This window comes from Bos grunniens, chromosome 12, assembly GCF_055505025.1.
Source record: "Bos grunniens cultivar Pamir isolate PY7600 chromosome 12, Bosgru_T2T1.0, whole genome shotgun sequence".
NCBI classification, from domain to species: domain Eukaryota; kingdom Metazoa; phylum Chordata; class Mammalia; order Artiodactyla; family Bovidae; genus Bos; species Bos grunniens.
In genome coordinates this window covers 11,178,499-11,728,613 of record NC_141176.1, presented here as the reverse complement: position 1 = coordinate 11,728,613, position 550,115 = coordinate 11,178,499, and the positions used below count along the sequence as shown (strand labels likewise).

The window sequence follows — 550,115 nt, the reverse complement described above, 5'->3', positions numbered from 1 at the left end:
GATGGACCTTTGTTGACAAAGTAATGTCTCTGCTTTTGAATATGCTATCTAGGTTGGTCATAACTTTCCTTCCAAGGAGTAAGCATCTTTTAATTTCATGGCTGCAGTCACCATCTGCAGTGATTTTGGAGCCCCAAAAAATAAAGTCTGACACTGTTTCCACTGTGTCCCCATCTATTTCCCATGAAGTGATGGGACCAGATGCCATGATCTTAGTTTTCTGAATGTTGAGCTTTAAGCCAACTTTTTCACTCTCCTCTTTCACTTTCATCAAGAGGCTTTTTAGTTCCTCTTCACTTTCTGCCATAAGGGTGGTGTCAACTGCATATCTGAGGTTATTGATATTTCTCCCAGAAATCTTGATTCCAGCTTGTGCTTCTTCCAGCCCAGCTGGATGTACTCTGCATGTAAGTTAAATAAGCCGGGTGACAATATACAGCCTTGACGTACTTCTTTTCCTAAAGATGAGCTAAATTCAGATTAAACACGTTTGGTAAGACTACTTCATAGATGATATTGTGATACTGTATCATATCAGGAAGTCCCTGCTGTTAGTGATGCTAAGTTTGGAAGCTGGCAGACTCTCCATCGTAATGGAAATGGAGTAAGCTCTCCATGCTTTCTTTAATAATGAGTATGTAATCTGCAGGGTAATACTTTGTCATGAAAAAACATTTGATTTCTCATTGTGCAAGGCAGCTTCTGAAATGACCCCAGTGATCCCTGTTCCTGGCATTGCACACACTTGTGTAATCTCCCTTTGAATGTGCACCATATTTATTGACTCTTTTCTAACAGGTAGAATACGATGGAAGTGGTGGGATTGTCACTCCTGATACGAGGTTGTAGAAAGACTCGCTTCTGGCTCTGTTTCTGCCTCTCTCTTGGGTCACTCGTGCTGGTGGCAGCAAGATGCTGTCATTAGCAGCCCTATGGAATGAGCCTCATTGTTTGGCAAAACTGAGTCCCTTGGTCCACCAGTCCTCAACAGCCTGCCAGCTGGCACACGAGTGGGCTTGGGAGTGGACCGTGTACCCCTAGTTGTGTCCTGAAATGACTGTGGACAGTCTTAACTATGATTTCAGGAGAGCCCTACTCCAGGACGTGACCCTCAGACACAGAGTCCATTATGGTTTCTTGGTTTCAGCCACTAATGGGGTAATTTGTTACAACCCAAATATGTAACTGATACACCCAATGACCTTTAATCTCATTGATTTAACCTCAAGGAATGATTCTTGCTTTGCCTGAGACATCTGTTACATTTGGAGTTACCAAATGGTGATGTTCTCAGACTTTCATTCTTTCTAAATTTATTAGCTGACGTTCTTTTAAAATTATTTATTTATGTATTATTTGGCTGTGCTGGGTCTTTGGTGCTGAGCAAAGGCTTTCTCTAGTTGCAGTGGGAACGGGGCAGGGGACGGCAGGGCTACTCTCCCTTGTGGTGTGCAGACTTCTCATTGCAGTGGCTTCTCGTTGCAGAGCACAGGTTTTAGGCTTGTGGGCTCAGTAGATGTGGTGCACAGGCTTAGTTGCCCTATGGCATGTGGGATCTTCTCAGACTAGGGATCAAACCCATGTCCCCTGCATCAGCAGGCAGATTCTTATCCACTGTACCATCAGGGAAGTCCAGAAACAGATTTTTGTTTTCAGGCATGTTACGTAACAGAGAAACGTTTATTTAAGGAAATGTAAATATCAATAACCTCAGATATGCAGATGACACCACCCTTACGGCAGAAAGTGAAGAGGAACTAAAAAGCCTCTTGGTGAAAGTGAAAGAGTAAAAAGTTGGCTTAAAGGTCAACATTGAGAAAACTAAGATCATGGCATCCGGTCCCATCACTTCATGGGAAATAGATGGGGACACAGTGGAAACAGTGTCAGACTTTATTTTTTTGGACTCCAAAATCACTGCAGATGGTGATTGCGGCCATGAAATTAAAAGACGCTTACTCCTTGGAAGGAAAGTTATGACCAACCTAGACAGCATATTCAAAAGCAGAGACGTTACTTTGCCAACAAAGGTCCATCTAGTCAAGGCTACGGTTTTTCCAGTGGTCATGTATAGATGTGAGAGTTGGACTGTGAAGAAAGCTGAGTGCCGAAGAATTGATGCTTTTGAACTGTGGTGTTGGAGAAGACTCTTGAGAGTCCCTTGGACTGCAAGGTGATCCAACCAGTCCATTCTAAAGGAGATCAGTCCTTGGTGTTCTTTGGAAGGACTGATGCTAAAGCTCCAATTTTGGCTACCTCATGGGAAGAGTTGACTCATTGGAAAAGACTCTGATGCTGGGAGGGATTGGGGGCAGGAGGAAAAGGGAATGACAGAGGATGAGATGGCTGGATGGCATCACCGACTCGATGGACATGAGTTTGGGTGAACTCCGGGAGTTGGTGATGGACAGGGAGGCCTGGCGTGGTGCGATTCATGGGGTCACAAAGAGTCGGACACGACTGAGCGACTGAACTGAACTGAACTGAAGTATTAAAACATCATGTGAAAGAAGGCAAAATGAAGATAGTCTACCTTAATGTTTTTCATTAGTCTGCCTTAATGTTTTCTCAAACCTTGGTGTTTTTACCAATCACTTGGGAAACTTGCCATAAGGAAGATGCTGATTCAGTAGGTTTGGGGCCTGCGATTCTGCATTTCCAACAAGCTCCCAGGTGATGACTGACAATCATGATGGCCCACAGACACCACTTGGAGTAGCAGGGATCTAGGACATCTGTTAGTTACTGAATACTTTCAGTTGTTCTATACTTTATTTTTGGACAATGCAATTCAGTTCAATTCACAATCCTACATTATGCAGATAGACCTTTAGTCCCCCAAACTACAAAGGTAAACTTGACATTTTTAACTGTAAGTAGAAAAATATTAGGAATGGACCTTTAACCATGCCCTTCTCCAGGGGATCTTCCTGACCCAGGGATCGAACCAGTGTCTCCTGCATCTCTTGCTGGACCTTTAAGCCAAAGATAAATCAGGGTTCTTGTAAAACAGTCTGGAAAGCCAAAGTTCATTGCCTCGTATAATCAACACCTTTAAAATAGCAAGGAGTACCAAACTTTATTTAACAAGTACATTTTGGAACTTCCCTGCTGTTTCGGTGGCTAAGACTCTGCACCCCTAATGCAAGCAGCTGGGGTTTGAGCGCCAGTCAGGGCACTACAGGGGCTTCCCAGGTGGCTCAGTGGTAGAGACCCTGCCTGCCAATGTAGGAGACACCGGTTCGATTCCTGGGTGGGGAAGACCCTGCCTGGAGGAGGAAACGGCAACCCACTCCAGTATTCTTGCCATGGACAGAAGAACTTGGCAGGCTGCATGCAGTCCGTAGGGTTGCAAGGAGTCGGACACGACTGAGCAACTGTGCACCCACTCAAACAAGGAACTGGATCCCACATCCTGCAACTTAGACCTGGCCCAGACAGATAAATAAATATTAAAATAAATAAACAAACACACCTTAGAGATAGTTTGAAATTGAGTCAAGGGAGCTAGGATCACCAAACTTCTACAAAGAAATTGTTTTTAAAATCATTTGTCTCCAGTGTTGGGGGGCAACAGTGATTAGGAAACGCATTGGCAAAGGTAGAGCTTCTGGGGTGCTGGGAATGTTCTATTTCCGGGCCTGAATGAAGGCTACATGGCTGTATTCATTTCGTAATAACTGTATTTGCAATTGAGTTATTTTGGACAGTTGCATTCACCTGTGTAACTACCAACCCAATCAAGAAGACAACATTTCCATCACCCCTGAAAGCTTGTTTGTGTTCCTTTCCAGTCAACCGAGCAATCTGTTACCTCCACCCACTCCCCCAACAGTGGCTGCCTCTTTCATGATTTTGATTCATCAGAACTTATTTTCACTGTTCTGGAACTTCACATAAATGGTCATAGAGCATATACTCCCTGTATATCTAGTTTCTTCTGTTCAAAATTTTTGATATTCAATTTACAATTGCAGGTATCAAAGACTGTTTCTTTTTATTTCTGAGTAGTATTGCACTGTATGAATATAGCACAATTCATTTCTTTCATTCTATTGATGCATATTTGGATTATTCCAAGTTTTGACTATTATGGATAACGCTTCTATGAACATCCTTGGACAAGTCTTTTTTTAAAAAAAATAACTTCACTTATTTCTTTTTGGCTGTGCTGGGTCTTTGTGCTGAGTGGGCTTTTCTAGTTTCAGCAAGTGGAAGCCGCTCTCTAGCTGCGGTGCTCAGACTTCTCTTGCTGCAGAGCGCGGGCTCTCGGGCACTTGGACTTGAGTAGCTGCGGCTCCTGGACTCTAGAGCACAGGCTCGGTAGTTGTGGCGCGCGGGCTTAGTTGCTTTGCTGCATGTGCAGGGATCGAACTCATGTCTCCCACACTGGCAAGTGGATTCTTTACCACTGAGCCACCAGGGAACCCCTGCACAAGTCTCTGTAGACGTGTTTTAATATCTCTTAGGCAGATGCATAGGTGTGAAATTGTTGGGCATTTAACATTCAAAGAAACTACCGAACAGGTTTTAAAAGTGGATATATCAATTTATAGTCATAGTAGTAATATATGAGGGTTCCAAAGGCTCCCTATTATCACCAACATTTAAATTGTCGACCTTTTTAAAAAAATTTTTAATTGAAGGATAATCGCCCTACATACAATGTTTTTGTTGGTTAGTATTGTTGATCCTTATTTTTAATATTATTGATCTTAAGTTTAGTCATTCTAGTGGGTGTGCAATGTTTTCTCATTCTGACTTTAATTTGCATTCATCTGATGATGAACAACACTGAAGGTTGAACAGCTTTTCATATGTTTATTGAATATAATATAATATATATTACAGATAGTTTTTCCTAGTCTCTGACTTGCATTTTTATTTTGTTTTTCACTGCTTTTTGATGGGCAAAGCTGTAATCTTGTTTTTTTTTTTTTTTACAAAAAAAAAACCATTTTATTTTTACTTATTGAGCACACAGAGTAGTCAAATTCGGAGACCTGAAGTAGAATGGTAGTTACCAGGGATTTTAGGGAGGAAGACAGAGACATTATGAATGGGTACAAAGTTGCAGTTTTGCAAGATATAAACAGTTGGATGGTAGTGATGGTGGCAAAACAAGGTGAATATACTTAATGCCAAAGCAATTAAACATTTAAAAATTGTTAAAATGGTAACCTTTATGTAAAGTATGTTTTATAGACATTAAAAATTTTTTTAATTGTTTTTTTCCCCAGCTGGTGTTAGTGCAGGAGAGAAAGCAATCATGGTTACTAATAACTTAGTTCTCTCTGATCTACCTGAAAGACACACAAGGAAGGTACAGAAGAGATTGGGGCCCAGAGCCCCACTTAGTTTAACGTCTCTATCCTGGAGTACTTCCATTAGGCCCTCATCAGTTAATCAGAAAAGAAAGACAGTTTGACTAAGAGTTATTCTTTTGTGTGTTATTCACTGATTCATGTACTAATACTAAAGATTTAATTCACTAGGTTATGGTAACACATGGCAGGCAAACTAGCAGCAGGAGCAGACTGGTTTTTAAATAAAAGTTCTCTAACCTTAACCCCTAACTTAACTTTAAAAAAATCTAAGCACTTGATTTTGAATATTTAAATGTTGATCTGTCATATATAAACACTTTTGTACAGCATAAACTACTATATTATTTCAAGGTATGTGTAAGCATGTATGAATACCATGTTTTGAGGATCTTGGGGTTTTGTACAATACAAGGTATGTTTGTTTAAATATTTTAATTTAGAACTCTTCTTTGTAACTTCTTAGTAAAAACAATTATAGAATCTTTAATTGATTTTTGGAAAAGATGCAAAAGAAGAAATATGAGTAACCCTCTTATTAAGAAGTTATGAAAATAATTTTGCTCCCTAGTTGATGAAGTGTTGATTAGGTGAGAGGTCAATGTATCTGTGAATGTGCCTGATTTGCCCATGTAAGACCATCAGAAATGCTGTTCTCTAGCTGCCGTCTATGGGGTTGCACAGAGTTGGACACGACTGGAGCGACAGCAGCAGGACCTCATCTTTGTCTAAGATATCCTGCTCAACCTACATATCATTTAGTACTGAAAATACTGTAATACTCTTCAGAACCTTGGAAAAGAAGCCACAGTAAACACTGCAAGTTTTCTTTGTAGAAACTGCTCATGGTTTCGAATAAGTGGATGCCTCATTTTTCATAAATTCTAAATGAAAAGCCAACAGTTACTCAATATTTGTGTTTTAGTCACAGTGTAAACAATTATTGGTCTAATCAACAAGTATTTATTGAAGCATCCTATGTCCTATGAAATTTAGATCATTCCATTCTCCCAGAATCCAATGAAATGCTATTATCCCCAATTTCCAGACAGGGAAAAGTTCTGACAGAAAAGTTGCACGACTAATGAATATTAAAACGGGACTTCCACTCTAGACTTCGAACCCACAGCTCTAAACCATCAAACCTGGAATAAACGCTTGCTGATTCTGTTAGTTAAACCAGTAGACCCCCAGAAGCCTCGCGATATTACTGGAACTACTGATCCCAACATGCACAGCGGCTCCTGTGAGGCAGCCTAAGCCGCAGAGTCCGCGGGGTCCCGGCATGCCTCGAGGCGCGAAAGGCAACCTGGGAGCCGTAGTTCTCCTGGGCACCTACCGGTATTGCCAGCGCGGCGGTGGCGGATCGCTTGGTTCCAGTTTGTAGGTCCCGTGAGGGCGAGCTGAGGCGGAGAAAGGGCGTGGAACTGGAACCGGGTGAGTCAGGCACTGTCTACGCGATAAAGGGAGGCGGCACCGCGGAGCAGGGCTGACTTAAATCAGCGCGGCAGTCTTTTCAGGGACACAGCGGTCTCGGCGTCAGCGAAAAGAGAGCGAGGAGGCGCCAGAGCCTGGTTCTCGTCCTTCGCTCCCCGCCGCCCTCTCCACCATGCAGTCCCGGGAAGAAGCTCCGCGCTCTCGCCGCCTCGCCAGTCCCCGCGGCGGGAGGCGTCCCAAGAGGATTTCCAAGCCCTCAGTTTCGGCTTTTTTCACGGGCCCGGAGGAGCTGAAGGACACGGGCCATTCTGCAGCCCTGCTGGCCCAGCTCAAGTCCTTTTACGACGCGCGGCTGCTCTGCGATGTGACCATCGAGGTGGTCACCCCCGGCAGCGGGCCCGGTACGGGCCGCCTTTTTTCCTGCAACCGTAACGTGCTGGCGGCCGCGTGTCCCTACTTCAAGAGTATGTTCACCGGCGGCATGTACGAGAGCCATCAGACGAACGTGACCATGCACGACGTGGACGCCGAGTCCTTCGAGGTGCTGGTCGATTACTGCTACACCGGTCGCGTGTCATTAAGTGAGGCCAACGTGCAGCGCCTTTACGCGGCCTCCGACATGCTGCAGCTGGAGTACGTGCGGGAAGCCTGTGCCTCTTTCCTAGCCCGCCGCCTTGACCTGACCAACTGCACGGCCATCCTCAAGTTCGCCGACGCCTTCGACCATCACAAGCTGCGATCACAGGCCCAGTCCTTTATAGCCCACAACTTCAAGCAGCTCAGCCGCATGGGTTCGATTCGGGAAGAGTCCCTGGCAGATCTGACCCTGGCCCAGCTGCTAGCTGTCCTGCGCTTGGACAGTCTAGACATCGAGAGTGAGCGGACTGTGTGTCACGTGGCGGTGCAGTGGTTGGAGGCGGCTCCCAAGGAGCGGGGTCCCAGCGCTGCAGAAGTCTTCAAGTGTGTCCGCTGGACCCACTTCACTGACGAAGATCGGGGCTACCTGGAAGAACTGCTGACCAAGCCCATTGTGAAGAAGTACTGTCTGGACCTTGTTGAAGGGGCCCTGCAGATGCGGTATGGTGACATGTTGAGCAAGTCTCTGGTGCCCAAGCCAGAGAGCAGCAGCAGTAGCTCTGTTGTGTCCGTAGCAGAAAATCCACCCCAGAGGCTGGGTATGTGTGCCAAGGAGATGGTGATCTTCTTTGGCCATCCCAGAGATCCCTTTCTGTGCTATGACCCATACTCGGGGGACATTTACACAATGCCATCGCCTTTGACCAGTTTGGCCCACACTAAGACTGTCACCTCTTCAGCTGTCTGTGTCTCTCCAGATCATGACATCTATCTAGCCGCCCAGCCCAGGAAGGATCTTTGGGTGTATAAACCAGCCCAGAATAGTTGGCAGCAACTTGCTGACCGTCTGCTCTGCCGGGAGGGCATGGATGTGGCATATCTCAATGGCTACATCTACATCCTGGGTGGGCGTGACCCCATTACTGGAGTGAAATTAAAGGAAGTGGAGTGCTACAGTGTTCAGAGGAACCAGTGGGCCTTAGTGGCTCCTGTACCACATTCCTTCTATTCCTTTGAACTCATAGTGGTTCAGAACTATCTTTATGCTGTGAACAGTAAGCGCATGCTCTGCTATGATCCTAGCCATAATATGTGGCTGAACTGTGCTTCACTTAAACGGAGTGACTTTCAGGAAGCCTGTGTCTTCAATGATGAGATCTACTGCATCTGTGACATCCCAGTCATGAAGGTGTATAACCCAGCCAGGGGAGAATGGAGGCGTATTAGTAATATTCCCCTGGACTCAGAGACCCACAACTACCAGATTGTCAATCATGGCCAAAAGTTGCTCCTCATCACTTCCACAACCCCTCAATGGAAAAAAAACCGGGTAACTGTGTATGAATATGATACAAGGGAAGACCAGTGGATTAATATAGGGACCATGTTAGGGCTTCTGCAGTTTGACTCTGGCTTTATTTGCCTCTGTGCTCGTGTTTATCCTTCCTGCCTTGAACCTGGTCAGAGTTTCATCACTGAGGAAGATGATGCACGGAGTGAGTCTAGTACTGAATGGGACTTAGATGGGTTCAGTGAACTGGACTCTGAGTCAGGAAGTTCAAGTTCTTTTTCTGATGATGAAGTCTGGGTACAGGTAGCCCCTCAGCGAAATGCACAGGATCAGCAGGGTTCTTTGTAAATATTTTGAAATACTAAGATGTTTCTATTGCTATGAATATATCTTAAAAAGATGTCCTTTCCTTTTCTGGGGAAAAAAGAAAACTTTGATTAGGATTGCATATTTGGTTTAGAAAGGGTAATGTTTGAATTGCTAATGTAATGTTACAAAATGTAAACAGTCCATGAAATAAGCTATATAATAATTTACTGTGCTGAAAGTGGAGATTAAAATATGCAAAAAAAAAAATGAACCATGTAATTGATGAGAATGCTTGCTGGTTTTTTTCCGTGTTCAAGAATTTGTTGCACTAGTGAATTGTTTTCATTAATTACATGGTTTATATTTTGATTATCTAATTTAGTCTTCTGTTCATTTTAAAATTCTGTTTAGTGTTGTGGGGGGAAGTTAGCTTTTTCATTTTTGTGTAGAAAATTGGACTAGAAATTGTTGGCAGGTTTCGAAGATTTATATCTTCCCTCTGAATAATGAAAGTAGTAGATTTCCCAAATTCTCACATAGTTTTTAGTATTCTAAGTTTAATATAGTTGGTTAAAATTTGGTTTGGTTTTCTTCTCTTCTGCAAAGAAAAACAATTGGACATATAATTAAGGTTATCAAAGAGTGATTTCATTTTGATAATGGACAGAATGGTCTTAAGCACTCACAAAAAGTAAGGAAAAAAAAATCAGGATTCCACTGTCTTACAAAAATTTTCCTTTTTATTTTTGGAATATAAAATGTGTACTTGCTAAATGTGACCATTTTTCTGTCTTAAAAAGCATCCATTCTAGTAGTACCACTATTTAGACCCTTCTAAACCAAAAACAATAGATAACTTGCCGTATTTTTTCATTTATACCTGATACATGTTACACTGAATCAGAGGAGCAGTTGTTTTTTCACTGGACTGTGATTGGGTAATGTAAAGTTTTAATCCATTGGTCATGCCTTGTCTTAAAACGTTTATATGCTTTCCTACAACATTTTGGCTGTATAGTTTTGGTGTTTGTCTTAGAGAATTCTTTGGCAGGAAGTGATTTTTGTGAGGTGATATGGCTTTGAAGATGTGTATAAGCTAAAAACAGTATTTTATTGAGATCAGTAGTAGTTATTGTGTCTATCAACTCTAAAATCAAGTGCCAGAGAGAACTTTAAAATTTTAAGCTGTGTATAAAATTGTTTTATGTAGCATTGAAATTTTCTGTCAGTTTTGTAAGTCACTGTAAATGATTATCAGCTTCAAGTTATTTTTATATTAAAAGTTGACAAATAACATAAGTGGATGATGACATTTGGGGCCAAAAGTGAGAATATGTTTCCTCTAAAATACTTCCCTAAGCAGTGGTGTACCTGGTTATTTTATTTATTTGTTTCTCTCCTATATTTCTCTGTGAACCATGCTCCAGTCTGATTTTTGTTTTTTTTGTTTTATATCACCATAATAAGGGAAGATGTAGAAATAGAGACTTAAGTTGCACAAATTTGATACTGTTAAATACGAGAACATATAGGTACTTACTTTTTGAGGGTCTGTTAATACATACGGTTGTCACAATACATAAACATGATAAATAGTGTATATGTACAAATGCTTATGGTCTATACATTTTTTTATACTCACTTAGTTTATCTTCTTGAATCGTTGTTCAGTAACATACTAATTCCTCGTCTATACTTATTCTCTAGTGACCAAATGCTGACATTTCTTTTTACCCAGGCAGAGTACTGAGGAGTGTATTCTGGAAAACAGAATTTTGAAACTAAGCAAAGGGAGGGAGAGAGAAAATGGTTTAAAAAAGCCAAACACACAAATAATGTTTTCTTAGCCATTTCGATGGGCCACTGGAAGAATCTGCAGGAGGTTCCTGTCTAATATTATTTAGTGAAATAAGATTCTTACTCCAGCAGCGTATGTTCCTTCAAAACAGCAAACGGTGCTAGTTTTTGTTCCATAGAGGGACATCAACAAGCACTGCTCCTAACGTGGAAAGCTCTATCTTAATTGTATTTTTTGGCCCACTTTTCTTCACCAGTAACTTCTTGTTGATAGTTTTTTGTTCTCTAAGATTGAAATAGAAACAAGCTGTTCACAACCACGTTATCCGTCTACAGAATTAAGCTGTGCAACCAGTTGATAAGAGACATTCTCTCATGTGTCATTTTCATCCTCTGAGTTAGGTATAAGCTAATTAGTAGTAAAATATTGGTTTACAAAGAGCTTTTCTTAGAAAGGATTTTGGTTTCTTAATATGTTTGTGAATTAAGGATAGATGTTAACTTTTTTTTTTTTTAATAGAAAGTGATTTGTACATGGTTAGTTACAAATAAAACTGGCACTAGAACCCCAGGCCTTCTGACCTCTTGATTGAGTTTGTGCTAAATGTACAAAACCCTTGCTTACATAGTGACACAAGCAGCAGAGCAGTGTTGAAATCCCTTCATCACAGGAAAGCTCCTTTGTCTCAGTTTCACAATTAATCGACACAGATTTTAGCAAATGCTTAATATAATGTCATTTGCAGGATTACTGTGTGTAAAACTTAAGAATGATCTTACTTATTTTTTGTATCTATCTGCCTGTAGTCTGAAAAACTCAGAGAACCCAAATTATTTCAAATAATTTAAATATTCAAATGGTTAGCATTGGTATTTTCAAAAGGACAAAAAAGGGACTAATTTAGTGAACAATTTGGGTTTAGGATTACAGTTAAATTATAATTTCCTTCTATATCCTCTAGTTGAGCAGTGGTGTGTGTGTGTGTGTGCTTTTTTTTTTTTTTAGCCTGTTTCATACCTGGATCTTACTGATAATCTGATGAAATCTTTTGACCCATTCCCTAGAAAAATGTACATGATTATGTTTTCATAATTTCAAAGGTGTTAGACATTTCTGCAGTTCATTTGCACACCCAGGGTAAGAACACTGTAACAGTCCCAAGAACACTTCTACAAAAAAGGAATTAGCATTTTGCAAGAGACATATTGCTCAAATGTTTGTGAGGGGGGAAGGGCATTATTAAAATAGAGCTTAAAGAAATCATATGCATTTTCCACCTGAAAGGGATCTGAGTATCAGAACAAAGACAAAATTGACACTTGGTGAATTTCAAATTTCCTCATGATGTTATGCCTGAGAACAGTGAGTGAAGTAACTAAATGTAAGTGGCTTAAAGAAATGGGTCAGATGAGCTAATGTATATGAAACCTTTGACATGTGATATGATTATTGTCTAAAGTGAAAGAAAGTGAAGTCTCTTTGAGACCCCATGGACTGTAGCCTACCAGGCTCCTCCGTCTGTGGGATTATCCAGGCAAGAATACTGCAGTGGGTTGCCATTTCCTTCTCCAAGGGATCTTCCCAACCCAGGGATCAAAGCCAAGTCTCCCTCATTGTAGGCAGACACTTTACCATCTGAGCCACCAAGGCAGTCCAGGGATTATTGTCCAGGAAGGCTGTATATATATTAGTCTTCAAAGTAAATTATAAGTTGCAGGTATTTCAAACTTGATATCACAGCTGTTTATTAGGTATCTAAATTACAAGAGTTCTTTATCTCACAATGACCAGGTAAACAGGTGCTTGGAAAGGGCGTCTACCCATAAGGAATTTATTGAAGGTATCATTTAAAAATATAAATTTGCTATTCACTGCTCATTAAACTAGAAACCAGTATTTTGCCTGATGTCATTTTCACCAATTTGTGCTGAAATGAGGAAAACAGATAAAACAATGGGTAAAGTGAAGTCGCTCAGTTGTGTCCGACTCTGCAGCCCCATGGACTGTAGCCCACCAGGCTCCTCCGTCCATGGGATTCTCCAGGCAAAAATACTGGAGTGGGGTGCCATTGCCTTCTCCAGGGGATCTTCCCGACCCAGGGATCAAACCCCGGTCTCCCGCATTGCAGGCAGATAATTAACCTCTGAGCCACCAGGAAAGCCCAAACAATGGGTAAGTTGTAAACTAAAAGTATTTAATTGATTTTTTTTTAATGTTCATGAATTGGAAATATAAAAAGTTTGCAGTTCTATGTCAGTCCCCTAACCTTGAAAGTTAACTTGTCTTTGAAATCCTAACATCTATCGCTTGCTTCTTAGTTGTTCTACTTTACTCAGTCCTCTCATTTGATCTCTCCAATATGTGCTTAAGAGTGTCAGCATCTTTTCATCATAACATTAAAAGAATAGAGCAGGAACGTGTAGGAAACAAAATTGTTTATATAAAATATGGCTAAGACTGAGCGACTTCACTTTCACTTTTCACTTTTATGCACTGGAGAAGGAAATGGCAACCCCCTCCAGTGTTCTTGCCTGGAGAATCCCAGGGACGGCGGAGCCTGGTGGGCTGCCGTCTATGGGGTCGCACAGGGTCGGACACAACTGAAGCGACTTAGCAGCAGCAGCAATTCTAAGAGCATTTATTGATAAACTGTTTTAGAACCATAGAGATTGATAAATGTATACAAACAAAAAATTTTAACAAAGCGAAACAAGATACAGTGTTCACAGAAGCTGCCAAGTCTTCCAGTACCAGATAGACAATACATTGTGTCAGTTCAGTTCAGTTCAGTCCCTCAGTGGTCCGACTCTTAGCAACCCCATGGGCTGCAGCACGCCAGGCCTCCCTGTCCATCACCAACTCCCAGGGTTTACCCAAACTCATGTCCATTGAGTTGGTGATGCCATCCAACATTTCATCCTCTGTCATCCCCTTCTCCTCCTGCCCCCAATCCCTCCCAGCATCAGAGTCTTTTTCAAATGAGTCAGTTCTTCGCATCAGGTGGCCAAAGGATTGTTGTGTGCTCCCTCCTTAACCTGGACCGTTTTGTCACCGAGGTCCGTTCTACCAGCTCCTGTTCTCACTTATTTAACCTTGTGAACTCAACACTGTCCAAGACACAGGGTGTAGGGAACAGTATTGTTGCAGACCATTCCCCTCCTTTTCTGAGGCATATTTTCTCAGAAAGTGTTCTACCCTGTGAGCAATCACCTCTCTATGACAGAATGAACCTTTTACATTTTCCAAAGCAATTTTAGCTGCTCAGAACCACTATATCTTCAGTTCAGTCACTCAGTTGTGTCCGACTCTTTGAGACCCCAAGGACTGCAGAACGCCAGGCCTCCCTGTCCATCACCAACTCCCAGAGCTTGCTCAAACTCGTGTCCATTGAGTCGGTGATGCCATCCAACCATCTCATTCTCTATTACCCCCTTCTCCTCCTGCCTTCAATCTTTCCCAGCGTCAGGGTCTTTTCAAGTGAGTCAGTTCTTCCCATCAGGTGGCCACAAAGTACTGGAGTTTCAGCTTCAGCATGAGTCCTTCCAATGAATATTCAGGACTGGTTTCTTTTAGGATGGACTGGTTTGATCTCCTTGCAGTCCAAGGGACTCTTAAGAGTTTTCTTTAACAACCCTGGGGGTGGGGAGAGGTGGCAAACTGTCCCTTAATTCTGGGGAAATTAGCAAATAGCAGTGGCTGTCACTTCAAGGCACAGCCTGATCTAGTCTCAGTATCCTTTTGGCTTTCCTTGTACAGAGAAGGTATCATGGGGCCATGTTTTCCTCTCACTTTAGGGATCTGTGTATGGTTTGTTCAACAGAGACCCTATAGTTTTGAGGGTTTTTAAAGATTTTTTTTTATGTGGACCATTTTTAAAGTCTTTATTGAATTTGTCACAATATTGTCTCTGTTTGACATTTTTGGGTTTGGGGCCTCAAGGCATGTGGGGTCTTAGCTCCCCAAAAAGTGATTGAACCTGCGCCCCCTGCATTGGAGGGCTGAGAATTTTTAAGTAGAGACTTGACAGTTGAATCTGTTTTGTCAAGAATCCTCTCCTGGAGGTATTGACAGTGCAAGGCAGAAGGGCGAGACCAGTTAAAGGAAGGCAGATGGAGTCCAGACTGAGAGACTGAGGTAGGAGATGGATGGGCTCCTGGGCCAGACAGCCGGTGTTTGTCAAGTGGAGTAAAAGTCAAGCTTCATTCTCACGCAGACACTCCAAGGACAAAGCTAGTGGCAAGAGCTGAGCACTGCTGAAGTAAAGAGAGAAAGTGCCCACTCCTGAGATCAAGGAAAACTTCCCTACCTGCACATGTGCAGAAAGGCTCCTTGGGGGTTGAAAAGGGAGAGAGCCCCACTCCATAACAAGTGTGGACAGGTACCCACTATCCATCTTAGCAAACAGTTGCTCATGCATCTTGGATAGGGTCCAAGGACAAGTGAGGTACGGAGAAAGAAACTAGATAATTGGCCAAATGTAAACAAAGACCCAGAAGAACTGTCCCATATAAGTGATGGAAGTTGCCTTCTGACTACTGCAGTCTTGGTTCAAGACTCCGCACTCGTCTCTGGGCTTGTATCTCTGCCTGGTTTCTGAATGACTCTGTTCCTTCTCACTCAGGATGCCTGCGTTCCTCTCCAGGTGTATATCTCTCCTTACTTTCTGGCTTGCTGTGCTCCTCCTCATTAGAGAGGATGCCCATACCTTTTCTCTCTGGGTGTGTATTTCTTCCTAGCTTCTGTCTTAAATAAACTATTTCTCTGTGTACTCTCCCAGATGTTATGCTGTCTCTAATAATAAACTTTGTACCTATTACAGTTTTTGCCTCCTTGAAACATTCTTATTTGCAAATGGGGTAAAGAGCCAGGGCCACTTTGCTTCTAGCTTCTAGCCTCTAGTCATCTGGTGGCTAGGATTCCTCATTTGCATCCAGGCTTCCCAGGTGGCGCAGTGGTGAAGAATCTGCCTGCTAATGCAGGAGACACAAGAAACAAGGGTTCGATCCCTGGGTTGAGAAGATCCCCTGGAGTAGAAAATGGCAACCTACTCCAGTATTATTGCCTGGAAAATTCCATGGATAGAGGAGCCAGTCCTTGCAATTGCTGAGCAAAGCACACACACCCAACCCAGATTGAATTCCTGGGCAGGGAACTAAGCTCTCTCTTCAGGACTGCTCAAGACTGTCTCCTAGCGCAATTGTGGGCTTGATGAGGAAGGGTCAGGCATAAGAGAGACTGAGCTGGATTTGTATTTGTATGTTTAGAGGTGAGGGAGCTGAGAAAGGAAGTATGAAAGGAATCTGAGAAAGGAAGGACTGCAGGCTATTTCCTAAGCTTCCGGCTTGCATGTCATGTGAGGGTACAGGCCAAACTCCTACACGAAAGAGGCCCTGAGATGTAAGGCAGAGACTCAGAAGTGAGCTGTGAAGTGTCGGCAGGGTGGTTCTGGCCTGCTGAGGTTCTTCATGAGCCTGGGTTCGCTCAGCACTGTCCCCACAGCTCCTAATGAGTGAGTTGTCTTCATTCTCATGGACAAAGCACACCCACCAGGGTTACATCTATATTGCAGCCTGCAGGGATGGGCAAAGAGAGGAAATGGAGAGCACAAAATTCCTTTTTAAAGCACTTTTACACCACTTCTGCCATTTTTTCACAGGGGAGAATTTCATCATATCACCATATCCAGCCACATGTTTACCTGAGAAATATCATTAGATGAATAGTATATGTCCAGCTAAAACTCAGGGTTTCTGTTATTAAATAGATGAATAAACAAATAGATTTTTATATAGATGTGCCAGGCTTCTGTATTCAAGTGTAGACAATTCACAACATGCGAGCTTTGTTACTCTGATGGTCATTTCAAATCTCCCTAACCCTCCTTCTATAGTAAATTCACAACCAAAAGTTAAATTCCATATAATGCTGAATATTTAGAAAAAGCAGAGGAACCAGAGATCAAATTGCCAACATCTGCTGGATCATCGAAAAAGCAAGAGAGTTCCAGAAAAACATCTATTTCTGCTTTATTGACTATGCTAAATCCTTTGACTGTGTGGATCACAATAAACTGTGGAAAATTCTTCAAGAGATGGAAATAACAGACCACCTGACCTGCCTCTTGAGAAATCTGTATGCAGATCAGGAAGCAACAATTAGAACTGGACATGGACCAACAGACTGGTTCCAAATAGGGAAAGGAGTATGTCAAGGCTGTATATTGTCACCCTGCTTGTTTAACGTATATGCAGAGTACATCAGGAGAAACGCTGGGCTGGAGGAAGCACAAGCTGGAATCAAGATTGCCGGGAGGAATATCAATAACCTCAGATATGCAGATGACACCACCCTTATGGCAGAAAGTGAAGAGAAACTAAAAAGCCTCTTGATGAAAGTGAAAGAGGAGAGTGAAAATGTTGGCTTAAAGCTCAACATTCAGAAAACTGAGATCATGGCATCCAGTCCCATCACTTCATGGCAAATAGATGTGGAAACAGTGGCTGACTTTATCTTTCTGGGCTCCAGAATCACAGCAGATGGTGACTGCAGCCATGAAATTAAAAGATGCTTGCTCCTTGAAGGAAAGTTATGACCAACCTAGACAACATATTAAAAAGCAGAGACATTACTTTGCCAACAAAGGTCTGTCTAGTCAAGGCTATGGTTTTTCCAGTGGTCATGTATAGATGTGAGAGTTGGACTATAAAGAAAGCTGAGCACCGAAGAATTGATGGTTTTGAACTGTAGTGTTGGAGAAGACTCTTGAGAGTCCCTTGGACTGCAGGGAGATCCAACCAGTCCATCCTAAAGGAGATCAGTCCTGGGTGTTCATTGGAAGGACTGATGTTGAAGCTGAAACTCTAATACTTTGGCCACCTGATGCGAAGAGCTGACTCATTGGAAAAGACCCTGATGCTGGGAACGATTTAAGTGGGAGGAGAAGGGGACGACAGAGGATGAAATGGTTGGATGGCATCATCGACTCAGTGGACTTGGGTTTGGGTGGACTCTGGGAGTTGGTGATGGACAGGGAGACCTGGCATGCTGCGGTTCACGGGGTTGCAAAGAGTCAGAACGACTGAACCGAACTGAATGCTGAATAATGACAAAAATAATTTGTTTCACAAACAAATGCATCCTTGAATGCCTTTAACACACACACACATATGAACGCTTGTCACATCCTCACCCTTAAGTCCTATGTCAGTTCACGTATTCCTAGAAATAACAGAACTTAAGCCTCCAGAGTTAGGTTCCTCTGCCTAAATGCCTAAGCTCTTTTCCAATCCCTTCCTCCTCTGGGAACTTACCAGTATAGTCCTCTTACTCATCCATACAACACTCCCACTATTACAAAAGAGAGGAAAAAGAGAATGAACTGAGTTTGAGAATACAGGAGCCAGGTAAGATTTGGAGACACCAGGGGATGATGCGGTGCCCCTTGGGCACCTCTGACCCACTGTAACTAGGATGGGCACTCTCAGGCAGTGGTAATAGGACACGCTGTTTTTCTGCCTTAGGGCTTTCTCTGAAGGCTCATTCTCCAGGCAGTGCTCCTGCAACCAGAACACAAGAGTTCAAGGGAAGTCCTCATTCAGCGAAGGATGGATATCGGTAGATACATGCCTCAGTAGCCCAACTTTAAGAAAGGGACAATTTGGAAACGCATTCTGTGTGGATCCTCAGAAGGTGCCCTCCTGGACTCAGCCCCAGTCTCCCACAGCAGTAACAACCCAGTAACACATCTTCCCTGTGTCACTTTCAGAGTATGGTCAACCATGTCACATCGCAGAAATCTGATTTGGCAGTTAGAATGTCACTGGTGCTGTTTTGATTTCCCAGGTGGCTCAGCAGTAAAGAAGTCACCTGCCAATACAGGAGATGCAAGATATGCAGGGAAGCTCCCCTGGAGTAGGAAGTGGCAACCCGCTCCAGTATTCTTGCCTGGAAAATTCCATGGACAGAAGAGCCTGGCGGGTTACAGTCCAGCTGGGTTGCAAAGCATTGGATACGATTGAAGCGACTGAGCATACACACACACATTACCTCCTTAATACTTATTTAGCTTATAACTGGAAATTTATACTTTTGAACTGCCTTCATCCAATTTCCCCATCCCCTCCTCCCTGCCTCTGTTAACCACAAATCTGATCTCTTTTTCTATGAGTTTGTTTTTGAGGTATAATTGACCTACACCACCATGTAAGTTCCTATTAGTTTCTATTACATAGGAATTCTCAGGTGGCTCAGTGGTAAAGAATCTGCCCGCCAATGCAGGAGACACAGGAGATGCAGGTTCAATCCTTGGGTCAGAAAGATCCCCTGGAGAAGGAAATGACAACCCACTCCAGTATTGTTTGAAATCGGGCTTCCCCAGTGGCTCAGATGGTAATGAATCCACCTACAATGTGGGAGATCTGGGTTCAATCCCTGGGTTGGGAAGATCTCTGGAGAAGGGAACAGCTACCCACTCCAGTATTCTGGAGAATTCCATGGGCAGAGGAGCCTGGCAGGCTACAGTTCATGGGGTCACAAAGAGTCAGACACAACTGAACGCCTTTCGCTTTCACTTGTTTGAAATCAGGAAATGTGCATACAACACTCACAAAAATTAAATGGATTAAAGAGTTAACCATAAGACCTGATACTGTAAAACTCCTAGAATAAAGCGTTGGGAACAATTTCCTTGACATTGGTCTTGACAATGATATATTTGAATATGAAACCAAAAGCGCAAAAGAAAAAAGAAATCAAATTATACAGCAAAAAAAGCAACAACATGAAAAGACAATCTACAGAGTGGGAGAAAATGTTTGCAAGCCATATACTGGATAAAGGGTTAATATATAAAATATATCAAGAACTTGTACAACTCGATAACAAGACACAACCTGATTTAAAAGTAAGCAGAGGACCTGAATCAATATTTTTCTAAAGAAGACATGCAAATGGCCAACAGATACAAGAAAAGATGCTAATTACCAGGGAAGTGCAAATCAGAACCACAATAAGATATCACTTCACATCTGTCAGAATGGCCATTATCAAGAAGCCAAGATATAACAAGTGTTGGCAAGGATGTGGGGAAAAGAGAGCCCTTGTACCCTGCTGGTGGGAATATACATTGGTTCCAGACTATGGGAAACAGTATGGATGGTCCTCAAAAAAAAAAAAAAAAAAATTAAAATAGAGCTACCATATGATCCAGCAATTCCACTTTTTGGTGTATATCCAAAGGAAATGAAAATAGGATATTGAAAGTGTATGTACAATCCTGTGTTTATTATATAGCATTATTCACAATAGCCAACATATGGAAACAACCCAAGTGTCCTTCAGTGAAGAAATGGGTAAGGAAGATGTGATTGATACATATCTATACAATGGAATATTATTCAGCCATGGGAGGGAAGGAAATCCCGCTGTTTGTGACAAGATGGATGGACCTTGAGGGCATTATGCTAAGTGAGATAAGCCAGACAGAGCCTATCATATATAGTATGGTATCACTCATCACTTAAATGTTGAATCTAAAAAAGGCAAACTGGTATAGAATAGAATGGTGGCTGCCAGTGGATGGAAAATGGGGGAATTAGCACTCTTGCCTGGAAAATCCCATGGATGGAGGAGCCTCGCGGGCTGCAGTCCATGGGGTTGCTAAGAGTCGGACACGACTGAGCGAGTTCACTTTCACTTTTCACTTTCATGCATTGGAGAAGGAAATGGCAACCCACTCCAGTGTTCTTGCCTGGAGAGTCCCAGGGACGGGGGAGCCTGGTGGGCTGCCGTCTCTGGGGTCGCACAGAGTCGGACACGACTGAAGCGACTTAGCAGCAGCAGATGTTCTTAAAGGGTACAAAGTTGCAACTAGAAGGTGAATAAATTCTGGGAAATCTAACGTGCATTATAGTGACTATAGTCAATAATACTGCATTTCCTTTTCTTTTTTTCTTTGCCTTGTGGCCAGTGGAATCTTAGTTCCTTAACCAGAGGTCAAACCCATGCCCTTGGCAATGAAAACACGGAATTCTAACTACTGGACTGCTAGGGAATTCACTAATCCATAGCCTTTTTTTAAGGTATAACTGAGGTAACTGTTAGCATCTTTTTGATGAACTCATACTAATATCTCTAAAACAGAATTCCTCTAAATATGTAATTTCTCTAAATTCCTCTAAGAATGTATTTTCCTCATATACTTGCTTAACTATGAAGCCATAAATAAAAGCATGAGATATGCCCCAGGTTGCTAGGTGAAAGAAAAGGGTTACTACTGTTCTACTGATTTGAATAAGCACCGTGGTAATGGAAAATCCCATGGACAGAGGAGCCTGGTAGGCTACAGTCCATGGGGTCGCAAAGAGTCGGACACAACTGAGCACACTTTTAATTTAATTTAATTTTTTCATTTTAATCCTAGTTTGACCTCATAGGGTCAGACACTCTCCTACCTGATATGAAGGAGGGGCTAGTAAGCCTGATTTCTACTCAAAGAAAAGTCTTTCCCTCCTCCCCCACTTTCCTTTGATTATACAATTGTAGCCCACTTAATTCTTGGGGGAGAGCTCTCTTGCCTGCTTGCTTGCATCTCTCGGTCTCACAAATATCTTATCTTAATGAAGCTGCTACTTGCCTGTCACTTTGCCTCGCGTTGAATTCATTCTGCGCTGAGATACGAGGAACCTGAGCCTCAGTAAGTCGGCACTAGATCCATGTGTGCTAAGTAGCCTCAGGCGTGTCCGACTCTTTGTGACCCCATGGACTGTAGCCCCCCAGGCTCCTCTGTCCATGGGATTCTCCAGGCAAGAATACTGGAGCGGGTTGCCATTTCCCTCTCCAGGGATCTTCCTGACCCAGGGATAGAACCTGCATCTCTTATGTCTCCTGCATTGGCAGGTGGGTTCTTTATCACTGGGAAGACTGCTAGGTGAGTGATTCTAATTAAAAGACTGTGGGTTCATTCCCAATTAAGGTATTGGTTGGCTTCAAATCCCAGCGCTTGGGTTCAAGTCCCAATCTGAGGCGCACTGTTTCACAACCAAGAAACTGACATTGATACAAATCATTGACATTCATATATTATCACTTTTAGCCTAAGGGCGGGAGTTCCCTGGAGAAAGAGAATCAGGCATGGCTTTCTTGACAGATTAGAGGTTGTTTTTGGCTTAAGCCATCTTGTGATCCAAACCTGGCTTGACTTTGAACAGGTCTTAGTAATTAATGATCTTAAGGGGAGGAAAGAATGCAGAGGCAAAAGAAGTAACAATAGCTAAAATAATGTATCTGTAGTGAACACTCCCAGTTCTATTTCAATGGTAAAGATCAGCCTAAAGCACTCAACCACCAGATAACTGGAACCTAAGGGTGATGATGTCTGTCTTTTCTGACCCTCAACTAAACTTCAATCAAGTAAATACTCTATTCTGTTGACTGCCCAAGCCCCTTCATGAATATGCATGTACCCTTAGCTTAAACTCTTCCATATGGCTCAAATGGTAAAGCGTCTGCCTACAAAGCGGAAGACCTGGGTTCGATCCCTGGGTTGGGAAGATCCTCTGGAGAAGGCAATGGCAACCCACTCCAGTACTCTTGCCTGGAAAATCCCATAGACGGAGGAGCCTGGTAGGCTACAGTCCACGGGGTCGCAAAGAGTAGGACACGACTGAGCGACTTTGCTTTCACTTTCACTTAGCTTAAAAATCCCCCAACCTTCTGTTGAGTGTTCTCCTTACTTGCTGCAAATAGTAAATTCTTCCTTCTGATGCCAAAAGCTTGACCTCTGTGCACTGGTGCCGAATCAAATCTCAGAGACAGAGTTTTGGGTGAAGTAGAATATCTTTACTGCTTTGCCAGGCAAAGGGGACACATGCTCTCAAGACTGTGTATCCCAATCCAGGAGGATTTAGTGGAGAGTTTTATAGCAATGGTTCCGGGTGAGGGGGAGGTTGCTGATAAAGGATCAGAGTGTGTGCAGGGCCTGCAGTCCTTGAATCGGGCCTCAGGTGGTCTCCTGATGAGCTTCTGTGGTTCTCAAGGTTCTTAAACTGTAACGTTCTCTCTGGAATGAAGAATGCTTCATCAAGTAGTTAACATCTTCATTTATCGGGGGCTTTAGTTCTGCAGAAGAGCTCAAAGATATTGCCGTGCGTATCCCTTGAGGCAGAGGGCCCTGTCCCAGGGCCACGCTGCTGTTTCTGGACTGCTCCTCCCTGGTCTCTACATCCCCTCTCTTCTCTGATTGGCAACTATATGAATCTACCCTTTGGAACTCAGGGAAGGTTATTGAGTCTGAAACCTATTTCCTACAAACAAGAAACAAGGACAGAGAAAAGCTTTATGCCCAGGAGCCCCGCAGGGTCCTGCTGGCTTTCACGCCTCCTGATCTTTGTGTGCTTGGTTATGTCTTTTGACTTGACACCTACCAAGAGGTGAACCCAGTTTTCAGCTAACACTACTTTTATATGCATGCATGTGTGTGTGTCTATTTAATTCGTGAAATTAGACTACAAGTGCAATTAAGATACAAAACTGTTTTATTGCAAATATTCCTTGTACTATGCTTTTATAACCACAACTTTTTCTCTCCTCATTTCTCTGACCTTTTCCACCCAGAGTCTGTAATCCATCTGTCTAATTTTTTAACTTAAAGAATGGTACATAAATGAAATCATATGATATGTAACCTTTTGAGGTCATTTTTTTTCACTCAGCATAATTCTCTTGAGATTTATCCAAGTTATCTTGTGTGTCAGTGATTCATTTCAGGGAGTGTGTGTGTGTGTGTGTGTGTGCTCAGTCACTCAGTCATATCCGACTCTTTGTGACCCCATGGACTGTAGCCCGCCAGGCTCCTCTGTCCATGGAATTTTCCAGGCAAGAATACTGGAGCGGGTTGCATTCCAAACGGTTTAGCAGCAATCCCACCCGACCCCAAAATCTGTTTCTCCATAAAAGCAATGAGAACACAACAAAAACTCTCAAAATAAACTTACTAGAACTCTGGAAATTAAAGGCTTGCAACATTCCAAGAAGTGTTTGTTCAAGAAAAACAGTTGAATATTGGTAAGAACAGTGAGCCTTGTGATTTTCTTACCATGCCCTCCACCCATCCCTCTGTCAACTGAACAAAAACGCGCAACTTCAAAGTTATGAATTAGGGGTCTTACTAAGGACTCTAGCCTGGGAGGCAGTGTTTCAGATAGCTCTGAGGAACTGCTCCAAAGAGACTGGGGAGGAGCCAGTATATATATGAGATTTTTTTCTGGGAAAAAAAAAATGTAGCTGCATATCAAAAGATTACTGATAATCAGAAAAAAATCATATCTCGAGTTAATGATTTTAGTGATTTTCCAGGTATGGGAATATACAAGAATCTGGGTTCCTTGGAGTTAGTCCTTAGATATGCATCTTAACTATCCAGGGCCAGTCTCCAAAGCACAGTAATGCTCCGTGTTCTTTTCTACCTTGAACTCCTGTCAGAGTGCATGGTCAGTGGGCGACTGTAGTAGCTAATGGCTTGATCCTTGTAGAACTGGAAGCAGTTCTTTGTTTGTTTACAGTGCTCCCTGTTGGTTATAAATTAGACCAAAATTTGGGAGGAATTTGATGATCCATTTGTCCCATAGCACTAGGAACTCTCGTTCCTAGATCACAAGAAGATTTCATTGTAAGGGCACTCAGTGTGCTGTTTTTGGATTAGACCTTATTGGTTACCTAAAATCCTCTGGATCATCTGTGTTGCTAGTCTCTTATGATCCCAGAAATGATTTCCCTTGTTTCCTCCATATCTGCACTTGCACTATTACAATTATTCCATATAGTTAAATGAGTAAGCAATTGCCTCAAAATTGCCATCAGTTGCCAAAATGGCCTCAATCAACCATCATTCATTTTGTCAGAGGCCTGGTGACACATTGAGTACTGCAAGAGACAGCAATCTTATAATATAGGCAGGATATAAGTGATATCAGTTCAGTTCAGTTCAGTTGCTCAGTCATGTCCGACTCTTTGTAACCCCATGGACTGCACCACGCCAGGCCTCCTTGTCTATCACCAACTCCCAGAGTTTACTCAAACTCATGTCCATTGAGTTGGTGATGCCATCCAACCATCTCATCCTCTATCATCCCCTTCTCCTCCCGCCTTCAATCTTTCCCAGCATCAGAGTCTTTTCCAATGAGTCAGTTTTTCACATCAGGTGGCCAAAGTATTGGAGTTTCGGCTTCAGCATCAGTCCTTCTGACAAATATTCAGGACTGATCTTCTTTAGGATGGACTGGTTGGATCTCCTTGCAGTCCAAGGGACTCTCAAGAGTCTTCTCCAACACCACAGTTCAAAAGCATCAATTCTTTGGCACTCAGCTTTCTTTATAATCCAACTCTCACATCTATACATGACTACTGGAAAAACCATAGGTTTGACTAGCAGACCTTTGTTGGCAAAGTAACGTATCTGCTTTTTAATATGCTGTCCAGGTTGGTCATAACTTTCCTTCCATGGAGCAAGTGTCTTTTAATTTCATGGCTATAGTCACCATCTGCAGTGATTTTAGAGCCCCACCCCCCAAATTAAAGTCTGTCGCTATTTCCACTGTTTCCCCATCTGTTTCCCATGAAGTGATGGGACCAGATGCCATGATCTTAGTTTTCTGAATGTTGAGCTTTAAGCCAACTTTTTCACTCTCACTTTCATCAAGAGGCTCTTTAGTTCTTCTTTGTTTACTCCCATAAGGGTGGTGTCATCTGCATATCTGAAGTTATTGATGTTTCTCCCAGCAATTTTGATTCCAGCTTGTGCTTCATCCAGCCAAGCATTTCTCATGATGTACTCTGCATATAAGTTAAATAAGCACGTGACAATATACAGCCTTGACGTACTCCTTTCCCTGTTTGGAACCAGTCTATTTTTCCATGACCAGTTCTAACTATTGCTTCCTGAACTGCATACAGATTTCTCAAGAGGCAGGACAGGTGGTCTGTTATTCCCATCTCTTGAAGAATTTCCACAGTTTGTTGTAATCACACAGTCAAAGGCTTTGGCATAGTCAATAAGACAGAAGTAGATGTTTTTCTCTTTCTTTTTCAATGATCCAGCGGATGTTTGCAATTTGATCTCTGGTTCCTCTGACTTTTCTAAATCCAGCTTGAACATCTGGAAGTTCATGGTTCATGTACTTTTGAAGCCTGGCTTGGAGAATTTTGAGCATTACTTTACCAGTGTGTGAGATGAGTGCAATTGTGTGGTAGTTTGAGCATTCTTTGGCATTGCCTTTCTTTAGGATTGGAATGAAAGCTGACCTTTTCCAGTCCTGTGGCCACTGCTGAGTTTTCCAAATTTGCTGGCATATTGACACTTTAACAGCATCATCTTTTAGGATTTTAAATAGCTCAACTGGAATTCCATCACCTCCACTAGTTTTTTTTTTTTTTTTTAATTTATTTATTTTAATTGGAGGCTAATTACTTTACAATATTGTATTGGTTTTGCCATACATCAACATGAATCCACCACAGGTGTACAGGGGTTCCCCATCCTGAACCCCCCTCCCATCTCTCTCCCCATACCATCCCTCTGGGTCATCCCAGTGCACCAGCCCTGGGCATCCTGCATCATGCATCGAACCTGGACTGGCGATTCGTTTCCTCCACTAGTTTTGTTCATAGTGAGGCCCACTTGACTTCTCATTCCAGGATGTCTGGCTCTAGATGAGTGATCATACCATCGTGATTATCTGGGTCGTGAAGATCTTTTCTGTATAATTCTTCTGTGTATTCTTGCCACCTCTTCTTAATATCTTCTGCTTCTGTGAGGTCCATACCATTTCTGTCCTTTATTATGCCTATCTTTGCATGAAATGTTCCTTTGGTATCTCTAATTTTCTTCAAGAGATCTCTGGTCTTTCCCATTCTATTATTTTCCTCTATTTCTTTGCATTGATCGCTGAGGAAGGCTTTCTTATCTCTCCTTGCTCTTCTTTGGAACTCTGCATTCAGATGGGTATGTCTTTCCTTTTCTCTTTTGCCTTTCCCTTCTCTGCTTTTCATAGCTATTTGTAAAGCCTCCTCAGACAATCATTTTGCCTTTTTGCATTTCTTTTCCCTGGGGATGGTCTTGATCCCTGCCTCCTGTACAATGTCACGAACTTCCATCCATAGTTCTTCAGGCACTCTGTCTATCAGACCTAATACATTGAATCTATTTCTCACTTCCACTGTATAATTGTAAAGGATTTGATTTAGGTCATACCTGAATGGGCTAGTGGTTTTCCCTACTTTCTTCAATTTAAGTCTGAATTTGGCAATAAGGAGTTTGTGATCTAAGCCACAGTCAGCTCCTGGTCTTGTTTTTGCTGATGGTATAGAGCTTCTCCATCTTTGGCTACAAAGAATATCATCAATCTGATTTTGGTATTAACCATCTGGTGATGTCCATGTCTCTCAGAGGCTTCTCTTGTGTTGTTGGAAGGGGGTGTTTGCTATGACCAATGCGTTCTCTTGGCAAAACTCTATTAGCTTTTGCCCTGCCTACAAGACCTTCTAGACCTAACACCCAAAAAATATGTCTTTTTCATTATAGGGGACTGGAATGCAAAAGTAGGAAGTCAAGAAATACCTGGAATAACAGGCAAATTTGGCCTTGGAGTACAGAATGAAGCAGGGCAAAGTAATATAGCTAGTAACATGAATAGAGTCTTACATAGGAATTTATACCTTGAGCTTCAAGAACTAAATCAGCTCCTTAAAAGATCACCAAGACTAGGAAGAGGATCACTTAAGGCAGAAATATGATTTTTCACCTGGGTCATTAAATGTTATATACATAGACAAATGCTGATTTTTCTGTGTGAAAATGCAGCATTCAGTTTGAATCATAACAGGTGCCGAGAATATTGAGAGCCACGCAGTTTTGTAATATCAGTTTTTTCATCATAGCAAACTCAGAATTCAGTAGGCTTAGTGCCTGTTTACTGTCATGTAAGGACTTCAGGGTGCATTCTCTTAAGGCTTCCATGTAGGCAATTACATATTCTGATCCTAGTGAAGTCACGAAAATAGCTGCTAAATGGTTGTAATACAGATCTCTTGGTCCATCAGGCTCGTATTAAAAGTAAATTTGCCATGCTGCTGCTGCTAAGTCGCTTCAGTCGTGTCTGACTCTGTGCGACCCCATAGACGACAGCCCACCAGGCTCCCCCGTCCCTGGGATTCTCCAGGCAAGAACACTGGAGTGGGTTGCCGTTTCCTTCTCCAATGCATAAAAGTGAAAAGTGAAAAGTGAAAGTGAAGTAGCTGAGTCGTGTCCGACTCCTAGCGACCCCATGGACTGCAGCCTACCAGGCTCCTCCATCCATAGGATTTTCCAGGCAGGGGTACTGTAGTGGGGTGCCATTGCCTTCTCCATAGTCACATCTAAATTGGCACATACATGACCTTGACATAAGGGAATTCTGGAATACCCCTTCCTGTCCATCCTGGTGGAAGTCAGAGCCATAGATTGGTCCTGCAAAACCACTGAGTTCCGTTGGGTCCTACTCGATATATTCCTAGTCACCTGATCCAATTTGTGTCATACCAATTGCTGTCTTTAAAGGAAATGATATATGGTCATTTTCTTAAGGCACCCTACCTATTTTCTAGTCATTATTATGCTGATAATCTGTAGTTTGATTTAATTGTTCCCAACATGGGAGGCCCTTAAATGACCACAGTCTGGTGTTAGCCATATAAATCCTTCCCATAACTGAGAGATAGGTCTTCCTAATAATTGATAAGTTATATTTTTTCAGTGAAATTTAGCTCATTGTTCTGATGGAGCTTGAGTAGCTTTAAAGGAAAATTCTTATTTCTGACCAGGGTCATAGCAAGTATGATTGATTGGCCCAGTGAGGGGTCCCATCTTAGTAATATCAACAGTGACCCAGACATAGCTATAACTTCTTTGTTCTAAAATAAATTTTCTAAAGTCCATCCAATCAGAGCCTTGGAGAGAAGAAACTCACCAAAGTAAACCAGAAATATTGAACATAGATAATTGACAAGAAACCCATCAACTGGATTGATTTCTAAAATTTGCATCGGACTGTGCCCACAACAGAAAAACAATTGCTTCATGCTCAAAAGTCCAAGAAATCAAGAAAATATTATAAATAATCAAATAGGTCAGGTTTGGCGTCTTGGGATAACTGTCTATTTCTGATGCCCTCATCTTGTCCTGGCATGGGTGTCTTTCTTGCTTTTCGAATGTCGTTTGAAAAAGAATTTTATGTATTTGTTTTTGTCTGTGCTGGGTCTCTGTTGCTGCATGGCTTTTCTCTAGCTGCAGGGAGTGGAGGCTATGCTCCAGATGCAGTGAGTGAGCGTGTCTTGTGGAGCACGGGCTCTAGGGCGTGCCCGCTTCCGTGGTTTTGGTGCATGGGCTCAGTAGCTGTGGCTCCCCGGCTCCGGAGCACAATCTCAATAGTTGTGGCACACGGGCTCAGAGGTTCTGCAGCATGTGGGATCCTCCAAGACCGGGGATTGAACCGAGTCTCCTGGTTGCAGGTCATAGGGTATCAGATCTCCATTTAAAGATAAATTACTGTGATAAGCTTCAGAAACCAGGTTAGAATGTCCTGCTAATAATTTAATTAGATTCTCGCAATAATATAACATATCCCCTTTCAATATGGGTTCATACAATCCTTCATCCAGTCTCATAGGTCTCCCCATGATTATCTCAAAAGGAGATAAATGATATTTGCCAAAAGAAGTGGATCTGAAGCTGAGGACCAGTGGAAGGGCCTAGGCCAGGGTAAGGAATAAGCATTCGTTCAGTTCAGTTCAGTTCAGTTTCGTGTCTCAGTCGTGTCTGACTCTTTGTGACCCCATGAATCGCAGCACGCCAGGCCTCCCTGTCCATCACAAACTCCCGGAGTTCACTCAAACACACATCCATTGAGTTGGTGATACCATCCAGCCATCTCATCCTCTGTTGTCCCCTTTTCCTCCTGACCCCAATCCCTCCCAGCATCAGAGTCTTTTCCAATGAGTCAACTCTTTGCATGAGGTGGCCAAAGTACTGGAGTTTCAGCTTTAGCATCAGTCCTTCCAATGAACACCCATGACTGATCTCCTTTAGAATGGACTGATTGGATCTCCTTGCGGTCCAAGGGACTCTCAAGAGTCTTCTCCAACACCACAGTTCAAAAGCATCAATTGTTCGGTGCTCAGCTTTCTTCACAGTCCAACTCTCACATCCATACATGACCACTGGAAAAAACCATAGCCTTGACTAGACGGACCTTTGTTGGCAAAGTAATGTTTCTGCTTTTCAATATGTTATCTAGGTTGGTCATAACTTTCCTTCCAAGGAGTAAGCGTCTTTTAATTTCATGGCTGCAGTCACCATCTGCAGTGATTTTGGAGCCCCCCAAAATAAAGTCTGACACTGTTTCCACTGTTTCCCCATCTATTTGCCATGAAGTGATAGGACCAGATGCCATGATCTTAGTTTTCTGAATGTTGAGCTTTAAGCCAACTTTTTCACTCTCCACTTTCACTTTCATCAAGATCAAGAGGCTTTTGAGTTCCTCTTCACTTTCTGCCATAAGGGTGGTGTCATCTGCATATCTGAGGTGATTGATATTTCTCCCGGCAATCTGGATTCCAGCTTGTGCTTCATCCAGCCCAGCATTTCTCATGAAGTCCTCTGCATAGAAGTTAAATAAGCAGAGTGACAATATACAGCCTTGACGTACTCCTTTTCCTATTTGGAACCAGTCTGTTGTTCCATGTCCAGTTCTAACTGATGCTTCCTGACCCGCATATAGGTTTTGTAATCTTAGTCTATTGGGTTGGTTTTTTTTTTAAAGATTTTTCTAATGTGGGCCATTGTAAAAGTCTTTATTGAATTTGTTACAATATCGCTTCTTAGGTTTCGGGTGTTTTGGCCTCAGGGCATGTGGGATCTTAGCCCTCAACCAGGGCTCCAGTCAGCAGCCCCTGCACTGGCAGGTGAGATCTCAACCACTCGACTGCCAGGGAAGTCCCAAGCAATTGGGGATTTTTTTAATTAATTGATTTTTGTTTTTCCTGGGTCTTTGTTGCTGCTCTTGGGCTTTCTCCAGTCGCGGAGAGCAGGGGCTGCTCTCTAGTTGCGGTGTGCGGCTTCTCCTCGCTGAGACTTCGCCCGTTGCAGAGCACTGGCTCTAGGCACAGGCTTCAGCGGTCGTGTGCGTGGGCTTGGTTGCTCTGGGGCCTGTGGGATCTTCCCAGACTAGGGACTGAACCCGCATCCCCTGCGTTGGCGGCAGATTCTTAACCATTGGACCACCAGGGAAGTCCCCAGTTGGGTTTAAATGGTCCCATTTGTTCTTTAACTATTCTGTGTAAACACAGAAGATTGGTGGCAATAAGTGTAACAGAAGTGCTACATAATCAGCCAAATCTTACAGATTTCTTTAACAAATTGTCAGGTAAAGTGAGTTCTTCTATAGCTACAGTTCTGAGGGGGTTCCCCAAATAGGACTCACTCTTTCTAAAATCAGTTTCCCTACTGACTGTGCTTGTGGCCCTTCTGCCGCAAGTGTCAGAACATGCACATCAAAGCAAGAACATACTGATAACCTTAGGGAAACATTTGTATAAAATCAACCTGCCAAATTTCAAAGGGACTTGCAGGCAACAGAAAATTTCCTTAAGAACTGTGTAATGACTTCCTCGGGTTTTATTTTGGACAAATGGTAGATCTTAAATAGACCATTTGGACTATTGTAAAATAAAGCTTCCAAAAATACTGTTTACCCTATAAGATGACTTTATCTGGGTTCCAGTGAGTTAACTTCAATAGACTGAGCTTCAGATGGATGGATAGGCCTTCCATTTGGGTTTGACCAACACTCTTTGCTGGAGCTGAACCTTCCTCCTTTTTGTGACCAGGTGTCTTTCTGGTGCCATGCCATGAAACTTTATGTCAGTAAAGTTACCTTGAGGCTGAACGTGAAAAACAGTTGTTAGTTGGTTGTTTTGTTTTGTAAAGCCACTCTCTTGGCAGCATGATCGGCTAGTTTCCTTTTTCTTCTGCAATGTCAGCCTTTGAATGATCCAATACCTTAATGATAGCAAGTGTGCTCAGACGCAGATTTGCAGCTAATAATTCTCAACTTGTTTCCCAATTTTAATAGGCGGCCCTGAGGATGTCAAAGATCCTTTTTGTTTCAGAAGCTTGGCACAATCACGTGCCACCCCAAATGGGTCACAGCTATGTGTGCAAATATTACCAGATTTTCCTTTTGCCCACTGGCAGGCTCTTGTTAGTGCTGTTAACTCAGCCTGTTGGGTAGCAAAGATATTAGGCAAGGGAGCATTGTCAAGGATAGATTCAGGAGAAACAGTGACAAGGTCAGCCTGGTACTTTCCATGAGGTCCTCTCAGGCAGGACCCATCAGTAAAAAATATAAAATCAGGACTAGTTACTGGGCTTTCTTGAAGATCAATCCCAGGCAATAAAAGATTGTCAGTTAACCATGTTTTTCATTCTTGACCTCTGATTTTTCTGGGAGCAAGGTGACTGGATTAAGTTTGTTATACCTGTGAAGAAGTTAGATTCAATGAGAGCAAAACGATTTCATGAGAAGTTAATGAGCTTGCTGAATAATGTTGTGTGTGCTGAGAGTTTAACAAAGCTTCTGAACAAAGACAGTGAGATGGGTGACTCATAACTGTTTCTTCTGAGGACTGACACAGCTCAGATGTTGCTGTGACAACCTGGAGACAAGAAGAAAGGCCCTTAGATACCTAGTCTAGCTGTTGGCTGTAATATCCTATTGGTGGGTACTAACTGCTGGGTTGCTGGGTTAATACCCAGCCACGTTGATGCAACATCATTGTTTTCATGTCTAAAAAATGGGGCTTCCCTGTTGGCTCAGACAGTAAAGAATCTGCTACAACACAGGAGACCCAGGTTCAATCTCTGGGTCAGAAAGATCCCTTGGAGTAGGGCATGGCTACCCACTCCAGTATTCTTGCCTGGAGAATCCCATGGACAGAGCAGTCTGGCGGGCTGCAGTCCACAGGGTTGCAAAGAGTCAGACATTGGCTGAGTGACTAACGCTTTCATTTTCACTTTTCTTCATTTTTTTTCCTAAAAAGAAAAAGAGGTAGGAAATTCCCTGGTGGTCCAGTGGTTAGGACTCAGCACTTCCAGTGCCCAGGACCAGGGTTCTGATCAGGGAACTAAGATCCCACAAGCCACACAGCCAAAAGAACAAAAGAAAAAAATCATAATTTGGATGCCCCAGGGCTGAGACATTTGCCAGGAGGCTTTGAAGTTCTCCATGGTTTCAGAATGTTCTATTTCACAGTAGAGAGATTCGGGTTGGTCTTGTTTAAGCAAGCCATATAATGGTTGAACCACTAAGGAAAAATTTGGAATCCAATTTCTTCAAGGCCTTGAAAGCCCCTTTATTGCCTTTTTGTCTTTAAAGTAGGGAACAATACCAAAATGCCTTTCACTCCATCTAGAGCAATTAAAAGTCCCTTTGACGTTAGCTTCTGAAGTAAACACAAGGTACAAATCATCTACATATTGTATCAGAAATGATGTATGTGGAAGAACCCGATCATCTAAGTCTGCTTTTAATATTTGGGAAAGTTAAGTGGGGCTTTCAAGATAGCCCTGTGGCATCACAAGTCCCAAGTGAAGGCAGAAAGATAGGGGTCATCAGGATGTGCAGGAATACTAACGAATGCACTTCAGAGATCTATGCCAAAAAAGAAGTCACTATCTTCAGGAACACAGGACAGTAAAGTATGGAGCTTTGGCACTGCAGAATAGCACAGAATAATAATAGTGTTGGTAGAGCTCAAATCCTACACCAATCGCCAACCTTTGCCATTAAGTGTTTTAACGGTGAAGATGGGAGTGCTGCGAGGGCTGGCACAAGGCACAATAAGCCCTTCCTTAATGTAGTCACTCAGTCGTGTCCGATTCTTTATGACCCCGTGGGCTGTAGCCCACCAGGCTCCTCTGTCCATGGAATTCTCCAAGCAAGAACGCTGGAGTAGGTTGCCATTTCCTTCTCCCGGGGGTCTTCCCAAACCCAGAGATCGAACCCAGGTCTCCCGTATTGCAGGCAGTCCCTTTACCAACTGAGCCACCAGGGAAGCTCCTTGATGTTAGCTGATATCAAAGATCTTAATCCTTCTCTGGCCTCCTGCCTCAGTGGGTACAGACCAGTATTGGGCAGAGGCTTATTCTGGTCTATGGTAATTTTTTTAAAAATTGTATTATATTATATATTTATTTATTTGTTTGTGCTGGGACTTAGTTGCGACACACAGGATCTTGGATCTTTGTTCGGCATGTGGGATCTTTAACGTGGCATTCAAACTCTTAGTTATGGCGTGTGGGATCTAGCTCCCAACCAGGGATCGGGTAGACCCCCTGCGTTGGGAATGCGGACCACTGGTCTTAGCCACTGGACCACCAGGCAAGTCCCCAAGGTCTATAGTAATTTAATGGGTAATGTGGGATGTATTTTTCCAATGTCAGTAAGATTCATTGCCTGTAATCCTTCAGGTACTGAGCCCAGCAGTTTTTCTTGTTCTGCATCACCTTCATTACGGGTCACAAACATTATATGATGAAGAAAATCTTACTGATCCTTCAGCGCTAAAAATATTGCCCCCTTAGGAGTAAAAGCAATATGGGCTTCATAAGTTTCTGGTAAACTCTACCTACCAGGTGAATAGTGGCAGTTTCTACTCCAAGAAAGCAGTGCCTTCCTTTAAATTCTCCTAAGTAAAATTCTAAAGGGGATGATTGAAAAGTCTTAATGTGTGTGCGCTGTGCTCATTCGTGTCTGACTCTTTGTGACCCCATCGACTGTAGCCTGAATTTTCCATGGAATTTTCCAGGCAAGAATACTGGAGCAGGTGCCAATTCCTACTCCAGGGGCTCTTTCCGACCCGGGGATTGAACCTGCGTTTCTTGGGTCTCCTGCACTGGCAGGCGGATTCCTTACCCCGTGCCACCTGGGAAGCCCAAGAGCCTGAATAGGTGCATTAGAAACCCCTACTGTGTGCACTGAAATATTTCTTTGAGGGAGCCTTTGATTTTGGTAGCGTTTAAAACTGAAAAGGTGGACCCTCTGTCTATGAGGGCTTTAATTGTTTCCCCTTGTATTTTCGCTTCTATTTACCCCAGAGTTTTAGAGAAAAGAAGAGGAAAGACTACCAGCGTTCCCCAGGAGCAGCCTTTCATTTGTGTTTAGCTTGAAATTCTAGTTAGAAGTTCTGTTTTCCCCTGAAATCTTTCCAAATTTTTTTGCAACTCCTTCTCTTGTGACCAGATTTTCCACAGTAAAAGCAAGTTCTATATTCCTTTGTCAGCCATGGGTTGAACAGGGGTTTGTTAACCAGTGACTGACCTTGACTTTTTAATTGGGATGATTGAAAGTTTATAATCCTTATATTAAGAGTTGGATTTCTCTCTCTCTCTTTTTTTAAAATAAATTTGTATTTGTTTTTGACTGCAGTGGGTCTTCATTGCTGTGCGCGGGCCTTCTCTGGTTGCAGCGAGCAGGGGCTGCTCTTGTGTGCAATACGTGGGCTTTTCATTGCCGCGGCTTCTCTTGCTGTGGACCACAGGCTCAGTAGTTGCTCTGAAGCATGTGGGATCTCCCCGGACTAGGCAGGCAGATTCTTAACCACTAGACCATCAGGGAAGTCCCTCGACTTTTTAATGGTTTCGGAAATTTGGATGGCCAGTGTGATAAGGGTGCTTATATGTTATGCTGCTGCTGCTGCTAAGTCGCTTCAGTCGTGTCCGACTCTGTGCGACCCCATAGACGGCAGCCCACCAGGCTCCCCCGTCCCTGGGATTCTCCAGGCAAGAACACTGGAGTGGGTTGCCATTTCCTTCTCCAATGCATGGAAGTGAAAAGTGAAAGTGAAGTCGCTCAGTCGTGTCCGACTCTTCGAGACCCCATGGACTGCAGCCCACCAGGCTCCTCAGCCCGTGGGATTTTCCAGGCAAGAGTACTGGAGTGGGGTGCCATCGCCTTCTCCAATATGTAATGCAGACAAACTTAAATCATGTCTTTTAAAAAACTATTTATTTGTATTTATTTTATTTATTGGGTGCAGTGAGTCTTCGTTTTCTTCACTGTGGCATGAGGAATCTTTGGTCATACAATGTGAACTCTTAGTTGCCACACGTGGGACCTAGTTCCCTGACCAGGGGTCGAACCCAGGCCCCCTGCATTGGCAGAATGATGTCTTAGACACTGGAGCACCAGGGGAAGTCCCTAAATTGTGTCTCTTAATTAGAATAGCCAATTTCTCATCTATGCCTTCTGAAAGAGCAGAATTAAGCAAAGGATCTTTTTCGTGATGAGAAAATGATTCAGATGTCATGCCAGAATATTGTTTAAACGTTTTCTTGAACCCCTCCTAATAATCCAGAATTTATTCATCTGGTTTTTGTTTATACTGCTGAATCTTTGTCCTATCTACAGTCTTGGAAAAGAGCTGTGGGACAAATCTGAGTCATTTTGTGGCCTAATTTCTTGCATTCAATTCAAGCCTCTAGACTATGCAGCTCAGAATCTGTTAAGGGGTGTGTCCATTCTGCTTTCTCTATTCCTCTGTCTTACTTTCTGAACTGAGAACTGTATTAATTGTAATCATTGATAATTAATCTGGGTAACTCAGATTCCTTAGCAAATCCCAATGGGTCTCAACTCAGGCCAGGACATTCCTTAACCGAAGCTCTAAGTTCTGCTCATGTCAAGGTTGTACACATAAGTACTAAGGACGGTTCCCGGGTTGTAAGAAGTATTTCCTCAAATGGGACTGTAATTACTTCATTTGTACAAAACATTTTTTATCAAAATATAGGTTATTCACCATAATTCCAATTTTATGTCCTCCTTCACTAGGGGAGAGGAAACAGCAGTTGGCAGAGGTGGCAGAAGAGAGAAAGGGACAGTGTCTGGGTCAGGCGATTCAGATAAAAGAGGGTATGAGACAGGGGCAGAGGGAGAGCCTGGGTTAACGCTAGTGACTTCTTAAAACTCCAGTATCGTTTCCATCCATGTTTTGCTTGTTTCCTGCAAAGAAATTACTTTATCGTTTCCTCTTTTAAAAGCCTCTGAATACCGAGCAGAATAAGCATTCCATTCATCCTATCTGATCTCATTGCCATCTTGCTCTAGCTTTGCATACACAAAAAAATTAATTTTGAAATGTCAAAAGAGCCTCAATTTGGTAATTTTAGGTTGAAATCTCTTTTAATATGATTTTCCCAATTAAGTATTTGCAAGTATAAATTCTTTATACATAGCACATGACCTTGGCTGGGGTGTTGTTAGAGGCTGGCAATCTGTTGCTCTTTTTTCTTCTGTTCTGACGGCTTTGTTTCCCGTCCTGGGGTTGGTTTGTCAAGATGTCAGTAAGTGCTGATGGTGATGACTGGGTGCTGGACCAACGTGCTGTTTATGAACTTAGCTCCGCTAGGTGTCACCCTAGAGTCATCTCAGCTCTTTTACGTGTCTGGGTTTCTCACTCGTAGGGTCTAAAACTGTTGCGGGTACTCGGAACACCGATGGCCAGCTCTTAGATATGGGCCTGGGACAAGAAGTTTTTAAATTAAATGAGGGCTTTGCCTATGGGACTGCCTCCACCACTCCTGTACGTTTCTCAGTTGCTTGAGAAAGCCGTTGCTGGCCAGGTGGAGATGTTCCTTTTGTTATTCAGAGCTGAAAGCTCTCGTGTGATACTTTGTGATTTATTCCAGCAAACTCTATTCAAATAGCCAATTCAAGGAAAATTGATAGGCTAGTCTCCTCCCTAATCACTCAGTCCAAACCCACTCAATGTCTTTCAACTGAGTAAAACCATCCAATGTCTTTGTTTGTTTTGGGGGGTTTTTTTGGTCTTCGTTTTTTGGGGTTTTGTTTTGCCAGTGTCTCTCAATGGGGGTGGGCTTCCCTAATAGCTTAGCTGGGAAAGAATCCTCCTGCAATGCAATTGAGCCCTGTTCAATTCCTGGGTCGGGAAGATCCTCTGGACAAGGGATAGGCTACCCACTCCAGTATTCATGGGCTTCCCTGGTGGCTCAGCCAGTTAAGAATCCACCTGCAATGCAGGAGACCTGGGTTCGATCCCTGGGTTAGGAAGATCCCCTGGAAAAGGGAAAGGCTATCCACTACAGTATTCTGGCCTGGAGAGTCCCATGGACAGAGGAGCCTGGTGGGCTACAGTCCATGGGGTCGCAAACAGTCAGGACATGACTGAGTGACTAAGCACAGCACAGCTCAGCCCCCTGTATCTTTTTATTGAGCAAAATCTTCTCTGTTTTTCAAATGGGGTAACCCAGGTACCTCTTCTAGAAACCAAGTTCAAGGAAAACCTATTCCTCACAGTAAGGAGTTTGTCCACCACAGAATAAAATTTAGGATCACCAGCTAATAACAGGAGATCCCAAACCCAGGATCTCCCAAATTCATCAGAACTCACCCAGAGACATGTGGGCACCAGGGGCCTCTGCTGGTTCCAGATCCTCAAAGAGTTCAGGCAAAGGACGAAAGTCCACTCTGAGTCCTTTCATGATTGCTAAAACTATCTACTGAATAAAAACTCACAACCTACAAGTTGTGAGTTAAGTTTTATTTGGGCATTTTATTGAGGACTATAGCCCAGAAGATAGCCTCTCAGATAGCTCTGAGAGACTGCTTCAAGAAGACCCAGGATATATATAGGATTCCCCCCACCCCACTGGGGGACAAAAAACAAACCATGTAGTCAAAATGTAAAAGATTACTGCTAATCAGGAAGAACAGACATCTCAACTTAATGCTTTTAAAGTTCTATGTATGCGAAGATGCAAGAATCTGAGTTCACTGAAATTATTCCCTAAATATGCATCTTAAATAGGGCCAGTATCCAAAGCACAAAATGCTTCCAATTTTTCTCCAGCCTAAATTCCCCTGGCACAGTGAATTGGTGACTTGGTGACTTGGTGTGTGACCACAGTCCCTAATGGCTTGATCCTTGTAGAACAGGAATGGCAGGCAGTGCTCTTTGTTTACACCCCTCTGCCCAGCTCCATGGAGGCCTGGAAGTCAACAGCTTCATAATGACAGTAACTGTGAAAACCAGTAGTTTAGCAGCCACTGTAGGGGACAGAATGGATCTGGAGCTCTCTAAAGGCGCATCTCTAGAGAGCTGTCGCTGGTTGGCTTGTCTGATAGCTCACAGAAAAGCTCGATCATCACTACTTGTTTTTATTTGACCTGTTTCAGAGGACACTCTGTGAAAACAGCTTGACATACACAGCATTTGTCAAAAAGGAAAATAAAAGATCAGTGGCACAACAAAAGAAAAAATAGATGAATTGGATTTAATCAAAATCAAACATGTGCTTCATATGATGGGATCGGTAAAGTGAAAAGACAACCCATGAGAAAGGAGAGCATATTGGCAAGTTATATATCTGATATATATGATTTGTGGTTTGTGTCTAGAATATGTACAGAACTCACATAATTCAAAAATGAAAATAAAAATAACCCAATCAGAAAGGGAGAAAGGATTTGTACCGTGATTTCTCCAAAGATACACTTTGTTTTGTCTGTTTGCTTAGTTGCTAAGTTGTGTCTGACTCTTTTGTGACCCCATGGACTGTAGCCTGCCAAGCTCCTCTGTCCATGAGATTTCCCAGGCAAGAACACTGGAGTGGGTTGCCATTTCCTTCTCCAGGGGATCTTCCTGACCCAGGGATTGAACCTGAGTCTCCTGCTTTGCAGGCAGATTCTTTACCACTGAGCCACCTGGCAAGCCCCCAGAGAAGATATACAAATGGTCAACAAGCAAAGAAAAGAAGCTAAACATCAATAGCCGTTAGGGAAAAACAAATCAAAATCACAATGCCATACTGCTTCACACTGGCTTGGATCGCCATAATCAAAAACAAAGCAAAAGAAAACAGTGTGGGCCACTCATGTCCAACAGGTCTGGTGTCTCAGCACCTTCCTGCCGGGACAGTTGCACAGCCCACGAGGGCCAGTGAGGGTGGGCGTCCACCCATCTGAAGGCTCCTGCTCCAGCCAGTGTGGAAGGAAGGGCCCCACCGAAGTGCCAGTGGATAGAAAGGAGCAAAGATTCCTCCCTCCCTGTTGAGAAATCTTTGATTTTCTCCAAGAGGACCTTAAATAGCATCTCCATAAGAGAGGATCTAACCACATATCTCCCCAGCAAAGTCACACCCTGGTCAGGAAATTCCAGGAGGCAACACCGTGATTGCAGTTTCCAAGCAGTGACTGTGTAGCTGTCAGAGGGCATCCCTGAAAAATGGGAAGAGAAGAGAGTGAGGGCCTAGAAAGATGAGCATATTGGAGCAAAGATGAGTTCGGTAACTTCACCACTTCACAAAAGGTGAAAGTGACCGTGGAGATAAGAGTTGAACTCAGGCCGTCAGAGTTCAGAACTACACTATCAGTTCAGTTCAGTTCAGTCACTCAGTCATGTCCGACTCTTTGCGACCCCATGGACTGCAGCACGCCAGGCCTCCCTGTCCATCACCAACTCCCGGAGTTCACTCAGACTCACATCCTTCGAGTCAGTGATGCCATCCAGCCATCTCATCCTCTGTCGTCCCCTTCTCCTCCTGCCCCCAATCCCTCCCAGCATCAGAGTCTTTTCCAATGAGTCAACTCTTTGCATGAGGTGTCCAAAGTACTGGAGTTTCAGCTTTAGCATCATTCCCTCCAAAGAAATCCCAGGGCTGATCTCCTTCAGAATGGACTGGTTGGATCTCCTTGCAGTCCAAGGGACTCTCAAGAGTCTTCTCCAACACCACAGCTCAAAAGCATCAATTCTTTGGGGGAACAGGGTATGTATATTCAATGGAATATTACTCAGCCATTAAAAAGAATGAAATAATGCCATTTTCAGCAATATGGATGGACCTAGAGATTGTCCTACTGAGAGGAGTTAGTCAGAGAGAGAAAGAGAAATATCAAATGAAATTCTTTATATGTGGAATCTAAAAAGAAATCTAAAAATGAACTTACTTACAAAACAGAAAGAGACTCACAGACTTAATGCATGAATTCATGGTTGCTGGGTGGAAAGGATAGTTAGGGAGTTTTTGTTGGACATGTACACACTGCTATATTTAAAATGGATAACCAGCAAGGACCAACTGTATAGCACATGGAACTCTGCCCAATATTATATGGCAGCCTGGATGGAAGGGGAGCTTCGGGGAGAATGGATACATGTATATGTATGGCTGAGTCCTTTCACTGTTTGCCTAAAACTATCACAACATTGTTTGTTAATCAGCTGTAGGCCAATATAAAAATGTTTTAAAAAGAACTATGATTATTATCACAGTGACAAATACTGATTGCAGAGCCAACAACCGTAAGACACAATAGTGATCTTTGTTGGATACTTTGCATTTAGCTGGAGTCCAGGCTGTGTTTAGGTGAGGAAACCTGGCGGGTGAATTTGCAGTCAGAGCTCAAAAGTGTGTAGGCCTGGGCAAGTCCTAGGCAACCTGGAAGTTTCTTATATCCCTGAAGACTGAGCTAAGTCTTTGAATGTACAAGTCCTCATAAAAAAGTGAAGGAGAACTTGAAGGACACATGTTCTGGAAATCTAGTGAATATGAACAAAAAAAGACTGGAAATTTGTTAAATATATATGTACATACATGGGATTCCCTGATGGCTCAGACAATAAAGAGCCTGCCTGCAATGCGGGAGACCCGGGTTTGATCCCTGGGTCAAAAAGATCCCTGGAGAAGGAAATGGCAACCCACTCCAGTGTTCTCGCCTGGAGAATCCCATGGATGGAGGAGCCTGGAGGACTACAGTCCATGGGGTCGCAGAGTCGAACACGACTGAGCAACGTCTTTATCTTTTATGTACATACATACATAAGCAAAATACAACAGCAACAGATGAAAAATAACAGGTGTTGGCAAGAATATGGGAAAACTAAAACCCCCATTTCCTGCCAGTGGGAATGTAAAACAGTACAGTGTCTTTGGAAAACAGTTTGATTCTCAAAAACTTAAACGTAGAGTTACCATATGACTCAGCAATTCCACTTCTTGGTATATCCAAGAGAATTGAAAACAGACGTCCAAAAAAACCAAACTGTTACACAAAAGTTCATAGCCTCATTATTCATAACTGACAAAAAGTAGAAAAAAAAAGCCCATTCACTGATAAATGAATTAAAAATGTTAATATCAATGCAGTAGAATATTATTCGGCCTGAAATAGGAAAAGAGTTCTGATTCATGCTACAGCCTTGATGAACATTGAAAACATTATAAGTGAAAGAAGTAAGATAAAAAAGGGCACATACTGTGTGATTACATTTGTATGAAATATCCAGAATAAGTAAATGCATAGAGACAGAAAGATTAGTGGTTACGTAGGTCTTGAGAGCTGGGCATATGGTAAGTGAGGAGGAAAGAAATAGTGATGGTAATATGCAGGGACTTTCTTTGTGGGAGGGTGATGAAAATATTTTGGAATTAGCCTTTATTGTATGACTATCTAAATCATGTATATATCTAAATGCCAAAAATAAATAATGGCATAAGTGAGTTTAATGAGGATATAATTTCCAGTTTCAATATATAAAAATAAGTCATTTCTGTATACCAGCAACAAACATAAAAAGAGCTTTTTAAAGATGTCTTTAGAATAGCATCAAAAATAGGAAATATCTAGAAATAAATACGAAAAATATATGTAAGACCTCTCATCATAAAATATATAAAACTTTGTAAACAGATACTTATTAATTAGACTTTAATCAACTGAAGTCTCTGTCCATGTTTACCTCTCATGAAGTAGAAAATACAACATTTCTTTAGTATTTCTTCCCAAATTGATTCTTTTTCTTTTTTTTTTCGCTCAGTTTGCAGCATGTGGGATCTTAGTTCCCTAACTAGAGATAGGACCCATCGCCCCTGCATTGGGAGCTTGGAATCTTAACCATTGGACCAGGGAAGTTCCACCAAATTGATTCTTAAGTTTAATGGAACTCCAGGTTTATTTTGGAGGAAATTGACAAGCTAATTGTAAAATTCATTCAGAAACTCGGAGGGTCAAGGATAGCCAGAACATTTTCAAATAAGAACAATATATCTAGTAGTCTCATATTTTGAAACTTACTGTTAAGCTATGATATTTACAGAAGGTGGCGATGGCACGCCACTCCAGTACTCTTGCCTGGAAAATCCCACGGATGGAGGAGCCTGGTAGCCTGCAGTCCATGGGGTCGCTAAGAGTTGGACACGACTGAGCGACTTCACTTTCACTTTTCACTTCCATGTATTGGAGAAGGAAATGGCAATCCACTCCAGTGTTCTTGCCTGGAGAATCCCAGGCATGGGGGAGCCTGGTGGGCTGCCGTCTATGGGGTCACACAGAATCGAACACAACTGAAGCAACTTAGCAGCAGCAGCAGCCGTAGGATAAAAAAGTGAATTGTAAACTTTAAAAAGACAATCTTTATGTATGTGAGGGCTTCCCTGGTGGCTCAGACAATAAAGAATCTGCCTGCGATGCGAGAGACTGGGGTTCGATCCCTGGGTTGGGAAGATCCCCTGGAGAAGGGAATGACTATGGACTCCAGTATTCTTGCTTGGGAAATTCCTGCCCTGGTGGCTCAGATGGTAAAGAATCTGCTTGCAACGCAGGAGATCCAGCTTCATTCCCTGGGTTGAGAAGGTCACCTGGAGAAGGCAATGGCAATCCACTCCAGTGTTCTTGCCTGGAGAATTCCGTGGACAGAGGAGCCTGGCTGGTTATAGCCCTTGGGGGTCACAGTCAGACAGGACAGAAAGACTTTCACTCATGGCATGTTAATTTATCTCAACAAAGCTGTTGTTTTGTTATTTTTTAAAAAATAAATCAAACTCTTGATTTTATTCAACCAGTGTTTTGCAGACACACGCCTCTCCCATCCAAGGTTCTCATCCAGACACCAGAAACTCTGAGCCCTTGGTTGGGAGCTGCCTAGTAACAGCAGGTGGGACCCACACAGAGTGGAGTGGCAGAAGGACCCCACACTTTTATTTGGCAGCACAACATGGCCTGTGGGATTTTAGTTTCCCGATCAGGGATCCAACCTGAGGTCCCTGCATTGGAAGCACAGAGTCTTAACCACTAGACTTCCAGGGAAGTCCCTGTTACTTTTTAAGACTTCATTTCCTTTCTATTGCTGAATAGTGTTTTATAGTATATATGCACCACAATTTGTTCAAACATCACCCATTGAAGGACCTTCAGAGATACTTCCAGTTTTGGGCTATCATGAATAAAGAAATATTGCTTGATATGCAAAATTTTAAATATACAAACAACTCTTATTTTCATATTAAATCCACCCAACTTCAGGGGACTTCAAGCCAAAATAATAGCAATAATAATAATCAGTTAGCACTTGTGTTTTTAAAAATCATTTTTATTAATAAAGGCTGAAATACTTCATTCTTTATTTCTTGACTTTACTAAAGCTCTGGTGGCTCAGACAGTAGAGAATCTGCCTGCAGTTCAGGAGACCTGGATTTGATCCCTGGGTCAGGAAGATCCCCTGGAGAAGGAAATGGCTTACCACTTCAGTATTCTTGCCTGGAAAATCCCATGGACAGAGGAGCCTGGGGGGTTATAGCCCATGGAGTTGCAAAGAGTTGAACATGACAGAGCAACGAACACTTTCAAGGCTCATATACCTTAAAAATTAAGGTTTATGACACATGCATGCTCTGTTTGCAGCCATTCTCTGCTTCGTCTAGTATCAAGGCCCAGGGTTTTATTAGGGCTTCCCAGATGGCTCAGTGGGTAAAGAATCCACCTGACATGGGTTTGATCCCTGGGTAGGGAAGATCCCCTGGAGCAGGACTTGGCAACCCACTCCAGTATTCTTGCCTAAAGAATCCAATGGACAGAGGGGCCTGGTGGGCTATACAGTCCATGGGGTCGAAAAGAATCAGACATGATTGAAGTAACTGAGCACAGCATACATACGGCCTTTTCACATGTTGGAATTATTTAGTGGATTGACTTTTACTCTCTATTATCTGTCTCCTCCACAAGAATGTACACTCCATTATAAGGGAGACTATGTCTGTCTTTTTCAGCATTTCCTAACATATTGCCAGACAATATTTCTTCTTGAAAGAAGAAATAAGTGAATGTGTTTGGGGCTTATTTGCATTTATATGACAAACACCTGCATTTATAGATCTCATCATTTAGTGAGTTATCTATCTTTGAGGGAGCGCTATTATGGCACCATTTTTTTCTGGTTGCCATAGCAACCCACTGGCCTCCAGAGTTACAAGTTAATTCTGACGCACTTATTTTCCCAGAAGTCCAACAGTATTTTCAATTATGAGATAATGACGCTATTATGAATCACATTTCTCATACTAAAAGGGGCATTTGGGGTTTTCACTTTATCTTTTCTGAAAATGGCAGAGAATTAGAAAGGAAACAAGCCTGTCCATACTGATAAATGCTAGGAAGAGCAGAACAAAACAGTATGAGACACATCTTTACGCTAATCCTTTCCTATTTCCTCCAAGTCCTCCACCTTTCCATAAGCATCATGAATTTTGTTTAGTTTCCTGTTATCATCAAAGTTTTGAAAAGTAAATACTACAAAACAAACTCTAAAGAGTTCTGCTACAGCTTAAATATTTTCTTGTTTCTCTCCTTGTTGGTATTGCTTTAACATGTCCTGTGAAGGGGCTTCTCTGGTGGCTCAGCGGTAAAGAAGCTGCCTGCCAAATGAAGGAGACACAGTTTCAGTCCTTGATCCGGGAGGATGCCACATACCTCGGAGCAGCTAAGCCCGTGCGTGCCTCACAACTATTGAACGTGTGCTCTAGAGCCCGGCAGCCGGAACTACGGAAGCCCCAGAGTCTAGAGCCTGAGCTCCGCAGCGAGAGAAGCCACCGCAAGGAGAAGCCCACGCACCACAACTGCGAAGTAGCCCCCGCTCACCACACCTAGAGAAAAGCCCTTGCAGCAGCTAATACCCAGCACAGCCAAACATAAGAACAAATAAAATGAGTTTGAAAAATGTCATGTGAAGTAACTTAAGAGTCTAACAAAAACTGAATTTTGCTCTGAAAAGTTCCTAGGTGAGGTATTTCTCTCTCCCTCTCTCTTTACATTTTAGGGACAGGCACTGAGAAGTTTTTTATTTTATTTTATTTTTTTATCGGGGTATAATTGCTTTACAATGTTCATCAGTTTCTGCTGTACAGCAAAGTGAACCAGCCACACGTATACATATAATCCCCTCTTCCTTAGATTTCCCTCCCGTTTAGATCACCGCAGAGCGTTGAGTTCCCTGCGCTATACAGTCCGTTCTCATCAGTTATCTATTTTATACATAGTAGTCTATATATCGGAGGAGGCACTGGCACCCCACTCCAGTACTCTGGCCTGGAAAATCCCATAGACGGAGGAGCCTGGAAGGCTGCAGTCCACGGGGTTGCTGAGGGTCCAACATGACTGAGCAACTTCACTTTCACTTCCCTTTCATGCATTGGAGAGGGAAATGGCAACCCACTCCAGTGTTCTTGCCTGGAGTATCCCAGGGACTGGGGAGCCTGGTGGGCTGCCGTCCATGAGGTCGCACAGAGTCAGACATGACTGAAGCGACTTAGCAGCAGCAGCAGCAGTGTATATATGGCTTTACATGTGGCATAGTGATAAAGAATCTGCCTGGCAATACAGGAGACACAAGAGACAGGGGTTCAGTCCCTAGGTTGGGAAGATTCCCTACAGTAGGAAGTGTGGCAACCCACTGCAGTATTCTTGCCAGGAACATTTCATGGAAGGAGAAGCCAGGTGGGCTACAATCCATGGGCTCTCAGAGAGGTGGACATGACTGAGCCCAACTGTGTATATATGCCAACCCCAATCTCCCAGCCCATACCTCCCTCTCGTCCCCCTTTGGTATCCATATGTTTGTTCTTTACATCTGTGTCTCTATTTCTGCTGTGTAAACAAGTTCATCCAAACTATTTTTCTAGATTCCACACATATGTGATAATATATATTTGTTGTTCTCTTTCTGACTTACTTCACTGTATGACAGCCTCTAGGTCCATCCACTTCTCTGAAAATGGCACAATTTCATTCCTTTTTACAGCTGAATAATATTCCATTGTATGGATGTGCCACATCTTCTTTATCCCTTCCTCTGTCAGGGGATATTTTGGTTGCTTCCATGTCCTGGCTACTGTAAATAGTGCTGCAGTGAGCATTAGGGGGCATGGATCTTTTTGAGTTATGATTTCTCCAGATATATGCCCGGGTGTGGGATTGCTGGGTCATGTGGTAGCTCCAATTTTAGTTTGTTAAGAACCTCCCTACTGCTCTCCACAGGGCCTTGCACCCGTTTACGTTCCCACCAGGAGTGTAGAGGGTTCACTTTTTCCCACACCCTCTCCAGGCTGTATTGTTTGTGTACTTTAATGATGGCCATTCTGACCTGTGTGAGGCCATACATCATTATAGCTTTGATTTGCATTTCTCTAATAATGAGTGGTGCTGAGCATCTTTTCATATACTTTTTGACCATCTGTATGTTTTCTTTGGAGAAATGTCTACTTAGATCTTTTGCTCAATTTTTATTGGGTTGGGTTCTGTTTTGTTTTGATATTGAGCTGCATGAGCTGTATGTATACTTCGGAGATTAATCCCTAGTCAGTTGCTTTGTTTGCAAATATTTTTTTTTTCTATTCTGTGAGCCGTCTTTTCGCTTTGTTCATGGTTTCCTTTGCCGGGCAAAAGCTTTTAAGTTTACCTGGGTCCCCTTTGTTTATTTTTGTTTTTATTTTCATTAATTTAGGAGGTGGATTGAAAGAGATCTTGTAATTTCTGTCAAAGGGTGTCCTGCCTCTGTTTTCCTCTAAGAGGAACATTAGTATCTAGCCTAACAGTGGCACTGGAGGTAAAGGACCTGCCTGCCAGTGCAGAAGATATACAAGACGTGGGTTCAGTCGCTGGGTTGGGGAGAGCCCCTGGAGGAGGGCACAGCAACCCACTCTGGTAATCTTGCGTGGAGAATCCCACGCACAGAAGAGCCTGGTGGGCTATAGTCCATAGGGTCACAAAGAGTCGGACATGACTGAAGCTACTTAGCAACACACAGCCTAACATTTATGTCTTTAATCCAATACATGGATAGTTTCTTTGGATAGAGCTGGATCTGTAATATCCATGATGGCATGGTTAAGTCTCTCCTAGGCTTCTGTACTGGAACTCTTCCCTTACCCCTCTGGTTGCCATATACTTTACTGTTCTATGTTCACATCATTTCTGTAGCTACATTATGTTCTAAATCAGACTCATAGTAAAGTTGTGTAGTGGGACCTCTGTGCCTCTTTAAGGTTACATATCTTCTCTGATTATTTTCTTTGCAACTGAAGTTTTTGAGGGCCATGTGTATATATACCAGAGGATTTCTCATCTAAAACCAAGGAGAGCAGAAGGAAGTGGGACTGAATGTGTGTGTGTGTGTGTGTGTGTGTGTGTGTGTGCGGTTTTTGGTTTGGGGTTTTTTTGTCGGTAGGAGAGGGGATGTAAGTAACAGATGGGCTTCCCAGGTGGCTCAGTGGTAAAGAGTCTGCCTGCCGATGGAGGAGATTCAGGAGAGCCGGTTCGATCCCTGCATTTGGAAAATCCCTCGAAGTAGGAAATGGCAACCAGCACCAGTATTCTTGCCTAGAAAATCCCATGGATAGAAGAGCTTGGCGGGCTACAGGGAGTAGCCGCAGGGAGTCAGACAAACTGAGTGAGTGACTACGCATATTTCCAACTTTTTGTGTCTTTGGGGGTTGGGGGACCTACATGTTTTTCTGGCCTCCATACACTAGGTCTTTACCCATCACAAGCGTGTCATTAACCATGTATCAGTGATGTGGTCACCTTCGTATTAACTTTTGTGAAATATCACTATGCAGAGGGGACAGAGAAGGGCATCTTTTATGATTGTGTATATGATGAATTTCATAAATTTGGAGATGGATTGACTATATGATTTTGGATATAAGTTTAGTGAAATATCAAACATAATCCATCCTGTTTCCCCATGATTGGAACATATAAATATTGAAAGATTAATTACTATGTTCAGCTGAATTTAAAGTGGAAATCCTAAAACAAAATCTTGGCACAAAAGTGTCAAGCAAATTTATTCTTTGTGTGTAAATGTAGTAATTGTACAAACTTGTGCAAAATTTATCTTTGGATATCTTAGTCTCATTAAATAAATAATATATGATAGCCTGTGATAAAATGTTTAATATAAAGTAGATAAAAAATATTAATGCCTCATAATATTATGGAGAAAACGTTCAACATAAAATAACAGGTATTAGACCAAAAAACAAGAAAATCACAACTTGAATAAGAAAAGACAATCAAGTGATTTAGCATGTCAGATGTTAGAATTATGTCAGAAAGATTGAAAGCATCCATCTTAAAGATGCTCTAATAAGGTGCTATAAATTCTCTGGAAATAACCGAATACCGGAAAATCTCAGTAAACAAAGTGAAGTTATTTTTTATGTTTTTTTTTTGAAGTTAATTTTTAAAAGTTCAAATTATAAAATTAGAAAATACCATAACTACTCTACTTGTGAGCCAAACAGTACAGTGGTGGTGACAGAGGACAGAATCAGTGTGTCCTTCAGTCTGTATCAGTGCATATCACAGAATCTGCCCAGTCTAAAGAACAGGAAAATAGACTAGGAAACAAATGAACAGGACCTCTACGCTCTGTGGGACACTAGCAAAATGTTCAAAATTTGTATCATTTCAAGTACCACCAGGGGAGGAAGAGAATGGAACTGAAAGAATATTGGAAGAAATAATTGCTGAAAACTTCCCAAACTTGTTAAAAGACAAACCTATGGATTCAAGACTCTGAGCAAGCCCCACGTGATAAAAACCTAAAGAAATTCCTTCGAAGATACATCATAATTAAGCTTCTTAAAACCAAAGCAAAAAAAAAAAAAAACAAAGCAAAGGAAGAAAAAAACCCTTGAAAGTAGCCAGAGGAAAATGACAAATTACCTGTAGGACAACATCAATTTGAATAATGGAGAATTTCTCTTTTAAAACCAGGGAAAGCAGAAGGAAGTGGTATAAAATGAGTGTGTGTGTGTGTGGTTTTTGGTTTGGAGGTTTTTTGAGGGAAAGAAAGTGAAAGCGTTAGTTGCTCAGTCGTGTCTGACTCTTTGTGGCCCCATGGACTGTAGCCTGCCAGGCTCCTCTGTCCATGGGATTCTCCAGGCAAGAATACTAGAGTGGGTTGCCATTCTCTTCTGTAGGGGATCTTCCCGACCCAGGGATCAAACCTGGATCTCCTACATTGCAGAAAGATTCATTACCATCTGAGCCACCAGGGAAACCCTTTTTTTGGCGGGGGGGTGGGGGGTGGGGGCAGTACTCCTGCCTGGAAAATCCCATGGACAGAGGAGCCTGGAAGGCTGCAGTCCATGGGGTCGCTGAGGGTCGGACACGACTGAGCGACTTCACTTTCACTTTTCACTTTCATGCATTGGGGAAGGAAATGGCAACCCACTCCAGAATCCCAGGGACCAGGGAGCCTGGTGGGCTGCCGTCTATGGGGTCGCACAGAGCTGGACACGACTAAAGTGACTTAGCAGCAGCAGCAGCAGGGGGGCAGGAGGGGTGTGGTGGTGATGTAAATAACAGAATGGGCTTCCCAGGTGGCGCTAGTGATAAAGAATCTGCCTGCTAATGCAGGAGACACAAGAGACATGGATTTGGTCCCTGGGTCGGAAAGATGCCCTGGAGAAGAAAACGGCAACCCACTCCAGTATTCTTGCCTGGAGAATCCCATGGACAGAGGAGCCTGGTGGGCTACAGTCCATGGGGTGGCAAAGAGTTGGACACGACTGAGTGTGCACACACACACACACACAAATAACATTTATTTTCTCAAAGTTTTAGGGGCTGGAAGTTCAAGATCAAGATGCCAGCAGGACTGGTTTCTGGTGCTGTCTCTCTCCTTGGCTTGGAGATGGTGGCCTTCTAACTGTGTCCTCATGTGATCTTTTCTCTTTTGCTGTCTCTTCCTCTTCTTTTTTTTTTTAAATTGAAGGATAACTGACCCACAACACTATTAGTTCCAGATGTACTACATAATGATTCAATATTTGTATGAATTACAAAATGGTCACCATGATAATACTAGTTATTATCTGTCATCAAAGTTATTACAACATTATTGACCATATTCCCATGCTTCATCCCCAGTACTCATTTGTAACTTCTCTATCTCTTCCTCTTGACCTTACGTGTGTCCTTAAATAGGAAGAGTCTCTTATAGGGAACATATAGTGGATTCTTGTTTTTTAAAATCTTTTTCATTGGTGACCTCAATCCATTTATATTTAGAGTAACTGTTGATGTTAGGGATTTACTGATGCCCTCCTAGTCATTGCTTTCTGGCCTTTTGTAGCTCCGTCGTTTCCTTTTCCCTCTGTTTCTTGCTTGCCTTTGTAAATTGGAGATTTCCCAAAGTGGCATGCTCTGTTTCCCCTGTATCATTTGTGAGCCCGCTCTAGGATTTTGGCTTTTTGCTTTCTTTATTTACTTTATGTAATTGATTAAGTTTTGGCCGCACTGGCTCTTTGTTGCTGCACTCGGGCTTTCTCCAGCTGTAGTGAGCGGCGGCTTCTCCAGTTGTGGTGCTCGGGCTTCTCATCAGGGTAGCCTCTCTTGTTGCAGGGCATGGGTTACAGGCTGCAGGAGCTCAGCAGTTGTGGCTCATGGGTTCCGTAGTTTTGGCGTGCAGGCTGAGTTCCCCCAGGGCGTCTGGAATCCTCCTGGACTAGAGATCAAACCTGTGTCCCCTGCAATGGCAGGTGGATTCCCAACCGCTGGACAACCACGGAAATCCCACTCTAGGTTTTTGCTTTGTGGTTACTATAAGGCTTCCATAAGATTTCTGATAGATAAAGCAGTCGATTATAAGCGGGTAGCACATTAAGCTCGATCACATACCAAAGCTCCACCCTTTTTGCCCCACCTATAGCGCCGAAGAATTGATGCTTTTGAACTGTGGTGTTGGAGAAGACTCTTGACAGTCCCTTGGACTACAAGGAGATCCAACCAGTCCATTCTGAAGGAGATCAGTCCTGGGATTTCTTTGGACGGAATGATGATAAAGCTGAAACTCCAGTACTTTGGCCACCTCATGCGAAGAGTTGACTCATTGGAAAAGACTCTGATGCTGGGAGGGATTGGGGGCAAGAGGAGAAGGGGACGACAGAGGATGAGATGGCTGGATGGCATCACTGACTCGATGGATGTGAGTCTGAGTGAACTCCGGGAGTTGGTGATGGACAGGGAGGCCTGGCGTGCTGCGATTCATGGGGTCGCAAAGAGTCGGACATGACTGAGCGACTGAACTGAACTGAACTGATTTATATTTTTGATGTTTTAATTTACCTCTTTTTTCAATTCTATATCCATTAATCAATTTAGTACCTATGGTTATTTTATTACTTTGTTCCTTTAACCATTTCTTTTTATTACTTATTTATTTTTGGCTGCAGTGGGGCTTTGTTGCTGCGCTCGGGCTTTCTCTAGTTGTGGCGAGCGGGCTCTTGGTTGCGGTATGCGGGCTTCTCATCCTGGTGGCTTCTCGCTGCGGCTCAGGGACTCCAGACTGTGTGGGCTCAGTAGTTGTGGCATGTGGGTTTAGCTGCTCCATGGCATGTGGGATCTTCCTGGACCACAGATCGAACCCTTGTCCCCTGCATCGGCAGGCAGATTCTCAACCACTGAATTGAGAAAGTAGTACTGGTTAAGTCCTCTTTGACCTTTATACTACAGTTAAGGGATTAATACACCATCTTCTAATTCATTGCAAAGACTGATGCGGAAGCTGAAGCTCCAATACTTTGGCCACCTGATTTGAAGAACTGACTCATTGGAAAAGACCCTGATGCTGGGAAAGATTGAAGGCAGGAGGAGAAGAGGATGACCGAGGATGAGATGGTTGGATGGCGTCACCAACTCAATGGACATGGGTTTGGGTGGATTCCGGGAGTTGATGATGAACAGGGAGGCCTGGCGTGCTGCCATCCACAGGGTTGCAAAGAGTTGGACACGACTGAGTGACTGAACTGAACTGAACTGAAATCTGTATATACACCATTACCAGTGTGTTAGATACTTTCATATGTCTTCATTTCACTAATTAGCATCTTCTCCTTTCAGCTTTAAGAACTCTACGCAGCATTTACTTCAAGACAGGTCTGGTGGTGGTAAACTCCCTCTGCTGTTGTATCTCAGAAAGTCTTTACTTCTCCTTTGTAACTTTGCTGGATAGAGTATTCTGGGCTGGCATTTTTTTTCACCAATACTTTGAATATGTCATTCCACTCTCTTGGCCTGAACAGTTGTTCCTGGAAAATCTGCTCACTGACTAATGGGGTTCAATCAGTTCAGTTCAGTTCAGTTCAGTCGCTCAGTCGTGTCCGACTCTTGGCAACCCCATGGACTGCAGCATGCCAGGCCTCCCTGTCCATCACCAACTCCCAGAGTTTACTCAAACTCATGTCCATTGAGTTGGTGATGCCATCCAACCATCTCATCCTCTGTCGTCCCCTTCTCCTCCTGCCCTCTATCTTTCCCAGCATCAGGGTCTTTTCATATGAGTCAGTTCTTCACATCAGGTGGCCAAAGTATTGGAGTTTCAGCTTCAGCATCAGTACTTCCAATGAATATTCAGGACTGAGCTCCTTTAGGATGGACTGATTAGATCTCCTTGCTGTCCAAGGGACTCTCAAGAGTCTCTCAACACCACAGTTCAAAAGCATCAATTCTTCGATGCTCAGCTTTCTTTATAGTCCAACTCTCACATCCGTACATGACCACTGGAAAAACCATAGCTTTGACTAGACAGACCTTTGTTGGCAAAATAATGTCTCTGCTTTTTAATGTCCAGGTTGGTCATAACTTGTCTTCCAAGGAGCAAGTGTCTTTTAATTTCATGGCTGCAGTCACCATCTGCAGTGATTTTGGAGCCCAAAAAATAAAGTTTGTCACTGTTTCCATTGTTTCCCCGTCTATTTGCCATGAAGTGATGGGAGCAGATACATAATCTTAGTTTTCTGAATGTTGAGTTTTAAGCCAAATTTTTCATTCTCCTCATTCACTTTCATCAAGAGGCTGTTTAGTTCTTCACTTTCTGCCATAAATATGGTGTCATCTGTATATCTGAGGTTGTTGATATTCCTCCCGGCAATCTTGATTCCAACTTGTGCTTCATCCAGCCCAGCGTTTCTCATGATGTACTCTGCAGATAAGTTAAATAAGCAGGGTGACAATATACAATGGGGCTCATTTGTAGATTATAATCTTTTTATTCTGGTTTCTTTTTAGGATTCTGTCACTGTCTTTGATTTTTGGCAGTTTCATTATAATGTGTCTTGGAGAAGGTTGTTTTGCATTGAGAAAATAGGGTGATCTCATGAACTTGGATGTCTGATTCTCTACCCAGGATTGGGACATACTTGGCTATTATTTTTTTATTAGTTTATTTTTCATTTGGAGGATAATTGTTTTACAATGTTGTGTTGGTTTCTGCCATAGAGCAATGTGAATCAGTCATAATCATATACACATTCCCTCTCTCTTGAGCCTTCCTCCCGCCTGCCCCCACCCCACCCCTCTCGGTCATCACAGAGCACAGGCTGGCCTCCCTGTATTAGAATAGCTGCCTCTGTCTGCTGCTGCTGCTGCTGCTAAGTCGCTTCAGTCGTGTCCGACTCTGTGCGACCCCATAGACGGCAGCCCACCAGGCTCCCCCGTCCCTGGGATTCTCCAGGCAAGAACACTGGAGTGGGTTGCCATTTCCTTCTCCAATGCAGGAAAGTGAAAAGTCAAAGCGAAGTCGCTCAGTCGTGTCTGACTCTTAGCAACCCCATGGACTGCAGCCTTCCAGGGTCCTCCATCCATGGGATTTTTCCAGGCACGGGTACTGGAGTGGGGTGCCATTGCCTTCCCCAGCCTCTCTCTAGCCATCTAATTTATACATGATAGTGTGTATATGTCAGTGCTATTTTCTCAATTCTTTAGATAATTTTTTTGACCACTTTCCCCACTCTTCTGCTTCCAGAAGCCTAATTATTCTAATATTTGTATTGTATATTTGATAGTGGTTTACTCACTGAGTCGTGTCCGACTCTTTGCGACCCCATGGACTGTAGCCCGCCAGGCTCCACTGTCCATGGGATTCTCCAGACAAGCTACTGGAGTGGGTTGCCATTTCCTTCTCCAGGGGATCTTCCTAACCCAGGGATTGAACCCAGGTCTCCTGCGTTCCAGGCAGATTCTTTACCAACTGAACTACAAGGGAAGCCCGTGGATTTTTGCTTAATTCCCTTTCATTATTTATATTTCTATTAAATATCTCATTTTGTTCATGTATTATTTGACTCATTTCACTGAACTGGCTACTTGTGTTTTCTTTTAGTTACTTGTGTCTCCTCAAAACAGCTGTTTTTAATTCTTTATGTGCCTCTGATTTTGGTTATCGGAGGATCGTTGTCTTTTTTTTTCAGGACGTGTTTCCTTGTCTCTTGTGTTCCTTGTAGTTTTGCATTGCATTTTGCATTTTGCTGCTTTCGAACTGGACGTAGCAGAGGGCTCTTCACATCTTTACGGGTTGCCTGGCGTTGGGATATATCATTTGCTGGTCCTATTACATCAGAGGTTTTCTCTGACCTTGAACAGGCACACCTGCTTTGTGCTTCTTGCTCTCTCTCAAGGCAGCATTCTTAGGCACTTTTTATCTTCTCCAGCTGTTTTTGTTTGTTTGTTTTTGACCACACCAGGCGACTTGAGGGATCTTCGTTCTCGACCAGGGATTGAACCCCAGCCCATGGCAGTGAAAGCTCTGAGTTCTAACCACTGGCCCACCATTCTCCGGGCTTTTATAACTCACCAGGCTAGCTGCTGAAAACTGCTCCTCCGTTTTCCAGCAGGTGGAGTTACAGCTCAAGTTTGTGGGTTCCTCCTTCGTCCATAGACCTGTTTTACTTTTCGAACAGCGCTGCCAGACAGAGCTCATGCTCATTGCTGTGTTCAGGAGCACACACGAGGAGCCAGCCACATATCTGCGGGAGATGGTCATGGCCTATATGGGAGAAGAATCTAAAAAAGAGTGTATGTATGTACAACTGATTCACTTTGCTGTACAGCAGAAGGTAGACTATGCAGTCCATGGAATTCTCCAGGCCAGAATACTGGAGTGGGTAGCCTTTCCCTTCTCCAGGGGATCTTCCCAACCCAGGGATAGAACCCAGGTCTCCCGCATTGCAAGCAGATTCTTTACCAGCTGAACCACAAAGGAACATTTCATGCAAAGATGGGCTTGATAAAGGACAGAAATGGTATTGACCTAACAGAAGCAGAAGATATTAAGAAGAAGTGGCAAGAATACACAAACGAATTGTACAAAAAAGATCTTCACAACCAAGATAATCACTATGGTGTGATCACTGACCTAGAGCCAGACATCCTGGAATGTGAAATCAAGTGGGCCTTAGAAAGCATCACTGTGAACAAAGCTAGTAGAAGTGATGGAATTCCAGTTGAGCTATTTCAAATCCTGAAAGATGATGCTGTGAAAGTGCTGCACTCAATATGCCAGCAAATCTGGAAAACTCAGCAGTGGCCACAGGACTGAAAAAGGTCAGTTTCATTCCAATCCCAAAGAAAGGCAATGCCAAAGAATGCTCAAACTACTGCACAATTGTACTCATCTCACACGCTAGTAAAGTAATGTTCAAGATTCTTCAAGCCAGGCTTCAGCAATACATGAACCGTGAACTTCCAGATGTTCAAGCTGGTTTTAGAAAAGGCAGAGGAACCAGAGATCAAATTGCCAACATCTGCTGGATCATCGAAAAAGCAAGAGAGTTCCAGAAAAACATCTATTTCTGCTTTATTGACTATGCCAAAGCCTTTGACTGTGTGGATCACAATAAACTGTGGAAAATTCTGAAAGAGATGGGAATACCAGACCATCTGACCTGCCTCTTGAGAAACCTGTATGCAGGTCAGGCAGCAACAGTTAGAACTGGACATGGACCAACAGACTGGTTCCAAATAGGAAAAGGAGTACATCAAGGCTGTATATTGTCACCCTGCTTATTTAACTTATATGCACAATACATCATGAGAAACACTGGGCTGGAAGAAGCACAAGCTGGAATCAAGATTGCCCAGAGGAATATCAATAACCTCAGGTATACAGATGACACCACCCTTATGGTAGAAATTGAAGAGGAACTCAAAAGCCTCTTGATGAAAGTGAAAGAAGAGAGTGAAAATGTTGGCTTGGAGCTCAACATTCAGAAAACTGAGATCATGGCATCCGGTCCCATCACTTCATGGCAAATAGATGGGGAAACAGTGTCAGACTTTATTTTTCTGGGCTCCAGAATCACTGCAGATGGTGACTGCAGCCATGAAATTAAAAGACGCTTACTCCTTGGAAGGAAAGTTATGACCAACCTAGATAGCGTATTCAAAAGCAGAGACATTACTTTGCCAACAAAAGTCCGTCTAGTCAAGGCTATGGTTTTTCCAGTAGTCATGTATGGATGTGAGAGTTGGACTGTGAAGAAAGCTGAGCGCCAAAGAAGTGATGCTTTTGAACTGTGGTGTTGGAGAAGACTCTTGAGAGTCCCTTGGACTGCAATGGGATCCAACCAGTCCATTCTAAAGGAGATCAGTCCTGGGTATTCATTGGAAGGACTGATGCTAAAGCTGAAACTCCAGTACTTTGGCCACCTCATGCGAAGAGTTGACTCGTTGGAAAAGACTCTGATGCTGGGAGGGTTTGGGGGCAGGAGGAGAAGGGGAAGACAGAGGATGAGATGGCTGGATGGCATCACTGACTCGATGGACATGAGTTTGGGTGAACTCCGGGAGTTGGTGATGGACAGGGAGGCCTGGCATGCTGTGATTTATGGAGTCGCAAAGAGTCGGACACGACTGAGCGACTGAACTGAACTAAACTGATAGCAGAAGGTAACAGCATTGTAAATCAACTATACTCCAATAAAAATTAAAAAAAAAAAAAAGTAGAGCTAATTGTCGTTCAAACACTCAATTGTATCCAACTCTTTGCCACCCCATGGACTGTATCACACCAGGCTTCCCTGTCCTTCATTATCTCCTGGAGCTTGCTCAAACTCATATCCACCGAGTCGATGATGCCATCCAACCATCTCATCCTCTGTCACCCCCTCTTCCTCCTGCTCTCAATCTTTCCCAGCATCAGGGTCTTTTCCAATGAGTCAGTTCTTCACAGCAGGTGGCGAAAATATTGGAGCTTCAACTTCAGCATCAATCCTTCCAATGAATATTCAGGGTTAAATTCCCTTAAGATTGAGTGAGATTCCCTTAGGATCTCCTTGCAGTCCAAGGGACTCTCAAGAGTGTTTTCCAGCACCACAGTTCAAAAGCATCAATTCTTTGGCACTCAGTCTTCCTTATGGTCCAACTCTTACATCCATACATGACTACTGGAAAACCATAGCTTTGGCTAGATGGACCTTTGTCAGGAAAGTACCAATACTTAAAGGTTTATAGCTTATATTGTATAGAATTCATTCAATTGCTAGTTCAGTCCTGTTCATTTCAGTTCAGCCGCTCAGTTGTGTGCGACTCTTTGCAACCCCATGAACTGCAGTACACCAGGCCTCCTTGTCCACCACCAACTCCTGGAGTTCACTCAAACTAACGTCCATCAAGTCGGTGATGCCATCCAGTCATTCATCCTCTGTCATCCCCTTCTCCTCCTGCCCCCAATCCCTCCCAGCATCAGAGTCTTTTCCAATGAGTCAACTCTTCACATGAGGTGGCCAAAGTACTGGAGCTTCAGTTTTAGCATCAGTCCTTCCAATGAACATCCAGGACTGATCTCCTTCAGAATGGACTGATTGGATCTCCTTGCAGTCCAAGGGACTGTCAAGAGTCTTCTCCAACACCACAGTTCAAAAGCATCAATTCTTTGGTGCTCAGCCTTCTTCACAGTCCAACTCTCATATCCATACATGACCACAGGAAAAACAATAACCTTGACTAGCTAAAGAACCTTATAATCTGTATCCTGGAACTGCTCATTGTTCTTGAGTGAGCCTGGTAGGGTGAAGTACTCCTAGAGGGTCTTGGGTGAAATTCCTACAGAAATTCTGGGTGCAGTCAGCAGAAACTGTGTTCCCTTAATGCCCTTTGATATTCTTTATCTTTCCCCATCTCCTTCCCCCCAGTTATGCATGTCCCACCTCAGTACTCTGGGTGCTGGAAAGAAATGGGTTTCAGCAGTAGCCTCCTAGACAGCTGGAGAAGCTAAGCAGGCAAACACTGCTTTTCTCTCACCGCTGTGCAAGGTGTTGCCGATGGCTGGTTCAGCAGTGTTATCTGGGGGAAGTGGTGGCAGTGGCTAAGTTCCTATCTCTTTCCTATGTGTCCAGACTCGTGTGTGTGTGTGTGTGTGTGTGTGTTGTGTGTATTTTGCTGCAACAGTGTGCTGGAATCTCACCTTGGGAAGGTTTATTTCAACAAAGTCTCTGTTATCTCTAGGTTTCTGCCCAAGTCAGCACTCTCCAGATTTTACCAGCTGCAACCTAGAGGGGTTGTGTGCATGCGTGCTAAGCCCTTTCAGTCATGTCCGATTCTTTGCGACCCTCTGGACCATACCCTGCCAGGCTCCTCTACCCATGGGATTCTCCAGACAAGAATACTGAAGTGGGCTGCCATGCCCTCCTCCAGGGGATCTTTCACACCCAGGGATGGAACCCGCGTCTTTCAGATCGCCTGCATTGGCGAGCGAGTTCTTTACCGCTAGCACTACCTGGAGGCAGGTTCACCAGCTCTAGCTTTGTCTGCAGCCCCTGCCCAGGGCTGTCTGCCTATCACTAGATGCACAGGTGAGCAAGTTATTCCTACCGTGTCCCTTGGCAGATGGGCTGGATCCTTCAGCTGGCACACAGGAGCTTTTGTCAATGGGTGGAGGACTGACCAGTGATGTCTTACACCACTCTAATGCTGATGTCACTCCCCAAATGAACTTTAGAATCAGTTTGTTGTTGTCCAGAAAATAACTTGCTGAGATGTTGGTTGGAATTGCTTGAATCTATAGATCAAATCAAGAAGAAGAGTTGCTGCTTTTATTTTAAACGAGTATTAACAAATTATGAAGAATTTGAGTCACTCAAGAACAATGAGCAACTCCAGGATACGGACTATAAGTTTCTTTAGCACTTGAGTGAATTCTATACAGTATAAACTATAAGCGTTAGTCACTCAGTCATGTCTGACTCTTTGTGACCCCATGGACTGTAGCCCACCAGTCTCCTCTGTCCATGGGATTCTCCAGGCAAGAATACTGGAGTGAGTTGCCATTCCCTTCTCCAGGGGATCTTCCTGACCCAGGGATTGAACCCAGGTCTCCTGCACTGCAGGCAAATTCTTTACTGGCTGAGCCAACAGGGATGTTTAAAGTATTGGCCTTGGAGAGAATAGCATGGAAATGGATACACTACCAAGTGTGAAATACATAGCCAGTGGGGATTTGCTATATGACTCAGGGAACTCAAACCAGGGCTCTGTGACAACATGGGGTGGGAGGTGGGAGAGAGATTCAAGGGGACATATGTATTCCTGTGGCTGATTCATGTTCATGCATGGCAGAAACCAACACAGTATTGTAAAGCAATTATCCTTCAATTAAAAATAAATGAAAAACTAAAGTGTTGGCCCAAACTCTACTTTAAAAAGAAATTTATTGGAATATAGTTGATTTACAATGTTGTGTTACTTTCTGCTGTACAGCAAAGTGAATCACTTACATACATACATATATCCACTCACTTTAGATTCTTTTCCCATATAGGCCATTACAGAATATTGAGCAGAGTTCCCTGTGCTATACAGCAGGCCTTTGTTAGTTATCTATTTTATGTATAAAATAGTTTATACTTTGTATATAATAGTGTGTGTATGTTGGTCCCAATCTCCCAATTTATCCCCCCTACACACACCTTTGCCCCCTGGGAATCATAAGATTGTTTCCTACATCTGTAATTCTATGTCTGTTTTTTAATAAGTTCTTTTGCACCATCTTTTAAGATTCCATCTATAAGTGATATCATACGTGTCCTTTTCTGTCTGACCTACTTCACTCAGTATGAGCATCCATCCATGGCGCTACAAACAGCCCAGCTCTACTTCTCTGGTTCACTTTTTATTCTTGTTTTTCTTTTAGCTTAACTGAATAAGCATCAACATGCGGTCTAATAAGTACTCTATTGTGTCGTTTTATGGAAACGTCAGTGATCAATAAAATATAGTGCTTCCCTTCAGAAGCTTCCAACTGAGTTCCTATGAAAGTAGTCAACTATACAACAATGTGGCATGATATATGTCTTAATTGTTCTGAGGAATGTTTTTGAGTGAATAGGGCAAAGTTTATTATTTGAAACATTTCTCAGAGAGGAAATACGTGCCAGAGAAGACTAGCTGAAATATTTTCAGCCCTGTGGAATTAATTGCACTCGAGATATTTTCTGGAGAAGGACATGGCAACTCAGTCCAGTGTTCTTGCCTGGAAAATCTCAGGGACGGGGGAGCCTGGTGGGCTGCCGTCTATGGGGTAGCACAGAGTCGGACACGACTGAAGCGACTTAGCAGCAGCAGCAGAGATATTTTCACCAACTTTTTTTATTTTTTAATTTTTCTTTAACTTTTTATTTTGTATTGGGGTGTAGCCTTATTAACAATGTTGTGATAGTTTCAGCTAAGGGACTCAGCCAAACATATACATGTACCCATCCTCCCCCAGACTTCCCTCCCACCCAGGCTGCATTGAGTCCCATGTGCTTACAGTAGGTCCTTGTTGGTTATCCATTTTAAATACAGCGGTGTATACATATCCATTCCAAACTCCCTAATTATCCCTTCCTCCCATCCTTCCCCTGGGCCACTATAAGTTTGTTCTCTAAGTCTGTGAGTTTCTTTCTGTTTTGTAAGTATCATTTCTTTTTAGATTCCATATATAAGGGATATCATATGGTATTTCTCCTTCTGTATCTGACTTACTTCACTTAGTATGAAAATCTCTAGGCCCATCCCTGTTGCTGCAAATGGCTTTATTTCATTCTTTCTTAATGGCTGAGTAATATTCCATTGAATGTATATATATACCGGAGAAGGCAATGGCACCCCACTCCAGTCCTCTTGCCTGGAAAATCCCATGGATGCAGGAGCCTGGTAGGCTTAGTCCATGGGGTCGCTAAGAGTCGGGCACGACTGAGCGACTTCCCTTTCACTTTTCACTTTCCTGCATTGGAGAAGGAAATGGCAACCCACTCCAGTGTTCTTGCCTGGAGAATCCCAGGGATGGGGGAGCCTGGTGGGCTGCCGTCTATGGGGTTGCACAGAGTCGGACACAACTGAAGCGACTTAGCAGCAGCAGCAGCAGTTTATATACCACATCTCCTCTATCCATTCTTCTGTCGATGGGTGTTTAGGAGGCTCCCATGCCTTGGCTATTGTAAACAGCGCTGCAGTGAACATTGGGGTTCGTGTATGTTTTCAGATTATGCTTTTCTCCAGATCGAAACCAGGTCCCCTGCATTGGGAGCAAGAGTCTAGCCACTTGACCACCAGGTAAGTCCTTGTAGATTCTTTAGTAATAGCCACTCTGACCAATGTGAGGGGGTGCTTCCTTGAAGTTTTGATTTGTATTTCTGCATGAACATTGCCTTTTTGAGCAGTCCAGCAAAGTTGTTTTGTAGAACACTTTACATTCTGGATTTGTCTGGCTGTTTCCTCATAGTGTTTGTAACTGTATGTTTAATTTTATGTGTCAACTTGAGTGGATCACAAGGTGCCTGGATAGTTGGCTCAACATTTTTTCCAGATATGTCTATGAGGGTGTTTCTAGAGGAGATTAGCACTTGATTGGTAGACAGTAACCTATATTGCCCACCCCATATAGATGAGTGTGTGTGGCTCAGTTGTGTCTGACTCTTTGCCACCCCGTGGACTGTAGCCTGCCAGGCTCCTCTGTCCATGTAATTTCCCAGCAAGAATACTGGAGTGGATTGCCATTTCCTTCTCTAGGGGATCTTCCCAACCTAGGGATCGAACCTGTGTCTCCTGCATTGGCAAGCGGATTCTTTACCACTGCACCACCAGGGTGAAAAGGTGTTAGTCTCTCAGTCATTTCTCTTTGAGACCCCAAGGACTGTAGCCCACCAGGCTCCTCCACCCACGGGATTCTCCAGTTGAGAGTACTGGAGGGGGTTGCCATTCCCTTCTCCAGGGGATCTTCCTTCCCCAGGGATTGAACCCAGGTCTCCTGCATTGCAGGCAGATTCTTTACCAGCTGAGCCACCAGGGTAGCCTGCCACCTGGGTAGGTATCATCCAATCCACTAAAGGCCTGAATAGAAGAAAAAGGCAGAGGAAGAGAGAATTCATTCTGTCTGACTGAATTTAGGCATCGATCTGCTCCTGCTTTCTGGCTGGGGTCTGTGCCATGAAGAGCTTCTTTTTCAAGTCTTTGGACTCTGCCTTGAACTGCACCACTAGCTTTCCTGGCTCTTTAGCTTTATACACAGCAGCTCCTGAGATCTCTCAGCCTCTATATTCATTCAATCCATTCCTTTTAATAAATCTCTTCTTCTAACAAAAGAATATGACAGTGAGAGCGGGACATCCCTTCCAAGATCAGGGTATGGAGAAAAGTGTGACGTGGGCTCCATCTGTCTCTCTCTCCGTCTCCCTCTCTCTCCTTTCATGCTGGGATAGCATGGAATGGGCAGAATCTAAGGCCCTCATTCCGACAATATTTAGGAAACTGAAACCTAATAAAAATTTTGAGAAAGAGCTCGTAAACAGACTCTGCAGCGCAAGTGCCGTTTGGAGATGACCGCACCCCTGGCCTACAGCTCGTTACGACCTCATGAGAAACACGGAGCCAGGAAAAGCCACCTAAATCTTTCTGAGGTTTCCTGGCGGCAGAAACTATAGGGTAATAAAAATTGCTTATTTTAAAGATGTCAACTTAAGTGTTATTGTTTTCCAACAATGAACATTTACCCCAAGCTGTTCAGCTCCTGGTTTTACATTCCACTATTATTGCCTGACTCTATGTTTACAAGCCGCTATTCTTCTGTAAAGAAAGCTTTCTTTTATTTTTTCTTTATTTTTTTTCCTGAGTGGAAAGATAATTACATCTTATTTTCAATCAATATTGTTACTTTCTCTTCAAAAACAAGAAGGCAGATTAAGGGTCCCCAGGTTTCAGACTCCCTCACAGAAAAACCAACAAGCGACTATGCAGGCAAGAACACTTGTGTGGGGACTTCCTTGGTGGTTCAGGGGTTAGGACTCAGCCCTTTGACTGCTGGGAACCTGGGTTCCAAACCTGGTGGGGGAACTTAGATCCCACAAGCTGTGTGATGCAGCAAAAAAAAAAAAAAAAGAACAGCTGTGTGAAAATTCTAGATCCCAGCAGGGAGGATGAAGAACCCCTTGAACAACAAAACTGAGCAAAGGCACATTAGGAGGGTGTGAAGAGTGGTTTCCCGTTGACCACCCTCTCCCAGCCTGGTGCAGCGCCACACAGACAGCGTACGCCTGGGTCTACAGTTTCTCCAGTGGGGAGAGCCCGAGGTTGACATCCAGTTTGGCCAGGATTCTGGAGGGCCTCCCCAGAGGGCACACTTATGTCTCATCTCCCAGGAAACACTGGGGGAATCAGCAGGGCTACACTAAACAGGGTCAGCTTGAAACCAAGCGGGAGAACAGGGGACCCGACAACCAGTGCAGGGATCACGTTGTGGCACCGTAGTGTTCCTGCTGGTGGTGCACTGAGCAGAGCTCCCCGGGAGTGATGCCATCCCCCCATCTGAGCCGGGGGCTCCCCAGGAGTGATGCCATCCCCCACATCTGAGCCGGGGCTCCCCAGGAATGATGCCATCCCCTCCATCTGAGCCGGGGCTCCCTGGCTGGCCAGAGAACACAGTCAGTGGTTCTGTCCAGTTTTGGTATCCAGCCAGCAGTCCAGCCCAGCCAAGGGGCTCATTCTACCACCCCAATTGGACAGAGAGTCAAGCTTGCAGCCTTGCCCAAATGCAGAGCAAGGTGTCTCTCCCCAGGCCCTCAGGGCAGCCTGAGCAAACAGCCTACACGTTATCCCTGTCCATCTGTAAAGCCCCACCTTCAGCACCACATGGATGATGGCCTATGGCCCTGCCCATTTGTTGAGCAGAGCCTGGGGCCTCACCTGGACAGGAAGCTGGGTTGGCAACCCTGCCCAGTCGTGGAGCACAGCCTATAGACTCCCCACCAGGGAACCCAGATGGTAACCTTGTCTGACAGCAGAGCAGAGGCCCACCCACCCCTGCCCCCACCCCCGCCTTAGAGCACAAGAAACAGCCCTGCCCTATTAGACCCCGAAGCAAGCCCTGCTGGCCTGTGGGGGCTGCCAGCTAATACCCACTGAACCCCAGACTGGGTGGACTGCTGAAGGCTTTCTCTGCCAAAGTGAATGTGTAGACCCTGGAAGAGGAGCCGTCTTCCTCAAACAGGCAGATACCAGGGCAAGGATTCAAGAATCACAAGTAATCAGGTACACAAGACACTGTCAAAGGAAAGGAATGAAGCTCCACAAACCCTAAAATATGTAGAATTATGAATTGTATAGGGCTTCCCAGGTGGTGCCTGTGGTAAAGAACCTGCCTGCCAATGCAAGAGACATAAGAGACGCAGGTTTGATCCCTGGATTGGGACGATCCCCTGGAGGAGGGCATGGCAACCCAACATCAGTATTCTTGCCTGCAGAATCCTGTGGACAGAGGAGCCTTGCCGGCTACAGCCCATAGGATCACAGAGTCAGACATGACTGAAGGGACTTAGCGTGTATGCATGCGTGAATTGTATAATAAAGAATTCAGAATAAACTCTTAAAGAAATTCACTGAAGCCCCCCCCCCAAAAAAAAACACACATAGATAACTAAATGAAATAGAAGAATAACACATAAACAAAATTCCAGCAAAGAAATAGAAACCATTAAAAAAATCAGATTAGAACTCAAGAATGCAATGAATGAAATGAAATATTCAGGAGAGTTTCAACAGTCAGATGAAAGAAATGGTGAACTTGAAGATAAGTCTTTTGAAGTTTTCCAGTCCGAAGATCAAAGGACAAAAGGAGAAAGAGTGACGAAAGCATACAGGACTTATGCAATACCATCAAAGGCCGTGTCATTGGTTTTATGGGAATTCCAGAAAGAGAAGAGAGAGAAATGACGGAAAAAAATCAGTATCTCGTCTGACCACGATATTATGAAGCTAAAGATCAATAACAGAGGATAAATTTGAAAATCCGCAAATATGTGGAAATTAAACAATGTGTTCTGAACAAATATGGATCAAAGAAGAAATCAAAAGGAAAATTAAAAAAAATTAAGACTAGCAAAAATAAATATACAAAATACCAAAACTTGTGGGATGAAATGAAAATAGTTCTTTTTTGGGGGGCCACAGCACAGCTTGTAGAATCTCAGTTTCCCAACCAAGCTTTGAACCTGGGCGACAGCAGTGAAAGTGCTGAGTGCTAATCACCAGACCACTAGAGAACTCCTGCAATCAGTTCAACAGGGAAGTTTATAGCGATGAATGTTTAAGAAAAAACAAGAATCTCAAATAAACAACCCGAAATTGAACTACACCTCAAGGAACTAGAAGCAGAACAAACTAAACCAAAAGAAGAAGAAAGGGAATAAGAAAGATTAGAATAGAAATAAGAAAAATAGAACAGAAATAAATGAAAAAGAAACTAGAAAAACAGACCCCATAATCAAGTGGGAGTTATCCCCGAGATGCAAAGTTGACTTAACATACACAAATCAATAAATGTGATACAGTGCATTAACAAAATGAAGAATTAAAATCATATGGTCATCTTAACCAATGTAGAAAAATATTTGCTAAAATTCAGATAACCTGATTAAAAAATGGGCAAGGACCTAAATAGACAGTTTTCCAGAGAAGACATACAAATGGCCAACAGGTAGATGAAAAGGTGTTCAACATCACTAATCTTCAGGGAAATGGAAATCAAAACCGCGATTAGATACAACCTCATGCTTGTTGGAATGTCATCAAGAAGATGAGAAATAACCTGTTGACTGAGGATGTGGAGAAAAAGAGAATGCTTGAGCAGTGCTGTTTGGAACTTAAATTGGTACAGCTAATATGGAAAATTGTATGAAGGTTCTTCTAAAAATTAAAAATAAAGCTACCATGTAATCCAGAAATCCCACTCCTGGGTACATAAACAAAGGAAATGAAATCAGTAGCATGAAAAAATACCTGTACTTATATGTTCATTGCAGCATTATTCACAATAGCCAAGAAACAGAAATACTAAATGGCCATTGATGGATGAATAAATAAAGAAAACGTGGCATATGGGGAGAGAACGTTATATTACTCAACCATGAAAAAGAAGGACATCTTGCCATCTGAAACACGGACGAACCTGGAGGACATTCTGCTAAGTGAAATCAGCCAGGCACAGAAAGACAAATACTCTATGATATCAGTTATAAGTGGAATGTATTGATGAAACTCTCAAACTCGTAAAGCCCAAGAGTAGTATAATGCTGGTTGCCAGTGGTTGAGGGTGAAGAAAATAGGGAGAGATTTGAAATGGCACATAATTTCAGTTGTAAGATGAATAAGCTCTGAGGATCTAATGTACAGCATGGGGACTATAGTTAATAACAGTGTATTGTGCACTTGAAATCTGCTAAGAGTAAATCTTAAGTGTTCTCACCACAAAAAATTTTTTAAACATTTGAGATGTTACTACTCACTTGATTGTAGTAACAATGACACAAAATATATGAAATCATCATGTTATACACCTTAGCTAGGACATGGAGGCAACCTAGATGTCCATCGACAGACAAATGGATAAGGAAATTGTGGTACATATACACAGTGGAATATTACTAAGCTATAAAAAAGAACACATTTGAGTCAGTTCTAATGAGGTGGATGAAACTGGAGCCTATTATGCAGAGTGAAGTAAGCCAGAAAGAAACACCAATACAGTATATTATCGCATATATATGGACTTTAGAAAGATGATAACGACAACCCTATATGCAGGACAGCAAAAGAGACACAGATGTAAAGACCAGACTTTTGGACTCTGTGGGAGAAGGTGAGGGTGCGTTGGTATGAGAGAATAGCATTGAAAGGTGTATGTTACCGTATATAAAACAGCTGGCCAGTGCAAGTTCGATGCATGAAGCAGGGCACTCAAAGCTGGTGCTCTGAGACAATCCAGAGGGATGGGGTGGGGAGGGAGATGGGAAGTGGGAGGGAGGTTCAGGATGGGGGATACATGTACACCCATGGCTGATTCATGTCCATGTATGGCAAAAACCACCACAATATTGTAAAGTAATTAGCCTCAATTAAAACAAATAAATTGACTAAAAAATCATATTGCACAACCTTAGTATATATATATATATAATTTTTATTTGTCAATCATACCTCAAATAAAGCTGGGGAAGGGAGAGAAGTGTATTAATTGTCATGCATCTGGGGATTTTCCAGCCATTTTTCTATCATTGATTTCTAGTATATGCACAGCGATGTGGGGATATATATATTTGGCCATACTTTATGGCCTGCAGCTTAGGGGCTTCCCTGGTGGCTCAGAGGGTAAAGCATCTGCCTGCAATGCAGGAGACCTGGGTTCTATCCTTGGGTTGGGAAGATCCCCTGGAGAAGGAAATGGCAACCCACTCCAGTATTCTTGCCTGGAGAATCCCATGGACAGAGGAGCCTGGCGGGCTACAGTCCACGGGGTTGCAAAGAGTCGGACACAACTGAGCGACTTCACTTTCACTTTCATGGCCTGCGGGACCTTCATTCCCCGAACCAGGGACTGAGCCCAGGCCTGGTGAGTGGAAGCACCGAGTCCTAACCACTGGCCCACCAGGGGATTCTTTTTTATGATTTCTATTCTTTCAAATGTGTTAAGGGATGTTTTCTGTTTCAGAATGTGGCCTATCTTCACATATGAATTTGAAAGGAATGTATATTCTGCTGTTGAAGATGAAGTGTTCTTTAAATATCAATTAGAGCCATTGATTGATGGTGCCTTTCCGTTCACCTGTATCCTTACTTCTTTTCTGCCAGCTGGACCTATCAACTACTGACAGAGAAGTGCTGAACTGCATTTTATGTAAGTCCATTTCTCTCCTCTCCTGGCATAACAGTCTTCTCAAAAGTGTTTTCAGTGTTTTTTCTATAGTTTGCAATGTACATTTAAAACAAATTTAAGTCCACTTTTAAATGCTTATACCCCTTAGCAATTCCTCCCTCTCTTCCCTTAGAACATTGGTGTTATCCATTTTATCTATTCATACAGTTAATATGACAATACCCTGTTGCAGTCATTCCTGTGAACATTTATCTATTAGATCAATTCAAAATAATAAAAATGATTATTTTAACTACATTCATTCCTTCTCTCACACTCATCTTTGTGAGATGCAAGTTTCTGACCTATATGATTTTCCTTTGCTCTAAAGAACTTCTTTAACATTTGTTTTTTTAATTGAGATACAATTGACATGCCATATTGGGTAAGGTTAAGGTGTGCAACATGTTGCTTTGATATGTATGTATTACAATCAGGTTACCACGTAATGCTAACACCACCATCATGTCCCATGATTATAATTTCTTTTTTTGTGGTGAGACCATTTAAGATTGAATTTTGTAGCCAATTTGAAGTATATAATATGGTATTATTAACTATAATAATAAGGCTGTGCATTAGATCTCTAGAATTTACCAAACTTTTCACTGCAGTTTGTTTCCTTTGACTAACATCTCCTTAAATCCCCCACTGTCCCTGAGCTTCCTGACCTGTGGTTTAGTGTCTGACAGTAAGCTGGAGAAGTTCTAGGTCATTACTGTTTTCTTCCCTTATTCCCTTCTCTCTCTTTTCCTTCTACTATTCCCCTGTGTGTGGCACATTTTGTAATTGTCCCACAGCCCTTGTAGATTCTGGTCCAGTTTGTTTTTCCAGGCTTTATTCTCTTTGCTTTTCCGTTTTCTTTTCTTTGAAAATATCTATTTATTTGACTGCACTGGGTCGTAGGGTCTTAGTTGCAGCACGTGGGATCTTTCGTTGACATGTGGGGTCTACGTCCCTGACCAGGAATTGAACACAGGCCCCCTGCTTTGGAATGGTGGGGTCAGCCACTGGACCACCAGGGAAGCCCCCTCAGTCTTCAGTTTGGATTGATAAATCCTCAAACTCAGTGATCCTTCCTTCAGCTGCATCTAGTCTCCTAACAAGCCCATAAAGGCCTTCCGCATTTCTCTATTGGTGTTTTCGACCTCTATCATTTCTTTATTTTCCTCTGTTTCATTAAGGTTTTTTCCTGAAGTTTTATCATGTTTTGTTTGGAACACATATCTGGGTGGCTTCATCTTGCTCGACGCTCTGAGCTGCTTTCTAAGCATTAGGTGCCGCAGTCACCTCTCCCTGTCTTGCAGGGTTGGCCTGTGTAGGAGATGAGAGCTTTATTGTTCGAGCTGCGCTAGCTCTTCATTGTTTCCCCATTTCCTTGTGAGTCAAGTGCTATTTCACTTTTAATAGCTCCCAGTGGTTGAGGATGTGCCAAGACCAGTCAGTGCCAAAGGAGAGGATCTTAGTCGCACCTAGGTTCAAGCTGATTGGAAGCCAGATCCCCAGGGAAGTGGCTTTTACAGAATGCAAATATATACAGTCCTGTGGGGTGACAAGCATAAGCCCCACCGGCCACTAGAGCCAAGGGATCCACAGGTGTCCTCTGGGTGACAGTCGCAAAAATCAGGGCTCCAGACAAGTGCATTAGTTCCTTTCTAGGAGAAGCCAGTGAGGTGTGGGCAGGCAGAAAGTGAAAGAAAGTGAAAGTCGCTTAGTCATGTCCGACTCTTTGCCACCCCATGGACTATATAGCCCCAGCCAGGCTCCTCTGTCCATAAGGATTCTCCAGACAAGAACACTGGAGTGGGTTACTATTCCTTTCTACAGGGGATCTTCCTGACCCAGGATTCAAATTCAGGTCTCCTGCATTGGAGGTGGGCTCCTGACTGTCTTAGCTACCAGGGAAGCCCAGGCAAAGGGAGAGTAAAAGGTGGGGTCCCCTGGCTGACATTCCCTGAGCCCCTCCGTAGCCTCTTGATGCCTCTGTGTGTGTGTTAGTCGCTCTTTGTGACCCCCTGGACTGTAGCCCTCCAGGTGTCTCTGTTCATGGGATTGATTCTCCATTGGATCTCCAATGGGTTGGGTTGCCATTTTCTTCTCCAGAGGATCTTCCCAACCCTGGGATTGAATCCAGGTCTCCTGCATTGTAGGCAGCTTCTTCTGAGCCACCAGGGAAGCCCCCTCGATGCCTCTAGATGCGTGCCACACAGCAAGCCTGCTCCTAAATCAAAGTTCCAGGACAAGCAAGTTGGCCTCTTTCTCCGAAAGCCCTGGGGTGTATTTCAGGCTGCTCTCTGCGTAGTACCCTGGGGGTGGTGGCCTGCCAAGAGCTGTCTATCGGATTGCTAGATTCTTGTGCATGCAGGAATACAGGGGCCCCTGGCCGCCAGAGCCAAGGAATCAAGCTGCCAAAACCAGAGGACCAGAGGCAAAAACTGGGGCACCAGATAAGCATAAGAGCTCCTCTCGAAGAGATGCTGGCCCACTGGAGCTGAGCAGAGGTAAATCATGAAGATAGCATCACCCTCCAAGATCTCAGCAAAGGTTTAAGGTCAGCCTTAGATGTGCCTTTCATTAGAAGCCTGCCCCTCAGGCAGCAGCTATGATGATAAACTGATAGGCCTCTCCCACAGAAAGACCAAGCTTCTGGGTCTGTTGCCTCTGACCATGCCCCAGGGATGGTAGAGGTTTACGAATTCTTTCTCCTGGATTCCTGCTGTAGGACTCCTGGAGCAGAAACCCCACTGGCCCCAGAATCAGGTGACAGAGGTGTCTTCCAGAAGCAGCCGCAAAAGTCAGGGACCAGACAAAGGTACAAGTTCCTTTTTGGAAGATATTGGTGAGCTGGAGCAAGACAGAGGGAGAAGGCAGATTGCATTCATGGGTCTCCATTCCCCAAGAGCATCTCCATAGGCCCATATAAGTGAGTCAAAGCAGAAGCCCATCCTTTAGGCCAAAACTCCTGAACAAAGAAAACAGGTCTCTTTCTCAGAAAGCCTGGAGAAGCCGGCGCGGCTCCCTGCCAAGAACTGATTGTTGCAGTCCTGTGGGGCCTGAGAATGCAAGTCCTCTCCTTTGGCACTGGCTGGTCTTGGCACACCCTCAACCACTGGGAGCTATTAAAAGTAAAATAGCACTTGACTCACAAAGGAATGGAGAAACAATGAAGAGCTAGCGCAGCTCGAACAATAAAGCTCTCATCTCCTACACAGGCCAACCCTGCAAGACAGGGAGAGGTGACTGCGGTACCTAATGCATAGAAAGCAACACAACGTCAAGCAAAATGAAGCAACCCAGAAACATGTTCCAAACAAAGCAAGATAAAACCTCCAGGAAAAAACCTTAATGAAACAGAGAAACGTAAAGAAATGATAGAGGTCAAAAACACAATGCAAACGAGCGGGTGTGCGTGCTTAATTGCTTCCGTCGTGTCTACCTTTTTGCGACCCCAGAGACTGTAGCCCACCAGGCTCCTCTGTCCATGGGATTCTCCAGGCAAGAATACTGGAGTGGGGTGCCATTTCCTCTTCCAGGGGATCTTCCCGACCCAAGGATTGAACCTGCATCTCTTCCATCTCCTGCACTGGCAGGCAGGTTCTTTACCCCTAGCGCCATCTGGGAAACCCATATACAAGCAAGGGCGCTGGACATATGTAGAAGTCCCCCTTTGGGAGATACTGGTGTTCTGAAGTGCAGCATGGTGGAGATCCACCTACCAGCAGGAGCAAGGTGGCGGGGGTGGGGGGAAGCAAAGATGGCCTCCCCCGAAAAGAGGAAGAAAGAAAGAAAAGCGGTAGAAATGAAAGAAAAAAGAGGGAGAGCAGAAGATGGCACCTGCCAGCCTCCATCCCCGGAGTTTCCCAGCAGGCCTCTGCCCCTCAGGCCAACATGGTCAAAGCAGCGAAGTCCTTTTCACAAAAAGCCCGGGCCCTTTTCAAAGGGCTGCTTCTGCGCTGGGCCCTGGCGCCGTTGGGTCAGCGCACCAGCCCTCAGTTTGCTAGAGCCGTGTGTCTCCTGTGTGGTCTGCCCTGCTGGTTTTCAAAATCAGATGTTGGGGGGGCTTGTCTTTCAGGAGCAGGTCTTAAAGGCCGGGGTGTCCAATGTGGGGTACAAGCCCTTCACTCCTCAGTGAGAAGCTCCAGGTGTTGAGATCCCCCCTTTGCGGGTACCCGTGCTGGGGGTGAGGGGCTTATGGTGAGACTGTGTCTCTGCCTTTCCCACCTGCTTCGTTGTGGCTTTTCTTGTTTACCAGGTGTGAAGGGTTTCTCTGCTGGTTTTTAGGTTTCTTTCAGAGGAAATTGTTCCACATAAATTTGGCGTCTCAAAAAAATGGTAATAATAAAGGGACTTCCCCACTGGTCCAGAGGTTTAAGACTCCATCTTCCAATGCAGGGGGCACTGGTTCAATCCCTGGTCAGGGAGTTAAGATCCCCCGTGCCATGCAGTGCGGCCAAACATTAAAATAAGAAGAAATTAAAAAGAAATAAAAATCAATTCAGTGTGTCCATGGGAAGAGGTGAGGTCAGGATTTTCCTATGTAACCGTGTTGAATTGGAACCTCTACCACTTCTTTTTTGTTCTTTCTTAGAATTTGCTTCTCTCTGCTCACCCATCAGTTGCCCAGTTCCTGCATGCTGTCAACCTTGTCCTTAGAGCCCTTACCATAATATTTAGAGTTGTTTTCAATTCCTGGACTGATAAATTCCAACATTCCTTTCATATCTGGTTCTTATGTCTCATCAAAGTGTGGTTTTTGTGGGCAGAGGAGCTGAAGTCATCATCAAGTGTGAAATATTTAAAGCAGACACACAAGCGTTTCAGCAGTGCAGACAATTAACTCTGTTGCTGTGGATGACGGAACTGTTGGCAAAACATGTCTTCTGATATCCTACACAGCAAACAAATTTCCATCTGAGTATGTACCGACTGTTTTTGACAGCTATACAGTCAACTGTTATGATCAGTGGACAGCCATATACTCTTGGACTTTTTGATACTGTAGGGCAAGAGGATGATGACGATCTGAGGTACCCACAAACAAATGTAGTTCTAACTTCCATGGTGGCTCAGATGGTAAAGAATCTGCCTGCAATGTGGAAGACCCAGGTTCGATCCCTGGGTCAGGAAGACCCTGGAGAAGGGAATGGCCACCCACTGCAGTATTCTTGCCTGGAGAATCCCATGGGCAGAGGAGCCTGGCTGGCTTCAGTCCATGGAGTCACAAAGTGTCGGACACGACTGAGTGACTAACACTTACCTACTTAGATATATTTCTAGTCTGTCTTCCACTGGGCTCTTCATCCTCATTCAAAAATGTGAGAGAAAAACGGGTGTCTGGGACTTCTCTGGTGGCCCAGGGGCTAAGACTCTGTGCTTCCAATGCATGGGGCCTGGGTTCCATCCCTGGTTGGGGGACTAGATCCAGCATGGAGCAATGAAGACCCGGCACAGCCAAATTAATACATGTTTTTTAAACAGTGAGTGTCAAAGTTAACTCACCACTCCTTTCTTGCTTGTTAGGACCCAAACTGACCTCAGAGATGACCCCTCTCCTGTTGAGAAACCTGCCAAGAATGAACAGAATCCCATCACCGCAGAGACTGCTGAAAAACTGGCCTGTGTGGCCTGAAGTTTGCTAAGTATGTGGCGTGTTCTGTACTCACACAGAAAGGCATAAAGAATGTATTTAACGAAACAATTTTGGCTGCCCTGGAGACGCCAGAACCGAAGAACAGCCACAGGTGTGTGCTGCTATCAACAACTCTCCAGGAGTGTTTCTGCATAGCTGGTGTCCGCATGATCCTACAAGCAATGTTTCAATCAAACTAAGGGTTACAAATTAAAATTTGTTTGTGCAATAATAACAAAACTGCACCTACTTGCGTGTACTTATGTGCACCTACTTGCGTGTACTTATGTGAGACAAGACCCATAGATATGGCCTCCTTCCCTCTCTCAATGCCAGTGAATTTTGAGTAATTGTGGGTTGTCAGAAAAATGATCAGTGCTAGTTTTTGTTTTGTTATTTCCAAAAAGATTTGTTGCTGTTGCTTTGATTAAAAGCAAGGCATGCTTGTGATGGCTCTGTAACAGACTAACGTGGGTGGTTGAAGGTGTTCCTGAGTTCCACTCGGGAGAGCAATCTAGGCTGTGCGTGCGACTCTCTTCGAGCCCTCCAGGCTCCTCTGTCCATGGAATTCTCCAGGTGTGAATACTGGAGTGGGTTGCCATGCCCTCCTCCAGGGAATCTTCTGACCCGGGGATCAAACTCACATCTCCTGTGTCTCCTGCATTTGTAGGCAGATTCTGTACCACTAGAGCCACCTGGGAATCTTGGTGTTTTTTTTTTTTTTTCCTTTTCCTGGGTTGTGGTGCAGGAAGTGTGTATAGGATTTGGTTTTATTTAGTCTTGTGTTTTTAATTCATTAACCATTGGACAGTCCTTAAAGGGAGGAGGACGGACTGAGTCTACATTCTACTTCCTAAATTTAGTTTAGAAAACATGTTCCCCACATGGTACTCTCAGAAAGGAGTACAGTAAATGCCTCATTTAATAATATAATCCTTTAGGGGAATTCCCTGGCAGTCCAGTGGTTAGGACTCGGTGCTTTCAATGCTGTGGGCCCTGAATTCTATCCCCGGTCAGTGAAACTAAGATATATTAATACATACTCTGTGAAAGTCGCCTTTTCTCTTGAGCCTTAAGCAGGTCCAGTGTTTAATGAAACTTATGAAAGTGGGGAGAATCTGTCTTGCTCCTTCCCTGTTCTAGGATGCACTATATATGTGTCTGTAGCTCTCAAGGAAATTTGTTTGCCATTAGCTGATTTTTTAAGTTACTTTCTTTTTTCACTGATAAATGTAGAAAATATTGTGCCTTTTGAAATACACAAAATGGATTGAGTGAAAGTGAAAGTTGCTCAGTCATGTCTGACTCTTTGGAACCCATGGACTATACAGTCCTTGGAATTCTCCAGGCCAGAGTACTGGAGTGGGTAGCCTTTCCCTTCTCCAGGGGATCTTCCCAACCCAGGGATCTAACCCAGGTCTCCCACATTGCAGGCGGATTCTTTACCAGCTGAGTCACAAGGGAAGTCCAAATGGATTGAGTATACAATTAAAATACATTTTTCCCCCGGTCCAAAAAAAAATGTGGTTTGGCCTTTAAAATTTTTCCTCGATAGCCAGACTTGATGTGCTAGGTAAAAGGAACTGCTCTAAATAGGCCTGTAGTAATGTGGTGGCCAGGCGGGGCAGGGGAAGTCCTACTGGTCACGATGAGGTTTCAGCCTTTTAGGTCTCCTAGGCTCCTCAACTGTGAACCTCAAGTGTTTTGATTTTTTTTTTTTCTTACTGTCTTCCTTCCCCTTAGGGTGATATTCCCTGGTGGCTCAGATGGTAGAGTCCCTGCTGCCCTCCCCGCCACCCCCCACCCCAACTCCAGTATTCTCGTCTGGAGAATTCCATGGAAAGAGGAGCCTGGCAGGATATAGTCCATGGAGTTGCAGAGGAGGACACGACTGAGCGACTTTCGCTTCTTTGCCATGGATAGGACTGAGTGGCTGGAGTTGTGTAGTTCCTTTTTCCCACTTGAAGGCTATGGTTAAGTGGAGTTGGTTATTTCTCCGCCCCTAGGTGAGGCTCTTATAAGACCCCAGCAGACTAGGGTCTGATTTAACTAATTTCTCCTGAGGGCAGGCCTCATTAAGAGAGAGCCCTGGGGTATTTAAGAACAGGTTCCATTTCCCCTCACCCTTCAGAGGTATGAGGGGATTGTTCTCCCATGTTTACTGTGAAAACTCTCAAGCTGTGGGAGTCAGAGGCGCCCCTGCTTTGACTGGATTCTCTGGCGTTTTTTAACTCTACAGTTATGCACACTGAGCGTCTAGCAATTTAGCAATTGTACTTCGAGTCTTCCGACGTCAGCCCCGGTTCCTGCCACGGCCCTACTCCTGGCTCTGTGCTCGGGTAAGCCAGTAGTCTGTGTTTTCGCCTCTCCAGACTTGGCAGCATGCCCTGTGTCCTCCCTTCCCTCCAGGATCCAAGAAGAGTTGTTGATTTTCAGTCCATTCAGCCTTTTAATTGTTATTAGGACAGAGTGGTGACTTCTAGGCTCTTAACTGAGAAAGGGGAATGGTTTTCCTATTTTTCTTTTGCTTGCGGTTCGGAACGTTCTACCAGAACCTAGAAGGGAGGGTTTGGGGGTTTGGAGGAGCATACCTCACTCTTTTTTTAGTTGCTGGAGAAAATACTGAGCTTCCACCCTCCCAGCTGCGCGCGTGAAGGCGACCCCAGAAGGAATAAGCCTCTGCCTCCTCCCAGGGTGCCTGTTTTGCAGTTTTTTAAACTGTGAAACATAAAGTACATGTTGTGCTCCGTGTAGGTTTGTAGCAGTATTGTTGGTTAGGACACAGTGTAAGATCTCTTCCATTTTGGGTTCAAGATTGGTCTCTGTGTTTCTTTCCAGAAGACTGAATCTCCAATTTGGAGTTCATGTAGGGGCTATGGTGGGAAAGGAAACCTGTCCTGTTGATGATAAATACGAGTGTAGTTAATAAAACAGTATTTAAGGATAGACAGTTTTTTAAAAATTTTTTTATCGGAGTATAGTTGATTTATAATGTGTTAGTCTCAGATGTATAGCAAAGTGATTTGGTTATACATATATAACTTCAGATTCTTTTCCCATGTAGCTTATTTTCCAAATAGGTTGTCATAGCATTCTCTGTGCTATACAATAGGTCCCTGTTAGTTATTTATCTATTTTATATATGTGTGTGTGCTTAGTCACTCAGTCGTGTCTGGCCCTTTGTGACCTCGTGGACAGTAGCTCGCCAGGCTCCTCTGTTGATGAAATTTTCCAGGCAAGAATACGGGATTGGTTGCCATTACCTACACCAGGGAATCTTCCTGACCCAGAGACTGAATCCAAGTCTCTTGTGTCTGCTGCATTGGCAGTCAGATTCTTCATCACTAGCATCACCTATAGTACTGTGTATAAATTGATCCTAAGCTTCTAATTCATTCCTCCTTCCTCCCACCTTTCCCCTTTAGTAACCATTAGTTTGTTTTCAAAATCTGTGAGTCAGTTTCTGTTTTGTAAATAAGTTCATTTGTATAATTTTTTACAATTAGATTCCACTTATGAATGATATCATATTTGTCTTTGTCTTACTTAGTATGATACTTTCCAGATCATTCTGTGTTGCTGCAAATGGCACTATTTCATTTTTTTTAATGGCCGAGTAATATTTTATTGACTAGATATACCACATTATCTTTATCCATCCTTTGTCAATGGACATTTAGGTGGCTTCCATGTCTTGGCTTTTAAAGATAGTGCTGCAGTGAACATTGGGGTACATGTATCTTTTTGAATTATGGTTTCCTCTGGATATACACCCAGGAGTGGGATTGCTGGATCCCATGGTCACTCTATTTTTAATTTTAAAGGAACTTCCATACTGTTTCCATAGTGCTTGTACCAATTTACACTCCCATTAACAGAGTAGGAGGATTCTCTTTTCTGCACACCCTCTCCAGCATTTATTGTTTGTAGACTTTTGATGCTAGTCATTCTGACGAATGTGAAGTGATATAAGGATAGATACTAGATTAGATCAAATTAGGGTCACCCACTCCAGTATTCTTGCCTGGAAAATCCCATGGACGGAGGAGCCTGGTAGGCTGCAGTCCATGGGGTCGCTAAGAGTCAGACATAACTGAGCTACTTCACTTTCACTTTTCACTTTTCTGCATTGGAGAAGGAAATGGCAACCCACTCCAGTGTTCTTGCCTGGAGAGTCCCAGGGATGGGGGAGCCTGGTGGGCTGCCGTCTATGGGGTCGCCCAGAATCAGACATGACTGAAGCGGCTTAGCAGCAGCAGCAGCAAATTTCAGAAGAGGTAAGAAATCTTCATTGACCTGCAGTATTTTTTCATAATACACAATTATTCATAAGGGAATAATCAGTGTTGCCTGGAAGGGGAAGGATTTGAGGATCACTAGGACCAAGTGCAAGATTTTGGGTAGGTTGGGTGCCTCAGGTGGTTTGGCTAGTTTGAATTTAAGAGCACAGTTGGTCTGCTTTATTTTTCTAGAGGATGGAGGGTGGTGGAAGTACTTGTTGAATATCCTGAGTGACCTGACTGTTGAAGTGAGTTCCTCTGGCACTAGAGAGGAAGAAAGGAGCCCCCATATATGGAAAATTCTTTCTGGTACCAGCTTAGCTACAGTTGTGGCAGTAGTCGCTTTACAGAAAAAAAAAAAAGCTTCTAACCATCCCCCAAACAAAGATATACAGGTCCTTCTTTTTTGTGTGTATAGAAAGGGAAAAGGGTAATGAGTAACTGAGGGGCCCAGAGGTGGGAGAAGAGGATAGAGTTTTTTAGATTTCAAAACACTGATGTGGAAATCGAGTCCACTGTTTAGTGGATCAGTGTTGTTTTCTCTGTTATGGCATAGAAGGGAGAGGCAATCATACAAAAACAAGGGATTGGGCTCAGCGATAGCTACCTAATCCCAGAAACTCTCAGGCTTGTTTTTTGGTCTCAGGAAAGGGGCCTTTTTCCTCTTTAAATTTTTATTGGAGTATAGTTGCTTTACAGTGGCTTCCCTGGTGGCTCAGTGGTAAAGAATCTGCCTGCCAATGAAGGAGACGCTGATTTGATCCCTGGATTGGGAAGATCCCCTGGAGAAGGAAATGGCAACACCCTTCAGTATTCTTGCCTGGAGAATCCCATGGACACAGGAGCCTGATGGGCTGCAGTCCATGGGGTGGCAAAAGAGTCGGAGACGACTGAGTGACACAACAGCACAACAGCAGCGCTGCTTTACAGCGTGTGTTAGTTTCTGAAAGGTGAATCAATTATGTGTATGCCCACTCTTTTTTAGGTTTTTCTTCTCACTTACATCACCACAGAGCTATAAAACAACAGCTTTCAACAAAATCAAACCAAGAGATGGCAACACCCCTCCCCCAAACCAAATTCAAATCCTTCCCATGCTACTGTGGACACTTGTCTGGAGTACATGGATCAGGAGCTGGACTCCAGCATAAACCACTTCAGGGACACTGCACTGGGGCTCAGAAAGCCTCAGGACCTGGGTGGAGCGGATGGGGGCCTAGAGATGGATTTCCAGTTCCATTCCAGTAATGGCACCAAAGTGCCATCAAAGACAAAAACCAAACAAAATGGTAAAGAATCTGCCTGCAGTGCAGGAGACCTGGGTTCAGGCTCTGGGTTGGGAAGATTCCCTGGAGAAGGGAATGGCTACCCACTCCAGTATTTGCCTAGAAAATTCCATGGACAGAGGAGCCTGGCAGGGCATGGTCCACAGAGTCACAAAAGAGTTGGACACAACTGAGCGACTAACACAGTGGCACCAATCTGTCAAAGACAAAAGCCAAACATGTAAGGAAACTGAGTTTATTCAGACTGTTGCCATTATGGAGAACAGTTTGGATCCAAAATCGGAGTGAGTTTGCCTTAGATTTTTTTTTATAGGGAGGATATAGACAAATTATAGGTAGAGTGGTTTAGTTAGAAGTGCTTTAATAACTTGGGGACGTCTTGGTCAGCTGACAAGGAAATGTGTATCTTGGTGTCTAGCTACTTTGGGTTCATTACTTTTTTTTTGGCTGCACTGCAGGGCTTGTGGGATCTTAGTTCCCCGACCAAGGATCAAACCCATACCCCAGCGAGCTGAGTCCAGTGGTTAACTGGACCACCAGGGAGTTCCCCTCCCCCCCCCACCATGGGTGGTGCCCTTCTAATCTGTTAATCATTAAGACATCATTAAACAAAGGACTGGGAAACAGAGACCCTGTGTTTGGCTTTGTTGGTAGGTTCAGGCAAAAATGGAAAGGTCTGTGTTTAACCTTCTCACAGGTGCATGAGGGAATCTTCTGTGAGCCTTATGGTAGTCGTGAGAAAGAGTGGACAATGACTCTAACATGAGTCATATGGGAAAAGATGGTTTACTGTGGTTGCTGTTCAATCACCAAGTCGAGTCTGACTCTTTGTGACCCCCACAGACTGCAGCATGCCAGGCTTCCCTGTCCTTCGCTGTCTTCCAGAGTTTGCTCAAACTCATGTCCACTGAGTCAGTGATGTCATCCAATCATCTCATCTTCTGTCACCCGATTCTCCTGCTGCCCTCGATCTTTCCCAGCACCAGGATCTCTTCCAATGAGTTGGCTCTTGTGTGGTTACCTATTTCCAATCACAAAATGGTAGGATGATTTCCAGGGGGTGGGAGAAGTTGAAGCTATTTCTTAATTATCAATGTTTTTCTGTGGTACAGGGATTAGGTATAAAGTTCAACACTGTCAGTTTCAAGGTGGATTTTTTTTCATTATGATCTAGTTGTTTTGGTAGTATTTGTTGAAAAGATTGTCCTTTCCCCATTGAATTTGTTGCTGCCAATGCTGCTGGATTTTCCAGGCAAGAATACTGGACTGGGTTGCCATTTCCTTCTTCAATACTGGAATGGACTACCATGCCCTCCTCCAGGGGATCTTGCCAACCCGGGGATTGAACCCAGATCTCCCTCACTGCAGGCAGATTCTTCACCGTCTGAGCCACCAGGAAGCCCTGTTGCAAAGACTTTCCTTTCCCCATTGAATTTGTTGCTGCCAATGCTGTGTTTCTAAAATTAAAACTTTAGTTCCTCAGTTGCATTAACCACACTTCAAGTGTTTAAGAGCCACATGTGGCTCATGGCTACCATAATGGATAACACAGAAACAGAACATTTTTATCATCACAGAAAATTTTATTGAACAATGCTGCTATAGGCCATATAGCACAGTGTCTAATAAATATTTTGCTTTTTTGTGAAAAGCAATTGAAAGCAAATAACACTGTTAAAGGCATATATGAAAAAGTTAAAACTTGATGACTGAGCACAATTTATTTTGAGGATTTTATAGTGAGGAACTCCGGGAGATAGTGAGGGACAGGAAAGCCTGGCATGCTGCAATCCATGGGGTTGCAAAGAGTCAGATGTGACTGAGCCACTGAGTAACAACAACAATAATGAGGCATGGAGAAGGAAATGGCAACCCACTCCAGCATTCTTGCCTGGGAAATCCCATGGTCTGAAGAGCCCAGTGGGCCACATTCCATGGGGGTTGCAAAAGAGCTGGACACAATTTAGCGACTAAACAACAACATAGTGAGGCAATGTTGACAAATACAAATATAAAAACACTTTTGTAAAGCATACATTAGACCAGACTAATTCAAAGGATGTTTGGGCATGTATGATGCTGAGCTCTTAGGAGCTGGCTCGGTACAAAGTCTCTTTGTTACATATTTTTATTTAAAATTCTCCTTAATAACTAGAATTCCAGAATCTTTAATTTGGGGATGGTAGAGAAAGGAGCTGTATTGGACTAGTTATGAGCATTTCTATTAAGAGAATTAATGAAAATACTTTAGCAATACTTAGAACAGGAAACATAGACTTTATGAGACCACCAAAGCATCTATTAATATTCCTGATTTGCATATTTGAGAGAATTCAAACCTAGTGCTCTCTGGCACCACAACTGAACAACCTTGTAGATATTGCTAGATGTTTAAAATATCAGATCCTTCAGAATTTTTTCCAGAGAGGCAAGTTTAAAGGCTGTACACTATAAAATCCAAACCACTGACAATACCAAACGCTAGGGATGATGTGGAACAATAGGCTGCTGCTGCTGCTAAGTCGCTTCAGTTGTGTCCAACTCTGTGCGACCCCATAGATGGCAGCCCACTAGGCTCCTCTGTCCCTGGGATTCTCCAGGCAAGAATACTGGAGTGGGTTGCCATTTTCTTCTCCAATGCAGGAAAGTGAAAAGTGAAAGTGAAGTCGCTCAGTTGTGTCCGACTCTTAGGGACCCCATGGACTGCAGCCTACCAGGCTCCTCCATCCATGGGATTTTCCAGGCAAGAGTACTGGAGTGGGGTGCCAGAATGCTCATTAATTGCTGGTGGGAATGCAAAACAGTAGAGCCACCACCTTGGAAAACATTTTCACACTTCCTTACAAAGTTAAACACAGTATTAGCGTGTGATCCAGCAGTCACACTCCTTGGTGTATACCAGGATGAGTTGAAAACTTATGTCCATGCAGAAACCAGCACGAGTGTTTACAGAAGTTTTATTCACAATTGCAAAAATTCAAAGCAAACAAAATGCCATTTAGTAGGTAAACGGATAAGTAAACTGGTATACAATGAAATATTATTCAGAAAAGAAATAACTATCAAGCCATGAAAAGACATTTGAAAAACTCTGCAGGTTTGTTTAAGCTTTTTGGGTTTTGTTTTTTTTAATAAATAGATTTTAAAATCAGATTTTAAGGTTTATTAGAAAATTCAACAGAAAGCTTTATTAATCTGAATTGAATATTGCTAAGTGAAAGAATATATATTGCAACTGCATGATATTCTGGACAATAAGAACCAGACAATAAGAAAATTAATGGTTCCGAGGGGCTGGGAGGCAAGGACAGTTCAGTTCAGTCACTCAGTCATGTCCGACTCTTTGCGACCCCATGAATCGCAGCACGCCAGGCCTCCCTGTCCATCACCAACTCCCGGAGTTCACTCAGACTCACTTCCATTGAGTCAGTGATGCCATCCAGCCATCTCATCTTCTGTCGTCCCAGGGAAGCATAAATAGGTTGAACAGAGGATTTTTTTAAGATTGTGAAACTGTTCTGTGTATTATTGTCATGATATAGGTACATGACATTTATGACATACATGTAGGTCATACATACATGTACATGACATACATGTTATGATACATGACATACATGACATGCCTGTACAACACAGTAAATCCTAATATAAACTACATGTTTTAATTAATGATAGATCACTGTAAGTTCATAACTTTTAACAAGGGCATACACTAATGCAAGATGTTGTAAACATGTGTAACTGAGAGGGGGTGGAGTATATGAGAGCTTCCTGTAGCTTTCTGTTGGATTTTCTAGTAAACCTAAAAACTGGTCTTAAAAATCTATTGGTTAAAAGCAAAAACAAAAAAACTTAAAAGGTATCTCTGCAGAAACCTGTAGGGTTTTTCAAATTTCCCCACAGGCTCATGGTCTCAAATGAGAGGGTGCTTCATTCTTCATAAACACTAGAAGAAAAGCTAAAAGTCATTAAGCCTTTATATCATGGGTACTGCATATAAGTACGTTACTCTGCTAATCAACAAATATTTATTCAAAGCAAGGAGAGCCAGCCTACGCGATTTAATGCGTATATCACCTACGCGATTTATGCGTGTATCATCTACGCAATTTAGTTCGATTGACATACGATGCTATAGTACCACTGCCATTAACGTTTTTAAAAAACAAGCGGCAACTCTGAGAGAAGCCAGACAACTGATAAATACAACAACAGGCATTTAGTCTGAATTCCAAACCCAAAGTTCGAAACCACAAAACTGAACCGAAGCGAACTATTTCTAACTCCGTCATCCGAAACAATGAACGGGCAACAAATCTCGCGATGCTATTGAAGTTACTACTACTCCCGATAAGCAAAGCGGTTTCCGTGCCGCAACCTGTGCCGCAGCAGGTGCCGCAGCCTGTGCCGCAGAGTCCGCGGGGTCCCGGCATGCCTCGAGGCGCGAAAGGCAATCTGGGAGTCGTAGTTCTCCTGGATGCCTAGTGGTGTTGCCAGCGCGGCTGTGGCGGATCGCTCGCTTCCAGCCAGTAGGTCCTCTGAGGGCGAGCTGAGGCGGAGAAAGGGCGTGGAACTGGAACCGGGTGAGTCGGACGCGGTCTACGCGATCGAGGGAGGCGGCACCGCGGCAGAGGGCTGACTCAAATAAATGGACCAGTGCTGCAGTCTCTTCGGAGACACCGCGGTCTTAGCGTCAGCGAGAAGAGGGTGAGGAGGCGCCAGAACCTGGTCCTTGCACCCGTTCTCATCTTTCGCTCGCCGCCGCTCTCTCCACCATGCAGTCCCGGGAAGAATCTTCGCGCTCTCGCCGCCTCGCCAGTCCCCGCGGTGGGAAGCGCCCCAAAAGGGTTCACAAACCCACGGTTTCAGCTTTTTTCACGGGCCCGGAGGAGCTGAAGGACACGGGCCATTCTGCAGCCCTGCTGGCCCAGCTCAAGTCCTTTTACGACGCGCGGCTGCTCTGCGATGTGACCATCGAGGTGGTCACCCCCGGCAGCGGGCCCGGCACCGGCCGCCTCTTCCCCTGCAACCGTAACGTGCTGGCGGCCGCGTGTCCCTACTTCAAGAGTATGTTCACCGGCGGCATGTACGAGAGCCATCAGACGAACGTGACCATGCACGACGTGGACGCCGAGTCCTTCGAGGTGCTGGTCGATTACTGCTACACCGGTCGCGTGTCCCTGAGTGAATCGAACGTGGAGCGCCTTTATGCAGCCTCCGACATGCTGCAGCTGGAGTACGTGCGGGAAGCCTGTGCCTCCTTCCTAGCCCGCCGCCTTGACCTGGCCAACTGCACGGCCATCTTCAAGTTTGCTGATGCCTTCGGCCATCGCAAGCTGCGGTCGCAGGCGCAGTCCTTTATAGCCCACAACTTCAAGCAGCTCAGCCAGATGAGTCCAATTCGCGAAGAGTCCCTGGCAGATCTGACCCTGGCCCAGCTGCTGACCGTCCTGCGCCTGGACAGTCTCAACATCGAGCACGAGCAGACCGTGTGTCATGTGGCCGTGCAGTGGTTGGAGGCGGCTCCCAAGGAGCGGGGTCCCAGCGCTGCAGAAGTTTTCAAGTGTGTCCGCTGGACCCACTTCTCTGACGAAGATCGGGGCTACGTGGAAGAGCTGCTGACCAACACCGTGGTGAAGAAGTACTGTCTGGACCTTGTTGAAGGGGCCCGGCAGATGCGGTATGGTGACATGTTGTGCAAGTCTCTGGTCCCCAAACCAGAGAGCAGCGGTGTTAGCAGTGGCAGCAGTGTTGTTAGCTGCGTTGGTGGTGGCGGTGGTGGTGGCGGTGGCGGTAGCAGCAGTGTTGTTAGCATTGTTCTTAGCGGCGGCGGAAGCAGCAGCTCCGTTGTGCCCATGTCTGATCATCTACCCCAGAGGTTAGGTGTGTATGCCAAGAAGATGGTGATCTTCTTTGGCCATCCCAGAGATCCCTTTCTGTGCTGTGACCCATACTCGGGGGACATTTACAAAGTGCCATCACCTCTGACCTGCCTTGCTCACACTAGGACTGTGACCACCTTAGCTGTCTGTGTCTCTCCAGACCATGACATTTATCTGGCCGCCCAGCCCAGGAAGGACCTCTGGGTGTATAAACCAGCCCAGAATAGTTGGCAGCAGCTTGCTGATCGCCTGCTCTGCCGGGAGGGCATGGACGTGGCATACCTCAATGGCTATATCTACATCCTGGGTGGTCGGGACCCCATTACCGGCATTAAACTGAAGGAGGTGGAGTGCTACAGTGTCCAGAGGAACCAGTGGGCGCTGGTGGCTCCGCTGCCCCATTCCTTTATTTCCTTTGACCTGATGGTCATTCAGAACTATCTGTATGCTCTCAACAGTAAGCGCATGTTCTGCTTTGATCCCAGCCACAATATGTGGCTGAAGTGCGTTTCTCTGAAGCGCAATGATTTTCAGGAAGCCTGTGTCTTCAATGATGAGATATACTGCATCTGCGACATCCCTGTCATGAAGGTGTACAATCCAGTCAGAGGAGAGTGGAGGCAGATTAATAACATCCCCTTGGTGTCGGAGACTAACAACTACCGGATTATCAATCATGGCCAAAAACTGTTGCTGATCACCTCACGCACCCCGCAGTGGAAGAAGAACCGGGTGACCGTGTATGAATACGATATGAGGGGTGACCAGTGGATTAATATAGGTACCACATTAGGCCTGTTCCAGTTCGATTCTAACTTTTTTTGCCTCTCAGCTCGCGTTTATCCTTCCTGTCTTGAACCCGGTCAGAGTTTTCTCACTGAGGAGGAAGAAGTACCTAGTGAATCCAGCACTGAGTGGGATTTAGGTGGGTTCAGTGAGTTGGATTCTGAATCAGGGAGCTCAAGCTCTTTATCTGATGATGATTTGTGGGTTCAGGTAGCCCCTCAGTGAAATGCACAGGGCCAGCAGAGTGTGTTACAGATAAATTGAAACACTAAGGTATTTTTACTGCTTTGAAAAGTATCTTAAAGAGATACCCTTTCTCTTTGCTGGAAGAAAAAAAAAAGAGTTGATTAATTTCAAGTTTGGCTTAGAAAGGGTATTGTTTGAAATACTAATATAATATTACAGAATTTAAACATCTTTAAAAGAAATCAGCCTATTTAATAATTTACTGTTCTAAAAGTCCCGTGTGGATTTGTTTGGTATGTTTATGTTTGACAATATAAGTTAATTGTAATCAGTAGTCTTCTATGATTAAATCTTACATTGTCTTGTGCCACAAGTGTTTCAACTTGAATTTTAATTTCTACACTAAAAAACTGATTGGATAGGAATTATGAGGGTGGGAAAGCATATATTTTCCTTCAGAGCAGTGTAGTAGATTTCCAAAACTTTAAAGTAGTGGGTTTTTACAAAATGTGTTCTAAGAAATATAGTCTGCTAAGTTTTATTTCCATTTTCTCGTCTTTTGTGGGGAAAAAAAAAATTATATATGTTTAATGTGACTAAATGGTGATTTCACTTGTGACAATGTATAGAATGGTCATAAACTTACCAAAAGTAAAAACAAAAAAACATGATTCTGTTTGAATAGAAATTTCAGTTTAAATCTGTAACCTAACATGTATTTGCAAATAGTGAGCAATTTTCCATCTAAAAAAATTCCATTCTAATAGTGTCACCAATTATCTAAAAATCTTAAAAAAAAATTAACTTGCTTTGTAGGTTCATATTTTAAATCTATACTTGACAAATGCTTCATTGAATCAGAGGAATAATCCTTTTTTTCACTGGACATGATTGTGAAAATTTTTATCCGTTGTCTTAAAAAGTTTATGTGATTCTTAAAATATTTTGGCTGTATAGTTTTGGTGTTTATCTTAGATTTGTCAACAAGGTGTGATTATTCTTTACTGTTTTGTGAGTAATATTGGTTTTGAAAGTATATACCAGTTAAGAACAGTATTTTATTGAAATCAGTAGTTATTGTGTCTATCAACTCTCAAAATCAAGTGCCAGCAAAGAATTTTCAAACTTTAAGTCGTGTATAGAATTGTTTTGTGTAGCACTGAAAAATTCTGTCCATTTTGTAAGTCGCTAAATGTTATTATCAGCTCAAAGGTATTTTTCTATTAAAAGTTTACAGTTAAATAACATAAGTGGATGATAGCATTTGGGGCCAGTAGTGAAAGTATATTTCGTCTAAAATATTTCTCTATGCAGTGGTGTACAAGGCTATTTTATTATGGTATTTGTACCCGTCCTGTGTTTCTCTATGAACCCTGCTTCAGTCTTTGTTTCTGTCAACATATGTAAGGGAAAGAAAGTCCAGAAACAGAGAATAAATGACACAAAACTTACATTGTTAAATACAAGAAAATGTAAGTGTTTACCTCTTGAGGTTTTATTGGATATAATTGTCATGATACATACACATGATAAGTGACCAAATGCTTATGATGTATAACTTTTTCTACACGCAGTCAGAATTTCCTCTCTGAATCTTCATTCAGTGACATGCTAATTCCTCTTCTGTTTTTTCTCCAGTGACAGAGTGTTAACATTTCTTATACCCTGGCAGAGAGTACAGAGGAATGCCATTTTTCTGGTAGGGAATGGAATTTTTTATTGAAATACCATAGGATGAAAACAGAAAGAGGAGGACATAAAAGGTATTTTTACAAGTTGTTCTTAGACATTTTAATAGGCTGTTTGAAGATTCTACAAGACATTCCTGTTCAACATTTTTAGTGAAGTAAGATGCTCACTTGTCCAACCAGTATGTGTTCCTTCAGAAGGGCAAACCTGCTTTGAGTTGCTTAAGGCTAAATTTTGTTTCATTTGACATCAGGGTGTTTCTGGGCACTGTCCTTAACACAAAGCTGTTTCTCCATAGGATTATTTTTTGGCCAGCTTTTTCTTTGCTAGTTACTTCCTGTTGATAGCTTTTCCTTTTATCAGGTCAAAATAGAACAGTGATGATCTCAACCAGGTCTTAATTCTGCAGAATTAAGGTTTTGCAACTGATAAAAAACATGTTTTCTGCTTGTCATTTTCAACCTTTGGTTTAAAGCCTAAGCTAAATAGTGGTGATATCTTGGTTTACAAAGAGGTTTTCCTAGGAAGAACTTTGGTTTTGTGCTATATTTGTGAACTAGAGAATAGTTGTTAATCATTATTTTATGGATAAGTGATTTGTATGTGATTAGTTACAATAAAACATACTAGAATCCAGGCTTTTCTGACTTTTCAATTCATTGTTTTCTGCTAAATGTATAAAACCCTTGCTTGTACAGTGAATGGCAACTGCTGCTGCTGCTAAGTCGCTTCAGTCGTGTCTGACTCTGTGTGACCCCAGAGACGGCAGCCCACCAGGCTCCCCCGTCCCCGGGATTCGGGATTCTCCAGGCAAGAACACTGGAGTGGGTTGCCATTTCCTCCTCCAATGCATGAAAGTGAAAAGTGAAAGGGAAGTCGCTCAGTCGTGTCTGACTCTTAGCGGCTCCATGGACTGCAGCCCACCAGGCTCCTCCGTCCATGGGATTTTCCAGGCAAGAATACTGGAGTGGGGTGCCATTGCCTTCTCCGGAATGGCAACTAGCAGTGTTGAAATCTGTTCTTAACAGGAAAGTACCCTTGTCCCTGTTTTCCAATTAATCAGCACATCTTTTAGTAAATATGTTTATAGGCCTGCTCTTTGTAAGCTTCAGAATGACCTTAATTATCTTTTGTATCTATCCCTGTAGGCTGAAAAGCTTTGTCAAAGGACCCAAATTTTTTCAAGTTCTTTTAAGTTCAAACGATAAGTGGCATTTGGATTTCCAAAAGGATAAAGCAGAAGTATTTGTACCTGATCTTGTTGAGAATCTGGGGAACACTTTTGATCTACTTCTAAGAAAAAGGCCGATGTCATAACATCCCTGAAATCATACAAGTATGACGACTTCTGGAGCTCATCAGACCTAAGATAAGAGCACTCATGACAGTCTCTCCTCCCCACACTTGCATAAAAGCTCTAACCCTTTTTATCATTTTAACTGAACTTAAAGGAACATTTATAATTACAAATACGATAAAGCCAGGAAGTGTTAGGAGTCAGCTTTGATTATAGAAAATGTGAGCGTCAGTAGAAACTTGAAAGGATCAATGGCATTTTTACAACCAACTAGAGGGTTCAGTATATACAAGCCAATTGTTTGGGTTTTTTTAAATAATAAAAAACAAAAGACACTATTCACAGAAGTTGCCAAACCTCTGGAATACCATGGAGAATATCATGGAGGCGGTAGGTTTGTGCAAAATAGGAGCAAGGACCCCTCTCTTTTACTCTGAGCCATTGTCACTCACCCATTTCATCAAGCTTGCATTCCATCAAACATTTTCAACTTTGAGGACTCAATATGGTGCAAGGCAAAGGAGAGGGGGAGGTGACAGATACTGTTGTGTAACATTTCATCCATATCTGAGACATTTGTCCTGAAACAGCCTCATCTGTGGGGAGTCACCTGTCTCTAATGGAGTCACCGTTTTTCATTGTCACTTCTAAGTCTAAAATTGATGCATAGAATCTCCGTATCAAGAATATTCTTTTGGGCAGACCATTAATTGTGGGGGAACAGTTTAAAAGGACTTTGTAATTGTCAGGCAAAGTACTTTTTCCAAAACAGGTATGTTTGTGCCTTGAAGAAAGAGAAGAGCCAGAACTCTTCAATTGTATACAGCATCACCTTCATTTAGATCATGTTAAGAAAATAGAATTTTTTTTTTTTTGTATATTGTGACTGAAAAATTCAGCCATGGCACTTACTTCAGGTACAGCTTGCCCCAGAGTCTCAATATCTTCAGGGTTTTCTTTATACAGAGAATATATCACGGGGTAATGTTTTCCCTTGCTTTCTACATTGGTTAGAATATATTGGTAATAGATACCCATAATTGTATAAATATGAAGTTTCTCCTATGAAAGGCCAATCTGTTATTTTATCTAGAAAGTTGACTGAGACCCAGGCTTTTCTGTTTTCTTGTTCTGCTACCCTCAGGGTGTTGTTCTAACCCACAAGGTCCAAGCTGGTTCACCCTTGTGTCCACATTCCAGCCATTAAAAGCAGAGGAAAGGGGAGGGGAGGGCATGACCCTTCCGTGTGAGGGAGGTTATGAACACTGCTTCAGTCACATGACATTGGCCAGATCCTAACTCCAGAGACATACAGAGCTGCAGGAGGGCCTCAGAGAGGTAGTCTTTGTTTTGGGTCAACATGTATCTAGTTAAATTTCAAAGGTTCCTTCCTAGGGAATGGGGGGAAAGGCTGTTAGATTAAACAACAATATTACACCACCTGTCAGGCCAGGTTGTCACATGGCAGCCAGGATGATCAGACCATCCCAGGAGTTACTGCCACCAAAACAACGTGGAGTAGGCCTCCCACCCCAGAAACACTCAGAGAGCTCCCTGGGCTCTTGCTGCTACTCTGTACAGAAAAGGCAAGGGTGCCTCATCTTGTTCTAATTAAGAAAAGCCTCCTAGACTCAGTGTGTGCTAGTACCCTAGATCATGAGCCAAAGTCTAGTATTCATTGTATCAGGGAATGTTCCAGCTTCCTAAAAGGAAAGAAAATACCGAGACAATGGGTCTGAATAATCAGCGGCAGTATTGCGTCTGTTTAAAATGTGAGGTATCAGACTTCTGTGGTGGTTCAGTGGTTAAGAATCCACATGCCAGTGCTGGGGACATGCATTCAATCTCTGGTCCGGCAAGCTTCCACGTGCCTCGGGGCAATTAAACTTGTGTGCCATAATTGCTGAGCCTGTGCTCTGCAGCAAGAGGAGCCACTGCAATAAGCCCTCACTGGCCGCAGCTACAGAAAGCCCCGCACAGCAATGAAGACCCAGTGCACCCCAAAATAAAAAACAAAAATTAAAAAAATAAAATGTGGAATATCAATTATACAGTAATGATGAGAATGGAATATTTCTTAGAACAAAATGAGCTATTTAGCAACATTCTGGCATTTTCTGTGCTGTGCTTCTCCCCCTCTGTTGAAGCTCAGACCAGTTAGCCATAATAGTCTATTTAAAACCTCGTGTGTTGCTGAACTTTTTAACTGACTTCAGGTTAATCACAGTTCATGCAATATACACATATAGTGTTATGTTTTGTGTTTGTGAAAACTTCAACTGCCAGAGAACACTTTGAATAATTGTATCCATCAAGTATGTAACTGATCATCATCATTTTCATTACAAATAGCCATACTTATTTTTAAAACACCTTCAAACAGCCCTTATTTCCATATGTAACCCTAATCCCCGCCAGCAAGAAGAGTAAGTAATACTTCTGTTAGTAGTTGTATTTCATTAGAACATTGTTGTTGTTCAGTAGATAAGTCATGTGTGACTCTTTGTGACCCCATGGCACACCAGGCCTCCCTGTCCCCACCATCTCCTGGAGTTTGCCCAAGTTCATGTTCATTGAATCAGTGATGCCATCCAACCATCTCGTCCTCTGCCACCCTCTTCTCCTTTTGCCTTCAATCTTTCCCAGCATCAGGATCTTTTCCGGTGAGTCGGCTGTTATGATCGTAGTTTCTTTAATGTTAAGTTTTGAGCCAGCTTTTGCATCTCCTCTTTCACTCTCATTAAGAGGTTCTTTAGTTCCTCTTTGCTTTCTGCCATTAGAGTGATTACATTAGTACATTAATGAAGACTATAAGACCCCATTCTCTATTTAATTTCTTGTCTAAACACAAGATTTTTGATGTATGCTGTGACTGGGCTCTTCCCCATATTCTGTGCTAGCTACTGCTTGGTGAAGGACAGGGAAACCTGGCCTGCTGCAGTCCGTGGGGTGGTAAAGAGTCGGACATGACTGAGCAACTGAAGAACAACGACATTGCTTGTTTAGTATCACAAGTTCATTACTTTCTTGGGTGGCCTTCTTACATGCTGTCATTATTCCGTGTATTGATTTGTTTGCTCTTTATTATATGTCTCATGCACTAAAATGTGCACTCTTAGAGAAACCACATCTGATTTTTCCACGGCTCCTAACCTAGCGCCAGGTATATCGTCAGTATTCAGTGACTGTTTGTTGAACAAAGAAATAGATGTATTTTGTGCTTGTTTGCATTTATATAAGAAACACTCACATTCAGAGCTCTCATCTTTTTGTCAATTTTCCAGCTATGAAGGAGAGCTATTATTAAACTCTTTTGTCTGGTTGCCATAGCAACCCACTGGCCTCCAGAGCTACAGGTTATTTCTGATGGGCATATTCTCCTAGACAACCAAATACACAGTATTTTCAATTATGGAATAATGATGCTATTATAAATCACATTTCTGACACTATATATTTCTCTGTCTTTTATGAAGATGGCAGAGAATTAGAACGGAAACAAATCTGTTGAGATCAACAAAGGCTAGGGGAAATAAAGCAGTATGACTCGTATCTCTTCTCTCAATCCTTTCATATTTCCTCTAAGTTCCCCACCTTTCCATAAGCACTTGTGAATTTATTTGGGTTTTCTAACCAAGTTGTTAAGGAAGTTTGGAAAGTTAATTGCTACAAGACAGACTCTGAAAAAGCTCTGTTGCAGCTTAAATACTTTCTCATTTTCTCCTCCTTGCTTTTTTGTCTTTTTTTGCCTATGCTGAGCCTTGCTGGATCTTAGTTCCCAACCAGGAATCAAACCCGTGACACGTGCGGTGGAAGCACTGAGTCCTAACCGCTGGACCACCAGGGAATTCCCAGTCCTTGTTGGTTACTTAACTGTCATGTTAAATTAGCGAATAATAGGCTTGCAAAAGTTGATATTTGCTCTGAAATGTTTCAAAATCGGGCTTTTCCCCAACCCTGTTCTTCTTTCCACATTTTAGTGGCAAGAACTGAGAAAAGTTTTATTAAACTGGGTTAGTCATCATAGAAAAACTCATCAATAAAACAGGATTTCTCCAGCCCATTCAATGAGCCATGAATGTAATTTCTAAGTGAAATAATCTATTTTCTTCTTCTTTTATTGGCTGCTCAGCTTGTGGGATCTTAGTTCCCTAACCAGGGATCGAACCTGGATCCTTGGTAATGAGAACTCAGAGTCCAAAGCACTAGACTGCCAGGGAATTCCCAGCAGAGTTGTTTTCTAACGGTGGATGCCTTAAGGGGATTTTCCATGCTAGGGGAAATCCCCTTAAGGGGATTTTTCTCTGTAGGTTCTGGTCACATGTTGTAGGGAGAGTCAGGCACCACCTAGTTCCAGGTAGATCCTATAATAAACACTTCCTCTGTGCAGGTCTAATGCCTCCTTCCTCTGTGCAAGTTTAATTCTTTTCTTATAACACAGTTGTAATACTCACCAGTAAACAGTCCCATAACTTTATGTAAAAGAAGTGATATTGCATTTAACTTACCTGTTGGGCTTTGACTTTATAAAAATGTAAGACTTTAGTAAATTCAACCATCTTTAACAAATAGTATTATAATGGAGATACTGTCAGGAGGATAAAGAGAGAGATGTGTGATGGTATCAAGTGTGATGTCAAGATTGCAGGTTTTGGTACCTGAACAGCCAGGGTATTTTGATTTACATATTTTAAAGAACTTTATTTTCATCTTCTAGAAATTTCCAGGCATTGTTATTATTTTCAGGAAGCTTTGAATCCTACCAAACATGATCTCAGATGTCAAAACTCTGAGACAGATGAGCCCAGATATCTGCCAATTGTAAAAATTGAAAATGGCCGAGTGGAAGGGAAGGTTTTATCAGGGGAGGATCAGATGTCCAGCCACACAGATCTTGCAACAATTTTTGATGAAATCACTTTTTCCCAAATCTAGTTCTCTTCTCTAGAAGTTAGGATATTCAGTAATTGCTGCACCTTGATTTAATTGGATTTGGGTACTGAATCAGATTAACCAGACTGTCAAGAAGCAAATATATATAAGTCATCGATACATATATATATATATATATATATATATATAACTTATATATATGTAAAATAAATATATAAAAATAATATATAATTATATATAAAGTATATAAAAGTCATGGATACACTAACTTGCAGTTAGAAAATAGAGCTTTTGCATTTAGGTGGGAGCCCCCACTGCCCAACTCCTCCCTTGTGAGTGAAGAGTTTGGATCAAGTATCGAGTGCCCCAGGTTTCAAGGATGCCACCCAAGAGCCTGCACCCCAAATCACATAGCTTGGGGAGACTTGGGGAGCCAGCCAGCCAGCCTTGTCATCTGCAAGTCCTCCAGGACCACGTTAAACAGAGGAGCAATTTCAAATAGGCATTTAAGCACTTCCATGGCTAGTCACCTCCCAAGGTCAGCACTGGGGAAACGCAAAAACACCCCCTCTAGTTTCTCCTGGAAAGGCGCTTTACGGCATACTTTCCCAGCTACTGCCTGAAGGTCCAGCTTCTAACTGGCCTTTGTGTGGATGCCATCTGGGATTCTCCCAGGAGCCCCCAAGCACTGCCCCTGCGTGTTCTCTAAAACTTGCTCCAGTGATAAAAACCAAGCCTCCAACTTCTCTGTGGAAGGAGCTTGTCTACACGTGTAGCACCCGAACTATCTTTGTGCCACCTGAGGGCCCAGCTCCCACATCGTCACCTGGCTCTGGGAGCCAACAGCACCCAGCTTTCACAACTACCCTGGGGCCACATGAAACTAAGGGGCGGTTTGACACAAAAATGTCAGCCGGCTCAACACAGAGGGAACTGACAAAACTGCAAGGCTCTCAGTTTCTTCCTAGAAGGTGTTCGAATACTTTTTCAGCTTCTGCCCAAGGACTGGGCTTCAAATTAGCCCACACGCATGTAATTAGTCACCATCTGAGGGACTGAACGGGCTTGTGGCGACTTCTTATGTCTTCTTCCTATAGCTCACCCCAGCCGTGAAGCCAAGTCTCCAGATGCACTTCTCAACATGTCTAGCATGCCATCTATTGCTGCGAGCTGAGGGACTGGCTGCTAAGTCTCCGAGCTCTGGGAGCTGATGGGGTTCAGCGGTTAGTCCCCTGGGACCACAGAGGACAGAATTTTCTATGGGTACACAGGTGTTTCTGGCAGGGATTCCCTCTGGCTCAGCACAGAGCAAGCAGGCTGAAATACCCAGCTCTTGGTCTCCCTTTGATCGGGGCTACAAACACTGTGTACCTAACATCCTGACCTTCCCAGTTGCTGCCTGAAGGTCAGGCCTCCAATTGGTCTGCACTGGGGACTCGAAGGGACAAACATTTAATATAGTCCTCTGGGAGCCTGAATGTGTATGTGGGTGTTTCCCATGCCTTTGGTGCAATATCTCATCTTGGCACATCCTAATCTAGAAGCCACCAAGAACAAACACTGACTTGCTGCTGCTGCTGCTGCTGCTGCTGCTGCTAAGTCGCTTCAGTCATGTCCGACTCTCTGCGACCCCATGGACTGCAGCCTACCAGGCTCCTCCGTCCATGGGATTTTCCAGGCAAGAGTACTGGAGTGGGGTGCCATTGCCTTCTCTGAAACACTGACTTAGATAAGCACAAAAGTTGGAGAGGCGACCAGGTGTTCAAGTCATGCTGACTGACAAGATTTATCTTGAACACATGGCCACTCCTTCGCGACCGGTGAAGCGGAATCCCCTGGTGGGCTAGTGTTTAGGGCTTTGAGTTTCCACTGCTGGGGGCCCGGGTTCGATCCTTGGTTGGGGAATTAGGATCCTACAAGCTAAGTAGCAAAAACAAAAACAAAAAGACTGGGAGAGATGACTGCTTTATTTGATGAATAGAAACCAGCACAGAGAGTCAAAGAAAACTAAGAAACAAAGGAATATGTTCCAAACAAAAGAAGATGAAACCCCAGGAAAAGACCTTAATGAAATGAAGATAGATGATTTACATGATAAAATGCTCAAAATAATGGTCATAAAGATGCTCACAAGGTCAGGAGAAAAATACATGAATAAACAATGCATGAATTTCATCAAAAAGAAAACATGAGATACTATCTTATCTTAGTTATATTTTAATTAATAATTATTTTAAATAAATTGATTTTATATGTGATCTTATATATTTTAATAGTTTTATTGAGACTAAGATCATGGCATCTGGTCCCATCACTTCATGGGAAATAGATGGGGAAACAGTGGAAACAGTGTCAGACTTTATTGTTTTGGGCTCCAAAATCACTGCAGATGGTGACTGCAGCCATGAAATTAAAAGACGCTTACTCCTTGAAGGAAAGTTATGACCAACCTAGATAGCATATTCAAAAGCAGAGACATTACTTTGCCAACAAAGGTCCATCTAATCAAGGCTATGGTTTTTCCTGTGGTCATGTATGGATGTGAGAGTTGGACTGTGAAGAAGGCTGAACACCGAAGAATTGATGCTTTTGAACTGTGGTGTTGGAGAAGACTCTTGAGAGTCCCTTGGACTGCAAGGAGATCCAACTAGTCCATTCTGAAGGAGATCAGCCTTGGGATTTCTTTGGAGGGAATGATGCTGAAGCTGAAACTCCAGTACTTTGGCCACCTCATGTGAAGAGTTGACTCATTGGAAAAGACTCTGATGCTGGGAGGGATTGGGGGCAGGAGGAGAAGGGGACGACAGAGGATGAGATGGCTGGATGGCATCACTGACTCAATGGACGTGATTGTAAGTGAACTCCGGGAGTTGGTGATGGACAGGGAGGCCTGGGCGTGCTGCAATTCATGGGGTCACAGAGTCGGACACGACTGAGCGACTGAAATGAACTGAACTGAACTGAACTGAATTCATATACCATATAATTCCCTTACTTACAGCATATAATTTAATAGTTTTTGTATATTCAGGGTTGTGCAACCATCATTATAATTAAAATGTTTTCCCTTCACTCTAAAATAGAAACCCCATATCCATTAGCAGTCATTTCCCATTTTTCCTCAACTTCTCCCCCTTCTCCAAGACCTAGACAACCAATAGTCTACTTTCTAAATCCGTATAAAATAGAGACACAGACACAGAGAGTAGATATGTGGACACAGTAGTTGGGGGGATGAGGGTGGTGGTGAATTGGGAGCTTGGAATTGACACATATACACTCTGTGTGCGTGTGCTCAGTTGCTCAGTCACGTCCTACTCTTTGTCATGGACTATAACCCACCAGGCTCCTCTGTCCATGGAATTTTCCAGGCAAGAAATACTGGAGCAGGTTGCCATTTACTACTCCAGGGAATCTTCCTGATGAGGGATTGAACCCTTGTCTCCTGCATCGCAGGTGGATTCTTTACCACTGCACCACCCGAGTGGAAGCCCGAGTGGGAATCTGCTGTACAGCACAGGGAACTCAGCCTGGTGCTCGGTGATGACCTAGAAGGGGGGGTTGGGGGAGTGGGGGGAGGCTTGGGGGGAAGAGGATATATGCACACTTACAGCTGATTCACTGACTTAATGGACATGGGTTTGAGCAAACTCTGGGAGGAAGTGAAGGACAGGGGAGCCTGGCGTGCTGCAGCCCACAGGGTCACAAAGAGTCAGACATGACTTAGCAACTGAACAACAACGACCATATTTTATTATACATCCTCATTTGATGGACATTCGGGCTCTCCCCACTTTTTGGCTATTATGAATCATGCTGCTATGAATATTCACATACAGTTTTTTGTGTGCATGTATACTTTCAGTTCTCTTAGGCATATATGTTTACCTTTCTGAGAAACTACCAAACTTTTTCAAAGTTGCTGTACCATTTAGCAATTCTATCAGCAATGTAAGAAGGTTCCAATGTCTCCACATTAGCAACTGTTATTTATCTTTTTTATTATAGCCAACCTAGTATGTATGAAGTGCATTCTCATTGTGGTTTTGATCTACCTGGTATCAAATGGCTAAAGACATTGAACATTTATCCATGTGCTTCTTGACCAATTGTATATCTTATTTAGAGAAATATCTTCTCAGATCCATTGTTCATTGTTTAATTGGATTTTCTTTTTATTAAGTTGTAAGAGTTAAGCCTGCCTGGGCTTCCCAGGTGGCACTAGTGGTAAAGAACCTGTCTGCCAATTCAGGACACGTAAGAGACGTGTGTTTGATCCCTCAGTTGGGAAGATCCCTTGGAGGAGGGCATGGCAACCAACTCCAGTATTCTTGCCTGGAGAATCCCATGAGAGGAAGAGCCTGGAGGGTTGCCGTCCATGGTATTGCAAAGAGTCGGACGTGACTGAGCGACTAAGCACACAGAAGAGTTCTTAGTATATTCTGGATACTATTGCCTTATCAGATGTGTGATTTGCAAATATTTTATTGCATTCTGTATGTTATATAGGCTGTTGTGTCCTCCTCAAAATTCATATGTTGAAGCCCTAATTCCCCAGGACCTCATTTTGTGTCTGTATTTGGGGATAAGGCATTAATGGAGGTACCTAAGTTAAAAATTAGATCACCCGTAGGATGGACCCTAATCTAATCTGGCTGGTGTCCTTATAAAAAGAGGAAATTATGAGACACATAAAAATATAAGGGATGAGGGTGCACAGAGGAAAGTCCACATGAGCATGTATTGCAATGGTGGCCATCTGCAAGCCAAGGAGAGAGACCTCAGTAGAAACCAAACTTGCTGGCCCTTGGGCCTCTAGCTTCCCAGATTGTGAGAAAAAACATTTCTGTTGTCTAGGCCATCCTGGCTATGGTATTTTGCTATGGCAGCCTTACAAACTAATATGTATATTTTGATATTGAAAGTTAGGGCTGTTTCAAATACTTGAAACTGTGAAAGTAGCTTTGGAACCGGGTAGTGGGTAGAGGTTGGAAGACTTTTGAGTTCATGTTAGAGAAAGCCTAGGTTGCCTCAAGAAAACTATCGGTAGAAATATGGATGTTAAAGATGCTTCTGGTGAGATTAATGCAGAAAACTCAGCCTCTGTGTTCTAGTGCTGAATAGAATCTTGGAGTCAGAGTTTTGGGTGCAGTAGAAAAGAATAGCTTTATTGCTTTGCCAGGCAAAGGGGTACACAGCAGGGTCCTGGCCTCGAAAACCATGTATCCCCACCTGGGAGGATTTGGGGAGAAGTTTTATAGCTAAGGTTCAAGGGTGGGGTTGCTGATAAGATTAGGATGTGTGCAGGGCCTGTACTCCTTTTATCTGGTCTCAGGTAATCTTTTCACTGGGTTTCTCTGGTTCCTTTAATCTGGCCTCAGGTGGTCGTCTTTGGAGTCAAGAACGCTGATATGTTAGGCATGCGTGCTAAGTTGCTTCAGTTGCTTCAGTCATGTGGACTGCAGCCCGCCAGGCTCCTCTGTCCATGGGATTTTCCAGGCGAGAACACTGGAGTAGGTTGCCAGTTCCTCCTGCAGGGGATCTTCCTGATCCAGGGATTGAACGCTCATCTCTTTTGCCTCCTACATTGGCAGGTAGGTTTTTGTTTTGTGTTTTTTTTACCACTAGCACTGCCTGGGAAGCCCATCCATTTGTTGGGGGGTTCTATAAAAGGTTTAAAGATGTTGTTGTGTGCATCCCTTGCAGTGGAACCAGAATCCTACCCCAAGGCTGCACAGTTGGCTCTTGGCTGTTATTCCCAGGTCTCTGCATACCCTCTTTCCCTGATTAGCAGCTATTTGAACCTGCCCTTTGGGACTGATGGAAGGTCATGGCAGCTGGAGTCTATTCCCTACAAACAAGGAACAGGGAACAGAGAAAGACTTCTTCCCTAGGATCCCCATAGGGCCCTACTGGGTTTCAAGACCTCAGAGGAAAATAAGTGTTAGTCGCTCAGTGTTGTCTGACTCTTTGCTGCCTCATGGACTGTAGCCCACCAGGCTCCTCTGTCCATGGAATTCTCCAAGTAAGAATACTGGAGTGGGTAGCCAATCCCTTCTCCAGGGGATCTTCCCAACCCAGGGATCAAAGCCATGTCTCCTGCATTGCAGACTGATTCTTTGCCTACTGAGCTACCTGGGAAGCCCCAGATGGAAATAAGGAACATGTTATTGGACACTGGAAGAAGGATAATCCTTTTATAAAAGGGCAGTGAATTTAGCTGAATTGTGTTGGAGTGCTCTGTGGATGGTGGAAACATAAGTGATGACCTTGGCAGTTCAGCTGAGGACATTTCTAAGCAAAGGGTTCAAGGTGCGACTCAATTTTCCCTTGTTGCTTACAGTAAAATGTGAGAGGAGAGAAACTGAAGGAGAAAATGTTAAGCAAAAAGGAACCAGAAAGTGAAAAGATCTGGAAAATATCCCTTTTGCAAAAATATGAAGAAGAACATTCCAGAGATAACATCAAAGGTACAGCCAAATAATCCCTTGATAAAGATATGGTAGACATGAGTCCTGGATTCAGTCAGCCTCATCCCTCAGACTCCAGGAAAGGGACACAGTTCAGTTCAGTTCAGTTGCTCAGTCGTGTCGACTCTTCTCGACCCCATGAATCGCAGCACGCCAGGCCTCCCTGTCCATCACCAACTCCTGGAGTTCACTCAGACTCACGTCCATCGAGTCAGTGATGCCATCCAGCCGTCTCATCCTCTGTCGTCCCCTTCTCCTCCTGCCCCCAATCCCTCCCAGCATCAGAGTCTTTTCCAATGAGTCAGCTCTTCACATGAGGTGGCCAAAGTACTGGAGTTTCAGCTTCAGCATCATTCCCTCTAAAGAAATCCCAGGGCACAGTGGAGGGAGGCTATTGAACTTCTGAGATTCTCAGAACGAAGGGACGACAGAGCTAATCTCTGTGAACACACCTTATCTTTCAAGAAAAGGGAAGAATGGCCCTGAGGGTGATTTGAAAATGGAAAGGACAGCCATTCCCACCGGTCTCTGCCTTTCAGCAGGCCAGGATGTCCCGGGCCTCAGAGGTGGGGCTGCTCCCTGGAATTGAAGGGGTGGCGCCCGCCCCGGTGGGCCTGAGGTGGGAGGATCGAGTCCGGGAATAATATTCTTGAGCTTTAAAATCAGGGAATTTTTTTCAGGCTTGCTTGGGTCCCCTGGCCCCTTCTTCTTTCCAATTCCTCCCTTTTGGAACAGGAATGTCCATTGTATGCCTGTCCCATCATTGTGTTTTGGAAGTAGTTAATTTGCTATTACAGGTTCAGCGCCAAGGAGGGCTTTTTGCCTCAGAATGAATTAAACTTCAAGTCTGTCTCACACTTGATTTAGATGATATTTAGGGAAACTTGGGATTTGAAACTGCTGCCACAATGAGTTAAGATTTTTGAATTGTTGGGATGGGGGTGAATATATTTTGCATGTGGGACAAACGTGAATTTGGGGATCCAGATGATAAGCAGTTATGCACTGAATAATGACCCCCTAAAAATTATATCTGAAAGCTTAACTCCCAGTACCTCAGAGTATGACTAAAGTGAATAGCCATTCCCTTTTCCAGGGGATCTTCCAGACCCAGGGATTGAACCCGGTCTCCTGCAAGGTAGGCAGAGTCTTTACCGTCTGAGCCACCAGGGAAGCCCCCAAATTTATATCTGAAAGCTTAATCCCCAGTACCTCAGAATGGGACTGTATTTGAAATAGGGCCTCAAAGGAGGAAATTCAGTTAAAAGATTGAGCCCTAATCCAATCTGACTGGTGTCGTTATAATAAGAGGAGATTAGGATGCACGAAGAAACATCAGGAATACACAGCACAAGGAAAGACCAGGTGAAGACACAGAGAAGGCAGCATCTTCAAGCCAAGGAGAGAGGCCCAGAAAATACCAACCTGCTGGCACCTCCATCCTGAACTGAGAGGAAATTCATTTTTGTTATTGAGGCCATCCTGGCTGCGGTGTTTTGTTATAGCAACCCCAGAAAACTAGTACACCGCTGGTTATCTTTTCACTTTTGTGTGTGTGTGGCTACACTGCGCAGTCTGCGGGATCTCAGGTCCCTGACTGGGGACTGAACCTGTGCTCGCTGCATTGGGAGTGCAGAGTCTTAACCCCTGGATTGCCTGGAGGAGGGATTGGCTGCCCACTCCAGTATTCTTGCCTGGAGAACTCCATGGACAGGGGAGCTTGGTGGGCTACAGCCTGTGAGGTTGCAAAGAGTTGGACGTGACTGAAGGACTAACACTTTCATTTTCACTACATTGCAACACTCAGTTCAGTGGCTCAGTCATGTCTGACTCTTTGCGACCCCATGGACTGCACCGCGCCAGGCTTCCCCATCCATCATCAACTCCCAGAGCTTACTCAAACTCATGTCTGTTGAGTCGGTGATGCCAGCCAACCATCTCATCCTCTGTCATCCCCTTCTCCTCCTGCCTTCAATCTTTCCCAGCATCAGGGCCTTTTCCAATGAGTCAGCTCTTCACATCAGGTGGCCAAAACGCTCAGAATGATAGAAATTACCCTAAAAATTGATCAACCAGTTTTGTCTGTTTCATTTCCACGGCATTCCTGATAGATTCATATTTTGCTTGAATACCACCAGTGGCAGGGAATTCATTATTTTGAAGAAGGCTCTCTCTCTCTTTTTTTTTTTTTTTTTGCTGCACCAGATGGTTTGTGGGGTCTTAGTTTCCACACCAGTCATGGAATCTGGGACTCCTGCAAGTGGAAGCTGGAATCCTGACCATTGGACTCCCAGGGAACTCCCAGAGAGTTCATTATTTCAGTCTTCTAAATTTGTGTCTCCTTGCTTGGATTAAGAAAAGAAAAGGAAAAAACCCCACAAGAGTTTCCAAGTTGAGGAAGAAGATGGAGTCTAGGATTTAGGATACCACTGGATGTACCACCCATCCGCTAGCCTTTTTATTATTTGTTTTACGTGAGGAACACTGTCAGGCCATCTGCTGAAAATGGTGTAGATTATTAGCCGTACCGTTGACTGGAAAAATCAGGTCGGCGAAGATTTCATGAAATGATTGCATCTGATAGTGCTTTTCAATTTTGAGACCTCCTGTGTCATTATTTTAAACAACCCAGCGATGATAAGCCATAATGTGAGTAAGTAGATAATGATTCCGGTAGGCCACATGTGATAATTTAGCATTATGGTTAAATTGCCTGTGAAGCACAGGAGCCCATAGGAAAGTAAACATATCATACTTCTCATTGAAGCAAATATTGTTGTATCAAAACAAATCAGAAAAATTAAGAGTATTATAATAATTTTAAGTTTATTTTTTCACGCTAAACTTGAGGAAAGATGGATTCAATTCCAGGAGAATGAAGAGGTCTCATGAGGGTTTTCTAGTTTTAGAAATAGACTATGTGTGGAACCCTGTTCAGGACTCTCTAATGTCTTATATGGGAATAGAATCTAAAGAAAGAGTGCATATATGTGTATATGTAACCGACTCACTTTGCTGTACATCTGAAACTAACACAGCACTGTAAATCAGCTGTGTGTGTGTGTGCGTGTGCGCTCAGTCACATCTGACTCTCTGTGACCCCATGGACTGCAGCCCTCAGGCTCCTCTGTCCATGGGATTCTCCAGGCAAGAATACTGGAATGGGTTGCCATTTCCTTCTCCAGGGGATCTTCCCAGCCCAGGGATCAAACCTGAGTCTCTTGCATTGGCAGGTGGATTCTTATCACTGAGCCACCTGGGAAACCAATACTCCAATAAAAAAATAAAAATAAATTTTAAAAATAAAAGAGATAGATTATACAGATTCTTTTTGGAGTAACAAGTTATATCCTAAATTTTGGGCAAAATTAAATTCTTTATATGTATATTAAGGAGATATTCAAAGACAATAAAATTTAACCACTCAAAGCAAAACATTCCTGCATTTTTCAGTCTATTCTTGATTGGTCATTTGCTTGCTTAATTTGAAGATTATTTCCTTTTTGACTCATATATGTGTTTTGATGCTTAACCAAGGTCTTTACCTCATCCTCGTCTCATCATGGGAACAATTAAGATTTTATGGATCTACAATTACACGTTTCTTTCATGTTCCAGTTTGAATTACTTTCATTTTGGCACACTTCCTTCCAGCCTTCTATTGAAGATGTTCTTTTACATGGATTTTATAGATCATCCTATAGACATGATTTTGTATGATTTTGCCATACTATCTTATTTCAAAGAAGTTCTCCCAACACATTTGTACATGTGTGCAAACTAATATGATAAAGAAGCTATATATACAAGGATGCTTATTACAGTATTTTTAATTACCTTATTGCTGTTGTTCAGATGCTAAGTCCTGTCCAACTCTTTGTGACCCCATGGACTGCAGCATGCCAGGCTTCCCCGTCCTTCATTATCTCCCAGAGTTTGCTCAAACTCATGTCCACTGAGTCAATGATGCCATCCAACCATCTCATCCTCTGTTGTCCCCTTCTCCTCCTGTCCTCACTCTTTCCCAGCATCAGAGTTTTTTCCAATGAGTTGGCTCTTCACATCAGGTGGCCAAAGTATCGTAGCTTCATAGCATCATATTTAAAAAGTCATCAATGTTCATCAACAAGCATTCAGATCCTAAACATATAAATACAAATTCAGTCAACAGACATTTATACTACAGAATCTTGTGCAGCCATTAGAAAGAATGAGGCGGGTCTGTGTGTCTTGATGTGGAAGCTCGTTACCGTAGACTTTGTTGTTGTTTGGAGTGTGTGGCCTCTGAAACCCCTTCCTGTTTGGATAACCTGAGATTGTGAAGTCTCCCAGGGACCAGGTTTTTTCTACAAAAGTGAAAAAGTTTGAGGGCAGGTACTTTCTCAGACTCCTGGCAGAGAGAGCCTGTAGGCAAAATTCACGAGCACGTACAGTATTTTATAGGACTTTGAGTCCCAAGAAGTGACACAAAGAAGCAGGGTGTTTAGAGTTCTTTCTGGTCATGGCAGCGGTGGTGGAAAGAACGTCTGTGTTCTCGGGCTGGAGGGTAGCAGCATATTAACAGGACCCTTTAGTGGGACTTTTCACTTTCAGCATTTGTATTACACATTTCTGACAAGGGTGGATATTGGGATTATACTAAGTGAATATGTCAGACAGAGAGAGACAGATACCACTCACACGTGAAATCTAAAAAATAAATGAACAAAACAAACATAAATACAGACAACAGAGTGGTAGTTACCAGAGGGGCAGAGGTTATGGGAGAGGGCGATATGGATGAAGGAGGTCTTTTATATGGTGACAGATGGTAACTAGACTCATTGCGGTGGTAGTGTATACAAATGTCGAATTATGGTAAAGAATCTGCCTGCCATGCAGGAGACACAGGTTCAGTCCCTGGGTCAGGAATATCCCCTGGAGAAGGGAATGGAACCCACTCCAGTATTACTGCCTGGAGAACCATGGACGGAGGAGCCTGGTGGGCTACAGTCCGCAGGGTTGCAAAGAGCTGGACACCACTGAGCGACTGACACAATTTCCACACACATGAAACCAGTATATTATATACCAATTTTACCTCAATTTAAAAAAGAAAGAAAAAAACAGTAAAACAAACAAACGAAACACCTGGTATCATGTTCAGTTGGTTCAGAATTCAACGAGTGCAAAGTCCCCCCGCCCCGCTGCCTGTTTCTTCCAGTCCTTCTTATCTCTGTTCCCTAAACACCTAGTTTTCTTTTCTTTTTTTTTAAAGCAGTCACTTTTTAACAATTCCATATATTTATTTTTGGCTGTGCTGGGTCTTTTTTGCTCTTTAGGCTTTCTCTAGCTGCTGAAAGCGGGGGCTACTTTCTAGCAGTGCAAGGGCTTCTCTTTGTGGTGGTTTCTCTCGTTGCAGAGCATGGGCAACGGGCAATGGGCAATAGGCTTGCAGGCTTCAGTGGTAGCGGCATGGGGACTCAGTAGTAGCCCAGGCTCAGTAGTTGTGGCGTATGAGCTTAGTTGCTCCGCGGCATGTGGGGTTTTCCCAGGCCAGGGACCGAACCCATGTCCCCTACATTGGCAGGCAGATTCTTTACCATTGAGCCACCAGGGAAGCCCCTAAACACCTAATTTTCTTTTCCAATGTTCTTAATTTTGTGTGTGTATCCCTTCAGAAATATTTTATGGACTTATTACAGTGTATATATCTTTTTCTTTCCCCCATTATTATTATTATTATTAACTATGGTAGCATCATACTCAGAGAAGGCAATGGCACCCCACTCCAGTACTCTTGCCTGGAAAATCCATGGGCGGAGGAGCCTGGTAGGCTGCAGTCCATGGGGTTGCTAAGAGTTGGACACGACTGAGCAACTTCACTTTCACTTTCCACTTTCATGCATTGGAGAAGGAAATGGCCACCCACTCCAGTATTCTTGCCTGGAGAATCCCAGGGACAGAGGAGCCTAATGGGCTCCTGTCTATGGGGTCGCACAGAATCGGACATGACTGAAGCGACTTAGCAGCAGCAGCAGCAGCAGCAGCAGCAGCAGCATACTGTGTAAGTTGCTTCTGATCTCGGAGCACATTCTATATCCTAAGTCAAGAGCCTGTTCACTCTTTTTTGATGGCTACAGAGTAGACATTACATTTATTGTTGTTTAGTTGCTCTATTGTGTCTTACTCATTGTGGCTCCATGGACTGCAGCACGCCAGACTTCCCTGTCCTTCCCTATTTCCCAGAGTCTGCTCAAACTCATGTCCATTGAGTCCGTGATACCATCCAACCATCTCATCCTCTGTCACCCCCTTCTCCTCCTGCCCTCAATCTTTCTCAGCATCAAGGTCTTTTCGAATGAGTCAGCTCTTCACATCAGGTAGCCAAAGTATTGGAGCTTCAGCTTCAGCATCAGTCCTTCCAATGAACATTCAGGGTTGGTTTCCTTTAAGATTGACTGGTTTGATCTCCTTGCTAGTCCAAGGAACTCTCAAGAGTTTTCTCCAGCGCCGTAGTTCAAAAGCATTAGTTCTTTCGCACTCAGCCTTCTTTGTGGTTTAACTCTTAAATTTGTACATGATTACTGGAAAAAACCATAGCTTTACAAATGTATTATAATTCAATCAGTTTGTACTGGTGGACATTTAGGTGACCTACAATCTTTTGCTTTTACAAATAATGCTGTTGTGAATACATTTGTATTTGTTATCTTCCATGCCTCTGCCAAAATACCTGTAGGATAAATTTCTCAGTTCAGTTCAGTTGCTCAGTTGTGTCCGACTCTTTGCGACCCCATGAATTGCAGCACGCCAGGCCTCCCTGTCCATCACCAACTCCCAGAGTTCACTCAGACTCATGTCCATCGAGTCAGTGATACCATCCAGCCATCTCATCCTCTGTCGTCCCCTTCTCCTCCTGCCCCCAATCTGAAACAGATGGGAATACCAGACCACCTGACCTGCCTCTTGAGGAATCTGTATGCAGGTCAGGAAGCAACAGTTAGAACTGGACATGGAACAACAGACTGGTTCCAAATAGGAAAAGGAGTACGTCAAGGCTGTATATTATCACCCTGCTTATTTAACTTATATGCAGAGTACATCATGAGAAACGCTGGGCTGGAAGAAACACAAGCTGGAATCGAGATTGCCGGGAGAAATATCAATAACCTCAGATATGCAGATGACACCACCCTTATGGCAGAAAGTGAAGAGGAACTAAAAAGCCTCTTGATGAAAGTGAAAGTGGAGAGTGAAAAAGTTGGCTTAAAGCTCAACATTCAGAAAACAAAGATCATGGCATCCAGTCCCATCACTTCATGGGAAATAGTTGGGGAAACAGTGGAAACAGTGTCAGACTTTATTGTTTTGGGCTCCAAAATCACTGCAGATGGTGACTGCAGCCATGAAATTAAAAGACGCTTACTCCTTGGAAGGAAAGTTATGACCAACCTAGATAGCATATTCAAAAGCAGAGACATTACTTTGCCAACAAAGGTCCGTCTAGTCAAGGCTATGGTTTTTCCAGTAGTCATGTATGGATGTGAGAGTTGGACTGTGAAGAAGGCTGAGCACCGAAGAATTGATGCTTTTGAACTGTGGTGTTGGAGAAGACTCTTGAGAGTCCCTTGGACTGCAAGGAGATCCAACCAGTCCATTCTGAAGGAGATCAGCCCTGAGATTTCTTTGGAGGGAATGATGCTAAAGCTGAAACTCCAGTACTTTGGCCACCTCATGCAAAGAGTTGACTCATTGGAAAAATTTCTCAAGGGATATGCATATTTGGAATTTTAATGAGGTTTTATAAAGTTTCTCCTCAGTAAATTTGTACCAATTTATGCTTTCACCAGCAATGGGTAGCGGTGCCATTTCCCCAAGATGTGTTGTTAGACTTACTAATTTTGCTCTGACTTTATTTTGACCTTTAGTTCTGGCTGCTTGAGAAATTTTGGTCTTCCTGCACATTTTCTGAATTGGTTCTTTGCCTTCCCAACAAATTCTTTTTTCCCAGTCTTTGTTCCTTACTTTATTTTTTCTTTCTTTACCAGAGGAAGTTTCTGTTCTTTGCAACCAAGAATCTGAACTGGTTTGATGTCTATGTTGCATTGTTCACAGCAAAACCAAGTCAAGGAATAATATGCTTATATGTGTGTGTGTTAGTCGCTCAGTCAAGCGACCCTATGGGCTGCAACCTGCCAGGCTCCTCTGTCCATGGGTTTTCCAGGCAAGGATACTGGAGTGGTTTGCCATTTCCTTCTCCAGAGAATCTTCCTGACCCAGGGATCAAGCCCAGGTCTCCTGCACTGAAGGCAGATTCTCTACCAACTGAACTACCAAGGAAGTCCTAATATGCTTATGGTGATTCTTTTTTTTTTTTTGGTTGTGTTGCCCAGCTTATAGGATCATAGTTCCCTAACCAGGAATGGAACCTGTGTCCCATCCCCTCCACTGCAGTGGAGTCCTATCCACCAACTGCCAGGAAATCCCTGGTGATTCTTATTTTCATGAAAACAAAAATCAAAAACAGGGACTTCCCCGGTGGCCCAGTAGCTAAGACTCTGCGCTCCCAATGCAGGGGGTCCAGGTTCGATCCCTGGTTGGGGAACTTGATACCACAAGCCGAAACTAAAGATCCCATGTACTGCAACTAAGACCTGACTCAGCCAAATAAATAAATATTTTTAAAAAATCAAAACAAAATCACATGCATGTAGCTGTCTAAGAGAAATACCCAGAAGGACACATCCTGAACAGTGGCTGGTTACTTCTGGATAGAAAAGTGGACCGGGGACTCCCTTTAGGAAAACACTTTAGATTTCCCCCTCATACACTTGATTGTGGTTGACATTTTTTACAATGAGAGTGTGTAATACTTTTTGAGATCTTAAAGTAAAAAATTAGGACCTTAAAAACTCTTCTCAAATGTCTCAAATTGCAGTGCTGCATTAATTTGCTTGGGCAACCATAACCCAATACCACACACTGGGTGACTTCCACAGCAGGAATTTATTTCCTAAGAGTTCTGGAGGCCAGAATTCTGAGACAAGGTGCCAGCAGAGCTGGTTTCCCCTGAGGCTCCTCTCAGGTTGCAGATGGCTGCCTTCTTGGTATGTGCTGGTTTGGTCTGTCCTCTGTGGTTATGCATACCCAGGGTCTCTCTCTGTATATCCTAACCTCCTTCTTATAAGAATGGTAGTCATGCAGATTATAACCCATGCTAATTGCCTCATTTTTAACTTAGTGAGTGAGTAAGTCCCTCTTTAAAGGCCCTGTTTCCAAGTTCAGTAATATTGAAGTACTAGGGGGTTAGGGCTTCAATATATTCATGTTGGAGAAACATGATTCTATTCATAACAAATGTCATTTAAAATTGGTCAAGCTAGACACTTCCCTGGCAGTCCAGTGGTTAAGACTCTGTGCTTCCACTGCATGGGTTTGACCCCTGATCCGGGAACTAAGATTCTGAATGCTCCCCTGTCCTCTGCCAATATAGATAAAAAATAAAATTGGTAGAGTTTTTTATAGCTTTAACATGTAAAGAGCTTACAGTCATCACTCCGTCCATCACAAGGAGAAATAAGTTGAACAAACTTTAAAATCAATAACTTAGATCAATCAGAAAACTGAGGTCAGAGGACAACCCACAATTCCCTAGACTGGAGAGACAGATAAATACAGAGAACAGAAGTCAGTTTACCTGAAATACTGTAAAAAAACACTGGAGCCAGGACTTACAGAAACACTCAAAATGTAATTGGCAAGTGGCTGGAGTGTGGATTTGTTTAGAGTTGACTTCTGGGAACCCAGTCTTTGATTTTACCTCTGAGAACATTATCAGTTCTCACCGCGAAGACTCCCAGTGGCTCAGAGGGTAAAGAATCTGCCTACAATGCACAATTCACAGGAGACGCAGGTTTGACCCCTGGGTCAGGAAGGTGCTCTGGAGGACGAAATGGTAAGCAACTACACGGTATTCTTGCCTAAAAAAATCCCATGAACAGAGGATCCTGGCAGTCTACAGTCCAAAGAGTCACGAAGAGTCAGACACAACTGAGCACGCATGCACCAAAGGTGCCCCGTAGTGAGACCATAGTGAGAAAAGTTCCCTCTTGTTTGGCCAGGGAAAATTAACTCTTTTGAAATGTGCAAAAGGGGAAAAAGTAGTGTTTTGAAATACCCCTGAGAGCTTCACTTTTGCACATTAAGACCAGCTGTCAAGGGAAATTGTTTTATCAGAGCCATAGCTAATGTAGGACGAGGGAAACAGCCAATTCCAGTCCCCTCCAGTCTCCCGTGTCACCTAAGTGGGGAAAAGGGGAAGCTGAGAAGCATTTGTGAAGGTCACAACCCAGGGCAACAGGCTCACAGAAAGACCGAGACTTACTCATCAGGCAGGTTATAGACTGCTTTCGTTCCCACCGTGTTGATGAGGTTCCTGTATAGTAACGGTGGGTCACAGCTGAAAGAAAAGCAAGGCTCACATTCTATTGAGGAAGGATTTCTAGGGGACTCTCCCTGGCGGTCCAGTGGTTAAGATTCAGCATTTCCATAGCAGTTGGTGTGAGTTCAATCCCTGTTCAAAGAACTAAGATCCCACATGCTGTGCAGCCAATAAAATGAGATAAAGTAAAACAAAATAATAAAATAATCCAATGTTTTTTTTTTAGTAAGACAAAATAATAATCCAATCTTTAAAAAAAAAAGTGGGGTGGGGAATTTCTAGAGAAACCCAAGACAACAGGGGAAACAAAGCAAGGGCACTTGTGCAAATTGAAATGCTGACACAGCTTTGCGTGCGTGCGTGCTAAGTCACTTCAGTTACCTCCAACTCTTGCGACCCCATGGAGTGCACCCTGCCAGGCTCCTCTGTCCATGGGATTTCCCAGGCAAGGATACTGGAGTGGGTTGCCATGTCCTTCTCCAGGGGATCTCCCAGACCCAGGGATCGGACCCACGTCTCCTGCGTTGGCAGGCGGGTTCTTTACCACTAGTATTACCTCAGAAACCCACTTACAGCTCTAGGAAACATAAAAACGCTGCTTAACTCCTAGTAAATAAACATAAAATCGCGCACTGCAGCTCTGCTTACTTCTTTCTTTTATCCAATATACCTTATGTGGCTTTCAATGGAAAATTAAAAGGCACGCTAAAAGATAGAAACACAGTCTGAAGAGACAAAGTGAGCAGCAGAAACAGGCACAAATAGGGCAGAGGTTTTGGGATTATCTGAACAAAATTTAAAATAACTATGATTCATGTGCTAATGGCTCTAATGGAGAAAGTGGGCAACATGCAGGAACAGATGAGTAATGTAAACACAGGGATGGAAAGTCACTGAATCCAAAGGAAATGCTAGAAATAAAAACACTGTAAAGATGGGGACCTCCCTGGCGATCCAGTGGTTAAGATTCTGTGTTTCTAATGAAGGGGGCATGAATTCAGTCCCTGGTCAGGGAACTAAGATATCACATGCCACAAGACGTGAACAAAACAAAAAAAACCAAGAACACAAGACACTGTAAAATGAAGAATGGCTTTGATGGGCTCATCAGTAGACTGGACATTGTCAAGTTAGCAGCTAGCTTGAAGGTATGTCCATTTCACGTCCCAAAGTGAAATGCAAAAGAATAAAATGAAAACAAGCAACCAATCACAGCCACAACCCTGGAACTGAATATCTGAGACCAGTACAATATTAAGAGTGAATGCTAATGGAAGTTACAGACCCAGGGTGATTGTGAGGTGTCAGCATGGGTCCATCAGCTGTAAACAGTGTCCACTCGGTGAAGGATATCCGTAACGCTGGAGTCTGTGCGTGTGTAGGGACAGGTCCACAGAGGAACTCCCTGTACCTTCCTTTCAAATTTGCTGTGAACTTAAAAAAACTGTTCTAAAAAAATCCATTTTACCTAAGAAAATGGAGGCACAGAGGGATTAAATAACTTCCCTGAGTTCTTACCAAGGTCCATTTGGTACAAAATAGGATTTGGCCAATGGTTAGTCTGGCACGAAATCTTTTGTCTTTAACCAGCACACCTTTCTTTCTTTTCTGAATCTTGCTGCTTTTTTTACCTAACAGTGTATCTTGCAGATCAATCCAAAACCACAGGAAAGGCTCTCTCCCACTTTATTTTTTATTCTTGCTGCAGTCTGAGGGACCTAAGTTCCCTGACCAGAAATCAAACCTGTGGCCCCTGTATTGTGAGCACAGAGTCTTAACCACTGGACTACCACGGAAGTCCCCAAGGAGAGCTCATTTTAGAGCGCTTTTTAATTTAACCAGATATAGATATATATAGATATATATATATATATATATATGTGATATTTTTTCTTTTCCATTATGGTTTTTAAATATTTTTACTTTTTTAATGCCTGCTTTTTATTGACTACAAGATATTTTAAAATATTTTTGAGCCTAATATGATAACAAATTTATTTGACAAAGCAAATGTCCTATCCACTCTGGTTTATTACAGGAGATTGAGTGTAGTTCCTTGTGCTGTACAATAGGACCTTGCTGCTTATCCATTCTATATATAATAGTTTGCATCTGCAAATCCCGAACTCCCAGTTCACTCCCCCTGCCACCCTGGCAACCAAAATTCTGTTCTCTATATCTGTGAGTCTGTTTCTATTTCCTAGGAGATACGTTTGGAAAAGATCCTGATGGTGGGAAAGATTGAGGGCAGGAGGAGAAGGGGGCGACAGAGGATGAGATGGTTGGATGGCATCACCAACTTAATGGACGTGAATCTGAGCAAACTCCAGGAGATGGTGGAGGACAGGGAAGCCTGCTGTGCTGCAGTCCATGGTGTCACAGAGAGTTGGACACGACTTAGTGACAACCATAACAACAGGGTAATCTTATTTGGCTTCCCTGGTGGTTCAGTGGGTAAAGAATCTGCCTGCAAAGTGGGAGACCTGGGTTTGATCCCTTGGTTGGGAAGATCCTCTGGAGAAGGGAAATGCTACCCACTCCAGTATTCTGGCCTTGAGAATTCCATGGACTGTATAGTCTGTGGAGCTGCAAAGAGTCCAACACGACTGAGCGACTTTCACTTCAAGTTTATTTGTGTCCTCTTTTAGATTCTGCCTATAAGTGATATTGTATGGTATTTGTCTCTCTTTCTGATCTACTTCACTTAGTATGATTATCTCTAAGTCTATATATGTAGATGCTAATAGCATTATTTCCTTCTTTTTTTATGGCTGAGTAATTTTCATGAAAAAAAGTGTTAATCACTCAGTTGTGTCTGACTCAGTGTGACTCAAAGGACTATAGCCTGTCAGGCTCCTCTGTCCTTGGTTTTCTCCAGGCAAGACTGCTGGAGTGGGTGGCCATTCCCTTCTCCAGGGGGGTAGCTTTCATGTATATATATGAAAATGCCGCACCACATCATCGACTCGTTGATGGACAGTTATGTTGCCTCCATGTCTTGGCTATTGTGAATAGTGCTTCTGTGAACATAGCGGGTGCATGTATCTTTTTGAATTACAGTTTTGTCTGGATATATGGTTTGTGGGTCATATGGCAACTCTTTTTAAAGTTTTTTTGAGGAAACTCCATACTGTTTTCCATAGTGGCTGCACCAATTTGCATTCCCACCAACAGTGTAGGAGAGTTGGTTCCCTTTTCTCTACACCCCCTTTAGCATTTGTTATTTTTAATGATGGCCTGGTGTGAGATGGTACTTTTCGGACTGGTGTGAGATGGTACTTCATTGTAGTTTTGATTTGCATTTCTCTGGAAGGAATGATGCTAAAGCTGAAACTCCAGTACTTTGGCCACCTCATGTGAAGAGTTGACTCATTGGAAAAGACTTTGATGCTGGGAGGGATTGGGGGCAGGAGGAGAAGGGGACGACAGAGGATGAGATGGCTGGATGGCATCACTGACTCGATGGACGTGAGTCTGAGTGAACTCCAGGAGTTGGTGATGGACAGGGAGGCCTGGCGTGCTGCGATTCATGGGGTCGCAAAGAGTCGGACACGACTGAGCGACTGATCTGATATGCAAAATAATGTAATAGAAAGGTAATGGAAGAAAAGATATCAAATATTTAACTTCTGCAAAAATCTGACTCTTTGCGACCTGTTTTCTGTGGAGGTTTTATTGTTGTTACTGAGCTGTATGAGCTGTTTGCAAATTTTGGAAATTTAGCCCTTGTTGGTTGCATCATTTGCAAATATTTTCTCCCAGTCCATAGGTTGTCTTTTCAGCTTGTTTATAGTTTCTTTTGCTGTGCAAAAGCTTTATAAGTTTGATTCGGTCCCATTTGTTTATTTTTGCTTTTATTTCTATTTCCTTGGGAGACTGACCTAAGAAAACACTGGTATGATTTATGTCAGAAAATATTCTCTTCTAGGAGTTTTATGATGTCATGCTTTATGTCTTTAAGTCTGTGTCTTAATGCTTTAAGTCTTCAAGCCATTTTGAGTCCTTGTGTACGGTATGAGGGTGTGTTCTAACTTCATTGATTTACATGCAGCTGTCCAGCTTTCTCACCACCACTTGCTAAAGAGACTCATTTCCCCATTGTATATTCTTGCTTCCTTTGTCAGAGATTAATTGACTGTAGGTGTATGAGTTTATTTCTGGACTCTGTTCTATTGATCCATATGTCTGTTTCTCTGCCAATCCCACACTGTTTTGATTGCTCTAAGTTTGTAGTATTGTCTGACGTCTGGGAGGGCTATGCCTCCTGCCTTGTTCTTTTTCCACAGGATTTCTTTGGCAATTCTGTGTCTTTTATGGTTCCAAGTTAATTTTAGGATTATTTGTTCTAGTTCTGTGAAAAACATCATGGGTAATTTGACCATGAATCACACTAAATCTATACATTTCTTTTGGTAGTATGTCCCTTTTAACAATATTAACTTTTCCAATCAAAGAGCATGGGATATTTTTCCATTTCTTGAAAACCTTCAATTTTCTTAACACTTTATAGTTCTCAGCTTATAAGTCTTTCACCTCCTTGGTCAGGCTTACTCCTAAGTATTTTTACTATTTATTTATATATTTTTGATGCAATTTTAAAAGGGATTTTTTTTTTTTTTGCTTTTCCTTTCTGAATATCATTGTTAAAGAAATGCAACTGATTTAACCAGTTTTATATTGAGAGACACTAAGGTTGCTTCCAATCTGATTTAGGAATAATGTTAGATTAACCTTATACCTGTCATTTCTAGCATGTGTGAGAGTTCCTATAGGATAATAAATTTCTTGAAGTGGAATGACCCGCTATTACATTAATAGATATGTGCTTTTAAACCGTGGTATTTTGAAAACTTGCTCTATTGGAGGTTGTATCCATCTGTACTGCTCTCTATATGTATATGTTGGATATGACATGGTAGAAGTAGGTGTGGCCACATGAGACTGAGGCTTGGGAGGACAACGTTTATTATTCGGACAGATCTCAAGAGTGGAGGTGACCACATGCCACTTGGGACTACAGGGCAAGCGCCAGATTCTGGCAGAACACAGGAGCAAGGGAAAGGTCTGGGTCAAGGTCTGTATTGGAGCTTGTTCAGGAAAGGCAAGGTAGGGGAGAATGAACAATTTAGGATTGGCTAGTCTGAACAATGGGTCTTCCCTGATAGCTCAGTTGGTAAAGAATCCGCCTGCAATGCAGGAGGCCCTGGTTTGATTCCTGGGTCAGGAAGATCCCCTGGAGAAAGGACAGGCTACCCACTCCAGTATTCTTGGATTTTGCTTGTGGCTCAGCTGGTAAAGTATCCACCTGCAGTGCAGGAGACCTACGTTTGATCACTGGGTTGGGAAGATTCCCTGGAGAAGGGAACCCACTCCAGTATGCTGGCCTGGAGAATTCCCTGGACTGTATATAGTCCATGGGGTCACATAGTCGGACACAACTGAGCGACTTTCACTCACTCACTCACTCACTCAGTCTGAACAATTCCAGTGGACTTTGAGCTATAGAAGTGGTCTCTAGTTGCCTGGTATTTGGCCCTGTGATGCCTTAGGGCAGAGGAAATATTGGACTGGTGAGTGAAAATTTGATAAAGGGGTGGTTGGGGCAAGAGATGTGGGATTGGCTGCTGTGTATATGAAAGATGTGCTCCTGGGCAAGCCCTTTGTTCTAAGCGCTAATCCTGGGAGAAGCTGTCTCTCCAGGCTGCAAACTTTTTAAGATGTAGGGACATCATAAAATACAGAAAAAAAATTACTGCATAGGCTTTAATTAACAGCATACAAGATCACCTGTTTTCTCACAACTTCACCAACACTAACAAACTGATGTTTGGTAATCTGGTGAAAAATGACAGCCAGTTGTAATTTCGAGTCATCTATATTTCTTTTTTCCCTCCTTTTCTTCTACTATTTTTCTCATTCACTCCCTAAAAATATTAAGTGCTTACAATAAGCCATGTACTTATGATGTGTGAAAGATCCTGATGCTGGGAAAGATTGAAGGAAGGAGGAGAAGGGGACAACAGAGGATGAGATGGTTGGATGGTATCACCGACTCAGTGGACATGAGTTTGGGTAAACTCTGGGAGTTGGTGGTGGACAGGGAGGCCTGGCATGCTACAGTCCACGGGGTGGCAAAGAGCTGGACACGACTGAGCGACTGAACTGAACTTTGATTATAGTTTTTCAGTCCTTAAAAATTTGGGGGACTTCCCTGGTCATCTGGGCTTCCCTTGTGGCTCAGTTGGTAAAGAATCCACCTGCAATGTGGGAGACCTGGGTTTGATCCCTGGGTTGGGAAGATCCCCTGGAGAAGGGGAAGGCCTTCTGGCCTGGAGAATTTCATGGACTAAGTCCATGGGGTTGCAAAGAGTTGGACACAACTGAGCGACTTTCACCTTCACCTTCCCTGGTCATGCAGTGGTTAAGATTCTGCTCCCAGTGCAGGGGACCTGGGTTCGATCCCTCGTCGGGGAACTAAGATCCCACGTGCCACAATTACAGAGCCTGTATGCTGCAACTCCTCAGCTCACACTCTAGAGTAGAGCTCAAGCACCACCACTAGAGAAGCTTGCGTGCTGAAATGGATCCAGGTGTCCTAAGGATTATCCACATGTACCCACAGTGTTAAAAAGCTTAGGGGGAAAACACCCCACAGCGGCAATAGGGGAAGAGGTCATAGATTATTGGGACTTTTTTTTTTTAAACCCTTACTTCTCTGTTTAAATATATATATATATATATATATAATAAAAATACATTGATTTAATAATCTACCTGCGCGTGCGCACACACACACACACACACACGGGCTTCCCAGGTGGTACAGTGATAGCACAGAAGACACAGGACACAGGAGATGTGGGTCAGGTAAATCTCCTGGAGAAGGACATGGCAACCCAGTCCAGTATTCTTGCCTGGAGAATCCCATGGGCAGAGTAGCCTGTGGGCTACTGTCCATGGGATCACAGGGTTGGACATGACTGAGCTTCTGCATATGCATGTTTTAGAAAAGGCAGAGGAACCAGAGATCAAATTGCCAACATCCGCTGAATCATAGAAAAAGCAAGAGAGTTCCAGAAAAACATCTATTTCTGCTTTATTGACTATGCCAAAGCCTTTGACTGTGTGGGATCACAACAAACTGTGGGAAATTCTGAAAGAGATGGGAATACCAGACCACCTGACCTCCCTCTTGAGAAATTTGTATGCAGGTCAGGAAGCAACAGTTAGAACTGGACATGGAACAACAGACTGGTTCCAAATAGGAAAAGGAGTTCGTCACGGCTGTATATTGTCACCCTGTTTATTTAACTTACATGCAGAGTACATCATGAGAAACGCCGGGCTGGAAGAAACACAAGCTGGAATCAAGATTGCTGGGAGAAATATCAATAACCTCAGATATGCAGATGACACCACCCTTATGGCAGAAAGTGAAGAGGAACTAAAAAGCCTCTTGATGAAAGTGAAAGTGGAGAGTGAAAAAGTTGGCTTAAAGCTCAACATTCAGAAAACAAAGATCATGGCATCCAGTCCCATCACTTCATGGGAAATAGATGGGGAAACAGTGGAAAGTGTCAGACTTTATTTTTCTGGGCTCCAAAATCACTACAGATGGCGACTGCAGCCATGAAATTAAAAGACACTTACTCCTTGGAAGGAAAGTTATGACCAACCTAGACAGCATATTCAAAAGCAGAGACATTACTTTGCCAGCAAAGGTCCGCCTAGTCAAGGCTATGGTTTTTCCTGTGGTCACGTATGGATGTGAGAGTTGGACTGTGAAGAAGGCTGAGCACCGAAGAATTGATGCTTTCGAACTGTGGTGTTGGAGAAGACTCTTGAGAGTCCCTTGGACTGCAAGGAGATCCAACCAGTCCATTCTGAAGGAGATGAGCCCTGGGATTTCTTTGGAAGGACTGATGCTAAAACTGAAACTCCAGTACTTTGGCCGCCTCAGGTGAAGAGTTGACTCATTGGAAAAGACTCTGATGCTGGGAGGGATGCTGGGAGGGATTGGGGCCAGGAGGAGAAGGGGACGACAGAGGATGAGATGGCTGGATGGCATCACTGACTCGATGGACATGAGTCTGAGTGAACTCCGGGAGTTGGTGATGGACAGGGAGGCCTGGCGTGCTGCGATTCATGGGATCGCAAAGAGTCGGACACAACTGAGCGACTGATCTGATATGCAAAATAATGTAATAGAAAGGTAATGGAAGAAAAGGTATCAAATATTTAACTTCTGCAAAAATCCAGGAAGTTAAAGCTGGTATATTTTCTACTTATTCTTTCAAAGCAAATAGAAAAGTATTATTTTTCATGATTTGATTTACTAAAATTGTTTGTCAAATCTTTCCTGAGCAATCCTTAAAACCAGTCTCTGTTTAAGGCAAACTGACCTTTAAACTTGGGAATACTGTCATCTTACAAAGGTAAAGGAGATAAAGAATGCATCAAAGAGAAACACTTCACAGGATAAGGTGGGGTTTTGAAAATGTCTTTAAATTTGCATATTTTATATAAGTTAAATACATGTGTGAAACATAGCAGTGTTCCGTTTATAGTCTTATTATCTTTTCCAACTGAGGAAAGCCTAGTAGCAAAACCCACTGCTTATTAGCTAGATGACAAATGGGTTCCAGAATGCACTTCTCCATAATGCTATACATTCGTGAAATACTCAATTAAGTACACTAGACAATACAAGTCTCCAAATACTCTCTCACCAATGCTAAGTTGACACTGATCAGTATTAGAAGAAAAAATAAAAACTATTTAATTGACTTTCATAAAAGTTTTTAATTAGCTATAATTTTCTTACATGTACACTAGTAACCTTAAAAAGACAAATATTTACTGCCAAATGTTAACTACTGTACAACTTATAAAAATATAATCTTAAGAATTTGGAATAATAAAGGGAAGGTACCTATTTCAAATGGATTAAATAAGAAAGTTCCACTTTTTAAGAAATTTAACCAGGAAATGGGAAATTTCCAATCTGTCTGAAGAAATACCACAACTTTTCACCGAGGTCAGAGACCTTACTATTTTTGTTCAAGACTTCATCTACAGAGTTTTAAATAAACCCTAAAAAATATTTTCCAGTACATATAAGGCCGGTGCACAGAGTGCATGACTGGGGAAAAAGATTCTGTCTGAATGAGAAGTTGTGAAGACCAGAGACATATCTTGTTCACCAGTACACCCCCAGTTCCTGGCACAGTGCCTGGCTGAAGCTGCAAATGCTGATGCAATGGCTACTGCTTTGCGCTGAACCAGGCAGATACACCTATCTTCCTTTGGTCGGATTTTCATTCCCTGTTAACCACAACCTGAGCTACAGTCCTGGCTCTTGGTCCTTGACCTTAAGTTGAAAAAATTAAGCAAGATATGCACATACTTTCTATATCAGCCTTTCTGACAGGATCCTCAAAACTGAATCATCATGGGCTATGAATCTTCTCTTTTGTGGTATAATTCTTATTTCTTGGATAATATCAGTATGCAAAGGTAATTCATTTTCAGTGCAGTACAAGTGTGTTCATAAGAGGAAGAATGGGATAAACGTTTTAAATAACAGATACATAGCATCTTATATTATGACATAATTACTAGTTTTTAGACACTGAAGATAATACACTGTATTACAATGCAATGTGGTAGGCTTCCATTTTAGGAACAAAAATCAATTTCACATGAAAAAAGATTTATTTTAAATTCACATAAAATACATTCAGAGTAAGTCTAAATTTTTATCACTTAAATAATGTAAAACAAACACAGAGGAGCGTTTACAGATGTACAGTCTCTATTATGTCCAAAAAACACACATTAAAAGCTTTCTTATAATTATTGATCATCACCTCGTTGCCTTAAATTTCTAGACTTTCCATTTTCAATTCTTCTCTTTTTGAAGACTGGGGCCACTCCATCTGCCACGACTCCAAGAGAAGTGACTGTTTTTTCTTTAAAAACCAGTTGGGGTTCCCCAGCAGCATCAGCCTCTGAAGTTGACACATATTCATTTTCAGCACTTGGAAGCTCCAAATCTACCTCCTCACTGGAATAGAAAGAAAAAAAATAAAACCACTATTTGACAGTGTAAAACAAACTTTTACGTAATATATGAGTCCACCAAAACCTCAAGGTCATCTTTCTAATGATAATACTGGAAATTAGAAGCTGGTCATTTTGGAGAAGGTGATTATTTTAAAATACTGATTTTATAATATTACTTAAGATACTGAGCATCCATATAGGTGGACACACAAGGAAAAATCCCTTCTATTCTTTCGTTCCTACTGGGTATATCATTGAAGGAAACGTTTGTACTTATATATGAGAATATATGGAGAAGGCAATGGCAACCCACTCTAGTACTCTTGCCTGGCAAATCCCATGGACGGAGGAGCCTGGTGGGCTGCAGTCCATGGGGTCACTAGGAGTCGGACACGACTGAGCGACTTCACTTTCACTTTTCACTTTCATGCACTGGAGAAGGAAATGGCAACCCACTCCAGTGTTCTTGCCTGGAGAATCCCAGGGACAGGGGAGCCTGGTGGGCTGCCGTCTATGGGGTCGCACAGAGTCGGACACGACTGAAGTAACTTAGCAGTATGAGAACATATATAAATGAGAGTGTCTATGAAAAGGGATTTTGTGATGGACTGAGAATTCTGAAGGCTTTCACAGCACACGATGAAAACCATGGAATCTCAATGTCCTGGTGTAGTAGGACTATCTACTTGGCTGTTATAATTAATCAGATGACTAGTCCAGAGATCATTACCCGATTAATATGAGCCTATCATAGTCTCTACCCTCAACATAGTCAACCGGTCTCTGAAAGAGCATTAAGTCACACCATAGCCATTCATGCCACCCATGAGCTTTTTGAACATGGACCAGGAAGACCATTATATTTACCTCTCTAGTGGCTAAGCATATAAAACTTGTTGGGAACCATACACTGTCCTACTCAGAGAAAGGAGTTCTGTAGAGATAAGAGAATAAGGCCTGCAAAGAAAAGCAGGATGGGAGACGGAAAATCCTGCCAATGTTTCAGGCCTGGTTCCAGTCATCTGTGAGGCCCAGCCCAATTCCTGCCTCTCCTGTGGCTTGTAGGAAGAACCTTTCTGGGAATTTTTGAATAATAACCTTCTTCCTTTCTTTTTTTCTTGTGAGGATGTTAGTTCCCCAACCAGGGGTTGAACCCAGGCTCCCTGCAGTGGAATTTTGGAATCTCTAACCACTGGACTGCCAGGGAACTTTCATTAACCTCTTCTTAAAATTTAAACTAACTCAAGTTTTTCACTTGAAACCAAAAGATTATCTGGTCAGCATGAAACGAAGAGTGATGACAGGAGAGAAAAAGGAATAAAAAGGTAAAGGGATGATTTAAATGTTAGAAGTCTCAGATATCAAGAGTTGAGAACTCCCCATCTAAGAACAGTGAAGATTAGTAAAGATCACACCCCCCCAATCTCAGAAGAACCCGTGTAATGTAGTCATTCATCTTGATCCTTGGAAACAGAGGAAAACCTTTCCCAGGGGCCAGGAGAAGTCTGAAAGGTAATGGTAGATCTAGAGTAGTAGTCTTTTTTTTTTTTGGCCACACGGCATGGCATTTGGGATCCTTTGTTCCTTGACCAGGAACTGAGCTGGCATCCCCAGCACTGGAAGCACGGAGGCCTACACTGGACCGTTAGGCAAGTTCCTCAAGTAGTAGTCATTCTTACAGGAGCATCCTACTGAATGTACACTACAAACCAGACTATGCACTAGGCACCTAGAGTAGAATAATTCTATTTTGGCTTTTCTAGTGTCTTTTTTAGTACTAGAACGCCTTAAATTTTCTTTTTTCCCCCCCCTTTTGGAAACGACCTCTTTCTTCCTCTCTGAGTTTTGAGCTTAATTCAGGTCATGTCCAGTCAGAATTCACAGTGGTTAGCTCAGGAGTGGGAACTGGGTATCTGATGAAAGCTAAACAGGGCCACTTTGGGAACTGGTAAAGCAGCACTTCTTTATCGCTGGAATCTTTGTCAGTATGAGATAAGTCGAGAGCTTTGCTACCGAGGGGGGAGACCCTGCCTGAGAAAGGCAGGCAACTCAGAGGAAAGTGGAGACAAAAGTCAGAGGCCTTCACAGTGATTTCTCATCAACTATGGCTCTTGATAACTGCAGAGACATGATTTCTATGTGTTTGCTTAGAATTTAAATTTAATATATGCTCTTCCATTCAATTATCTGAAAAGTACATGTTAACAAGTTTGTTTCCCTCTCACATAGACTGTGCAGAGAGGTCCATGGTGACAGTACTGAGAGATCCTTTCATGGTCCATTCTATATACACATAGATAAGCTCACAGGCTTAAAGGGGTCTCTAAGCACTGTAATAATTTTAAAAACTGAAATAGGAAGCTTGCTAGGACTGCAAAAAACAACATAAAAGAAAATATGTAAATACAAAGAATATAAGAACAAAGAAAATTTCAAATCTGTAATGTATAGTTCAAAACTAGAAAAAGCAAAACGTGACAAAGAAGCTATCTCAATAGATCCTGATGTTATATAACATTTCCTCAGAATCTGACGAGGGGATGCAGGAAACAGGTGTGCTTACTGGAATAGGTCTTAAATCTGATTTGTTCTGAATACAGATGCCTTCCAAACTTTTCTTTACTGTATTAAATATATATGACAAATGCAACTTTTATTGGCTTTTCCTACTTCACTATTTTCCCTTAGATTGCCAACAATGGTGCTTTCCAAGAAGGCTAGCAGCCCCTGAAGTTGATGGGGTATTCATTCTTGGCTTTTCATTATTTTTACAGAGGCTGAGGCTTAGAGAGAAGTTAAATAACTTGGTCAACCAAACCATTACAGCAGTAATATTACCTGGATTAAAACCCAGGCCAGGGACTTCCCTGGCAGTCCAGTGGCTAAGACTCCGTGTTCCCAATGCAGAGGAGCCAGGCTCAATCCTTGGTTGGGGAACTGGACCCCAAGTGCTGCAACTAAGAATTCACACGCTTCATTAATCTGCATGCCACAACTAAAGGTCCTGCACGCCACAATGAAGACCTGGTACAGCCAAATAAATATTTAAAAAACAAACAAACAAAAAACCTAGGCCTGTGTTGATCTAAAACCTATATCCCTTCCCCTAGACTCCTCTGCTTCCAGGTGAAAGTAAAATATTCCATTAGCCAAGCAAAGAAAGATTTGAGAAATGAAGGGTTTGAGGGCTGGACAAATGAATCTCTATCCAAGAAAGTCTATGACAGACTCACTTATTTCACCATCTTCGTGTTTTGTGTTGTATTTTGATAAAGTGATCAAATCGTAGTATTACTTCCTAACTAGGATTATGGGAGAGAGAAAATAAAGAATGAGTCTGTTTCTGAAATCATGTTCCTAGGAAATGCCTAAGTGGAAGCTAACAGAAGTGGCAATGAAGTAGGGAATAAACCCTTGTGACATAATCAGAGGAAAAGATGTTTGAAAGAAAGGAAAGAGACTATAAATAAAATATATTACAGAGAATATATCTTCCTTTCAAATAAGTTCAAAAGTAATTACATAAGCACTTCCTAAAAACCATAGTCATTTCCAAATTAAAAATGCAAACATTGTAAAGGTTATAGTATCTGAACACAATGTAATAAAGGTGAAAAAACAAACCAACCTACTTAAGAGTTTGAAAAATAAGTCCTTTTGGAAAACCACCAAGTCAAAAAAGTAAGCAAACACATGATATTAAACTGTTTCAAAAACAATGAAATCAAGAAAGCATCTTTCAAAGTTTATGTGATATATGGACAGAAATACTAAGACACAGTGTGTCAGTGTTTAGACACTACTGTGTCTATATTAAGACACAATACTGTCTTAATCAATTTCAGTAAGAACTAAGAACAGACCCCTTCCTCACCCCGTCAACAGTCTTAAGTGTTCACCTGAATAAAGAACAAACACAAAGAAACTTAAGAGGAGTCAGAGGAAGAAAATTACAGAGGTAGAAATGAAGCAGCAGAAAAATCCATTAATAAATGGATATGTAATTCAATAGACAATTAAAAATAAGAGCTGTTTCAATAAGGAAAAACATTTAAAAAACCTTTAGTGGAGACCCCAGTCTCCATCCCCACAAAATGATCAACTATTAGACAGCTATCCTTGAAGAAAAACTGCTTGAGTCCATTTAGGAAACTTAAGCAACATAATGGGATGAAACACCATGAGAATAATTGCAAAAGAAGAGAAGAAACACAACTTCCCTTTGTTTGCATCCTCCCATTCCCCAGGCCGACAACGCTCAGAGACAAGAGGAAACCTCCCAGCTGGAAAGAGTTCCCCTCACCAAGAAAAGACGACAGGGATAAGCCCAGCTGATGCAATCTTTTGGGCCACGTCCTGCTTAGGTTTCATCCCACCCACGGCAGTGAAGCTGGGACCTACAGAGATGGATAGGAAAAGGGAAAAAAAGCCCGGGACTACAGAGAGCAGCCAAGGAGTGGCAGTGACTGCGGCCCACAGTGGCCTGTGCTACGGACAAACAAGCCGCTTCTGCCGCTGCAGAAAGCGCCAAGAGGCCTCACAGCTGCTGCGGGCGCCCCAGATTTCAGCAGGTACCTTGGTGCACAGCTATTCGTGCTCGCGGATGCCAGCTGCCTCCGTCCCTCTGCCCTCCTTGCTGCAGTCAGCTCAGGGTGCTGTGCAAGATGGCAGCCTGGACTGCCCTCCCATGGCTGACGCCACGGCTGCTGGCATGCTTGAGGTGAGCTCCTCCAGTGATGTGCTTGCACGCTGCTGTCCTGCCACCCATCACCAGCCTCCACTGCCCAGAGGGGAGCAATGAACACAGGAGATGATGCCAACAGTCCGGGTCTCTGCAGTTGCTGGCTTGTGGGCCTGAATCAGGTCCTGTCTTCTCTGTCGCTGGCCTGCACAACCCTGCTCCTCAGGAACCATCCCTGTGGCAGCACACTGGCATTCCCCCAGCCTGACCCGACACCATCCTCCACCACAGTGTCTATACTCACGGGGAGATTGTGCAGCCATGAGGAAGCACCCCAACAGCCAGGGTCCCTGAAGCTGCCGGTGAACCTGTAGCTGACCCTGGCCCTTGCTGCCTGCCTGCCCACTACACACACAGGCATCTCAGCTGGCCCTGCAGCCGAGATGTACCCTGCCAGAGCCAGCCACCACCACTGCCTGTCCCGGCCGCTGGCTGCTGAACCTGGAAGTGCTCCTGAAGACCCCAACAGCCCCTGGGGAAGCCCTGCAGTGTCTGCTGAGGACCACATAGCCGTGGGATCCTAGTGACTGGAGTTAAAGTGGTGACACACCCCCTGGATCCAGGGCTGCCACACGCCCCTGTGTTTGGTGCCCTGAACCACTAGACAAATCCCATGGACAGATGAGCCTGGCAGGTTATAGTCCACAGGGTCCCAGAGAGTCAGACATGACTGAGTGACTGAGCTCACAAACACCTATTATGTGCCCGTCACTGTTTTTAGTCCTGGGGTTGCAAGCATGAGACTTACAGACAAAAGCTGGATAGAAAAGCCTACAAAATGCCATGAGTAAAAAGAGTAAAAGTGAACAATATTTTTTTGATGAAAATATGAAATACTGAAAACAATATTGTTGCCATAATTTATTTGTAATATTTATATAAATTCTATACTTGTTGAATACTTGCAAATGACTAACTGGGAAAAAATAGGAAGAGACTACTTAAAAAATTTGGAAAAAAAATATAGGGATAAACCATGAGATATCAATATGCATCATATAAAAGGATATATTAAATCACAGTAATTAAATCTTTATGGTATTGTCACAAAGACAGATGGATTAATGGAACAATAGGTAGTCAGAAGCAAATTGGTAAATTTAAGAGTTAAACACAGATTAAAAAAAGGCCACTTAAGAATGGGGAAGAACGAAAAAAAAAAGGCGGGGGGAAGAATGGTACTGGCAGAATTGGTTTGCCAGGGAAGGTAAACAATTATTTTAGAATCTTATCTCATACAATGTTTCAAAATTATTAAAGATGGATTAAATAATTACACAAAAAAGAAGTAAGGCCATACAAATCAGGAGGAAATATAAGTATAAACTTGACTTTTAAATGAAAATGGGTAATAGCAATAAAACTGATCACAAAGGAAAAGAAAAGAAATCAACTAGTTAAACATTACAAAATCCGACACATCTAAAACCATTCTAAGCACAATTAAAAGTCAAACTACAAATTCTTCTACTAATAAATGGTTAGCTTCTGCACTACATAGAAATCTTATGCAAGTAAGGAAAGACTAATACCTTAACAGAAAAATTTGCAAAGCATATGAACAGACAATTCACAGAAGAGTAAATACAAAACACTAATAAATACAGGCATATGGAAAAAAATTTCAACCTCACCAGTAAATCTACTTAGGAAGTCAGACACAATCTATCACCTGTTAAACTGGTTGATGTTAAGAAAAATGGCTTTTCAGTAAACTTATCACAGGGAAAACAAGATACTCAAATTTTAAGAAATCTCAACTTTAAAGTATAGGTGATGTTGGTACAGGAAGACCATTCTCCTATTGTAAATCACTTAAGAGCCCAAGTAATTAATGCAGTCTATTATTTCTGCAACTTCAATATACATAGTCGATATACTTTGGTCCCTGGCACTATGCAGCATTAAATACATATTTCCTAATATTTCATTAAATAACATAAATAAAACCTGAATATTTACTAAAGACACTTTAATAGTTCAGGTATATTCTGTATGCTATCACTAAGGAATCACTTCTCATCAGCACCGTATATAAAGTTGCCCAAAACTTGCACTCCTCCACCTTGTGAAAAAATATGACTTTTCCATCAAAGTACAGTTTAACAGTGAATGATTTCACTATAAAAGTATCCACAGCACTAGTGTTTTGGAGAAAAACCGTTTGATTCATACAGATACTTTTTTCCCACTCAAAGATATTTTTTAAGCATTTAAGAAACACCAGTGTGAGAAAGCGTGGGTGACGTTTTCCTTTCACTGTGTAAATGATCCAAAGACAATAAGTGATATGAACACATAAGCTAATCATGTAAACCAGGTAACATTTCTACCATGACCTTGTTTAGCTGATAAAACCATTCTGCTTTATGAATAAAAACCTAAAACCTTGGGTGAAGTGTCATAAGCCATTTTCAATACATTAACAAAACAAGGGCTGTTTTCTTGCCTTTAGATAGATTCCATGAAGCATGTGCTACATATGCAGACATTTGCTTCTCTGATAGAATAACCATGGTGAGTGTGAAAATACTCATATGTATATGGCATGTTAGTATGGTCAAGAGAAACGTCATGTCTTTGTAAGAATGAAAACAATGCTTAGTTTTACTTTAAAAAATAAACATTAGTTTACATTTTAAAATATTTAGAGAAAATAAAACCACTCTAGAAATGAAATGAGCTACACTTTTTAATGAGCACCGTATTCCTGAAATTAAGTACTACAATTACAGAAGTACTGGGACATAAAATACTTATAATAATATGGGACAGGATTAAGTTATAATTGTTGGATTAAGTTTCAGGTACTTACTGGGACTCAACTTCTGGTCTAATTTCCTGCCATTCTCCATATGGGTTTGGCTTTTTATGAGCTTTGGGTTTTTCTTCATTTGAACCTGATGAACTCTTCCCTTGGGTATTTTTTTCTTTGGGTTTTTCTTCACTTGGACCTGATGAATTCTTCCCTTGGGTATTTTTTTCTTTCTGTGTTTCTGGTTCAGTTCTTTTATTACTATTTTTATTTTTTTCCTGGAATGTCAAAGTCAAGAAATATTAGTAACAAACCTCAAAGAAAACTGCCAGGACCCAAAATTTCTTTAATATAGTCTTGCTACTGATCTATAAATAATAATGCATTAAAACAATAGTTCAAATTTGCACGTAACACAACAAATGAACATGAAAGGACTTCTTTAATGCTTGATTAGGTTTTTCATTATGTCTAAAATGCTAACATACCATGGCCAAGGCTGTTGAAATATACCATGACCCCTCTACCTGTTCGACACTTAAGAGACATACACAGGCCTTATTTATCCTCTCTCCTCCACTTCACTGCTTTCTCTCCTTCCTCACATGTCCCACAGTGACCTTCCTTTATACTGCGCCCCTTCTGAATTTAATGCCATGTCACTGGACCCTTCTATACCCATTACCTACGTAAAGAACTTCTGGTGGCTCAGATGGTAAAGAATCTGCTGGCAATGCAGGAGACTCGGGTTTGATCCCTGGGTTGGGAAGATCCCCTGGAGAAGGGAATGGCTACTCACTCCAGTATTCTTGCCTGGAGAATTCCACGATCAGAAGAGGCTGGTTGGCTACAGTCCATGGGGTTGCAAAGAGTTGGGCATGACTGAATGACTAACACTCAGCCAATTAGAGTTAACTGAAATCCATCTGCACGTTGAGGACACTGCCAGAAATTTACTGGCCTATACAACTGGTAATGACATGAAATTAGGAAAAGACAAATCCCTGAAGGAGAAGCAGCTTCTGCAGAGCCTCTGGGGAGAGCTGGTGCTTTTACGGCACCCCTTCAACTGGGATAATAAAGCCCTGTGGCTCGGTTTAGCCTCTCTGCAAACTGTACTACCACGGGTGGCAGTCCTGGGACTCTGTTTTGTTTGCAATCCTTTGAATGGATGTTAACACATTATCTTATGCTGCTGCTATCACAGAACCAGGACACAGCATCAGCTTTCTCTAGCAATCATGACTGCTTCCAGACCATGTCATTTTTAAAATAAACATTTTTACTAAGGACGTGAAACTTTTTACTTTGCAATAAACGCCTCCTCTGAGACCTGTACCACCTTCTATACAGTTGTCCTCCAAACTTGGTGATCTAATGACCTCTGGCCACTACTCCATGGAAGTGGTGACACTGGTTAACTCAGGCAACACGTTCTCTCTATTCAAACTCTTATGGTCATCCTAGAGCTGAAAAATTCCTGACCCTCAGTTTTGTGATGCACAAAACCATTGACTTTGGCCTTCACTATATTTCAGTGACCTAGTAAGGTATTTTCCTCACATGTAGCACCTGGTGCATAGGTAGTAGTCAAATATTAAATCCTCACATTTCTGTTCCTGTTAATTTGAATTAGGGCATCACTCAGAAATTCCCCACTTGTGGAATCTTTTTTTTCTTTTTGCTGAATAACATTTCCTTCAAAAATATGCTTTATTCATGATTTTTCTACACTTGATTTTAAAATTCAACAAAAATTTGTGAAATCTTACAAATCCAACTCAATGTTACTCCGCTGGCTTCCTGGCTCCCTTACTTCTATACTTCCTGTTCAACCTTGCTGCTATCTCTGCCACCTTAATTTCCTGTGCTCTGAGTCTGCTGGTCTCATCTAGACTTCATATTCTTCATTATCAGGCCCCAGCCCACAGAGAATCACTTCACAGACATTCCTTTGCTATCTCCCTTAAATATCTTTGTCCCTATGCCTGTCTATTGTAAAAGATCTAAAAATCTCCAACCTAAAAATCTATCCATCGGTCTGTCAAGTGTTATCACAAAAAGAATCACACAACATACAAACTGATTAGCCTTCAGAATTTATGATATCCAATTTCAGCAGAGACTGTAACACACTGCTAAGTAATGTGCCTCCAGTTATTTCTTCTCCTGGTCCCTCTAGTGATTATTCAAAATAAATATACAGCTCCACAGGGCTGAATTAATCACTGTATATTCATAACATGGAATACTATTCACCCATTATTCCAGTGGATGAAGACTTAATGATGTTTTCTGTGACAGATTAAATTGCAAAGTGATAATAAAACCTTATTACAGTATGACTCCATATTTTGCTTAAAGCAATGTTCAAATCTGAATATAGAAATATTATAGACCAGTAACACCAAGGTGTTTACTGATTTCTCTGGCAAGTGGCCGGATACTTTGAAATATTTTGTTTGCTTGGAGTTAATAATTCTGTCCCAAATTGGATGCTGGGTTACCTATAAACACTGAGATATGTGTTACACAAAAAGCGTTGCTGCTGCTCTTTTACAAACTGGATACGTTCTTCACCCTAAGTTCCACCAAGATTTATGGCGTGGGTAGAGAAGTTGCAGGCAAAGACAAGACCCTAGGGAAGGCTGCAAGCACCCTCTCTCCAGCATCCTGGATATTCATTCACCTCTCAGGCCAGTACTCAACCATGGATCAATGTTACGTATCTTGTCCACTTTGCATCCAGGCTCCTGACTGTTCCTAGAAAGGTCACAAAAGCAGGAGGACTAGCAATACTACTGTGTATGAGTGTGCTCAGTGGTGTCTGAGACCCCATGGACTGCAGCCCGCCAGGCTCCTCTGTCCATGGGATTTCCCAGGCAAGAGTACTAGAGTGAGTAGCCATGCCCTGCTCCAGGGGATCTTCCCAACCCAGGGATCAAACCCAAGTCTCTTGCATCTCCTGCAAGAGACTGCATTGGCAGGCGGATTCTTTACGTGCTGTGCCACTGGGGAAGTCCAGCAATACTATCAACACTATTAAAATGTTGGTTTTACTTTCCCACCACGGCTGGGCACTCAGCACCACCACCTGTCAATCCTCTTTCTTGGTTCATTTCCTCTCCCAACCTGGCTCAGGGATTATTTGAGTCTGTTAATGTTGTCAAGCTCCCCAAAGTTCCTCTCAGCAAACAATCTTGATTTCTTTACACATGAGTAAGCTGAGGCTAAAAGGCATGACTTCTTCCCTGACAGCAACTCATCTACAGTCAAGCCTTATAGAAAATGAAAGCCTGACCTTTCCACAGAGAATGAGTAACCTATTCACTTACCCCTGTTGGTATTCTTTTGGAGTTCCTCTTAAGGAAAACATCACCACTACAGACCTCTCACAATTAAAAGTCAGTATGTAGCCACCATCCTATCATTTAATTTCTACTTTTCATTTCATACCCCCCTCCCCCACACACTGTGCACCACTTTCCATCCTCTTGTAACCTGAGTTTTACCTCCTGAAACTCTGGTCTAACCACTAAAAGGATATCAAGGACTTCCTGTCTGCAAAATTCAAAGGACATTTTTTCTTTTCTAGACCAAGTTAGTCCTTGATGCTCTCTACTCCAGGGCTCCCCCAGTGGCTCAGTGGTAAAGAATCCGCCTGCAACGCAGGAGCCGCAGGTCCAGTCCCTGGGTCACCTAAACCGAACTACTGAACCGCTCTAGTTTTCTTCCCTGGAGAACCCCATGGACAGAGGAGCCTGGCAGGCTACAGTCCACAGGGTCACAAAGAGTCGGAAACGACTGAAGCGACTTGGCATGCACGCTCTCTACTCCATTGGCTTCTGGGATACTGGATTCTTCTGCTTCTCTGCATACCTTTCTAATCATTCTTTCCTCATTCTGCTTTGTGGGCTTCTCTCTCACTTAAAGTTAAATGTTTCCCAAAGTAATTTTTCTAGGTTACTTCATCTGTTCTAAGACTTAAATTACTACTAGTATTTTGATGATACTCAAGTTGACATTTCTAGCCTTAGACATTCATCCATGCATGTTCAGACAGCTCTCTGGATGTTACAGAGGCAGCTCAAACTTAGGAGGTCTAAAAATCAATTTACTATCTTGCTGGTATCATTTATCCAGGTGCCAAAAGTCATGCATATCTTGGTTTTATTTCCACCTTCTACCAGAAAGCTGAAGAGTCTATAGATCTTTTTATAAACTAACAAACTGTTGTAAAGAACCAAGAACCTACCTTAAACTTTATTATTAGCTTCTGTGTTTCTGTTGGGATCTCTTCTTTTTTCTTCTCCTTTCCTGCCTCCTGTTCGCCATCAGACTCACCATGTGAATCTGATGATTTGGACTCTTCTAAGGTGCCAAGTGACTTTTCATTGACTTTACTAGAAGGCAGATCACCGGAGTGTGGAATGAAATCATCAGGTTTTTCCCATCTGGATTCTATTCAACACATTTTAACAGTCATCTTATTTAGTTACCAATTCTATTTAAAAGTAATTTCCAATATAATGTTTCCTACCACTTGCAAGATATTAAGTGACAACACTGCATCTGTTTCACACCATCACTTGATCAAGAAGATAATAAGCATTCTCAAAGATTTTGCTATTAGCTTTCAGAAATTAAATTCAAGCAATCTGGGTTCACTACATGTTCACTAGATCAACTACAGCCCCAATGGAAAGAGACCTAAAAACTGGGTAATACATTCTGAGGACTCAAAATTTAACCACCACCAATTTCAGGAAACGTGGTAATGGACACACAGGAGATTTTCTGAAATTTACTTATTATGAAATTTCCCTGGGATCTTCACAAAGTGAAATAATATGGCAAGGATCTGAATAAATAAGTCATTTTATCGTAAGAAAAGAAAAAACCCTCAGTTGAACTATACTGCCACCCAGTGGTTTCTTGGGCTTTTAGTAAAATGACAGCAGCTCTTATTATCTTGCAGTTATTCTCTATTTTCAGTTTAATAAAAGTGACTCTAAAATTTATTGTTCAACTGGGAAAGTTTTTTTTTTTTTTTGAATCAAAAGTAGGTAGTTTATTTTAGTGAGAGTAACTGGCAGCAAAAACCAAGCCAAGAGAGGGTGGTATGATCATGCACGTGTGGTTAAACAACAGATGGCTAATATAAAAAATAACAACTAAAAACCCGAAAATATTCCACTTGGTTGAGTTTTCAGTAAAATCATGTGGTTGAGAGAATACCCTAGTTGGTGTTGCACTAACTGTAGGGCTGCCACATAAGGAGTTTGAGTTCCAGTGCTGTCTGGAGGAAGCCAAGGTGGGGATGTGGTGTTCTCAGCCTGCTGGTGAAGCCATCTGCAAAATTTTCTGAGACTTGGGTTGTAACCTTTCAGATGTAAAGACCTGATCTAGACTTGACCTGTAGCCCCTCTCTTTTAACTACTGTCATACCTTCCTGACTGACCCTTTGAACTTCTCTGTTTAGCCTCTTACAGGATTCTGCGTAGAAACTGGCAACTCAGTAAATGTCTGAGAATTGAGGTGGTTTTTATTCAGTCATTGCTATTGCTATTGCTAAGTCACTTCAGTCGTGTCCGAGTCTGTGTGACCCCATAGACGGCAGCCCACCAGGCTTCCCTGTCCCTGGGATTCTCCAGGCAAGAACACTGGAGTGGGTTACCATTTCCTTCTCCAATGCATGAAAGTGAAAAGTGAAAGTGAAGTCGCTCAGTCGTGTCCAACCCTCAGCGACCCCATGGACTGCAGCCTACCAGGCTCCTCCATCCATGGGATTTTCCAGGCAAGAGTACTGGAGTGGGGTGCCATTGCCTTCTCCTTCAAGTGGGAAAGTTTTAAGAGTAAAAGGGGCTCTATTAATAATCACATTGGTAGTTTTAAGAGTAAAAGGGGCTCTATTAATAATCACATTGGTCCAGTCCCTTATTAACTGCAGGGAACTTTCTAGCACTAATGAAAAACATTACTTTTCCTTGCCTCTATTTCACACAAGTAACAAAAGAGCTTTCATGAAAAATTTGTTAAACATCTAATATGTACTAGGCACCGTTTGGGGAACCTTACAGACACGTGACCATCATGACCTCACAGAGTACACGATCGACTCTACTTAAGAGCAACTGTAGGTTCAGTGACTTGCCCACAATCACAGAGCTAGTAAGGGAGGATGCCCAAAATCACAGAGCTAGGAAGGGAAGAAGTTGTGTGCTGAGCTCACTCAGATCTAGCCCCTGAGTTATAAGTTATTTTATGTCTATACAGATTTAGTGTATCAGGTTTACTGAGATAGAACCACGGTCATCATTGGGCAGACTGGGTATCTACTTGGAGATGAAAAGGGCCTGTTCCTCCTAAAAGACTTAATGTTATGTAGCAATCTTTGGATAGCAGGAATCAAAAAACAACAACAAAAACCATCTCAGAGTTACACCAATACTATAGCTATTTTGGTAAATTTAACTGTAGAAGAAATCAACTATAATTACTGCAGACTAGTTTTATGAAATTAGATAAAAACTTAATTTGAAAAACTTAAATAATTAGGGAATAATAATTACATGTTTTCTAAATATTTATGTAACTGAAAATTATTAAAGTAAAAGTGAAAATTAGACAGTCTTCACCGCTGCTAAAGTAGCTTCAGTTCTGTTTTTTGAAAAAGGAGAGGGCAAGTTGAATGAGGTGATCTTCCAAAGTAATGACTATATTTCTAAAATAATCATGATAAAACCAATCACAGTGGAGAAAGTAAAAATGAGTTTCGAAGTAGAATTTGTGAATGCAGTGTCACTTGAGAATAATAATGTACAGCTCAGTATATTATAGAAACCTCTTTGCTTTTCCATTGTATTAATGCTTTTAAATTATAAAAAATAATACATTGGAGAAGGAAATGGCAACCCACGCCAGTGTTCTTGCCTAGAAAATCCTGTGGGGAGAGGAGCCTGGTGGGCTGCTGTCCATGGGGTCGCAAAGAGTCAGACACAACTGAAGCGACTTAGCAGCAGCAGCAGCAGCAGCATACTAAAATTCTCAAGTTCAGACAGTTCACCAGCAGACTAATGAACAGTGTCAGGTACAATTTTAGACAGTTTAAAAGATCATCAAAAGTACTACTTACCCCCTGTTTCTGTATTATAATAATAGGTATAGCCATCTTCACTTAACCCTTCTATCCACACAGTCTTCCCTGTTGCCTAATGGGAGGGAAAAAACCCAACATAAACTGAAGATGTGGTTATATATTAGATAACTAAGACAGTCAGCCAACCTTTCCTTTCCTATGGAAACCTGGGAATTGGTACTGATCATGGCCAGAAAGCTGATTTGTGTTAGTCATGAGCCACCTTTCATGAATGGAATATCTCACTTCTGAACATCTGGACAGTTCTTTGCAGACTGACTGGGATATGTAAATGGAAACTGACTGCAAATCAACTAATAACATTCGCCCTGCATAGACTTTTAGGGTAGACAACACTTTTCCACTTCCATCCACCCTTTTAACAAAAGGATTATAGAAAGAAAGGAGCAAAGTGCCTGGGGGGATTGGGAGGCTTATCTGCAACCAAATCCGATTAACTAAACCCAACAAAAATCCCAAACGCCAATCACTTTAAAGAATAAAGAAAATACTATTAATGTGCTTCAGTTACCTTTTTTAAGTTTCCTTGAAATCCTTCAGGTTTCTCCCACTGAGATGCTTAAAGCAAAATATACTGTATTTGTAAAATCTTTCCAAAATAATTTGGCAAATATTTACAATATATTCAACATGAATATTATGTGTCTGTGGTTTAAAACATAATTCAAAGATAAAAGAAACAACATACACCCTAGTAGTATTGTGCAGCATACATGTGAATGCTATGTAACCAAGAAGGGAGGACAGAATGAAGGATAAGAAGTTACTGGTGCTTCCACAAGAAGTATTAGAGCCAGGTAGGGCTCCCCTTAAAGACTTCTTAGAATTCAGGTTTGATAAATTTTGAAGGCATGAGAAGGCCTTCTGACATCTTAGGGCAGGGGAGAGTGAAAGATGGAATGAATGACTCAAGACAGAACTGAAATACACAGGAATGAAAAACAAGCATTGATAAGAGAAACAGTATATAAAGTAGGATGGTGAACAAAGGCAGCAAGGAATAGGCTGCAGAAGGGGGAAAATGTAATTAATAAGTAATTACTATGTAAATTTAAGACAATATTTAGCATATAATTACGGTTCACTGCTGAACTACAACATGCACTTCACTAACAGCTCAGTGCAAACTCTCAAGAGATTATTACTGTTTCTGCGTAGTCAAAAATTGACTGTGACTAGAGATCTTAATAATTTCCACAATATTGGTAGCCCAAGGTTCTTCTCCTCATTAACTCTCTAGTCTCATTTCCTACCTTCCCAACCATTCTTAACTTTTCTTCTACCCATTCCTTGAATATATGTACCATCCACCCTTTCTATTTCTTGTTCTCTACTTTCTCCATGTGAACACCCCTAAAAGTTAAAATATTTACAAAGTTTTAGTGGGAAAATACAAAGCTACATAGTTTATCTATATTTATAGTATACAAGGAACCCACTATTAAGTCTTTAGTGATGACCTTGAATCACTATGAAAAGGGTACATTTTTAAAGGGCACATAGATGTTTTTTTTTTCTTTAACCATTGTGGCAAAAATGTAAAGTTAGTCTCTCACTGTTGAAGTGTTCTGATAATAACTGAAGTTCTAACACAAAATAAACTGTCAGTTATCATTTTCTACTGTCTTTATGTCTAAATGACGCACCTCCTGTGATAAGATCATAATAGTAATGGTGACCCTCCGAGGTTATGCCTTCTACCCATCTGCCCTTTGAAGGGTCTTTTTTCTTTTTCTTCTTTTCTTTCTGCTGATTTGATGCAGAGGTGGGTGGGACCGTGCTGGTTACTGGTGACACGCTTGGCTCTGAGATCTCTAGAGAAAGGTGAAGGAAGGGTGAAGTAGCTGATGTAAAGTTTTCCTTTCTGGTTTAATAATTTTATTCCAATCAAAAGCTTGACAAGATTCCTTTGGGAACCTGATACATTACTACAAAGCCTATTTGGAAAACGAAACATGCAAGAATATAAGACTATCCAGGAGAACATCCCAAAATATATATATAAGTCAGACAAACGATAAATCTTTATAACAAATAAGACAGAGAGTTAATGTTCCTAACAAAGGTCCCTTACAAATCTAACTTTCTAACTCAAAAATGGGCAAAAAGTCAAAGGTAACTCAGAGAATTAACATTATCTTCACTAATAATCAAGGAAATGCAAATACATACAATTGTTTTTGCATTAGATCAACACTGAAATGAATGGCCAAACCCACTGTTAGTCTTATCCATCAGGTATTTACATGGGTGTAAAAAATAGGTAGTTTTTACGGCTTTGCTTTTTTCCAAAGGAATAGTTATTTCCAACATCAGTTAATAAAATAATTTCTAGAAAAAGTGTAAATCAGCCCAACACTTGTGAAGACAGCTTGATTTCATCAATCAATTTATAAAACATTTGCACTGCAAATCTGCAGTCTCACTTCTTGAAATTGAGCCTACAGATATAAATTGTGACAACGTGCCTGCATAAGGGCGCTCACTGAAATAGTCTTTCTAACTGCGAAAAACTCTAAGAATCCTAAATGTTAATCAGGAAGAGACTAATTACATAAACTATGGCATTTTAATACACACATATATACACATACACATATATACAATTCAGCCACCAGAAAGGACTGTGCCATTTGCAACAACATGGACGAACCCTAAACACATTATGCTAAGTGAAATAAGCCAGATACAGAAAGACAAATACCGTTATCACTTATATGCGGAATCTAGAAAAGTCAAACTTGTAAAAAACAGAGCAAACAGGGGTAGTTAACAGGGGATGGGGGGGAGAGGGATAAGACTGACGCTGTTTAAGGGTACAAACTTGCAGTAAGTAATAAATAACCCAGAAATCTACCTCACAGTTTGAATATAGACAATGATTATCATACAACTATGTAATATAAATACTACTAGAATGCAATCACATTACAATAAACCTATCACGCTAACGTACTGTAAACCTTAAATTTACATGTGTCTAACAGTAAATAAAAAAATTAAAAAGTAAAAAAAATAAATAAAAATCTACTTTCTAGTAGTAAAGTCAATTATCTGTCCACAAAAGGTTAATTCATTATAATTCAACTACATAAATAAACATGATTCATAGTTTTGATGGTATGGATAAAGTGAACTGGGGTTATAAGGCAAGGCCTATTTTTTAAATGAATAGATCCATTTAGCCAAAAAATTAGGATCCATAAAAAACTCAAGTGTCTCTGAAATGAACTACTGGCCTAAGAGCAAGGGCTAGGTAACCCCTAGCGTAATACAGTTGTTGTGAACGGAGGTACTGCAAGATGAAGCTTCAAAAGCAAAATGAAAAGTGCATAAGCAAAAGTCCCACAGTCTAAATAGGGCTGTGATACACAGCCTTATTGATACACAGCCCTAGTGATATACAAAGCACTAGGAGTACACCGAGCGTATAACTTCTCTATGGAAACGGTAAGAGCTCACTTAGTACGACCTGTGATGTTACTTTTAAAACATGCTGGCTGCTTTTTTACCTGACTCTAAGCCAAGCCTTTTCAAATCCTCCTGGTATGCTTTCAGGGCAGCTGCCTCCATTGCAGCAAACTCCTTTGATGCCTTTTCTTCTTCCTTTGCCTTTTCCAGGCTTTTCTGTTTAATCTATGTAAGACACATATAAAAGTGAATGCTAGATAAAGGGCTGATATTTACAGAGAAAAACTGGCAAAGAAACAAACAAACTAGATTACCTCACTGATCCTCTTCGCCACATTTTCTTTGTGATTCTTTCCTCTTTCATGAAATTCAATGCTCTTGAAGGTTAGAAAAAAAAGACAAAATACAAAGGAAAACTACACCTCATAATGTTCACAGCAAAGTAACAGTAAATAGGGAAATGGAACATAACAAAATTGAAGTACAACTGGCAGAAAAGATAAAATTAATGTTCATGCAAACTGGCCCTTTTAATCAAATGATGCTAAGGAACTAAACCACATTATTTATTATTATGCCCTCTGACAAGGTTTCCTTTGGTGCTTAAAATAAACTATGATGACCATATTAACAGAGAAGAATACAAGGTACCCTGGATGACTAATCTAGTGAACATGACTGTAATGAGGGCTCAAGCAAGACACAAAGCCAAAAGAGGAGTGGAAAAAAAAAACAAACACCTCACACTTCAAGAAACACCTCTTGGGGCTTCCCTGGTGGCTCAGTGGTGAAAAGCCTGCTTGCCAATGCAGAAGATGTGGGTTTGGGAAGATCCCACACGCTGAGGAGCAACTAAGTCAGCGCACCACAACTACTGAGCCTGTGCTCCGAAACAAGAGAAGACACTGCAATGAGAAGTCCACGTGAGGCAACGAGAGAAAGTCAGAGTGTAGCAACAAAGACCCGGCAAAGCCAAAAATAAATAAATAAACTAAATTAAAAAAACAACGAAAAACACCCGTCAACATAAAATGTCACAACCGATGAGTCTAGAATTTGTACTGCTCTATTTGCCACATTATGCTAAAAAAAAAGGAATAAACAATGACTCTCAACTTCTCCAAATTGAGAGAAAAGTAGGCATTAAAAAATGCCTTCTAAATTGTAAACAAATACTATTATACAATGTGGTAATAGTACAAAATGTAAAACTCCTATGCAGGGCAATCTAAAATTAGGATGCTGTAATAGAGAACAAAGGAGCTCCTTATACACTGACGAAAAAAGAGCATCCAGATATGCTGTCCAATTAAAAAAAATAAAACTGTGGTGAACGACAGTGTAAACAGTATGTTACCTTCTATGCACGTTGGAATCTACAGAAACATTTAGATACAGATATGGAAACACAGACAAGAAAATGAAAAGAGGGGTAACCTGTGAGGAATGATGGTAACTGGATGGATGGGGACTGAGCTGATGAGTGAATATTATTACCTATTTAACAGCCAGGATGCTCTCTAAATTACAAATGTGTTGTATGAAATAACAAATTTCTGGTTAACTTTGCAAAGTTCTGTCAATCAATTCTTACCTAATGCACGTGCTGAGTTACTCTAAAGTACTGCTGTGAATTCCTCTTTAAAGTGTGACTTCGTAAAGCAAATATTCATCCTCTATTTTTCATATCTTGGTTTCCTAAAGTTGGTTTTACTATACAGAGAATATTAAAGGCCCAATCAAAAATAAAATTGTTTCTAGTTAAAGGTTAAATCAATGTGTATTAGCCATTCAAGGAAATGAAGAAAGACAACCCTAGAAAGAATGATTTTCTCTAGGTAACTCAAAAGCTTCACTGAATTGCTTGCATACTTCAAGGAAGAGAGGCTATCGGTGATTTGTGTAGCTTTGAAAACTTGTGACTTTTTTTTTTTGGTAAGGATGGGCAAAATCAAACAAGACAGTCAAGAACTTTAGCAACTATTCAAAAAGAAATAAAAAAAGACAAAACTGAAAAATTCCTCAAACTCTTTGTAGATAATAATAAATGTCTACCAAAGAAACATAACACTGTTATAGATGATGTTATTATTCTTTTACTCATCCACCTCTACCAAGTAATAAGGATACAAATATACATCTAAAAATACCCTATCATTTATCTACTATGTACTGCATGAGATGGGGTAAAAAAAAAATCAATGGTGCCTTTCGTTTTATGTCTTAAAAGGTGAATTTGGACTAAAAGATATACTAATAATGTGCTTAAAGTTTGCTATGTTCATATTCCATGACAAAGATAATGATGTCTTTCAAATTTAAGCATTTAGAAATATAAAGCTCTACATTAAATATATTTAACTACCTATAGAGCAGAAATATACAAGAAAAACTACAATAACGTTTCTTTTTACACGTTAAGGACTTTCTGCTTTTACTTTTCTTTGTATATAACAATACTACAAACAGCACTGTCATAACCTAGGTGTTTCATAAACATGAATGTGATTACCCACTCAATGTCCAGTTCCTGAATGTGACTGAAGGGCCAGAGAGAAATAATTTGGCTTAGTACATAATCAAATTTGGGCTGATGATAAAGAAGGCTCACAACTTTCCTACAAGGAACGAAAACACAACAGAAATTTTTCGATGTTTTGAAAAATCAAGAGCAACGCATATGAAAGTACTTTGTAAGCTCTCAGTTGAGATCAACAAAGAACATCTCACATGAACACAGTATTAGGAGACTCTCTAATAGAGGAATCATCATACAGGCCTATTGTCCGCGATCCAACACTTGCAGTAATCACAGAATTTCTTTGGTTGTGACTTCCAGTAGTCTGCCCTGGAAAAGAAAAAACAAGTTTATTTAGAATCTAAAAAGGTAATGTTTGCATGATTTACATCTTCTTAGAGTCCGAAATGCAAGCTTCAGAATCTTGTTACACACAGCACTGTTACACACAGCATCCTGTTTTATTATTTAGCTGATTGAAAGCAGTCAACTGAAATTCTGTTGCCACTAGAGTAAAAAAGTCTGCAACAGATTTAAAACTCCTTAAACAAAATAGCTTTTAAAAATGTATCATTTGTTATTGTCATCAGTGTTAAGAAATAAGGAACATGTTGGAGAAGATCATCCATTCCTTTCTGGCATTTTTGGAGGTGAGGTTACAGTAACGGATACTTGAAGAAACTCATAAAGTTCACGTTAAATCAAGTTATTTCCACTCAAATTACTAAACATAAGACGTCTCTGGTGGGAGACTGTGGGTCCTCCGAGACTATTAGTTAATACAGTTTGTTCTTGAGCCTCAAGGCAAGAGACAGTTGGAAAAGCCAACAGATCTCTCAGCTGGCAAGACCAAAAATTAAAGTCATAAGCTAACCAGGGCTGGCCGCTTCTAGCAGGCGGAGGCGGCAGCGGTGGCCGCAGTTCAACCCTAAGGTTTCACAACACCCCACGGTTCAAGCGCCACCAGAAAGAGGATGCTCGCGGCCCCCGACGGTGGAGGCGGCGGTAGCCCTCCGTCGCTCCACGGCGGCCGTCCTACCTGCAGGGGCCGCCAGGCTCCTTGCCGGAGCCTGCGCGTCCCCACCCCGGAACGGGAGAACCGGCTCCGCCGGTCCGCAGCCGGCCCCGAGCGAGTTAAGGGCGTCACGCCCCTGGCCGAGGGCGGGTGGGGGGGAGAGGGGCGGTGGCAGAGGGAGAGACCGGCGGGCGAAGGGCCGCCCGGGGAAACAAGACCTCGTTGTTTGAGAGCCTGAGACCCGACTCACATGACTGGACCAGGCGCTGCGCGGGCCGCCCCCGGCCCCGGCCGAGGCTCGCGCTCTCCGCGCGGGGAGAACCGGGCCCCAGCTCACCACGAGGCCCACCGCAGCCTCGGAGCGCGGGCGCCACCCGCCGTCCCCGGGGCCCGCGTTCCGCCGCTCCCAACTACGGGTGCCCCAGCGACCCAATCCGCGTTCGCGCTCTCCTCCCCTGCGCTCCTCCTCGAGGGGCGGGCCTCCGGCTCCCGGAGAGGTGGGGTCGTTATAAGCGGGCTGAGGTCGCCGACGAGGGGCGAGAGCGCGACGGGACTTGAGGGGAAGCTCAAGTCTCGCGTCCCCGCGTCAGCTCGCCTTCTCTCTCTCTCTCTTTCCCCTTCCTGAGATCCAGAACCTCCACTCTCCTTCTAGGCTCGCTGGCTCGGGGCCCGAGGAGCTCGCGCGCCGCCTCCGCCCCGAACGCAAACAGCTGTTCCCAGAGACGTCGCCGCCCTCAACTTTGCCAACTGGTCCGCACGCACTTTGACCGGCGGAGCAGCCCGGACCCGTAGGCTGGGGAGGGGGCCGTCGGCGGAGTTTAAAAAAAAAAAAAAAGAAAAAAAGAAAGGTGAAACAGCTGTTTTCAGGGCCAAGAGTCGCTGGGCTTGGCCGCAGAACTTTTCCTCAGGCGGCGGAGCGACCCCGCCCCACCACTGGGAAGCCCGCGCGCTCCTGCCGGGCGCGCTCCCGGGCTCGCGAGCGCGTGGGGAGCGGGGGAGCAGGCGGCGGCGGCGGCGGCTGGGGCGGCCCCGAGGCAGCGGCGGGTGGTGGAGCTGGGGCGGCGGCGGCGGCGTTCGCGCTTGTCAGGTGAGTCACCGCGAAGCTCCTCGCAGCGCTTCCCATATGGTCTAGCGGTTAGGATTCCTGGTTTTCACCCAGGCGGCCCGGGTTCGACTCCCGGTATGGGAACGTGGTAACACTTTTTAGAAACTGACAGGCGAAACCGACTTGTTTTATTTCCAGTGGCTCTGGCTCTTTTTTTCTTTTTTTTTTTTCCTGAACCACCCCCCACCCCCAGGTGATTTTTATAGAGAACCGCCCTTAGAGCCGTGTGGTTAGATCTGGGCTGCCTCGAGTGCGGAGCCGGGCGGGCGGGAGGAGCGGGTGCGCTTAGGCTGCCGCTGCTGGCGCTGGAGGCCGGGGGGCTGAGGCGCGGGGCACGGAGTTTCACTTCTCCCGGGGCCGTCCTCCCGCCGCTGCGGGCCCGGGCCGTCCCCTCCCCAAAGCTCGGGAGGCGATGATTAACCCCGGCCTCGCCTTATCGGCCCCCAGCGCCCCCCTCAGGCCCACACCCTCGCCTCGGACGGTCCCGGGCGACGCGGGGCGTGTTCGTCCTCCCCTGGCTCGGAGCCCCGAGTCATCGCGCCCGGGTTCTTCACTAGAAACACCCCGGCCGCCCCCCGGACCCCCGACACAAAGCAGCCCCCGGGCGGGGTGCGGGCTGGGGACCCCTGACGCCCTCCCGACCGCGCCGCTGCCTCCCGCCCGGCCGCGGGTCTCCCGGGGCGCCCGAGCCCCGCGCCTAGGGCACCCCTGCTTGACATGTGGGGCGCCGGCCGCCGTTCACAGAAAGCACCCCAGACTCGGGAGCCGCAGACCTGAGTGCTTTGGCTCGGGAAGGGCGAGGGCATCCGTCCGGTTCTCCGCGCCCTTCTCGCCGCCCAACACACACGCACACGCGCACGCTCTGCAGAAGAAAAATAACCACTGGGATGAGATGTCTTTCAAGAAGAAATGTAACTTCTCCAAAGGGTCTATAACGTTTTGAGCGCGGCGGCTAGCAAATCCTGGGGTGGTGGGGGGGCTCGAAAGAGAGAAAATTGGCCAGAGCCTGGGGAGGGGATGTTATAACAAAGTTTCACTGTATTTTTAAATATAGAAGCCCTGTGTTTATTACAAAGAAGGGGCAGCTGTGTCAGCAGCATGTGAGTTGTAAATGAAACAAAAGCGTTATCTTAAATGCAAGCTGAAATTAGAAAATGGGGTGAGCTATATAATGTTTAGCCTATTGGGCCTCTGGGAACAAATGAAGCAGGAAGAAGTGGCTCTTGTGGATGGGTTTCTGGGCAGTGCCGTGAGGAGCAGCAGAAACTTCAGTTGTATGTGCCTTCCCAAACTCTTGTTTTGATAGTTTTAGCTGTACTGTGAGTTTTGAAATAATCTGTTAGTGTGATCTGCATGATTAAGAATTAGTTACTTTCACATTGTAAATAAACTTCCACAGCTAAATATGTTTTAGATCGTCTCTATTAATTTAAATATTTGGACGCTTACACCAAGCACCCTCAGATATTTTGCAAGTTGACTGATGTTCAGGTTTTTTTATGTGAGGAGGTTGTGGAGAGAATAAAAGTATATTTTGGCTCCTTTGATCAGTATGACTTTGTGTAGCTCTTTCACTTCTTTACGCTCTGGGTTTGGAGCCATAAATTCTTGATAATGCGTATCACTCACAAACTTTAGAGCTTCAGGAATTGTTGAGCAATTCTTGTGTCGGTAATAAGAGTGGAAAAGTTTTGTTTAAATAGAGAATTGTGTCATTGTTCAGAAACCATTTACTGAAGAATTAGGCTCGAATTTGGAAGAAAGAAAAGAACTCTCTGCCTTAATTGTCTGCATAGTGCTTCATTCCTGATCTTGCATTTCCTAATGACTTGGTGTTATACTCTACCAAATTGTGCTAAAATGGATGTGATTTTCAACTGAGTACCAGCTATAATTGCAAATGGCTTTATATGTACTCGAGGGTATGCTGAGAGGAGTAGTCTGATGACCGTTTCTCTGTGTCCAAGACATAGACTTATAGGGCGTCCTTGGTGGCACAGTGGATAAGAATCTACCTGCGAATGCAGGAGACATGGATTTGATCCCTGGTCTTGGAAGATTCCACATGCCTTGGAGCAATTAAGACTGTGTGAACAGTTAGAACTGGACATGGAACAACAGATTGGTTCCATATAGGAAAAGGAGTACGTCAAGGCTGTATATTGTCACCCTGCTTATTTAACTTATATGCACAGTACATCACGAGAAACGCTGGGCTGGAGGAAGCACAAGCTGGAATCAGGATTGCCGGGAGAAACATCAATAACCGCAGATACGCAGATGACACCACCCTTATGGCAGAAAGTGAAGAGGAACTAAAAAGCCTCTTGATGAAAGTGAAAGAGGTGAGTGAAAAAGTTGACTTAAAGCTCAACATTCAGAAAACAAAGATCATGGCATCTGGTCCCATTACTTCATGGGAAATAGATGGGGAAACAGTGTCAGACTTTATATTGGGGGGCTTCAAAATCACTGTAGATGGTGACTGCAGCCATGAAATTGAAAGACACTTACTCCTTAGAAGGAAAGTTATGACCAACCTAGACAGCATATTAAAAAGCAGAGACATTCCTTTGCCGACAAAGGTCCGTCTAGTCAAGGCTATGGTTTTTCCAGTGGTCATGTATGGATGTGAGAGTTGGATTGTAAAGAAAGCTGAGCACCGAAGAACTGATGCTTTTGAACTGTGGTGTTGGAGAAGACTCTTGAGAGTCCCTTGGACTGCAAGGAGATCAGCCCTGGGATTTCTTTGGAAGGAATGATGTTGAAGCTGAAACTCCAGTACTTTGGCCACCTCATGTGAAGAGTTGATTCACTGGAAAAGACTCTGATGCTGGGAGGGATTAGGGGCAGGAGGAGAAGGGAAGACAGAGGATGAGATGGCTGGATGGCATCACTGACTTGATGGACATGAGTTTGAGTAAACTCCAGGAGTTGGTGATGGACAGGGAGGCCTGGCGTGCTGCGATTCATGGGGTCGCAAAGAGTCGGACACTACTGAGCAACTGAACTGAACTGTGTGATGCAAATACAGAAGCCCGATCGCCCTAGAGCCTGTGCTCCACAACAGGAGAAGACACTGTGGTGAGAAGTCCTCTCACTGCAACGTAGAGTAGACCGTGCTCCCCGCAACTGGAGAAAGCTCTTGCAAAGCAATGAAGACCTAAGGCAGCCAAAAAAAAAAAAAGACATAGATTTATATATTGTTGTGTACCAGGCAGAGTTGGATAGGCCAGTGTCTGAGTTACAGATTTGCTTCAGGAGCATATGGGTGAGAAATCAGTAGAGTCCAGACAAGGAGAGAAGAGTGTTTGTCCTGGACCTTGAAGAATGGGTTGAATTTCTCCTGGTGGGGATTGTGTATCAAAGCTGAGCATGGGGCAGGGGGGACGGCGGGGGAGTATGAGGCAGGCAAGTAGCCTGGTTGGGCGAGAGTACACAGTACCCAGAGGGAGAGTCATTGGGATCAGGCTGGGACATTAAAAGAGAATTTTAACTTGATAACTTTTGACTGAGTAACAAGTTGTTTTGAGTTTGAGCAAACTCCAGGAGATAGTGAAGGACAGGGAAACCCGGTGTGTAGTCCATGGGGTTGCAAAGAGTTGGACACGACTGAGCAACCAAACAGCAACACAAGTTGTTTTAAGGGAGTGGTATTTATGTCAGTAGAGTTTTTAAAACATTTTTTGTCTCTTTGAAAAAACTAAATATAGCATAATATGTGAGAAACTTTTGTTGTTTTATGAGTCAAACTATATAGAAACATGTAGAATGTTTTGTGCTCATGTTTTATGTTTAGACGTTAAGATATTAAGTTTTAACTAATGGAATGGAGAAAAATCAGTCAACTAGAATTACATTTAAAAGAAGGGGTTCTAGGTTTAAATTATGAGAATGATCTGCACTATATTCTTACTGAGTTGCTTTGTTGAAAATGACCTTAATATTCTAAAACAGAGCTGCTAGTTACTGTCTGGGAAGTGTACACCTTAAATTGGTCAAGACTAGGTAATACATTGGTCAGTACTAGGTAATACTAGGTAATACATTTGTAAGGATTCACTCATATGTTTGTGTCTTGTTTCCAGAACACAATTGGTAGTCTTGTTTCACATGTTTTCTCTTGAGCCACAGAGTCATACTAAGTGATGTGAATTATCCAAATAGTCTCTTTACTATTTGCAACTGTTTGGTGCAATTAGAAGAGAAGATGTATGGCAGATCAGTAAGTGTTTGCATAGATGAGCACTTAAAGCAATATAAGGGATTAAAAAAGTATGATGGCATTTTAAAACCCAAAGACCTTTACCATGATCTCTGAGCCCAACATTGTCTGACCTCTGCTTGCCTCCCCAGTGCCACCTCCTACCTTGACCTTATCATCATACTTTAGCCACACTGGCTTCTTCCTTTTTGTCTCTTGAATGTGCCAAACTGGTCCTTTTCTCAGTTTTGTATCTTGCTGTTTGCACTGCCTGCAGTATTCCCTCTCTAGCTCTGCACATCTTACTCTTGTCCATGTTACCTTATCAGAGAGACCCTAGGTACTAGAGATTCTCCCTTTTCTGGTTACTGTCTAGTTACCTTATGCTGTTTTATTTTCTTCTTATCTAAAATAAACATTTTTGCTCCTGTTTATTTCTTGTCTTGTTCTATTTAGAATATAAGTTCCAAACATATATGCTTAGTCACTAAGTCATGTCTGACTGTTTGCAAACCATGGACTGTAGCCCGCCAGGCTTTTCTTTTCCATGGGGTTCTCCAGGCAAGAATACTGGAGTGGGTTGCCATTTCCTTCTCTGGGGGATCTTCCTGACCCAGGGATTGAACCAGAGTCTCCTGAATTGCAGATGGATTCTGTACCAATGAGCCGCCATGGAAGCCCTAAGTTCCATGAGGGTGAGGATATTGTATAGTAAGATCACTTCTGTTTTGTAAGAGTCAAATGGTAATGAAGAAGTTGGTACCCTCATACATTGCTGGTGGAAATATAAAATAGTGCAGTGACTTTGGGAAACTGTTTGGCTGTTCCCTCAAAATATCAAACATAAAGTTACCATGTGCTGTGCTAGCCGCTCAGTCATGTCCGACTCTTTATAACCTATGAACTGTGGCCCGCCAGGCTCCTCTGTCCATGGGATTCTCCAGGAAAGATTACTGGAGTGTTTGGCCATTCCCTCCTCCTGGGGATCGTCCTGACCCAGGGATCGAACCTGAATCTCCTACATCTTCTGCATTGGCGAGTGAGTTCTCTACCACTAGCACCACCTTACAATATGACCCAGAAATCCCACACCTAGGTATATACCCCAGAGAAATTAAAACATGTCTACACATAAACTTGTACACAGATGTTTATAGCAGCATTATTTATAAGCAAAAAGTGGAAGCAACCCAAATGTCCATCACCTGATGAATACATGTATCCATACAATCACATATTATTTGGCAATAAAAAAGGATGAAGTACTGATATATACCACATCGTGGATCAATCTCAAGAACATTGTGCTAAACGAAAGAAGCCAGGTTCAAAAGACCACACTTGATATAATTCCACTTATATGAAATACCTAGAATAGACAAATCTGTAGAGAAAGGGGATTGATTATCGTTGTCTAGGACTGGAAGGAAGGAGGGAGGGGAACACAGAGGGATGGAAACTGATTGCTCATGTAGGTACAAGGTTTCTTCTTAGGATGATACAAATATCTTGGAATTACATTACGATGATGGTTGCACAACTCTGTAAATATACTAAAAAGATTGAATTCTACTGTGTCGATGAACCTCATGGTTATGTAAATTATATCTGAGGAAAACTGTTAAAAAGGATTGAGGCAAATAAAAAATATGGAATATTTTGTCTACATTTTACACTTATTTGAATATTGAATATCTAAAAATGGAATGATTTAACACTGCAACTCTAGATAGTCCAGGAATGTAGCAAAGAGCTCAGTAAATAAAAGATGAAGGAGGTTAAAGTATACGGATAATTATGATACAGCACATAGTGTGTGAAATGCCCAGAGGAGACCAAGCCAAGGGTTACAGAGGTTTGAAGGTCTCTAAAACATCAGGTCTGGGTTTGTGTAAAGGAAGTGGGGAAAGGCCTCTAGGAGGCAGCATTTGAGATTGGCTTGGAAGGCTGGTTAGGCTTTGCTAGCAGAGGTAATTTGGTGGGAGGCAGGGCAATAAGAGGAGCTTCCCTGGTGGCTCAAACGGTAAAGAATCTGCCTGTAATGCAGGAGGCCCAGGACATGGGAATGGCTTCCCACTCCAGTATTCTTGCCTGGAGAATCCCCATGGACAGAGGAGCCTGGCGGGCAACAGTCCATGGGATCACAAAGAGTCGGACAGGACTGAGTAAGTAACACTTCCACCTTTTTCAAGGCAATAAGGGGGAAGCAAACAGGAGCAGAGGTCCTTTAATAATTGCTAGCACGGTTTGGCTGAACTGAATACAAGTTGTGTTAAGAATGGACTAGCAGTGGCAGTCGGAGAAGGCAGTGGCACCCACTCCAGTACTCCTGCCTGGAAAATCCCAGGGATGGAGGAGCCTGGTGGGCTGCAGTCCATGGGGTTGCTGAGTCGGACACGACTGAGCGACTTCACTTTCACTTTTCACTTTCATGCATTGGAGAAGGAAATGGCAACCCACTGCAGTGTTCTTGCCTGGAGAATCCCAGGGACGGGGGATCCTGGTGGACTGCCGTCTGTGGGGTCGCACAGAGTCGGACACAACTGCAGTGACTTAGCAGCAGCAGCAGTGGTAGTAGTATAGTAGCATAGTGTAATACTGCAAAAATAGGCTCAGGTCTGTAGCAGACAGTGTCACTGGTGGCAGATCTCCTCTGATGTCTTTATATCACCCCCCCGCCCCCCAAACATTAGTGTGCTTCTGATGGCTCACTCTTGGAAAGAGTTGTATCCCTTACCAGCAGAGAGCTGGAAGTGCTGGGGGCTTCTCCCTCTTCCACTAGCAGCTCTCAGTATCATCGGAGCAGGGACTTTGGTGCTTTTCCCGTCTCTGTATTATCAACACTTGAAACAGTATCTGGCAGTCAGTGAGCGTTCAGAAAATATTTGAATGAATAAATGAACGAAAAGCAGGAAATGGCAAGGTATATTCCAAGTGAAGTTTATTTCATAAATCCTCTTGACTTTTTTAATATTTATTTTTGTTTATTCATTTATTATATTAGCTGCTCTGGGGTCTTAGTTGCAGCATACGGAATCTAGTTCCCTGACCGGGGATCTAACCTGAGCTCCCTGAATTGTGAGTGCAGAGTCTTAGTTGCTGGGCCACTAGGGAAGTCCCTCCACCTTGACTTGCAGAGCATTTTTTAGACAGGAGATTTTGAAAGATTCTGATTGTGAAGGCCCTTGGATTTTGGAGTAAGGAGTTTACTTAGCTGAAAGAAGAAATTTCTGATAATATGATGAGTGTTTTGATGAAATTAATTTGGCAGTAGTGAGCAAGATGAACTGGAGCATGGAAGGATTGTGTCTGTGGTGTCCACATTGACCAGGACTGGGGAGGTCTTCTGCAGTATAGTAATAATCCAACAGCTTGCCTTGACTCTAGTATCTCCCTCAATAGGGTGTAGCAGCAGAATAGAAAAGATGAGATAGAAGAGGTACACTGAAAGAAAAATTTAAGATGTCAGAAAGTAAATACTCCTTAAACAATAGGGAAATTATGAAGGGTAGATTTTTTTTTTTTTTGAAGGGACAATTTTTGCAATTGCTGATCAGACAGTAAAGTGTTATTGCTTACCTGTGTATGTGTCTTTTTGAACACTGAAATTGTACATTAAATTTGGAGATAAAATTATGACTGTGAGACTGCCACCCTGTGGATAATATAACTTAGAACTAAAATCCTCAAAAATTATAATAAAACTTCATTCATTTGAAGTTTACTATTATAGAACTGATTATGATTCTTCCACATTGGTATATGTAGTTATGCTTGTTAAATAGAAAGTTGAAATTAGTTTGACTTTTTCTGGAGCTTTTAAATGAATGGAAATGAAATCAACAGCTTTAAAATGTTGCAAAGAAAGTAAAAAATGCCTTTTAGATGACATACTTCTTTCTCTAGAAATTTAATGTTAAAAGAGTATGCTTTTATAAAATGTTGTGGCATGTATGCCTATTATAAAATGGTATTTTTTCTTATTGTATTTTTTGTTCTATTTTATATGTATCTCTTTGAGAGTGATATTTCTTGAAAAATAGGTGAACCCATACCCCATCATTTTTTTCCCCCTAAGTGAAAGTGGCTTTCCCTTCTCATTTTTGTAGAATTGGATTTTATTGTTAGAAATTAGCCATGCTTTGATGAATTGCCTTCATTGTATTTATGTAAATAACTTGGATTTTATTATAGGTTGTTTATCTAGAAGGACAGTCTGTTCACAAATTAAAATGGTAAGCTAGCTTGAATCAAAATAAAATGGTGGTTGTGAAAAAATTGTTTGCTCTTTGCAATTCAGAAAATGGTTCTGTCTACATTTCTGCAAAATAAAACTTTCCCGGCAGATGAGTTCTTTACAGCCTAATATTGTAAAGGGCTTACACACTTGTTTTCCCTAAGGGGTCTGGAGGCATGGGGTAGCCATTTAGTGTTGGAAATTTGTGTTAGCAATAAAGCAGAAGTGGGCTGACGCCTCATTCTGAAGTCACAGTCACACATCTTTTCTGCATGTGATGTCCAGACTGAGGGAGAGAATGAATGGCGCACCTGCTGAACCCCCTCACTTCAGGGACCTTAAGTGTTGGTCATGATTAGATTTTCAAATATAATGTTAATGATGTTAAATATTCAGATATTTCTCAGTTATTTTTCTCAAAAGTGTAGTATGATAACATACTTTCTGTTTTTAGATAAATTTCTTTTTTTTTTTTTTGAAATATTCCATTTGGTTTTGGCTGAGCCAGGTCTTGGTTGCTGCGTGCAGCTTTCTCTCGTTGCAGAGAGTGGGGCTGCTCTTTGTGGCCGTGTACAGGCTACTCATCGCCGTGGTGGCTTCTCTTGTCGTGGAGCACAGGCTCTAAGTGAGCGGGCTTCAGTGGTTGTGGTGCAGGGGCTTAGTTGCTCCACGGCATATGGAATCTTCTGGACTAAGGATCTAACCTGTGTTCCCTGCATTGGCAGGCAGATTCCTCCTGTGCCACCAGTGAAGTCCGATAATGTACTTTCAATGTTTGGTTTCATTTAATCTTTTCGAAGTAAATCAATGAGTTGTGGATGACTTTTCTGAACTATTTTTTGCTGCGTTTATATCTTATATGCCCCAGTTGAGGTATAACTGTGTAATTTTAAGTGAAATAGACTATTAATGATGAAAATACAAATGTTTAATCTAGGTCCCTAAGGTATGTTACCATATAAAAAACAGTATTATTTAGATTTTGTTTAAGGAAAGTAACTTTCAAAATACTTCATGGTTTGTTTTTTTTTTTTTTTTGGTCTCCTTTTCTGAGTATTGAAACAAAGAGTCAATAAAATTAGAGACCTGTTTCTGTTTTGTAACTTTCTTTATTGGTGTCATTATCATACCGTTTTAAAAACCATGACCCTGAACTTATATAAAGAAATTTTTAGTTTACTATTTAGCCTCCGCTTAAACTTTATCATGTGATATCTGTTGTGTGATATGGTAGAATGGTGATTGTTTTAGGATTAATGGTTGTTAATATTCCCTTTTAGTTTTTACTCAGAGTTGGACATGAGTGAGTGACTAGCCCACTTAGTTTTTACACATGGGTTCATTTTCATAACTGTAAGTATAAAACATTTTGTTCTTTGAAAAATAATTCCAGCATCGATGACTTAAATTTTGATGAAGCAATAACAACTATTTCATAAGTTTTGACTGTTTGCTGGGTGTGTCTTTACAAATCTTAATAGATCTTTTATTTTTGAATGCAAACCATTCAGTATTAAATGCATACCTTTGTTTTGAAACTTTTTTTTTTTTGGCTCTATTTTAGATCTCTGGGGAGGTACTTAGCTAGTGACTTCTAGGTCCAGAGAATCTTCTAGATTGTCTGAAATCTTTGTTATTGTTTAGTCTCTCAGTCGTGTCCAGCTCTTCTGTGACCCCACGGACTGTAGCCGTTCAGGCTCCTCTGTCCATGGATTTTTCCAGGCCAGAATACTGGAGTGGGTTGCCATTTCCTTCTCCAGGGGATCTTTTCAACCAAGGGATTGAACCTGCATTGGCAGGCAAGTTCTTTACTACTTAATTAAGGTTCCCTTTGGATTCCTTAGACCCAAGGAATCCCAAGACCAGGATATATTTCCCATTTAGGATGTGTTGATGTATTGCTTTGTGTGAAGCTTTTTATGTTTCCAAATTTAATTAGGCATTTAATTCAAGTTTTCAGGGTTGTAATGGGATTTGTTTTGCCCCAGCTCTCCTACCGTCTGTGCTTATCACTGATACCCTCCAATGCCAAGGAACACAGTGACCTTGCCGCCTGGGAACGACAGAGCCCTGCCACTCAGTCATCCCATATGTAAGGCAGGCACTGACCCAGTAGCTGGGTGGAGCTGAGACAGAAAGGAAGACTATCACAGGAAGGGACTGGTCCAGAACACAGGTAGCAGGTAGGAGGGGAAAGGAAGCATTCTAGTAGAAGGCTGAACATCAGCTTATGGAATTCAGAAGGTCATGCAGGCAGGTGGCATTTGGAAATTTCACATTTGAATGGGAATACCTTCCCATTATTTTTTCTCCTTTTTTTTTTTTGCCATTTCACATGCATTACAATTTTATTGTCCCTTAAATCTTGCTTTAAAAGACTATTTCTTCTTTTCTACTTTCAATAAAGAAAGCGCCAAAGAGTTGATGCTTTTTGAACTGTGGTGCTGGAGAAGATTCTTGAGAGTCCCTTGAACTGCAAGGAGATCCAACCAGTCCATTCTAAAGAAAATCAGTTCTGAATATTCCTTGGAAGGACTGATGGTAAAGCTGAAACTCTAATACTTTGGCCACCTGATGCGAAAATCTGACTCATTGGAAAAGACCCTGATGCTGGGAAAGATTGAATGCGGGAGGAGAAGGGGATGACAGAGGATGAGATGGTTGTATGGCATCACTGACTCGATGGACATGAGTTTGAGCCAGCTCCGGGAGGTGGTGAAAGACAGGGAAGGCTGTGTGTGTGTTGCAGTCCATGGGGTCACAAAGAGTCAGACATGACTGAGCGACTGAACTGAATTACTTTCAATACCTTTTGGAATTGTCTTTTGCTAGTTCATGGAGCATATTTTAGAGGGCTTTTAGCACATGTTTGTAGGAGAAAGAAAGCACATAAAATTTATGTAAAAGCAAATCTAGGGCTTCCCTGGTGGCTCAGTGGTAAAGAATCTACCTGACAGCGCAGGAGACACTGGTTCGATCCCTGATCTGGGAAGATTTCACATGCCTCGGAGCAACTAAGCCTGCGTGCCACGACTGTTGAGCCTGTGTTTTAGAGCCTGGAACCACAGCTCCTGAGCCCAAGAGCTGCAACTAGGGAAGCCCCTGCACCCTAGAGCCTGTACTCCGTAAGAAAAGAGGCCACTGCAGTGAGAGGCCCCTGCTCACCGAGACTAGAGATAAGTCCCCATGCAGCAATGAAGACCCAGCACAGCCAAAAGACAAGCAAATCTTCCACCTGCACTCATTAGGGTGGCTACTATCAAGAACCCCAAAACACAAAACCCTAAATAACAAGAGTTAGTGAGGGCGTGGAGACAGTGGAGCCCTGTGTGCTGTTTGTGGAAATGTAAAATGCTACAGCCACTGTGGACAACAGGTTGGCGGTTTTTCAAAAAATTAGAAATAGAATTACCAAATGATCCAGCAATTCTGTTTCTAGGTTATCCCCAAAGAATTAAAAGCAATCTCAAAGAGATCCTGTGCACCCATGTTCTTAGCGCGTTATTGACAATAGTGAAAAGGTAGAAGGAGCCCAAGTGTCCGTGAATGGACAAGTGGACAAACTAAACGAGGCATACACTTACAGTGGAATGGTTTTCAGCCTGAGGAGGAGGGAAGTGCTGACCCAGGTTATGACATGCGTGAATCTGGAGGGCATTATTCTACGTGAAATGAACCAGTCCCCAAAAGACAAATACTGCGTGATTCTACTTACCTGTGGTGCCTCAAGTAGTCAGAATCATAGTGAAAGCAGTAGAGAGCAGGGACGGGGGGGCGGGAGGATGGGGAGTGGTTCAGTGGGTATGGACTTCTAGTTTTGCTAGATAAAATGAATTCTGGAGATTGGTTGAGAAACACTCTGAAAGTACTTGCTATTCCTTAACGGTACACTTTAGTGGTTAATTTTGCCATGTATTTTTTTGAAAAGGTAAATCTGAATTTCTATTTTTATATGCAACTTGTAGGAGCTCCCAGGTGGCCCTAGTGGTAAAGAATCCACCTGCCAATGCAGGACACCCAAGACATAGGGTGTTCGATCACTGGGTCGGGAAGATCCCCTGGAGTAGGAAGTGGCAACCCACCCTAGTATTCTTGCCTGGAGAATCCCATGGACAGAGGAGCCTGGCGGGCTACAGCCCACGGGGTTGCCAAGAGTCAGACACCACTGGGCACAAGCACACACACGTGCAACTGGTAAGAGAGTGAAAAGCAAATGTAATGAGACTGAAGTTACTGATTGAGTCAGTGTTCAGGTGCCTGGGATAGAACAATGAAAAAAGCGGGTACGATCCTCATGAAGCTCCTGCATCTTAGGGGGAGAGACAGACTTTGATCAAATAAGTGAAAAGTGTTTGAGTGTTCGGTACATAACTGGGAGACAGCTAACAGTGGGTGGAAAGTGGCTGTATTGAAAAGGCTTCCCTCAGGAAATGACATTGAAGTGGGATTTGAAGGATGGTAACCTTTGGCTGGGAGAAAGGGGGGGATGGGAAGTGATGGGAGGCTGAGGGAGTAGCATTATGCAAGTACTACAAAGCAGGAAAGAAAGGATGTGCTTTGGGAAATGGAAGAAGGCCCTGAGGGCTTTAATGTAGTGGAATGTGATGGGAGACAAAGAGGGCAAGTATCAGATTATAGAAGACAGGGGTCCCCAGGCTCCGGGCCGCTGACCAGAACCTCTTGTCAGATCAGCGGCAGCGTTAGATTAGAAGCACGATGGGCTTACTCCGTGGCTCAGTAGTAAAGAAACTGCCTGCATTGTGAGAGGTGCAGGAGACACGGGTTCGATCTCCGAGGCAGAAAGATCCCCTGGAGGACGGCACGGCATCCCTCTCTAGCATTCTTGCCAGGAGATTTCCATGGACACAGGAGCCTGGTGGGCTAAGGCCTGTGGCATCCCTCTCTAGCATTCTTGCCAGGAGAATTCCATGGACACAGGAGCCTGGTGGGCTAAGGCCTGTGTGGTCACAGAGTCAGCCGTGGCAAAGGGACTGAGCACACATGCCTGCACAAAGTGCATGGTAAATGTACTGCTCTTGAATCATCCCTAAACCATCCCCCTACCCCTGGTCTGTGGAAAAATTGTCTTCCACGAAATTGGGCAGTGGTGCCAAAAGGGTTGTGGACCACTGATACAAGGCATGTTAAGGATTTTGAGTTTTATCTTAGAGGGCAGACATTGCTGTGTTTCAAGCCATGGCTTACGGAGGTAAAATGGAGTGAAGTAATGGGGAAAATTGTGTCTTTTCATACAGTGTGCCCTTTAACTATAAATTACATTGTTAATCTGGTGTTTGAATGTGAGGAGAAAAAGTGTTTCAGTTATGTTTACTGAGATGATGTATTGGTTGCCATTGTGGCCTGTTAGGTGGTGCTAGGAGAAGGAAATGGCAACCCACTCCAGTGTTCTTGCCCGGAGAATCCCAGGGATGGGGGAGCCTGGTGGGCTGCTGTCTATGGAGTTGCACAGAGTCGGACATGACTGAAGCGACTTAGCAGCAGCAGTGGTAAAGAACCCGCCTGCCAATGCCCATAAGAGGCATGCATGAGTTTGACCCCTGGGTCAGGAAGATCCCTTGGAGGAGGACATGGCAACCTACTCCAGTATTCTTGCTGGAGAATCCCATGGACAGAGGAGCCTGGCGGGCTGCAGTCCGTGGGTCTCAGTGAGTCTGACGCGACTGGGTAGGCACGCACGTGGCCTTTTAATGTGGTAAAATGTACCTAAAGGGTGGATTAAAGGGGATTGTGAAGGGTAACTGAGCAGAGGTGAATTTCAACTTTATGCTCTGGCTTTGTAGTTGAAATCCTAGAAGTGGATGTCTTCGCCCAGGGAGACTCTGGAGTGAGAAGAGGCTTTTCCGCCGAGCCTTTAGGGTGTTCAGTCGTGAGGTGGAGGAGGTGGGCGGAGAAGACAGGAGAAGGAGCGCGGCCCTGGGGGTAGCCGGGAAGGAGAGTGTGTTGGTCTAGCGCAGCAGGTTCTGAAAGTGTTCGTTGGATTTAGCCCAGTGTGGTCGTTGACTTTATTTAGGGCAGGTTTAGTGGCTCAGTAAGGGCAGGATTAGGCTAGACAGACTGGGATGAGTGGGAAATGAAGTGGAGTTAGGCAAATCTTTGAGGAAGGCTCTCAGTGAAGGGACTGAGAAACGATGTTAGAAGGGATTGAGGTGTATGTGGCACTTGGAGTGTCAAATAATGGAGTTTTTTTTTTTTTTTTTTAAGAAAGCTTGAATTAAAAATTTTCTTTACATCTGTGAAATACTTGAAAAGTATATCACACACCTTGCTGATTCTCTGAATAGAATCTACTGAGAACAAATGTGACCCCCTGACTTAATCTAGGTACAGAGTTGTGGGACTGTGTATACACAGGTGCAGTCAGGTTTGCCTGCTGAGGTTCAAAGGTCTGTTTGTCACTATACTAATTTCTGATCATCTGGGCAATAAAAAATAGAGAATCTTGGGTTCACTTGTGAGCTACTAGTTTGAATCTTAGGCGTAGGACTCAGAAGTGTGTGTGTGTATATGTTATGTTTGTGTCTTTGGATAATTCTCATACATCTGTTCTGTGGACTGGCTTTGGAGAACTGTGGTCCCAGGAATGTTCTATTGATACTTTGATGTGTTCTGAATGCTTTTTAAAAAAAAAATTATTTTACTTTCAATTAGATGATAATTACCTTACAATATTGTGATCGATAATCACTTTATAGCGTTGTGCTGGTTTCTCCCAGACATCAACATGAATCAGCCATAGGGATACACATGTCCCCTCCCCCTGGAGCCTCCCTCCCACCTCCCTGCCCATCGCACCCCGCTAGGTTGTTGCCGAGCGTCGATTTGGGGTTCCTTGCATCATACAGGAATTCCCACTGTCTATTTTTACATATGGTAATTATATGTTTCATTGCTGCTCTCTCAGATTATCCCACCCTCTCCTCCCCTCACTGCGTCCAAAAGTCCGTCTTTTATCTTTGCGTCTCCTTTGCTGCCCTGCAAATAGGATCACCAGTACCTTCTTCCTAGATTCCGTATATATGTGTTAATATATGATATTTGGCTTTCTCTTTCTGACTTACTTCACTTTGTGTAATAGGCTCTGGGTTCATCCTCCTCATTGAAACTGACTCAGATGTGTTTCTTTTTACAGCTGAGTAAGATTCCATAGTGTTTATGTACCGTGTCTTCTTCATCCATTCATCTGTTGATGGACATCCAGGTTGCTTCCAGGTCCTGGCTGTTGTCAGTAGTGCTGCTGTGAATATTGGGGTACGTGTGTCTTTTTCAATTATGATGTCCTCAGGGTGTAAGCGCAATAGTGGGATTGCTAGGTCATATGGTAGTTTTATTCTTAGTTTTTAAAGGAATCTCCATACTGTTTTCCAGAGAGGTTGTATCCGTTTCTATTCCCACCAACAGTGCAAGAGGGTTCCCTTTGCTCCACACCCTCTCCAGCATTTATTGTCTATAGACTTTTTGATGATGGCTGTTATGACAGGTGTGAGATGATATTGTGGTTTTGATTTGTATTTCTCTAATAATGAGCAGTGTCGAGCATCTTCTCTTGTGTTTATTAGCCATCTGTATGTCTTCTTTTGGGAAATGTCTGTTTAGGTCTTCTGCCCACTTTTTGATTAGGTTGTTTGAGCTGCTTGTATATTTTGGAGATTAATCCTTTGTCATTTGTCTCATTTGCTATTATTTTCTCCCACCGAATGCTTTTGAATGGCTCTATCATGAGGATTAAATGAGACATTTATGTTAGGCTTCCCAGGTGGCGCTAGTGATGAAGAACCCATGTGCCAGTGTAGAAGCCTTAAGAGGTACGGGTTCAGTCCCTGGGTTGGAAAGATGCCCCTCTCTGGGTTGGAAAGATGCCCCTGGAGGAGGGCATAGCAACCCACTCCAGTATTCTTGACTGGAGAATCCCATGGACAGAGGAGCCTGGTGGCCTACAGTCCGTGAGGCTGCAAAGAGATGGGCATGACTGAAGCGACTTAGCACAGCACATGTCAAGCCCTCAGCAAGGGAAGATTTTTGTAATTTTGTCCACCTGTATGATTGGGGTAGTGGTAAAGGTTTTTTGTTTGTTTTTTAGGATGAAACTAGCTTGATCTTTTTTCCTGATTGTAAGGGTGATACTTGTTTAGTGTATGTACTTCTCCGGCCACTTTGCATACTTCTTCTCTCCTCCCTGCTCTCTGAGAGCCGTGGCGCTTCCTCTTGTTGCTTTGCTCCTACAACTTCCTCTGCTGATAATATTCTGCCCCAGCCTCCTGCTTTTACATGCCTGCCACCTTATCATTAGTCTCAGAGCAGTTGTCACATTTTCTGAGAGGCCTTCCCTTATCTAAGGTTTTCTTGGTCACCCTTTATGTTGCTTTGTTGCTTTCCTTCATATGTGGGCAGGGACTGTGTCCGAATTGTTTACTTGATTCCGCAGGTAAACTATGTCTTGAGTCTACACAAGAGTGCTCAGCACATGGAAGCTACTTAAATACCAAATAGCACAGACAAATATGCAAATCATAAGAATTTTACTAACTAGCATATGTACTGTAAGCTTTCAGTTGATCATTACTTTGGATACTGAAATGTGGACCATCTATGTATAAATATCGATTGTGCAGTGATACACACTCTTTTCTAACTTATGTATTTCACGTACATATACAGTGGAGATTTTTTCAGTCAGTTCAGTTCAGTCGTGTCCAACTCTTTGCAGTCCCATGGACTGCAGCACGCCAGGTTTCCCTGTCTATTACCAACTCCCACAGCTTACTCAAACTTATGTCCATCGAGTCAATGATGCCATCCAACCATCTCATCCTCTGTCAACCCCTTCTCCTCTTGCCTTCAATCTTTCCCAGCATTAGGGTCTTTTCCAATGAGTCAGCTCTTCGCATCAGGTGGCCAAAGTATTAGAGTTTCAGCTTCAGCATCAGTCCTTCCAGTGAACACTCAGGACTGTTCTCCTTTAGAATGGACTGGTTGGATCTCCTTGCAGTCCAAGGGACTATCAAGAGTCTTCTTCAACACCACAGTTCAAAAGCATCAATTCTTCAGCGCTCAGCTTTCTTAATAGTCCAACTGTCATGTCCATACGTGACTATTGGAAGAACTGTAGCCTTGACTAGACAGACCTTTGTTGGCAAAGTAATGTCTCTGCTTTATAATATACTGTCTAGGTTGGTCAAAGCTTTTCTTCCAAGGAGCAAGGGAGATTTTTTATTGGTATATTATTTTATATTGATAATCATTCTTTAACAGTTCAGTAATACAGTATGCTCCATATAGTGAAATATGATTTCTGTAACACCTAATTTCTGTAACAGTTTATTTCCAGTTTTTTACTGTTTTGAACAATGATACTGAATTTCTCTAATCTTTGCATACCTTATTTGTTAGAATAAATTACTGCGACTGAAAAAATACATGAAGTCCTTTTGGTTATGAAATTGCCTTCTGGAGTTATATTCTTGTACACTAATGAATGTATGAGACCATTTATTTCTCCTATACCTTCTCTATTCATTTTAGTCTTTGCTAATAGGTGAAAAATGCTATTGTTTCTCTGCTCTGAGGTTGTGAGAGTGAACATCTTTGAACATCTTCTCTTGTGTTTGGCCATATTCTGTGAAGTGCCTCTTCATTCCCAATGTCCCTTTTTCTATTAGAGTGTTTGAGTCAATCAATAATAGTTGTTTCTTTCCTCATTTTATTATAAAAGTTTTTAAACATGTAGCAAAGCTGAAGTTTTTTAATAATCACTCATATACTCACCTTCTAGATTTTAGCATTAACTTTTTATATTTGTTTTCCCACACTTTTATCCTTCTATCTAAAGTGAATTGCAGACATTAGTGCATTTCCACTTAAATACTTTAGCATCCTTATCACTGACTATAGTTTCAATATTTGTTTACTTTTTTCCTTGTGAGGTACAATTTGCATAAAGTTAAATGCATGAATCTTTTTTAGTTTAAACATTTTATTTTAATTTAAAACAGGATTGGATGCTCACTGGTCAGCCTTTGAAGAGACAAGGCTGTTTTCTTTGAGAATAAGCCCACTGCTGCAGTTCCATGTTGTACTGTTTTTCTCGCACACCCACATTGTATTGACTAAGATTTCTAGTTGGCTTTTTGAATGGAGCAGCGGCTTTATTTTTTGTAAAGCATTTGTTGAGTTTCAACACATTAATTTGCCAGGGTAAGCCGAACCTTAGACTAAGTTTTATTTACCTACTTTTTGTTTTTAAAATGTTGTCATATTTTCCCCCTCGTTTATCCTTTGCCTTACCTTTGGTTATGGTGTTTTCAGATTGTTAGGTGGTCAAATGCCATTCTTTTCCTTATCTTTTTTTTTCCCTGCCCTTCGTGTGGCACTAGTGGTAAAGAACTCGCCTCCTAAAACAGGAAACACAGAGGACGTGGGTTTGATCCCTGGGTCAAGAAGATCCCCTGGAGGAGGGTGTGGCAACCCACTCCAGTATTCTTGCTGGAGAGGAGGATCCTGGCGGGCTTTGGCTCATAGGGTCACAGAGTCAGACGTGACTAAAGTGACTCAGCATGCTTGCACTGGGTAGTATATAAATGCTTATATTTTCTTCTGCTCGTTTTTTAATTGGAATAATGTGGTATAGGCTCTTTTTAGAAAAATGATTATCAGTGGTTTGAAATTATTAGCTAATACTGTCTAATGAACACTCTTCCCCTCTGTGGGTTTTTCCCTCCAGACAAAGCTGAATTTAATGTTTCTGTTAATGCTATTTTTATTATAACCTAAATTTGTATATAAGTATCATATCTTTTTTAAAAATTTATTTTATTAAAGTATAGTTTATTTACAATGTTGTGTTAATTTCTGCCGTTCAGTAAAGTGACTCAGTGATACTCATACGTACATTCTTTATCATATTCTTTTCCATCATGGTTTATCCCAGGATATTGAATATAGCTTCCTGTGCTATACAGTAGGAACTTGTGTATCTCTTCTGTATAGAACAGTTTGCATCAGATATCTTTTTCAAAATATTGTATTCTATTTAATCTATTTATTACTACACTTAGCTACTTGAGATAATATATTATCTGTATTAAGTACATGTCTTCTTGCTGTACCAGGGATTGAACCCGAAACCCCTGCATTGCAGGCAGATTCTTTACCACTGAGCCACCAGGGAAGCCCTGTAAACAGTTTGTGAAGACTTCAATGATGACTTACTTTTTTGTGAAAACAGGAGCTATAGAAAGGTTTTGAAACAGGAGAGTAATATGATCTGGATGTATCTTTTTAAATGGATTACTTCTGATTGCTGCTTTGAGAGTAGATTGTAGGGAAAATCAGAAATAATCCATTTAAAAAGATACATCAGGCCACTTGGACTACAGTGGTGCAGGTAAGAGGTAACAATGCAGTTCAGTGGTGACAGGGTTCTAGGCTGAAAACTGAACTGATAGTATTTCCTTTCAGATTGGATGTAGGTCTGTGACAGTCAAGAAGGAGCCAAGATTTTTGGTCTGAGCAGCTAGAAGTGTTAAGAAGCCACCCAGAGGACTGGAGAAAACTGGGTACAGTACATTTCGGAGGGGTGGTCAGGAATTCAGGTTTGGATATGTTAAATTTGTCAATCAGACATTGGAAGGCGTTGTCAGCTTGGGTAGAACCGTCTGTGTGGTACAGGAAGGAGACCTGAAAATAGAAATTTGAGAACATTAAAATACTAGCATCATATATCCAAGAAATATTTTATAAAATGATAAATCTGAACTACTCTTAAAATTTTCATGTTCCATTTATACCAGTGATGTGGGTTCAGGTGTGAAAGGGGAGTAGCAGGACAGTTTGCTGTAGCTAAAGTGTGTCCGTTATGCTGATATTAAATTCTCAGTGCAAAAGGCATCAGCTGTTCATCCGAATGGTCTTGTGAAACACGAATAAAGCCTGCAGTCTAAATATTTTATTTGAATATTCCTTTTACTGAAACGTTTACTAACTTATTTATAATTTGAGAAGTTTGTTGACAGGAGGCTGTGTAAGTAAAAGCCTGAAAGAAACAGAAGACCCAGAAGTCGAAAGAAAGGGCCACATTTGGCTAATTGGTCCAAATCTGTTGGGCGTCTCCTCCTTTGTTCTCTGTCTCTAATTTTATTTGTAAACTGTTAACATAATGAGGTATTCAGGTATAAGCACGGGGACTCATCTAGAAGTTGTTGTCTGTCAATAAACACAGAGCTTTGCTGCTATGGGCTTGTTGTCCATTAAATGGGGCTGCCAGAGCCAGCTTAACCAACTTATTCACAGGAATTGGACTGTTCAGGAAAGGGAGAAAGGGGCCTTGCTTTTTGTGTCATTTCGACTTGCAGAAATGACCTGAAAATGGCGTGGATTGTGTGGAAGAGAAAAAGCAGATTTATCATTGAACCAGTGTTTACTTGAACCTTCAAATGTTTTCTTTCAACAAATATTTATTAAACACTGTTGTGAGTCAGGAATGCTATTTAGCTGAAATAAGTAACCGGTGAGACATGTAAATAAATGGTTAAAAACAAAAACAGTGTCTTCACCAGAAATTCCAGTAGAGTAGATGGAATTATAAAGGAAATCAATTCACCTTGAGGTCCCCCAAACCTAGAGTGTTTTGTGTATTGTAACCTTGCATAAATTTCTGTATGAATGGGTAAGCAATGTGATTTGTTGATCTATTAGATCACTTACAAAATACTGTGGGAGCACAAGGAGGAAGTGAGCAGTTCTTCCTTCTAGTGGTGGAGGAGAGAAGGGTTTTGCAAGAGATTTCCTGGGTGGAGAAGGCCAGCAAATGTGAGGTGAGAAGACATGACATGATCTGAATTAATAGTTCAGCAAAGCTGAATTATAGGGTGAACATTGGGAGGTGGCCTAGTCTCACATGAGGCTGTAATATGGTAGACCAAAGTCAAAATGCAGAAATGTCTTGTATTGGAATTTATTCTGTGGGTGTTGGTAGACCACTGACTTTTTAAATTTTTTTAAATAAGAATATTAAGAGGTAGAATTTATGAGAAATTTCTTAAGAAGGACTTCCTTTTTTTTTTTCCCCCACTGTGCCTTGCAGTCTGTGGGATCTTAGTTCCCTAACTAGGTATTGAACCTGGGTCCCAGTAAAAGCACCATGTCCTGACTGCTGGATCATTGGAGAATTTCTGGAAAGAACTCCATTCTTCAATTAGGAAATCAAATGTTGATAGAATTTTTAGTTATAAATGTATACCCTGAAGATGGGCACAACTAGTAAGTCATATAATTTATGGTAGAATCTATTTTCTCTCATTCAGAGAACATGTATGCTCTTGGTGTGGGTATGACCTACACTAGGTAATCAAACTTACACTGAAGTAATCAAAATATGCAGGATGGCATTGATTTGTTTTTGAAAGAGAAATGTATTTTTGCTTTATGAAATTATTGCAAGCATTTTTCTTAAAGATTCGGCATTTAACTTATTTTGAAATGATTTTAGGCTTGTGGAAGAATAGCAGTAAAAGTACAGAGAGTTCCTGTGTATTTTTTATCCATCCCACACTACTGTTAACAACTTATAGAGTGACAATACAATGATCAAAATTAAAAATTAGCATTGGTACAATGCCATTAATTAAATGTAGACCTCAGTAGGATTTTTAGTTTTTCCACTAATGTCATTTTTCTGTCCTAAGATCCACCCAGGATACACACATTGCATTTAGTTGTCATTGTCTCCTTGAAAATCTATGATGGTTCCTTGTCCTTTTTGACCGTGACACCTTGAAGAGTACTGGTCAGATATTTTGTAGACTGGCCCTCAATTTGATTTTAATATTTTCTAATGACTATGGACTGGAGTAATGAGTTTTTGGAGTACTGGAATTAACAGTAATTTTTGTTTCATTTTTTAACTTAGGAAGTAAAATTGATATTTTTTGCTATACAATTCTGTGAACTTTAATGCAAGTGTAAATTTGTGTAGCCACCGCCATAATTAGGTTACAGAACAGGTCCATCACCCTCAGAACTCTCTCATGCTCCGTTTCTATGGCCAGTCACCCTCCCCCAGTCCATCCCCTTCAGCCACTGATCTGTTCTCCAGCATTATAGTTTTGTTTCTTCAAAAATGTCATTATGAATGGAGTCTTATAGTATGTAACCTTCTGACACTGGCTGCTTCTTTCACTCCACATAATGCTTGTAAATGTCATCCAGGTTGTGTTTATCCACAGTTAATTTCATTTTATTGCTCAGTATGGATGTACTATTAGTATCTGTGTGTTCTCCTTTTTTTGATAGGTATTTGAGAACACATTATGTGTCCTGGCACCATAATAAGCAGTTTAAGTCATTTTTTTTGTGGGTTTACATGGTTAGTTGCTAATGTTAGTTTCTTCCATATCTCTATTTTGACCAGCAGTGTGATTAAGAGAAATTGAAGTTCTTGTTTCTTTAACATATCCTAAAATGCCCCTCGGAGAAGGCAATGGCACCCCACTCCAGTACTCTTGCTTGGAAAATCCCATGGACGGAGGAGCCTGTTAGGCTGCAGTCCATGGGGTCGCTAAGAGTCGGACAGGACTGAGCGACTTCACTTTCACTTTTCACTTTCATGCATTGGAGAAGGAAATGGCAACCCACTCCAGTGTTCTTGCCTGGAGAATCCCAGGGACGGGGGAGCCTGGTGGGCTGCCATCTATGGGGTCGCACAGAGTCAGACACGACTGAAGTGACTTAGCATAGCATAGCAAAATGCCCCTACTTTTCTGTTTATATTTGGGTTTTCTTTTTATTAAAGAGCAAAAATAATAGCAAGGTAATCTTTTTCATGTTGCTGGGTTTTAATCTTCAGGGCTAAATGTGTGATTCAGGCCTATAGCAAAAAGTCAAACCAAATAAGTCGTTGGTCCACAAACAGTGATGAATTTATAGAGTCCATTTATTTGTAAGAAAGCCATAATACTTTTTACTAATCTCTTTGTAAGTAGAACCTTTGTTTTATAGACAAATAATAAATATCAAATGAAAATAGACATAGTCTAAATCAGGCTAGTTAAAATAAGAGGCTTGACCTCTGTCATACTGTCTTAAATTTACTAATGGCAAAAGATAGTTGTCAGGGACTTCCCAGGTGGTCCAGTGGTTAAGAATTTGCCTTCCAATGATGGGACATGGGTTTGGTCCCTGGTGGGGAAACTAAGATCCTACGTGCTGCAGAGCAACTAAGCCTGTGAGCTGCAACAAAGATCCCACACCTGAGACCCAAATTTAATTAATTCGTTAATTTTTTGAAAAGATAGTTGTCTTTTTTTAAGAGCATGGAGTTTTGGCATATTTTAAGATGAACTGTTTTGGACTTGTGTTAGAAGACTATTTACTTAAATATCCTACTACCATAAGATACAAAATATTTCTAGAATGTTAGTATAGATTTGGCTTCCCTTGTGGCTCAGTTGGTAAAGAATCCGCCTGCAGTGTGGGAGATCTGGGTTCGATCCCTGGGTTGGGAAGATCCCCTGGAGAAGGGAAAGACTCTCCACTCCAGTATTCTGACCAAAGAATTCCAGGGACTGTATAGTCCATGGGGTCTCAAAGAATCGGACACGACTGAGAGACTTTCACTTTTCTTTTTTTTTTTTTTTAAAAAAAAAAACCTTTTATTAATAAAGTGTAATAAGTGAAATTGAATTTTTGGAGGACTTTATAAAGTTTCCAGGTTGTTCTGAATATCTGATAGTTTTGTGTATTACTTTCAGTCAGCTATGTAAAAATTTGATGAGGAAACTTCTCTTTTAAATGTAGCCTTAATGTGATTTTTGTTTTCAGTTCCTCAAACACTATTTAGAGGACTTGGAGAGGCTGTGGAACAATAAAATGTCAGAACTAAAATAGATTTTCAAAATTATCAGATCTCTAGATTCTCCCAGTATTTTACAAAAAAGGGAAACTGAAATCCCATGGCGGTGTGAAGTAACTTGCTGTTCACAGCCACAGTTGGTTGTAGAAGCTGTATGATACAGTTCCTGCCCTCAAGTGGATAACTGGTTTATAAATGGAGACACAGAGTTGTGCAAACTTAACTGCAGTACAAAATGGAATGTTCTAGGCAATGGGAGAAGCACCGTTTTTCTTAAACAGCGGTCTCCTATCACCCTTAAAATCTTTTCTTGGCCTGTTCACAACAAAATTATTTTTTGTCTTGAGTTTCTCACCCCTCATTCTCTGCTAAACTGTCTCTCATCTGATATTGTGCTTGGTTTTTTTTTTTAATCTCTATCACACAATGAAAATTCTTTCAAAATCAATAGTCGTGTCTGTGTTGCTAAATCACCTGTCATTTTCCTTTCAGATCTCATCGGGTTTGATCTGTTGTAAGCCTCTGGCACAGTTTCTTCCTCCTGGAAATACCGCCCCTCCAATGTCAGGGTAACACCACATTTGCCTTATTTTCCTGCTGTGTTGCTGTGTGCTCCTTTTCAGAAAGCCTTCTTTGCTAGTTCCACCTCATCTCCCCTACTTCTAAATAGTACAGTGTCCCAGAGTCTGTCACTGTTACCTTTTATATCTGTACCTTTCATATCATATATGTAATGACTCCCAAATCTATATACCTAACCCAGACCTCTACCCCAGGCTCCAGGACTGTATCATACAGCTCCATGACAGTATACTTGTTTTGACATTTTTATTTGGATAGCTGATAAGCTTTTCAAACTCTGTGTGTTTCATAACTCCTGATCTCCTCCTACCCCACATTGTCGCCGTCTGTGTTCACCTTTCTGTGTTCAGTAACTCCTGATACTCTCTTACTCCAAACCTATCAGTTTTGGCAGCTGCAGTCTTCCAGTTGCCAAAAATTGAGTTTTGAAGCCTTCCCCCTCCTCCATCCCCAACAACCCACTTTTGTCCATTAAAAAATCTTATTGGATATTCCTTAGAAACATACCCATAACTTAATCATATCTTCCTTGTCTGCCTCCTCTGTCTAAGTCATTGTCATCTTTTCTGCTATTGCATAAGCTTCTCTTTCTTCCATCCCTGGTTGTTTGCAGTCTTTTTTCAACACAGCAGTCAAGTCTTATGACTCAGCTACTTAAAACTCTCTAGCTAAAGTCTAAACAGTGAGGCTCTCCCTTAGTTTCCAGTACTCTTCCTCCTCCTATTATCTCTCTTCCTTATTTTCTCTTCGTGAACCACACTGGCCTTCTTGGTTTCCTAAAACGTATCGGGCTAGCTCCCTGTTTGTCTTTGCATGGGCTTTTTTTCTGCCTGGAATGTTCTTCCTTAGGTAAGGTTGGAGGTCTCTACTTAGAAGTGATCTGGCAAATGGAAACTTTTCCTCGCTAGCTGTGTAAACTGTCATATTCTCTCATTGCTGTTTTATTTTTTTCTAATTTGTCCTTATCACTAACATACTATACACTTTATTTGTATCATTTCTTTATAATCGCCACACTGTATATTTAGTTCATAACATTTCTCTCTTCCTAGCTAGAATATAAGTACCGCGTGAGTGGGAATAATTTATCCCCTAGGTGTCTTTCTGCACTGCTGTATAAAAAGGGCCTGGAGCAGTGCCAGGCTCGTAGCGGGAGCTCAGTGAATATTTGCTAATGAATGAGTGCCTGAGAGTACCTCGCCTCTGTTACTAACTTGACGTTGGTCAAGTCACTTCTTTCTGTAGCCCTGCTGTGTGAATGTGTGTGCTCAGTCATGTCCGACTCATTTGTGACCCCACAGACCTGCTTTCCTTATTTTTAAATGAGACTGGATTGTATCGGTATTACGGGTTTTCTTAACACACTGAAGACAAATGCAGTAGTAAGGTTCCTTGAAGACTTTTATAAGAATTCAGCTACTTAACAGGAAAGTTTAAAAACCACTGGACTGAAAAGAGGATCTCTCAAGTTCTCTTTCAGCCTCGTGGTCAGTTCTTGTAATAATTGTAAGTGGAGCAACACGGGGGAACCGTCATGCAGAGAAGGCATTTGAACTGAGACTGTGAAGGGTGGACGAGTAGGCAGAGATAAGGGAAAGGGTAGGAAGTAAGGCAGGTGCTTTCCAGGCTCAGAGAAGGCAAACGAACAGGAATGGAGCCATCCAAAATGTTTCAGTAAGCCTGGAGTGTGTGTGTGTGTGTGTGTGTGTGTGTGTGTGTGTGTGTGTGAAGGGGGATGGGGAGGCCAGAGGGAGGGAAGGACAGAGAGAAAAAGAGCCCCATGAGAGACAGTGGGGACGTGCAGAGAGGGGAAGACAGGGCCGGAAACAGGTGATTGAGGTCACGGTATGAGAACTGTGAACACCGGGATAGGTGGTCCAGCTGTCTGCCCGCAGGGAATCAAAGTTGGTTTTTCAGCCATGAGTGATCATCACATCACTTGCAGAGTTGTTCTTTAGGAAGATTTCTCTGACGGTAGTGAAAGGTGAATTGAAAGTAGACAGTTGGTGGTGGAGAAAGGGACAGTTAGGATGTTGCTGAGATGGTATTTTCCCGTGATGTTACTTTTACCTGAAGAGTAGCACAGGAGGAACTGGAGTCGCACTCTAATCTCTGATTAAAAAATAGAAGATTTCCCCTCCACAACATTTGGAGATTGTTGAGCAGTAAGGTGGCCGTCCTTCAGAGTGGCTGCCGGGTGAAGAGCACTGACTGCGTTGGGTCTAGGGCTGCAGAGCAGCAGAGCTGTGGCTCTCAGAAGCCTGGGCTCCACCCATACCGCTGATTCTGCTTCTGGGAGTAGGCATGCGTCTTCACAGACTAGGTAATATGGAGGTGCATCCCTGGTTACAGTCCACTGAGGTAGAAGACATATTGTCTGTAATACTGAATTTTAGATTGTAAGAGATACAATTTCATATGATACGAAACTTGAGATTGCAGTTAGCCTGTTACTTGGAAGCATCATAAAGAATATAATTGTACAGTTAAATCTTGGTTATTTTTGACAAGAAAGGAAAACCACCCAAAGTAATGCCTACGGTAGAATCTGGTAACATAGTTACATGAATTCAGCTGTATCAAATCATGGATCAAAGTAAGTGTCTACTGATGGATGAAGGGATAAGGTAGAGGTGGTGTGTGTGGTTGGGATAGTACTCATGTCGCTGAGTTTCTGCTATGTGTTGGACCTTGTCCTTTTCTTTTTTTGACAGAAAAGTAGGATTTATTCGTGGGCATGAGTAAGGAGGGGACAGCAGCAAGGCTCTCATGACTACAGGGCCCACCATTTGTCCAGAGGGCCTTCATTAGGGATGATTTGACTCCATAGCCATCTGGGATAAGCCATGTTTCTGCCACCATGTCTTCAAATTCATCTACATTAAACTTAGTAAATCCCCACTTCTCGGAGATATGTGTCTTCTTGTGGCCATGGAACTTGAACTTGGCCCAGCGGAGGGCCTCAATCATATGCTCTTTATTCTGCAGTTTAGTGAGGATGGACCTTATGACTTGACCAATGTGGACCCTGGCCACTGTGCCCTGGGGCTTTCCAAAGCACCACACGTATCCCAATCTGGAGCATAGATTGGGAACACCATGCCAGGCATGAATGTCCACTGAAAAGGACTGTCTCCAGCGCCCCTTAGGGCAATCTGCACATGTGTACACACTGAGGCGGGGTCTGTGTGTGGCCATGGCACACTGGATCCCCATGGGGAATAAACATAGTCCACCTAATTGGCTGCAAATGGACCAAGCTGGTTTTAGAAAAGGCAGAGGAACCAGAGGTCAAATTGCCAACGTCTGCTGGATCATGGAAAAAGCAAGAGAGTTCCAGAAAAACATCTATTTCTGCTATATTGACTATGCCAAAGCCTTTGACTGTGTGGATCACAATAAACTGTGGGAAATTCTGAAAGAGATGGGAATACCAGACCACCTGACCTGCCTCTTGAGAAACCTGTATGCAGGTCAGGAAGCAATAGTTAGAACTGGACATGGAACAACAGACTGGTTCCAAATAGGAAAAGGAGTTCGTCAAGGCTGTATATTGTCACCCTGTTTATTTAACTTATATGCAGAGTACATCATGAGAAATGCTGGACTGGAAGAAACACAAGCTGGAATCAAGATTGCCAGGAGAAATATCAATAACCTCAGATATGCAGATGAAACCACCCTTATGGCAGAAAGTGAAGAGGAACTAAAAAGCCTCTTGATGAAAGTGAAAGTGGAGAGTGAAAAAGTTGGCTTAAAGCTCAACATTCAGAAAACGAAGATCATGGCATCCGGTCCCATCACTTCATGGGAAATAGATGGGGAAACAGTGGAAACAGTGTCAGACTTTATTTTTTGGGGCTCCAAAATCACTACAGATGGTGACTGCAGCCATGAAATTAAAAGACGCTTACTCCTTGGAAGGAAAGTTATGACCAACCTAGATAGCGTATTCAAAAGCAGAGACATTACTTTGCCAACAAAGGTCCGCCTAGTCAAGGCTATGGTTTTTCCAGTGGTCATGTATGGATGTGAGAGTTGGACTGTGAAGAAGGCTGAGCGCTGAAGAATTGATGCGTTTGAACTGTGGTGTTGGAGAAGACTCTTGAGAGTCCTTTGGACTGCAAGGAGATCCAACTAGTCCATTCTGAAGGAGATCAGCCCTGGGATTTCTTTGGAGGGAATGATGCTGAAGCTGAAACTCCAGTACTTTGGCCACCTGATGCGAAGAGTTGACTCATTGGAAAAGACTCTGATGCTGGGAGGGATTGGGGGCAAGAGGAGAAGGGGAGGACAGAGGATGAGATGGCTGGATGGCATCACTGACTCGATGGACGTGAGTCTGAGTGAACTCCAGGAGTTGGTGATGGACAGGGAGGCCTGGCGTGCTTCGATTCATGGGGTCGCGAAGAGTCAGACACGACTGAGCGACTAAACTGAACTGAACTGGACCGTCTTGGTGGTAGGAATGTAGTAATGAGCAAAGCCAGATGCAGTTATGGTTCTTTCGCCTTCACCGTGCCTGTGAAAACACATAAACACTTGACCAGGAGAACATTCTTGTGGATGAGTCCTGGTAATCTGCAGAAATGGGGAGGGGGCCTTGGTTTAACAAATCTAGTGATAGACAATAGAGAATTAACTATGTTTTACATTTAAGCTCACAGTTGGGAGTGCTCCGGGAGTTGGTGATGGACAGGGAGGCCTGGCGCGCTGCGATTCATGGGGTTGCAAAGGGTCAGACATGGCTGAGCGACTGAACTGAACACATTGCTCAGAACCTAGCATTACCCTTTGAATAGCAACCCACTCCAGTACTCTTGCCTGGAAAATCCCATGGACGGAGGAGCCTGGTGGGCTGCATGCAGTCCATGGGGTCGCTAAGAGTCGGGCACGACTGAACGGCTTCACTTTCACTTTTCACTTTCATGCATTGGAGAAGGAAATGGCAACCCACTCCAGTGTTCTTGCCTGGAGTATCCCCGGGACAGGGGAGCCTGGTGGGCTGCCGTCTATGGGGTTGCACAGAGTTGGACACGACTGAAGCGACTTAGCAGCAGCAGCAGCAGCAGCAGCAGCAGCAGCATCAACAAAACTAATGCTATCTCCCTGAAAGATTTGTCTAACACTGAATCTCAGTCTTTAAATTTTTATTTTTATATAAAAATAGTAGAGAAGAGTGATTTTAGTCATTTGTCATTTTAATGGTTTGATCTTTTATTTTTCCATCTCTGAATGGAAGCATGTTAGCTGCTCGCCCAGAAAGATTCACAGCATACCTTTTTTTTTTTAAGCCCAGGTTTCCTAGATATAAAACTTAAGACTGTTCTGTATTTTTATATACTCAAAGTTCTCAAATTTGAGGTCAAGGAGAAGAGGTAAAAATAAAAAGGAAGAAGAGAGTGCTTGCTTACACAGTAAATTCTTTTCATGAGTTCCATCTTAAAGAAATAAAGAGCGTCTTAACTTTAGTTGGCATTTAATACATTCATTCAGTTGAAATCTTTCTCAGCTAATAGTTCAAATATCAATGTTGGCAATTCCCCCAGGTGTGATAACTCTATATTAAGATATATACTGACTTTGATACATATATCTAATTTTAGAAATAAACATACGCACAGTATATACAGGTACATTGTATTTCCATCACAAATCTGAGATGCCACATTTTATTTATATAGAAATTTAGAGATCTAAAATTTGTCTTCCTGAAGTATTTGATATTGGTTGCTTCTACTGTGAAGCATAGTGATAGCAGCTCATATTTATGAAGTGTTTACTAAGCACCTGCTACTGTATTAATCACTATTACCCATGAACTGGATTTCTTTTTAAAGTCCGGTTTATTGATGTATAGTTTATAATACTATATAGTTTGCCCTACTTAGTTATGTAGTTCTGTGACTTTTGACAGGTACAGATCTTATCACCAATACCACAACCAACCATACGAGATATAGTTCCCTTGTTCTTCTTTGTAGTCAACCCACTCTCCTCATTCCCAACCCCTGGCAACCACTGATAGGATTTCTTCTGTCTGTATTGCCTTTTTGAGAATGTCATATAAATGGAATCATACAGTATGCATTTTGAGTTTGGTTTATTTAATTTAGCCATTCTGAAGGAGATCAGCCCTGGGATTTCTGTGGAAGGAATGATGCTGAAGCTGAAACTCCAGTACTTTGGGCACCTCATGTGAAGAGTTGACTCATTGGAAAAGACTCTGGTGCTTAGAGGGATTGGGGGCAGGAGGAGAAGGGGATGAGAGGATGAGATGGCTGGATGGCATCACCGACTCCATGGATGTGAGTCTGGGTGAACTCCGGGAGTTGGTGATGAACAGGGAGGCCTGGCGTGCTGCGATTCATGGGGTCGCAAAGAGTCAGACACGACTGAGTGAGTGAATTGAACTGAACTGATGCTTTTAGATTCGTCTGTATTGTGTCATCATCAGGTGTAGAAGTTCATACCTTTTTATTGCTGATAGCATTCCATTGTATGGATATGTTATTGTTTAGTTGCTCAGTAGTGTCTGACTCTTTGTGACCCCATGGACTGTAGCCTGCCAAGCTTCTCTGTCCATGGAAGTTTCCAGGCTAGGATACTGGTGTGGGTTGCCATTTCCTCCTTCAGGGAATCCTCCTGACTTGGATTGAACCCATGTCTCCTGCACTGGCAGGTGATTCTTTATTGCTGAGCCACCACGGAAGCTCTTGTATGGATATACCACATGTTTATTTGTTCACCAGTTGGGCATTTGCATTTCCAGTATTTGTTGATAGTATTTATGTAGAAGCTTATATATATATATATTTCTCTTGGGTAAATATCTAGGAGTGGGACAGCAGGATTGTATGGTAAGTATATGTTTAACTGTATAAGAAATTGCTAAAGTGAAAGTGGAAGTCTCTCAGTTGTGTCTGACTCTTTGCGACCCCATAGACTTTACAGTCTGTGGACTTCTCCAGGCCAGAATACTGGAGTGGGTAGCCTTTCCCTTCTCCAGGGGATCTTTTCAACCCAGGGATCGAACCCAGGTCTCCCACATTACAGGCAGATTCTTTACCAGCTGAGCCACAAGGGAAGCCCTAAATTAGAAATTGCCAAACTGTTTTCACGATGGTGTGATCACTGACCTAGAGCCAGACATCCTGGAATGTAAAGTCAAGTGGGCCTTAGAAAGCATCACTACGAACAAAGCTAGTGGAGGTGATGGAATTCCAGTTGAGCTATTTCAAATCCTGAAAAATGATGCTGTGAAAGTGCTGCACTCAATATGCCAGCAAATTTGGAAAACTCAGCAGTGGCCACAGGACTGGAAAAGGTCCATTTTCATTCCAATCCCCAAGAAAGGCAATGCCAAAGAATGTTCAAACTACCGCACAATTGCACTCATCTCACATGCTAGTGAAGTAATGCTCAAAATTCTCCAAGCCAGGCTTCAGCAATACATGAACTGTGAACTTCCTGATGTTCAAGCTGGTTTTAGAAAAGGCAGAGGAACCAGAGATCAAATTGCTAACATCTGCTGGATCATGGAAAAAGCAAGAGAGTTTCAGAAAAACATCTATTTCTGCTATATTGACTATGCCAAAGCCTTTGACTGTGTGGATCACAATAAACTGTGGGAAATTCTGAAAGAGATGGGAATACCAGACCACCTGACCTGCCTCTTGAGAAATCTGTATGCAGGTCAGGAAGCAACAGTTAGAACTGGACATAGAACAACAGACTGGTTCCAAATAGGAAAAGGCGTACATCAAGGCTGTATATTATCACCCTGTTTATTTAACTTATATGCAGAGTACATCATGAGAAACGCTGGACTGGAAGAAACACAAGCTGGAATCAAGATTGCCAGGAGAAATATCAATAACCTCAGATATGCAGATGACACCACCCTTATGGCAGAAAGTGAAGAGGAACTAAAAAGCCTCTTGATGAAAGTGAAAGTGGAGAGTGAAAAAGTTGGCTTAAAGCTCAACATTCAGAAAACGAAGATCATGGCATCCGGTCCCATCACTTCATGGGAAATAGATGGGGAAACAGTGGAAACAGTGTCAGACTTTATTTTTTGGGGCTCCAAAATCACTACAGATGGTGACTGCAGCCATGAAATTAAAAGACGCTTACTCCTTGGAAGGAAAGTTATGACCAACCTAGATAGCGTATTCAAAAGCAGAGACATTACTTTGCCAGCAAAGGTCCGCCTAGTCAAGGCTATGGTTTTTCCAGTGGTCATGTATGGATGTGAGAGTTGGACTGTGAAGAAGGCTGAGCACCGAAGAATTGATGCGTTTGAACTGTGGTGTTGGAGAAGACTCTTGAGAGTCCTTTGGACTGCAAGGAGATCCAACTAGTCCATTCTGAAGGAGATCAGCCCTGGGATTTCTTTGGAGGGAATGATGCTGAAGCTGAAACTCCAGTACTTTGGCCACCTGATGCGAAGAGTTGACTCATTGGAAAAGACTCTGATGCTGGGAGGGATTGGGGGCAAGAGGAGAAGGGGACGACAGAGGATGAGATGGCTGGATGGCATCACTGACTCGATGGACGTGAGTCTGAGTGAACTCCAGGAGTTGGTGATGGACAGGGAGGCCTGGCGTGCTTCGATTCATGGGGTCGCGAAGAGTCAGACACGACTGAGCGACTAAACTGAACTGAACTGAAACTGTTTTCCTAATAGGCATTCCCACCAACAGTGTGTGAGAAGTGTAGTTGTTTCATATCCTTACCAGCCCTTGGTATTGTAGATGGTGGTGTTGTTTTTAATCTACTCTAATGGGTATAGTGGTCCTGTGACTTTAATTTGCTTTTCTCTATTGAGTAACAATGTTGAGATCTTTTCTGTTCTTGCTTACCATCTGTGTCTCTTGTTTTGTAAAATATCTGTTCAAATCATTTGAGCATTTAGAAAGTTGGTTTGTTTTCTTTTTTTTTTGAATTGTGAAAGTTCTTTACGTGTTCCAAATAGTAGTATATGAACTGACTTTAATTCTCACAATAATTCTTTGAGGTGGATACTATTACTCTAAATTACAGATAAAAAAGTTTAGGCAGAGGTTTTAGTAATTTCCCAGGATTTCACAGCTAATAGGAAGCAGAGCTGGTATTGGAACCCATCCTGTGCTAAACTGTTTGCCAGTTTTTTCTTTTTTTTTGGCAGAGGTTGATTATGGGGGGCTGTGAATAGAACCAGGATCCAATTCGTGTAGGTGGTAAAATAATGGTTATAGAGACACCCCTGAGCAAAGCGGCAGTATATTACGGTAGCAACTCTGCATTGCATTTTTGGGAACAGCTGCTTGTTTCTGTTGAAAAAAGTTAATTACTTTTACTTTACGTCTCTTCTACTGGTGGCCAAAAGTACTTTTTCTAAATTACAGTCCAAGTATCTGCCATTATCAGGTGATGAAGTACTGTATATAAATGGATTTTCTAAACAGCAGAAGTTTACCCTTTTATGTATCTATACTTCATAAAAATGTTGATGCATTTGATGTTGGTCATCTGTTTTTTAAAACCTTTATCATAATGCTGACTTGTAGGCGCTTACTCTTTGGTGACATCCTCAGATATCCTGAATATCCTCTGACATTTCAGAGTAGCTTCAGACCCCAGTACTCTTTTTTTTTTTTGATATTTATTTTATATTGGGGTATGGCCAGTTGACGATGTGGTGATAGTTTCAGGTGCACAACAAAGGGACTCAGCCATCCACATTCATGTATCCATTCTCCGTTCAGGCTGCTACGTAACATCCAGCAGAGAGAGTTCCATGTAGTATACAGTGGTCCCTGCTGCCTGTTCATTGTAAAGCAGCAGTGTGTACATGTCCATCCCAGACTCCCTAACTATCCCAGATTCCAGTACTTTTAAGTTACATTTGTAGTGATTGACTTTTTTTTTTTTAAAAAAAAACCTTTTCTTATGATCCCCTCTGTCACTTGTTGGCTGAAATCATCCTTCCACCAGCCCCGCTTTTACCATTTATAATTCGATTGGCTAAAAGATAATCAAATTAGGCTTATGTGGATATTATCTAAGATAAATTTTAACTCTGGGAAACAGCTTGGGGATTTTCCAAGTGATAATCTCCCGTGACTGCTCAGAGGGCCTCTCTTGGTGTTTGGGTTCCAAAGAGTCCCTCTGGATCAATGAGCTCTAAATCAAGTCAGGTATGACATTTGATGGCAGAACATGTGATGCATTTTTCTTTCTAGCCTAGCTTTTATTAATAATTTATTAAATCATGGAGATTATTTTAGTAAAAAGATTAGGCAGTGTTCAGTGACATGGAATAAACAGGCACACAGCGGGCAGAAAGTTGGTTCACAGTCACTGTGTTTTGTAGCAGTTTACAAAGTTCCTAAGTCAGTGACAGCTTGTCCCCTCAGCTGTGCCTCTAGTAGGGCAGAATGATTACTTCCAAGTAATTAACTGAGGGGAGGAGACCTTGCTAAATCCTGTTTATTTTTTGTAAAAGATTAGGATGAAGGCTAGCCAGTGAGCTGCGCTTTTAAAGTACTTTTGGAAGTGCTTAATGCTTTCAAGCCATTCTGATCAATTTAGGCTCTTAGAAGAAATTAATATATACGCAGCCAGGGACAGGGTAAATATCTGTAGTGACTGCAGTTTCAGCTGCTTGGGCACCTTGTCAGATGGACAGGGACTTGGAGAGCAAAACTTCACCAGCCACGTGTTGACACCCTGGGGCTCTCCAGGGCATACCATGGTTGGCTTTTATTTGTGGACAGTTCTGTTTGAAAGGTCAAGAGAACTGTGGCTACCACTTGGGAGTAGTAGAGTTATGAACCACGATCGTATTGATAATCTGATTCAAACAGGGTTTCATCAAGCTTGCAGTTTTATTTAAAATCATTTTGCTGTATTGGACTTTAGTTTCTTTCTAACCCCAAGTTTACTTTTTTTAGTCTGAAAGCCAGATTAGTAATTCACACTTATTTTTCCACTGAACTTTGAATTTTCTAGTGGATTTTATCTGTTTAGCGAACTTATAAATCTGCATCTGGTATTTCAGTGTGCTGGCTTTTCCAGATTACATAGCAATATACACCTTTTATATAAGAGTTAATGAGTAGCCAGGTTAGGCTTCCCGGGCCATTGTTACATTCAAAGGCAGAAAGTTTGCTGTCTCCCTTCCATCCCCTCCCCTCCTTTTTTCCCTTTCATCTTTATATGTAGTTGCTATATTAAAGTAACTTTTAAAAGTTGCGATTTGTATTTTTTTTTAAACAGCATGCAGGTTTTTCATTTTGCTTCCTTCTAGATTCTGACTCTGTTTTATTGTGAATTTTAAACCATGGTAATTAACCTGGGCTGAGTAATAGTTTAATCAAGGGAGGTCTGGCTGCTTGGCTCTGCCTCTCCCCCTTTGCTGTCTCTCTGCCCCGTTTTTACCTGTGGATTTGCATGTTTGACCTAGCAGAGTAACTGGGTCCACAGCAACATGGGCGTGCCTCCCTCAGAAACACTCAGTTTCACGTATGACTCATAAGCTGAAGCACAGACACCACTTCCCCAATCTACAGGAGCCATTTTAACAGCACAAAACTTGCCGGATAGCTTTTTACTTTCCAGCCCAAAGGACAGTGTCTAAGGAGAACGAGAATATTGGAAGGTAACACATTAAGATTTTGCGTGTCTGCTTCTGGCTGTTTCCTGGGCTGGTAAACGGGGAGGGTACTTCTTACCTGTCGGAGAACATGGCTGAATGTGATCTTTAACTCTCTGGGAAAATGTGTGTCGCGGTCCCATGCCTGATTGCACTTTCCTACTAGGGGGAAACAAAGCATTCAGATTCTGGAAACTTTGAGATCTTCTTGATGAAGCAGTTTATTTTCTGTGATTTCTTTTTCCCCTCTGTGTGACTTGAGAATAAAGGAGACTTTTCTTGATTTTTTTTTTTTTAATACCACAAAGGAAACGAGGTCAAATTCTAATTTTTAAAAATGTGACTATATTTGTGAGGGTGCCCTGTAAATTACAATTAAGCAAACTGTATTATTCATGTGTGATTTGAGTGTTAAGGAAGAAGTTGAAGGGCAATGCTTTTGTTTTAGCATTTTAGTTAAGGGGAAGTTTGTAGACAACTCAGTCATAGGTGTTGCTCACTGACTGTAATATTCTTTGTAATTTTTTTTTTTTGTTTCTTTAAAGTTAATGAAGTTTATACTAAACATTTAATTTTGAAACCGAATGTAAGTTTGGATAAAATGCACGGCCATTTAGATAACAAGTAAAAGTGATTATTAAAGAGGAAGAAACGCTAGAATGATTCATTTACAGTTAGGAAAAAATAATAAAGTTTTATAATTCACACTAGAAATTTGTTCAGAGTAGCAACCTTAGAAGCATAACTAGTTTCTGAGGAAATGCAGGATTTTGATTTGTGTTAAAAAAAAGAATGTTGACCTTCCGTCTATACAACTGTTCTTAAAATTTGCTTGTTTTGAATTAAAAATTAAAAACTAAGAAAAGATTACTTAGTCCTTTCCTGAAATAGTTCTCATTATGGAAATTAGGAGATTTTGTCAAGTGTATATAACGCTGTCTCTTCAAATTCTAGGTGCTCTGAGAAACTGGATGCAGCAGTATATTACTTAAAAAGTTATTTTGTGAAACTAAAATCTGAATGAAAGTAAAGTTTGAATATGCAGTGCTTCCAAATACAGTTTTCAGAACTCAAACTTGGCAAGTCATTTATTGTTGACTGTGATGATATTTAGCTAGCTCATCGAGGATTCGCTGTTAATAACTTTCATAAGTGACTGAAGGCCTGTCAGATGAAAGGGAAGATAGAAAGGCAGTCAATTATTATTTCTTACTCTTTGAAAAGATTGTTCCTGTTATCAGATCTCAATTGACAGGCATAAGCAGACATTTTACCAGTTTAGCTCTGAGCCATTTGCTATCATCTTTGTTTGCATATTGCCGGTTTAGTCAGCTTTTGAGTAAGCAGAAGCTGTATTTACTTCTGGTCTGCTCTGTGTGAAAAATTTAATGAAACTTTTGCCTTTCTTTCTTTTTATTGAGTTTTTAAGGCCAGTGACCCACAGAGAAAAATCAAGGGGCGCACAAATGAGCAAATAATTAAGATTTCATTTATTAAAGTAGAAGAATTTAGTATATTAAAATTAAGACACCATTGCAATTTAAATAAAGATAAATACGAATCGTATATTTTGGTTTCTTGTTATGTGGAGAAGACTGAAGTGGGGCTTCAAGGAGAGGGAGGGAAAAAAAAAAAAACAGAAGCAAAGGCAAACCAGTATGACTTATTATGTAGTCCCCTTCCCACCCTTTTCCTTTCATAAAGTTGAATAGAAGTTAAAGTGAGTCATCAGAATTAAACTTAGAATGACCAGTTTGAAGAACTTCTCATTAAAAGATTGAAGATCGTTCGGCTGCCTCACTTTTAAAGTTGAGACTGTGGCCCAGAGAGGTCTTGTGACTTGCTCAAGGTTAGGTCGTGCTGGACTGCAGGCCTTCCAGACTGCAGCTGCTCAGTTGAGCCCCCACCAACAAATGATGCTTTGTTTGAAATGGTCTGTGTTGCCTCAGGAGTGAATAAAATCTTACATTAAGTTCCTTGGTGATGATTTTGGTGATAAGGTATGGCCAAATGAGTTAACCAAAGATTTTGAAAATTTGTTCAGACTAGTTTCCTTTTTCATCAGAGAGAGGACAAGGCATTTGTTTAATTTCTACAGCAGCTTTTTTCTCACTATTAGAATTTTTTCATAGTTGAAGTGTTGTGACATTACCTGTATAAGATGGGCCTAAGGAAGATGGGAATTTGCTTTGAACTCCTAGATACGAAGACAGATTTATTTCCACTTTAATCTTACCTCATCTTCTTTTGGTAGGACAAATACTGTTTCATATGATGCCTTGTTCTATTAAAGTGTGTGTAAAACTGCATATGTTTGCAAAACCTGGAGGCCTCTAAACTCTAACATAAGTATAATCTTGAATTTAACCTTCCCATAAGTAATAATCTCATTCCATTTGTTGTACCTTCTTCTTTGAAGGTTTACTTCATATACCAGGCACTTGATTCTTAGAACTGTCTGGGGAATACAGAATCTTTGTCTATTAACTTTTTGATATGTTTTATTGTGGTGGTTGAAATTTACCTTAGATCTGCCTTTCTTTAGGTCTGAAATCTGGATTTTTAAATTGCTTTTCATATGACTGTTGAATCCTTAAATTTCTGAGTCCCCTAACCTAATTTGCTATCAAATTTTCCACAATGTGGTGGTCATCCTTGTCCTAAACAGTAAGCAGGGCACACAAGTCTACAAAATCTGGGCTCTAGTCTCACAAACTTAGAGTCTTACCGAGAAAATAGGTTGTGGTAACATAGGTGAAATAAATAAAGAATGAAACAAAACCACAGAGTTATTAAATTTTGGTTCAGATTGCTTGCCTAGAGGTGACAGGTGACCGAGACTTAAAATGGGCATGAAAGGTCTATGAGTCTTGAGGAATATTGAAGAATGAGTAGCCTTTATTTGTACAGGTTTGGAAGAGTATCTTCAGTGAGAGTAAGAATATATACGAGAAACAAATATAGCATATTAACACAGATATATGGAATCTAGAAAAACGGTATTGATGAAACTATTTGCGGAGAGGAAATGGAGACCCCGAGGTAGAGAATGGACTTGCGGACACAGCGGGGGAGGGAGAGAGTGGGGCAGATGGAGAGAGTGGCCTCAGAGCACGCACACTATGGGGTAAGGTGGAGAGCTGGTGGAAGGTGCCGGGTAGCACAGGGAGCCTGGGGCGCTCTGCCGGCCGGGACGGTTGGGGGAGGGGGGTGGCAGGGGAGGAGGGGATGTGTGGATAATTGTGGCTGTATAATTATACAATAATTCGCAGTATTGTGTGGCAGAAACCAACACATTAAACCAACATTAAACCAAACATTTAAAAAACCAAAATTTAAAAAAAGAATAAGAATGTAAATTCTTAGAGGGCAGAGGTGTTGTATTCTGTTTCTCCATCTTTTTCAACCTTGGACAGAGTATCAGGCACAAGTGTACAGGCCGTTACTATTACATTTGCGGCATTAAACCCTTGCTGCTCGGTTGGGCAGGTCCTGCTGTAGTGGTGGCAGACCTGTAAAGGACATGTGGCCCTTAGCTTAATCTTGGATGCATACACATTGTAACCACAGAAATAATTAACACCTGCCTGGTAATATGCTGCATTTAAAGTAGTAATTTTTGACCTTTGTTGTAACAGAGAATCACCTGGTTTCAACTTAGAGATTTTGGTTTATTAGGCCCTGGGGTTTGGCTTATCCATCTGCAATTTTAATAAGTACCCTAGATGACTTTCTCAGAAAGAGAGTTTGCAGGTTTAAGAGCTGTGAAGAGTGATTAATCAGTTACTTAGCATTTTAATGTCTGAATTTTTAAGGAACAGTGGCATTTGGAAACCCACAGGCTCTAGGAAGTATTAATAAGAAGAATGGCGAGGACTTACCTAGCCTCAGCTCCCTGCGCAGTGCTCCCTTTCTCTATTGGTTTTCTGCTGGGCTTTGTCTTTCAACGTTGTGGCTCTTCTGTGTCCTTTTCTCTAATTCGGCTTTTCTTCCTCTGGCTGTCCACTGACAGCCATCTTGACCACATTATATAATTAATTGTTTTTGTTTTTCAGGCTTAATTAGCCTCTTTATCTCTCAGTGAACCATCACTCTCCCAATGTTAGTATTTGTTTTTTTTTTTTTTTTAGTTCCCTTTGGTGCCTCATGGTAACTCTCCATTCCCTTTTCCTTGGGATAGGGCAAAAAAAAAAAAAAAAAGCCCCTTCTTGCTGTGGGGTAACATTCACAGTCTTTGAAAACTCTTCTTTCCTCAGAGATACTGTTATTATTTATTATTGTTTGAGTCTGGGAGGGAGTAACTTTTTTTTTTTTTTGCCATGTAATACTTGAATATGGTTTTTGAAATTTCTTTGGACATTTAACTGCATAATGGATTGCATATTTGTAGGCTTTGCATGACATATTGTCTAGACTGCACAGACTCTTAAATGAGAAGAAGAGTCCCATCAGTTGAGTGGTCTGAATGTAATTTTGCCTCCATCAGTTGATCAGAATATTTTGTTCCTTTGCTTAGGAGCTGCTTCCTTTAAACGGTAAGAATTAAATTAGTAATATCATTGAGTCAACCTAATTGATTTGGGCAGTTTTCAACTTTCTGAGCAATCTTTCTCCCGTTAGTAAAGAGGAGCTCCTAATGGGAAAGTTATTTGTCACCTCTACCTTTGTGTCTTGTCAGTTGATCTGTGTACTAGAGTAAAAGTGGCTGGTGATCTATACAATAAATGTATAGGAATCCACCCTTTTTGAAAAAAATAGTTCCTGTGCAGTTTGCTTTGTTGGTAGAGGGGATAAATTAGGCAGCTGAGCTTTGGTTGTATAAATTTCTGTGCTGAAACATTTCTTATTCCTTCTCTTCCAGTAATAAGTATCTGAATTAATAACCCCATTGTCATCATCAGAAAACTCTTCGTAAACTTGTCTTTTCACCTTTGTTCATTTACCCCTATTGGAATTCAGAGGCCTTTCCATGTGCCTGTTAATGCTGCATGGCGAGGTAGCAGGGGCTTCCCAGGTGGTGCTAGTGGTAAAGAACCCGCCTGCCAATGCAGGAGACTTAAGAGACTCAGGTTCTGTCCCTGGGTCAGGAAGATCCCCTGGAAGAGGGCATGGCACCTCACTCTAGTATTCTTGCCTGGAGAATCCCATGGACAGAGGAGACTGGTGGGCTAAATCCATTGGGTCGCAGAGTTGGACATGACTGAAGCAAATTAGCATAGCATAGCAAGATATCAGCTCTTTTTTGTCTCCATATTTTGTAGCTTGAGATTGATTGCTAGCATCAAAAAAAAAAAAAAAAAGCACAAATGTAAACAATATGAATGCCTTCTAGATTTATGAAGATTGATTTAATAATTTTTATATTAAAAAACTATCAAAGTGTTGCACATTTTTAAAAATCTAATAAAAAGCCTTTAGTGAAAAGCAGCCTCTCTCTTCTACCACTTCCCCATCTCAGTCCTGCTGCCTAGAGGCAGCCACTTATACAAGTTTTTGATTTCTTGAATTTTCAAATTTGTATTTTCTTGGATCTATCTTTTCCCCATCTTCTATCCTATAGAATAGAAGTTCTTCAAGGTAGCAGGAACCAGTGTGACTTTAAGTGATGTCAAGTCACATAGAGGTCATAATTTATGTGGTAGATGCTCAGTAATTCAGTGGTCATTGTATTTGTGCAGAGTTGTATGGTTTTAGAAATTAAATGAAAGAAAATTGGTTAGTTTCTGTGTTTTAGAAAACAGTCCTGTAAACACCGAAACTAGAAGATTTTATAATAAAACAATAAAAATGAGCTGTTGATTTAATAACTTAGTTTCTGTGCATCTTGTTTTTTGTATCAAAATACTCAGTGGAACCTGTGTGTTGTAGTAAAGCAATTCTTTATCCTTTTTTCTTGAAAACTATGAAATGTGAGTGTAGGATCATGTATAAAACATACACAGTTTACTGTGATGGATTCATTTTGATATTTGGCAAAGCTAATACAATTATGTAAAGTTTAAAAATAAAACAAAATTTAAAAAAAAACACACACACACACAGTTTAAATGTTCTTACATAGTGTTTACCCATGTCACAACAGCCTAGGCTAAGAAATAGAGCATGTTTATTAAGATAAAAATCCCCAACTCTGCCCATGTTTGTTTTTCCTTAAAAATAACTATTATTCTGGTTTTTGTGATAACCCTTTCTTTATGGTTTTACCCTTTTGGATTTTACTGAAATGGATCATACCAGGTATACTCTGTAGTGACTTGTTTCTTTCATTTGACTCTATGAGACTTATCTTCATTGATTTTAACTGCAGTATAATACTGCATTGTCTGTCTGTGTTGGAACGTATTTACCATCTCGTTGATGGCGGTAGAGTATGTCCAGTTTGGGAACACTCTTGATGTAATTCTTGGAACATACGTGCAAGAGTTCTTTATTATATCGTCACAATGAGGTATGTGAAGAGTTTACAATGTGTATGGGGAGAATGCAAATTAAAGATAATCTAGAGTTTCTCATTGTCTTTCCTAGGAAGAGATGCTATCGATGCCTTCTTGCTCCTTCAGCCTCTTGTCATGGTGGTTTGCCCTGGGGGCTCAAACCTTCCAGCGTGTGCTCGGTTGCTTCAGTCGTGTCCGACTCTTTGCGACCCCGTGGACTGTAGCCTGCCAGGCCGCTCTGTCCATGGGATTCTCCAGGCAAGAATACCGGAGTGGATTGCCATTCCCTTCTCCAGGGGATCTTCCTGACCCAGGGATTGAACCTGAGTCTCCTGTATCTCCTGCATTGTAGGCAGATTGTTTATTGCTGAGCCACCAGGGAAGCTGGGACCCTAAAAAGTGGGCAGGTGATGTCTTTAGAATAAGTTGTGGGCATTAGTACATTTGACCACTAAACACTCAGTGGTTTAGCATGCCTCCCATTTATTAACTAGAGTTTATTTCAAACAATTTTGAGTAAAAATTTTGTGATAGATACATTAAAATCACTGTTACGTACATAAAAACAGTACTATCATTGATACATATGAAGTAAAGTTATAAAAATATAGGCAGTTGGGCAACAGCAATTTTAGAATGGTAAGAAGAGATTGGAGAGGGATATATGCATATTTATATTTGACTTTTTTATTCTTAAGACTCTGAAACAAATTATGGAAAAATGTTAATATAAAGCTGGGTGATGGGCATGTCATTGTATTCTTTCTTTGGTTGAACTACTTCATAGTAAGTTGTGCTATGTAAGGGGTAGATTATTTTCCCTCCACATTTATATATAACTGAGAAATAATGTTTAATTTGATGAGGACCAGAAGTTGATTTTTAAAAAAGAAGTGGTGAGTAAACTCTACATCAGTTTAAAAAATCATCATTTCAATGAAGGAGATGAGCTAGATTCAGAATTAAGTTATACGTAAGACTGTATATCTGTCCCCTATAACTAACAAGATGGCTCTAGGCATACTTCTGATGAGTAAATGATAATTTCCAGTTGACATCCATTAACCAGTTGGAGATAATAGTTTGTTTGAAATAATTTAGCCTTTAGAATCGTCACTTTCAAATATTTTTCAAAAATACATTTTAGAACAAAGATTCTTAAAACATAATTGATATAGTGTTAATTGACATTGATAAACTTTTTCCCCCCCCAAACTTTAAACTTTTTATTTCGTATTGGGGTATAACCAATATACTGATAAACTTTTAACTAGCAAATACCTTGAATTAGACTTTTACATCTAACCAGATTTATTGCCATAATTAGTGTTCCGTCTTGCTTCCTGATATGTGTTTCATCTTGTTTCCTTAAAATTCTTACTTATGATGATAGTAATTCTTGCATCTTTAGTTATAAACTTGATATGGAATCTTTATATAAGATTTCCAAAATTCAATAATGTAAATGTGGGATTTGCTATAAAAAGGGAAACATGGACCTTCCTTTCAAAGTCATCCCCTGGCGTGCGCGCGCGCTCTCTATTTTTAATTGGGAATGAACACACAGTGGTTTATTATCAAAGAAATGCAAGCCCTGGGTAAACACAACTTTGCATATGTGTCCATAGTGGGGGAAGAAAGAAATCAAAGTTTTCATTAAGTTCTCAAAATATCAAATTGCCCTGGCTCTCTTTTTTGGGCTGTTTTCCAGGGCGTCTCTATTTGTAGTAGCAGGAACACAGAGGAACAAATGGAAGTAGAAGTCATAGGATTTATGTAATTGAAAGGGTTCTCCTAAGTCATGCAATTCAGGGGTCTCCTGGATTTTTTTTTAATTATATTACTTTTCCTCCTATATAATTTACCGATTCATTCAACAATTGTTTATTGCCTGTAGTATTCTTGATGCTGGGGAATACAGCAGCCAGAGATTTTCTTACTGCAATTTAGAACGTAGCCATACTGATGGAACCAATGCAGTGTTGGTGGTGGTGTGTAGACTGCACCTTTCACGCAAGTTAGAAAGAGACTACTGGGGTTAGACCCCTGAACTTGTTAAGATCTCTGCATAGGACATTCTTAAGGTGAGCTACCTTTGTTCTGCAGAAGGTCAGAACATGTTGTGAGAGGCATCGTTGAAGATGGGCTGCTTTGTGTATCTAAGATATTTCTCTTTGTTACAGTGGAAGCCAAATAATCATGACTTATCTTTCTTTGGTAATAATATTTTTCTAAGCACTAAATCCTCGCGAATGTTTAAAATTCCTTTCCAAGTAACCTTTGTATTTATTCAGAATTTTATGTCTTAAAGAAGCTTGTTAAAGTATGCTGGAAGAATATATACAGTATCATACTATTTATATAAGGTTTAACATATACCACACAAAACACATATATATATTAAACCATGAAGAAGAAGAATGTGAAGATTTTAGATTTAAATTAGAATTAATCAGAATTAAACTTATATGTGTTTTAGTTTCAGAGACAGTTAAGACAATTTGTATTTAGAAATAGAAGATTTGTGTAAGTTATTTGTTTATTCAAAATACTTTATGGTCTGAACTGTTAAAACTGGGTGTTATATTTGATCCTTTTGTCTATGGACCAGAGACAGATATGTGGTTGTTATGGGCTAATTTATAACCTGTTAGTCTTAGAAATAAACTGAAAGGAAGACATACTGTTCATCTGCACTTGGTAGAATAAAACAGTTGCCTGCCTTTGTTAGCAAATGATTGTCAAGAAGGTGGTACACACTAGGTTCTCTGCAGACGTCCTGAGACTTTTCTCACCATTTAGAGTGGTTCGAGGGCATCCCAGGTGGCACAGTGGTAAAGAATCTTCCTGCCAATGCAGGAGATGCAGGAGACTCAGGTTTGATCTCTGCAGTCAGGAAGATTCCCTGGAATAGGAAATGGCAACCCCTCCAGTATTGTCGCCTTGGAAATCCTACGGACAGAGGAGCCTGCGCGGCTACAGTCCACGGGGTGGCAAAAAGTTGGATGTGATTGAGCACCCTCACACAGGGTGGTCTGACAGAGCATCAGAGCCACAGGCTGTGGCAAGGGAGCTAATGTGTAAGGAAACGGACACTTCCCTTAAGGCTCAGGGAGCATGTATTCCCTAGACACTGGGACAGTTGAGGGCAATACACTGACAAGCAAGAGCAGAGATATACTACAGATATGCTGGGAAGGCGCTAGGCTCTTACTCTGCTGAAAAGTATATTTTCATTGAAAAATACTGAATAAAAACGCAGTTGTTATCCAGGATACTCATTTTAAGAAATGTTACTTACTTTAGGAGCATGGTGCCATGCTTAAAGTTGATTTTTATGTGTATATTAAATTCTCTTAAATGACTTACTTAAAACAGCAAGACTTGACCAATTAGGAATGGAGTTCTGTTTGGTTTGTTTATAGTTGATGGGTGAGCATATGTGAATAAATGGTATGAGCCAAGTTTTGGATATTCTGAGAAGAAAACAAGCGGGTAGAGATCGTGTGATTGGCAGGAGGGACACGAATGGCGACCTGGAAAAAGTGCTTACCAGAGCCATGGCAAAAATGGCCAGGGATCCAAGAGGCAAGCTATCCGTACTGCTGTTTTGAGTTGCCTGTTGGAAGGATTTTTGTTTCCGTTTTGAGTGGTGGTTATCTTTTATGAGAGGTAAAAGCTGAATGGGAAGGTCTTCTATCCAGGTGAAATGTTATTTATCTAACCAGTTGGGTAAAATAGTTTGAGGGCTGTTCTGTTGTTCAGACATTTCATTTTGTAGTCCATCATTGTGATTTTCAAGTCTTAATTTGAAAGGTGTTTACTCCTAAAAATACTTCTTGAGAAAACTATTAATAATGAGTCTTCATGTGTGAAATGAACTTAGATCCCCACCTCAGAATACCTTTTTATTTGTTCTGTTTTCATAAACAGTCTTTACCAATTACATCTTTATGCTTCTGGCACCAGGCTTTGATACATTTTCATGTAGATGATTGGACTATTTATAAAACAAGACATAAAGATGTAGCAGAGAAGGCAGGAAGTACTTGATGTTTGTATGCCATATCTTGTTCTCTGCTTCCTGTCAGTTAAACCACGATGAGAGGAACAGAGACACAGATGTACAGTTGCTGCTCTAATTTCCCATTAGGGGACACGTTAAGTGTAAAGCTTGTTTCATTAAACTTTTGTCACTTGTCAATCCTAGGCATGTCACAGGCTTGTTTTGTATTTATGGATTGTATGGATCACAGTTAGAGAAAATATGAAAATGTGTTTACTTTTTGTGAAATTTTTGTAGGTCATAAAAAACTGGCCTTCAATATGAAATGATAAGCTAATATATTGGTCTCAAATTTTGATACGCATTCTTTTTTTTTTTGGTGTATCAATATTCTTTAAAAGTTTTAGAGCACTTGGTGGTTTACAAAGTAAAATCTTAGTAGGTACAACTTTTAAGATGATGAAAGAAAGGTCACAGAGGTTGACTTACCCAAGGAAATAAAGTTATTAAATGGCAGTACTAGGATTTGAACACAGGTCTTCTGATGCCAGATCCTGCGTGCTTTTAGGAAAAAGTTTGTTTTCATTAAATTCCCATTTCATCTTTATTCAGTGATTTAAGCTTTTAGGTTTACCTTAGCTCCTTCTATCTGGAATGTCCCCCCAGCAAATAATTACTGAATAACATGGGAAAATAAGTTTTGTATCTATTTCTGCTGCATCTTTGGTCTCAGCTTATAGACTGATTGTCCATAGTGTCTTAGCTACTTGTCTCTTTCCTGTCAACTCTTACCCACCGGTGTCTAGCAGGTAGGTCCCTCGTGAGTCCTTGTGAAATAAATAAAAGAATATAGATAGTACTAATATGACTTCTGAAGGCTACCTAGTATATAGGAGAAGACAATACAAGGGGAATGTAATCTTCTCCTTGAAGTGTTTATGTTTGTGAAGGGAATGGTTTAAAAAAGAAAACTGCCCAATAAACCTTTTGTTAGTCACTCAGTTGAGTCCGACTCTTTGCGACCCCATGGACTCCAGCTCACCAGACTCCTCTGTCCATGAGGATTCTCCAGGCAAGAGCACTGGAGTGGGTTGCCATCCCCTTCTCTATAAGCCTTTCAGTTGTTGTTAAATTTCAATTAACTCAAAAGTCAAATTAAAAATTAAAGGGAAATAGTAGCCTTGAGGTTTGCCTGTAAGAAGTTGGCCATTGGATTTAGCTGTATCTGTTTTCACCTCAAATTTTCCCTTCCCCTCTCCTTATGTACCTATAGACTGTCTGAAAGGTAAGAAGTTATCCCACAGCTCTTCCACTTAGAGAGGTCACATTTTCTGTGTCCAGTTGTCAGGGGTTTGGCGGTAGCTGGGAGTTAGATGTGAAGGAGAGGGGCAGGGCTTCTGTTTATGGGTTGTAGGGCAGCCATATTGCCTGACAATCCCACATTTTTAAAGCAGAATTTTTTGAGGGGGATCATCAAGATCACTAGATTAGAAACCCTATGAAGGCAGAAATGGTCTGTTTTTTCCTGTATTCCTGCCACCTAGAACAGAGTCTGACATGTTGTAGGTACTCAGGGGATATTTGTTGAATGGATGAGTGAATGAATGAGTGTGAGCTGAGGTCAGACATGTACTCATACTGTCTCTGAGCATCTTGAGTATTTCTTTGACAAATATTGTTCATGACCCTCTGGGTAAGCTGTGGGGGTTTGGTGGTGACCATGACAAAGTCCTTGCTCTTATTTGGTTGGTCTCTGAAGCCATGGTTGTTACTGACATGACGATTAAATGACAGATACAGCAAAGTACTTTAATATGAAGCCTGGTACCTGTAGCTATTATTTTCTTATTTTTTTTTCTAATTTGTTATTATTATCTCTCTCTTAATTCCTTGAGGATAAGTATCATGGTTTTTTGTCTGTACAGCAACATCAGTGGTTGTAAAGATGTTTAAGAATTAAGCAGTATGTATATGCCGGGTCCCAGGTGGCACTAGTGGTAAAGAACCTGCCTGCCAGTGCAGGAAACGTAAGAGATGTGGGTTTGATCCCTGGGTAGGGAAGATACCCTGTAGGAGGGCATGGCAAGCCACTTGAGTATTCTTACCTGGAGAAGCCCATGGGCAGAGGAGCTTGGAGGGCTACAGTCCATAGTGTTGCAAAGAGTCGGACTTGACTGAAGCGACTTAGCACACGTGATATGATATGTCTTGTTTTGTAAATTAAGGCTGAGCGCCGAAGAATTGATGCTTTTGAACTGTGGTGCTGGAGAAGACTCTTGAGAGTCCCTTGGACTGCAGGGAGATCCAACCAGTCCATTCTGAAGGAGATCAGCCCTGGGATTTCTTTGGAAGGAATGATGCTAAAGCTGAAACTCCAGTACTTTGGCCACCTCATGCGAAGAGTTGATTCATTGGAAAACACCCTGATGCTGGGAGGGATTGGGGGCAGGAGGAGAAGGGGACGACAGAGGATGAGATGGCTGGATGGCATCACTGACTCGATGGACATGAGTCTGAGTGAACTTCGGGAGTTGGTGATGGACAGGGAGGCCTGGCGTGCTGCAGTTCATGGGGTCGCAAAGAGTCGGACACGACTGAGCGACTGATCTGATCTGATTACCAACAAATTATAAGTGGACCTTATTGTGCTGTTGTAAAACAGCATGTGTCTTCATGCTAAAGTATTTTTAAAAATCTAGTAAGTGCCCACTACATCTACTAAAGCAACTTTGAATTCTTGAACTTCTGAAGAGTCAAGCAAAGCCACAAAGCAGAAAAGGCATCTAACAAAGAGCCAAGTTTAATGCAAATAGACATTTTTACAGGAACTTCTTTCTTCTAAACATTGTCCTAGAAGAAAGTAAAGATGCACTGAAAGTTGGTGCCAGAAGTCTCTATTAAATGACTAAGAAACTTTCATCAGTCATGGATGTCATATCCTTCCTCACTAAATAACTGAATCAGCATCATCTTTTCAAGATACTTAATACTATAAGCTGCAATATGCAGTCATCCACAGATGCAGCAAGTTCATATATTTCAAAGTTTCTGTAGTGTCCAAATGGATATAGGACAGTTTTGAGGTTCAGTTGATTAACTTGTAAGAAAGGTTGTATGGTAATGAGTCATATCTTTTTTTAAATCTTATTTTTCTATTTCTGCCTTCTTTTAATCCTTAGGCAAAGAATAAAAACTTGATGTAAACTAGTGAAGTAATTTTTGCTTGTTTTAAATAATTTTCCTATACCCTGGGTGATTTATAAACCATTGTGGAGAATCTCTGTTACACGTAATTAATGAAGAATTTAAGGAGGATAGTATACACATCAGCGGCTAGAAGTTATTAATATCAGTGTAGAAGTCAAGCTATGGGATGTTTGTTTAAACTGTCCTCATCATTTTTAGATGGTAGTTACCCGACCCCCTTGCTTTGAGCTTCGTAATCTTGGGGACCACACAGTATTGCTGCAACCGGATTTGAAAACCTCCAGGAACTTTCCACTTCTTCTTTCCAAATCAAGCCTGCATTCCACTGCCTGACTTTCAAGACTCTCCATAATTTGGTTTTGCTTTGGTTCACATTTTCTACTGTTTGCTGTTGTCAACTCTTAGCTCTGGTCAGTCTGTTAACTGTCTCCAAACTTACTCTGGTCATTGGTTTTTGTTTATTCATTCATTCATTCATTTTTGTTTTGGGTATGCTGAGTCTTCGCTGCTGCTGGGGCTTTTTCTTCTCTGGTTGCAGCGAGCGGGGGCCACTCTCCAGCTGCGGTGTGGTGGCCCTTCTTGGAGCGTGTGCCCTCGGGTGTGAGGCTCAGGAGCTCTAGCGGTTGGGCTCCATGGCTGGAGGACAGCTCTGCAGGGGTGTGCCACGTGGGCACAGCTGCTCCTCAGCACAGCTTGGGGGATCCTCCCAGATCAAGGATCCAACCTGTGTTTCCTTCGTTGGTTGGTGGATTCTCTACCACTGGGCCACCAGGGATGCCCACTTTGGTCGGTTTTAATTCTCTTTATTCCTTTGTGTCTCAGCCTTCACACAGATGCGCATCCATGCACATGTGCACGCATGTACACATGTATGCCTGTCTAAGGAAACATGTGTGCACACACACTATATCTGGCTGTCTTTCCCTTTCCGTACAGTCTCTCCACATCCTGCCTCACTTGAAGGTTGAGTTTAGGGCCTTCACTGTCTAAAGTGTTTCCTTGACCCATTTGCCCGTCCTTTCTTCAGAAATGCTGCAGTATTGGCCAGCTTTATTAACGTTTAATTAAATGCTGACTTTCAGTGTTCAGTTATTTTCTCTCCTGGTCTTCTTTCCTGAACTAGATTGTAAGCTCCATAGAAGGCAGCCCATGCGTTATCTCTTCGTCTTTCCCACAGTGCTGAGTTTAGGGGAAGTTCACTAAGTATCATCAGTTGTTTTTTTAACCACCAAGTTGATCAGTAGAGCATGGTTTCTTGTGAAAATGGATGTTGTAAGAAGGCCTAAAAATTGAACTGTTCTGTATTATAATTCTTTTTTTTTCCCCCTGCACTGCATGGCTTGTGGGATCCTAGTTCCCCGACCAGGGATCGAATTCATGTCCTTAGCAGTGAAAAGCAGTCCTAACCACTGGACTGCCAGAGAATTCCCTGTGTTACAAATCTTTATATAAACTGTGAATAGTATTTAAAGTTTGCTTCAATCTGAGATTTGTGCAATAGGAAAATATAAAGTTACGTATGTAATTTATACTCAGCCCATGCCCTTCCACTGTCTCATTTCTCATCTTGTGGTTTTGCTGTTTCTAGGTTTTTTGGTGTCCTCGAGTTTACCATCATAGGCATGAGCCAGGTCACTATGAGGATGATTATAGAAAGAATCCCATTTTAAGGATCCTGACATGGACCACCAGGATCGTTTGATTATAGCCAAACTTACTGAAAATAGATTTTTATTGTTCAAAGAAGAAAGGGGTATGCTATGAAATTGGAGAGCTTCTCACACGTAGTGACCAGGAAGTTCTGTGCGTGAGGATGAGTCCATCAGACTTGCTGGTGACTTGGGAAAAGGTAAACGTGCTTTGCTTCTCGAGAGTTTGTGTCCTTGACTCAGGTCCCAGTGTGACTTGGGAGAGGCACCTAAAATGCCACAGGTATAAAAGGCTATGATCACTCAAGAAGATGTGGAAAGCTCTGAACTGAGCCAGCAAGCCTGGGACAGGGTGGGATGTACGGGCGCTGGAGGAACTGGAGCAGGACGGACTCTGGCTTCTTCACCTCAGGGGTGGGGCAGCGGGCCAAGAGGGGCTATGAAATGCAGAGATGCTGGTGTACTTGTTTCTGAGATGGGAATGAAGAGTCGTAATATTGTGGCCTGGGTGTCCTTTTAAACTTGGTCGGTGAACGATTCCCATTCACTCTTCTGTGCAGGTGTTCAGATATCCTGCTTTACGCATCTGATGGCTACCGTTTTCTCATACCTTTTGGAGCATCATGAAGAGCCACTTCAGCCCTGTTAATGGACTTGAAGTTTTTCTTATAGGCAGTGGAAGCCACTGATTAGTTTTTTAAAATTGAAGTATAGTTGATTTACAGTGTTATGTTGGTTACTTTTAAGTAGAGAAGTCAGTTGGTTCTATTTTCATTTTTGGTGAATTATTCCTATTGCAGGGTGAAGAGCCACAAGAGGAACTAGACTAAAGGTAGTAAGGACCCCTCAGTTGAACACATGGAGCAGCTGTCACCTAATAATGCAGTCTGTGGCCATTAAGCTTTCTATGTGACCTTCAATTTTGTTTTCAGCTGATGGTGTATCTCTTCCTAAGAGTGAAAACTTCCTAGGACAGAGTAACAGTCTCTTCTAGAAGAATATTGTGCATTGTGGGAGTTGGAGTTGGGGGGAGGCGTGTCCTTAGCAAGATATCCTGTGAGCTTTTCAGCAGTATCCCTGGCCTTTTCCCCTTCACTCTGGGCCAGAATGAAGCAGTGTTCTGGATGGGAAAGTGCTGTCTTCTGGAATGGGGGACCCGCTGCTCTACAGCATGTCTGTTTTAAGAGATGAAAATGTTAAACAGGAGAGTAAACAACCACAGAAATGAAACAGCTTTCTTGCAAGCTGTTTCTTGTTTGTTATAGGAAGAAAATTGTTAACTGCCCGAACAGGTCTTGCTGATAAGCACATTTCAGCATATTTGTGTTCCCAAGCAGGTGTGTTTTCATCAGCATTCAGATTTAGCTTGCTTGGAGGAAAGAAAACTCCTTCAGTCAGTTTATTTGCATAATAAAAGCATCAATTAATGACATTTTGACAATGATCACTTTCAGTCATTTGGAGAAAGTAAAACCTCTTTCATGACCCAGGATTAAAACAATACCTGATTACTGTTGAGTATTTCTCTTTGGTTTTATTTTTTTCGCTTCGGTTTTAAATTTTCTTATTTTCAGACCAGGCTCAGAACAAGGGTTAATCTTGAGACCACAGGTATGAACAGGTCTAGGTATGTGATCTGGTTTTGCAAGGTCCTGTGGCTGCTGCCTGAATGTAACCTGACACCAGGTAGGCCCGAGCGGCCAATGGTGGGAAGGGGAGAACAATGTGAGAGAACTGGCCCTTCAGGTCTGGGTGAGTGAGCAATCGCAGCCTGCCCTCCACGTCCCGGAGCTGTCCTGGGGTGTCAGTGAAAAGGCCGAGCACAGGGAAGTCAGCCTGTTGCCTTGATCATATTGACTTTGTGGGTTTGGGGTTTTCTCTTTTTTTTTTTTTTTCATTTAACGTGGTTGAAGCTAAGGTGAGCTTATTCAGGTTTCTAAGGCATGCTTCAGTTTTGCAGATGTCATCAGAATACAGAAAACATCAATTTGGGTTTCATTCACATGGAAAGAAAACTATGTTCTGGAAAAAGATCTAGGTACTTCACTTCCCCTGCCTCCCCTCACTTTCAATGAAAGATGCCTAAAGCTGGGGAGCTACCTAAAAGATTATTGTTTAGTCGCTAAATCATCTCCGACTCTGCGACCTCGTGGACTGTAGCCCTTTTACCTTTTTCTCTGTTTTCTTAAATTCTTTAATATTTGAAGTAATTAAATTTAAAGGTTGGAGTGTAGGAACGTTTTCTCTTTGAATTAGAGACCTGTGAGTGTGGCAGGGGATGGTCTGCTCCTCTCGTGACGGTCACTGTGTTTTTCCTCCACTGTCTTGTTTATGCCGCTCAGTCGCGTCCGACTCTGTGCCTGCATGGGCTCTGTAGCCCACCAGGCTCCTCTGTCCATGGAATTCTCCAGGCAAGAATACTGGAGTGGTAACCATTCTCTTCTCCAGGACATTTTCCTGATCCAGGGATTGAATCTGGGTCCTTGGTTTAGAGAGGACTGTGCAATGAGATGTATTTCACAATTGGTGTCTTTTGTTTGTTTGTTTGTTTCCTCATTCAGTAGGAACTTAGAGACTTGCTTGGGGAAGTGTTAAGTTTGGTTACTTAACTGTAACTACATTTTGGTAAGTTTTAGTAATTTTTTCTCACCTACGGTATTTTAGTTGTGATAGCAGTATTGTATTCAAAGAACTAGCAAGAAAAATGTCAATTAAAGTTTAAAGTATATTAATGACCTACTAAATTGTGGTAGCTTTATAAAAACGCTTAATAATGTTTCCTTTTCACTTTAGGCTGAATGAAGGTAAAGCAAGATAGTAGGATATGATAGAACTTGGGAAAGAACAACTAAAGTAAAATTGTAGGATTTAAAACAATAATAGATCTAGAAACTCCTCTGCATCAGTTATTCAATGTAAAAATATTACTGAAAATTATTTTCCAGGTATCAAAGAGGTTGCACAGAATAGTATAGAAACTGTACTATACTATACAGATATTTTTCTACAGATACTATACAGACCTATTTCTGCTTTATTGACTATGTCAAAGCCTTTGACTGTATGGATCACAATAAACTGGAAAATTCTGAAAGAGATGTGCATACCAGACCACCTGACCTGCCTTTTGAGAAACCTGTATTCAGGTTAGGAAGCAACAGTTAGAACTGGACATGGAACAACAGACTGGTTCCGAATAGGAAAAGGAGTATGTCAAGGCTGTATATTGTCACCCTGCTTATTTAACTTATATGCAGAGTACATCATAAGAAATGCTGGGCTGGAAGAAGCACAAGCTAGAGTCAAGACTGCTGGGAGAAATATCAATAACCACAGATATGCAGATGACACCACCCTTAAGACAGAAAGTGAAGAAGAACTAAAGAGCCTCTTGATGAAAGTGAAAGAGGAGAGTGAAAAGGTTGGCTTAAAGCTCAACATTCAGAAAACTAAGATCATGGCATCTGGTCCCATCACTTCATGGGAAATAGATGGAGAAACAGTGGAAACAGTGTCAGACTTTATTTTTTGGGGCTCCAGAATACAGCGGATGGTGACTGCAGCCATGAAATTAAAAGGCGCTTGCTCCTTGGAAGGAAAGTTATGACCAACCTAGACAGCATATTAAAAAGCAGAGGCTTAACTTTGTCAACAAAGGTCCGTCTAGTCAAGGCTATGGTTTTTCCAGTGGTTATGTATGGATGTGAGAGTTGGACTATAAAGAAAGCTGAGTGCCGAAGAATTGATGCTTTTGAACTGTGGTGTTGGAGAAGACTCTTGAGAGTCCCTTGGACTGCAAAGAGATCCAACCAGTCCATCTTAAAGGAGATTGGTCCTGAGAGTTCATTGGAAGGACTGATGTTGAAGCTGAAACTTTGGCTACCTGATGCAAAGACCTGACTCATTGGAAAAGACCCTGATGCTGGGAAAGATTGAGGTCAGGAGAAGGGGACGACAGAGAATGAGATGGTTAGATGGCATCACCGACTCAATGGACTTGAGTTTGGGTAAACTCTGGGAGTTGGTGATGGACAGGGAGGCCTGGTGTGCTGCTGTCCATGAGGTCGCAAAGAGTTGGACACGACTGAGCGACTGAACTGAACTGATATGGATATTTGTGTAATGGATTTCTTACTTGTCCAGATACTTTGCTAATGAAAAATACTAATGAAGTTCTATTAATGCAGGTAGAGGGGCCTGAGTAGAGAATTGGGCTGGGAATTGGAGAAAAGCAGAGAATTGTTGCTTTCTTTGCCATCAACTGTGTGTGACCTTGGACAAGTCAGACTGCTCTGGGCCCAAATTCTCTGAAGTGTTCAGTGAATACATTTTCCTAGGTAATCCATACATTCTTTTCACCTCTAAGTGTGTGATTTCATACTTTTTAGATTGAGAATAGACAGGTCTGTGGAAGATTGTATAGAATTTATCTTGATAACACTGATTTCTTATTTTCATTTCTGCTGAGAGCTAATAGAACGCATTCTGCCATACTCAAAAAAATTGAAAAGGCCTAACTATGATCTGTTATGTAGGAATCATTCCATTCACTACAGTTTATGGACTTACTGCTTGCTTCTCATTTCTAACTTAAATAGCTTTTCTTCTCTCACTTTTCTCATTCTTTTCAAAAATTTTCATTGTATTTCTTCTAGTTTCATGGTTTTTCTAAACTATTATGATGAGTATGTCTGTATGTTGAAAAGGGCAGTTTATTAGGTTACCACTTCATATAAAAATACTTTCCATTCAAGTACCTGGCATCTGGAATTACTACATAATTTCACTTCTTTAAATATTTCCAGCCTTATGAACACACACACACACAGTCTGAATGCTTTATTAGAGATAGTCATTCAAATTAAAAGTAGTCGTTCAACCATCCATTGCTCTAAGCCGGTGCATTTTACCTTCTTTGGGCCAGAGCTGTCTCAATCTAAAAACTTTGCTTTTTTGTTTAATTAGTTCCCTTTATCAGTGTTCATGTTAAGCGTAATGAGTTGGTGGCCTAGTAACTTCCAAAGGGTAGCAGTAATTTTTTTTTTTAATTGATGAATTGATGGATTTATAGACTCTTGTGTTTAAAGCCCTTTTGAAGGAAGCTTAAATTTGAATTTAATTAGCAATTAAGGAAGCAAATGTGAAAAAGTATTAAAAACTGATTTTGACTATCATATGTTTATTATTACCTGAAATCTTTTATAATAAATTATCCAAAAATTAACCACTGAATTAGTTATAGTAGCCAGTATTGTGGCTGAGGGTTTTGTGTTTACAATCAGTAAATTTGTTTTGTTTGGATTAGGAGCATAATGGAACTCTGTCTTAAGGGAATCTTGCCAGACAGGGTGTGGTCCCAACCTTGAAGCAACTGGATTCATCATATAGGTGCCAAATTTTTAGACACTGAAATAGAAGTATACTTTTGTTGATATGGGGCTACGGTGTTGTTTGTTGGAGTCTAGCAAATAACTGTTAATGGGAGTATGATATAAGATAACCATACTCCAGGGAGTATGGATATAAGACTTAAGCACCTGTTACATTATCTCTTGCACTATACTTAGATTATAGTGAAGCTAATCTTTATTGAGTAAAATTTGTATGCCAGGCATTTCTGCACATACATTTACATCTCACCTTCATAGAAAATCTAGATTTTGGTGGTGTTATAATCATTTTACAGAATGAACAAACTGTGGCTTATAGCTGTTTTGCAGGAAGAAGGGACTGATGCTAAGTAAGTAACTTGTCCATAGTCACAGTGCAGAGGGTTCAAACCCAAGTGGTCTGATGCCAGAGCCCGTGTTCTTCTCTTTCGCTTGAGCTAATGCTTCACCTTAAATGTGAAGCTTAGTTTGATGATAAGAGCTGAGGAACCTCACTGATGAGGTATTTCTCTGGCATGACTCCTTGAAGAGTAAGAATATGGTCCTTCCCAACTTGAAAGAGATGAGAGCCAGCTCAGGGAATTTTCATTATTTGGTGGATTCCTATCTATATGACCTCTCAAAACTGTGCAGATAAGTTAACTGTTTTTGTCTTTGTGCTGAATGCATTGTTTTCATTTTTTACTTATTATTTTATAAAGACTGATGCTTTGAAAGTTATGGAATATGCTTGGTAACGATTAATACTGCAGTGTTTCTGAATGTAATACATATAACTGCTGCTGCTAGTGCTAAGTCGCTTCAGTCGTGTCTGACTCTGTGCGACCCCATAGATGGCAGCCCACCAGGCTCCCCCATCCCTTGGATTCTCCAGGCAAGAACACTGGAGTGGGTTGCCATTTCCTTCTCCAATGCATGAAAGTGAAAAGTGAAAGGGAAGTCGCTCAGTCGTGTCTGACTCTTAGCGACCCCGTGGACTGCAGCCCACCAGGCTCCTCCATCCATGGGATTTTCCAAGCAAGAGTACTGGAGTGGGGTGCCATTGCCTTCTCAGATACATATAACTAATGGTTAGTAAATTCAACCATGTTTAAAATTTACTGAAGACCTTATAATTTTGTTGAAGTAGATAAAAGGCCCCTACTTTATTCTAAGAACCCATGTTTTTTCCATTCTAGAGCAAATTTGAGGAACAAAAATGATAAGCTTAGTTTTGAATGTTTTAGACACATTGACTCTGACATGGACTTATCCAGTAGATAATCTAGTGAGTAGATTTAGGCATCAGGAGCTAAACAAAAGATGGAGATTTGTTTTTTCTAATTTGATACATGTGTTTACTTAGAAACCTGTGTCCTAGGGAATTCCCTGGTGGTTTAGTGGTTAGGACTGAGAGTTTCCACTGCAGAGGACATGGGTTCCATCCCTGATCTCGAAGCTAAGATCCCACAAGCTGCACAGAGCAGCCTAAATAAATGACTAAGAAGAAAAAAAAAAACTTAAAAAAAGAAAGAAACTGTGTTCTAAGCTATTACAGTATGAAGGATTTGAGTAGATTTAGACACTGTGTACTTTAGTCATGGACAGAGTCCTGATTGAGGAGATGAAGCTTCTAGTTGTAATTCTGTTATGCTTTCAGATAGTGACACCTTGGGCACAGAGACTTAGTTCACTCATGAAAAATTGAATCATCGATCTAGGTGTCTCGTCTTATCTCTTACTGAAAAAATGTTAATACACTGAGACTGTTACTTTAAGTACATCTAATATGGGTGGGTAGACTTACAAGGTGGTGCTGGTAGTAAAGAATCTGCCTGCCAGTGCAGAAGACACAAGAGATGTGGATTCAGTCCCTGGGTTGGGAAGATCCCCTACAGTAGGAAATGGCAGCCCACTCCAGTATTCTTGCCTGAAGAATCCCATGGACAGAGGAGCTTGGTGGTGTACAGTCCATAAAGTCGCAAAGAGTTGGACATGACTGAGCACAGCACAGCAACATGTATGGGTAGTACCTCTGGATCAGGAATTAGAAAAACTCCCCAAGAACAACCTTGGTGCCATAGGTTGTATACATACTCAGAGAAAAGAAAGAGCGGTGGGATAGAGTGAAAGAAGACAGAGGGTCAGAGGCCTAATAAAGCCAATAAAAGAATGCAGGAGCTTTCCTTTACTTACACATTCTCAGTATGTGAATGAAAGTGTAGAAATGAACAAAAGCTACTCACCAGAATAATGGTGTCTCTTTCTACCCTAACAAAGTCTTAGTGATCATGGGCGATCATTTCAGTTTTGGTTGATTACTGTTGGTTGCTGCTGCTGCTGCTAAGTTGCTTCAGTCGTGTCCGACTCTGTGTGACCCCATAGACGGCAGCCCACCAGGCTCCCCCATCCCTGGGATTCTCCAGGCAAGAACACTGGAGTGGGTTGCCATTTCCTTCTCCAATGCATGAAAGTGAAAAGTGAAAGTGAAGTCGCTCAGTCGTGTCCGACTCTCAGCGACCCCATGGACTGCAGCCTACCAGGCTCCTCCATCCATGGGATTTTCCAGGCAAGAGTATTGGTATGTACTATAATTTGTAAATATGTTGATTGCTTGTCCATATTTTTGAAATTAAAAAAATTTTTTTAAATAATAGCACTGTGGAAGTGCTGGTAAGAAAAAGTTTGTGACTGCAGTGGAAAAGAAAGTGAAACTTCACTTAGATGTGTTCACATTGGTCATTAGAACAGTGTCCCTTTTGCATTTACGAATAAATGGATTTTGGACTAGTCTTTTGGAATCCAACGTTTTACAGAAAAAAACACAACTTTTAAAATCAGGAAACATCCCTTGATTCTGGTTATCTGGTTATTCTTACTGTGGTTCATCAAGTTTAGAATATTGGTTTCCTCATTATCAAAAATATTATAGTCATTGTTTATAAAGAATATACATAGAAAGAGTTTAAACATGTATGATAGATTGTAAACATATGATAGATTGATGACAGAAAATAGTTATCTGTCATCAATATCTATCTTTTATTATGGGCACATAGGTTTGGTAGTTACAGAAGAAATGTTAAAAACAGTGGTTACTTACCAGAGAAGTTTTGCTCTAATTATCATGGTGCCTGGCACATTGCTCTGCAAATAATAGACACTGAAACATGTATTCAGTTGAATGAGGGGGACATAATTTTCAAGCGTGAGACAGTATACAGTTAGTGCTAATTTTGTGGTAGGGGCAATAAGTGTTGTATTTTTGAAGGCCCGTGTAGGTCAAATCACAGAGGTTGGGAGGCTGTGAAAGAAATGGGCCTTGAGTTGAGCATTTTGAAGGATGGAGAACATAGAAATGGCTGCTGAGAAGTGGGAGAGGAATTCCAGGTGTAGGGGATACTAAAAGTTGAGAAGGGAGGCAAGAATGAATGTGGTTTATGTGGGAAGACAAGCCTAGTGCATAAGAATTGGATGAGACTTCAAAGGGGACCGTAGTGTGTGCGTTTTATGTATCTGTCTGTCAGGGGCTTTTCCCACCTCTAGACTTAGTGCATTGCTCCAAAACTGCCTGACTCAAGAGGGAGGGGGATGTATGTGTACATAGCTCTGACTCATGTTGCTGAACAGCAGAAACTGACACAGCATTGTAAGCAATTATACTCCAATTAAAAAATTTAAAAATGCCTGAATAGTAGTGCTAAAAATATTTCCCCAATGTTAGAGTTGAACTCATTATTAAAAGAAGTGGACTAGGTGAGTACGGGAAACCGCTGGGTAAGAAATATCACTTGAATTGAATTGAATTCTTAACCGTTAATTTTTTTTTTTTTAATTTTTAATTTCCTGTTAGGGAAATCATAGTCATCCATGATAACCTGTAGAATCTGGAATATATAGGAAATTGACTACTGAAATTAGGAAAATGAGTGTGTGACTTAGCTAGCACACACTGGCTGGTTTTCAGGAAAAGTGATTCGTGAGATCAGCTTCATTCCTGAACTTGCCTCTTTAAAATTAAAATTGTAGATGCTGTTTCAAAGAGCTAGATGTTATCTAATGTGATTATTTGTATATCTTTGTCTCTTTATGTCGTATTTGTGGCTATAACCATATGATGCAGTGTGTAACAAAATTGTGATCAACTTTTAAATTAAATTTTCCTTTGACTTTTGTTAGTAATAGTACCTTAAAAAAACAAAGAATTAAATAGACAGACATCTTTGCAGGCACTTTGTAAAGGTTTTCTCCCTCCACTGTGAAATTGTTTTCACTCTTAAGTTGCGCTTCTGTTTTTCTATTGTAAAGTGCAGTTCTTTGCATGTTCTAATTTGCCATGACGTGGTCAAGTACTGTTTCCTTCCTGTTGCTCACAAGCCTGTGCTGGAGATAAGGGCACATTTCAGTGCGTTAAAAAGAAGCCACTGAAGACAGACTTAAGCATGGTAAAGCGTTCTACTTACCAGAAGCCTTTATAGAGAACAGAAAGAGCAGGCTTTAATTTCTGCTTATTTTTAAAAGCTCTTAAAACAGTACTTGTTAAACTTTAAATGTATTAGACCGAGTTTAAAGCCTACCAAGGATATTGTCTGAATGCTTATATCAGACCTAATGAGGATATTGTCTGAATGTTTCTATTTAGGCAAAAAATATGTATTATGAAATTACTCATGGAGTACCAATTCCTGTGTGTGTGGTTTTCTAAGTTAGTAGAAAGAAGTTGTTTATCTATCCTTTATTGCAATTACAAGAACCTAGTTATGGCTGGGTGGGATTTTTTTGTTTTTAATTAATAGTACTTTGTAGTTTAATAGGGAGTTGGAGGACAGATGGCTTCATTTTCAGTAATGAGAGGTGACGTTTTCTTAGCAGGAATGAAATCTTAAAAGGAAATACATATCTAGTTTTAAAAAAATTCACTAGTCATGTTGCTTTTGTTTAAAAACATTAAAAAATACTTTGGAGGCATTGCCATCTGTATTGATTGTTATATTCTAAATAATATGCTTGCTTTCTCATAACTAACTTAAGCTTTATGTTTTTCAGGTCAAGAAGTTCCAGAGAAGAAAAATTTCAGAAAAATTGCCTCAGTTTAAGTAAAATCTCAGTGAAGCAAGAAGATCTGAAGTACCTTCCTTAAAGAAAACCTGGGCATACAGTAACTTCACAGGTCTAGCTGGACTTATTTTCGCAGATTGTTCACTGGTCTCTGCTGCCTGGTCCTCGAACCTGTTTGGAATTTTTCTCATGTGGATCTAAGGGGAATGCTTTATTATGGCTGCTGTGGTCCAACAGAACGACCTGGTATTTGAATTTGCTAGTAACGTCATGGAGGATGAACAACAGGTATGAATGATACTTAGAGAAAGTTGGATTTTAATAAAAGTATTATAACGATTTTTCTATTTGTCTCAAGATTACTTCCTTTAAAAGAGAGCAAGAGAAACTTTATTAATACAAGCACTCAGATATCTAAAATGTGAAAGTAATGTGATTTTATGTGTTAAGTACTAGTTAATTCACTAAGAAAGAATCTTATCCTTAGCTTTGATGTGGTAGCAAGGATATAATACTTTGGGGGTTAGCTCGTTTTTTTGTAAAATGAGAACTTAACAGTAAATATCTTAAGTCATTATTTCAAAATACTTTGAAAAGTTCTAGATGACATACTAAAAAGACATGTATATTTTTCTTAGGACTGGTGATTGTAATGCTTGCAATTACACAGTTTTAATGTTATGTGGTTAGTTACAATTTCTAATACTGGACTGTGCCTTGGATGGAAAGATGTTAGAGTCTCACCATCAGACATCATTTCAGTCCAAAGCATGTGACTCTGAGGAAGTTACTTAACTTCTCTAGATCCTGATTTCATCACCTGCTGAATGAGGGCATTGAAGGGGAGAATTTCTAAATTGGCTTCCTTTTGTTGAATTTATACAAGATGTGCGAGTTACTGTTTCTAGAATGAAAAAGATTCAAGAGATAATGAGAAAAGGACTGAGTTAATTCTGCTGCCTCCCCTCCCAGGGGTTCTTGGGACTTTATAATCTACTTCATTTTGAACAGGTTACTTGGAAATGTAAGATGTGATTTGAGAGAAATCGTATATAAGAGAGATTCAGTATACTGGGAGAAATATTTTGAGAGCTGTTAGGTTTAAAATATGTCTATAAAGTTGATATAAATACTGAAATAGGCCCAATTCTAAATACCTGACTTTAATAGGCCAATGGTAACATATCATGATTTTATTCTAGGCGATTCTTACTTTTGGCAGGGCATTGTAATTTCTTAGTTCTTGCTATTGTACTGTCGAATGAAGAGACAGAAGAAAAATTTATAAGTAAGCCTACAAAGGGTGAGAATTTGGATTAAGGTGCCTTAAAATCAAGATAAACTTTTGCTAGGGAAAGAAAGAGTGTGAGGAAAGGGATTGCATCCCAGTGAAAAATAGTTTTATCTAGGAACAATAGAAAAGACATGTTAGGAGGAAAAAGTGTTTTGAATTTGTCTTAAAATAGAATGTCTCTGTTAAGATTTGAAAGCAGCGTGTTTACTGTGCAGGCCTGGAAGATGAAAGAGCGGAGGCTCGATGTGGTGAGGTTTGCTCTTGGGGTGTGGCCATAGGACAGAGCTCGGAGCCGCTCGCTAGCACACTGCCACTGCACTGGCTTTGATGCTCTTTGGCCACGAGAAACATGTTGTATGTTATGGTGAGGTATTCATACATGTGTCTGTATAGCCTTAGGAAACAAGGTAGTACCACCCTTACTGTGTATGAGATGTGTACTTAGTTTAACTTGGAGAGGTTATTAATGTCTTTGGGTAGGGAGATGTACACATACCTTCAAACGTATATGATTTTTCTTAAGTTATTTATTCGTTTAAAAGTCACTGGAAGGACACTGATGCTGGGAAAGATTGAAGGCAAAAGGAGAAGAGGGTGGCAGAGGATGAGATGGTTGGATAGCATCACCAACTCAGTGGACATGAATTTGAGCAAACTCCGGGAGATAGTGAAGGACAGGGAAGCCTGGAGTGCTGCAGTCCATGGGGTCGCCAAGGGTTGCACACGTCTTAGTGACTGAATGACAACAACATCATTTATTTTTTGTCTAACAAAATGAATATTTATTAGTTTTTGCAGAAGTTACTCTAAGGACTTTACAAATGTGAAACGTGGGCAAACATTCTCATCCCTATTTTACAATGAGGAAATTGAGAAAATAGGTTGACTAAATTGAAGTCATACTGTTAGTAAACAGTGGAGCTGCAGCTTGAACCCAAGCAGTTTGACTTCATTAATGATGCTGAATACTGTTACCATGATGAATGCTGATCATACGGTATTATAATGAACTGGCCAGGTTTAGGGTTTTTCCATCTGTGGCCAGGAGCATAGGAAACTTGACTTGACTCATGCAGGTCAAGTAGTATCAGGCTTATTAGCATCTTATCTTAACTATTAGGTAGATACTGCTCTACTTCCTTGCTTTTCATTTGCTTCAATTTGTTTTTGGTTTAAAAGTAAGAACATGCCAATTGTATAATAAGTAGCCTAATACAAAGATACCAAGTAAATCATGAAAATCCTTTTTCACTTACTCCCTCTAATCCTATTCTCAGAAGATGCCATTAACTATGTGATATGTAACTTTTTGAACGAAAGTCTAAAGGAAAGAATAATATATATACATACCAACCTATATACAGAAGTTATTTTTAAGATACAAATGGAAGAATGCAATGTCTTTTTTGTGACTTATTTTCACTCAAGTATTACAAATACTTGCGTGTACCTACGCCAGCACTACGTCATTTGTTTTTCTACATAGTGGACGGATCATAATTTATTTTACCAGTATTTGATCATGGACAATTAGCTAGTCCCAATATTTTGCTATTATATTATAAATGAATATCCTGGTTTGGGAGGCAGTAAACTTATAATTGGAGAAGGCAATGGCACCCCACTCCAGTACTCTTGCCTGGAAAATCCCATGGATGGAGGAGCCTGGTGGGCTTACAGTCCATGGGGTCGCTGAGGGTCGGACACGACTGAGCGACTTCTCTTTCACTTTTCACTTTCATGCATTGGAGAAGGAAATGGCAACCCACTCCAGTGTTCTTGCCTGGAGAATCCCAGGGATGGGGGAGCCTGGTGGGCTGCCGTCTATTGGGTCACACAGAGTCGGACACGACTGAAGTGACTTAGCAGTAGTAAACTTATAATGGTTAAGAGCTCAGATACTGAAGTCAGAGCACCTGGATTTGAATTCTTGCTCCATTGCTTATTACCTCTGTGACTTTGGGCAAGTTACTTAACTTCTCTGTGTCTTAGTTTCCTTATCTGCAAGAGGGAGATGATAATAACAGACTTGATTCTAAAGGGAGAGTTATTATGAAAATTAAATGAGTCGATACACATAAAGTTCTTAGAACCATGCCTAGCATATAGTAATACTAACTGAGCCATATCATTTCATTATTACACACGTGTGTTCACATGTATGTATAGTATATCTTTATACACTTGTATGACTATTTCTGTAGTTGATTTTAAAAAGTAGAATTACTGAGTTTACTAAAAGTATAAGCTAAACGTACTACCAAATCATTCTTGAGAAAGCTGTATCAGTTTCTGCTACCATAACAGTTCAGTTCAGTTGCTCAGTCATGTCCGACTCTTTGTGACCCCATAAACAGCAGCATTCCAGGCCTCCCTGTCCATCACCAGCTCCAGGAGCTTGCTCAAACTCATGTCCATTGAGTCGGTGATACCATCCAACCATCTCATCCTCTGTTGACCCCTTCTCCTCCTGCCTTCAGTCTTTCCCAGCATTAGGGTCTTTTCAAATGAGTCGGCTCTTCGCATGAGGTGGCCAAAGTATTGGAGTTTCAGCTTCAACATCAGTCCTTCCAATGAACATTCGGGACTGATTTCCTTTAGAATGGACTGGTTGGATCTCCTTGCTGTCCAAGGGACTCTGAAGAGTCTTCTCCAACACCACAGTTCAAAAGCATCAATTCTTTGGTACTCAGCTTTCTTTATGGTCCAACTTTCACATCCATACATGACTATTGGAAAAACCGTAGCTTGGACTAGACAGACCTTTGTCGGCAAAGGAATGTCTCTGCTTTTTAATATGCTGTCTAGGTTGGTCATAACTTTCCTTCTAAGGAGTAAGTGTTTTTAATTTCATGGCTGCAGTCACCATCTGCAGTGATTTTGAATCCCCCCAAAATAAAGTCTGTCACTGTTTCTCCATCTGTTTGCCATGAAATGATGGGACTGGATGCCATGATCTTCATTTTCTGAATGTTGAGCTTTAAGCCAACTTTTTCACTCTCTTCTTTCACTTTCATCAAGAGGCTCTTTAGTTCTTTGCTTTCTGCCATAAGGGTGGTGTTGTCTGCATGTCTGAGGTTATTGATATTTCTCCTGGCAATCTTGATTCCAGCTTGTGTTTCATCCAGCCCAGCGTTTCTCATGATGTACTCTGCATGTAAGTTAAATAAGCAGGGTGACAATATACCACCTTGATGTACTCCTTTTCCTATTTGGAACCAGTCTGTTGTTCCATGTCCAGTTCTAACTGTTGCTTCCTGACCTGCATACAGATTTCTCAGGAGGCAGGTCAGGTGGTCTGGTATTCCCATCTCTCTAAGAATACCATAACAGTATATCACTAATAAATCTGTTCTTCTTTTTGGTCAGTCTTTTGGGTGAAAATTACATTTTTCCATTTAATTTGCATTGACTACTAGTAGTGGGCTGCCGTCTATGGGGTCACACAGAGTCGGACATGACTGAAGCGACTTGGCAGCAGCAGCAGCAGCAACAGTGAGGTTATGCGATGTTCCATTAACTTTATTGATTGTTCACGTGAATTTTCTTTGAATTGCTAATGTCCTTTTGCCTGGTAGGAGTTCCTTATATGTTCTGAATTTACATCAGTGTCACTGTCTTCTAACTCATTACACAGTTAACGGGTAACTCCCTTTTAGTGACACACAGTGTGCATATATCGTCCCAATCTGGGCTGTCTTTTAGCCGCATGGTGTCTTGTGCCCTGTGGAAATTTAAAATATTTCCATCATATGTTAGTTGCTCAGTCACGTCAGACTTTTTGCAATCCCATGGACTGTAGCCCACCAGGTTCCTCTGTCTGTGGAATTCTCCAGGCAAGAATAGTGGAGTGGGTTGCCATTTCCTTCTGCAGGGGATCTTCCCAACCCAGGGATCAAACCTAGGTCTCCCACACTGCAGGCAGATTCTTTACAGTTTGAGCCACCAGAGACGCCTATTTATATCATAAAATTTACCAATTTGGGGGGTGATTTTTCTTTAGGCAAGCTTTACTTACCCCTAACACTATTGACTAGTCTTTTTATGTTTTATGGGTTTAATGCCTTCGTCCATATGAAAACTGCTTTTATAGGATGCAAGGTATAGGAATGTGACAAGTCTCCTCACCTACAAATGGGGATATTGGCTCTTCACCATTTACTGAGTTTTATGATTTCTACACTAAGACTGCTGCTCTTGTTATATACTAAATTACCATATGTATAGACTAGTTTTGAACTTGTCTAGTGTATTTTATTACATTTACCTGTTTTGTATTGTGCCAATATCACGTTGCTTTTTATTAGTATCACTTCATAGGTTTGATATCTCTTCAGATATTCTTCCTCCCCTTCCAAAAATTGGGGTAGAGTTTTGAATGAATTTTAGGACTGACTTGTTAAGTTATATAGTTCTATTGGGATTTTGACTTTTCAAAGTTAAAAAATATTTGTGTCTTTAAAATAATTTGGTCTATTTTTTGATCCTATATTGGCTTAATTTGTTGATCTTTATAAAATCACTGTTTTGAAGGCACCAGATGAGAATATATTTCTTGCTTTTAGTTATGGTTTGTGGTTATTAGTGTATTTGTCTAAAGAAACTGACACCATTAATGTGTGGTTGCGACCACCTTGATCATTTCCCCTTATATCAATTCCTACTCTTTTCAGAATTGCATGGAAGGATTCCTTTGGGCAAGGATGAAGAAGGGGGTATTGGAAAGGAAATATCAATATTGTGCATCCTGACAAGCCATATATTTATTTTTTAATTAATGTATTTAATTGGATAATTACAATACTGTGATGGGTTTTTTTTCATGTATGCGTCAGCATGAATCAGCCACAGGTGTTCTCCCCCCGCCCCTTCTTGAACCCACCTCCCCCTTCCCGCCCCACCTTATCCCTCTGGGTTTCCCTGGAGTGCTAGCTTTGCGTGCCCTGCTTCATGCGTTGAACTTGGCAGCAGCCATCTGTTTCACATATGGTAATATACATGTTTCAGTGCTTTTCTCTCAAGTCATCCCACCCTCACCTTCTCCCACTGAGTCCAAAAGTCTGTTCTTCACATCTGTGTCTCCTTTGCTACCCTGCATGTAGGATCATTGTTACTGTATTTCTAAATTCCATATATATACATTAATATACAGTATTTCTGACAAGCCATTTAGAAGTGTATTCTTGCCGTCTGTTCCAAGCTAGGTCTGTTTGTTCAGTGAGATAAGGTACTTCTGTGGGACAGCCACACCATCAGTAGTGAATTACAGTATACTTTTATTTGAAGGTGCCTTGTTTGACCTTATTGAACAGGTATGTTTTCCTGGTGAATGTATGAGAATAAAAAGAAAGCTGAAGGTAGCGGACATAAGTTTCTAAGGAGAAGGAAAATTGACTATAAGCTCAAATATTCTGGAAGTTAATTGTGTGAAAAACAGCTGGTAGTTTAATGCTTTTTATAACTTTGATATATTAATTACACTTTGGTTTTTTAGTTGTTGGTTCTAAAAGTAGAATTTAGCATATAATAGTTATTTGTGCTTAATAGATTTAGCTCCACCAGGGAGAAGGTTGGTGACATGCTAGGGAAAATGAAACAAATATTTTTATAAAATCCCATCTGTGAAAGAACACGGCCTTATGGCTTTCATTCTTAGGGTATAAACTAGTGTGGTCTGACTGCTGATTCCCAGAGGCTAAAGGATAAACAGTGCTTGCTGTCTTTTCACCAAGCTTCCCATTAATTCTCATGCAGTGTTTCGGAATCACTATTCAGTGTAACTTCCCTGGGGCTCAGATGGTAAAGAATCAGCCTGGAGACATGGGTTCGATCCCTGGGTCAGGAAGATCCCCTGGAAGAGGAAATGGCAACCCACTCCAGTCAATTCTTGCCTGGAAAATTCCACAGACAGTGGACCCTGGTGGGCTACAGTCCATGGGGTCGCGCAGAGTTGGGCACGACTGAGTGACTAACACTTTCATACACAGTGCAGCAGAGGTTAGCCCAAAATGCTGTGGATACAGATGAGGGAGCCTTGGACTGCACTGCAACTTTGGGAAAGCTTCCCTGTGGAAATTACATTTGGTGAGCTGGATCTTGAAGGAAGATCTCATTTATTTGACAGATGAAGAAGAGGAAATGTTTCAAAAGAGTAGAATATACCAAAACTTTTGATAGATTTCTCTTGACTATATAATCAATCTAAAAATCTTAACTTTCGGTTAGAAGCTTTTCATAGTGTGACTGTTTCAGGCTCTTTTCTTTCTTGTACTGTGTTAATTTTGCCAACCCACTGTATAATTTTCCCAATTGCTTTCCTGCTTCCCCACTGTTTGACCTTCCACATCCATACCTGTTACCTGTTCTAAGTTCTAACCATCTTTCAGAATCTTAGGACAAAACCTACTTTTTCTGGGAGCTTAACCTAAAATAATCTCTTAAGTGATTAACAAGTTTATTCTGTTATTCCTGCATGACTTAATGTCATCGTCATACATTTGCCATGTTAAATTTTTTATATATACATGAACTTCCCAGATAAGTGCTACTTGAAGAAAGGGCTGCCTTCCCCTCTTGGTAGTCTCCATGCCTTTAAAATAATTTATATGAAGCACAAGCTGAAATCAAGGTTGCCAGGAGAATTATCAATAACCTCAGATGTTCAGATGACACCACCCTTATGGCACAAAGTGAAGAGGAATTAAGGAGCCTCTTGATGAAAGTGAAAGAGGAGTGTGAAAAAGCTGGCTTAAAACTCAACATTCAAAAAACTAAGATCGTGGCATCCGGTTCCATCACTCCATGGCAAATAGATGGAGAAACAATGGAAACAGTGACATACTTTATTTTTGGGGGCTCCAAAATCACTGCAGATGGTGACTGCAGCCATGAAATCAAAGGACACTTGCTTCTTGAAAGAAAAGTTATGGCCAACTTGGACAGCATATTAAAAAGCAGACCTTTGCTTTCAAAGGTCCATCTAGTCCAAGCTATGGTTTTTCTAGTAGTCATGTATGGATGTGAGATTTAGACGATTTAGACTATAATGAAAGCTGAGCACTGAAGAATTGATGCTTTTGAGCTGTGGTGCTGGAGAAGACTCTTGAGAGTCCCTTGGATAGCAAGGAGATCCATCCAGTCCATTCTGAAGGAAATCAGTCCTGAATATTCATTGGAAGGACTGATACTGAAGCTGGAGCTTCAGTACTTTGGCCACCTGATGAGAAGAACTGACTCAATTGGAAAAGATCGATGCTGGGAAAGATTGAAGGCAGGAGGAGAAGGGGACAACAGAGGATGAGATGGTTGGATGGCATCACTGACTTAATGGACATGAGTTTGAGCCAGCTCCTGGAGTTGGTGATGGACAGGGAGGCCTGGCATGCTGCAGTCCAAGGGGTTGCAAAGAGTTGGACACGACTGAGTGACTGAACTGATAATACATTGATTGGCTGAGTGGTCTTAAAGATTTTTCTTCTCTTAATCCTATTGGCAAAATGATGTGGGCTATCTATGTATGTTTCTGTTATGGCCCTTATTGCATCAGAAAGCCTTTGAATGAAAGGTGATATCTTGCCCCACAGCTCTCTTGACTACAATTTTTTTCCCCCCTGGGACCTGTTTGTCCACATTCTCACTTAGTGCATGGGCAGTGTGGCGTGTCAGCACCATTCTGAGACCAGAAGCAAATATTCATGGAGGTTTTTTTTGTTTTCTGAAAATGTATTTGGAACTATTCTGTTAAATGTGTTTAGTGAAAGCCACCTCGTATAACTTTTGTTATTGAAATTATCAATAAGTAAGTATCCATTGAAAGTTTTCATATTTCTTGAGATACTCATTCAAGTTGTAGAGAAGGAGTTTTTGACATGATTGTGTCTTGAGAATAAGGTCATATTTTGTTCACTGAGAAAAGTATAGATCACGTCAACCTGCCATTTTTTAGTTGCAATGGTAAAATTCTGTTAAGCCAGGAAGTTAGTTTACCTTCGAGTAGAAGAAATGTGTTGACAGTGTTCCGTGTGTAGCTTGTTCAGCACCAGTGTTTGGAGGCAGGAAGTTGAAATCATGTTACTAACCTGTACATGGATAGATAGATCCTCTGTTATTTACTTAGAGTTCCAGGTATACCAACTGCTCTGTCTGTTCCTGTCATCCTCATTCTTAATCTTGGCAGTTCACATTTATCAGATACATTAAAAGTTTGACCATCTGTAAAACTAACATACAGAGATTGCTTGTTTCTTTTTAAAAAGTTTTTCTTTTTTGGCGGCACTGAGCCTTCATTGCTTTGCATGAGCTTTCTCAAGTTGCAGCAAGTGGGGCTCCTCTTGTTGCAGTGTGTGGGCTTCTCATTATGGTCATTTCTCTTGTTGCAGAGCTCAGGCTCTGGATGCATGGGCTTCAGGAGTTGCAGTTCCTGGGCTCTAGAGCACAGGCTCAGTAGTTGAGGCACACGGGCTTAGTTGCTCCACAGCATTTGGAGTCTTCCCCGACCAAGGATTGAACCTGCCTGCACTGGCAGGCGGACTCTCATCCACTGTGCCACCAGCGATGTTGATTGCTTGTTCTGTACATTTTGCAAAGCCTTTATCAAAGGGGTTATGCAATAGAGCCCCCAGTGACAAGCCTTATTATCTTTTGGAAAAGTCTGACTTTGAATAAGGCAGATTATGTGAAGGGCCAGCCCTACCCGTGGCCTGGAGTTTGGCCTGTCTTACCTCCCTACCAACTATTGGCAGCAAGAAAGCTGATAGTTGGTAAGAAAGAAGAGTTAGTGAGGGGAGTAGGAACTTATTACTCTCTTTTGCAGAGGTTTCCTCTAAATGTCCTCCAACCATCACACTGAGGCCCTGTGACAATGTCTTAAAATGAATATGGATGAGATCATTGTATAGGGTAGGACATGGACCAGTTTGGCTCCAGAAGCATTCAGTTTTGAATTTTAGTAACTGATGTTCACTAGCATTTTGCTCTGCATACTCTCCTATGTGCTTTGCATAGATTATCCTATTTAATCCTTACAACAATCTTTGAAATACGTATTCTAATTCTTCCTTTACAGAAGGGTAAGTGAGGCTCAGAGGAGAGCAACTTGCCTATAAATACTAAAGCCGGGAGTTGCAAGGCAGCTTGTGCCTTACACAACTGTATTTGGATAACGTCAGCCCGTGATACACATAAATGGGAAAAAAAAAAAAAGGCAGTTTTAAATGTGGAAAAATTATATTTTGCATTTTTTATATTAGCAAAAGGAAAATGTTATTCATTCTATTTGATAACAGGGATTTCTTCAGTTTTGCCTTTTTTTTTTTTGGCTGCACCACCTGCCTAATTCAGTTCAGTTCAGTCGCTCAGTCATGTCGGACTCTTTGCGACCCCATGAATTGCAGTATGCCAGGCCTCCCTGTCCATCACCAACTCCCAGAGTTCACTCAAACTCACGTCCATTGAGTCGGTGATGCCATCCAGCCATCTCATCCTCTGTCGTCCCCTTCTCCTCCTGCCCCCAATCCCTCCCAGCATCAGGGTGTTTTCCAATGAGTCAACTCTTTGCATCAGGTGGCCAAAGTACTGGAGTTTCAGCTTCAGCATCATTCCCTCCAAAGAAATCCCAGGGCTGGTCTCCTTCAGAATGGACTGGTTGGATCTTCTTGCAGTCCAAGGGACTCTCAAGAGTCTTCTCCAACACCACAGTTCAAAAGCATCAATTCTTCATTGCTCAGCTTTCTTCACAGTCCAACTCTCACATCCATACATGACCACTGGAAAAACCATAGCCTTGACTAGGTGGACCTTTGTTGGCAAAGTAATGTCTCTGCTTTTGAATATGCTATCTAGGTTGGTCATAACTTTTCTTCCAAGGAGTAAGCGTCTTTTAATTTCATGGCTGCAGTCACCATCTGCAGTGATTTTGGAGCCCAAAAAATAAAGTCTGACAGAGGGATCTTAGTTTCCTGACCAGGAATTGAACCCAGGCCCTTGGTAGTGAAAGCGCAGAGTCCTAACCACCAGGGACTCCCTGGACCACCAGGCAATTCCCTAAAAAACAGTTTAATAGAGATATAACTTATATGCCATATAATTTACCTATTTAAAATGTGTAATTCAGTGGCTTTTACTATGTAAACAGAGCTGTGCATCCATCACCATAACCAACTTTGGTACATTTTTATTACCTCCAAAAGAAGCCTGTACTCATTCATGCGGTATTCTTCCCTCCATGTCCCCCCCTCCATTGGCAACCACTAATCTGCTTTTTGTCTCTGTGGATTTGACTCTTCTGCACATTTCTCTAAGTGGCATGCAGAGTGTGGTCTCCTATGACTGACTTCTTTCACTTAGTAGAGTGTAGAGTTCATCCCTGTTGTAGCATCAATCAGTCCCGCCTTCTTTTTGTTACTGAATAATGCTCCATTGTATTGTTAATACTATGTTGCAGTTATACACTTTATATACCTTTCAGAAGAATGCTGTTTTTTCAGTGAGGTTTGTGTTCTGTGTTCTGTTTGTGTTTGCATCAGATTTGTGTGTGTGTGTGTGTGTGTGACAGAGAGAGAGAGAAAGAATAGAATTAGCAATCTCTGATCTCCCAGAAAGTAAGTACTCTGTCACCCAGAGCTGCCTTGCTGACTAAATAGTACCTCTTTGATGTAACTCAGTTTATCTATATAATCTTGAAATTTTTTGCCCCCTTTCTATTTCACTTAACACATAATGCATATAGAATAAGACATATAAGCAGATGGTATTACTGTGTTACTGGCCTTTCCCTTTTTTAAAGCCATTGTCATCTTCAAGACTATTTGGAGATTATTGATGAAGATAATGTCCTTGATTTAGTGAAGTAAAAAGAAAACTGATTGTTAAAGGTTTGTTAAAATGTGAATTTAGCAAAGCGATGCCCCTAATAATGTTCATAAATCTAATATGCCTGATATTAAATAAGTAGAATACAGGCAGAATTTTTTTGAACACAGTAACCAGAATTCTTAATATTATGCCATTATTTTCTTGGAAAGAAGAATTGTGATGACCAGCGATCTATCTATATAATCTGTTCCCACCTCTTGTCAATGAAGAGTCTTTGTGATGTGACATCAAGAGTATCAACTTGGAAACGGGGCTCCGCCACTTACTATGTGACTTGAGACGAGATTTTAAATTGCACTGAACTCTGATTTCCTCTTCCAAAAGTGAAAGCTATGTCCCAAGATTATGAGCTTTAAATGTTTACGTAAAACATTTAGTCAGAGCCTGGCACAAAGGACACAGTCAGTGAATGTGGTGGTTGCCGTGTTAATGGCCTGAGGTAAATAACAGAGAAGCCTTGAAGTTTGTCGTGTTGCACTCTGAGCTCTCTGTCACTCAGTTGTCTTGGATGAGGGAGGAAGGGAAGGCAGTTTCTATGACTTGAATACCAGACAAATTCATGCACTCTGTTTTTATAAAAAATGTTTTCTGATTTTTTCTTTGATACTTGAATATGACTGATGTGTTTCTAGGATAAGCCAATAAATTTGTCATTCAGGATTTTAAAAATCTGGGAGATTCATTCTGTAGGGGAGCACTGTCCTTTGACATTGTAACATGTTAAGTTTCTTTTGACATAGTGTGATCTGGAATTGTTCAGTGACTAATTTCTGTCATTGTCTGTGATCAGCTAGTGTCACATTTCATTCTTAGTTTCGTTGTAGCCAAACTACTATGTTTGCAAATGCTGTGCTTCATTTTATTTTATGAATTATGCGTATGTAAGAGTCTTGTCAAGCTTCATCTTTTAGAAGTAGAAATTACCTCTTTAAATATGATTATACTTAAATTCTTTGAGTTATATGGAATCTGCATATTTTGAACATTTATCAGTCCAGTAGTGACTGTTGTGATGTTGCCTAGTTAGTTTGCAAGTAAATATTTAAACCTGGTTAAAACTTACTGCTGCTGCTCAGTCGCTTCAGTCATGTCCGACTCTGCGCGACCCCATAGACGGCAGTCCACCAGGCTCCCAGTCCTTGGGATTCTCCAGGCAAGAACACTGGAGTGGGTTGCCATTTCCTTCTCCAATGCATGAAAGTGAAAAGTGAAAGTGAAGTCGCTCAGTCGTGTCTGACTCTTCTTGACTCCATGGACTGCAGCCCACCAGGCTCCTCCGTCCATGGGATTTTCCAGGCAAAAGTACTGGAGTGGGGTGTCACTGCCTTCTACACCTCCCAAAATTTACCTTTTTTTGGTTAAACCCAATTTTGTAAAATTGACTCTGTTCATACACACACACACACAGATGATACACACACATACACAGATAACATACCCCCCGCCGGTATATTAAACTTTTTAAGAGGGCACTCTAGTTAAAAAAAAAACAAAACAAAACCTAAGGTTGTTTTCAATTATTATTTTACTTTTTTCAAGATTCATGGCCAAATTGTAATTTATCCTGGCTGAAGAGAAAACTCTGGGCAAAGACTAAATAAGGCCAATTGTCATGAAAGACCTAAAAAAATGAGATTAGACCTAGCTAAGTCAGCTTCACAGGGGTTTACAGTGAAATTTAAAACATTATCTTGGGGAAGTCTGGAGAAAAGAACATTTTACTTAGACCTTTCTAGTTTTCATGGTGCTGTGCAAGAGAAAAGGCTTCTTTAGAAACACTCATGTCTACTAGAGCCAACAGAAATAACTAATTTTTTCAGCTGGAGCTCTAACGCAGTGTACATTAGGAAATATATGTGTGTGTGTGTGTGTGTGTGTGTGTATTTACAACCCATACTTTAGCTGTGATGAAACTTTCATTATGACTGTGGTTTATCTGTAGGATCCTGTACTTGTAGTCTACCAGTGATTAAGCTTGTGGACTCTGGAGTCAGATTGCCTGGGTTCAGATTTCAGCTCTGCCTCTGGCTGACAAGTGTCAGCAGGACAGCAGCACAGTGTTGTGGGGGTAACTGGCATGAGCCATATGAAGTACTTAACATAGTAACTGTTTTCATCATCATCATCACCACCCTTACCGCCTCCATATTAAGAATATCATTTTATTTTTTATTCTAGTTTATCATTTAGTGACGAGCTCTCAAAGATAGAAACTGGAGGATACTTTTTACACAGCATCATAATGAGTTTCTTTTTAATCAGACTAAGGAAGGACTTTGACTATGGTAATTATTACCAGGAATTTGAATCATTTTTCCCTTGTACAAAGCCACTGGCTATAATGTAATATTTATCTACATCATGATATAGAAGGTACATAATTATAAAGAAACTAGGACATTGGAGAAGTGAGGGGACTGATTGAAGCATGTACTGGGACTTCCCGGGTAGTCCAGTAGTTCAGACTTGACCTTCCAATGCAGCGGGTACAGGTTCGATCCCTGGTTGGGGAGTCGTGTGCGTGCTAAGTTGCTTTAGTCATGTCTTACTCTACTGACTGTAGCTCGCCAGGCTCCTCTGCTCATAGGATTCTCCAGGCAAGAATACTGGAGTGGGTTGCCCTGCCCTCCTCCAGAGGATCTTCCCAACCCAGGGATCGCACCCACGTCTCTTGCATCTCCTGCATTGGCAGGTGGGTTCCTTACCACTAGTGCCACCTGGGAAGCACTAGATCCCACATACCTTGTGGCCAAAACATAAAACAGAAGCAATATTGTAACAGGTTCAATAAAAGACTTTAAAAATGGCCCACATTAAAAAAAAAAATCTTTAAAAGAAGCATGTATTAAAATTTTGGGCCCTGATGTTGCTTTGGATATTAATCTCTGTGCCAGGAAAACATTACCTGTTGTATTGTAAAGTGTAAAAATAACACTGCCTAACTTTTGGTAGGGGTCTATATAGCTTACAAAGTCTTCTCCACATACACTTCGATTCTCACAAATCACCCTGTGATATAGTGCTTTTTGCATTTTCTCTAGTAGACTATCATCTTGAATTTATTATTGGATAACCAGAAGAACTATATTCGGAGAAGGCAATGGCACCCCACTCCAGTACTCTTGCCTGGAGAGTGTCCCATGGATGGAGGAGCCTGGTGGGCTGCAGTCCATGGGGCCGCTAAGAGTCGGACACGACTGAATGACTTCACTTTCACTTTTCACTTTCATGCATTGGAGGAGGAAATGGCAACCCACTCCAGTGTTCTTGCCTGGAGAATCCCAGGGATGGCAGAGCCTGGTGGGCTGCCGTCTATGGGGTCGCACAGAGTTGGACACGACTGGAGCGACAGCATCAGCAGCAGCAGCAGAACCATATAGATTTCCAGAGCAGGGTTACAGAGGTACCCAGAGTTGTGTTCAAAATAACCTGGCTTATTTACTAAGGTTATCTGGATTCCTATTCTGATTTAATAGCATCCTTTTAGAATGTGGATAGTTTGCCTTATTATCCACTTATTTATTTCCTTATTAATTTTTTGACAGAACTTGATTTGTTGGTTTATATTTCTATTAAGAGATGATACAGGCTTCCACAGCTGGGATACCGGGGGAGACTTCCCTGGCGGGATGGTCCCCCGGGGCCAGGTGGAAGTGTTGTATTTTGCAAAAAGTGCTGAAATAGCAGGAATTCACTCAGAGACCATTTCTGTGCCACAAGAAATAAAAGCATTGCAGCTGTGGAATGAGATAGAAACACGCCATCCAGGATTGGCTGATGTCACAAATCAGGTGATATTTGCTGTGCGTCAAGAATATGTCGAGCTTGGAGATCAGCTCCTCCTGCTTCAATCAGGAGACGAAATTGCCATTATCCCTCCCATTAGTGGAGGGTAGTGCTTTTGAGCCACCTGGAAAAGATATGAATGAAGTTGAAGAGAAATCTAAAGATATAATAAAATTCATACCTGAGAAGCTTTCAGTAGATGAAGTTTCACAGCTGGTGATTTCTCCACTCTGTGGCGCAATATCCCTATTTGTTGGGACTACAAGAAATAATTTTGAAGGGAAAAAAGTCATTAGCTTAGAGTATGAAGCGTATCTACCAATGGCAGAAAATGAGATAAGAAAAATTTGTCGTGACATTAGACAGAAATGGCCAGTCAAACACACAGAAGTGTTTCATCGACTTGGCTTGGTTCCAGTGACAGAAGCAAACGTTACCATTGCTGTGCCCTCAGCCCACAGGGGAGAAGGCAGTGGCACCCCACTCCAGTACTCTTGCCTGGAAAATCCCATGGACGGAGGAGCCTGGTAGGCTGCAGTCCATGGGGTCGCTAAGAGTCAGACACGACTGAGCGACTTCACTTTGACTTTTCACTTTCATGCATTGGAGGAGGAAATGGCAACCCACTCCAGTGTTCCTGCCTGGAGAATCCCAAGGACGGGGGAGCCTGGTGGGCTGCCGTCCATGGGGTCACACAGAGTCGGACATGACTGAAGCGACTTAGCAGCAGCAGCAGCAGCCCACAGGGCTGCATCCCTTGAAGCTGTGAGCTATGCCATTGATGCTTTAAAAGCCAGGGTGCCCATATGGAAAAAGGAAATGTATGAGGAATCATCATCATCTTGGAAAAGAAACAAAGAATGCTTTTGGGCAACCAGTGATTAAACCACTTAGGTTTTTAGAGCCCTAAAATTTAAACTTGGTAAATTCTTATCTTTCATCATATTTCCATTCTTTTTCTCTAGAAGATAGTTTAATGAGGCTTATCTCTTATGTTGTATCAGTGGAACAAAAGAGAGGAGAAAAGAAAGCAAAATAAATGAGTGTTTAGGACAAGGGCTTATATGGGAACTAGAGACAGAGGAAAGAACGGCTTTAGGGGAAACAATGGAAGAATAATTTAAATGTGAGGAGTGATGCCTGTGGTGGACAGTTATATGACTGAGTTCCAGTTGTAATTTGACTCACACTGAGGGGTCGCCCCTCATCAGTGACTATCTCAAACTGCCCCCTCTGTCCCCACTCCTGCCCCCAGCACCCTGTCCCTACCCTCTTGCCCCTATGCCCAGCGATATTGTTGTCAGGGATGCATTTTGGGAATGTTGGAAGAACTGAAAGTTATAAAAAGTCCTTATCAGATACTCTTGATATATTTTTAGAGTTTATATATTTTAAAAATAAGCTAAATACGATTTTAAAGGTTTAAAAAAAAAGATGATACAGAACTGTGTAGGAATTTTATACACAGCTTGAGCTAGTGCATTGAAATATTTTTAACTTTTTACAATGTGCAATAGTGATCAATATTTGGTAATTTGTTTAAAATGAAAATGTACTAGTAACAACAACCTGAAGAAATTGCCAGGGAACAATCTCCATATGCATAAAACTGGTAGCCCCGAAGAGTTTTTGGTGCATGAGTTATCTTAAACTTTAGTGAATCATTTAAACAGTTTCAAGTCAAAGAGAGAAGTTCCCTAATTCGTTTTTAACCTGGCAAAACATATGCATGCACACATGACCAGTATGCTAATTTCAAGATGGGTGTTTGTCTAACCATATGAAAGTGTTCGTCGCTCAGTCATGTCCAACTCGTTGCGACCCCATGGACTGTAGCCCGCCAGGCTCCTCTGCCCATGGGATTTTCCAGGCAAGAGTACTGGAGTGGTAAGCCATTTCCTCCTCCAGGGGATCTTGTCGACTCAGGGATGGAACCCGGGTCTCCCACATTGCAGGCAGATTCTTTACTGTCTGAGCTGCCAGGGAAGCCCATCTAACTATATAAAGTGCTGTTTATTGTCTCTTAGCTTTACAGGTTCTGTAGGCAGTGTGCATTTTCTCTTTTGATCCTCACAACACACTGTGTACAGTACGGCAACTGATTTTCCTTTTCTGACTAAAGAGCGTCTTTGTAGAGAGGCATCTCTGGAGGAATGAAGGGTATGTTTGCCCAGAAACACAGCTGTAAAGTGACAGCACCTGCACTGGAGTTGAGTCTTTGACTTGAGAAAGTCCAGAGGCGTAACCTATATCAGAGATAAAAAGGAACCTTGAAGGAAAAAAAGAATCTGGAAGAATATTAAGTAGGTAGCCTTTTATAGGATTACACTTGTGATAAGTAGGATTTTTGCTTTTCCCCCAGTACATTTAAGTATTAAAAAATTTAAAAACTAGATTTATGCACTACACTTTCAGTCAGGAAAACTTTATGGATTAGACCAGTGTGTGGTGCACTGCAGCTCCCTAAGACTTGCTGCCTGGTTGCTAAAACAGCTTTTCCTTTTCTTTTAAAATGAGACTAGAAGGGTTCAGTTCCTATAAAGAGAGCTTGAGTCAGTCAACAGAAGTGTTTCAATTGCAGATAATGAAGCTGTTTTAATGACAGACTTTGAAAGTGTGCTGAGAATCTGGCTGTGAAGAATCCTTTTCCAAGGACTTATTGCTGAGTCCCAGAGACCAGTTGCACAATCCTGGCTTGTTTTATGTGCATCAGTTCCTGAAAACATTTAAAATGCACTTTGGAAATTGGTAACAGTGGAAGTTATTGGGGATGGGAAACTATATAGAAAGGGCAATGGTGATGTTTTATACTCTTGGAATACAGATATGTTCATATATTAATCTATCCCCTAAAATAGTATTTTTTTATTTTATTCTTGGCTGTGCTGGGCTGGATGCAGGCTTTCTCTAGTTGCAGTGCGAGGGCTTCTCATTGCAGTGGCTTCTCTTGTTACCAAGCACAGGCTGTAAGGCACGCGGGCTGGAGTAGTTGCTTTCACGGGCTCCAGAGCACAGGCTCACTAGTTGTGGCCCATGGGCTCAGTTGCTCCATGGCATGTGGGATCTTCCCAGACCAGGGATCAAACCCACGTTTGGCAGGAGATCAAACCCTGTATTGGCAGGAGAATTCTTATCCACTGCATCACCAGAGAAGTCCTCCAGAATAATTAAAAAAAATATACCATGGGAGCTTGTATAAAGGATTATGATTTTGACTCATTTTGTTCCCCAGTCACCCTAATTTTGTGCATGTGTATTCACCAAGATGTGCTGTGGCTAAAGGTTTTCTTGCATTTTGTTGCATTCCGTAGGAGGGGATGAAGAAAGGTTACTCCAGTGTTTGGCCTGGTCTCAAGTCTCCTCCCCCTAGCTGCACTCCTTTCACCTCTCTGGGAGGACCGTGCTCAGAGCTGAGGGAACTAGAGAATACTGAGTTGAAGACATTTTCAAGTTTTGTTTCTCCTAGCATATGAACCTCTGCTCTTTAAACTTTTTATTGGAGTATAGCATAAACACAAGGATACACGGACCGTAAGTGTGCAGTTTGATAAATTTGCGTAACATGAACACACATATGTATCCAGCTTTTGCTTTTAGTTGAAGCTAAATGTTATTTGCTGGTACTGATAGCCACATTCAGTTCAGTTCAGTTCAGTCGCTCAGTCGTGTCCGACTCTTTGTGACCCCATGAATCACAGCACGCCAGGCCTCCTTGTCTATCACCAACTCCCGGAGTTCACTCAGACTCACGGCCATCGAGTCGGTGATGCCATCCAGCCGTCTCATCCTCTGTCGTCCTCTTCTCCTCCTGTCCCCAATCCCTCCCAGCATCAGACTCTTTTCCAATGAGTCAACTCTTCGCATGAAGTGGCCAAAGTACTGGAGTTTCAGCTTTAGCATCATTCCTTCCAAAGAAATCCCAGGGCTGATCTCCTTCAGAATGGACTGGTTGGATCTCCTTGCAGTCCAAGGGACTCTCAAGAGTCTTCTCCAACACCACAGTTCAAAAGCATCAATTCTTAGGCTCTCAGCTTTTTTCACAGTCCAACTCTCACATCCATACATGACCACTGGAAAAACCATAGATTATAGTATTTCATGCACTAGTTTTCTGAGAGGACTTATTCTTACCACAAGCAAAACAAAAAGGACTGCCTTGGCTATCCAGTGGTTAAGATTCCATGCTTCCAATGCAGAGGGCTTGGGTTTGATCCCTGGTCAGGGAACTAAGATCCCACATGTGGAGTGTCATGGCCACATTACAAAACAAAACGAAAACCATGCTTGTCAGTGTAAGATTTCAGTAAGTCAATCCCCCACTCACACACACAACAAACAGCTATATTGAGATGCAGTTTACATGTAACAGTGTTAAAGTGTGTACAGTGTGATTTGATTTGTATGTGTGTGCATATATATATGTTTGTGGTAAGTCAAGTTTTAAGAGTGCTTGCTTTTATCTAAATCAAACATTGAAGGATTTTTAATCATCAAGAAGATATATTGAATGCTTAATATATGCCATGCAGTATAAGTGATATATTTACATGTTATTGAATTTTTACAGCTTGAAGATATTCTTATTCTTATTTTAGTTGGACACAAAAACTAAACCCTAGAGAGACTGAATAATTTGCCTGAGTTCAAGCACCCAGGCCACGCTGTACAGTCTGGCCTTAAATAGGGTCATTCTGACTCTAGAGCCTGAGCGCTTAAAGTTACATCCTGTTTTCACTGTGTGTATTTCTGGTGCGTTTGCTGCATGGTAAATATTGTCAGATCCTGTTCTGATAGAGTAAGGTCTCGAGTTTTTGTTTTTTAAATCAAAGGTGAAGGAAGTCATTTCGAAGTGGTGTCTTCATAGGATGAGGCTTCGACAGCATTCTGATCGGAAAAGAGGGCACAGGAATTTCTCTGAAAGAGAGGTTTCTGGAGCAAGTGCACTGTGCTTAGTCTGTGTGTTCTTTGAAGTGGCCTCGGAGTGCAGGGGGACACTGAAGGCTGTGGGAGTAGTGGGCCCCCAGCCTGTTCCCGGTATTGCCTCAACTGGAGGCCCAAGAAATGGTACAAGCAACTTGGAAGTGTGCTCATTTTGCATCTTACCTTTGAGAAGGATTGTCTTCATTGGGGAATCTCTTTTCTTTTGACACCGCACACAGGATCGAGCCTGTGGCCCCTGCCGTGGAAGTGCAGAGTCTAAACCTCTAGACTTCCAGGGAAGTCCCTGCATTGGGGAGATTTTTAAAGACTGTTTTTAATCAGCTTTTCATTTAGGAAAGCATTTGATAGATATTTCATTTTAAGCCGTTTCATAAGGGATCTTGGCAGGATGTTTCACAACAGCCTCTGACAAGACTGAGCTCTGCTGTTGTAGAAGCTTGGCAAACAAGTTCTTTGAAAATTCTTTTGCTTTTTTATATCCCAAAACTTGTTGAATAAACTTAATAATTGAGTTGGAATAGTGATCCATAGTTCCTTAAATATCTGCCTAGGGCTTGGATTGTGGTATACCGAGGAAATAAGCAAGCTCTCTCAGAATAGTACCATACTGCTTAGAGACTGGTATCTTCTCTTTTTTTTAACTTGATGGTATTGCCACATATATCATCACCCACAACAAATAGTCACTGTATAGTGGACACTGTTGAAATTTGGGGAATTGTCTCTCTCCTAACACTTGGTTTGATTTTTATTGTTGCTGCTAAAAAAACTATTAATTTTGTTTTCATCACATGTCATAAATTTACCTGAAATTAATAGAAACGGAAACTGGTATTTGCATTTTTCTGTCTGGAGCTGTTAACACTTTCACTAAAGTTGCAAAACAGTCAAAAGCCAGTCTATTGTTTGTTGTTGTATTAGTCATTTTATTTCTACTACAATTTATTACTGTAGTTTGTTTATGGAAATAGTTGAAATCGCTCAGTCTGTTGGACTCTTTTGTGACCCTGTGCATCATACAGTCCATGGAATTCTCCAGGCCAGAATACTGGAGTGGGTAACCTTTCCCTTCTCTAGGGGATCTTCCCAACCCAGGGATTGAATCCAGGTCTCCCACATGATAGGCAAATTCTTTACCAACTCTAAGAAGCCTTCCCTCTCTCTTCCCACCCATCATTTGTGATTTGTTTTGATTCTCTTTCAAAAGCAAATAGGAAAGTAATCAGCAAGTGCCAAATAGCAAAAGATCTCATAACATAATAATATAACTGTTTGTCTCTTTGGATTACTAGGAAATCAGACATTGGCACAAATAATAAGAGTTGACTCAATTTAGGCAGTGCAGTTTATTTTTAAATTTTTAAAAAATTTATGTGAGCACACTGGGTCTCAGTTGCAGCGTGTGGACTCTTTAGTTGTTGCACCTGGGCTTGGGCCCAGTTGCCCTGTGGTGTGTGGAATCTTAGTTCCCTGACCAGGGATCGAACCCCTGTCCGCTGCATTGCAAGGCAGAGTCTTAACCACCAGGGGAAGTCCCAAGAATGCAGTTTAGAATCTTGTAATTCTCAGGAGCAGTGGTTCTGACCTCTGCATTCTCACTGGAATCATCTGAGAAGCTTTGATAACATGTGCTGGTCATATGCTTAGATATTCTGATATATTTGATCCCATATAGGGTAAGGTACTGATATTTTTAGATGTTTCTCAGTGTATAGTCAGGGTTGATAACCACAGATAGAGTTTACTTAGATTCCCTGATTCAAGTGAAAGGTACCGAAGAGGAGATGCTTATTTAATATAATTATTTAAAAGAGGAGAGGTTTTAAAGTTGATTTAGAGGATTTGGAGAAAAAGATTTTTTAAGTAGCCAGCCAAATAAAACGTAGTATTTTTGTGTGTTCATCAGTAAAGTGTTGACTCCCTTATTTCTTAAAGGAAGTTTACATCTTATTGCTAACTATTAGAAATGTGGCCATTTTATGATTAGCTCTGGCCTTCCTGAAATTCTTGTTTTAAATAAATCTTAGGAAGGAGTCTGGTTGAAGTGATATGGCAAAACTAGGTAGATAAACTTTGATGGTCTTCAGTAAAGAAACTTGGATACTATCTAATCTTAATTTAGGAATAGTAACAAGTGTGTATATATATATGAATATATTCTTATATAAGAATGCATTTATATATATAAGAATATGTTATATAGATCATATAATGTTATATAATATATAATATATTCTTATATAGTATATATATAATATATATTCTGTCTATATATTCTTATACATATTATATGTGTTCTTATATATTATTTTATATATATTCTTATATATTATTTTTATGATATATGTAGAATATGTTTGAATGTTACTATTGTTACTATTGATTGTTACTATTGTTAACATTCCTGAATTACTTGTTACTGTTATAACAAGTTACTATTGTTACTATTGTAACAATTCCTGTTACTATTCCTAAATTACTATTTTGTTGTTGTTCAGTGGCTCAGTCTTGTCTGACTCTTTTCCATCCCATGGACAGCAGCACACCAGGCTTCCCTGTCCTTGGCCATCTCCCAGAGTGTCTCCCGGAGCTCATTCAAACTCGTGTCCATTGAGTTGGTGATGCCATCCAACCGTCTCATCCTCTGTCGTCCCCTTCTCCTCCTGCCCTCAATCTTTCCCAGCATCAGAGTCTTATCAAATGAGTTAGTTCTTTGCATCAGGTGGCCAAAGTATTTGAGCTTCAGCTTCAGCATCAGTCCTTCCAACGAATATTCAGGATTGATTTCCTTTAGGATTGACTGGGTTGATCTTCTTGCAGTCCAAGGGTCTCTCAAGAGTCTTCTCCAACACCACAGTTCAAAAGCATCAGTTCTTCAGTGGTCAGTCTTCTTTATGTTCCAGCTCTCACAGTCATACATGAGTACTGGAAAAACCATAGGTTTGACTATATGAACCTTTGTTGGCAAAGTAATGTCTCTGCTTCTTAATATGCTATCTAGGTTTGTCATAGCTTTTCTTCCAAGAAGCAAGCATCTTTTAATGTCATGGCTATATATATATATATATGTATTTTTTTTAATTGCCATAAAGATGGTAAAGAATCCACCTGTAATGCAGGAGACCTGGGTTTGATCCCTCGGTTGAGAATATCCTCTGGAGAAGGAAATGGCAGCCGACTCCAGTATTCTAGCCCGGAGAATTCCATGGACAGAAGAGCTTGGCTGGGTACAGTCCATGGACATGACTGAGCAACTAGCATTCATTGTCATAAGCTACTGAGATTGTTTAGGGTCAAGGGACTTAGTTGTCAAATGAGAGACTTAAGGCTAAATTAACTTGAATCTTGTTATAGTCTGAATTGCTCTCCACGCCTCAAATTCAAATGCTGAAGCCCTGACCCCCAGAATGTGACCTTACTTGGAAACAGGATTGTTGTGGATACAACATGAGTTTATACTGGAATAGGGTGGGCCCCTGATCCAATATGATGAGTGCCTTTATAAGAAGAGAAAACTTGGACAGAGACACGTACAGGGAGAGCACTGTGTGAACACGAAGAGGGCCGTTTACAAGCCAAAGAGGGAGGCCTGGCTGGACCCTTCCCTCACAGCCCTCAGGAACTGACCTTGCCATCGCTGTGATATCAGCCATGCAGACTCTGGAACTGAGAGAGAGTACATTTCTGCTGTTTCAGCCATGTAGCCTATGGTACTTTGTTATAGCAGCTACAGCAAATTAATACAACAAGTCCCCATATTTTATTTATTTAAAAAAAATTGAAATCTAGGAAAATTCAGTATTTGAAAGTTTACCATCTTTGTTTTCACTCAAGAGATTAGGGTCCACTTCTTTATCAGGGATTTTATTACTTAAAACAATTTTTGTTTTTAATTTATTTTTGTTTGTGCCGGGCCTTCATTGTTCCTCTGGCTTTTCTCTCGTTGCGCGAGCAGGGCGTGCTCTCTAGGTGCAGTGTGCGGGCTTCTCTTGTAGTGGAGCTCAGCCTCCAGGGCACCTGGGCTGCAGCAGTTGCGGCGAGGGGCTTAGTTGCTCTGCAGCATGTGGGATCCTCTCAGACCAGGGATTGAACCTGTGTCTCCTGCATTGGCAGGCAGATTCTGTACCACTGAGTCCCCAGGAATGCTCTACAGGGAATTTTAGAACGTGTGGTTATGAAGTTTTAAAGTTCCTAATGACTCAGTCAGTAGTCAGTGAGTTTAGTCAATCAGTTTATAAGGCAGGAGTTTACCATGAGCCCAGATCAGCAGCAGGCTTTTCTGGAGTATGTATTTTCTTTCTCTTTATGGTTATAGAGGGGAAGTGTCTTTCCAGTCACCTGAGAAGGGTTTCCTGGATCTATTTTGTGTATACAGATTGAGGCTGGTTACCTGAGACACAGAGTTGGTCTATTTATTGTACATGAATTAACAGCACCCTGGAGAAATTAAGAGTTGAATAACTGTGAATACACATCTCAGTGGACTAGAGAAGAGTGGCCTGTGTTTTTCATGAGACGAGCCAGTATCTAGAAGGAGAAGACGGTATGGCCAAGTTGGGAGTGATCCTGGGAAGTCCCTGGGAGTGGCAGGAGCTGGCTGTGCCCTCAAGGTGGTTTATAGTAGATTTGGATTGGAGAAGTCCTGGAAAAGATAACACTGAAAGTCATGCCCCAAACACAGCTCCTCACCTATTCTGTGTTTCTAAACAGAGCTAAGTAAATACGTAAAAGGGAAAAAAAGTTGCAGAACAAAACAGCATCATGTTTCAGGCTGGCTGTAATAGTGAAAAGGTAAAGAACTTGGTCTCTGGAGTCAACTTTAGGTTAAGATTCTTCCACTTACAGTGAACTGTTTTCCTTCTCTTTGAGACTTCATTTTCTCGTGTATAAGGTAAATCATCTGATGTGCCTTTCTTATTGGGTTTTTGTGATGATGACATAAGGTGGTAATCCGTGTGAAGCAGTGAGCAAAATGCCTGGTGCTAATAAATATTAGCTAATATCAGTAGCAAAGCCAGAAGGTATGTGACCACTGTGCGTAGATGACTGCCTCCCCCTCCCCCTGCATTTAGCCCATTAAAAATGAGTAATCTCTTCTGATGTAAGTTTGTAAACAGACAGTTTTCATATCCGTGCCTTTAAAGTACATCTTAAAACCTGGAAGTGCCCTAGAAATGATTGTCTAAAGCAAATTAGAATATACTTGACTATGCATAGACTGCCTCTGTTACAGAACAAAGATACTGGCTTCAGTGGTTGCTTCTGGAGAGGGGCGCTGCTGTGCTGTGCTTAGTCGCTCAGTCACGTCCGACTCAATGCGACCCCATAGACTGCAGCCCGCCAGGCTCCTCTGTCGATGGGGATTCTCCAGGCAAGAATACTGGAGTGAGTTGCCATGCTCTCCTCCAGGAGATCTTCCCAACTCAGGGATTGAACCCAGGTCTCCCCACTTTGCAGGCAGATTCTTTACTATCTGAGCCACCAGGGAAGCAGTATTGGTTATAGGAGTACATGACTGGGTGTCTCCTAACACCTGTATACCTGGAGAACAGAGCCATCAGCTCCAATCCACTTCCAGGATAAGAGACTGGGATGAGGTAGAAAGTAGTAACAAGCAGCTTTAGTTATTTGAAACTTGGGAACTGTATGGATTCAGAAAAATTTTGGAGCGATCCCTCTTAATAGCCACAGTCTAAATACTCACTCTCCAAATTTCAAGAGCCAAATAAATGTGGGTAGGGAGGAATTCTTTGCTTCCATTTGAGGGCTTCTCTTGTGAATTGCATTGATCTGCCTCTGTCTCTGACTTAGTGCTGCTGCTGCTGCTGCTGCTAAGTCACTTCAGTTGTGTCTGACTCTGTGCGCCCCATAGACAGCAGCCCACTAGGCCCCTCTGTCCCTGGGATTCTCCAGGCAAGAACACTGGAGTGGGTTGCCATTTCCTTCTCCAATGCATGAAAGTGAAAAGTGAAAGTGAAGTCGCTCGGTCGTACCCACTCTTAGCGACCGCATGGACTGTAGCCTACCAGGCTTCTCCGTCCATGGGATTTTCCAGGCAAGAGTACTGGAGTGGGGTGCCATTGCCTTCTCCGGACTTAGTGCTAATCTTGGGTAAATTTTTTTTTAATATTTTAACTTTTTGGCCACATAGCATGGCGTGTGGGATTGAACCTGTGTCCCCTGCGTGAAAGCTTCAAGTCTTAACCCCTGGACCACTAGGGACACCCCCTTGGGTAAATTTCTTAGTCTAATTCTTCATTTGCCAATAGATAGAGATAATAAGCCATATCCTTACCTGATGTGTAGAGTTGTTGTGGCATAAAATGAATTCATGAAAATTAACTCACTCTGGGCTTAGCCTTGTTAGATGAGGAGCTTAACTTGAGCTCTTAGGAGAGAAGAAAAGAAGTGTTGTGACAAGCACGGGCCCTGCTGGGTTGGGTTGCTTGTGCGACAGTTCATTCTCCAAAGAGAAGTGCAAGGCAGTGACTGTCCTGGGGCCCTTTATGTGATGCTCCCTCTAGTGCCTCCCTGTGTGTGTTTTTCTTTGTAATGTTTGAGCCTCTTTCTATTTCAAAACTTAGGATTTGGACAGCTGGTTACTTCTCACTAACTTCCTCTTGAAATAGGAAGAAACATTTGAAAATAAAACCATCCAAATATGCTTTAGTATTAATATTATTTATAAATTTCAGAACATAGCATTCTTGAAGGCATGGATGGTATTTAGTACCTATGATATCATATATTTAATTTGGGTGATTAAATTCTTATGTTCGCAGTAGTGTTTAACTTCTGTGCACTGCTACAAACATTAATTTTAAAAGATTGAGGATGCTTAAGTTATAATGAAGTCATAAATAATATTTTCTCCCTACATATTTTAAGAAAAAGGATATTTACATGAGCTGTCTTCCCATAAGATATTTACTAATTATAAAAGGAAATACAGTAATAATGGTAGAGAAGTCTGGTAGACCGCATCCAAACTAAATAAATGATCAAAGTTAATATCACTCATAGTGAGACTAATTGGTATTTTGGACCTCCTGATAAGATGTATTTGAAAGGACACAGTGTTGCTTTTTTGGTATTCTTGCTGAGTTACTAACACAAACCCAAATTGGGAGACATTTTATGAAACAAATGGCCTTTATTTTTCCCGTGTCAAGATCATGAAAGACAAACTGAAGAACTGCTCCAGATTAAAGGAGAAGAAAGGAATTGTTCTAAATTAGAGAAGTTGTCATGAAGAAACATGATATTTACCAAATGAAAATTATGATCTTGATCCCAATTTAAAAAAAATTTTTTAAGACATTAGTGAGACAATTGGAGAAATTTAAGTAAATTCTATAGATTAAATAATAGTGCTGTATCAAGGTTACTTTTTGATAATTAAAGCACAATTAAAGCACAATTTTGATAATTGTGCTATCTTTATATAAGATAATGATCATATATTTAGAAAATATACGCTTAAGTGTTTAAGGTTAAAGGGTCAATATGTTTTCCACTTTTAAATAAATCACAAAAACTATAGATATAGAAAGAATAATATAGAAAGAGGATGATAAATGTGATTAAGTATTAACGTTTGAGGAATATGAATGAAGGTTGTAAGAGAATGTGCTACTTTTACAACTTTTTAAAGTCTGAAGTTTTTTAATTTTTAAAGTAAAAGAGGTAGAAACTTAATGAGGTCTATCACTAATTGATTTTTTTAAATCAATAGACTTTAATATGTATTAGTGGCTTAGGAGATGATGATTTGCAGAGAAACATTAATATGAAGTGTAACGAATAATACTCTTACCATATGACAAGGAGAGCAATATGAGACAAGTTAAAAAGTGTCTGCCTTTTTACTTTAAGAAATAATTATTTTGTAGACAGCCCTTATTATATAGTATTATGATTCATGTATACTTAGATTGGAGATTTCCCTGATGACTCAGTGGTAAAGAATTCACCTGCCAATGCAGGAGACTCAGGAAGATCCCCTGGAGAAGGAAATGGCAACCCACTCCAGTATTCTTGCCTGGGAAATCCCTTGGACAGAGGAGCCTGGCAGGCTACAGTCCATAGAGTTGCAAGAGTCAGACACGACTTAGCGACTAACAACAATGGAATACTTAGAAAGCATATTTTATTTGGTTTTCATTTTAGCATTGAATTTTTTTTCATGACTAACTGATATTTGAGTAGGCTATTAAAAAGTCTCTCTGGGTCAGTTTCCTCATCTGTGAAACGAGATTCCCTGATCTTATGACTGAATAGAAAGTGAAAGTTAGTTTTCCCATTTCAGTCAAAAGCAATTGTTAAACACGGCCTGTGTGCCAAGTGACGATGTAATATTTATTAAGCTCACAGATCTTTTTCTGTCCAAGAAACTTTGGTTGAGGTTTTATTTAATTGTATACTTATTCGTATGCCACTTCTTATTCATGATACTAGTTTTTGTTTTTAGTTTAGTTCACTTTAAAAACATACTTTTATAGAAATTCCTGGTGAAAACTTGGCTATTAAGACCCAAAATTGGATAGTTAGGGAGTTAGAGATGGACATGTACACTTCGCTATATTTATTTATCTATTTTTAAAATGTATTTGACTGCACTGAGTCCTAGTTATTACACATGGGATCTTTCTTTTTCCTTTTTGCCACACTGCATCTTCGTTGCTGCGTGCGGGACTTTCTCTGGTTGTGGCAAGTGGGGGCTGCTCTCCGGTGCAGCGTGTGGGCTTCTCGCTGCAGTGGCTTCTCTTGTTGCAGAGCACTGCCTGTAGATCACGCGGGCTCCGTGGTTACCGTGCATGGGCTTAGTTGCTCCACAGCACGTGGAATCTGCCCGGAGCAGGGATCAAACCCACGTCACCTGGAATGGCAGGCGCAACTGAGCCACCGGGAAGTTCTCCACTGCGTTTAAAATGGATAGCCAGCAAGGGCCTACTGTAAAGCACGGGGAACTGCTCCGTGTCATGTGGCGTCCTGGATGGGAGGGGGTTTTGGGGGAGGACAGATGCACGTGTATGTATGGCTGAGTCCCTTCGCTGTTCACCTGAGGCTGTCACAACATTGTTAATCGACTGTACCCCAACCCAAAGTAAAAAGTTAAAAAAAAAAGACCCAAAATTATTTGGTCATAGTAGATGTATATTCTCTGTAGCCTAGGATTGTCAATGTATGTATTAGTACATACATTGTAGTACATACTACATTGTACATACATACAAGTAGCTGATGATGTGAAAACTAAATTGATGTCCAGTATAAATCAGTTTGGGTTGTATTTAACAAAAGCAAAACTTGGTTAATCTTTTTTTCCCCTTGCCTTCCCAGCTTGGTGATCCAGCTATTTTCCCTGCCGTCATTGTGGAGCATGTTCCTGGTGCTGATATTCTTAACAGCTATGCAGGTCTGGCCTGTGTGGAGGAGCCCAACGACATGATCACTGAGAGCTCCCTGGACGTCGCTGAGGAGGAGATCATCGACGAGGATGAGGACGACATCACCCTCACAGGTCTGTGCACCCCGAGCAGCGTCGTCGTCGTAGGCGTTGGCTTCTCTCTGTGACTTGGGGGCTGGAAGAACATTCCCGACTCGGTTTTGAGTAGCGTCATTAGTGGCAGAAGCTAGAGCCCTGCAGGGAGAAGGAAGTGCCGTTTCCCTTCTGGTCTGCCTGTGGCTCATAGCACCTGCTCACCTCCCCCTCTTCTTTCCTATATAGACGGAGATGAAGGCGACAAAAGAGGAGGTGTGTGAGAGGAGCCACACCAGCTCAGTTCACCAGGCCTTCACTGAGCACTGTGTGTGCCTCGCTCTACACTCCTGGTGACAATGAGAGGTTGCCTGTGGGGCAGAAGATAGGAATGCTCTTTTGTTATTGCTGCCGCAGAAGGCAGAATAGGAGGCCATGACCCAAATGAAGGATAAGGTGCTGGGGTTTCAGGAAGATTTCTTCAGTCAGAACTAGCAGGGTATTTCAAACCAAAGAGTTCACTGTGTGCGTGTTGAGGTGGTACTTTTTTCATCAGTTTTGGAAACTGGTGCATGCATTTTTATTTTTATACATTTAAACTTTCCTGTATCTTGGCCAGAGATGTTGGAGGTGTTTGAGAAAATAAACTATTTGGAAGTAAAAAGTTATTTGAATATTTATTATTAATTTAAAAACCAGAAATTAACATTTTTCACAGTATTATCAACTAAACCTGGCCTTTCTTTATATTCCACGCATTTCACACTAATGTCCTTTTTCTGTTCCAGGAGCCTATCTAGAATCTCACACTGCGATTAGTTGGTAGTCATTTTCTCCTAGGCACTCCCAATCTGTGACGGTTCCTGTGTCTTTCCTTGTCTCTTATAACCCTGACGCTTTTGAGGAGTACTGGTCAGACATGTAGAATGTCCCTCAGTTCTATTTCTGTGATGTTTTCTCATGATGGAATGTGATAATGCATTTTGGGGCAAGAATACCACCAAACTGGCATTGTCTACTTCTTATCATATCATATTAACATAGTAGATCTTTGTAAAAGTACGTTATCTCACTTAATTTTCAGCAGAAAAAGAAATTGAAATTAAAGAAGTTCAGTGACTTGCCTAATGTCACACATCAAGTGACTGCACCCTCACTGATAACATTGACCAGCAACACTTAATTTTTGTATTGTCCTCTTATATTTTGCAAAGCATGTTCTCATATATTCACATCTTTGTCCAGAGCAGCTCAGTGAAAGTTTTTAATGAATCTAGACTTGTCTTTCCCTTATCAATAAGGGAATTAGATTACTTCAATTAGAGGTTTCTACTCATCGCTGACTGTGATCTTTGTGTTTTGTATAACAGAGTGACCACCTCTGTGCATATATAGATGTGTTGTGTAGCTAACGGGGTTTTTGCAGTGTGTTCTGATCTACTTTCTTGATGCATTAGGGTGAGGCCACACTCTCTGTGGATTGGGAACCAGAGTCTTCCCTGAAGGAGTGTTTATTTCTGGTTTTAGCGGCCAAGGAAGATACTGGTCCTCAGAGGAGAAACAGAGAGTAGGAAAGCAGATCCTGTGTCTTTAGGAGAACGAATCATTTCTTCCTTTCAGTGCTTCACTCCTGGGCTTGGACTTGAAGACAGCTGATGATGAGATGCAGACAAGCGCCTAGATCCAGAAAATAACCCATATTTTGACAGATTTTCTGTTTTCATGTTTCTTCTCTCTTACCTTTCTTATCTTCCAACCCAAGCCTCTGTTTAACTCTTCCATGCCTGTCTGAGTCAGGTCATGAGAAATGAAGGGATGTTATAGCCCCCCTTACTCCAGGGTGGGGGAGGGGAGAGTACCACGCTTTTGAGAGGCTGCAGGGTTGGTGGTGAGGGGATAGAACAGGTTATAAGCTGTAATTATGAGACCTAGGTAGCACTTCAGATAATGAAGAAAGTTGTTAACATTTTTAGGTATGATGATAGCATTGTGTTGGACTCTTTAGCTTTCAGATACATATGCTCAGATACTTAGAGGTAAAATATGCTGTCAGAGATTCCTTCAGAAAAATCCTGAAGGTCAGAGTGTGTCGGGAGGGGGTCCTTGGGCAGTAAGTGGAGGATGCATGAGATGAAAGAACATTGACTATGTATTGATAACAAGTGATGCTGAGAATGGGTATGTGAGAATTCATTTTACTGTGTCCCAGAATTTCGATTCTGTTTGAAATTTTTAATAATAAAAAGATCAAACTGCTTTTATGGATGTGAGACTTACTTTAGGTGGCCGCTGTCATCTATAATCCTGATTTCAAATTTTCCTGTTCATAAACACTGTTTTAACCTATGAAATATGCAATGTGAAAATACCACTTTAATATGTTTATATGTTGGGGTTTTATATAAAATTTCCTTTGAAACAAGGTTGTGTTGTTAAAAATTTTTGAAAAGCATTTGACTAAGAACTCCTATGTGGCGATTCTTCTTCTTTACCAGTCTTGAGGATCTGGAAGTGAAATTATTAAAGGAGATGGACCCCTTTAGACCCATCAGCCCAGCTTCTCTGGGATCCAGCCCCATTCACCAGTGGGTCAACACCAGTTAGGGGACACAGAACCTGGGACCCACAACCAGCTGTGCCAGGAACTGGCCCTGCCTCTAGCAGGTTAACCCTAGATCTGGGGCCCCAGGCCCCACAACTCCCCACTCTAGAACCTGACTCTGGCCATTTGTGAGCCAGCACTAGCCTTGGGACCACCTGGGGTCTCTGGCAGCTTCTGTGCAAGGCTGGTCCTGGCAGCCTACCCAGCACCAGCCAGTTCACCCACAATAGCCAGCCTGTCACAAGAGGAGCCACACAGTCCTCTAGGGGGCGCCCCAGAGCGCATAGCTTTGGTGACCAGAGGGGAGAGTGCTGCTGGGATGCACAGGAGGTCTCCTACGAAAGACCACTTCTCCAAGATCAGGAAATGTAACCAACCTACCAGATACACAGAAATAAAAAGAGCAAGTTAGGCGGAATGAGGTGACAGAGAAATAATCTTCTAAATGAAGATGAAACTCCAGAATAACAACTAAGTCAAGTGGAGATTGGTGATGTACTATAGAGAACTCAAGGTAATGATTGTAAGACATGTTCAAGGAACTCTGGTGAAGAATGGATCCATAGAGCAAGAAGTTAGAAGTTTTTACCAGAGTTAGAAAATGTAAAGACCAACCAAACAGACAGCAAGAGTACAATAACTGAAATGAAAATGTGCTAGAAGGAATCAGCAGTAGATTAAATGATACAGAGGATTGGATCAGCAAGCTGGAAAACATTGTTGGAAATCACTGAAGCTGAATGAAAAAGGAAAAATGGTAAAAAGAAATGAAGACAGTTAAAGAGACCTCTCAGACAACATCATGTGTACTAATATTTGTATTATATGGGTCCCAGAGAGAAGAGAGAGAAAGGGGCAGAGAACATATTTGAAGACATAATAACTGAAAACTTTCCAATTCGGAAAGGACACAGACATCCAGGTCCAGGAATTCCTGCAGAGTGAGTCCCAAACAAGATCAACCCAAGAAGGACCACACCAAGACACACTATAATTAAAGTGGCAGAAATTAAAGATAAAATAAGGATTTTAAAAGCAGCAAGGGCAAAGCAACAAGTTACAAACAAGAGGACTTGCATAAGGCCATGAGGTGACTTTTCAGCAGAAACCACGCAGAACAGAAGGGAATGGTTCCTTATATTTAAAGTGGTGAAAGGGAAAAATCTACAGCCAAGAACACTCTAACCAGCAAGGCTTTCATTCACATTTGGTGGTGAGATCCAAGTTTTACAGACAAGCAAAAGCCAAAAGAGTTCTGCACCCACAAACCAACTTTATAAGAAATGTTACTTTTCTAACTGAAAAAGAAAAGGCCACAACTAGAAACATGAAAATCCTGAAAGGAAGGCAAAGATAGTGAATTAGCCGTGTAGAAAGGTTGAAAGACAAGCAGAGTGAAATTATCTGTATCCACAATAATTGTAGTTGAGATACACAGAACAAAAATATGTAAAGCATGATGTCAAAGAACAGTAAACGTGGAGTTGGGGAGTAAAAATGCAGGGTTGTCCATGGCTGATTCATGTTAGTGTATGGCAAAAACCACTGTAATATTGTAATTGGCCTCCAGTTTAAATAAATTAATTTTTTAAAATGCAGGGTTGTTAAAATGCATTTGAATTTAAGTGATGAATAGCTTTATGTATATATATCTATATATATGTGTATTACTATGTACAGTGTGGGGAGTATAGTAAATAACTGTGTAGTGTCTTAGTATGGTAACATTTCATAACTGGACATCATAGTGATCATTTCGAAATGTATAGAAATACCCAATCACTATGTTGAGGAAGTAACAGTGTTGTAGGTCAGCTGTACTTCAAAAACAAGTACACAGACTCACAGAAAATGAGATCAAATTTGTGTTTACCAGAGGTTTGGGGAGAGGGGAATGAGAATTGGACAAAGTCAAAAGGTACAAATGTTCATTTAAAAGATAAAGTACTAGGGATATAATGTCCAGTATGATAAATATAAGTAACACTGAGGCATGTTATATATAAAAATTAAGAGTAATTCTTCGGTTCTCATCCCAAGAAAAGTTCTTCTGTATCCTTAATTTTATATCTATATGAAATGATGGATATTCACTAAACTCATTGTGATAATCATTTCATGATTGAAATGATCAAATCATTATGCTGTACACCTTAAACTCACACAATGCTGCATGTCAATTATATCTCAGTAAAACTAGAAGAAAAAAGCTTGTGGGTTTTAGTGTTGCCTGCAAGAAATTTTTGTAATCCATTTAATGATGGGAAAACATTTTCTCTGTATTTTTAAAAGCTTAGTTGTACTGTTTTTTTGGTTTTCATTCCTGTTTTATGTAGGACTCACCAATTTATTTTGCATTTCCTGCCCTGAACACTGAAACTGAGTGTAATAAACAGACTTTTACAAATTAGATCACTGATATTAAATTTGCTTTATGTTTTTTGAAATTCGAAAGGTAGTTTGATTTCTGTATGCAGCTGTGGAATGATTTCTAGTATATATGAAGTTTAAAAAGCAAGGGTCAGTACAGCATGAATAGTTATTTTTTATTTAAGATAAGGGAGAGAATAAAAATGATATGTATGTGTTTGCTTATATTTAAACATAGAAACATAAACTAGAAACTAACAAAAATCTTTTAAACTCAGTGGTCACTTTTGAAAGATCCCGTTTTTTACTCTGAAATTAGTGAATAACAGAAAAAGATCCAGGCATTTAATTTGCCCTTATTGTATAAACCGTGGCTCAGGGTAACCAGATAGTCAATGACAGCAAGTTCTTCTTCGTAGAGAATTCTAGCTAATAAATGCGAGAGGAATGATAAGATTATGATTATCACCATTTTGGAATCCCTAATGAACTCCTGGATCTAGGCAAACTGTCATCAATAACTGCAACGCCTTTAGATGAGAGGCTGTTGGGAAATTTAATGGTGACCGGATCAGGCTGACAATGCTTGAAACTGATTCTCGGTCTAGCAGTCCTGAAGAAAGACTACCTACTTTCAAAAAGCACATGGAATCACACAGCATTACCTTCACGTATTCTTGGCAAAAAACTGAATGTGAATCAAGTCATTCTTACAGAAATATCTACCAGTTTACAGGAAATACATGGGGGAGGGCTGTGGTAAGTGACACCACAGAGATATAATCAGCAAAATCTAAAATGTGGGAAACTACAAACAGATTGACCCTGTTTCTCTTAAGATAAACAGCAAAACAAAACAAAATAGGAAGGAAGGTGTATGCCACCAAGTGTAATGCATGAACTTTGTTTGAAATCTGTTGTGAACAAACCAACTTTTAAAAAAATCTGAGACAGAGAAATTTCAGTATTAAATGGATATCTGATTTAAAGAATAATTAATTTGTAAAAGATGTGACCATGGTATTGTCTGTATACGCTAATATTTACAATGAAAGACAGGCTGTCTGAGGTTCACTTTGAAATAATCTTGTGTCTTTATTGAGCTGGGGAGTATAGATTAAGGAAAATTGATTATTACATATTGAAACTGGGCCCTTGATACATTCAGTTCATTGTATGATTCCCTCTACTTTTGTGTATGTTTGATATTTCTCATTATAAAAGCTTGACAAAGAAGTGATTTGAAATTCTTCTTGTAATATTTTCTTAATTGCTATGTAATTAAATAGTTACACAAACTAATTTCATCATTTTCATCTACCTAGTAGAACTTTAAAATATTTATAAAGCTTATATAAATGAATAGCTAGAGTTACATAAATGTTTAGAAGATGGTAATTGATTATTGACTTATCTGTGCCTTACTTGCCTGAGTTTTTAGAAAAAAATTAGTTTTAGTGGGATATTTCCTTCAATTCATGAAATTCCAGAGCCTTGACAGAAGAGTAATCTGCTTTTCTACTATGCCTTAAATCTACAAAATTTTAAATAATTTAAATAGAAGGCTTAAGTTTTTAATAGGAAGTGTTACAGTGCCCTGTTTTAATAACTTTACTAGGCTTATTGAAGTATTTATCTTTTCTGGTTTTAACTATTATGGAGGAACTGGATCTTAGTTCCCCAATCGGGGATCAAACCTGGGCCCCCGCAGTGAAAGAGCAAAGTCCTCATCCCTGGACCACAGGAGATTCCCAAACCTGTGTTTTTTAGAACAACAGATGTCTCGTGCTAATTCTGTTTTTCTGTTTAAATGTATTATAGTAGAAGCTTCCTGTCATAATGGGGATGAAACAATTGAAACCATCGAGGCTGCTGAGGCACTCCTCAACATGGATTCTCCTGGCCCTATGCTGGATGAAAAGCGCATGAGTGAGTGTTACGGCTGTTTACTTTCTTATGCTTTTTTTTTTTTTTGAAGTGTAGTTGATTTACAATGTTGTGTTTATTTCTGCTGTACAGCAAAGTGATTCAGTAACACATATGCATATACATACATTCTTTTTCATATTTTCTGTTATGGTTTATCACAGGATGTTGAATACAGTTTCCTATGTTCTACAGTAGAACTATGGTTACATGCTTTGAAAAACCTTTCCTGTCGTCTCTCTGCTTTAGATGATAAACATCAAGAGACCAGAGTGATGTTTTATTTTTTTAGCATCCTAAGTGCATTATAAGGTATAGTACTGGTTGAGGTACCTTTGCTAAAGTGTTCAGTCAAACAGGATTTTTTTTTTTAGATTTGAGGAATGAAGACTTTGAGAATAAAAAGGTAATTTAGGTGTCAGAGAGGTTATGCAGAGTATCTTCTTAACCTCATTGGTGAAGTATTAGTGTACTTAGGGTCCAACCAATGAAAATTTAGTGATTTCTGTCAGTATTCATCAGTGAATAGGCAAAAAATCCACTGAAGACTTCATGGCATACAATTTCCTATCACATTTATTGATTTGCTTTTAAATCCTTGTTCTCCTTTGGACTTTTCTGACAAGGAAGTATCAGACTCAAAATGAATTATTATTAAATCAATTTAAGATGTTTATTGAGGATTTTCTGTATGCACAGCCATACATTAGGCAGTAACATGATATGGAAATGAATAGATTTTTTTTTTCTTTCCTCAAGCTTACAGTTTTCTTTTGAAGATATTTATGTAAATAACTGTAAAAGCTAAAAATAAAGGCCAAAAGAGGGATAGCAAAAATAAAGGCCAAAAGAGGGATAGCAGAGTGTTCTGGAAGGAGAGATTTCTCTAGCTGAAAATACTGGTGACTGACTTTTTGGAAGGAATGTTCTGACATGGGCTGTTAGTGGCAAATAAGCTTCTCATGTGTAGAAGACAGGAAAGGGCATTCAAGGTAGAGGGAGTCAATTGAACCAAAGACATAGATCTGTGAAAGAATGAAATGTTTAAGATTCAAAATGCTTTGGTATAACTGAAGTAATGTTTCATAATGAGTTATATACTGTGGATGTTCAAAATGGTATGCTATGGAGTTTGGTTGTTCTTATCTTTTTTCCACCTGTAAACAATGAGAAGATATGTCAGTTTTATTTTTCTTTCTAATTTTCACTCTGTAAAGTTTTTGTAGAGAGGAATGATATGGTCAGGTCAGACTTAGGTTGTGGAGAAAAACCTTAGCGGCAATGCAAAAATGCAGAAGAGAGACAGGATGGATTGGGGATAGGAAGTCAAGTCAGGAAGACATTGAATGGGCCAGTCAAACCTGGACTGATCCAGGGAACTTGACTTAGGGCAGAGGAAGTAAAAACCAGGGGCTAGATTCAAGATTTCATTTCTCCTTTAATCTTCACAGAAATAGGAAACATGTTATGAAATTATTTTGATTTATAATACAAAGTTGATTTTATCCCATTAGATAATAGTATATTTAGCTCCTCTGAAGATGACATGGTTGTTGCCCCAGTCACACATGTATCCGTCACATTAGACGGGATTCCTGAAGTGATGGAAACTCAGCACGTTCAAGAGACATACGCACACTCACCAGGACCCTCGTCACCAGAACAGCCTAAGAGAAAGAAAGGTAGGTGGTCAATCTGTTTAGGGAAAACAGTCCACTCTTGATGTGGAATCTGAAGGTAACTTTTAGTCAAGGGTATTTCTACACCAATTAAAACATCTGTAAGATAAAATTGGTATAAAACAAATTGAGTTATTTCTTCATGTTAGATTCATTTTTTAAGAATTGTACTTTCAGGGACTTCCCTGGTGGTCCAGTGGCTAAGACTCTGTACTCCTAATGCAGGGGTCTGGGTTCGATTCCTGGTCAGGGAACGAGATCCCACATGGAACAACTAAAGACTCCGCATGCTGCATCAAAGATTGAAGATCATGTTTGTAACAACTAATGCCTGGCACAGCCAAATAAATAAATTGAAAAAAAAAAAAGAATTATACTTTTAAAATATTTGGTCCGTCTTATAGAAAAGGGATTTTCCCAACTTTTTAAGCCTCAGTCTTGTATCTACAAGCTCCGAAAGAGCTCAGGGATAAGACCTGTTTAGTTTTCTCCTGGAGAACATAGTTTGAAAACCACCAGCATAGATTCTAATAAAAGATTCCAGTGGGAAGAATCCAAGTGGTAAATCAGCAGGTAAGTAATTGAAGAGGATACAACGTGCCAGAGGGAGTTTTAAAGTATTCACAAATTAGAACCATACTTACATCCTAACACTGACACGTTTCCCTTTCTTTGCCTTTTGATTCTGCTCCAGCTTGTTTAATATGTTGAGTTTAATATCTTGGTTTATGGCATCACCAGCCACTGTGTAACCTAATTTCACATGAAATTAAGGGACGTTTCAAGAGCCACAGATGAAGAGGAAAATAACAACAGTAGGAATGAAGCTGACACTGCAACAGTTCTGAAGGGCTGAGAGGCTATGTCAGTCTGGAAGTCCAGGGGACTTGGTTTTATATTCCAAGTAGAGGCACATGCTAAAGTCTTGGTCCAAAGCAAAATGGGGTATTAGAGAACTCAGCATATAATTCATGGGGTCCTTGGAAGGCTATACCCTAAGGGGAAAAACAGTCCACTCATTGGCATAGACAGATGTTAAGGAAACTTGTATTTTGTAGCTGGGTGGAAAAATTGTTCTTTTGAGAATTCATAATCCTAGGTTTACCTTAACCTAGGTTTATGACTAGATTTTAAATTATCACTGACTCTAGGAATTTCCAGCCAAGTAATTAACATAACAATGGCCCCTGACTGGCCGTAATTTTGGGCCCCAGGAGAATTGCTTTGCCACATCATATATTTAATCCAAGCTGCAGAGTATTTCTTCAAATGAAACCCTGTTGAAGGTGAACTGACATTTCAGTATCACAGAACACCTAAGAAAGATACCTCCTGAATGAAAAGCAGCAGACACAGGAAATTCTCGTTTCCCCCACTGGCTGCTCTCAGGAGCAGTCTTTGCATTGTCCCCACGCCTGGCTCCTCACTCGCTCAACCACCTCCAGCTCCGCCTCCACTGTGGACTCCGGCAGCTTCATCGCTGGAGTTCTCGACCTCCTGCTTTCTTTTCAGTTTGCTGAATAACATCACTGGCCCCATCGTGCCCAATGCAACCATGCACACCAGCTCCAAGATCATTGCCAAGGACTTAAAAGAAAGAAGCCACGGGGGAGACGGAGAATGGGAGCGAGGGCCTGCTGATGGGAATGCTGAGGAGGAGGAAAATGGGGAACAGGAGGCTGACAGTGAGGGGAGGAGGAAGGGGAGGAGGAAGGGGATGGCGAGGAAGAGGGTGGCGAGGAAGATGAGGCGTCCGCGGCAGCTGTGGGCAGAGCAGCAGCTGAAGATGACGGGGATGGTGACCCTGACACGAAGAAGTGGAAAATGGGTGAGGATGACCAGCAGCAAAAGAGAAGTGAAGCTCACAGAGAAGGCTGCTGTAGCCCATTCATCCTCCTCTTCGCGCCTCAGACGCTCAACTGCCAGGTGGAGTCCGGCCTGCCCGCCGCCTGCGCCGCGCCTGCTCCGCCGCGGGCTCTCCCCTGTCCACCCAGAGCCACACAGCATGAATTTGCGACAGGAGAGGAAAAAGGAGCCGACACTTCCAAGGCCCTGATTTTTTTTCTTAAAGTACTTTTAAAAGGAGAATCGGTATTTTATATTTACATTTTATATATTTGTACATATTGTTAGGGGTCAGCCATTTTTAATAATGATCTCGGATGAGCAAACCAGCCTTCCCAGCATTCTCTCTCCTACTTCTGACTTTCCTTGTGGTGTGAACATGTTCATTACAATCTCAAAGGAGAAAGAAAATGTTAAAAAAAAAAAGCAAAGGCTACAACAAAAAATCGGTCTTATTTCGAGAATGCCAGTAACCCTTTTTGTGCATGTATGTAGCTTACTATAAGGAGCTGGTTTTTATGAGATGGTTAAAAAGGCCAGTGATAAAAGTTTTCTTTTTTTTCCTTGACTATGAAGTTGTGGTTTATTATTATTATTTTGGCCTGCTTGATGTGTGTGTGAAACACTGTTGTCCAACAATAAACCAGAATTCAAAAAAAAAAAAAAAAATCCTAGGGTTAGTTCACTATGAACCTCAGATAATAGAATTATCAAATAGAAACTTCCAATGAATATTATTATAATTATTAATGCAAAAGAATAGAAAATATGGTCAAAGAATGAGACTATTAAAAAATACCATGTGAAACTTCCTCTTCTAGTCAAGATGGAGTAACAGCTCCTGATGTGACAACCGTTTTTTGGATATGACACCAAAAACACAAGCTTTACAAAGGCTAAAATTAATAAGTGGGACTACAGTGAACTCAGAGTCTCTGCACAGCAAAAGAAACAATCAGAAACATGAAAATGCAACCTGAAGAATGGGAGAAAATATTTGTAAATCATATATTGGATATATGATATATTAATATCCAAAATATATAAGCAACTCATATAACACAATAGCAAAAAAAAAAAAAAATCCAATTAAAGAATGGGCAGAGGACCTGAATAGACATTTTTCTGAAGAAGACGTACAAACAGCCAACATATACAAGCAAAGATGCTAAATATCACTAGTCATCAGGGCAGTATAAATCAAAACCACAGTTAAAATATCTCTTCACACCATAAGATGGCTAGAAAAAAATCAAGAGTCATTTATTTGGTAGGAGGGGGATTGGGACATTGAACTGCTTTTAAATGATGTGAAGAAACTCTCTCTTCACCCTCTGTATCCACTTCTCTGGTGCTTTTAAACCCCTTCCTAGGGAGGCTGAGGGTACATTCTCGAGCTGCTTTTTGAGGCTGGCATTTTGAAATACGCTGGAAATCTGTCTCACCTCTGAATCATTTGTTGGGTCTCATCATGGAGAGGGGTGGGGTGGAGAGTATGTCGTATATCACATCGTGTTGTATACCTTAAACTTATACAGTATGTCAGTTATATATCAATAAAACTGGAAAAAATTAAAACAGAACCCAGATTTACCCTCCTGTTGGAAACAACTGAAACCACAAACAAAATACCTGAATCAGTGGTTCTAAAGAAAGTGGACATCAGTCAACAAAAACCAGCAATCCCTGGAAAATAGGAAACCAGTGAGGTGTGATTACCCCACCTTCCTACAAGGAGACGATAGTTTTTGGGAAACAGTATGGCAGTTCCTTAAAAAACTTCACGTATACTTAACACACGACCCAGCCATTCTATTGCTCGGTATTTACCCGAAAGAAATGAAACTGTACATTTAAGAGAAAAACGTACTCATGAATGAATGTGCATAGCAGCTTTATTTGCAACAGCCCCAAACTGGAAATGACCCAAACATCCATCAGCTGCTGATTGGGTTAAACATGTGGTAATACCCATACAATGAAAGACCATTCAGCAATAAAATGAAATGTACTGTTGATACATAAGACAAAAATGGATGAACCTTAACATAATTGTACTAGAGGAAAAGAGCCAGATTCCCAACCCCCTGCCATAAAAGAAGAGTATGATTCTGTTTATATGAAATTGTACAAAATGTAAATTAATCTATAATGATAGAAAACGAGTGGGTTACCTGTGGATGGGGCAGGGTGGGGAAAGAGGATTACAAACGCACTTTAGGGAGTGAAGAATATGTTCATTATCTTGAGTGATGGTTTCACAGGTGTATACATATGTCAAAACTTATCAGATTATAAACTTTAAACATAAGCGGGTTAATTGTATGTCAGTTATACCTCAATAAAGCTGTTTTTAGAAAGTAAAAGACTAATATCCTACTTAATGGTGGAAGACTGGCATGATAAGGAACCAGATAGAACACATAATATTTGGGGATCTATTTTGCTATTTAAATAGCAAATTAGTCACTACTGAAGAGAGAATCAGTGAGCGCCAGTCTAGAGCTGATGTAGAGTAAAAGATAATAAAAGAAAGATGTGAGGATTGCTTGAGAAGATCTACACATTTAATCAGAGCTCCAGGAAGGGAGAATGTGTAGAGTGAGGAAGAAGCAATATTCAAAGATGATGATTGAGAAATTTTCCAGAATGATGTTAATCCCATCATAGTGAATCCTGAGTAGCATAAGTAAAATAGATGCAGGCTGAAATAGATTATGCTAAAAAAATGTGGAACATCAAAGACTCCCTGCAACCCACAGCCAAAACAAGAGAAAAAAAAAAAAGAGGAAGAAATGGACCAATCAGGGAGAAACTGCATTACCTGATGAGGATTGATTATTGAATTGGCTACAGGCTCCCATGAAAAACTGGAAGGGCTGGATATGTTCAAAGTATTAGGAGAAATAACTTCACAAAATTTATATACCCAATTAACCAATAGTTCATGTGACTCGGGGTGCATCGTCACCGTAACAGTGAGGAAGACAGTGGAGAGGATGGATGCTGGGTAGGCTACTGACGGTATCTGCCATGACTGACACTAGCGGAGGAAAACAGCGGGATAAAAATGGCACTATCGGGACTTCCCTCTGGCCCAGTGGCTCAGACTCTGAGCTCCCGATGCAGGGGACCCAGACTCTGTCCCTGGTCAGGAATCTAGATCCCACATGCGGCAACTAAAGTTCCTGCATTTGCAGCGAAGATCAAAGATCCCGCATGCCGCGGCTGACCCAGCGCAGCCAAATAAATAAATATTTTTTAAAAAGAGAAAAAATTAGGGAAAATAAAACAGAAGGATAGCAGCTAACTGAAGTCTGGCTTCTAATCCTCACAGTCATGAACACAGTTAACTAGAAATCTCTGTAGGTTCTCTGCAGATGTCTGCAGTGATGGAATTTGAGGCACCAGGCTGCCTATTTTCCACGTGTATACATCTGGTAGTCTCAGGAGGGGCCAGGCCTGAAGAATGACTCTTGACTTTCTTCTCCTCATAGCTCAGTTGGTATAGAATTCGCCTGCAATGCAGGAGACCCCAGTTTGATTCCTGAGTTGGGAAGATCCCCTGGAGAAGGGAAAGGTTACCCCCTCCAGTATTCTGGCCTGGGAATTCCATGGGATCACAGAGTCAGACACGGCTGAGTGACTTTGACTTTCACTTTTCACTTTCCTTGACTCTTACTCACCTTAACTTCAGAAGTGTTTTCCTATTCAGTTTGTCTTGGGATGTATTACTATTAACAGACCGATTCCAGATTGGGAAAGGAGTACATCAAGGCTGTATATTGTCACCCTGCTTATTTAACCTATATGCAGAGTACATCATGAGAAACGCTGGGCTGGATGAAGCATAAACTGGAAACAAGATTGCCAGGAGAAATATCAATAACCTCAGATACGCAGATGACAACACCCTTATGGCACAAACTGGAGAGGAACTAAGGAGCCTCTTGATGAAAGTGAAAGAGGAAAGTGAAAAAGCTGGCTTAAAACTCAACATTCAAAAAACTAAGATCATGGTATTGCGTCCCATCACTTCATAGCAAATAGACGGGGAAACAATGGAAACAGTGAGAGACTTTATTTTTGGGGCTCCAAAATCACTGCAGATTGTGACTGCAGCCATGAAATTAAAAGACGCTCCTTGGAAGAAAAGTTATGACCAACCCAGACAGCATATTAAAAAGCAGAGACATTCCTTTGCTGACAAAGGTCTGTCTATTCAAAGCTATGGTTTTTCCAGTGGTCATGTATGGATGTGAGAGTTGGACCATAAAGAAAGCTGAGTGCCAAAGAATTGATGCTTTTGAACTGTGGTTAAGTTGGAGAAGACTCTTAAGAGTCCCCAACCAGTCCATCCTAAAGAAAACCAATCCTGAATATTCACTGGAAGGACTGATGCTGAAGCTGAAACTCCAATACTTTGGCCACCTGGTGTGAAGAACTGACTCATTGGAAAAGACCCTGATGCTGGCAAAGATTGAAGGCAGGAGGAGAAGGGGATAACAGAGGATGAGATGGTTGGATGGCATCACCGACTTGATGGACATGAGTTTGAGCAAGCTGTGGGAGTTGGTGATGGACAGCGAGGCCTTGCATGCTGCAGTCCATGCGGTCGCAAAGAGTCAGACACGACTGAGCAATTGAACTTGTCTTGTGTTGCTACTAATCTTGTGACTTTAGCCCTAAAGAGTTCTTTTTTAAGTCACTTCCCTAAATTACCTCAGCATTTGCCCTTGTGATCTAGATCAGAGAGAGTCAAATTCAAGAACATCATGGTTAGAAGTGCTAACTGAAGCATCCATTTATGCTTAATCTCCATTGTCTCTCCCATGCAGGGTGGTAGTCTGTTCAGATAGCATCATCACCCCAACCTAAGTCATAGGCAGCATTGCTGCCAGGTTGTGGCTCTAGATAAAGGGAGAAGAGATCACAAACATGGCTTTAGAATAGTCGGTTGACCCAGACTAAGGCTGAACAAAATACACTTTTAACTCTGACTTGTCTGGGGCTGGGTGATGGATAACCATAAAGTTTGTTTACTGTAAATTGAAAGAAATATAGAATAAGATGTTTAAAAATACACAAAATAAAAATTGAGTATGTGGTTCACAAAAATTTAACCTCAATTTTACCTTATATCTAGAAGTTTTGGGTAGTTTCCAGTATTTGAGAACCAACCAAGAGGCAGACAGACTTATATGGCTTGATTTTGGAGCCCAAGTTTTATCAATATCAGTATGTTCATCCAAATTTTAAGAATTGTCACCTGAAAGATAAAGTTTCAACTTAATCTCATTTTAACAAATGAGCCAAAGTATTGTTTTCTACATAAAAGTGTCTGTGATCTAACCTATTGTAATGTTAAATTTTTACTGAAGTTATTTTCCTTTTAATAAGTAGTATTTAAGAAACCAATATGTGTTCCATGTATAAAATCAGATCAGATCAGATCAGTCGCTCAGTTGTGTCTGACTCTTTGCAACCCCATGAATAGCAGCACACCAGGCCTCCCTGTCCATCACCAACTCCCGGAGTTCACTCAGACTCACGTTCATCGAGTCAGTGATGCCATCCAGCCATCTCATCCTCTGTCGTCCCCTTCTCCTCTTGCCCCCAATCCCGCCCAGCATCAGAGTCTTTTCCAATGAGTCAACTCTTTGCATGAGGTGGCCAAAGTACTAGAGTTTCAGCTTTAGCATCATTCCTTCCAAAGAAATCCCAGGGCTGATCTCCTTCAGAATGGACTGGTTGGATCTCCATGCAGTCCAAGTATAAAATACTTGGCACTTAAAATTGAAGATGCTGCTAAGTCACTTGAGTTGTGTGTGACTCTGTGCGACCCCATAGACGGCAGCCCACCAGGCTCCCCTGTCCCTGGGATTCTCCAGGCAAGAACACTGGAGTGGGTTGCCATTTACTTCTCCAATGCATAAAAGTGAAAGTGAAGTCACTCAGTCGTGTCCGACCCTCAGCGACCCCATGGACTGCAGCCTACCAGGCTACTCCGTCCATGGGATTTTCCAGGCAAGAGTACTGGAGTGGGGTGCCATTGCCTTCTCTGAAATTGAGGATAAATGACCAAAAAAAGCTTTTATAAACAGCTAAATTATCCATTCTCTCTCACTTTTGAGGGCAAATATTTATGTAGAGCCATTGTGATTTCAGGGAGAAAAACTAAACCACCACGTCCAGATTCCCCAACCACTACACCAAACATATCTGTGAAGAAGAAAAACAAAGATGGGAAGGGTAAGTACTACTACTGTAATTTCCTTGTAATGTTTATAGATCAAGTAACATCCAGATTGCTCTAAAATATCTGCATACCGTAAGTAGAAACCACTAATAATATCTGCATACTGTAAGTAGAAAACACCAGATTTTATTGAAATGGATCTTATTGCTGCCACCTGCCACATGCACAGTTATCACTTCTAGAAATACTGGTAATAATGTAGCACAAGAAATCCATTAGGAGATTTTCAGTTCCCTGTCAAAATACTCCATCCTTTCATTTAATAATGAGTCCCTTGGAAGAATTCAGCCACATTAGGTTTTCGGTTCATAGACACTTTATTATGTTGTCTTGGAGTTTTAATATTTTCATAACTGCTTCCCAAATTTGAAGAAAATTGTTAAGGCCAATCTGCTGGCTCTTGAAATAAAAAGAACAACTATTGAAAGGTTTTTTACATTTCTTTTTCCTTTTCTTCTATGTAATAATGGTTCTTAAAGAGGCTGAAAGAAAATTTCTTACAATGCTTTCTCCCTAGGTCATCACAAATCTAATTGGCAGGATTGCTCTATTCAGATAACTTATGTGGGACTAATAAAAAGATCTATATTAGACTCTAGAAATTATGACTATTATATCACCAGTACTAACTGAACTGTGTAATTTGTTTTATATAATTATAGATGGAACTTAATAAGACCTTTAGTTGTGTTTTATTGTGCTCTTTCAAATAAAGTTTTGGTTCAGTTAAAAAGAAATTGCTTTTGTTTCAGGAAACACAATTTATCTTTGGGAGTTTTTACTGGCACTGCTTCAGGACAAAGCTACTTGTCCTAAATACATCAAATGGACCCAGCGAGAAAAAGGCATTTTTAAATTGGTAGATTCTAAAGCAGTATCCAGGTTGTGGGGCAAGCACAAAAACAAACCTGACATGAATTATGAGACCATGGGAAGAGCTCTCAGGTACGTGAAATTTCTGTAGTTCATTGTGTGAAGAATATTGTTTCTTAAATACTAGAAAGCAGGTAAGTTCTAAAAAGTCAGAGGGTTTTCTTTAGAAATGGTGAATCTTACTATTGAAGTGCTAAAACCACACTACTTATAGAACTGAGTATTTAAATCAAAATATTATTTCAGTCTGGGAAAATGTTCTCCTTCCCCCAAAAAATCTTCATGCAAATAATGGATATTTTATTTATGAAGAGATCAGAAAATGTTGAACTATCATCAGGCATTATACATGGACCACAAGTCTCATATGTTTTGAGCCATTAAACTTAAATTCAGCACAAAATAACAAATATTGGTAATGCAGGTACTTAATAAGAGGGTGCATTTTTAAGCATGAACCTCAGGTATGATATATTACGTTGGAATAAATTAATGCTTCAAGAATAATGTTACCCATTGTGAAAGTGTTGAACAGAGATACCTCTTAAACCCACTTTTAGTTTGTTTTTCTTTGATCATGTCATTTAATCGTCAAGATCTGGGGATATGTTTGAGAAAAACTTAGTGGAAACATCCAGATCTGATAACTTGATAACTTTTTTAAACCATAACTATTTAGTTACAGTTTGCATTTTATTTTTTTAGCTCATAGTTGTTAGGTTCTTGATCTAATTAGAATCAGTGACAAAACTTGAATCACATCTATTTGTACATCATTAAGTTTTATATAGAAAATTTTTTCAGATTTACTGAATTGACTTTAAAACAGGTAGGGACATTATAGTAAGCTATGGAAGAGAAAATAACTACCCTTCATTTAGAAATCCTTTTCTCACTTGTTTCCAACTTTAAACTCTTGTTTATGATTATAAAAGTTTTGCTGTGTTGAATATTATTTTAGTTTATGTTTAACTGAATACAATATTGATAAAATTGTCTGTTTCAAATAGGTACTATTACCAAAGGGGTATTCTGGCAAAAGTAGAAGGTCAGCGCTTGGTGTATCAGTTTAAGGATATGCCGAAAGACCTTATTTATATAGATGATGAAGATCCAAGTTGCAGCATAGAGTCTTCAGATCCCTCACTATCATCAACAGCCACTTCGAGTAGGAACCCAGCAAGTCGATCGAGAGCATCTTCAAGTCCAGGAATAAAAGGAGGAGCCACTACAGTTCTGAAACCAGGGAATTCGAAAGCTGCAAAACCCAAAGATCCCATGGAATCTGTGCAGCCGTCTGAGGCTCTGAGGACAGTACAGTCCACACAGGCTCCGTACCCTACCCAGCTCTTCCGGACTATTCACGTGGTGCAGCCGGTACAAGCTGTTCCAGAAGCAGAAGCAGCCAGCAGCATGCCAGAGGAGACGCTCAATCCTTCCGTTCCGAGTATTAGGTGAGAAAGCTGAAGTGACCGGTGCAGATCGTTGTGTCATGCTCTGACAAGAGTCATTATTGGTTAAATGTGTCAGGATTCAGAAATGAAAATAAAAATGATACAGATTTCAAGCTAGAACTTTTGGTCAACAGATTGTTTCAGCAGCAAGGCATCAGTCCTCTGATTTTATCAGTGATTTGTTGTTTTTAAACTTTGACAGCACTTGATGTGATTCTCCCAATTTGAATCAGTCCTGTATAGCTTTGTATAACTGATTGATCCATATAAGAAGAGATCCACATACAAGAAAATCCAGGGAATGGTTTCAGATCTTTTTGGGGACAAAGTTAGAAGCTGTGAAAATTTAATATAAATTTACATATAATGACCCTTTGGTCATTGAGTTCTAAGAAATTTGCATTATTCCTTGGGAAGATAACAGTCTTCTCAGATAGTATCCAGAATAGTCAAACAGGTTGGGAGTCCAGGAATCAAAGGTCCTCTTTTTCAGGTTTGTAGAGTGGCAGAGTTGGAGGAATAGTTTTTTGGTTTAATCAAATCAAATCTGCCTCATAACCCCAGAGACGATATATCTTAACAAAGTCTAACAACAACTTAGACTGTTTTTTTTGCAGAAACTTGTGACTGGTTTTGACTGATTTAGAATGGGGAAAAAGGAGGAAGGCAGAAAATTAGGTGGACATTTTCAGGGTTCTGTTTTTTAGTTTCTACTGCTGTGAATTTCTAGAACATGACTTATAAGAGCCATTCCAAACCCAATAAATATGATTCTTTTGATTATTTCATTAGCTGACTCCTGTCTTACAGTTGTATATTCTCAAGTGTAAATGCTGGATTTTTATTCAGTTGACCTTGAAGTAAGCATTACCTGGAGTCAAAACAGACCTACTAGACCATTCAGGCTTCCTTGTACACCCCATTCAACTTTTGACAAGTTTAAGAGAATTGAATGATCTTAAATTATTGACGTGTGAGGGGTGTAGGTCACATTTTTCCTATCTTAATTAAACAAGTACTTATTTAACTATGTTTTCCTGTTAATGCTTTGTTTTCCTCTAAGTTCTGTTGGTTACTTACAATGACTGAGTATCTAATTGGAATTATTTGGTTCCGCCCATTGTTTTCCAGGCTCTTGTCACTCTTTGTTGTCATTGTGTTTGTCTGTGTTGATAAGAAACATGCAGATCACTGGGACTCCCTTCTTGGATGGATTCAGTTGTGTTTTTTTTTTTTTTTTTTTAGCATCTCTGACCAAAGGTTCCTTTTTAGACCTTGAGAATAAAAACAAACCAGAAGAAAAACAACAATAACAAAAACACACAGCTCTAGCTCAGAAAGATAATAAATTATGGTATTATATTGGATACTTTATTACTGTGAATGTCAGTTTCTGAATAAGACTCAGTGCCAGGTATTAAAGGGTTGTAATTAAAAAGCTTCCTTCCTGTGATTTTCAAGCTGTCTTTGGTATACCTTTCAGAATCTTCGTTTTTACATTCTCTGAGAGGTCTATGGGCTTCCCTTGTGGCCCAGAAGGTAAAAAAGAGTTCTGTGGACTCTCTGCCTGATTCCTCCTTCTCCTATTTTTTTCTTTTCCAACCTCTGTGTTATCGATGCCTCTCATTATATGATGTTTCTGACCAGAGCCATCCTTTGTTTAATGGGTCAAGAGCCAGCATTTGTGGTATTGCCTTCTTGCAGCTGTTGTTAGATCTGTGTTGCATACAGAGTGTTGTCCAGTTTCCATAACTTCCGCTGCCAGCTCTTGCTCTGCTCAGAATTCCTTCCAGCTGAAGCTGACTGTTTCCCTCTGCCATGTTCTGGTACATAATCCAGGTTTTCAAGTAACTTTAATGCCTGTCTCATGCTATCCATTTAAATCTGTAGAAGCTACCTTCTATCCACTATCCTTTTTCCAGCACCTAACACAGTCTGACACAGAACACTCCTTCATATTCATAGAATTTGTTTGGAAGTAGTATATATAATTATTCTTTATCTCCTTTTAGAAAAATGAGTTGTCTAAGTGGACTACTTACAAAATGAACAAATATAAAATTTAACTCTTCAAACTTTAAAACACAATTTTTTATTCTTTTTTTTTTGACTGTGACTTGTGGCTCACAGGAGGGGTATTAGTTCCCTGACCAGGGATTGAACTAGGCCCGTGGCAGTGGAAGTGTCAAGAACTAAAACCACTGGACCACCAGAGAATTTCCAAAACACAATTTCTTCTTGTAGAAATTATCGTGTATTTATATGACTATCTATGTATCTACATTCATTTTTTAAAATCGGGGTATAGTTGCTTTACACTGTTGTATTAGTTTATGTTATACAGAAAAGTGAATCAGTTATATCCACATACATTCTTAATCATTTGTTTGATTTTAAAACAATTCTTCTCTCATTTGGTTGTATTTTATTTTCCTCCCTCAAGTCCTACTTATTTTCACTGTAATTGTGCCAACTTTTAACTGTAGAAATTTCAAAATATGGAAGGGTTGAAATAGTACATTGAACCACCTGTTTGTCATCCAGCTGAATTTACAATTGGTATTTGTTTCTTTGCCTTTTTTGCTTTCTCTCAATATTTATTTATGCCCTTTTTTTGTTTGTTTGGGTATTTGTCAAGTCAGTTGACATCACCATGACATTTCACCCCTAAATATTTCAATGTACAACTCTTTAAAAATACAGACATCTCAAGTAACCATATTATCACTCCTAAGTTACAGAAATTTGGCTATATCTTTCTTGACTAGTTTTTTAAAAAACCAAAGACCTTTGAAATATTTTTTTTCTGTAGTTGAGAGAAGGTACAATACTTACGACTTAGTTCAGTTCGGTTTGGTTGCTCAGTTGTGTTCAACTCTTTGCGACCCCATGAATTGCAGCACACCAGGCCTCCCTGTCCATCACCAACTCCCGGAGTTCACCCAAACTCATGTCCATCGAGTCAGTGATGCCATCCAGCCATCTCATCCTCTGTTGTCCCCTTCTCCTCCTGCCCCCAATCCCTCCCAGCATCAGGGTCTTTTCCAATGAGTCAACTCTTCGCATGAGGTGGCCAAAGTATAGGAGTTTCAGCTTCAACATCAGACCTTCCAATGAACACCCAGGACTGATCTCCTTTAGAATGGACTGGTTGGATCTCCTCGCAGTCCAAGGGACTGTCAGGAGTCTTCTCCAACACCACAGTTCAAAAGCATCAATTCTTCGGCGCTCAGCTTTCTTCACAGTCCAACTTTCACATCCATACATGACCACTGGAAAAACCATAGCCTTGACTAGACGGACCTTTGTTGGCAAAGTAATGTCTCTGCTTTTGAATAAGCTATCTAGGTTGGTCATAACTTTCCTTCCAAGGAGTATAAGTGTCTTAATTTCATGGCTGCAATCAGCATCTTATGAATTAAATTTAGATTAATTATTAAATTAATGTAACAGGAACTGATAACTTTCAAAACACTCTATTTTTCATATACTTTACATATATTAAAGTATAGAATCCTTATTGCACAATGAGGTATAGGTAATATTCAGTATTCCTATTTTATAGTTGAGGAAACCGACGCAAAGAGAGGCCAAGGAGCCTGGTCACAGGTGGAGATAGTGGTAGAGATAATGTTTTAATACAAGAAATTTAGTCTAAAGCAGTAAACTTAATGATCTGACGTACTCTCAGTTAATTCACACAATCACAAGAATTATTACTTATTTACAGAGAAGTAGCAACATATTTTTTCTCCATTTTTTCCTTTACTCATTTCTTTTTATCTCACACAATTGCCCATAGAATTATCCCTCAGTATCCTCAGGGGATTATTTCCAGAATTCCCTTCAGACTCCAAAATCTGAGGTTGCCCCTTATGTAAAATGGCTAATCTTAGCATATAACCTGCATATAGCCTCCCATATACTTTAAATTATCTCTAGATTACTTATAATACCTAATACAGTATAAATGCTATGTAAGTACTTGCCAGCATGTAGCAGATCATTCAAGCTGTGCAATTTGGAACTTTCTGCAATTTGGGGGGAGGTGAGGCTGGATATTTTCACCTGGGGATATCCAGACTCACCTGGATATTTCTGGGGGAGGTTGGTGGAATACGTGGATGTGGAGCCATGAGTATGGAAGGCCAACTGTGTCTATGTTGAAATTGATTAAACTTTTCTTAATTGATTTATGGTATATATGTTCAGGTGTACAAATCTTAACTTTGGCTTCACAAAAATAAACCTCTAGTAAAGTATTTTCCTAAAATTGTCCCTTGGTAAACTTGGAAGTCCATATACCTACCAAGTATAACTTGTTTCTCTACAAGGTTTTTCCAAGCACTAAGTTTGTCTTAGGGTCTTTTAAATAAATTAGCCTCTAAAAATATCAATATATAATTTATAGGTTACTTTAAAAGCAATATAATGGAGTAGGAATTGTTGGGCATAAAATTCTCACCCTACAACCCTTGTCAATTATTGGATATGACATTGGATTATATTAACCAACTATTCTGTTTCCTCATCTATAAAATAAAGATGATATTATTTAACCTGACAGGTGGTTGTAACAATTAAATGACACTTCCTGACAGCTGAGTAGATATTTAGCAAAAGCCAAATATTATATTGTGTATCTTTCTTAGCTTCAGAAAGTTTGAAGAATTTTAAATAACCAGTATTGTACCAGTTGGTTACAAGCAGCTTGGGCTTTTTAGAAGTAGTTAACTGTAATGTAACCTTTGTTGTACAATATAATTATAAGCAGACACAACTGACAGTTTAATAATTAACTAAGAAAAAAATGGTTTTAATTCCTGTGGTTGGGAAAAGGCTGCATCATATTTAATCCTTTAATCTCTGAATTTTTTATTAGTGAAAACTTATTGTTTTATAATTTGTTCAAATAGCCAGTATATTTACACTGCAGGTATTTTAAGTCAGTATATATATTTTCTGGCAGATGGCAGTCAGATGCCCAGGAAAGGGCCATCTTTTTCTGACTTCAATAAAATGCATTGAATGTCTCGTGGTAGCCCTGATTAACAACATGGAACTTTTCCAAGTAGATTATTGGTTATGCCATACCTGAGAGACGGAAAGAGAAAGGGGTGTGTGGGTATATTAGAGTTGTAACTCCCTACTGTTTAAAAATCTAATAGTAAGTATCCCTCTTTACTTGAAGTTATTCAGGACTTACGTGACAGTATGTTGTAATGGTTAAGCACATAGGCTCTGTAGTTGATCCCTTTGCTTATCTAACTGCTCACCTTATGTGAGCTATTCAGCTTCTTTCTGCATTAATTTTTTTCATGTGGAAAATTGTGATAATAATACTTATTTGGTGGCCAGGCTATACATATTTATAGATACATTCTGTATGCTTTCTATGTGCCAAATTCTATTTTATCTGTATGTACATGTACATGAGTTCTTGGCATGGGAAGCTCTTGGATCTTTTTTATTTAAAAAATGGTATCAGTCTGTAGGGTCAGCTACTATTTGCAGGCTTAGATTCTACCCAGGATATCCTGATTTTAGGCAGGCAGGAAAAAAGGGAGGTACAGCGTATTTTGGAAAAGTGCTCTAGTTCCCAGAGTTACTCCATACCCTTCCAACTCATCACCGCCTGCCCAAGAGTATTAGTATACCTGGCCTTTATTCCTAGCTGTACCCTGCCAACCTAGTACATCTTCATTACTGGACTCATATTCTCCTCTAGCAATGTCCTGCAAAAGGGCTGCTGACATCCTGGCGTGGACTGATTCTCACAGTGGGGACTGTGGTGGCGAACTGAACCTGAGAAACGGTGTCCTGCGTGTGTGGGTGTGGCCCCAGCTCTCCCGTGTCTTTCTGCTTCCTCTTACTTTCTCCTGAGTTGTACTGAGTCATCTTCCACATTACCCACTTGGTTTCTGCTCTACAATTTCATTTTTCACGTGAGACAGGCCACGTAACTGTAACTTGCTAAAATTTACCTGTGATAGTCTCAAGGCAGTAATTAACATTTCATTTATGGGGACTAATCGGGCTCTCAGCCATTTGAAGTAGCAATCCTCTCCCTTTTGTCAAATAGCTTTATAGAATTCAGAGGAAACACAGTTGAGATCCAGATGCTGAGTTTGTTCAACAACATTTGTTTTGTATTGACTATAGCCATGAGTATAAATTTCACAGCTGTGAACTTTAAAAATTAGATTGACTTATAATACCATTTATGTACCTCTTTTCTTCAATAAATAGAATTAACAACTTAAACTGGATTTTATGTTAAAATTGTATCTTTATGATTAAAATTTGTGCAGATTACTTGAGCTGAGAAAACACACCTCAAAAACAACCTTTGTTAATTTTTGTCAAGATTTGGCCTTACCTTTTGTTCTCTCTGCCATCCTAAAGAACCCTCATGAGTTATATTCATGACTTGTTTTATGTAATATGAGCCATGAATTATTAAAATTCTTCTAATAATTCTATCACATATACGTTTAAGGTTGAAGTATTGTTTAATTTTAGTTAATTGAGTGTTTTCTCTATATAATAGAAAGGTGAAGTCGCTCAGTCATGTCTGACTCTTTGCGACCCCATGGACTGTAGCCTGCCACGCTCCTTCGTCCATGGAATTTTCCAGGCAAGAATACTGCAGTGGGTTGCCATTTCCTTCTCCAGGGGATCTTCCCGACCCAGGGATCGAACCCAGATCTCCCACACTGCAGGCAGACTCTTTACCATCTGAGCCGAAACAGGTTGAAAACAATTATAATCATGTGAAGTTTGGTAATTTGGTTGGACTTATAGATGACGTTATCCCTCAAATATTAAAATGATAGTGGATCCAGTGTTTATTTAAAAATTCCTAATTTTTGAAAATTACCTGGCAGTCCAGTGGTTAGGGCTCTGCATTTTGCCAAAGGCCAGAACTGATCCCTGGTCAGGTTACTAAGATCCCACAAGCTGCATGGTGCAGCAAAAAAAAAAAGAAATTCCTATTTTCTGTCAGGCAGCTTATGTATAACTGCCTTGGGAAACATTTTGATATCCTCCTTCAACAAAAAATTGCTTCCCCATTTGTGTTAATACAGTGCTTTATACAGACATTTCCCCACAGATGGCATTACAGTTAATGGACTGAGACTTTTTCGTAGGCCATTTCTGTATGTGCAGTGTTTAATGCTGGGTCTGGCACAATGTTTTCGTTGCGTTGGCAATAACGGGAAGGAGCATTTGAAATGAATAACTCATGTTTTGTTCAAGTGACTTGTCAAGTGTTGTTTTCAGCAATGTAGAATATGGTTATTTCCTCACTTTTATTTTGTAATCTCAATAGGACCATACAGACTCCAGCCCAAGTTCCAGTGGTGGTATCTCCTGGGAATCAGCATTTGCACACGGTAACACTCCAGACAGTGCCAATCACAACAGTGATAGCCAGCGCAGATCCATCGTCAGCTGCTGGATCTCAGAAATTCATCTTACAAGCCATCCCATCCTCACAGCCCATGACAGTCCTCAAAGAAAACGTGGTGCTCCAGTCGCAGAAGCCAGGCTCCCCTCCCTCCATCGTCTTGAGCCCTGCCCACGTGCAGCAGGTCCTCACCAGCAGTGTCCCAACCGTCTGCAACGGGACCGTCAGCGCGGCTTCGGCGCCGTCCTTCAGTGCCACCACACCCATGGTGACCTTTTCTCATCACAGTTCACAGCTGGTTGCTCACCCACCTGGCACTGTAATCACTTCAGTTATCAAAGCTCAAGAAGCAAAAACTCACATACAGGAAGAAGTGAAAAAGGAGGTTGAAGATAACGAGAAACAAGGCACTGAAGACGCCGAGCAGCAGCTGCAGCCTTACGTGATGGTGGTGTCCAATGGATTTCCTTCTCAGGCAGCTATAAAAAACGAACTACTGGAGCCCAGCTCCTTCTGAGGAATACGCCAAAGGAATTACAGATGGCTGTTTTTTAATTGAACATTTTCAATTGTATGCAAACTATTGATTCTAAGATAAATCCTCCAAACTTTCCTCATTTTGTAGTTACTTGTTAAAAATTAGTAACAGTTAATTTTGACTTTGTTAGATGAGGGGGGAAAAACCCAGATATTTCTGTTTGTTCTCCAAATATTTCAGAATTCAGTTGTGAAGGAACAGGCGTTTTATACTATGAAGACATTGAGTTTTTTTCCAGTGGTTATATCATAAGCATTTTACAAGCACCATTTAAAATTTTATATTGCATTAGCTTTTCTGATTCTTTTGTAAATACAATACTTAAATGTAAGACATCAGGAAATTTATATAGGAGCTGTTTTCATTCCACTTGTATCAAAGGTTAAGTCTTGACTCTTTGAAATGCAAGACACCTATTTTATGCTTTGTTAAAATTATGATTTCACTTAGATTGACTTTAGTTTGTTGCACTGTATGTTGAGCTATGCCTATGTAAAATATAACTTTAAAAACTGAAATGTGCCCATGATAGGGCTGAACCTGTTTCAGAAGCAGGCTAATAGAAAAGTATCAGCCTGAGTGGTTCTCCTGCTGACTAGCTGTGTAACCTTGGGCAAGCCACTTGATCTTCTGGGCCTCCTAAGAGGAATGGTGTATTGGATTAGACTCCACCTCCTATCTAGTTCCTATCTAGTTCTCCGTTTCCCATCTAGTTCTAAATTTTATGATTCTAACTCCTACATTTATCAATTTATCAAGTTTATCAATTTATCGAATTTATCAATTTATCAGTTAGTATCAATTAAACATTATCAGCTTATCTCCTAATGTAAATATAACTAAAATATTACAGAAAATTAATGGCCCTAAAAAATTCATTTTTCTATTATCTGTAAAACCTGCTATGAACCTGAATTCTCCCTAAATAGTTTGTTCATTAACTCTTTAGGCCCCTGTGCACTGTGATCCACTAGTAAACTTAGGTTTCTGAGTGCTAAATGATACACTGCTATTCTGAAAGAGTCAGGGCTCTTTAAGGGCCCAGACAATTGGCTAATCTGACTGAGTAGTCAGTTGCTATAAAACTGTAATTGCTTTATATTTTGGATCTTTTTTTTAATTGGGAGTGGGGGAGGGGGAATTATATACAAAGATAATCTACATTATATATCCATGTTTCTAGATTACTTTTTAGATTACTTTTTCATCTGTAAATAATGTACACTTAATTTCACAAGAAAAATTGTTTCCTGCAAATTTTTTAGTATAGCAAAAAGCAATTTTTGTAGACGAAAAAATCATTATGTTTAGAGGTCTAATGTTATATGTTTTCATATTACAGAGTGAATTTGTATTTAAACAAAAATTTAAATTTTGGAATCCTCTAAACGTTTTTGTATCTTTAATTGGTTTATTATTAAATAAATCATGTAAAAATTCTGTGTTTTTTGTTTTCAAGCAAGTGTTTCTTAATAGAAAATGTTACTAGTATAACAATGTTACTAAATGTTTATATAATAGCTTCCATTAGTCAGATAAGATTTGCAGAATGTTATCTTCTCAGTTTTCCTTTCTACAATGCCAAATGGCAGTTTCCAGACATGACACCATGGATTACGAGGCTCCAAAAATTGGAAAATAAAATATTCCCAGCAATAATATTAAACACACTTAAAAAAACAAGTTTTCTAATTAGAAATTAGATCAGTTGTTAAACTCAGAAAACATAGAAAAACATAAGAAAATGAAAATCTCAATCCAATACCTCTATACCTAGTAGTAACTTCCACTTACTCATTTCTTCATGTCACTTAATATTTTTCTGAAATATGGTTTTGAAAGGAGCATTCTTGTCTCTGAAGATGGAAGCAGAGAAAAATGTGAAGGGGCAGGCCTCACTGGTTTTCTTGTTTACTACCCTTAGCTTATACCCTTCTGTTCCACTGTTTTTCTACAACTTTCCATTCTTCATCAAACCTAGTATATACATGTATATTGGGGAGATGGGTGATCAAAGTGTATATATATAATATATAGACACTTTCTTATATTCTTTCCCATTGTGTTATGTCACAGAATATTGAAAACACTTCCCTATGCTCTACATTATGAGCTGGTTGTTTATCCATTCTATAATGGGTGGCTTGCCTCCGCTAATCCCAAACTGCCGCTCCTCCCCTCCGCTGCTCCCCTCCCCCTTGGCAACCACTAGTCTGTTTTCTATCTGTGAGTCTGTTTTTGTTCTGTAGATGTTACTGATTTTTACCATATTTTAGATTCGACATATAAGCGATATGATAAGATACTTGTGTTTCTCTTTTTGACTGACTTTGGTTTACTATGGCAATCTTTCAGTCCATCCGTGTTGTTCAAATGGCATTATTTCATTCTTGTTGACGGCTAATATTCCATTGTATATATGTACCACATCTTCTTTATCCCTTCATATGTTGATGGACATTTAGTCCATTCATTCTTAACCCTCTGTAGTAGTTCATTTGCCCTATTACCCTGAAATTACTGTTGCAAAGGTCACTAAATAGCCATCAGTTTCCATATTGCCAATTCTCTTTTTTGACCTTTCCAATATTTGATAACCTTTTAAAACTTACTTTTTCTTCAAGTCTCTATTGCCTTTACTTTTGTGCCAACTCTTTCCTGTCCTCTTCTTACCTTCATAGTCATTTCTTAGTGCTGTTCTTGGGCTGCTCCAGAGACTCTATCAAAGGCTGGAGTTCTCCCAAGTTTTATCTAAAGATCACTGTTCTCCGTCTCTGTGTCTTCACCTTGTCCCCCTTCAATGCGTTCTTCTCCAGTGCAACAGGTGAACATATTAATAGATAGATAGAAATAGATATATATTTAATTATACTTAGCCATTCAGAGAAGGCAATGGCAACCCACTCCAGTGTTCTTGCCTGGAGAATCCCAGGGATGGCGGAGCCTGGTGGGCTGCCATCTATGAGGTCGCACAGAGTCGGACACGACTGAAGCGACTTAGCAGCAGCAGCCATTCAGTGGTTGCTTACAGTCCTCAGATGGAGCTGAGGGCCTGCATTGTCTCACCTTTTTTTTTTCCCCCTTGGTCTCACCTCTTCTGGATCCCAGTAGCAGTATCATCCAATTTTATTCTCCAAATCACACCATGAGGGAGGTTTGCTGCTTCTGCTGCTGCTGCTAAGTCACGTCAGTTGTGTCCTACTCTGTGTGACCCCAGAGACGGCAGCCCACCAGGCTCCCATCCCTGGGATTCTCCAGGCAAGAACACTGGAGTAGGTTGCCATTTCCTTCTCCAATGCATGAAAGTGAAAAGTGAAAGGGAAGTCTCTCAGTCATGTCTGACTCTTCGAGACCCCATGGACTGCAGCCTTCCAGGCTCCTCCGTCCATGGGATTTTCCAGGCAAGAGTACTGGAGTGGGGTGCCACTGCCTTCTCTGCAGGTGCAGTAGGTTTGGGATGCTTTCAATTGCAAGGAATGAGAAACCCTATTCACAATTATTAAACAGTACAAAACTTGTTAGGAAGTTTCCAAGTTGGCTAATTCAGGAGCACAGTAGGGATCCTGAGCAACCAGCTTGCTTCCCTCTTTCTGCTTTACCACCCTCAGTTATTTGGGGTTTGCTTCCAGAATGGCTCCTGCTATTGGATGCGAGATATCTACAGTCGTTCTTCTGTGTTTCTGTTTATCAGTAAGGAAACCTTTCCCAGAGCACCCTGAGCAGCCATCTTTTCAGAGCTAGATTGGTCATATACTCCTTCCTAAGGCTAACCACGGCTGGCCAAGGATGCAGGATTACCATGGATGAGTTAGTCAATGTGTTGGGGAGATAGGCAGTCAAGCAAAAATTGGGCTCCACAGCAAGGAATAAGGGAGGAATGGTAGAGCCCATACATGTACTTCCAAAAATGCTCACACCTACAGGAAACATTTCTCTCATGTTTCCTGGAGCTGTGAGATCAGCCAAAGTTTCATCCAGTTGCTTGACCCAGTTTCATGACTGGGATCTTTTGAGGTGATGCAGTCCTCTTTTTCAGACCAGCTGTGGCTCCCTGGTTTCTTGTCTTCCACAGCCACACCTAGTATGAGCACTGGGCAGAAATCCCTTCCCAAGCCGTCTCAGCTTTAGCACACATTTCTTGATGGTGCAAGTTTGATGTCCTATCTCAGGGTCACCCTTTCCCCTTGTGTGTTGCATCTTCAGTGTCCCCCATCCTGCCTCTTTCATCCGCCTGGTTATACATACCAGAATGTGCTCTGTAGCATCACACTTCTGAACACCAAACTGTCAGTTTAGGTTCCTGGTCTTCAGCAACAGAGATGGATTCTGGTTTTCAGTATAAAAGAAACTTCATCAGAAGAATATTGTGCAGTTCACAGAATAGAAAGACTAGAGAATCAGGGTCAATCTAAGTCACATAGCTAAGAACAAATCACAAAACTGTACCGCACAACTGGTCTACCTGTAGCCACTGTTGGCAAAGCACCTGAACACTGAACTCTGTACCGCTGTCTCTACTGCTTCAAAAATCTGATCTTGAAACAAGCGCTGCTTCATCCAGAAAGAATAAGCAAGTCCTTCCTTGACTCCTTGTGTTAACTACCAATTTATGTGATTGGCTACCCCAAAGAATGACTGATACCCTCTTTCAGGGCAAACCCAGATTTCTGTGGGATACACAGCTTGGTGATTGGATGGGTGAGGGGGCCTTAATTTAGGGAAAACAGAAAATCAGAACACGAAATTAGAGGGTCTGATGGGGCTGGACTTCCCAACTCTGTGTGCTCCCTTTACTTTCTGGGCCTCTGCACGTGCTGTCACCCCGCTTGGTACCGTGGCTCTCATTCTATTTGGCTAACACCCATCTGTTCTTCAGGCCTCAGCTTAGATATTACTTCCTCTGAGAGCTGTCTCTGAGTTCTTAAAAATTCCACACTACTGTCATAAAGCCCTTTTTAAATTTTTAACATATATTTTTAGCCACACAATACAGTATGCAGGATCTTATTTCCCCAACCAGGGATCGAACCCAGGCCTCCATCAGGGAAGCACGGAGTCCTAACCACTGGACCACCAGAGAATTCCCAGAGAGCCCTTTAGTTTCTCTCATTTGGGCAGATTATACTATAATACTTTTCCTACTGTTCATGGGGTTCTCAAGGCAAGAATACTGAAGTGGTCTGCCATTCCCTTCTCCAGTAGACCACATTCTGTCAGACCTCTCCACCATGACCCTCCCATCTTGGGTGGCCCCACATGGCATGGCTTAGTTCCACTGAGTTAGACAAGGCTGTGGTCCGTGTGATTAGATTGATTAGTTTTCTGTGATTATGGTTTGCGTGTCTGCCCTCTGATGCCTCTCGCAACACCTACCGTCTTACTTGGGTTTCTCTTACCTTGGACATGGGGTATCTCTTCACAGCTGCTCCAGCAAAGCACAGCCGCGTTCTTTGGAAGGACTGATGCTAAAGCTGAAACTCCAGTCCTTTGGCCACCTCATGCGAAGAGTTGACTCATTGGAAAAGACTCTGATGCTGGAAGGGATTGGGGGCAGGAGAAGGGGACGACAGAGGATGAGATGGCTGGATGGCATCACTGAGTTGATGGACATGAGTTTCAGTGAACTCTGGGAGTTGGTGATGGACAGGGAGGCCCGGCGTGCTGCGATTCATGGGGTCACAGAGTCCGATACGACTGAGAGACTGAACTGAACTGAACTGATACTATAATAACTGACTGGTGATATGTATGATTCCAACACTACATTATAAAAAGTCAAGACTAGTCATTTTAGTACCCACCTGGTCTCTAGCACAGTATCTCCACATAGTAGTTACTCAGTATTTATTAAATACATGACTAAGCTACATGTTCTTACCTATTTTCATGTTCATGTTCTCAAGCTGCTAACCACCATCTATGTGCCTATGACTGTCTGTTCTTATCTGTAGCTGCAAACTTGTTTTATAGTTTTTGAGCTATAACTGACATACAATAAATGGCACATATTTAAATAGTATAAACTCATGAAATCATCACTAATCGAGTAGTGAAACTACTCATGTTCAGTGAACACTACCCTAAAATTTTCTTGTGCCCGTCTGTAACCAGTCCCTTCCTGCTGATCTGCTGTCTCTGCATATTAGTTTGTATTTTCTAGGATTTTATGTAAATGGAATCATACACTATGTGCTATTTTTTTGTCTAGCTTGTTTCACTTAGCATAATTCTTTTCAGGTTCATGCCTGTTGTAGTCTGTTTCAGCATATTATTTCTTTTATTGCTGAGTATTTTAGTCTATGTTACATGGATATACTGCAGTGTATCCATTCATCTGTAAATGGACATTTGGGTTGTTTTCTGGTTTTCAGGTATTATCATTAAAGCTGTTATGAATATTCTTGTACAAATTTTTATATTGGATATGTATTTTCATATCTGTTGGACAAGTACCGAGGAGTGGCCTGCTTAAATCATATGATGGTTGTATGATCTTACATTCAGCAGTATATGAGGCTTTCATCTGCTCTACATTTTCTTTTACATGGTCTTTTATTTTTTTGCCTTTTTAATGGGTGTGTAGTTATATCTCATTGTGGCTTTGATTTATATTTCCCTAATGACTAATAATTTTGAGCAATTTTCATCAGCTTATTTGGAATCTATATATCTTCTTTGATGACTTGGTTGTTCAGTTTTCTTGCCCATTTAAAAATACTGTTGTTTTCTTATCACTGAGTTTTGAGAACTCTATTCTGAATACAAGCTCTTCATCAGATATATGACTTGCAAGTATCTTCAAAGTGCAGAAACTTTTAAATTTTGGTAAAGTCTCATATCAACTTCTTTTATGGAGCATGCTTTTGGTGTTGTATTTAAGAAATCTTTGTTTAACCCAAGGACACAGACATGTTTTTTTCTAGAAGTTTTACAGTTTTAACATTTAGGTCCAGAATCCATTTTAAGTTAGTTTTTGTAGATGATGCAAGGTATGAATTGAAGTTCACTTTTTTTTCCTTTTTATATCAAATTTGTTGAAAAGATCAACCTTTTCAATTGAAAAGTCCAAGAAGACTTATTCAACAATCTTTTCTGCCCTGAATTACCTTTGGACCTTTGTTGCAAATCGGTTGTATATATTCATGTGATTCTACTTAGGGACTCTCTTTTCTTTGCTATTGATTTGTCTGTCTTTGTACCAACACACAAGGTGGATGTGTTGAAATCAGCTAGTGTTAATTCTCCAACCCTGTTATTTGGCCATTCTGAGTCTTTTACATCTCCATTTGAATTTCAGAATCAGTTTGTCGACTTATAAAATGGAAAAAGTCTTTGAGATTTTGACTGCGATCAGGTTGAATCAATAGATCAATTTGGGAAGACCTGACATTTTAATATTGGGTCTCATATTCATGAACATAGAATATTTCTCCATTTGTTTAAGTGTTCTTTGATATCTCTCAGCAACATTTTGTAATTCTCAATGTATATGTTTTGTACATCTTTTGTCAGGTTTAATTTTCAGTATTTAATAGTTAATGCTATTGCAAATATCATTTATTGCTGATTTTGTTTTTGTCTTTTCTCCCTATTTTATTTAAGCATAAAGTGCACAAATCTTAAACGTGATCATTTCAGTTCAGTCGCTCAGTCATGTCCAACTCTTTGCGACTCCATGAATCGCAGCATGCCAGGCCTCTGTCCATCACCAACTCTCGGAGTCCACCCAAACTCATGTCCATTGAGTCAGTCATGCCATCCAACCATCTCATCCTCTGTCGTGCCCTTCTCTGCCTGCCCTCAATCTTTCCCAACATCAGGGTCTTTTCAAATGAGTCAGCTCTTCGCATCAGGTGGCCAAAATATTGGAGTCTCAGCTTCAACATCAGTCCTTCCAATGAACACCCAGGACTGATCTCCTTTAGGATGGACTGGTTGGATCTCCTTGCAGTCCAAGGGACTTTCAAGAGTCTTCTCCAACACCACAGTTCAAAAGCATCAACTCTTCTGTGCTCAGCTTTCTTTATAATCCAACTCTCACATCCATACATGACCACTGGAAAAACCATAGCCTTGACTAGATGGACCTTTGTTGGCAAAGTAATGTCTCTGCTTTTTAATATGCTGTCTAGGTTGGTTATAACTTTCCTTCCAAGGAGTAAGTGTCTTTTATTTCATGGCTGCAGTCACCATCTGCAGTGATTTTGGAGCCCCCCCAAAATAAAGTCAGCCACTGTTTCCACTGTTTCCCCATCTATTTGCCATGAAGTGATGGGACCAGATGCCATGATCTTCGTTTTCTGAATGTTGAGCTTTAAGCCAACTTCTTCACTCTCATCTTTCACTTTCATCAAGAGGCTCTTTAGTTCTTCACTTTCTGCCATAAATGTGTAACTTGAAAAATTTGACACCTGAATGAAAGTCACTTGGTTGTGTCCGACTCTTTGCAACCCTATAGGCTGTGGCTACCAGGGTCCTCTATCCATGAAATTCTCCAGGCAGGAATACTGGAGTGGATAGCCATTCCCTTCTGCAGGGGATCTTCCTGACCCAGGTATTGAACCTGGGTCTCCTGAATCATTAATGTAATTATCACCCTAGTCAAGATATGTAACATTTCCCACATCAAGAAGTCATTCTCATGGGCCTTCCCAGCCACGAGGTCATTCTGTGATGTCCCTCACAATGTTTCTTCTCTTCATATAAATGGGACTCTACCAGGATGTACTCTGGCTTCTTTAACTCAATATTATGTGTGTGAGGTTCATCCATATTGTTGTGTGTACTGATAATTTATTCTTAGTCTTTGCTCTGTAGTATTTTTCTTCTGTGAAAGAACATTTAGATTATTTCCAGTTTTTGTTGGTAATTCTACAACCAGTATTTTTGTACATGAACGTAAGAATTCTTTTCTCTTGGGCATATGCCTACTGGTAAAATTCTTGGGCAAGATGGTATGTGTATGACTAGCTTTAGTAGATAGTGTCAAAGTTTTCTAAAGTAGCAATACCAATTTACACTCTTACTAGCAATATATGAAAGTTATAGGTGCTCCATATCCTTGTCAGCGCTTGGCACTGGAACTCCTTTTAATTTAAGCCATTTTGGTGGGAGTGTTTGCTGCTGCTGCTGCTGCTGCTAAGTCGCTTCAGTCCTGTCCGACTCTGTGCGACCCCATAGATGGCAGCCCACCAGGCTCCTCTGTCCCTGGGATTCTCCAGGCAAGAATACTAGAGTGGGTTGCCATACCAGATTATTATTTTACTGTCCCTTGATACAGCTATTGATGTTGAACTTCTTTTCATATGCATATTGGCCATTTAGAGAACATCTGAAAACCAACCAAACTAATTAATATTAACATACTAAAGAAAAATACACATGGACATTTCAATAAAGGCAGAAAAAGCATTTAATATTGAATGCTGTCTTCCTAAGTGTTACAACCAGGACAGGAAGTCCATATCACTACTTCTATTCAACACTATAGTAGACATCCAAACCAGTGACAACCAGCAAGAAAAATCAAAGGTATAATGACTGCAGAGGAAGACGTTTACCCATCTATTCACAGATGACAAGACAGTGAAATGACCGAAATTCTAAAAGAATCTACAAAATATTATATAATAAGGGAAATTACATATAAGAAATAATAAATGAACTTATCAAGATTGTTGACTATAAGGTCAATATGTAAAAATCAGCAGTGTTTCAACAAATACTAGCAACAAACAAATAGAATATTAAAAACCTAAATTGCCATTTAAAAAGCATTAAAAAACCCAAATACCCATGAATAAATATAATGAAAGATATGTAAGACCTCTCCACTGTAATCTACAAAACACTGCCAAGAGAAATTAAAGACTACTTAAATAAATGGAGAAGTATATTACATTCATGGATTGGAAGAAATACAAAGATGTCAGAAAAAAAAATGGAGGCAACTAAAATATCCATTGACAGATCAATAGATAAAGAAGATGTGGTATATAGATATACAATAGAATGCTACTCAGCCAAAAAGAGAAAGAAATAATGCCTTTTTTTTTTTTTTTTTTTTTTTTGCGGCAGTATGGACAGATCTACTAAGTTAAGTCAGGCAAAGACAAATATCATATGGTATCACTTATTTGTGGAATCTAAAATATGATACAAATGACCTTATTTAAAAAGCAGACAATGACAGACATAGAAAACAAACTTATGGTTACCAAAGAGGAAAGTGGAGGAGGGAAAAATTAGCAGATCCAAACTGCTATATATATAAAGCAAACTGCTTGTACAGCACAGGGAACTATATTCAACACCTTGTACTAAACTATAGTGGAAAAAATATGAAAAGGAATATTTATCTATCTGAATCACCTGTGTACAACAGAAAGTAACATGACACCATAATTAACTATATTTCAATTTTAAAAAATACTAGGATGTCGGTTTTCCCCAAATAAATTGATCTATAGATCCAATGTAAGCCCAATTGAAATCCTAGTAGAGTTTTTATAATTGTTTTTCTGGAAATTGACAGGTTCATTCTAAAATTTATAAACAAATGGAAATAAGTTTTATAAAATGTATAAAATAATGTAAATACAAAGGATTTTGACTAGCCAAGATTACCATTGCAATATTGAAAAAGTTATAGGGCTTTAAGACTTATAAAGCTACATTAATTAAAATAGTGTGGGACACGATTAGGCAGACCAATGGAATGAGAACCTGGAAATAGACCCTCATATATCTGGTTATCTACTTTACAACAACCATGCCATAAATATTTACTGGGGGAAAGAGCAAATGACAATCTTTTCAGTAAATAGGGCTGGGTCAATTGGATATCCATAAGGGTGGGGGGAGGGGAATTTTGATCCTGACTTCAAACCTTTCATAAAAATGAATAAATCTGGCTGTGAAAGGTAAAAATGTAAAGCATTCAAGAAAACACAGGTAATTAATTTCATGATTTTGAAGCAGGCAAAGCCTTATGTATGATAGAAAGAGTATTGATGACAAAAAAGATCAGCAAATCCAGTTTTACTTCAATTATTTCTGTTATTCTCACCATACCCTACAATCACTGACCTATTTAAGAGACATTTTGGTTCAGGGGTAAAGAATCCACCTCCATCGAGCCCTAGGTTCGATCCCTGGGTGGGGAAAATCCTTTGGAGAAGGCAGTGACAACCCACTCCAGTATCCTTGCCTGGGAAATCTCATGGACAGAAGAGCCTGGACGGCTACGGTCCCTGGCGACGTAAACAAACCCCACTGAGCAGTGAGCACACGTTGGCCTGTAGCGCAGCAGTTGTCTCCTAACAACTGTTCTGGTCCCTTTAATCATTCTTCTATTGTTGTTGTCCAGTCGTGTGTCTTCCATAGTACAGAGAGAATAACAAACAAAAATGTAAATTTAACCGTTAATGCCTTTTTCAAGTAAAAATCCTATAATGCTTTAGCATCTTTAAGTGAATTCCATTCAAACTTCTCAGCGGAGTACACCTAGTCCTTATGACCTAGCATGTACCTATCTCTCCACCCAGTCTGCTGCTAGCTTGAATTTTGGCTCTACAATTTGAGTTCACATCATCACTTTCTAACACGCGTCCTATTCTGTCTGAATTGCCTTTTCCCTTTCTTACCAGACTGAGGCTCAGTTACAACCTATGAGGACTCCATCCGTATACATTATATTCAGTTGTGTCCCTGCTTGCTATCACATCAGTGACTACTGCCCTTTCTTTTTTAGCCTTTAGAACAAAACTGGAGGGTGTTAACACCACTGAATCCCCGGACTTTAAGTTTAGATTTCGTATGGAGGAGATACTCCAGTTCAGTTCCTTGTTCGTCTCTATGAACGAGCGGCTCATTCCCACGCCTTCTTGCTCCCCGGCTCCCGCCGCGGTGGCATTAGCTCTAAGTTTCTTCTATTGGAATTGCACGGGTCGAGGGGCACTGAGGGAGGAGGGCTGGACCCGCTGAGTGAGCACTGAGACAAAATTCAGGCTCCCTTTCTCCCTTCAGCGCCTTCGGATGGAACACAATTTTCTTTTATCTGGGAAGTCAAGTGGGGAGAAAGCCTCGGCCTGTGAAGTTCTGGGGAACCGAGCGGGCCGCCCGAACCGGAACCAAAAGGCGTTAAATCCAGTCTAGCCATTACGAGGGCAAAGCGACTCCCGGCGAGCCCCTCAGGGCTCTCGGCGCCAGGATCCCAGCGTCAACGGGCCACCCTCCGGAAGTGGCTCCCGGAAAAGAACACGTAGCCGAGAGCGTCACGGGTCGCGAAAGCCTTGGCTGCCTCTGGGGAGCCATGATGAGAGCCGTAGGGGAAAATGGAGCTCGATGTGCCGTGTGTAATTGACAGACGTACAAACATCTCCCAAACGCCACACGTTCCTGAGGGTAACTGTACGGTACAAGGGTCCTACTGAGTTACCGCGCCCGGAGGCTCTCGGGTAGTGCGCGCGCGCACTAGGACCGAGGGCGAGCGTGGCCCGCCGCGGCCTCCGTAACCATGGCTGCGGTGGGGCGGGGCCTGCGCCGTCGGTCAGCGGCCGGGGGGGCGGGGTCCGGAGAGTCGGTCCTCCAAGGTCCCAGCCCGCCCCGCGCCCGCGTTTCGCCTCTTCTCCCCCCTCCCCTCAGCAGCCTGCGCGGCTGCTCGTTGGCTACTTAGGACGGAAGCTCGGTGGGTGATTCTCCAGAAGTTTCCCCCTTGGGCGGCGGCGGCGGCGCTGGTAACCCCGGGAAGAGCAGCTCCGGCAGCGGGAACCGTGACGATTAGAGATGGCGGCGGCGGCGGCGGGCCCTGTGGCGGCCGCGAGGTGCGTGTTTTTCCATCTCTTTGGTGTAATTGGCATCCCCCCGCCCCTTTCTTTGGTTCGTGATCCCTGCTTGAAATCTTTCTTTTCCTAGCAGGTTGTTCCGGAGCTTCTCAGATGCCCTCATCGAGCAGGACCCCCAGGCGGCGTTAGAGGTGAGACAGCCTTTGCCCCCGGGCAGGCGGCCGCGTCGGGTTCCTCCCGGCTCTGTCTTCCGGGGGTCGGGGCCGCTGTTTCTCCTTTGGGTCAGCCCCGGTGTTGACAGCCTCCGCCCCTTCTTTTTCTGCCCCGCGGCGGCCTGGTTATATTAGATCCTTCGTCTTGTCCCCTTTCCACCCCTGGTCCCTTTATGCATCCTTGGAGCTCCTTAGCGTAACCTTCTTATGTCTTAGGGGTAGAGCTAACCTGCATTGTGGGCCTCAAGGGGCATTTTTTTTTTTTTTTTAATGGTATTTGTGACTGGAACAAAAAGTGAAATCTCAGCTCGATGTTTGTTCATTCGGGTTTTCGTTTGGCGGTCATCCTTGATTATTTTTATGTACCAGGTGCTGAGTGCCTGTCTGAACTCACACCACTAGGACAGAAACCTTTCCCCCTTGTGTGCCTGAAAATCTCCAGGTGTCCCTGTTTCTGTTTATTATTCACTCATTTGTTTTATTTCTCAAAACAGTTTCTTGGCGGGGGTGGGGGTGGGGGGGCTGCTGTGTGGAAGGCACTGGTTGCTATGGATTAAAGTCTTAATTTATACAGTTAAATGACTTACAAAGCACTTTGTGTGCAGTGAAAGCTTATAAAGCTGTAAAGGAATCCAAAAGAGTGAGTTAAGTAATAATTTGAAGTAATACAGAGAGCCCAAGCTAAGAATACATGATGCAGTGGGTCTCAAAATTAGCCAGGGGTTTCTTGTTTTGAAGCTTAAAAAGAGAGGAGACTTTGTTTTGCTGTTCTAATCTAACATACGTAAGGTTAGGGTTTTGAGGCAAGAGAACCTTTCTCTTGGCTGTGATTTCTGAAAGAAATTGACTCATGGTTAGTAGAGGAGGTGACATTTGAGAAGAGGCACGAGGGAGTGAGCTTGGAAGCTCTGCAGAAGGATTATTTCGGGCAGGAAGAGGAGCCAGTGTCAAGATCCTAAAGTAGGAGTGAAGTAGGTCTGCATAGGGAGCAGCAAGAAAACCCGTTTGGTTGAGTGGGATGGACGTAGTGAGAGAGGAGGTGGAGAGGAAGCCGGGCGGAATCCATCGGTGCTTTTTATCTGTAGCTTGGACTATGTTTTGGGGGGGTTGGGATATGAAGACCTTAAAATGAAGCAGTTGATTACACATGTGCTGGGATGTTTTCTAGTGATTCTTGTGGGGTCACTGTTAGAATAATGTTACCAGAGGCACTGAGAGTTTTTCTCTACAGTTCCTTATTTCAGCTCAGTATCTGTATTAAGAGTCTACATTTGTATGGTCCCCTTAGGCCCTGTGCCTCCTTTGGAAATCTAGTTTATATAGTAGTTGCTATTAAAAAATATTAATATAATGGATTCTTGGTCATTTTATATCTGACTTATTTTACTTTTAAAATTACGTATTGACGTGTGGTATGTAACACGAATCTAAATTTCTTCCCAGCCAATGATTCCTCTTACCCATCTGTTCTGAACTCCATCACCATCAGTTAGTTTTCCTTGGATTTCATACAAACAGTATCATATAGTATCAAACAGCATCATACTTCGTTGAGTGTAGCTACTCTGTCTTGCTTTAAACATTATGTGAGATACATCCATAAGTTTGTGGGAAGGGACAGTTCTTTTTCATTGCTGTGTAGTATTCTACTGTATTAATATAGCACTGTTTAACAGTGGACATTTGGGATATTTCTAGTTGTTAGCTAGTATGAATAAAACCACTGAATTTTCTTATACATGTATTTTGCTGAACACATGCATATCCTTTGTTTTAAGAGTGCAATTTTTTTTTTCTTTCTAGGAGTGAAATTATATAGTATAGGTGTGTGGTTAGCTTTAGTACATTCGTCCTTAAAGAGTGGTTCTTGGACCAGCAGCGTTAGCATCACTTAGGAATTCCTTAGAAATGCAAATTCTTGGATACCCTCTCCCTCAGATTTTCTTTTTCTTTCCTCTTGGGGCGGGGGCCACTACGTGATGTGGCATCTTAGTTCCCCAGCCAGGAATGGAACCCATACCTGCTGCAGTGGAAGTGAAGACTGCCAGGGAATTCCCCACTGCAGATTTTCTGAACGTACTAATGGTTCCTGTAGGCCAGTACTCCTTACCCTTCCTTTTTACAGAAGGAAACAGACCCAAGGAAATCCAGGTGATCCGTCACAGAGATGTGTACAGCCAGGGAGAGGCAGAATAGGGGCCTGAGGACAGGAGATTCCTGCTCTTAGTCTAGTGCTCTCGTGGTTTCCAAAAGTGTAATCCCCAGACCCTCTGCAGGAGCATCACCTGGAAATTTGTTAGAAATGTGAATTCTCAGGACCTGCCATGGACCTGAGTCAGAAACCCAGAGTGGGGAGGATGATTGTGGTAAGAACCAGCTTGTGTTAAGAGGAAATGTCCTTTTTAAATCTTGAGATGATCTTCTCACTGAGTTAAACAGGTGAATGTTAATTACTAGGTAATTGGTAATAATGAGTAGGGCTGGAACCTTGATGAGAAGAGTCAGTTTCCCTCTTGCTTTCCCCAAGGGCTGGTTTAAAGTAACTGTTTTGAAATTAAGGTCATTAGATATTATAGCAGTTAAAATGTCACATTTTTATATAACACCATCCTATTAAGAATAAAGAGAAAGTATATAAAGCTGATGACATGTTTCATTAAACAGTGTATATTAGTGAACAAGGCTGTACTGGGAGCCAGCAATCTAAAGATGAAAATACTGTAGTGAGGGCATTTGCAGTCTAGATGAGAGAGAGAGGCAGGTCAGCAGGTCATTAGAATATAAGATAAATGCTCTAGTGGAGTGGTATATAAGGTACAGTAGAATAGAGGCCAACTGGGGAAGTGAAAAAAAATCTTTGCAGAGGAAGTCTCAATTCAGCAGAGAGAGAAAACGTTTATGTGGATTATAAGGATCTTTTGAGGCCCAATATGAATGGTGCTTAAGAGCACTGGCTCTGGAATCAGACTGCTTGGGTCTACCATATCTTGGTTTCAGAAAAGTTCTGGCTATCACTCTTCTTGATCGGACTTCCTGTCTGTAAAATGGAACTAACTGGGTCCACTGGAAAGGATGATTATAATGACAAGTACCGTAAGGTCCAAGGGTGAGGCCCTTGAGGTAGGCATCTTGGAGAGCCTTGCTCTCTAGGTTCTCACCCCACGGGCTCTCTTTCTGTTACTCAGGTGTGTCTGACTCAGGCCTGGTGCAGTGCCTTTGGACTTGCAGCAGTTCTTTTGCCTAGAATGTCCTCTCTGTTGACTGTTTATTGTTTTGCTTAGAAATGCTTGTCACTTTAGATTTCATCTGAAATGTCACCTTCTCAAGGAAGCTGTCTTTTCTGACTACTTTATCTGAATGAGGCCGCAGTGTAAGCTTCAGGGGAGCAGGGGTTTTGTGTATCTGGTTACCACTGTCTTCTAGGTGTAGTGCCTGCGATGTGGTAGGCACTCAGATGTATTAAATGATTCCTGCAGTAATTCTCAGAACAGCTATGCAGTGCATTTTACTAACAAGGAAGCTGAGGCTAACTTACTCAGGTTATGGAGTTCAGAAGCAGTGAGTCTTGGGTTTAGGGCATGAAGCTGATCCTCTGGAGGAGTGGGTAGGATTGAGGTGTATAATTAAATGTTTGTGAGCTGACTTTGAAGTAGCTGACCACAGATAGCTTTGTTGAGGGCATAGCAGGTTGGAATAAAACATACCAGTCCTACATGATTATGTGATTTTTCTCCAGCACTGCTTTTTAGGAAGGGAGAAGGCTTGGTATTCTTGTTTATCCATGATTGGGGATTAGGTGTGACTGGAAGAAAGTGGAAAGTGGAGATAGCATGAGACACCTAGAGCTAAAGGCCTTTAGACCTTCGGTCAGTCTGAGCAGTCTGCTTTTGCTTTTAATCTTAACAAGTTACCTTTCTGGTTAGCATTTTAAAAGAGCCTAAAGCTCTAAAGATTTGGAAGTTAGTTTTCCAAGATCACAATCTTAAACAATGTTAATTCCTTAAAAAGTAGTTTTCCCCCTGTAGTTCTGTGTTATCAGGGTACTTACTTTCTTTACCATTATCTTGGTAAAGATTTCAGTGTAATTATATTTTACACTTCAAAAGATTTCATTACTTTTGAGAACGATAAATTGCTCAACTATAACAACTCATGTGAGAAATACTGTATCTTTGGATATGTTTCATGTAAGTCTGCGTTAAAAAGCCTTTTTGCTGCTGTGATTCAAGTGTCGGCACCGAAGTCCTTGCCTTTTGTGATACCTGCCTTCAGTCAGCAGCCAGTGAGTAGCAGCTGTTGTCACAGAAACAGTTGAAACACTGAAAACGCGCCCCAAGTCAGAGGTAGTTCAGACAGCACAATTATTTTAACTTAACCTTTTTTGGCTTTATTATATTGTATATTCCATATTCAAAATAAAAATTTATTGTTGTATTTTATTCATGACATACAAATTGGTGTGTTATAAAGTTCAGTTTGTGTTGGGTGATTTGGGGTAACTTCTTTTTTTTTTATTAACACCGAAGTAAGTCAGTTGCTTATTTAACCTAATCACCCTAATTGCAACAATTGGTGTTTTTAAAGGTCATTTGCAAGTGGGTTGTTCAAAATTCCAAAGTTTATACCTGACTCCTTAAGAAAAGGAATATTTTATGCATCTGTGAACCTCCAGTGTCTGGCCTGTGTTTATTCCAAAATATATGTTTAAAAATACTTTTTGAATTGATGAGCCTGATGTTATTATAATACGACAGCCTTTTTGACCTATAGCATACCTGTTCTTGGTGAGGAGAGGTTGGAAATTTGATTTTGGGAGTAGGTACATAAGAAGCCATCAGCTGTGTTCCAAATTGTTTGAAAGTTTAGTGCAAGGTGGTGTTTTTAGCTTAAGTATTTCATTAGGAACTGTTGTGTTAATACAGATGTTAGATGGTGTGTGAAAGAAACTTGGAGTAAAGGAATTTTACCAGGAGGCCGTGTATAGTGGTTAAGATTTGATTTGGAGGCAGTCAGACATGGACTTGAATCTTGTCTCTGGCACAGTCCCTGACCAGGATGTGAGGGAATGGATTTTCGCCACACACTGTAGTGTGAAGAGCATTGTAGTGAAAAGGTGGAGGGTCAGGAGATGTTTGAGGAACAAAGAGAAGGCCATTGTGGAACAAGGAGAAGAGTTTTAAAGAGATGGGATAAGAAAGAGAGTGGAGGGTTCTGTCAAGGAGGGCCTTAACTGATCATGGGAGCACTTGGGCCTTTGCTCTGAGTCAGCTGGTAAGGCATCTGTTTTGAATAGAGATATAGTAACAAGATCTAGTTTTCATTACTGCTTGAATCAGGGTGATAGGGGTTAAGATGGTAAAACATTGCTTTCGATTTTAGGTATACTGGATTGCAGGTATCTGATTACCAAGTATAATATACATTTCTTTGTGAGAATCACACTACAGGGTTTAAGCAGAACCCCATGTGTGGCTGTTGAAGGACTTTTGCTTAACTAAGAAAGCTGCCAAAACCCTCAGGATGTGTGGGTAAATGGCTGTGGGATCAAAGCCTTCCTGTCTGCCTGCGTTTGTCCTTGGCCTCACAGATCGTGCTCTCTCTCCTTGCATCATTATTGTTCCAGCTAACACATACTGTGACTACCCAGAGTGGCAAAAGTTTCAATTGTTCTGTTAATTCTTTAGTAGCTACCTATGAGATACTGTATCTGACTGGGCTTTTGACAGAATGTTGTAATTTCTTAGGCCTTTGACAAGAGGATAGGAGAGGGCCAGGTAAGCTTGCTTATGAATTTATTGGTTCCATTAACCTCCTGAGCTCTAGATTTAACTTTCAGTTCTTAAAAATTATTGGACAGCTTCACATTTTCTAGGGATCTTAAATTCTACATGGTCTTTGAATCTTCTCCAAATTAGAAGAAGGAGAAAATCAGTGATGGTCAATGTATATCAACTAAACTCTTTAGGATAAATGAGGTGATAATAATTACCATTTATTGAGTTCCTACTGTAGGCTGGAAACTGCTAAGTGCTTTGCATAGATATTACATTCGATTGTGGGCCTTCAAGGGGAGAAGGGGGGGTATTGATCCTCTTGCAAAGAAAGGCTCCAAGCTTGTTTCCCTGTTATCTTTCCTCCAAATAGCTTGTGATAATAGGTTATTTTATTAAAGATCATGTTTAATTAGAGTTCAGTAACTTTTAAAAAACATTTACTGACACTCAGCATGTTTGTATTTGTAGGAGCTGACTAAGGCTTTGGAGCAGAAACCAGATGATGCACAGTATTACTGTCAAAGAGCTTATTGTCACATTCTTCTTGGGAATTACAGTGGTAACTTTCCTTACAAAGTACATTGTCTCTATAAGTAACTTATACACTTTGCCCAGGATACAGTGAATCAAATAAAATAGAGGTTATCTTCCAGGACTTTTAACTTGATCTTTCATACAAGGTGAAGTAGCCAAAATATGACAAGCATTATGTTGCGCATCACTCATTTAAATTTTACGGTTGTCGATTCTTTCTGCAGTGGGTGTAGAATTTGTAAGATTTCATTTTTGGTTCTTGGGTATGCTAAAAAAGGATAGCATCACATTTACTAATTTACAGAGCATTTGAATGAATTCTCTTGTTCTGTTTTTTATGAAAAGAATGTATTCTATATTCTGTAATTTTAATTATTCTGGATAGATAATCTGAGTAGGGAAAAATTAAATACCTTGAGTCAAACTACATGAATGATGTTAATGAAATTATCTGAACTTTGTGATACGGAGCCTTATTCATTTCCTGAAGAGCTTGAGGATTAGGTCAATAGGAATGTATGAGGGTAATTTTATCTCAGATTAGCTGTTCCTATTTTAAAGTCATTTGTCCATTTCACCAGCTTGAAAACTTAAAAATCTGAGACTAATTCAAATTTTGTGTGTAGTATTTCTTAGGATCCATAAGTAACTGACCAAAAAACCCACTTTTTCATCTGCAGATGCTGTTGCTGATGCAAAAAAATCCCTTGAACTTAATCCAAATAGTTCCACTGCTCTGCTGAGAAAGGGGTAGGCAGCAACTACTCTTCCTGTGGGGTCTGGACTATATATGGTTAAATGAATGAATTGTAAGCTTTTTTTCCCCTCTCTTTAAAAAAAAAAAAAAAAAATTATTGTAGTTGGAAGATAATTACTTTACAATATTGTAATGGTTTTTGCCATGCATCAGTATGAATCAGTCATAGGCATGCATGTGTCCCCTCATCCTGAACTTACCCTCCCTGTAAACTTTATGTAAATAGTAAACTCTGTGTTTATACATTTTATAGCTGAGATAGGATTCAATTTTTGGTATATTTTATACTTTTATTGTATTAACTGCAGTATGCAATGAGATACACAGTTTGTATGTGTGTGTATATAGTTTAAAATAGTGATGATTGAAGTAACTGCAGGGTATAGATGAAACTGAATGATTTCAAATCCCTTTTTTGTGTCATCATTTGAAACCTACTGTGTTTAACTGACTAGAGAACATCTATTTCTTGCCTAAGCTGTACAGACTACGCTTAAAGATGACTCTGTGTCTGTGTACTTTATATCCCAGCTTGTTTCTGTTAATAAGTGTAACTTTATTCTTTAAGAATCAAAAGCTTCTTTAATTCCTTAGTGTAACTATATTTTGGAATAAGCTGCTAAGTCACGTCAGTTGTGTCTGACTCTGTGCAACCCCATAAACGGCAGCCCACCAGGATGCCCCATCCCTGGGATTCTCCAGGCAAGAACACTGGAGTGGGTTGCCATGTTCTTCTCCAATGCATGAAAGTGAAAAGTGAAAGTGAAGTCACTCAGTCGTGTCCTACTCTTAGCGACCCCATGGACTGCAGCCTACCAGGCTCCTCTGTCCATGGGATTTTCCAGGCAAGAGTACTGGAGTGGGGTGCCATTGCCTTCTCCATTGGAATAAGCAAGTATGTACAATTAAGAAATTCCTTCTGAAATGAGTTCCACGTTTTTAATGGGAATTAGATGTTATGCTGGTGACTCAGATGGTAAAGAATCTGCCTGCAATGCAGGAGCCTGGGTTCAATCCCTGGGTGAGGAAGATCCCCTGGAGAAGAAAATGGCAACCCACTCCAGTATTCTTGCTTGCAAAATCCCATGAACAGAGGAGCCTGGCGGGCTACAGTTCATGGGGTTACAAAGAGTCAGACACCACTGAGCGACTGACACACACACAGATGTTAGAGTATTTTAGAACATTAGAGTATTTTAGAACTTAAGCTTGTTGACATGCTTAAGTTCTTTTAAAAGATGAGAAACTTTTTTTTTTAAGAAAGCTGTGTTTCATGATCTTACATGTGTGTGCTTGTTTTTAATATGCTCATACAGGATATGTGAATACCATGAAAAAAACTATGCTGCTGCTCTAGAAACTTTTACAGAAGGACAGAAATTAAATAGTAAGTATTATAATTATATGTTAGTAAACTAGTCCATTATATCTGTGTATCTTAAATACCATAACTGAATCTTGTTAGTATAATCTCAAGTTAATTATAGAAACACTTTTTTCTCTCTTAATGACATTTTGTGTTGATTGCAGAGTTTGAGTTTACTTAAAATTTGATTAAACTGGCCTTTCTTAGCATTTAAATCACAGAAAAACTGTTATCATTAGAAGCAAAAGAACTGTTTAAACACTTGGTGTGCTCCCAGTACTGGTCTGGCTTTTAATTTTTTCCTAATGGACAAGTGAAAGCTTAACTTGCGCTCACGTTCTGAAGTCTATTTAAGTTGTTATTCAGATTGTTGAGATAAGGAAATCTTAGAACAAAGATTTTTATTGAGAGGTGAAGTGTAAGTTTGGGTAAAGTATGATAGGGTATAGAAGAAACATGGAACTTTGAGAGTATTGTGAATTTCTAATACTGTCTTTTTGGGAGAAATAGATGAAAATTATGCCAACAGTCTATGTATAATATACAGAACTTGTTAAGAGCCAAGTATCAAAAAAAATCTGCAAAATACAAAATGTTGTCAGTAATCTCGTAGATAATTATAGACAACATAGTCTTAATTGTGTTCTCTCATTTTATCTCCATCTTATGGTAGAGTGTTACCCATAGTTCTCTAAGGCAGTAGTTCCTAGCTGGGGATGATTTTCCTCCATTGGGGATGTTTGGAATGTCTGCAGTGATTTTTGACTCTCCTGACTGGTAGATGGGGGTTATACCATTGACATCTCATGAGGGATGCTACTCAACATCCTGAACAGGACAGTCCCCACAACAGAAGCATCTGGTTCCAGATGTCAGTAATGCTGAGATTGAAAACCCTCATACAAAAGTCATACATGATTATACACTAAAATATATACTGCTTTGAATATTTGCTTTTCTGCTGTGTACCTACTTGAGAAGGGTGACAAGCCCAACCTTGCAAACAAAACCTACAAATTAGGAAAGAAGAGATCTAGGCAGTAGGAGGTACTCTCAAACTTGGTTATCCCAAGCATGGTATGTGAATAATAGGGCTATTCAGTCACCAAGCCAGCATGTATACACTTCGCAAATTCTAGAGTCCAGTTTTCTTGGTGTCTTGATACATACTTGAAAACTCTGATGAGACATGAGTCACTTCATCTTTAGATTTCTAAGCCCTATTTCTTATTTTTTTTTAGAGAAACAAAGTTCCCTGCCTAAATTCCTTCCTTGATACTTTATTATCATGCCGTTGGCTTTTATCCTAGAATTATTTCAGAGGTGGCCTCAGAAGAGGGTGTCTGCTCTTTGGTAAAATTTCTGTTGAGGATATTTAATTTAAAATCAAATTCATCTTTTAATTCCAGGAAAATCTTATGTTAAACTATTCAGCTTCCATTTTATTGGGGTAAAAAATTTTTAACTCCATATTACCTTTTTCCCCCCTTGTATGATAGGAATCAGCTTATTTACTGATTAATTTGAATAATCGGTTCTTCACATTTAGAATTTTTATATAAATGTTCACCTCTAAAATGTGTGTGTATGTATTTTAAGGCCTGTATAGTTGAATTCTGTCTGTAAATTAATGAATTAGAAAATTTCATTTTAAGAAATTTTAAACTTTGTGTTTTTCAGAATAGTGGTACCTGCAGTTAGCTTAAATTAATAAACTTTTATTACGATCACTTCTAATAATCTTTCTTAACATTATAATTTATTAGATGCTATGACTTTTTAGATACTGTCATTGCCCTGAGTCTTCAGAAATAATTTGCTTATGTACATGCTTGCATTGCTGTCTATGCAGTGAACTATGATTCACTGTATGTAGTGTCAATGGATGTCATGGAACTTAGAGATACTTAGAGTACAAAACTCTGCCGAATATAAAGATGCTTCTTGGTGTTGAAGGCGTGGTAATAAGTAAAGCTGCTGAAAAAATAGTAGACAGGATAAGCAACTTCATTAGATAGCAGACAGGTGGACAGAGGCTTCTGAGCTTTAGCCCAGCTGCTGGTTGCCAGGTCTGCAGACCCGTCCTCCCCCAACTGATGACGTATTTGGAATCTGATTCAGGTCTGATTTTGTTGTGTGAGAGGAAGCTCTTTTAAGAGGAAAGGGGTGAGGAGAAATGGAGATTATCTGTATCTAGGAACCAATAAGGTTGACTGGTTAAAATCGATTTTTTAAAAATCAGAATTCTTCAGGATAAACAAAATAAATATTCAACCTAACTAATAGCTATAATATTAAGGCTAGCTACACACTATGAGGACAGATGTCTCCGTCTGACTCATGTTGGATCCGTAGCTTCTGGAGCCGTGACGTAGCCTGGCGGTGTGCAGTCAGCATGTGGTGAGTGAGCGTGTTGGGTTGTGCAGGTGAGTGTTGTTACCGTTTGTTCTTTCCAGGTGCGGATGCTGATTTAACTGCTTGGATTAAAAGGTGTCAAGAAGCTCAGAATGGTAAGTGTGCAGATTTCCCATGGTCTTTCAATTTAAAAAGAAGTCAGTGTTTGTCATTTTTTTTTGTTTTGAACTTTATAACTTATAATTTAAGTAGTGCATGTTCTATTAGATTGGGATTTCCAAAGGTATTTTCATTTTTTTACCTGATTCCTTATGTTGAAAGGGAGATTCAAACGGATTTGTTTTGCAATGGTAAGAAATTACTGAGGAGTCTCAAGTGACTCCAGACTGTAAAATTAAACCAGTTTCTCTTATTAGATATGCATGGAGAATTGGTTTCCGTAATAATATGTTTGTGCCTTAGAAATCATGTATGTAATTTTGTCTATACATGTACTGTTATCTGAAAATGTTTCTTTTTTATGTTTTTAACAGGATCACAGCCCGAGGTGGTAAGTCCAAAGTTTTTAATCCTTTGTGTTTTTACTTAATTATATTACTATTGAATATACTTGAGACAGTACTCCGAATGTACTTTCTGGCAGTTCCGCATGTCTCTAGGACAGTTTTACTTATTTTCTTCCTCCAAATGCTGTCTCTTCCCTTCTTCTTTAGGAACAAGTTAGAGGCCACCAGTGACCCAGGGCAAGTCCTTTAGATTTATTAATAAGTAGTTTAGGAAAATCTGAATTGGTTAAAAAGTCACTTTGTTTCTCAGTGGTCAACATAGATTGTTGCAGAGAGACCGGGACTGGGGTCAGGCCGTATCAGGAAGGCACTGTGGAAGTCCTCCTCCATAGGCTTTTCCGGGGCAGTTTTGCCATTGTTAAGCCTGGAGGTGTTAACACTACATTCCTGAAAATGGTTTTTTAAATGTTGCTGTTATTTTCAGTTTAGAGCATTGCTGAATCCTGGAACTGGACATTTTATCTGTAATCTTTTCCAAACATATCTTCTGAAATTTTTCTCTTTTTTTTTGCTGCTTTTATTTTAGAAGAAAAATGATCTTTGAAATGGAAACTCATAAAATTTTTAAAATGTTGAATATTCTGATTTTTGTGAAGATGAATATTATTTAACATTAATGTATACCATGCTTTCTAGGAAGTTTTCATGTAATTATTCCATATCAAAGTAACTATAGCACTGGGTAAATTAATAATAAATACATTTTTAATATGCAGTTACTAAACTAACTCATAAAAATCTTTCTCTTTCGATTTGCCCAAATCAGTCTGCATCCCAGAGGACTCATCAGTCAAAAATCAAGTAAGGATTTCTTTTTCATAATGCATGATAAATATGCCTAAAGGGATAAGAAACCCTGTCATTTAATAGTAAGCAAGTCCCTACCTGTGGTTTAAGTGTTTCTTAGTTTTTAAGATAAATCTTACTAAGCCTTGAAAAACTATAGTTGTAAGACCATTAACCAATTTGAATTAGTGTTCACATTAAGGTTAACTTAAAACTTGCTTCACATGGTTGCATATTATGTCATCTTTCCATATATTAAGAATAACCTCTTACATTTAAGTTATTGTTATTACATAGGTCAGTAAGTTAGTGGTAGACTTGATAATGTTGTAACTTTACCTGCCTTTTATATTTGGAGTAAATTTTTCATGGGATAATTCTGCATGAATTGAAAGTTACTTGCTGAAGGCAGCAGTTACAATCGTGAATATAAGTAGCAAGTGAGGATCCCTGATACATGGTGTGTTCACTGAGTCAGTGTGGGGTTATTTTATATATATTCTATACTCCAAACACCGTACTTATTATTTAATAATTATAATTATGGTGTTTGGAGTATAGAATATATATAAAATAATCCCACAATGGTTTAATAAATATACCACATATCAGGGCACCGTGCTTCATCCTGGGAATGTAATAGTGCCAGAACAGATCAATAGCTCTTCTCTCACAGGGTCAATCTAGTCTTAATTTGAAAGTGAGGATCCCAGCTTTCAGAGGGAAAGATACACACGATTAGAATCTCTCGACACGCTAATCTTCCCACATACTTGGATTTTGAAGGTAGATGCTGTATTTAATACTGTGCCTGACAGAATGAGTTGAATTATTTTAATTTTAGCTCATTTACTCCTTCTCCCTGTGCTCAGGACTGTTTGCCCCAAGCTTCAGTAAAGAGATCCTGGAATATCGGGTCGGGTCCAGTGTATCACCTGCTACTGACTTAAACTGATTGCCGCATCCTTCTGAGCCTTTTTTTTTTTTTTGTAAAATTGGGATAGAACCGTTTACTTCTTAGTATTAGGTTGAAATGAGAGGATAAAACTATTGCTGATGTATTAGAACTATGATCTGTTTAGAATAAATTTTATTGTTTACTTTTAAAATCCCCTGGCAGTCCAGTGGTTAAGACTCCTAGCTTCTACTGCAGGGGGCATGGGTTTGATCCCTGGTTGGGGAACTGATCCCGTGGCCATGGCGTGGCCAAAAAGAAAAAAAGTTAGCCTAAGCACAACACTATTGGGGATACTTTAGAACCTAAAAAATTATGTGAGTATTTAAATCCACTGGAGAGAGTTGGGACATCATCTACCTTATTTTCTCTTCCGTTAGTACAGATCATGTGGAATTGGTTACATAAAATTATTTCTGTGAGCCAGCAGCTGCTTTGCTCTTTTGTTCCTCAAGGTGGAGCTCTTGTTGTTCATCAGATTGTAACTTTTATCTTGACAAAGCAAAGAAGTAACAACTTTAAGAATTTCCGAAGTTCTAAGTTTCCTTTTTCTTTTTTAATAGGTATGACTGGTATCAAACAGAATCTCAAGTAATCATTACACTTATGATCAAGAATGTTCAGAAGAATGATGTAAATGTGGAATTTTCAGAAAAAGAGGTCATTATAGTCTTTGAGTTATTTTTGATTGAGATTGAATAGTTTTATTTATAAATGTGTGTGTGCGTGTGTGTGTGTGTGTGTGTGTGTGTGTGTGCTCAGTTGAGTCTGACTCTTTATGACTCCAGGGACTATAGCCCACCAGGCTCCTCCGTCCATGGAATTTTCCAGGCAAGAATGGTGGAGTGGGTTGACATTTCCTACTCCAATTTGTAAATATAAATAAATTATATTGCAGAATAATTTATAGCAATCTATCAAATATATATCATTTCTTCCTGAGATAATATGGAAATGCTGATGAAAATCTGAAGCGTTCCTTTTCTATTTGCATCATTTTAAGTTTTGAGACTAAGAGTATATATATATACTGTAGGTTATAGCTCGATGTGCGTTGTTTCCTCTTTAGATTTGGGATTTAAAGCAGAACTTGGTAAATATAAAAGACACATTTGGGAACTTTAGACACATTATAACCACGCTTTGGTTACATTTGTGTGGTACACTTAATGGAAAAGGTCTGCTTCTTTGTTATGAGTTTAACCATATTAAATGAGTATGACTTTTAATAACTTGGTTTCTTAGCATTTAGTGGAAAACCTTGTGATAGAGATTTAAGAGAGTTTGTGGTAGAACTAGATGTTTTGCACAAGAATGCTTTTGTTGTTACATGCTGTACTATTTGGCCCTTGTATCTTGAGTTTCCTTGAGATTTAAATGTATAGTGTATGTTATGAAACATACTCTGTTCTTTAATTAGGTATGTAAGAGTTTCTGTGACGAATACCAGGTTTTGTTTTTTTTTTTTCTTTTGATTGGAGCATTTAGTCCATTTACATTTTTTTTCCTTTTTTTTTCATGGGCAGTGCTATTTAATTTTGGAGTAGAATTGCTTTACAGTGTTTCTGCTGTGCAACAAAGTGAATCAGCCATATGTATACACACATCCCTTTCTTCTTAAACCTCCTTTTGCCTTTCCCCGTCACACTCCTAGTTCATTGCGGAGCACTCGGCTGAGCTCCTTGTGCTGTATAGCCGCTGCCCCCCTAGCCGTCTCACACGCCATAGCACACGTGTCTAACCTGCTTTCCCCATTCGTCTCCCCTCCTCTTCTTCCCTTCCCCACCCTGCCATGTCCACATACCTGTTCGCTATGTTTTCTTTATTCCTGCCCTGCATACAGGCTCCTCTGTTACCATCTTTCTGCATTCCAGATGCATGCATTGATACATGATAACTTGTTTTTCTCTTTCTGACTGACCACTATATGACAGACTCTAGATCTATCCACATCACAAATGATCCAGTTTTGTTCCTTTTTATGGCTGAGTAATATTCCATCATATATGTGTACACACACACACACACGTATGTATATATACACATCACATTCTTATCCATTCATCTGTTGATGCACATTTAGGTTACTTTCATGTCTTGGCTATTGTAAATATTGCTGTAATGTATTGTAAATGTATTGTAAATATTGCTGTAATGAACATTGAGGTACATGTGTCCTTTTGAATTATGAAGGACATCAGATTTTTAAAAAGGATTATTTTGAGATTCTTAAATCTTATATTCCATATAAGGTTTTAAAAATACTCTGCAACAGTACTAAAGTTCTGTAATTATAGTCAGTTTAAGTACTTTACCCTTTTTTAAATTAATTTATAAAATGTGCCACTAATTCTATGTTCATTAGTTGTCTGCTTTAGTGAAACTTCCTTCTGGAGATGATTACAGTTTGAAACTGAGACTTCTTCATCCTATAATACCAGAGCAGAGCACGTTTAAAGTGCTTTCAACAAAGGTAAGACCATTGGAACGGGTTGTCACTGGTAATCTTTTCAAAACACAGAAACATTGGTCATCTAATTATCCCTGTGGTTGTAAACTTATAGATCCTTCTAGCCACACATGTTTAAATTAAATAAGAACAGTAGTTTTTGAATAATAGTTTTTCCCCCTCCCCTAATTCTAGGAAAATGGAGTTTAAAAACCTAACCTCAGCAGTGTTTATATGCTTACTAAGATAGGTATAGTACTTCTTGATAAAACAGTTGCCACTAAAGATACAATGATCAGCATCTTCTTAAGATTTGATACTGACAGTGGTTCTTGTCTTGGACTTGTCAGTTTGGTCCATTGTGATACATAAATACTTTTCTCACACTTCCTTACGGAGTTAAAAATATAGACTATTAGAAACATGAATCTGCTGTCTTGCTTTTTAGTTAAGCTGAATTTTAGGTTACTGTGTTATGAGGGATTAATTACAGTTTGAATAACTAATTTATAGATTTCTTTATATTTTCAAAAAGAGTAAAAATGTGCAATAGAATTAAAATTCATGGAATGTATCAGCTACCAGTCAGAAGGTGTAGTAAGAGTATAGTAGGATAGAAGTGTAATTTAGCAGAAAAAATACTGAACTGAAAATCAGAAAATCTGACTCTGGTTCCTTGCTCGCTCTGTAAGTGTAGACTAGTGATTCACATGATCACACATGATCATAGGGCATGATTTCCATCATCCTGTGAAAATGAGAGAGCTGTGGACTCTGAAATCCTTTCACCTGTAAGATTGTGTGAGGGTGTATGAGGGGAAAGAATGATATGCATAAATTTTCTGCATTACTACACCTTTTCTATACACATGTCCTCCAGCGTAGTTGGTTATTTAACTTTTGAGCTGTGTGAATGTTCCACTCATGGACTAGAATCAGGGTTGGCTTATGTCATGAAGAATGATAATTGGGCCTGTAGAAAGAAGAGAGCGTCTGCAGAGGGTTGGAGCAGGAAGTGCAAAGTAAAGAAGCAGTAGTTTTTGCATCTGGTATAAAAATGATATGCTTAAAACTGTTTGAAGAGTGAAACATACAGAGCTGTTTACTTAGGAGGCAGAGACAGGAAACAGTTGCTTGGACGACAGAAAGTGAGAAAAAGGACGACATCTTCTGAAGATTTTAGTCTTACCGGCCCCGTCTACATTGGACAGAATTTGTTCAGTAATATTGGGTGAAATAAGCGGAGAACTACAACTCGATTTGACAGGGAGATAAGTCAGAATATTAGGAGTTGGCATTTTTGTACATCTTTTCTATTGAGAGGTGTTAATGCATGTCTTTTTGAAGTAATTTAAATTGATCTGTGTGAAAATATTGCAAATAACTTCAAAACCTGTTTCCACCTTGTATAATGGAAGAGGGTATTTGGTGACTACACAGGTCTGTTGGCCAAAATCGGGGCTGTGACTAAGCACTGTCAGTTTTTTATTCTCCTTTGAATCTTGTGAGTGCTTGTTGAGTGTAACCATTCCCCAAGGCCCTCTTACTGTTTTCCCAGCTTACCTTTTTCCCCCCTTGGTCTTTTCTTTAAATGCTACATAGCTACTACCCTTCCCTGTATGGTAGTTTGTTTATATATACATTGATTTCCCTTACTTTTTTAAGTCTTCTAAAGATGAGAAGCTGTCATACTTGAATCTCTGTACGTGCTTCAGGGAAAGTTGCCAGATAAAGTACAGGTGGTGGTGGTTTAGTCGCTAAGTTGTGTCCAACTCTTGCGACCCCATGGACTGTAGCCCGCGACGCTCCTCTGTCCAAGGGATTTTCCAGGCAAGAATACTGGAGTAGGTTGCCATTTCCTTCTCCAGGGGATCTTCCTGACCCAGGAATCGAACCCGGGTCTCCTGCATTGCAGGCAGATTCTTTACCAACTGAGTTATGAGGGAAGCCCTAAAGTACAGGATGAGCAATTAGCTTTTACATACAGTAAATAGTTTTAAGATACAAATATGTTCCATTTGCTAAATTTGGCAATCCTAGCCCTGTACACTGTATGTTGTGAGTAGGTGGTCAGTAATTGTTCAGAGAATGAATTTAAATTGGGTTCTGATATTGGCCTTAACAAGTTTGCAGAGTGTAGTAAGTGCCTTCATTCTTAGGTTTACAGGTAAAAAGAAACTGAGGTTCATGGATTTTAAATGCTTTCCCCAAGTTTCAGGTTACTGAATTGTTCAGCATGGCCCAGGAAGAATACTTAGATTTTTGTTTCTTTTCTTAGGTTTGTCTAAGTTCTGGACTAAAGAATTTAGATTTGAGGGATATATTCTGGAGGATGATTATTTTTACTGTCCTAACCCAGAGTAATATATTTTACTTTGTTAAGCTATCTGTTTTTAAGCTGTGTTTTATGGGAAACAAATGGAAAGAATTGTACCTAATTAGATCCTAAGGGAAATGACATTTTTGAATCCTTTTTTATACAGCAGAGGGAGTCAGTATTAAAATACTGAAAATAACATCTTTCTCTGGGTTACTGAGGCTTATTTATTGATGTCACTAGAAGGGAAAAATAGTAATTTTCTTTTCATATGTTTGCAGGTGGATTGAGAAAAGGGTACATTTTGCTTGGGAAAATCTGCTTGATACTAGAGATTCTGTAAAATCTGTGGTTTTAAAAGGGCTGTTTCTTTGCCTTTTGAGAATCCTGTTTTCTTTCCCATCTTCAAATAAATAGTGCATGTTGCATATTTATGTATAACTGTTGGTTAAGTGTTATTCAAGTGAAATATAATTTGCAATGAAGATGGGAAGAGTTAGTACCCTTCAATTATTGAAATAGCATTTCTTAACTATTTTTTTTTTTTGCCATGCCACACGGCTTGCAGGATTTTAGTTCCTTGACCAGGGATTGAACCTGGCCCCAGCAGTGAAAGCGCCAAGTCCTAACCACTGGACTGCCAGGGAATTTCCCTTAGCTAAATATTTTACAGTATAGTATGTAATGTCCTTTTTTAAAGTCAGAATTCATATATATATATATATATTTTAGTACCACTGATAGTTATTTCTACCTTCTACTGAATACCAGCTTACATATCTGCCTGCTGATCCATTTTTTTTAATTAAGAAACTAATTTTTTAATTTCATTTTGTTAATCTCATGACAGTATTCTCTCAACACAACCACAGGATTTATCTTCAGTAACAGCTATGCTGTAAAATACTCATTTTAAAGGTTAATATTCACTCCAAGGAAAATTGCTGTTGCAGAAATGTTCTTGTGTTCCTATTTTTAGTCAGAGTAATTTTTAGTATTATGTCAATAAAATATGAAGCTTTTAACTGGAATTGTGGGAAATAAAGATGTGTGTCTTAGAGACAGGTAGCCAGCCTCCTTCTCCCTTCTTAACCCACTAAAATTTTACAAGTTTTAGTATTTTTTTTTAAATATTCATGAAAGAATCTTAATTATGATATGAAGGGATTGGAGGTGTCTGGTCAAGACAGTCCTTCCAGTGAATGTTCAGGGTTGATTTCCTTTAGGATTGACTGGTTTGATCTCCTTACAGCCCAAGGGACTCTCAAGAGGCTTCTCCAGCACCACAGTTCAAAAACATGAGTTCTTCAGTGTTCAGCTTCTTTATGGTCCAACTCTCACATCCATGTATGACTACTGGAAAAACCATAGCTTTAACTATATAGACCTTTGTCAGCAAAGTGATGTCTTTGCTTTTTAATACTCTTGTCTAGGTTTGCAATAGCTTTCCTTCCAAGGACCAAGCATCATTTAATTTCATGGCTGCAGTCACCATCTGCAGGGATTTTGGAACCCAAGAAAAGAAAATCTGTCACTGCTTCCACTTTTTCCCCATATATATCCCTTGCTTGATGGGACCAGATGCCATGATCTTAGTTTTTGAATGCTGAGGTTTTTTTAAAAAAATTGATTTTAATTGGAGGCTAATTACTTTACAATATTGTATTGGTTTTGCCATACGTTGACATGAATCTGCCATGGGTGTACGTGTGTTCCCCATCCTGAACCCCCCCCCCCCCACCTCCCTCCCATCCCATCCCTCTGGGTCATCCCAGCACACCAGCCCCGAGCACCCTGTCTCATGCATTGAACCTGGGCTGGTGATCTGTTTCACATATGATAATATATATGTTTCAATGCTATTCTCTCAGATCATTCCACCCTCGCTTTCTCCCATAGAGTCCAAAAGTCTGTTCTTTATATCTGTGTCTCTTTTGCTGTCTCACATATAGGGTCATCATTACCACCTTTCTAAATTCCATATATATGCGTTAATATTACTGTATTGATGTTAAGCCAGCTTTTTCACTCTCCTCTTCTACGCTCATCAAGAGGCTCTTCAGTTCCTCTTCACTTTCTTAATAGGTAGGCCCTATTAATTCCATTTTACATGAGAAACTAGGCCTCAGTGAGATTTGTCATATGTCCAACAAGTGACACCTGTTTGACTCATCTCTTTCAGAATTACACTACTGGCTGTTTTTGACTTGTTCACAACTTCTGCTTATGTGGCTCCCTCCTCTCTAAAATGTGGATGGTTTTCCTATTACAGGGTTTTTCTGTTGAGTGAGGTACATGAAGCATGTAGTACCTAGGGCATGTAATAAGTACTCAATAAGTATTGCTGCTGTTATTTAATTTTCATTATTTAGATTTTTATTTGGGTTGTAAAATCAGTAAATGCACATCATAGAAAATCTGGAAAAATATCAGGGAGCTGAGAAAGTAATGTCTCATTACTGATGACATTTTGGCAAACTTCCTTCCAGATAATTAGGTATTTCTCAAAACTTAGGTCTGTTGCTTACAGAATGGACACTGGAATTTTTTGTTTATAGGAGTGTCTCTTCTGATTGATTTCTTCCAAGAAGAATCAAGGTGGTGAGGGGCCCTATGCACCAGCACAGTGCCTGGCTCACAGTAGGCACTCAGTACTCATTTGAACTGTGCTGTTAGAACATTGGGGAAGGTTATTCATGCATTACCATCCTTTGCACTAAAAACATTATAAAATGATTTGAAAATAAAAATAAAGACAGTAGATGTGCATTCTGGCCTCAGGGAGACTGAGCTATTCTAAGAGTTTTGATACAGAAGTTAAATGTGCAAAGAGCTGAGTGAGAGAACATTGGGAAAGCTGCGTTCTAAAGATCAGGGAACACTAATGACTGCATCTTTGAAACAGATGGTTCCCAAAAGTTTGCCAAAAAAAAAAAAAAAACTTTACCAGTAAGCTGCACAGCTCTCTAGTCTCTGGTAAAGATTCCTTCACCATCAATCTGTAATAGTAAAGACTCACCTTTTTTTAAGAAGATGGTCTCTGGATGCTGTGACCCTTTAGAAGTAATGGCTTTTCTTTAAATCTAAAGTTCCTTTCATTGGAAAAAATTAAATTTTCTTCTGTGTAAAGGAGAGCTTAGAAATGGGTGGTAGTACACATGCTATTGAACACTGACAACCCAACACACAGGGATTCTTACTAGTAGTCTGTGAATGCTGCTTGGGACCTTGTGGCACATTGAAAGCCTTCTCTGTGCCTGTGAGAGCTGCATTCACGCAAATCATCAAGGTTTTAAGTTATCTTTAAATTACTTTTGACTTAAATGAATAGAATGGCTGATTAATAGTCCCAGTAAAAATATCTGAAGTTGGACTGGTGGTATTTTGAAAAGTATCTGGCAGAATCACGTTTAAGAGCATCGGTTCAGTTCAGTCGCTCAGTCGTGTCCGACTCTTTGCCACCCCATGGACTGCAGCACGCCAGGCCTCCCTGTCCATCACCAACTCCTGAAGTTCACTCAAACTCACGTCCATATGTAAGCATTAAAAGTGAAGTAGATAAAAAAGGAATTCATAGGAAATTAGTCTCTCCCCTTTTGCCTTTTAAGAAAGCCGCTTTAAATGCTTTATTCTGTGCATTTCTTTTAATGAATGGAGTAAGTATAATTTCGAGTTCAAGTCAGCTTGTCTCAGTTGAAATAGGTTGTTACTTAGAGCTTTGACTTGGGCTTTATAAAGGCCTCTTTGTTCATAATGCACAATTACTCAGGTTGTAGTGGCTTTCAGAGATGCCAATGCTAGTGTGTGCTGCTATTCAGGTGAAGCGAGGGACTTTTTATAGACAGTTCTTAGTACAGGAAAACGTGGTGTGAGCATGGGGTGCCCCATGGCTGAAGTTAGTTAAGGATACTGGTGATGTACACACTGCTTGTGAAGTCTTCATTTCTAGATAAGTTGAAAATTAAAGGAGTAAGATGCAGTTTTAAATTTTACTATAATACTAATAGTCCTTTTCAGTAATTTTTTGTGTCATTGCTGACTGTTGGATTTCCGTCCCTTTTTGATAAAGATTGCAACAGTGACAACTGAAAATGACCAGAGTCCTCATACTGGGTGTGAGGAAATAGTGGCAGTATTTCGCTTTATGCACGTTAAGTCATAGTTCACTTTACAGAATTCTGGAGATCCTTGTAAATGTTTGTTTTTATGCATGTAGAATTTAAATACGTGTGTTACATTTAAAAGACTGATTGTTTTGCTTCTTTTCCAGTGAGATTTGTTTCATGTTTTCTCTCATGAAAACATTTTTGTTACATTTCTGGGCACCCTAAGAAAATACTCAGTCCACACCCCTTTTATACCCATCACTTCATATCTGACTGAAAATACTGACAGATTACTGTTAGTGTTTTCTTAAAGTATTTTAAAATGAAGATTTTAAGGATTTTCTCCCTAAACTCTTTTGGTAGAAAGATTACCAGCAATTGCTACTTTAAATGATTAATCTTCACCAAAGAGATCAAAGAACCAAAGTGGACATAATAGGCTTGTCTTTTGGGTGTTTTTCTTACTTAAAAAGTCGTGATTATTTTCTTAGAAAAAACATTAGAATATAAAATTCTAACTTGATTCTTAAAACTATTTGCATAATGGTTATTACTGTGTTTACCAGCACTATAAATGCTGATTTCTGCTAGGCTCAAATTGGGGCTGAGCATTATTTGAATAAGGAGAATGTAAGGTGATAAGTGCTCTGTGAGTGTGTGTGAGGGCTAACACAGTGCTCTGTGAGTGTATGTTAGGTAGATTCTAGGGGACCAGGCTTGATTAGAGAGTAAAAGATGCTTTTAGGGAGCTCTTAACATTTCACTGTAATAAGCGGCCTTAGTTTAGCCCTCAGAAGTCTTCATAGTCTGTCTTGCACCTTTTTTTTCCGTCTATTTTTCACTGCTTTAACGAAAATCCTGGACTTGAGGCAAACTGGTCTTCTCTTTGCTGCCTGATGACATTGTCCTTTCTTACCTTGGGGCTCTAGTTTTTGGCAGTTCCCTTTGCTTCTGGAGACCCTTGCCATCACTGTAAATGCTCCTGCCTCTCACAGCCCTCAAGGTGCCTGGAAACCTTCCTGTTCACAGCCAGTGTGATCTCTCCTGAGTGTTTAGAACATTTAGTTGCCTTTCTTCAAGTGCTTCACACACTAGTGAGTGGTCAGGGATGACCACATATTATTTTTTAATATGTAAAAAATCCCTCACATTCCTGAAGACTATACCTTGCTCGTGGTAGATGTTTGATGATTATTGAACCAGTGATTGTAAAAATGTTATCATTACTTGTGTTATCAAAGCAGGCCCATTTACCCAATGCACAGTAAGGCAAACACTAAGACACTGATATTTGCAGAAGAGAACGAGTTTATTCATGAGGCAGCTGAATGAAGAGACAGGAGAACAACAACAAAAAATCTTATATCTGCCTTTCCAGAGGCGACAGACTTGGGATATTTATGGGATAAAGAAGTAAGGTGGTCTGAGGGGTGGGGGAAGGGAAGGATGATGAAGTGAAGTCATTGGTGTCCTGGATAGGCATATCTGAGTCACACGTTTCTTCATGAGATGCATGTTCAGAAAATGGCATTAGCATGATCTGAGGGTGACATTTTTTGGCCCTCTGAGATCAAACTCATGGAGGCCCAGTTGAATGGTCAGTGGTCTTGACCAGTTTTAACTGGGCATGACTAGCTCTATGTTCCAGAAAGAGTTACCATTACTGTTGTGTGTTAGTTACTCAGTCATGTCTGACCCTTCACAACGCCATGGACTGTAGCCCCCCACCAGGCTCCTCTGTCCATGGGATTCTCCAGGCAGGAATACTGGAGTGGGTTGCCATTTCCTGCTCTAGGGGATCTTCCCAGCCCAGGGGTTGAACCCTGGTCTCCTGCATTGCAGGCGGCTGCTTTACCGTCTGCGAAAGTAATTGTTGAACTTTGCTTTTTGATATTAGAATACCTTCTTATATAAATGTGGATATGTTATACATCATTTTAATGCACATTTCTTTCATTTTTTTTTGCTAATGACTTACTACTTGCTGTTTGTATTTATTTTAGACTAGGGAAATGATGTTAGATAAAAAGAAAAATTAGAGCAGTTATCTTATTTGAGTTCAAAATGGGTCATAAAGCTGCAGAGACAACTCAAATCAAGAACTCATTTGGCCCAGAAACTGCTAATGGATGTGCATCGAAGCTGATCTCTTCCAGCTATGTGAGACGTTGCCGAAGGACTCGGTGTTGACTGTTCTGTGGTCGTTTGGCGTTTGAAGCAAATTGGAAAGGTGAAAAAACTGGATAAGTGGGTGCCTCATAAGCTGACTGCAAATCATAAACTCATTGTTTTGAAGTGTCATCTTCCCTTACCCTTTGCAATGACAATGAACCATTTCTCAGTGGATTGTGACGGATGGAAAGTAGATTTTGTACAACTGGTGATGACCAGCTCAGTGGTTGGACCAAGAAGAAGCTCCAAAGCACTTCCCAAAGCTCAACTTGCACCAGAAAAGGTGATGGTCACTTTTTGGTGGTCTGCTGCCTGTCCCAATGACTACAGCTTTCTGAAACCATTGCATCTGAGACGTATGCTCAGCAGATGGATGAGATGCACTGCAAACTGCCGTGTCTGCAGCTGGCCTTGCTCAACAGAAAGGGCCCAGTTTGTCTCCATGGCACTGCCCAGCTGCACATTGACAACCAGCACTTCAAAAATTAAACGAATTAGGCTATGAAGTTTTGCATCATCTGCCATATTCACCTGACCACTCACCAATGGACTACCACTTCTTCAAGGATCTTGACAGCTTTTTGCAGGAAAAATGCTCCCACAGCCAGCAGGAGGCAGAACGTGCTTTCAAGAGTTCATTGAATCCAAAGCACTGATTTTTACGCTACAGGAATAAACACACTTACTTCTCGTTGGCAAAATGTGTTGATTGTAATGGTTCCTATTTTGATTGATAAAGATGTGTTTGAACCTAGTTATAATGATTTAAAATTCATGGTCCAAAACTGCAGTTAGTTTTTCACCAGTGGGTCACTAACATAATGACCCATACGTCAGAGGCGTTTTATATAGTTGGTGCTTAAAGGTGTCTTCATGCTACACGAAACTTGGAGGGTATGCAATTTGCAAGAACAATTAAAGTGACTTCAGTCAATAAAGGCAAGTTACAGGATGTTATTGTTAAGCAAGTTATAATTTAAGGGATCTAACTGATGACTTCCCTTAGTTTTACTTGTTTTGATATTTTTATACAATGAAATAAGTTTTTCTACTTTGAAACAGGTTAATGTACACACATACATAGTAACTCCTTTAGAACAGTTTCTCAGTGGTGGGCACTGTTAGCATTTGGGGCTGGATAATTCTTTGTTGTGGGTGTTACCCTTTATGTTGTAGGATATTTATATTTAGTAGCACCCCCTTGCCTTTCCTCGGGAGCTTCCCAGGTTGCTTAGTGGTAAAAAAAAAAAAAAAAAAAAAAAGGCCACCTCCAAATGCTGGAGATGCAGGAGACACCGGTTCAACCCCTGGGTGGGGAAGATCCCCTGGAGGAGGAACTGGCAACCCACTGCAGTATTCTTACTAGGAAAATCCCACAGATGGAGGAGCCTGGTGGGCTACAGTCCGTGGGGTCGCAGAGTCGGACTGAGCAACTGAGCAGACACACACACAGTCTCTCCTCACCTGTGCCTCAGTTGTGATGACCCAGCAGTGTCTCCAGACATTGCCAAATACCCCTCGGGGACAAAATCACCCCAGTTGAGAACACCACTTTAAAAGAAGAAAAGCATGTGGATTTCTAGACTCTTAATTGTAATTTATAGTGTGTATGTGTATTGTTTTTGAAGGTGGATTTTAAGTAGAAACAAAGTAATTGTTTCAGAGTTCTCCGAATTTAGCTTTTTAATTTAGCTTTGGAAGCAAGGACACTATTAATTCTTATAAAACATTGATAACTTAAGGAAATTGCTTTTTCTTTTTAACTGTTTTCTGTATTTTACACTGAATAATTGATTTTGTTTGGTGTCTCCTCCAGATTGAAATTAAAATGAAAAAGCCAGAGGCTGTGAGATGGGAAAAGCTAGAGGGGCAAGGAGATGTGCCTAACCCCAAACCGTTCATAGCAGGTTTGTTTTCTGGCCTTGATGAGCTTTAGATTCATATCGTGTTATATAGTTGAAATTAAATAGTGATGAGTATTCTTTCTACTTTCATTATTTATGTTCTCAAGATAAAATACACGGAGTATAATATGGTTGCTCTGTAATGAATACAAAATATTTCTTAATGATGGTTCTAACGTCTTAAACTCCATAAGAATACAAATGAATGGCATCAGAGCCCAGAGGGAATTGGAGTTTATTGTTTACCATGTCAGTTTGTGACATTGGCTGGGGATTGTTTTTGTGTGTTGGCCTTTCCTGTTTTTTATGTGTAATAGTTTTACTCTGCTGATATATTTCCCGCTCTTCCTTTCTCCCCTCTTATTTATGCCTTTCTGTTTCTTCTAATATAGTCAACTCTAATTTCCTGGAATTTCAGGGCTTCCCAGAGAAAAGTGTCTAGCACATTTCACTATTTTTCTAAGAGGTGGAGGCAGACAGCTAATGAAGGCCTAAGGCAAGCCTATGAGTAGAATAGAAAACAAGGGTTGATTGCTTAATCCTTTAAGGAAAAGACTACTTTATGTTGGGGTCAATTCTAAGCATAGGCAGTAGACAGGTGTTTTTCTAATACAATGATTAATCTGTGGGACGCACTTAGACCTACAGTCTAAGGCTGTATTTTATAGCAATGACCTCATTAATGAATGGAGAGAGATTACCTTTTGATTAGAGATAATGCTCTGATTTGATGACTAAAATGAGGTGACTTTGTTTCAGCTACTTTTTGATTTTTCACTGCTTTCTTCTGTAATACAGAATACAGCTTCATTGTGGCACCTTGTAGAAAATGCCAAGTTCGCCAGTAGAGCATTCATCTTCAAATTTTATTTTGAAATAATTTTAGGTTCTAATAGAAGTTGCAGAAATACTCGAGTCCCATGTACCCTTCACCCGGTTTCCTTGCATGATACTGTCATAGCTAACTGTAGCTAACCTACAGCAGAGCCAGGAAATTTACCCTCACAGGTAATTTTTTGGAATCGAAATGCTTCAAGTTGGTATATAAGCTGTTTATTAAGCTTCTGTGCCCTGCTGTATGTGAAAGATTTGGTAAAGATGTTATGTGCTTCTCATGGGGCCGACTCCCAGAGATTTTTGGATTGAGGTTTATATATAGCTTAAAGCATTTCTTTAAAGAAATATTTTAAATGTAGTGTCTCACCTAGTTCTAGCAGCAGCCCTGTATAGCAAGTGACCTCGTATTATTCCTCCTATCTTACGGGCTCAGAAAGGTTAGACATCTTGCCTGAGATTACCCAGCAGTTTCCATTGTCCAGGACTAAATCCAGGTCTTCAGAGTCCGGGTCCGGTTCTTCTGCCCCATGTGTGATACTGCTTGTTGCTGCGTTTTCTAACAGTGGGAAGTCTGTGCTGACATGAGTAGCTTTACAGTTAGTTGATGTTAGAGTGAATAAGCAAGAAGTTAGGTTACCTGTCTCTGAGTAGCTCATCTGCCACCTGCAGGTATTAATGTTTTCTGAGATTAAAGATTTTTTTGGTGTTATAGATACAAACTCTTTTTAAACTCAATGCCTTGAATATTCAAGATGGTATTCCTCCTGACTGGTTTTATATTTTGTAAGGGGTTAATGTGCTTGTCAGATTGTTTGACAAGCTGGAGACTGCAGATAAGGGCAAGTTGTTAACCTGTCTGTGCCAACTTTCTTATCTGTAAAATGGAGATGAGAACTGTGGTCCCATCTGGCAAATCAGCATCAGGATTAATTAAACCTGTGTGTCCTAAGTTCTTAATTTACCACTGGCATGCGTTTTTTGTTTTCTTGGCTCCTAGTGAAAAATGTACAAAAGATAGAGATTACTGGTAGAGGACAGGTGGATAGAATTTGGAAAACAGTTTGCTTGCCCTGTATAAAACTGGTGTGTTGTCATTTTGTTTTGTTAGGGATTGGGTGGTGAGATGGGCAGGGAGAGAGGTGAAGAGAAAGGATGGAAAACAGAGTGAACGATGAGTTTCCCAACTCTTTTGAGAAAGGGGATATATAGAAAGGCAATAGCGGAAGAGGGACATGTAGACTAGCATTAACATGTCCTAATTCATAGGGAAATTTTGAATGTTTTTTTCCAAGGCTCTCTAGCTGTACCATCCAGTGTAGTAGCTGCAAACCACCTGTACCTGTTGACCACTTGGAATATGACCAGTCAGGATTGCGATGTGCTCTAAGGGTGAAATACATACCAGATTTTAGACTTAGTGTGAAAAATATATACAAAATATATTAATACTTTTATATTGATTTCATGTTGAACTGATACTGTTTTGGATGTGTTAGGCTAAATAAGACATTTTTTTAGACTACTTGAAATTTTAGAATTATATTTGTGACTCACATTTGTGGATTATATTTCCATTGAATAATGAACAGAACTGCTCTTAACAGTTCTTAGGTAATCTGGTTAGTTTCTTTTAAACTATTTGTGTGTCAAGACCTTGTTTCCCTTGGTCTTTGGGGCAGCTTTGGCAGTGCCCTGAATCTCCCTGGGCTGGTTGCCTCTCTGGCTGCAAGCAGCCTCTGTTTAATCCCTATGTGCCCTCCAAGTAATACTATTTCCTGTGTGCATGTGATGTGGGCATTGACCTCTGGATCATCATATAGTATTTTTCAGCATTCAAGAATTCTTTATTGTTTTCTCCTGTTGAAGTAATCTGGTATTTTTAATGTGGTGAGAGGATGGAGTCTTAACTCACTGTCAGATGGCATGGCAATGTCAAATGGCATGTCATTGTTTTCAGTTTCAAATTAAAGATATAAAGATATAAGTACCTTAGGAGAAGCTGCTTTATACACACACACACACACACACACATCAATATCATTTTATGTATTTTTGGCTTTGCTGGGTCTTTGTTGTCACACGGCCCTTCTCTAGTTGTGGCAAGTGGGGGCTGCTCTCCAGTTGGATACGCAGGCTTCGTCTCTTGGGGCGCGCTGGCTCTAGGGTGGGCAGGCTTCAGTAGCTGAGGCGCATGGGCTCAGTAGTTGCAGCTCCCGGGCTCTAGACCCTGGCTCAGTAATTGTGGCACACAGATTTAGTTGCTCCGTGGCATGTGGTATCTTCCTGGACCAGGGATCGAAGTGGTGTCTCCTGCATTGACAGGTGTATTCTTGACCACTGAGCCACCAAGGAAGCCCTAGAAGCTGTATTTTCTAACATTTGTTAAAGCTTTGTTTAGAGAAAGTTTGTTAATGAAGTATCTATTTTAAAAGTCTATATTTTTAGAATTGTTGGTACGATCTTTGCACCTTTTCTGTAAACATCAAAGTTCCTGTATGTGGGCTTCCCTAGTGGTCCATTGAGTGATTAAGAATCTGCTTGCCAATGCAGAGTGCACAAGATTGATCCCTAATCTGGGAAGATTCCACATGCTGTGGGGCAGCTAAGCCTGTGTGCTACAACTACAGAGCCAGCACTCTGGAGCCCGTGGGTCACAACTCCTGAGCTTGTTTGCCACAACTCCTGAAGCCTGCATGCCCGGAGCCTGAGCTCAGGAACAAAAGAAGACACTGCAGTGAGAAGCCTGCACACGGCAAGAGTAGCCCCCAATCACCGCAATTAGAGAAAGCCTGCAGCGGTGAAGACCCAGCACAGTCAGAAATGAATAAAAATAAATGGGTCTTAGAAGTTCCTGTATGCTTCTCACACAGTTTCTCCTATTAGTAACATGGAGGGTTTCTTTGTTAATCTAGTTTTGCATAATGTACCAAAAGTTTACACTATGAGTTATTTTGCTTAAAAGAAATTTACAGATTTTACATTATGCTTACCGATTCAGTCTTTAGAGGTTTTAAATGTTAATTATTGATTTATATATCAGAAAGACATTTATTACAAACATGAAATCTTTAATGACTTAAACTATTTGCTGAGATGTGTACACCATGGTCACAAAGTTACGTGTGCTTGACATAATTGACAAATGTTGATTAATCACTTCTTTTTTTTACTCCATAGATGTAAAAAACCTATATCCATCATCATCTCATTATACAAGAAATTGGGATAAATTGGTCGGTGAGATCAAAGAAGAAGAAAAGAATGAAAAGTTGGAGGGAGATGCAGCTTTAAACAAATTGTTTCAGCAGATCTATTCAGATGGCTCTGATGAAGTGAAACGTGCCATGAACAAATCATTTGTAAGAACATAAACTTTAAGAAAATCTATTATAGTAGTAAATTTCAGAAATTAAAAATATAAGTAAAGAGATCAGATTGTATGTACTGTAGTTGGGAGACCATTTTAAATGGGCTTTGTCTGACCATGTCTTCTTGCTTGAAACTTAATTATCTTTCAAGAAAGTTGGGGACTTGTGGAAGAGGTGAGAAACAAATGGTGTGGTCCACATAAATTTTTTTCGTCAGGGAGTTAGAACTTAAAAGACTTGAGATCCCAAGGTTAGAGTGGGTGATAGGAGTTATTCTAGTCAGATTTATCACAGTAGCTGAGTGAGTGTCCAGTGTTTTCCATCTAGTAGCATATGTAATCTCAGTGTCAAGGATGAGGAAGATAGAAGGGAGACTTCCAGAACAGTGCTGGGCAAGTGGTCGGTGCACTTTGATTATCCACTGGTTTGTTAATAATTTCTGTTAAGAAAATTCAGGCTCTTTGCCAAGGCATGAATACCACCCGAATTAGGCCTCAGTTCTGTAGAACCGTGTAGATTTTGCTTGAAGCTGTAATCATTGGACTTTCACCTGTAGCTCTGGAAGTGTCACTGTCTTCTTTTAAAGCATTTATTTTTACAGTAGAAAGTTAAAGTTAATATTTAATAATTAAAATTAATTAACATACGGGTAATAAGTGTGTTTGAGGCTTAGATATTCCATATCAAGTTACCACGTGGTAACTGATCATGACTGTGCTTTTCACTATTGCTTTACAATTTTTTTATATTAAACTTTTTACATTGAGATAATTGTAGATTCACATACAGTTGGAGAAAGTACAAGAGATGCCTTCTATCTTTTATGGATTTCCCCAGTGGAAACATCTTGCAGAATTAATATTACAGCCATGATGTTGACAGTTAAGATAGAGAACATTTCTGTTGCCGCAGGACTCCCTCATCGTTGTCATCTTATACCCATTCACACCCTTCTTTCCTACCCGTCCTTAGCCCATGGCAGCCACTAATCTGGCGAGTTTGTCAGATACGGAGTTTGCAAATATTTTCTCCCAGTCTGTAGCTTGTCATCTTCTTTTCTTTAGCAGAACTGAAGTATAATTTTGATGAAGTCCAATGTATCAATTTTTGTTTTAGGATCATGGTTTTGGTGTCAGGTTCTAAGACCTCTTTGCTTAGTTCTAGATCTCAAAGATTTTCTTCTGTGTTCCTTTTTTTAAAAAAAAAAATTTACCTATTTGGCTGTGTGGGTTCTTAGCTGCTGATCTTTGTTGCCTCCTGCGCCATCTCGTTGCAGCACGCGGACTCTCTAACTGGGGTGTGCGGGCTTCAGTAGTTGCAGTGCACAGACTTAGTTGCTCTGTGGCATGTGGGATCTTAGTTCCTTGAGCAGGGATCGAACCCACATCCCCTGCACTGCAAGGCAGACTTTCAACCCCTGAACCACCAGGGAAGTCCCTGCGTTCTTTGTTTTAATAAAAGTTTTTCTTACTTACTGCATCTTAGTCCATGATCCATTTTGAGTTAGTTTTTATATGAAGTATGAGATGCAGGTTAAGCTTTTTTTTTTTTGACCTGTATATGTTCAGTTGCCCCAGCACCATTTGTTGAAATGGCTGTCTTTCCTTCCTTGAATTGCCTTTCATCTTTCTAAAAAATCAGTTGAGCATATTAGCGTTGAGTCTGTTTCTGGGGTCCCTGTTCCATGTTCTGAGTGTCTGTTGCTCTGTTAATAACACAGTCTAACTTACTCTTGCTATTTTAAGTCTTGAAATTGGACTGATTTATTTCCCCTACTTTATTTTTCATTTTCAAAATTGTTTTGGATATTTCAGTTCCTTTGCCTTTCTATAAATTTTAGAATAGATTGTCTAATGTGGAAAGAGTCCTGTTAGGAATTACATTGAGCTGTATACCAGTTTGGAGAAATTGACATCTTTACTGAGCCGAATCTTCCAGCTTCATTTATTTAGATCTCTCATTTCTTTCATCATTGTTGTACACTTTTCAGCGTTTAAATCCAGTATGTGTGATACACCAAAGTATTTGGGTCTTTCTTTGAGTGATTGTCAATGGTATTATATATTTAATTTTCTTATGCATGTGTTTGTTGCTAGTGTCTAGAAATACAGGGTTTTGTTTGTTTTTTAATGTTTATCTCGTCTTCTGTGACCTTGTTGAACTCACTGGTTCTGGGAGATTTTTTGGTAGATCGCTTGTGATTTTCTGTGTAGACAGTCTTCAAATAGGAACAGTTTAATTTCTTCGTTTCTGATATGTGTGCTGTTTATCTCCTTTTATTGCTATACTGATTGACTAGACCTCCCATTATTATGTTGAATAAGATTAGTGAGAGTAGACATCCATGCCTTGTTCCCCATCTTAAGGGAACAACTGTTCAATCTTTCACTGTTAAGTATGATGTTAGCTGTAGGTTTTTGTAGATGCTTATCAAGTTAAGAAAGTTTTGCTCTGTTTTTGTTTTCCTGAGACTTTTTTTTATCATGAATGGCTGTTGACTTGTGAAATGTTTTTTCTGCTTTGAATCAGTATGATTAGGTAGGTTTTTTGTTCCTTTAACCTGTTTAAGTAGTGATTTTATATGATTAATATTATTTTCTTCATGGAACCAACTTTGCACCCTTGGGATAAACCCCACTTGGTCAGTGTATAATTCTTTTTGTAGTATATTATTCAGTTCTGTTTTCAAATGTTTTAAGCATTTTTGTATCTGTATTTATGAGGGATATTGGTCTGTAGTGTTCCTTTTTTTGGTGCCATTCTTTTCTGGTTTGGTATCAGGGTAATATGGGTAATACCTCATAGAATGAATAGGAAAGTGCTCAGTCCTCTTTTTTGAGGGGAATGGATTTGTAGAATGAGTGATAATTTGTCTTTAAAGATTCTTTAAACCAATGAAGCCATCTAGGCCTTGATACTTCTTTTTTGGGGAGGTTTTAAATTATGAATCTCATTATCCTGATAGCTTATAGGACTGTTCAAGTTAACTGTTTCACATTCAGTGACTTGTGGTAGTTTGTTTTTGAGGGATTGGTCTGTTTTGTTTAAGTTGTTAGTATGATTTCCTTCTTAGCCTTTTGATGTCTGCAGGGTCTGTGCTGCTGCTGCTAAGTCGCTTCAGTCGTGTCCGACTCTGTGCGACCCCATAGACGACAGCCCACCAGGCTCCGCCGTCCCTGGGATTCTCCAGGCAAGAACACTGGAGTGGGTTGCCATTTCCTTCTCCAATGCATGAAAGTGAAAAGTGAAAGGGAAGTCGCTCAGTCGTGTCCGACTCTTAGCGACCCCATGGACTGCAACCTACTAGGCTCCTTCATCCATGGGATTTTCCAGACGAGTACTGGAGTGGGATGCCATTGCCTTCTCCGGCATGGTCTGTAGTGATAACCCATTTCATTCCTGTGATAGTAATTTGTATTTTTTCTCTCTTTTGTCTTTGTCTTGTTAGGGTTTGTCAGTTTTACTGACTTCACCCTCTTTTTTCTTGGTTCCCCCAAAGAATCAGCTTTTCTGTTGATCTTAAATTTTTCCTGTTTTTTATTCTAAATTTCATTTATTTCTGCTTTTAACTATTTTCTTCCTTATGCTTCAGTTCAGTTCAGTCGCTCAGTCATGTCCGACTCTTTGCGACCCCATAAATTGCAGCACGCCAGGCCTCCCTGTCCATCACCAGCTCCTGGAGTTCACTCAGACTAACGTCCATCGAGTCAGTGATGCCATCCAGCCATCTCATCCTCTGTCGTCCCCTTCTCCTCCTGCCCTGAATCCCTCCCAGCATCAGAGTCTTTTCCAGTGAGTCAGCTCTTTGCATGAGGTGGCCAAAGTACTGGAGTTTCAGCTTTAGCATCATTCCTTCCAAAGAACGCCCAGGGCTGATCTTCAGAATGGACTGGTTGGATCTCCTTGCAGTCCAAGGATTTGGGTTTATTTTGCTATTCCTTTTTTTAATAGGTTCTTCAGATGTGTGCTTAGATTATTGATTCAACTCTTTAATTTCTGTTTTCTATTATATGTGCTTATGCTCTATGTTTCCCTCTCAGGAATTTTAACTGTCTCCTACAAATTTTTATTTTATATTTTCATTTTTATTCAGTTCAATATATATTTTTATTTCACTTGAGACTTCTTATTTTAAGTATATGTTCCACTTGAAAAGAATGTATATTTTGCTCTTGTTGAATGGAGTGTTCTGTAGATGTCAGTTAAATCCTGTTGATTGATAATCTTACTGAATTTTTAAAAAATATTCTGAGTGGATTTTCTGTCTTACTGTTCTGTTCATTGTTGACAGAGGGTCTTCAGCTACAATCATGGATTTATTGATTTCATATTTAGGTTTTGTGAATTTTTGTTTCACATATTTTGCAGCTCTGTTTAGTTCATATGTGTTTAGGATTGTTACATTTTCATGGTGGATTGCTTTTTTATCATTATACAATGTCATTCTCTAGCTCTGGTAATTTTTTTGCTAATATTAATATAGCTGATTATATCTTTTGTTTAATTTTTGCATGATATATCTTGTTCCATCCTTTTATTTTCAGTCTGCCTAAGTCATACTTTTTTAAATTTTAGTTTTTAAAAATTTTATTGGAGTGTAGTTGATTTACAGTGTTGTATTAATTTCAGGTTTACAAAGTGATTCAGTTATATATACACACACACATATATTCATTCTTTTTCAGATTCCTAAGTCATATTTAAAGTATCTTTTGGACAGCATGTATTCATGTCATGTTTTTGTTTAATTTACTCTGATGCTACTGCTGCTAAGTTGCTTCAGTCGTGTCCCACTCCGCGACCCCATGGACAGCAGCCCACCAGGCTCCTCTGTCCACGGAATTCTCTAGGCAATAATACTGCAGTGGGTTGCCATTTCCTTCTCCTAATTTACTCTACCAGGCTCTTTTAATTGATGCATTCGGACCACTTACATTTAATTATTGATACATTAGGACTTATGTCTGCCAAGGAAGTTTTCTCTTTGTTCTATATTTCTGGTTTTGTTTTTCCTGTTTTCCTGTGATTACATGAACATTTTTTAGAATTTCATCTTGATTTATCTAGTATTTTTTGGTGTATTTCTTTGTGTAGCATTTTTACTGGTAGCTCTAGGTTTTATATTAGCTATATTATACTTAACTTCTCTTAGTCTACTGATATCATTTTTTGAAACCGAGTGACATTTAGAAATGTTACCTCTTTATGTACTTTTACCTTTTCTCATTTATAATTTCTTAAATATTTCTTGTGTGTACATTTAGAAATCACATCATAAAGAGTAGTAATTCAGAAAACCTAAAAGAGGAAAAGCAAGTTCTCCTGTATTTCTCTGTCTTGTGGCCTTTCTTTATTCCTTACTGTGTTTCAGGGTTCCAGTTTCTACTGTTTCTTTTCTGTCTAGAGAGGTTCCTTAAGGCATTCTTTCAGAGTAGATCTGTCTATGACAAATTCTCTGTATTGGCAAGGATTTCTTTGGGTTTATACTGATTGGGATTTGCTCAGTTTCTTGCAACCACATATTTATGTTTTTTGCCACTTGTAGGATATTTTCATTCATTGTGTCATTGAGTACCTTTTCAAACCTGCCTTCTTTGTTTTTTTCTTCCTGGAACCTGATGACACAAATATTGGATAGTTTGTTATAGTACTACATATTCCTGAGACTCTTCATTTTATCTCTTTTCTCTCTGTCATTCAAATTTATATAGGTTCGTTTTCCAGTTCACTGATTCTTTATTTTCTCTATTCTGCTCTTGAGCCTGTTCACCGATCTTTTTATTTCAAGTGTATTTTTCAATTCTAAAACTTCTATTTGGTTCTTCTTTATATCTTTCTTTACTGAGGTTTCTATTTCTTTTATTTGTTTCAAGCTATTTCATAATTCTTGTTGAAACATTTTTACCCTGACTGCTTTAAAAGTATGTCATAATTTTAACTTCTCTGTCATCTCTGTGTTAGCATCTATTGGTTGTCTTCTCTTATTAAACATATAGTCTGAAATCTTTCTCGTTCTTGGTGTTTTTCATCAGTGCCAAGTGGTACCTAATTGAAACCTGGACATTTTCATGTTATGAAACTGTAGATCTTATTTAAACCTTCCTTCTGAAGTAGCTTTCTCTGATAACCACTCTGGCAAAAGAAGGGAAGTCACTGTTTCACTATAGCCAGGTGGCGGTAGAAATCCTCGTATCCCACTCTGCCTCTGTAGACCCCCCAGGGCCACTCCTTGTTACTGCTGGGCATAGGCAGCTGTTCAACTGCCCAGGTGGTTTCCACTGGGCCCGGTCAACAGAGGAGGCCAGTTCATGGTACCATAGCATGGATTGAAGTCTAGGCTCTTCACGGCGCTGGTCTGGGTGGAGATGGACCACAGTCTTCACTGTGGTCTTGACTGGAGTGATTACTATCTAAAAGATTTCTGTTTTCCTATTGGTCTCCATCCTTTGGCTAGAGAAAGCAGCCTTTTGTTGGGTTTTTTTGGTCACACCCTTTGGCATTTCCAGCTTCTGCAGTTCCAACTCTTGAAAAAATGAGGCAAAAGAAAGCCCAAAGAACTCACCACCATGTTGTTCCTTTGGTCCCAGGGTCTCTAGCTGATTTGTCCTCTTATAGTTGTTATTTAAATGACATACAATGTTTTTAGTTGTACTTAGTGGAAAGAATAGGAAAAAGTATATTAATGCCTCCAAAAGGAGAAAGCAGCCCCCCCACCATCCTGCTCCCCACCCCCCCCCCCCCCCCCCCCGGCCACACACACTCTGCAGTTTGTGGGATCTTAGTTTCCTAGCAAGGGATCAAACCTATGCCCCCTCTAGTGGAAGCATGGAGTCCTAACCACTGGGCCCGCAGGTAATTCCCAGAAATTAGTTTAAATACTGACTTTTTAAGAGCTTGCTAGACAAAATAGTGTGTAAAGTTTCAAAGATATGGAATCTGTGTCCGTTTTCATATAGAAACTTTGCTAATTGTAATTGAACTATGCACACACATAAATAAGCCCTCTGGCAACATTGATCTGGAACATAGCAAGGACTTGGCTTCTGTCCTTGTGGGAATACCAGCATACGTTGGAGAACTGTGGATTTAATTCTAGACTGCCATTTTAAAGCAAATCTTGCAATAAAGTGAGTCATACTGTTTGGTTTTCTAGTTTGTATGAAAGTTACATTTACACTATGCTGTAGTCTGTTGAGTATGTAATAACATGTCTAAAAAACAGTGTAGGTACCTTAATTTAAAAATACTTTATTGCTAAAATATGCTAACTTTATCATCTGAGTCTTCAGCAAGTCGTTTTTTGTAGGAGTAACGTCAGAGATCACTGGTCACAGATTCTCAGAACAAATATAATAACAATGAAAAGTTAGAAATAGAAGAGACTTAGCAGAATGTGACAGAAACATGGAGTGAGCACACACTGTTGGAAAAGTGACTTAGCAGCTCACTTGATGCAGGGTTGCCACAAACCTTCAAGTTGTAAAAAATGCAGTACCTATAAAGTGCAGTAAAGGGAGGCACAATAAAATAAGGTCTGCCTGTACAGAGAAGCAACTGTGTCTCATCTGTAATCTCTCAGTCTAATTGGGCAAGAAGACCAAGTGTACAGAATAAATCAGGGGAGTGCTCAGATGCACTGCAGTCCATGAGAAGAACGGGGAAGATAAATGTCATCAGCAAACATGATCAGGTTATAAATTAAATCTGCTGTTTTCAGTTCTGTTAGGAGTAATTTATTATATAGACTTGTCCCATTTTATGCAGTATTTTATTTGAAGCCTACTATGTGCCAGGCTACTGCATTTAAGTACTGGTAAATATGTATGGTGTGTATGGTAAAGTGTTGATCTAGCATTTGAGTATTGGTAATATATATGGTAAAAATATGTATGCTAAAGTATTGATCTAGCATGGAAGTATTGGTAAAATACGCTCCTTGCCTTTTAGAAACTCTCAGCTTTAGTTTGAAGCTAGGGGTGGAAAGCAGGTATAAGAAAGCAGATCCTTACAATTTTAACAGAGCAGTGTCATCCAATTTATATTAATGGTAATGTTGCTCACCCAGTAGACAAATCTTACGAGAGAAGGTAGCTAGGATCCTAAATAGGGTCAAAGGAGGCCACAGAGAGACGGTGCCATATCAGACTTGGAGGATGACATGTCAAGCATCTCTCTCCATGGGAGAAGAGCATCCCATGCGGAGGAACCCAGGGGAAGGAGCTTGGCAGAGAGTGTGGGGCATTGGCATTGTTTTGAGGCTCCAGTGTAGTGGTAGCATGTACAACTATACATTCACCAATAACACAAGTTGGTTATTTTTAAATGTTTAGGTTTTTAACAACTTACTTGCTGTGATCTAAGTCAGTGATTTTTTTTTTATTGCAGTAAGATTACAAATGGTAGTGGTGTTTAGTCACTAAGTCATGTCCAACTCTTTTGTGACCCCATACGCTGTAGCCCACCAGGCTCCTCTGTCCATGGGATTTCCCGGGCAAGAATGCTGAAATGAATTGCCATTTCCTCCTCCAGGGGATCTTCCTGACCCAGGGATTGAACCTGCATCTCCTGCATCGGCAGGCAGGTTCTTTACCACTGAGCCCCCTGAGAAGCCCCAAGATAACAGTATCTAGAGCTTTATTTTTTTAATATATTTATGAATAGGATTGTTGGTAGCTGTTATATTCAGTGGGTAGTAAATAGATGGCAGATTCTTTCCTGAGACGCTATATCTGTATATGTATGTACGTTGATTCAAAAATAATTCCAGTGTACACTTGCATGTATTTGGCATAGAACATTAAGAGACTCCTAGAGTTCTGTCCAACCAGAAAGTTTACCTTGCAAAATCTTTATTAAGCCCTGCAAAAGAGATTATATCATCATTTTCCTTGGGAGCCAGTTTCATCTGAAGGTAGTTTTTCCATACGTATCTCTATGCTGATCAGCAAGGAGACATGGTGTTTTATACGGCAGTGTCTGTGGACATGGTCCTCCTACGTAACTAGAGTTTCCTTTTCAGGTTTTTACAAAGTATAGTAACTTACCTGGAAAGCCTAACGTTAAAATATTGTGTGTGTTGAGCCAAACATAGCTTGTGTTTGGTGCTCTGTGCTTGGAACATTTTTTGAAAATTAATTGTTTGGATTATATGGTCCAAGAATTAATCTATTTTTATTTCTTATTGCAGATGGAGTCTGGTGGTACAGTTTTGAGTACCAACTGGTCTGATGTAGGTAAAAGAAAAGTTGAAATCAATCCTCCTGATGATATGGAATGGAAAAAGTACTAAATAAATTTGTTATCACTGTATTACATATATTCACCTAACGCCCATTGTGTATTAATATTGCATTCTTGAATTTTGAACACTGAGTACATCTTTTCAAAGATTATACCTCTTGACCTCTTTGTGCTTTAGAAATTATTTTCCTTCAAGTGTTCTAAAAGTCTAATGAAGATCATATTTTATCACTTTTGTCCTTAAGGATTTCAGATATGCTAAAATGGAATGAAGTATCATTTGCTACTAGACAGATTATTTCTGCCTAGTAGTGGGAGTGGAGAAATCATTAATGGTTGTATCTTGGGTAATTGCCTTATTTTTGATGCAGTATTCTATTAATAATTTATGAGACCTGGCAACTTTGGGTGAGCATAGATTTCTCAATTTCAGTGTTAGATCATTTGCTTTTAAAAACTGCTTTTGAATGGAGTTGTAAATACAATTTTTCTATGAAAAAGTTTGGTTTATTTACCTTTTTCTTAAGTTTTTAATGAAAACTTTGAAAAATTATTTATCACAAGGAATTCCCATTTGATTATTTTTATGAGAAATATTTGTAATTGCACTGAGAATTTTGGTCCTTACCTGTCAAATTCCTGTGTAAAACATTGACACCCGAGTTTTCTATTCTGTAAATTAACTATTCTGAAGTCTAATCTGTAAAGCTGGGTCACACAGTGATTTAGAAGAGCCCAGCTCCACTTCTTGCTGCTTTTGCCACAGCAGAATTCCTGAAATTACAGCACTGGTGGCTTGATTTGGTTTTTGTGTTTTTTGTCTTTATTAGAACATCTCTCTTCTCACAGCCCCATGATTACTTGTGGTGGTTTAGGGCAGCTGTTGAGAGGGTAAATTAATATGTATATATTTAGTATGTATTCTGTTTCTAGAATAAATAGATACCATGGGAATACAAAAACCAAAAGACATGATCATTAACTTCAAAGACTTTATAATATAGCAGAGAGAGAAAATTAACATTCATGAAGGAATTATGGAATGGTTGAGTGGTGAACTTATTATAAATAGAGGTTTCAGATAGAAGAAGTGTTCTATGATTAAAATTCTTGGCAGTCTAAGCTGTTGCAAAGCAGAGGCCACGGATGACTGTAGGCCTGATCGGCTTTCCTGTTGTAGTTTCGGAGCCATAGTGCCCTCGAGGTTGGCGTCTGTTAGGTCTTACTGACGTTTTGTGGCAGAGCAGTACCATGTACTTGGAGAAGGAAATGGCAGCCCACTCCAGTGTTCTTGCCTGGAGAATCCCAGGGACGGGGGAGCCTGGTGGGCTGCCGTCTATGGGGTCGCCCAGAGTTGGACACGACTGAAGCAGCAGCAGCAGTACCATGTGCCCTCACAGCAGAGGATGGTGTAAATGGGAGGCAGATCGGCCATCATGTCCAAAGAGTGGGGACTCAGCCTTTTGATTTGGATCACTCGGCGTGATGTGTAGGAGAGTTCTTGAGGAAGGAGTTGGGGTGATACTGACCACGCCTCGGCCTGTTGTCACTGCTCGTTTATGCATGCCGCAGTTTTCACTTATCCTTCTGCCCCTTCGAGTTATATGGGCTACTTTTTTTTTTTTTTTCTTGAACACTGAAAGAAGGCAAAATGAAGTTGCATGTCTGAATTTCTAAGATTTTCTGCTTGGGAAACAAGGCAGTGATGATGTTTTCTCAGTACCGTTAGTCCTCGGGGGCTCTCATTACAGAATTAGTAAGTCAGAGGCCTGCAGCACCACCCCAGAGACAAGACTCCTGGCTCCAGCAAGTCCCTGCCACCCATTAGCTCTAAAATCCTTAACAGGCTGACAGCCTTCCTGTGTCTTAGGTCCTTTATCTGTAAATAGTCTAGAGGGTCTTAAAGTTTAATTAAAAGTCCATGATTCTAAATACAGAAGCACTTTTTCCTCTTGAAAGCAGCTTCTTTTTTAGGAATGACACTGTTATAACAGAAGTCAGGTTTTTGAAAAGGTTCTAGTACTATTAATAGTTTTGCTTGCATTTTAAAGGATGTATTATCTAAAGTTTGTTTATCTGTTGCCTAACGATGTGGGATTCAGGATTTTGCTGTGCCACATGGCGTTCCTAATATACATGACTATGTTACACAATGCCTAGTCTAAATAGGGTAGGTTTATGGGTGAAGAAGGGAATTTTAAGAAGTGGTTTGGATGGCTTGCCTTAAAGTAACACGCTAAAGTACTACTTCTCTTTTACCATTCTGTGCAATGAAAATTTATGACTCCAGAAAGTTTAAAAACTTCATCTTGAGCCTCTTAACTTATTGTCTACTATCTCAGCTTGGGTATTAATTAGTCCCACTTTCTTTCTAGGCTCCCATTTTCTTCCTCCCTGCCTGCTCCCTCCCCTCCTCTACCCCTTCCCCCTCCCCTGCTCTCCCCTTCCCTTCCCCCTGGGTCATGGCAGTACCATGGAGTACTGGAGTCCTAACCACTAAGCCACCGGGAAACTCCAACACTCCCATTTTCAGTTCTCAGACCTTCATTCCTGCCCTAGTTATCCTTTTGTTTCTTCAGAACTTACGTTTTTCCCCTCTTAGCGTTTGTTTTCTTTTTTGATGTTTAGTCTTGGAATACGTTTTTTTCCTTAGATTCTTTATCTCTTCTGTGTGTGTGTGTGTGTGTGTGTGTGTGTGTGTGTGGCTTCAGTCGTGTCTGAATTTTTGCGACCCTGTGGGCTATAGCCCACCAGGCTCCTCTGTCCATGGGATTCTCCAGGTTGCCAATCCCTTCTCCAAGGGATCTTCCCGACCCAGGGATTGAGCCCGCATCTCTTGCATGGCAGGCAAGTTCTGTGCCACTAGCACCACCTGGGAAGCCTGTCTCTTTTCCTATGTCTGTAATTATTTGCACTTCGATGGCTTCCCAGAATTTTACTGTCTCCAAAGAACCTTGAACGGGATACTCTGCTGCTTTAAGTTTTGCTATAACATAGTCTCTTTAGTGGCTACCCCAACAGGTTTGAAACACCCGGGTCAGTTTTGGTAATTTGCTGTCATGTGTCCTAACCATTCAGAGTTAATAGCTAGCAAGTTCAGTCTTTAACAAAGGCAGTGAGTGGCTGCTTTAATAACCTGGTTTGTCTATCTTTATTTGGAGTGAAGAAAAAGATAGGTTTGTACTAATAACTTATAGTTTCCCCTGACCCCAGCATTTTCATTCCTTTGATTTGTGGTGTTCACTAACTGCAAAACATCGATTCATCATTGCTGTTGTCTCCCTGAGTTTGGAAAAACTTGTATGTTCTTAGCAGGTTAACTGTATAGGATAAGGAAGAAAATAATTGACCTGTCCTAAATAGATTGTTTAGATAAATTTCAAGTGAACATTTAAAATGAAGTTATGTCACTATGCTATTATGAATAGTTTAGATAGACATTTTAAATCAGTACTGAAATATTTTTTGGCTCTCCTTTCCTAGTTTACCTTTCTCTCCTTCCCCACTCATCTACATGTCAGATTAGGTCATTGATCTGAGAGATACATTATTGACCCAGAGCAGCATTGCCTATTAAATGACCCTCTGATCTGCCCAGCGAACTTTCATTTTATGGAGACCTTTGTTATCCAAATTAGAGTGCGTGTTTCTGACTTGTCGCTATTACCAACATTTCCAAAAACAGGTGAACATTTCTGGGTGTTTTGTGTGTGTTTTTGTTTACTCAAGCTGCTTTTTTTTGTACCAGCTAGCTATAAAAAGTTTACCTTTACACTCTTGCCTGCTATTTTAGCCCCATAGAGTTATAGGTATCTTGCTGACCGCATCCTCCATCCAAAAAAATAATATATATATGTATATATCCATTATCTCTGCATTGGAGGAAGCAAGGGGGAGGAAATGTAAAAGCTAAAAGGACAAAATAGTGGTTTCTGGGCCAGGAGGGTCTGTGCAGTGTTTATCTTTGGCTGCACCGTATGCTTGTGGGATCGTAAGTGCCCCTGAAAGCAGGGATCAAACCAGTTCCCCCTGAAATGGAAGTACGGCGTCTTAGCCTCCAGAATAGCAGGGAAAACCCCATGTGTAGCTCTAGATGAGAGGGGTTTGTCAGCACTGATCCAGTTTCTTTTGTCTCCAACAGTGCATATTCTCTTGTAAAATCATCTTAGACATACCACAAGATTTTACTTTGGAAACACTCGGGAACTTGTGGGTAAATTGGAAATAGTGATTGACTCAAAAGGGTAACTACTGGGGGCTACACTTCCGATTTGCTTCTGAAATGAATTTAACTCTTAGCCTCTCTTCCTCCCTCAGTAAACTTATCCCCCCAAATCAGCTAAAATCATACACATTGCTAACCCGTGAGGGCAGTAGCAGTGGTAGCTGTTCGGTACTAGGGCTGTTATGGGCCGGGTGTGTTCTGTCTGTACTGCCTTGTAACAGCCTTGTGAAGTAGTGATGCCATCCTGTCAGATCAGGGAAACCAGGCCCAAGTGAAGTTCTTTGCCTAGTTCACGCCGCTGATAACGGTGGAGCTGGAATTGGAGCAGAGTGCGGCCCATCAGACTTCAGTTCCCATGCTTTTTACAACTGAATGAATTGGGTGACTGAGTGATTTTTATTAATGAATCAAGTGTCTGACAGTGAAGCAGAGAATGTGCAAGTTGAAGTTTTAAATTCTTATACATGGGCTAGGAAGTACATTTCTTAAAGATCAGAGTATTGTCATCAGTTTCTTGAGTAGGAAAAGTTACTAGGAGTCTAGATCTCTTGCCCTTTGAGGAGGTAATTACAAGCAAGTGGTCCTGACTTGTGTGAAAGATTTTTATTTTCTCAGATGCAGATAATTACAGAGAAACAAGATACGCTTACAGCTGTACAGTTGAAAGAAGACGAGCACATTATTCCTGACATACTCTTGTTCATTAAACTTGGGAGCTCACGCTAGTTTTCCTTGTTCAAATGCTAAAATTGTCTTAAGGTTTTTCTCCTACCTAGTTACACGTATTAGAATCAGTGAATCCCTGATTTTTTCAGTAAAATTGAAATGATTCAGATTTAGTCCATTTGTTCCAATCATGTTAGCATTTTACATAAGTTCTCAATTTTGGCTTGTCTGGAATCTTCCAAATGTTACCTTTGCTGTGCTTTTGAATTTGATTTTTTTAACTCTTAGGTATGCATTGAGACTTCTCATACATATCTCATTGACTTTATTTTCTCTTACAAGGTTCAGTTATAAAAAAGATGTTTCAAAAACAGTATTGTTGGCCCCCAAATAATTTTTTTATATTAAGTTTAATAAGTATAAAATAGCCACCAAATAAGTAACCCATCAAAGTAAATATTGACACCTGTTATTTATGGTTAAGTAAATTTAGGTTTTCTTCTGTTAAGACTTCAAGGCTGGTATGTTTTTAGTAAAATGCTCATGAGTGTGAAACCCCTCACATCTGCCGTTTCTGCAACAGCAGCTCCCCGACGGCTGCTGAAGTTGTGATGTTCAGTAGAAGGAAGCTTGAGCTGTCTGCTGAGTGGGGGCCAGCTCCCCGCCTTCCCCACTCCGGTGTGTTTCACCTGAGGGGCGGGAATCAGCAGTCAGCTTCCAAATCTGAGATCCCCAAATCTGCTGTGTTTGTTGATCTTTTGTCACTTGTCAACAGCCCCTTCTCAAATTCCTCTTCAGTAAGTTTGCCTTTTTAAAACTTTTTTGAGAGCCTTGTGTCATTCAGAAGTTCCTCCATGACTTCAAGGAGGAAAATAGGAATAAAATAGTCTTCAGTGCTTATAGATGGGCATTTGCAACTATACTGCTCCACAGTACAAGCTGTGAGCGCTCTAAACAACAGTAAACGATTACACGTGCTGTGTGCTCGATGCTCAGTTAAGTGCAGTAAGTGGCAGTGCTGCATAGTGGTTAAATGCGTGGACTCTGAAGACCGCCTGCTTGAGATCAGTCCTGGCTACACTGCTTACCAGCTGTGTGACAGCGGGCCAGTGCTTAATGTCTCTGCGCCCCAGTCTTCCTGTTGATGAAACTGGGCTAATACCCACCTCGTGGGCTTTGATGGGTGGAAGGCATTAATTCTACAACTATTTATCCTAATCCAGATGGTTCTAAAAACTAAACTTGTGTGTGTGTGAGTCAGTGGTTAAAAATAAAATCTAAACTTAAAATATGAATTGTCATATATTTTGCTGCAGAAATATTCATTTGTTCACAGAATGCTAATGCTACTGCAGATCCTGCTGAGGTTATTATAGAATACATAATATATCTATATGACATTCTAAAACTTCTGAATTCACAAACACATCTGGCCCCAAAGTATTTGAATCGGGTTATATGTACTTATATATGTAAAGTGCAGAGAGCGGTTGCTTAATGTTGTGGATAACACCAACATGCTTTTAGGCTGAGAGGTTTAAATACTATAGAAAGCCTTTCTAAGTTCGGTCCTTCAAGATTCAGGATTCTGTCTGAAGAAGGTATATCAGCGAGTTAAAAATAATATGTAATTTAAAATTTTTTTAGCGAGAGCATAAAAGCTGATGGAAAAACTTTTATTTTGAATCAGTAGTTATTTTAATTTACTTAAGCAGAGCTTAAATATGCACGTGTTGTCAGCACTACTTTAAAAAGAATCATGAAGTGTGGCCAGAATATACAGACTGTGTGTAGACTGTTAAGGGACTTCCTTTCAGAAGTTCTTTGATTTTAATTCCATTTTAATTTAAGTCTCAAGACAGAAGAAAACTATTAGGACTTATAAAAGCAAGTTGCAATATCTCAGCACTTGGAGCCCACCACATTCTGTCCTGTTATTTCCATCCATGTACAGAGGCTGACAGTTGCTTTTTGCAAGAGTTAGTTCATTGGTCTGTTCCCTCTCTCCCCTGCTCCCTGCCCCTCAGACGGTCAGTGGGGAGCAGGATGTCTGTGCAGTACCTTGTATATACACTGCATACGCAACTACAGACTCAAGTTCAGGGGGCTTCTCTCTCAACTGCCACTTCTTGTCAGTCATTTGTACTCTAGCATTGACCTTTTCTGTGACCCATTTTACATAGATGAACACTTTGCTAATTTAGCTGGTTTAATGTAGTGCCTATGAAATATGCTAAGAAATTGAATGTATTTCCTTGGAAATACTACTTAACTATTTTGCTGTTTATTAGTTGCAAAGTGATCAGTTTCTTTCATTTTGACTACCACAGAGGTAACTTATAGCAGAAAGGATACTAAAACATGAATCTGAAATCTTAAAATCCCTATTTGGATGTTCATAATGGTGTTTTGAGGACAGTGACTTAACCCTTCTGAACTTTTTTTGCCCTGGATGCGGATTACCTGTCAGGGCTGTGAGGGCTTAGTTGTCCTGACTCAAAAGAATGTGGCCAGCAAATGCCAGAAGTATAAAGTCCTTGATTTTTTTTTTCCCCCTCAGTGCTGTTGAGTATTGGAATTCCTAAAAAGAAGATAACAGATTTGTTACCTGTGCTGTTCAAGGGCTTTTGTAATTGAGCCTCAGCCACTTCAGGTGTATCTCTCACTGCTTCACGGTGCACCTGAGATCCAGGCACACAGGAATAGACTAGGGGTTTGCATACTTTTTTATGTAAAGGGCCATGTAGTGAATATTTTAGACTTTGCCACATAAAGACTACTGCATGTTCTTCTTGTTTTTAGCTTGTCTCTTGTCTGCTGTCTCTCAAATATCCCATGTGTTTTCATCCCTTGCACCCAACCTGGAAAGCCTGTTGCCTTCGTTGTGTCAAAACTGGGCTCCCGTGCTGCCTCCAGGAAGGCTGTGTGATCTTGTGCCGCTCTGTCCGCCACTGGCTTTGCAGCAGTTGGATCAGGCTGCTTGCTTTTGGTTGAGGCACCTGTTAGAGCCATTGATAGGGCAAACCAAAACCACCGTAGCATGTGAGCATGTTTGCGAGCTTGATCTGTCTTTTATCAAGTCACTGCAGTTGACTCATTTCTTCACTCATGTCACTGGGCTGCTTTGGGGAGGGTGGCGTGGGCTGGCTTCCAGCTTTGTATCTGCAGTACTTCCCTGGTGCATAGAGAGGAACCCTTCACAATTTGGTAAATGGTCTTGATGTTGCACGCTGCAGAGAGAAATGTCCTTATTTTCTTCTCTTCGTTCTTGAAGTGTCCTCAGTTAGAATACTCTTGTGAAGTCCCCCGTTCCACACCCCCTCATTCACTGCCACTCCAGCTGTGATGTGGAGGGGTCTCGCGGATGCCTTTGTAAGGCACCTCCAGAGTGTCACTGGTTTTAGGGTTAGTTGTGTGGTATCTGTTCTACCCTGCGTGTCCTACGTCTTTATTCACTTACTTTTGAATCTTTGATGCAGAGCACATAATGCCTTTCATGTAGTAGATATGCAAGTGTTGGAACTGTTATTTTACACTAAACAGTTTTAAAAAATTGTACTTTGTTTTTAATATGTGACCTTGATATTATTTATTCATCTGCATATAAAATAGTGATTTTTAAAACAGATGACTAACCTCCGGTCATGAGAAAATCTGATTTATTCTTCGGTTATCTTCATCACTAGAGGGAATAGCAGTTATGTAACTAATCAAAAACCATGTGATATTCAGGTGTGTTGTGATTAATTTAAATTTTTAGTTTCCTTTTATTTTCCCCTCAGTGTTTTAAAACCAAAATATGTGGATTTCCTAAAAGAACGGACTGACATTTACTTTTTTATTAGGTTAGTTATTCTTTGAGAAGAGATTTTGAGCCCAAGAAACTTAGGTAGAGTAGAAGAGGCCAGAGTTTTACGAATCTAGGAATTTGTGTGGAGATATGCACAGGTCTAGAAGCCAAGAGTGAATCAAGCAGTTTCATTTATAAGCATACCAACTTCTGGAGGTGAACATTTGAGCTGCTTACTAGTACGTTTTTTTTTCTGGAAAACCCCCAGAGAAATGCTGAGATACTGAATACTATATGAACCTCTTTGGTGAGAGTTGCATACTTTATTTTTGTAAATAATATTAATACCTTTGTGGTCTTTCTGTCAAAAGCCATACTTTTTTCTTGGAGTGGGTTTTCACTTTAATATAGGTAATAGAATAATATATAGAGTAATATAGATATGTGAAAAATTCATATTCATGGCATCATACCCATTCTCATCAACACTGAAGGCCAGGTATGTACCAGACACTGTTTCCAAAGCAGGGGGCTGCACTGGTGAATGAATTCTCTGCATTTATGGAGCCTAGCTCGTGGGGGAAATAGGCAGAGTGCATGTTAATGGTGTTAACTAGATGCTAAGGGAGAAAACTGCATATGCAAAGAGGACAATTGGTGGTTGACACTTGATGTAGGAGCCCAGTTGAGAACTCAGTGAGCAGGTGATGCCTAAATACAGACTTGAAGGAAGTGGAGGGAGCCGGGAAGATGCTTGAGAACCAGCACTGCCAGCAGAAGGAGCAGAGGCTGCTGGGGATGCGGCGGTGCTGGGGCGGAGCGAGTGAGGGGAGATGGGGTGGCTGGAGGTGGTGGGGGCCTCCGTCACCTAGGGCCTTGCTGGTGGTCCTGGTGAGGTGATGGTAGCTAATGCCAGGGCTCGCCCCAGCTTAATGTGGAACCCTGTTGTTCTCGGTGCTGTCACAGTTTATGTCTTCACATTTTATTAAATGTACATGCAGTCAAATGTAGTTTATAAATCTAACAGGGATTGCAGTGGAGTTTACTTTGAACACCTGATGATGTGAATGAATTTGACTTACAGTTTATGACTTAATGGTTATATGTGAAATCCTTAGGGTCAGTATTTTATTGAAATATTTATTTCTGTTCTTTTCACATTACAGGTGATATTACATTTCAGTTTAATCTTTGTTTAGCAAAGCTGTTTCCTGTTCTGGAATCTAAGTATAGAAGACTAGATACTGAGGTGAAATTGGGTTAATTAGAACAGCTGATGATGAACAGAAACTTAGTAAGTGTGGTACAGGATTAGATGTTGAATAGAATTGTCAAAGATCAGCAGGCATGTTTTTATGGGCCATCTGGCAAGACTAGAAGTAGTTTTGGGACCTATACTCCCTTAAACATGTATTTGCATTCCATTCCTTGTCAACATGAGACAAAACAAAAATCAGAATTTTAGAGCCAGAATGAATCTTAAATACTGACTAGTCTAAATCCTTAGTTTTACAAAGGAATTTTTTCCCAGACACACTCGTATATACTTTCTTCATAAGCGTTCTTTCACTTAGACAGATAGAATTTAACTTACATAAAACTTAAGCTGTTTACCCCAGTCTTGAGCTGATCTTCTGACAATTGTCCCAAATGCCAGGCAACTAAAAATTACAGCTTTGGGAAGGTATTCTGTGTAGGCTTGAGGGTGAACAACCTCTGCCTGCGAAGCTTGTTCCTTACAATGTAGGCTCTCACTGCTTTCCTCCCGAGATTTGAATCAGTAGGTTTGTAGGGCCCAGTAAATCTGTTTATTGTGACCTGGTGACTTCAAAGTATGTGACCTGGGACCTTACCCTTAAGAAAGTGATTTCATAGACTAAAAGATTAAAAAGTGAAGTTATTAGTGCTCTTCATCTCTTATGTCTTATTTCCAAAAAATTATAGAGACAGGTGAAAAGCTACTCGGGATCTTGTCCTTTTGAAGAATCTGTTTCCCTCTAATGTAGATGTGAGGCAGAGGAGAGGTGCTTAGTGATGGTTTTTGTTCCTCTGTCAACAGAACCTTACAGTCATTACAAGTCATTGAATCCATATAACCATGTGGTGTTGCACATGATGAAAATCTTTTTCAGTCAAGTGAAGCAAATTGAGACCATTTGGACAATGTGCTATTTATTGTTGCTGAGATATTATTGAGCAGCGAATACTAGAGTAGTCAGTATCCATGGAGTATATATGGAATATCATAGTATTGATTTAAATAAGGCAACTTCTTTAGCAACTGGAATATTCTCAGATGTTGTATGATTACACATAGGTGCTAAATGAATTAAACATTGTAATGCTGGTTGATTAAGTCAAGTAGGATGTGTGTTAGGGGAGAGCTTTCTCGAGTGGAGATCTTTCTCACTTCGTAGCTGTAGTTTCCTTAGCACCTTCTAGGCAGGAGTATGGTTTTAATTAAAAAGAAACCACTTGCCTTTAAAAGCATAATTTCCTGCTGAGAGGAAGTTTATGCTGGGTAAATTTATTCCAGGTCTTTGACTGTGTCAGTATAAAGTAAATCCATCATAAAAAAGATGGATAATGGTCTATGTTAAGGAAATAAATAGGCGGTTGAAAAGAAAATTTTTGGTAAATAATCCACACCTTGGGAAGCTGAAGAACAGGAAGCTAAGGAATTCATGTTTTTAAGAAACTGCAAGTAAATGTGCAAATATAATGCTAGTTTTAAGAAAAAGTGTACAGAGTATTTCTTCCAGACTATCTCATTGCTGTTAAGATTTTTGCAGCCGTGTTACAGATGAGAAAAAGGAGATTGATTCAGTTGCAGAAATTTGATAGGAAGAGAACTTTTGCACAGGAGCAGGCACAGAAAGAAGAGAAATGTGACATGTGTAACGTTACTAGTAAACTCACAGAGGGAGCTTACAGTGGGGCATGCTTCTTAAAACAAATGGTGTTTAATAACTTGGTGGTTAACCTAGGGACTTCTTTATAGCTTTGTTACTGGTCTTTTTATCAACCTATGGTGATAACATAGATCCTAATAAAGACTGACTCTTGTATATTTGATTTAAAAACTATTAAGACATGGTAAAGGTTCAGTCAACCAAAACACCTTAGAAAATAGCATTAGCTATTGCCAGGTTAGGCTACATCAATACATGCGCAAATGCATGTATAGATGTACCTACCTTTACATAGGAAGTACCTAAAAATTGTATGTAAATTGATTACTTTTGAATGTAAGCATTTTAAATAAAATCTGTAGTTGAGTCAATCGATACTAACTTAAACTGGTTCTGTAAATTGATTCTAACATACTGGGCTTTTTCAAAGTGAAACCTGTATATGCATATAAAATATGAGCATGCATATATGTACAAAAGCCCTTAAAAGGAATTCAGCTTTCTTTTATAAACAGCAAAACTCACTCTGCTTGTAAAACATTTTTGCTGAAGTTTGCATAGTTGACTTAAATTTGCACCTTTCTCTCTGCATATGCTACTGGGGCTATCTGCATGTAGATTTTTGTTGACGCCCTCCTTCCCCTCAATAAGTCAGTTAACTTAAGAGGAAATGTGACATTTCTATAAAATAAATGTACATAAAACAAATCAGCATATTCAGCTTATGCAGAAATAAAAATTATTCCACTCACACAAGGAATTTCTACTTTGTAAAAATGTAGCTTGTATTTCGGACTGTAATAAAATCTGGTATAAGAACACCTGTTGAGTGGGTTAAGTGATTATTCTGAATATATTTGCTTTTTTAGTGTCAACAGTTATTTGAGGTGATGGTGGGAAGGGGGTTTAAGGATGAGGTTAAGCAAATTCTTAACATTGTAGAGGAAGTTTGTTCAGTGAGGTATGTCATGTGACGTGGATCACTTCCTGAAACCCAGCAGTACTGTTTTTCATTTTCTCTGCTGACATAGCAGCACCAATCACGTTTAAGACTACTGAGTCAAGATGGGACTCGAGGACCTTGAAAATGAACCTGTGGTGTCCTAAGGATTGGTCTGCCTCACCACTGAGGATTAGCTGAAGGACAGGTCGAGGTTCAGCACTGCAAACTGGGCAGCATTTGCAGCTTTTGGACTGACCAGGTCAGAGGTCCCTTAGGGATTAGGAGCAGTTTGTGAAAAGTTTGTATTCTGCAGTGTCCCCTCTCCCTTAACCAAATATTCTTCTTTGTACACTCGATTCTTCTCTTTCAAAGTAGACCTTTCGTTTTTCTCATTGAAAAATTTGAGTCTCTTTGTCATTCCTGCATTTAATCCAATTTTGACTTTCCCCTCTGTCCTTAAAAAGGTCAAAGCTTTGGCTCAGATGGTAAAGAATCTGCCTGCAATGCAGGAGACCTGGGCTTGATGCCTGGGTTAGGAAGATCCCCTGGAGGAGGGCATGGCAACCCACTCCAGTATTCTTGCCTGGAGAATTCCATGGACAGAGGATCCTGGTGGGCTACACAGTCCATGGGGTCACCAAGATGGACACAACCAAGCAACTACACTTTTTCTTTTTCATCCTTAAAACATCCATTTTTTCCCCCTGCTATGTTGACTTCCTTAGGTGCCGAGTGACTTTCATAACAGCATAATCCCATTATCTAAGTTATCCACCTATATTTCATTTACTTGTGGTGCTTTGAAGAGGGAGCATCTTTTCAAGAGGCAGCCTTCCTTCCCTCATGATTCACTGTCCTCCTTGCTAAGGCTAGCACCCTTCAGTGCCCACATGGAAAGCTTCCAAGGGGCTCCATGTAAAGTGGAAACGACCAGCCCCCTCCTTGCCCAAAACCTTCCGTTGGTTTCCTTTGCCTTCTGTGTGTGTGTGTTCAGTAGCTAAGTCGTGTCCGACTCTTGGTGACTCTGGACTGTAGCCCTCCAGGCTTTTCTGTCCATGGGATTTTCTGGGCAAGAGTACTGGGGTGGGCTGCCATTTCCTCCTGTTCCTTCTTCCCCCAGTAAACTCAAAGTTGACATGCAATATCATTTGGAGCTTCTGCCTCTGTTTCCATCCTGACACGCCTGCCTCAGCCTGAATGCTTCGTTTCCCTGCTTAACCGCACAGCCTCACGCCTCTACCAGAACTGCTCCCTCTGCCTGGAATGCCCTTACTGTCACCACCTGGCCGACTCCTGCTCATCCTCAAAGACCCACTGAAGGCCTTCTCTTCCCCAGAAGCCCAGTGCTCCCAAGTCTATCCAGGCCTTTGGTGTACTGAAGCCCAGTCATCTGCCTCATGAGACCGCAAGCACTTCTGGGGTGGGATCACTGCCTCCCGTCTTTTTTCCTCTTTGATTTGCAGAGGCAAGTACATAGAGGCTGCTGGGTGATGGAGGTGGGAGGTGGTGTGCATAACCATTGGCACTGACTTGCTTAGTAGAGGGGCAGCCATTTTGAAAATGTAAAATTTGTAGCTGCAGGAAGTTGGTGCTGCCTGAACAGTGTGACCATACATGTCAGTGTGTCTGTCCTTCATCCCTTTTTTCTCCAAAGACCTAACTTGCTGTTCATCCCATTTAATGTAGGTATATGGGTGTTCGTCTGATAACCAAGTTTCAGAACTAGATGTATAGTAGTAAGATGTCTTTAGACTATGGGACCGTTGTGGTATCACAACCTTTCATCTCTCTGAATCTTTGTGTTGTTTTGGAAAACTTACTTTCTTTAGGAAGGTTTTTAATCTCTTAAAACTATGAGAGTCAAAACTAAAATGTCAAAAATATGAAATACCTGTTCATCTTCCTGATCTAACCTCTCAATTTTTAAAGACAGTCCTTGGTCCTGAGATTCTTTCTGTCATTATAAATAAGCCATTCCTCCTCAGCCGTGTCTGTCAGACAGCGCTGCCCGCCGTGTTATTAGGAGAGTAACTCAACTGGTAACTGAACTATGTCAGCAGCCCAACTTGTACTACAAAGGTGGAAATCATTATGCTGCTTCAAGCCCGAAGACCACTTAACTGACAGCAGCTTGAAAGGGCTGTGAAGACCTGGCTTTCAGAATGTCGGTGGAAGTGCTCCCCACAAGTCTGCTTGGCCTTGCACTGAGCTTTCTTCCTCATCCTAGAGCGCTCTTCCTGGGCGCCGCTCTCAACAGGCCAGCCTCCTATTCCCAGGGTCTCCCGAGAGCTGCTGCCTTCAGGGTGATGTTCACTCTCAGGGAGATTTCATTAGATATCTCATTCTCCCTTTTTTGTCTCCTTTTTATCTGGGAACTCTGGGGGCACATTTGCAAGACTAGGAAAGAACAATCAAGATTAAGAAAAACAGGAATTCTGAGCAAATAACAACAGAAGACAATCGTTTTAGTCTGTGAATTGATTTAAAAGTAACTCAAGTGTACAGTTGAGATCTTTGATATATTGTAAGTAATTTTTCGTGGTTATTTCAAAATAGCTTGGTAAGGAAGGCTTAAAAGCAGACCTTCCTGGCAAAGAAAAGCAAAACAATAGCAAGTAATAAAAGGATTATTATGATATTTTAGACTTAAAACTACCCTCTCAGTACTTCTGCAATTCTGAATAAAGTTCTTACATAAAGCATTGAAAAGTATTCTGTTCAGTGTCTCGAATAACATTGCTCAGATGGAACAGAAAATCCGTCATGGTCCCTTTAGCTTCAGGATGCCCCAGGCTTTGGTTGTCTCTGGAGTTTGACTTCTTCACAGCGCCTGCTCCCTGAACGCTTTCACACCATGCCCAGGATGCGGGCCACCCACCAGCTACAAGGCATGATGACTCTGCAGGCGGAACGGCAGCCCTGGTAGTTATAGGGCCATGGGTGGTAGCCCCCCAGAGGCTCACAGATCTTCTGGCAGTGGGTGTAGCTCCTCCTGCATTCTATACAGCAGATTCCTTCATGATCCAGTCTGGGGTCGAATGTCATGCTTTCTCCTTCCTGCTGCTGTGAAATAAAAGAGAATTACTTGTGTTTCCTTCGTGAGGCGACATTTATAGCACGCACGTTATTTTAAAATAAGGTCTTAAATGTCTCAGTGGTACCAGCAATCACTGTTTTCCATAAGGCGCTTTCAATCTTTAAAACCTTATCATTCAGAAACCCTTCTAAACATGAAGGAACTTCCACCCTGCCTGATCGGTCACTTACAGGAAGATTCTTTTTTTTTTAATGGTAAAGTTTCTCCATTCCCAGGTGGTACTAGTGGTAAAGAACGCACCTGCTAATGCAGGAGACAAAAGAGACAGGGGTTCCATCCCTGAGTCAGGAAGACCTGGAGGAGGGCACGGCAACCCACTCCAGTCTTCTTGCCTGGAGAATCCCATGGACAGAGGAGCCTGGCGGACTGCAGTCTATGGGGGCACAAAGAGTCAGACGTGCCTGAAGCGACTTAGCACGCATGAAGTTTCCTTATGCCTTCAGTGAGCCATGGTTACCACTCAGTAGTGGCTCAACTTGTCTTAAGTAGGAAAATAGGAAGGAAGCCTGATTCAAAAGTAGCATTTCTGCCACTGCTGAGGCCCCCTGGCATCTTGTAATAATGGTTTCCAGGGCTCTGGGGAGCGTATGTGGGATTCACTGGTCCAGGCTAACAACAGATTGCTTTTTCACTCGCACTGGCTGAGAACGCTTACCAAGTTGTCTGGCTTCTGCCTTCGTGTCAATATAAGGGTCTGTAGCCCTCAGGAAAGGGCACCATTTACTGTGTAAAGATTGAAGACCGCAAACTTTACGTGCTAGTTTGTATGAGCCACGATGATAGTTAACTACCAACTTGTACTGAAGTTAAAGTCACCTTGTTACTCACTTGCTCAGTGGTGTCCAACTTCTGTGACCCCATGGACTGTATGTACCCCGCCTGGTTTCTCTGTCCATGGAATTCTCCAGGCAGGAATACTGGAGTGGGTTCCCATTTCCTTCTCCAGGGAATCGTCTCAATCCAGGGATCGAACTTACGTCTCCTGCATTAGCAGGCAGATTCTTTTACAACTGAGCCACTTGGGAAGTCCCAAGGTCAAAGACTCTGATGCTGGGAGGGGTTGGGGGCAGGAGGAGAGGGGGACGACAGAGGATGAGATGGCTGGATGGCATCACTGACTCGATGGACGTGAGTCTGAGTGAACTCCGGGAGTTGGCGATGGACAGGGAGGCCTGGCGTGCTGCAATTCATGGGGTCGCAAAGAGTCAGACACAACTGAGCAACTGAACTGAACTGAAGGTCACCTACAGAACTCTATTTTCACTGCTGGAAAGATCACAGAACTGGAAGAAATTTGGCACCTGCCAAATTGTGTGTCTGGGTTTCCTTTTCATGAATTTCTAGGGGTATAGATTCTATATTTTCTTTATTATGGCATTGCATTACAGTGGGGGGAAAAAGTCTTTATCAGTAGTGTAAATACTTTATTCAATTTAAAGCTCTTTCCTGGAGGAACAACTTGGCGGAGACGCAGCACCAACATAGGTTAGACTTCAATGAGCCAAGTGAACTTAAGCAACCCTATCACCTTTTCTGGTATACTTTTTTTATTCAACTATTTTAGGGGTGGGGGGCATTCAACTGTAAGAAATTTCAGACCTAACTGAAAAAAATGGAGAAAATTGTGTACTTGAACATCATTTAGATTTGACAGTTGCTAACCTTTTGTCATGGAGAAGGCAATGGCAACCCACTCCAGTACTCTTGCCTGGAGAATCCCATGGATGGAGGAGCCTGGTGGGCTGCAGTCTATGGGGTCGCTAAGAGTCGGACATGACTGAGCGACTTCACTTTCACTTTTCACTTTGATGCATTGGAGAAGGAAATGGCAACCCACTCCAGTGTTCTTGCCTGGAGAATCCCAGGGACGGGGGAGCCTGGTGGGCTGCTGTCTCGGGTCACACAGAGTCGGATACGACTGAAGCGACTTAGCAGCAGCAGCAACCTTTTGTCAAATTTGATTTTTTTTAAGTATTTAAAATTCTAAAGTCAATTTAAAGAGACTTGAGAGCATTGTGACATTTCACCCATAAATACGTTAGAATGTTTCTCCAAAATAAGATATTTTCCTGCACCACACTGCCACTAGGACACCTCACAAAACTAACAATTCCTCAACACCATCCAATAAACTTATGTTCACATTTTGTCATCCAAGTATTTGTCTTACTCTCTAACACCAGGTTTTTTTTTTTTTTTTTTTTTTAATTCTTCAGACTTTCCATTTCCTCCTCCCGCTTTATATCTTGAAAAAGTTTCATCTGGGACAGCAAAATAAAAAACTCCGATTTGAGGGGCTTCTCGGGTGGCTCAGTGGTAAAGAATCCACCTACCAATGCAGGAGACACAGGAGATGCAGGTTCAATCCCTGGGTTGGGAAGATCTCCTGAAGAAGGACACAGCAACCCACTCCGGTATTCTTGCCTAAAAAATCCCATGGACAGAGGAGCCTGGTGGGCTCCAGTCCATGGGGTTGCAGAGTCGGACGCGACTGAGCACGCGCGCACGCACAGGGCAGGAGGAGCCAACAAGCCTGTGGCTGAGGCATCTCCTCACCTGAGGGGCCAACAAAAGTTTGTTACGATTAAAAAGTTGGCAGAAATCTCTAGTTATTGAGATATTTCTGAGATACTTCCTTAAAGGGATAAGGGAAGGATGGAAGTCGTAGGGAAGATGTTCCTGCTTACAAGCTCAACACTTAAGAAAGGAAGAAACTGCTGTGTGGAAGTTTTTCAGGAACACAGGTCCCTGAAGTCCGGAAGCAGGGCGCAGTCACATCCTACCCACCTCCTGTAAAGGGGCTGAAGTCCCCCCTAGACCCTGGTGCAGGGAGGCCAGCTGCCTGGAGAATAACTTCTGTCTCCACATTTTATTCCTTTATTGTTCTTTGAGCTTTAGCGAATGAAGTACCATGGCGTCCTGAATTTTCTAGTAAGCCTTGGGTTACTTCAAAATACTTTTTCTCTACGTCTTTTTAAAATATAAATATTAGTCTAAAATGACAAACTAGAAGATATCTTGCAACACATGAAACAATAAAGGACTGAGGAGGCTATACAGGAAAGAAAATGCGCAAATGACTTCTCCGTGTATGAAAAGATGCTCAGCCTTACAGAGAATTAAAGACTGGCCAAGACAGGAGATGCAGTTTTACACCCAAGACTGTTTACAAAGTTTGATAATAAATGAGGCCTTGCATTACCATTTGAAGACTTGTAGCTGCTATAATTCCCTGGAAGGCAATTTAGTGTCCTCCATTAAAATGTAAAATTCTCGTCTACTGTGACCCAGTAAACCCACATGCGTCAGTACTTACGCTAAAAAGTGAGAAAGTGTTAGTCACTCAGTCGTGCCTGACTCTGTGACTCCATGCACCGTAGCCTGCCCGGCCTCTCTGTCCATGGGCTTCCCCAGGCAAGAATTCTGGAGTGGGTAGCCTTTCCCTCCTCCGGGGGATCTTCCCAATCCAGGGATCGAACCCTGGTCTCCTGCATTGCAGGCAGATTCTTTACTGCCTGAATGTGAGATACCCAGGAAAAATGAGTAACTCCCGGGCAGCTTAAAATTCAGGATTAAATATCTGAATAGGAAAGGGGGGGATGTAGATCTCTTCTGGCGGGGTCAGTGACTTTAGGAGAGACGAGTGGACCCTTAGAAGAACACATTGGAGGTATGATAGTTTGTGATGAAATTAGTCTTGAGTGTGGTGCTGACTTCACTCTCCTCCTGTGATGAGTCCATCTTCCCTGGTTAATGAAACTCCCCGGCAGGGGATTTATGATAATACAATTCCTTCTGGAGGATTTGTCTTAGGCAGATAAGGGGAGTTCAGAGAAAGCCCCTCTCTGCACTTGAGTTTTTTAAATGCCTACAGCCCAGAGCCACCAGGAAGGGCTTTTCTGGTGGCTCAGCTGGTAAAGAATCTGCCTGCAATTCAGGAGACCTGGGTTTGATGTCTGGGTTAGGAAGATCCCCTGGAGGAGGGCATGGCAACCCACTCCAGTATTCTTGCCTGGAGAATCCCATGGACAAATGAGCCTAGTGGGCTACAGTCCATGGAGTCGAAAAGACTCAGACGCGACTGAGCGACTAAGCACAGCACACCACCACGGAAAGATATATTCCCTTCATGTACAAGAAGTATGGATAAGACTGATAGCTAACATGGAGCAAGGTAGTACTTACTACGTGCCAAGCACTGTGCTAACAGCTTCATCTGCATTACCTCACATCTTCTTTCTCATACCCTATGCAGGAGGTACCAGGTATATCTTATTAATGGTATTGGAGGAATATTTACATGCCCACCAAAGCAGAACTGTCTCAATTTCTATACATTTATCCACACAATAGAATACAAGGTCACCATTAAAATGAATGAGGTGGATCCATGTAAGAGATAGAGTAGAATTCCTAAAATACTGTATTGTAACTGGAGAGACAGCAAAGTAAGGAAGTTATGTATGTTCTTTTGTGTTAAAAATTGTGTATGTGTACACTTATGCAGAGGAAGTGGGCAAACAGCCATTGTTAATAGACTGCTCAGAGGAGGGTGTCTGTGGTAGAAGGTAAATTCGCTTTTCATTGTATACATTTAAAAAAAAGCACGTATTTTTTTCTAACTAGTTAAAGTACTAGTTTATTATTTAACTAGTTAAAACACTAGTTACACATAAATACTTATTTTTCTGATTTCACTCCCTACAAAGTATAGTATTGATAAACTACACTTTGTTGAAGATTTGAGAAGATTTTAGCATGTTGGTGTCATCCTTACAAACACCAGTTCTCAAGGTTTTCATCTGAAGTGTTCGATCCCCTATGTGAGTCTGTCTCCCGAAAGGACTGAGTGCCCCCGAGGGCAGGAGTTACTCCTGTGTGCCCAGGGCCTGGAGAATAGCAGGTTCTCTGCAAAAGTCTGACGACTGAATGAATATCGTGGACACGGGGAAAGAGAGTGCTTTCAATCTGTACTGCCTGCAGGGCATATGCTTGGAAATATTTTTAAATAATCGAATTCCTGATGTGAATAGGTCTTCATGAATTTGCCTGTGACTCAAACGAGCAGAAAACAACCTTGAATAAGGAGTACAACCCGTCAGGATTTTACACTACAGAAGTGATTGTTACCCTCACTTATAAACTCTGCAATAAGCAAATGAAGATGTATTTGAAATAATGGAATAAAAGTCTCCGTTGACTACTAAGTGCCTTGAGCTCTCAAGCGGCGCCATGGCAGCTTCGGTGCTGGGTTTCACGCGCCCCGGCGAGCTGTGGGGCAGACGCCAGCACTCACGTGGTAAGGGTTGTCTGGGTTGAAGGGCTCTGCGTCCTCTTGGACGCTGGGTCTGGTTCCGTTGTTTGGTCTTCCAGGGGCTGGGGTGCCCTGTGGGCCGCTGCGTAGTCTTGTGGTCGTTGTGGTCACGATTTTTCTTACCAGTTCTCTCCTTTCTCTCTGGATTTCTACAACAATACGAAAACAACAACAGTAAAACTGCTGTGAGTTATTCCCTTTTTTTTGTTAAGGAAATTCTGTGTTTATAGGGTGAAAAACATAAGAAAAAGATATAAAAACAAACACATGAGTAGATCCTATCCTATTTAAATATACACATTTTCTTAAGACTAAAGCATGTTTCAGGCTTGGGTTTAACATCAGGTAACCAGACTTTGGTTTATAATGCTGAGGCAGATGGTGTAAGACAACTGACAAAATCTTGCAATTCCCTTCCTCAGCCTGCCTGTACCTGTTGGTCAGTGGCTCAGTCATGTCCTACTCTTTGTGACCCCATGGACTATGGGCCCCCAGGCGCCTCTGTCCCTGGGATTCTCTGGGGAAGAATACTAGTCGATTGCCATTTCCTTCTCCAGGAGATCTTCTTGGACCAGGGAATTGAACCCAAGTCTCCTGCATTGGCAGGCGGATTCTTTACCACTGAACCACCGGGGAATCCCCTGCTTCTCCTTAGGGGCTAAGAAAGTAAAGTAGCACTTTCCCCCCCTAGTGAAAGTGAAGTCGCTCAGTCGTGTCTGACTCTTTGCAACCCCGTGGACTGTAGCCTACCAGGCGTCTCCGTCCATGGGATTCTCCAGGCAAGAATACTGGAGTGGGTTACCATTTCCTTCTCCAGGGGATCTTCCTGACCCAGGGATCAAACCCAGGTCTCCTGGATTGGAGGCAGACACTTTAACCTCTGAGCCACCAGGGAAGCCTTTCCCCTCTGGCCTCCCTTGCAATTAGGAGTGGCCAGATGAGACCTACGCAAAATATGCTACTGCAGTTTCCAGGAAAGTTTCTGTTTTCTTGCTGAAAGGGACGGACACAGCTTCCTCCATCTGGTTTGCTTTCCTTGAATGTAGACGTGATATCTGGGTCACGTAGCAGGCAGTAAGCTAGAAAGAGAGTTGATGGCAGTGCCAAAAACCTACCTTCCTACCTCCACAGTTCTAGCTGTACGAAAAAAGTCAACCTGTATGTATGTGTTGAAGTCACTGTTGGTTAGCTGTTCTGTTACTTGCAGCCCTATGCATTCCTCCTGGATTTACAATATACGTATAAAGCATTACAGTCTTTTCAGGAGATTTATTATTATCTTGGTTGATTCTTTTTTGAAAAAAGTTTTTATTTTTGGCTGTGCTAGGTCTTCATGGCTGCTCTTGGGCTTTCTCTAGTTGCAGCAAGTGGGGGCTACTCTTCATTATAGCGGCTTCTCTTGTTGCACCTCACGGGCTCAGTGGTTGCCCACAGCATGTGGGATCGTCCCAGACCAGGGACTGAACTCGTGTCCCCTGTATTGGCAGGCGAATTCTTAACCACTGGACCACCAGGGAAGTCCTTGGTTGATTCTTTTACAAATTCTGGGAGAGAATAAGCAAATACTTTTATACACAAAGGCATCTGATTAGCAGATGCAATTGCTAGGCTTGAAAAGACCAAGTAACTCAGCTAAGATCACAGAACAGGTGGCAGAGATGAGTGTCTCTGGCTTCCAGCTCAGTGCCTTTGCTCTCCACTCTGCCTCGTGGGTCCCATGGCCACTGAGTAACAAGAATGGAGAGAGGACCACAGGGGTGGCTTTGGTGTCTCTCTGAGCCTCAGTTTCTTATACTCTAAAATGGGGATAATATTAGTATCTAGCTCACAGGGTAGTGATAGAGGTCATGAAAATTTTGTCTCAAGGTTTTAGCATAGTGTTTGGCATGGAATAAGCCCTCGAATGTTAGGGGATGATGGTATGATGCCATGTTATCTGTGAGGGTGTGGTTGTGTGCCCAGCTGTGGATAGCTTCCATGGGTAGCCTCTTGGTTTCTTCGGCAGGGCTGGAGAGGCATTTTGGGAGACCTAGGTTCAAATCTCAGACTCCATTTCTTTTTCGTTTTCCTGATTTTTAAAAAATCAGTTGCACTTTTAATCAATGACCTCAGAAGAGCGATTCAATCTCTGACCGTAGTCTCTTCATTTATAAATGGGGAGTATGACTAGTTACCTGGACAGTTGTTAGAATACAGTGTGTGTTAAGTTGCTTCAGTTGTGTCCGACTCTTGCAACCCCATGGACTGTGGCCCACCAGGCCCCTCTGTCCACCGGTTCTCCAGGCAAGAATACTGGAGTGGGCTGCCATTCCCTTCTCCAGGGGATCTTCCCAACCCAGGAATCAAACCCACATTTTTTACATCTCCTGCCTTGGCAGGTGTGTTCTTTACCACTAGCACCACCTGGGAAGCCCGGGTAGTTGTTGGCAAAGATGAAATAAGGACAAAAGGGAAAGAGTGGCACACAGCCCACGGGCAGCAGACCTTGGCTCCCGCCGCTTCCCTCTGACCTGGTCCGGTCACTCCCAGGGCTCTGACGGTTCAGTTCCGTGACGCTGACGACCTGCCAGCATCCAGCTCCGAGGGCAGGGGCTGCCGGACCCGGCGCTGGGAGGCTGTATTAGAATTAGGTGGCGGGGATCCCGGCATCCTTGGAAAGGGTTTTATTTTGTTGTCTTTATTGTAAAATACACTGCATTTATGAGAGACTGGAAAGAAAATCTCTCACTTTTAATGTCTATGCTATTCCGTCTTGTGACTACGCCGACCAACATTTAATTTAATTCTTTTCAAATCTGGGGGCATTTAGGTGATTTCTGCTTTTCTGCTGTTGTGTATAATGTGTGTAATTCTTGGATGGATGGGGTGATGATTGAATACCTACGATGTGTGATTAATTCTTAATGATACATTACTGAATATTTCAGAAGGGATCACGCTGTTAGACTGTGAGGGAACAAGTCACAGCTCTTTCTCAGAGGGTGAAGGTTCTCATTTTATCAATCATCCTGCAGCGCCAATAGCATCGTCCTCCCAACTCTGCCCCCAGACACCCTGTCCCGCTCTGTCCTTTTTCCATAGCACCTGTGTGGGTTAAGTCACTTCAGTCGTGTCCAACACTTTGTGACCCCACGGACTGTAGCCCACCAGGCCCCTCTGTCCACAGGATTCTCCAGGCAAGAACACTGGAGTGGGTTGCCATTTCCTCCAGGGGATCTTCCTGATCCAGGGATTGAACACACATCTCTCTCATCTCCTGCATTGGCAGGCAGGCTCTTTACCACTAATGCCACCTGAGAAGCCCCCTGTAGCACCGTGGAGTATACCAAACAATTTTCTTATTTCGGTGTATATGCAGTGTTTCCCCTAGCTACAATGCAAAATTCCTGGGGGGCATGGGTTCATCAGTGCATTCCAGGTGCGTAGAACAAGTAAATGGCACATAATAGATGTTGAATGAATGAATGAAGTCTCTGGGTAAGAGGCATGTCCTCAAACAGAAAGTGATTAGAGAGAGCTCTACATGGTGGCAGAGCTGGAAACTTTGTCCTTTTTTTTTTTTTAAAAAAAAAAAAAGACTTTTTATATGGGCCATTTTTACACTCTTTTTTACACTCTTTACACATTTTTACACTTTACATTTTACATTTATTGAATTTGTTTTACATTTTACATTTATTGAATTTGTAAAAATGGGCCATTTTTACACTCTTTACACATTTTTACATTTTACATTTATTGAATTTGTTACAATATTGCTTCTGTTTTATGTTTTGGTTTTTGGCCAAAAGGCATGTGGGATCTTAGTTCCCCAACCAGCGGTTGAACCTGCACCCCCTGCATTGGAAGGCAAGTCTTAACCACTGGACCACCAGGGAAGCTCCGAGACTTTTGTCCTTGATTGGAAAATGTGACAAGGTATTGGAGAAGGAGTTCCTGGGTGATGGGAGGCCCATTCCATGTGAAGACAGGTGAGGAATAAAAAGCCAGAAGTTGTAAGTGGCCAGAGAATGAAGGTGTGAGCACTCACTGGAGCAGGACCCAGGACATGCTGTGCTAAGCTGCTTCCATCGTGTCTGACTCTGTGCGAGCCTATGGACTGCAGCCCACCAGGCTCCCCTGTCCTTGGGGTTCTGTCCGGGGCTAGACCCAGGACAGCAAAAGCAATGGTCCGTTTGGCAGCCCTCCTTCCCAGTGCCCTAGGGTGCGGCAGACACTGCGCAGAGGATTCTCTCTCACTGAGCCTGCACGTGGCCTCAGAATTCTGAACCTGCTCTTCCAGACAGCTGCTGCCAGTGGCTTACAAACTGCATCCTATTTGCTTTGCCTGGACTAAAATGTAACCACTTTATCCAGGCTTTGGAACTGAATAGGACTTGTGAACTGGAGGAATGAGTTAGCCATGGCAGAATGAGAAGCCGGGACTTTTTGGCCTGGTGTGTGTTTTTCAATTGTGGTAAAATATATATAAAACTCACCATCCTAACCATTTTAAAGTATACAGTCAGGCATTAAGTACATTCACACTGCTCCGCAACCATCATCACCATCTATGTCCCAAACTTTTTTTATCTTGCAAAACTGAAGGCTGCACGCATGAAACAGTCATTGTCTGTCCCTGTCTCCTAGGTCTGGTGGTTCTAATCTCCGAATTCTCTGTATTTCCATGCTGTTCTCTCTCGGTGTTCAGTGTAACTTTCTGAGAATGTAGCCCACTAAGCTGTGCTAAGAAGGGGGGGCCTTTTCCCCACCAATAAACTGGAGCTGCAAAGTTGGCCTTTGGGAGGTCAGTGGGGTGATTGTGGTGGGAATCAAGACAGTAGATATTCCTGGTGGCTCAGTCGGTAAAGAATCTGCCTGCAATGCAGGAGACCTGGGTTGGGAAGATCCCCTGGAGGAGGACAGGGCAACCCACTCCAGTCTTCTTGCCTGGAGAATGCTATGGACAGAGGAGCCTGGTGGGCTGCAGTTTCTGGGGTCACAGAGGGCCCGTCACAATTGAGAGACTAAACAACGACAAGCGTTGGGGACAGACGGAACCCCGGGAAGGAGCCTGGCTGCAGGGCTCACCTGCCCTGGAAACGGCCCCAGGTACTCCGACCTGCTCTGAAGCCAGGAGCCCTTCCTTTATTTTTCTTGGACTTGGAAGTGGGTGTACGAGCCTTGAACTTGAGGAATCTCAGCCTGTGTCCACAGCTGCTTGTGGCTATCCCATGATGCAAGGTTTGAGCATAATTAAGATCTGGCAGGGGCTTCCCTGGTGGTTAAGAAATCTACCTGCCAAGGCTGGGGACATGGGTTCGATCCCTGGTCCAGGAAGATCCCACAGGCCACGGGGCAACTAAACCCACGTGCCGCAACTTGGGAAGCCTGTGTAGCTAGTCTGTGCTCCTCAACAAGAGAGGCCACTACAGTGAGAAGCCCGTGCACCGCCATGAAGAGTAGCCCTCGTTTAGCAATGACGACTCACCACAATCAAAAAATAATTAAATCTTTTACCAAAAAAAAAAAAAGATTTGGCGATAGGATAGATTCTTAGTCCCCTGATTCTCTGCTTTAGGGATAAAAAAATGTAAAATTGCAAAGTGCAATAATGGAGAGGCGGGCAGAGCAGAAACAGTGGGCGTGTCATAAATAAAGCCCGCAGGTAAGGCCGAGGGGTCCCGGGCCCACCTGCATCCTGTTGCCCGCTGCTCCGGCCCTGCCCTGTGACATTCACAGCCGCCCTGCCCTCCCCTTTGGTCTCTTGTACCGATTACTGAGACCTGCGCCGTGCACCTGGCTTACTTCCTTGTCACGTGCTCACGCCTGTGCAGGGGCTCACAGGAAGCCCATGCCGGCTGGGAGCGGTCCAAGCAGCTTCCAGAGAATTTAAAACGTTACCTTTTGGGTAGGTTGGTTTAAGCCAGAAAATAGGAAGGTCGCCGCAGAGTTCTAAAACTTTGGAACTCAAGAAGCTGTTGTCCTTCACGGGCTGATCTCCAGCCACCCAGATGAGAGAATTTTCTTCGTATTTAACTGGCATGATCTTGCCTTCCTGTAGATGAAAAGGAAATGCGTGGATCAAAGAGGGCGGAGGAACACGCTGTGTGTGAAGATTCGTGTGTTGGTAAAAGATTATTTTGCCCTATAAAAATGAGTTTAGGATTAGCAGATGCAAACTAGTATATACAGGATGGATAGACAACAAGGTCCCACTGTAGAGCCCAGGGAGTTATATTCTCTATCCGGTGATAAACCACAGTGGAAAAGAGTAGGAGAAAGAACAGATATATGTATAACTGAGCTGCTTTACTGTACAGCAGAAATTAACGCAACTTTGTAAATCAACTATACTTCAATAAAATTTAGAAGACAACTTCATGAGAATCCAAAGGCATGCACACACACACACACTCTGAAGTCCTCATCTCTTTGTAGCTCTTTTCACAACATTCCACACCCCTCATGCCATCCGGCCTTTGGATGATTCGAAGGTGTGAATCTGAGCGTCTTAAGTAGAAGTGAAAATTACTTGATGCCAACTTTGAGATTTCAGTTAATCTGATATTTTTGATCAAAGATGCTTTGGAGGAAAAGCGATTGAACGGACTGTAGAATCCAATAGAGGAGAGAGGCGTCCTTCGTGTGAAGTCAACGTCCTCTGGGCCTTGTTCTGCCGCTTCCAAACCACAATGGAAAAAGCCAGTGATTGGTTCTTTAATGTCTTCAGTTCAAAGTATTTAACATAAACCATTTCTGCATTTCCCAGCTATAACAAAACATATCTCAGATGTTCTTCGCATCAAGCGCACCAGCGAGATTTCAAAGCTAAACCCTGGATTTTCTTCTGCAGCGAGATGCTGAGAATGGTTTGATAACCCGGGAGACAAATTTATTGTGCCAGGTTGCGCCTTTCATGTATTTATTAGTTTGCAATAGGTTGGAGAAATTAAAATGTTTTCTTCTGACTTTTTAGCTAAAAGCAACACTTCATTTATGCTTTCTCCCTCAGGCTTCTGGCAGCATTAAAACAACTTAAAGTTATTGGAGTCAGCGAACATGCAGGTAATCCAGTTATTCACCTGAAATTAAATGGCTCCATCCAGGAAATGAATGCTCTTTGGGTATAGTAGCTTTTAAAAGTTATACAAAACTGATGAAAAATGCATGAGAGCTAGTGGTGCATAAATCTACCCCATCATAATCTGAAGTGCATGGGGACAGAGTAGGGTGATAGGGAGAATGCATATGCGTGAAACCTACAAGCTAGGAGCTTTAAATAAAAGGGCCTGCACATTCTTTCAGCTGCTACCCCATCTCCTTCCCTTCTCTTGCAACACAATCCTGCTTTTGTTTGTGGCCCCAGGAGAGACATCTGCTTTCTCAGACTCCCTGGCAGCTAAGGGTGCCCGTGTGACCAGTTCTAGACAATGCAATCCATGCTAAAGTGTGTGGAGGGAATGTGAAGCTGTCTGCTTTTCCTGAGTCCAGAGGAAGCATGGTTGGCACTGTTCAGCATCTTCCTGCCTTCCTTCCTTGACCGAGTGGTTGATGTTTAGAGCTGGAAGTAAAAGGCTGCAAAAATAAGAGATGCTGGCCATGGAGTCAATGCCTGGGGTCACCTACTTCCAAGGAGAAAAAAAAAAATCCTTATTTGTTAAAGTCACTCTAAGTGGCATGCTCAGCTGTGTGTGTGTGTTCAAGCTCAGTCGTGTCCAACTCTTTGCCACCCCATGGACCACAGACCACCAGGCTCCTCTGTCTTTTCCAGGCAAGAATACTGGAGTGGGTTGCCACGCCCTTCTCCAGGGGATCCTCCCGACTCAGGGATCCAACGCACATCTCCTGCGTTGCAGGCAGATTCTTTACCACTGCAACACCTAGGGAAGCTACTGGCAGCCAGCACATTCCTAATTCATACAAACATGTTGTCTGAATTTGGTTTTGTCCACCAGAGAATCCACCACGCCCCATAGAAACAACTAAAACACGAGAAACAGAATTCACCTCTGTGGCCTCAGTAAAGAATCAGAGGCAAAGATTTAAGTGCAAAGCCATTCACCAAGGTGAATTTTATCTGTATTCAGAAAAAATTATTTTAAATTATTATTTTTAAGAGAATGGAAACTTGAAGATACTGATACTCAAGAGCAAAAGCCTTTTAAAATTATAATCATATATAATTTTAAATTTTCATTCATATAAATTTTTAAAAAATATTTATTTATTTGGTTGCACTGGGTCTTAGTTGGGGTATGTGGGATCTAGTTCCCTGCCCAGGGATCAAACCATAGCCCCTGTATTGGTAGTTTGGAGTCTTAGCTACTAGAACACCAGGCAAGCTTTAATATCAATTAGAAATTATAATCATATGATAACATATAATAATCCATTATCACCTACATTTTGGAAGACCTAAAGTTAACTGTGGTGTTGGAGAAGACTCTTGAGAGTCCCTTGGACTGCAAGGAGATCCAACCAGTCCATTCTGAAGGAAATCAGCCCTAGGTGTTCTTTGGAAGGAATGATGCTAAAGCTGAAACTCCAGTACTTTGGCTAAAGCTGAAACTCCAGTACTTTCATGCGAAGAGTTGACTCATTGGAAAAGACTCTGATGCTGGGAGGGATTGGGGGCAGGAGGAGAAGGAGACGACAGAGGATGAGATGGCTGGATGGCATCACCGACTCGATGGAGGTGAGTTTGAGTGAACTCCAGGAGTTGGTGATGGACAGGGAGGCCTGGCATGCTGCGATTCATGGGGTCGCAAAGAGTCGGACACGACTGAGGGACTGAACTGAACTGAACTGAATAGCAGTATAACTTCAATTATAAAAAGCATATCACACACATTGTACATGAAGAAAATTTACCAAAACACTAATATTAGTTATCCATGGATTTTGTAACTCTGGGTGACTTTCTACTCTCTCCTTTCATGCATTCCTGAATTTCTATAATGACAAAGTGTTGTTTTTAAAAATCAGAAAAAACAAACAAACAAACAAGGCCTTCTTTAAAAAAAAAAATCTGAAAATGTACTGCAAACTTTTTTTTACGCTGTACCCCGGACATGCAGGATCTTGGCTGCCCTGACCAGGAACTGAACCCACGGCCCTGCACTGGAAGTGTGGAGTCCTAACTAACGGACCACCAGGGAAGTCCCTGTCCTGCTGCAAACTTTCGATAAGATCTTGGTCGGTTAAGATCTGGTTGGGAAGTTGGCTCTTTACGTCTACTCATGAGGGAAGCGTTGAGGATTACAGTTCATTAAAGGTTTCATAACAGAAGCTGAGCGATAAGACCATTGAAAAGGTAATGCAATAAGAGATGTTCAAGGTCAGAACACAGGCGGTCTCGGTCTCATTTCTAGACTCTGTATGCGCGAGTCCATACTTGTGTTCCGAAGGGTGCAGTTCAGGGGCCACAAACGAGCTCGTGATCAGAGGAGAGTGATGGGAGGGATGAATGGCTGGGGAGGTTGGGAGTGGAGGAGACACTGAGGACATGCTGGCCAACCTGAAAAACTCACAGTGTGTTGAGACCCCTGGGCCTGCTCCTAGGAGAGCAAACAATCGAGCGGTTTCCAGGCACCTCTGCTTACTCTTAGTTTTCTTCATCTGCCTTTCGGGAGCTGATGCCTGGCTCACCTCCCTCTTGGGGATCCTGAGGGATCAGAGGTGAGCATAATAAAATTAAGACTCAAAGCAGCATCCGTTTAATCATTATCTAGCGCGTTCAGGGCCGTGGGGACAGAGTGCACACCCTAGTTTGCAGACGACAAGACTGAGGCTTAAAAACTTGACGCCACGTTCACAGCAAGTGTCAGAGCTGGGACTTGAACCCACATTTTCCAAAGTCCATTTTTCTTCCACCCTACCCTGCCACAACTCAAATGGAAGATGACAGTGAATGTGGCTACTTCGTAAGCCCTAAAGCACCAAATCAGTGTAAGGTATTACTGTTAAATATGTCTTTAGAATGCTGTGTGCAATTCTTAATGCAAGCTTTTATAAAACCAAGCTCAAAGGCAAGCTATTAATAATAAATGGGTGAAATATGTTTAAAGAACCTCACAAGCCTGATACATAGGAAAGGAATTCTATATATGTTAAATTAGCCTCATTGGGCTGAACTTGAACCAGTGGGAAGAAATTGTAGGGGGAGCCATTCAGCTCAGTGTTGGCAAAGCAATTAGAACTTCCTCCCAAGAAGTTGCCTGACACACAGGGAAGGGGAGCCTGGTCAGTGCTTCCAGCAGAGGCTGAGTGATCAGCTCTGGGGATTTCAGGAGGACTTCTCCCCTGGCTAAGTCGCACTGGGGCTGGAGTGAGGCTTTAGGCTCCTGAGCCCCTTAATGATCCTAACACCTGAAGTCCTTTAAGTTGTCCGAATCACTGATCAGTTCCCTGCGTGCGTACTAAGTCACTTCAGTTGTGTCCGACCCTTTGCAACCCTATGGATTGCAACTCTGTGTGGCCCGCCAGGTTCCTCTGTCCATAGGATTCTCCAGGCAAGAACACTGGAGTGGGTTGCCATTTCCTTCTTCAGGGGATCTTCTCCACCCAGGGGCTGAACCCGAGTCTCCTACATCTCCTGCATCAGCAGGTGGGTTCTTTACCACTAGTGCCACCTGGGAAGTCCCTAGCATCAGCAAATAAAGGCCATGTGATGACTGTTACCCTTTATGTACTTTAAAATCTGGTTTTCCAGAACCTTCAATTACACGACATCAGGTAAGAACGATTACCTGGAACCAACAAGTAGGACCAAAGTAATTAAGTTCTTTGTCAGGGAGGAAAGAGAGCGTATGTTCTGGTCACAGACCTGTCCAGGAACTAGAGACAGGAGGGGTGTGCCTTCTGTGTGTGCCCAACATTCCTGCTGTGTGGAGCCCGCTGGTACCCACCAGTTCAGAGGAGATGCTCTGCTTGGTCATGGTGCCCACCTCCGGGATGCGAGCCTTCACCTGCGCTTTGATGTAGCACTTCTCCCCTCCAGCAAAACGGATTCCTGTGATGCCCTAGGAAACAAAAGTTTATCCATCCTCTATTCATCCATTCATTTATTCAGTGTATTGAGTGTCTACTGCGAGCTACGTATTATTCCAGGTGCCAGGTACAGGGATGAACAAAACAGATGGCATCTCTGCCCTCATAGAGCTTACCTTTCAGTGTTATTTACCAAAAATAAAAAATAAAGTCAGGTGGCATTAAGTGCTATGGAGAAAAATAAAGCAGAGTGTGGAAATAGGAGTGACAGGAGATGGTGCTTTATTTTTTATTTTTGGCCATGCTGTGAGGCATGTAGGATCTTAGTTCCCCAACCAGGGATCGGACCTATGCCCCCCCCTGCAGCAGAAGCATGGAGTCTTAACCACCGGACTGCCAGGAACGTCCTAGGAATGGTCCTTTAGACAGTGAGTCGGGGAGGCTTCTGTCAAGGTCTGACTTTGCGCTGAGAGACAGTGCGTTCATTGCTCCACCCATCCCACGAGCTCAGATGAAATGCCATCTTCTCCCTACAGGTTTCTTAGTCCAGCCCGGGCTAAGGGGGCTCCCTTTCCTCTGACTTTCCGAAAGCCCTCCCATCTCCACCCCCCGTTTGGCACTCAGTTCTCAGTGCCCTTGCGTCTTGCGAATGTCACCTCCGTACTCAACTCTAAACCTGAGATCAACCTGAATCTCTTTTTTGTTTTCGTTTGGTGCTCCCACAGAAGTTCTCAGAAGATGCTGGTCCAATTAACGAATTCTGTGAATTCAGATTCTTCTTAGGTTGTTGAACCCAGAGGAAACAGTAGCTTTCTATCACACTGGGAGCTGAAGTTTGCTCCCAGAGCTTATCCAAGGACTTGGATGTTTTGTTTTTGTCCCGTGAGATATAAACAATGTCTCCCCGTCTGCCTAGGGACTGGCCTCCAGGGAAATCTCAGCCGCAAGGCTCCGGTCTTAGCTGACAGCTCGGCACCGATTCTGCCCACGGAGTGCGTCAGGCATAACGTATGTTCTAACCCATGAGTGTTTCCTTTCATTTCTTGTTACTTCCATGACTAGTGAGTGGCCAAAACCAGTATTAAGATCTACAAATTATATGTCATAACAATGTAGGCACCAAACGAATCTGAAATTCTCAACTGGTCAGTCTTCTATTGGGTTGAGACAAATGTCAGGAAGACACAGAACTTGTTCTAATATATCAATACCAGGGAGTGGGAGGAAGAAAAGCCTTTAGAAATCTAGGGGCAGGATTCAGCCCTCCTTTTTTTTTAATATTTTTTTCTTTCGGCCTCGCCATGTGGCACTGATCTGTCCCTGATCAGAGGTTGAACCTGTTCCCTGTGCGGTGGAAGCTCAGAGTCTTAACCACAAGACCACCAGAGAAATCCCAGCATTCAGCCCTCTTAAAGGAAGAATGAAGTCACACGTCAGTCACGCTGGAGGATCTTCATGGAAAGTTACACCGAATGGAATCTCAGAGCCAGGCGTCCTGCAGACGTGGGTGGGCGACAGACGGGAGAAGGAACGGCTCCTTCCTCTGGAAGCTCCTCGTCAGTTCTCTTGCGGCCTGATCGACCACATGCATGCGTAACGCATCTCATTCCTCCCAGCGTCACCTCTCACCCAGAGGGAGGAGGAGGTATGAGCCCCCATCCCCAACCCTCGACAGGGGAAGAGCTCCGGGCTTAACTGCAGAAGGTCTCGATGCAGCACCAAAATTACATGGAGAGATTTTAAAAACACAGATGCCTGGGCCTCTCCTAAGAGATTCCCATTTAACGGGCTTGTGGCTGTGCCCAGACACTGGCATGCTTAAAAGCTCCCCGTGTATTCATGATGTCAGCTGGGGTTGAGGACCCCCAGTTTCAGGAGAAAGAGACTTGTTCAGGGTGTGTGTGTGTGTGTGTGCACTCAGTCGCTTAGTCGTGTCTGACTCTTTGGGACCTCCTGGACTGTAGCCTACCAGGCCTCTCTGTCCATGGGATTTTCAAGAATACTGGAGTGGGTTGCCATTTCCTTCTCCAGGGGTCTTCCTGACCCATGGATCGAATCCACAAAGATTTAAAGTAACTGAAATAGCATGCTCTGCACTGAATGTTTGCGTCTCTCCCACCCCCACCTAAATTCGTATGTTGAAACCTAACGCCCCATGTGGTGGTACCTAGAAGTGGGTCTTTGGGAAGGGTGAGGTCATGAGGCTTTCCTCATGACTAGTGGTAAAGAACCCACCTGCCAAGGCAGGAGACATAAGAGACTCAGGTTTGATCCCTGGATTGGGAAGATCCCCTGGAGAAGGAAAAGGCAACCCACTCCAGGATTATTGCTGGAAAATCCCATGGGCAGAGGAACCTGGCAGGCTACAGTCCATAGGGTTGCAAAGAGCTGGACATGACCAAAGCAACTTAGAATGCACTAGGTCATGAGGGTGGAGCCCTCATGAATAGGATTAGCGTCCTCTCCCCAGAGAGCTCCTTCCCCTTCTGCCTCCTGAGTAGGACAGTGAGAAGACAGGCTTCCATGAGTAGAGAGCAAGACCATCACTAGACAGGCAACCTGCTGGCACCTTAGCCTTGGACTTTCCAGCCTCCAGAACTATGAGACACACACTTCTGTTGTGTAGAAGTCACCTAGCCCATGGTAATTTGTTGTAGCAGCCTCAGGGTACTAAGGCACAGCCTCTGGACCCAAGTTCCCTCTGTACTAGTGACTCACAAACTTTTCCTTGCAACCGAATCATCTGGAGGACGCACGAAACAAAATACTGTGTTGGTCCCCCCGCCAGAGTTTCTGAAGCCGGGGGTCTGGAGTGAGGGCTAAGCCGTGCATTTCTAACCAGCTCTCAGGTGCCGCTGCTGCTGGTGGCCTAAGGAACACACTTGGGGAACCACTGTGCTCTACCATGCTGTCTCCCGAAGGTCAGTTGTTCTTATTCTACGTGTCAATCTATGGCACATGGTTTGAAAAACGAGAGTTTGGGGAGGGGGATTACTGCCTCTGTTGCAGTGAAAAGAAAAAAAAAAAGAGGAATGAATTTTTTCTTTCCCTTTCTTGAGAACAAAGAAGATAAAGAAAACAGTGAGCAGGCCTGAACATTCCTAGTTTTTTATTTTAACTGCTCCTAACTCTGCGTGAGTTGGACTGTGAAGAAAGCTGAGCACCAAAGAATTGATGCTTTTGAACTGTGGCGTTGGAGAAGACTCTTGAGAGTCCTTTGGACTGCAAGGAGATCCAACCAGTCCATCCTAAAGGAGATCAGTCCTGAGTGTTCATTGGAAGGACTGATGCTGAGGCTGAAACTCCAGTACTTTGGCCACCTCATGTGAAGAGTTGACTCATTGGAAAAGACTCTGATGCTGGGAGGGATTGGGGGCAGGAGGAGAAGGGGGCGACAGAGGATGAGATGGCTGGATGGCATCACCGACTCAATGGAGGTGAGTTTGAGTGAACTCCAGGGGTTGGTGATAGACAGGGAGGCTTGGCATGCTGCAACTCACGGGGTTGCAAAGAGTCAGACACGACTGAGTGACTGCACTGAACTGAACTGAACTCTGCATGTCTGCAGCACAGTTCACCTTTCTGCGCCCTAACTCTGCAGGAAGTCCACTTCACACCCACCTTCCTTTGACTCTGTGCTAAATACATCCTGTATCTGGTGTTTACCCTTACAACACCCTTCCCCGTATTGTTGCTTGTTGCTCAGTTGCTCAGTCGTGTCCACGTCCAACTCTTTGCAATCCCATGGACTGGAGCACTCCAGGCTCCTCTGTCCTCTCCTATCTCCTGGAGTTTGCTCAAATTCATGTCCGTTGAGTCGCTGATGCCATCCAACCATCTCATTCTCTCTCATCCCCTACTCCTTTTGCCTTCAGTCTTTACCAGCATCAGGGTCTTTTTCAATGAGTTAGTTCTTTGCATCAGGTGGCCAAAGTATTGGAGTTTTAGCTTCAGCTTTCTACATATCAGAAAGAAGGCCACAGAGCCACCTAACTACCAGACTCAAATGCTGGGTTAACGAAGTCAGCCTATGACTGTCTTTGAAACAATGAAAGAGGAAGGAATCAAGATGCTAACACCTTTGCTCCTCGTCACCGGCTCCTAAATGGGAGTCCTTATCTTATTTAAGCCCGCAGACTCCTCTTGGGGGGAGGGTGGGCACAGTTCTTGAGGTGTGAACCTACTGTGTTCCCCTCTCCCCCAGCTGGGAATTACAGTCACCTTTCTATTTCCTCCAAACTCCATCTCCATATTTTTTATTTGGCTTTGGTGAGAGGAGAAAGCCAAGATTTTGGCCAGCCACCCACTCCCCACCACCCATGTTATATCTTCTCTTGACTTCAAACCGTTGTAGCTTCTGAGACGAGATGCTGGGGAGGAAGCACCATCTAGCCATTACCATATCCCCAGGGAGAGAACTGACTATGGAAGGATTCACAGCACTGAATGTGTCTAGTATTGAGTTAGTTCTGACAGTCGGTCTACAGGCTGCAAAGAAAACTGAAACCCCATGGGGATGGGTCCTGTGGGAAGGAATTCACATGTATTAACCACCATATCTAGCTACAAATCCATATCAAGCAGCCAGAAACGCTAAAAGATTAAACAGAGGGAAGGGAACAGCAGAAGAAAGGCAGGCAAATCTCCTGTTTTTGCAAACAAACAAGACCTTAGAAGCTGGTGATAATGAAGATGTTTGCTAACAAAGGTAGTGAGTGAGGATCCCAATGATCTAACATCCTTTTATCCAAAGTCAGCCAATCTCATTTTAGCCACACAGTTTTTTCTTTCTAGGGGTCTCATTTATTTCTGTGGCTTAAACCAGAAACTCCCAAGGAGGGCAAGGGGACCTTCCCCCAGAAGGGTGATTTAGAAACTTTTGAGGGAGTTTTGTTATTGTCACAAAACTAGGAGCTTTCTGGCCCTTTGTTGGGCATGACCCAGGGGTGCTGGGTCCGACCAGCCTGGGGGAACTCTGAAGAACCAAGTGCCCAGAATCTTGGCTGAAAAACTGGATTGTAAGCACCTGAGCCTGGAACCTAACACTGTTTTATATGTAAATGTAACGTGATTTTTGGCACAGTCTTAATGTACAAAGGATTTCCTAGGAATGGAATTATTATGAAAATGGAGAGAAAATGTTACTTTTGTTTACTATTTGAGAAGATTTTGTTGTTTAGTCACTAAGTCATGTCTGACTCTTTTGTGACCCCACGGACTGTATAGTCTGCCAGGCTCCATTGTCCATGGGATTTCCCAGGTAAGAATACTGGAGCGGGTTCCCATTTCCTTATCCAGGGGTCTTTCCGACCTAGGGATCGAACTCGCGTCTCCTGCATTGGCAGGGAGATTCTTTACCACTGAGCCACTAGGGAAGCCATTTAGAGAAGTTCAGTTCAGTCGCTCAGTCGTGTCTGACTCTTTGCAACCCTATGAATCACAGCACGCCAGGCCTCCTTGTCCATCACCAACTCCAGAGTTTACTCAAACTCACGTCCATTGAGTCGGTGATGCCATCCAGCCATCTCATCCTCTGTTGTCCCCTTCCTGCCCCCGATCCCTCCCAGCATCAGGGTCTTTTCCAATGAGTCAACTCTTCGCATGAGGTGGCCAAAGTACTGGAGTTTCAGCTTTAGCATCATTCCTTCCAAAGAAATCCCAGGGCTGATCTCCTTCAGAATGGACTGGTTGGATCTCCTTGCAGTCCAAGGGACTCTCAAGAGTCTTCTCCAACACCACAGTTCAAAAGCATCAATTCTTCAGCGCTCAGCCTTCTTCACAATCCAACTCTCACATCCATACATGACCACAGGAAAAACCATAGCCGTGACTAGATGGACCTTTGTTGGAAAAGTAATGTCTCTGCTTTTGAATATGCTATCTAGGTTGGTCATAACTTTCCTTCCAAGGAGTAAGCATCTTTTAATTTCATGGCTGCAGTCACCATCTGCAGTAATTTTGGAGCCCCCCAAAATAGTCAGCCACTGTTTCCACTGTTTCCCCATCTATTCCCATGAAGTGATGGGACCAGATGCCATGATCTTCGTTTTCTGAATGTTGAGCTTTAGGCCAAATTTTCACCCTCCACTTTCACTTTCATCAAGGGGCTTTTTAGTTCCTTTTCACTTTCTGCCATAAGGGTGGTACATCTGCACATCTGAGGTTATTGATATTTCTCCCGGCAATCTTGATTCCAGCTTGTGCTTCTTCCAGTCCAGCGTTTCTCATGATGTACTCTGCATAGAAGTTAAATAAGCAGGGTGACAATATACAGCCTTGACATACTCCTTTTCCTATTTGGAACCAGTCTGTTGTTCTATGTCCAGTTCTAACTGTTGCTTCCTGACCTGCACACAGATTTCTCAAGTCAGGTGGTCTGATATGCCCATCTCTTGAAGAATTTTCCACAGTTTATTGTGATCCACACAGTCAAAGGCTTTGGCATAGTCAATAAAGCAGAAATAGATGTTTTTCTGGAACTCTCTTGCTTTTTCCATGATCCAGAGGATGTTGGCAATTTGATCTCTGGTTCCTCTGCCTTTTCTAAAACCAGCTTGAACATCTGGAAGTTCACAGTTCACGTATTGCTGAAGCCTGGCTTGGAGAACTTTGAGCATTACTTTACTAGCAGGTGAGATGAGTGCAATTGTGTGGTAGTTTGAGCATTCTTTGGCATTGCCTTTCTTTGGGATTGGAGTGAAAACGGATCTTTTCCAGTCCTGTGGCCACTGCTGAGTTTTCCAAATTTGCTGGCATATTGAGTGCAGCACTTTCACAGCATCATCTTTCAGGATTTGAAATAGCTCAACTGGAATTCAGTCACCTCCACTAGCTTTGTTCGTAGTGATGCTTTCTAAGGCCCACTTGACTTCACATTCCAGGATGTCTGGCTCTAGGTCAGTGATCACATCATTGTGATTATGTGGGTTGTGAAGATCTTTTTTGTACAGTTCTTCTGTGTATTCTTGCCACCTCTTCTTAATATCTTCTGCTTCTGTTAGGTCCATACCATTTCTGTCCTTTATCGAGCCCATCTTTGCATGAAATATTCCCTTGGTATCTCTGATTTTCTTGAAGAGATCTCTAGTCTTTCCCATTCTGTTGTTTTCCTCTATTTCTTTGCATTGATGGCTGAAGAAGGCTTTCTTATCTCTTCTTGTTATTCTTTGGAACTCTGCATTCAGATGCTTATATCTTTCCTTTTTTCCTTAAGTAGGGAAAACCACTAGACCATTCAGGTATGACCTAAATCAAACCCCTTATGATTATACAGTGGAAGTGAGAAATAGATTTAAGGGCCTAGATCTGATAGATAGAGTGCCTGATGAACTATGGAATGAGGTTCGTGACATTGTACAGGAGACAGGGATCAAGACCATCCCCATGGAAAAGAAATGCAAAAAAGCAAAATGGCTGTCTGGGGAGGGCTTACAAATCGCTGTGAAAAGAAGAGAAGCGAAAAGCAAAGGAGAAAAGGAAAGATATAAGCATCTGAATGCAAAGTTCCAAAGAATAGCAAGAAGAGATAAGAAAGCCTTCCTCAGCGATCAGTGCAAAAGTAGGAAGTCAAGAAACACCTGGAGTAACAGGCAAATTTGGCCTTGGAATACGGAATGAAGCAGGGCAAAGACTAATAGAGTTTTGCCAAGAAAATGCACTGGTCATAGCAAACACCCTCTTCCAACAACACAAGAGAAGACTCTACACATGGACATCAGCAGATGGTCAACACCAAAATCAGATTGATTATGTTCTTTGCAGCCAAAGATCGAGAAGCTCTATACAGTTTAGAGAAAAGTACCTGATATGTAATTTCTCAGCACACACTTAGGTCAGTCTGCATTTTAGGCTGTGGCACAGACAGTGACCCAAGCATATGACTATGATGTTTTCAAGGTACATCAGGCTCAAGTTCTAACTGTATTATAAATTACTTTCACTTTATTTTTTCTTTGTGTTATAGTTAGGTGCCAAATAGATTCTTGAAACCAATAACCTACTTACCTATCAGATAAGCTGTGCTGTCCATTTTTTCCCCTCCAGTCTTTTTTTTTTAAGCTAATAAATTAATTTATTTGGCTGCAGCAGGTATTAGATGAGGCATGTGAGTTCCCCAACTGGCGATCAAACCCAGACCCCTCGCTCGCTTTGGGAGCATGAGGTCCCAGTCACCAGACCACCAGCGAAGTCCCTCCCTCCAGCTTTTTAAATTAAAAAACTTCAAATATACACAAGGTCAAAAGAATTGTATAGTGCAAATCTATTTATATCCACCATTCTATCTTATTTTTTTTAGTTTTAGACGTATTTATTTAATATTTATGAAAATGTTGTATCTTCCAAAATTGGAGGCCATTCATTCTCTCTGCCTCTATTTTCTTCTGCTCTGGTGTTTTCTTGGAGAACTATCTTATTTCTAACCAGGATTTCTGTTATATCTGTGGGTCATTAGGGTTGAGAGGGTTGACTTAAACCAACAGCATTGATACTTTTGAAGGTATAACTTTGATACATAATGAACAGAAGTATCTTCTGTGTTCCTCAGGGTTTTGTCAGAGATTCTCTTGACGTAACTCCAGTCAGGCACCTCTGAGTCCTCTAGGCCCCCACCCTGGGCTCTGTCTTGGCCGGTTTATTCCAATTTTAGCAAGAATCCTGCTGAGTCAGCCTTAGTCTGGTCAAACTGGATATCTGATCCCCCTGACCTGCCTGCAGCAAAAATCCCGTTAGGTCAATTTAGGGAAGAACGACTGTACCTTTAGTAATCTCCCATCCACCAGCACCCAACCCTGCTCTGTGGCCATCACACTCCAGTTTTCCTTACTGTATTCAGAGTTGAGCCCGCTCTCTCTCCTTGACTACAACACCCCACAGTGCTAGCCTCCCTTGAATGGAGTCTGCCTTACCTTCGCCTGAACAACTGTTTTCTCCAATGGTATAGAGCCTGGAGCCCTTCATTCAGTGCAAATTCCCTCTCGGGGGCTCTTTCCCACCATTGGCTCCATACAATCTTGGTGGGGTTAGCAGGGGAGGCTGTTCACCTACAGTTCAGAGACTTTCCTGCTCTGGGCCGGCCTGCATCTCCATCTCCCCCCTCCTCACTTTTTAAGCTCCCTGCTTAGACCTTGGGAGCAGACCTGAGCACGGGTATGGTGTATCCTTCCCTGGGCCTGGAAGGCCCTGCCTCTGCCTCTCTGCGGTGGAAATCCTAACCATTCTTCCAGGCCTGGTTCAACTGTTGCTGATAGCGAGCAGGACCCTGCAGAGCTCCTACACACAAAAGCTTTCCCTGTCCCCCATTTCTCTGATTACAGGAAATAGGCTTCATTCAACCTCCATGACTTTCACTGAGTTCCAGTGGGCAGGTTCAAACAGCTGTTAATTAGGCAAGGGAGAGGATGCAGATGCCAGGGAGGACAGTCCAGAGAAACAGTGGTGCAGCCTTGGGGAAGGGTCCTAGCTCCCCATCAAGGGATACACATAACAATATCTGTGAGTTGTTTTGCATATACTGAAACCCCTTCCCCATGGGCTGCCCACAAGTACGGAGACCCCATCAGGTGGAACCAGAAGGTTGATGATGCTGACTCCCACTTACCCTGCTGCTGCTGCTAAGTCGCTTCAGTCGTGTCCAACTCTGTGTGACCCCACAGACCGCAGCCCACCAGGCTACCCCGTCCCTGGGATTCTCCAGGCAAGAACACTGGAGTGGGTTGCCATTTCCTTCTCCAATGCATGAAAGTGAAGTCGCTTGGTTGTGTCCGACTCTAGCAACCCCCTGGACTGCAGCCTACCAGGCTCCTCCATCCATGGGATTTTCCAGGCAAGAGTACTGGAGTGGGGTGCCATTGCCTTCTCCACCGACTACCACCAACCAATCAAAAGAATGCCCATAGCCAATCCCACCCTCTTTGAACCATTACCATGAAACTTCTCACTACCCCTTCCAGGTTGGGACACACAGTTTTGAGGGCATTAGTCCACTGTGGCTCCCTTTGCCTGGCAAAGCGAGAAAGCTATCCTTTTCTACTTCACTCAGAACTCTGTCTCTGAATATTAATTCAGTGTCGGAGCTCAGAGGCTGGATTTGGCTTCATTGCCACCTCTGCAAAACCTGCTCCATCTCCTCACTGGCAGCAATGGCCTCCCCCACGGGGACCCCACAGCTCTGTTCATAGCTCCGTGGCAGCGTGCTTCCCAGCCTGACCTAAAGCCACTTCTCTGTGGATGCCCACCTCCTGATGTCCTTGGGAGAGGGAACAAGTGTCAGTCGTCTCTGCATACTCTATGCTTCACACAATCCCATGCACACAGATAGTCAGCTCCCGTAAATGCTTCCTGAGTTTGACTGACGGTTTGTAATACAGGAGAAAGTAATAGTTCAGGTACCACAGTGGCTGATTCATGTGTTTTCAGAAGTCCAGGCTTATTTAAACCCATAACAGGTTCTATCCATCAAAAAAATGTTCTACTCACCAGTTCTGACTTAGAGAAATGTGGAAGCTATCAAAGAGAATTGATCAGTTTATAAAATATTTGTGGCCCCGTTGGCCTCTAAGAACAAAATGCAATCAATACCATTATTAGAACCAAAGGTTTATAAAACAGAAATATAGGTTTGGGATTAAATATTTTAAAAGGACATTCCTGATACATACACATGTTGAGAGAGAGGGATCTTTCTTATTTATCTGCATAGCTACCTTTGCATATCTTGATATTGTGGCATATCCTGTGTATTCAATTTTGTTCTGGATTGAATGAAAGATGCATGTGTGGGAGTCACATTTTATGATTTTATATTGAGCAGCGTGAAGAAAAAAATGCCTTTTACCTTGTCCTGGGTCTTGCAGTAAAAGCCTTTAATAGGTCTAGAGAAATTATCTCTGGGACTCGACCTGAACCGTTTGCAAAGCTATGACCAAACGAAATGGAGCTGGGCACACACAGGACTGCAGAGCCCGTCCCCAGGGCAGAGCCCACGCCAAACACAGCCAGCCCTTGTCATCACCAAATAATGGCTAATATCAGCTGAGCTCTAAGGTTAGCATCTGTTTGATATTCAAAAGGGCTTGTGAAGTGTGTTTGGGTATCAACGAGGGGAGTTCTTTCATTCAAATGAAAAGCATCTCTAGTTTTTCTCATCAATCAGAGGAAGACAGGTCGGTGAGATGTTTGTAGGCCAATAAACTATCAGAAGAGACATTATTTTTAAGAGCCTTTTTTCATGAGGAAGTCTCACCTACTGCATCTATAGGAGAGCACAAACAGTGATGCCTCTTTCTCTTCCTAGATCAAGAAAGAGAATGAGATATTTATGGTGGCCAGCCAGAGAGGAGGCCTGGAGTGACACTTGGGTTCACAGATGTCCACTGAAGCATCCATGCATGGCTTGATGTCTCCAATTGCCTGTAAATTGAATTTTTGAAAACAAACATGTGTGTCCTTTGCAAAGGAGACTCGAATGTTTCATCTGTAATGGGCTGTGTTCAGACAGCAGATGATACACTAGGCGAATTTCTCCATGCTCATTTTCTGGATTAAACGGGGAATCTGGAGCACTGAGACATGTGTGTAAATAGATCCCACCTGCTGTTGATTAGATTATTAGGTCATTAAAGTTTCCCTCCTCTCGATAACTGCCAGTTTTAGATCTTGCCACATTCTGGGAGACCTTGGGCATTTTATTTACTATGTTAAGAAGGCTGCTTAGAGAAAAATAGCTCTTGCAAGTCTTTCTGCCAAGACTTCTGATAGCTCCAAGAACTTGTTTTTTTCAGTGCTAAGGTGTTGGTTTTTCATTTTGAAAATGTCAAGGACAGAGAGTGATCCTTTCTCAGAGAGAACAGGCAACATGGTTCAGGGAGGTTAGTGGCACCATGACTGCCATAAAGAGCAGTTCCCATTTGGGTGTATGTGAGGGGCCCGCCTTCTCCGTGAATGAGGCGTCTCCCAGGCTTGCCTAGTTAGACTTCCTAAATGCATGAAATATACTTACATTCTGGAAATCATTAACTTCAACCGCTTCTTCAGCTCCACTCCCCATTTTAAAGGTCTCCAGGTTGTTCCCAGCGTCTATTTCCATTGACCCATCTTGCAACTTCCCATTGATACTCATGGTATAATGGACATTGTAAATCTGGAAGTGAAGACCAGAATTAGTGATGCTTCCCTCTTAGAGCAATTCAGGGCTTATCTTTATATAAATTAGCATTCCTGTGTCTCAGAGATACACTGAATCATCCTTAATAGTAAGACATTTATCTGGGAGGACTTCATTCATCCACCAATTACTTAATACAATGATTTCTTAAATAATATTTTGAAAGTAAAGGCTTTGATTGTCTCTGATACTAATCTGAAGAGCTCAGTGGTTTGCGATCCTGGTGGCACATAGACACATCTAAGGAGAATCTTCAGCTACCACACCTGGGTTGCCTCCACAGGATGGATCAAATCACAACCTGTGGGGATGCGGCTTGAGCACAGAGCTTTCTTTTTCTAAAGGTCGATTCTACTCTGCAGCCAGAGTTGAGATCTGTTGATGGATAAATGGACATTGAAGAGGCAGAGGGTTCACTGGGCTGTTAACCAAATCTGCAGTGGCACCTCAATTTGAAGGTATTTAAAAAAAATCCTTCAGTCGAGACTTGGCATGGAGGGTGGTATACAGTAAGGACTGCAGACAGGACTAGGGTATGCCTGAGATACAGCCACATTACAGAGAGCAAGGCCAACATGCTTGTCTGTTTCCGCTCAAAATAAGAGGGACCCCTATTAATGACGCTATGGGACAGACATAAGGTGACTCCAGTACTTTGGCCACCTCATGCGAAGAGTTGACTCACTGGAAAAGACTCTGATGCTGGGAGGGATTGGGGGCAGGAGGAGAAGGGGACGACAGAGGATGCGATGGCTGGATGGCATCACCGACTCGATGGATGTGAGTTTGAGTGAACTCTGGGAGATGGTGATGGACAGGTAGGCCTGGTGTGCTGCAATTCATGGGGTCGCAAAGAGTCAGACACGACTGAGTGACTGAACTGAACTGAACTGAAGGCGTTGTTACAAGATGTGTGATGGAAGGGGGAGAGTTTTGGCATTATGCAGGAGCATTGGGCCAGGAATCAGAAAAACAGCTGGCTACACCATTTAGCTCTGCATCTTGGGAGTTGCCTTGAATGCCAAATGATGAAGTGGGAACCTCAGAGGAGGTTTTATGTCATCAGAGCTCTGGGGTGTCACAGAGGTGGCCCAGAGCAGCTGGGACTGTGAGGTTCCTTTATCCGAGTCCCCCCCACCCACCCATGGTTCATCTGCAATTTGACCAGAGCAGCTTTGCTTCTAATCTGTTTCATGTGTTGCATTTCTGAGTAAAATCTTGTTTAAAATCCGCCATTCAAAAAACCCTTTTTACAGTGTACCACTAAATTACAGGATCCAAAGGGCTCTCTCTCTCTTAAAAAAATATTTATTTATTTCTTTGGTTGTGCCGAATAAGTTTTGAGACTCAGGATCCTCGATGTTCATTGAGGCGTGTGGGATCTAGTTCCCTGACCAGGCTCGAACCTGGGCCTCCTGTGTTGGGACCATGGAGTCTTAGCCACTGGACTGCCAGGGAAGTCCCCAGTAGGGCTCTCTTAGTTTAGACATCTGGTTAGGACACTGGTTTAAAAAGTGATTTACACGCTGCTCCTGACCAGCATGCTGCTGCTCTGCAAGAACCTTCTCTGCACTGTGGGGTAGGAGGTGGGTTTTTCTTTTCTTTTCTTCCATTTTCTGACTTAGAAGCATACATATGTATATATCTATATCTTCCTGGAGAAGGACATGGCAACCCACTCCAGTACTCTTGCCTGGAGAATCCCATGGACAGAGTAACCTTGTGGGCTACAGTCCACGGGGTCACAAAGAGTTGGACATCACTCATTGACTAACACACTATATCTTATGTATGATATATGGTTTAGTGGCTAAGTTGTGTCTGACTCTCTCAACCTCATGAACCCGCCAGGCTCCTCTGTCCATGGGATTTTCCAGGCAAGAATACTGGAGTGGGTTGCCATGTCCTTCTCCAGGGGATCTTCCCCACCCAGGGATTGAACCCAGGTCTCCTGCATTGCAGTCAGATTATTTACTGACTGAGCCACCAAGGAGGCCCAGATGTGATACATAATGTATCTCTTATGTGTTGTATAACATATACACTCTTCAAAGTGGAAGGAGTAGGAACTGATGAGGGCCATTAGCTACTTAGTGTTAGGTCCGTAGGTCAGAACTGCAAAGAGCTCAAATTCAAGTCAGATTTTTCTCCCTTATTATGAGAAATAGCTAACTGTCCCCATGGACAAACCCTGGGGAAAGTATCTGTTGTTATTGGATCATTACTTGTAGAAAACTCATTATTGCAAGACCCACAAAGCGCTGTTTTATCAGCAGAGATGTAGAAACTGTAGCTGGTACCCTTGTAGGCAACAGCTCTGCATTAGTGGAGCAGAAAATCCCGGCATTCACCACCTCTGAGCACAGGTCCTCCCCTCCTTCTGATGAACTTCAAGTCCTGCAGGACGCTGTCTCCCCAGCTCAGCTGATCATGAGAGCCACTTCCAGGGGTTCTGATTTAGGGGCATGGGAGCAGAGCCCACCAATCTCTTTTCACTTTGCACCTCGGTGGTGCTCACCATCAGCCTGTTTGGGGAAACCTGTTTTCTTTGGCTGAGCCAGGGCTCCCTGCAGGTGAGGCTCAGAAAGCGGGCTCTGTTTAGCCCCTGCGCTCTCTGAACAGCCACTGTTCATCTGAGTTACTTTTGGCTGTTAAGGCGTGCATGGCGGACAACGCGTGTGTGAGTTTCTGCTGGCACAAGTGTCCGTCCTTTACTCATGAGACAAGAGGCTCTTTTTTTTTTTTTAAAGCCTTGCATATAAACTTTTTACTACTAAAGTGATCCTGGATTTAAGAAATGAACTATTTCCAAATTCTTAGAAAATCTTAAGGAGACAAGATCATAGCACTGGAACAGTGGCTTGTGCGTCTAACTTGACTTTCTTCATCATCACCCTTCTCCACCTTCCCCCTCAACAAAACACCCTACCTAACCCAGCCTGGGTATTGCATCCTTTTAATGGAGCTGCAGCCCCTGCTTGCCCCAGAACAAGAGAGGGGGTTTGTTTGTTTTCACTTCCTCCTGAAGTGCCTGGGCTTGGAGACTGGTAAAAAGTACTGAGCCCCAAGCTCAGGAGAAGGCTGGGTTGGTGAAGCAGCAATCACAATATCTGCTCTAACTGATGGAGCTGTTAGCACCTAAGGCTATTTCTATTCAAGCACAAAGAAAGTTTATTATGTGCCAAAATTCTGCTCAATATGGTGCCTTTTACAGCCAAGGAGATTTGCTAATGAGTTTCTAATAAAGCCTGGGTTCATGAGATAATTACATCATGTTTGGGACCAACATCTCAAAAAATCAGGCTGAGAATAAAGGCCCCAAGCAATGATCTCATCCCCTCATCCCAGGCGCTTGGGTTGTCAGTTATCTCATATTGGTGGGAATTTCCCATATTTCAATGCCTTGTTCCATTGACAATAATGTGGATGAAACATGACCTCAATATTTGAGCCCCGTCACTTGTCCCCTCATTATTAACACTTCAATGCTTCAGAGTCCTCCAGCTGATTTCCAGTAAACCTGTCCTAAGGCGATTTATCCATATGAAAGGCACAGGAGGTGAATTACTGCTGCTTCTCCTCCATAAACCAGTACAGAGAAACAGAAGCACGGGTAATCTCCAAAGAGTGGGCAGTGCATTGGCTGTGGATGTCTCTGTCTGTTTGACAGAGGCTGACCTTCTCTGATTATGTTTTGTTTGGGCTGTTTAGATTTGAATTCAGGGAAAGCAGACCTGTGCATATGCTATGCATAGATGGTACCAAATTTACTCTGTTTAGTATTTTGTGATTTGTTTCTCAGACTTAAGTAATATGGATCAGCATGGAATATTTTGGGAGTTGAAAAAATAAACACACAAACCCTACTACGATTTTCTTCATTGTCCTACCCGCAGAGGAGACAGTGGTAACTTGTATTGTTGGCAATAAAATGTGATTCACTCTTCCTCTGTATTTTTAGAATTTAATACCACTCTCTCGAACCAGACAACCCACCATCTTGCAGTGAAGTAAAAGTTACGATAAAAGGAGGCCCTACTCAGTTTGGATGATCTTTCAATCTCTCTTTCTAGAAGCTTGTTAGTTAACCCTGTTTGCCTTGAATAATTAAATGCCAAATGGTACCCATTTAAATATATATCATGACCAAAATCTCTACCAAAAAAAAAAAGCAAAGCTATTTCTGTCCCCAAAGGACCCATACCATGGATGTTTTGTCGTCTAAAAGATAGCATTTACATTTCCCAAGGGAGGACAGTCTAAACCCTGCTATTAATGGAGATGGAGATATAGAAATGTTCAGATATGCTGCTTTCGAATATGAGCATCTGGCCTGGCTTCTATATTTAAAATACACAAATTCATTAAGGCACTTTTCAAATACACATAAAATACCGTGCAATTCTGATCCTACAAATCGATGCTTGTAAATTTGATATAGTCTCTAAAACAGACTTGGTGCTAAATGGCATGCTTATCTACATTAGGCATTTGAGTTAAAAATACAAATTATGCAGTGACTGCAGAAGATGTGATGTGTAAAATGGTTGAATTGCTTTCAGCACCATTTTCTCTAAGTACTGGAATTCGTTCATGCTTTGAATTTCATGGTGGGAGAGAAAGGGGAAAACAGCAGTCACGGATTCTCTGAGGGGAGTGATTAAGAAACAGCCCTTTGTGTGCACCCTGGAGAGGGAATTCTTTTCCATTAGTTGAAATCAGCTTACACCAGGCCTGGCAATGGTCATCAAGATAAAATGTTCCCCCTCCTTTAGATAGGTGAACAAAATTCAGAGTATTTAATGAACACCCTGGAATCTTGCCCATTCTGGTCAGAAGCACTTTTTATATTCCTTGAGAGCCAACGGAGCTTCAACATAAATAGTTGCGCTCATAGAAAGTAGGACGGGGGTCAGTAAAACATTTACCATTAAGTCACATGTGATCAGGCCAGAAATGATTTTTAAAGATATTAGCTATCTTTAAGGAAGTTAGATTTTATTTTTCTTCCCTTACAACAAGAGAGAAGGGCAAATTAAAGGATGAGGAGTGAGAGGACAGAGAAAAGAGAGAGAGAGGAGAGAGAAAAGAAAAAAGGAGGGAGGGAGAGAGAAAAAGAGAAGGCGCTAGTGGGAGGTCAGGTTCATCCCCTTATTAGGTCTGAATGTTCCTCCGCTACCTTTGTCCCAGGTTCTTCAATTCACAGCCTTTCTCGGCTGGGAGAGACCATAGTTTCATTTCTTCCTAAGGGTGAGTAAGGCGAGGCCAGAAGGGCCGTGCCTAACCCGTGGTCCCTCAGCTGCTTAGTGGAGGCGCCAGGCTGCGATGCGCCTTCCCGGAGAAGGGCTTCCCTGAAACCCTCCACTGCATCCCCCGGCTACACCGCTTTTGAAGCCCAGACTGGCTTTTCTACGAAGTTGCCCGTCAGTGGGAAGCCACGTCCTGGAGTTGGGTGGAAGAAGGGACGAGGTGCCCGGGAGGCCCCCGAGGGCACAGCATCCGCTGGGGCCCCCGAGGAGGGGACACGCGAGTGATCCAGGGGCCCCGGCCACCCCTTGCGCCTCCGGACTTACGTGATTGTCGCTCCCCTTCCAGAAGTAGAAGGCCCCGATGGCCCCCAGGAGCAGCAGCACCGCCCCCGAAATGAGGACCACGGCTCCGACCTTGAGCAGCCGCGCGGGGCTGGAGGGCTTCACGGTCACGGCGGCGTACGCCTGCGGGCGGCCGGGAGAGGACGCGTCAAGTCCGCGCGCAGCGACCGCGGCATCGGGGCGCCGGTGGGAATGGGGAACAGCGGCCCCGGGCTCCTCCGGGCGCCCCGTTTCTCCGCGCTCCCCTAGCCGCGGGTCCCTGGGCCTCAGGCCTGGATGAGCGCTGAGCAAAGGCTTCGCGGTTCAAGGTCGTCGCCCCGCGGGTCTGCTATCTCAGCGGCCTCCCCTCCGCGACGCCCTCTCCTCGCTCCCTGTCCACCTTCCTCTTCGCGCGCATCTGGGGATGCCCCGGCCTCTGCACCCGCACCCGCGTGGGGCGCCACCCCAAGCCCCCATCTGGGCGCCCGAATTTGCCCCCACCTCCCAAATTCGGTGACACGCAACTCGTAGACCCGGGACGGGGGCGTTCGGGCCCCCGCAGGTCTGGGGGCCCCGAGCAGTACTCACCGGGGGGCTGCAAAACTCGACGTCGTCGGGCCCCACCAGGGCGATGGGCACTTTGTCCGAGTTCTCCGTCATGACCGCGGCCGCCGGAGCAGGACACCAGGAGGCTTGGCTGGCGCCCTGGGCTCTGGCCTGCGGCCCCGACGTGCCGGGCATTTCAACGCGGGGCACGCGCGCGCACACCGTGCCCTCCGCCTGGTCCAGCCCAGAGCTCCCCACCCCTCCTGGCGCCTCACCTCTGCCCTGCCTTCCCTCGCCCGCCCCGGAGCAGCGGTGAACGCGCCCAGCTTTCCACAGCCCCCTCTTCCCGCGCTCTCCGCACCCCCTCCCCCAGCCCCTCGTGAGTCTGAGTGTGTCAGGATGGGGGAGGGGGAGGGGACCAAGGATGCTGAGCCCCGCGACCCCACGACATGCCGGATCGCCAGGACTCTTTCCGCCGTCTGGGGAGCTCTCAGGGTGTCTGAGGCTCTGCTGGGCGGCTGGCTGGAGGCCCGTTCCCTGCAGCGAACTTGTGTGTGTGCTGGGGGCGCCGGCGGAACCGGACACAGACCGCATCGGGTGGACGGGGGACCCCGGTCAAAGTCTGCGGGGTTGACGCCCGGCTGGCACTGCTGGGTGGACCCCGGACAGGCGCGCGGACCCGGGTGTTAGCGATGGGCTCTCGTCCCACGTTTCTCTGGGAGCCTTAGCAGGAGGCTCAGCAGGGAAACTGGAAGCCAAGCTGGGAAAGAATAAGAATAGGTTCTGGTTGATTAACTAAGGAAGTTAAACAAAGAGACAAAAACAACAATGGCAACAAACAGACACCAAAAACACTGTTATGTCTAAAGAAATAGTCAAGTGTGTATATATATATATATATATATACACACACATACACAGTATACTATATATATAGTATACATTTTATACTATATATAGTATACATTTTATACTATATAGAGAGATATAGATATAGTATTAATATGTATTTTAAAAGCAGAACAGGAGAAGTTTTTTCACTTTTGGAAATGCCGTCTGCCAGTACTAGGACTATGTGTGTGTGTTAAGTCTCTTCAGTCGTGTCTGGCTCTTTGAGACCCCATGGACTGTAGCCTGCCAGGCTTCTCTGTCCATGGGATTCTCCAGGCAAGCACACTGAAGTGGGTTGCCTTTTCCTCCTCCTGGGGGTCTTCCCAACTTAGGGATGCAATCCACATCTCTTAGGTCTCTTGCATTGGCAGGCGGGTTCTTTACCACTAGGTCCCTCTGGGAAGCCCACCAGGACTACGTGACCTCATGTGAATCCAGGCTTCATGAATCTGTGTCTGGTTCTAGCTGTGCACAGAGTCCGCTACTGAGGAGTAAGGGGGTGCTGCAGGGGAGGGCCCGAGTCTCCCAGCAGAGGGAGGGGGCTGGGCAGGGCTGAGGGGTGGAAATGACTTTCGTGGCCGAGTCCGAGTGTCTGTGCTGCTGCTGGGCTGGGGAGGTTGAGGCTTCAGGCCTAGGAGAACTGGGAGAGTGTTGGGAGCCCAGGGGAGAGGAGGCCGTTGGGAGGAGCAGTTGTGAGAGAGCCGATATAAGACTAATTTCAGACTTGTTGAACTTGATATTCAGTCGCTCAATAGTGTCCAACTCTTTGCAACCCCATGGACTCTAGCCTGCCGGGCTTCCCTGTCCTTCACCATGGCTGGAGCTTGCTCAAACTCATGTCCATCGAGTTGATGATGCCATCCAACCATCTTAGTCTCTGTCGTCCCCTGTTCCTCTCGCCTTCAATCTTTCCCAGCATCAGGGTCTTTTCAAATGAGTCAGCTCTTCGCATGAGGTGGCCAAAGTACTGGATGCTTCAGCTTCAGCATCAGTTCTTCCAGTGAATACTCAGGACTGATTTCCTTTAGGATGGACTGGTTGGATCTCCTTGCTGTCCGAGGGACTCTCAAGAGTCTTCTCCAGCACCACTTTGAAAGCATCATGGGGGGCTGGTAAAGAAGAGCCTGGGGACCACACTGAGCCTGCCTTGGATTCAGACAAGGCGCCACTGGCTGCATCTTCCATGAGGTGGAAGGTGCTGGAAAACCCCCTTGCAGCCTGCAGAGGCTCAGCCCCCGGGGGCACTGCTGCTGAGTTCAAGACCTCCTCTCCCCAGGGCACTTGTAATGGGTGTTTCGGAAGGAATAAGAGAAGTCACAACCAGAGAAGTGGGAGGAGACCCAAGATGAAGTAGTGATGCAGGAAGAAAAGGCGAGTTCAGGAAGGACGGATCCGCAGTATCAGATGCTGACGTCATGGGAGAAGGAAAGAATACACAGAAAGGCCTTTGGACTCCTCAGTGAGAAGGGCGCAGGAGCCAATAAGACTGCAGTTCCGTTTGCTCCATTTATTGGGCACAGAACACATGCTGCAAAGCATCATTGTGACTAAAAGTATTTGCAGCTCATACCGCAGACCAGGAGAGTTCCTAGGAATCATTAAAATACCAGGATGGAAAAAGTGTGCAAAGGATGGGAACAGAGGCTCTACAGAAGGGGAAATTCAAATGACTCTTCAACATAAGAAAAATGCTTGACAGCACTTATAAAAAGAAATGCAAATTTCAAGTATTCCTTTTCACCTATCTGGCTGGTGAAAATAAACACCCTTGTTAGAACAGTCTATTGGAGAGCATGAGGGGAAATGAGGCCCACGTTGCTGTGGGTGGTTGAATTGGTGCAAATTTTATGGAGAAAACTGGATTCCAAAATGCAAAGTGTAATTTCATTTCTGTGGATTTACCCTGCAGATGGGCTCACAAGGCTGGAAAAATCCTCTCTATGCAAGGCTGCTCCTTGCAGCGTGTCTGTTAGAACAAAGGCCTAGAAACGGTTTCAGTGTCTGCAGCAGAGAATTCACTGCACATCCTCATAGACGGATCTTGGCAACAATTTGAAAGGATGAAGCAGCTTTGAATATACTGATGTAAGAACACACACCTTAGATATTTTTAGTGAAAAAGGCAAAGGGTAGAAAACGTATCTAAATGCCTCCACTTGTATTTGTTGTTCAGTTGCTCAGTCGTGTCCAACTCTTTGTGACCCCATGGACTGCAGCACACCAAGCATCCCTGTCCATCAGCAACTCCCGGAGCTTACTCAAACTCATGTCCATTGAGTTGGTGATGCCATCCAACCATCTCATTCTCTGTCGTCCCCTTCTCCTTCTGCCCTCAATCTTTCCCAGCGTCATGGTCTTTTCCGAGGAGTTGGTTCTTTGCATCTGGTTGCCAAAGTGGCCAAATTTGTATAAAAAATACAAACAGGGGAGTTCTCTGGTGGTTCAGTGGCATATTAAAAAGCAGAGACATTACTTTGCTGACAAAGTCTGTCCAGTTAAAGTTATGGTTTTTCTAGTAATCACGTGTGGATGTGAGAGTTGGATGAGTGCTGAAGAATTGATGCTTTTGAACTGTGGTGCTGGAGAAGACTCTTGAGAGTCCCTTGGACTGCAAGGAGATCCAACCAGTCCATCCTGAAGGAAATGAGTCCTGAATGTTCATTGGAAGGACTGATGCTGAAGCTGAGGCTCCAATACTTTGGCCACCTGATGCAAAGAACTGACTCACTGGAAAAACTCTGATGCTGGAAAGGATTGAAGGCAGGAGGAGAAGGAAACGACAGAGGATGAGATGGTTGGATGGCATCATAGACTCAATGGTCATGAGTTTGAGTAAACTCTGGGAGTTGCTGATGGACAGGGAGGCCTGGCGTGCTGCAGTCCATGGGGTAACTGAACTGACTCAGTGGCTAGGACCCTGCACTTTCACTGCCAAGGGCCCTGGTTCAATCCCTAGTTGGTAAACTGAAATCCCACAAGCGTCATGGTATGGCCAATGAATAAATAAATAAACAAGAACATATGTATGCAGGACTCGCATGGTGGTCCAGTGGTTAAGAATTCACCTGCCAATGCCGGGGCCATGGGTTTGATCCCTGCCGTGAGAAGATCCCACACGCTGCAGGGCAACTGAGTGGGTGTGCCACAACTCTGGAAGCCTGCCCTCTACAGTTCACACTCCACAACCAGAGAAGCCACCGCAGTGAGACTCCTGAGCACCACAGCTGGAGCGTAGCCCCCGCTCCCTGCAACCAGAGGAAGCCCGCACGCAGCAACGACAACCCAGTGCGCCAAAACAAATAAAAAGAATATGTGAGCGCGTATGCCCTCTGGAAAGACTCACAGAGGCCGACGGCAGGGGTTGCCTCTGGGGAGAGACACGGGCGTGGGGACACCCACTGGAGAAAGACGCTCCACTCCATGCCTTTTGCAGCACTCTGGGTTCTGTGCTGTGAACACGGACTGACAAGTCAAAAGATGGGTGCATACGCCAGTCAGAATGGCTGCGATCCAAAAGTTTGCAAACAATAAATGCTGGAGAGGGTGCAGAGAAAAGGGAACCCTCTTACACTGTTGGTGGGAATGCAAACTAGTACAGCCACTATGGAGAACAGTGTGGAGATTCCTTAAAAAACTGGAAATAGAACTGCCATACGACCCAGCAATCCCACTGCTGGGCATACGCACCGAGGAAACCAGAATTGAAAGAGACACGTGTACCCCAATGTTCATCGCAGCACTGTTTATAATAGCCAGGACATGGAAGCAACCTAGATGTCCATCAGCAGACGAATAGATAAGAAAGCTGTGGTACATATACGCAATGGAGTATTACTCAGCCACTAAAAAGAATACATTTGAATCAGTTCTAATGAGGTGGATGAAACTGGACCCTATTATACAGAGTGAAGTAAGTCAGAAAAAAACCACCAATACAGTATACTAACGCATATATATGGAATTTAGAAAGATGGTAATGATGACCCTATATGTGAGACAGCAAAAGAAACACAGATGTAAAGAACAGGCTTTTGGACTCTGTGGGAGAAGGCGAGGGTGGGATGATTTGGGAGAATAGCACTGAAACATGTATATTACCATATGTGAAACAGATCGCCAGTCCAGGTTCGATGCATGAGACAGGGTGCTCGGGGCTGGTACACTGGGATGACCCTGAGGGATGGGATGGGAAGGGAAGTGGGAGGGGGTTCAGGATAGGGAACACATGTACACCCGGGGCAGATTCATGTCAACATATGACAAAAACCACCACAATATTGTAAAGTAATTAGCCTCCAATTAAAATAAATAAATTAATTAAAATAATAAATAAAAATAAAATAAAATCTAAATTTGTCAAAAAAATGAGTGAATAAAACAATAACAGTGAATAGGCAGGAAGTGAATGCTGCAAATGGAGACAATTCTTTTAAGAACTTTGGATTTAAGGGTCTTTTAAGAACTTTGGATTTAAGGGGGAGAAGAAAGTAAGGAGGCTAGACCAAGGGAGCTGGAGGGTCAAGGACATCCTCCCAGCCCTCCCAGGTTGGAGAGACATTTGAAAGCTGAAGGAGAGGGTGGGAAGTGGGGTGGGGTGCAGGACTCCACCTCCTTCACACAACAGATGATGCCTGTTCCAGGGGCAGCCCCGAACGTAGCTGCTCGGAGCTCAGAAGACGGGGGGAAGAGTGGGCAGGGAGACCGCTTGCATTCTCTGAGCACATTCTCCCAAAGTGGCATGTTTCCAACAGTTGTTAGGTTACGCGTTTATGATGATGGTCCAGAGTGATGAAGAGACAGTAGAAGCAGCAGCCTAGCAGAAGGTCTGGAGTGAAGGGGATGGTGGGGTCCCCATTTCACAGGCTCGCTCCCCTCTGCCCACCCACCTCCTGCCTCTAATCCCTGGGCTCATTCCTGGGCGTCAGGACCCAACTCTGCCCTCGTGCCAGGCACTCTGCCAGGTCTGGGGACTTGGCACTGAGCAAAGCAGATGCCACCCTGTTTATGGTGGGGTGGAAAAGACAATCTTAGAGCAAGCAATCACGAAATAATGGTGTCCCCACATTGCTGATCAACAGTAAAGAGGATTCGTTGCAACACTATTCACAAGAGCCAGGACACGGAAGTAACCTAAGTATCCATTGACAGAGGAATGGATAAAGATGTGGCACATATATACAAGGGATATCACTCAGCTACAGAAAAGAATGAAACAACGTCATTTGCAGCAACAGGGGCGGACTCAGAGATTGTCACACTTAGTGAGTCAGTCAGAGAAGACAAGATACCATACGACATCGCTTATGTACAGAGCCTAAAGAAGGACGCAAATGAACTTATTTACAAAACAGAAATACAGTCACAGATGTAGAAAACAAACTTATGGGTACTGGGGGGAAACGTAAGGGATTAAACTGGGACATTGGAATTGACATAAACACACTACTATGTATATAAGTGATAACTAATAAGGACTTACTTGGAGAAGGCGATGGCACCCCACTCCAGTACTCTTGCCTGGAAAATCCCTGGACGGAGGGGCCTGGTGGGCTGCAGTCCATGGGGTCGCTAAGAGTCGGACACGACTGAGCGACTTCCCTTTCACTTTTCACTTTCATGCATTGGAGAAGGAAATGGCAACCCACTCCAGTGTTCTTGCCTGGAGAATCCCAGGGACGGGGGAGCCTGGTGGGCTGCCGTCTATGGGGTCGCACAGAGTCGGACACGACTGAAGCGACTTAGCAGCAGCAGCAGCAAGGACTTACTATATAGCACAGGGAACTCTTCTCAGTACTCTGTAGTGACCTGTATGGGAAAGAATCTAAAAAAGAGTGTGTGTGTGTATATATGTGTGTGTGTATATATATATATATAACTGATACGCTCCACTGTACAGCAGAAAGTAACACAACATTTTAAATCAACTGTACTCCTTCTACAGGTTTAATGCAATCCCTATAAAAATTCCAATTTAATATCTATAAAATGTTTCACAGATATAAAACAATCTGAAAATTCATTGCTGTTGTTTAGTTGCTAAGTCGTGTCTGGCTCTTTAGTAACCCTAGGGACTATAGCCTGCCAGGCTCCTTTGTCCTTAGGATTTCCCAGGCAAGAGTACTGGAGTGGGTTGCCATTTACTTCTCCAGGGGATCTTCTCGACCCAGGGATCAAACCCTGGGTCTCCTGCTTGGCAGGCTGATTCTTTATCACCAAGCTACTTGGGAAGCCCTTAAAATTCATACAGAATTACAAAAGTGAGCTGGAAGATAATATAAAGGAACTCACCCAATGAGAAGAGCAAAAAGAAAAAAAAAACAACTAACCTTTGTAAAACAGCATTTTGACTATATAGAGTAAGTCTATAGACAAAAAAAAGGGAAGGCTAAAATAAACCACGTAGCAATGAATTGTAATTAGAAACATCAGTCTGAATTCATGATTGTTAATACGGATAGATAAATATAGAAAATAAATCTATACTCCAATAAAAATAAAACAGTGAAAGGAAAAAGCATAGGTACCCCAAGTGGGGGGCAGTCCTTGGGGAGGCGCGCTTAGGGTGAGGACTGAAGGAAGAGCAGCCGGTCCCCAGGAGGGGACGGGGCGGGGTGTGGGACGTGTGGAGAGACAGTTAGCAGGCCTGGCAGCACTGAACAGTTTGGCATTTGAAAGAAGAGAGGCTGGACTTTGGAGAGTGAGAGAAAGAATGGTAGGAGGCGAGGGTGCAGAGAGCCAGTCATCTCAGACAAGACCGTGTCAAGGTTTGGATTTTTTCTCCTCGGTATTGGGAGGTCCCAAGGGGTTTGAAACAGCAGAATGGCATAATCAGGTTTGCATTTTAAAAGCATCATTTTTATTACAACCCACACAAATAGATGATACATTTTTTTACCTGAATATTTTCTGTTAGTATCATTTTGTATGTTTTCAGACACCTTTTCCCAGTAGCCTAGGCCTTAGGGTATATATAGGGAAATACTTTAGCTGACTATGGCACAGGGCTCCACCTGAAATTCAAAAGCCTCTTTTCTTTCCTAGACTTGCCATATACTTGCTGTGTGACTTCCAGTAAGGTTTTTCATTTCTTTGGTGCTCTTTTTTCCCATCTTTAAGATGAAAGCAAAGTCAAAAAACTTCTCAATTTGTGACCTTCTATTGGTTCAGTTCAGTTCAGTCGCTCAGTCGTGTCCGACTCTTTGCGACACCATGGACTGCAGCATGCCAGGCCTCCCTGTCCATTTTGAGTTTACTGAAACCCATGTCCATTGAGTCGGTGATGCCATACAACCATTTCATCATCTGTCATCCCCTTCTCCTCCTGCTTTCAATCTTTCCCAGCATCAGGGTCTTTTCCAATAAGTTAGCTCTTCGCATCAGGTGGCCAAAGTATTGGAGTTTCAACTTCAACATCAGTCCTTCCAATGAACACTCAGGACTGATCTCCTTTAGGGTGGACTGGTTGGCTCTCCTTGCAGTTCAAGGGACTCTCAAGAGTCTTCTCCAACACCACAGTTCAAAAGCATCAATTCTTCAGTGCTCAGCTTTCTTTATAATCCAACTCTCACATCCATACATGACTACTGGCAAAGTAATGTCTCTGCTTTTTAATATGCTGTCTAGATTGGTCATAACTTTCCTTCCAAGGAGTGTCTTTTAATTTCATGGCTGCACTCACCATCTGCAGTGATTTTGGAGCCCCCCAAAATAAAGTCTGTCACTGTTTCCCCATCTATTTGCCATGAAGTGATGGGACCAGATGCCATGATCTTTGTTTTCTGAATGCTGAGTTTTAAGCCAACTTTTCCACTCTCCTCTTTCACTTTCATCAAGAGGCTCTTTAGTTCTTCATTTTCTGCCATAAGGGTGGTGTCGTCTGAATATCTGAGGTTATTGATATTTCTCCCGGCAGTCTTGATTCCAGCCTGTGCTTTTTCCAGCCCAGCGTTTCTCATGATGTATTCTGCATATAAATTAAATAAGCAGGGTGACAATATACAGCCTTGATGTACTCCTTTCCTGATTTGGAACCAGTCTGTTGTTCCATGTCCAGTTCTAACTATTGCTTCCTGACCTGCATACACATTTCTCAAGAGGCAGGTCAGGTGGTCTGGTATTCCCATCTCTTGAAGAATTTTCCACAGTTTATTGTGATCCACACAGCCAAAGGCTTTGGCATTACCAATAAAGCAGAAACAGATGTTTTTCTGGAACTCTCTTGCTTTTTCGATGATCCAGAGGATGTTGGCAATTTGATCTCTGGTTCCTCTGCCTTTTCTAAAACCAGTTTGAACATCTGGAAGTTCACGCTTCACGAATTGTTGAAGCCCCTGGCTTGGTGACCTTCTATAAGTCTATGTTTTTCCATATAGCTGCTGCTGCTAAGTCGCTTCAGTCATGTCCAACTCTGTGCGACCCCATAGACAGCAGCCCACCAGGCTCCCCCGTCCCTGGGATTCTCCAGGCAAGAACATTGGAGTGGGTTGCCATTTCCTTCTCTGTATAGAGTCATAGAAATAAAAAAGTAAAAGGTAATAGAAACATCATTTTGACCTCTGTGGGCTAGAATGTCTAAACTGGAGGGGGAGCAAGAATAAAAGAGGTAGGTATTTTAGGAGGCTCTTTTGTGGTCCAAGCAAGAGATGATGGTGGTGGTTGTTCTTGTTCAATCGCTAAGTTGTGTCCAACTCTTTGTGACCCCATGGAAAACCTGAATGAACTTTTTGGTCAACCCAATATTAACAGGGGCTTCCTTGGTAGTTCAGCAGTAAAGAATATGCCTGCAATGCAGGAGACTTGCAGGAAACATGGGTTAGATCCCTGGGTTGGGAGATTCCCCTGGAGTAGGGAAGGGAAACCCACTTTAGTATTCTCACCTGGGAAATCCCATGCACAGAGGAGACTGGTGGGTTATATAGTCCATGGGGTTGCAAAACAGACACGACTGAGAGACTAAAGAACAACAAATAAAAACAAATATAGCCTAAGAATTCTCATCACAAGGAGAAAATGCTTTTCCTTTTTTTCTTTTCTTTTTATTGGATCCATACAAGAAGATGGATGTTGGCTGAACCTATTGTGACAATCACTTCACAGTATATTTAAGCCAAACCACCATGCTGTTTGCCTTAAACTCATACACTGATGTGTGTAAATTATTTCTCAATAAAACTGGGAAAAAAGGAATTCCATGGTGTCACTAAAGCACAGTCACTCTATTCAGGCAGCTGGCACCTCTCTAGAACTTTCTAGTGACAACACTGAGGTCCACTGAGGGGGGCTGAGAGGGTCACAGTTGTCATGGGTGGTGAACTCTGGGAACACTGTTCCAGTCCCTTCCCTGTGCTCAAGGACTGGCTCATGGGCTCTGTCTGCTTTTCCTCTCCCGCTTCCTGCTGTCCAGCCAGTCTGGAGTTAGTGCGGGGAATATTTTTATATTGACAAAATTAAAAAAAAAATGCATTGATGGCAGATACACTCCAGAAAAAAAAAAAAAAAGAAGTTGCATTCCAATGCTAAATACGAGGTGTGGGTTTATTATCTGCCTTTCGGGATCGGCAAAGCAGGGTGAACTTCCCTTTAGTCAATTTTGAGTCTTTTGAATTTTCATTGGTCCATGTACATAGGGTTAATTTTCAAATTATTTTTGACTACTCACCCCCAAGCCGCCTCCCTCTCCTCATCTGAATACCAGCGTGTCCAGAAGACACGCTGAGCACCATGTGTAGGTACCGGAGCTGTCTGTCGCTCTGCCTCTCTAGGCGGCTATTTCTTGGCTCGTTGGCTCAGCCTCACTTTTCCACTCTCAAGAACTGAAATCTCCCTCAGTGGAGCTTTATGTGGCAGTAAGCCCTGGGATAGAGTAGGAATGTCCTCCGTGTCTGCCTGCCTCCCTCCAGCCTTGCCCCGTTCAAGCTCTTTGCCCTGTAGCTACATCAGCTTTTCTAAAGTGCAACTCACATCTCCTCCCACCTCTGCTCAAGACCCACAGTGGGTCTCAGTGCCCAGAGTCAAGTCCAACATCCCTCCAAGCACATCCAAGGTTCTGGCCATTTCTCCCATTGCCTCTTTGTCTATTTTCCCCACCAGACAGTCATGTCAGCTTCTCAGAGGTCAGGATTGTGTCTTACTCACTGTCATTCATTGGATAGGTGCATAGTTAATTAATTAATGAAGGGAGAAGCTGTGCAAGGGCCAGTCATACCTTAGAAAATCTTGCTGGGAAGGTTCATGCTCCTCGCTAATTGCCTTTGTAGAATTATGAATGGTCACCGACCTTACAGCAGGAGCTACGTGTGTGTTCAGTGAACATTATATTTAGCTAAAACCCAGAACTCGTGGTTTTATAGAATTTTTTACCTTGCTATAGGCAAGGTAGTCTGAGATACCAAGGTAGTCTGAGAAATGTAGTTTGGACGCTGACTATTGTACTGCTTCAGTGATTTATGGGGATAATGATATAGAAAATGAAGTATTAAAAGCAGCCTAAAAAGTCCAGGACCTATGATCATGGATCACAAGGAGCAGGGAGCAATTGGCATCTAAGTTGTGTGACCTCGTGTTGCTGGGGACTGTCTTGTACATCTCTGGACCCTTCCAGTGTTCAGTGTTGTGTGTCGAACATGGTAGGTCATTGGTAAATGCTTATTGATGATGGTTGAATAGGGAATAAGTCTGTCATCTCCGTGTTGAACATAATTGCTCAGGGCAATGGAGACAGAAAACTCAGGAACTTCTAGACACTCTTCACAACAGAGCAATTACCACCTGAGCCCATTCACTGTGATTTGCCCTGGGTTTCCCCCCAGAGAATGGCTCATCCAATTAATAGTTTCTTTAAAATGACTTTAACACACCTTGCCTTGGCATCACTAAGGAAAATAGACCTTAGTGATTTTGGTAAGTAACTTGGTGACTTCCAAGTCCCATCCATATGGGTTTTTATGGTCCTCCTGCCATACTCATCCAGATACGTCTTCATATGAATTGTGGGAAATTCCTTCTAAGAATGAGGACTGTGAAAATAGATAGAGCCAATTGAAGTCTCTTTGTGGAGAGTAATAAAAACAGGAATGGAGAGCAATGAAGATGGGGGCATCCTGAAGGATTGTAAGGTCTATCTCCTTTTTATCATTGCTGAACGGCTATTGCGTGTCAGTCCACAGCAGGTGCAGTAAGAGGGTAGGATCCCTGCACAGCAAGTTAATCCATATGCAAACACGGTGACCCCAATTGCTTTGCAATAGAGAGCCACATGGCCCGTGCCCTTAAAATACATCATTTGGGCAGCTGCCAGCGGGCTGATTTATCCCAGATGGCCAGAAACAGCCCTGAGATCATCAGCGCTTTTGTTAATTGGGAGAGAGGGGCAGAGGAATTAAGATATTCCTGGGCACCAAGCATTCATTAGCCACCTGGCCTCCCTAAATTATGAGCCTGCCATGATTTTCCCAGTGCTTCGACTGAAATTTTAATATTTGGAATGTATTAATAACTGGGAACATGTCATTCCCTAAATAAGCAATGCCCTTCTGGACTCGCTGGAGAAGGGAGCCCAGAGAATGGTCACACTGCATGGATACTGGCTGTCCAGGGAGATGAGCGGCGTAGGGGTGACCCTGGAAGTCCAGTCCACAGCAGCAAATACAAACAGATGCGACGCATGAATGCCCCTCTGGGCACTGCCCCTGATTCCTATTCACTTGTTCTATTAACATTAAAACAGCACCTTAACAGGACCCATCCAAGGAAAAATGGCGAAACAGATGAGATAATAACAGCTAACAATTCTAGCGCACTTATTCTGCAAAATCACCATGCCGTGCAGATTACACCTAGGACCCTTCAGAGTAACCCCATGGGACACTGTTACCATCCCTTGGGGGTTTATGCTTTCCCAGGCCTCTCCTGTTTACGTTTTAATCCTTCATACCTACAATAGTTCCTGGCATACAGTAGCTGCTCAATAAAATCTGGTGGCTGAATGGTTGAGTGCTCATTTTAGAGGAGGCAGCTGAGGTGTGGCAAAGTTAGCAACCTGTCTGAGTTGCCCAGCTTTAGAAAGTGACAGAGCCAGGATTCCAGCCTTATATGCTGTTCTCAGGCATCCCCTTGTTCCAGATGCTCAGAGACCCATCAGCCTCCCATTCAGCTCTGTCTCTCTTAGTGCTCCCTTCTCCAGTGCTCTGCCATGAACTGAATGTTGTGTGCTCCGCCTCGCCCAATTCATATGTTGAAGTTCTGGTCCCCATGGGATGGTACTTGGAAGCAGGGCCTTTGGAAAGTATGTTGTTGCTGTTCAGTCACTTAGTTGTGTCTGATTCTGCAACCCCATGGATGGCAGCACACCAGGCTTCTGTTTCCTTCACTGTCTCCTGCAGCCTGCTTGAACTCATGTCCACTGAGTCAATGATACCATCCAACCATCTCATCTTCTTTTGCCCCCTTCTCCTCCCACCTTCAATCTTTCCCAGCATCAGGATCTTTTCAAATGAGTCAGTTCTTTGCATCAGGTGGCCAAAGTATTGGAGTTTCAACTTCAGCATCAGTCCTTCCAGTGGATATTCAGGATTGATTTCCTTTAGAATTGATTGGTTTGATCTCCTTGCAATCCAAGGGACTCTCAAGAGTCTTCTCCAGCACCACAATTTGAAAGCAGCTGGGTCGGTTAAAAGTTCGTTTGGGTTTTCCTATGACATCTTACAATAACCTGAACGAACTTTTTGGATAACCCAGTAATTAGGTCCGGATTGGGTGGGCCCAACAATGGGATTAGCGACTCTACAAGAAGAGGAAGAGGCAATAGAGCTCACTCTCCACCTTGTGAGGACGCAGCGAGAAGGTCATCTGCAAGGCAGGAAGAGGGTCTTCAGGAATGGAATCTGCCAGCAACTTGCTTTTGGACTTTCCAGCCTCCAGAACTATGAGAAATAAATGTGTGTTATCTAAGCCACCCTGATGGTGGTGTTTCGTCGTGGCAGCCTCAACACACTCTTCAGACAACCCTCCAGGGACACCCGTCAGCATCTTCTGTCCCATATCTCACTCATTGAAAGCTCTGCTTCTGCCCTTCAGCATCAGCTGGTGACACAGTCAGCTTCCTGCCTCCCCTTCCCGCCCTCCACCCTCCCACATCTGTGTTGGATATCAGAGTTTACAGAGAGAGTTCACACGTGTGATCTCTCATGATGTTCAAAACCAACTTGTGAAACAGGCAGCACAGTGACTGTTATCCCCATTTTACAGAAAGATAAACTGAGGCTTGGCAGGAGCCAGTGACTGTCCGTGACCACACAGTGAGGCCTAAGACTCCACTCTCAGACGCGCTTAGCCCAGCACCTTTCCCAGACCCGCATTGTGGATAATGTCATAGTGTGTCATTTCACCCAAGAGCAGGTCGCCTCGTAACTGAAGGCTGATGAGAAGGGTATCAACTCAAATGAGTGATTCTCCTGTGGCGGCATTTTTGGCCGGTGAACTCAGATTTGGGGGTATCTTAAACAACTTCAAGTTGGCTGGTGTATGTCTTTCCTATACCTAAGCTGAGGCAGGAGCACGCTTCTGAAAACCTCCGAAAATCTGGCAACTGGTTCACTTGTCCACCCTGCATACCTGATTGACCTCCAAGCCCTGACCATTCTAAGCGTCACCTGCCTTGGCCTCCTGAACACCCCATCACACCTGTCATACCTACCTCAAAGCCTCACCCTGCCCCCCCAGGACTGTTGCTGGGCTTCCTAACTGGACCTCTGCTATTCCTTTACCCTGTGCAGGCCTCCTTTCATGTTGGGGACAAAGTGATCTGCTTGAATAGCAGATCCAATGACCCCATCCTCCTGCTTAAAAAACTGTGCTTGAAAGCTTTAAGACATATATGCGACAGAAGTAAAAAAGGAAAGATAACAGAAATTTTAAAAACCTTTCTTTGGGGGTGGGAAGAGTTGAAAATTGTTTTACTCTTAAAAAAAAAAAACAAAAAAACTCCCCTTTTACTTTCCTTTAGAGAGTAAGCTCGTTGTGAGCAGAATTTTATTCATCTATGACGCAAGTGATTAGACACCTTCATACTAAGTAATACATGGCTAAACAACCACACCCGATGTGAATTCTAAGGATTTTCACCTGTCATATGTCACAAGAGTCAACCCAGAATCCATTTGCATTGACTTTATTTTTTAAAGAGCCTAACCGATTTTTGACTTCAAGGAAAGAATCCGAAAGAAGGAAAAGTCAATAAAAGTCAATAAAAATGAAAATGATCATTGTGGAGTAATTAATAATAAAGAAAACCTAGCAACAGCCGAAGAGTGAGTAGTTACGTAAATTATGTTGTGTCAGTTTGATGGATTATCATGCAGTCTCTACAAGTCAGAAGCAGGCAGATTGTATAGCAACAGAAAATGCTCGTGATATAATGTTAAGCACGCAAAGCGGAATAGCAAATTGCACATATATCTCGTTACAGCCTGAAAAATCATGTTTACACACGGCGGGGATGAGCAGGAAGCAAGGGGAGTGAAAACATGATCATTCGGCGGGTGGGATGTGTGGGCGTTTGCTCTGTTTGGGGCATTTGTGTGCCGTCTGTCAGGCTGTTTGTGTGGTTTCAAGAGGACGCTGTTCCGCCCTCTGGGGGTCCACTTTCGAGACTGTCAGTCCCAGGAAGGCACATAAACAGCAGCAAGAACTGTGATTCCTGATTATACCTTACCGCCGGGTCTCTCCCGGGGGCCTGGCTCTGCTAGGGGAATACGCTGACCCAGCCCGATCTGGCTGTTTGCACAATTGTTCCCAAATAGAACGTTGCTGCAGAAACGCAAACACTGGATGAATATTTATACGCAAATGTGATCATCCCCATGGCCATTTACCATCTTTTTTTTTTTTTTTTCCATTTAGAAACAACTCAAGTACAGGCTGAGAAAGTGTTTACCTGGACTGCTGTGGAGGGAATTGCTGATCGGGGTAGAAGTTTGAACTGGTGATCTGGGAGCCTGAGTCTATAAGCCTTACGTGTCCTCTGGGTGACTGATACACGCGTGGCCGAGGCTCTTCATTGCCCACAGGCTGTGTCCTGGGCAGGCCTGGGGCCCCGCTAAGGAACAGAGCGTGGGAAGGGCTGGGCCAGGCCCTGTGCTCAGGTGGACTTGGAGGCGAATCCCAGCTCTCCCACTGACAAGCTTTGTGACTGTGGCTGAGTTACTTCTCGTCTTTCCAAATCTCCATTTGCTCATCTATGAAACCTGGACATCAAAACTCATCCCTGAAGGAGTGTAAGTTGCTGCAGTCACTATGGAAAACAGTAAGAAGGTTCCTCAAAACACTAGAGTTGCCGGGTGATCCAGCAATCCCACTCTTGGGCAGATACTCAGACAAAAATACAGTTAAAAAAAAAACACGCATCCTTATGTCCACAATAGCCCTGTTCACAACAGCTAAGACATTGAAACAATGTAGATATTTATTGACAGATGAATAAAAAAGATATGATACATAGATACACAATGGAATACTACTCAGTCATAAAAAATAAAATTATGCCATTTTGCAGCAACACAGACGGACCTAGAGACTATCACATTAAATGAAGTGAATCAGACAGAGAAAAATAAACACCATATGATATTAGTTACATGTGGAATCTAAAATATGAGACAAATGAACCTATCTATGGAACGGAAACAGACTCACAGACGTAGGGACAAGACTTGTGGCTGCCCAAAGGCGTGAGAGGTAGGGGCAGGCTGGACTGGGAATCTGGAGTTAGCAGATACAGCTGTTATATATAAAATGGATAAACAACGATATATATGGTGGTATATATACGTATATACCATAGTATATATGAATCTATGAGCCTCACTCATCATCTGTGTGATACACATGGCTGAGCCTTTATACACACGTGGCTGAGCCTTTTCATTGTTCATAAGCCTTCTCCTGCTCCAGGCAGACCTGGGGCATCACTATATACCATATGGAATATATACCACTTATACATATATATACATACATACACCACAAGTCAGATATTGAATATCCTGTGATAAACCACAATGGAAAAGAATATGAAAAAAGAGTGTATATGTATGTCTAACTGAATCACTTTGTTGTACAGCAGAAATTAACACAATATTGTAAATCAACTATATTTCAATAACATGAAAAAAAGCTTATTCTTGAAGGTTGTTGAGAGTATGGAGAGGAACAGGCATATTATGAGTGCTAAATTAAATGGACTCATCTCACACACTAGCAAAGTAATGCTCAAAATTCTCCAAGCCAGGCTCCAACAATACATGAACTGTGAACTTCCAGATGTTCAAACTGGTTTTAGAAAAGGCAGAGGAACCAGAGATCAAATTGCCAACATCCGCTGGATCATCAAAAAAGCAAGAGAGTTCCAGAAAAACATCTATTTCTGCTTTATTGACTATGCCAAAGCCTTTGACTGTGTGTATCACAATAAACTGTGGAAAATTCTTCAAGAGATGGGAATACCAGACCACCTGACCTGCCTCTTGAGAAACCTGTATGCAGGTCAGGAAGCAACAGCTAGAACTGGACATGGAACAACAGACTGGTTCCAAATAGGAAAAGGAGTATGTCAAGGCTGTATATTGTCACCCTGCTTATTTAACTTATATGCAGAGTACATCATGAGAAACGCTGGGCTGGAAGAAGCACAAGCTGGAATCAAGATTGCCGGGAGAAATATCGATAACCTCAGATATGCAGATGACACCACCCTTATGGCAGAAAGTGAAAAGGAACTAAAAAGCCTCTTGATGAAAGTGAAAGTGGAGAGTGAAAAAGTTGGCTTAAAGCTCAACATTCAGAAAATGAAGATCATGGCATCCGGTCCCATCACTTCATGGGAAATAGATGGGGAAACAGTGGAAACAGTTTATTTTTCTGACGACTTTATTTTTTTGGGCTCCAAAATCACTGCAGATGGTGACTGCAGCTATGAAATTAAAAGACACTTACTCCCTGGAAGGAAGGTTGTGACCAACCTAGATAGCATATTCAAAAGCAGAGACATTACTTTGCCAACAAAGGTCCACTTAGTCAAGGCTATGGTGTTTCTAATAGTCATGTATGGATGTGAGAGTTGGACTATAAAGAAAGCTGAGTGCTGAAGAATTGATGCTTTTGAACTGTGGTGTTGGAGAAGACTCTTGAGAGTCCCTTGGACAGCAAGGAGATCCAACCAGTCCATTCTAAAGGAGATCAGTCCTGGGTGTTCATTGGAAGGACTGATGCTGAAGCTGAAACTCCAATACTTTGGCCACCTGATGTGAAGAGTTGACTCATTGGAAAAGACCCTGATGCTGGGAAAGATTGAAGGCAGGAGGAGAAGGGGACGACAGAGGATGAGATGGTTGAATGGCATCACTGACTCAATTGACATGAGTTTGAGTAAACTCCGGGAGTTGGTGATGGACAGAGGCCTGGCATGCTGCAGTCCATGGGGTCACAAAGAGTCGGACACGACTGAGCGACTGAACAGAACTGAACTGAAAATTAAATGGAGACACATGATAGTGACACAGTAGCAAGCTGGTGGGCTTACACATACAGAAGCACAGGAGAAGTGTTTTAGGTGGGGTTTCAAGGAACATATGAAGTGCACAAGCAACAGAAAACGGCTGCTAACATATGCTACGACGTAAGGCTGGGAGTCGCTGCCGATTCACAGATGGCGAAGATCCCGCTTCTCCTGGGAGCAGCTGTACCAAAAGCAAACCTGAGCAATCAAGAGGCTCCTGACTTCTTATTTAATTGCAAAAAAAATATCAAATGCATAATCTGAGAATCACCATAGGCATTCACTCTACCTTCCCTGAGTCAAGAGCCTGTCTACAGCCAGGAGAGCAGCCTTTCATGCTACAATTCAAAGAGTAACTTCCCTAATAAGCTAGCTTCTCAGACTCAAGCCAGCTACATATGTCATGGGAACCATTTTCTGTTTTAAATCCCTAGCAATTCTCCTGGGACTAAGATTTCCATTGACATTGAGACTCGACATGAATTCAAAGACTCTCTTCATAGGTACCCAAGAACTCCATAAACAAAAAGAGAAAAACTTGAGACTTTTGCAACTCAATATTAAGTTTTCCTTTTCTCATCCTGGTTTCTCTTGGCTTAGGAAAGTAAGAATGCTGAGAGTGCTCTTATTGTTTAGTACAGGACGTAAAAAAGCAAGCAGCCAATTTAATGTCTCAAAGTGGACCTTGAACACCCCCAAAACTTCTAATATTTCAGGAATGTGGAAACTGGAGCACTGAGGGTGTTGCATGAAAAGATGAAATGCAAGGTAAATAGATGGTATTTTCAGAGTCAATATAAAACCCACCAGGCATGTATGGCAGCTCAGGATTCGTTTTAAGAAACCCACTGAGCCAAGTTTTGTGCCAGTGCCAGATCTATGGAAGGGGCTGGACAGAGGTTCTATTCACAGCACTTGTGGGATTTGTGTAGAAATAGCTTACAGATTTTCTGACAACCTCGTCTTTCAATTCAGATGAATGAAGCACTGTTGTTTGGTCACGAGGAACTTTAATAAAAGAAGTTGTCACCAGAGCTGTTTCTCATGGGGTGCATGTGTGTGGAGATGGCAGTCTTTAAATTTTTCTTGAAAAATGAAATTAGACACCAAAATCAATGCCAAAATAAGGTTAACTCTGAATGAGAAAATAAGGAAAGCGGCAGGATGCCAAGTTAAGACTAATAATCTTTGGGCTTTGTTAGTAGAGACACACTCTTTGCTCCCACACTGGACCCCAATGTAGATTACTCTAAAGAAAAGGGTGTCTGAGGGTCCACAGTATAGCTGGGCATTTAATCCATAGCCACTTGAATATCATGTGGTTTGAAAGTATAGTAAGTCCCCTACATACAAACAAGTACCATTCTGAAAGTGCATTCATATAGCCAATTTGTTTGTAAGTCTGATAAAGCTTGCCCAGGTACCCAACTAACACAGTTGGCTATACAGTACTGTACTATGCCAAAGCCTTTGACTGTGTGGATCACAATAAACTGTGGAAAATTCTGAAAGAGATGGGAATACCAGACCACCTGACCTGCCTCTTGAGAAATCTGTATGCAGGTCAGGAAGCAACAGTTAGAACTGGACATGGAACAACAGACTGGTTCCAAATAGGAAAAGGAGTTCGTCAAGGCTGTATATTGTCACCCTGCTTATTTAACTTCTATGCAGAGTACATCATGAGAAACGCTGGGCTGGAAGAAGCACAAGCTGGAATCAACATTGCCGGGAGAAATATCAATAACCTCAGATATGCAGATGACACCACCCTTATGGCAGAAAGTGAAGAGGAACTAAAAAGCCTCTTGATGAAAGTGAAAGTGGAGAGTGAAAAAGTTGGCTTAAAGCTCAACATTCAGAAAACGAAGATCATGGCATCTGGTCCCATCACTTCATGGCAGATAGATGGGGAAACAGTGGAAACAGTGTCAGACTTTATTTTTTTGGGGCTCCAAAATCACTGCAGATGGTGACTGCAGCCATGAAATTAAAAGACACTTACTCCTTGGAAGAAAAGTTAGGACCAACCTAGATAACATATTCAAAAGCAGAGACGTTACTTTGGGAACAAAGATCCGTCTAGTCAAGGCTATGGTTTTTCCTGTGGTCATGTATGGAAGTGAGAGTTGGACTGTGAAGAAAGCTGAGTGTCGAAGAATTGATGCTTTTGAACTGTGTGTTGAAGAAGACTCTTGAGAGTCCCTTGGACTGCAAGGAGATCCAACCAGTCCATTCTGAAGGAGATCAGCCCTTGGATTTCTTTGGAAGGAATGATGCTAAAGCTGAAACTCTAGTACTTTGGCCACCTCATGGGAAGAGTTGACTCATTGGAAAAGACTCTGATGCTGGGAGGGATTAGGGGCAGGACGAGAAGGGGACGCCAGAGGACGAGATGGCTGGATGGCATCACTGACTCTATGGATGTGAGTCTGAGTGAACTCCAGGAGTTGGTGATGGACAGGGAGGCCTGGTGTGCTGCGATTCATGGGGTCACGACTGAGTGACTGAACTGAACTGAATAGGTTTATATAATTTTCACACAAAAAGTATTATTAAAAACAAATAAAACAAAACAGACACAAAAAATAAAGAAAACACTTTTAATCTTACAATACAGGACCTTGAAAAGTACAGTAGTAGAGTATAATGTACTTCCATCATAGCTCAGTTGGTAAAGAATCTGCTTGCAATTCTGGAGACCCTGGTTCAATTCCTGGGTCGGGAAAATCCATTGGAGAAGGGAAAGGCTACCCACTCCCATATTCTTGGACTTCCCTGGTGGCTCAGCTGGTAAAGTATCTGCCTGCGATGTGGGAAACCTGGGTTTGATCCCTGGGCTGGGAATATCCCCTGGAGAAGGGAAAGGCTACCCACGTCAGTATTCTGGCCTGGAGAATTCCATGGACTGTATAGTCCATAGGGTCTCAAAGAGTCGGACACGACGGAGTGACTTTCACTTTCACAGTATAACAGCTGGTTCCTCTTAGCGGCACCAGCTGCATCACCTCTGCTTCGACACACGCTTCTGGACATCCTGGGGTTGAAATAGAGATACTGTACGGCTGTACACTACACTGCACTTACAGTAGAGTTCACAAGAGCACAACCACTTGTTGGAGATGCACGCATGTGACAGTGTATGCCAGACCCGTGAACTAACTTACGTGATTGGACTTGCCAATGCGTGTTCACATATTTGAAAGTTCACAACTGGTGGGTTTGTATTTAGTTTATACCTTATTTACCCCTTTTCATTTCAAATATGTTGGTCTGGTTCAGGGCTTAGTGATGGCCCTCCAACACACATTTAGCTGTTCTAAAGCGAGAGACATTCTTGGCTGGATCTCAAAACCAAATATTGTGCTATATAAGGGGATGTTAAGACTTCTACCATTTCCCAGGCATCTTCCACTTGTAAATCAGTTTAAACTGACTGCTGGGTAGACTATTGCTTCAATACCCCCTGAGCTGAAAGAGTCAACACAGAACCCAAGGATGCTAAAGCTCTCAAAACATTTGACTCAACAATGATCAGTTAAAGAGGAAATTTATTTCTCCATCTTCTTCAAGGGCGGATGGTTTAGCAGAAAATGAAGTGGATTTGTACTTGATAGAGCTGGGGTTGAACTCAAATGGAGAGAGGGTGAGATTTGAAATATGATATGTGGGTCTTGTATGGCCCAATGTCAGCAACCCTGAAAATCCTTTCTCAGCCCTCAGAGCCTCAGTTTATCTCTGAGAAATGAGTCTACCGGTAACATTATTCTCACACGACAGATAGGAGCGTTGCATGAAATATGATATATTTGAAAGTGCTTTGTGTCTTGCAAAGTACTGTACTAATTTAGCCATTATTCTTACTAATTGTGGGAACTTGAGTCAACCTCTTAGCTTTCCTGAGCCTTGACTTCCTTCTTTGTAAAGTGGAGAGAGTCAAGGCAGGCCTCTCCAGTCCATAAAGTTAAAACTCAAAATGAAATAATGTGAAAAACTTGGGTAAATGGCAAGCTACTTTCTTTAGCAACGTAGAATATTTAATTTAAAAATATTCAAGCGAAATGCCTTTGAGTGTTGTCCATTTTGTGTGGTTGAATTATTTCTATTCCTTGTTGAATACTGTCACTTGTTTAGTTTAATCTACAGGTGATTTCCAAGATGCTAGTAATCCTTTGAGTGGTCAATGTCATAATTACAATTCAGTGACTTAAGAAAATAATTTTCTTGTGTTACCAAAAAGCTGCTTTCTATACTTCACAGGGCAATTACCTCTTGAAAGCCAGCCTATCATTGTCCCCACCTTTTCTCCTTTTGGCAGCTATACCCCCTGTTTTCTAATCTCCCTGTTATCTGCTTCAGTAATAGACACTGGTCCATATTGGCCCAGAGCCAACTCCAGTTCCCTTATGGCTCTTTCCACCCTTTGAGAATTGGAAGAGATGGTCTCTGTTGGCCGTCGGGCATTGCTTATGCTGAATCTTTGTGGAGTGGGAGGAACGCATCAGAGACATTATGTAAACAAACATTCTCAGAACACTTTGATGGACAGACAGAACATAAGCAATTGCATATATGTGCATCTTTGAAGACAGTCCTCTTCTTTTTTTTTTTAATTAATACCGACAATTTTATTCACAATAAACTGCAAACAACTCAATGACAATTGTAGGTCAATGGATACGTATATGGCGGCATGTCTAGACAGGGGAATACTACTCAACAGTAAAAAGGAATTAACTGCTGATGGATGTATCATCATGGATACGTCTCTACAGGGTTATAGACAGAAGAAGAATCCAGACATAAAGTCAGCACTGTATTATTCCATTAATAAACTTTAGAAATTTAGAAATGAAATATCTACTCTACAGTAACAGGAAGCAGCCTGAGGCTGGGGTTGGAGCTGGAGATGGACTTCATAGGGACACAAAGAAAGATTCTGGTTTGGATGGGAACATCTTTAAAGGCTTGGCTGTGAGAATGATGAGATGTGTATCGATTTGTTAAAACTCATTGACTTAACACTTAAAACGGCTTCATCTGTTGCGTAAAGAGTAACCTCAGTAAAGTTGAAAATACTTTAAAAATAAATTCTGAATATATGGCAGAGGATATAGCTCACCACTGAGGGACTGATGGAAAGAATGTGTAAGGTGAAATGAGGGTTAAAGATAATAATGGGATGTAGCCTTTGAGGCATTTTATGAGCTTTTCCATGCTTTCAGGGCTGATGCCGGATAGTGCTCCATAAAAGCCACATGTCTTGAAAGTCTCTGTCATTATTGCCTTTATCTGCAGAGGGCTGGCTCAACCCAGCTGAACATATACTCTTCCTTTAGAAGAAAGCCCAGAGACAGACACTGTTGACATTATCTTTGCAATTTCAATAAAACAGTCCTTGGTGAAATGCAGTCTTGCTTCTATTCCAAGATCTATCAATACTGGCTGCCAAGCTGGTCTTTGCCTTTCACAGAGAATGTGGGGGACAAGCATTTACACGTTTCTCTGTCCCTATAAAGCCGTCCCTTAGCAGCTTCCTACTTCACCGAACAGGACAAAAAAGATTTTTCTTTTCTAGGGGATTTTGACTTCCAAGAAATGACTGGGAAGTTAAAAGGCCATTTGAGCTGATGTGACTGTCCCAAGAATTGACCTGTTTTTCACATTTCTCCCAAATGAAAAGCAGAAAATGAGCGATTTAGTTAAAACTTGAAAATATAAAGGGGCACAAAAGACTAAGCCTTTTTGAAAAGTAAAGTAACCACCAGAAAAGCACATAACAAGACTTGTTAGCATCAACCCATGTGGTGAAAGCAAAGGATGGCACAGACAAAGGTCTATGTATGTGTGTGTGTGGGGGGGCATGCGGAATTAACATACACACTACTATATATAAAACAGATAAATAACAAGGACCTACTACACAGCTTAGGACACTATACTCAATATCTTGTAATAACCTATAATGGAAAAGAATCTGAAAAAGAATATATATGCATATATTTAAAGGTTGTTTCACTATACCTGAAACTAACACAGTCTTTAAATTAACTTCAGCTCAATAAAAAACAAAAGAATCTGGTCCTGGGAGAGACTGAGGTCAATGAACACAGGCTCAGAGAGCAAAACAGTGCATTGAATGGGGGACCGTCCCAAGGACAGGCAGAGGTCAATGAACAGGCATTCACTTCTAGGGATATGACCTGGGTCTGTCTCTAAAAGAGGAAAAGATATTCTTCAATAATGCATAGAGTGGAATAACAAATTTAGGATAAACTGTAAGACTGTAGAATTTATACTGCATGTTTTCAATAAGTTCAAATTAAATAATAAATACACTAGTAAAAAAGAGAAAATTTATACTTGTGACTAAGCTTGAAGAGTAAAGGTTTATTGATTTTAAATTGTTTCTATTATAATTGAAGTGATTTTTAAAAGAATTTGGTAACAGTGGCATAGAGTTGGGGGAGTGGAGAATTAAAAATAATAATAAAACGGTAATAAAACCCACTAAAAGTTAGCGGGGAAAAGATCTGCGTGTGTGTACGTGTGTGTGTGTTTGTGTTGTGTACATACACACCGTTGTCATTAATAGACAAGATGCAGAAGAGTGTAGTTGTCAGGAGGACAGACAGTTTTGGGTTGAATCATAGCTCCCAAAGTTACTTAACTTCTTTGAGTCTTAGTTTGTTCATCTGTGAGTGGGAAAAATAATAGTGCCTACTTAATAGGATTGCTGTGAGGATAAAATGAGATATAAGGAATAGAAAACCAGGCAAGCACCTGGCATAGAGCAAGCCCTCATAAGCACAGCTATTTTGCTATTCCCATGCATTTCCTGTGAATGTAAGTATTGTAGAGATAAGATGAACAGTCATCCAGTGACTTTTAGGTTTTGAGATTGGGTTAACTGCTTCCTACAGCATCATAAAAGGGAAACATATATTCTTTAGTTAGAAGTATTTTTCTTGTCCTTTTTTGGGGTCAATTACTCTCCCTATGTCTTCACTTTTTGGAATATCTTTTGAATGATGGATCATTCATCATTTTTATTTTCCATTAAAAATTCTAATTTCAGTGAATTTCTCACATCTTTATCTTCCACTTCTTTTATTCTGCTATCATATTTCTTGTTCTCAAATGATACTTAAAAATAGCATTTTAGTCTAATTTCATTGATGTAGTACCTTCTCTTATATCCGTGGGGATATGAATTACAGTTTTTAAAGGTGTTTTATTCTACTCCCTGCCTTGTCTTCATTTCTTCCGGATTTCTTCGTCCTGTGTGTTGGTTTAGACACTCCTTTCCTGTAGTGATTTTCCTCGCTTATCTGGTATCCTTGGCTCTCACTGACACCACTTACGTGTGAGGTCCTAAGAACTGAATGGGAACTCCCTGTGTATGAGCAGGACTTATCAGCTGATATGCAAGATGGATGGTGTTCTGTCAGGAACACCCACATGTTTTTATCTGGGGGTTTTCCCTTGGGGCCATCACATTTCTTGGAGACAAGAAAAGAAAGAAGAAAGTGTTAATTGCTCAGTCATGTCTGACTCTGCGACCCTGTGGACTGTAGCCTACCAGGCTCCTCTGTCCATGGGATTCTCCAGGCAAGAATAGTGGAGAGAGTAGCCTTTCCCTTCTCCAGATGATCTTCCTGACTCAGGGATCAAATCCAGGTCTCCTGCAGATTCTTTACTATCCGAGCAACCAGGGAAGCTTGGATTTCTCTATATATTCTTGAGAATTCCAGTTTAGTTCCAGCATTTGGGAAACAAGAATGTAACTGAAAACGGTGTCTGATTGCTAATCACGGTTTCTACAATCGCCAGTAAGGAGACCAGGTTGACGGAAAGGAAAGTTTGCTTTATTTTGGATGCTGGCAACGGGAGCAGGGAATGGTGGGCGCCTGTCCAAAGGCTGACTCCCCTCCCTGACAGTCTAGGAGGCTTTTATAGATGGAGGGAGGGGGTTACATGCAGAAACAGCACAGTCAGCTCTGACAGTCATCTTCAGAGTGATCATCGGTGGTCTGACCAGCGCCATCTTGATTGTTTGAAGTACAATTAAACTTTAGTTCCCTGGTCAATTCGTTCCTATTTCCTAGAGGTCAATTCTCAGAACTGTGGCAGCTTATGTCATGGCTACAGTCTAGTCATCAGGTAGTTAACTTCTTCCACCTGATGGATATTTCAGATTCTACAAGACAGCTCACAGGATATGATTCAGAATATTATCTATAGCCCATGAGAAGGAACTAAAGGTCCTTGACTATGCTTCATGACTACATTATTATTATTTGGCCTCCTTTGGCTGTTTTCCTTTGTTTCGAGATGTTCTCACTTCTCTGATTTACTTATTCTTTGGCTAAAGTTTTTCCACAGGCAAAAGGCAGGCAGAGGCTATGGTGGGGGGGAGGCAAGGACCAGAGGGTCCTGCTCCATTTCAAGAAAGGAAAGCGCCTAGCGGTTCTGTTCATGCAGCCTGCACTATCTGCTTTAATTCTCCTTTTGGGCTTCCCTGGTGGCTCAGATGGTCAAGATTCCGCCTGCAATGCAGGAGACCCAGGTTCGATCCCTGGGTCAGGAAGATGCCCCTGGAGAAGAGAATGGTTACCCATTGCAGTACTCTTGCCTGGAGAATCACCACGGACAGAGGAGCCTGGAGGGCTACAGTCCATGGGGTCACAAAGAGTCGGACATGACTGAGCAACTAATACTTTCACTTTTTCTTAGAGGCAGCTCATCTTGCCCTCATCTGTGCCCAAGCCTCAGATTCCTGGCCCCAGCTTGGTGATCCTTCCAGAGAGCACCTTGTTTTCTGCCTGGCTCAGGAAGAGCTGTCACCTGGCTGCCTGGTTGGGACAGGCACTTGGGGCACAAACTTCCTCCTGCACTGCTTTCCCATCAGTTGTTCTCTTCTCCACCTCTGCATTCAGGGGCACCTGGTATTATCAACTCCTGAGCCTTTCTGTGGTCCCAGGGTACAATGCACTTGCCTCTGGTTGCTTCTCCAGCAGGAGCTTAGTCTCAGCCTTCTTTTCTGACTCTCCTTGTCAATAACAGAATGTTATTAACATTTCTCATCTGCTGTTGACTCTTCTGTTTTTTTTTTTTCCTATTTTGTAATATTTTTAGCTCTTTGATTCTTTTGTTGCCATTTTATCAGGCTTTAGGCAGAGTGGAGATAAACACCTGTGTTTATATATCAGAAGTTCATCCATGGAATGTTAACAATAACCCAGCAATCAGATCCCATCTTGAAGATTCTCATGCAGGAGCCTGGGGTGGCATCTGGATGTGCCTACAATTTCAGTTCAGTTCAGTTGCTCAGTCATGTCCGACTATCTGTGACCCCATGAACTGCAGCACGCCAGGGTTCCCTGTCCATCACTATCTCCTGGTGCTTGCTCAAACTCATGTCCATCAAGTCAGTGATGCCATCCAACCATCTCATCCTCTGTCATCCCCTTCTCCTCCTGCCTTCCATCTTTCCCAGCATCAGAATCTTTTCTAATGAGTCAACTCTTCACATCAGGTGGCCAAAATATTGGAGCTTCAGCTTCAGCATCAGTCCTTCCAATGAATATTCAGGGCTGAATTCCTTTAGGGCTTCCCTGGTAGCTCAGCTGGTAAAGAATCTGTCTGCAATGCAGGAGACCTGGTTAGATCTCTGGGTTGGGAAGACCCAATTTCCATTAGTATTGACTGGTTTGATCTCCTTGCTGTCCAAGGAACTCTCAAGAATCTTCTCCAATACCACAGTTCAAAAGCATCAGTTCTTCAGCACTCACTTTCTTTATAGTCCAACTCTCACATCCACACATGACTACTGGAAAGACCATAGCTTTGACTAGATGGATCTTTGTTGGCAAAGTAATGTCTCTGCATTTTAATATGCTGTCTATGTTGGTCATAGCTTTCCTTCCAAGGAGCAAGCGTCTTTTAATTTCATGACTGCAGTCAACACATGCAGTGATTTTGGAGCCCAAGAAAATAAAGTCTGTCACTGTTTCCATTGTTTCCCTGTCTATTTGCCATGAAGTGATGGGACCAGATGCCATGATGTTTTTCTGGAACTCTCTTGCTTTTTCGATGATCCAATGGATGCTGGCAATTTGATCTCTGGTTCCTCTGCCTTTTCTAAATCCAGCTTGAACATCTGGAAGTTCTTGGTTCATGTACTGTTGAAGCCTAGCTTGGAGAATTTTGAGCATTACTTTGCTAGCGTGTGAGATGAGTGCAAATGTGCAGTAGTTTGAACATTCTTTGGCATTGCCTTTCTTTAGGATTGAAATGAAAACTGACCTTTTCCAGTTCTGTGGCCACTGCTGAGTTTTCCAAATTTGCTGGCATATTGAGTGAAGCACTTTCATAGCATCATGTTTCAGGATTTGAAATAGCTCAACTGGAATTCCATCACCTCCACTAGCTTTGTTCATAGTAATGCTTTCTAAGGCCCACTTGACTTCATATTCCAGGATGTCTGGCTCTAGGTGAGTGATCACACCATTGTGATTATCTGGGTCATTAAGATCTTTTTTGTGTGTAGTTTCTTGGTGTGTTCTTGCCTCTTCTTCTTAATATTTTCTGCTTCTGTTAGGCCCATATCATTTCTGTCCTTTTTTGTGCCCATCTTTGCATGAAATGTTCCCTTGGCATCTCTAATTTTCTTGAAGTGATCTACAATTTAAGGGCTCCCAGTACAGTGATGAGGTGACCCGACTTGGTGGCTCACTGAGCCCCAATGGAGTGTGCCTTTGAGCCATTTTTTCATGTACAGTTGACTTCTTCCCTTCTTGCTAGAAGCACAGCAGTGAGAATCAGCTGAGTGTGAAAAGTACTTATTGGCTGCTTTCTATGTTCCTGGGACTGAATTAAAGACTCTATCGGTTGCAGATGATAGGATCAAACAGCTTTGGTAAATAATTTTTAGCTAATACCAATAAATAATGGTAAAGGCAGGGACTGAAGCACACAGGCTTCCCTGGTCTCTCGTTAACTCTTTTTTCTTTACTTTGGCCAGTTGTTGTGAAGAGCCAACTCACTGGAAAAAATCCTGATGCTGGGAAAGACTGAGGGCTGGGGGAGAAGGGGGTGACAGAGGGTGAGATGATTGGATGGCATCACCAACTTAATGGACATGAGTTTGAGCAAACGCTGGGAGATACTGAAGGACAGGGAAGCCGGGCGTGCTGTAGTCCATGGAGTTGCAGAGAGTCAGACACGACTTAGTGACTGAACAACACAGTGACGTCATTCAACATGAGGCTAGAACAATTTCAAATGTCAGATTTGATCTTCCATCTTTACAGATGTGAGTTTAGAAAGGAGGGGTCTCTCCCTCAAACCCCACTATTCCCATCCCTGTTCCAGTGTGAACAAGGCTGGGGAAGGGCCCGCAATGGCTGGCGTGGGTAAGGTTTTTACCTCCCGATCAATGGTGATAGTGAGGTGGGTATTGTGAGAAGATGGTGATGGTGGCTTCAGACCTCAGAGTGAAGGAGGAGAGGGAGGGATGATCCTTGTAAGGGAGGAGGGAGAGGGTTCTTAGAGGGAGAAGGGAATGCTGGGCAAAGAGAAAAACAGATCCATTTCAGTCCATCCCTGGCTACTCAGTACCTGGGCGTGTATGCACACACACTCCTTCCCTCTCCCCACTTCCCCATCTCTCTCTCTTTCTCTCTTTCCCCCTCTCTCTCCATCTGAGACATTTCCAAAAATGCAATTATCCTGTGCAGAACTGCTTCTGCTGCTGCTAAGTCGATTCAGTTGTGTCTGACTCTGTGTGACCCCATGGACTGCAGCCCACCAGGCTCCTCTGTCCATGGGATTTTCCAGGCAAGAGTAGTGGAGTGGGGTGCCATTGCCTTCTCCATGTGCAGAACTGCAAACATGCTTATCTCCTCATCCTTTTGAAATGTTCCCAACTACTCTACACCATTCCATAATTCCACATCGTCGGTGATGTCCAGTCCTTTTCATCAGCTCTGTATATAGCTTCTTCTGCTCCTGTAATTTACAGGCAACATGAGCATTTAATCTTTCTGAACTTACCCAAGTTCCCAAGGCTTTAGTCTCAGCAGGGTGAGTCCCCAGACACGGCACGCAATCGATGAACAAACAGCTTAACTGATTCCTACCAAAGACAAAATGAAGGGATCCTGACTGCCTTTCCGGTGCCGTTCTGCTTTTGTGTTGCCAGGCAACAAACCATCTCCAGTGGTTAAGCCAGTAACAATCACTTTTGTTGTTGTTGTTGGTTTATGATTTTGGGGGTTGACAGGGCTCAGTGAGACAGTCTTGACTGTCTCAGACAATGGCCGGGGCTGGAGTCCTCTCAAAAGTATCTTTATCTTATACGGGGTTTGGGGGGCTGGAAAGACTCCAGTCACTGGGGCTGGAACTGCTGGGACTCTTTGGCAGCTCTCTTTCTTCGTGGCCGCTCCACCTGGCAGCCTTGGGAATCTGAACCTCTTATGTGGCTACTGAAGGCTCCCGGGGCTAGTGTCCCAAAAGAAACTGGCAGAAGCCCTTTGGTTCTTTTCCTCCTAACCTTAGAAATCACACATTGTCTTTCCCACCATATTCTGTTCATGGAGGCAGTCACCAAGCCTGGCTCAGCGTCAAGGGGGAGGGGACAGATTCTCCTCTTGATGGAAGGCATGTCAATAATTTGCATACCTTAAAACTACTGTACTGACCTTAACTCAGCCCATGCACATTTTAGGGTCTTTGAACTCTCTACTCCTGGTTTATACAGAATTCTTTTAGTTGCATGTGACACAAACAGAATTGAAATTAGCATATCGCCACACCGTGGACGGGTGGGGTGAAGCCAGGGACTTCAACGTGGGCATTCCCTGCTTCTTGTGAAGAGTCCCAGGGATTTGCTGGGGACACACACCCAGCCCTGGATCAATCACTATGGTTAAGGAGTTTCTACTGTGTCTGGCGTAATTTAGAAGGGAGATTACCTCTTGGTCAGTCACAGTGGTCAAGGTCATGTGAAAAGGTAGCGACTCCCACGTGGATGCCAAGGTGAAGGTGTGGAAAGTGAAAGTGTTAGTCACTCAGTCATGCCCGACTCTGCGGCCCCATGGACTGTAGACTGCCGGGCTCCTCTGGCCATGGGATTCTCCAGGCAAGAATGCTGGAGAGGGGTGCCATTCCCTTCTCCAGGGGATCTTTCTGACCCAAGGATCAAACCTGGGTCTCCTGCACTGGCAGGCAGATTCTTTACAGTCTGAGCCACCAGGGAAGCCAAGTATAGTAGTGCAGTAATATCAAATCTTGCTCTAATCACATAAATGTCTATTTTATTTATCCCATTCTAAATAACCATCCAAAGAATTTTTTTTAAAATTCACCTGCGGTAACTCCTTTTTTTAAAAGAAAAAAAATTTTTTGCCTCTTTGAAATAATAGCTAGACCTTTTTTGTTTTTTCAAGTTTTTGTTGATATTTTTAATTGTTCTTATTAGCATCTGTAAGGCCCATTGAGAAGGCCTCAATGCTGCTGCTGCTGCTGCTGCTGCTAAGTCGCTTCAGTCATGTCCGACTCTGTGTGACCCCACAGAGAGAAGCCCACCAGGCTCCCCTGTCCCTGGGATTCTCCAGGCAAGAACACTGGAGTGGGTAAGCCAGCTTTTCTCATTCAAAAAAGTTCTTAGGTTAATCTGACTTTTGTTTTATAGGTACCAACAAACCAGTTGTTTAAAATGAGAGTGCTCTAGATTTAATGATTTGTTAGTTCCTTGAATTAGTTCCCTGAAAGAGTAGGGGTGGTTTTCTCGGGGGAGGTGGGGTGAGAGGCTGGCTGAGAAATAAAATCCCACTCAACTTTTACATATACTACTACCTCATACAGTTCCAGCAACCATGAAATAACTCCTGTTACTCCTTTTTAACAAATGAAGAAATCAAGGCCCGGGGACATTCAGCATCATGTCCCAGGTGACTCAGTCTAGTGTGGCCGTTCAGGGCCCATCTGTCTGAACACCAAGCCCATGCCTAGAATGCTCTTCTCTCTCCCCAGTCCCCAGACCACACGCTTTAGCGCAGACAGCGAAGGTTAGAGACTCAGGGAGTTAAGAAGGCGAGAGGGAGCACGCCGGGGGCACAGCCCCCGTGGGCCACTTTTCCCTCCTCCCCTCGCACCCTGCTTCCAGCTGAGCTGCTGCTATGGGTACCCCTGCTCCGAGCAGCTCTGCTGGTGATTGGTCTAGCTGTCTGCATCCTTTCATCCTCTCACTCAGTTGGACTTTCCCTAAAGGAATCATATTAGGAAATGCATGGAAAAGCAAATCCAACCAAACAACACAGAAACACAAGAGTTGTGGAAATGAACGTGATCACAGACTGCTGATTCCTTATCTTGGCGTCACCGACTCATTTGGCTGGGACTGTTCGGCAGGCCCTCAGAATTTTTGTTTCTTTCACCCGAATCAGTTGCTATGATTTCCCAGGGGTGCTTTCGCAAGCTCATTCTTGAGACTGGTCCTACTTGTAGGTAGTTTTAATTTCATCAATCATGAAATTTGAGGCTCCAACAGTGGCCACATAATCCCCAAGGAGGACACCAACACAGCTTAATAATGGTCCCCTCTTACCTGCAAGGGACTGGCAGGCCCCATACCTTCCACTGTCCATATCCAGTAGGATCACTTTGCTTGTTACTGAATCCATTCAGCTCATCTGCAGGACCAAGGTCATTGACATGGCCACGACCCAGTAGAGGTTAAGGCTTTTGGACTTTTGTCTTATGTGCTAAGTAGCTTCAGTCGTGTCCAACTCCTTGCAACTCTATGGACTGTAGCCCACAGGCTCCCCAGTCCATGGGATTCTCCAGGCAAGAATACTGGAGTGGGTTGCCATTTCCCTCTCCAGGCGATCTTTCTGACCCTAGGATCCAACTTGTGTCTCCTGTGTCTCCTGAATTGGCAGGTGATTCTTTATCACTAATGCCACCTGAGAATCTCATTTTGTCTGGGGTATACACATCTATTTGACTCCCTGGTGGCTCAGACAGTAAAAAATCTGCCTGCAGTGCAGGAGACCTGGGTTCAATCCCTGAGTTGGGAAGATCCCCTGGAGAAGGGAATGGCTACCCCCTCCAGCATTCTTGCTTGCTTGGAGCCTGGTGGGCTACAGTCCATGGTGTCACAAACAGTCAGACACGACTGAGTGACTAACACTTTCACTTCAGGGATTCCCTTGTGGCTCAGTTGATAAAGAATCTGCCTGCAATGCAATAGACCTGGGTTCAATTCCTGGGTGGGAAAGATCCCCTGGAGAAGATGGCAACCCACTCCAATATTCTTGGCTGGAAAATCCCATGGACAGAAGAACCTGGCAGGCTACAGTCCATGGGTTCAAAAGAGTTGGACATGACTTGGTGACTAAACCACCACCATACACATCTATATAAATATATATATTTACACACAGAGACACACACCTTTGGAGTGTGTGTGGCAGAATTCTGACCTCTGTAATTTCTCAATCTTAAAATGCCTCACACAAATGGTAACAAAACCCCCCATGGAGTCAGAGGATGGGGGAAAAAAGAGCTTTCTCCCTCTGGACCCTCATAGACCCCAGTATCTAGGAGACACTTCTGTTTGTGCAAGAAAGAAGCAGAAGGACCTGAGGCAGGTGTCATTTCTAAGCTTAAAGCTCTAGGGTTGAGGAGGGAGCATTTTTCTTTTTTTTAAGAACAGCTGAAAGCAAGACGAAGTAAAATTACAGCAGTTTGACAGCATAATTTTAATAAGTTTTGTTTTTCTCTGGTGCAGAGATTCATCAAATCGTGGCTGGAAGCAATAGAGAGATGAGAAGGAAGGAAACAAGTGTTGAGACAGCAGCAGTTACCGTGGTGGGCGCCTGGGATGTTATTTGGTTGTGAGAATGGTTCATGCTACAGCTATTCCCCATTGCTTTACCGACTGAAATTAAAAAATGATTATTTAATGTGCTTCGCTCCTCTGTCTACTCCTGAGAGAACCAGTGCTGTGACCTTCCCAGTTGGTAGAGTGTTGGATGCGAGTCTGTCAGGCTCACCCACCACTTGCCTCTCCTCTCCCCCAGAGTTGGGGTCCCCCTCTGCCACCTCTTGGGGTGTGGCTGAAGCCACGGAGAGCTCAGCTTTTCTGCGGAGCTTCAGAGAGGACGGGGGGCTGCCACCCTTCTGGTGGGGCCGCTGAAGCCTCCATAGGATGCTTGCACATTTCAGGAATCCTTCAGTCATTTGGTCACTGGATCCTTGCTGTATCCGTTGACCACGCACCTGTGGTATGCCAGGCTCTGTGCTAGGTGATGGGGAGGGGGTAACATACAGACAGCCCTACTTCCCATCTCCTAAGGCTTTTATATTCTGTCTGCCCAGAGCCCTGGATCTGCTCCCAAGCAGGGCTCTGAAGCAGTTTTGTGTCTGAGTGCAATGCAGCCCTACAGGACCCTGGACAATTCATGAACACCGGGATAGCTCTGGTACCTAGGGAGATGTTCCACTTAGGGGTGTGTTGAAGGTCCAGAAAGTCCAACGTGGTCCAGGCATTGCACTGAGAACGTGACAGGTCCTCTGCCACTTCTCCCTGCCGCACGATCCTGTGAGCCTTGGGTCCCCTGGTTTTTGACAACCTGCTTTCAGTGGGGATAAAAGTTGGTTTTCTTCTTTGCATCAATGACAGATGGTCTGCAGATCTTGGCTACCCTGCTGCTGCTGCTGCTGCTGCTAAGTCGCTTCAGTCGTGTCCGACTCTGTGCGACCCCATAGACGGCAGCCCACCAGGCTCTCCCGTCCCTGGGATTCTCCAGGCAAGAATACTGGAGAGGGTTGCCATTTCCTTCTCCAATGCATGAAAGTGAAAAGTGAAAGTGAAGTCGCTCAGTCGTGTCTGACTCTTAGCGACCCCATGGATTGCAGCCCACCAGGCTCCTCCATCCATGGGATTTTCCAGGCAAGAGTACTGGAGTGGGGTGCCATGGCCTTTTCCGCTTGGCTACCCTAAGTAACACCAAATACAAATGACCCACACATCTGTGAAGGATTTCCAAATCAGAGGTGTCAGATCCTATTGGTTTTCGCCCTCTGCAGTTTCTCTCCCATCCATTGCTTCCTCCCTTCCCCTCTCTGCCACCCCAGTTCATCCCCTTATTGTCTCCCACCTAAGATGATGGCATCTGCTTTTTTTTACTAGTTTCTCTCTGCCTTTGAAATCGTCCCTTATAATGCTGCCCGACATATCTTCTTTAAGTGCAGCTCGGACCACGTTATTCCCTGGCTCAGAAACATTCTGTGATGTCTACTAAATTGCTTATTAAATGAAGCAAACACTCTTGGCCTGATGCAAGGCAGGCCCCTGCACTCTATCTTCCATTGCCTACATTTTATTTTGCAGCTCACAGTGACACACCCAAAATTTCAGGCCACTGGGGTACTCACTGTTTTGGAAGCTTGTCTTGCATTTAACTGCTTCTTTGAGTCCTCTGGCTGGAATGTTTTTTCTCATGGTCTTCTTCTGGGGGGCTTCCCTGGTGGCTCAGAGGTTAAAGCGTCTGCTCATGATGTGGGAGACCCGGGTTCAACCCCTGGGTCGGGAAGATCCCCTGGAGAAGAAATGGCAACCCGCTCCAGTATTCTTGCCTGGAGAATCCCATGGATGGAGGAACCTGGTAGGCTACAGTCCACGGGGTCGCAAAGAGTTGGACATGACTGAGCGACCACTTCACTTCACTTCACTTCACTTCACCTTTTGGAACCTTCTAGCTATCTTTAGGACCTGGCTAAAAATGGCTTCTCCTTCCCTAAGCCTTTCCTGTCTCCACAGTGGGATATCATCATTCCTGTTTTGAACTAGCGTGGCAAACCTTTTGCTCCTCTCTCACTGTATATATCATTTCACAGTGAGAGTCCTCTTTGGCAAGTAAGCTCATGAGGGCAGTGACTTTCACCAGACCCTCAAAAAAAAGTCTGTGGATTCTGGTGCGTGCTGCGTGCGTGCTAAGTCATTCAGTCGTGTCTGACTCTTTGCGACCCCGTGGACTGTAGCCCACCAGCCTCCTTTGTCCATGGGATTCTCCAGCAAGAATACTGGATTGGGTTGTCATTTCCTCCTCTTGTGGGTCTTCCTGACCTAGGGACTGAACCCACGTCTCCTATGTCTCCTGCATCGGCAGCTGGGTTCTTTACCACTAGTGCCACCGAGCGAGTACCATTCACATCTGCATTCCTGGCATATACTGCATCTCATGAGTACCTTACTGTTTTGTGGGAAAACAAAACTGAGGCCCCCTTAGATCTTCTACCAGTGTGATTATAAAGGAATAGAAATTTTTAAAGAGTATGTTGATTTACAATATTGTGTTACTTTCTGCTGTACAGCAAAGAGATTCAGTTATACATATATATGTATGTATATATATATACATATACAAATATATATATATATTCTGTTCCATTATGGTTTATCATAAGATATTGAATACTCTGGGAAGCCTGGAGTGCTGCAATCCATGGGGTTTCAAAGAATCGGACACGACTGAGCAACTGAACAATGACACTGAATACAGCGCCCAAGAATAGAGGTTTCTAAACTGCACACACGTTCATGGATTATTAGGTCATGTGGAGTATGAACAGAAATCTAGCTCAACCCAGCTAGACAAAAAAAAGGGACTTATTGGAAGGACATGGGTTTTCAGAATGGAAGTGAAATGAAGTGAAAGTCACTCAGTCATGTCCGACTCTTTGCGAACCCATGGACTATACAGCCTATGGAATTCTCCAGGCCAGAATACTGGAGTGGGTAGCCTTTCCCTTCTCCAGGGGATCTTCCCAACCCAAGGGTTCAACTCAGGTCTCCCACATTGCAGGTTGATTCTTTACCAGCTGAGCCACCAAGGAAGCCCTGCAGAATGGAAGAGGAGGTTGAATGAAGCAGGTAGTTTCAGGGACCTCTTGACTTGGGCTCAACATGTCTCTATGCTGGGCAGACCCTTGTGGCCATTCATCTTGTGTCTCTTTGGGAGATAACCTTTTAAAGAAAAGATGGGAGGCTGAGTAAAAAGAAGGATGAAAGAGTGCGTGGGAACTCATCGGGGTCACACATGGTCACCTAAGGTGATTAAATTGATGCCAAATCTCAATCCTATTACTTTTGGCCCAAACTTCAAGATTTATTTGACATTCCTCAGAGTCCTTAATCATGTCTTCGGGCTTCTGGGGAGGAAGCAAGCCCATAGGGCAGCCTGTCCCTTCCTTTTTCAGATGGAGAGGAGTGTAGGAGCTTCAGAAGGAATGGGCAGCAGAGAGCTGGGGAGGGAGCTGGAGCTGGCTGGTGGCCACGGTGATGGTGGAAGCAGGGAGTGGGGGCGGATGAAGGGCAAGGCGGAAGGGAAGGTTCCGGTTCAGAGCTAACTCCGGGTCTAGGCATGGAGCAATGTGAGTTAGTTATGCATATATCCATTCTTTTTCAGAGTCTTTCCCCCATACAGTTCTTACAGAGTACTGAGTAGAGTTCCCTGTGCTACACAGTGGTCCTTGTTCGTTATCTACCTTCTATGCAGCAGCATGTGCATATTAATCTTAAGCTCCTGATGTATCCCTCCACCCTAAGCTCCTGATGTATCCCTCCACCCTAAGCTCCTGATGTATCCCTCCACCCTAAGCTCCTGATGTATCCCTCCACCCTAAGGTCCTGATGTATCCCTCCACCCGCTTTGGTCACCGTAAGCTTGTTTTCGAATTCTGTGAGTCTGTTTCTGTTTTGCAAATAAGTTCATTTATAGCATTTATTTGTATTTAAAATAAAAAAAATCTTGCCATGCCATAAAACACACATGATCTTAGGTCCCCAACAGAGATGGACCCTCGCCCACCTGAAGTGGAAGTGCAGGGTTTTAACCACTGGACTGCTAGGGAAGTCATTAAAAAAATAATAGATTCCACATATAAGTGATCTCATGTGATATTAGTCTTTGTCTGACTTACTTCACTGAGAATGATAATCTCTAGGTCTATCCACGTTGCAGCAGGCGGCATTATTTCATACTTTTTTGTGGCTGAGTGATATTCCATTCTATGTATGTATGACATCTTTTCCCATCCCTGTGTTGACGGACATTTCGGTTGCTTCCATGTCTTGGCTACCGTAAATAGTGTTTCAATGAACACTGGGGTGCATGTACTGTTTTAAATTATGGTTTTCTCCAGACAGAAGTGAGATTGCCGTAGTTCTATTTTTCAGTTTTTTAAGGAATCTCCGTACTGTTCTCTATAGTGGCCGCACCAATTTGCATTCTCACTAACAGTGTAGGAGGGTCCCCTTTTCTCCATACCCTCTCCATCATTTATTGTTTGTAGACTTTTTGATGATGGCCATTGCTGATACTTCATTGTAGCTTTGATTCTGGCTCGAGGCATGGATCATTGGAAGCCAAGCCTTTTAATGAGCAGGAGTTGATAGAAATATCTTGGTTGCTGGAGCAATTAGATGACTCAAAAGGGCTAGCAAGAATAGCTAAGGAAGCAGGTAATGAGAGATACGTGAGTTTGTGAGACTATGACGGAGGATAAAAGTCATATGCCTACCAGAGGGAACCTGAATATTTAACGCTGTGAATCTATAAATATTTAACCACGTTCAAATATTTAGCTACTGAAATTGCCTCTTTAAATAATGAGATTTTTCTGAATACAGGGCCATTTTTCTCAAGGCACAAGGTAGCTTAAGCAATTCATTCAAAAAATCATTTTTGACAACTTCCCATGGATCACAGAATACAGCCCATTGTGTGTAAGGATCCCTTCTGATACACTGATCAGACGGAGTGTAATGAAAGCCTGATCCGGCTATTTTTTCACCACACCCAGGATGTCAGAAAACCTCTCCTGGCTTCTTGACATTTATGAGCACATTCATTTCTCGTTCTCCCTATGGCAATCTTGCAAGACTTCCCCTCTGTGCAAAATCGTGCCCCAACATAGAAAATACAAGCACTTAGAGAGTGGTTAACAACGACAAAATAAGAGCTAAAGATGGGAGATGGGCGCTTGGGAAAGGAGAGGTGGGGAGTGAAAACCTTCAGGGTATTTAGCTGCAGAAACAAATTTGGGCAGACTAGTTCCAGGAAAGAGTTTGCACAGCAGTGGCCAGCACAGAACTGCATTCCATCTAAACCATCTGTGCCCACGTGCCCTCTGGAAGTCTTTGTTTCACCCAAGACTCAGGCTCCACGGTAAAGAGGGCTCTCTGCACACACCCTATCTTCAAAGTCCCTCTGCTCAGAGACCATATGCTCCCAAGCATTCATATCATCACTTACACCTTGTCTCTCAAATTCTCTGTCTCTAAGTACTTTCCCTTTTCTCTCAATACCTTCTCCTCCTTCACATTTAAGGAAAGACCCTTTACACAGCCCTCAAGCAAAACAAGGGGGCTAGGTAAGCTTCCATCTGTCTCATTAACCCTTCACCATGGCCTACATCTCCTGTGACAGACAGGGTTCTCCAGAGGAACAGAACCAGCATGGTAGAGATATAGGTGAATGTGGGCTTCCAAGGTGGCTAGTGGTAAAGAGCCTGCCTGCCAATGCAGGAGGCGGAAGAGATGCAAGTTTAATCCCTGAGTTGAGAATATCCTCAGGAGGAGGAAATGGCAACCCACTCCGATATTCTTGCCTGGAGAGTCCCATGGACAGAGGAGCCAGGTGGGCTTCAGTTCATGGGGTCGTGAAAGAGTTGGACACAACTCTGACTAAACAACAACAACAATAGGAGACTTAGAGGAATTGGCTCATGGGATTATGGAGGCTGAGAAGTCCTACAGTCTGCTTTGTGCAAGCTGGAGAACCAAGAAAACCAATGGTTTAAGTTCAGGTCCACAAACTTGAGAATCCCAGTGTGAGTCTGAATGCCGGATGAACTAGGAGGGCTAATGTCTGACGTCCAAGGGCGAAAGATGGATATCTCAGCTCAAGTACAGACAGCAAATTCTCCCTTTCCCCATTTTTTGTTTTGTTTTGTTTTACTGAAACCCTCAGTGGATTAGATGATGTCCCCTGGCACTGGGGATGGTGATGCATCTACCAATTCAAATGTCAGTCTCTTCTGGAGACACCAACACATACTCTCAGAAGTAATGCTTTTACCAGCTGTCTGGATAGCCCTGAGCTCAGCCAAACAGACACATAAAATTAGCCATCATGCATCTAGCACCTCTCCACGTCCACTGTCCTCAGAGTGATCACAGCTTAGTGGGTATGAGCTGTGATGGTGGGTGTGAGTTTCGAGGAAAAGGCAGGGATGGAAATGTCCAGTGAGGAGCTGTAAGGGTCCCAGTCCTTCCACATACAATTAACCCCCAAACTACAGTTTTGTTCTCATCAGCCACTGCCCTAAATCATAGGTCACAGGAGTTGGCTTGTTGCTTCATCTTTCAGCTCTGTCCTTTCTCATATGCTGACCTAAGTCTGAAAAATCTGATTCCCCTATTTCTTCTGATCCTCAAGACCAACTTAAAATTTATTTCCTCTAGTCTGACAATGTTAGTTACACATAAAATGTCTGTATCTTTTGATCTAGCAAACCTACTTTTAGGATTTTGAACTAGAAAAAGACACGTCCTTTCAAGGGCGTTCACGGCAACTTCGTTGGAAATGTCAAGAAGTGGGAACAACCTTAACATCCATCCCTAGGGGAGAGTGAAATAAGTTACGGCACCTTCTCACAACGGAAGACCACGCAGTCAGAGAAAAATGAGATTGCTACAGAAGAGACAAGTGTTCAAGATGTATGGTCAAGTGAAAGAAAAACACGCTGTAAAACAAGATGGGCTATAAGAACAAATTTTCTTAAAGAATAAAAGCATAGGCAAAGTCTAGAATGCACTAAACTATTGGTAACATGAATCATCTTTGGAGGTTAAGACTGGCAAGCTTTTTCTTTTCTCAATATTTGTGTAATATTTGATTTTTTTTTTTACAAAAAGGCAAAAATTTTATTTCCTTAGGGCATCTCCATCAACTCCCCAGACCCTCAGCACGCTGCCTGTACCTAAGTTCTTACATCAAAAATTTTTTTCTTGTTTATGTCCTTAACTTCTTTTTAAAAATAATTTTATTTATTTTTGGCTGTGCTGGGTCTTCGTTGCTTTGTGCAGGCTTTCTCTAGTTGCGGCGAGCAGGGGCTACTCTTCACCGCAGTGTGCGGGCTTCTCACTGCGGTGGCTTCTCTTGTTGCGGAGCACAGGCTCTAGGCACACGGGCTTCAGTAGTTGCCACACCACGGGCTCAGTAGCTGTGGTGCATGGGCTTAGCTGCTCCAAGGCATGTGGGATCTTCCTAGGGATCAGATCTGTGTCCCCAGAATTGGCAGGTGAATTCTTATTCACTGAGCCACGAAGGAAGTCCCAAATTTGGCTTTTTAACAGGGATCAAGACCATCCCCATGCAAAAGAAATGCAAAAAGCAAAATGGCTGTCTGAGGAGTCCTTACAAATAGCTGTGAAAAGAAGAGAAGCAAAAAGCAAAGGAGAAAAGGAAAGATATAAGCTTCTGAGTGCAGAGTTCCAAAAAATAGCAAGGAGAGATAAGAAAGCCTTCCTCAGTGATCACTGCAAAGAAATAGAGGAAAACAATAGAATGGGAAAGACTAGAGATCTCTTCAAGAAAATTAGAGATACCAAGGGAACATTTCATGCAAAGATGGGCTCAATAAAGGACAGAAACTGTATGGACCTAACAGAAGCAGAAGATATTAAGAAGAGGTGGCAAGAATACACAGAAGAACTGTACAAAAAAGAGCTTCACGACCCAGATAACCAGGATGCTGTGATCACTGACCTAGAGCCAGACATCCTGGAATGTGAAGTCAAGTGGGCCTTAGAAAGCATCACTACGAACAAAGCTAGTGGAGGTGATGGAATTCCAGGTGAGCTATTTCAAATCCTGAAAGATGATGCTGTGAAAGTGCTGCACTCAATATGCCAACAAATTTGGAAAACTCAGCAGTGGCCACAAGACTGGAAAAGGTCAGTTTTCATTTCAATCCTAAAGAAAGGCAATGCCAATGAATGCTCAAACTACCGCACAAGTGCACTCATCTCACACACTAGCAAAGTAATGCTCAAAATTCTCCAAGCCAGGCTTCAGCAGTACATGAACTGTGAACTTCCAGATGTTCAAGCTGGTTTTAGAAAAGGCAGAGGAACCAGAGATCAAATTGCCAACATCCGCTGGATCATGGAAAAAGCAAGAGAGTTCCAGTAAAACATCTATTTCTGCTTTATTGACTATGCCAAAGCCTTTGACTGTGTGGATCACAAAAAACTGTGGAAAATTCTGAAAGAGATGGGAATATCAGACCACCTGACCTGCCTTTTGAGAAAGCTGTATGCAGGTCGGGAAGCAACACTTAGAACTGGACATGGAACAACAGACTGGTTCCAAATAGGAAAAGGAGTACGTCAAGGCTGTATATTGTCACCCTGCTTATTTAACTTATATGTAGAATGCATCATGAGAAATGCTGGACTGGAAGAAACACAAGCTGGAATCAAGATTGCCAGGAGAAATACCGATAACCTCAGATATGCAGATGACACCACCCTTATGGCAGAAAGTGAAGTGGAACTCAAAAGCCTCTTGATGAAAGTGAAAGAGGAGATTGAAAAAGTTGGCTTAAAGCTCAACATTCAGAAAACGAAGATCATGGCATCTGGTTCCATCACTTCATGGGAAATAGATGGGGAAACAGTGGAAACAGTGTCAGACTTAATTTTTCTGGACTCCAAAATCACTGCAGATGGTGACTGCAGCCATGAAATTAAAAGACGCTTACTCCTTGGAAGGAAAGTTATGACCAACCTAGATAGCATATTCAAAAGCAGAGACATTACTTTTCCAACAAAGGTCCGTCTAGTCAAGGCTATGGTTTTTCCTGTGGTCATGTATGTATGTGAGAGTTGGACTGTGAAGAAGGCTGAGTGCCGAAGAATTGATGCTTTTGAGCTGTGGTGTTGGAGAAGACTCTTGAGAGTACCTTGGACTGCAAGGAGATCCAACCAGTCCATTCTGAAGGAGATCAGCCCTGGGATTTCTGTGGAAGGAATGATGCTGAAGCTGAAACTCCAGTCCTTTGGCCACCTCATGCGAAGAGTTGACTCATTGGAAAAGACTCTGATGCTGGGAGGGATTGGGGGCAGGAGGAGAAGGGGATGACAGAGGATGAGATGGCTGGATGGCATCACCGACTCGATGGGCGTGAGTTTGAGTGAACTCCGGGAGTTGGTGATGGACAGGGAGGCCTGGTGTGCTGCGATTCATGGGGTCGCAAAGAATCTGACACGACTTAGTGACTGAACTGAACTGAATCTTTTCTCCTGAGCCACTGACTCCTTGAACCCAGGGTTTGTGTCATTCACTTTTGTGTGAAGTTGAAACGTATTAAATGGCGGATGTCTGACCCTCTTTTGCTGCAGAAACAGCAGTTCCAAGGAAGCTAATCTACTGTCTCCTTACCCCTCAGCACAGCATCAGGCTCTTGGATGAACCCACTGAAGTGATTGCGCATTGGCATCTGGTATTTACAAACAGATCCATTTATTGTCTCACTCAAACATCCTTAAGTGTATTTACATTAATATGATTTGCCAGATAATTTATATTCACATTTTGTAAATACAGTCGAGGTGTGTGTATCATTGGACGATTATTGATATGTTTGTGCAGGGTGTAAACAGAGCTTCAGGATGAACCTCATGTTTCCTAGGAGCAGGAAAGCCTCTGGATGTGAGGAAAAAAATCGGCAAACCTCTAATTCTTTCTGGTTTTTGATTTCTTTTTAAAATTGTCAGCTAAAGAGAGTGAGGAGGCTTGAACGAAGGCCAGTGTAATTTTTTCCACCCAAAGCGAGGCTCTGGCTGCCTTGCTGTGAGGCTGGATGCTGACAGCGGTGTTGGACGGACTGACTGTTCAGCAGATGCTTCATTAGGGACCGTCCATCTGTCTGGAGAGCTGACCACATTTCTTCATGAAGCATTGGTCCTTCTTTTTTTTCTTTGACACCGACAGCTATGATGTTAGCCCTGAGTTACTGATCTCTGACCTCAGATTTTCCACAGGCTCAGGTAAGAATTCTCTCTGTCAACACAAGCAAATAATTCAGGTGGTCCATATACAACTGGAAAAAAAAAAAAATCAAACCTGCAAACTTGAGAACCTAGATGAAACCTCTCCATTTCAAAGGATGAATGTGGTGAAAGATGAGATGGCCTGCTTTCTCAGGTCACCTCTGGGAGGAAAGCCTGAGAAACAGATACCCACACTTCCCAGGGATGAAGTGATGGGAGCTCGGGGCCTGTCTCTGAGACTTCCTACCTGCCAAGCCTGGGTGGAGTCTGTCGTTCCACGGGCCCTTGAAGGAGGTCAGCCTTCTGTAGCATGCAAGAGGAGGGTCAGTGTTTAGGACTAGATGATAATTTAGCTATGAACAGGCATCACATAAGTTTCTTTCTTTCTTTTCTTTCTTTTTTTTTTTTGCTACAATGTGTGGTGTGTGGGATCTTAGTTCCCTGACCAGGGATTGAACCCAGGCCCTCTGCATTGGAAGTACAGAGTCCTAACCACTGAACCACCAGTAAAGTCCCAGTGGGACTCAGGTCCAGTTGCCCCCAGTGGCAACTGGCTTAATAATGCCTCCTTCAAGGATGCCCTCCCTTCCCTATTTGCTTCTCAATTTCCTTTCCTTGTTTACCTTCTCTTCCCAAATCAAATACTTTCACTCAAATCTTTGTCTCTTCATCTGCTTTCGGAGCCCCAACTAAAATTGCTGGGTAAAGAAAAAAACTAGCAGATTTCTTTACTACAGAACTTTTCAGAGTCTTTAACATGCTAATGTACTTTGTGACTATCCAAGAAAGAGATTCAGTCTGCAGAATTTCCCAAATATTGACTACGAAACCATATTCCCTGCCCCCCTCTCACAGATATCTCTTGAGAGCAGTATCTCCAGCAAAATATTTTGGAAGACATTCTCTTCACTTTGCTGATGAGAATGTCATCGGTCTCTATATTTTACCGAGAAGAGGACTCTCCCAGCAAAGTCCAGGGTTCATCTAATGTGTCACAGTCAACAATGGCAGAATTATACCTGGACTCTAGACTTCATTTTCTCTCTTCACTACACAAGCTTGCGTCTGTGCACCATTCAAGACCAGCATAGCATCAGAATTCTGAGGTCAGACCTTGGACTTGGGAGTTAGGTCTCAGGGTTCCATCACCAGCCAGCTATGCCTATTAACTGATCTAAGCCATCTTCTTTGTCATTCACAATAATCCTTTGTCTTTCCTGCTTCACACATGAAACTGGGGGATTAAATTGGCTAACCTTCTTTTTTTCCCTGTGGTAAAATTTAAAGAACAGAAAACTCACCTTTTTAACAATTTTTAGTTCCAGTGGCATTAAGTATATTCTACAACTGCTATTATCATCCATCTCCAGAACTCTACCATCTTCCCAAAGTGAAGCTCTATGCCCACTGACCTCCATCCCCCACTGCTGTAGCCCCTGGCAACTACCACCATACTTTCTGTCTATGCATTTGACTACTCTATGTACCTCATACAATTGGAATCATGCAGTTTATGTCTTTTTGTGACTGGTGTATTTCACTTAGTGTAATGTTCTGATGGTTTATCCATGTCGTAGCATATTGCAGAACTTCCTAGCTTTGAAAAGCTGAGCAGTACTCCACTGTAAGTACGTACTGTCTTTCATCAGATTTGGGCAGTTCTCAGTCATTATTTCTTCCCATATTTTTCTCTGCCCCTTTCTCTTTTCTTCCTTCAGGAACTCCCACAGTGCGTATATTGATCTGGTTGCTGACATTCCACAGGTTCCTTAGGCTCTGTTCACTTTTTATGTTCCTCAGTTTCGCATCCTCTCTTTAAGTTTGCTGCTTCCTTCTTCTGCCTGTTTAAACCCGCCTTTGAATTACCTCTGCGTGAGTGAAAGACAGTCATGTCCAACTCTTTACGATCCCATGGACTGTGGCCCTTCAGCTTCCTCTGTCCATGGAATTCTCCAGGCAAGAATAGCCATTCCCAGGTAGCCTTTCCCTTCTCCAGGGGATCTTCCCAACCCAGGGATCAAACCCAGGTCTCCTGCATTGTAGTCAGATTGTTTACCATCTGAGCCACCAGATAAACCCCCAGGTGATTTTTTCAATTATTGTATTATTCAGCTTTGGGATTTCTTTTTGGTTTCTTTTTAGGTTTACTATTTATTTTTTGATATTTCCATTTTATTCTTACATCATTTTCTGAACTTTGAGCATTTTTAAGGTAATTGTTTTAGTTGATTAGTTATCAGGTCTGTCTCAAGAACAATTTCTGTTGATTTTTTTACCTCTTTGAATGGACCATGTATTTGTGTTTCTTTGCATGCATTGTGGGTTTTTTTTTTTTTTTAAACTGGACATTTGAATCTAATAATGAGGTAATTCTAGAAGTCAAATTCTCCCCTTTCTCCAGGCTTTGTTATTGCTTTTTATTATTGCAGGTTGTCTCTGTGGGGAGAAGCAGCCTGAGGTGTAAACTAAAAACCTTCTTACGTCTTTTCTGAGCCTTTTACTGGGTATGTGGAGTTTACTTTCTAATTTTCCTCATATATGCAGTTGTTTTTGAACATCCTACTCTTTAATGGCTGGCTCCCAAACATGAAAAAAGAGAGAAATGAAGGACTTGGGGAAAGAGCCTTGGCCCTTTAAATTCCCTGGTTACTTTAACTGGAGAGGGAGGGGCTTGCAACAGTGGGGGTGGGGAGGTACAACTATGGCTGCCTGTCTCTTACCTGCACCTCTGTGATCAGAAGCAGCAGTCAGTGACCAGAGCACAGAGCACTGATATTCGGAGGACAGGCTCCTTTTTGCCCACCCTGGCTCTAGGAAGTTGTGTCCAAGCTCTGCCAGGAACACATGCACAGCTGCCTGCCTCATGGCTGGGGTTGGCGGATAGGTAGCTGCTACTGCTGCTGAAAACTGAAATTGACTGCAATTAACTGCAATTTACCACCCAAGTCTGCCCCCAGAATTTGCAAGCCTTCAATAGACTCCAGAGCTCCAAATTAGTTATATCAGATAGATTCTGCCAGTGCTGTTGTTGTCTAGGTGAAGAGAAATATTCCTGGTGCTTCTTTTTTTTAAAAATTTGATTAAAAAATTGAAATATAGTTAATTTACAACGTTGCGTTAGTTTCAAGTGTACAGCAAGATGATTCAGATATCTATCGATCTATATAAAAGAATCTAAAAAAGAATCTGTATGTTCTTTTTTCAGATTATTTTCTCCTGATGCCTCTTTGTCATCATTCAGTCGCTAAGTTATGCCCCACTCTGTGACCTCATGCACTGCAGCACGCCAGGCTTCCTTATTCTTCACTATCTCCCGGAGTTTGTTCAAACTCATGTCCATTGAGTCAGTGATGTCATCCAACCATCTCATCCTCTGCCACCCTCTCCTGCTCTCAATCTTTTCCAGCATCAGGGTCTTTTCCAATGAGTTAGTTCTTCATATCAGGTGCCTCTTATCTCTCCATTTCCCCCAAATCCTCTATGTTTAATTTTTTGAGAAACTACAGAATGTTTTTCATAGAAGCCATACCATTTTAAATTCCTGACAGCAAAGTGCAAGAGTTCCAGTTTCTCCACATCCTTCCAAGTATTTGTTATTTTCTGTTTTTTTTTTAAAAATAACATACCCTCTAACATATATGAAATGGTGTCTCACTGTGGTTTGATTTGCATTTTCCTAACGATTGGTGATAACTGTTCAAGTTTTAACCCATTTAAAAATTTTTGTTGTTACTGTTGTTGAGCTGTAGGAGTTATTTACATACGCTGGGTAGTAACCTGATTTATCTTTCTTAAAGGTTCCTCTCTGTTTTAACCTTCAGGCATTTTAAAATCACACCTACTCTTAATTCAATAAACCTTATGCTCAATCATATTGGAGAAGGAAATGGCAACCCACTCCAGTGTTCTTGCCTGGAGAATCCCAGGGACGGCAGAACCTGGTGGGCTGCCGTCTCTGGGGTCGCACAGAGTCGGACACGACTGAAGCGACTTAGCAGCAGCAGCAGTGTGCTCAATCACAGACACCCGAGAACCTGGCTACTCAAAATGTGGTCCTGGACTGGCGGCATTGGCATCCCCAGGGAACCTGGTTTTGGGAGGGTAACAGGCAGAAAGGCCAGGGGTCTCCGAACAGAGGAAATAGCCTGCAAGCGTCAGACATTTTTCTCTCTCTTAAGCGGCAGAAGGAAACAAGCTAGTGATATTTTTTTCCTTCTCTATACAAATTTAAAAAGAGGTTTCTCTTAAAATACTGTGTTGCCATAATGACACCTGGTTTCACCTGAAGTTAACTATTCTCAAACCTAGAGATAACCAATGCATTTCTCTCATGGAAATGTTTGTCTTAAGCTATGCTAATGTGCTATGCATTTACCCCAGACTCTGTCTTCAAGTCGGTTCCACCTCTTGGCTCAGAACCTACTTGACAAACCAGCATGTTATACTCAGATATTGTTCCCCTAATCTATGTAAATAAAACTATTTATATGGTGATCTGCCCTTCTTCAAGATTCAAGTTAATCATTTTATGGCCCAGGATAAACCATTTGATGCCAAGATTATCCCAAAATGCATGAGGGAAAATGCAAGATTATCCCAAAATGGGTGAGGGGCCTGGTGCCATTCTGAGTTTTAAGACATTCCTTTCTTTTATTAACAGACTGCTAGTGACTATATAACATCCAGCTGAAGACTTGCAGGGGGGTACTCTTTCTGCTCCCTTCTGATGCCCATGTCGGAAGCTTTCTCTATCTCCTTTATACTTTAATAAAGCTTTATTACACAAAGCTCTGAGCGATCAAGCCTCGTCTCTGGCCCCAGATTGAATTCTTCTCATCCGGGGGCCAAGAATCCCAGCGTCTTTGTGTGATTCAACAACAACCTTTCAGTTTCTTTCTGACCGCACGGTCTGGCTTGTGGGATCTTAGCTCCCTGACCAGGGACTGAGCCCAGGCCCTCAGCAGTGAGAGTGCAGAGTCCAACTATTGGACTGCTAGGGAATTCCCTGGGAACAGCTACAAAGGCAAAATCCTGGGTCTTGCTCCACATCTGAGTTGGAATCTGCATGTGAACAAGGTCCCTGGGTGATTTATACATTAAATCTTGAGGAATACTGCTCCAGAACACAATGTGGCTGTGTAAGGTGGAAGATGAACCAGGCATTCATATGTTTCCGTTTTTGATTCCAGAATGACCTCATGCCAGCATTCTTGCTCTTTCTGCTATTAAAAAGCAAGACTAAGCCATGCATTTCTGATAGCAAGGTCACGAGTATGTGACCCTTCTTAACCCTGACACACGGAGATGAATGTTTTTCTCCAGGGTTGAATCAGATCAATCCATATTCTACATCTTTTTCTATATATTCCCTTTCTTTCCCCTTCTCCCTGCTCCAAAAATAAATGTAGCCAGTGGCTGTACCTTCTGTTTCTTTCCAGAAAAAAAATAAAGGAACAGATTCCCACATTGGTTTTCAAAGGCCCATCTGACATTATGTTTTATTTCCTAGCTGCTCCTTGTAAATTGCTTGTAGGCAATTCTCTTCTTAACCTCTAACTGGGGCTCTGTGTGGCAGAGGTGGTTGTTATCTCAGCCAGCCATCAATCCATCCCCTCTCCCAGGGGACTGTATGCCTTTAATGAGAGCACTCCCTAAGCGTCCACTTCTGAGCTGCTAGGGAGGGTGCAGTTGCTAAGGGCGAGACCTTTGGCACAATGAACCTTTGAGTCAATGAGACTCTTTTCTGACACCTGAATCCTACACATTTCATCTGACACATTTCAGTAGCCTTGAAAGATATCTTTGGCTCAGGTAGATTTCTGGGAAATGACAATAATGAACATGGTACCCATCTTAATAGACACATTCACCTTGAACATGGGCGGGCAGCCTTCTGTGTTCCCTCATGGTGAATCTTGCTTTTAATGGCTTACTAAACTTCCACTTTTTCCATCTAAGTTGCTTTTTTCAAGTGATGTGAGCTTTGTCTTTCTTTTTGCAGATTTCCCTGGTGGCTCAGTTGGTAAAGTCTGCCTGCAATGCAGGAGACCTGGGTTCAATCCTGGAAGATCCCCTGGAGAAGGACATGCATGGCAACCCACTCCAGTATTCTTGCCTGGAGAATCCCATGGACAGAGGAGCCTGGCGGGCTACAGTCCATGGGGTCACTAGAGTTGGACATGACTGAGCGGCCAGACCTACCTATCACATGGAGCACACAGGTAGAAGGGACTTGAACACAGGCTCAGCAGCTGTGGCCCACGGGCGTGGTTGCCCCAGGGCATGTGGGATCTTCCCGACCAGAGATCAAACCCATGTCCCCTGCATTGGCAGGTGGATTCTTATCACTCAACTACCAGGGAAGTTCGAGGTTATTTTTTAGTCTCTTATAGTTTCGTTGTACTTTGTTGCTTGAGGAGATGTTTGTCTAGGTGCAGGCACTGCAGCAAAGGGTCCCAGGTCCCAACCCATCTCAGAAGGACGTGGGAGGGAGGCATTTCAATCTAAACTGATACTTGCTGCTACTGCTGCTAAGTCGCTTCAGTCGTGTCCGACTCTGTGTGACCCCATAGACGGCAGCCCACCAGGCTCCTCTGTCCCTGGGATTCTCCAGGCAAGAACACTGGAGTGGGCTGCCATTTCCTTCTCCAATGCATGAAAGTGGAAAGTGGAAAGTGAAAGTGAAGTCACCCAGTCGTGTCCGACTCTCAGCGACCCCATGGACTGCAGCCTACCAGGCTCCTCCATCCATGGGATTTTCCAGGCAAGAGTACTGGAGTAGGGTGCCATCGCCTTCTCCGAAACTGATACTTATTGTTATGCAAAAACCTCAGCCTGTTCCCATGTGACACCTCTCCTGACGTGGCTGTAGGCAGGGACTTCTTGGGGGAATGACGGACGGTGTAGGCAGCAGATGCTGTGTTTTACAGGCCAGCATCCATTCTCCTCCCTTTGATTAGTCTAAACCCATCACAGTGACCCCATTCCCCCACTAGTGATTGGCTCTGGCGCATGAGGAAACGAGGCCTGCGGGGACGTCTGGGGTAATGTGGGGGCGGGAACATTCTGGGAGAGGCTTCCCTGTTCTCTGGAAAGATGGGATTTCTCCTTGTTCTACAGAAAGACGGCTCCACTTTTTCCCCTTGAACCCATCACGTCTGGAGAAGATGCCGGGAAGTCCTGTCGAAGCCTGAGGAGGAGGCGGCCCGAGGACAGCAGAGCAGAGGGATGGGCCTTGACGTTGCGGAGCTGCTACTTCAGCAAACCGAGACCCTGACCTGTGTTTTCTCTGTTTTGTGAGACAGTAAATATCCCCATTGTCTAAGTCAGCTGCTGTCAGGAGTTTTGTTTCCTGTAGCCAAGAGCATTTTGATGAATACAAAGGAAAAATATGGACAGTGTTCCAGTATTTCAGTGTTTGGGTGGGTTTTTTTTTTTTTTTTTTTAGTTTGCAATGTTTTAAGTTCAAGGCACGAAACAGATGCATATTCCAAGGTGTACAGAGACATCCCAGTGCGGAACATAAATTAAATATAACTTTTAATCTGCATTCATTGGAAGGACTGATGCTGAAGCTGAAGCTTTAATACTCTGGCCACCTGATGCGAAGAGCTGGCTCATTTGAAAAGACCCTGATGCTCGGAAAGATGGAGGGCAGGAGGAGAAGGGGATGACAGAGGATGAGATGGTTGGATGGCATCACTGTCTCAGTAGACATGAGTTTGAGCAGACTCTGGGAGTTGGTGATGGACAGGGAGGCCTGGGGTGCCGCAGTCCATGGGGCCACAAAGAGGCTGAGCGACTGAGCAACAACAACATTTAAACTACCAATGCCAGGACTTTTCTGCGCTAACACAGATAATTGAGAGCTGGCTATTTTATTTTCACTGAAGTATGCACCTTTTAGGATGTAGAGGGGGCCCTCTGGGTCCAGGCTCTCCTGTCCCAGCCTGTTCCCTTTGAACCTGACTGTGGGCCCTCCCAGGCACAGCTCTAACCAGACCTAAGGATCACAATATTCACAGTGTATGTTTCAATTCCATTAGTTTGGGGGCAGAATAAGATTGATTTATAAAAGGAAGTTTTAAAATTACATTTAAATTTTAAATTACATTTAAGCTAACATTTAAAATTAAAAGTTAGTTATTTTCTGAAGAGTTGGTTCGTACATATGGTACACAATTCAAAGGCGGAGAAAAAAGTCTCCCCCTCACCCCAGGCTCCAGCTCCCCAGTTCCCCTTTCATCAGCAATCACTGTTACCGTTTATGAGAGGAAACCTGTCTCCCTAATCCTCTCAGGTCTCAGTTCAGCTCAGGACAGGAGCCCTGCTGATACAAAGGGTATTCTGGAAAGTTGGATAGAAACCTAGACTCACCTAGATTGTGCTCTGGTCCTGATCTTGCGAGAACAGCTGGGCCTCTGACCTTGGTTATGTCATCGGGGCTTCTTTTATAGAATGGGGGTAATCATGCTGATTCTTTTCTTCTGAGGAGCTTAATTAAACTTCAGCCCAGATATAATAGTCAAAGTTCTCTGGAAAGATAAAAAGGCAACAACAGTGGAATGCAGACAAATGAAAGTAATTTAACCCCTTGGGGGATACACAGTTTTCTCTCACCTATTAAAAATTCTGCTTAACGCTTCCGTAATTTCTGCCTGAAACAAACTATAAATGTAAAGGAACTCCTCTGGTGCTCCAGTGGCTGGGACTCTGAGCTCCCAATGCAGGAGGCCTGGGGTTTGATATCTGGTCAGAGAACTAGATCCCACAGGCAACTAGAAGATCTGCATGCTGCAGCTGGGATCTGGCGCAGCCAAATAAATAAGTATAAATATGAAAAAAAAATTGAATGTAATATAATGTAAAAGTAAAGGATAATGAAACCTATCATCAGCAGGTTCTAACTAGATGGCGTCCGTCAGTCCTTTGGACCCCTCTGAGATACAGGAACCTTTAGGACTTGGGTAGGTTTTCATCGTTTTTGTCTTTTTTTTGCGGTCTAGGCATTGAGTACTTTGTGCTGGCACCTCACTGCAGGGAGAAAAGGATGTTAGCGCAGGGCAGGGTTTATGCAGTTTCTGGGAGGTGGCCGTGCCCCGGTGCAGCATGGTGGGTGGCGGGTTCCTCCAGTGTGGGTCCGAGTCTTGAGAGTCCCCTCCGCGTGTGTGTACAGTGCTGTCTGTGCCTGGCGATGAGCAGGTGACCTCGGGGACAGGGCGGTGGCCCCAGGACTCCACATGCGGGTCTTAATCGGGGAACCATTGCTTGAGAGGAATTACAACCGGCTTCCCTGGTGTCTCGGACGGTAAAGAATCTGTCCGCAATGCGGGAGACCCCGGTTCGATTCCTGGGTCAAGAAGATCCCCTGGAGGAGGGATAGGCTACCTACTCCAGTATTGGGCCTGGGAAATCCCATGGGCAGAGGAGCCAGGCGGGCCACAGTCTTTGGGGTTGCAAAGAGTCGGATACGACTGAGCGACTAACACTTTTCTGTTGAAAAGTGCAGGCGTTGAGCTGCAGGGAGGGCTGAAGAGGGGGTCACCCGGGGCTCCAGGGCTTTGCCGGGTGGGGGAAATGCGGGTTGACGTGTAGGGAAAAAGCCAGCATTGTGAGGAGCCGGCCGGCGGCTGCTGCGGGAGGCCCACGGCTGGAATGTGGGCCGCTCGGAGAGGTGCGCTGTGTTTACCCTGGCAGCCGCCTGGCAGAGCTGTGCTGAGCCCGGGCCTTGGGACTTCCCGGTATGAAAGGATGCTTCACCCCTGCGCAGGGTTCCTCATCGACCTCCGGGCCTCTGAGGTTCATCTGTTTAGACTTGGGGCCCGACGGAGACACTGTGTCTTTGTGGACGGCTGCCGTGGCCGAGAGAGGCTGATTCTTTTCAATTTCATTTTATTTTTCTGAAATCTCTGGCTACTGCCCCAGGATTGGGCCAAGGTTTTGTGGTCGCCATGGCAACGGCGCCTTCTCCTACCTGAGAAGGATTCCTTTTTCTCAGGAGGCCTGCGGTGCCTGCAATCCCCACCCCCAGCCCAGGTCGCTGTGGTTGCAGGCGGTCATTTCTGGAACGTTGCGGGTGGGGTGTGCCGCGGTGCCGGTGGACAGTGTCCTTCCTGTCGCTGCTCGCTGTCCCCTGCCCAGGTCCAAGCTGAACGCAGTCTTTGTGAATTTTGCAAAATGAGACTCTGGCAGTTTACCTCCCTGCTTTTTACATCTGTCCTTTTCCAGTTTAAGTCAGTAAACTCTGAAGCAGCGTGGCACAGGGCTTAGTGTATGTGCCACCAAAGGGGGCACTGGCATAGCGGTTAGGCTCAGGCTTCCAGAGTCAGGGTTTTGTGCTTGGATTGCAGCTTCAACGTTTTCACTAAGTAGATGCCCTCAAGTAAGGTTCTGAAAAGACCCTGATGCGGGGAAAGTTTGAGGGCAGGAGAAGGAGGTGACAGAGGATGAGATGGTTGGATGGCATCATCATCTCAATGGACATGAGTTTGAGCAAAGTCCGGATGATAGTGAAGGACAGGGAAGCCTGGCGTGCTGCAGTCCATGGGGTTGCCAAGAGTCGGACAGGACTGAGCGAGTGAACAACAACAAAATGTTCTGAGTCCTCTGTTTTCTTACCTCTAAAATGGGGATAATAATTGTACTTTCCTCACAGGGCTTCAGCGAAGATCAATTGGGATTGTGTGTGCAAAGGTTTTGGCACAGTGTCTGGACTGCAGTAAGAAATAAGCTCTCCATTGTTATTATTATGTGTTAGAAGCTGTGCTAGGTCTTTCAGGCTGAAACAACACAAAGGCAGCCGGTAGAAACAGGTACCTTCGGCCACACGCCTTGCCTGATCGAGTCTCGGGGCGGCCATACACATACATACCCGGATCCATCCACACTTGCCTTGGTTTCTAACCCGTTTCTAGTAGCTGGATCATCAGTTGCTCTTCCTCTGTTTATTGATTGGGAAAAAAAAAAAAAAGCACAACCTGAAAGTTGAGAGTTATGTTTTATTCGGTGGACAACTCTGAGGACTTAAGCCTGGGACGTGGCATCTCAGATAACACTGAGAATCTCTTCCAAGAGGAAGAGGGGCGGGAGGGGGGTGGTGACGGGAAGCCAGGATATATAGGCCTTTTTGCAAAAACACCAAGAGGTCAGAACATCAAAAGATTGCTTTTAATTAAAGAAAACCAGATATCTCAAGTTAAGGAATTGAGCGCTTTTCTATGAATATGGGAAGACCTGAGAGTCTGGGCCGGCTGAAGTCATTCTTTTGGCACGCACCTCAGCTGTCAGGGCCAGTACCCCGAGTGTCCTCAGGGCTCACTGTCAGGGGCGGCTGCAGCGGCTGCTGCTGGATGGGCTTGACAGCGGGCAGCCCGTTTGTCTCGTCCTGAGTTCCCTCAGGGCTTACCATCAGGGAGGCTGTAATGTAATGGCCTGATGGCTGCAACATCCTTTGTTTACTGGCGTGGCGGGCAGTATTTCAGTTCTCCTGTTCTTGGAGTCCAGCGTCTACATGCATCCATCCTGGCTGCCCCTGACCTTAGGGAACTGTGGCTCTTTCCAGGATCCATCCCACACCTTTTTGTTTTCTTTTTCTGATTCAGATTCACTGTTGGCAAGAGAGGCCTCCACAGCTGAGTTTCTCTTGCTCGTGCAGTTGGACTTACCTCTAAATAAGGCTCTTGCTTTGGGTGGATGTGGCCAGCTCAGCACCTCTCGGCACAAGTCTTGTTGACTTTCTCTCATTGCACCACCTGTTCCCAGAGGGCATGACAGAGGCCCTCACACCGGTGCGTCTGCTGTCTCAGCGCAGAGCCACCCAGCTCAGGAGCTGCCCCATTCCCACCTGGACACTGAGCTCATCCCAGACCAAGGCAAACCCGTCTTGGACCTAGGTCCTGGCTCCTTCTTGTGCAATGCCGTTTCTCATGCAGTTTGTGGGCATTTACAGCGCTCCCATCCTTCCCCACACAAAAGGCTGCCTTCGATTCAACCTGGGTGAGAACCAGATCTCATTTGACAGACACCTGATGGACTGGGTAGGGAGATGGAGCCAAACCCAGCAGCAGAAACACAGTCCTCTACTAAGCCCCAAAGTTCATGCAAATAGCAGTACAACAATCTGCTATCATTTATACTCTAGTATCTTATATAGTGAAGTCGTTCAGTTGTGTCTGACTCTTTGCGACCCGTGCACTGTATCCTACTAGGCTCCTCCATCCATGGGATTGTCCAGGCAAGAATACTGGAGTGGGTTGCCATTTCCTTCTCCATGGGATCTTCCCCACTCAGGGATCAAACCCGGGTCTCCTGCATTTCAGGCAAACTGAGCCAGAGGGTCTTTGTTGCTGCATGGGCTTTTCTCTAGTTGCAATGAGTGGGGGCTACTCCCTCGTGGCGGCTTCTCTTGTGAAACGCAGGCTCCAGAGTGAGTGGGCTTCAGTAATTGCTGCAGGTGGGCTCAGCAGTTGCAGCTCCTAGGTTCTAGAGTACAGCCTCAGTAGTTGTGGTCCACAGGCTTAGTTGCTCTGGGGCATGCAGGATCCTCCTGGATCAGGGATTGAACCCACGTCTCCTGCATTGGCAGGCAGATTCTTTACCACTGAGCCACTCAGCAAATCCTGAAAGACGATGCTGTGAAAGTGCTGCACTCAATATGCCAGCAAATTTGGAAAACTCAGCAGTGGCCACAGGACTGGAAAAGGTCAGTTTTCATTCCAATGTAAAAGAAAGGCAATGCCAAAGAATGCTCAAACTACCGCACAATTGCACTCATCTCACATGCTAGCAAAGTAATGCTCGAAATTCTCCAAGCTAGGCTTCAGCAATATGTGAACTCTGAACTTCCTGATTTTCAAGCTGGTTTTAGAAAAGGCAGAGGAACCAGAGATCAAATTGCCAACATCCGCTGGATCATGGAAAAAGCAAGAGAGTTCCAGAAAAACATCTATTTCTGCTTTATTGACTATGCCAAAGCCTTTGACTGTGTGGATCACAATAAACTGTGGAAAATTCTTCAAGAGATGGGCATACCAGACCACCTGACCTGCCTCTTGAGAAATTTGTATGCAGGTCAGGAAGCAACAGTTAGAAGTGGACATGGAACAACAGACTGTTTCCAAATAGGAAAAGGAGTATGTCAAGGCTGTATATTGTCACCCTGCTTATTGAAGTTATATGCAGAGTACATCATGAGACACGCTGGACTGGAAGAAACACAAGCTGGAATCAAGATTGCTGGGAGAAATATCAATAACCTCAGACAGGCAGATGACACCACCCTTATGGCAGAAAGTGAAGAGGAACTCAAAAGCCTCTTGATGAAAGTGAAAGAGGAGATTGAAAAAGTTGGCTTAAAGCTCAACATTAACGAAGATCATGGCATCCAGTCCCATCACTTCATGGGATATAGATGGGGAAACAGTGGAAGCAGTGTCAGACTTTATTATTTTGGGCTCCAAAATCACTGCAGATGGTGACTGCAGCCATGAAATTAAAAGATGCTTACTCCCTGGAAGAAAAGTTATGACCAACCTAGATAGCATGTTCAAAAGCAGAGACATTACTTTGCCAACAAAGGTTCGTCTAGTCAAGGCTATGCTTTTTCCTGTGGTCATGTATGGATGTGAGAGTTGGACTGTGAAGAAGGCTGAGCGCTGAAGAATTGATGCTTTTGAACTGTGGTGTTGGAGAAGACTCTTGAGAGTCCCTTGGACTGCAAGGAGATCCAACCAGTCCATCCTAAAGGAGATCAGCCCTTGGATTTCTTTGGAAGGAATGATGCTGAAGCTGAAACTCCAGTCCTTTGGCCACCTCATGCGAAGAGTTGACTCATTGGAAAAGACTCTGATGCTGGGAGGAATTGGGGGCAGGAGGAGAAGGGGATGACAGAGGATGAGATGGCTGGATGGCATCACTGACTCGATGGACGTGAGTCTGAGTGAACTCCGGGAGTTGGTGAAGGACAGGGAGGCCTGGCGTGCTGCGATTCATGGGGTTGCAAAGAGTCGGACATGACTGAGCGACTGATCTTGATCTTGATCTTGAGCCAGAGGGCTTCCTAGATGGCGCTAGTGGTAAAGAACCTGCCTGCCAAGGAAGGAGAGTTAATTGATGTGGGTTCAATCCCTCGGTCGGGAAGATTCCCTGGAGGAGAGCATGGCAATCCACTCCAATATTCTGGCCTGAAGAACCCCACGGGCAGAGGAGCTTGGCAAGCTACAGTCCATAGGGTCGGAAAGAGTCAGATATGACTGAAGCAACTTAGCACGCATGTATACCTTATATAGATCTATGTTTAGAAATTAGGTGAGCCGCTAGTCACGTGTAGCTATTAAGTGCTTGAAATGTGGCTGGTCTGAAGAGTGCTTTACATATAAAATATGCACTGTATCCTGAAGACAGTACAAAAAGGAAGTGATATAATTCATATTTTCATATTGACTACACATTGAGATAATATTTTGGATATATTGGGTTAAATAAAATATATTGTTGAATTAACTTCACCTGTTTCTTTTTACTTTTTTTAATATGCCTGATGGAAAAATTCAAATTACAAGTGTCTCCCATGTGTGACTTACATTAGTTTCCTACTGGGCAGAGCTGTTCTAGATTGTTGCTTCTCTGCAATAAGTTAAGGATTAAGGAAAATATATTTCACTCTAGGTATTTGAGTCAGAGAGGGATTTGACACAGGGAATTAGGAGCTTACAAAGCTAAGACTGGAGGAATAAAAATCAACAGCAGGGAAGTGGATGTGGGGGATGGGTTTTCTTGGTTTTCAGATTTATTGCCGACTTTCAGAGAATCAGGGGGTACCGCTTAGGGCAAAGACCAGAAAGCTGCAAGAAAATGCTAACGGTCCCAGCTGCCCCACAACACCCAGGTAGGTGGTTGCTAAGAGCTTCACTGGTTTCTGCAAAAACTCACATCTGACAAAACCCATGTGTCCACTCTGGAGAAAGGAGACTAGGTCCTCTTGCCTCCCTTCTGCCTCCCAAATCTCATACAAACACACGTTGTTGGCAGAATTCACATTGCATCCAGGAGCCCATATGCCATGGAGTTCCCAACCTCCCAACCCTGTAATACACCGGAGAACCAGAAAGAAGTGAATACAGATTTCTCAAAATAAACAGACAAAAAACAAAACAGCCTCATTCTCCAAGTGGCACCCTTGACCACCTCTGCACTGAAGTCAGGTGGCCTCCTGAAGGCACTGCCCAGCAACTTCTATGTCGACCTGAGCCAGGACCAAGACCAGCCCTTCCGGGTTGACAGTGAAGAACAGGAAAAATTACTGAGGAAAAACTGCACGTTGTATGTAAGGAATCTTTCCTTTCACACAGCCGAAGAACAAACCTACGAGCTCTTCAGCAAAAGTGGTGGCATAAAGAAAATCATCTTGGGCCTGGATAAAATGAAGAAGACAGCATGTGGGTTCTGCTTTGTGCGATACGATTCAAGAGCAGTTGCAGAAAATGCCACGCAGTACATTAATGGAACTTACTTGGTTGATCGATCACTAGCACAGACTGGGATGCAGGCTTTAAGGAGGGCAGGCAGTATGACCGTGGGAGTTCTGGGAGCCAGGAACGAGATGAGTAGCCTTAGGACTATGATGCTGGGAGGGGCGGCTATGGAAAACCAGCCCCAAACCAGTGGGTGGTGAGAACTCCATCATAAAAACTTGTACTCCTTTGGTCTGTTGAATTTGACCTGTGTTACCCAGGATCTGCACGTCTGCCCATTTTTCACCAAGCTTTAATCAATGTCTCTACTGAGCCAGAAGCCCCTTCTTGGTTTTCCTCTGAAAAATTATTAAAGAACAGGATCCAAAAGAAAGAAAAACAGCCTCCTATTCAGCACAATACTTTAGGAGACTCATGTTCGCTGTGTTGGGGTCCAGCATGGTGCCTGGCGCAAAATAGCTGTTCAATAAACATTGAAAAAATTGTGTTTGTGTTACAATTTTGCTATTGTAGATAATGCTGCAATGGACATTCACATGTATAACTCTTCCTATTGTGGTTTTTTTTAAATTAATTAATTCGGTTTTGGCTGCACTGGGTCTTCATCGCTGCGTGGGGGCCTTTCCCTAGCTGCAGCGAGCAGGGGCTGCCTTCCAGGGTGGCACGCACGCGTCTTCTCTTGCTGTGGAGCACAGGCTCAGTAGACTCGAGGCACGTGGGATCTTCCCAGACCAGGGATTGAACCTGTGTCCCCAGGATTGGCAGGTGAACTGGACAACCAGGGAAGCCCTCTTCCTGCTTTTATTGATGTATTGCTATGATATATTTTCTAAGGATAGACATTCAGGAGTGGCCTTGCTGAGAATTGTTTAGTTTTGTCATTTTGCTTTCCAAAATTTGCACCAATCTAGTGATATACATATTATATGCCCAATAATGCTATAAGGAGGGTGGCTTTTTATGGCAATGTCACCAACCTAGTGTGTTGATATTTTTTGCAGATATTTGCTCTAATTAGGATGTATAATGTGTTGCTAATTTTCCTTGGCTTGGATACTGGTGAGACAGGTAGCAAAAAGGTTACGGATGGGGCTGACTTGGATGCAGGTCAAGATTTCTCTCATCATTGAAAGACTCTAGCTGCCAAGAACTTAGCCCAATTTAAGTCTTTCCCACTGTTTTATGTGTCCTCCCTTTAAGATTAACTAAAAAAAAGTGGCAAACTTTGAATCATTGAATTCTTCCCTTCTCCCAGTGAGAGTTAAGGATAATTACACAGACACTTAATGTTTGTCTCAGAGAAGGAAATATTAAATGGTACTAGCTAAATGAGGCTTTTATTTTCTTTCCTGCATCTTGCTGTGTTTCATGATGGAGACCCACATGGTGATGGCTTATGTGTTTATGAATTACATTCTAAGAACAAATACACTCCTTATTTCTCAGTAAGGGGAAGATGATCTGAAAGATACAAAGATGATACAGAATTGGACCAGAGAAGGGTTTGGGGTTCCTTACTGGTAAAGGGAGATAAGTAACAGATGATATCTCATAGGGTTATCTGGTGGATCAAACAATTTAATCCACAGAAAGTGTTTTCAGTGTGCCTGACACACAGCAAGTGCTGGGTAGGTGGTGCCTGTTTTTGGAACATGTGAGGCAATGCATGTTCCTTAGCCTGAGCCCTAATCCTTTCAGCCCTTTTGCATCTTTTTTTTTTTTTTTTTATAAAGTCAGTAGCCAAATGAAGAGCCTGTTGGCCCTTAGCTGGGAAATGCAATTATCTGTAAAAGACCTGTGGCCGTTTTAGGATTTATGAGCAGTAACACATGTGCAAGGTACCTAGAATTACAATGTGTTGAGTCAAAGAATGGCTGAGCTGGCAAGAGTTTTTGACACCTTTTGTGAAATCATTTTATAGTTGAAGTAACGGAGGCCCATGAAAGTGAAGTGAAAGACCCAGGATATTTTAGCCCGTCAAGAGCAGACCTCAGAGTAGGAGCTCAGTGTTCAGATGTGCAGACAGTAGCTTGCCTGTTCCTCGAGGGCACCATACCCAACACGAGGCCAATGACACGAGTGTGAGCCAGTGCGGGGTGGAGAAGGGACGTTGTCCCTGGCATTTTCCTTCCCCCAGATGGGGAGAGAGGCTGTTTGCTAGAGATCCAGTTTCCTTGAAACAGTGATTCCCAGTTAAAAAAAAAAAAAAAAAATTGAACTATAATTGATTTATAATGTTTTAGGCGTACAGCAGACTGATTCAGTTATACATACATATTTTTTTCAGATTTTTTTCCATTATAGGTTATTACAAGATATTGAATATAGTTCTCTGTGCTACACAGTAGAACTTTGTTTTCTATCTGTTATGTAAGTGTGTATCTGTTAATCGTAAATTCTCAACTTATTCCTCTTCCCTCTGCCCCTCTTTGGTAATCGTAAGTTTGTGTCCCATGTCTGTGAATGTATCTCTGTTTGTAAATAAGCCCATGTGTGTCATATTTCAGACCCCACATACAAGTGATACCAGAGGATATTTGTCTCTTTCTGTTGGATCCACTTAGTATGATAGTCTCTAGGTCCATCCCTATTGCTGTGCATGGCATTGTTTAATTGTCTTTATGGCTGAGTAGTATTCCATTGTACAAATATGCCACATCTTCTTTATCTATTTATCTGTCAGTGGACATTCAGGCTGCCTCCACGTTAGCTACTGTAAATAGTGCTTCTCTGAAAATTAGGGTCACGTATCTTTTTGATTTAGAGTTTTCATCTTTTTCTTTTTTGGATATATGCCCAGGAGTGGAATTACTGAATTGTACGGTAACTCTATTTTTATTTTTTAATTTTATTTACCCATTTACTTATTTATTTATTTTTATTATTTTGGCTCCTCTGGGTCTTCATGGCTGTGCATGGGCCTTCTCTGGTCGCAGTGAGAGGGGCTGCTCCTGGCTGGGGTGCTGGGCTCCTCCTGTCACGGGGTGCAGGCTCCAGGATGCACAGGCTCAGCAGTCATGGTGCACGGGCTGCTGCCTCTCGGCATGTGCAATCTTCCCAGGGCAGGGATCAAACCCATGTCCCTGGCGTGGGTGGGCGGATTCTTAACCACTGGACCACCTAGGAAGTTCTTTTTTAATTTTATTAAAATAATTTTTTTTTTATCACATCATGCTGCTTGTGGGATCTTAGTTCCCTCACCAGCAACTGAATCCCTGACCCCTGCAGTGAAAGCTCAGTGTCCTAACCACTGCACTACCAGAGAATTCCCTGTTTTTATTTTCTTTTTTTAGGGAGTAGAGATTCCCAATCTTTTTGAGAGTGAGGAATACTTTCTATTAATAACATCAATAAGTTTCAGTCCCCCACTTCCAGGATGATACAGATTCTGCAGACTATGTATAGATATCCAGTGTTAGAGAAAATGTAAAATAATACCAGCTACTGTATACAGACCAGCACTTTATAAAGGAGATGCTTATGCATTCAAAAAGCAGTTGTACCTATATTATTAATTCAGACTTCAAATAATGTCTGGCTGGCATTTAGATTCATGAACAGTTTGCAATAACTCATCACTTTGCTACATGCCTTTCATGTCCACTGCCATTGGGGGAGGGGGTTGTTGCTGTTTTCCCTTATTTTCTGAGCATTCCAAAAGGAAGATGCTAATACAGAGATAATACAATAAAAATAAAAAGGATCAGCAGGCTAAATCCCTCTGGTCCTCTCTCTGAAATGGTCCAAGGAGAAGCTCTCAGCCAAAAGGAATGAGGATTAAGTAGCTAAAACACACACACAAAGCTCTTTCTTGTTCTTTCATATAAATGCAATGGTAAATCGATATCCAGTTGGGAATGCTGGCTCCGATAGTCTGAAAGCCAGAGTATTTGGGGGCAGTTAGGGTTCATTAACTGCAGTCAAAAACACAGAGTGACAGTCAAAGCTGAAGCTTAGGCAGCCAGACTTGTGTGTTTTCTAAGGTTGGATAATATGCATATGACAGAAGGAATTCAAACGACAGAGTCCTGCCTACCCCACGGCAGAGCTGGGAAACGTGGGGAGAGAAGGAGTTCCCAGCAGAAGGTTCTGAAGGGCAGGGACCTCTTTGGAGCAGTTTTGGGGCAGATCTGGGCAGATGCAGAGGCACATGGGGCAGACGGGGAGCCCCAGTGCTGCTGGTTCCTGAGTCTTCGTGGCTGCATTCTGAGAGAAGCTGGGGGGAGAGACTTCTGGAAACAGTGGCGTGGGCATCGGTGGCTCCTTTCTATGAAATGTGCATAAAACTGGAAAAATTGTCCAGAACTATTTCAAAGCACTGTAAATTGACCGAAAGCACACGACAAATTGAAAAGCTTTTACTCTTGAAAACCTGCTGGAGTTTTGGGGGAGCACAGCAGGAGACTGTAGGCTCCTGGCCCGGGGCTCCTGTGGTCCTTCAGCCAGCCAGACTGGCCAGAGCACTGTGCTTTTCAAAGTGCGGGGCCAGCCATGAAACGGGCAATTTTCTTGCAGGAAGGACAGACTCCATTTGGTGTCCGTGTGCGTGCGTGTGTGTGTGTGTGTGTGCGTGCGTGTGTGTGTGTGTGTATGTGAGCATGTGTGTGAACCTGTGTTTTTGCTGGTTGAAAGTGGAGGACTTTAATGGGAATGAATGAGGAAAACCTGAGATTTTGCCAACCCCAAATTGAGCTCTTGGTTGGAGTGAGTGGCAGCCCTGCCAGAGATTTCACTGGGAAGTCCTGGAGATGAAAGAGTGCTACAGAGAAGTTCAGAGACTTCTCCATGTGTTCCTGGACTGGGCCATTATGCAGGCACGGGGGAGATCCAGGAGAGGGAACACTGAACATCAAGGAGAACTGAGATCTGACTGTAATTCCAATTTGTTTCTCAGCCCCACACAGATCTAACTGGTAGAGGGATGGACATGGCCAGGTGACTCCTGGTTCAGCGCTCACCCCACTGCCCCACACACTGGAGGCCCTAGAGAATCTCGAGACCATGATGCGACACTGGCTGTCAGTTATAGCTGCTTATTGGCTTGGGTTAGCAAGGCTGTGGTCCATGTGATGAGATCAGTTAGTTTTCTGTGATTGTGGTTTTCAGTCTGTTTGCCCTCTGATGGAGAAGGATAAGAGGCTTATAGAAGGTTCCTGATGGGAGAGACTGACTAAGGGGGAAACTGGGTCTTGTTCTGATGGGAGAGGCCATGCTCAATAAACCTCTAATCAAATTTTCTATTGATGGGTGGGGCTGTGTTCCCTCCCTTCTGTTTGACCTGAGGCCAAGGTGGAGGTAATGAAGATAATGGCTACCTCCTTCAAAAGGTCCTGTAGGGAAAACCACTAAACCATTCAGGTTTGACCTGAATCAAATCCCTTACCATTATACAGTGGAAGTGACAAATAGATTCAAGGGATTAGATCTGATAGACAGAGTGCCCGAAGAACTATGGATGGAGGTTCATGACATTGTACAGAGGCAGTGATCAAGACCATCCCCAAGAAAAAGAAATGCAAAAAGCCAAAATGGTTGTCTGAGGAGGCCTTATAAATAGCTGAGAAAAGAAGAGATGCTAAAGGCAAAGGAGAAAAGGAAAGATATATCCGTCTGAATGCAGAGTTCCAAAGAATAGCAAGGAGAGATAAGAAAGCCTTCCTCAGTGATCATTGCAAAGAAATAGAGGAAAATAATAGAATGGGAAAGACTAGAGATCTCTTCAAGAAAATTAGAGATCCCAAGGGAACATTTCATGCAAAGATGGGCTCAATAAAGGACAGAAACTGTATGGACCTAACAGAAGCAGAAGATATTAAGAAGAGGTGGCAAGGATACACAGAAGAACTATACAAAAAAGATCTTCACGACCTAGATAGTCACCATGGTGTGATCACTCACCTAGAGCCAGATATCCTGGAATGTGAAGTCAAGTGGGCCTTAGGAAGCATCACTACAAACAGAGCTAGTGGAAGTGATGGAATTCCAGTTGAGCTATTTCAAATCCTAGAAGATGATGCTGTGAAAGTGCTGCACTCAATATGCCAGCAAATTTGGAAAACTCAGCAGTGGCCACAGGACTGGAGAAGGTCAGTTTTCATTCCAATCCCAAGGAAAGGCAAAGCCAAGGAATGCTCAAACTACCGCACAATTGCACTCATCTCACATGCTAGCAAAGTAAAGCTCAAAATTCTCCAAGCCAGAGTTCAACAGTATGTGAACCATGAACTTCCAGATGTTCAAGGTGGATTTAGAAAAGACAGAGGAACCAGAGATCAAATTGCCAACATCTGCTGGATCATAGAAAAAGCAAGAGAGTTCCCCCCCCAAAAAAAGTCTACCTCTGCTTTATTGACTACACCAAAGCCTTTGGCTGTGGGAAATTCTTCAAGAGATGGGAATACCAGACCACCTTACCTGCCTCTTGAGAAATCGGTGTGCAGGTCAAGAAGCAACAGTTAGAACTGGACATGGAACAACAGACTGGTTCCAAATCAGGAAAGGAGTACATCAACGCTGTATACTGTCACCCTGCTTATTGAAGTTATATGCAGAGTAGATCATGAGAAATGCTGAGCTAGATGAAGCACAAGCTGGAATCAAGATTGCTGAGAGAAATATCAATAACCTCAGATACGCAGATGACACCACCCTTATGGCAGACAGTGAAGAAGAACTAAAGAGCTTCTTGATGAAAGTGAAAGAGGAGAGTGAAAAAGCTAGCTTAAAATTCAACATCCAGAAAACTAAAATCATGGCATCCGGTCCCATCACTTCACGGCAAATAGATGAGGAAACAATGGAAACTGACAGACTTTATTTTGGGGGGCTCCAAAATCACTGCATATGATGACTGCAGCCATAAAATTAAAAGATGCTTGCTCCCTGGAGGAAAAGCTATGACCAACCGAAACAGCATATTAAAAAGCAGAGATATTACTTTGCCAACAAAAGTCCATCTAGTCAAAGGTATGGTTTTTCCAGTAGTCATGTAAGGATGTGAGAGCTGAACTATAAAGAAAGCTGAGTGCTAAAGAATTGATGATTTTGAACTGTGGTGTTGGAGAAGACTCTTGAGAGTCCCTTGGACTACAAGGAGATCCAACCAGTCAATCCTAAAAGAAATCATTCCTGAATATTCACTGGAAGGACTGATGCTGAAGCCAAAACTTCAATACTTTGGTCACCTGATGCAAAGGACTGAGTCATTGGAAAAGACCCTGATGCTGGGAAAGATTGAAGGCAGGAGGAGAAGGGGATGACAGAGGATGAGATGGTTGGATGGCTTCACAGACTCAATGGACATAAGTTTGAGTAAGCTTCAGGAGTTGGTGATGGACAGGGCAGCCTGGCATGCTGCAGTCCATGGGGTTGCAAAGAGTTGGACACAACTGAGGGACTGAACTTAACTGATTGTCTTGGGTGCTTTCACAGTGGTGCTGTTGAGTGTGGTAGAAAGAGCAAGCGTTTGGGTCAGACAGAATAGCTCTACCTCTTACTGTTTGTGTAAATTTGTATCAATATCTTATTCAATCCTTAGAAAAGTCTGATGAAGTACGCATCAGCACTCTTCCCATGTTCCAGGATGCAGTGATATGCAGAGCCTTTTAATCTGTTAAAAAGATTTTTTTTTTTTTTTGGTGATGATTTAATGTGGTAAAGGCTATAAAGTACTTAACACATGATAGGCCCTGAGTAAATACTTTTTTGATTGCTTTTAAAAAAATTGTTATTGCTGAAGATAGGGCTTCCCTGGTGGCTCAGCTGTAAAGAATCTGCTTGCCAGTGCAGGAGATACGGGTTCAATCCCTGGGTTGGGAAGATCCCCTGGAAAAAGAAATGGGAACCCACTCCAGTATTCCTGCCTGGAGAACTCCATGGACAGAGGAGCCTGGAGGGCTACAGTTCATGGGGTCACAAAGAGTTGGACACGACTTAATGACTAAACAAAATTGGCAACTGTTGTAATTGCCGAAGATGCAAAAGAACTATGGCCAGGTTGATAAACCCAGGGAGCTTAACCTGCCAGCTTGTCAGCAAGAAAATCATAAGATGAAAGTATGAATGCTGCAGAAGGTGAAACATCTGCAAGAGCTCTGTATTGATTTTCTATTGCTGCCAGAATAAATAGCCACAAATTTAATGGTTCAGATCAGATCAGATCAGATCAGTCGCTCAGTCATGTCCGACTCTTTGCAACCCCATGAATCGCAGCACGCCAGGCCTCCCTGTCCGTCACCAACTCCCAGAGTTCACTCAGACTCACGTCCATCGAGTCAGTGATGCCATCCAGCCATCTCATCCTCTGTCGTCCCCTTCTCCTCCTGCCCCCAATCCCTCCCAGCATCAGGGTCTTTTCCAATGAATCAACTCTTCGCATGAGGTGGCCAAAGTACTGGAGTTTCAGCTTTAGCATCATTCCTTCCAAAGAAATCCCAGGGCTGATCTCCTTCAGAATGGACTGGTTGGATCTCCTTGGAGTCCAAGGGACTCTCAAGAGTCTTCTCCAACACCACAGTTCAAAAGCATCAATTCTTCGGCGCTCAGCCTTCTTCACAGTCCAACTCTTATATCCATACGTGACCACAGGAAAAACCATAGCCTTGACTAGATGAACCTTTGTTGGCCAAGTAATGTCTCTGCTTTTGAATATGCTATCTAGGTTGGTCACAACCTTCCTTCCAAGGAGTAAGCGTCTTTTAATTTCATGGCTGCAGTCACCATCTATAGTGATTTTGGAGCCCAGAAAAATAAAGTCTGACACTGTTTCCACTGTTTCCCCATCTATTTCCCATGAAGTGATGAGACCGGATGCCATGATCTTTGTTTTCTGAATGTTGGGCTTTAAGCCAACTTTTTCACTCTCTACTTTCACTTTCATCAAGAGGCTTTTGAGTTCCTCTTCACTTTCTGCCATAAGGGTGGTGTCATCTCCATATCTGAGGTTATTGATTTGTTACATGTTTCTGTAGGTGTGGTTCAACGAAGTCCTCTGCTTAGAGCTTCAAAATGATGAAACATGGAGTTAGCAAGCTCCTTTTTGGAAGTTCTGGGTATGAACCCTCTTCTAGGACCATTCAGACTGTTGGCTAAATTAAGTTCCTTGAGGTTGTAGGACTGAAGTCCTTGTGTTGGCTGTCAGCCAGAGGGCTATCTTTACTAGAGATCCTTGCTAGAGGCTGCTGGAATTCCTTTTTGTATTTTCTGTGTGATCCCTATTGCAACTACAGGGGATCAAGTCCCAACCATAGTTAAGAATTTCTCCAACTTCCTCTTCTGCTGCACCTGTCTGATTCATGTGATGAAATAGGCCCACCTGGATAATCCATGCAAATCTCTGCATTTTATAGTCTGTTAATCACATCTTCAAAGAACCCCATTCACAAACCCTGGGGATTAGGACATGGAGGGATACATTCTGCCTCCTGCAGCCTCTAGAGTAGAGTAGGCATAGGCAAACTTTTGGGACAGGAAGCCATGCTCTTATGAAACCACGAGCAACTAGACACTAGGGAATGTGACTATGTATATATTGGGTTGGTGAGGTTGTCTCTAGTGGACTCCTGTTGTTGTCCACACATTTCTTTCTTTGGTGGAAATTCCCCTGCTTCATTCTCTGGGGTTTTTAGGGGCTGCCCGGCATAAGATTCACAGGATTCACCCACATGGCCACAGGGATAGACCCATGACCCCAGATGGATCAATTAGGTCATTTCCTCCCAGCAGCTGTCTCCAGGGTGGAGACAGACAGGCCCTGGAAATGTCTAGGGAGGAGTCAGAGAATGTCTAAGCCCTAGAGTTCGCTGGGCCAGCCCCGATTCAGTCCTTCCGGGGCCAGCACTGAGACCTACTAAGAATTCTTTCAATACACCCCTTTTGTGGTTTATGTTACTCAGAGTTGGTTTCTGTTGCTTACACCAAAGAATCTTAGCTGATACACATACTTACTATCCCTCCTTACTATGGCTACCACCATTATTATATAAAAGAACATTTTTTTCATGTGTCCTTGGAGACTAATGTCTAGCACAGTTTATAATCTCTGTAATGGAGCCTCTTACCTGTGCTATGTCTTTTTAACACTTGCTTCACGAACCCTGATAAACCTGAAGCAGACATAGAGAAAAGAATTTAATAACACGTGATGCCTTAGAAATCAAGTTATTTACATGAAAGCATCAGCCAGTCAGGCAGAAATCACCACTGCTTTTAACCTTTTACTACCTACCATATATGAATTACAACCACAGCATGTAGTTCTCAATCAAGATGATGGCCTGAGTCATAAAATTTCAAGTACGAAAGGTACTGTTTATTCTAGCAGTGAAGTATGCAGTACAGCCGACCTTCTTATTTTTTTATGATTAAGTGCTTTAACAGGTAAGCCTAAACTATAAGGCACATTCACTCCCGCAGAAGCCCTCATCACCTGACAATGAAGGGATCAATGAGGTGTTATAGGAGGTGAGAATTAAGATTTGAATTGTGTACAAGCCACCGACAGTTGTGTTTCTGTCTTGAGGACTGAAGGCAGTGTTCTGAGTGGCTCACATTTCTTCACAGGAACGCTGAAGCAAGCCAGCTCTCCTGTAGCCTTGAGTCAGACCATGATTGTTGACTTTTTTGGCATCTGATCCGGTCATTTGAAAGGCAGCGACTGTGGATGGGCAGGAAAGTGGCCCTTGCTTGGTGCTCCTGGGGGGAGCTTTGATAAGAAGAGTACATTGTTGTTGGATCCTTTCTGAGGAGAGTTACAGCAAAATGAGTTCCACCCAACTTCTCACAAGGTCAGGCATCCAGCGCTCAGGCTGGTTCTCTGTGAAGATTAGGAAACAACGAATATGCCTGCTGAGGTATCTGCGAGGCCCTCCTACTACGTCTCTTCAGACCCCGGGGGCCCGATTTCTCTAAAGAAGAAATGCTGGGAAACAATTCACTCCTGTCTAATTTCTCTCTTCGTCAGCAGAACAATCTCTCAAAGGCAATTCAGTCCACTAATAATAGTAATATAGGCACCATAACTGCCTCCTGTCTTTATGTCACACTGCCTTTCCAGAAGGATGGGATGCTTTGAAGACTCCCTCTTATTCCAGAAGGCGAGGCACCTAAGAATTTCCAGGAGGCTGGGTGCAATTAACCTGATGGTCTTCGATCTTCACAAAACCATCCCCACACACTGATCTTCTCGGAGCTAGTAAATGGGAGTTTTTGATGCTACCTTCTATTGAGAGTTTTTCTTTTCTCTTCCTTCCCTTCCATTTCTCTTTTTTGAGGCTTTTTAAAAAAGAGAAATTTTAGGTTCACAGCTAAATCGAGAGGAGGGTATAGAGATTGCCCCCACACTTAGCCTCCACCATTATCACCCTCTCCCATTAGGGTGGAACATTGGTTCCAACTGATACACCGACATCGACACATCATAATCATCCAGTGTAATTAGTTTACCTCAGGGCTCACTCTTGGTGTTGTTCACTCTATAGGTTTGGACAGATGTATACTGACATCATTATGCCATCAGAGTATTTTCACTGCCTTTAAAAAATCCTCTGTGGAGACTTCTTTGGTGCCTAATTGTTAAGAACGCACCTTGCAATGCAGAGGACTAAGATCACACATGCAACTAAGCATCTAAGCCTGTGCACGGCCACTACTGAGCCTGCATGCTGTGGAGCCCATGCCACAACTAGAGATCAGTGAGCTGCCATGAAAATCCCACATGGCGCAACTGAGATCCTGTGTGCCACAACTAAGATCTGACTCAGCCAGATAAATACTTTTACAAATCCTCTATGCTCCACCTATTCATTGTTCCCTTCCCCTCCAGTCCCTAATCTTTTTACTGTCTCTATAGTTTTGCCTTTTCCAGAATGTCATGTAGTTGGAATTATACGGTATGTAGCCTTTTCAGCTTTTCTTTCCCTTATCAATATGCATTTAAGATTTCTTCATGTCTTTCTTGGCTTGAGAGCTCATTTCTTTCAGCACTAAAATTCCATCATCTAGATGGACCCCATTATCCCTTTACCTACTGAAGGGCATCTTGGTTGCTTCCAAGTTTTGGCAATTATGAATAAAGTAGCTATAAACATCTATGTGCAGATTTCATTCTGATATGTGTTCAACTCCTCTGTGTAAACAGGAAGGACCCCAATTGCTGGACTGTATGCTAAGAGTATGTTTTAGTTTTATAAGAAACCACCAAGAGGTCTTCCAAGATGGCAGGACCGTTTTGCATTCCCACCAGCAATGGGCCAGAGTTCCTGTTGCTCCACATCCTTGCCAGCTTTTGGTGTTTGCAGTGATCCGGATTTTGGCCATTCGCGGTATCTTATTGCTGTTCTGATTAGCAGTTCTCTGAAGACATATGATGTGGCGCACCCTTCCTTCCTTCTTTCATTCCTCCCTCCATCCATCCTTCCCTTTCCTCCTTTTCTTTCTTTTTCTTCTTAATAACATGCTTCCCTGGTGGCTCAGTGGTAAAGAATTCACCTTCAATGCAGGAGACGTGGGTTCAATCCCTGGGTCAAGAAGATCCCCTGGAGAAGGAAATGGCAACCCACTCCAGTATTCTTGCCTGGGAAATTCCATAGACAGAGGAGCCTGGCGGGCTACAGTCCATGGGGTCGCAAAAGAGACGGACATGACTGAGCGACTGAACAACAGTATGCTTATAGCCATCTCCCAAGCTGCTTCTTTCTAAGGTTTTCAAGATGCAGTGGTAATTTTCCAGTCTCGGGGGCTCTCAGCTCTCCTCTGGCAGCCTGGGTAGTGACTCAGCTGCCTCCTGAGTGCTGTGGATGTATTGTTTTCCTCTGCAGCCAGGAGTCCAGCACTCCATTCTTTTAACACAAAGGCATTGTTATTGACTAGTTTTGAAGTGAAATTTATTTTCCTCCGCCCTCCTAAGCCACAACTTCGACACCTCCTCCTCCTCCTCTTCATAATAGTCTCAGTAGGATGTTCAATTATAGCTGAAAGCTCTACATTTAAGTGACAGATTAAGAGGCTTGGCAGGTTGCTGCTATAATGTTCATTTCACCTGTTGGTTTATTTTTCTAACCTGCAGGCACTGGGCTTCAGGTGAGGCTTCTGACCAAGTGCTGAGTGCAGATGCGTCCTGTGGTCAGCCAGCCCTCTCTGCTGGGTGCTCTCAGCGTGGTCTCTCGCAGAGGTCATCTGGAGGGAGCCTGTCTGCAGGGCACCGCCCACGGCCACGGCACCTTTGATCCAGGTCCCCGTGAGGCCCCTTCAACCCCAAGTGATGGGAGAGCAGGAAGAAGCCCTCCAGACACCCCTGCTCCTGCCTCCAGCCCCTGGCACAAAGCCTGGCACACGGTGGGCGCTGCATAAAGTCTGCAGGATGAAGTGCTCTGAAGCAGTGAGCCTTAAGTGTCTACAATTTGCTTCAGGTGGAGATAAAGGGGAGAACTACAAACTGCCACCCACGCAACACCTCTTGAAATTATAGAAGAAAAATGCCTTTTCTTTTCATGTTGGCTTCCAAAGGAATTGAGTTGGCTGAAAAGTTCTTTTGCGTTTTTCCATAAAGATTGAAGAGAAAACGCCAATGAACTTTTGGGCCAACCCAATACACGTCTAGCCCCACCCACTCTGCCCAGCTTCCTGTTTTCCTCCAAGGACCCTCCTAGGGGTCTCTGACCTCCCTGGGGTCTCACTGTTCTCAGATCACCTCTTCAAGGGGCATACTCTCTTAACTTGAGGCCAAGGCTTTCCAGGCAACTTTCCTCTATTAAAGGCTTCTTATTAAAGCAAGGCTTCTCCCTTCCAAAGAATGACATTCCAATGGTGGAACTTCAGACGGAACAGCAGTTTCCACCAGGTTTTCAGCATGCTGTCACCTTCCAGATGCGGGAGGTCGCTGCTTCGGATACCTTGAAGCTTTCTGGTAGAGGTATTGGGTAGGGCTGGTGCAGTGGTTGGGCACTGCCGATTTTTTTTTTTAATGTTTGTTGACTTATTTGACTGGGCCAGGTCTTAGTTGTGGCATGTGGGACCTTTAGTTGAGGCATATGGGATCTAGGTCGCTGCCCAGGGATGGAACCTGGGCCCCCTGCACTGGGGGCGTGGAGCTTCTAGTCACTGGACCATCATGGAAGACCCCACTGCTGCTTTTGACTGGGCTTTGTCTCGCCTTGGAGGTTGGGTTGAGGACACCGAGCATCTTCCTGGTGATACCTCTGCCTTCTGCCTCTGCTTCTGAGATCTTTCAGAGCCTGGAGCCCTGTGCTCAGAGAACTCAGTGCAGGCTTGTCCTTCCAGAGCCTTCTCAGGCTGGGGCCTTCCCCAGGGGCTTTCTCTTATGCCGGAGCTGGACCTTACTGTCTGATTAGGGTATCTTTCTTCGGTGTTCCTGGAGGTCTCCGTACTTCAAATGGTATTTGAATTTCCTCTGTGTCTTTTCCTCCTAGTAGCTGCAAGTTCCTCAAGGGCAGGAATAGCTATTCTTATTTACATTTCTACTGTCTCGTACAGCATCCACCTAATTATAAACATGGGCAAAAACTAAGGAGAAAGAGGGAGAGGTAGAGAGAGACACTGAGAGGAGGAGGAGAAACATGGAAGGAGGAGAGGAGGGAAGGCAGGAGGCTGGAGGAAAGAGAAAACCATGGGTCAGGCACCCAGTGCCTGTTCTTTCCAACTAGTCCAATAGCAATTTGCCAACGTGGCTCTAAGAACTGCGTGTGTTGTGTGAGTCACTCAGTTATGACTCTGTGTGGCCCTGTGGACTGTAGCCCGCCTAGCTCCTCTGTCCATGGGCTTCTCCAGGCAAGAATACTGCAGTGGGTAGACATTCCCTTCTTCAGGGGATCCTCCTGACCCAGGGATCAAACTTGGGTCCATCCCACATTGCAGGTAGATTCTTTATCGTCTGAGCTACCAGGGAAGCCTAAGAGAACTGGTATTATATACACACCCTATGGATTTGAGTTGCCATCCAGAGAGTGGGTGATAGTGGGTTCTTTTGCTGGGAGCTGGGGCACATTATTAGAGCTGTGATGCACTCATAGTCATTAAACTCAAGGTTTTTCCTTCCATCTCGTTGGTGTTAGTAGTTACTATTAGTAACCACTCTGATCTTAAGCCCCACTTTGAAGTTGGATACTGTGGGTGTTTTACATTTAGCCTTTATCAGCAACCAGTTGGTGTCTTGTAATTGCAAATTATTTGAGCAAGAGGCGAATTGTGTAGCAAGAATCTGAAAAGGTCAGGGGAGCTGTGTCTAAAAAGATGCAGCGGGAGGATTAAGAGCCTTCACTTGAAACATTAATTTTAGACAATCACGAGGCCCCACTTAATTAAACTGGAGGAAATGCGTGTGGTATTCAGTCCTTCTGCAATGAGTAAGCTAGGGTAGCGCTTCCTGGCATGAGTGCTATGAATGTGTGTCTGAATGTGTGTGCATGTGTGTGCAGGGCACATGTGCAGCCAGGGCTAATGTGGGGTGCCACACCCTGGTTGGCCGTAGGGCTGTCAGATCCAGCATGGATCCTGAGTGGTCAGTGCCCAGGCATGCAAATTATTCAACACAAGAACCTTCTCTGAGCAGGGAGGCTTCAAGGTGTCCTAGAGACAAGGAGGGAACTACAATACCCCCACTTCTGAAGAAAAATGACAACCCACTCCAGTTCTCTTGCCTGGAAAATTCCATGGATGGAGGAACCTGGTAGGCTATAGTCCATGGAGTCGAAAAGAGTTGGACATGACTGAGTGACTGCACTTTCACTTTTCTGAAGAAAAAAGCTTCTCCCCGCCTCCCCACGGCTGAAGCACTGAGCACACAAGCTCAGTGACTGTGTATCCCAAGCCCTCCACGCCTTTCCCAGGGCAGGCCTTTTTTCTCTTCCTCCTTCACCTTCCTCTCCTCTGTCCCTGCCACTCTTTGCCTCCACCTTCTCCTTGCTCCTCTATTTTACACTATTTACCTTTTGCCCCTAAACCCTCTTTTCTCCCAGAGTCATTTGCATCCCTGGGACATGCCACCTTCCCCAAGAAAGTGGAGCACAGCCTTATTGAAGAGCTGATGACACCCCGTCCCACCTACCCACTTCCGCTTGCTGCTGACTCTCCAGGTCAAGGCCTGGCCTCAGGGCCCTGCTCCAACCACCTTCCTCCACATGCTGCTGACTCTCCAAACAACACTTGCCTGGCCCCCCTCCAACCCAGCCCCGTGGAACACAGTGCGCCGTGGAACAGTGCCAGCCTGGTTTCTTTTGTTTCCACGTGCCACTCTGTGCTCCCCATCCTGACATCACCTGTTTAGACTCAAGCAACACACCATCACTTCTTTTTGATTATCCTCATAGCCTGGAAGGTGCTTTGGAAAAAAAAAAAGATCAGTTTTTTGTTGAGCAGTTGACGCAGATACTGAATTAGCTAATCTTAGGCTGGTCCACTTCCTGCAGGGCTAGGGTAAAGGCTGCAGTAAGCGCTGAGCCTCTGAACTGAACTGTCTTTTGGGCAAGTCCATGGGGAAGCTCAGTCAATCCGAAAGGAAATCAATCCTGAATATTCATTGGAAGGACTGATGCTGAAGCTGAAGCTCCAATCCTTTGGCCACCTGATGCGAAGAACTGACTCATTAGAAAAGACCCTGAGGCTGGCAAAGATTGAAGGTGGGAGGAGAAGGGGACGATAGAGATGGTTGGTTGGCTTCACCAACTCGATGGACAGGAGTTTGTGCAAGCTCCAGGAGCTGGTGATGGACAGGGAAGCCTGGCGAGCTGCAATCCATGGGGTCACAAAGAGTTGGACATGACTGAGGGGCTGAACAACATGGGGAGGATGAGAATGGGACTGGGGCTCTAGGCTTTGGAGCCAGAAAATTGAGGGTTTAAACTCTGACTCTATCACTGACCAGCTGGGAGACACTGGACAAATGATCCCACCTCTCTGAGCCCCCATTTCCTCATCATTAATGCTACAATCCCCATAATAGCCTCCCGGTTGCTATGGAGAGTAGACGGGCAGATACTGCCAAGTGTTACCGCATGCTATTTTTCTTCTCTCTCCTGATTGCTGTAGACAGGGGACCCCGGTGCCCAGCCCTGCAGCAGCGTCTCTGGACTGCTGCCTGTTTATACCAAGCGGGCACACGTGAGTCCTGGGCAGGGAGGCATCGTTCCCAGGCCCAGCTGGCTGGGGCTGCTCACAGCTGCCCTGGGATACTGGGGAAGTTAAGCTGACACCTCGGGGGTGGATGGCAACCTGCTTGTGCTCAGATTTCAAGTCTAGTCCACCTTATCTGTTTCCTGTGGAGTCCCACCCCAAGGTCATAGGTGTGAGGCCTTGTACCAAGGCCACAGGAGCAGAGCCCAGAAGCAAGGTCATCTCTGGAACTAATTGAGACCCTTTGTGACTATTGCCAGAAGCTACCCCCCCCCCCACCCGCCACCCTCAAGAGTCACTGGCTAGGTCCTTACCCCATATTAGGCAAAAATGCCCACCCTGGTATTCATCCTATAGGCCCTAACCTAATGCTACCCTTCCAGCAGGCTATAAAAATTGGCTACTAACCCAATGAAAAGCATCGGCTCTCCCTTGAGAGACACTCTAACAGTGTCCTTCGGACACACCCTGGTCTGTCAGGAGGTTGGCCAGCTGTGCTCACAGTGCCCTCATTATCTCTGCTCTTTGTTCTTAAAAAACCCACTCCTTTTCTGCATTACTGTGGCTCTGGAAATTCTTTTCCAACCGGTGTTCGGACTGCCAGGACATCTCCTTGGGCAGACGCTATGACGCTGGGGACCCGGGATGCAGACAGCTTTGGTGCCCGCCAGGGGCTGGCCTTTCGTGGGCGGACCCACTACTACAAGACGGCGCTCCCTCACCCGCTAGACTTCCCTGGAGGCTCAGATGGTAAAGCGTCTGCCTACAAAGCAGGAGACCCAGGTTCAATCCCTGGGTCGGGAGGATTCCCTGGAGAAGGAAACGGCAACCCACTCCAGTACTCTTGCCTGGAAAGTCCCATAGACAGAGGACCCTGATAGGCTGCAGTCCATGGGGTCGCAAAGAGTCGGACACGACTGAGCGACTTCACTTTCACCGGCTAGAAGATCCTAGAGAACCTGACAAGCTTTACACAGTATCTTCGGATAGCTTTCACCTGGATGTGGCCGCAGAGTCCTTGGAGGGCACAGGGTGCTGGGTTTCATACACCCCCACCCAAGAAGAGGACCTACCACCCACCCCCGACCATGGTATCATGATTCCAGAGCATAGGAGCTAAGAGCAGGCACTTTGGAGCCAGGAAGACATCAGTTCAATCCTTCCCCCCACTGGTTATCTCCCTGAGCTCCAGTTTCCCCGTCTGTGAAAATGGGGATGATAATACCAACCTCATGGGATGGTGGTGAAGATAACATGAGCTCATGTAGACAAAGCTGAGAGCAGAGCCTGCCAAGAAGTCCCTCAACATAAGTCAGCAATCCCGCAAGGAGCACAGCCCATACTCTACTGCCCGGAAAGAATGCAGAGGCGGCAAAACGGAAGACCTTCACAATACTCTCCCAAACCGGCGTTTGGAGCTAAAGCCAAGAGCGCCCCCTCTGGGCTGGAGGACTCTCTGAGCTTAGGGTTGATGGTCTTCCACCTGAGACTCCTGAGGGACAACAAGGGACAAAAAAGCCAAATGTGCACAAGGGTCTGGGCATCACGGTGGTTCGCTGGAGCGGCTGAGTTCTCCCAGCCTGGGATGCTGATGTGTGTGAGCCGTGAAACGGGGCCTGCACCGACAACGTTTTAATAAGGCTCCAGCACTTGCCCGGGTACTCCAGAGTCTCCACTGAAATAGTTTTGCTGTCAGAAGCTGACATTATAACGACATTGCAGGAGAGACTCCCTGGGAAATCATTGCTCATTTCCTTTCAGGCAGTTCGTTCACCTGCAGAAATCCGCCTTTTCGGCTCTGCTCTGCGGCAGCTGGCGATTGACACGATCCCCTAAGTCAATTTTGCAGCTGAGTGGACTGAGGTCCCAGAATGCCAAGGGCCTGAAGTGGAGAATATGGAGCAGGTGACTCATTAAAGCTTGAGTCCAGGGCTTGAGCCCAGAGGAGGGGCCGCCCATGTGTGCCTGAGTTTATTGGCCATGAGGAGGCAGGATTGGATGGTGGCCTCCTTGGAGGCCAGTGTGAGAAGGGTGGGGAAGTGTGGGGGGAGGCGGGGGTAGGGGTGGGGGGAACCCGGGAGTATTAACTGCTGAGCTTTCGAGTTTTTTAAATGTATTTATTTTCCTACTCAGCTCCCTTTGATTCTTCATCTGATCCTCACCATCTGATGCTATAACTTTCTTCTGGTACCTTCCATTCTGTTCCATCCAAGGTGTTTGAAGACTTGTTCCCTTCTCACCATGTACTTCTCACTCAGTCCCACCTCAGCAGAAGACCTTGCCTTTGGTTTCCCAAGAAGATCGAGACTCACTGGAGTGATCCCTGGTCATCACCCTTCCACTTCAGTTCGTCTCTGGTTTGTCAATCCCCCCCCGCCCCATCCCAATGTTTCCAGGTTTAGATGATGAAGCAGGCCTTCTCTTCACCAGAGGCAGCCTCTGATGCCATTCTCTGGCCTGGGTCTTGGGTTTTCTGCTCTAGGCTGAATAGTCTCACTTTCTCTCTGGTTAACTAGTCACCCGCATCAGTCGCCACGGCTTTCTCACCCCTTGGTGTCCATGCTCAGTTGCTCAGTGGGGTCTGACTTTTTGTGGCCCCGTGGACTGTAGCCTGCCAGGGTCCTCTTCCCATGGAATTTTTCCAGGCAAGAATGCTAGAGTAGGATGCCATTCCCTTCCCCAAGGGATCTTCCCAACCCAGGGATCGAACCCAAGTCTCTTATGTCTCATGCACTGGTAGATGGATTCTTTACCCCTTCAGACCCTCAATGGCTACCTCCCCTAGAATCTACTCAAATGGCACCCCTGAAGGTCAGAGGTGTCCTTCCAAAGGTCAAGCTGCCCCATGCTCATCACTCAGTGCTCTATAAACATGAACACTCTTAACAACCCATCTTCCTTGAAACTCTTTCCTCCATGGGCCTCTATGACACTCAACACTGAGCTCTTTCCAAACTTCTGACTGGTTTTGTCTCTCATTCAAAACTCATGTCTACAAGCCCTGTGGGAGGGTGACCGCCCAAGCTGTATCTCTAGTTTGACTTATTTTCCAAGTTATGGGCTTCTGTCTCAAAAAACTCCAAGAGTCTTTCCACATGGGTAGGCTTCCAACATGTTACAAGGTGCGTGTGGTCAAAGCTGAGCTGACTTCATCTGCAAAACAGTTATCATGTCAAGGCAGGAAGAGGAATGGTTGAGTGTGTAAGCGCTGAGTCAGGCTGTTTATGTTCTACGCCTGTCTTGCCCTTCTAACCATGTGATAGAGGCCAAATTATTGAACCCCTCACTGCCTCAGTTTTCCTATCTGTAAAATGAGAATAATAGTCAAACTGACTTCATGGGGTTGTTGTAAGGATTCATTGAAAAAATACACATACTGTTCTTTGACTAGTGCCTGGTCAATGTTACTGACCATATATTCTGAAGACTTGAGTTTCCTGGACATATTTCTCTTTCCTCCATCCCATCTTGTGTCCGCATCTCACACCTCCTTTTCTGAGCCTTTCAGCTTTACCTGGTGATTCAGGCTGGGCTGGTGCACTTGGCTTTGAACTGGTATCCTTATTTCTGGGCTCTTCCACTCAATCTAGCCTGCACTTTTCTGAAAGACTAATATTCTCCAAGCCTTAGTTTTATTTGCTCTTCATGTCTTCACTGTTTTTTGTAGGAGAAAGTTTTCCACAATCTGAATCCACACCTGTCTTCTCCATCTGCTATCCCATCCCTCACCTACTCACTCTGTTCCAGGTGGGCTCCGTGTTCTATAGATACACCCTGCTCATATCCATCTTCACCTTTCACCCACGAGGTCTCCTTCTCATGCTCCTAGTATCTCTTTGAGCCCTTGGTAATTCACCAACACTCAAATGCCTACAGGACTCACACTCCAAGACTTTTGTTAGTGGACTTGATCATGTACAATTGTCTGGTCAGTGGAAGCCCAGCCTTCCCCAAAGACTGGGAGCTCCTTGAGGGTAATGACTGCGTCATGCATTCCTTTATACCCCCAGAGCATCTAGCATAAGGTTATGCTACTTCCAGTACAATCTCAATACAGATTTGTTGGTGATAAACAACAGGGTCCTACTGTATAGCCCAGGAAACTATATTTACTCAATCCTTCGCTATTGGATGAACCATAATGGAAAATAATATAAAAAAGAATGTATATGTGCATCAGTGAGTCATTTTACAGCAGAAATTAACACTACATTGTAAGTCAACTATACTTCAATGAAAATACATTTTAAAAAAGATTTGTTAGCAATTTGGCCAAATAATAAAATATCAGATTTCCCATTCACTGCGAATATATACAAAAAGTTGAGAAGGGAAATCCTTGCATTTTCCATGAGATTTGGTCTTTGCTTTCTTCAGACAAAGAGGTGTATGTGGGTAAGAGGGCTGGACTGGGACTCAGAGTTGGTTTAGGAAGACTTAGGTGGTAGAGGAAACTGAGATATTGACAATACCGAAAGAGCTAGTTTACATTTGAGTTTCTCGGCACTTTAAGGGATTGTGCCAGTGTATCCCATAGTTATTCCTTCCCTGGATTCCTGTTTCCTGTCTTACATTATGCAAGTATTGATTAAACATTCCATTTTATTGGCTTCTGGAACCATAGTCTTAAGCTCTGTTGTTTACTGGTTGCCTGAGTGCTGAATGACAGTTCCAAATCCTTCCTCTTTGGTTTGGGAAAACGCATCGTTTGTGCCCCAGCCATGTTGATTAGATGTGATGTAGGATTGGCCTTTGAATAGCCAGGGGAGAATTCTCAGACCCCCGTTTGGGCAGTGACCCACTATGTGGTATGCAGAGCCATCCTTACTGAGGATGGCTGAAACTGATGAACAAGTCAGGAGTGTTCCTGCTTCGGGGCCAGAGAGGCACCTGGGATGAGGGGGTGTCAGTGATCCCCTCTTCACTACCCTCCTTTCTCTTCAATGGAGCAATGCGATCCAACAGAAGCATCCCCGAGCCTTGTCCTCAAGACCCAGGGGCTTCCTTTCCCAGTGAAAAATCAACCTCGTTTTAAAGCAGCCTCTGTGTCTGCACTTGCCCTGCAAGATTTTTGTGAACTTCATCAACACCGCTGACAAACTGAGAGATGCCCAAATCTCAACAGAAATCAATCAAGTGTTAAGATTTTGGGAGGAAAAAGTTGCTTTGTTTTCTGACTTGTACCACAAACAGCGGCTCCAATCTGTCATTATGACTGAGAACATGTCACAACAATCTGTTTTTATTCTTTAGGAAAGAAGAACAGCATCTTGCTCTCCTCCAGCTATGGCTAATTTGGAAAATTTGCAAGCTGACATGCAACTTGATTAAAATGACCCGGAGCCACTAATTCTTTTAAAATGCAACTCAGTGCTCACAACCCCAGACCTTCTGTAGCCTGGTTATCTCCTTCACAGCTTGCTTTTAAAGGGAGGAAGAGGGTAAGGGAGAGAGAAAGACCTGTATTATAATCTACAGAGAGATTTAAAATTATTCTTTATTTTCCCCCTTCAGCTCTACTGTCACCATGGATTTCATTGACAGCCCAGAGGAGAGGAAAAGCAGAGTGACGTTTCTTAGATACTAGTGTGGGTTTCGTAGTCCGGAGTACAGAGCAGGCACGTGACTCAAGTGAAGCATCTATAATGGCATTGGAGGCTGTTTTGACATTGTGGTTTCAGCCCCATTGCATACTTTTAGGAAATATGTAAGAATCTGTCCTAGATTGAATTGGCTCCCTTGGTCTTTGTCAAACCCTGGCTACACCAAGAGCAATGTTATTTCCTTCTAGGGAAAGCAATGAGTAAAAGAAAACAATAACAATTTTGGTCCATTCCAGGACCAGGGATCATAGCATTTCACATAATAGAAACCGAGGCAGTGCTCAGGGATCAGAGTGCAGGTTCGATCTGTAAATACACTCTTAGGAATATCTCGCTTCTCTTCTTGGCATCCAAAAATAGTGTATTATTGGCCCATTGGAGGGAGGGTGTTAATGTAGGAGGTGTTAATGTGGGCTGGCACGGGTGCCCGCAGCTGTTTTGTTCACTAAAACAATGTATAATTATTAGGAGACAATGTATAATTACACATTGAATTGTGTGCTGCAAACTGTAAGTGCTGGCATTCTATCTCAGAGAGGGGAGAGCTAATGCCTGCTGAGACCACGCAAATGCAGACACTCATTTGTTGGGGAATGTACAGTAATGAGAATCATTTCTGTATCCTGTTGCCTTGGCAACCTATTCTAAAATGATGTAGATAAAGAGCCAGCAACACTTATCAATGAAGCCAGTGTGTCTTGGGAAGAAAAGCTGCCGAAAACAAGGCATCAAGCATCAGACCAAATTGACCTTGTTTGGTAGATGGCTGTGTTCAAAATCGGGTCAAGGTGGGAAATGAGGGATCAGGCCTTAAGGATGCCACTATCATCGGTGCTCCACATGACACCTGGTCAGACTCACAGCCACTGTCAATTCTGAGGGCCATTAATCAAGTCAGGCTCCGTGTTCACGGTGGAACTTCTGAATGGGTTGTTTCTGTGTGGATGGGTAGAAACAGAGATGCCAGAGGGGACACTCTAGGGTGGGTGAGAGTGGCATGCACCCCCATTTGGAAGGCTATCTGGACATTGCGGCTCTTCTCTCTGGTCTCTCTTGTGTGCGTGTGTACTAAGTTGCTTCAGTCTTTGCGATCTCATGTGACTCCCTCCAGGCTCCTCTGTCCATGCGATTCTCCAGGCAAGAACACTGGAGTGGGGCGCCATGCCCTCCTCCGGGGGATCTTCCCGACCCAGGGATTGAACCCAGGTCTCTTATATCTCCTGTATTGGCAGGTGGGTTCTTTACCACTAGCCCCACCTGGGAAGCCCCTGGTCTCTCCTGACTTAGTGTAAATTTACAGTCTGATTTGGAAGAAACGATATATTAATGGTTAGCTTTCTTTTTTTGGCTGTGTCACATGACTTGAGGGATCTTCGTTCCCTGACCAGGGATTGAACCCAGGTCCCGGCAGTGAAAGCACTGAGCCCTAACCATTGGACCGTCAGGGAATTCCCCATTAGCTCCTTTTTAAAGATGAGGAAAATAGGGCCAGGGAAGCCCAGGACCAAGGCCAGGACTTGATTTGTTCTCCCTGCCACCAGTCTGAGTAGAATCCCTCAGGAATCCCACTGCTCACCTCCTTGGCCTCAGGACCTGCACTGTTTTTCATTTTTAACTCAGTGTAAGCCCTGACAAGGGCTCACTCTGTGGTTCTGGGTTCGAATCCTGCTTGATCTGTATGCACTCTGAATCTGGAACAAGGCTTCTGGGGGATGGAACGGGTGGGGACAGCCAGCTCCCACATCACCCTGGGTTGAGGCAGGCAAGGTCCCTGGGTCGAGTGCCTCTCTGGTAAGTGGGGAAGAGACTGACATCCCTCTCTGGGGGTAATGTTTTATCTCAAGAATATCAATCAAGAGATTGTGAGAGTGCATTCGGAAGGTTTCTTTTGGTACCAGTAAATCTTGTCCAGATTTTTTTCAAACTCTTTTAATTATGTTTTTTTTTCTTTTCAAATTTACATACCATCAGGTTCAGGCTGACTGCATTCAGAGCAAAACAATAACCCAGGCATCGTCCAGATATGGAACTTCAATAATTGTTTACTATATTTGTATCTATCACGAGTTTGAAAGAACAAAGGGGCACTCATCTCCATCCTGTTAAAGGCCATCCATAAAAAACACACAGAAAAAAGGATGAGAGCGTAAGTTGCCGACAGTGGCATATGCTTAACTCCTGGGCTCTTAAGCAGAGCAAAACTCTTATTTAAAACAATGCTTTGCCCTTGTTAATTACAGAGTAACAGATAGGAGGGTGTTGCTCCCTTCTTCCAGGTTTCTTCATTTGTTTTTCCTTTCCTTCCTTCCTTCTTCCTTCCAGGCTTACTGTTTATCAAACACAGCTCTGGGCACTGGCAATACGAAGGTGACTGAGGTATAGACCCTGCGCATATGGGAGTCCCCTTTTGATTGGAAATAGACGCAAGGCTTTGATGGTCACTTTCCAAAGTCTTATAAGAACACAGAGAAGAGAAATGGAGTCAAAGTCAAGGAAGGGCTCCCAGAGTAACTGACCTCTCAGCTGGCCCCAGAGATGGGGCCACTGGAATTTGCCCACTGGAGAAAGAGGATCTGTGGGAGGTGAAGGCCTATCTGGGCTTCCCAGGTGGCACTAGTGGTAAAGGAACTGCCTGCCAATGCAGGAGACGTAAGAGATGTGGGCTTGATCCCTGAGTCGGGAAGATACCCTGGAGGAGAGCATGGCAACCCACTCCAGTATTCTTGCCGGGAGAATCCCATGGACAGAGGAGCCTGGCGGGCTCCAGTTCATAAGGTCACAGTGTCAGACACGACTGAAGCCACTTAGCACGCATGCATGAAGGGCGGGCTATCTAGGTAGGAGGAATGACATGATTAAAGGCAGGATGAGAAGAAGTGATGGTTTAGGGAATGTATTCAGTTGCTGGACATGGTAGAGATAGGACATTAAAATTTGTGTTGTCTCTTTAATACCATAGATTAGTTTAGCCAAGGACTATATTTCCCTATAGCCTTTGCATATAGGTGGACCACATGATTAGTACTCAGTTAAGGTGTTCAAGCGGAGAAGGCAATGGCACCCCACTCCAGTACTCTTGCCTGGAAAATCCCATGGACGGAGGAGCCTGGTAGGCTGCAGTCCATGGGGTCGAGAAGAGTTGGAGATGACTGAGCAACTTCACTTTCACTTCACTTTCATGCATTGGAGAGGGAAATGGCAACCCACTCCAGTGTTCTTGCCTGGAGAATCTCAGGGACGGGGAGCCTGGTGGGCTGCCGATGGGGTTGCACAGAGTTGGACACGACTGAAGCGACTTAGCAGCAGCAGCAGCATGGTGTTCAAGAGCTGAGTCTGCTTCTCTTTTCTTCCACATCTGTTTAACTTGGGTTCTGAGGATTCTGCACCCTACGGAAGAGAAAAGCCATAAAATGGAAGTAATCTGGGGAGGGATAAATTAGGAGCTTTGGATTAATAGATACATGCTACTGTATAAAAAAATAGATGAGCAGCAAGGATTTACTGTATAGCGCAGGTGACTCCATTCAATATCTTGTAATCACCTCTAATGGAAAAGAATCTGAAAAAGAGTATGAATGTATAAAAAATATGTGCATAACTGAATCACTTTGCTGTGCACCTGAAACTCAGATAACGTTGTAAATCGACTGTACTTCAATTTTTTAAAAGCATGGAAGAGGGCCTGGGCCTGGGTCACCTCGTGAAGGGCGCCCACTGAGACTAGCGCTTTGTGTTGTGCTAAAAGCACCGTGTGAGTCAGGAGGAAACTTTTATTGAGGAAACCACCGAAATTTTAGGGCTTCTTGTTACAGCAGCTGTAACGTTACCCTAACAAACGCACTAGATGTGACAGGGCAGTACCTTAGTAAGTACCCAATAAAAAAAGAAAATAAAAAAGATGTACTGGTCAGCTACATTTGGGAAACACTGACTTTAGCGGATTTCCTGGCTGCAGGACGGTACCGACTTTATAGGCTAAAATGGGCTACAAATCTCCACACGATCCAGCGGACAGTGTTTTGTAAATGTCTTTGGCCGTGTGTGGGTTTTTTTCAGTGCTTATGAGCATGTTGTGGTTCTGTAGAAGTGAGGGTGAGCTAGCACATGGCGCAGGGGCAGGTGTTGAGTGTTGGGGTGAGCAGAACCAAGGAGGTAGTCTGTGTGCGCTTTCTCCCCTGCCCACCCTCTGCTCCAGCTTTTTCGTTCTGCGCTCAGTCTGCACGTGAGCTGTGCTCCATGGTGTGTTTCTGGCCCTCGCACGCATAGCTCTGCTCGTCTGTTCTTTGTGTTTTTCTAGAGCCCAGCTTCCTGCGTGAACTGCCTCTCCTCTAAGAGCAGCCCTTCCCCATCCTTGGTCTTCTCAGTGCATCACTTGCATGTGCTTTTTGCTGACTTTGCTCCTCCTTACAGCATGGCCCGTGGCCCGTGTGTCTGTCCCTCTCCTAAGATGTAACTTCTTTTTTTTTTTTTTAATTAACTTATTAAACTTTTTTTGTTTTTGAGTACAGTTGATTTAATGTTGTGTTAGTTTCAAGTGTCAGAGAAGGCAATGGCACCCCACTCCAGTATTCTTGCCTGGAAAATTCCCTGGACAGAGGAGCCTGGTGGGCTACAGTCCTTTGGGATCACGTGGAGTCGGACACCACTGAGTGACTGAACTCACACACAAACAGTAGTGTCAGGGATACAGCAAAGTAACTGTTAGCCATACACGGACGTCCATCCTCTCTTAGATTCTTTCTCCACATAGGTGATTACCGAGTGCTGAGGAGAATTCCCTGGGCAATAAGTAGTAGGTCCATGTTAGCTGCTGCTGCTGCTGCTGCTAAGTCACTTCAGTCGTGTCCGACTCTGTGCGACCCCATAGACAGCAGCCCACCAGGCTCCCCCGTCCCTGGGATTCTCCAGGCAAGAACACTGGAGTGGGTTGCCATTTCCTTCTCTTATGCATGAAAGTGAAAAGTGAAAGTGAAGTCGCTCAGTAAGTGTCCGACTCTTGATGACCCCATGGACTGCAGCCTACCAGGCTCCTCTATCCATGGGATAGCTACCTATTTTATATAAAATAGTTTGTGTATGTCAATCCTAACCTTCCGATCTCCAACCCTCCCCCACTCTTACCCCTGGTAAGCATAAGTGTATTTCCTACACCTGTAGCTCTATTTAGATCTGAATTCTTTAAAGTAAAAATGGATACTTGCTATCTGCCTCTTCAGAGATTAAGTCACTAGCCACTGCAGTCTCTGACCTTCAGTACACCTTGAAAGGAGTTCAGGGCAGAGATCAGGAATGAGGCACTCTGTGTTCTGGGAAAACCTGTCAGAACAGGTCTTCAGACAGTTAGATATTTTCAAGAGAAGATTTTATAAGTTCAAATTCTTGAATTTCTTCATATCTAGAAAGGCACTGAAATCATTGCCAGAGACATCTGCTCCTCATGGCTAGCTGCAACTCTTGGCCAGAATGTGCTGATTACATGTATCTCACTTCATCAAAATCACATATATACTGACTTACCCCCTACCTCTTTGGAGCAGCTCCTCAGACCTATCTGAGAGGCTGTCTCCTAAGCTATAGTCCTCATTTTACCCCCAAACAAAACAACTCATAACTCTCATACTGTGCATTTTTGTTCAGTTGACAGAAGGAAGTTGCCACATGCAATTCATTAAAAAACAACAGCAACTTGGAAACAGTGTCAGACTTTATTTTTTGGGGCTCCAAAATCACTGCAGATGGTGACTGCAGCCATGAAATTAAAAGACACTTACTCCTTGGAAGAAAAGTTATGACCAACCTAGATAGCATATTCAAAAGCAGAGACATTACTTTGCCAACAAAGGTCCATCTAGTCAAGGCTATGGTTTTTCCAGTGGTCATGTATGGATGTGAGAGTTGGACTGTGAAGAAGGCTGAGCACCAAAGAATCGATGCTTTTGAACTGTGGTGTTGGAAAAGACTCTTGAGAGTCCCTTGGACTGCAAGGAGATACAACCACTCCATCCTAAAGGAGATCAGCCCTGGTTGTTCTTTGGAAGGAATGGTGCTAAAGCTGAAGCTCCAGTACTTTGGCCACCTCCTGTGAAGAGTTGACTTATTGGAAAAGAATCTGATGCTGGGAGGGATTGGGGGCAGGAGGAGAAGGGGACGACAGAAGATGAGATGGCTGGATGGCATCACCGACTTGATGGGCATGAGTTTGAGTGAACTCTGGGAGTTGGTGATGGACAGGGAGGCCTGGCGTGCTGTGATTCATGGGGTTGCAAAGAGTCGGATACAACTGAGCGACTGAACTGACTGACTGATGTTAAAAAAAAAATTGAACTGAGTAAATTTGAAGGTTTAACTGTTTTTATTCAACGATTCCTGAATGAGTGGCATACAACCTCGTAAAGGGCTTTCCTGATGGCTCATCTGGTAAAGAGCCTGCCTACCAATGCAGGAGATGGAAGAGACCTGGGTTTAATTCTTGGGTCGGAAAGATCCCCTGGAAGAGGGCATGGCAACCCACTCCAGTATTTTTGCCTGGAGAATCCCATGGACAGAGGAGCCTGGCGGGATACAGTCTATGGGGTCGCAGAGTTGGACATGGCTGAGTGTGTGCGCATGCATGCGTACACACACACACACACACACACACACACACACACACCCCATCTAGTAAACAGCAGGGTGCTCCAGGCATTTGTACAAAATAGAAGGCTTCTATAGGAAGAAGGGTGGGGCAAAGGAGCTATTAGCAAAGAGGAGAGAAAGGATTAGTTTTAGCTCAGGCCATCTCTTCGTGGGGAGACGGGAGGAGGGGATGGCATGGATGTCAGCAGACAGAGTGCTTTTCCTCCTCTGGGTGGGGGGCAGGGAATGGAGAGGGCCCACACGGCACTGCCCAGAAAATTCCAGACTGGTTGACTAAGATGACATTTCTGGTTAAGTCATGTATTAAGCCTTGGTTTGGTGTCATGGGCTTTAGCGCAGATGACACCATTTTGGATCTGAGGTTTTCTCTTAACAAGTATAGTATACTTACCAAAAAAAAGTTCACATAGTGTGAGCAGCTACTTTGATGAACTTTAAGAAGCTTATCCCACCTGTGTAAGCAGTGTTCAGATCAACAAACAGCATAACCAGTGCTCTAGAATCCCCCTCATGCTCTCTTCCGGTCACTACCCCATCAGGATAAACATCATTCTGACTTTTACTCCCACAGATTAATTTTGCCCACTCTCATAATTTGCTCATAAAACCACATTAGTGTATGCTCTTTTGTCTCTGGCTGTTGAGAGAATCATCCGTTCTATATTTTTATGTAGCTGTAGGCCATGCTTTTTGTATTTCATTGTGTGAATAGACCATCACTTACTTATTCATTCTACTGTGGATGGGTAGTTATGTAGTTTCCAGTTTTATGATATTACAAATAGTGCCGCTGCGAGCAGTCTAACTTCCTAAGTGTTGGTAAACACATCGGCACACTTCTGCTGGAGACACACGTAGGCGTGGGCTTGGGGGCCATGGGGTGTGAACGTGTCTGCTGTTAGAGGGTACTGCCAGACAGTTTCCCACGTAATCGCCCCAGTTACTGTAGAGTTCCAGTTGCTCTGATCTCTCGCCAACTCTTGGTAATTTCCTGCTTTTAATTTTTGTCATTCTGGTGGAGTCTAGTGGTATCACATTGTAGCCGTAGTCAGCACTTCCTTTATGACTAATGGACACCTTCCTTATGTTTATTGCCCATTTGGACATCATATTCTGAGGAGCGTTTAAGTCATTTGTCCTCTTTTCTATTGGATTCTATTGGATTTTCCTTTTTGGTTTACAAGAGCCCTTTATATATTCTGGTGTGGACTCAACTAAAAATTTCTCCATAGTCCTGACCACTGCACTACTGGTTACCACATTCAGTAAAATTTTGCTGCATAAATAGAACAAAAGGGCACCATCAGACTTGAAGCCTTGGGATGAGCTTCATCCCCAGACTGCCTCCTTTCCTCCTTACCATAGCTTCTTGAGCAGTTAAACGGGGAGTATTCATAAAGGGTAAGTTTGAACAAGGTTCAGAAAAGTCTCGGCATCCGGGTGAGCCTCTCATCATACTGGCTAGTCTATGAGAAGGGGTCTGTTGAAGGTTCCTACCAACAGTGATTTCCTGGCTGTTCAGCCTGGGTCACACAGACGATGCTCAAGTAACAGGATGGTCTTCATTCCTTCATTTATTCAACAAATATTTATCAAGCACTTTCTAGGCACTTGAGATACATTAGTGAATTAAAAAAAGATCTCTATAAGCAAAAGGACAAACATCCATACAAATATAATAAGTTCTTAAATAGTGTAGTATGTTAGAAGGTGATTAGTGCTGCATGAGCGGGGAAAGCAGAGAAGAGCCGACTCCCTGGAAAAGACCCTGATGCTGGGAAAGATTGAAGGCCAAGGAGAAGGAGGCTGCAGAGGATGAGATGTATCACCAACTCGACTGACATGAATTCGAGCAAACTCTGGGAGACAGTGGAGGACAGAGGAGCCTGGTGTCCCACAGTTCATGGGGTCACAGAGAGCCAGACACATTAGAAGCTGAACGACCACAATAGGAGAAGGGCAAGCCCACTCAGGAGTGTTCAGGGGACAGTTGGCAGCAGGATGAGAGCAGGCAGTTGAGCAGAGATTGAAGGCGGTGAGGCCAGCGCCAGGAGGATATGCGAGGAGCACCCAGAGAGGGGCGGGCTGGCGCAAAGGCCCTTGCTGAGAGCGTGTCCATCATGTTCAGGCTGCAGCAAGAAGGACAGGAGGTCACAGAGGTAACAGGAGTCCCAAGGCGGTCTTAAGTGGGCTTTGAGATGAAGAATCATTGGCGGATTTGCCCAGAAGCATCACACGATCTGACTTACATTGTACATGGTTCTGATTGCTGCTGTGCTGAGAATAGATGGAAGGGAGGAAGAAGACAAATATGGAGGCCCCCTGGGTGGTATGTAATAAACCAAGTGAGAGATGCTGGTGGCTGGGACCAGGGTGGTAGCAGTGGTGGTGAGAGGTGGTCAGATCCTGGATCCTTTTTGCAGGTAGGTCTGGATTTCCTGATGGAGTCAGTGTCAGGTGTGAGTGAAGACAGGAGTCAAGGAGAGCTTGGCTTCCATGAGACTCCGTGTGTCTGGTCCCCACTTATGACAATGACTGCTTTCCCGGGGTGCTGTCCCCTCCCACCTGGCCTGCAGTCCTCTTGACCCCATCTGACATCTGATCCCGGATCTTGATCCCTATCCCAGTTCAGGTAACTCCTCACCCAGTAACCACTAGTCCTCTTTCCAACCCATTGTTATAACAAAGACTCTTCCCAATTTCCCTGAGAGCTTCACTTTGAGATCTAAAAGCTTGTTTTGAAAGTAAAAAGATATTTCTTTCCTTTACACGAATGCATTCCTAATTCTCCCTGGGGCCACACGGATGACTGTGACTGATCAAGAAAGAGTCACAAAAAAGAAAAGCGCGACTGATTAATATTTCAAACTCACTTGTTTAGCCTGCTTACCACTGGTATGTTTCTTTCTACTTAGAATGAGGGACACAACTGGTGTGAGAGCTGAAAAATAACCAAAAGATGGTAGAGTTGAGGGTTTGCCTTTTATGTATGAGAAACACTGAGACCCATTGCGTGGGCCGGTCTTTTTAGTGACTGGACTGCAGGCTTTCTACCAGGTGAGAAATGATCTTTCCATGACAATGGTTAAAAACAAGAAAACTGACCCCCAAATGAAGTCACTTATGCTAAATCCTACTTGACAAAACCCAGACTTAACTTGATTAGTTTCAGCCTCTCCAAGAAATGAAGTCTTAAACCAGTCAATTAGGAATCAGCATAATTGTGAGGTCATTTGCCTGATAGACTTCTGTGCATGTGTGCTCAGTGGTCACTCTTTGTGACCCCAGGGACTGTAGCCCACCAGGCCCCTCTGTGGGATTTCTCAGGCAAGAATACTGGCGTGGATTGCCATTTTCGACTCTAGGGGATCTTCCCAATGCAGAGCAGATTCTTTACCACTATGCCACTTGGGAAGCCTGATAAATTCCCACCTTCTCCTAAAGGAAAGTGACGTTGTCACAGCCTAGCGTAATAATTTTCTAGCAGAACTTCCTCGTCCTGCTCCCTTCTGCCTATAAAGGTCTTTCATTTTGTAGAGCTCCTCGGAGTCCCTTTCTCTCTGCTGGATGGGATTTGATTTGACTGGGACTGATTTTTCCCTTTTTTTTTTTTCTCAAACAAACTCTTATCATCTATAATATGCCTCAGTTTATCTTTTAACGCAACGACCTTTCACTAGTCTGTGAAGTTTTCTGGGCTTTTCCTCTGGGCTTTATGATCCCTTTGGCCTTTTCTTCTTCCTCATTATCTGCCCTCAGGCAGGCTCTGCAGTTGAGGTCTCCTGGTTTCCATAGTTGACACATTACACAGGCACGTGGAAAGCAGATATGACCCCCAAAGGCCTGGGGCTGTCTCTGGGTCCTCCGTGGAAACCTGGCCTAACAGTGGGGTCTTAGAGGGCTGTGCTTCAAGAAGGGCAGCCAGCTGTCTTTTGTCTGCCCCCGCGCCCAGGGGCATGGCGGGCCCCTTCTGGCCCACGGGGGACCACCGCCTCTGCAGGCTTACCCCTCCACACGCACAGCAGAGCCCAGCCACCTGCCAGGACTGTTTAGCGCATTCTTTCCGCTAGTCTCATGCTTCCTTACAAGAGCGGCCGTGTTTTTCCCTGGCTTGGATGGTGTTTGAATTAACTTGAACAAACATAGGCAGAGCAGCTGGTTGGTGGGAGGGAAAGCTTGGTCTGGGGGTCCAGGCCAACACTGTATAATTTGTGGCCACCTCTGGTTGCAGGAATCCAAGCCCAGCCTCATTTCTGTGAGTCAGAATTTGCTGCTTGTGCCCTTGGAATGAAGGCAAATCGCAGTTGGCTGGCTGGTTGCTGACTGCATGATAAAAGCTTACAAACGTAAGCCACATACTAAAAGGCACACATCCCCAGCTGTACAGCACACAGAACTGGCTCAGTTTGCAGATGGGGGTGCTGAGGCTCAGAGGGATATGGTGAAATCATGGCCCAAGGTCACAGGCAGGGCGAGGCAGAGGCAGGGTTCACAGTCACGGCTCCCAGGACCCCACGTCCCAGTGTTTCCACACGGCATTGCTGGTGAAGGGCCTGGCAGCTTTGTGATCAGATGCGCGTTCTGGATAAATCTCTGTTTCCAAGTGGGTCACCAGGCTTGGTCTCCACCTGAGGTGTCAAGTACAGGCTCAGCCCCTGCCTCTAGCTGCTCCCCTCGTCTGCAGAGCCTCCCTGTATCGGATCTATTTACCCTTTTCTGGGGGTCTGACAAGTACCACGGGACCTCCATCTCTAAACTCAGAGATGACAACTAATACATTGTCCTCTGAGGCTCCTTTTACACTGGCTCTGTCCTTTTGTGGAACACGACAGGTGGCAGAATGGGGAAAGTGAGGGGCTAGGAGCCAACCAACTGCTCTGAGTACAGGCTTTGCATTGTTTGGTAGGTGTGGATTTGAGGGTGCATTTGTTTAGGGAGGTAATTTGGAGACACTGGAGACACTCCTGTATCTGGGCCTCATCTATAAACAAGGGGATTGGGTAGAAATCTACCTCATCCTTCCCAATTCTAAAATTCTATGCCTGTCTTTATAAAAGTAAGCAAACAAGCTAAACAGTAAAGCCAAAAATTTTTTATTGTTCATTCACTAAGTCATGTCCAACTCTTTCCCTGTCCATCACCTACTCCCAGAGTTTGCTCAAACTCAAGACCATTGAGTCAGTGATGCCATCCAACCATCTCATCCTCTGTCTCCCCCTTCTCCTCTTGCCCTCAATCTTTCCCAGAATCAGGATCTTTTCCAATGAGTTGGCCCTTGCAGCAGGTGGTCAAAGTATTGGAGCTTCAGCTTCAGCATCAGTCCTTCCAATGCATTTTCAGGGTTGATTCCTTTAGGATTGACTGGTTTGATCTCCTTGCAGTCCAAGGGACTCTCAAGAGTCTTCTCCAACACCACAGTTCAAAAGCATCAATTCTTCGACACTCAGCCTTCTTTATAGTCCAACTCTCACTTCCATACATGACTACTGGAAAGACCGTAGCTTTGACTAGATGGACCTTTGTCAGCAGCCTGAAGAGTTGGCAGTGGTGGCCTGAAGAAGCCAAAATTATCTCCCTAGACAAATGCATCCTCAAATCCACATCCACCATGGCTGACATCTGTGATTTAGGCATTGGCATTTATGGTTATAAGATTCTAATATGGTTGCTGCTGAAGTTTTGTCAGAAAATTTAAAGCAGTGCATGCTGGTAGACTTTAATCCCAAAAAGTCCTCTAAGCAATATTTCTAAAATATGTTTTGTCAAAGATGTGATGCTCTCTGCTTAGGTATTTCTCACAAGCGCTCTCTCCAAACAAATCTCTTTGAAAATGCATTAGATAGCATGGTTCCTTCAATTCCATATCTTCCTTTCTGTCTAAACTGAAAAAGCCAGTTCACGTTATTAATGACAAGTCATTTTGCGGACTGCCCGGGTTAATAGAAGAGATAACTGGCAAAATATAAATGTGTAATACTAACATGCTGAAGATAAAACAGAGGTCTAATGCTGAATGCGTAATGTGGAGGATGGAAGGAAAAGTTCCTGGCTGCACAAAATTCCTGCAGAATAAACAGGAAAGCTATGGCCCCAGCTGCTCCTTTGGTTTCCCAACTTGCTGTTCTCTTGCCTCTTTTTTTCAACTCAATTACCCTCTTTGAACCTCAATCCTAGAATTCTAGAGTTTAAAAAGGGTCCTTAGGGAATTTTGAGGATGAGAAATCAGAGACCCAGATAGGTGAGGGGACTCAGGTAAAGAAACAGAGTCATTTTATCCATTTCTGTGCTTTGCCTAAACTCTACCACTGCAGCTGCCCTTCTTGTCGTCCATGCATCAGTGCAGCCGAGGGAAGGGAAGCAGGGATTTAACAGATTAAATACAGAGCAGAATGCATTTGCGGGCTTTCCAGGTGGTGCCAGTGATAAAGAATTCACCTGCCAAAGCAGGAGATGCAGGAGACGCGGGTTCAGTCCCTGGAAGATCCCCTGGAGAAGCGAATGGAACCTACTGCAGTATTCTTGCCTGGAAATCCCACGGACAGAGGATTCTGGCAGGGAATTCACAAAGAACCGGACACAACTGAGCATATACGTGCATGCGCACGTGCACACACGCACACACACACGTGCACACACACATGCGCACACACATGCGCACACACGCACACACGCGCGCGCACATGCGCACGCACACATGCATGCACGCACACGCACACACATACGTGCGTGCACACACGCACACACACGCACACACACGTACACACGTGCGCACACATGCACACACATGCACACACGTGCGCACACACGCACACACACACATGCACACACGCACACACACGCACACACGCGCACGCACACACACATGCACGCACGCACACACATGCACACACACATGCACACACGCGTGTGCGCGCACCCACACATGCACACGCGCGCGCGAGCGCACACACGCACACACACGCACGCAGGCACACATGCACACACACACGCACACACACACACGCACAGTGCATTCACAGCCCCAGCTTCACCACTCTCTATGTGTGTGCTTTTGGGAAAGTGACTTCACCTCTCTATACCTCAATCTCTCCCTCTGTAAAATCACAGTTAAAGTTCTTTGCATTCTAGTGAATGTTCAGAAAAGTTAGTAGTTATTGTTAATATCTTGTAATTTGTAGGTTTGTTTTTGGTTATACAGTCTCTATCTGGAATCAGAAAACAGAAGACAGGACTGGAGGACCTCTTGACATCATATCTGGCTCAGGATTTCTGTATTTTCTTGATAGTATTCAAGTTCAGTATTAGAAAGAATGTGATAGTTGGTGGTTCTCTGTGTCCTTTGAATAGTAAGACAAGAGGATCAAAAATGTTTGCCTGCTCAGTCATGTCTAAGTCTTTGTGAACCTAGGAACTATAGCCTGCCAGGTTCTTCTGCCCTTGGGGTTCTTCAGGCAAGAATACTGGAGTGGGTTGCCATTTCCTTCTCCAGGGGATCTTTCCAACCAAGGGATCAAACCCATGTCTCCATTAAGACAAGAAGAAAAGGCACTTAACTGATAGCCAAGTCCACTGGTGGGTGCTATGATTTGAATGTTTGTTTCCCCTCAAATTCATATGTTGAAATCTTAATGCCCAGTGTGATGGTATTTGGAGATGGGGCCTTTGGGAAGTGATTAGGTCACAAGGGTGGAGCCCTCATGAATGGGATTAATGCCCTTATAAAAGAAACCCCAGAGATCTCTCTCCTGCTTTCTGCCATGTGAGAATACAGTGAGAATTTGACAGTGTGCAACTGGAAGAGGGCCTTCACCAGGCACCACATCTGCTGGCACCATGATCTTGAACTTTGCAGCTGCCAGACCTGTGAAAAATAAACACTTATTGTTTATAAGCATGGTACTCTGTTATAACAGGCTGAATGGACTAAGACAGAGTGGATTCCTTACCTCTGAGAGTGTGACATCTCCTTCAGTGGTAAATTTGAAGCAAAGCCAGGGACCAACAGCCATCGCATGTAACTGGCACCAAGGCCAAGAATTACCCTAAGTAACCCTTGGTATCTTTTTCACCATAAGTCTGGGCTTCCCATTGCAGAGCTTAATGAGTGGGTGTCACTTTAGAAATGTTAAGTGAATTCAATTTCCAAGTCCCAGAAGAAAAAGGAACTCATCCTTGAGGATTATGAGAAAAAACTAAAAATTGGAGCTGAATAAATTGCTAAAATGCAATCAGGTGTGCATACCTGCTTTCCAGTTGCATGACCTTGGGCAGGTCACATCATCCCCTGAAATCTCAGTTGCTGCATCTATAAAAAGGGGAAAAAGTCAATTTCTTCTTGGCAACACTGTAATGAGAGTTGATGAGGCAGTACATTTCATGTGTTTAACATACCACCTAGCACGTAGTAAGGACTTAATGCTAATTATTATTACGATTAATTTTTGTAAAATGGTTTTATAAAGCTAAGGCCTCATTTATTTATAACCCTTAGACATTTAAACTTAGCAAAAAAAGAGGGTGTGCTAAGTGGCTTCAGTCGTGCTCGACACCTTGCTACCCTATGGACTGTAGCCCTCAAGGCTCCTCTGTCCATGGGATTCTCCAGGCAAGTATTTCTTCCTTCTTGGGATCGTTCCAACCCAGGGGTCGAACTTGCATCTCTTGCATTGGCTGGCAGGTTCTTTACCTCTCGCACCAGCTGGGAAGCATAAAGAGTGATACATCTGAGTGACTAATGCTCTCACTGTCAAAAGAGTGGATGTATAGGTATGTATAACTGATTCACTTTGCTGAGGGCTTCCCTGGTGGCTCAGAGGTTAAAGTGTCTGCCTGCAATGTGGGAGACCTGGGCTCAGTCCCTGGGTCAGGAAGACCCTCTGGAGAAGGAAATGACAGCCCACTCCAGTACTCTTCCCTGGAGAATCCCATGGACGGAGGAGCCTGGTGGGCTACAGTCCACAGGGTCGCAGAGAGTCGGACACGACTGAGCGACTTCACTTTCACTTTTCACTTTCATTACCGATTCTCTTTGCTGTACACCTGAAATTAACACAACATTGTAAATCAGCTATACTCTAATAAAAAAAATTTTTAAAGCCTCTGTGTAAACGTTCAATGAGAAATTATTTGCATCCTTTATTTCTCAGTTAACTCTCCCAGCATTTAAATGGTAAATATGTGAGGAGGGGCAGGCATTCACCTTCATCTTACAGAGCCTTTTGAATGAGTAGTTTCTGGAGCTGCTCTGTGAGAAAATTTTCTTGTGTGTCTAAAAATCGCAAACTATTTGGAAAAACAAACAAAGCTGGACTGATCTGAGTTGATTGTTTTTAGAAATAACAAATTGACCAAATTCAACTTTTTCCTCCCTACTCCCATCAGCCAATTTTGGGATAGCTATAATCTCATTATGAAATCTGACCGAGCTTGATTCTATGTGATTCAATCTCCAGGTTTAAACAATCTGGAATGCTCTGTGGAAGACCTTGAAAGATTTCCCAGCAGGAAATGGAAGGCTGACATGCCAGAGAATGAATGAATTCAGGTTTTCAGTTTCTGGTGACCTTGATTAGCACCCAGCGAAGTTTCTTGGCTGTCTGTCTCCTGGCATTCACCCTCTTCCTCTCTCCATAGTTTGATCGCTCCTATTCTGTCTGGAAGGACCACTGCAAGAAATTTCAGGGACGAGAAGGGTCAACAGCCTCACCCGGCTGATGAGGAAGCTTAGATTTAATGAGTTTGCGTGACCAGCATCTATTACTCTTTGATGCTTTCCTTATGGTTCCAACACAATGCTCCATTCTCTTCAACCAAGAGCTATTGAGGGAATTTCCAACCATTTCCCAGTTTCCATATTCTTCATATCAAAACAGAAAAGTATCTTTATTAAAAATGTAAAAGTGTCAGCTCTTTAGACCTGGGTACACCTATCTGTGGACGTGAGTCTGAGTGAACTCTGGGAGTTGGTGATGGACAGGGAGGCCTGGCGTGCTGTGATTCATGGGGTCGCAAAGAGTCGGACACGACTGAGCGACTGAACTGAACTGAACTGAACTGACACCTATCTACTTCCCTTGGAGACCGAGGGAGGGGGCCCGGTGTCTGGGGTTCAGGGGTTGGGGGGCGGTGCCAATGGGCAGGGCGAAGAAGACCTCCACTGCCACCGTGTGGTCCCCCGGAGCCGCGGAGAGGTAGTGCTTCTGAAGCATCTGTCTGTCAAACTTCGGCTGCTTTGAGGTCTTCGTCCGTGCAGTCAGCACGGTGTCAGCGGAGCATTGTTAGCGTTTTTCTTTCCAGCGCATTTTTCTCTTTCTTTGGCCCCAGGAAAGGGGAAGCTGCTGAAAGCCAGCAAAATTCAATATCCTGAAAAATTATCTGTGGGGAGGTAAGGGGTCAGGATCTAGGAAAGGACTCTCAGGATGAAATGCTGGCGAGGCTTGCAAGATCCTTGTCTCAGCTCTCTAGAGAGTGGAGATTTATGGGGCAAAAGTCAGGCCCAGTGTTGGAACTTGTCATGGTTATCACCTAGTCAATTGGGGAAGTCAGGACAGATGAAGATTCGCTTCTTATCTCATTTATCGCCCCTGATTGCAGTTCAAATTAGTTCTCACATCACATTCTGATAGTCTCAGACTCAATATCATCAGTTGAAATACTAACGGTGTTTTTCAGTGCAAAAAATGACTTTCAAGGCATGTATTACGGAAAGGATTATAATAAATTAAATGCCTAAACTGGCAGACTGCAAACAATTTTGACTTAGATCTAAATGTTTGCACTGGCTGTTTAAACATTTAATTTGTTAGAATGGAAGTTCCACCACAGAATAAGCATATTAATTAAACTTGGGCCTTAGCAACCGGAGTCATTCCACACACACAGAGCGTGACAAACCCGGATGGCAAGAGCCAATGTGCGTTGATTTCTCATTCTCCAAATGAACACGTTGCTTCTTTAAACCCTGCCGACATTAGTGACTTTTAATGAATTATTCTGTCTTTCTGAGGCTACTTTTAGCTGATGCTGTAGGATAATGTTGGTCTAGGAAACAACTTTGCTAATTAAGTTTCAGGGAAGTTGTCACTCATAGATAATTGATTCAAGTGGTTACGTGGATGATCCGTTGTGTGACTTTACACCAAAAAAAAAAAAAAAAAATAGAAAAATGTAAAGGAGATTCAAAACAAAACCGCCAAAGATCAGCTTATCAAAAAGAAAGACTCTCACCATGACCGCCACCATCATCTGCACCATCATTTTACCACCATCATCACTAACATTGTCACAATCACCGTCTTCACCATCATATTACCCTCATCACCATCACCTTCACAATTGTTATCTTTGCCAACACCATCCTTGTCACACCCTGCGAGGCTTCTGGGATTGTAGTTCCCTGACCAGGGATTGAACCCAACCTTGGCAGTGAATGCACAGAGTCCCAACCACAGGACCAGCAGGGAATTTCCCCATTACCACATGTTTTGAAGCAGAGGGCTCTCCCAACTTAAATTTTCTCATCTGGTCCTGGTTCTGCCACGGATTGGTAACACGATGCTAGTGAAGGCACTGGTCATCTCCAAGCTTCAGGCTCCTCATTTGTAAAAAGAGGACATTTTTGTTAGCATCAGTAAAGCTAAGCTGTTGTAACAAAGAGGATCCCAGATACCATGATTTAAATAAGATAGCTTATTTCTTCATGAGAGGTAACCCAGTTGAAAGTCATGTACGCATTGCTATATTCAAAATGGATAACCAACAAAGATCGCTTGTATAGCACATGGAACTCAATGTTATGTGCCAGCCTGGATGGGAGAGGGGTAGGGGGAGAAAATTTAAAAAAGAAGTGACCCAGTTGTTTCAGGCTGACAGGCGAACAATTGACTCCTTCCTTTAAAACCCTTGATAGCTCCCCACTGCCTGCAGAACTAAATTCAAGGTCCTTTTCAACCTGACCCCAACCTGCAGTTCTGATTTACCCAGTCTTTGCCTTTCTACGCCAGCTTTGTCCTTGCTATGCTGCCCGCTCTGTCTGGAATCCCCTTTTCATCTTCCTCTATTGATGCTCTGTTCATTCTTCACGGCCCAACTCAAATGCTGTCTCCTTGATGAAGCTTTATACTTTGCCTCCCCTGCTATTGCCATCCTGTTAAAACACTACTTGTTTCTTCCCCTGTCTTCTGATAACTTTCTCTCTTTGGTAGCATCTAATTCCATTTGCTTTATAACTAAGTGAGTTATTTATACAAATGGACTTTATGTTCCTGGAGGCAACAGACCACATACCATCTATCTTTCTTCCCCAACTCCTCTCTCCTTTCTTGTCTTGACCAACAGCCAGCATTGTTCTTTGCCCACAAACCTATGTTGAACTAGATGGAGTAAAATGTTGTTACTGAAAGGGAAAACTCAGTCATCAAAACAGCAACCACTTGCTTAACTCAAGGGGCCAATTAAGCAATGGGTTATTCATTGGAAAATTCGAGATGTGGATCAAAACAGTTCCAATTAGACTCACATCCTGTGCTAGACCAAGAATAGCACACAGAAATACTCATTGGGCCCTACATCCAGGCGGAAAATGTCTCATTTGTGTTCATTAGGAGGGAGGCTTTTCCTGAGACCGCCATGATTTTTCTTAAAACCTCTGTCCATGAACCATGTGAAAAAAATAGTTTAAATGTGTATATGTGCATGGATGCTATACAACACATGTTTTAAATCTCTCTCTACCTGTGGCATTTCTGTGTCTATCCTCCCCGCTGCTAGAATCTAAGAATTAATTGCCTGAGGGAGTTTCATTTCAAGTAGGAAGCCAGCTCAGGGGATGGCAGAGCTTTGAGACTCATCATGAGTTGGCTGTGCAGTTGGGAAAACTCAGCTCCTTTCCCCAGATCTCAACCTTCTCATTTGTAAATGGAACTGATGCAGTTTCCCTCCTTCTCACAGGGTTATTTGCACAGCTGATGGCAGCTCATTATGGAAGCGCTTTGAGAAGATGGCATGGAATCCTGTTGAGTACTGTTGGGAGGCTAACCTCCAGGCTTATGAAAATGGATATTAAAACCATGCATCTGCTTGTTCCAGTCACTGGGTGTGCAAGAAAAGTCCCTTAGTTGTATTTATAACACTGCAGTGTTTTTTTTCCTTAAGAAAGAAATTAAATTTGCTTTTTCAAATTTTACAAATACAACCACGAGTTCATCTGCTTGAGTGCATTTCCCATCATAATTTGGATAATGTCAGGACAGGAATGAAATTTACAAAACAGAGCCAGGGTAAGAAAGGAGAAAGCAGGAGGGGAAGATTCTGACAACTCCGTCTTTCTGCCTGGCAATTCTCCTTTTATTTCCCCTCTCTGCCTTTCAGTCTCCTAGAACATGTAAACCTTTCTGCTCCTCTTGGTTGAAATGAATCTAGTCAGGTGACATTAATGCTTTGTAAGAGTAAATGGAAACCGCGCGGATGACTGTAGAGTCTGTCACGTAGTTCAGGGCTTTTCAATTCTTTGTAACCGTCGTCTGACAGCTCCTCTATGATTGGAACTAACCCTGCTCAAAATGGTAAGCTGAAGACATCTGAGTTTGTTGCTGCCCCCTTTCCCTCCTGCCCACATTTCCCTACTTGATTCATTTATTCCAGCAGGAGTGTGTACCAGGCTCTACTCCTGTGCAGTCCTACATACAGTGAAGACTTAAATATGAACAGGGCCAGTCTCTGCTTATCAGAAAGCCACTGTATTTTGGGTGTGCTACCAGTTTTCAGGAAAGCAGGGCTTAAGCCCAAGAATTAACCTGCAATGGTGCAGCTTAAAAAAAAATTTTTTTTATTGAGGTAGAGTTGATTTACAATGTTGTGTTAATTTCTGGCATACAGCATAGAGATTCAGTTATACATATGTGTGTATACTTTTTCATATTCTTTTCCATTATGGTTTATCACCACATTGAATAAGTTCCCTGTCCTCTGCAGTAGGACCTCATTTATAATGGTGCCATTTTTGTAGCGGGAGGAGTTTGGGAGAGGGCAAAAGACCTTTGGGATCTCGGCACTCGTAGCCTATGGCTTACATTGCTTGTGCGTAAGACAGCGCATGATTGCAGGAAAACATCTCGTCACGTCCATCTGGTGAATAGGGAGGCCTTTGGAGTGAAGTTGAATAGTCCCTAGCTCAACACACACATGCACAGAGGAAGGAGGTGAGGAATAGCAATCACTTTACATTTGTCTTCATTAGGGACCGTTTGCTCGGTCTGCTCAAACTGGCTTAGGCAAACAGGAGAATTTGTCTCACAGAGTCCAGAAGCAGGGACGGCAGTGGGGCTCCCAGGATGGGGTCGGGAGCTGAGTTGAGGAACTGAGACGCCCCAGGAGTCATAGCAGTTCTGTCGCTCAGCACAGGGTCTCGGCATCCCTCTGCCGGCCTGACTCACTTTTCTCCTCTGTTGGCTGCTTTCCTTAGCTCACACGTGTACCAAGCGTACCTGCCCCTTCCCTGGTCTAGCACAGGGTTCCAAGGCCAAATTCCCCAAATCAGTGGCTCTGACTGACCTTTGCTGCTGCTGCTGCTGCTGCTAAGTCGCTTCAGTCATGTCCAACTCTGTGCGACCCCATAGACAGCAGCCCACCAGGCTCCCCCGTTCCTGGGATTCTCCAGGCAAGAACACTGGAGTGGGTTGCCATTTCCCTCTCCAATGCATGAAAGTGAAGTGAAAGTGAAGTTGCTCAGTCGTCTCCAACTCTTTGCGACCCCATGGACTGCAGCCTACCAGGCTCCTCGGTCCATGGGATTTTCCAGGCAAGAGTACTGGAGTGGGGTGCCGTTGCCTTCTCTGGACTGACCTTTAGATTGGCCTAAAGATGGTCATTCGACCAAATTGGTCCAACCAGCGTGGTTCAGTCAGGTGACCAATGTTATTTTACTTTAAAATATTTATTGATTAATTTTTGACTGCATCAGATCCTAGTGGTGATACGTAGGCTTCTCTCTAAGTGCAGCACATGGGCACATGGGATTTTGGCTGCCTGTGGTGTATGGGGTCTTAGTTCCTTGATCAGGGATCAAACCCACATTCCCTACAATGCAAGGTGGTTTCTTAATCGCCAGACCACCAAGGAAGTCCCATGGCGACCCCTTTTGGACTAATCATCTTTGACTGGGTCTCAGAGGGAGCTGGGGAACAGACTTTCAGAGAGAATGTCCAGAGCGTAGAGAAATGGTGCATCTCTGGTACAACATTTAACTCTTGATCATTTCTGAAATGATTTTTGCAGATTTTCCAGGTTCTTTGCTGTTACATCCCTCTTCTTTTCTTAACCTTAACCATACCACTGCCTGTCGGTTTGGGAAAAAACATTTCACTTTATTTCTTAATAACAACTGTGGTTTAACTAATAGTTTAACAGGTTCTGATGTAAGAAATGTAGTTTTCTCTTCTGGAACCTACGAATTAGTGGGAAAGACAGATGAAGAAAAAAACAAACCCTGTACACACACACACACAACAAAAAACTAAAACAAGCAAACAAAATAATTACAAGTTGTGTTAAGAGAGGAAACACTGTGTTGAGTTAGAAGAGACGCTTTGAGGAGGAGGGGAGCCCATCTTAGGTGCAGTTACAGGACTGGGGCTCCCCAACGGCTCAGCGGTAAGAACCCGTCTGTGGATGCGGGAGACCTGGGTTCCATCCCTGGGTGGGGAAGATCCCCTGGAGAAGGAAATGGCAGCCCACTCCAGTACTCTTGCCCGGAGAATCCCATGGATGGAGGAGCCTGGTGGGCTACAGTCCATGGAGTCGCAAAGAGTCGGACACCACTGAATGATTAAGCACTCATGCACAGGAAGACTGCTCCCAGAAGGTGACTCCTTAGTGGAGATTGAAGGAAACAATCATGAAAAAGGTGGTGGGAAGGATGTGCTAAAAAGTATTTTAAGCAGAAAGAGAATGCTACTGCTGCTGCTGCTGCTAAGTTGCTTCAGTCGTGTCTGACTCTGTGCGACCCCATAGACGGCAGCCCACCAGGCTCCCCCGTCCCTGGGATTCTCCAGGCAAGAACACTGGAGTGGGTTGCCATTTCCTTCTACGATGCATGAAAGTGAAAAGTGAAAGCGAAGTCGTTCAGTTGTGTCCGACTCTTCGCAATCCATGGACTGCAGCCCACCAGGCTCCTCTGTCCATGGGATTTTCCAGGCAAGAGTAAGAGAGAGGTTGACCTGCACTCAAAGACGCAAAAATCCCCGAGGAGGAAAAGAACTTAATTTGCTTTTAATTCTCAACACTCTGCATGTTCCAACTCTCCTACATGTCAGATAATTGAGAATGGGAAGGCCTGCTTTTGCAGACTCCATTAAGCTCTATTGCAAAAAATTAAATTATTCCATAGCAGACATATATACACTAACTCACTTAATTCAATGAGTAATTCTTTGAATTCAACATTCAGATGGTAGCATTACATTATCATGTAAGTCTGCTCCCCCTTTGGAAAAAAATCTGGCCATGTGTTTAGAGATAGTATATATAGAATTTGGTATTCACTGGAGTGATCTAGGTTTGGGGTGTTTGTCTTTGTGACTTCCTAGTTGCATAACTGTGGGCAAGTTACACAACTGCTCTGTTTATCATGGGTTTCTTCATCTTCCCCATCTCAGCCTTCATCTCTGGCGTACATAGATTTTGTAAAATGAGAATTACATTAAGTGGGGAAATAGATACAAAATGACTAGCATGACATTAGACACTCACTGCATATTAAAAACAACAACAAAAAGAGCTTGTTCATATCTCCTGTGTATACAAATCAAATTCTTGCAAGCTGGTTTATTTTCAATGCTCCCTGGGGAGTTCAGCGCATAAAATAATTATGTAATGGATACTTTGGAACACACAGAGGAGTGGGTCAGAGCATCGGAGGCTACTTCTCTTTCTGAATGCAGTGAAAGGAGGTTCACACCAGGAATTGAGAGGAGTTCCTCAAACGGGTGGGATTGGAAAGAGCCAAGAAAACCATAGACCAAACCCACCTCATGGGAAACTACTAAGTTAGGGCTGCACGAGGAAAACTCTGAGCTCAGCTTCAGCAGACGCAATGAGCAGGAAGAGAGTTCTGGAGGCATCATTAGAAGCTGAATTTAGAACTGTTTTCAGACCAGGAAAGCTAGTTGCAGTTTTCTCTGCCCTCTTGCCAGGCAGCAAGTTTGGCTAAAGAATGCAGGAGGGGATGCAGATGGTATGACCAACAAGGGGCCCTTGTAAATTGTTGATGGGAAGGTAAACTGGTGCATCCACAGTGAAAACCAGGTTGGAGGTTATCTAAAAATGGAACTGCCAAGGATCCAACAATTCCACTCCTGGGTGTATATTCAGAAAAAATGAAGACATCACTATGAAGGGATCTGTGTGCCCCAATGCTCATAGCAGCACTATTTATAATGGCAAAGGCATGAAAGCAACTCAAGAGTCTTTCAATAGACAAATGGATAAAGATGCGATATACACACTTATCCATATATATATCAGTTCAGTTCAGTCACTCAGTCATATCCAACTCTTTGCGATCCCATGGACTGCAGTACACGAGGCCTCTCTGTCCATTGCCAACTACCATAGCTTACTGAAACTCATGTCCATCAAGTCGGTGATGCCATCCAACCATCTCAACCTTTGTCGTCCCCTTCTACTTCCACCTTCAATCCTTCCCAGCATCAGGGTCTTTTCCAGTGAGTCAGTTCTTCTCATCAGGCAGCCAAAGTATTGGAGTTTCAGCTTCAGCATCAGTCCTTCCAATGAACACTCAGGACTGATTTCCTTTAGGATGGACTTGTTGGATCTCCTTGCAGTTCAAGGGACTCTCAAGAGCCTTCTCCAACACCACAGTTCAAAAGCATCAATTCTTCAGCACTCAGCTTTCTTTATGGAGAAGGCAATTGCACCCCACTCCAGTACTCTTGCCTGGAAAATCCCATGGATGGAGGAGCCTGGAAGGCTGCAGTCCATGGGGTTGCTGAGGGTCAGACATGACTGAGCGACTTCCCTTTCTCTTCTCACTTTCATGCATTGGAGAAGGAAATGGCAACCCACTCCAGTGTTCTTGCCTGGAGAATCCCAGGGATGGGGGAGCCTGGTGGGCTGCCATCTATGGGGTCACACAGAGTTGGACATGATTGAAGTGACTTAGCAGCAGCAGCAGCAGCTTTCTTTATAGTCTAACTCTCACATCCATACACGACTACTAGAAAAACCATAGTTTGACTAGATGGACATTTGTTGGCAAAGTGATGTCTCTGCTTTTCAATATGCTGTCTAGGTTGGTCATAGCTTTTCTTCCAAGGGGCAAGCATCTTTTAATTTCATGGTTGCGGTCACCATCTGCAGTGATTTTGAAGCCCAAGAAAATAAAGTCTGTCACTGTTTCTATCGTTTCCCATCTATTTGCCATGAAGTGATGGGACTGGATGCCATGATCTTAGTTTTCTGAATGTTGAATTTTAAGCTGACTTTTTCACTCTCCTCTTTCACTTTCATCAAGAGGCTCTTTAGTTCTTCACTTTCTGCCATTAGGGTGGTGTCATCTGCATATCTGAGGTTATTGATATTTCTCCTGGCAATCTTGATTCCAGCCTGTGCTTTATCCATCCTGGCATTTCACATGATGTACTCTGCATATAAGTTAAATAAGCAGGTTGACAATATACAGCCTTGATGTGCTCCTTTCCAGATTTAGAACCAGTCTGTTGTTCCATGTCCAGTTCTAACTGTTGCTTCTTGAACTGCATACAGATTTCTCAGGGGGCAGGCCAGGTGGTCTGGTATTCCCATCCCTTGAAGAATTTTCCACAGTTTGTTTTGATCCACACAGTCAAAGGATTTGGTGTAGTCAATAGAGCAGAAGTAGATGTTTTTTCTGGAACTATCTTGCTTTTTAGATGATGCAATGGATGTTGGCAATTTGATCTCTGGTTCTTCTTCTTTTGCTGCTGCTAAATCACTTCAGTTGTGTCCGACTCTGTGCAACCTCATAGATGGCAGCCCACCAGGCTCCCCCGTCCCTGGGATTCTCCAGGCAAGAACACTGGAGTGGGTTGCCATTTCCTTCTCCAACGCATGAAAGTGAAAGGTGAAAGTGAAGTCACTCAGTCGTGTCTGACTCTTAGGGACCCCATGGACTGCAGCCCACCAGGCTCCTCCGCTGCCTTTTCTAAATCCAGCTTGAACGTCTGGAAGTTCACATTTCATGTACTGTTGAAGCCTGGCTTGGAGAATTTGGAGCATTACTTTACTAGTGTGTGAGATGAGTGCAATTGTGCGTTAGTTTGAACGTTCTTTGGTATTGCCTTTCTTAGAAGTTGGAATGAAAACTGACCATTTCCAGTCCTGTGGCCACTGCTGAGTTTTCCAAATTTGCTGGCATATTGAGTGCAGCACTTTCACAACATCATCTTTTAGGATTTGAACTAGGTCAGCTAGAATTCTATCAACTCCACTAGCTTTGTTTGTAGTGATGCTTCCTAAGGCCCACTGGACTTCACATACCAGGATGTCTGGCTCTAGGTGAGTGATCGCACCATCATGGTTATCTGGTGCTGAAGATCTCTTTTGTATAGCTTTTCTGTGTATTCTTGCCACCTCTTAATATCTTCTACTTTTGTTAGGTCCATACCATTTCTGTCCTTTATTGAGCCCATCTTTGCATGAAATGTTCCCTTGGTGTCTCTAATTTTCTTAAAGAGATCTCTAGTCTTTCCCATTCTGCTGTTTTCCTCTATTTCTGTGCACTGGTCACTTAGAAAGGCTTTCTTATCTCTCCTTGCTATTCTTTGGAACTCTGCATTCAGATGCTTATATCTTTCCTTTTCTCCTTTGCTTTTCGCTTCTCTTCTTTTCACAGCTATTTGTAAGGCCTCCTCAGACAACCATTTTGCCTTTTTGCATTTCTTTTTTTTGGGATTTTCGTGATCACTGCCTCCTGTACAATGTCACGAAACTCTGTCTATAGTTCTTCAGGCACTCTGTCTATAAGATCTAATCCCTTAAATCTATTTGCCACTTCCACTGTATAATCATAAGAGATTTGATTTAGGTAATACCTGAATGATCTAGTGGTTTCCCCTACTTTCTTCAATTTAAGTCTGAATTTGGCAATAAGGATTTCATGATCTGAGCCCCAGTCAGCTCCTGGTCTTGTTTTTGCTGACTGTATAGAGCTTCTCTATCTTTGGCTGGAAAGAATATAGTCAATCTGATTTTGGTATTGACCATCTGGTGATGTCCATGCGTGGAGTCTTCTCTTGTGTTCTTGGAAGAGGGTGCTTGCTATGACCAGTGTGTTCTCTTGACAAAAGTCTTTTCAACTTTGACCTGCTTTGTTTCGTACTCCAAGGCCAAATTTGCCTGTTACTTATCTCTTGACTTCCTACTTTTTCATTCCAGTCCCCTATAATGAAAAGGACATATTTTTGGGGTGTTGATTCTAGAAAGTCTTGTAGGTCTTCATAGAACCATTCAACTTCAACTTCTTCAGTATTACTGGTTGGGGCATAGACTCGGATTACCATGATATTGAATGGTTTGCCTTGGAAATGAACAGAGATCATTCTGTGGTTTTTGAGATTGCATCCAAGTACTGCATTTTGGACCCTTGTTTACCACGATGGTTATTCCATTTCTTCTAAGGGATTCTTGCCCACAGTAGTAGATATAATGGTCATCTGAGTTAAATTCCCCCATTCCAGTCCATTTTAGCTCGCTGATTCCTAAAATGTCAATGCTTACACTTGCTGTCTCCTGTTTGACCACTTCCAATTTGCCTTGATTCATGGACCTAATATTCCAGGTTCCTACGCAATATTTCTCTTTATAGCATCGGACTTTACTTCCATTACCAGTCACATCCGCAAGTGTGTTGTTTTGCTTTGGCTTCGTGTCTTCATTCCTGTCTCCACTGATCTCCTGTAATATGTTGGACACCTACTGACAAGGGGAGTTCATCTTCTGGTATGCTATCTTTTTACATTTTCATGCTGTTCATGGGGTTCTCAAGGCAAGAATACTGAAGTGGTTTGCCATTTGCTTCTCCAGTGGACCACGTTTTGTCAGAACTTTCCACCTTGACCCATCCATCTTGGGTGGCCCTACACGGCATGGCTTATAGTTTCGTTGAGTTAGACAAGGCTGTGTTCCATGTGATCAGTTTGGTTAGTTTTCTGTGATTATGGTTTTCTTTCTGTCTGCCCTCTGACAGATAAGGATAAGAGGCTTATGGAAGCTTCCTGATTGGAGAGACTGACTGAGGGGGAAATATATGTATGTGTGTATATATATATATATGTATATATATATATATATGTATATAAAATGTATGCTGCTGCTGCTAAGTCGCTTCAGTTGTATCCAACTCTGTGCAACCCCATAGACGGCAGCCCATCAGGCTCCTTTGTCCCAGGGATTCTCCAGGCAAGAATATTAGAGTGGGTTTCCATTTCCCTCTCCAATGCATGCATGCATGCTAAGTTGCCTCAGTCGTGTCCAACTCTGCTTGACCCTCTGTTACCCTATGGTAGCAGCCTACCAGGCTCCTCTGTCCACAGGATTCTCCAGGCAAGAACACTGGAGTGGGTTGCCATTTTCTTCTCCAAAATGTATGTGTATATATGTATATCTGGAGAAGGAAATGGCAACCCATTCCAGTGTTCTTGCCTGGGAAATCCCATGGAAGAGGAGCGCGGTGGGCTTTAGTCCGTGGGATTGCAAAGAGTTCAACACGGCTGAGCAACTAACACACACACGCGGATACATACATATAACCCATAAAAAAGAAAAAAATCTTGCCATTTGCAACACCATGAATGGACCTAGAGAATATTATGCTCGGTGAAATAAGTCAGAGAAAGACAAACAGAGAACAGACAAATAGAGAATGATAACTCTAATTGTGGAATCTGAAAAATATACAAACAAGTATACATGAAAAACAGAAGCAGACCGCAGTCATAGAGAACAAACTGCTGCTAAGTTGCTTCAGTCGTGTCCGACTCTGTGCGACCCCATAGACGCAGCCCACCAGGCTTCCCCGTCCCTGGGATTCTCCAGGCAAGAACACTGGAGTGGGTTGCCATTTCCTTCTCCAGTGCATGAAAGTGAAAAGTCAAAGTGAAGTCGCTCAGTTGTGTCCGACTCTTCACGACCCCATGGATGCAGCCTACCAGGCTCCTTTGTCCATGGGATTTTCCAGGCAAGAGTACTGGAGTGGGGTGCCATTGCCTTCTCCGAGAGAACAAACTAGTGGTTCCCAAAGGAAATAGGGAAGTGAGGTGGGAAAATTAGGGATACGGGGTTAACAGATACAAACAATTTCATATAAAATAAATAAGCAGCAAGAATACGATGTATAGCACAGAGAATAGTCATTACATTGCAATAACTTTTAATATTGTCTAAATAAAATATTGAGAGAGTTTATACCAAAATACCCCCCAAAACCACAGGAAAGTAAAGTACCCTGTGTGTGTGTGTGTGTGTGTGTGTGTGTGTGAGAGGGGGGTTTCTCAGGTGACTAGAGAGCCTGGGAGTGAAATAACCAAGAGGATCTCAAGAAAGTTCCAGAATCCATGCACAAAGGAAAGAGAAGGAAAGACACTCTTCCCAGGAGGGGACTCATGAAGTTCTTCACTGAGAGAGTAGAGTCCTCTTCATTTTGGCATTTGGGGAGGGGTCCCCCGCCTGCCTGCCTCCCAGACTTCCTTGCTGGGGTGTCCTGTTCACAAAGAACCTTTTCAGGGGAGAGGCCTTTTGGGGAAACCAATCAAACACGATCATAGAAGAAACACTTGCTAGCTACCACAGTCCTCAGAATGTGAAGGGGCAAAGAATAAGTATCAGCTATTTGTGGAAACCCAACAGCATGAAAAAGAAGTACCAAGATTAACAAGAAGTGCTGATCTTGGAGGAAAAAGGGACAATTCAGGAAACAGAAGAGAAACTTAAAAAAAAACACTGTGAGGGAAGTGCACTTGCTAAAACAATAACAAAAATAGGCTGCTCTGAAAAGCAAGACCCGAAGAGCAAGAAATAGTTCTAGGAAGTTAAAAATATGAAATGGAACAGCAACTACGCCTCAATAAAATTTTTAAAGAAAATGAAATGGAAAATGCAGTGAAGGAACTCAGCAAAGAATAGGCCAAATTAGTGATCTGGAAGATAAGGCTCGGGAAATCAACTAGAATTTAGAGCAAACACACACAGAGATGGAAATACAGGGAAGAGTTTATGGATAAAGATGGTTAAGGAAGGCCTCAAACGCCAGTTGAACTGGAATTCCAGAGTCAGAGAACAGACACATGGGAAAGAAGGAAATAATGGAGGAAATATTTCTTGAAGCTAAAGAGGGATAAGAATCGTCTATTTTTGTACAGAAAATGTTAAAAGCAGTCATCTCTAGTAACAGAACTGTGGATGATCTTATTCTACTTTGGCCCTTGTTTAGATTTCCCCAAACTTCAACAATAAATATCTATTTTAAACAGTATATCTATCTCTTGTATTAGAATATAAATAAAACACAGACACATTTGACTTAAAAAAACCAAAAAGACAAAGGACCTCATTATGCTTTTCATTCTCAGCCTCTCATTTGAGTCTTTAAATAGAGAAAGGTGACTTCAACCAAGGTCCTAATGAGCTTTTTAATGTGGAAATAAACAAATGAACAGACAAAACAACCCATCTGTTTCAAAGGAGCCAGTGAAAGCCAGTGGAACTACTGTAAAAAAAAAAAAAAATCCACATCAACAAATCCTGATGAAATTAACAGAATCCAAGGATAAAAGAAAAGTATGAAAAACTTTCAGAGAGAAAAGGCCTTTTTATGTACTATAACAGACAATGGTAGGTATACTTTTGCCTTTCTCGTTTGCTTTTCCTTCTTCCTCCTCGGAAGAGCACCATACCTCCCTACTTTTCTTTTCTTCCTTCCTCTTTCTCTTTCTTTCTTTCTCTCTTTTTGGAGACTCTTTCTCTCTCCACACCACTCAGGGACTACAATTTACAGCATCGCCCCAGCTAAACTCAGGCCACAGGGAGAGACCTGGGACCCAGGGACTCTGACCTGATGGATTAAAGAATCTCATTTCTGGCCAGTTTGAGCAGCTCAGGCTGGCGGGTGACTCAGAAAGCTGCTCAGAGTTCCCTCCAGGCCTTCCTGCTTGTGTTAATGGAGGACTGGTCCCTTTCTTCTGGGTCCAGTGGCTGCAGGGGTGTTAGTTGCCGCTGTGTGCAGCCATCTTACCTCTGGTAGAGGTGGCTTGTCACAGGAGTAAAGTATGAGCCCAATTTACAGAAAGAAACACAAACGGAGGCACGAGACAAGGGAAAGAGCCCCAGTGACATGGTTTGGACCAGTGGATTCAGCCGTGTTTGAGGCCAGGTCCACCTCTGGCCTCCCCAGGTTTGAATCTCTCAAGCCCTACTTAGTCAAAGCTAGCTTAAGTTCAGTTTCTGTAATGTATACCTGCAAAGGAATGAAAATCAGAAGTATTCCACTTCTGTTTTTTAAAATTATCTTTTTAATGTGGACCATTTTTAAGGTCTTTATTTAACTTGTTACAGTACTGCTTCTGTTTTATATTTTGTGTTTTTTTGGGCTGCAGAGCATGTGGGAGCTTAGTCCCCCACGGGGGCCTGACCCCACACTCCCCACATTGGAAGGTGAGGTCTTAACCACTGGACCACCAGGGAAGCCCCCCGGTTTCTTACTAGTTACACAGATGCTAGAAGATAAACGTTGCAGATGCAGAAAAACGTTCAAAATTCTGAGGGAAAATAATGTTTCTCAGGAGTTTAAAAATTATTTTAAGTTTTATTTTTTATTCAATTTTTAATGAGGGAAAAATAACTTTGAACCTAGACTATAGATTCAAACTGGCATTCCAGGGTGAGGACAAAATAGATATTTAGGACATGGAATGACTCAGAAAGTTTTCTATTCACAGAACTTCTCGGAAAGAATTCCTTAGGGAGGTATAATAGCAAAAAGAAAAAATAAATTCAAGGAGTAGAAAGGTGGAATACAGAAAAGAATATTGCACAAAATCATTAGTAAGGGTTATAATGAATCTGAATATATACCGATGCATAATACAAAAACATCTGCAAGAGCCTGCAACTGAGAGTCTGAATAACTATGTCATACAGGGAGCTGCTGCTGGGTACTCAGATTCTTACATTATTAGGAAGAAGCTACAGTTACTAAATCTGGGCATTGATAGAAAAATTTAATGATTCGTCAAAATTTAATGGCAACCACTAGAAAAATAGAAATAAGAAGTGTGATTTCCAGATCATTAAAGAGGGGGAAAAAAATCCCAATCTGATGAAGGGCCAGTGTGGGGGGAGAATTAACAAGAGAGAGTGCAGAAAAAGGCAGATGGTAATAAAATGAGGAAGGATCACGGTGCTCGGGTGAGTGGGTTACAGGCTGCAGCGTCGCCGCCGGGAAGGAGAGCTCTTCCTTGGTTTTGCTTGGTGCCTTGTCTCTCAATAAATATTTGTTGAATGAATGAATGGACTTATATTCTAAGATCATTTTTTAAAAAATCTGTTGAAAACCGAGAGCTAAATCAGTCCACACACACCACACGCACATTCACTAGGGCTGAAAATAAAAGGATGGGAAAACATTTCCCAGGGAAAGACTGACACAAGGGGCCAGTATGGTAATATTAGGATCAGATAAAAAAAATTCAAGGCCAAATGAATGAAAGTGAATCAGAAGCAATATTTTACATGACCTTTCAGCTGGGAAGCACAAGCAAATCAGCTGAACCGATGAGGGCAGTCAGTAAGGGGACAAGATACAAAATTAACCGGCACAAATTAATAGCTTCTTTAATATGCTTGCAATAATAACCAATTAAAAGATTAAAGGGATGAAAGATTCAAATTACATTCACAGTAGCAACAAACTCCGGAAAATACCAAGAATACTGACGTGGTAATCCTAACCAGAAACGGGCCAGGCTGGTAATGAGAGAAGAATTATGAAACAAAACTGAGAGCATTGTAAAGCCAAACTAAACAAAGCCTAAATGAAAAGAGACTCACTCTTCCTAAGTGGAAGAACTCTACAGTGTAAAGCTGACAGTTCTCCCCAGTCAGCCTACAAAGTCAGTACAACCCAGATAAAAATCCCAGGATTTTGCTAACCTTATTCTAAAATTACTATGGGAGGGAAGCAACAGGAGAACCCTTTAAGTGTGAGAAATACTTTAAGTAAAGGAAGAATGGCTCGCCACACTGGATATGAAAATACGCTCCCAAAGTTTAAAAATTAAAACAGTGTGGTATTGATGCAAAAACTGACAAATACATCTCTAATAGAGAATGTGGGATCTGAGGACAGATGAATCCATTTATAGGACTTTATGAAGAAATGGAGTAGCTATTATGGTCAACAAAAGAGTCCAAAATACAGTACTTGGATGCAATCTCAAAAATGACAGAATGATCTCTGTTCGTTTCCAAGGCAAACCATTCAATATCACAATAATCCAAGTCTATGCCCCAACCAGTAACGCTGAAGAAGCTGAAGCTGAATGGTTCTATGAAGACCTACAAGATCTTTTAGAACTAACACCCAAAAAAGATGTCCTTTTCATTATAGGGGACTGGAATGCAAAAGTAGGAAGTCAAGAAACACCTGGAGTAACAGGCAAATTTGTCCTTGGAATACGGAATGAAGCAGGGCAAAGACTAATGGAGTTTTGCCAAGAAAATGCACTGGTCATAGCAAACACCCTCTTCCAACAACACGAGAGAAGACTCTACACATGGACATCACCAGATGGTCAACACCAAAATCAGATTGAGTATATTCTTTGCAGCCAAAGATGGAGAAGCTCTAATCAGTCAGCAAAAACAAGACCAGGAGCTGACCGTGGCTCAGATCATGAACTCCTTTTTGACAAATTCAGACTTAAATTGAAGAAAGTGGGGAAAACCACTAGACCATTCAGGTATGACCTAAATCAAATCCCTTATGATTATACAGTGGAAGTGAGACATAGATTTAAGGGCCTAGATCTGATAGATAGAGTGCCTGATGAACTATGGACTGAGGTTCGTGACATTGTACAGGAGACAGGGATCAAGACCATCCCCATGGAAAAGAAATGCAAAAAAGCAAAATGGCTGTCTGGGGAGGCCTTACAAATAGCTGTGAAAAGAAGAAAAGCGAAAAGCAAAGGAGAAAAGGAAAGATATAAGCATCTGAATGCAGAGTTCCAAAGAATAGCAAGAAGAGATAAGAAGGCCTTCCTCAGAGATCAATGCAAAGAAATAGAGGAAAACAACAGAATGGGAAAGACTAGAGATCTCTTCAAGAAAATTAGAGATACCAAGGGAACATTTCATGGAAAGATGGGCTCGATAAAGGACAGAAATGGTATGGACCTAACAGAAGCAGAAGATATTAAGAAGAGGTGGCAAGAATACACAGAAGAAGTATACAAAAAAGATCTTCACGACCCAGATAATCACGATGGTGTGATCACTGACCTAGAGCCAGACATCCTGGAATGTGAAGTCAAGTGGGCCTTAGAAAGCATCACTACGAACAAAGCTAGTGGAGGTGATGGAATTCCAGTTGAGCTATTTCAAATCCTGAAAGATGATGCTGTGAAAGTGCTGCACTCAATATGCCAGCAAATTTGGAAAACTCAGCAGTGGCCACAGGACTGGAAAAGGTCAGTTTTCATTCCAATCCCAAAGAAAGGCAATGCCAAAGAATGCTCAAACTACCGCACAATTGCACTCATCTCACACGCTAGTAAAGCAATGCTCAAAATTCTCCAAGCCAGGCTTCAGCAATATGTGAACCGTGAACTTCCTGATGTTCAAGTTCGTTTTAGAAAAGGAAGAGGAACCAGAGATCAAATTGCCAACATCCGCTGGATCATAGAAAAAGCAAGAGAGTTCCAGAAAAAACATCTATTTCTGCTTTATTGACTATGCCAAAGCCTTTGACTGTGTGGATCACAATAAACTGTGGAAAATTCTGAAAGAGTTGGGAATACCACACCACCTGACCTGCCTCTTGAGAAATCTGTATGCAGGTCAGGAAGCAACAGTTAGAACTGGACATGGAACAACAGACTGGTTCCAAATATGAAAAGGAGTACGTCAAGGCTGTATATTGTCACCCTGCTTATTTAACTTATATGCAGAGTACATCATGAGAAACGCTGGACTGGAAGAAACACAAGCTGGAATCAAGATTGCCGGGAGAAATATCAATCACCTCAGACATACAGATGACACCACCCTTATGGCAGAAAGTGAAGAGGAACTAAAAAGCCTCTTGATGAAAGTGAAAGTGGAGAGTGAAAAAGTTGGCTTAAAGCTCAACATTCAGAAAACGAAGATCATGGCATCCAGTCCCATCACTTCATGGGAAATAGATGGGGAAACAGTGTCAGACTTTGTTTTTCTGGGCTCCAAAATCACTGCAGATGGTGATTGCAGCCATGAAATTAAAAGACGCTTACTCCTTGGAAGGAAAGTTATGACCAACCTAGATAGCATATTCAAAAGCAGAGACATTACTTTGCCAACAAAGTTACGTCTAGTCAAGGCTATGGTTTTTCCTGTGGTCATGTATGGATGTGAGAGTTGGACTGTGAAGAAGGCAGAGCACTGAAGAATTGATGCTTTCGAACTGTGGTGTTGGAGAAGACTCTTGAGAGTCCCTTGGACTGCAAGGAGATCCAACCAGTCCTTTCTGAAGGAGATCAGCCCTGGGATTTCTTTGGAAGGAATGGTGCTAAAGCTGAAAGTCCAGTACTTTGGCCGCCTCATGTGAAGAGTTCTCATTGGAAAAGACTCTGATGCTGGGACGGATTGGGGGCAGGAGGAGAAGGGGATGACAGAGGATGAGATGGCTGGATGGCATCACTGACTCGATGGACGTGAGTCTGAGTGAACTCCAGGAGTTGGTGATGGACAGGGAGGCCTGGCGTGCTGCGATTCATGGGGTTGCGAAGAGTCAGACATGACTGAGCGACTGAACTGAACTGAACTGAACTGGACCCTGTCTTGGTGGTAGGAATGTAGTAATGAGCAAAGCCAGATGCAGTTGTGGTTCTTTCGCCTTCACCGTGCCTGTGAAAACACACAGACACTTGACCAGGAGAACATTCTTGTGGATGAGTCCTGGTAATCTGCAGAAATGAGGAGGGGGCCTTGGTTTAACAAATCTAGTGATAGACAATAGAGAATTAACTATGTTTTACATTTAAGCTCACAGTTGGGAATGCTCCGGGATTGGTGATGGACAGGGAGGCCTGGCATGCTGCAATTCATGGGGTTGCAAAGGGTCGGACACGACTGAATGACTGAACTGAACTGATGGTAAAAATGTCATACAGTCAGTGGGGAAATGATACTCAAAAGCATTGGGACAATAAACTATTCATCTAGGAAAATAAAGTTAAATTTCAATCTTCTGCCATCACAAAAGTAAATTAGTGACGAATTAAAAAGCTAATCATAAAATCTAAATCTAAAATCATAAAATATAATTTATATGAATATATTTAAAATATAAATCATAAACGCTTATATAAGAGGGCCTTCTTATATAAGACATGGACCAACAGATCAGAAAACATTGGTGGATCTAACTACATTAAAAAAATAACCTTACTTCTCTATGAAGGAAAAGTTTGTAAGATATAGATACACAAAAGGTATAATACTTAACTCATAAATCAACAGAAAACTCCATAGAAAAATGAGGAAGGGCTATGAATAGGCAATTCACAATAGAAGAAATAGAAAAGGTCACTATGCATGCAAAAAGTACTCAACGTTATTAATAAAAGGAAGATGCAAATTAAAACTGTGATATCAATTTACATCCATAATAAGATTGACAAAAATTTTTTTTTAATTTCTTTTTTTTTTTTCATTGTCATAGTTATAATATTTTCTTATCTGTACTTTTATGGCACTTCATCATTTTTTTTTAATTAATTTTATTTTATTTTTAAACTTTACATAATTGTATTAGTTTTGCCAAATATCAAAATGAATCCACCACAGGTATACATGTGTTCCCCATCCTGAACCCTCCTCTCTCCTCCCTCCCCATACCATCCCTCTGGGTCGTCCCAGTGCACCAGCCCCAAGCATCCAGTATCGTGCATTGAACCTGGACTGGCATCTCGTTTCATACATGATATTTTACATGTTTCAATGCCATTCTCCCAAATCTTCCCACCCTCTCCCTCTCCCACAGAGTCCATAAGACTGTTCTATACATCAGTGTCTCTTTTGCTGTCTCGTATACAGGGTTATCGTTACCATCTTTCTAAATTCCATATATATGCGTTAGTATACTGTATTGGTGTTTTTCCTTCTGGCTTACTTCACTCTGTATAATAGTCTCCAGTTTCATCCACCTCATTAGAACTGATTCAAATGTATTCTTTTTAATGGCTGAGTAATACTCCATTGTGTATATGTACCACAGCTTTCTTATCCATTCATCTGCTGATGGACATCTAGGTTGCTTCCATGTCCTGGCTAATATAAACAGTGCTGCGATGAACATTGGGGTACACGTGTCTCTTTCCCTTCTGGTTTCCTCAGTGTGTATGCCCAGCAGTGGGATTGCTGGATCATAAGGCAGTTCTATTTCCGGTTTTTTAAGGAATCTCCACACTGTTCTCCATAGCTGCTGTACTAGTTTGCATTCCCACCAACAGTGTAAGAGGGTTCCCTTTTCTCCACACCCTCTCCAGCATTTATTATTTGTAGACTTTTGGATGGCAGCCATTCTGACTGGTGTGAAATGGTACCTCATAGTGGTTTTGATTTGCATTTCTCTGATAATGAGTGATGTTGAGCATCTTTTCATGTGTTTGTTAGCCATCTGTATGTCTTCTTTGGAGAAATGTCTATTTAGATCTTTGGCCCATTTTTTGATTGGGTCATTTATTTTTCTGGAGTTGAGCTGTAGGAGTTGCTTGTATATTTTTGAGATTAGTTGTTTGTCGGTTGCTTCATTTGCTATTATTTTCTCCCATTCTGAAGGCTGTCTTTTCACCTTGCTAATAGTTTCCTTTGATGTGCAGAAGCTTTTAAGGTTAATTAGGTCCCATTTGTTTATTTTTGCTTTTATTTCCAATATTCTGGGAGGTGGGTCATAGAGGATCCTGCTGTGATGTATGTCAGAGAGTGTTTTGCCTATGTTCTCCTCTAGGAGTTTTATAGTTTCTGGTCTTACGTTGTGATCTTTAATCCATTTTGAGTTTATTTTTGTATATGGTGTTAGAAAGTGTTCTAGTTTCATTCTTTTACAAGTGGTTGACCAGATTTCCCAGCACCACTTGTTAAAGAGATTGTCTTTAATCCATTGTATATTCTTGCCTCCTTTGTCAAAGATAAGGTGTCCATATGTGCATGGATTTATCTCTGGGCTTTCTATTTTATTCCATTGATCTATATTTCTGTCTTTGTGCCAGTACCATACTGTCTTGATAACTGTGGCTTTGTAGTAGAGCCTGAAGTCAGGTAGGTTGATTCCTCCAGTTCCATTCTTCTTTCTCAAGATAGCTTTGGCTATTCGAGGTTTTTTGTTTTTCCATACAAATTGTGAAATTATTTGTTCTAGCTCTGTGAAGAATACTGTTGGTAGCTTGATAGGGATTGCATTGAATCTATAAATTGCTTTGGGTAGTATACTCATTTTCACAATATTGATTCTTCCAATCCATGAACATGGTATATTTCTCCATCTATTAGTGTCCTCTCTGATTTCTTTCACCAGTGTTTTATAGTTTTCTATATATAGGTCTTTAGTTTCTTTAGGTAGATATATTCCTAAGTATTTTATTCTTTTCGTTGCAATGGTGAATGGAATTGTTTCCTTAATTTCTCTTTCTGTTTTCTCATTATTAGTGTATAGGAATGCAAGGGATTTCTGTGTGTTGATTTTATATCCTGCAACTTTACTATAGTCATTGATTAGTTCTCGTAATTTTCTGGTGGAGTCTTTAGGGTTTTCTATGTAGAGGATCATGTCATCTGCAAATAGTGAGAGTTTTACTTCTTCTTTTCCAATTTGGATTCCTTTTATTTCTTTTTCTGCTCTGATTGCTGTGGCCAAAACTTCCAAAACTATGTTGAATAGTAATGGTGAAAGTGGGCACCCTTGTCTTGTTCCTGACTTTAGAGGAAATGCTTTCAATTTTTCACCATTGAGGATAATGTTTGCTGTGGGTTTGTCATATATAGCTTTTATTATGTTGAGGTATGTTCCTTCTATTTCTACTTTCTGGAGAGTTTTTATCATAAATGGGTGTTGAATTTTGTCAAAGGCTTTCTCTGCATCTATTGAGATAATCATATGGTTTTTATTTTGACAAAATTTTTAAAAAGTGAACACCTTTCTATAATGGCCCATAGAGACTTTTGGCCACAAGTGGTACAAAGACATGACTGGAACTTCCCCTGGAGAAGGAAGGCAACCTACTCCAGTAGCCTTGCTGGGAAATCCCATGGACAGAGCAGCCTGGCTACAGTCCACGGGGTCACAAAAGGGTCGGACATGACGTAGCAACTGAATAACAACAAAATGACTTAAACTGCCTTGAGGAGTTAGTGGAATTTGTCATCTATCATAACCAAAAGTCTAGAGGGACAGCCAGCTCCCAGAATGGTAACTTTGCTGGTTTGTTGTAACATCAGGAACCCGGGTTCCTTCTCTTTGCTCTGCCTAAGTTATTTTTCCTAAGGTTGCTCCCCTTGGTGGCAAGAAGGCTGAGGCAGTTCCAGGTAGCACAGCCAGTCCTGATCAATTTCAGAGGAAGAGGGACTCTCTCTGTGACCGTTTTAGGTACGAGGAAATCTTCCCCGACATCTCCTTGGGCAGACTTCTCTTTGTGTTTCATTAGCCCAGAACTGGGTCCCCTGCCCAGCTGTAAATCCATCTCAGGAGGGGACTTGCTTGGATGTATCCTCTTCATCTGAGAAGCTGATCACCGTGACTTTCCTAACAAACACATGGGAAACTGGTATTCTCATGTGGATGGGAGGAGAGTTGGCACAGTTATTTGATATTTTTCTTTTTTAAGAAACATTTGTTTATTTGTCTGTGTTGGTCTTAGTTGTGACACGTGGCCTTCTCACATGGCATGCGGATTCCAGAGGGTGCAGGCTCTGTAGCTGTGGCCCGCAGGCTTAGCTGCCCCGCAGCACGTGGGATCTTAGTTCCCTGACCAGGGGTTGGACCCCCGTCTCCTGCCTTGGAAAGCAGATTCTAATGAATGGACCACCGGGCAAGTCCTGGTATTTTTGAAAACATAAAAATGGCACACATTTTTTGAATCATCACTCCCTGGCATCATTGCTACAGAATTAATGGCACCTTGTATGAAAGCCATTTCTGAGGATATTTACTGAAATGATGCTTCTCTTAAAAACTCGATATCCTTTGAATATCCATCAGCAATGGAATAATATACTCACGCAATGCAATATATAGCAGTAGTTTCAAAAAAGTCCCTAAGACATTAGAGAGCAAAAAACAGGAGCAAAAATTGGAGCAGAGAAAGAGAGCAAAATTATTAAAAATTAAAAAACATTTATTGTGTCTATGGTGTGCTGACTTGCCCTTTTGTATACCACTCAGCTTTTTTCCAGTCCGTCCCTGCTCTCCAAGGGAGCATAAATAAAAAGAATCAAGTTACAAGCTGCCGCATTTATGTTAGAAACACACATGCTAACTGGGGCTTCCCTTATAGCTCAGTTGGTAAGGAATCCACCTGCAATGCAGGAGACCCCAGTTCGATTCCTGGGTCAGGAAGATCTTCTAGAGAAGGGATAGGCTACCCACTCTAGTATTCTTGGGCTTCCCTGGTGGCTCAGCTGCTAAAAAATTCCCCTGCAATATGGGAGATCTGGGTTCTATCCCTGGGTTGAGAAGATCCCCTGGAGAAGGGAAGGGCTACCCACTCCAGTATTCTGGCCTGGAGAATTCCATGGACTTCACAAGAGTCAGACACAACTGAATGGCTTTTACTTCACACATACCAACTACAGCTATTTGCATACAAATACACAGAAATGAAACTCAAAGGATTCCTGAGGAATATGTAGATTATTCTTTCTCTTTTTTGTTTGACTTTTTTCCCCTTACAATCGATGCTGCTGAAGTGAGCTCTGTTTCTTTCTTTCTTTTTGATTTTAAATATATTGCAATATAATTTCATCCTATAAATTGCACCTACTTTTAGTGTATGGTCAGAGGAGTTTTGACAAATATGTACATCTGTATAATCATCACTGTAATCAAGACATAAAACATCATCCCTAAAAGTTTCTTTGAGTCTCTTCCCAGTCAATCCCCCCACCAAGGGCCAGTAACTATTTTCTGCTTTTTACCACTATAGATTAAATTATATTTTCTAGATCATCATGGAAATAGAATACAGAGTACGGACTCTTCATCCTGCATAAAGACATTGAGATTCATCAATGTTTTGCATATATCAGTTAGTTCACTCCTTTTTGTTACTGATTAATTAATTTCATTGAATAAACGTGCTTAGTCATGTTGACTCTTGTGATTCCATGGACTGAAGCTCGCTGGGCTCCTCTGTCCATGGGATGTTTCAGGCAAGAATACTAAAGGTTGCCATTTCCTCCTCCAGAGGATCTTCCTGATTCAGGGATTGAACCCACTACCTCCATTGCAGGTGGATTCTTTACCTGCTAAGCCATCAGGGAAGCCCGTTTGAATATACTATGAGTTGTATATTCATTCAACTTCTGGTAGATTTTTGGGTTGTTTTAAGATTTGGCTATTAGAAATAGAGTTGCTATGAACACTCAGGTACTAGTATTTGTTTGCTGCTGCTGCTGCTGCTAAGTCACTTCAGTGTCAAACTCTGTGTGACCCCATAGACAGCAGCCCACCAGGCTCCCCCGGCCCTGGGATTCTCCAGGCAAGAACACTGGAGTGGGTTGCCACTTCCTTCTCCAATGCGTGAAAGTGAAAAGTGAAAGTAAAGTCGCTCAGTCGTGTCCGACCCTCAGCGACCCCATGGACTGAAGCCTTCCAGGCTCCTCTGTCCATGGGATTTTTCAGGCAGGAGTACTGGAGTGGGGTGCCATTGCCTTCTCCGAGTATTTGTCTGCACGTATGTTTTTATTTATCTTGGCATCTCTCTCTCTCTTTTAGAGATGGAGTGAAATTATTCGCAGAAGCCTCCCAGCAGATTTTCACTTATGTAGCATTGGCTACTCCTGGTTCATCTTCACATTCCCAATCCAATTACTGGAAAGAGAGATGGGGTCACTTTGAAGCAGTCAGTTCTCATTCTTTGAAGTTGGGGGCCGAGGTCCTTTCTGTATGGAGCAAACTGCCTCCTGAAATAAAATCAAGGTCCCACAAACACAGGGAAAAAGGGAGGGATGGCTCTTGGGTAGGAAGCCAACACATCTGTCTCTGCACTTTCTCCATGAGTATTTTTCCTACAGAATACGGTAGCAGCCTTACGTGTATATCGTATATCGCAGCAAGAGCCTTTCCTCAGCATGAAGGTGCTTACGCAGATCTGTGGCTGACAGATCCTCAACTCAGTCCTAGAAATAAGCCCAGAGAGGAAAGCATATAAAAAACCGTGACAGAAAGAGACTTGCCCTGAGGAATAGGCTGTGAGGGAGAGAGTCATCTGCAGAGACTTTTACCAACTGCTCACCAGATGTGGGCCTGCCCTGGGCGGAGGCACAGCTGCTCTGCCCCACAGTAAATCAGATGTGAGAGGCAAGCACCATCTGGCACAGAAGCTCGGCAGAGCCTGGGAAAAGAAGTTAACTCGCGTGTGAAGTTACGATTATTGTGGATTCGCATGAGTGGAGCCACGACACCTGCAGCCAGGTGAGCTGCCTCCTTCCCCCAAGGGGCTCCTCTGCTGCTGCGGCCTCAGGGCAGCCAAGCAGAGCCCTCTCCCCAACCCAGCACTGCTCTCCCAGTCTGGGGAGTCAGAGCTGGCTCTGCTAGAGCAGCTCTGGCCCTTTAAGCAGCCCTCACCTGACACTTCTTCCCGATATCAACCCTCCTTGCCTTGGGTTCGCTTCCCAAGAGCTGGTCTCCCTTACTTGCCGAAGGGCTTCCCTGATAGCTCAGTTGGTAAAGAATCCACCTGCGATGCAGGAGACCCCGGTTGGATTCCTGGGTTGGGAAGATGCCCCTGGAGAAGGGATAGGCTACTCAAGGCCAGGCTACTTGCCAAGCTTCTCAAATGCAGGGACCAGATCTTATTTACTTCGTTTCCTCTCTCTGCTCTTAGCATCCTGCCTTGAACAAAGTAGATGCTCAAAAAGCAAAAATGTCCTTGGCACAGGTCAGGACAAGAGGGAAGGACTGTGGTGGTAACATTTCCACCTTCCGCTCTCTGCATCCTTGTCCAGAAAACCGTTTGGTGGCTCAGTGGTAAAGAACCTGCCTGCCAGCGCAGGATACAGGTTTGATCCCTGGCTCAGGAAGATCCCCTGAAGAAGGAAATGGCAACCCACTCCAGTATTCTTGCCTGGGAAATCCCATGGATGGAGGAGCCTGGTGGGCTACAGTCTACAGGGTCGGAAAAGAGTCAGACATGAATTACCGACTAAAACAAACAACCAGATGATACCTGTTGGTTGGTAATATCTGAGAAGGACGTTGGTGTGGAGCCCTACACCAAGATCACAGAGAGCACAGCCCAGAATCAGAGTCATCTTTGGAACTGACTGAGCCCCATTGTAACCTTTGCCAAAAGCTGCCCTGATTATTACCAGCCAGCTTGCTGACCCCATATTATGCAAAAATACCCACCCTGGCATAATGCCCCAACCAAGCACCCAATGCCACCCTTCTAACAGGGATTTCCTTTGTCTTGAAGCTGTAAAGATCGGCTCCCCCTTGAGCCGGCCCACTGTCCTAATAGTTGGCTCTCTTTAGTCTGTCAGGAGGTTGGCCTGTGGTCCTGGCAGTGCCCTCTTTATCTCTGCTCTTTGTTTTTAATAGACTCACTCCTTCCTCCAATACTCTGTGTCCGGAAATTCTTTTCCAACCCACGCTTGGACTCCCGTGACATGCAGGAAGTTCTTCTTTAGCGCACCTTTCAGTCTGTAACCCTGGCCCTGAAACATCTTAGTTGCCCTAATTCTCCATTATCCACTACTAAGAGCCCTAAATGGAACTGGAAGGCCCCTTGGAGGTGAGCATTTTACAGACAGAAGCCTAGAGTTGAAGGTCTTGCTCAGGCCATGTTGCTAGCGGGTGGCAGAACAGATGTGCTGTGCTTAGTCACTCAGTTGTGTCCAATCTGTATGACCCCATGGACTGTAGTGCACTGGGATCCTCTGTCCATGGGATTCTCCAGGCAAGAATACTAGAGTGGGCTGCCATGCCCTCCTCCAAGGGATCTTCCCAACCCAAGGATTAAACCCAGGTCTTCTGCATTTCAGGTGGATTCTTTACCATCTTGAGTCACCAGAGAAGGCAGAACAGATTATCTACCTTATTTCTTATAACCCACCTTATTCCTGCAAGCGACCTAGTTTACAAGGTTAACTAAAGCACAAGATAGCAAAATGACGACGAAGAGCAAAAACAGAAAGCAAATAGCTTAAGAAGACCTGCGAATGAAGTCAAAACAGAAACATGTACCAAGAAGACTGCAAACCACAAACTTGGCTCTAAAGATCTGTTTGTTAAAACAGAGGAGATCAGGTGAGACACAAAATCCACAATATGCATGAAAGAAAAATAGCCCAGAGAAGTCCAACCCTTGTTGGTACCAGTGCCTAACAGGCGTCACCTATAAAAATAGCTTTGTGTATTGTAATGAAAGTCCTCGACAATATTCCAAAGGTGTACAGAGAAAGCTTCCCCGAGTCCGGGGCTGGTGGCTGATGTAATAGCATTTTATTGTGGGCATGGGGGAGACTGAAAACCAAAGCCAGGATCTGTAGTTGAGGGGAAAATCTCGCCAAATCGAAATGTGAGAAAATTTTAATTCAGAGTTGTGTGACATCAGAAGTACAATAATAATTACTGTTCGTAATTATGACCCAGAGGCACTGTGGATCCTAAAGTATTTTCTGAATAATCTAAGAGAAGTTTTCTAAAAAAAGTTCAATCTGATTTCTTGTTAATTTAGCACTTAATTAGGTACTGTCATCTGTTCTAGCTGTTATTTCATATATTTGTTTTATCCCCTTCAATTAGATTGTCATTTCTTTGAGGGCTTTGGTCCACGTAGAGAGCGAGTACCGTGTTACTTAACAAATGCAATATGGGTCCTTCAGGTTGATTGTGGAGGGGAAATCTCTCCATAAGGAGGGACAGCTGGACTTTTCAGTTGATTCTTCTGAGCTCTGTGAATGCATCTATCACTGCTTCTATCACAGGAGTGGGAGGGGTACCGCTCTCTCTGTCAATATCATCCCTTTATTCCAGTCCCCTAGTACCTTTGAGAATAATCTGGAATATTAAATAAGACCTTGTAAAAGGCTTGGGGAAAATAATTACAGTTAGTAACCTGAAACCAAAGAGTCTAAGTTACCATTACCAACATCAAGAGTATAACACAGGGATCAAGAGCCCAGATTTTGGAGTCAGACTCCCTGGGTTGCAATTCCAGACCCACCATTCACTGTTCAACCTTGGGCAGGTTATTTAACCTCTGTGCCTCATTTTTCTCAAGTGTAAGAAGACAATAGTGCTACTTATAGAGGCGTGTGAGGATTAAGCAAACACTTCTACCAATGTCTGTACAGAGTAAATATGTGCAGACAACTAACATTATAACTGAGCACTTTTCATAGTCAGACACTTTATGTGTATTAACTCAATCTTCACATAATGCCCTAATCCAGTGGTTGTCAAAGTTTTTGGTCTCAACCTCTTTATGCTCTCAAAATTTATTAAGATTTTTAAAGACTATTGAAAATTTATGAAGATAACACCCTAGCCTATGTTGTCAGAGCTTTTACTGACCACAGAGATCTTGGCCTGATCCCAAGCCCACTGTAGCTCGAACACTGCCTTATAGGGGGTCCCCTCTCCTCTGGCTGGTTGTCAGCTGGTGACTGTGAGCTGGTCCCTTCTAGAGAGGTGAGTTGCTTGAGGCATTATCCATGCATCTCAGACCCTTATATGCTTCTCTTTGACCACGGAGTCCATATGTCCATGCGTCTGGGACTATAGTCACCACTCACAGGTCAATCTTTATCTTGCCCATGGGGCTTCCCTGGTGGCTCAGTGGTAAAGAATCTGCTTGTCAGTGCAGGAGACACAGGTTCAATCTCTGGGTCAGGAAGATCCCTTGGAAGAGGAAATGGCAACCTGCTCCAGGATTCTTGCCTAGGAAACCCTGTGGACAGAGGAGCCTGGCGGGCTACAGTCCATGCAGTCTCAAAAAGTTGGACACAACTTGGTGACTAAATGGCAGCAATCCTGCCCACGGCAGTGTTCAGCTGGGAACAAGAAGTACAAGTTAGGGAGGGTGGCAGTGGTAATCTTGTGGGATAAACACACACAAAAGCCCAAGGCAAGTCGATATATAGAGTGATTCTTCAAAGCCATATTATTTTGTTGTAGTCAAAGAAAAAAAAAGAATAAATATGCATGTGCCTCACCAACCAGAATTGACAAATGTTAATCTTCTGTCGTATTTATTGTAGATCTACTTAAATAAATGAAATAGAACATCACAAACAAGACTGAAGTCTCTCTAAGCTATGTCCTTTAAGAATTCATTTCACAGTTATGTTGAAGGATGGCAGTGAGGGAAGGGCAGGGAAGGGCAGTTACTCTCTCCTTCTCCCAGCCGTTCAGCTCTCCCCAGACTTGACTGTCCCATTCAGCAAACAGAGAGCTCAGTGGGTGCAAAAATGCTCCTTAGAAGGCAGTTTAGCAGCTGATCTTTGCCCAGTCCACACCAGAACCACTCCGCATTCCAATACGCCAATTGCGTGCAGGACTCTTTTTGAAAGGAGTCCTGGAAACTGGTGTAGGGGTTCTGGAGGCCGCTGTGGTTCGGACGGCTTCCTGGGTGGGGTGGCCTTGAATGGCAGGGGCATAAGGTGAGGGGCAGGGTAGGGGTAGCACTCTTGGGGAAAGAGAAGTGGGCCAAGTGGGGGGTGCAGTGGTGGGGAAGGCTGGAAGAACTTAAAGGCAGTAGAGATGGCATACTTCGATCTGTCCATCTCTCTCTTTCACAATTGCGTGCAAGAGAGGCTAGTACAGTCAGGAGATCAAATCAGTCAAAATCAACCCTGAATATTCACTGGAAGGACTGATGCTGAAGCTGAAGCTCCAATCCTTCAGCCACCAGGTGTGAAAACTGACTCACTGGAAAAGACCCTGATGCTGGGAAAGATTGAAGGCAAAAGGAGAAGGGGGCAACAGAGGATGAGATGGCTAGATGGCATCACTGATTCAATGGACATGAATTGGAGCAAACTCCAGGAAATGGTGGAGGACAGAGGAGCTGGGTGGGCTACAGTCCATGGGGTCTCGAAAGAGTAGGACATGACTTAGTGACTAAACAACAGCAGCAAATTGGAAACTGATTTTCCAGATCTAGTTGCATTTCCTGGGGATTTCGATGCTCCTTATAAACTGAGTTTCTGTGCACTTCCCATGCCTGTTCATTCTTCTTTTTCTGGCTGGAGGTATGGGGCCTTAGCAATGCCCACACGGATGACTTGGTCAAGCAAATTGGCAGTTGTCTGAGAGTCTGTAGTCAGGAGTAAGAGAGAGCACAAACAAGCCAGTCTTGCTCTTTTTTTTCTTCCCAATCTCTCCAGCTACAGTAAATCAAGCTGCCTGACAATTTTTTTTTTCCTGCCGCATCTGAATCTAATGCCCTTAGCTTAGAAATTTCCATTATATCACTCAGTGCATGGCAAGAGCAATGGGTGTCTCTGATTAGTGAAGCTGAAGAGTAGAAATGAATCACCGGACCTTTGTATTCTAGAACGTGGGTCTGGGATGAGTGAATGCAGGAGGTCGGTCAAAACACAGCCCCGGTGACTCAATTCTTAAATGATTTAAAATCAACATAAGCCTGGGGACTTATTGTGAATAAATATCACCATTTAACAGGCAATAAGGAGAGGGGTGAGGTGGTCAGGCTAGGGAAGGGGCTGGGAAGACACCTGCTCCCGGTGATATTTTGCTCAGTTTCCCTCGCTGTAAAATGAAGCCACGTGTCCTGATCTGCTCTCAGGAGGCTGTCGCTGTGAGCCTTATAATTTAGAAAGTGGCTGGCTGCTCTTGCTAAGTTGCTTACTTGTATCAGGCTCTTTGTGACCCCATGGACTGTAGCCCGCCAGGCGCCTTGGCTGTGGAATTCTCCAGGCAAGATTACTGGAGTGGGTTGCTATGTTCTCCTCCAGGAGATCTTGCCAACCCAGGGATCGAACCCACATCTCTTACATCTCCTGCATTGGCAGGCGGGTTCTTTAGCACCATCTGGGAAGCCCAAAAGTCAGGCTTCTCTGTCCGTGGAATTTTCCCGGCAAGAGTACTGGAATGGATAGCCATTCCCTTCTCCAGGGGATCTTACAACAAATTAAAGGCAACTTCACAGCATCAAGCATTGGGCTTTATACAATGCAAGGAGGAAATAGCAGATCTAGTCTCCAACTAAACTTCCAACCAGGGATGCAGGAATGACTCCCATTCTTCTCAGAAAACGGGAAAAGATATAGGGGCTCTTATGAGCCAACTGGAATAAAAGCTAGCACGCTCAACTTTCTATCATTTGAGGATCAGGTAGAGCAGGAGAGAATTCTAAGGACATCTTCAGAGTGGAAGAAAGGGCAGGAATTCACATAAACTAATAATAGGCTTAGAAGGACATTTAAAGGCTGCTGGATCCAATCCCAATCCAGATCTTCTACCCCACTCATTCCATCAGCTGATTGTCATGTCTTTGCTTAAAAGCTTCCAGTGACAAGGAGTTTCCACTTCTTAAGGAAACTTAAGAAGTGGAAACTCCTTAAGTTTGAAAAAGGAGTTGAAGGAAAGTTTTTTCAAAGGAAAAAACTCCTTTGAAAAAGGAGTTTTCTATTGAAAAGCAGAGACATTACTTTGCCAACAAAGGCTATGGTTTTTCCAATGGTCATGTATGGATGTGAGAGTTGGACTGTGAAGAAAGCTGAGCGCCAAAGGATTGATGCTTTTGAACTGTGGTGTTGGAGGAGACTCTTGAGAGTCCCTTGGACTGCAAGGAGATCCAACCAGTCCGTTCTGAAGGAGATCAGCCCTGGGATTTCTTTGGAAGGGATGATGCTGAAGCTGAAACTCCAGTACTTTGGCCACCTCATATGAAGAGTTGACTCACTGGAAAAGACCCTGATGCTGGGAGGGATTGGGGGCAGGAGGAGAAGGGGATGACAGAGGATGAGATGGCTGGATGGCATCACTGACTTGATGGACGTGAGTCTGAGTGCACTCTGGGAGTTGGTGATGGACAGGGAGGTCTGGCATGCTGCGATTCATGGGGTCACAAAGAGTCGGACATGACTGAGCTACTGAACTGAACTGACTGAAGGTAGCTTTTCTTCCTTCAGTATCTTGCATCATTATAGATTGTTTACAGACTCTCCATCAGGAAACATTGTTGCAATAAGTCCACTTGTCTCCTAAGCCATCCTCTTTGGATATGCCCAGTGGGTCTGGGTCCCTGATGAGGTGTGTCACTCAGCGCTCTAGAGGGAGCCTAACCACCTGTGAGCGGCCTGGGTCACGCCCCCTTTTGTCCCACCCTCACCTGTGTGCTCTTCAGAGGGAGGTGAGGCAGGGAACCTGGTGTCGATGACGGCTTGGTAGATGAGACAGGGCCCTGCCTTTTTAGCTTTAACCTCCATACTCACCCTTTTACCTTCTCTCTACGGGTTGTAGGCCTGGTTTTTGTGTTTGTGGTCATTGCAGAGTTGAACATTCTGCAGATGCTGGTTGATGATTATAGTCTACAGCTGAAACTCTCCCAGGTGAGTGCTGACAGGGTCGCAGCAGGTCAGGAGGTATGTCCTGGCCCCACACTGCATGGTTTCTGTAGTTCAGAGGTTCTGCCGGGTGGCCCTTGGGCCAGCAGCATTAGAACTTCTTAGAACTGGGAACACATTAGAAATGCGAACTACGGTGTTGTGGCAGTCCAAGCAGCGGTTGGAAAAGAATTTCCAGACACAGAGTATTTTAGAAAAGAGGGAATTTATTGAAAACGAAGGGCTGATGAAGGTGGTGAGGGGCACTTCGAGGACAGTGGGCTGACTTCCTGACAGATCAGGGAGCGAGGACCCCTTCTTTGGGCTCGCAGCCAGTTTTTATAGTCTCGGGACGAAGAAGATTCCAATGGGGAGGGGAGGCGTGAAGTCATGGTTGGGGGTCTTTTGGTACCCACTTGGCCTAAAAGAGACGGGAGCTGGCTGGTTAGGGACAGGATGGCTCATGGTTACCATGGAGCTTGGCTAATTCTGGATTTATTGCCCTACAACCTCTGCCTAGGGCTCCACGTATAGGACCTCACCCCAATCCTGTTGTATCAGATACTTCTGGGCTGCAGGTTCAGTGATCTATTTTAACAAGCCCTCCTGGTGATTCTGATTTGAAACCCACAAGTAGAGGGGACGCTGTTGCCTCATCCACCCACCCACGTGTAGCCTGTGTGCTCATTCCTAGCTAGCTACTGTAAGGCTGCCAAAGCCCCCGGATGGGTCCCTTCTCGCGAGAATTACCCCCAGCCTAACAGAAGCCTCCTTGTTATGGAAGGTAATGCAATGTACCCCCTTTTCTGTCCAGAAATCGATGACTGATACAAGGTAGGAAAGGCTGGCTTGTTGTCTCCAGAGAGGCCCAATCTGTGCTCCCAAGCTCCCATGGGACCAGGGTGAAACTGAGACCACCACTGTGCTGAAGCTCCCTTTCTCTGCTGTCTCCTGCTGGCTTCTCTCCTCCTCTGAGAGCATTTTCTCAATAAATGATTTTCATGAGAATCCCCATCACAAGCTGTGCTGCTCAGCAACTTGACTCAATCACCCATGTGAGTTAAGACGATCACCCAAGTAAAGGAAGAATCCAAGGATTTATGAAGATGTTTAAGAGTCCCATATGGGGACCTAAACATATCTAGATAATTAGGGGAATGTGCTTTTTACTAGCTTTTGCATGCAGACATGGCCTGAGATATGCTCTGCCAGATGCACAGGGAGGAGCTCCATGGACAGAGTGGTGACCCTGAATTTCTTTAGTGCAGGGAGATGGCTGACCCAGTGCTCAGCCTTCTTGCTGGACTTCATGGGCTTGTTCTCAGCCTCCAGTGAGGCTGGTGATGAAGGGCTTCTGGTAGATAAGCAGAACGAATCACAGGGAGGTTAAGTGCTGGCAGAGAGTCAGCTGCTGAATAAAATTGAGATTCCATTCCCACTCCCTTATTCACCATTACCACCAGCTCAGCCTTTCCTCTGAGGTTCTAGTGACATTCTTTAGCAGCAAATCCTTGCCCCTCAACACTACTTTTCTAGAATTGATAGGGAGAAAGTTTGCCAAAATAGGCTTAATAAAATAAGGGCTTCCTCACAGATGGTGCACTGGTAAAGAATCCGCTTGCCAGTTCAGGAGCCTCAGAAGACACAGGTTCAATCCCTGGATCAGGAGGTTTCCCTGGAGTAGGAAATGGCAACCCACTTCAGTGTTCTTGTCTGGAAAATTCCAATGGACAGAGGAGCCTAGCAGGCTGTATATAGTCCATGAGGTGGCAGAAGAGTCGGACAGGACTGAGCACACACGCATGCCTGCATTCCTAGAAGTGACAGGGAGAACATTTGGCAAAACAGACAGACTCAATAAAATGAGAGGCTACTATCACATGTTAGCAGACTAGTAGCATAGTTAGTAGCATAATGAGCCATCCGATGCTTTCATCAGCTTCACGGTTTGCTATGTTTGCCTGGAACAAAGTGGAGGTTTGACAGTTCAGGCCACGTGGCTCTGGGTATCAGTGGGGACTAAAACCACATCAAGTCTCTAGAGGTAGGGGGCTCACACACTTCTGGTGCTCACAGATTCCTACGGGGAGGGGTGGCGTTATGTCCCTAGTTGGGGGTCTTTTGCTACCCACTTTGCCTGGTGTGGAAACGGGAGCTAGTTGCTTAGGGACTGAGACAGGAAGATGGGGAGGGCCTCGCCTTCAGAAGGAAAGGCGACTTTACACATGGTCAGGCTGGGACAACTTCTGCCTCCTCCGAGCACTCATTTGACTAGCTGGGTGGATAGGATGCTGAATTTCTCAGTCCCTTCTGATGCTGGAGGCATATTTAGCCCAGACCCCCGTGGTGAAGTCTGTTAACTTGTAGATGCAGAGTCTCTTGGCTGTGGAGTATAACCACGACCTTTTGTGCTTGGCTCAGTGAATCATGCTATTCAGCAAGTGCTTTCATTGAATCCTCATTACGTACCAGACAATGTAGCAGGTACTGGGGATGGAGAGATGAAAGATGCAGACAGTACTTGATTTCGTGGGCCGGCGGGGGCTGGGGGGCGGGCGGCAGAGGTGAGGGACAGTTTGCTAAGTGTTGAGGAAGCCCGCAGCTGGTGGCTGGGAGAGCAGCCGGTGTGATCTGTGAATAATTCTGATGGATACGAAGAAAGGGCTGGAGAAGGGGGAAAGGGTGGGGTGGGGAGAGAGGAAGAGGAGCTGAAAGTCACTGCAGGCAGTGGGACCAGGGAGCAGGGTGAAACACAAGCAGATTCTTCTGGCCAAAGTGCTGATGGGTGTTGTGGTGAGAGTGGGGGGTGTAGGGGTGGGATGGAGTAGGGGGTGGCCCAGGAAGGGACAGTGGCAAGGTCCAGTTTGGGGCCAGAGGCAGGGCCAGAGGACTGGGGGTCTGGGATGCCGTGGAGCACCGCAAACTTTATCCAAAAGGCTGTGGGAAGTCAGGAGGGCAGTAATCAGAGGAGTGATGAAAGCAGATTTTAGAAAGGGTCTTCATGACCAGCATGGAGGATGAACAGTGGGAAGCCGATAGTGAATCCAGGGTGAGCAGGTTGGAGACTCACGCTGCAACCCGGGAGAGAAGTGACAAGAGTGTGACTAAGGTGGTGTGCCTTCACTTTGGACCAGAAAGAGTTTTTTAAAAATCTCAACTCCTCCTAATAGTAGCTGTGTGATCTATGACGAGTTACCGCACTCCTTCAAATCTCACTTTCCCCATACGTAAGATGGTGACGTAGTTGCTAAGTTGTGTCTGACTTATGACCCCATGACTATGGCCCTCCAGGCTCCTCTGTACATGGGAATTCCCAGGCAAGAATACTTCTGTAAAGAGCTTGGTGCAGTGCGTAAAACACAGTGATCACTAAAAACGGGAGTCCTTACTCTTAATCTTTTGCATCCATCCTGATCTGGATAGTCCCCCTAAAAGCAGGCACTGAAATGGAAACTTGAGTGCAGGAAGTTTGTTTGGGAGCTGATCCCAGGAAGCACAAGTGACTGAGTGGGGAAAATGAGACAGGCGGTGAGAAAGTTCACTGACTGAGGAAGTTGCTGCTGTAGGCAACCTGAGTTTGGATTCTCTTGCGACTTTCAGGGAAACTGTACAGAACACAGCTCAGAGTTGTCCTTCCAAGGGGTGGGAAAGCCAGGGTATTTATCCCCCGATGCCTGTCCCCGATGAGCTGAGGGTTGCCTATATAGGTCTTAAATCCCTGGTGCTTCCAGACTTCTCTGTACACAGTTTGAATAAACTTCTGTGGGCCCAAACACTGGTGGGGTCCCCAAGCTCTCAGCAAAGTCTCAGGCCGCAGAGGCCAATGTCTGTATGGAGACTCATATGGCAAGCAGAAGTGGAGTGAACACAGAGGGCTGCGGCGGGGATGTAAGCAAGGCCTTCTACCTGCTGCAGTGGAGTGAAGGAACAATTCAACAATAGTTGGGAAAGGGAATCAATGAATCTTGGTGAGCAGAAGTAAGAAATTCAGTGGCATCTTAAAATGACTTTAGTGTTTGGTCTAAATACTTAAAACAACTTTAATATTTGGTCTAAATACCAAGTATTTAGCTTGGTCTGAAAAGTGCAGAGTTTAAAACAGTTGCCAGAGGGGTAGTTTTTGGTGGCTGAGAAGGGAGAATGATTTTGATTTGGACATGTTGAGTCTGAGGTGTCTTGAGATCTAGCCAAGTGTCATACTGGATTGGCAAACGGAATTTTCCTAATTCCCCATTAAACTATGCAGGCTTCACTTTGATGAGTTGAAATTTCTGAAACAAGTTTTGTGGGAGCAAACCTCGCACTCTGATGATGAGTGAAGATTTCCCCCACCCCCGCCACAGAAGCACATTTAATCTGGTGGCTTAAGTGATGGCTTTTAAACCAGCCCGTTGTCTCTTTCTGCCTGCTGTTCTCTTATTAGGTGACTTTGAACCTGTTGGCGAATTCCACTGCAGATTATTTCCCTCTGAAGAAATGGAATGATAAATACTCTCTTGAGTTCTTGCATAGCCGTTGAAAACTAGACAGCATTTTCAAAGCCGGAATTGTCACAAAGCACAGTGCCTCATCAAGTACTATATTACTTTGCTTCAGTTTGCCTTCAAAACTTACAGTGTTCCAATTATCCTGTGGTTACTAAATCCAGGACTAAAGCGAATATGCTTATTTTCTAAAGTAGAAGTTTTAGATGATAAAAGCTTGTATTTGCCAAGTGAGATAAACCAGATATTTAGCTAATATCTGATTTTATATACACGTGTATTTCTTTCTCTCCATGTCCATGTATATTTGTATCTGGAGACATGCATCCTGTTTTCGCTCTATTTCAGAATGTATTTTTCAATAGATGTGGAAACCACTTACATTTTAATTTTCTGAAGTGGTTTCTTTGATGGATATTTTATTATAGGAAGCGTAGCACATCCAAGTCAATGGGGCCAGACATAAAAAGTGAAATAGGTAAAGTCTGGCTCTAGTTCTCTTTCAAGGTGACCTCCCACATCCCCAAGTGCCTTCCAGGTCCCAATGTTCACTGTGAAGGTACTCCAGGGTTGTACGCCTCCGCCTCCAAAGGCAGATTTGTGGAACCATCACAAACACTGAGGGCTTGTGAGTTTTCTGTGATGTTCACTTTAGCCATACTTGCTTGTAGACTGTTGCTTGTAAAGCCATACTTGCTTTAGCCATACTTGCATATCAGGCTCTGGTCTCCATAGTGAAAGCGGAAGAGACAAAGATTCCAAACCCATCTCTGAACAAGGCCAAGCATCCTGAATCTGTTTTCTCTTTCTGAGTGGATGGATGTATGTGTTAGCCGCTCAGTCCTGTCTGACTCTTTGTGACCCCGTGGACCATAGACTGTCAGGCTAGTCTGTCCATGGGATTCTCCAGGCAAGAAGCCTGGAGTAGGTAGCCAATCACTTTTCCAGGGGATCTTCCTGACCCAGGGATGGAACCTAGGTCTCCTGCATTGCAGATAGGGCTGCACTGATAGTTATACTAGAGACTGGCTCCAGAGGAAGGCAAGGAAAGATGAAGGCAGGATGTTTCACTATAGGCCAGACATGGTCGTATGTGTTCTGCATGTATATTATCTCATTTAACTTAATAAAGCAATATATTTCCTCAAACATATGCTTGAGAATCAGCATTTCTCAAGAAAAAACAGAGAGCTTCTTTCCTCTAGCTCCTGTTTCTCTGAAAGTTCCTTTGGTGACTCTTAGATGAGTACCCTTGTACCCTTCTCTCTCTTTCTTTTTGTTTTTCATTTAGACAATTTTAAGGGCTGAATTTCATTTTAATTTTTTTTTTTTAAGTTCCAAGCAACATCAGGTCTTGTAATGGTCATTCCTCTAGGGAAAGATAGGACAGTAAAGTCAAAGAGATTTTGAAAACAAAATCTGGGGGGCAGGGAAACAAGTTTGCAGAGCACAAAATAAGATAACAAAATAAGATGACAATGACACTATTTTGCTTTTGAAGGAGAAGAGCTGGCAAATGCATTCAGAGATTGGATGCTTTTAGGCTGCTAATGAGAGATTATTCATTTTTTTGCTCTGCATTTGAAGAGACTGGCTCAAGAAGAAAGCTTTGGATGTTGGAATGGGAGGTCTAGCTGGGGTCTGGTCACATCCAGCATTTTGTTCCAGGAGCTGAGGTCTGTCTGGGCTGTTTGAGCTCGTCAGGTGCATTTTCAGCTCAACTGCCAGCAGAAACCACTGAACTCTGCACAGGCCATAGGGAGTGAGGCGCTTGTGAGCACCCACCCTGCTGTTCAGCTTGGAGCCACCACTGGTTTCAATTATGACTTCAACAGGTAGCTTTGAGGGCTCCACTATTCATTACAGCGCCTCACTCTCTATTATTAGTAATAAAGGAACACAGGCACTTCACAAATATAAAGTGCTAAACAATCATCAGGCAGTAAAGGCAATGCATTGGGACTGTTCTACTTAACTCTTTGTTTCTTTCAAGTTAAAAAGAAAAAAAAAATTCATTATTTCATTTTATTTTCTTGCCTTGAATAATCTTGGTTAAATCTTATCCTGGCCACTTACTAGCTTTGTGACTTTTGGGTGTTTTACCTAAATTGTGTCCCTGATTCCATATTTGTAAATAATGATAGTTCCCATCTTATGGGGGATGTTTGAGGATTAAATGAGATAATCCATGCAGAGTATCTTTGTAAGGAGCGCCACTCATATAACAGAGAAGGCAATGGCACCCCACTCCAGTATTCTTGCCTGGAAAATCCCATGGACGGAGGAGCCTGGTGGGCTGCTAAAGAGTCAGACACGACTGAGCGACTTCACTTTCACTTTTCCCTTTCATGCATTGGGGAAGGAGATGGCACCCCACTCCAGTGTTCTTGCCTGGAGAATCCCAGGGACAGGGGAGCCTGGTGGGCTGCCATTTTTGGGGTCACACAGAGTCGGACACGACTGAAGAGACTTAGCAGCAGCAGCCACTCCTATAAAAGCTCATTCGGGAAATGTTAGCCCTCATTATTAATTTCTAATAAAATGAATGCACAGAGTATAAGACAGGTGTAAGTCTTTAGTGTGTGTGTGTGTGTTTAAAAACCTTCATTACATACATTTTCAAACACAAATACACAAATAGTTTAGTATAAGTTTCTCCCCTCACACATACATAAACCCAAGCTAGCACTGACCATGACCAATATGTTTTCCATTTTGTTTCACGTAGCCTTGTGCTTTCTTCTAGAATATTTTAAAACACATCCCAAGCATCATTTCACCCATAAGTTTGAGTTTCTTTTTGATATTAAAATCCTTAATATTTAAGCTAAGAGCTTCTTGGGACTCTCTCATCTTAATCTTAAACCCCAGTTCTTAGAAGCTACAGCAGTTAGTAAAAGCTTTACAGAGGTTTGTTTAATTAGTGAAAGAACAGTCCAAACTCAGTTTTCCTCCACTTTTTAGTAGATGCTCCATAAACATTTGTTGAGTAAATAAATGAGGGCAGGAATTTTATAGCATGCCTGATGTATATGGAAAGGCATTTGTTTTACAAAAGCAATCAATATACTTGACTGAGATGCCAATACTTGAAATCCCACAGGTTTAATGTTGCTGTGAACACTAATAATGCCCAAATAATTAGCACTTGAAAAAAAGTTTAATTCTGCTACTCAGATTATTTGTGAAAGCCTGACTGCAGGCAACTGTAGGAAAAGCAATTAGCAGATTCTTCAAACACATGACAAATCCTTTATTACTGTGCTTATAAGTGACACGGTTTACAGAAAACCAAATGTAATTAAATAACAATTGAACTTGAAATCTACCACAGACTCAAGATATACAAGTTATACTTGGCCAGGCAAAACTTCTCAAACACAAGGTTGTTTCAGGTGAAAGATAAATTTCCATTAAGTAATCCCAACATATTTTTTTTTTTTTTTGTCTAACAGACAGTTCCTTTGGCAATAACTTCCACTTTAGCTTTTATTATATAAAAATATAACAAAATTTCATTATATACAAACATTACATTACACCATGTACAGGTTAAAAACACTAAGAAAATGGCAAGCCGCAAGGGAAATGAAAGTCAATAGCATGATAAGAAAAAATTAAATACTGCACACATTTCATAAAAATTACATTAACTACATTTTTGTTTGCAAATACCAAACAGTACCAATGTGATTGGAAATAGCTTCCAACAACTTCATTTTAAGGCACATCTTGCATATTTCTATATACAACACTGAAACCGGTCAATAACTTAGGACATCTCTGGAGTGACCTGTGTATGAGTGACAACATGCAGCATGGGTTTACACATTTTCATTGGCTTCCTTCTTTGGGGACAGGTACCTGCCAGGGGGGGACGGATACAAGGGCACCCCGATCTCCTGCAAGTCTGGGAGTCTCCCTGGCCGAGGCGGGGATAGCAGAGTGGCTGTTCTGTCATAGTCTCTGTGCAGCACCTTCTCGTAGACGCTCTGTAGCCCCACGGTCTTGGGCAGCTGGGCCTGGTAGTAACTGTCTCTGCGCAGAGGATCCCGGGGCAGGGACGTGCTCTTACAGAAGGTTGACATCTGGGCTGGGGGGTGAGTCGAGGCGTGTGTGCTGGGCCCTCCAGCGCAGGAGGGGCTCCAGCAGCGGTCAGAGTGGCCCAGGATCTTACACTCCGCGGTGCAGGCCCACAAGCCTAACAGAAAAGAGAAGCACAAGGGAGAAACACAAGCACGATGGTTACTGGGGTTACAGGAACGGTCAGGGGCAGGGCGGCTGAGAAGGGAAGCGTGTAAGAAAATAAACGCCCTGGTTCTAGATCTGAAATGAGCCCTGTTTCCTGTAAGGCCACCTTAATACGAACCTACCTACGCTTTAGGGAAGCAATAAATAAATAAATAAATAAATAAAAGAATCCCCCTTCTCAGCTAATAACCTAATAGGATGAGGGGTTTATTTAGGCGGTGGCGCTGTCTCAACGTGGCATTTTGGTATTCGCCGTTTGAGACAGGCTGGAGACCGGAACTCAAGGACAGAAAAATGCGGGGACCGGGGATCGGGGGTCTGGGAACCGAAATGCAGAAGAGAGATCCCGGCGAAAAGCAAGGGTGGGGCGGGGCGGGGGGAGGGGGGCACTGAACCCGGCGTGAAGGAGGAGCCCTCACCGCTCTGCATGTGGTTGATGAGGTCCTTCTTCAGAGCGTCCCCGCTGATGTCGGAATCGCTGTCGTTGAAATCACTGTCCCCTTTGCCGCTGTCTTTGCCGCTGAACTTCTCCGCTTCCCGGCCGGAGATGGTGTTGAAGGAATGTCCCTTCCAGACAGCCACAGGGGGCGCCGGCTCCTTGCCGAAGCCGGGGGAGGCGCCGTAGGGCTGCAGCCAGGGATGCCGACAGCAAGCACGGGTGAGGGTTGGACAGAAAACAAAACAAAACAAAACAAAAAACACAAGTGCGACAGGTTAGGCGTCTCCCGCGCACGCACCCCCAGGCCCCTCCAGTCCCTTCCCCCAGCCTGTCCGCGGAGCACCGAGCGCGGCGCCCGGCCGAAGGAAGGCCTCACCTCGGCGTGCGCGCCGCGGAGCCGCTGCTGCCCCTCGAAGTGACAGGCGCTTTCCCCGGTGGCACCGCCGCCCTCCGAGCCCGGCACTTCGGCCGCGGCGGCGACCGCGGGCGGGGGCGCGTCGGCCGCGGGGCTGCCAAAGGGCGCTTTGCCGCTGCCAGGGAAGGTGAGCACGTCGAACATGTTGGGCCTGGGCCCGGCTCCCCGGGCGGCCTCCTCCGGGGAGCCGGGAGCCGAGGCTACGCCGCCCGCCGCCCCGGGCCGCTCTTCCCGGCGGGGCCCCCCTTTGCGCACCTCCTTCTTGCGGCGGTTGCAGGTGGTGGCGATGGCGATGATGGCGGCCAGCAGCAGCGTGCAGCTCCCGGCCAGCACGATGATGATGATCAGCGGCGTGTCCCACTGCAGCGCCGGCCCCGACGTCGCGAGCCGCGAGCCGGGCGGGCGAGAGCGCTCCGGGTTCCCCGCGCCTGCCGGCGACGCCAGCCCGCGTCCGCCGCCCGCCGTCACCACGAAGCTGACGGTGGCGGTGGTGGAGAGCGGGGGGCGGCCGCCGTCGGATATGACTAGCAGCGCCCGGAAGACTCGGCCGGGCGGCTCCTGCGAGAGGTCGCCGGTGAGCACGATCTCCCCGGTGCGGCGGCCGATGGCGAAGGCTTCTCGCGGCTCCTGCTGCAGCAGGTCGAAGGCCAGCTCCCCGTTGGCACCCTCGTCTGCGTCCCGGGCCTGCACGCGCGCCACCGCCGTGTCCTTCGCTGTGCGCCCGGGGACCGCCACTTCCAGGGAACCGTTGGCGGGAGCCGGGTGCACCAGGATCGGGGCGTGGTCGTTCTGGTCCAGCACCCGCACTTGCACCAGGGCACTGCTGGAGAGCTGAGGGGAGCCCCCGTCGCTCGCCTGGATGCGCACGTCGAGCTGGCGAAGCGTCTCGTAGTCGAAGCTGCGCAGCGCGTAGATGGCTCCTGTCGCTGGGTCCACGGAGACGTAGGTGGACACGGCGCCCCCAGCCCGGCCCACCTCGGCCTCCAGCAGCCGGTAGGTGACCTGGCCGTTGCGGCCCAGGTCCGGGTCCCTGGCGGCCACCGTGGCCAAGTAGGCCCCCGGCGGGTTGTTCTCGCGCACTGACACCTCATAGACTGGCCGTGTGAAGAGCGGCGCGTTGTCGTTCTCGTCGCCCACGCGCACCGTGTAGGGCCGCACTGTGCGCAGCGGGGGCGCGCCGCGGTCCTCGGCCACCAGCGTCAGGTTGTACTCGGAGATGCGCTCGCGGTCCAGGGACGCCGCGGTCACCACCAGGTAGCTGCCCGCGTAGGCAGGCTGCAGCCGGAAGTGCTCGTGCCCGTAGAGGGCGCAACGCACCTGCCCATTGGCGCCCGAGTCCCTGTCCGAGGTGCTGACCAGCGCCACCAGACTCTCGCGAGCCGCCCCCTCCGGCACCAGCGAGACGGCGCCCGCCTCCGGTGTCCCAGGCCCGGTCGACGAGGTGGCCTCCGCTCCCCCAAGAGCGGCGGCGGCGGCGGGGAAGGGCGAGGCAGCAGGCGCGCCCGGGGCGGCCAGCGGGGTGATGGAGATGTCCGGAGCGTTGTCGTTGACGTCGCGGAGGCGCACGATGACCTTGCAGGTGGCGGCGCGGGGCCCGGGGCCGCGGTCCTGCGCCCGCACGTCCAGTTCGTAAGTGTCCTGGCGCTCGTAGTCCACGGGCCCCGCCAGGGTGAGGCGGCCGGAGCGCGGGTCCAGGCGGAAGAGGCGGCGCGCCTCGGGCGGGGTGCGGGCCCCGAAGGCGAACACCACGTCGCCGTTGGGGCCCTCGTCGGGGTCCGCCGCGTCCAGGTCTAGCAGGAGCGAGCCCACGGGCGCGTCCTCAGCCAGCTCCACTTCCGCCACGGCACCCTGCGGGAAGGCCGGGCTGTGGTCGTTGGCGTCCAGCACGCGCACGCTGAGGGCTGCGGTGGCGGAGCGCGGCGGGCGGCCGCCGTCCTGGGCCACCAGCCCCAGGCTGTAGGTGGCCTGGCTCTCGCGGTCCAGCTCCTGCAGCAGCACCAAGTCGGCGCACTGGGCACCGTCCGCGCGCGTCTGCAGCTCCACGCGGAAGGGGCTGTGGGGCTCTGCCAGGCGCACGCTTTGCAGCCCATTGGCGCCCACGTCCTCGTCCACGGGCACCTCCAGGGGGATGCGCGTGCCCACAGCCGCGCCCTCGGACACCTCCACGGGAATCTGGGCCCGCGGGAAGCGCGGAGCATGGTCGTTGATGTCCCTCACCGACACCTCCACGTGCACCAGCCGGAACTGCTCCTGGGAGAAGCTGACCACGTCGAAGGCCAGCACGCACTGAGGGGCCTGGCCGCACAGCCGCTCTCGGTCCAGGCCCGCGTCCCCGACGGTCAGCTGCCCGTCGCCCTCACGCACTCGGATCAGCGAGCTGTTGAACTGCTTCATCAGGCGGAAGCTTGTGTCTCCGGACACTTTCATATGCAGGTCTTCGGCCAGGGTCCCGATGACCGTGCCGGGGGCATCCTCCTCGAAGGTGCTGTATCTCACAGTCTTGCTCTGGGCCACCGAGAGCACCCAGCAGAGGCTGAAGAGCTGCAAGGGGAAAAGGCAGGGGCTGCCCCCGCGCCTGGCTGGACTCATGCCGCCAGCCCCAAGCGCTATTCCAAAACGCTGAGCGAGCGATTTCCTCTGTGGTTTGCAGGTCCGGGCGTGAGTCCCAGGCTCCCGAGTGCACGCTTTTTTTGCGAGCCGTGTGCAGGAGAAGTCTGCAGGCTGCAGCTCAGAGGCTCCGGCGGGCTCGGAGGACGCGTGGATCCCGCCCACACTCAGCACCTTCCCCTTCCCTCTTCGGGCTGGAGCTGCGCGGCTGTGAGCCGCCTCCGTTTTTATAGCCGCCGAAATGCAAATCACCCGAGCTGGGCAGCCAATGGCGGCCTGGCTCTAGCGCCGCCGCTACGCCAGCCCCTGACGATCCCTTTACCGTGGAGGGGCTTAGAGGGGAAAACAAGAAAGGGAAAATAGAGAATCTTTTCCTTTGTTTCTTTAACTCCTTTGGCTTTTTTCATCTCCTGTCAGCGCTCTGCGTGCAGAGGAGTTGGCACAGGTCGCCGGCGTTACAGGAGCGGATGGTTTTGTTAGTTGTGCCCCTCCTGCACCGGCCGCTTGAACCGACAGCAATCTCACTGGGATTTCGCCCTCGTGGCTTGAGACCCCACACCCACTCTGTATTTTTTTTTTCACCCCAGAGGGTTTGAAATCGTTCGCGGCCCCCCCTCTCTCTTCAGACTTGCTCTGCTGGCTGAGGCTCAGTTCGCCTTCTTTCCCAACTTCCCACGGCGCTCGGAAATAGCCTCTAGATTGAGGAGCTCGAAGAATAAGGGGAAATTGATTTTATTCAAATTTGTGTACGCAATTGTGTTTTGCTCGTGTGAGCCCCGGTGATCGGAGCTGCCCCTTCCTTTTCAGAAAAGAGCTCTGAGACGTGTTAGTATGCATGTCACTGTCCAAATGGCTTTCTTAAGCCCTGGGCACTAGCAGGCAAGGAAAAAAAAAAAAAAAAAGTTCCAAATAGGATTTAGCATAAGCTTCAGGAGATTTGGAAAGGTTTCAAAGATCAGACTGTATCAAAGGCTTATGAAGCCCTCGTTAGTAGTGGAAATAGAATGGCGTGGCAGGCGATCCCATTGGAGGCCCCAATGTCTGTATTATTTAACTGTGACAAGCTAAGGGGAGAGAAAGTTGAACAGTTTCCACAGCGGAGTTGGGCTAACTTGAATATAATGAGCAAACGGCACATGTATCCATTATGTTCCTCTATTCATCCCCAATCACTGCCATAACTCTCCTGCTAAACGGTGATGGGCGCTGAATTCCACACAATACCCACCTCGTATTAAAGAGCATTTAGAGAACTCTCCCTCCTGATGCCTTGTTCCGCCTATTTAGAGGATTTTCTTTCTGTTCTAATAGGGCCACTCTGGGAAGCAATACTCATCCCGTTCCAGAAGAACAAAATCACAGCAGGACGCTGAAACCTGGCACGAACCTGGGGGAAACTTAACCATCTGCCTGTGAAAGTGTGGAGCTTTGGCTTTGCCAGCTCTGGGCTGGGCGGTCCGCCCCCCTCTCCCCGCCCCCCGCCTGACCCCAGGCGTACGCTGCACCCGCAGGTATCCCCCCACCCTCAGCACCCCCGAAGATCTGCGAGATGGGCCTTCAGTCACCCACAAGACAGATTCTTACTGATGCTTATTGAAGAGATATATTGAGCAGGGTGTGCAAATACACACGAAGGACAAGAGGTTAAAAACAAAAGTCACCCACAGGGAGTTTTCTTTCTCTATTTTTTCCAAGGCGAAAGACTTGATAAGCAGACTGGAGTTTGTAAACGTTCTTCTGAATCCTGATTATAGTCCTGCTGACATCCTATCTGTGTTTTCCTTCCCCCTAAACCCGAGGGGATGTATCTGGGGTCTTTTCAGAAGAGATACAGGAGTCTTCCCAGAGCAGGGAGACCGAGGAGCTCGGTGGGTAGTGAGGGTGACGGGGGCGGGGCTCTGGAGTTGCCAGAGAGCAAAAAAATGCAGCCCCCAGCCTCGTAAAAGCTCTTGAGACTTAGGTGAGGGTGCCCTGTGCGCTGGACCGTGCAGAGCGATCGTGCCTCTCGATTCCCTTCCCCAGCTGCCCCGTTCTGCTGGCCTAGGAACGCCAAAAGCGAAGAGGTTTTAGCATGCATCGGCGACGCAGCCGTGCAGGGACGCGGAAAGCGCGACGCCCCCTACCGGAGCCCGATTTCCAGCTTTCTCTTGCATTTTTCCCCTTTCCACTGCCAGTTGGTAGCTTGCTCGCGCTCTCTCTCTCTGCTCCGGCCCTGGAGAGATTTCTCGGAGAGGATGCACACTAAAACCCCTTCCCGGCTTCTCCCCGAGCCCGCAGGGCTCCCACCCCGGCCTGCGAGCCTGCTGGTGACCTCTGGCACTCCCGGGATCTCGCGCTTGCTCCTCGCCCCCTTCCCGGCCGGCACGGACGCCAAGCGAGCAGATTCAGAACTCGGCGGCAGGACAGCGGCCTCTCCCCGCGTAACCCGGAGAGTTCCGATCCGCCCCTGGCTGCTGCGGGGCGGCAGAGCCAGGAACAGGGGGAGGGGGGTGGGGGGGTGGCGGATGGAGAGGCATTGGGGCCCCAGTCGTGGAGAAAAGATCTCTCCAGCGGTTCCCGTGAGTAGACACTTGCCCAGAGCCCGGCCGCCAGTGGCTGGGAGCCGCACCCCACGCCCGCGCCCCCCTTAGCCCCCAGCACCTCTCGGTATAGGGCTGAACTGCGGGAACCCAGGGCTCGCTGTTTAAATTTGGGTCTGGGGCTTGGCTGGAGAATGGGAACTCCCCAATATTTTTAGTCAAAGCGCTTGCACGTCATCATGTTCCTTCTGAAGACTGAAATAAACAAGGGCGTGCAGGTGGTGGGGTCGGGGACGAGGGAGAAGAAGGAAAAGCCAAGGGGTGGGAGGAGGGGTATGGAGACGATAGGAACCAAAAGCATCTCATCCGCAGCCGGTTTCTTCGCGGCTCGGAAGGGGTCTCGATCGCCGCGACACCGGGGAGAGCGGAGCCGGGAGTCGGGAGCCCGGGAGCAGGGCGGCGAGCAGCTGCCGCGGCGGGCGCGCGGAGGCCTTTCCGAGCCGGCCGTGGGGGTGTGAAGGCACGCGAGCAGAATGAGACCCTCCGCCTGCAGCCTCCAGATTATGGAAATACGATTTAAAACAGCGCATCAGCGCCTACCGCACCTCCCCCGGGAAGCAAAATGTCCTGGGAGGTGGGGCTGGAGGCGGAGGCGGAGGGGCGGCCGCTCGCCCTCCCCGGGCGCCGACCGGCCCACAAAGCCTCTCCAATCCGCTTGTTTTCATACCAAAGGCCGGGACTGGCTGAAAGGAGCCCCTGCTTTTAGCAATTTAGCCGGCAACTGTCTCTTGCAATCCTGAGAACAAACGCGACCCCACAATGGCCGGCGTTTTCTCGACATGCAAATATTGCGGGCCCCGCCGAGCTGCGCCCCCGGGACCCAGCCTAATGCCCGCTTTGTGAAACTCGCGTGCAGACCCCGAGATTGACACGGGCGTCACGTGACGGATTAAGGCTCCAGGAAAGTTTTCAAAGCCGCGACAATAGGGGGTGCAGCCAGATCTGATATCTCCTACAGTTTAGCGGGAAGGAAAATCGGGATATACTCTCATACGTAATAGGATTATCTTTTCCCTTTCAAATTCTATACAGCATGTAATTTATTTTTAATTAGGATTATATCTACCAGGAAAAGAACTTTGCAGGAAAGTGTAATTCTAAGGATGGATGGAGACAGGGGTTATTTTTTAACCTTTTAACTTAAAAAGAAAAAAGCCAGAGCCCACCGTTTCTTTTTCCAACAGGCTCACTCTATCAGATAAAGCTTCTAGGGAAGTTGGCAGAAAGTGTTTGTCCAAACAGAGAACAGAGGCAGCTCTTCAGAGGCATCCAATTCATTCTTGTAACTAAAGCACACTTTGTAGACACCTCTTAGAATTACTCAGTCGCTGGGTTTTACTGGGGTTTGCTTTCTAGAAATGCAACCAGCTCTTTCCTTCGACTGCTTACTTTGTATTTTAAAGAAAGCTTCCCCCCACCCCCCGACATTTGTTGGTCTGTCAAAACTGGCATAGTGAATTTCAATATTTATACCAAACCGCAGAGCAACACACTCCACAGACCTGGTTGAAACTTAGCAGTCAGATAATGAGACAGTGTGGGGGTGAAGGTAAGTGGTGTTTAAACTTTGGTTTTGGATTGATCCCAGCGTCAGATGCTCACAAACCCTAGACCATTCCCAGGTCCTGGGCCACCCATCCTTTTGTGTGTTCTCTGTGTTAGGATACTCTGGGATACCCACTTAACCTGAAAAGAAACAAAACATGGCTGCTGACTGCAGGCTCTGCAATCATCCTGCTTAGGTTTGAATATGAACATTACTATTGATTTGCTGTGTGGCTCTGGGCAAGTTAGTTGATCTTTCTGTATCTTACTTGCTTCATCTGCAAAACGGGGATAATAACAGTATCTTGTAAGACTGTCTCGGGGCTTCCCTGGTGGCTCAGAGGATAAACCATCTGCCTGCAATGCAGGAGACCAGGGTTCGATCCCTGGGTTGGGAAGATCCCCTGGAGAAGGAAATGGCAACCCACTCTAGTATTCTTGCCTGGAGAATCGCATGGACAGAGGAGCCTGGTGGGCTACAGTCCACGGGGTGGCAAAGAATCGGACACGACTGAGCGACTTCACTTTCACTTTCAAGATTGTCTTAAGGACTATATAAGATAATATCGTATCAGGTGCTTAGGAAACCCTGATGATGTTAGTTATTATCTCTTTTTAAAGCAAAAGGGAAGAAAAATCATAGGCCATATAATCTTAAGTCTCTTATAGGTGAAGGATTTGTTCAGAAAATAGAGAAAAATAAAACCTCCCCCATTTCCTATTTACATTGCCTTGGTTTCTTGTCCCCGACCCCGGACCCCTTTCTGGAACTAATAGTAGACATAGTAGTAGGTGTACAGATCCCCCAGAAGGAAAAAGATGGTCACTGAGGCTTCAAGTAACTTTTGAGCCCTCATGTCATTTCAAAATCTTTTGGTACCTTATTCTCTGATTTAAGAGACCAGATGGTGGCAAAAAAGGAGTTTTCTGTAAACTTTTCACTGCAGATTTCCACAGAAACTTTGTATCATCACTGAAACCACTTACAGGTACAAATATTTAATGGACAGTGACCCATAATTTGGGGAGGGGGGCAGGAATATTCCAAAGGACTGCCCCTCCTAGGATGCCCAGAAGCATGAGGTGACCTCACGTGGAGCTGATAAGATGTCTGATCCTGTGGTTCCCTTCTGTTAGTCTCCTAGGGCTGCCCTAACAGATGTCATAGGCTGCACGGCTTAAACAACAGAGATTTATTTCCTAACAGTTTCGGAAGCTGGAAGGCCAAGATCAAGGTGCAGGTGGGACTGCTTCCTCCTGAGGCCTCTCTCCTCGCTTGCGGAGCCTCACCGGGTCTTTTCTCAGTGTGCACTTGCTTGGTATCTCTTCCTCTTCTTACAGGTGACACCTGTCATATAGGATTAGGACCCTCCCTTATGACCTCATTTGACCTGAAAAACCTCTCTAAAGGCCCAGGCTCCAAATATCACCACATTCTGTGATATTAGAACCTAGGGTTTCAACATAAGACTTTCGAAGGGACCCAGATCACTGGCTTCATATATCCTCATTCTCTCAACAAACCCTATGGAGAACTCACTCAGTACCAGATGCTGTGGTATGTGCTATGGGGCCAGGGACTTTAAAAAGTAAACAAATGATCCACAGTGATATCAGTAAATGGGAGAGAATAGACCAATCTTTCATGTAGTTTCTGTAGATATTCTCCCTTCTAGGAGGCTGAGAAGAAGCCCCCAACCTCAGCTGTGAGCTGTGCACGTCCCTCCTAAGAGGACAGGAGGGAGAAAGAGGGACTTTACATGCAGAAAGCGGACGCACATCACTTCCTCCACGAGATCAGGGTCAGCATCAATGCAGACAGATCATGTGTGTAGTATGTACCCTTGATAAGATATGATGAAAATGGCGTTTGGCCTCCAGAACACAGAATCCTGGTCTAATTATAAGAAAAACATCAGGCAAACACAAATTGAAGGATATCCTTCAAAATACCCTACCAGGACTCCTCGAAACTGACAAGGTCCTCAAAAACAAGGGAAGTCTGAGAAGCTGTCCCTCTTAAGAGAAACAGGACAGGAGGCATGACAACTGAATGCAATGGAGCGTCCCAGAACAACAACAATAGCAAAAGGACATCAGGGAAAGACCAAGGAAATCTGAGTAAAGGATGGGCTTCAGATAATAACAATGTATCAGCATGGTTCATGAATTGTGACCATTGTACCATACCAGTGTAAGATGTTAATAACAGGGGAAACTGGGTGTGGAGTTGAGGGGAACTCTCTGCACTATCATCACCATTTTCCTGTAAATTGAAATGGTTTCAGTATAAAGGTTATTTAGAAAAAGAAGAAAAGAAATGATAGAAACTGCTGCCCAGTCCAGAGGCAGAGGAGAGACAAGAGGCAGGAGACAGAATGGGGGTGAGAAGGGCAGCCGCTGACCCCAGGTGCTGCGCACAGTCCCTGCAGGGTGGAATACATGGTCACACGCAGGTGCCCACTTCCTGCCAGATGAGCCCAGGGCAAGGGGCGAGGCTTACAGCACTGGGAACTGGAGGCACTCAGGGAAAGCTTCCTGGAGGAGGGGACGTTTAAGCTGAGATTTGAAGGATAAATAGAAATTAGCTAAAGGGTAGAAAGGGAGGAAGAAGAGTGGAGGTGAATGAGACTTCTTGCCAAAGGAACAGCAAACTCAGAGGCACGAGGGTCGGAGGGCTGGAGTGCAGGGGGCCATGAGGGGCTGGGGTACAGCAGAGGGGTGAAGAAAGCCAGGACGGGTGTGCAGGTGCATCACACACCACATTAAGGAATGTCACTTTTATTCTTAAGGCAATGGGGGGCTGTTGAAAGATGTCATCCCTGAGATCACTGGGGTCACTAGAGCAAAGGGAGAGGGAAGGAGAGGCAGGGAAGGGAGCAATAAGCCTGAACTGGTGGACTTTGGTCTGGGAGGACGGTGAAGGGCCACTGTCTTGAGTTGCTCTTGTGGACTGGGAGTCAGTGTTCCAGTGGATTCCCATGAGACTCACACAGGGAGGCGTGGGCTGAGATGGCGCCTCCTGTGTGCGTTCAGCCAAAGGACTGTGATTCCCGATGTTCAGTGCTGCCTTCTCGATGAGTCAGAGGTTGCCAAGGTCAGCGGTGTGGGAGGAGCTGGTTGGTGAAGCTCCAGCCATGACTGGTCCTCTGTAGAATACAGTTCCTTCGGGGACCTCCTCTTGGATGTCTGGTTGCAAGCAGAAGGCAGGTAGACAGGAGTGAGAGGGAGCGTTTTCTTTTTGCTCAGAAAGCTGAGGTTTCTCTGGGTTTAGCCAGGAGCAAGTCCGGAGTCCCCTCAGTGTGCCTTCTGTTGGGCATCTGTTCTGCCAAATGGTGGTGGGCATGGAGTGGTTCTATAGCTGGCCACATCTTGGGGTGAGGTTGAGGGAAGAGAGCTGGCTTCCCCCTTATCACCCCAGGATTTCCTATGGGGGAAGGATTTGGAATTTCCATGGAGGGACTTCCCTGAAGGTCCAGTGGTTAACTCTCAGCCAGAGCTCCCAATGCAGAGGCCATGGGTTTGATCACACCCGTGGGTTGGGGAACTAAGGTTCTGCATGTCACTTGGTGTGGCCAAAATGAAAAAAAAATTTTTTTTCTCTGGAACCCTTTGGTTAGAAAGTGTGGGGTATGGGATATGACTTGGGCTCCTGGGATCTTGTTTCTGGTTCATGGGCACTTTGTAAAGTGAAAGTGTTGGTTGCTCAGTCATTTCTGACTCTTTGTGACCCCATGGACTGTAGCCCGCCAGGCTCCTCTGCCCATGGGATTCTCCAGGCAACAACACTGGAGTGGGTTGCCATTTCTTTCTCCAGGGGATCTTCCCGACTCAGGTATCTTGCATTGCAGATGGATTCTTTATCATCTGAGACACCAGGGAAGCCTGGCCACTTTGAGACCAAATTAAAACCAATTACAGAGTTTATGATGGAAAAGAAAGGTTATAGAGAACCAAAAGAACCTTCCATGAGAAGCAAAACCCCCATAAATCTCTGCTCAAATCATGCACAAGAATTCTGCAGTTAGATAAATGAGATGGACTAATTGCTTTCGGAGTCTAAAACATGTTGCTGCAAATTTTAGCTTTTGGTATTAATAAATCCCCAAAGAAATTAAGCAGGAAGCTAGAGCCTTATCCAGGCAGAAAGAATTTTAATCATTGACTAGTCTTTTTTTTTTTTTTTTCTCCCCTTCCTCAAAGTCATTGTTTGGTGAGTGTAAGTGTGCAAGACTTCTGACTCAGGCCTTCCTTTGCATCTGATGGCTTGAACTCTCCGGCTCCAAGCGGGTCACAATCCACTTTTGAAATGGAAATAAAGTCGGCCTCTCCCTCAGAGCCCTGGGACCCTGGCCCAGACAGGATACGGCAGAGCCTGGTGTTATAAATTTCTCTGCAGATCTGAGAGCAGTTTTAGGCCATTGATCTCATGTCACCCAGAATTGAGATGGAGTGACAGCTGATAAACTGCATGGTGACAGGCTGAGGCCTTGAAAAAAAAAAAGTCTAGAGGTGGGATCAAAAAAAAAAAAAAATGAGCTGATGGATTAGTTATCGGCCTCCTTGTCCCCCTCACCCTGGATTCTTTCTGAACACTTTAGAAGCATTTATTTTCAGGTAATTTTACAGTTGTCTTTTTGTCCTTCAGAGGTGCTTTGGTCTATGAAATCTCTCAGGGAATTTAGATGAAGTCATTCTTATATGTACTGCTTGATGGTCCCCAGCACTCTGCTCTTAGGTCTAAACCCATTGGCGGCTTTTAACTGCAGGAACTGGGATGCATATGACCAGGGGCATTAATGTTAATTTGTGGTTCTTTATCAGCCTAATTCAGCCTCAGGGCTCATACACAATTTGCTTTAACAGGGACCCAAGGACTGGGGGAGCCTGATGGGCTGCTGTCCTTGTGTCACACAGAGTCAGACATGACTGAAGTGACTTAGCAGTAGCAGCAGCAGTGGGGAAAGAAGGGCTTCCCCTATAACTCAGCAGTAAAAAATCCACCTGCAATGCAGGAGACACAAGAAAGGAGACAGAGGTTGGATTCCTGAGTTGGGAAGATCTTCTGGAGGAGGGCATGGCAACCCACTCCAGTATTCTTGCCTGGAGAATCCCTGGGCAGAGGACCCTGCAGGGCTACAGTCCACGGGGCCGCAGAGTCAGACATGACTGAGCATAGAGGAGAAAGAAGAACACTGGTGAGAGTGGGATTAAGAGATGGGAGGCTCTGCAGCCAGTGTGGAAATGAATATATTTCTTCCCCAACCTTTCAGAATCCTCTCTTGATCCAAAGTCCTCTGTGCAAAGGGCACTGTGACTCACGGGTTAGTTCAAGAAGGCCCAGGGCCTTTAGAGTGACCTTGAGGAGGGGAGGGGAGGGGGCCAGGGTGGTTAGGGGAGTGTGGTGGCTTGTTTGTGTTCCAGGATGAATAAAGGTTGAATTTTTGCTGTCTTGGCTCTGAGCTCCGGCTTTGGCGTCCAATGTGGGAACCTGAGGTGGGGAAGAATGGGCCGCTCCATGCATTGAACCCAGAGCCCTCCTGGGCACGGCTCGCCGTTTGCAGGGCATCAATCTTGCTTTGCTTTGCCTGCAGGGACTTGTATAGAGGCCCGTGGTCTATGGAGGGATTGGATGGAGGGATCAGAGCTCCCACAGGGCAAAATAATGTGACAAGCTGTCAGGACATGGTGACTGGGTGACTCCTGTTCCCTGCGTGGCCGGGGGGCCCTGCCGGGCCCTGGACCCTTCAGGGCTGGGAGCTAGGGGGAAGGAACAATGTAGGGTGTGTGATGGATTATACACCTTTCCATCAAACCCTGTGGAGGCTTTTGCTGGACTTCTGGAAGAGGAGGACTGGAGTGGCTTTTTCCAGGACTGGACTGTCATGAGTAGAACATTTTTGGAGGGGGATTATGGTGCTAAGGAGCTGTAGAATCTATAGGGATGAGAAAGGCTGCTCACTGAGGTCAAGTGAAGAGGTAGGCTTCCAGGAGGAAATTCAGGGGACAATAGCAAAATATAACTTGTTGAAGTCTGTGATGGGAGTTCCTTAATTGGGGATAATTGTAGCAGTCAGGATGGGCTAGGTTATGCTTCATCAACAAGCAGCCCCCCACATCTTAGTGACTTAAAACCTCAGGTATGTTTCTTGCTTACTCTCCATATCCATCTCAGTAAGGCTGGGGGATTTGTTGTCTTTCCTTGGGGACCCAGACTGAAGGAGAAGCTGCCATCTGGAACTTTCTCCTTGACATGGCAGAAGGAAGAAGGAATCCAGCAAATTGTGCATTGGCTCTTAAAATTTCCACCCAGGTGTGCTGCACTTCACTTCTGCTTACGTTTCCTCTTTCATTTCAAAGACCCTGTAATCTCGTACAGATCTCAGTCTGCATGGTTATTAGATGGCAGGCTTGAAGGAACAGCAAGAGGGCTGGACAAAACCTTTAGACAGGCTGAGTGCCAGGGTACATACTCTGAGCTGGTCTCCCTTTCTCAAGTATTGGACAATTATTACTTTTTTTTTTGTTAGCAAGAAAATAGCAGTTGGGAGAAATGCCGGTCAAAGGCATACGTGCCTCTAAATTCAAGGAAGGTCAGAAATAAATTAGAAGTGTCCTCGTGTGACACATTCCTTAAAGTATAGGCTAAATTACAGCTTCAGACTAATTAGTGAGGAAATCCCCCCAGAGTGAAAGATTGAGTATTGGTAATGGAATTACACGTCCTCTCAGTGGTGCTTGGGGAAACTTGCATATAAGTATCTTCATTAATCACAGTCCTAATGGCTTTTACTTTTACCACCATCAACTGACTACCAGGATCAAAAACATTTTACTAAGCAACTTTCAGAGTGTGGAAGTATGCTCTGCTGCGGGCTTAACAGTTGGGTTAAACCATTTGCCTTTTGGGGGTTGTGGTCATGTGGACAGGACAGGCAAAGAAATGCAGAGCACAACATGAATGTGGGTGTGGGCACTCTGGGAAAGCTTGGAGAATGAAGGATTTTTTATTTTGCAGGGTTGTCAATAAAGAGGGGGTCATGAATGATTTTTAGGAAGAACTGAACCAGGAGAATTTAGGTCATGATTGTGGTGCTGTCTCTAGTGCGAGGCCCTGGGGTATAAGAGAGGTTAATGGTTAGTGGGGAGGACAGCTGTGCCATTGCACACCCTCAGTGTGATGGGTTAGTAATAAATAGTGATAATAAAATGATAGCATGGTGATATATGATGACAATAGAGCTAAATGCCCAGGAAAGAAGATCAGGTTCTAAGAGCTCAGTTAAGAAAGGGGAAGAGTGACTGCCCTGGAGGTCCAGTGGCTAAGACTCTGCACTCCCAAAGCAGTGGGCCCAGCTTCGATCCCTGGTCAGGGAACTAGATTGCACACGCTGCAAGCAAGGCCTGGCACAGCCAAATAAATAAACCAACATGAGGGGAAAGTGAGGCGTTGGCTCAGGGAGCTCCTTGTGAGAAAGAGAGGCTATTTCAGGCCAGACTTTGGACTTGGGAATAAACATAGGCAGGGATAACTGCCACTGTGTACTTCCAAAACTCTACTTGTCAATATCTAAAAGACCCAGAAAATAAAATATCTCCTATTAGAGATGAATAATATAATAGTCACATCTTTTTTTGGAAGACCCAGAAAATAAAATATCTCCTATTAGAGACGAATAATATAATAGTCACATCTTTTTTGGAAGACCCAGAAAATAAAATATCTCCTATTAGAGATGAATAATATAATAGTCACATCTTTTTTGGAAGTGGGTGAGGTATGCACGTGTGCTAAGTTGCTTCATTCGTGTCCAACTCTTTGCAATCCCATGGACTGTAGCCCGCCAGCCTCCCCTGTCCATGGGATTTCCCAGGCAAGAATACTGGAGTGGGTTGCCATTTTTGCCTCCAGGGGATCTTCCTGACCCAGGGATCGAACCTGAGTCTCTTACGTCTTCTGCATTGGCAGGAGGGTTCTTTACCACTAGCACCACCTGGGCAGCCCAGGTGAGCTATAAGTAATACATAAAATAATACATTATTTTAAGTTAGAATGTAGAGAATTTGAGGAGCCAGGATGCTGGTATCCTGGTCTAAGCATTTTGTTTCTGAATTTGTTAAATGAAGTGGGTAATTCCCACCGATCTCAGAGTTGAGGTGAGGGTTCTGCAATGTAAGGAACACAGAAGCCCTTCACCAACAGTAAAGCATTGTGTACATTAAGTCCTAGTGCTGGTGGGGAGGCTTAAACTAACGGGATGCTGGGCTGGTTTTACAGACAGATGTAGTGAGCAGGAGATGATGAAGGCAGGGAAGTAGTTGGACAACTGCTGAAAGGCAGGAGAGAGGTTAGAGCTGAAGTCCACAGGAAGGTTTTTGGTGCCTTTGCTCCAAGAAGTAGGGGGCAGGTAAAGGGAAGGCAGGCACAGATCTGCTCAGCTGGGGATGGAGGAGCTAGAGGCCACACAGGCATCAGACAGGGGGTTGCTCACTGCTTTATCCTTAGCGGCCGGCATAAAGAGGTCACCGATGAATCTGTGTTGGAATGAATAAATGAAACAGATGTCCTTCATCGCCCTACTCCCACACATATACTGAAGACTCCTGGTTAATTCAAGTAAGTGTGGATTGGGAGAGGTGGTCAGGGCAGACCCCGTGTCTGAGGTTCAACCCCACCATGACATGACATCTCAAGCCTGCTCAGGCCAGGACCAGAGGCGGCTGGGCCTTGGACAGCGCTCCCAGGAAGTCGGGATGCCACCGATGCAGTGCCTCAGTTCCAGACTGGAAGGATGGCCTGCTCGTTCTACCTGCTCTGGGTTCCATACCTGGAAACATTTGACCCCTCTTCCCTGAGAACATGCAGATGGATTCCAGCTCCCTGGGGCAGGGCTGGCTGCCTCCCATTCATCCCTTGTCAGCTCCAGGATCTTCAAGGCAGTTCCAGGATCTGGCCTTGGTCATCAGCGTCTGTCTTCTTCATCAAGTTTTCTCCGGTGTCACCACTTCTCAGCTCTCTTGATGCCAAACCCAGCTTAGATGTGATTCTAGTTCATTCCTAGATAAGCTCATATTACATGCCATTTATCAAGATCACCGTCATGCATTAAATCTCATCTCTCGGAGAATGGGACCCAGTCCTGCACGCGTCTTGGAATGTTTATCCCTATATGTCCTGGCTGGCTCTGTGTGTCCGGTCCTGCTCTGTAGGTATTCCCAAGACTTAGAATGCAGCCCTCGATAATAATAGCAGTCATATTTCTAATAATGGTTACAGCATGGAGCACTTGTTTCGTGCCACATATTGTGCGAGGCAGTTCACATACTTAATTTAATTCAACTGCTCTATAAAGCAGATATTATTATGACAAATTTCAAAGAAACTGAGGCTCAGAGAAATTAAATAATGTCTGCAAGGGCTCCCAGCTGGTTCATGGGAAGGGAAACGGTGAAATTCAGTTCTAAAGGTGCACTTTCTAGTATATGGAGTTACACCCCAACTTGACCATCATCTCGCTCTCCAGAAACATCTGCTTCTTTGGTCCCTTTGTCCTCCTGGGGGGGGGTCTTTGAGGTTTTCACATGTGAAGACCTCAGCTTTTCCATCGTCAGCTTTGGCCCCTCTCCTGAGCGTTCCTCTGTGTGTTTTGGTTGGGCACCTTGTCTGGATGCCCAGCTATGAGCTCCCAGAAAGCAGGAGGAAGCAGAACTACCCTGTCACTTCTCCAGCTGGTTCTTTTTCCCCCATCATTCTCTCTGTTGTAAACAAACTGTTTTTCAGTCCCCCAGGTAGGAATCAGGTTTGTATATGTTCGCACTCCTTCATTCTCTGCAACCATCATCTTTTTGAAGGGTTTTCTTCTGCTCCAAAATTCTCTTGTGTCTCCTTCTGACTCCCCAGCCTGTAGCACCCCCTAGGTCAGGCCTCTTCCACTCAGGCCTGGATGATTGAAACACTGCAGCTTCTGAAGTGAGCTGGCTGCTAGAACACACAGTGCCTTTGTGCAGAGGAGAAGAAGGCCCTCCTTTCTTTGGATGGATGCAGGCCCATGTCAGGGCACACGGTTTGGCGAGCAGAGCACAGGCTTTAATTCAGTTCACAGTTGGCTACCTCAGTCAGGAGAACTTGTACAGTGAACAGCCTGCACAACTGTGCATGGTGACCCCAGAAGTGATCCTTCCCCTCACCTCATGTTTCTCCCTCTTCAAAACATTCTCATCTAGGGCGATTTCAAAATATCTGGCATCTGACCAATCAGAATGGACCCTGGCCTCAGCCTGGGAGCAGGATCTACAGGCTTCTGGCTGAGCAGACAAGGACTCTTTCTTTAATTGCTAACCGTGGGGTCACTGGGAAGAGGCTAGGGTGACCCTCAGAAGTTCGCAGCAGTGGATTTTTACCCATTTGTGTAGTGGATTTCAGTCTTTTAACAGCTGGCATGGCTTTTCTTGGTGTGTACTGGCTGTGTACTGCACAGGTTGAGATCCAGCCCCATCTATCAATGGTGTCTGAATATTTACCACTTAGCAGTCATCAATTTCTGTTGAAAACAAGGACCTGAAACACAAATGACTGTTTTAGGATAGGCTTAAATTTAACTGAGTGACTGAGCGCGCGTACACACACACACACACACACACACTCCGAGCAAGTCCAGGCCGTTTGCAGACATGCCTCCAGGGGGCGCTCGAGCTGCCCGCCGCTCTCCTGGACCTCCATCATTCCACCTCACACAGTCACACACCCGCAGGAGGACATCCAGCCTGGGGTGAAGACCTAATGGGATCCACAGAGACATGCAAATGGTCTACATACGGCCTAGGGAAGATACTAAAACACAGATGTTAAACCTGGCCATCACTGTCTCTCTACAAACCAAGTTTTACTCTTTCTTTGGGGTCCCAAAGAGTCAGACACTACTGATGGCGAGGAACACACACTCACACTTTTTCTTACTACTTTCTGTTCAAACAAGTGGTCAAGATCGGGGTATTTCCTTGATTGTGAGGTACAAACCAGGGCAGAAAATAGAAGCTGCTTGAAGAGCCAGAGAGGAAAGAGAGGGGTAGGTTTGGGGGGTGTGGATGGGGGTGCCTTTGGAGTTGTCCCTCTGATAGCGAACAAACAGGTGGCCAGGCCCTTGGGAGGGGATCACTCCATGGCGGGCAAGGAGAGGCTGGCTCTCTGGGTCTCCCAGTCTCACCTGAAGGAAGGGACTAGCTGATGTCCCAGTGTCTGACGTCCTACTGCTGCTGCTGCTGCTGCTGTTGCTAAGCTGCTTCAGTCGTGTCCGACTCTGTGCGACCCCATAGATGGCAGCCCATCAGGCTCCCCTGTCCCTGGGATTCTCCAAGCAAGAACATAGGAGTGGGTTGCCATTTCCTTCTCCAGTGCATGAAAGTGAAAAGTGAAAGTGAAGTCGCTCAGTCTCATGTCCGACTCCTAGTGACCCCATGGACTGCAGCCTACCAGGCTCCTCGGTCCATGGGATTTTCCAGGCAAGAGTACTGGAGTGGGGGTACTTTTCCAGCCATTGCCTTCTCCGATGTCCTACTGAAACTGATGTGACTCACTGATGTGAGCGATGCCTGCAGAAGCCAGAGGGACTTCTGCTTGAATTGCCGAGGACACCCAATTCTGACCTCAGGGAGCTGCTGACCAGTTCATGAGGATAGTGTTTTAGAGCTGAATTTAAAGAAGAAAACAGAAGAGATCTTTCACACCTGTATTTGTGTACAGAGTTTTACACCCACCTTAAAGCTGTCTTCAGGCCTCTCTCTTGCATCTCTAGCCGTCTCTGCCTGCACCTCTCAGTTCCTCTCCTTTTTAAAGCTGTTCCTCCCGAGTGACTGATGTGAGAGGCCTCTCTCTTGCATCTCTAGCTGTCTCTGCCTGCACCTCTCAGTTCCTCTCCTTTTTAAAGCTGTTCCTCCCGAGTGACTGACGTGAGAGTCTGGATCTCGGTCACCTGCCACAAGAGGGGACCCTCTCTGTAAAGTCCAGGCGGAACCAGCAGTGGCTCAGAAGCCAGTTGGGCAGCTCTGCCAGGGGCTTGACTTCATGCAGGCCTCTTTCCATGCCTTCTGCCCTGTCTCAGAGAAAACACCCAGGGGCCAGAATCGGTCCGTGGGCCAGGGATGGGGGCCAAGAAGGCTGATCAGCCTCTCTTTGTTCAGGTCCTGAGTTGAGGCACAAACAATATCCCTGAAGGATGAGTTGGCAAATCAAAGTTTCACATCCCTTCGCCTCTTCTGCCTCAATAATACAACCCTTAAACCTTAGCTGGGCTTCCCTCGTAGCTCAGATGGTAAAGAATCCGCCTGCAATGCAGGAGACCTGAGTTTGATCCCTGGGTCAGGAAGATTCCCTGGAGAAGGGAATGGCAACCCACTCCAATATTCTTGCCTGGAGAACTCCATGGACAGAGGAGCCTAGTGGGCCACAGTGCATGGGATTGCAAAAAGTTCGACAGGACTGAGCAACTAACATTAAGTCTTGGCTGGGTGCACAGCCATCTAGAATTTCTCAGCTGTTCCTGTAACTAGGTATGGCTATAAGACTAAGTTCAGGCATTGGCGTATGAGAATATGCGTCCTATGTGATTTTGTGGAAATGACCTGGATGGCTTTTATGACCTTATTTGTCTTTCTTTCTTTTTCTGTCTAGACTAGGAGTTAGAAAACTTTTTCTGTAAAAGAGCAGATTGTATTTCCAGTTCTGTGGGCCTTATGATCTCTGTTGCAAACACCTAATTTTGGTGTTGAACTTTGAAAATAGCTACAGACTATATCTCAACAAATGGCTGAGTTCCAGGAAGGTCTTATTTACTAAAAAAGGTTGAGGGGGGTTGGATTTAACTTGTGGGTGGCTGGTTGCCCATCCCTGGTCTAGGATGCATATCTGATGGCTGGAGGGAGAGCAGCCATTTTGGACCATGAGGTAGAAGCCAGGCACTGAGGATGGCATAGAAATAAGCTTGAAGGAGCTTGAGTGCCTAGTTTTCACAGAGCCACCCTGTGAGCCCTCTGGTTTTCATTTATGTGAGGGAAATAAAGTTCTATGTTGCTTAGGTCAATGTCAGTTGCAAATAAGTTTAATCCTGACTAATACACCGTTCACGTGTGTGTAAGCCCAACTCACCAGAGTAGGAGACTATTGAATATAAGATCAGAGATCTAACTAGGAATGAAGCATGCATTTTCCATGTGTATACTCTATATACCTCTGAAATTTTCTACCCATCTCCATCAATTGAGGGCACAAATAAAAGTTTGGGTTGACCTTTGTGTGACCCACCAGGTGGTGAGGGGCTTGTAATGAACGTCAGTGTCACTGACACGCTCTGGGCATGGCAGGACGCAGTGTCCCACCTCTCTGCCAGCTAGACACACAGGAACTCAGCTCAGACAGATGCTAATGAGTTTTACAAAGTGTGAATGCAAGTGCTTTGAGTTTTAGCACTTTTTTGGGGCATGGGGTGGGGTTTAGGTCTCAATCAGACGTTGTCCCTGAAATCAGTAGTACTGGGTGAGCCTCTCCCGCTTTTTAGTATTAATAACTCTTCCCAGGACTCCATGTCTTGTGTCCGAGGGACTGACTACTGAATTCCTTGGGTAAATCCATAAGCCCAGCTTGTAAAATTTGGGAGTCTCACACAAATTGAAAGAATCACAGTAGTAGAAAATTAAAGAGCTGTGAGAAAAACCCTGCAACTTGACTGTGGTTCCAAGAATGCTTCCTGCCTGGCAGTTGCTGTAGTGTTGCAGCTGATCCCTTGCTAGGAGCTTCGCCCACTCTTGTGCTCCAGGCAATGGTGCGGCTGTTCCAGGGTGCAGGCTGGGGTGCTTTATGGGAGGCGTGGGGCTGTTATTCCTGGAGAGGAGAAGGTGGAGTGTTGATGTGGCCACATGGTCTTCAAGCATTTAAGGGTGTGTGCGTGTGTGTGTGTATATACGTGTGTGTGTGTAGTACTTAATGAGGCAGTTGTGGATAAACTGTTGCCATATTTTAGCACAGACTACACAGTCACATAGGCCCAGATGCACCTCCTGGCTCAGCCTCTTACTTGCTGGTTGGCCTCAGCTATGCTGTTCAACCTCTCTGCACCTTCATTCCCTGGCTCACAGGGTATCCCTGTGAGAACCAGGGAATTGGGTTCCTTCTAGTTTATTTCTCTATCACCCTCAGTGGATACTTTTACCTCATGGTCCAAGATGGCTGCTCTCACTCCAGCCACCACACATGTATCCCATGCCACAATCCCGCAAACTATGACCTACAAGCCAAATCCAATCCTCTACCTGTTTTGGCTGGCATATGTGAGTACTGCTGAGATGCCAGGGATGCTGTAAGGAATGGATGTAATAATGTCCATAAAGTGTCTTACCTAGAGCAAATGCTTAGGAAATATGAAGGAAAACAGCTGAGATGCCGTCAGACTCAGGCAGTTTAGACTGTCAGCCTAAGGGAGGCAGCTTTGTCAGCATCTGGCGTCTGTGCAGGCTGGATGGGGCTGAGGACCTTGACATCTTCCATTGTGAAGGCCTTCTCCCTTCTGGTTTCCTTCCTTCCTGTCTTCGTCTTCTGGATCTCAGGTCAAAGCTTCCTCTGGAAGCCTTCCCTGGCTTCCCTGGCTCGGTTAAAACCCTCAGCATATACGCTCAGGACCCCATCAGTTCAGTTCAGTTGTTCAGTCATGTCCAACTCTCTGAGACCCCATGGACTGCAGCACGCCAGGCCTCCCTGTCCATCACCAACTCCTGCAGCTTGCTCAAACTCATGTCCATCGAGTCGGTGATGCCATCCAGCCATCTCATCCTCTGTCGTCCCCTTCTCCTTCTGCCTTCAATCTTTCCCAGCATCAGTGTCTTTTCAAATGAGATGGCCAAAGTATTGGAGTTTCAGCTTCAGCGTCAGTCCTTCCAGTGAATATTCAGGACTGATTTCCTTCAGGACCCCACGGATCCAGCTTTGTCACTCTAGCCTCAGCAGCTGTTATTCATGGTTTATGGGATCCTCTGGTTAATGCCTGTCTCCCCCACCAGACTGTAAGTTTCTAGAGGGCAAGGGCCATATCCGTTTTCCTCAACATCATATCCTTATGGTACCTGGTGAGTAGTAGATGCTCAGTGAACATTTGTAGGATGAATGAATAAGTGAAGGTCCCTCTGGTTGTGTTTAGATTGGAACTATCTGTTCTCTCAGATCTATTTGTATAACGATTTTCCTAACATGACTAGTTCTGCCCTTTGCCCTCAGGCTCATATGTCCATCAGGAGGGGGCTTGGACCTCAGTGAGCTCCAAGATGCCTGGTCTTGGAGACAGGAGGCTGACCAGGAGCTTCCAGAGAGTATAGGGTCAAAAGGCTGGGGAGCTGTCAGATGGCAAAAGAATTCTGCTTTAGCTCAGCTGCTGCATAAGTGTCTACTTTCAAAGGCTTCCAACTAATCAGAATTTCAAAGGATACTTTTAAATGTAATAGGATTCTACCTGAAAGAGCAAAGCACGAGTCCTTGGAGCTGTTTATTTCTCTAGTTGCTATTCTAGACTTGTATCAGAGATAGCTGGGACCTCGCTATTTTATTTTCATTCTTGCACAAAGTGGAAAAATCTCATGTGCTGGTAGGAGGCGGTGATGCCAAGACCACAAAACAATATTCCACCCAGCTCCCTGCCTCAGTTATTCCAAGGAGAATGGAGGACACAGACAGTTACACACAAGGTCATTCTCAGCCTACTGTGTGTGTTCAGTCGCTCAGTCATGTCCAACTCTTGGTGACCCCATGGACTGTAGCCTGCCAGGCTCCTCTGTCTATGGGATTTTCCAGGCAAGAATACTGGAGTGGGTTGCCATTTCTTCCTCCAGGGGATCTTCCTGATTCAGCGATGGAATCCAAGTCTCCTGCATCTCCTGCACTGCAGGCAGAATTTTTTTACTGCTGATTCATCGGGGAAGCCACTTAGGCTACTTGTCCCATGAAATAGACATTACCTTTCCTCTTATCCTCACCAAAACAGCCTTGGCAAGTCTTCATGGGTTAGACGGATCCTCAAACACAGACAGAAGTTCAGGCAGAAAATGGACAAAATCCACTTTGACATTCAAATCACTAAGAGCATTAACACTTTTCATTGTTTTTGTAACTTGCTTTTGACCAGAGCGGTCTTGGCTAAACTGGTGTAGAAGAAAATATAAAACAACCCCCTTCTCAAAATTGTGGCAGGGGAGGCGGGGAAGCTGGGAGCGTACTCGAGTACATATGGCATTTAAAAATCTGCACCTGCTCTGCTCAGACAGCTGGCAGGCTGTTCAGAGAAAAGTCCTGTTCTTTCTGGAAATACTCAGGACTGAAAGCATCTGCAAAGGAGTTGATAGGAGCTTTCTGGAATCAATTACAGGAGGACTGTGCCAACCATCATTTCGGACATTTGAACAGAATTAGAGCAGGTACTGTGTCTTAAAGAGTGGCTTTGCAGTGTTGATACTCTGTAAATTTTGCATATGCCTGAGGCACGGCAGAAGCACACACATCTGCCTTGCACATGAAATGCTCATTTCCATATAAGTTGCTTTATAACCGGGTTCCTAGTGCTACTTTTTTTTTTTTTTTGGCCCTGCTGGTATCTTAGTTCCCTGACCGGGGATTGAACTTGTGCCCCCTGCAGTGGAAGCGTGGAGTCTTAACCACTGGACCCCTGGGGAAGTCCTCTTGGTGCTACTTAAAAAAAAGATTTTTTTTTTGGTTGTGCTGGGTCTTTGTTGCTGCATGCCGGCTTTCTCTAGTTGCGGCAGCTGGGGGCTAATCTTTAGTTGTGGGGCATGGACTTCTTATTGCGGTGGCTTCTCTTGTTGCAGAGCACGGGTTCTAGGTGTACAGGCTTCAGAAGCTGCAGCACCTTGGCCTAGTAGCTGCAGCTTGCAGGCTGTAGGGCTCGAGGGATTCAGTAGTTGTGGCGCTTGGATTCCATAGTTGTGGCTCTCGGGCCCTAGAGCAGGCTCAGTCATTTGGGCGCACTTGGTTGCTTTGTGATATGTGGAATCTACCCGGACTAGGGATAGAACCCGTGTCCCCTGCACCAGCAGGTGGATTCCTATCCACTGACCACCAGGGAAGTCCTCCTGGTGCTACTTTGAGATGCAGAGGACTAAGAGTCTTCATCGACCCATCTGAACAGCAGAGACAAGTCAGCAACAGTAGAGAAGTGGCTGGTGCAGGTTCTGAAGTGGGGCCCAGGCTTCCGGGGGGCCTGGGCCCAGCATTTGGAGAATGAATTCACCACACAAGGCCTCCTGGTGACCCGCCTCTCACCCCTTGGCCATTGTGGAGCCTGCATCCTTGATTCTGGTTTTTGGAATCTAACTTCTTGGAGACAGTTACCGAAATTGAATGGAAAGCATGCGAAAAGAATGATGTATTTGGGCCAATTTGATAGCTATGCTAAAAAGCTGTGCCTGGGCAAACTTTCTGAGAAATTTCATTTAGTTTCTCACAGAGCACACATGCCCAAAGGGTCCAAATAGCCAAACGAGGATATTGAAAGCCATCCAGCCTTCCTGCTGTGCCTTTTATTGAGAGCAATTGCATTATCTAATGAATAATCAATGTTCAGCTGATACCTGAGGGGGCAAACACTAATCCTGAACTAAATTCACTGATTTGTTCTCTGTTGCTCATCTTTACCCAGAGAAGGCAATGGCACCCCACTCCAGTACTCTTGCCTGGAGAATCCCATGGATGGAGGAGCCTGGGAGGCTGCAGTCCATGGGGTTGCTGAGGGTCGGACATGACTGAGCGACTTCACTTTTTTTCACTTTTATGCATTGGAGAAGGAAATGGCAACCCACTCCAGTGTTCTTGCCTGGAAAATCCCAGGGACGGGGCATCCCGGTGGGCTGCCGTCTATGGGTTGCACAGAGTCGGACACGACTGAAGTGACTCAGCAGCAGCAGCTCATCTTTACCATTGAGCTTATTCTCCTAACATTGAACCCGTCTTTGGCTCAGCCTTTCAGTCCACCAGTTTCATTGGTCACATGGGCAACCCCAGATGTTAGAGTTTAGAAAAGGTGGACAACATACAAACTATTGGATTTACCGGAGACTTTACCCTGCCACTAACTTCAGCTCTTTTATTTTTTCTCATTCATTCATTTATTCACTCATTCACTCACTTGACAAATATTTCTTTGACACTGACTTTGCCCCTTCCGGGCCAAAGGAATGAGTTTGGTTCTAACTCTAGGAATTTGTAGTCTTTGCACATTCCAGAATGTGGTGATAACTCACTTGACTTCAGGCTTTCTCTCCCTGGGTCTCTGATGTTGGAATGGACCTCATCTCTGATTTCTCAGAGCCTGGAGAGTCAGGGTCAAGGCTTGGCTCTTCTGGGTATGGAATGTTTCTCCATAATGTTGCATCACCTGTTGGTGACTAAGCTGAGTGTGTGGATTCTGCACTAGAGAAGAGAAAGGCTTTGATGTTTTCCCCTCATAGAAGTCTGGCGTGGTATGTCAGAGCCCCCAGAGGGAAAGACCGTATTTTATTCATCTTTGCTTCCTCAGTTTCAGGCGCAAAGCCGTGAATGTAGTAGGAGCTTTCAAAATGACTAGTGTATGAACCATTCTATCTGCTCAAAGCGTATGTTTCACGCCAGTGTCAGTGGGGTCATAGTTCCAGATGAAGAGAGGCTTTATTGTTCCGGCACATCGTCTGCTTCTGAAATGGAGACAGGAAAGAGCGAGTCATCAGCTCCCTGTGGATGCAGCCAAACAGGATGTGACTGGACACGGCACTCAGCACAGCTCTCGTTCTCTGTTCTGCGGAAGGTTGTAGGTGAGGTGCGGGCTCAACTGCAGATGGCAGTTGGCAGGATGTGGCTTCCTGTGGAGACTGATCAGAAGTTTGGAGACAAAAATGGTCACTGGGGTGGAATCCCTTCTACCCTCTATCTCCCTCTGGAAACAGGATCTTACTTGTTCAAAAAATAGCATAGGAGATTATGTTCTGGTAATTGGGGCTGCTGCTGCTGCTGCTAAGTCGCTTCAGTCGTGTCCGACTCTGTGCGACCCCATAGACGGCAGGCCATCAGGCTCCCCTGTCCCTGGGATTCTCCAGGCAAGAACACTGGAGTGGGTTGCCATTTCCTTCTCCAATGCATGAAAGTGAAAAGTGAAAGGGAAGTCGCTCAGTCGTGTCTTACTCTTAGCAACCCCGTGGACTGCAGCCTACCAGGCTCCTCCGTCCATGGGATTTTCCAGGCAAGAGTACTGGAGTGGGGTGCCATTGCCTTCTCCGGGTAATTGGGGATATAATTGTGCAAAGTAGACAAAAATTTGTGCCTTCGTGGAGCATTTCATAGAGGGTTTGTTCAAGGGTGTATACATGTGATCAATAAAATAAACACTGAAAATATATTGGAAAGTGACGAATGGAATGCATAAAGCAGGGAAGGAGATGAAGAGGCTGGGGTGGGGACTCCTTTCAGGAGGGATGGCGGGAAAGTCTAATGGAAAAGGTCACATTTGAGGAAAAGATCAGAAGCTGATGAGGGAATTAGATACAAGGATTTCTGGAGAGAGAATAGTCCAGACAGAGGGAGCAAGAATGGTGAAGCCTAAGGTGGGTTCTGCCTGCTGTTCGGGAGCCGTGTGGCCATGGGGGCAGGGGGGACACAGAGATTTGGTGGAGTCTCTTAAGGAAGGGCCAGGGCAGAGCGTCATCCACATGTCTTTCTGTATTCCACACTCGCCAAATCCCTTCAGCCCGCTGGAGGGTCTGCACAGGTAAGTCACCAGGGAATCTGAATCAAACTCTGCCCAAAAAGGAAAGAAAGGCAGTCACGGGCGGAAGATGGGGATGGAATTCCGAGACTTCTGTGCTTTGAGTCTGTTGCTGAAGGGGTCAGGGTAGGGAAGGAAGCAGGGCACCCTCACTTAGGTGCCTGGGGAGTTACATAAAGGTACCATTTACAAAAGGGGCTTCCCAGGTGGCGCTAGTCTTAAAAATCTGTCTGCCAATTCAGGAGACATAAGAGAGCAGGTGGGATCCCTGGGTCAGGAAGATCCCCTGGGGGAGGGCATGGCAACACTCTCCAGCATTCTTGCCTGGAGAATCCACTGGACAGAGGAGCCCATGGGCTACAGTCCACAGGGTCGCAATGAGTTGGACACGACTGGAGTGACTTAGCTCACAAGCACCCAGGACTATTTACAAAGAGGAGGGTAGAGCTTCCCTGGTGGCTCAGTGGAGGGGAATCTGCCTGCCAGTTCAGGAGACGCGAGTTCGATCCCTGGTCCAGGAAAATCCCACATACTGGGGTGCAATAAAAAGTCCAGCGCCACAACCCCTGAGCTGGTGCTGTAGGGCCCGGGAGCCGCAACTCCCCGCTAGAGAGAAGCCACCGCAATGAGAAGCCTGCGCACGGCAACCAGAGAGGAAAGCCCACGCAGCAACAGAGGCCAACAAGGCCCAAATAAAGAAAGAAAGAAAATCATATTTAAAAAATGAGGGGGGTGGACACGACTGAGCGACTTCACTTTCACTTTTCACTTTCACGCATTGGAGAAGGAAATGGCAACACACTCCAGTGTTCTTGCCTGGAGAATCCCAGGGACGGGGGAGCCTGGTGGGCCGCCGTCTACGGGGTCGCACAGAGTTGGACACGACTGAAGCGACTTAGCAGCAGCAGCAGCAGAGCGTCGGGAGAGCAAGAAGGGCAGTGCAGTGTTCAAGGGGTTAGCAGCATCAGAAACATCATCGTCCCCAGTCCCTGCGGAGCAGGGGCGGGAGCTGTATGGAAAGTCCGCTTCGACCGAGGGTGTGGTCAGTCCAGGTAACACACATCGAAGGGCGAAAGTGAGGCACGCTCACCCTCATTCTCTTCTTTCCTGCTGCGGCTTCCCGCGGGCTGACTTCAGCTGGAAACCAGAGGGCAAGTGGTCTCGCCGGTGTCATCTCCATGGGAAAGAGCTCCCCATCGCAGAGACGGGCTGAGGGGGGCACAGTGGATCCAGAGGAGTGGCCGGAGGACGTCTGATACAGACACCGAGGGCTGGAGGGCACGGGGGATGTGGGACGGCGTGGAAAGAAGCCGGAGAGACCACGGGCTCTTAGCTGAAGCAAGGTGGCCTGGTCAGGAGCCGGGCTGCCGGAGGTGCTCCCGCTGCTGTCCAGGGAGGACTGCCCGCGGCCGGGTCAGCTCCCTTCCGAGTGATGCTCGGCTGTGGAGCGGTGCTGTCCAGCGTCCAGGTGATAAACGACAACCAGAGCAGCTGTTTGTGCCCACGGTGGGAGGTGGATGACTTACACCTCCTTTCAAAATTTAAATTAACTTAAAAAAAGATATGTGTATGTCTAAGGTGTACGCATTGCATATATCTGAGGTGTCTCCTGAGAAGCCTGTACGCAGGACAAGAAAGCAACAACCGAGGGGTTCAAAATTGGGAAAGGAGTAGGTCAAGGCTGTAATAGAGTAGTCAAGCCTTCTAATAGAAGGCTGTACATTGTCACCCTGCTTATTTAACGTATGTGAAGAGTACATCATCTGAAATTCAGGGCTGGAAGAAGCACAAGCTGGAATCAAGATTGCCAGGAGAAATATCAATAACCTCAGATGTGCAGATGACACCATCCTTTTGACAGAAAGTGAAGAAGAACTTAAGAGTCTCTTGATGAAAGTGAAAGAGTGAAAAAGTTGGCTTAAAGCTCAACATTCAAATAATGAAGATCATGACATCTGGTACAGTCACTTTGTGGCAAATAGATGGGGAAAAAGAAACAGTGACAGATTTAGAAAAAAACCAAAACACCCCAAGGCATGTGGGGTCACAGTTCCCCAACCAGGGATCGCATTCATGTTCCCTACAGTGGAAGCATGGGGGTCTTAACCCCTGGACCTCCAGGGAAGTCCCAATATGATAATTTGATAAGCAAATACGAGTAGAAATGATTATTGCAGTCAAGCCAATTTGCATATCATCTCATATAGTTATCTTTTTTTTTTTTTTGGTAAGAGCAGTGGAAATTCCTCTCTTAGCAAATTTCCAGTATTGAACAATGTGTCATTAACTATACTTGTCCAGCTGTGCACTAGAGAGCGAGGCTTACTGAGAGGTGACGCTGGCTCGAGGGCAGATCTTATTCCCAGCCACGGTGGGACCAGACTCAGCCTCCTCAGCCAGGCTGCAGTCAACTGCACTGTTTCAGTTAGCACGAGATAACCTCGAACATTCTGAGCAGGGTAGCAGAGTCTCGGAGCTGCAGCCGCTTCAGAATTTAGAGTTCCCTACAAACTGTCAGTGGCATTAGGAACTGGGCAATGTCTCAGCATCCGTGGGTTTGTTTTCTTTGGTTACAGAACTGACTTTGATGACACGGATGACTGGGAATCTTTCAAATTTCATTACTCCAGAGAGAGCCCCAGATATTTAGCCTAGCCGGCTGGATGCTGCAGAACCTGCCCCCTGCCTGCTTCGCCCCATTGTCCTGTGAGTCTCCCCTTGTTCTCTGCACCCTTGCTACCCTGGACCCTTGTTCCAGGGCTGCATTCCTTCCCACCTCTTGCCCTGCCCCTCTGATTCCCTCTGTCTCCTCCAGTAGTATCTCTGCTCCTTGATTTCTACTCAGAGTGACTTCCTCATAGCAGCCCTCCCTGAAATTCCCGACAGGGCTCACCTGAACTCATCGAATCTTTCCCATCTAACCCTTCTCACCACTGTAATCACCGTTGTTAATGGAATCACTTATGGTTTAATGCCCTTCCTCCCCGTGTGATGCACACTCTGATTTGCTGCTGTCCAATGCCTGTGCCTGGAAGATGCTCTGTAAATATTTGAGGAAATTATTGACCAAAAGCTAAAAATGAGTTAGAAGTGGGTGGACCCACACTTCATGGGAGAGAAATAAAAATAGGTAGAAATTAGAAAGGACATGATGCCCGCCCTCCTCTGCATCCCTCCCTTTTCTGGCCCTGGAAATGACTGCCGGCAGAGGCAGCAGGAGAAAGCCTGCAAGCAGAAACACGTGCAGGCGGAGTTCAGCCATCAATTCCCCAGACACCTGGGGACGATGAAGAAAAGCCGTTGTCAGATGTCTCAACACTGATCTCACGCCTCTCCAGCAAAAGAAAATTCGGTCAGACTGTATCAGCCGAAGAAACCTTAGAAAGTGAGAACGGCAAGCTGCCTGCTCTGCTGACTGATTTGCAAAGGTCTGGGCTCGAGGCCTGAAGTGATAACAGGCTCAGGCCATCAGAAATTATTTTAACTGGCTTCCTGACATCTGGGGAATTCAAGAGCCGGCCAAACGAAGTGGGCTATTCATAAAATGTTTGGAGTTCTCTCCGCCATCAAAACAACAGACACATCAAGGCACGGACCCACCATTAAGAGAATTCACCAGCCTCCAATTACAAAGTCGTCAGGAACAGAGAGCGAAAACCTAAATCTTTCTTTCATGGTGGCAGATTTATATTTGTGGAATGGGATGGTCTCTCAGGAAGGGGTCACATTATGAACTTGGGTCTGAAAGGCTCTGAGAAATAATGGCTGGCCCCAGAGGAGGATGGAGTTAAGGTTTATAGAGAGCTCAGAGCAGAGATCTGAGGAAACCATGAAATGGACAAGAAAGAGACTGGTGAGTAAGTGGAGAACAGAGTGAAGAAGGGTGTGGGCAGACTGGTGAAGTTGATGGGGAGAAAGAAGCAGGTAGACCAAGGGGATACACTTGACTGATGGGTACTGGCCATTGCACGTCGTTTTTTATTCATTCATTCATTCACTTATTTTTTCAGTTCTTGCCTACTATTACTTCTTTTCTCCTATTTTTTAATTTAAATACATTAAAAAAATGTTTACAATGTTGTGTTGGTTTCTGCCATACAGCGACGCAAATCAACTGTAATTATACATACATCCCCTCCCTCTGTAGCCTCCCTTCCCCTCCCCACCCCATCCCTCTAGGTCATCACAGAGTGGCAGAGCGGGCTCCCTGTGCTCCACGGCAACTTCTCGCCAGTACAGTCACAGCCCTGTTTTTGGGGAATGATTGACATTCAAAAGCTGTACATGTGTAATGTGTACAACTTCATGTGTTTGAGGGGAAGTGTACACCTGTGAGGCTTCCCTGGTACTTCGGTTGGTAAAGAATCCTCCTGCGGTACAGGAGACCAGGGTTTGATCCCTGGATTGGGAAGATCCCCTGGTGAAGGAAATGGCAACTCACTCCAGGATTCTTGCCTGGAGAATCCCTTGGACAGAGGAGCCTGGCGAGCTAGAGTCCATGGGGTCGCAAGAGTCAGACTCGACTGAGCGCCTGCACCACCACCATGCTCCTGTGAGACCATCACCACAATCTGGACCGTGAGTTTCCGTCGAATTCTGCAGTTTCCCCTCATCTATTTGTTGTTGTCATTGTTGTATGATTTTTGTTGTTTTCCTTTTGTAGTAAGATAAGATTTATCCCTTCAGCAAAATTTTAAGTGTGCATTATAGTGTTGTTGGTCACAGGCCTTGTGCTGTACAGCAGATTTCCAGAACTTATTCATACTGGACAACTGGAATTGGTACCCTTCGGTCAGCATCTCTCATTGCTTCCTCCCCTCAGACCCTGGAGACCACCTTTATACTCCCTGCTTCTGTGTGTTTGACCAGCAAGTTCTTTTGTTTCTGCTTCAAGTTTTGAGTTAATGTTTCGTCATCGTGATCCCGTTATTCCTCCCAGGTTACACTAACCAGTTCCAGGGCTTAGCTTCTAAGAACTGGTGAAGAGCCTCTGTGTCCTTTTCTGCTGCGTTGACTGCTGGGAATTCTCACTGTCTGTCACAAGCCTGTTTTTCCCCAAGCCCATGGTAGAAATTCTGTGATTTACAATGGTTGATCAATAATATACAGTAAATTGTTACTGTTCTTTAGTTGATAAGTCATGTCCGACTCTTTGCACCCCCATGGACTGTAGCCTGCCAGACTCCTCTGTCCATGGGATTTCCCAGGCAAGAATACTGGAGTAGGTTGCCATTTCCTTCTCCAGGGGATTTTCCTGACCCAGGAATTGAACCTGCATCTCTTACATTGGCAGGTAGATTCTTTACCACTGAGTCATCAAGGAAACACCATTCAGTACATTAGAAGGTAACATGTCATACCATGTGCATTATAATAAACACATTTTAACAAAATATAATGTAAGAAATATTTATACTTATGTATTATACATTATTGTTCAGCCGCTCAGTCATGTCTGACTCTTTGCAACCCCATGGACTGCAGCACGCCAGGCTTTCCTGTCCTTCACCATCTCCTGAAGCCTGCTCAAACTCATGTCCATTGAGTTGGTGATGCCATCAAACCATCTCATCCTCTGTCATCGCCTTTTCCTCCTGCCTTCATTCTTTCCCAGCATCAGGGTCTTTTCTAATAAGTAGGCTCTTCATATCAGGTGGCCAAAGTATTGGAGCTTCAGCTTCAGCATCAGTCCTTCCAATGAATATTCAGGACTGATCTCCTTTAGGATGGACTGGTTTGATCTCCTGCCAGTCCAAGGGACTCTCAAGAGTCTTCTCCAGCACCACAATTTGAAAGCATCAATTCTAAGGTGTTCGGCCTTCTTTAAGGACCACCTCCCACATAGGTAAATGACTACTGGAAAAACCATTGCTTTGACTATGTGGACCTTTGTCAGCAAAGTGATATCCTTGCTTTTTAATATGCTGTCTAGGTTTGTCATAGCTTTCCTTCCAAGTGTCTTTTAATTTCATGGCTGTAGTCACAGCCTGCAGTGATTTTGGAGTCCAGGAAAATAAAATCTGTCACTACTTCCAGTTTTTCTCTCTGTTTAAGTTCTCTATGATTAAGTTTTTTTAATGTTGAGTTTCAAGCCAGCTTTCAGCTTTTTCACTCTCTTTTTTCACTCTTATCACGAGGCTCTCAGTTCCTCTTCACTTTCTGCCATAAGGGTGGTGTCATCTGCGTATCTGAGGTTCTTGTTATTTCTACTGGCAATCTTGATTCCAGCTTGTGATGCATCCAGCCCGGCATGTCACATGATGTGCTCTGTGTTGAAGTTAAATAAGCAGGGCAACAGTATACAGCCTTGTTGTACTCCTTTCACAATTTGGAGCTGGTCAATTGTTCCATGTAAGATTCTAACCATTGCTTATTGACTTACATATAGGTTTCTCAGGAGACAGGTAATGTGGTCTGGGACCCCTCATGTCTTTAAGACTCTTCCACAGTTTGTTGAGATCTACACCATCAGCCCTGGGATTTCTTTGGAAGGAATGATGCTAAAGCTGAAACTCCAGTACTTCGGCCACCTCATGCGAAGAGTTGACTCATTGGAAAAGACTCTGATGCTGGGAGGGATTGGGGGCAGGAGGAGAAGGGGATGACAGAGGATGAGATGGTTGGATGGCATCACTGACTTGATGAACATGAGTCTGGGTGAACTCCGGGAGTTGGTGATGGACAGGGAGGCTTGGTGTGCTGCGATTCATGGGGTCACAAAGAGTCGGACATGACTGAGTGACTGAACTGAACACCATCAAAGCCTTTAGAATAGTTAATGAAGCAGAAGTAGATGTTTTTCAGAATTCCCCTGCTTTCTCCATGATCCAATGAATTTTGGCAATTGGACCTCTGGTTCTTCTGCCTCTTAGAAACCTAGCTTGTACATCTGGAAGTTCTTGATTCACATACTGCTGAAGCCTAGCTTGAAGGATTTTGAGCATTACCTTGCTAGCATGTGAAATGAACACAATTACACAATAGTTTGAACATTCTTTGGTATTGCTGTTCTTCAGAATTATAATAAAAGGTGATCTTTTCCAGTCCTGTGACCACTGCTGAGTTTTCCAAATTTTCTGACATATTGAGTGTGTGTGTGTGTGTTAGTTGCTCAGCTATGTCTGACTCTTTGCAATTCCATGGACTGTAGCCTGCCAGGATCCTCTGTCCATGGAATTATCCAGGCAAGTTATACTGGAGTATACAAGTATTCCCTTCTCCAGAGGATCTTCCCGACCCAAGAATCAAACCTGGGTCTCTCACACTGCAGACAGATTCTTTACTGACTGAGCTACAGGGAAGACATATTGAGTGCAGCACTTTAACAACATCATCTTTTAGGATTTTAAATAGCTCAGGTGGAATTCCATCACCTGTACTAGCTTTGTTTGTAGTAATGTTTTCTAAGAACCACTTGACTTCACACTCTAGGATGTCCAGCTCTAGGTGAATGACGACACCATGGTGGTTATCGGGGTCATTAATACCTTTCTAGTATAGTTCTTCTCTGTATTCTTGCCACCTCTTCTTAATCTCTTCTGCCTCTGTTAGGTCCTTTCCATTTCTGTTCTTTATTGTGTCCATCCTTGCATTAAATATTCCCTTGATATCTCCAATGTTCTTGAAGAGATTTCTAGTCTTTCCCATTCTATTGTTTTCTTCTATTTCTTTGCACTGTTCATTTAAGAAGGCCTTCTTATCTCTCCTTACTATTCTCTTGAACTCTGCATTCAGTACATTGCAGTAAAGTGAATATCACAATAAAGACAGTCACTTGAGTTTTTTTGGTTTTCCAGTACATACAATAGTTATGTTTATGGTGTATTATAGTCTATTAAGTGTGCAATGTACATACCCAAATTAAAAATACTTTGTTGCTAAAAATTGCTAACCATCATCTGAACCTTCAGTGAGTCATACATAATCTTTTTGCTGATGGAATGATGGTTAGCAAGGTTGATGGCTGCTGAGTAACCAGGGTGGTGGTTGCTGGAGGCTGGGGTGGCTGTGGCAATTTTAAAAACTAAGACGACAGTGAAGCTGGCTGCATCAGTTGATTCTTCCTTTCGTAAATGGTTTCTCTGTAGCATGCAATGCTTTTTGATACCCTTTTACCCATAGCAGACATTCTCTCAAAATTGGAGTCAGTCCTCTTTTACCCATAGTAGACATTCTCTCAAAATTGGAGTCGGTCCTCTCAGAACTTGCTGCTACTTCATCAGCTATTTTTACGAACTAAGATAAATCCTTTGCTGTTGTTTCAACAGTCTTTGCAGCATTGTCACCAGGAGTAGTTTCCATCTTAAGAAACCACTTTCTTTGTTCATCCATAATAAGCAACTCCTCAGCCACTGAAGTTTTATCATGAGATTGCAGAAGATCAGTGACATCTTCAGGATCCACTTTTGATTCTAGACCTCTTGTTCTTTTTACCACATCTGTCGTTATTCCTCCACTGAAATCTCAAACCCCTCAAAGTCATCCAGGGAGTTAGGATCACCTTCTTCCAAACTTCTGTAAATGTTGCTATTTTGATCTCTTCCCATGAATCACAAATGTTCTTAGTGGCATTTAGGGTGGTGAATCCTTTCCAGAAGATTTTCAATTTACTTCTTCCAGATCCGTCAGAAGAATCACCATCTCTGGCAGCTATAGTCTTATAAGGGTTTTCCTGGTGGCTCAGACAGTAGAGAATCCACCTGTAATGCAAGAGACCCAGGTTTGATCCCTAGATTGGGAAGATCCCCTGGAGAAGGAAATGGCAACCCACTTCAGTATTCTTGCCCGGAGAATCCCATGGACAGAGGAGCCTGGCGTGCTGCAGTCCATGGGGTCAGACATAACTTGGCGACTGAACAATAGTTTTATAAAATGTATTTCTTAAATAGTAAGACTCGGAAGTCCAAATGACTCCTTGATCCATGGGCTGCAGAATGGATATTAGCAGGCATGAAAACATTAGTTTCATTGTACTTTTCTATCAAAGCTCTTCAATGACCAGATGCATTGTCAGTGAGCAGTAATATTCGTTATTTTCAAAGGAATCTTTTTCTCTGAGTGGCAATGGGCTTAGAATGTCTATCACACTGTCAATCAATGTACCATCGTCCAGGCTTTGTTGTTGCATTTGTAGAGCGCTGGCGGAGTAGATTTAGCATAATTCTTAAAAAGACCTTAGGATTTTCAATATGGTAAATGAGCGCTGGTTTCAACTTAAACTCAACTGCTGCATTTGAGGATGGGCATTGGCTTTTCCTTTCTAACTATAAAAGCCCTGTACACGTGGCATCTTCTAATAGAAGACTGCTTCGCCTACATAGAAACTCTACTGTTTAGTACAATCACCTTACTTATTTTACTAGGCCTTCTGGATAACTCAGTGCTGCTTCTGCGTTAGCGGTTGCTGCTTTACCTTAATTAAGGACATGGCTCCTTCTCTTTGACCTCAGGAACCAACCCCTGCAAACTTCAAACTTTTCTGTGGCTTCCTTACCTCCTGCAGCAGTCCTAAAATTGAAGAGAGTTAGGGCCTTGCTCTGGTTTAGGATTGGGCTTAAGGGAGTGTTGTGGCTAGTCGGATGTTTTTCTCCAGACCATTCGAACTTTCTCCACATCAGCAATAAGTCTGTTTTGCTTTCACATCACTTGTGTGTTCACTGGGGTAGCACTTTTCATTTCCTTCAAAAAATGTTTTCCTTTGTTTTCACAAGTTGGCTGTTTGGCAGAAGAGGCCTGATTTTCCTCTCTCTTGGCTTTTGACATGCCTTCCTCACTAAGCTTAATCATTTTTAGCTTTTGATTTAAAGTGAGAGATGTGCGAGTCTTCCTTTTACTTGAACACTCAGAGGCCATTGTAGAGTTACTAACTGACCTAATTTCAATATTGCTGTGGTCCAGGGACTAGGGAGGCCGAAGGAGAAGGAGAGAGACGGGAGAAGAACAGTCGGTCAGTGAAAACAGTCAGCGTACACATATTTATCCACTAAGGTCACCAATTTGTATGGGTGCTGTTTGTGGCACCCGAAAACAATTACAACGATGACAGCAAAGACTGTTGATGAGAGATCACCACAACAAGGCTAATGATGCAAAGTTCGAAATATTTCAAGAATTACCAAGTTGTGGCACAGAGACATGAAATAAGCCAATGCTGTTGGAAAAATGGTGCTGACTGATGAGCTAGACACAGGGCTGCCACATACCTTCAATTTGTGCAAAAACGCAATATGTGCAAAGCTCAATAAAACGAACTGAAATAAAACAAAGTATGCCTGTGTCTAGGTGTGGTGTTCTTGGTCTTTAATCTTGCTGTGGCTGATTGAGTTTCCTGGATCCTCAAGCTGAAACTCTTAAGAAAATGTGGAACATTTTCAGCTATTATTTCTGAGGAGTCCAACTTATGTTTAAAAACCTGTGTGTGATTTTTCAGACCTGACCCTGGACAATCATAAATGCTTTCCTGCAGAGGCTGCCTTCTCTGCCCAGACGTGCGCGGTGCACGGGCAATGCGTTCTGGAACGTAGAGGGAGTTGCATCCCAGGACTGAGGCTCCCTGGCCAGTCATGTTCTTTGAATATTTGTGCCCCCTTCCCCCACCTTCAATCTTGGGTCTCTTTATCTGAGGCCGTGCTTCTGCTGAACTCTCCGTGTGAAGCCAAGATTAAAAAAAAAAAAAAAAAAAACACCTTGGAGACATTTTTCCCATTCTGACCCGCTGCCCAGTATTTTTCTAGTCCTGGCTTTTCCCCATCTCCCTCCCACGTGACCCCAAGGCCCATAAAATTGCAGGCTTGTGTTAGAGGCTCTCTCCACAGTGAGACAATCTCCATGTCTGCTCTGACCCACCTGACCTCTGACTGCTATACCATTTCATGGAGAAAAATAAAACAAAGGAGAGCTTCTCCTTGTCCAGATTTAACTTCCTGCTTATACCGTCACAGTAAGTGATTAAAGGCTTAACTCTTTCGTTTTTGGGCTCATTGCTTTAATCTGCTACTCCGACATCTGACAGCTCAGCTCTCTCTCTCCCAGTTCGGCTGCACTCTGACAGTTCCTCAGATAATCTTCCAGTTCCACCATCACCTCCGTGTTCAGCTGCTCAGTCATGTCCGACTCTTTGCAACCCCATGAACTATAGCCCACCAGTCTCCTCTGTCCATGGAATTTTCCAGGCAAAAAGACTGGAGTAGGTTGCCATTTCCTCCTCTAGGGGATCTTCCTGACCCAGAGATCGAACCTGTGTCTTTTGCATCTCCTGCATTGGCAGGTGGGTTCTTTATTACTACTACTACCTAGGAAGCCCTTCTTCTCTTTATGGGAACTCCAGTCACACATGTTACACTCTTTACCATTGTCCTTGGGTCTTCAAGGCCCAGTTCACTTTAATTGTCTCTTTTTTTCCTTCAGATGGGATAATTTCTATTGATTTATCTTCAAGTTCCCTGGATTTTTTTTCTGCCACTTTCAAATCGCTAAAGTGCTTGCAGTGAGGTTTTCATTTCTGTTATTGTACTTTTAAGTTCTTGAGTTTCCGTTTGCTAATGGTTTCCATTTTCTCTGCTGAAATTATTTATCTTTTCATTTATTAAAGCCATGTTTTCCTTTATGATTTGGATGTGTCTTCCTTTAATTCTTTGAATATATTTCTAACAGCTTCTCTGTCTCATTAATTACTTATGTGGAATACTTCCAGTTTGGCATCTACTACCTGATATTTTTTCTTAACTATGTAGTAAATTTCACTTTGTGTATGTGTGTATGTACAGTTTTTTGTTTTTTTTTTTTTGAATACTGGGTGTTGTGGGTTAATCAGTGTCGAGACTGGGTTTTGTGATGTTCCTCTATTGATTTTTGTTTTAGTAGGTAGCAGGATTACTGGCAGATCACCCTAGAACTTGAAAGACTTGGCTTTGAACTTGTGTAAGGTTTGGTTTGGGGGCTTTCCTGGTAGCTTATATGGTAAAGAGTCTGCCTGCAATGCAGGAGACCTGAGTTTGATCCCTGAGTCAGGAAGATCCCCTCCAGAAGGAAATGGCTACCCACTCCCATACTCTTGCCTAGAGAATTCCATGAACAGAGGAGCCTGGCAAGCCACAGTCCATGGGATCGCAAAAGAGTTGGACATGACTGAATGACTAATACTTCACTTTTCAAGGCTTGGTTTTCTGATTTCGTAGGTGAAAATACATCTGTGAAAATCCCAACATTTTTCAAAGCAAAAAACTATAACTTGTTGGACTCACAGATTTATTGTTTCTTCTGGTTTTAGACTTTAATAGGACAGGTTTCTTTAACCTTTACTCTGGGGCATGATTCTTATTCCTGAGTAGTATTTCTAGCATCTCAGCTGGGTGCCTGGGCTGTGAACGGTGTTATTAAGGTCTCTCCACACTTGTTGACAACATACACGACCTCTCCTTATCCTCTAAGAGTATTTCTATTCTGCTCACAGCCCCAGAATAGCTGAATTCTGGCTCCCCTTAGGTAAGCTCTCCCTGCACATGTGCTGTTCAGTTCTTGGCTAAGCACGTGTAAGGATTTCTGTGTGGACTTCTGAGGTCCCTTCTGTACAGCTTCTTCAACTTTGTGCCTCACCTCATGGAGTCCATCCCATTGCTCCAGATTCTGACCTCTGTCTACTCAGCTCATGGGGACTTCTGTGCTCTGCTTGGTCTCCTGCTTACTGCCACCCAGTTAGGAAACTGTTCCCTGATATAGAGCTGGGGCAAATTTGTGAATTTCCCTTCTTTCAAGAAATCAGCTTTGTGATTTTGTATGTGTTCCCAGGTGGTACTAGTGGTAAAGAACCCACCTGCCAATGCAGATAAGATGTAAAAGACTCAGGTTCAGTCCCTGGGTCGGGAAGATCCCCTGGAGGAGGGCATGGCAACCCACTCCACTTCTCTTGCCTGGAGATCCCACGGACAGAGGAGCCTGGTGGGGTACAGTCCACAGGGTCACAAAGAATCAGACACGACTGGAGCAACTAACACACACATGTGATTTGTGAAAACAAGTTGCATCAAATGTTTTTTTCTGGTTTTAAAGTGCTTTGGCAGGAGGACTAGTCTAGATTAGCTATGGGAAACAGAAATCCTGTCCATGGATTCTTAAATATGTTTTTATTTTTTCCCACACTGTGTGGCATGTGGGATCTTAGTTCCCTGACATGGGATTGAACCCACCTCTCTTGTATTGGGAGCATAGAGTCTTAACCACTGAACCATCAGGGAAGTCCCCCTACCATGGATTCTTGAACAAAGGCTAACGAGAGGATGTGGGTGGACAAAGATAATGGCCGCCTAGCATGAGGCAGCTTGTGAGAGCTTAGAGTCAAGACACTGAGCAGGGCAGAAAACTCTGCTCAATGTTATGGAACCACCTAAGAGGGAGAAGAACTTGAGAAAGGACAGACACATGCATATGTATAACTGAATCACTCTGCTGTACACCTGAAACTAACTCAACATTGTTAACCATCCAAAATAAAATAAAAAGTTGAAAAAAAAAGACACTGAGCAGAAGGCATTTTCAGTCTTCTAAATGGAGAACAAAGATCGATTGATATTTGCAGAAATACAAACAAACAAAGAATCCACCTGCCAGTGCAGGAGATCCCAGGGACATGGGTTTGATCCTTGGGTCAGGAAAATCCCCTGGAGAAGAAATTGCAACCCATTCCAGAATTCTTGTCTGGGAAATCCCATGGACAGAGGAACCTGGTAAGCTGCAGTCCAGGGGGTCATGACCAAGCAACTGAGCATAGCAGCTCAGCACGCACACCACACAAACAAAAGGGAAATACCATGATGGAAAAAGAGCTATTGCAAGTTATTGATAAATTGGATGTGAAGAATGAAGGATGTCAACACGGTGCCAGCAATGCTTTAACAAAGAGCCCGTATCTCCGGAGACAGATACTGAAATATTTACGGATGAAATGATATAATGTCTTGGGTTTGATTCAGAATAATCAAATGTAGGGATGAGGGTGGTAGAGAGTGGGGGGTAGGTGAGACCAGACTGACCACAAGATGATAATTATTGAAACTACTTTATGAGGACATGAAGATGTATTCTATGAGTTTTTCTACTTTTATATATATTTGACATTTTCAAATTAAAAAATTAAGATAAAACAGAATAAAAAGATCAGAGTTATGTAGCTGGGAGTGGTCTTGGTGAGGTTGGAAAGAGTGCCCAGTTTTGAGCAGGGGAAAAAGGGATAAGACAATGGCAGTTATTAATGTCTAAAACAGGTTTGTATGCAAAAGTGTTTCTTAAAGGGGTTTGCTCGAGTTAGCTTGTTCTGCTTTATTAGAAATGTCATCAAGAATTAGGATGTATTTGACCATCTGCTTGAAGATGCGATGCATGTGGCCCACCCCGGACTGAGGCTGTGATATCCACACTGAGGCACTGACACTGCACACGTGTCTGCCTCCGGATCCAGCGTTGACCACTCACATTCACTGATACAGCCCTGTGTGGTCGGAGCCCAGACTACAACAGACAGGTTTGGCTAGACCCTGGCATACACGTCCCTCAGTGATTCCTGGAATGATTTCCAGAGGCATTTTGCTGTGCTCCCTTTTCCACA

General features: G+C 43.0%; 7 protein-coding genes, 4 long non-coding RNA genes, 2 other non-coding genes and 3 pseudogenes across 33 annotated transcripts; 11 read left to right on the top strand and 5 right to left on the bottom strand.

Moving 5' to 3' along the window:
* Positions 1-4,928: 4,928 nt before the first annotated feature.
* On the top strand, positions 4,929-11,305 carry LOC147361369 (kelch repeat and BTB domain-containing protein 7). The gene has a single exon (XM_086328805.1). The coding sequence runs from the start codon at positions 6,934-6,936 to the stop codon at positions 8,974-8,976; it is 2,043 nt and encodes a 680-aa protein (XP_086184931.1). The 5' UTR covers positions 4,929-6,933; the 3' UTR covers positions 8,977-11,305.
* Positions 11,306-21,165: 9,860 nt separating this feature from the next.
* Positions 21,166-45,832, top strand: LOC147361368 (uncharacterized). Its single transcript, XR_015137796.1, has 2 exons — positions 21,166-21,662; positions 45,496-45,832. It is a non-coding gene; the product is annotated as an uncharacterized LOC147361368 (long non-coding RNA).
* A 22,456-nt stretch (positions 45,833-68,288) lies between these two features.
* LOC147361367 (uncharacterized) lies at positions 68,289-74,992 on the top strand. Of its 2 annotated transcripts, none has more exons than XR_015137794.1 (2): positions 68,289-69,100; positions 74,639-74,992. It is a non-coding gene; the product is annotated as an uncharacterized LOC147361367 (long non-coding RNA). The 2 variants fall into 2 exon arrangements; XR_015137795.1 differs by lacking the exon at positions 68,289-69,100 and adding an exon at positions 73,822-74,033.
* A 1,809-nt stretch (positions 74,993-76,801) lies between these two features.
* Positions 76,802-104,827, top strand: LOC147361365 (uncharacterized). The gene is made up of 3 exons (XR_015137793.1): positions 76,802-77,086; positions 100,431-100,643; positions 101,393-104,827. It is a non-coding gene; the product is annotated as an uncharacterized LOC147361365 (long non-coding RNA).
* Positions 83,260-89,495, top strand: LOC147361366 (kelch repeat and BTB domain-containing protein 6). The gene has a single exon (XM_086328782.1). It carries the CDS (start codon positions 85,092-85,094, stop codon positions 87,207-87,209), a length of 2,118 nt encoding a protein of 705 aa, XP_086184908.1. The 5' UTR covers positions 83,260-85,091; the 3' UTR covers positions 87,210-89,495.
* A 15,897-nt stretch (positions 104,828-120,724) lies between the features above and the next one.
* On the bottom strand, positions 120,725-144,729 carry WBP4 (WW domain binding protein 4). The gene is made up of 13 exons (XM_086330770.1): positions 144,538-144,729; positions 144,202-144,399; positions 143,857-144,016; positions 142,804-142,921; positions 142,586-142,691; positions 140,388-140,450; positions 140,175-140,298; positions 138,309-138,476; positions 137,174-137,220; positions 136,639-136,714; positions 133,759-133,964; positions 129,564-129,781; positions 120,725-122,008 (listed from the first exon to the last, which is right to left on the bottom strand). Exons 1-13 carry the CDS (start codon positions 144,727-144,729, stop codon positions 121,798-121,800), a joined length of 1,887 nt encoding a protein of 628 aa, XP_086186896.1. The 3' UTR covers positions 120,725-121,797.
* ELF1 (E74 like ETS transcription factor 1) lies at positions 144,101-265,731 on the top strand. Of its 12 annotated transcripts, XM_086328766.1 has the most exons (11): positions 144,604-144,693; positions 146,907-147,056; positions 150,963-151,080; positions 206,949-207,248; positions 237,196-237,376; positions 244,128-244,235; positions 245,747-245,914; positions 253,925-254,008; positions 254,768-254,960; positions 255,899-256,342; positions 263,676-265,731. In XM_086328766.1, the coding sequence occupies exons 4-11, from the start codon at positions 207,177-207,179 to the stop codon at positions 264,268-264,270; spliced, it is 1,845 nt and encodes a 614-aa protein (XP_086184892.1). In that variant the 5' UTR covers positions 144,604-144,693; positions 146,907-147,056; positions 150,963-151,080; positions 206,949-207,176; the 3' UTR covers positions 264,271-265,731. The 12 variants fall into 12 exon arrangements, with proteins under 12 accessions (XP_086184898.1, XP_086184889.1, XP_086184893.1 ...); XM_086328767.1 differs by lacking the exon at positions 150,963-151,080 and having other exon boundaries at positions 144,588-144,693; XM_086328774.1 differs by lacking the exons at positions 146,907-147,056; positions 150,963-151,080 and adding an exon at positions 160,303-160,421 and having other exon boundaries at positions 144,593-144,693; positions 244,131-244,235.
* On the top strand, positions 144,724-144,795 carry TRNAE-UUC (transfer RNA glutamic acid (anticodon UUC)). Its single transcript has one exon. It is a non-coding gene; the product is annotated as a tRNA-Glu (tRNA).
* On the bottom strand, positions 172,727-172,849 carry LOC147361362 (small nucleolar RNA SNORA70; annotated as a pseudogene).
* LOC147361361 (molybdopterin synthase sulfur carrier subunit pseudogene) lies at positions 222,624-223,181 on the top strand (annotated as a pseudogene). The gene has a single exon (XR_015137791.1). The product of XR_015137791.1 is annotated as a molybdopterin synthase sulfur carrier subunit pseudogene (transcript).
* Positions 246,094-246,165, top strand: TRNAR-CCU (transfer RNA arginine (anticodon CCU)). Its single transcript has one exon. It is a non-coding gene; the product is annotated as a tRNA-Arg (tRNA).
* Positions 265,732-273,685: 7,954 nt separating the features above from the next.
* Positions 273,686-276,799, bottom strand: LOC147361358 (uncharacterized). The gene is made up of 2 exons (XR_015137792.1): positions 275,937-276,799; positions 273,686-275,667 (listed from the first exon to the last, which is right to left on the bottom strand). It is a non-coding gene; the product is annotated as an uncharacterized LOC147361358 (long non-coding RNA).
* A 143-nt stretch (positions 276,800-276,942) lies between these two features.
* SUGT1 (SGT1 assembly cochaperone of MIS12 kinetochore complex) lies at positions 276,943-316,861 on the top strand. Of its 5 annotated transcripts, none has more exons than XM_086328778.1 (13): positions 276,943-277,115; positions 277,210-277,267; positions 283,531-283,621; positions 284,277-284,346; positions 285,670-285,740; positions 288,176-288,229; positions 288,608-288,624; positions 289,407-289,441; positions 290,945-291,041; positions 292,747-292,854; positions 303,242-303,332; positions 307,344-307,525; positions 316,722-316,861. In XM_086328778.1, exons 1-13 carry the CDS (start codon positions 277,078-277,080, stop codon positions 316,821-316,823), a joined length of 1,014 nt encoding a protein of 337 aa, XP_086184904.1. In that variant the 5' UTR covers positions 276,943-277,077; the 3' UTR covers positions 316,824-316,861. The 5 variants fall into 5 exon arrangements, 4 of the variants coding, with proteins under 4 accessions (XP_086184904.1, XP_086184903.1, XP_086184907.1 ...); XM_086328777.1 differs by having other exon boundaries at positions 277,207-277,267; XR_015137790.1 differs by lacking the exon at positions 303,242-303,332 and having other exon boundaries at positions 277,207-277,267.
* A 14,912-nt stretch (positions 316,862-331,773) lies between these two features.
* On the bottom strand, positions 331,774-367,754 carry CNMD (chondromodulin). Of its 2 annotated transcripts, none has more exons than XM_086328775.1 (7): positions 367,014-367,754; positions 366,429-366,569; positions 360,691-360,831; positions 348,611-348,724; positions 343,605-343,758; positions 337,704-337,870; positions 331,774-332,373 (listed from the first exon to the last, which is right to left on the bottom strand). In XM_086328775.1, exons 1-7 carry the CDS (start codon positions 367,563-367,565, stop codon positions 332,158-332,160), a joined length of 1,485 nt encoding a protein of 494 aa, XP_086184901.1. In that variant the 5' UTR covers positions 367,566-367,754; the 3' UTR covers positions 331,774-332,157. The 2 variants fall into 2 exon arrangements, with proteins under 2 accessions (XP_086184901.1, XP_086184902.1); XM_086328776.1 differs by having other exon boundaries at positions 331,774-332,370; positions 367,014-367,467.
* A 55,702-nt stretch (positions 367,755-423,456) lies between these two features.
* LOC147361355 (nuclear cap-binding protein subunit 2 pseudogene) lies at positions 423,457-432,912 on the top strand (annotated as a pseudogene). Its single transcript, XR_015138500.1, has 2 exons — positions 423,457-423,579; positions 426,741-432,912. The product of XR_015138500.1 is annotated as a nuclear cap-binding protein subunit 2 pseudogene (transcript).
* Positions 432,913-507,131: 74,219 nt separating this feature from the next.
* PCDH8 (protocadherin 8) lies at positions 507,132-512,863 on the bottom strand. Of its 2 annotated transcripts, none has more exons than XM_086328469.1 (3): positions 508,966-512,863; positions 508,570-508,777; positions 507,132-508,100 (listed from the first exon to the last, which is right to left on the bottom strand). In XM_086328469.1, exons 1-3 carry the CDS (start codon positions 511,591-511,593, stop codon positions 507,724-507,726), a joined length of 3,213 nt encoding a protein of 1,070 aa, XP_086184595.1. In that variant the 5' UTR covers positions 511,594-512,863; the 3' UTR covers positions 507,132-507,723. The 2 variants fall into 2 exon arrangements, with proteins under 2 accessions (XP_086184595.1, XP_086184596.1); XM_086328470.1 differs by having other exon boundaries at positions 509,260-512,863.
* Positions 512,864-550,115: the final 37,252 nt, after the last annotated feature.

Excerpts from the sequence above, each read along its gene's own strand:
- CNMD (XM_086328775.1), bottom strand. The coding sequence starts at position 367,565 with ATGCGGTCTGTGTCCGGTTCCGCCGGCGCCCCCAGCACACACACAAGT. Across the intron at positions 366,570-367,013 it reads TCGAGTTTTGCAGCCCCCCG|GCGTACGCCGCCGTGACCGT; the intron begins GTGAGTACTGCT and ends GGCCGCCCGCAG. Across the intron at positions 348,725-360,690 it reads AAGTTAATGATTTCCAGAAT|GGCATCACAGGAATCCGTTT; the intron begins GTAAGTATATTT and ends TTTGTTTCCTAG.
- SUGT1 (XM_086328777.1), top strand. The coding sequence starts at position 277,078 with ATGGCGGCGGCGGCGGCGGGCCCTGTGGCGGCCGCGAG. Across the intron at positions 277,268-283,530 it reads ACCCCCAGGCGGCGTTAGAG|GAGCTGACTAAGGCTTTGGA; the intron begins GTGAGACAGCCT and ends TTGTATTTGTAG. Across the intron at positions 307,526-316,721 it reads GTGCCATGAACAAATCATTT|ATGGAGTCTGGTGGTACAGT; the intron begins GTAAGAACATAA and ends TTCTTATTGCAG.
- PCDH8 (XM_086328469.1), bottom strand. The coding sequence starts at position 511,593 with ATGAGTCCAGCCAGGCGCGGGGGCAGCCCCTGCCTTTTCCCCTTGCAG. Across the intron at positions 508,778-508,965 it reads TCCGCGGCGCGCACGCCGAG|CCCTACGGCGCCTCCCCCGG; the intron begins GTGAGGCCTTCC and ends CCCTGGCTGCAG. Across the intron at positions 508,101-508,569 it reads CATCAACCACATGCAGAGCG|GCTTGTGGGCCTGCACCGCG; the intron begins GTGAGGGCTCCT and ends CTTTTCTGTTAG.
- WBP4 (XM_086330770.1), bottom strand. The coding sequence starts at position 144,729 with ATGGGAAGCGCTGCGAGGAGCTTCGCGGTGACTCACCTGACAAGCGCG. Across the intron at positions 142,692-142,803 it reads TCTCCTAATACTGTGTTCAT|GAAAGTTGTGAGCCTTCTTT; the intron begins GTGAGATGTTCT and ends CGTTCCTTGTAG. Across the intron at positions 138,477-140,174 it reads AAGGCTTGGCTTAGAGTCAG|AGATCTCAGAGCCAAGCGTG; the intron begins GTAAAAAAGCAG and ends ACCTTTCTCTAG.
- LOC147361366 (XM_086328782.1), top strand. The coding sequence starts at position 85,092 with ATGCAGTCCCGGGAAGAATCTTCGCGCTCTCGCCGCCTCGCCAGTCCC.
- ELF1 (XM_086328763.1), top strand. The coding sequence starts at position 207,177 with ATGGCTGCTGTGGTCCAACAGAACGACCTGGTATTTGAATTTGCTAGT. Across the intron at positions 207,249-237,195 it reads TCATGGAGGATGAACAACAG|CTTGGTGATCCAGCTATTTT; the intron begins GTATGAATGATA and ends TTGCCTTCCCAG. Across the intron at positions 237,377-244,127 it reads GGACGACATCACCCTCACAG|TAGAAGCTTCCTGTCATAAT; the intron begins GTCTGTGCACCC and ends AATGTATTATAG.
- LOC147361369 (XM_086328805.1), top strand. The coding sequence starts at position 6,934 with ATGCAGTCCCGGGAAGAAGCTCCGCGCTCTCGCCGCCTCGCCAGTCCC.